General features: G+C 39.3%; 3 protein-coding genes and 1 non-coding gene across 5 annotated transcripts; all 4 read right to left on the reverse strand.

The window, feature by feature from the left end:
* Positions 1-20881: 20881 nt before the first annotated feature.
* On the reverse strand, positions 20882-21557 carry LOC147353350 (sentrin-specific protease 8-like). The gene has a single exon (XM_086355132.1). It carries the CDS (start codon positions 21555-21557, stop codon positions 21012-21014), a length of 546 nt encoding a protein of 181 aa, XP_086211258.1. The 3' UTR covers positions 20882-21011.
* A 41339-nt stretch (positions 21558-62896) lies between these two features.
* Positions 62897-467017, reverse strand: CDH8 (cadherin 8). The gene is made up of 12 exons (XM_086349550.1): positions 466227-467017; positions 451145-451595; positions 327211-327505; positions 271540-271659; positions 230486-230653; positions 226593-226780; positions 222342-222595; positions 195145-195281; positions 140345-140466; positions 126500-126617; positions 66424-66675; positions 62897-64988 (listed from the first exon to the last, which is right to left on the reverse strand). The coding sequence occupies exons 2-12, from the start codon at positions 451394-451396 to the stop codon at positions 64495-64497; spliced, it is 2400 nt and encodes a 799-aa protein (XP_086205676.1). The 5' UTR covers positions 451397-451595; positions 466227-467017; the 3' UTR covers positions 62897-64494.
* Positions 170524-170652, reverse strand: LOC147353352 (small nucleolar RNA SNORA18). The gene has a single exon (XR_015146726.1). It is a non-coding gene; the product is annotated as a small nucleolar RNA SNORA18 (small nucleolar RNA).
* A 52374-nt stretch (positions 467018-519391) lies between the features above and the next one.
* Positions 519392-521662, reverse strand: LOC147353353 (uncharacterized). Of its 2 annotated transcripts, XM_086349548.1 has the most exons (2): positions 521303-521514; positions 519392-521168 (listed from the first exon to the last, which is right to left on the reverse strand). In XM_086349548.1, exons 1-2 carry the CDS (start codon positions 521368-521370, stop codon positions 520688-520690), a joined length of 549 nt encoding a protein of 182 aa, XP_086205674.1. In that variant the 5' UTR covers positions 521371-521514; the 3' UTR covers positions 519392-520687. The 2 variants fall into 2 exon arrangements, with proteins under 2 accessions (XP_086205674.1, XP_086205673.1); XM_086349547.1 differs by having other exon boundaries at positions 519392-521662.
* Positions 521663-576716: the final 55054 nt, after the last annotated feature.

Genomic DNA, 576716 nt, shown 5'->3' on the forward strand with positions numbered 1-576716 from the left:
GTTTTCAGTCTTATTTTTACAGTAGTCTCAAGACTTCTCCTTCTATACAGCACCATTTATAAAACATCTTGGTTAAAGATGAAAAGTTTCTCCACAGTGAGGGACACCCAGAGAGGTTCACAGAGTTACATGGAGAAGAGAAGAGGGAGGAGGGAGTTAGAGGTGACCCGAATAAGATGAGGTGGAATCAAAAGAGGAGAGAGTAAGCTAGCCAGTAATCACTTCCTTATGTGCACTCCACAGTTTGGACTGCTCAGAGATGTTCACGGATTTATACAGAGAAGAGAAGAAGGAGGAAGGAGACAGAGGTGGCCAGAAGGATAAAAGGGTGGAGTGAAAAGGAGAGAGACATATCCAGCCAGTAATCAGTTCCCTAAGTGTTCTCCACCGTCTGGAACACACAGAGATTCACAGAGTTGAGTAGAGAAGAAAAGGGGGAGGGAGGAGACACAGGCAACATGGTGGAGAAAAAGGAGAGTCCAAAGGGGGAGAGAGCAGTCAAGCCAGTAATCTCGCTCCCAAGTGAAAATGAGTACTGAAGATTGGGTTCTTAAAGGCACAAAATTGATAACAAATACCAAAAAGCAAAGATTAAAAATCTAGAGTAGTTTTCAAAAATACAATATTTAAGAAAAGAAGAAAAAAATGTTGATATGTGGCAAAACCAATACAATATTGTAAAGTTAAAAAATAAAATAAAATTTTAAAAAAAGAAAAAAATTATAAAAATATATATATATGTAGTTTGCTTTAAAAAATAGGGTTGGTTTTTTTTTTTTTGCAAAGTAATAGTAGGTTATAAAAATGAAAATTAAAGGAGTAATAGAGGACTTAAAATTTTTTTTTAAATTTAAAAAAATAAAAGAATGATTGTAAAAATAGTAAAAATATATCTAGGACTTTCTCTGGTGTTGTGGGCAGTGTGGGGTCAGTTCATTTTCAGATAGTTCCTTGGTCCAGCTTATATTTCTCAAGATCTCTAGGCCCCTTCCTATGTAGTCTGTACTAAAGACAGGGTTTTAATCTATTGCTCCTGTCACTTCCAAGGCGGTTCCCTCTGTTTTAGCTTCTGCTGTTTGCTTGTCTCTTCAGTGCCTGATTTCTGCCCTGACACAAGGTGGGGCTGTCGTGGACACTTTTTTTAGGCTCACTTGTTCAGTTGCGCTGTGGGGAGGGAGGGATGCTGCAAACAAATAACACTGGCGTGTACTCACAGTGTCTCAGCCACACTGGGCCTGCCCCCACTCATGATACGTGTGCCCTCCCTGCCCACACTGATCAGGCTCTAGGTTGCTCCACTGGGAACTGTCCAAGGCCGACCCTGGGCTGCATGCACCTCCCAGGTCTAAGCTGCTCACGTTCAGGCAGTCAGGTAATCCTCAGAGGTGCAGACTCGGTTGGGCCTATGTTTTGTGCCCTTCCCTGGTCCAAGCAGCTCAGGTGATGAGGTGTTTGGTGAGCATGGTCACTGTGACTTATCGCCTCCCCGGTCCCTGCCGCTCGGTTTTCTGGATGTACAACCGGCACACCTTCTCAGGTGGATGTTGACTGTCCAGAACCCCAAGAAGTCTTAGTTAGCAAAGAAGCCTGCTTGCAGTTTGGTAGATAATGTCTCTCTGGGGCTGAGATTGCCCCCTTCTGGCTCTGGCTGCCTGTCACCGGAGTGGGATGGTCTGCAGCTGGCTAGTTCTGTTCAGTCTTTTGTTCTGTGTGCAGGCCTGGCGGTGTCTTAGGTTAGGGCTTTTTGCATGGTAGCTATCCCACAGTCTGGTTTGCTAGCCCAGTTAGTTAGTTCCCTCAGATTGCCCTCGGGGCATTCAGGCCTGGTCCTTACTCTAAGCAATGCAGCCCGTGCCTCCCTGCCCAGCCCCCACTTGCTAGTGGCGGGGTGCAGGTGTCTGCACTGCTTCTCCGCTGGGGGAGTTACTGTTGAGCTCATAATCTGTGGGGTTTAATTATTTATTTATTTTTCCTCCATGTTATGTTGCTCTCCGTGCTTCCAAGGCTCGGCACAGACTCGGCAGTGAGAGTGTTTCCTGGTATTTGGAAACTTCTCTCTTTTTAAGACTCCCTTCCTGGGATGGAGCTCAATCCCTACCTTTTTTGTCTCTTTTTTTGCCTTTTATATTTTTTCCTACCTCCTTTGGAAGACAATGGGCTGCTTTTCTGGGTGCCTGATGTCCTCTGCCGGCATTCAGAAGTTGTTTTGTGGAATTTACTCAGCGTTTAAATGTTCTTTTGATGAATTTGTAGGGGAGAAAGTGGTTTCCCTGTCCTATTCCTCTGCCATCTTAGGACCGCCGCTCTCCATGTAATATACTTTCTATGCATTTAGTTTCATCAAACCAGTTCTATGATACCAATTTTGTTGATAACAAAAACTATGACTGATGTATGACCTATAAAGACTATATAGCTTAGTTGAGAATATATATATATATATATATATAGAGAGAGAGAGAGAGAGAGAGAGAGAGGGAAGGAAAATTCTTGAAAAATGGTAATATGGGTAGATAGATTGCAACCATAACCTCATTCCTTCATGCAGGAATAGGAATAGGTTATTAGATCAATTAGGGAGTCAAACTTGTCTAAATTGGCTCCCAGAAGTTGTTTCTTACTATAGTTGTGGGGTAGCAATTGCAAGACATGTTTGGAATTGAATGTAGAGTAAGTAGACTATAGGTAGATGAAAATTAGTAGAATCAGTAAGTTAGGAAAGTAAGATCACAACATAAAAAAATTTTTAAAGTATTTAAGACATAGTAGAGTCAGTTTTTTCCTGGGCCTGAAATTAATAACAAATTAATGGTCTGCTGATCCAGAGAAGTGACAGTGTGGGTGGCCAAGAAGGGCCTGGTATGGTGAGGTGATACACTGTAGAAGGAAGGGGTGGTCGACCATGACTTTGGTGTAGAACAATATCACATGCAGAACTTCTAGGATACATCTCACTGTCTAGCAATATAAGTCCAAGGAGCCCCACAATGAATAACAAGAAAATAGCTTCAATAGTAACAAAAATAAATATTATCAATTGAGTCTCTAGTGTTAATTGGCCATATCTTACTAAATTAAAGATTACATTCATTCACTTATTTCTTCCTTATTTAGTTCTTCCCATATATCCATCTTCCCATACATTACATTCATTCACTTATTTCTTCCTTATATCCTCATCTTCCCATAAATATCCTGTGAAGTATTAATTATTATTATATTTGATAGATGAAAAAACTTGCCCCAGAGCTGCTTTGATAATAATTACAAGATTCAAACCCATATCTGTAAGAATCCATATCTCTTTTCATTATAATATTTATTCCTGGTACATCCTTTCCTATAAAATCCTCAATTAAAAAAAAACATATCTTTTAATCAGATGTAAGTTGGTTAAGTTTGAGCCTAAACATCTGCATAGATATCAGAGTCCTTGAAATGTAAGAGATATGGTTACAAGTAGTCCAAGTGGGAAATTAGGGGAAACAGTTATATAATTTTAGAATTGTTTAGTTATTTTTTAAAAATGTTTACTTGCTGTATTCTTATTACATCCAAGAAAAAAGGTTGAAGGAACATTGGATTATGCTATATCTAGATGACAGGACATTAATGATTACTGAATACCTACTGTATCTTAAATACTGTGGAAAATTTTTGCAATTTAAATTACTCCTATTTAATTCACTAAGAGCTATAAAATCTCATCCCATTTCACAGATGATGAAACTGGAAGGTCAAAGCTCTAGACTTCTAATGTCATAAAAACTCGAGCATTCTGATTTCCAAATCTACACTTTTTCCTCACATGAGTGCTCATTAGCTAGGATAAGGACATGAACAGCAGGGAGTTGTGCTGATGGGTGACTAACTGTCTTCCTCCTCTGTTACTAGTGTGACAGTCCTGGGAAATTGTTTGGAGGCAGCAGAGAAGTGGGAAAAGGCCATGACAAGGATAATTAAGACTTGTCTGATGAATGTTGATCCCCGAGTTCTGGGAACCTAGCAATTTCAAATATCTACTTTAGTCCTTTGAATAGATTTATGACTCTACACATGGACACACAAGATGGCCAATAAAAATCAGACTGCTTACATTCTTTACAGCCAAAGATGGAGAAGCTCTATACAGTCAACATAAATAAGACTGGGAGCTGACTATGGCTTAGATAATGAACTCCTTATTGCCAAATTCAGACTTATATTGAAGAAAGTAGGGAAGACCACTAGACCATTCAGGTATGCTGCTGCTGCTGCTAAGTTGCTTCAGTCGTGTCCGACTGTGTGCAACCCCATAGATGGCAGCCCACCAGCCTCCCCCGTCCTTGGGGTTCTCCAGGCAAGAACACTAGAGTGGGTTGCCATTTCCTTCTCCAATGCATGAAAGTGAAAAGTGAAAGTGAAGTCACTCAGTCGTGTCCAGCTCTTAACGACCCCATGGACTGCAGCCCACCAGGCTCCTCCGTCCATGGAATTTTCCAGGCAAGAGTACTGGAGTGGGGTGCCATTGCCTTTTCCAGACAATTCAGGTATGACCTATATCAAATCCTTATGATTATACAGTGTAAATGACAAATAGATTCAAGCGATTAAATCTGATAGAGTGCCTGAAGAACTATGGACAGAGGTTCTTGACATTGTGCAAGGGGCAGTGATCAAGACCACCCCCAAGAAAAAGAAATGCAAAAAGGCAAAATGGTTGTCTGGGGAGGCCTTACAAATAGCTGTGAAAAGAAGAAAAGCTAAAGGCAAAGGAGAAAAGGAAAGATATACCCATTTGAATGCAGAGTTCCAAAGAAAAGAGAGGAGGGAAGGAAAGCCTTCCTCAGCAATCAATGCAAAGAAATAGAGGAAAACAACAGAATGAGAAAGACTGGATATCTCTTCAAAAAACTTAGAGATACCAAGGGAACATTTCATGCAAAGATGGGCACAATAAAGGACAGAAATGATATGGACCTAACAGAAGCAGAAGATATTAAGAAGAGGTGGCAAGAATACACAGAAGAACTGTATAAAAAAGATCTTCATGATGCAGATAACCACAATGATGTGATCACTGGACTAGAGTCAGACATCCTGGAATGCAAAGTCAAGTGGTCCTTAGGAAGCATCACTATGAACAAAGTTAATGGAGGTGACAGAATTCCAGTTGAGCTATTTCAAATCCTAAAAGATGATGCTGTGAAAATGCTGCCCTCAATATGCCAGCAAATTTGGAAAACTCAGCAGTGGCCACAGGACTGGAAAAGGTCAGTTTTCATTCCAATCCCAAAGAAAGGCAATGCCAAAGAATGCTCAAACTATGGCACACTTGAACTCATCTCACATGTTAGCAAAGTAATGCTCAAAATTCTCCAAGCCAGGCTTGAACAGTATATGAACCATGAACTTCCAGATGTTCAAGCTGGAATTTGAAAAGGCAGAGGAACCAGAGATCAAATTGCCAACATCTGTTGGATCATCAAAAAAGCAAGAGAGTTCCAGGAAAACAACTATTTTTTGGTTTGATTATGCCAAAGCCTTTGACTGTGTGGATCACAAAAAACTAGAAAATTCTTCAAGAGATGGGAATACCAGACCACCTGACCTACAACTTGAGAAACCTATATGCAGGTCAGGAAGCACCAGTTAGAACTGGACATGGAACAACAGACTGGTTCCAAATAGGAAAAGAAGTACGTCAAGGCTATGTTTGTCACCCTTCTTATTCAACTTATATGCAGAGTACATCATGAGAAATGTTGGGCTGGAGGAAGCCCAAGCTGGAATCAAGATTACTGGGAGAAATATCAATAACCTCAGATATGCCAGTGGCACCACCCTTATGGCAGAAAGTGAAGAAGAACTAAAGATTCTCTTGATGAAAGTGAGAGGAGAGTGAAAAACTTGGCTTAAAACTCAACATTCAGAAAACTAAGATCATGGCATCTGGTCCCATCACTTCATGTCAAATAGATGGGAAACGGTGGACAGCATGTTAGACTTTATTTTTCTGGGCTCCAAAATCACTGCAGATGGTGATTGCAGCCATGAAATTAAAAGACGTTTGCTCTTTGGAAGGAAAGTTATGACCCACCTAGACAGCATATTAAAAAGAAGAGACATTACTTTGCCAACAAAGTTCCACCTAGTCAAAGCTTTGGTTTTTCCAGTGGTCATGTATGGATGTAAGAGTTGGACTATAAAGAAAGCTGAGCACCAAAGAATTCAAGCTTTTGAACTGTGGTGTTGGAGAAGACTGTTGAGAGTCCCTTGAACTGTAAGGAGATCCAACCAGTCAACCCTAAAGGAAATCAGTTCTGAATATTCATTGGAAGAACTGACGCTGGAGCTGAAACTCCAATACTTTGGCCACCTGATGTGAAAAACTGACTCATTGGAAAAGACCCTGATGCTGGGAAAGATTGAAAGCAGAAGAAGAAGGGGACAACAGAGGATGATATGTTTGGATGGTATCACCAACTTGATGGACTTGAGTTTGAGTAAGCTCTGGGAGTTATTGATGGACAGGGAAGCCTGGTGTGCTGCAGTCCATGGTTTCACAAACAGTTGGACATGACTGAGTGACTGAACTGAACTGATGACATTTTTATTTAAAGATGCACAATATAAACAGGCAACAGTCATCATCGTAGAGTAACACAATCAAATATACCTCAATCATTATCAAATGGGTGCAATTCTCAATAATAAATTAGAAATAGTTGGCTTGCATTCATGCTCGGTCACTTTAGGCATGTGACTCTTTTCAACCTCATGGACCGCAGCCCACCAACCAGGCTCCTCTGTACATGGGATTTTTCTGACAATCATACTGGAGTGGGTTGCCATGCCCTCATCCAGGAGATCTTCCAGACCCAGGAATTGCATCCACATCTCCTGTGTCTCCTGCATTGCAGGCAGATTCTTTACTGAGTCACCAGGGAAGCCCCTAGAAATAAATAGAACCATCACAATTATTTCCTGGCAAAGGGCATGGCAACCCACTCCAGTGTTCTTGCCTGGAGAAACCCATGGACTAAGTAGCCTGGAAGGCTACAGTCCATAGGATTGCAAAGAGTTGGACACAACTAAAGCAAATTAGCATGCGTGCACACATGCACAGGTATAAGCACAATACTAGAAAGAGACAGAAGGCAAGATTTGAATGTAAACGACTCGATGAATTAGAATACATAAAATATTTCAATAAAACAGAAGTTGATCAGATTTTAAGGTTAAAAAAAAAATGTGGAGTAGGAGAGAGTCATATATGAAGTGAGCACCACTTGCTTATAATTTTATTTGTCCTATCCAAATAAAAGGCTCCAGAGGACAACTTTATGCAACTCACCATGCCTTCCAGAAAGAGCCCTGAGGGGAAAGGAGAAAGAAAGCAGTATGGTTCTTCTCTCCTTACCCTTGGTTGCAGATTCCCCTAAGTTTCCTTCCTTTGAATTTTATTCTGCACTAAGTCTCCAACTATTTGTGGGGCTTCCCTGGTGGCTCATAGGTTAAACCTCTACCTGCAATGCAGGAGACCTGGGTTCAATCCCTGGGTCGGGAAGATTCCCTGGATAAGGAAATGGCAATCCACTCCAGTAGTCTTGCCTGGAGAATCCCATGGACAGAGGAGTCTGGTGGGCTACAGTCCATGGGGTTGCAAACAGTCGGACACGACTAAGCAACTTCACTTTCACTTTCTTTTTCACCACATCCCCTGATATTTTCTCCTATGTAGGAGAATTTATCAACTGTCTTATCCTAATACCCTTGAGTAATAAAATTCTATAACTCTTCTGGTTCTTAGTCCATATCTATCAAGGAACCATATTATTATAGTCTGAATTAAGCTAATAGGTAGAGACTATGCAAGTAACTTCAATTGAGTTTTTTAGAAGGCCAAATAGACTATTTGTTGTTTGGTTTATAATCATCCCAAAGGTTTAAGATTACCAAGAGTCCATCTTCACAAATCCCATCAACCCAGAAATAGTAGAGTCCAAATCACTGAGAGTACAATTCTGAAGTTCCCTGGAGGACCAATGAATTAATAAATGTAGGCTATTCAGACTTTTGGTTTGGCACCCGTTAGAAAATCCCTAGATGGGGCCTGATACATCTTATTGTTGCATTTCACAATTTTTTCTTCTCAAAAAAATAAGTAATATTGATAGATGGGACTGCTATTCTCTCTCTCTCTCTCTTTTTTTTTTTCCTTTTAATTTTGGCTGCACCACACAGCTTGCTGAATCTTAATACTCCTGACCACAGATTGTACCCATGCCCACAGCAGTAAAAATGTGGAGTCCTAACCACTGGTGCACGTGCCCTAAGTCTCTTCTGTTGTGTCTGACTCTGTGTGACCTTGTGAACTGTAGCCCACCAGTCTCCTCTGTCCATGGGATTCTCAAAGCAAGAATACTGTGGTGGGTTGCAATGCCCTTCTCCAGGGCATCTCTCTGACCCAGGGATCAAACCCACATCTCTTGCATTCCCTGTTGGCAAGCCAGGTTCTTTACCACTAGTGCTACCTGGGAAGCCTGCGGAAATCCCAGAACTGATATTCTTAATATCGATTTCATGATACACTTTTCATAACCTAGGCTTCGTCTCTCAATATTAGAAAGTATTGTCTAGCACCTGTAATAACCTTTTAAAAACCCCTGGAGAACCCCTGCATGAAATTTTGTTTGTCTAAATAATATGGGGACCAAATTTTCTCCTATCCATCCACCTCACTCTTTTTCTGGAGGAGTTACCCTGTGCTTCTTATAGGGACTTCATTCTAGAAACAGAGGACTGAGTCACAACCTGGAGCCAAAGAACCAGCCATACAAGGTCTGAGGACCCAAATTAGTGAGACCACTGGGGAATCTCATGTTTACCAGACAAAGATTAGGGTCAGTGCTAATACCTGGGTAGTATTGGAGTTATCTTGGATAGAGAACACAAAAAAAAAATCAGCTGTTGGATGTACTTCTACCAATTGGTGTTTTGAGATTTGTGTCACTTTTGAGCAATAGCATTAAAACCCAGAAAACACTGTGTGTAGAAAGGATGTAACTTTAGTTATGAGAAGTTTCCCTAAGTATATCAACCAAGATTTAATCAAGAAAAATAACACTACTCTGAATTTCTAAAACAGAGAGAAATGATGAAGGGAGCTATTTACTCAGTTAGTGAAAACTTCAAAAGTCAGAGGACCATAAGGCATGCCAGACATTAGCAACAGAAGAAAGCTTCTACTATCCCATGCTTTAAAGAAAAAAAAAAAAATCAAAGGCAGTATTAACTTATTCCAGAGGAAAACAGGGACAGGTATATCATTGTAGGGGCTTCCCAAGTGGTGCTAGTGATAAAGAATTGGCCTGCCAATGCAGGAGAGATAATCCCTGAGTTGGGAAGATCCCCGGAGGAGGAAATGACAACCCACTCCAGTATTCTTCCCTGGACAATCCCATGGATAGAGGAGCATGTGGACTATGGTCCATGGGGTCACATCCCATGAGCACTGGGATCATTCCATGCTCCTGCTAGAAAAGCAAGGAGATAAGCATTCTGGGGCTTTCTTTACTAATTTTTAAAATAAATGTTTTATTTTTAATACTTTTACAGAAAATTTTAAGAAATAATACTTAAGTTTCCAATGGAGGATACCATATTGCATTTTGGTTTCACACACTATAGTTTTCACTTCTACTAGAGCTTTCCAAGGGAGAAGGCAATGGCAACCCACTCCAGTACTCTTGCCTGGAAAATCCCATAGATGGAGGAGCCTGGTAGGCTACAGTCCATGGGATCGCTAAGAGTCAGACACGACTGAGTGACTTCACTTTCACTTTCCACTTTCATGCACTGGGGAAGGAAATGGCAACCCACTCCAGTGTTCTTGCCTAGAGAATCCCATGGATAGAGAAGCCTGGTAGGCTGCAGTCCATGGGGTCGCACAGAGTCGGACACTACTGAAGCGACTTGGCAGTGGCAGCAGAGCTTTCCAAAGACTGAAATTAAGCAGAGATGAGCTAATAGAGGAATTGAGAAACACAGTCTGTAGGAATAAGTTTACCTGTGAATAGTTTAGCCCAGGAGAGGACAAAGTATCTCTAGGAGGACAAACGGGCACAGGATTAGCACACTAAATTATACCCTCTCTTTTTTTATCAACATATTCTTTGAAGTTTTATATCTACTGAAGTCTTATCACCATATTAAAGTCACACTTGCATTATTAATCATCTGTATAAAAAGTCTTCAAAGTTAGGTATCCCTGTCCTCAGGTCACAGAACCACTAATAAATAAAATAGTCAGGATTTAAACCCAATTTATTTGGCACTTTCCACTTGGCACATTAAGTTGTAAATTCAACATAGTCATTTCTTAACACTGTACCCAGATACCAAAAGCACATAAGCCATGCTAAATGCATTACTGTTTGATAACTGTAATCAAAGTTGGGCCTGTCTCTCCAGTTCTTTTTTTATTATTATTATTTTTGGCTGTGGTGGGTCTTCGTTGTCATGCACTAGCTTTTTCTACTTGCAGCAAGCAGAGGCTACTCTCTAGTTGAGGTGTGAGTACTTCACGTTGGGGTGGTTTCTCTTGTTGCAGAGCACAAGCTCTAGGGCTCATGGACTTTGTTGCCCCATGCCACGCAGAATCTTCCAGGAATCTAACCTATGTCCTCTGCTTTGACAAGTGCATTCTCAACCAGTGGACAACCAAGAAAGTCCTCCATTTCTTAACAAGATTATTCATCTACAAAATGGGAAGAATTTCATATGATCTTAAAGTTCTCAATTCAAACAGCAGTAAGCCTATCTAAATTGTGTTGACCTTCTGACCGTGTCCAAAGTCCAATAGCAGTTGACTCTACCACCTCCCTTCCTGCTGGCTGAGTGATTTCACGCCATGTTCAAACAAAAAGTTAGTTTAGAATGGCACACTTGTTGTTCAAGGTGTGTAAAACAGTTTCACCATTTTTCCTACCCCAAAGAAGGAACACAATTATAAACATGTTGCAGGGGCTTACTTCTTGATTTCTGTACAAATTCCATCAAAAATGTGCTAGCCTCACATTGATTCTCTGCATTCAAATGCTCAGCTACTGGACTGGAGCCATCAGGGCAACAAATGCTAGAGGAAGGCGTTTCAGATGTCAACACAGCTAAGCAGAAGGGACAGCTTTGTCTGTGGTTAACCACATATTGTATTTTTGCTGTTCTGTATCCATTTTTGTTGAATCCAATAACATTTTCATTTTTAGTGACCAAGCTCTGGACTTGTTATGTTTGTTCCCAGCAAACCACAAAGCACTGAAGTCAATTCATATAACTTGAGAAGCATGACATGCTCATGTACAGATTTCTCAAATGGTTAATGAGCTAAAGTGGGGACTTAGAATTCCATAATCACATCTCTCCCCTCCCTACAAACCCCCTTGTAACAATAGAGAAAAAAATAGAGAAAAACCACTGGGGAGAATATCATAATGGATAAGGAGACTAAATTAAATGGATTCAACTTCCACCTCTGTTTCTTATGTTTTCATATCCCATAAAAGTCATTGAATGCTCTGTGTCCAAAAAAAAAAAATCACTGATTCTAGAATACATTAATTGTTGCCTTCCTTTTTTTTTTTAATAAAATCTTTCCTTCCTCCACCCCAACCCCCACCCCATATCTTCCTTCCTCAAGCAGCCCAGCATTTCTCTAAGGAGATTAACCTTTACTAGCTGGAATCAATTATGATGTTCTTACTTGTCCTGCCAATGATTGGTTTAGTAACAGGCCTGTGACACAATTCTCCTCGATGAGAAAAGATGCCAGAGGTTCCTGAGGAAGGGTTTTATCCAGGACAATGCTGCTTTTCTTCCTCTTGGATTGGGCATGTCTGGATGTGACATTTAGAATTGCTACATCTTTCTTGAAACCGCATAGGCAGCCAAACCAAAATCAGGTCAATATGGAGTATGACAGTCAAGAAAGATTTGAAAAAACTGTCATCCTCAATTATACTGTTGGTCTCTTTACTATCAAAAAGTGGGACACTTAAGCCTTGGATAAATGAGAACATAAATATTTTTAATCTTTCTGTTTTATTTTTTATATTTACATTAATTCAACACTCTATAATTTGGAATTTCCTGCTTGTTGTGAATATACCAAGATAATGGATAATGCAGTGATAAGTGTCTAATACAGTGTCTGACATGTGATGGGTTTTTAGGAAGTCTTCATCCTTTTTTCAGTGTTCCTCACTGCACATCAGGCATCCCAAGGACAGATCATATTTTCACTGAACCCGACAAAAGGACCCTAAGTCTGTGTTTGAATAGTCTGAGGATTTATATTGCAGAAATATAAGGAATAAAATAAATATTCTAAAGGAGTTTTGCTTTTTCCTGCCAGGCAAAGAGGGACTCCAGTTTCCAGGAGTGATGCTTCAATAGCAATATAGAGTGCAAGGACAAGAAATAAAATAAAACAAATCTCACAAAATCTTCAAAGGAGGCAATGAAAAAGAGAAAGGGCACACCAGCCCAGGAAGAATGGCAATTCCAGGGCATTTATTATATGCAATTACCTGCTCCTGCTTACAAACACCACTCTGAGAGCATCTCCACTTATTCCCACTTACTAATGTCAAAACTGTAATTTTCACCTGTCCTCTTCTCTTCTTTTGTGAATGACCCCTTTTGCCTGGCTGTTAACTTCCATCTCCCTGTTGTTCTGCTAATGGCATTCTACAGAGTGTCCTGACAGAGACACCTGGCATGACTGGAAGGTAGTAGATTCACTGTGATTTCTAGTCTCTTTCAGCAATTTGTTCCTCAGTCTTCTGGTGACACAGCCAACCGAGGTCAATACTTTTCACCCTGCTGTGAATGGAAGCATGTGCAGTTCTGTTTATTTGCCTACTGTCATTGGAAATGGATGTCTGTCTAGTCCAGAGGATGGGCCATAGTTATTTGCCATAAACAAAGACCCTCTTGTTCAGGAGACTCCATTTTGTTGGTAATTTACAGTTCTGACTTTGAATGCAGAATTTCCATCTCTATTCTAAAACACTAGTATAGCATGTGAATAGACAGATCACAATGTGGCCTAAACAAAACTACAGAGCAGCGGTCAGTGTTATTACTTCCTTTGGCCCTTTGCATACAATTATATGAACAGACTGTTTAACTAACTGTCCCTTTCTCCAATTTGGAAAATTAAAGAATTTAGCTGATGAAACCCTGGGTTAGTAAAAGCAATCTAGGAAATACCATAAGCAATGATATAGGGCTGACAAGACATCCTTTTTAGGCCACTTTCCCCAATACTTTCTGTTGGAGGTGTTTTGCAGATTCTGATACAAGTTCTCAGAAAAAAACATCCTGGTGAGCATGGCCTCCACTGTCCAACCATCTTTATCTTAAATTTAAATCTGACCGTGTTTTCATCTCAAAAAAAATTTTTTTTTCTGGGAGATTGTTTCCACCTGTGTAACCAACTAAGAAACTTAGTGATCTAAATATCTATAATTCCAGTTTAGAACATTGTCTTGGAAATCTTAAAAGAAAAATATATTGGAATCTGTGGTTAGGCAGATTTGGGTTAAAATCCTTCATCATTACCTTACTAGCTAAAAGATCTTAAGCAAGATTCAACATTTCAAGTATCCCTATCCCCATTTTTCAAATAAAGAATTTAATTGTCCCAATTTTTTTGTTGTTGTTGTTAAAAGAAGACAACTTAGTATGATTATCTAGCACTCATAATAATCAGTGGACATTCAATACAAGTTGCCTATGAAAGCCCCTTAAGTTCAAGTCTAAAGTTCTTGAAAGACTAGCCAAGGCAATTCATTTTATCTTATTGAAAGAAATTATTGGGTAAAAGGATTGGTTAATTTCTTTCTAAACTAGAAGCTGTAAGGATAATAATGATTTTAAAAATAACAAGAGTATACATATAGTTATTTTCCAAATATTGAATATTTATAAATGGTAGAACTACCTCATTTAGGTAAAAAAAAAAATTACCAAGATATGGAAGCAACCTAGGTGTCCATCAATAGATGAATGGATAAAGAAGCTGTGACATATACATACATATATATATATATACACACACACACACACACACACACACACACACACACATATATATATGTAATGGAATACTACTCAATCATATAAAAATAAAACTGCCATTTGCCACAATATGGATGGACTTGGAGGATATTATGCTTAGTTAAATAAATCAGAGAAAGGCAAATGCTGTACATTATCACTAATATAAAATACAGCCAGTATTTTATAATAACTATAGAGTATAATCTATAAAATCACTCTTGTGCACCTGAAAATAATATAACATTATAAGTCAACTAAACCTCAATTTTAAAAAAGTGTTATATACATGAATGAGTGTCAGTGACTAGCTTTGGAGATGTGTATCCTATGTCATAGACAGCTAGATAGATATTATTTAGTTAATGGTATTTCAGAAACTTTTACTTTAAAAGATTTATCTTTCAATATCCCACCTAGACACTTGCTTTTTTGTTTATTAAGTATTTACTGTTGTGTCTTTTAGAAAGAGAACTGAAATTATATATACCTATATACAAAATGACTTTCATTATAATATTTTAAAAATTGAATGATGCTAGGTTTCCAGTTGTCCCAGTCCCAGCAAACAGCCAGAGATCATGCTGAGCTGGATAAGCTTCCTCACATACTACTTCGAATAACTTACAAAGTTGATTCTCCTGCTCCAGAAAAATGCATGTCTGGCTGACAGCCACTTGAACCCTGCTGTCCTGAGCATTTCTTAAAGACCTCCAGGTGTGAGCAGTGCTTACTGTTATCTGAAAAATGTATCAAAACAGAAGCAGACATATGTTCCCCATGGGGTACTTACCTAAGGCTTCTGATAAAATTGAGACTTCTATGGAAGTGTGTGTGGATTGGGAGGGGGTGGGCTCGGAATATTCTGTGTCTCAAAGCCATTCTGACAGCATACATGATACTAGAATTAATTGTGCCTTGAAGATTGGGGTCCCAGGGACAATGCCATTTACAAAACAAAAATAAAAGGAGAGTGATTTTGGGGAAAGACCTATGAAAAAGTATATTGGGCTCTGTTGAAGACAGTGTAAATAATGTAATTACTAACTTCCAGGAGGGCATCAGAACAGCTTTGGGTGACTGATAGCCTTTGTTATCTTCTAAAATGAAGAGAGAGGGAGGAAGCATTTAGGGAAATGAACAAAGAAGAGATGTAAGGGCAGAAGAAAGGTGGATGAATGGCAGAGAACCCTGTCAGTGAGAATCTGATGGTTTAACAGCACTATTTCTTTTTTCATTCTCACCAAGAAAGGAGAGATTATAAGGGAGAGAAGTTCTGCTTCTTTATCCTTGACCAATCTCACAGTTAGAGAGGCTTTGATTATCATTATTAGTCTGTTTTGTGAGTTGGATGGCTGTTGAAATAAGGATGAGGGCAAGTTAAAACCTTGAGTTAAAAACAGGATTCCTGATTCGACGTTATTTCTTCTCTTTTACTAATCTTGTAAAGCATAGGCAGCAAAATGCCTTCTCTGACTCACATTAGTGTTGTGTTGCAGAGAAAATTAAATTATGGATGTGAGATTCAAGACTGTAAAGTGTTCTTAACACTGGTTTTTTCCAGACACCCAAATGTAGACAGCCCATCATTAGGTGGTGGTAAGACCCTCTCTTAGGAAAGAGTTAACAGAAACCTTTGTAGAGAAGTGGGCCTTCAAGTACACAAAAAGATTTTAAATGGGGATTGAAGTTGCCCAATTACAGCCTTTCAGATGAATCAAAGACAAGGTCTGGTGATCTTCTTCTTAGGGCATGGTCTGAGGCTCTTTGGAGGGGAAGAGAAGAGAACAAAGAGAAACTGTTTCTCTATATGGATTATTAAATGAGAAACAACACTAGTACATCACAGGCACCAGAGTAAACAAACTACGCTCATCCCTTGTCTTGATTCAGTAGGTTTTGGTTTTTCTTTTTTCTCAAACAAATCTAGAAAATACACAAAGGGCTTTAACATCAAGGGAGCTGAAAGATATCTTTTGCCTCTTTGTTGCGTTTGGCCTTTGTCGGTGGACAAAGAAGCAGTTTTTCTTTTGTTGTTGTTGTTAGACTTTATCTCTGTAAAATTACTACTGAAAATACAAACATCTGAAAAAAAATATCTAAAGAAACCCACTTTTGTTTTTGTGAATGTGTAGATTTTGAGTGTCTGTTTCAATTGCTTAAAAATATAGTCTCTCAGGTTCCCTTTAAAAAAAAAAATAGGCAGCTTGTTTGCCATATCTTGTGTGCTGTAACTATCTGATGGATTAGAAGGTGCCTGCAACTAACACAAACAGAGATTGTCTAAACACTAAGTTTCAGCCAAATCTTACATAAAACCTGCCTCCCCAAGGGGTAATGATTCCAGTAGGAATGACCTTACCCTCTTTTGAACTTCCCCATGATCTTGTCTGTCTCTCAAGAAAAACCATCTTTTATTTGAACCAGAACACAGATAATTCTGACTTAATACCCATTTCTGAGATTCATGAGAAAATTAAGGATGGGATAAATAATAAGCATGAGTTCAGTATACATTCTTCTTAGTCACTTAATATATATTATCTTGCTTCTCTTAAATGAGATACATATATTCTAACTTAATTGTGATAACTTCTGAGAATTCAATCATCCCTTTTACCCACAGTGAAATCTCAGGATCACAAAGTTACACTCACACAAGATCACGTAACTAGTAGGTTGAGATTTGGATCTAATTCTATCTTCAACTCTAGTAATGGTAATAGTCATTTGACTTTTCTAGGTTGAGAATGGAGGCCATATCCTGTAGTCACACAACTTACTATCTATATATTGGTTCAACTTTGCTTAAGAATAGAAGTGATACAGGGGACTGAGATTTCCAGATATTAAACACACACACACACACACACACACTAAATACTACTAAGGGAATTCTGAAAGGTATACACACATCTCTGTGTTAAGTGCAGTGTGTATAAATGTGAAAAGATTGCTCCATCCAATTTACCAGAACTAAAATATAAATCTCCTCTCTTCCAACAGCTTATTAAATCACTTGGAAAAAGATTGTTGTCATTTGCATATTTGTTTTTGAGTGTTTCCTGTCGTGTGTCCTATTCAGGAAACTCCACAGCATAGCACAATAAGCAAAGGATTTGAAGTATACTAAGTTGCAGCACATCAGTCATGTATTCTATGTGTATTTTTGCATAAATTATTGTATTAGTCTTACAGTATTCAACTCATCTTCAAGTGAGAATGATTGCTTCACATGGTTGTGTTGAGAATTAAATGTGATTATGTATGTAAAGTTATCTACATTCAATAAATGCAAGTTTTTTCACACTTTATAAATTATAAAGACAATGGTTATTAATTTTTAAGTACAATATAAAACTCAAGTCTTTTTATTGTCAAGTAATATGTCTCCTCTTCTAGTCTAAAATACCATGTCTTATATGCCCCCAGTGCCTGTTACAGTAAATATTGCAGAGGCATAATTCAATTACTACTGAATACATTTATTACCACTAGAGTTAATTCAGTATGATCTTCAAAGGGAAAAGTTTTGAGATAATGCCTCTATTGTTGCCAAAATAATTGTCTCTATTCCACAGTCATTTTTCTCCCACTTACTTAGACAAATCCACGCTGGGATTCCTTAGCCACTTGCTTAGAGTATCTGTATCTTAGCTTCTCAGGGGATTTACCTGAGGTCAGGTTCCCAGAAGCAGACACAGAAAGGAGAATCATGTATTAAGAACATACTTCAAAGAGAAACAGGGAAAATTGGACAATAGGAAATGGGGAGAATTGGCAAGAGGAACAAGCCAAACAAGGGTAAAGTTTTAAGGACAGTCTCAGCTTCACTTCAGTAAGTACATGAGCTCTGTCTGAACTCTAGGGGGGGAACTGATCTTTCATAGTCCTGAGTTAGTCCCTCCTTGTCTTTGAGTTGCCCCTATTTGGAGGTTTGTGTGAATTGTAAACAACCATGCAATTCTAATTTCTGTCCTTTCAGGTAAAAGCAGCTCCAGTAACCAAAGGCTGTCCTATAAGAAGGTAACAGATACACGACGGAAGAGACACAGATTGCACAGGGCCACGCAGAACAGGTAAGAAGGGTTGGGGGTGGATTTGGGATAACGGTTTGGGCAGAGCACTGACAAAGTTCACTACCAGCCCCAAACAGACACAAGCCCATTTTAGTGCCTGTCTTAGGTTTATCTATGGAAATTTCATCACCAAAAAGTCCTAAACAGAGTCTAAAAACAACTATTTCATTTTTCTTCTAAAACTCATCCTTTCAGGCAAGAGAAGACCAAACTATAAAAACAAGGGAAACTGGTATAGAAATGCAGGGAGCTTTTGGAAGTAGCAGACCAGAGCCGTCTATTTGTTCAGTCATATAAATTAATACTAGTCTTAACCTGCTCAGTCCCAGACTTGTTCACATAGCAACAATACTATTAATAATAACAAAATCCACACAGGTCTTGTTGGTTTGCAAAGTATGTTTGTTTCCCCTTTTATTTTCTTAACTGAAACTGTGAGTTTCTTAACTCACAGCCCTTGGAATCTAAGTTAGGTACCAGTGCTTACATTTTGCAAAGAAACTCAAGGTCAAAGAGGTGATGTGATTTATTCAAGGTTACTCCCTAGTAAAGTGGCAGAATTGGGTCTAATATTTATTATTTTGTCTTCAAATCTTGTCTTCTTTCCTTGTATATATAAGTAAGCATGAACTTCTGTTCTAAACACTAGGTATCCATAAAAATAACTCTATATATTACCCTGTATTTTTTTTTCCAGCTCTCAAGCCAGTCCTTATAGACTAGAAGGATAACTTCAACAAAAAAGAAATAACCTATCTTATACATTCTTCTGAGCTTCCCAGGTAGTTCTAGTGGTAAAGAACCCACCTGCCAATGCAGGAGACACAACAGATGCAAACTTGATCCCTGGGTCGGGAAGATCCCCTGGAGGAGGGCATGGCAACCCACTCTAGCATTCTTGCCTGGAGAATCCCATGAACAGAGGAGCCTGGCGGGCTACATTCCATAGGGTCACAGAGTCGGACACAACTGAAGCGACTTACATGCACGCATATATTCTTCCATGTCCCCAGTATTTCCTCTCTCCAGACATTTGTCAGCTTCAATATACTGATGAGCAATTACTTGCATCCCAGTTGGTCAGTAAGCTCTATGATGGCAAAACCTTGATTGGATATGTTTTCTTGACGTTTGAAACCCCACTGCCTAGCTCCATACCAAGCACAGGACAGGTGTTCCTTAGGAAGTTGCTGCTGAATACAGCAGTAGGTGAGGCCCACAGCAGAAAGGCAATAAAGTTAGCTTTCATTCATGTTTGTTCATTTATGCATTCATCTATTTTTCCAAGATTCAAGCTTGTTCCAGTGTCTGTCTCATATTTATCAATGGAAATTTCACCCCCCAAAATCCTCAAGGGATGAATCCTCTACTCCAAACGTCACTCTCCAAAGTTACTTCCCTTTGTTTTATGAGGACCTCATGTCCCTTTCCCTAACAGTTCTCTCCATGACTCAAAGAGAGGAAGCAAGTACTTTGTTGAATGTTACAGTTTTCCTAATAAAGCTTTTTTTTTTTTTTTGCTACCCCAAGTCTTCTTAGTTGAGGCCCTCAGGGTCTTCCATCAGCATGTGTGATTTTTTTTTTAAGTTATGGTATGCAGGATCTTTAGTTACATCATAGGAACTCTTATTTGCATGGGAACTCTTACCTGCAACATGGGGGATATGGTTATCTGACCAAGGATTGAGCCCAGGCACCCTCCATTGGGAGTGCGAAGTCTTAGCCACTGGACCATCAGGGAAGTCCCTTAATAGAGCTATTGTTTATCCATCTCTTTTTATATTGACAGAGGGTAAGGTCAGGAGTTAGAAAAACAGCAACTAGAAATGGGATTGTCTATGATTGAAATGGATGATAATAGATGACTACTATTTGCTGCAACTGTCTAGCAGAATGGCTGACACAATGCTAATTCTAAGAAAAGTCTTCTTGTTGAGAAGAATACTTTTTTTTTTTTTTTCAGAGGGAATAGTATCATTTTATCTTGGTTTCACATTTCAAAAATTACATTGTCTGCATTTTGAATTAAGTGAAAGAGTTGAGAAAGGTCACTTTTTCTCCCTTATATCTCAAAAATAAACTGACTTTTAATAAGTTTCAGATGTAAAACAAGAGGTCCACCATAAACATTTATTTCAACAAAGTTATTTAAGATATCCCCTTTCTTAAAGTGCTCCAGGAATCAGATGAGTGACTATGGGCTAACCCCATCTTTATCAAGTAATAACAAAGGTTATAGCTGGGAAAGCCTTTGCTTGTTGAATGGAAGAGGGATCATAGAACTGAGTAACTTAGAATACTTTGATCTTGAATCAGGTTAGGTCTTGATCTGCTTCTAGTCAGTTGATCTCTTGAAATATGTGGGCTGTGCAGTAAGATTTTGGTTTCTCTATGATTTTTTTCTTGCTTCTGTGTTTCATATATTCTTAATTTGTTTTACAGATTAATCTTTTTTTCTTTGGAATAAACCAATGTAGATAAGGGATCCCAAAAGGGAATTAATCAGTTTTGGTGCATATTTTGAAGACATCTTCAAAGAACATATTGCTCTGAAGTTAGGGTTAAACTGACACTTTCCATTAGGATAATGCAGAGGACAACATTCTCTTAGGTGAAAGTAAGCTTTCTAAGCTTTCCTCTCCAAGACATCTTTCCTCAGGCACTGAGACTGCAGTCTTCCAATACATGGGGACAGGCAGAAAGAAGAGACTTCAAAAGTCAAATATATTTCAACAGCTAGTTTTTAGCAAGTCTGGCAGTGAAATCCTTCAATTCTTCTCTCTTCTTTGTGATGTGTGTAGGAGTGAGTAGCTGCCGTAGTGATTCTGGCTATGGTCTGGAGAAGTTCTGACACAAGGCCTCAGTGTTACATATTGCATACATCCCAAAGTCATAGCTGCTTTGTTGAGGAGGGCCTTTCTCTTCCACAATGGCCAGTTTGTTTCCTTTTCTGCCTAAGAAAGCCTCTAGTTTCTCTGCTACCTGCTTTGCATGAAATGAGTGACTAATACCATAAGAATCATAATGAAAAAAGCTATTTTTATCCTGTAGATAAACCAACAAGCTCCAGTGGGTTCCCCCAGCTGTATGGTTGGAGTTATCATTGATGGCCAAATATATAACTCTCTTATTTGATAGGTTAAAGGGTTCAAGGAACATGGCTATCTCTGCTGGGTTGCCAGTGCACTTGATGAACTGAGTAACTTCGGGGCTGATGAAGCAGATGTGGTCAGAGCAGTCATGAAATTGACTGTTGGCAAAGTACTGAAAGGCAAACCCAATAACATGGACATTGAGCCAGCTTGGAGGATCCAGTAGTGAGACATTTGATTGCTGCAGTAGACTGTCTGTGTAACTCAAGACTACTAGGTCCATTTTGTACCGACCAGGGCTGCTCAGAAATTCCAGAAGCTGCTTTGGGCCTCACCACCCCTACCAGCCTCCAAACAGTTCTGTACTGGCTTAAAAAAGCCCATTTTAATGGAAAAATATATACTCACACACATAATCTTGATAAAATTTGCTGTAAATAAATAGAAAGGGTAGATATTTCATTATCAAGACATCCAAGGATGGTTTCATACTCTTTCCTATCTAAGCTACATTAAAAGATATATATATATTTTACTGCTCCAGATTTCTGTTGCAGCACATCTCCATTGCACAATGTTTGTTGCAACATGAGAACTCTTAGTTGCGGCATGTGGGGTCTAGTTCCCTGACCAGGGGACCCAGACCCACTGCCTCAGGAGTTCTGGGAAGTCTCTAAGCTGCATTTGAGAAGTATAGTCACTATTAGACAGTAACAGAGATATGAAGCGGTGTCTCTGCAACCAGAGCCTCATAGAGAAATACATTGGAAACTTTTAGAAGGTGATGATGACTGAGCTGAATCAAAAAAGACAATCAGAATTAGCTGATGGGTAAAGTAGAAATTTGAGAGGAAAGAGTAAGCATAATGGTAATGAAGGCAATGTGTATAGTCCATTATTAATAATGGTTAGATTAACAGGACACGCTATGGCTGGAGTTAAGACAGAGGAACTTTGCCTGGTCTGGTAGTGTTTGCAAACCATGAGAAAGAGCTTGTTTTTTGACTTGGGTGGTGTGGAACACTGTACCAATTAAAAAGATTTTCAGAAGGTTTGTTGGCCATGGAAATGTTAATATACCAAGTCATAAATACACACACATACATACATACACAAAATCTCTGCCAAGTGATTTAAAGATTTTCTAGTCTTACTGAAGTACAAATCATTTCAATATTGATTCACTTCTTAAGGAAAAATAAGACATGCTAAAGAGCTTGGGATAATGGAAAATGCAATTGTTTGGCATGTTCACAGGGAAATGAGAAAGGAAAAGTGAAAGTCTTTCAGTCGTGTCTGACTCTTTGAGACCCATGGACTAAGTCCATGGAATTCTCCATGCCAGAATACTGGAGTGAGTAGCCTTTCCCTTCTCCAGGAGATCTTTCCAACCCGGGGATCAAACCCAGGTCTCCAACATTGCAGATGGATTCTTTATCAGCTGAACCAAAAGGGAAGCCCAGAGATGGGAAAAGTGAGGCACAGTTGAGATCTGGCCAAAATTCTCCTGAGACTGGACATGATGACAGGTGAACCAGCACAACACATGGGATAATGTGTATCTTAACAAGGAATTTTTATCACTTCTTGAAGGAGGAGGTGTTTCAGAGGCAGGAGGGGAGATAATCAACAATTTGCATGGAAGGGTATAGCAGAAATTCAGATTTGAATTATAGAAAGTATGCCCACTCTGTCCCCTGGGAGAAAGTCTGGAGAATGAGTAGCCTGATAATTGATTTGAAGCAGGAAGTGCTATTGAAAAAGTATCTGAGAGATAATTCCCTGGCAGCCCAGTGGTTAAAACTCCACGCTTTCATTGCAGAGTGCCTGGGTTCAGTCCTGGGTCTGGGAATAAAAATCCTACATGCCTACGGCAGGGCCAAGAAAAAAAAATTTATGCCAGGCTAAGGGACCAATATAAAGATCTTGCCTTAATCCAGCTATTGTTCCTCCTTCTCTCACCAAAGGAGAGATATTCTAATAGGACGCATGGTGTCATATTCTTAATATTACCAAGAAAATGCTTACTACAGAACTCTGGCAAATGAGGATGAGAAGTATAGTTCAGACTTGAGGCGAAAGGTGGGTTACCATTTCTCTGAATTAAATGCTAGAGTTAAACTCAATTCTTTGTAGACCTTGAGGTGATTGCATAGACCACGCACAGGCTGGAGGAAGACAGGAGGGTGTAGAAATGAGGCAGAGGTTTGATGGCTGGGTCTGATCTAAGATATACAGGTGAGAGATAGTACAGCTCCAGGTAAAGCGACACTGGGTAAACAAATCAACAGAAACGTATGAAAATTGTGAATACATATAAAAACAGAGAGAATAGCGTAATAAATTCCAGTGTACTTAATATGGGCTTCAGCAGTTATTAAAATAAGGCAAATAAAATTTCATCTATGCATCAAGCCCTAAATAATTACTATAATGAAGATCCAGGGCATTCTATCAATGCATCTGTAAGCTCTTCAGTTTGTATATCTAAGAAATAACACCCCCAGGCCCCATTTTATAAGATTTTAATCTTTTAGAATTCTGATCCAAATAAAATAGCCTGGTCCTTAGGATAAGGGTGGGATGTGCCTGTAACTTTCTCCTTCTCTCACCTACATACCCACAGGACATCCAGTAACATGTCATCCATGGGGTTTGCTATTTTAGCTTCAGCTGAAAGAACTTTAAATCAGTATACAAGTGTCACCTTCAAATGGTAATGCTGCAAAGAAAAGAAACACAGGAACTTAAATGGAAAAAAAAAATTTAGAATAATTTATAGGGATTTGCATAGCAATATTTTACAGGAGTGAAAAATTAGCCCCAGTATATTGTCTTAAAATTCAAAACAAAACAAAGCAAATTTTCAGCTCTCAATCCTGTTAGATTTTCTTCAGCCCAATATCACAAGCAGGATATTGCCTTTCTCACAGCTAGAGAATAAAGTGGATGAGGAGGAGAGGACAATGGGGAGGCCAGCAGGGAAGTGAAATCTGATGGTCAGATATCAGACTTGTACCTTGATTTTATTGACGACTGAGCAAATTTAGACACAGAACAGCCCCAAATCTCATACCTATAAGTCTGTTTATGAACAACTGAAACAGTTCAGAGAAGTAATAGACATTAATTATTTTGGCAATTCGCATAACTGTTATTGTAGGGATAATAGTATCAGTATTTCTCACAGATTTGTAGTACTTTATAACTTTTTTCATATTTTAAAACAAATCATTCATGACATTAAAGAATGACCAAGTGAATAGCTGCAGCTTGATTACAGAGTTAGAATTTTCAGTATTTTAAATACAGTCTGTTTGTATTTTAGTAATATTCACAGTGTATTTTGGAGGGACTTTAATAACAATGAGGGACAAACCTGTTTTCCTTGATATCAGCCAGAGTAGATTAACTTTTCTAAGTTAAACAATCTTTTCTGAGAACTTTCATGTGCCATCTCACTTAAGCCTCACTCATCCCAATGAGGTGGATTAAAAATCTGCTTGCAGAGGTAAAACCACTGGCCAAGCTGTATAAATATCACGTAGTGAGTCCTGCCTTTTCATCTCAATTGAATTTTCTCTCTTTCTCTCAGTTTGCACTTACTTCTGTGTATCAGTATCTACCATATGTCATTTCTTCTAGGGGAATAATCATCCCTCTTTGCCTTAAAAATCTAGTCATCTTTCAGGTATGGATTGACTTCCATATCACTTCTTTTGAGAATACTTCCTGGCTTCCTTTCTCCCAGGCTATTAGGTACAAACTTGTCATGCTTTTATAGTGTTGGTAATTTTATTTATCATGCTCCTATGAGCTTGTGCTCAGTGGTCTCTGACGCTTTGCCACCCCATGAACTGTAGCCCTCCAGGCTCCTCTGTCCATGGGATTCTCCAGGCAAGAATACTGGAGTGGGTTGTCATTTCCTTCTCAGGAATTCCTTATCAGGAATTTGATTCCTGATCCAGGGATCAAACCTGAGTCTCCTTCATTGGCAGGGGAATTCTTTACCACTGCTGCTGCTGCTGCTGCTAAGTCGCTTCAGTCATGTCCGACTCTGTGCAAGCCCATAGACGGCAGCCCACCAGGCTCCCCCGACCCTGGGATTCTCCATGAAAGAGCACTGGAGCGGGTTACCATTTCCTTCTCCACTGAGCCACCTGGAAATATTCGTGCTATGCTGTGCTTAGTTGCTTAGTCGTGTCCAACTCTTTGCAACCCCATGGACTGCAGCCCGCCAGGCTCCTCTCTCCAGGGGGCTTCTCCAGGCAAGAATACTGGAGTGGGTTGCCAAGCCTTCCTCCGGGGGATCTTCCCAACCCAGGGATCGAACCCAGGTCTCCCACATTGTGGATTCTTTACAGACTGAAACACCAGCAAATCAAACCAGGGTCTCCTGAAATGCAAGTGGATTCTTTACCAGTTGAGAGCCTGGGAACGTTCATATTAAGCAATAAAGTCTTACAATTCTCTTCTAATTAACCAAAATGGTTTAATTAATGCTACATTTTCTGGGTAAAAATACAGACACTCAGCCAACAGGCTCCTCTAAGATGCCACTTGCTGCTACAATTTGCATTATAATTTCTTTATTCAAATATGTTGTGCTGTTTCCAACCCTATTTATTTCATTTGTATTTTTCATTGCAATTATTTATTGTGTTTCATTGTGTTTATGCAATATTTAATTAGGGTGAGAAAAGGAAGAATTGCCACATTTATGAAAACAAAATGGAATATTTCATAAAGACACAATAAAGACTGTAGCAAAAAAAAAAAGTTCTCCTACTTTAGGTGAGCAAGAAACAATATAAGAGTGGGAGAAATTCCAAACAGATACTGCACTTATTTTATAAGAATAAGTTCTCATATCTCTACCAAAATTGAAATCATAAATTTGACAGCATAAATTATATGTGAGAATCATTCAATAAAGGCAAGTTTGAATTCTAATCAATAAGCACATAGTCTGAGAAAAAATATTCTCATTATATTGAAAGACTGATGAGTGTAAATTTGTATGTTTAAGTTTTTTAAGTTTTGAATACTGATTTTGATTCCCAGTTTAACCTTGTTTATAGTTATGCTGGCCATATCATCAATGAAACACTTAGGATCATTCAATTCATAAAAATTTAGTGAAAGGATATTTGCAGAGATGTGAGCCAGTTCACAATGGATAATGAAACATCTAACTTTTGGCAGCCAAATGACAGTCCCATTTCTAGACCTAAAGAAGAAAAAGATAAAGTCGTGTTACTAGAACCAGGCATGATCTGGAACCTTGAAAAAGAAGTTTCTTAGAAGGAACTATGACAGTAAGTGAAGGAATATATACCTTTCTGGAACCACAACCATAAAGAAAACAGATGAAAAAGAAACATCCTGACTTCTCTTCCTTCTGGCTGTTCTCTCTTGGATGGCGCCTCACACTTGCCCAAACTCAGCTGGTGTCCAGAGGAGCCTGAATGATGGAGTCGAACAGTTTTCAGTCTCCCAGGGTTCATAGCAAGGCAGAACGTGTTTAAAATGGATGTGGGTAATAGCATAACCAATCCACTGACCAAGAACCAGATTCCATTGTAATGAGTAAGTAGGTTTCCACCAGCTCTATTTACCATTTACATTCTTTTTTAGATTGTAAGCTTAGTAAAAGGAAAAACATGCCCATTTTGTTATGTTCTATAGCCAGCAGTATTAAGTATCAGCAGTAAATACCTGTCATAGCTTGGACAATCAATCAATGTTAGTTGACTTACTGATGACTTTAAACATATATGTCTCTTTCTTTATTTGGCTGCTCTGGGTCTTAGTTGTGGCATGAGGGATCTTTAGTTGTTGCATGTGAGCTCTTCATCACAGCATGTGGGGTCGAGTTCCCTGACCAGGGATCGAACCCAAGCCCCCTGCTTTGGGAGCATGGAGTCTTAGACACTGGACCACCGGGGAAGTCCCTTACTGATGATTTAGAAGAAAGAGAGGTTCAATTTTAAGACTGAATTGACTTAAATGCAAGATCATCATGACTTGGTGACAAGGCACTGGCTTAAGAGATTGGATTTTGCCCTTCCATTTAGTTTCCACAAACATTGAAACAGTGAGCTGCTAGATTTGGTTCTGATCACTAGAAGCATGTGCTGGATTTGAACCAGTTATTCAGATAGAAGAAGCACTCTAGCCAAGGCTTTCAGCTGTGTGGTTCCTTCAGTAGAAACATTAACTTAATTAGTTCTCAAGACAACACTACATCTTTTATTGTTCAGCATTTTTTTCCTTTCTTCTTCTACAACTAATTTATTTCACCACGTTCACAGAATAGCTCCAAAAAGTAAATTATATACTCTCACCATGCAGTTGATTTATAATCCTTTCCTGGAAGAAAACAACTCATGTAAAACTCTGAAAATTAGGTATTCCTCTGTTGTTTCTCTCAATTTATTTTATTTTCTCCCTTTTGTAATAGCACTTTGCCTTTTTGCATACATATCTTTGTAAGCATTAAGACCTAGAAAAGTACTTTTATGCCTCAGATTAGGTAGAAATGTAAGAAAAATAATAATATGCTGGGGAAAACATTAGGATGAGTTGGGAGACATCTCAGTAGATGTAGACTGTTAGAACTTAAAGATATCTTAGACAGTCTTGCACCAGTTCATTATTTTAAAGTTGCTGAGGACTAAACAGGAGAATTGCTTTGCATATGATAACACAGAACCAGTAAAGAAAATTCATTCTCTCTCTGGAATATTATATAGACAGGATTTCAAGATTCTTCCTAATTGGGTTCCTCCATTTCCAGACCTAATTCTCAGAACATTAACAAAGGTCCTGGGATGGTATTTTGTTTGACAAGATGTTATCTCACGGTAATGTGGAAATTTGAAATTTCAGTCTCAGGTTATTGTAATCATCTTTTTCTATACCATCTTTTACTTCATATCTCACATTATTTGTATACCTTTTTAATTTCCCCAGGAAACTGAACTCTCAGAAAGCAAGGATTGTGTTTTAAAGATTTCTATTGCCTGCACAGGGCAAAGTACTTAGTTGCTGCTGCTGCTAAGTCGCTTCAGTAGTGTCCAACTCTGTGCGACCCCATAGACAGAAGCCCACCAGGCTCCCCCGTCCCTGGGATTCTCCAGGCAAGAACACTGGAGTAGGTTGCCATTTCCTTCTCCAATGCGTGAAAGTGAAGTTGCTCAGTCGCGTCCGACTCAGCGACCCCATGGACTGCAGCTTACCAGGCTTCGCCATCCATGGGATTTTCCAGGCAAGAGAACTAGAGTGGGGTGCCATTACCTTCTCCAAGTACTTAGTACAAGGAGCCAAACACATAGCATTTTGTGGACAAACGAAACCACAGAGCAACTTATATCCCCCGTCCTTACCCACGGATATTTTCACTAGGTTTTTTTCACTGACTTTTTTTGAGCACCTTTCTACAAACCAAATGGTGTTTCACACTACATATTAGAAGGAAAATATCTAAAGCAAATATGAAATAATTTTGTTTCTGTCACTTACGCTGTGCATTATTAAACGAGGAAAATGTTAAAACAATTAATACATGGAAACCAAAACCTCAACCACATTAGGCTCAAATGCTATTTCCACAAAATCAAATAAGTCAAAATAGTCATGACTTCTTTTCAATTCCACAGATTAGATCAGGGAGTTCTGACTCCCCTTTGTTCCTCCACATTGTGTTCAGAGCTATAGAAACATGTGTTTACAAATTGTTCTTTTGTATTTTCTACTTATCTAAACCCCTCAGATGGGAGTTTGAGAACAGAATTACAGGAAACCAACTTAAATCTGACAGTTTAGCCTGCAACTGAGTGCTCAGTAGCTTGAAAGGGAAGACTCTTGACTGCACAGGGGGAAGCAGAGGTTGTTATTGGCAGTGGTAACAGCCCTGGGTAGGTGGATCAAAGATGGGGAAGACAGCCATAAGCAGACACCCGCACCATGAGACGGGGTAGCAGCGATGGGTGTGGGAAGTCAGGAGCACTGGACACACCTGAAGCCAGAAAGTCAGTGTTTGTCACTGAGGGGATGAATGGGAGCAAGTGGAGGTTGGTTGCCTAAGGTGTTAGAAACCAAGCTTCTCTACCCAAAATTATGATACTATCAAGTTCTTAACTGTGACACTAAATTCTGGGTAATGGACTCTATGAAACATTCAGTTTTCCTACATTATAACTGCTTAATAAGTCAAACATTTTCATTTATTTATGTATTTATTTACCATTTCATGGGGTCTTCCATGCTGCACTCAGGATTTCTCTAGCTGTGGCAAGTGGGGGCTTCTCTCCAGTTGTGGTACATGGACGTCTCCTTGCTATGGCTTCTTTTATTGCAGAGCACAGGCTCTAGAACATGCAGCCTTCAGTTGTTCAAGCTCATGGGCTCAGTTGCCCCTTTCCACATGGGGTATTATTTCCTGGACAAGGGATCAAACCCATGTCTCCTACATTCATTTACAGACGAACTCTTAACCACTGGATCACCAGGGAAGTACCTCAAACTATTTTTTTTAATTAATAAGCACACGCACACATTCTTCTGCACACGTACAGGTATTTAGCAACATATATCCAGCACTTGCTATATGCCTTTCATGATCCAAAACATGTCACAAATATAAACCTATTTAATCCTCCAAACACTTGCAAGGTAATTACTATTATAGTTTTAGAGGTGAGGAGACTGAGGCATCCAAGGACACTGAGGCATATAATTTGGAAATAGCAGAACAAGATTTTGAATCTGAGAAGTCTAGCTCCAGGTTTACATGGCTGCTTACCGTATCAGACTGCCTCTTGTGGCATAATACAGTCTTTCATAAAATATTGAGCACATGCTTTAACCACACTCTATTGTTACACCAGAGTAACAACAATGAAGCACTCAGAAGTCTAGTTATCATGGCGCTTACATTCTGGTGTCCAAGACAAGGATAGATAAGTGAACCAAAGTAAGAAATAATTTCAGATACAATATCAAAATCAACAGAAAATAAAATACAGTAAGTAAGGATGGCTTTGAGGATACGGTTTATTTATAAATTGATGCACAGCCATCCTTATGAGGAAGAACACTCCAGACAGAGGGAGCAATAGGTACAGAAACCTAGAGGCTTGTTCTAGGAACAGAGAAGAACTTTGTGCCTGGAGTATAAGCAGGAGTAGAAGGAGTTAGTATGGAAATGGGTGTTCATCTAGCGGGACCTATTAAGGAGTTAAATAATGTTGCCCATGAACCTAATAGCGGGGAGATATCAGATGAAAATGCTATTTGCCACTCTCAGCTTTTGCATGAATGCTTACTCTTCATCCTAGCAAATTTTTTCCAGTGATTAAGATTTTGTATTTATAGAATGCTTATTAGTATAGTTATTTATTTTTTGGCTGGCTTAACCTGTTGTCTGATTTAATATTCTGATATATTATGTGGGGGAAAAAAGTTTCTCCCCATCTAAACAGCAATGCCCAGATCAACTTCCAAGTGCAAAACTAAGACGCAGACTCTGAAGTCCATGTTCCTATCTCCAGATTACTAATTAAAATGAGGGCAGTATCAGTAATGGAATGGAAGAATTAACTATTTGGAGAGAACATAATGGAGTTTTCACTCAGGGAGCATCATTAAATGATTTTGTTCTTCAAAAAAAAAAAAAATACATCTTTATCTGCATAGTTTGTAGGCATTTCTATTTATTTAAATCAGATTAAATTTTTCTGAACAAAATAATTGTTCAGAAGAATTATTAAAGAATTAACTTAGTAGTTAAAAGAGTCCTGATTTTAAGTTTTATTAAAAGGTTCTAATGCATAGTATGAGTTTAAAATCTAAGTTGCTCATATTAAACTATCTGCATTCTGTGGTTTGGCTCATTCTAGCCACTATGGAAGGGGTAGTCTTCAACTTATGATTTTTCTCATAAAAATGATATTCCATCTCAGGTGAGAAATATGTATTTAATATATTTCATAAAATTCAAGATTGAATATCTTTAAAATAAGGAGGAACAAGGGTAAAAGCCAACTAACAATTTTACAGATGAAGATGATCAATTCTTAACAGTAAAATCCATTTTAGAGAAAGTAATTGAGTTTGGAAAAGCAGTGACCTTTGGGTCAGGAAATTTGAGTTTTAGACTCTGCTTTATAAACTCTACACAATTTAATCATTTTATAATCACCAAATTAAAAATTTTCAACAAAATGATGCTTACTTAAAATTTATCCAAGCAACTTATTGATTAAAAGATTTCAAAAATATTCCAATAAGCCATGCTTCATTTTCTCAGACCTGTTTCCCATTAAATTGCAAGTGGCAGAGATCATGCCCATCTTTGTTGAATCCTCAGGTTCTAATACATAGTAGCTACTCAATAAATGTGCTAGTGGTATGTATTAAATAAATGTAGAAGTATGAATAGATGAATATATAAATTAATAAAGGCAAAATAAAAACTTAAAAAAAACCTATTTTTAGGAGACATATTAATTAGATTGTAATTGGTCAATAACTCAGTAGGTTTTGTTGTCCAAAACATAAGCTATTAGTTTCTATATTTTCTGTAAGACTTATAAATGCTACTTAAAAAAAAAAAAACTTTCAAAAAATATGACAAAATTTAACAGTTGAAAAAAAGATTTCTAAATGCTATGTTTAAGATATTTTATCTAAAGATTTAATGATCTAATGAAATACATTATATGAAAACATTTTTATAAGCTAAGTAATATGCAGAAATGAGTTGTGTTCAGTTGCTAAGTCTTGTGGAACTCTTCGGAACCACATGGATTGCAGTGTACCAGGTTTCTCTGTCCTCCACTCTCTCCTGGAGTTGGCTCAAATTCATGTCCTTTGAATCAGTGATGCTATCTAAACATCTCATCCTCTGCCACCCCCTTCTCCTCCTGCCCTCAATCTTTTCTAGCATCAGAGTCTTTTCCAATGTGTGGACTTTTCACATCACATAGTCAAAGTATTAGAGATTCAGTTTCACCATCAGTCCTTCCACTGAGTATTCAGGGTTGATTTCCTTTAGGTTTGACTAGTTTTATCTCCTTGCAGTCCGAGGGCCTCTCATGTGTCTTCTCCAGCACCACAATTTGAAAGCATCAGCATTCCTTATGGACCAACTCTCACATTCATACATGATACTGGAAAAACCATAGCACTGACTATACGGACCTTTGTCAACAAAGTGATGTAGAAATGAGTAGCCAGTAACAAAATGACCAATGTGTCAAACTCTGCCTTTTTCTTCCAGGTCTGCCTTCCACCCTTCTTCCAAGTTATCTTAATGCCACAAGAACCACCTGTGTGTACCAGAGTTTCTCTGTTCTTTTGCTTCTAGTTGTATTAATAACAGATTATAGACCTGCATCAGGGGAACATAGTCAGAAAGTATATTTCTATGGCTTATTTTTGCAGAGTCCACTGCAGATAAACTTTCTTGAAAATGCCCTATTTTGAGATTTTTTTCCCCTGAAACCCTGAGTGATAATCTACCTAAACCCTCTAAACCAGTAATCCAACTTGCCTTTCCCAACTTCATCTCTCTATAAAATGCCAGTGGAGGAAATCTAATAAACTAAAACTTCTGGGCCAATCAATCACCATTTTAATGATAAGAAATCTGAGGCTTAGATAAATTAAAAGTACATTATCTCACTTCAGTGTACATTTCCTAAGAGTCAAGGATTTAGTTAAGATCTTCACTTTCCTGATGGGGTTTGGAAGTGTATATGGTAAAAAAATTTGGGGGCTCCAAAATCACTGCAGATGGTGACTGGAGCCGTGAAATTAAAAGATGCTTCCTCCTTGGAAGAAAAGCTATGACCAATCTAGACAGCATATTAAAAAGACCTTTGCCAAACAAAGGTCTGTCTAGTCAAAGCTATGGTTTTTCCAGTAGTCATGTATGGATGTGAGAGTTGGACTATAAAGAAAGCTCAGCACCAAAGAACTGATGCTTTTGAACTGTGGTTTTGGAGAAGACTCTTGAGAGTCCCTTGGACTGCAAGGAGATCCAACCAGTCCATCCTAAAGGATATCAGTCCTGAATATTCATTGGAAGGACTGATGCTGAAGCTGAAACTCCAATATTTTGGCCACCTGATTCAAAGAACCAACTCATTGGAAAAGACCCTGATACTGGGAAAGATTGAAGATGGGAGGAGAAAGGGATGACAGAGGATGAGATGGTTGGATGGCATCACCAACTCGATGGACATGAGTTTGAGCAAGCTCTGGGAGTTGGTGGTGGACAGGGAAGCCTGGCATGCTGTAGTCCATGGGGTCACAAAGAGTTGGACATGACTGAGTGACTGAACTGAACTGATGGTTAAAAAAAAAGAGTTTTATTTTATTTTCTCACTTAATCCTAAAAAAAGTCACTGAGATTTTTTTTACAAAAATCGGCACTTTATTTTATTTGATCATTGGATTCTACACAGGCAAAAGAGGTTTAGTGATTGTTACAGACTAGATGTTTGTGTCTTTCCAAAATATGTTTGATGGAACCCTAATTCTCAAAGTGATGGTATTTGTAGGTAGGATGTTGGGGAGGTAATTAAATTTAAATGCAATCATAAGCATGGGGTTTCCATCCTGGGCTTAGTCTTGTAAGTTGAGAAAGAGACTAGTGCTCATTCTCTCTCTGCTACATGGTGTCACAGGGAAAAGGCAGCGGGGGGAAGAGGTAGTCCATTCAAAAGAGGTTTTAAAGAAAGTTTAATGGAGGGTCAGAGTACAAAATAAGTGATGGTAAAAAAGCACCTTGGGAAACAGCCACTGCAAAACTGTAGCTAAGAAGGGAGAGAAACAAAGGACTAGAGAGCCTGCTATGTGCATTAGGCAGTAATCCTCCTCCAGGACACATAGCAGGAAGAAGAAAAATGAGAATACCTTTGGAGCGTCCGCAGGGAATACTTAAGAAAGGACACATGTGTGATTTAAGGTTTGGAAAATGTGATGGTTAGCTTTATGAGTCAACCTGACTGGGCCAAGGGGTGCCCAGAGAGCTGGTTAAGCATTATTTCTGGGTATGTCTGGGAGGGTGCTGCTGGAAAAGATTAGCATTTGAGTCTTAGATGGAGTCAAGCAGATTGCTCTCCCCAGTTTGCCTGGGCCTCATTCAATCCACTGAGGCCTTGAAGAGAAGGAAAAGGCAGAGGGAGAGTGAGTTAGCTTCTTCTTGACTATTTGACATAGGAGATTGGTCTTCCTCCCGCCACTGCCCAGGATTTACACTTTTGGCTCTCCAGCCTTAACTAGGTTAAACTAGGAGTCGTACAACTGTTCTTCCTTGTTCTCTGTTCTTGGGGTTGGAACTATATGGATATACTACCTGCTTTCCTGGGCCTCCAGCTTGTAGACAACAGCCTGTGGGACTTCTCAGCTCCACAGGCACATGAGCCAATTCTTTGTAATGAATCCCTTTCTCATGGATAGAGATATAATGTGTGCTCAGTTGCTCAGACCTGTCTGACTCTTTGCCACCCGATGGACTGTAGCTCACCGGGCTTCTTTGTCCATGGAATTTTCCAGACAAGGATACTAGGGCAGGTTGCCATTTCCTACTCATTCTCTCTAGTGGAGAGAATGTGCGACATTTAGTATGTGGAGAGAGAGAATCCTCTCTCATTCTCATAGGTAGGGGATCTTCCCTACCCAGGGATCAAACCCGGAGCCCCTGCATTGGCAGGCGGATTCTTTACCACTGAGCTACCTGAGAAACCTTAGCTATAGATGATATAGATATGGATATATAGAGATCTGCATTTCCAAGGGAAGTCACCCTGTTGCTATGAGGAAGGCAGTCCAAGCAGTTTTTATATTGCCATCACCCAAGGTGAGCTTGTCAAAGAAGGACTCTGCCATGCCAGTTTCTGGAACACCCATCTTAGGCAGGTTGGTGAGATGGCCTCCCAACTCTTTGATTTCACCTGCTTGTGCCAGTAGTGACAGCTCCAGAAGCCACACCTGTGGGTGTTGCTCTTGGTGGCCGGTTGGTATGGATCCAGCAGGCTCAGGTTCATGCACTTCTCCCAGTGGAAGACACACCCCATTGCCCGTTGCCTCAGGCTGGTCTCCTAATCTTTGTGATTTGCCTTCTTGTTGTCATAGAAGTGGATGTGGCCATGGGGTTGCTTTTGCAGCCCCATTAGCTTCTCTGAGGGCTCCCACTCCTTAGGCCACTGGTGCAGAAAATATTGAGCAAAGAAATGGGCCGTGGACAGGTACAGGTAGGAGACGTAGAGTTCCAGGTGGGTCTAGCTGTTGATGGCAGCCTAGCAGCCTGGCTGGCAGATCTGGTGCACCTGCTTTGAGAGGTGCAATATTCACAGCTGGTAGCCCGGGCATGGAAAGCTGAAAGGCAACACAGAAGTAGCAGGACAGGCTGCAGAGAGGCCTCAAGGTGTTCCTGGTGGCAGGCAGTTTCCAGGATACACAGACACTTAGTGTTGTGTTCTCTCAGCTGGGACAAGGGGGGCCAGCACCCCCAGAGAGGTGCCGGGTAAACAGACTGGTCTTTGAAAAGATTTTTGGCAAAATAGAGTGAAATAGTGAAACAGCAACTAGAGAAAAACCTATGCACCGCAACAAAAGATCCCATTCCCGCAACAAAGATCCTATGAGCTGCAGCTTAGTCTACCCGGCCAAAAATAAATATATAAAAAACTATTTTTTTTAATCCTAAAATCATGATCATACATCAGAGCAGTGAAATCGCATTTCCTCAGACTGAATGTAAGTATTTCTGAAGTTTCCTAGGTGATCCTCAAACATGTTCGAAGTTAGGAATCTGCAGTGTAACGCAATGTTTCTCAACCTCAGCATTGATATTTGGGCCACATGATTCTCTGTTATGGGGGCCGTTCTGGCCGTTGGAGGATGCTTTGCAGTATTGCTAGCCTCCGCATACTAAATGTCGCACATTCCTAATATCAACCAAAAATGTCTCTGGATACTGTTGGATGCCTCCTGAGGGTAAAACCCACCCCTAGTTGCGAACCAGTGGTGTCATGGATATAAACTCTATTGTAATTAAATCCAGCTCCTGCCCCTGTGGAATTAAGCTCTCCCCCATGAATTAATTATCTCAAGATTTGAGGTACCATATTAGTTTGCTCATCTGTAATTTGGGAGTACGGTTTTTAAAGTATAGAGCATTTGATAGTATCGTAGGTAGTGTAAAATGATTATTACTCTGCTTCAAATTTTTAGTGATCATTAAAAGTTCTGTTGATTTTTTTTCCTGGATAATATTTTGAAATGTATACATTTTAATCTTGGCAAAAGAAACAAAAAGTTATTCTCAAAATAGGCTAGTATTTTAAGATATGAAGACTCCAAAGTTATAGTCAAATCTTGCTCTAAACTGCAAGGATATCCAGCTTAAGACATCACCATCGCAGGAGAGCAATTCCCAGGTCAGCTTCAGTTATCAATTTCCAGGAAAGTTGTGAAAGCAAAGCATGTCTTTGCCAACCAGTGGTTTTTACACTTGTTGATCCAGTAGTATATAGACTGCAATAGTACAAACAATAATTGCCACTATTTGAGAGTAAAACCTCTTATAGGATAATCCCAAAACACTCATCTTTCCAAGTTCTCTTGTTAAGTAGTGTTTAACCTTAACTGAGATTTGGTTTTTGTCACCTAGTAATTGTTGGAAGGGTTATTTTAGCAACTTATAAAGTGAAATGGAATAAATACACAGAGAATGGATACATTTAGGAAAGATATCTTTTTCACCCTTTTTCTCTTATGACATAGGTCATGCACATCACATAGGGCTGTGACTGCTGATTCAAGGGAGTTCTATTCATTTCAGGTTTCAGAAATGAGAGTTAATTTACTCAAAAATTGTATTTGGCAATTACTGATTTTCCCCTGAGGGTGGCCCAGGACCTTCCTCTCATCAGACATATATTTGGTTTAGCATGCATTTGGATATGACATTAATTCAGTAGCCTTATTATTTATTTATTTAAAATTTTATGGTCATATCATGTGACATGCAGTAGTTCCCTGATCAGAGATAGAACCCGTGCCCCCAGCATTAGGAACATGGATCCTTAACCACTGGGCCAGTCCCTCAATATCCATTTTAAAATTTTACTAAATGTACAAGGAAGAGGTATAATTGGGAAATTCAAAGTATAAGAAAATCACAAATGCAGAATCACAGAGGTACACATAAAAAGGACATGCCAAATGGAAGGAGATCAGTTCGGAGAAGATAGAAATTGCAGTCTGGACCTTGGACTTGACGTACTTTGTATAAAACTGATAGTCATTCTGCTTCCTCATTTTATCAAGGATGAAACTTAAGTAGTAAATTTGACCAGTGCAGAGTCTTACTGTACTTTATGTAAAGCAGATTTTTTGAAAATTAGTTTTTTTTAGGAAGTCTCCAGTCCACTTCACTTATGGAAGATTTCCATACATATTTGAAAACATGGCAGATTTGACCTGCATATTTCTACTTTTCCTTTTCATTGTTTCCAGATAGCATGAAATGAGAGAGGTAGAGTGATGTGGCAGTTGAAATATACCTGGGTATTGTCAGGAAGAAAGGAAAGAGGCAGAGAAATAGGAATCTTCCAGTCTTAGGTTAGGGGAATGTTAGTTCACTGTTCTTATGGAGGGAACTGATTGGGAGTCTCAAGCCCCTAAATTGCATGCTAAAGCTCTTACTTCCCATATGCATCCTTATAGTAAATATCTAGAAAACAGAAATAGCCAAAAACCTAAAAATTTTGGAAGAATATAACATTGCATAGGAAAATCATTTTATTTATTACTGACTTACTTTATGATGACAAGATTATTTATTCTAGGGCAGATTCTCACTAAAGGAAGATCAACATCTCACTAAGCAGTTTAAACATGCTAAAAACAAGTATTTTTTGATGCATTGACCGTATGTAGTTTTTTGCTGTGCATGGAACAGAGAAAGAAGTGATCCAACAGAAACACTCTCTTGGGTCTAAGAATACATGTGTGTGTGTGTGCATGCACATGTGTGTGCATTTGTGTATTTCCTTTCTCACAGATATTTTCCCTCTGATTGCTATCTCTTAAGTCCTGAATTTTATTGTCTCAGACAAGTAAGTATATAGACAACTGTGAAAGTGTAAGTTCACTGCAGACATTGGGTGGGTAGCAAGTAACTCTGACAATGCAGAGAAGAGATACTTAAACTGGATTTCTAAAAAGAAGATAGAACGAAGAGTTGCCATTTCATTCAAAATAATAATATGGAGAACAGGAAATACTCTCTGGATTTTAACAGTGTATCAGGAGATCCCTAAGATCAACAGAACTATAATTTTAATGCAAAGTATACAAAAATTAGATATTTATTTTTAATATGAAATAAATATAGATTAGAGTCCAGTTGCTAAAGTTCAAGAATTCTTGGTAAGAACTTTACTTTTGAGAGAAGAGGAGGTCCTGTGGACTTTTTTTTTTTGAAGGGAAAGATAATATGGGAGAAAGGCAAAAGACAAATGAAAAAATAAATTATTCAACTTCTTTTTGTGTGTAAAAAAAAAGGGCTGGGCATGTTGAAGAATCAGGAAAACCAAAATTTATAAAAAATGAACACAAGTAAATATCTATTATCTGATTCTTTTAACCTGAGTATTCTCAGCAGACTTGAGTCTTCCTTTTTTTGTATTTCCTGTAATTATTATTTTAGGAAAAGAAGTGAGAAGTGATGGGAGGGTTGAAGGAAAAAAAAGATGGAAGAAAAGGAAGAAAGAGAAAGTAGGAATGGTGATTGAATTCTATCAGGATACATACAATTCACAGAAGAAAATTCTACTTATATTTGTTCATTTCTGCAGCACTGTTAGAGTTCGTGCAGCATAGCAGTAGCAGGATGACTTTAGAGTCAGGCAAACCAGTTGGAATCCTTTCCTCACTTATAAAGTAGTTAATACTTACATTCAATATACTTCTGTCATTCTCCCCCCTAAACACACACACGCATGCATGCACACATGTACCAAGTTTACTTTAAAAGTGCTGTGAGGAGGTAGAGTTTTATAGAAACTCAGAGAGGTTCACAGAAAACCATGACGTAAGGTTGAAATACGATTAACATTCAGTGAATACAGAAGTCTCCACAACAGGCTGTTGTTTCAAGTGTACTGTTTATTGTCTGTCTCCTTCACAGAACGGTACCTGGAGAGCTGATGTTACGGCTCTTTAGTTCAGTGATGTTATCCAATTGTCTTGAACAATGTCTACGAGAATAAACTAAAAATAAATATTAGTTAAATTAGTGAATGAATGGATAGATGAACAGATAAATGGGGCATACAATTGAATACATAATCTTATTGCTCTGTTACTACACTTAAAATCTACAATGGCAGTTTTGTGATACTAATGTGTACATTAGTTTCAATAATTTTAAAGGGAAGGAAGCATGGCCAAGGAAAATGCCTTTCAAGTACAATGTGAAATTGTTTGACTTAGATTCTGGTGAATCTTGATTCTCCATTGGCTATTGACTTTTTTCTAAGTTTTATTTTATACTGGAGCATAGTTGATTAAAAATGTTTAGTTTCAGGTGTACAACAAAGTGATTTTGTTATACATATACATGTAAATATTCTTTTTTACATTCTTTTCCCATTTAGGTTGTTATAGAATATTGAGGAGAGTTCCCTGTGCTATATAACAAGGGTCCTTGTTGGTTATCTGTTTTAAATATAGCAGTGTATACATGTTGGCCTCTCCTTTATTTAAGAACCGAGTAGTCACCCTTCCCCTATTATCAGTATAAGCTTATTGTATATCTGCAGCTGGAGAGGAGATTCAGCAAGACAGTGGCTTCTCTGATGAGTTCAAAATAATTCTTAGAATAAGCCCATATTTGTACTGTGTCATGTTTCTAACAGACATGGTACCCTCTGAGTCCCAAATGAAGTCTTTTTAAAAATTTCTTTCTTTGTTTATTTTTACTGCACTGGGTCTTCGTTGCTGCACATGGGCTTTCCCTAGTTGCAGCAAGCCGAGGCTACTTTCTAATTGCAGTGTGCGGGCTTCACGTTGCAGTGGCTTCTGTTGTAGAGCGTGTGATCTAGGGTGTGTGGGCTTCCGTAGTCGCAGCACATGGGCTCAGTTGCCCTGAGGTGAAATCTTCCAGAACTAGCGATCGAACCTGTGTCTCCTGAATTGGCAGGTGGATTCTTAACCACTGGACCACCAGGGAAGTTCCCAAACAAAACTTTTTAGCAAATCACTGCTACTGATTCATGAGGGAAAGCAATTGAAGGTATGGAGTGGGAATAAAGAGATCTAGGTCTCTCTGAGTTGTAGTGCACATTTCCAAGGGCCCACTGAAAAGAGAGATTACTTAGGCTCCCTTTGGAGTAAATTGGGCTTCCTTGACAGCTCAGATGGTAAAGAATCGGCCTGCAATGCAGGAGATCCAGGTTTAATCCTTGGGTGGAGAAGATCCCCTGGAGAAGGGAATGGCTACCCACTCCAGTATTCTTGCCTGGAGAATTCCATGGACAGAGAAGCCTGGCAGGCTACAGTCCATTGGGTCCCAGAGAGACAGACTCGACTGAGGAACTGACACTTTGACAGTTTCACTTGGAGGAATTCAGGGTTCTTTAAGACGCTAAATACGGCAGGATGTTGGGAATATGGTCCAATCTTAAACCCAATTTAGGAGAACATTAGCCTGCATCCCTTGAGCCCATGTCTGCAAATGCGAAGTGAAGAATTTTCCACTAGTGAAGCAGAGGTCATTTCAAGTCTGCAGGGGGAAGACAGAGGGTGCCTTTCCTGGCTCTGCCAGGGAGCTTTTACTTGTAACATTGTTCCCAGAACTGCTTGACAGCCATCTGCATGGGACACTTAATAGACCCTCCCTGCAGGAGGAAATACAAGAGGGAATGTAAATCTCATTATTGAGGGCTCTGTGTTTTGTCAAGATTTGGAAATTGTGAAGGTATCTTCTTTTCTTCACAACGCTGATGTGTTCTTAATGGAGGCAGTGGATAAGAGAAAGACAAATTCACAGAGAGAACTGTATCGACCACCCTGATTGGTCAGATCAATTACCTTCTGTTTTTATGGTCTGAAAGAATGGGAAACTCTTTATGATTAATTGGGTGAGAGAAGGAGAATGTATCTTAATAGAGTTCAAGGCAAATATTTGCCAGACAGAAAAATGGGACTAACAGCCCCTGCCCTAACTACCACAAGGATTGCCGTGTGGACTGGGCAATTTAATAAGTGAAACTGAGATAATTAAGATTTTGACTACTTCAAAAGGTAGAAAAATCTCCACCTCTTCTCATCATGAGGAAAAATATTCCACAACCCTTCCAGGCAAGAGTAGTCATAATGAAGAACAGAAGTATGAGAGAGGTGAGGGACAGAGACTGGAAAATATTTAGGGAGTAAGGCTTCATGTAAATGTTTGAAGGTATTTTGCAAGCGCTAAATTAGTAATGATTTCTATCACATATTAGTCTCTCTTAACTAGCCCTGGGTACCTAAATAATTTTAGTATCTCACTCCCCTGCATTTCAGTGAGATGCCTGTAAAATCATTTTGCCTTAATATGGATAATATTCATGCCAGGAGGGAATTGATTTTCTAACTGTCGTTCACCTTCCATTCAAAATTGTGATGCCTTTCTGATTTTATGGGCCGTGAAGTGTTTCCATAGTCACTTCCTGCCTCTCTCAGCCTCACTTATATTTGGTCTGTGTTCTCTTGCAGATATCAAAGAGTATGGCTCTAAATAAGTTTACCTTCTCTAAGACTCCTAAGGAGACTCCATGTATACATTTTTAAGCCCTTATTACATAAACCTGCCACCTTTATCTTCATTTTGCAACTATCATTTATTGAATATTTATGATACACCAGGCAGCATACTAAAAATTTATAAAATCATCTCTTTAATTTGGTACAACTCAGGGCAGTGATTATTTTGAGCCCTAACTTACAAATAAGGATGAAAAAGGGTCGGAGGGTTTAAATAAGGACAATAAGTAACAGATGGACATGGACTTCCCTGGTAGCTCAGATGGTAAAGAATCTGCCTGTGACGCAAGAGACCTGGGTTCAATTTCCTGGTTGGGAAGATCCACTGAAGAAAGGAATGGCAACCCACACCAGTATTCTTGCGTGAAAAAGTCCATGGACAGAGAAGCCTGGTGAACTACAGTCCATGGGGTTGCAAAGGGTTGGAGCGACTGAGACTTTCACTTTCAAGTGGCAAATATTGGGTTTTAATTCAGGTCCTTCTGTCTTTGCCTTCTTAAACTCCATAACAAATTTCCTCCTCTTAAAATTCCTTTCGTTTAGTATTCCAAAGCTTAATTTCCCACTTAATATACATATTTTTTTCTTACTTCCATAATTCATGGTAACTGGAACTTGAAATTTCATAATTTCCTAAAATAATTACCAAAGTAAATTTATGCATAAATTTTTGGCTATACAAGAGTAATTAGTACCAAAACTTTTCCTTCTAGCCAAAAACCCATAAAACTATTTATTAATTCTCATTATAATTAATGTAAAAATGTGCTGTTACTATTAATGGATATAATTACATACTGCAGATAATCATAAACTCTATCATTATAACAATGAAATGTAAAATATTCCTGAAGGAACCAAGAACTTTGTAGCAGCTGAAATATCAGGATGCAGTATTTCAGCAGTTTCCTGGAGACTGGAGCAAGGCTTGCGAAAGTTTTGAGAACAAGCTTTGTACAACATCCAGGTGATTTTTTTTTTTTTTTAAGGTTAAACAGAGTATTGAAACAGGGACATAGACACAGCATGCAGAGAGTTAGCTCAAAATGCTCAGGATTCAAAAAAAAAAAAAAAAAGGCATGATAGGAGAATCCATGGTCAAGTGCCCAGGTGGGCTGCTAATAGATTTCTTTTTAGAATGAACTAAAATTAGAGTTTTTTTTTTTTTTTTTTAATTGTTTTAACCCCAAGTAGCTGCATAAACACCTGCTGAGGCATAAACATACTTTTGTTCAGAAACAGCATCCTGGCCTCTGCTCTCTGATCTCGTTTCCTCCTGGCTTTCCTCCATCCCCCACTTCAGGTTTTAGCACAGTTCCATTCTGCACAAATGCTACCTCTTCAGAGAGGCCCCCTCTCACTGTTCTCTCTAAACTCTCCTCTCTCGTTACTCTCATTCCATCTAAACTGCATTTTAAGTCATTGTATTTATTTATTTACTTTTATTTCTATATTGACTGTGTAGGGAGGAAAAAATCATTTTTCCTCCACCCTTGTTACCAAGGAAGGGTTCCCTGCCCAACATGCATAGAAGCCAATACTGTGTTACCAGCTTTAGAGATGAATAAAGCAGGGTCAGCTGGCAAGGAGACAGGAGGCAGGGCTCAAATCTCTCTGCTTGACCCAGGGTCTGGGTGAAATTTAAGGGGTTAGGGGAATTGCAAACTTGAAATTTGATTGGCCAGTTTTGAATAAGTCCATATAAGCTACTCGTGTTGTTGGAAGCTAGATCGTTCTTATTAAAGAACATCTTGCTTTGTAAAGGCCTCGAGTAGCAACATTTCCATTCTCTGAGTTTTAAGTAGATTGAAATTCGTGGTTCCTGGGTCATCATGGAGACAGGGGTTTTGTTGCACATTTGTGCTATGCTGTCTCTGGAACATAACTCAAGGCTTTATAATCTACCAACCTATTTAAGGAGAGAGAACTCATTTAAGCTGGTCAGTGTTTTATCTGCTATTTCACTCTGCTAGGTTCTTGGCTGAGACCTCCCTGTAACAGAAAGACAAATTAACAAGAAAGAAAAGAAGAAACAAACAGAAGTTTAAAAACATATATACCTCCTGTGTACTTGGGAGAGGATCAGGACCACTAAGTACTATTTCCCCCAAATGGCCCAAACTATCATCTGAAATACTGTCTCCAGCTAAAGACCAAAGAAAGATGGGGTGGGGGGGTGGTAAGGGAGGCAGTTTTAGGAGGTTACCAGGAAAAGTACAGCAAAATAACGGTGTGGTTGTTATGCAGATTGATTTAAATCACTTCTTTTTCATTGACAAGAGTTTCTAGTTGTTGTTCAGTCCCTAAGTCAAGTCTGACTCTTTATGAGCCCATGAACTGCAGCATGCCAGGCTTCCTTGTTGCTTCACTGTCTCCCAGGGTTTGCTCAAACTAATGTCCATTGAGTTGGTAATGCCATCCAATCATCTTGTCTTCTGTTCCCTTTTTTCCTGCTGCCCTCAATCTTTCCCAATCAGAGTCTTTTCCAGTGAGTCATCTCTTCCCATCAGGTGGGCAAAGTATTGGAGCTTCAGCATCAGTCCTCCAAATTAATATTCAGGGTTGATTTCCTTTAGGATTGACTGGTTTGTTCTCCTTGCAGGCCAAGGGACTCTCAAGAGTCTTCTCCAGCACCACAGTTCAAAAGCATCCGTTCTCCGGTGCTCAGCCTCCTTTATGGTCCAGTTCTCACACCTGTACATGATTACTGGAAAAACCACAGCTTTGACTACAGCACCTTTGTTGCCAAAGTGATGTCTCTGCTTTTTAGTACCCTGTCTAGGTTTGTCATAGGAACAGGCGTCTTTTAATTTCATGGCTTCAGTCACCGTCCGCAGTGACTATGGAGCCCAAGAAAATAAAGTCTTTAACTGTTTCCATTGTCTCCCCATCTATTTGCCATGAAGTGATGGAATCAGATGCCATGATATTTGTTTTTTGAATGTTGAGTTTTAAGCCAACTTTTTCACTCTCCTTTTTCACTTTCATCAAGAGACTCTTTAGTTGCTCTTTGCTTTCTGCCATAAGGGTGGTGTCATCTGCATATCTGAGGTTATTGATATTTCTCCTGGCAATATTGATTTCAGCTTGTGCTTCCTCCAGCCCAGCGTTTCTCATGATGTACTCTGCATATAAGTTAAATAAGCAGGGTGACAATATACAGCCTTCATGTACTCCTTTCCCTATTTGGAACCAGTTTGTTGTTCCATGTCCAGTTCTAACTATTGCTTCTTGATCTGCATACAGGTTTCTCAGGAGGCAGGTCAGGTGGTCTGGTATTCCCATCTCTTTCAGAATTTTCCACAGTTTGTGGTGATCCACACAGTCAAAGGCTTTGGCATAGTCAATAAAGCAGAAACAGTATACATATATGTGTGTGTATATATATATATATATATATTTCTGGAAATCATGATGTCACAATCTGTTATTACCTGTGTTATAAATATAAGAAACATTGATGCGTTCTTGAGTTTTTGGATTGATTTCGATTGAATTTGGACTGAATCCGATTGAGTTTTATATTTGTATATGTATACATATGTGTTTACTATGGCCTTCCCAACTTCCTTTTCCCTTCTATTGATGAGTTCTCCTTACCTTACTGTGTAGGAACGTAAATGTGGCTCACCAAGACTGCAGATCCTGAATTGCCATTCTCAGCTGACCCAGAATAAACCCATCTTTGCTGGAGAGACATCTGGTAGTATATTTCAGGTCAACACAAGGTGGAGGCTGTAATCCAAAGAAGATGGAGAGGTGTTAGTGTCTGATAAGAGGGGCAATATTTTCTAAGCTGTAATGAGAAGAAAAAGTGAATGGCCTGTGTGATTCACACATTCTCAATATAAAATATTTCTTAAAATCTTATTATGCTTATAAATGAATATGCTAGATTCTGGACACACACAGATTATCAAGGAAAACACAGTCACTGTCTCACATAACTTTCATTTAGTTGTCAAGAAGGAAAGCAGAATTTTCCACCCCCAAATTTGCCTCTTTGTCCTAAGGATTATTTTAGGCTCATTATTTATTTATTTACTTACTTCTGTATTTTTCATTTTTTGTTCTGTTTTAAATTATTTTAGGTTTATTCGTTTAAGATATAGCAGACACGGGAAAGGCTCAAAAAACTGAACAGAAGTTCCTTTTGTAAGAGATGCTTACATTTGTAAGAGAGATCCCATTCTATTAGGATGCTGTCCTCTCTGTACCAGAAGAGGTCTTGACTAAATCTCTAGGACAATGCAAAGAAATAGAGGAAAACAATACAATGGGAAAGACTAAAGATCTCTTCAAGAAAATTGGAGATATCAAGGGAACGTTTCATGCAAGGATGGACACAGTAAAGGATAGAAACAGTAAGGACATAGCAGAGGCAAAAGAGATTAAGAAAAAGTGGCAAGAATACACAGAAGAGCTATAAAAAAAGGTCTTAATGACCTGGATAACCACGACGGTGGGGTCACTCACGTAGAGCCAGACATCGTGGAGTGTGAAGTCAAGTGGGCCTTAGGAAGCATCACTACAAACAAAGCTAGTGGAGGTGATGGAATTCCAGTTGAGCTATTTCAAATCCTAAAAGATGATGCTGTGAAACTGCTGCATTCAATATGCCAGCAAATTTGGAAACCCCAGCAGTGGGGACAGGACTGGGTAAGGTCAATTTTCATTTGAATTCCAAGAAGGGCAATGCCAAAGAATGTTCAAACAATCCACAATTACATTCATTTCCTATGTTAGCAAGGTAATGCTCAAAATCCTTCAAACTAGGCTTCAACAGTACATGAACTGAGAACTTCAAGATATACAAGCTGGATTTAGAAAAGGCAGAGGAACCAGAAATCAAATTGCCAACATCCGTTACATCATAGAAAAAGTAAGGGAATTTCAGAAAAATATCTACTTCTGCTTCATTAACTACCCTAAAGCCTTTGATTTATGTTATGGCTACAGTCTGGTTATCATGTAGTTAACTTTTTCCACCCGATAGGGGTTTCAGTCCCTATAAGACAGTTCACAGGATATGGCTCAGATTGGAGAAGGAAATGGAAACCCACTCCAGTGTTCTTGCCTGGAGAATCCCAGAGACGGGGGAGCCTGATGGGCTGCCGTCTATGGGGTCGCAATAATGTCAGACACGACTGAAGCGACTTAGCAGCAGCAGCAGCAGCAGCAGTATCTATATCCCTTCAGAAGGAATTAAAGGTTCTTGACTTTGCTAATGACTAAACTATTACCACTTGGTTTCCTTTAACTGTTTCCCTTTGTTTCTGCCTTTTCTCACTCTCTGACTAAACTTATTCTTTGGCTAAAGTTTTTCACTGACAAAAGTAAGCAGAGGACACAGTGGGGAGGAAGAGCTATGAGATCCCGCTTCGTTTCAATATCTTCATTCTTATAAATGGTCTCTCTAATACTATAGATGAAATGTTACAGAACAAAAACTCGAACTTCCTTTTTCTAGGAAATAAGTAGTCTGATACTGTTTTAATTTAGAAAACTTTGAAACTATTGTTCTGCCTTTCTTTTGTCATGAAAAGTTCTATTGGCCCTTTTTAAACGTACAGGTTTTCAAGTGGAACATACAAGCTTATAAAATATTGAAAGGGAGTTTTGTAAAATGTTGGATCAACTTTCCAGAAAGATTTCCCAACCAAAAATAAATAAAATGTAGTATACTTTGCATGTGGTTTAGTTTACTGGCCTCCTCAATAAGTAAAGTAACATTTTTTGGAGAGTTAAAATCAAGTGATAGTGGTAGTGATGGTGGAAAGTCTCTGACCTTCCTCTTCATCTCCAACTGTTAGCAGCATCAGGCAAGATTCCATGGAGTGCAATTTGAAAACACCTGTTGTGTGTTCCCATCACTTTATAGGGGAGGACCATGAACTCAAGTGGAGAAGGCAATGGCACCCCACTCCAGTACTCTTGCCTGGAAAATCCCATGGACAGAGGAGCCTGGTAGGCTGCAGTCCATGGGGTGGCTAAGAGTCGGACACGACTGAGCGACTTTACTTTCTCTTTTCACTTTCATGCATTGGAAAAGGAACTGGCAACCCACTCCAGTGTTCTTGCCTGGAGAATCCCAGGGACGGGGGAGCCTGGTGGGCTGCCATCTATGGGGTCACACAGAGTCGGACACGACTGAAGTGACTTAGCATAGCATGAACTCAAGAGAGACAGCTGAATTTTTAAGGGCATATAACCTAATAACTGTCCCTCAAAGCTCTCAATCTTATCCATGTACCTAAACCTGACAAATGAATACCTCCCTTGAATCAGTTTAGTATTCTATTTCCCCCTCAGAGTAACCATTGTCATCTAAAGACAGTGCAGCTGTTGAACTAGTTTGTCTTTTTAATCTCCAACATTTGAACTTTCTCGGACTATTTCCTTTATTTATAAAGATCATTCACTCTGGACCCTCTTCCCTATTACTTCCGCCTAACTCCCGCTTGTTCAGAGCTCGTCTTGTGACCATGTGCCCAATACTGAAACTGGAACCTGAAGCGTGAATAATGTATGTTGTTGAGTGCCAGTGGGAGGGAATTCCTGGATGTTTTCAGCAACAGCAAACAAGAGGGGGATGCTCACCTTTATCACAGTAAGGGAGAAGACTTTAAATGGAAAGTTCAGTGGATTTGTTGGCTTGGAGGTCACTATTTAATATAATAAGGCCCCTCTTCTCCTGTGACCTAAAATCTAGCCTGAAAGTTTCTTTTTGCCAGAGGCTATGTTTTTGACTGATGGAGAAGGGAATGGCAACCCACTCCAGTATTCTTGCCTGGAGAATCCCATGGACAGAGGAGCCTGGCGGGCTACAGTCCATTGGGTCCCAGAGAGATGGACTCCACTGAGGAACTGGGAACATGACTTAGTGACTAAACTGCTACTACTATGTTTGACTGAGACCTGGTATATAATAAGTTCTATAAGTATGTATTTATTGTGCTGAACCAAAAACAATTTTAAAAAATGGTTAGGAAGCCATTTAAGTTAGTGACAGAAAAAAAAAAAGGCTAAATGTGATGTTTTAGGAAGTTCACTTAATAACAGAGATGAGAGATAGAGCACTATTCAGTAGACTATGACAATAACCTATATGAAAGGTAATTGTTTCACAAGCCCCCTCTCCTAGATAGGGCAGGGAAGCCTAACAGACAATTTTAACTTCTTGCACATTGCTTCTTCTAGCCCTTCTGACCTTTTTTGAGCTTTTTCTTTTTGGAATACCAATTGATTTGACAGCTTCCCCACATTTATCACTTCCTGAGATAGTGCCATATGCAGTAGGTCACATCACCTAATTATCTGCATGTGTTAAATTTCTCTCCCCAGTTAGCTCTGTGGGAACAAGGTCTGTGATTTCTTCTACTGTTTTATTCCTAATCACACTTACCACAAAAGCTGTGTGCAATGTAGATGCTCAATAAATAGATGATGGTATCCTTAATAAGTTCCTTAATAAGATGATGGTAAGAGGAAGGGAATTAAATTAGCTTTTATCATATCTTTTTATCTCTTAAAAATCTCTTAAATTTGTCTATTGATTCCAGTAGTCATACTGAAATTGTATTTCACAAAATATACACATCTAAAAAGATGAATTTGGTGTTTCAATAAATATGTGTGTGTGTGTGTGTGTGTGTATAATTATATTTGAGATATCCTGGGATAAATAAATATTTCCATTGCAATAGGATTTCTAAGAGCCTTTAGTTTTTGAATGTTCATTGTGACCTCTAAGAGAGGGATGAATGGTTAGAAAAGTCTCCAAGTGTGAAATATATCTAAAACTTTAACCTTTACTCAGAATACTTATCAAAATCATATGGGTTCCCATTGTTCTGCAGAACAAATTGCATAGGCTGGAGTTCCCCATCAGTGTCTGGACTCCTTAGTATGTATGAACTTTCATAATCAGAATACCACTCATCCACTTTCTAATATTTCTTCTCAACTGAATACCAAGTCCAAGACACATTTATTGTTTTCCCTATACAATAAACACATAAACATACTGTTTATTTTATTTTTATTTATGTATTTATTTCCTTACTGAAGCTCAACTGCAAATAGTTGGGTCATTCTTTTTCTAAGTGATGCAATAATAAATATTCTTGGATATGTGTCCTTTGTAAAGTATATATTTGTGTGGGTGTGTTTTTAATCAATATAGATGTTATTGTGCCATAAAGGTCATTCTGTATTTTATATTTTTCACTTGACAATATTTTCAAAATGATACATGTTGGCCTATGTGCATGTATTTTGGTTTTACTTCTATATTTCCCAAAATAGCCCTTAATATTCATTTTCCTCATGCAGATGAATACAGTGCCTCCAACATTTGGTTTAAGAAAAAAATAAACAGTATAATGAATAACATTAGGTATATCCTTCTCAAGAGTTTCTCCAGGATTTATGCTCTGATATAGCATTGCAGAATCATAAGATAGATACACTGTATGAAACTTCCTCATTTTTTATATTTTCACCAACAGCTGGCCATATCTTCCTTTTTAGACCTGTTTCATGACTTTGAAGTAATGGCATATTGTTTTTGCATTTCCATTTTTTCTGGTTATACTTAGTTTGATTATTAATTCACTTACTTAAGTATACTTCTGCACCCGTAAGAGGAATACCATAGATTTATTGTTTTTTATTGCTTTTGTTTTTCTTGTTTCATTTTCACAGCTTGGTAATAAGTCTTTCTTATCTAAATGTGAGAAACACCCTTCCCTCCTCAACTCTCTACTAGTTTTACTAAACTTCATATTGAAAAATGGAGCTCAATAACTACTAAAATCTAATTTTAAAAGATATTAAGTTAGTCACAAAATTCTGCTATAATTTTGATTATAATAGGATGAAAATTACAGGGGGGTGTTTAGAATGATTGACATCTTAACATTTTAAGTCCTTTCATCAATGATATATCACTCAGCTGAACTCTCTGTTTGGTATGAACAGTTTGTCTATTTTTTCTGTTAACTTTTCTATGTCTGTAGTAATGTTCCATTCAGTTAATGACACTTTTTCACTTTTTTCCATAAGTCTTTAAATCCATTTCTGTTTTCAATTTTCCTTGTATAATGGTGGTATCCAGACCCTCCGATATTATACTGTACTGAAGGAATGAAGACAACAGTTCTTTTCTTATCTCCATATTAAGGAAATGTACCTCAAAATTCTCTATTAACTATTTTATTAACTAATGTTTATTTTCATTAACTTGAAGAAGTTCCCATCTGTGTATTATTTTGTTTTCTGTTTTTCTTTTTTTTTCTTTTTTTAAACATTAAGTAAATTGTGAAGTCTCAGACTTTTGATCTAATGCATCTATGAAAATGTTCAGTGAAAGTTTTGTCTTTGATAGACAAATATAACATTAAATTATCTTTATATTTGTAGGATGAACCATGTTAAATAAGGTATTTTTATTAATACACTATTAGATTCTACTGATCTTTTATGGGGAAAATAAATAAGTCTGTAACTGTTAGTTTTTGGTTTATCCCTGCTAAGTTTTAAGATACAATACTATGTCTTCTTGAGGCTCTTTGGGTCTGTCCTGCCTGCCTGCTTTGCACTAGTAATATTATTTTTGCCTGCATATTCTGTCTCTCACCTATGGACTAGCAGAGGAACATACTTTTTCTGTACTACAAAGCTTGATAAATATTTTTGTACACTTCCCCAAACTCAGGAAGCATTAATTATTTTGACTCAATGCTCTTATAGCAATTTGAAAGTGCTAAAACTTATTTCAAATTCCAATGCTGTGATTAAAAAAATAAATAAATAAATAAAATTTTTAAAAAATTTTTAAATTCATTTTATGGTGCCACAGAAACTAGATGCTCTCGAGAGACTGAATCTTACTGTCTTTGGCCAACCCCCATGACATCAAGTAAAGGACTTACAGCTTAATAAGTGCATAACAAGTCAGGTGCATCCTATTAAAATAGCTTTTTATATATGAATGTCTTGTAAGATGTTTTCCTCCAGACTGATACCACTTCAGTTCTGTGCACCCAGCATTTATTAAGTGCCAAGCTCCTCAACTTCTAGAGGACCAGATGGACTTATCAGTAAGTGGCAATAAAGAAAAGAGAGAGATTTGTGTGAGTATGTCTTTTTCCAAACATATTTTTTAATGTTTTCAGTTCGGTTCAGTCGTTCAGTCATGTCTGACTCTTTGTGACCCCATGAACTGCAGCACTCCAGGCCTTCATGTACATCACCAACTTCCAGATTTACCCAAACTCATGTCCACTGATTCAGTGATGCCATCCAACCATCTCATCCTCCATCGTCCCCTTCTCCTCCTGCTCTCAATCTTTCCCAGAATCAGGGTCTTTTCAAATGAGTCAGCTCTTCGCATCAGGTAGCTGAAGTATTGGAGTTTCAGCCTCAGCATCAGTCTTTCCAATGAACACCCAGGACTGATCTCCTTTAGGATGGACTGGTTAGATCTCCTTACAGTCCAAGGGACTCTCAAAAGTCTTCTCCAACACCACAGTTCAAAAGCATCAATTCTTTGGTGCTCAGCTTTCTTTATAGTCCAACTCTCACATCCATACATGACTACTGGAAAAACCATAGCCTTGACTAGACGGACCTTTGCTGGCAAAGTAATGTCTCTGCTTTTTAATAGGCTGTCTAGGTTGGTCATAACTTTCCTTCCAAGGAGTAAGTCTTTTAATTTCATGGCTGCAATCACCATCTGCAGTGATTTTGGAGCCCCCAAAAATAAAATCAGCTACTGTTTCCACTCTTTCCCCATCTATTTGCCATGAAGTGATGGGGATGGATGCCATGATCTTTTTCTGAATGTTGAACTTTAAGCCAACTTTTTCACTCTCCTCTTTCACTTTCATCAAGAGGCTCTTTAGTTCTTCTTCTTCACTTTCTGCCTTAAGGGTGGTGTCATCTGCATATCTGAGGTTATTGATATTTCTCTTGGAAATCTTCATTCCAGCTTGTGCTTCCTCCAGCCCAGCATTTCTCATGATGTACTCTGCATATAAGTTAAATAAGCAGGGTGACAATATACAGCCTTGATGTACTCCTTTTCCTATTTGGAACCAGTCTGTTGTTCCATGTTTAGTTCTAACTGTTGCTTCCTGATGTGCATACAGATTTCTCAGGAGGCAGGTCAGGTGGCATGGTGTTCCCATCTCTTTAAGAATTTTCCACAGTTTGTGGTGATCCACACAGTCAAAGGCCTTGGCATAGTCAATAAAGCAGAAATAGATGTTTTTCTGGAACTCTCTTGCTTTTTCCATGACCCAGCAGATGTTGGCAGTTTGATCTCTGGTTCCTCTGCCTTTTCTAAAACCAGCTTGAACATCTGGAAGTTCACGGTTCACGTACTGCTGAAGCCTGGCTTGGAGAATTTCGAGCATTACTTTACTAGTGTGTGAGATGAGTTCAATTGTGCAGTAGTTTGAGCATTCTTTGGCATTGCTTTTCTTTGGGATTGGAATGAAAACCGGCCTTTTCCAGTCCTGTGACCACTGCTGAGTTTTCCAAATTTGCTGACATATTGAGTGCAGCACTTTCACAGCATCATCTTTTAGGATTTGAAATAGCTCAACTGGAATTCCATCACTTCCGTATATATTTTTAATCATAGCTAAGTCACAATGACCAAAATGTTCCTTCCCTATCCACTCCAAAGAAAAGGACACACCTGGGAATGCTTCCTGGACAATGGATTATGTTTTTAATATAAAGCTACATGTGCCCTTTTCCCTGTTTTAAGATAATCATAGGTAAATATTTCAGGATATTACTCCATTAAGAAATGTTTCTTGTCAGTGAATCCATAATACTCCGGCCAAGAGTGAACTCACTAATATGGAACCTTTTTATTTGCCTTTTCTCCATTTCTAGAAAGCTAAAAAAATAAAATAATCAGACTGGCCAGACTTCTTCTGCTTGAGACTAATTATGTCATTTGTGTATTGATATATGGGGCTTCCTAGGTGGTGCTGGTGGTAAAGAGCCTGCCTGACAATGTAGGAGATGCTGGAGATGCAGGTTCAATCCCTGGGTTGGGAAGATCCCCTGAAGAAGTAAATGGCAACCCACTACAGTATGCTCCCCTGGAGAATCCCATGGACAGAGGAGCCTGGCGGCTGCAGTTCATAGGATCACAAAGAGTTGGACATGAGTGAAACGACTTAGCATGCATATAGAAGATATTAATGTACAGAAGAATAAAAGTATAGTAACATTTTCTAGAAGGTCTTTTATGTACTCCCTGTAGGGATTTTTACAGGGCTCTAAATTTTGTCATCCCTTCTGTTGTGGATGATTAGTGGAATCAGGATGTCTATTTTGAAAAGCAGATCATCTTTGAGTCATCCCAATTCCCTGTAAATGGCCTAGCCCATAACATAGTTATTTGGGTCAAAAACAGTCGGGCTTACTTTAAGTATCCTTTTTCTCTTTGTTTTGCACATCCCATACAATTGTTAATACTGTCACTTTTATATCCAAAATGTGTCTGGGTCTATCCATTTCTTTGCACTGACCACTTCAGTAGTCAAAGCGAAGACAATCTCTTGCTTGAACCACTGCACCAATCTCCTATCTGGGTTTCTGCTTTCATTTTTTATAATCCCATTTCCATGCCAGAACCAGAGTGATCTTTTAAAAATGTAAGCTGTATCCTGTCATTCTTTACCTTTAGATCCTTTCAGTCACCTCCTTTTTGATGTAAAGTGAATCTGAGCTCCTTATTGAAAAGGACTTGTGTAATATGGTCTCTGTCCAACTCTCTACAACGTATTGTCACACTCACCCTCTTCTGCTGTGGTCTGTGTATCCTTATCATTTCTAGCCCATTGATTTAGTGCAGCAGAACAACAAACACAAGCTTTTCCTTAGACCTTAATGTAGTTTGTTCTTATCTAGGTGACTTCATATAGCAACTCAAGTATCACCCCATCCATTCTATGGATAACGTTCAGTGTTCCATCCGTTTTATGTTCTGTTGTGTCATCTTTTTCTATTCTTTATTTCTACTCATTTACATTTCTTCTATACCATCAAGTCTTTGGGGAAACATACCCCTCATATACCCTGTCCTATTTACTGCTGTATTCTCAGCACTCAGATCAGTGGCAAATCTTAGGCATGCATTTGTAAAATAAATAGGGATATTAGAAGTTTCGTCATATGGGGAATTTCATATGGTAAAAAGCACTAGCAGTAAAGTCCTTTGAGAGATTTATCCCTGCAGCACAATTCATTTGCAAGTGCCTGGACCTGACCTGATCTTACCTACTGATGCTCCCAATGTACTGATCTCCTCTGTTCAAGATTCACCCTAACATTGTCTCTAGCAGGATACTGGACTTTGGCAGGGTTAAATTTATTTCTCTGAATTTTCATAGAACTGCCTGTTCACCTTTTCCACAGCGTAGACAAATCCAATGTTTTATTATTTATTTGTTTCTGTAATTTATCCAATTAGACTCTATGTCTTGGAAAGGCAAGTGCTCTATGATTATAAGATCTAACACATATTTTGTAAAGGAATTTAGAAAGATATTTTTTTAAGTTTATTTGCAATATAGTTATTTGTAGCTCTGTCCTTGAGCCTATATAGTCTATTCATTCATGCAACAATTAGACTTGACCAGTATGGAGTATTTCTCAAACTTTAGAGGCTGAATTAAAGAAAATCAGAGAAAAAAATAAATAATTAAAAAAAAAAAGAAAATCAGAAAAAAAAAAATGGTGAAGTGATCATGAGTGAATGCACAGATTAGAGAGAAGGATGCCGGTGACTCTGATTGTGTTCGGTTAGACCATGGTGGTTAAACCCTGGCCCATTTTTATGAGGAGTCACAGAGTGGCCCTGGATATTTTTGCATGCACAGAGGAGATCTGAAGAATTCAGATTTACCCTCAGGGACCTTCCATTTTATTTTCTTGTCCGAATCTCTGCATTTGTTGAAACTTTTGTTTTCTACAGTTTTCCTCCTCAGACAGCATACTGTGCTATTCCTTCTGACAACCTTCTTCTGTCATCTGTGGGTAATAATAGAGGCATCTATGATTTACTAATAAAGAAACCTGTGAGAGACAATACTTCCCCTCAAGATGTATATCATATGATGGCAGGTAACTCGAGTTGGGGGAAGAGAAAACCAAACACCAGTTCCTCCAGCAAATGCCTACTAGCCTTGCAACACAGATGGAACTACTACAAATAAAAGAGAAGGGAGCATGCACAAAAATCACAACTTCCCAGAACTGGTAATGAGCTAGAAGACCAGAGTTTGATTCCTGCCACTTTCCCTTATTAAGTGTGTCATTTTACCAAGAAAAATCCCTTAAGATATCACTGAACCTCATTTTGCTTGTCCCCAAAACATGCTGCCATTTAGTCAAACATAGAATTCCCATAAGCTTGAGTGTCCATGAAGATGTCAGTAACCTACCAATGTGATCTTTTGATAGTTTCCCCCTCTTAGTGTTGGTCTTTGAAAAGCTTTGGTTACTGTTGCAGCCATTCTTTGGGTCTCATCTTATTTGAAAACTTCTCCTTGTAGACTTCCCATTTAGAGTCACTTCCCCCCCGCCTCAGTTCTTCCCATATCACTGTGTATAACTCAGTTACTATTTCTTGTCATTACAAGCCTCATGTTATAATCATAGAGAGTGCTTTTTAGTCAAAAGTCATGGGCTTTACCTTTTCAGAAACATGAATGGACTTAGAGAGTGTTATACTAAGTGAAGTCAGACAGAGAAGGAGAAATATTGTATGACATCTCTTATGTGTGGAATATAAAAAGAAATGATACAAATCAGGTTGCTTACAAAACAGATACACAGTCACAGACTTAGAAAATGAAATTATGGTTGCCCAGGAGGAGCAACCCCACGCCCGAGGCCAGGGGCGGTGGCCGGGAGGACCAACCCCACGTCCAAGGAGCCATGGCTGCTCGGGCACAGGCGGGCCTAGAGGAGCTATCCCACGTTGAAGGTCAGGAAGGGCGGTGGTGAGGAGATACCTGTCGTCCAAGGTAAGGAGCAATGGCTGCGTTTTGCTGGAGCAGCCGTGAAGAGATACCCCACGCCCAAGGTAAGAGAAACCCAAGTAAGACGGTAGGTGTTGCAAGAGGGCATCAGAGGGCAAACACACTGAAACCATACTCACAGAAAACTAGTCAATCTAATCACACTAGGACCACAGCCTTGTCTAACTCAATGAAACTAAGCCATGCCCATGGGGCAACCCAAGACGGGCGGGTCATGGTGGAGAGATCTGACAGAATGTGGTCCACTGGAGAAGGGAATGGCAAACCACTTCAGTATTCTTGCCTTGAGAACCCCATGAACAGTAGGAAAAGGCAAAATGATAGGATACTGAAAGAGGAATTCCCCAGGTCAGTAGGTGCCCAATATGCTACTGGAGATCAGTGGAGAAATAACTCCTGAAAGAACGAAGGGATGGAGCCAAAGCAAAAAGAATACCCAGCTGAGTTGACTCATTGGAAAAGACTCTAATGCTGGGAGGGATTGGGGGCAGGAGGAGAAGGGGACGACAGAGGATGAGATGGCTGGATGGCATCACTGACTTGATGGACGTGAGTCTCAGTGAACTCTGGGAGTTGGTGACAGACAGGGAGGCCTGGCGTGCTGCGATTCACGGGGTCACAAAGAGTCGGACACAACTGAGAGACTGATCTGATCTGATCTGGGGTAATGATGGAGGGAAAGGGTAGTGAGGGCGTTTGGGATGGTCATGTACACACTGCTATATTTAAAATGGGTAACCAACAAGTACCTACTGTATAGCACATGGAACTCTGTTCAGTGTTATGTGTCAGCATGGATGGGAAGGGAGTTTGAGGGGAGAATGGATACATACATGTATATCTCCAAGTCCCTTTGCTGTTCACCTGAAACTATTACATTGTTTGTTAATCAGCTATACCCCAATACAAAACAAAAATAAATAAATAAAAGGAATATAACAATTTAAAAAAAGAAAGAAAGGCACGGGCTTTAGTGTCAGACCAACCTAAGTTTAAAGCTAGATGCAAATAACTTTACAAGACCATGCTTCAAAAATTAGCTTAGGCAAGATTCATTAGCTCATTTTTTTATACATAAAGGAAATAAATAAATAAAATTTTAAATTATAAATTTTATAAATAAAAACCATTTGGCAATTTTTTATAAATAAATCGTTCGGCAATGCCATCTCATATAATCTTTCCATATTAGCTACATAGCCCAATTATTGAGCAGCATGATGCTCAGTGTTCATAGGAGACACATTTCTCTTTCCTTTTAGATAGACCATCAAATCAGGGGGATTTTAAATGGCATGACCTCTGTAATACTCGTATTGGGTGGAAAATACTGGGACTAGAATATCTTTAATGTCAAAAGTACATCAGATAAACAGTAAGAACAACAAAAATTACACCATGTGATATACAGATGTGTGTTGACTAAGAGGAAAATAATGAAAATAAACCGTGGTACAGACAGAATAATCATCATAAAGAGCAATAACTACAGTGACAATAATACACGCAGCACCATTTGGCTGACTGAGTAACTTTGCAAAGGTGCTTGGTATAGCAAAAAACAAAGTATTGGAATAGAGGAAAATTTTAAAGTACATTGAAAACTACATTTCTTGTGAAATACGTTCTACAGTTATTGTCTCCACAGAAACACAATATAAAAAATATCTAATCCAACTTTACAATATTATGCATTTCATTCTAATGTCAGGTACCATGGTCATTATTTTGTTCTTAAATAAAAACCAGCCTTTAAAATCCTTTACCTTCAGTACAATTTCTCTCAAAGTTAGGTTCAGAAATGGAGAAGGCAATGGCACCCCACTCCAGTACTCTTGCCTGGAAAATCCCATGGATGGAGGAGCCTGGTGGGCTGCAGTCCATGGGGTCACTAGAGTCGGACATGACTGAGCGACTTCCCTTTCACTTTTCACTTTCATGCATTGGAGAAGGAAATGGCAACCCACTCCAGTGTTCTTGCCTGGAGAATTCCAGGGACGGGGGAGCCTGGTGGGCTGCCGTCTATGGGGTCGCACAGAGTCAGACACGACTGAAGCGACTTAGCAGCAGCAGCAGCAGGTTCGGAAAAACAAAAAGCCACTGCTCCAGGTTTTTGATAGTATGTGATTGCGAGAAGAAGAGTTGCAAATATAAATTTGTTTCTAAAAACTTGAAGATATCTGTGTGTATAAATATATATGTGTGTGTATATATATTGTCTTTTGATGTTGATATTTATGTTTAAATTGTGCATTTATATAGCTTTTTTAGTGATGCCCAATCTTACCTTATTTTTTGACTGACAATGATGGGATTTCAGTCATGCTCAGCCTTTCCAACAGTGCCAGTGATGGGATTTTTTGAAATCTTATTACTGGTTGCACTGCCTTGATCTCAGATGGAACTTTCAATCAAAAAGGCAATCAGAAGGTTATACATTTGTGAGATTCCCTGCAAAGCCAGTGATCGCATAATACAACTTGTTGGAAAGGCCTACTTGCCTCCAGTCCTTATGTGGCTATAAAGAGTAATTGGCTACTTAGCTCTCAGCACCTGCTTTTCCTTCTCCAAAATACAGCATAGCCCAGAACTCTGTTGGGTCTCAGTGTGGAATCTGGCTGCTCCTAGGAGATTTCCAAGTTTCACGCAGAGACTTGTCTTACTTTAAGCATCTGATTAAGCAAACTCTTCCAAAGACACATTTGGCTCTTTCTAAGCATTCTTGTTTCACTAGTGATGTCAGTGAATCTAAGTTTTATTTTATATACATATGAACACTCACCCACACACTTCTGCAAGACACTTTTACTGTAAAGTTTATTTCCTAGAAATAGCAATTCTGCATGGCACTGCTACCCACCCCAGTATTCTTGGTAGCTTCCCTTATGGCTCCCACATTGCGGGAGACCTGGGTTCAATCCCTGGGTTGGGAAGATCCCCTGAAGAAGGGAAAGGCTACCCACTCCAGTATTTTGTCCAGGAGAATTCCATGGACTGTATAGTCCATGGGTTCACAAAGAGTCGGACATGACTCAGTGACTTTAAATGTAATAAATGGCAATTCTAACACTTGGATTTTATTTCTAGCATGTTTTAATCATCCTATTATTAATATAAAATTTTAAGTCTTATTACAGTACTCATAAAATATTATTATAAAAATTGCCTCAGTACTCTTTAGTGTACATGTATGGGTGTTTAAAAGAAATTTCTTCAATTTTATTTGATCAAATAGTGAACCAGGTTGAGGCTGAATTGATCCCATGTGGTGTCCAGTCACCCAGGGATGCCTCAGTTCCCAGGCAGGAACCTTGGATTGTGAAGTAGGCAGAGGGAGATAATTTTGTCTCACTTGGCTCCAACTCACTGGTTCTTCTCCAGTATTTAGAGAACACTTGGGTGGGATAAATTTAAATAAAAGGGAAAAAAATCTAATGCTTGGAACACAATAGTGATCTATAGACACATTAAAATGCCTATGGACTGAATAAGCATTTCATTTGCAAAATAACTACACAGGTATATGTAAGACATATGTCAGTATTGGTACGATAGAGAAACCATGCACAGAGACAGAACTTTGTTGTTCAGTTGCTGAGTTGTGTCTGATTCTTAGTCATCTCATGAGCTGCAGCACTCCAGGTTTCCCTGTCCTTCACCATCTCCTGGAGTCTGTTCAAACTCATGTCCTTTGAGTTGGTGGTACCATCCAACCATCTCATCCTCTGTCACCGCCCTTCTCCTCTTGTCCTCAATCTTTTCCAGCATCAGGGTTTTTCCAGTGAGTCAGCTTTTTGCCAACAGTATTACGGTGACAAAAAATGCACAGAGACAAAACTAGTCACTTTGGTATACTCAAATCCTAAAAGTTTGAAAACCCCATCAACCTCTTGATGCAGGAAGTTTTAGCAATTCTACTGCTAAAGTAAAAAGTACTTTAAGTCATTGTAGGAGTGTGAGTGTGTGTATATATTCTTCAGATCTTTATTTAAAGTCATGGTTGCATGCATGCTCGCTCAGTCATGTTTGACTCTTTGAGACCCCATGGACTGTAGCCCACCAGGCTCCTCTGTCCATGGGATTTCCCAGGCAAAAACACTGGAGTGGGTTGCCATTTCCTCCTCCAGGGCATCTTCCCAACCCACGGATAGAACCCACCTCTCCTGAATTGTCAGGTGGATACTTTACAACTGAGCCACCCTGAAAGCCCATACTTATTTATATTTGGAGTACTCTAAAAGTGTAGTTCAGCCTTATATGAATATGGTATAATTGACTTGATCCCATATTATAAAACCTTAAATGGGCTTTTAAGCACAAAGAGTCAGCATAATAGTGGCAAAGAAAATCAACAATAAAACCACACTTTCTTTCTCTCTTCTTGGGCAAAGTAAATTTTGAGATAAGATTGAACAACCTGTATACCAAATAATATCTCCTGCCCATGAAAATCACCCTATGAAGATTATCTTATTTACTGGCAAGATCCGAGGATATGGATATTATATTCCTGAAAAATAGTGTAATTTTTGTTATACACATTTATATGCCTGTAACCTATGCCACTTCACTGAAAAGTACACTAGAAATGAGTCTAGTACGCAAGAGATAACTGAAGTAGTAATTTAGTCCACACATTGGAATAGAATGTGTGACATCATCAGAATATTAATTTTGGTTACTACTACAACTACTATTAATGATCTACATTTACCAGGTATTTGTTTTAGTCACTGTGCCAAGTCCTAGTGTATATGAAAGTCACTCTAGGTCATCATTTTAACCTCAAGAAAAAGAGTTCAATAGTCAAAGTGATAAGTATTAAAGATAAACTGTTCTCAAGCAAAGAAACTCAGTAAGGAGTCAGTTAAGTTGCTGAGCACTGGGAGGTTGTAAATTCTAAGTGTAATATTTAAACATTTTAGTTGATCCGTCATGTCCAACTCTTTGAGACCCCATGGAATGTAGCCTGCCAGGCTTCTCTGTCCATGGGATTCTCCAGGCAAGAATACTAGAGTGGGTTGCCATGCCTTCCTCCAGGGGATCTTCCCAACCCAGGGATGGAACTCAGGTTTCCCATATTGCAGGTGGATTCTCTACCATTTGAACCACTAGAGAAACCCTACTTAAACATTTTAAATCCATGTAGTCAATCCAGAATTTGATGCGTTTGGATTTCCAGCTAAAGCCCTTCTTCTCTCAGGCAACCCCAAGCCAATGAGAGGTGACAGGGGAACTGGAGGCTGTTTTTACCCGATGAGAGATTCCTCTCCCGGGACCCCCTCAGAACTCCTTATTTGTCAGGTCTGCATTGCAGTCTAAGGTTCTCTTGCCAAATCCTGCTTCCTAATCTCCTCACTTTGACGTTTTAAAATCTGTATCCTTGTCTGAAAAAGTTCCCCGCACAATCCTGTTTCCTTTCTTTTACCTTTTACTCCTAACTCCGCTTTAGCACTTGTTTCCAGGAGGACCCCAACTAGCAGAGCTGAACTAGCCTTACCATATACCATGTTCCTGCCCACGTTCCTTTAATGGCCCTGTTGCTATCTTCCTGTGTGATCATCACCAAGCCATTGCTCATCTCTGGTTCTTTATCATAAAGATGCTTAAAATAAAAAGTGATCCATGGGATGGTTTTGTTGAACATTCTAGAATTCTAGTTAGAGTTGATGACTCTGTTAATTGATTTCCATCTGATTGGAAAAAAAAAGTGATGACAACAAGGGTATTTATAAAAATATATTTCACAAAGTAGGAAACAATACAGGAGTTTCTCTGAATACAATACATGGAGTAAATAAACAATATTGTGTTAAAGCAAAGTAGAAAATTAAAATGATCTGCATGTAGTACTTGAGTTTTATCATACATTATCTACTCCTAAATGGCAGGTTTGCGTTACAAATTGAATATGCTCACATCTTCTAGCGCAGTTCTGTTTTGGAGTCTAATACGTTCTGTGCATCATCATGATGATCAGGGAGAGAAGTGCTAAAAACAGAAGCAGTAAAATTATGTACAAATCAGTTCCTGCTCTAAAACAGTGGGATCAACTTGAAGCATGTTTATTGGGCAGGGCGTTATGTAGATATCTAAAAGTCTAGAGTTTAAATATTCACATGAATCAATATACTTTCAGATGTTTGTGCTTGTTGTAAAAACACCAAATACTAGGATTATGAACAAAATAGAAAACAGTCCAAAAGTTTCTCTGGGAAAATGCTGCTCCTGCCATCACCAGTCACAATAACATTTTCTACTCTAAAGAGACTATTAGCTTCCCTTTGATAATATTGCCTGCCATACTCATCTCATCAAAATGTACATGTATTAAACATTCATTGTATATATATTTATATAAAACAATCTAAAGGATTATTAATGGATATAATTTAGTTTTTTTTTTCATATAGTCCCTTAATCTATAAATTACCAACCTTAATAAATAAAAGCATTAATGGACATCAATAAAATATTTATTTTGAGGATTAAACAAATAAATTCACGCGCTAGCAGTAAAACCATCTGCCTCTTATGTAGTCCACTGTGTGACACAGTTTCTCTTTGTATCCTTGTGGGAGAAGGTGAACTGGAGGGAAAGAGTAATCCTGGTTCCAGAGAACAGGCCCATTCGAATGAGATTTCTCTCCTCCCACCACTGAGCTGGCAGTCCCCACCCTGGAATGGATTACAAACATGAATATTTTAAGGCTCGACACAATATTTAAAGATGCTATTCCGTCTCTGATGAGTGGGGCCAACAATTATGTACAATGTGTGGTCAGCGTACCGTATAATCTAGGAGGCCTCCCAAAACTCCAAAAAGTCAGAATGTACAGCAGACCAAGTATTGCTTTATCATTAGTGGCAGGATCCTTACAGGCGAAGGGGAAAAAACCATTTGCATTTATAAAAATCCTCGCAGAAGACACATATCAGCAGCAAATTTCTTGCAGGTCCATTTTTCTAAGAAAGCACCTTTTTAATTTTGATTTTTTCCTCTTTATATGCCATTCCTCTAAGGAGGAGCCAGGATCCCAAACTTTGTCTCTGGTGGTCAGGTAAATATCAAATATCCAAAGACTTCTAGACACTCCACATACTTTAATTCACACTCCACAAGATTTATAACCTCCTAACATACACTTTTTAATTTTTATTATTAACTTTTTGGTTCAACAGTAAAATGTAGTTGAGTTTATAGATGATTGGTGCTAAACTTGCCTCTAAAACAAATAGCCACATTGGTTGTATCTAAGGGGAGTGACCCTAGAATATTACAGAATGCTCAGTTCCCTTTGATTTATTTATAATAATCCACTGTCAAGTTTCTTTGTCACTTTCACCGACAGAGTAGAGTTCGCCCAGTCTCTTAAAGCGGGGACCCCAGTCACTGAGGTAGTCAAAATTCTGGTCCGAGTCTGAGGTGGTGGACTCCAAGGAGCTGAGGGAGCCGGCCACGGACCCTCGGCCTTCATAGCCATAAATCTGAATGGAGTCATATGGTGGGGCTGTGGGATCGTTATCTGCCTCGTGTAGCCGCACGTTTATAAATTCATCCACATCAACACCGTTCGGAACTGGCGCAAGCCCTTGCCTTGGCATAAACTGCAAATCTGGTTTAATATCTTTACGGGGTAAAAACCCATTAATTCCATCTGGGTTTTGTAAAGTTGCAATGTCAAAAGCCTCTGTGTCTTCTTCCCCTCCTCCTTCGTCATCATAGCGAATGATGTTTTCTCTCACGTCTTCATCATCTTTGATAATGAGTGGCTCGTTTTTGTGTCGCCGCAGAGTTACAAACAGCACCACGATGACTGTAGGAAAAACATAAAATAACAATTAGCCAGACAGACATATAATTTCACAAGTAACACATCGTGTATTTTGAGCAAGGGGCATTATTTAAAAACTTATGAACATGTAACTTTCGTGCATTCATTTGGGAATTAAGTGAAACGCCTTTCTGAAGTATGGGCACTGAATTTTGAGTGAATATTATTCTAGGTTGCTTCTATTTATTGAATGGTGATGAAGAAGCTGGGTTAAAATAACAAGTTTGCATCTATTCATGGTGAAGGCTACATTTAATACCACTGGGAGCTCTGGAGTGAATGATGCAAAATGTGAAACAGCACAGATAACATGAGTAACTTGCTGTGTGTCTTGGGCAGATCATTCAATACTTTTTGACTCCGTGCCTCTCTTCCATAAAGAAAAAGGAGCTGAACAGACTATATTGAGTATGTTTTGTGTTTTTCTAATAAGTTCTTCAAGACTGTTTCCAATACAATAATGTTCATTCACAGACAAAGTGGTATATTAAGGTGAATGTCAGCTTTGAATGGGCAACTTCTTCTCTTGTGTGAAAGTGCTAGCTTTCCTCTACCTGGTAAAGTAGAACTAAAGGTGGGGAAAGGGAGAGGAATGCATTAAAAGAAAAAAAAAAAAAAAAAAACGAAACTAGCCAGATCAGCCAAATCAAACTTGGGCTAATGACATCAAATATGGAAGGAAATGATGCTCAATATAAGATACCGGGTGAGCAGAACTGATATAACCAGGAAGGTAGTGACTGACATAACCTTTTTCCAAGGGCAGGATAAGATGTATGAATACCTTCCCTTTTGTGTCCTCTTACTGTCTAATCTCATTTTTATAATTGAATTCTTTAGCAGAAAAGTTACAAAAACATTTTCTTAATTTGCAGTCTTCATCTTAATTTGATTTTAGTATCAAGAAAACTATCTGAGAAACACAATGCAATTTTGAGAAAAAGTATTTTTTGTTTGCTTGTTTGCTTTCATCTTATCTCACCAAATTTTGTGATTGGATGGATTCAGCAACCCAACCCATACACTATTTAGATAAAAGAGTATTTTGGACACAGGAGAGCCCCCTCTTGAAGTAAACTGGTGTGCATCGGAACTCTGCGGGTCTTTTTATATAACAGTTGCTGTGGTAACCACTTAAGGTCCATCCCCACTTCCACCACAATTATTCGTACTTTATCTTTTCACGGGTGATGGAATTGAAAAAGGCAATGAACATTTCTCTCCACCTGGACATTTACTATTACAATCCTTTTTTTCCCTCTTGGTGACCTCAAAGCTTGGAGAAGTGGAAAAGAGTTTTTCTTCCAAACAATATTGACTAGGATTTTCTAGGTCGAGTTAGGGTTTTCTGTCCTTATTTACAGTCATTTATGAGCCAGAAAAATGGTGACCCCTAGGCTATGAAGAAAATACATACCTAGCAGCAAAATGATGCATGCTAATATGGCGATTAAGGCGCCCATACTGAGTCCAATCGGAAGTACATAAGCTTCAACATTACAAGACTGGACAACGCCGTCACTGCTACAGCCACAGACCCGGATGGTCAGGGTGCTAGTGCTGCTCAGAGGAGGATTCCCACTGTCACTGATTATGATTGGTAAGAGATAGACTTCTTGCTTCTGGCGGTTGAATCCATTATGCTTTGCCAAAATGCTGAGGGAATTATCTGGAAAAATGAAAATTAAAGTAGTTTGCATCATTTCAAAACGGCTGCCCGAACAACACTTGTTTTTCTAGTTCATAAATCCTCTGCAATCCTCACGACAATCCCGACTCCACTGAACCACTCCTGAACTCTTCTTCTTCCCTCTTCCCATTTTCCCAATTGGCATGGACCATACACACCCTTACAGGTTCAATGACAATGGCCTCAGGATAAACTAATGGAGTTTTACCCTCACCTTGTAAATGCAAAGGATTTCTCTTGCAAAAATAATCTTCAAGTGTCCTTTTATAGAACACAAATTACCCGAAGTCCCCATAAATAAATTTAATGTTCTTTATCCAGACAATGAAAACTAGACTATAAATTTCCCCACATTTTGAAAGCCATATTTGAAAAGCTTTGTGTTACAAGATAGACTTTATGACCATATGGCATACAAAACAATACACTTGATTCCCACAGGTACCTATTAATATAAAAAGAGTTATTTATGCTCTACAGCATTTACATTAAGATACACAAAAGTCCAATTTACTGCCAATTGGAGGAGATATGCCACATATTTTAAAATTCTGTAGAGAAGACCTAGAGTGGTTATACAAATAAGAATTAAATGAGAAGTCATAGGAGCAGGTGATCCATTTTTCATGTATTAATTATATGGAAATGTATACTGTTTATCTGGAGCAACCCTTAAGGACACTTAAGGGCATACTTCAGTTCAAAGTAGAACTGACTAGTGAGAAGTGATTGGTCCCATGGTAGCCCTATGAATCTCAAAATTTTACTCCCAAAATGAATTTCACCCCCAACTTTCTGTTGTCATTCATCCCTATGTCATGAACTGTAGCTATATATGCATATGTGTGTGTGTGTGTGTGTGTGTGTATATATATATATATCTATGTCTGTTTTCTCATTTCAATTAATGACAGACAGAGGGCTATTCAGATGGGAACACTGATTATTTCATACTGATATTCAAGCCAAAAGCAAATAAACGTAACTTTGATTAATGTGTGCAGTACTATTTGGGCAAAATGATTATTTCAGTGGGATTTTTTTCAAATATTGACAAGTTTGCAGACCCCAGAACATTTGTCTGCCTCATTGTTGCATTTTAAGACAGACATTCCAAACCATTGTTGTACAGTTCCTGGTCATGGATGTCCCAGTGATTTCTAGAATACTCAAATACATGAACAGATATTCCACTCAAATGATTTTTATGTAAATGTGTTAAATCTTCTGTACCATATAGTACAGTGTGCTGTGCTATGCTGTGTTTAGTCGCTCAGGTGTGTCTGACTCTGCAACCCCATGGACTATAGCCCACCAGGCTCCTCTGTCCATGGGGATTCTCCAGGCAAGATTAGTGGAGTGGGTTACCATGCCCTCCTCCGGGGATCGAACCCAGGTCTCCTGCATTGCAGGCAGATTTTTTACCATCTGAGCCACCAGGGAAGCCAATACCAGAATTCAAAAAATGTGACAGACATTTCTTAAAATAAATGTATAAATTATATTTGTCTTTGCTTTGTTTAAGATATATGCAGACCTACAGTGTCTTGATAGTAAGCAGTTAGAGAGAAAAAAACTCTGAGTTAACATTTTTTTTTCTAAGTTATTTCTGATTGTGTCTCATTATTTAGTAATTTGAAAAGTGAAAAGAGGTCTCTAGTGGAAGTAAGCAGTGATATTCCAAATGATCTAGTAATCTTTATTTCCATGACAGAAGGAAATGCCAGTAAGCTAAAAGCAGGAGAACATTATCTCAAAACAGATACCAAATATATAGCTGTGTGTGTTATATTTCCAGAAAGTGTGAGACAAGTTTGAGTACAGTTAATTAGTACAAGGAATATTTGTGGATGATTTCATATACCATAGTTCAAAACAGAAGATGGGAATTGTTCTTCAAGATGCAATTAATAAAATTACAATGGAGGCTTTTGTCTTTTTGTGGTTAACATTATTTATATGAAAAACTATCTTTGCATAGTCTCTCTTTAAACAATCTATAATGATAATTTAGAAACTGCAGCAGGAGTATTATTCATTGCAGAACAAAGCTATCTCCTTTATTACTTAGAAAAGCATTGAGGAGTCTTAGACCTAACTCATTTTTTTCTTTTACTATTCCTGGTATCTGCATATGTTGCTCTCTTTCTATATAAAGAAAGTTATTGACTAAGTAAAGGAAGTTTACGGGTCATTTATGATAACTTTCACTTGCTACCTCCAGGGAAAGTCAATTGCCTATTTGCCTATTAATATTTTTACCATATTTTCAGTTGGTATTTACATTTATTATTAATTATTTTATTAGGTCAAATTGAATTGTCATTATTTCACACCCCCAAAAACCCATTGAATATTAGCAGTTTCACATACTTCAAATTCGGGTATTTGAAATACATATTTCTTTTAAATTGCATGTTGCAAATATGTTCAATAAAGTTCTGCTTTATTTATTTAAAACATATGATGCCTTTTCATTTTATTAAAATTTTAATCTCAATGTAGTCAATTTTATCAGTCTCTTTAATGATTAGTAATTTAGCCTTATTTTTTAAATTATTATTACATAAAAATTACTTTTCTTAATATTGCCTTTCACATTTAAGCAATTGTATGGTATCGATATTTTTCTGTACTGATCATTGATTTTCCCAAGGTTAATTGTGGAGTAATTTATCTCTTACCCACTGACATTCAATTCTTAGTTCTCACAAATCAAAACTTTGTATATCTTCATCCTTTTAGGCTATTATGTTCTAGTGCTCTGTTTTTCTAATCTTGTATCAATATTATGCTTTCTATGTATGAAAAATTTATAATAAATCATGATGTTTGTTTTTCTCATTATGTTCTTCTTTAGGAATATTTCAGTCATTCTTGCTTATTTGCTAATCTCTGACAAATGCAGAACAGATTACCAAGTTCCATGAACATTCCTGTAAGAGTTTTACTTGAAATTATATTAAGATGTAAATACATTAAGAAAATTGACAACTTTAGTCTTCTATATCAAGACTGTGGTTTTTTAATTTAATATATGTTAAAATGTTTTTATTTTAGCTGCAAGAGATTTTCACATATTTCATTACACTTAGTATTTTATATATATATATAGTTGCTTTAGTACTTATTACCTTTTTGATATTACATTTTCATCTCATTGTTGCTAGTGTATAAAACATAACTTTTATATGTTGGATTTAATTTCAGTCACCCTTTAAAACATTTTTTTTTTTTTACTTATAAGAATATATCTCAACACAGAGATACATATGAGGAGCATGATAATGTGGGGAATTCCACAGTGGAACTGGAATTACAGTTTATAAAATTTATAAAATAAAATTTAAGCAAACTAATGTCTCTGGAAATAGTTCTGGAGAAGGGCACCAAACAGAGAAACATTTATTCAGGAAGCATAGTAGAGCCTGGTAGGAATGACTTGAGTATGGTGTTCCAACCAGAACCTGGTAGCTAGCTTCTGCACCCCTTCTCTCAGCTCTGCGAGGTGGAAACTGTACTCCAAATTGGTCCAGCCAAGAGCACACAGCTTCCTCGCTGCCACAGCTAGCAGTTGCAGGGCGATGTCACCAGTTCTCACCCTGCTCCTATCTACCTCTTAATGGACTAGATTCTGAGTTGGTGTGGACAAGGCAGGGTTCCTTTCTTCCTTGCTGCCCCTGCTTGGGCAACAGAGGCTCTATCTTGGCAAGACTTCATGGGGAATACAGGGCTTCAGTTGTGCTTGCCCTGAATTATGACAGTGGCTTCACACTGGGAGAGCCAAGCCAAAAAGACTTGAGGCTACTGTACCCTCATGTCAAGTGCACAGCTCCTAAAGTAGAGGTGTCACTCAGAGAAAAACAGCATAGTCTCCAACTCAGCTTCAAAGCCAGTGGCTCAATGTTTTGCCTCAGTTGAGAAGTAGAGAACCTAGAAACCTAGAAACTAGAAAAGAGCTGGAGAGGAGCCAGCCTGGGTCAGAACAATTCTGAAACACTGAGGGAAATACCTTTCTGAAAGAGCCCACATTTGGTTGGATTAGGGATTTAGATGATTTCTGAATTAAGAACAATGTAGATGATTTCTGAATTAAGAACAATGCAGAAAGCATCTAGCAACTAGTGAAGTTTAACAACGTGGACGTAGTCAAGGAAAGAGACAACTCTGCCAAAACCACTGCCATTGCTGGTGACTGTGGGCAAAGCCAAGGCTGGGATCCCCTGAGGTGAAACATCAGAGGCTTAGCGTTGCAGAGGGAAAACAGACCTCACTAAAATAATCCAGCCAGTTACTAAACAAATAAATGAACAAATTGCAATAACATGCCTTGGCTGAAGGGTCAATATCCAGAGTTACTATAATATATTCTCTAAAAATGTCCAGTTTTCAACAAAAGATTATAAGACATTCAAAGAAACAAGAAAGCATGACCCATAAATGGGATAGGGATGGGAGGTAGGAAGCAGGTGGGAGCAGGTTTGCTCCATGAGAGCAAGCAAAAATCAAGTTAAACAAAGACTTCTAAGAAACCATTGTAAATGTGTTCAATGAGCTACCGTAAACCATTAAAGAACTATGGAGGAATGATGACAATCTCATATCGTAGAGAATATAAAGAGATAGACATTATTTTTTAAAAAGAACTTAATGGAAGCTGTGGAGTTGAAAAGTACAGTAACTAAATGAAAAATTACAATAGCTAAACTGTAAATCTGAATTGGCAAAAGAAAGCATTAGTGAACTTGGAGATAGATCAATAGAAATTTTGCAAACTGAACTATATAGGGAAAAAAAATGAATAGAGCCCTAGAAATAAATGGGACAAAATTAAGTCCACCAATATACCTGCAATGAAAATACTAGGAGACAAAGAAAGGAAAAGAAAAAATACGACGGAAAAACTTCAAAACTTTTTGGAAACATTAGTTTCCACTTTGAGAAACCAATAAAAATCAAGGTAAACACAAAGACACTCACAAAGAGACAGAAAAAAATACTGAAACTAAAAGACAAGAAGAATAGCCTGAAAGCAAGAGAAAGTTGACTCATCACTTCCAAGGGAACCTCAATAAGATTAACAACTGAATTTTTATAGAAACAGTGGACCCAAGAAGAAAGAAGGCTAGTACATTTAAAATGCTCAAATCAAAACCTTTCAACCCAGGATCATATATTCAGCAAAACTGTCTTTCAAAAAGAATGAAATAGAGATATCCCCAGATAAACAAAAAATTGAGGGAATTTGTCACCAGAAGACATGTCTTAAAAGAAACAAGAAAGGAAGTTCTTCAGACTGAAAGCAAATAACAAATAACCCCAGATGGTAATTCAACTCCACACTAAAAACAAAGAACATCAGGAGAAGTAATTATGTAGTTATAGAAGACAGTATAAATGCATAGTTTTTCTCTTTTCTTAACTTTTAAAAAGCAACTGTATAAAACTGTGCATACATAACATATTGTTGAGCATATAATAACTAAGATTTCAAAAGTAATGATTTGGTATCCCAATATTATATCCATTATATCCCATGTTATATCCATCAGTAATGAATAAAACAACTGCTGCTACAACTAAGTTGCTTCAGTCGTGTCTGGCTCTGTGCAACCCCATAGACGGCAGCCCACCAGGCTCCCCTGTCCCTGGGATTCAAGAACACTGGAGTGGGTTGCCATTTCCTTCCCCAATGCATGAAAGTGAAAAGTGAAAGTGAAGTCGCTCAGTCGTGTCCAACTCTTAGCGACCCCATGGACTGCAGCCTACCAGGCTCCTCCATCCATGGGATTTTCCAGGCAAGGATAAAAGGACTAGTCAGAAGTAAATAAGCAATAGAAGATTTGAACAACAGTATGAATCCACTATACCTAACATATTAATAGAATACTCCACCCAAAAACAACAGAATATTCTTCTCAAGCACACATGGAGCATTCTGCATTATGTATCATAGGCTAGGCCATAAAATGAACCCCCATAAATTTAAAAGGATATAAATAATACAAAATGCATTCTCTGACCATAATGGAATGAAATTAGATATCAATAATAGAAAATAATTGGAGGAAACTCACAAATATATGGAAATTAAACAATGTATTCCTCAAAAACCAATGACTTAATAAAGAGATCAAAAGGAAAATTTTAAAAAAATATCAGACAACATAAGTGAAAATGCAGTCAATCAAAATTTGATGGATGTAGCTATAGCAGTGCTTAGAAGGATACTTACAGGGTTAAGGCCTATATGAATTTTCTCCTATCTTACTATACTAACAAGAATCTCAAATACAATTTTTAATATAAGAAATTATGGTCCACACCTGTTCTTGATATTAAAAAAAGAGAAAATAGCTTTTGACTTTCAGCATTAAGATAACTGAAGGTGCTTATTTGAAGATACTGTTTATAAAAGTGTATTCTAGTTTGTTTTCAATTTAATTTTTTCTTTCATTTATTTGCTTCACAACGATGTAAAGCAGAAAAGTAGTCATATCAAGGACTTAGCTGTTCACTACCTCTAAAACTTGGCTTCAGTTATATTATTATGTTATTTAAAAACCTTCGTTACAGTCCTTCATATATAGATGCATTTCCATGTTATATCATCTTGTTGTCTTGGAAACTTAACCTGCTCTATCCTATGGCTTCTTATCTTAATTATATTTACTGCATTTTTTTTCTTTTTGAGCATAACACATGTAAGAGGATAATACCTTGATAGTGACTTATCAGAGAAAACAGACATTTTATAAAACTGGAAAATATATGAAACAAAAAAGATGAAATGATCGCTGCAAGTCCATAGACACATAACTAATGATGTTTTTTAAATTACATCTCTTGAAATTGAGTATATAGTTACAGAGTTTGACAAATATAGAACAATATTTTGCCAAGATTTATTTAAGAAGAAAGTAGGCTCTTAAATTCTCTAGTGTGGACTAATATCCAGCTGGATAGATTAGTATCCAGCTGCTACCCATCTAGTGCAGTTGTGTTGCCTTGAGATAGAAACATAAAAACCTTATCACCTAGTTCTCTGATACTCTCAATAGGTGGAATATTCCCTAGTATTTTTCTCAGCTAGGGATTTTCTTGTTTCCTCATCCTTTTATAATGTTTTGCTTATGAGCCTTATACAAAGGAAGACGAGTAACTTCATTTTCAGAACCTTGCTTCATACTCCACACCCATTTGTTTCTGTTTATGACCAACTATTGAAGGAAAGATCATGAAAGGTGTTAAGGTGGACTAATAGCACCAGGCATACTTAAAATGACAATATGCCTTAGTAGTGGTATAGTTGGGTTCCTTTCTCCTTATCTGAGTAATACAAGGGACACACTAAATAAAGAAAAGACCAGGTAAACAGTAGGTGCATAGACTTGCTTGCTTTAAGATATATAGATGCATTTCCATGTTATATCATCTTGTTGCAATTATGCCATTATGTATGAAATTTCTTTCAGATTTTGACAACAGAATAATTTTGAATACAAATAGCTACTTGAGGACTTCCTGGTGTCCAGTGGTTAGGACTCTGTGCTCCCAATGCAGGGGGCCCAGGTTCAATCCCTGGTTGGGGAAAGAGATCCCATATGCTGCAACTAAGACCTGGCACAGACAAATACATAAATAAATACATTTTTTAAAAGTTACTTATACACAATGGAGTATTACTCAGCCATTAAAAAGAATACATTTGAATCAGTTCTAATGAGGTGGATGAAACTGGAGACTATTATACAGAGTGAAGTAAGCCAGAAGGAAAAACATAAATACAGTATACTAACGCATGTATATGGAATTTAGAAAGATGGTAACGATAACCCTGTGTACGAGACAGCAAAAGAGACACTGATGTATAGAACAGTCTTATGGACTCTGTGGGAGAGGGTGGGAAGATTTGGGAGAATGTCATTGAAACATGTGAAATGTCATGTATGAAACGAGATGCCAGTCCAGGTTCAGTGCACGATGCTGGATGCTTGGGGCTGGTGCGCTGGGAAGGCCCAGGGGGATGGTATGGGGAGGTTGGGAGGGAGGAGGGTTCAGGATGGGGAGCATGTGATTTTTTTTTAAATATTTAATAAACAAAAAAAAAAAAAAAAAGTTACTTATATTCTTAGTTTTGCCAAGGTGTTATTCCAGAACACTTGTTATAATTTTACTGGAAATTGCTAGAAGCTGTAACAAAGGCAGCCATCTTAAAATTAAGTTCTTAGAAGTTTTGTGCAATAGTTTTGACTTTATAGAGACAAATAGATAATATTCAATACATTTGTGTATTATCTTGCTAGACTCTAAGCTCCTTGAGGGAGCCTAACTAGCCTTTGTCACAGCTCTCCTCTCAGTCCCCAGCACGGGACTTGGCGCAGAACAAAGATGGTTATAACAACATTAGTCATATTGTTTAACCTACATTTATTTGGTCTTGTCTCTCTTCTTTCTTTCTTTGTTCTAGCCCTCTTTTCTGAGTTAAGCATCTTCTGTCTTTAGGGCTTTTATACGTGCTCTTTTTTTTTATGCCTGATAATCTCTCTATTCCTCCTTAGCCCTAATTTGAATTATTAATATTTAGGCAATCTTTATGTCTGTGCTTAAATATCACTTCTTTGGGAAAAATTTCCTTTACTAGTCATCCCCAATATCCCCAGATAAATTAGTTATATAGTCTTCTAAAAACCTTTTCAATTTCATCAAAACACTCATCACAAAAAATGTTGTCATAATGGGTATATGATAGACCACTGGGGATACAGAAATGAACTAGGGAACTTCCAAGTAACAAATAACCAATTTAAGATGCATAATGAATACTCAGCAAATATTTGCTGAATAAATGAATAAGCAAGTAATCATTAGCCATATTTTGTGGGACTCATATTTATTTCCATTTATGTTATTTTGTCATAGAGGATTATATTATGGTTCAAATAAATCAGTGAGAAGGTTCAGTTTCAGGCTATTGGAAAGAATATATAGCCAGGGTCTTATATGGAAATTTAAGAGAAATATTGATGGTTTCCAAGTCTTTCCCTGGACCTGCCTCATGTCCTGTAATATGAACAATAAACTGAGGATGCTTATATTCAAGTAGAGAAGACTCAGGGAGGAAGAAACATTGCTGTAAAATATCTGAAACACCATCATTTAAAGAGGTATACACCAGAGTTCTGTTTTACTGAGTTGAAATTGGATGACTTAGTCCTACATTCAGGAAAGGGCTCCTCATCCAAGTAAGTATCTTCTCTGGTTTCTAGAAAGAATTTCCTCTTGATTCTTGATATTCGGTCTTTGAATCATTTGGAATTGGAAATCAAATGACCTTTCTTCAAAGGTACATTAGTACCCTTATAAGAAAAATTTCCTTTCGTAACTGAGTTAATAAATGTTTGTTATAGTCTGAACTTGTGTGGCTCAAGAATTCATATGTTGAAACCCTGACTCCACCCCCCACACCCCCACCATTGTGGCTGTCTTCAGGGATGGAGTTTTTAAGGAAGTTCACTTCAGTTCAGTTTGGTTCAGTCACTCAGTTGTGTCCGATTCTTTGCAACACAAGGACTTCAGCACGCCAGGCTTCCCTGTCCATCACCAACTCCTAGACTTTATTCAAACTCATGTCCATCGAGTCAGTGATGCCATCCAACCATCTCATTCTCTGTCATCCCCTTCTCCTCCCGCCTTTAATTTTTCCCAGCATCAGGGTCTTTTCAAATGAGTCAGCTCTTTGCATCAGGTGGCCAAAATATTGGAGTTTCAGCTTCAGCATCAGTTCTTCCAAGGAATATCCAGGACTGATTTCCTTTAGGATGGACTGGTTGGATCTCCTTGCAGTCCAAGGGACTCTCGAGAGTCTTCTCCAACACCACAGTTCAAAAGCATCAATTTTTCAGCACTCAGCTTTCTTCACAGTCCAACTTTCACATCCATGCATGACCACTGGAAAAACCATAGCCTTGACTAGACGAACCTTTGTTGGCAAAGTAATGTCTCTGCTTTTGAATATGCTATCTAGGTTGGTCATAACTTTCCTTCCAAGGAGTAAGCATTTTTCATTTCATGGCTGCAGTCACCATCTGCAGTGATTTTGGAGCCCCCAAAAATAAAGTCTGACACTGTTTCCACTGTTTCCCATCTATTTCCCATGAAGTGATGGGACCAGATGCCATGATCTTAGTTTTCTGAATGTTGAGCTTTAAGCCAACTTTTTCACTCTCTTCTTTCACTTTGATCAAGAGGCTCTTTTTGTTCTTCACTTTCTGCCATAAGGGTGGTGTCATCTGCATATCTGAGCTTATTGATATTTCTCCCGGCAATCTTGATTCCAGCTTGTGCTTCCTCCAGCCCAGCATTTCTCATATGTACTCTGCATATAAGTTAAATAAGCAGGGTGACAACATACAGCCTTGACGTACTCCTTTTCCTATTTGGAACCAGTCTGTTGTTCCATGTCCAGTTCAAACTGTTGCTTCGTGACCTGCATACAGATTTCTCAAGAGGCAGGTCAGGTGGTCCAGTATTCCCATCTCTTTCAGAATTTTCCACAGTTTCTTGTGATTCACACAGTCAAAGGTGTTGGCATAGTCCATAAAGCAGAAGTAGATGTTTTTCTAGAACTCTCTGGCTTTTCAATGATGCAATGGATGTTGGCAATTTGATCTCTGGTTCCTCTGCCTTTTCTAAAACCAGCTTGAACATCTGGAAGTTCACAGTTCATGTATTTCTGAAGCCTGGCTTGGAAAATTTTGAGCATTACTTTACTAGCATGTGAGATGAAGGAAGTAAATAAGGTTAAAGAAGTTTATAAGAGTGGGTCCTGATCCTGTAGGATGGTGTCTACAGAATATAGAGATGTCAGAGAGCTCTTTCTCTATCCATGATGAAACAAAGAAAAGGTCATGAGAATGTATAGGGAGATGGTGACCATCTATAACCAGTTTAAAAAAAAAGGGTTCAGGATGAGTCCTATCTTGCCTACAGTTTGATCTTGGACTTCCTATCCTCTGGGACTGTAAGAAAACTGTGTTGTTGAAGCCACCAGTCTGAAGTATTTTGCTGTAGCAGGCTTGCTGCTGCTGCTGCTTCTACTGCTTAAGTCGCTTCAGTCGTGTCTGATTCTGTGCGACCCCATAGACGGCCTCCCATCAGGCTCCCTTGTCCCTGGGATTCTCCAGGCAAGAACACAAGTGGGTTGCCATTTCCTTCTCCAATGCATGAAAGTGCAAAGTGAAAGTGAAGTTGCTCAGTCGTGTCCGATTCTTAGCGACCTCATTGACTGGCTACCTAGATAATGCTATGGTCACTTATTAGTTCTATATGCATATTCCTTCCTTTCTTCCTCTTTTCTCCTTCCCTCCTCCCTCCCTCCCTCCCTTCTGTTTATTTTCTTTGTGTTTTAATAAAACAATAGTGGCCATTATTATTGTTTATATTATTTAAATATCCCATTTCTCTCTACATTGTCTTTTTCTTCAGATAAATTAAAGCTGGCAAACCTAAATTCTCTATTTGTTTCAGGGTAGTTTATCTGTTATTGTTGCCCTGATGCAGAAAGTTTACTTTGGTCTAGGTCCCCTTTATTTGAAATCATAGAATTATAGCTATTGTTCATTCTGTTAGATACAAGCCTAAGCAACAAGGAGCCAGAGTTAATGAAGGCACTTTCCAGACAAATGTTTATGACAAAGGAATAGATGAAAAGAAGATCAGTAGATATTATGCCTTTTTGAGAAATGTCTCCTGTCATTTTACTTGCAAATTTAATTCATTTTTTCTTGATCAAATCAAATGGAATGGAAATGGCAAGAAGACCAAAACCAAGGGAAAATGGTGCTCTGCTCAGTAGGTATGGATAAGAGATTTAATTAGGTTCTTAGCACTGTATTGTGTCTGTTTATTTCTAAAAACCTAGCAAAGCAATAAAGATATCAAATCCATTGGTTTCAACATAGTAGATATATGCCTATATAGTGTATAATACCTAGGAATATGATGCATAGATGATAGCATTTCCACTGCATTTATGTATTTTTACTTCAAACACTAAGTTTGTTTGGAAACAATCAGACTGTAATGAATTGATAAAAATTTAGACTCTGTGAAGCCAGTCTCCTCCAGTACCTTTATAATTTTCTACATACCAATACACCACGTGTGCCACATGCAACTGGATATTCTGAGTCACCTAATTAGATTATTGGTCATTCTTCCCCCCCCTCCCGGCCCTCGCCTTTTTTTTTCCTCATTAGATCATTCACCATGCCACCTGATGTCAATAATCTCAATGTTTATATGAATGTTGCATGTTCAGTTGCTCAGTTGTGTCTGAATGTTGATTCATTTCCAAATCTCCTGTGTGTGTGTTAAGTCGCTTCAGTCATGTCTGACTGTTTGTGGCCACATGGACTGTAGCCTGCCAGGCTCCTCTGTCCGTGGGATTTTCCAGGTAAGAATACTGGAGTGGGTTGCCATTTCCCTCTCCATCCAAATCTCCTAATATTTGATAATAAAGTATATATATCTAGCCATAAAATATTGACCAAGTTTAACTTTGACTTTAGAAAAACTATCACTGAATTCTTTTAGAAGTTCCTAGACTAATTCCAAAGATAATGTTTAGTCAACATTTTGCAATTACATATATAAAAAGTTAGCACTTTTTTTTAACAGAAAAAAAACACTTATTTCTCTATAACCATGCACTACAATTCTATAAATATTTGCAAAATTAACATCTGGCCAAAAAAAAAAAAATCTGGCAAATGAAATGTACAGAGGATGGGCTGTGATTTTCACTTTACAAAAGTTAGGATTTGTTAAAGTAATCTATGAAATTTAAGCATATTCCAAAATTCTTTAAGAAGCTACATACACTGTTTGGGGCGGGGGGCGGGGGGTGGTGGCTGTGCTGGATCTCCATTGCTGCATGGGCTTTTCTCTAGTTGTGGCAAGAGTGGGTTACTCTCTTGTTATGATGGAAGGGATTCAGTAGTTATGGCACATGGACTCAGTAGTTGCGGCTCCTGGACTCTAGAGCACAGGCTCAAGAGTTGTGGCTCGGGCTTAGTTGCTCTGTGGGATGGGGATCAGAGATTGAACATCTGTCTCCCGCACTGGCAGGCGAGTTCTTTATGCTAAGCCACCAGGGAAGCCCTACATATACTGTTTCTAAATGTATAATATCAAAGGAAATTTTTTCTTAGACATCTGAAGATGGTGTTTAGTATAGTGGTCTGAATGGTGACCCCCAAGGAGACATGTTTATGTCCTTTTCCTTGGAATTTCTAAATGTTACCTTACTTGAAAAAGGGTTTTTGCAGATGCAATCAAGTTGGCAATCTTAAAATGAAGAGTTTATCTGGGATTACCCAATGGGTCCTAAATCCAATAACATGTATCTTTATAAGAAAGTTTGTTAACATGTGTCCTCATAAGAGTAAGTCAGAGGGAGACTTAACACAGAGAAGAGGAAGAGAGAATGTGACCGCAGAGGCAGATGTGGACATGTGGCCACAACCGTGGAATGCCTGCAGTGAATAGAAGCTGAGGAGAATGAATTCTCCTCTAGAGTCTCTAAAGAGACTGTGATGCTGCTCACACCTTGATATCAGATTTCTGGCTCCTACACTGGGAAAAAATGCATTTCTGTTGTTTTAAGCTTCTCAGTTTGTGATTATTTGTTATGGCAGCCCTAGGAAACTAATATAATCAATAAGTCTGATGAACTATTATTGACAGAGGCAAGGAAGGCATTCTTATGTCCATTAAACAAATGATAAACAAGTTTTTTGAATAATAAAATCATTTACTCAAGGTTTCTCAGCTGACTGTTAAGAATTACTACCAAGTCCAATGTATTTCTACACTTCCTCTATCATCTTAGCAAAAGTCCCCTAAAGAAGGAAGTAGAAATGGGCTCTAAGAAGGCTATATTAAAGCTCAAGGATAAGATAAAGAGAAAGTGTGCCAAGGGCAGTTTTTCCAATCCATGACACCTTTATCAGAGATAAGGGGAAAATTAAGTGGTCAAGGCCACAGTTAGGCAGGAATATAGTATTTTACAGCATCAAAAAGTATTTAGTACAACACTTTATGGGCTTTCCTGGTAGCTCAAATGGTAAAGAATCTACCTGCAATGCAGGAGACCCAAGTTTGATCCCTGAGTCAGGAAGATTACTTGGAGAAGGAAATGGCTACTCACTCCAGTATTCTTGCCTAGAAAATTCCACAGACAGAGGAGCCTGGTGAGCTGCAGTCCGAGGGATCTCAAAGAGTCGGACATGACTCAGTGACAACACTATATAGATCTAAATCCTGTATCTTGAGAGTCAACATAACATAGCACGGCATCACAGGACCTTGAATTAATTAAGAAATAATCACTTTTGGTGCTGGAGAGGAATGCAAATATCTCAGTGTCCAAGTTCCATGCTAGATACAATCACACAGCCCAAAGTCCTCTGAGTTTGATTTTTCTCCTGCACCTAATTTGCATTCTTGCTCTTATTCAAAATGTTCCATGTACCTCATGCAGATCCCTTAGTGCTAAGAGGAAAGGCAAATTTATCTCACTCTAGGCATTAGGAAATGAGAGATGAAGATTAATATTACCTTCATTTTATCTGAGGAATACCTGCATTAACTAACCCACAAAAGTAAAAAACTATACCAAAACCCAATTTCTATTTTGTTTGAATGAAAATTTTTAAAGCTTTTATAAATATCAACAGATCTGGAAAATAATATTTCTCATTTACTTGGATTTATGCAGAATTGAAAAATGTAATAATATTTTTTAAAGTGTACATCTACTTAGGGAAGAAACAAAAACAAAATAAGAAATAACAAGGCACTTAGTGGAGCTGTGACCTTTTCAGAAATCAACCTAACAGTGGTTAAAAATCCAGACAATAGCACTGTCAGGAGAATGATTTTTCCACCACATCTTGATTGAATAGTTATCTCTAAATATTTAAGAAACTGAGAGATTAATTCATTTTGCACTGGAGCTAATAAATTTGTGCTCATTAACACACTAAATATATAGGGTATTTGGACCAGGAAGTAAGACGGCTTTAAAATAGCAGTTAAAGTGAAGCATGCATTGTGTATAAGATACTGAAATCATTACATGTAGTGACTGGAGAGATGAGGATATACAAGAAAGGAAGTACCAAAAGTATTTTGTATTCTAAATCACCTGCTTTGATTTGAAGGAGGTTAAGCATTCCTAGATAGCATATTGAAAAGCAGAGACATTACTTTGCCAACAAAGGTCCGTCTAGGCAAGGCTATGGTTTTTCCAGTGGTCATGTATGGATGGGAGAGTTGGACTATAAAGAAAGCTGAGCGCCAAAGAATTGATGCTTTTGAACTGTGGTGTTGGAGAAGACTCTTGAGAGTCCCTTGGACTGCAAGGAGATCCAACCAGTCCATTCTGAAGGAGATCAGCCCTGGGATTTCTTTGGAGGGAATGATGCTAAAGCTGAAACTCCAGTACTTTGGCCACCTCATGCGAAGAGTTGACTCATTGGAAAAGACTCTGATGCTGGGAGGGATTGGGGGCAGGAGGAGAAGGGGACGAGAGAGGATGAGATGGCTGGATGGCATCACCGACTCAATGGATGTGAGTTTGAGTGAACTCCAGGAGTTGGTGATGGACAGGGAGGCCTGGCATGCTGTGATTCGTGGGGTCGCAAAGAGTTGGATACAACTGAGCGACTGAACTGAACTGAACTGAAGCATTCCTAGAAATTGTCACTTTGTTAGATACCATCATTTCCTTGAAGATTTTGAATTTGCACATATGAAAATAAGACATAAAGTGAAAGTCACTGAAAATGGTACAAATCCATTTTCCTTTGCCATCACCCATGCCTCCATCTTGAAGTCTTTCAAATCCACACTGACACATTCAGTTCATTCTGTCCTCAGTTATTCAGTTCCTATTATATCCAAGACATCGCTGTGAGAGGAAAGTCTTCTTGGGTACATATTCACCCAGCATGCTGCGATGCAGTCAGGGGTGATGGTTCTGTCTCACCAGCTGGAAGATCCTTGAATGCAGAGATTTTGTCTAAAGTGAATATCTCCTGTTGTCTACCACATGTGTCACATATGGCAGTCTCCGTGGTGAGATTTTAATGAATCTTTGTTGAATGAATAAATGGATAGGTTTGTTGTTGTTATTGTTGTTTATGATTACTGATCTAACTCAGAGGGGAGAGAAAATAGAATGTTAATAGCAAGTTAAAATGTGAGTCAGCTGATGATCATTCTCTAACCTTGATCCCTGTCCTTTGATCTCGCTCCTATATCCCCTGTGGTCCTCTATGCCATCTGTGGTTGTTGTTTAGTCGCTGAGTCGTGTCCGAATCTTTTGTGATCCTATGGACTGTATAGCCCACTAGGCTCCTCTGTCCATGGGATTTCCCAGGAAAGAATACTGGAGTGGGTTGCCATTTCCTTTTCCAGGGGATCTTCCCCAAACAGGGATTGAACCCGTGTCTCCTGCATTGCCATCTGTACCTTTCATCATAGACACAAATGAGAGAGGCTTTAAGGAAAGAGTAGAATGTGAACTGGGTTTGGATGCAAGGGCTGGTTTATTAAATGGCAGAAGTACAGAGGACAACATTGCCTCTTGTCCCTATAATTACCATTTTTCTGTTCCATAGCATTCTGTTCTCAAGCTTTTTTTCTAACTTCTTCATGATTTTGTTTGAATCTCCTTCACTTACCTGATTTCAGACAATATTTATTGTATTGGTACCTGATTTACCAGATAATATTTATCTAAAATATTAGCCCTATGCCTCCTCTGCTTATCTACTGGGTACATCCACTTGGATGGTCATTATCACAAATTCAGTCTATCAATCATGGAACTAATAACATGCAATGCCCATTCTTCTCCATTTCCAAAAATCTGTTTCTTGATCACATTTCTCATATCAGTTTTGTGGCTATGTAATTTTATATACATCTTCCCCCTTGTATCCGATAACTTCACATCTTCCTCTGTTAATGTGGGGAAAGTTCTGATTCACTAATCAGCTGAAAACTGATAATTTCCTTTATGAAGGAAGCAACAGAAACAAACAGAATCCTGAGGATTCTTGGCCTATCTAATTCAGAGATGTAATGGAGATTTGATTATAAAGTAAATGCAAAGCAAATATAGTGGTTTTAGTTTGTTGAACAAATACTAACAGTCATCAGTGAATATGAGTAAGTCAGGGTGTTACAAGAGACCCAGAAAGCAAAGCAGTTCTTTGAAAGTCCAAGATATACCCAGTCCTACATAAATAGAATGCAATGAGAGGATCATATGTCACTAATGTTACATATATTATTACATTAATTTTGAAAGTAAAGTGTCTATTATACACTAGATTCTGATATATTTCGTTCATCTTAACATTCCAAATTCAAGCCTTTTCATTTATTTATTTTTGATATGGATGATTTTTAAATTATTTATTGAGTTTGTTACAATACTGTCTCTGTTTTATGTTTCTCTTTCTTGGCCTTGTGGCATGTGGGCTCTTATCTCCCAACCAGGGATCAAACCTGTTCCCCCTGCAATGAAAGGTGAAGTCTTAACCACTGGACTGCTAGGAAAGTCCCCAACCTTTTTAATGATCTGAGCAAATATTCACACAAACAGAAGCCAACTGAAAATTTCAGATACAAATAGATAGCTGGGCATGTTAAAAATGCATATTCTTGGATTTTACTGTAAATGAACTGAAGGAGAATTTCTGGGGCTAGGCCCTGGACATCTGCATTTCAAACAAATTTTGTTTGCATAAAAATCTCCTGAGATGCCTGAGAGCCATACTACTCTGTTCCTCCCTTAGGAGTGAGCAGTGGTTAATGGCTTGGCCAAGCCTTCAGAGGCTCCGCTGGGGAAGCTATTATGCTCTCGGTTCTGTAATCCAGCAGGGGCAGCGGCTGATAGCAACTTTCCTGCATAATTCCTTCTTTTCTGGTTTAGTGGTAAAATAGCTGCTAAAAAGGAAGGGAAATGACGCAAGAAAATGTGGCATCCTACAGCGAGCTGAAGTCCAGTGTTTCTCATTGAATCATTTTAAAGTTTAATAAGTTATATCAAAATAGCTTGGCTAAACATATATCTTTGGGCAGAAGTCTTAATATACAGTGAAGGCAAGAGGATGGAAGGCAGTCATGTAGATAAAATTATCATGCAAGTAGTGGTCACATTATCATTCCTCCCAGATTGCTGAGAATGGCACGTGCTTTTGAATCTTAAAATCCACGTTCTTTATAGTCTTGGAAATAGTACTGTTTTGATCATACAAAAATGACTTTACATTAAAGGTCAAACTGATTTGCTTTTCCTCAAATTCACCCACATATTAACAGGTTAAAATACAGATGGCGAGAGCAGAAATAAAATGATCGAAGAAAAAGATACCTGTGTAGGTCACCCTTATGATTGAAATAGGAATCACATCAAACTCATTCAAACTCTTTTTATTGAAAATGTAATCTGATAAAATTCCCTATTGTTATACACTGTGGAGAAATCTGAATACATTTTCAAGTCATGCATGATTTCATTTTAATACTTTCTTTTCAAATAAAAGGAATTTTTGATGAGTCTTTTAAAATATTCTCAAGATGATATTTGATTTTCCAAGCTTACCACCCCCACTGACAATAAATGTATGGTATTTCCTGAGAGTGAGCAGTGATATAGAGATCCCCACCATTGGATTCTCCAATTTTGGAATCTTAAGGGGAATGCTTAACAAATAAAGAGACTTATAAGGGAATTTGTTCTCTTTTTAACACTCTAATTCCTGAAAAGTTTATATTAGGTGCAATTTCTTTAGGATGTGTATTTCAGAATGTTGTATTAATGTTTGGGCTCTGGAATCATTTCCTAATTGTGTTTCCATCCTAATTTTATTTCTTACCTGATTGCATTTTTAAATAATTTCCCCAAAGTCATAGCAGGTACTCTTATTGTGCCCAAACTGCTAATTAAGGGACTGAGGGTCAGGAGGTGTTTGAGGAGTAAATGTGAATTTTCATGTAAAGTACATTTTCAAGTTCTAAAGTGTGCAGTGTTTAATGAAACTTAAAACAATAGTCATTATTATTCATATATGTAAGATTATCACTTTAGCTTTGAAATAAAGCAAAGCATGCAATCTTTTAAGAATATTTGGATTTTATACTTTTATACTTTCCAATGAATTTCTATTTGAAAGCATCAAAGGTAAAATGCAAACTAAATTATAAAGTAAAATATAAGGTAAAAAAAGGAGAAAATATGTGTTAAGTAGAGTACGACTACTTAAAAGTGTTTATTATAGGTCAATTATATGTCAATAAAGATGACTTTTAAAAATCTAACATTTAATTTAAAACATCTGCCATCTCTAGTCTTAGTTTTGCTTCCATCTTTGGAAGACAGCCCTCCAAACGTAGGATATAATTGTCTTTTGTCTCTAACATTTTGTCTCTAACATCTCTTTCTGTCAAGTATTTGCTATATGTAATTCTGTCCATGGAACACAGGAATCAAAGAAAAGGGCATAATCTTGCAGGGCTAATATAGGTATAATTTGTCGCTGATGCCCTAAGAAAGGAAGACAGAAAGTGCTAGTACTTTTACTTACTGGGATTTTTCATATGTTCTTCATTCTCCCACTGGGAACCTCAACTTTTTTTTTTTTTTAACCTCCAACTTTAACTCATCTGATGCAAAAAAAAACTTTCTCTAAAAAATCTCCAGCTCAGCTCTTTGGTTTACCTTATTTGGGTCCTTCAGTCTTTCTAGGACTAAGTTTTTTTTTTTTTTTTTTTAAGATGATCCCACATTTGGTTGCCCTGTTATGCCAATTAGAAACTGGTACCATTAAAAAGAATACATTTGAATCAGTTCTAATGAGGTGGATGAAACTGGAGCCTATTATACAGAGTGAAGTAAGCCAGAAGGAAAAACATAAATACAGTATACTAACGCATATATATGGAATTTAGAAAGATGGTAACAATAACTCTGTGTACGAGACAGCAAAAGAGACACTGATGTATAGAACAGTCTTATGGACTCTGTGGGAGAGGGAGAGGGTGGGAAGATTTGGGAGAATGGCATTGAAACATGTAAAATATCATGTAGGAAACGAGTTGCCAGTCCAGGTTCGATGCACGATGCTGGATGCTTGGGGCTGGTGCACTGGACGGCCCAGAGGGATGGTATGGGGAGGGAGGAGGGAGGAGGGTTCGGGATGGGGAACACATGTATACCTGTGGCGGATTCATTTTGATATTTGGCAAAACTAATACAATTATGTAAAGTTTAAAAATAAAATAAAATTAGAAAAAAATAAATAAATAAATAAATAAAAATAAAAATTAAAAAAAGAAACTGGTACCACCTGTCAGTGGATAAATGACAATAACACATTTAGAAAATTAAAAATAGAATTGGCTATCAAAACATAGTTGAGATGAAAGGTTAGCCTATATCAGTTTTGCTGACAAGTGCTTAGTCATGTCCAACTCTTTACAATCTCATGGACTGTAGACTGCCAGTTTCCTCTGTCCATGGGATTTTTCCAGGCAAGAATACAGGAGTGGGCTGCCATTTCCTTCTCCAAGGGATCTTCCAAACCCAGGGATCGAACTCACATCTCTTGTGTCTAATGAATTGGCAGGAGGATTCCTTACCACTCGTGCCACCTGGGAAGTCTTCTATATCAGCAAACCTATTCATCATTTGAAGGTGATAGAATTGTTCTAAAATTAGATAGTGGTGATAGAGGCACAACTTTGTAAATTTACTAAAAAATCCCTTAAATTTCACCATAAAATAAGTGAGTTTTATGAAATGTAATCTGTATCTCAAAAGGCCATTTTAAAACTTTGAAAAATATAAAGGATATTGTCACATTTGAGCATTCATATTGAGAGAGCTGCATATCCTTTAAAGATTGGAAGAGCAGTTGCAAAGTCAGCCTCATGACCTTAAGGCCAATGCACAGAATGTTTCTTTGAGCAATACTGTGCATGGATTGACAGCTGACAGCATTTGGCTCCTAAACTTAGGTGTCCTCTACGGTAATCTGGATGATCCTACCAGTATGCATAATGCTTTGCAAAAACTGTAGAAACTTTCACTGAATCTCTGGAAAAATAATCTCTCCAAGTAAAGAAGGATAAGCTTCTGAAGATATTTCACATTTTGAAAAATAGATATTCACACCACTCGATAAGTAGATCCTGCTGTTTAACTTGCTTTTCTATAACAGAAAAGAGCTTATTTCAGTCTTTTGTGTGTGTGTATGGAAAGTGAAATCTAAGCCAATCTTCTGAAAAGAGTTAAAGCATTTTCCTTTTACAAGAAGCCATTTAAGACTAAAAACAGTTTCTATGGACATTTAACAGCTCATTAATTTTTTGTGATCAGAAGCAATGAGAGTTTATTTATTAGGAAAACTAGTAATTTTATTTTATTTTTTTTAATGTTAGATGGAAGATATTAAAAGTCTAAGGATAAATGAAATTGGTTCAAAAAGACTCCCGAGAGATGTCATATATGAATTTTCTGCTAATTGCTCTGCATTCTTACTTTTAAACACTCATTTGCCAAGATCTCAATACCCAGGGCAATATGTAGAAGCAATGCTTAAAATTCTTGTGTTACTTTTATTATCATGTTTTTGCAGTTGAGTATTTTCCAGTGTTTTTTTTTTTTTTTTTTTTAGTTCTTCTTACTGTACATGCAATTATATCCTTCAATTCATTATACTTATGGTGTTTTTCCTCAATTATTCTTCTCCTTCCCCACAGCCCTTATATTAAAGACAAAGATGTTTTTGAAAAAATACAGCACTTGTTCTCTGACCTGTGTTTGTTTCCTTGTAAATTCTTGTTCCTGTCCAATAAGCTAACAGAACATCTGTAATGATCCTGTATAGCTTTTGGGATAATGATTGACCTCCTGTGTGTGGGCTGAAATGGTTGGTTTGCTAGTGGCAATTCACAGTGAAAGTACATGGTAGTTTTTAACATTTCCCGGTAATAACTAGTTCTGCATTAAACTATTTATTCTATATATACAAACAGGTTTTACATTAAAAAGGAGCCTAGATAAAATATACTAAAATGATGAAAGATGAATAATATCCTATCTAGGACTTGCTTCAGGGAAGTACATGTCAAGAAAAGTGGTCAGATGATACATGAAATAAGCTTGGCTAAGCTGACAGTTTGGAAATTTAAGATATGGGTATGTGGTGTTCAATAAGTTTTGTACACATTTGATGTTTTCTGTATTAAATGTTAAAAAAATTAATAACCTAGATATTTTCTAATTACATCTTTGCTCTTTAGGAACTTTGTGGACTTGGTCAAGGTGGTCTGCCTTTTTGAATTTCTAGTCCTGTAACTGAATAATGACATGATAAGATACAACCTGTAGAAGTTGTAGAAAGATCAGATAGTACTGTATATTAAAACCTATAGCACAATACCAACCCTAAGGTCTGTAAATGGCACACATGATTTAATTCATGGACCTTTACAGGGATGCATTTTACTTTTAAATGAGAATTTGATGACATAATATATGTAGATCCCCAAGTACAGTGTCATGCTTACAAGAGTCATTGAAGTGCAAATTTGAATTCCCAGCTCTCTTTGGCATGCTCTAACCAACTACAATCAGGGATTATCTGACAAGCGTGTTGAAAGGGGCCCTTACAAGTACACTATTTGGGTTTTTTAAAGTGTCAAAGGACATTGGAGTATCATTATGTATTTATTAGAGGCGTTGATTGTAGATATTTATTTCATCATGCATTACATTCATTAATCTCTTTGTCGAGTTCATAGTCACAAATCTGACTGTCTTCCCATTAAGGGTCTTACTTATATTAATAGAAAGATTCTAAAATCCATTTGAGCTTCTTGTTGCTCAGCAGCAACCTCTCTATAAAAAAAATTAATTTAATCACCCTCATCAGCTTTGAGGAAAGGTAGAGGTGGCAAGAATACACAGAAATGTACAAAAAAGATCTTCACGACCCAGATAATCACGATGGTGTGATCACTCACCTAGAGCCAGATATCCTGGAATGTGAAGTCAAGCGGGCCTTAGAAAGCATCACTACGAACAAAGCTAGTGGACGTGATGGAATTTCAGTTGAGCTATTTCAAATCCTGAAAGATGATGCTGTGAAAGTGTTGTACTCAATATGCCAGCAAACTTGGAAAACTCAGCAGTGGCCACAGGACTGGAAAAGGTCAGTTTTCATTCCAATCCCAAAGAAAGGCAATGCCAAAGAATGCTTAAACTACCGCACAATTGCACTCATCTCACATGCTAGTAAAGTAATGCTCAAAATTCTCCAAGCCAGGCTTCAGCAATACGTGAACCGTGAACTTCCTGATGTTCAAGCTGGTTTTAGAAAAGGCAGAGGAACCACAGACCAAATTGCCAACATCCACTGGATCATGGAAAAAGCAAGAGAGTTCCAGAAAAACATCTATTTCTGCTTTATTGACTATGCCAAAACCTTTGACTGTGTGGATCACAATAAACTGTGGAAAATTCTGAAAGAGATGTGAATACCAGACCACCTGACCTGCCTCTTGAGAAATCTGTATGCATGTCAGGAAGCAACAGTTTGAATTGGACATGGAACAACGGACTGGTTCCAAATAGGAATAGGAGTACGTCAAGGCTGTATATTGTCACCCTGCTTATTTAAGTTATATGAAGAGTACATCATGAGAAACGCTGGACTGCAAGAAGCACAAGCTGGAATCAAGATTGCCCACAGAAATATCAATAACCTCAGATATGCAGATGACACCACTCTTATGGCAGAAAGCGAAGAGGAACTAAAAAGCCTCTTGATGAAGGTGAAAGAGGAGAGTGAAAAAGTTGGTTTAAAGCTCAACATTCAGAAAACAAAGATCATGGCATCTGGTCCCATCACTTCATGGGAAATAGATGGGAAACAGTGGAAACAGTGTCAGACTTTATTTTTTTGGGCTCCAAAATCACTGCAGATGGTGACTGTGGCCATGAAATTAAAAGACGCTTACTCCTTGGAAGGAAAGTTATGACCAACCTAGATAGCATATTCAAAAGCAGAGACATTACTTTGCCAACAAAGGTCCGTTTAGTCAAGGCTATGGTTTTTCTAGTGGTCATGTATGGATGTGAGAGTTGGACTGTGAAGAAAGCTGAGTGCCAAAGAATTGATGCTTTTGAACTGTGGTGTTGGAGAAGACTCTTGAGAGTCCCTTGGACTGCAAGGAGATCCAACCAGTCCATTCTGAAGGAGATCAGCCCTGGGATTTCTTTGGAATGAATGATGCTAAAGCTGAAACTCCAGTACTTTGGCCACCTCATGGGAAGAGTTGACTCATTGGAAAAGACTTTGATGCTGGGAGGGATTGGGGGCAGGAGGAGAAGGGGATGACAGAGGATGAGATGGTTGGATGGCATCACCAGCTCGATGGACGTGAGTTTGAGTGAACTCCGGGAGTTGGTGATGGACAGGGAGGCCTGGTGTGCTGCGATTCATGGTTTCGTGAAGAGTCGGACATGACTGAGTGACTGAACTCAACTGAACTTATGATACTGTGATACTAGGCAATCATACTTCCTTTCAAAATTTGAGATCACTTACACATTCTTGCCTTTTTGGAGCTAGAAGACTAGGTTAGGAAATAGAACCAGAACCAATAAGCAAGTCATTATTACAATGTGACGATAGTATATAAATCACTGTGCTGCAGTAGCTCGGATTATTCACCCTCATTCATTCATTTACCAGGCATTTATTGAGAAGAACTTTGTGAAAGTTTTTCTATAGACTATGCATTAAATAATAGAGAGAAGTCGCTCAGTCGTGTCCAACTCTTTGTGACCCCATGGACTGTAGCCTACCAAGCTCCTCAGTCCATGGAATTTTCCATGCAAGAGTACTGGAGTGGGTTGCCATTTCCTTCTCCAGGGGATCTTCCCAACCCAGGGATCGAACCTGGGTGTCCCGCACTGCAGGCAGATGCTTTACCGTCTGAGCCACCAGAGATTGAGGTATTACATAATAGATATGACAATGAAAAGATATAGCTGCTGTCGTAGAGTTTATAATCTAGTTGGACGCTTAATTAAACAACAACAATAATAACATGCAGAAATCACACACAGATTTCATTAACTACATTTTTGGCATGTGCTGTGTAACACAGAAGCAAGGATACATTGAAGGTCTATGTCAAAGGCCCTTAAAGCCAACCTGAAGCCTAATTCATCACTGAGACTGTGCCAGTTATTTGACTTGAGATGGTACTCAAATCCATCTCCTGATGGCCCAGTGCTCTGCTCTGTGTTGTAGGAGGTGCTGACCTAACAGACCCAGTATCATCCTGTTTGGCTGGTTTCAACCAGTCAAACACAGTGGCTAAAGAAAAGGAGATCCCAAGTCATGCTATTCATCTCCCTTCTTTTCTACCTCAAGTGGCGTTTCTGCAGCAGCTGAACCTCCTCAGTGGCTTTGGCTCCCTCTCATTCCATTTGGCCTCTTGTGATTCTAGCTTTTCTAGCAAATTCCAGACTGACCATGGGCTCCAGTAATTCCATATTCTGCCTTTCTCTCTTTACTTAGCAGCCGTAGAAACTTTCTTTTGTTGTCAATCTTTAGGGTGCTTCCCTGTCCCTTGTTTAGCTTTTCAACCAAAAACTGGCACTTGCTGCAGCTGTTGATTTTCAATACCCTCTGAAAGTTCAGGGTGGAGAGCAGAAATGAGGCAGTCTGCGCTTTGGAAATACCTGGCAGAACAGGTCTTCAGGTAGTCAGATATTTTCAGAAACCGATTTTATGATACCAATTCATGTATCGTCTCGTATCTAGAAAAGTGCGAAAATCTTTCATGGTGATGTCTGCTCCTTGTGACTATCAGTACCCTTCACAAAAAGAGCAGAAACCTTCTGCAAAAAAGGCATGCTTGATTGCATGTACTCACCCTTCACCAAAATTACATATATACTGACCTTCCTCCCTACCTCTGGGAGAAGTTACTCAGAGCTATCTGAGGCGCTGTCTCCCAAGCTGTAGTCCTCATATTGCCCCAAATGAAACCTGACTTACAACTCTCATGTTGTGTATTTGTTTAGATCAACAGGCTTCTCAGCATTTTCAATCATCTTTGGGACCAATGTCTTGCTTTACTTTTTCCTGTTTTAAATACCCAAAATGGTTTCTGTTGTCTTAGTAGGTCCTTGAACAATTGAATTGAAAACAGAGTTTGAAAGCACAGAATTTTTTTTTTTTTTCCTAAAGGGTTCTATATAAAAATAAAAATCTAGGATGAACATTCAACTTAGTTTGGATAGCAGAGGAACTGGGTGTGAGAAGTTGGCCAGTGAGTTCTCATAGAGAGTGAAAATACTACGGAGAAAAATAAAGGATGCTAGGCAGAGTGGGAAGAAAGGAGAGAAAAGCATGTTCAGTGAAAGCCTGCCCTCTTGGCACATTTTAGCAGATTTGAGGCAGGTGATGAGTGAGTCCAGCATTCAGATATATGGGGGTGGGGGAGGGGAGTGTGTTAAGAGCGGGAAGGGTAAGTTCGACCCTGAGGTGAAGATAGCCATTGATGAGCTCAATGAGTTCAACAGGAAGGGAGCTGTTGTGACTGGAGATAGTGGAATGAAGTGGACCACAGCTGGAGTAAAAGGAGATGAAATCAAAGAGATTAAGAAGAGACCTTCAGTATTCATTTACATAGTTTGTCTAAGACTTTTTCAAACACTGAAATTTCAATTTCCTTTTATATAAAATGATAATAATAGCACTTACCTCACAGACTAATAGTGAGGATGGCATGACATAGGCTATGCTTGCATGCATGCTAAGTCGCTTCAGTCGTGTCCGACTCTTTGCAACCCAATGGACTGTAGCTCACCAGTCTCCTATGCCCATGGGATTCTCCAGGCATGAATACTGGAGTGGGTTGCTGTGCCCTTCTCCAGGGACATAAGGTATACAAAGTCCTTAACATAGACCAGACACACAGGAACAATGTCAATTTTAAATTATTATCATTATTGCCCTTTTCTGGGTTTTCTCTTCCCTTGGTTGCTACCCTTACCAGAGGAAATGGGTTTGCCTTGTTCCGCACAACTTCCCGTGACAGATGACTGTTGACTTTAGGGTAGAATCAAAGCAGAACTTGTTCTCTTATCTAAGAATGGAACTAACTTAATGGATTACTACTGTGTTCATCACAGGTTAATGGTGCCAACTAAAAATTGTCTCTTGCCATCTACAAGGATGAGGTCACTAGCCACTGCAGTCACTATCCTTCAACACACTCTGAAAGGAGTTCAGGGTAGAAATCAGGAATGAGGCACTCTGTGCTCTAGCAAAAATGGCAGAACAGGCTGTCAGATAGTTAGCTATTTTTAGAAGATTTTGTGAGCCCAAATTCTTGCATTTCCTCATATTGGAAAAACATGAAAATCATCAATGGTGACACCTGTTCTCATGGCCAGCAGCATGCCTCTGCCAAAATGCGTGCTTGACTGCATATATTCTCCTTCACTAAAATCATATATAATACTGACCTTCCCTCCTACCCTGTAACCAGTACCTGAGAGCTAACTGAGATTTGTCTCCCAGGCTATAGTCCTCATTTTGCCTAAAACAGAGTTAACTAACAGCTCTCACATTGTGCATTTTTGTTTGTTTGTTTTTCAGTCTGAAATGGTAAGTTCATTTGAGGGCAGAGGTTGTGTTTTCAATAACTTTAATTATATACACACACACACATACACACACTTTTTTTTGGAGGGGGAACTATGTAGGGGTCTTAGTTGCAGCACATGAGCTCCAGAGCATACACAAGCTTAGTGTTTGAGGCACAGGGGCTTAATTGCCCCGTAGCATATGGGGTCTTAGTTCCCCAACTAGGGATTGAACCAGTGCCCTCTGCATTGGAAGGCAGATACTTAACCACTGGACCAATACTGAAGTTCCTTCACTGGCTTTATATTTAAAGAATCTAGCACCAAGGCAATAGTAAATCCATAATGGTTATGGAATGAAAAATGAATATTATTCTCATCCACTCAGTTTATCTCATTTAGGGAAACTGAATATATTTGAAGTTGCCAGACTTTACTCATGCATAACTGAAGCAAAAAGTCTTACTTGTTTTGAGGTATTTCTGGGTCAGTGAATCTGATTCCTCAAAACCACAGTAAACCCCTATCTATAAACAAAGACAATCTAAATCTTTAGGCAATTATTCAAATAATGATCCCTGTTTATGCAAGAATGCTTCCATTCTTCTTACTCTGTTTTCATGACAGCAGGATTTTATTTATTTATTTTTGGCCTGAATTATTTGTTTTTCAAATTTATTAGTCACAAGGCACTGTTCTCAGTACTAATTGCCTCAATTATCCGTTTGATTTTGCCTGTGAAGATAAAGCCGAAGAGATATTGAAAATCCACTTTCTCATTCCAAAATCCTTATTTAAAAAATCAGTTGGTTTGTGTTCAAGTGTTACTTTGTAAGTGCACCTCATCTGGTTCCTTTAATTCTGGGGCACTCACTTTAATATGTTCAGATCACTAGCTATTCCCGCTGTGTAACCTTGCACCTACCTACCTCGGGTCTGTTGCTGTCTTCTACAGGCTTTTAAGCTCTCCACAGAAAGATCAAATCATTAATGGTATTAAAGATGTCACAGTAAAATTGTTATCTATGTTGGAGATGTTACTTGACTGAAGAAAAGGAGAAATTTTTAATTGGAAGTCATGCAGCTGGAAACCTTGACAGGGCTGGAATTTGTGTTTCTTTTTATTTGTTGGAGTTAATGCATTTTAGTTTAGGCAGTATGTGTTTGGAAATTGCAAGGACATTTCTGCATATTGGAGGTGTCCTTTGGAGATCTGAAAGCGAAAGCTATGCTTAACCAAATAGCTTTAAAAACAAGAGGGAATAAAGAGTTTAACAGGGGCAGTTTTGCAGAAAGCAGCAACAATGGATTTTTATGAAAGATCCTGTAGACCAGTTCCGCAGCTTCCTAACCATAAACTTATCATATGCAAGTCACATAATTTCTTTTCCCTCAGTACCATAAACTTTAAAATGGTATTGATATTTGTTCCTGAAATGTTGTAATAGATTAAATGAATCATTGAACAGAATACATCGTTTACAAGGGATTAATTTTAGTCTGATTTCTTTTCCCTCTTCCTTTCATGCCACAATGAAAAAGGGATGAAATGTGATTGTGAGAAATTTGGGAATTCTCAGTCCTTACTCTATCTTGAAGTGAAACATTTCAGTTTCAAATCCCAGAGAGTTCATAAAGGTCATCTCCACATTTAGCATGCACTGTACATATACAGATTTCATCCAGCAGTCTTCACTATAAATGAAGGTATGACATACCCATTATACAGATCAGGACTCTGAGGCACACGTAGTCGACCTTTTGAAAAGTCATTCTGGCCTTTAGTAACAGCATTAAGTATATGGAATTCCTGACACAGAAGCCTAATCTCATGAATTTAAAGGACCTTATGAAGGTCTTGATGAAGGTCACAAGGAAATCTCTACCAATTTGATTTCATAGTTACAACTTCATTAGGTCTCACACAAACCTTCCCACCAGGAATTATTACTGTAATCTTACATTATAAGAAAAACTTCCTAGCCCAATGTCTTTTCTTGTGCATTCTGGAGTCAGATTGCTTGGGATTGGTTCTGGCTGTGCATTTATCAGTTAAGTGCCATTGGCAAGTTGCTTAACCCCCATGTGCTTCAGTTTTATCATCTATAAAATGAAAATAACAGTACTAGCCTAAGTGAATTCTAATGTATTTTATTGAATCTGTATAATTGATAAGCTGGGAATTGTGGTGAGTCTTTCTAAGCTTCATCTCTTAAGCTATTATTGTATTTGTTTTTTTATCATGTACTATGTTTATTATGTACTATTTTATCCGGTACTGTTTCTCGATGATGGTGAGGAACATCATCGGCCTCCTTTGGTAAATGAGAACACGAGGGCAAAAGCAGTGAAGTAACTCATCCCACAAAACTGCCTTAGAGGGCCTCATATCCACATCTTTTCCCCCCAGAACTCGTGTTCTAAGCATTTTGAAATCTCTTCTCAGATTCCAGACTATGTTGGACCAGTAGAGGAAGCAAGAAGGTGGACACATCTATTCAGGTTGTCTTCTTGCTTTATTATGTCACATTCAAGTGTTATCTCCATCATTCCAATCTCTCTGCCAGAGCAGCTTATTTGTACCTCATTCATTCAGATCAAATGCAAGCCAAGGATGTAATTACTGCTTATGTGCCCTTGGAAATTCTAATGAAAGACCCTGAATTTATTTACTTATGAGTATAAGGACTCAAGGCAGGTACAAGCAGCAATTTTCTCTCTGCTCCTAACCTCCTGCAGGACCCAGACTTGTCTGCAAGGCATTTTGTTTTTAAAGGAGTTTACAAAGGAGAGTTTTGTCTCCTTTTTCCAGTGCTTCCTTTTTCATGTTGTTGATAGGCCACTGAACAGTTGGAGGAAATGAAATGTGCTTATTCCCTGGGTTATCTCCACACATAGCAGTCCTAGAGTTAGTATCCCCTTGTGTCTTGGGTTTCTGCAGAATGATCCCACTGAGATGCCAGTGGGGATATGAGGATTTGAACAGCATAAATTCCCTTCTGCTCTTTCCCCAGCTAGGGAATACTTTTGTACTGAGAAATCTCAAGTTGATTGACAGAGAATATGCACCCCATTTCAAAAGAACATTTTCCCTCTTTTTGCTTTCTAGTGGATGGACTACTCTTAATATCAATTCAAATGGTCCTTATCAGAGTGAACATTTTAAATATTAGGTATAAAACATCCCAAATCTATTCTATGCTTAAAATTTTTCAGTCAAAGCCCTGCAGTGAGTTTGCAGTGGAAAATAGGGCTAAGAAGATGGGGGTATTGAATGAAAAGAAGAACTACTTTCTGTGAGCTTATGTTTACTTCTAATTTCATGCATTGCCTCTTCCACCTACAAGCCACACATTTGGCATGTCTGCAGTATGTAACAGCCAAAATATAGACCCAAAAGGGTGAGATACATGAGTGATGGGGAGTCAGGGTGGAGGGAGCTTCATTGAAGCATAGATGGGTGGGTGGTTCCAAAATGCAGAGGTGTGGCGCCCCATTTCATCTGACAGTTTAAGAACTGGCCTCCTCTCTGTTACCCAAATAAGATTTCATAATGAGACACTACGGGCTTTAGAATCAAAATGATTAGAGTTCGAATCTTAGTTCTTCTGTGACTTTGGAAAAGCTCCTCCACATGACTCATCTTAAATTTGTACAGATGTAGAACGGAGCAAAAGATATCTCATTTTTAGGACAGTCAGAAGGCTAAAATGAGATAAGCTGTATAAAGTACCTGGTCCATAAGAGGCATGCAGTCAACATTCACCAATCTGTACTCCATGCTTCGTTTTCTCTCATGAATCCCCTCCTACCCCCAGCATGCAGACTTGGGACTCTGGTTTCATTATTTAATTAGCACTCATTAGCTTTGTGATTTGGGTTTCCCAAATGCAGGAGACCTAAGAGACATGGATTCAATTCCTGGGTCAGGAGGGTGTGGCAACCCACTCCAATATTCTTGCCTGGAGAATCCCATGGATAGAGGAGCCTGGCGGGATAGAGTCCGTAGGGTGACAAAGAGTTGGACACGACTCGAGCAACGTAGCACGCACGCACATGCGGCTTTGTGATTTAGGGCAAACTCACTGAACCTTAAGATACTACAGCTCTAAAACAGCATCTTTTTATGAATCTTTGTGAGGGACAAAAAGGCAAGAAAAGTGAAACCATTGCTTTGTAAGGCAAAAACTATCATTGTAGATCTTTTTTGGCTTCAGTGATAATAATAATAGCCAGGAATTTTGTACAGAGAAAACATTTGTCGAGTCCTTGCTTTTTATAAACATAAATCATGAAACTTTTATGAAGATAGTTTTACTGAATTTTTTTTTTTCAGGTAAAAACTGAGTTTTAGAGATTTTAACTAATTTACCCACAGTCACATCACTAACACATGTTCCAGCTGAGATACAACAATCTAACCATGATCTGAAAGCTACTAATCTAGACTGCCTTCCATTCTCTAGAAACGTGAATTTCATGCTATCCAGTTGAATTATAGCTGTGTACGTCTATATTCTTAACACCATTCCACTAAAGTTGACATTCTTCAGGATGTAGAGGAGCAAGAAAGGATGCTAGAAATTTGCTGAATAATGGGTCACAGGGGGGGTGGTATTGACATTGTGGAGGTACAGTATCCATTTTAGAATATGGATCATCTTAGAGATGATCAAGTTCCTGAATCATGAGAGTCTCTGAAGTAACTCTAACTCTTGGAGGCACTGTTGAGAAGGAAGTATAAAGATAGATTCTAAAGGTTAATAATGCTTCCCCCTCTTGTCTTGAACGTTGAGTTTTTTATTGATCCTGTTGCAGTTCTGTCACTACTGGCTTTCTGGAACCTTGGAATAACTTGGCACCATGGTGACAAGTTATAAGCACCCTCCTTATTAAAAAAGTTTTCTGGCACATATAGATTATCCTAAAATGGTCTCTCTCATCTATCAGGTATGACCTAAATCAAATCCCTTATGATTATACAGTGGAAGTGAGAAATAGATTTAAGGGCCTAGATCTGATAGATAGAGTGCCTGATGAACTATGGATGGAGGTTCGTGACATTGTACAGGAGACAGGGATCAAGAACATCCCCATGGAAATGAAATGCAAAAAAGCAAAATGGCTGTCTGGGGAGGCCTTACAAATAGCTGTAAAAGAAGAGAAGCGAAAAGCAAAGGAGAAAAGGAAAGATATAAGCATCAGAATGCAGAGTTCCAAAGAATAGCAAGAAGAGATAAGAAAGCCTTCCTCAACGATCAATGAAAAGAAATAGAGGAAAACAACAGAATGGGAAAGACTAGAGGTGTCTTCAAGAAAATTAGAGATACCAAGGGAATATTGCATGCAAAGATGGGCTCGATAAAGGACAGAAATGGTATGGACCTAACAGAAGCAGAAGATATGAAGAAGAGGTGGCAAGAATAAACAGAAGAACTGTACAAAAAAGATCTTCATGACCAAGATAATCACGATGGTGTGATCACTGACCTAGAGCCAAACATCCTGGAATGTGAAGTCAAGTGGGCCTTAAGAAGCATCACTATGAACAAAACTAGTGGAGGTGATAGAATTCCAGTTGAGCTATTTAAAATCCTGAAAGATGATGCTGTGAAAGTGCTGCACTCAGTATGTCAGCAAATTTGGAAAACTCAGCAGTGGCCACAGGACTGGAAAAGGTCAGTTTTCATTCCAATCCCAAAGAAAGGCAATGCCAAAGAATGCTCAAACTACCGCATAATTGCACTCATTTCACATGCCAGTAAAGTAATGCTCAAAATTCTCCAAGCCAGGCTTCAGCAATATGTGAACCGTGAACTTCCTGTTGTTCAAGCTGGTTTTAGAAAAGGCAGAGGAACCACAGACCAAATTGCCAACATCCGCTGGACCATCAAAACAGCAAGAGAGTTCCAGAAAAACATCTATTTCTGCTTGATTGACTATGCCAAAGCCTTTGACTGTGTGGATCACAATAAACTGTGGAAAATTCTGAAAGAGATGGGAATACCAGGCCACCTGACCTGCCTCTTGAGAAATCTATATGCATGTCAGGAAGCAACAGTTAGAAGTGGACATGGAACAACAGACTGGTTCCAAATAGGAAAAGGCTGTATATTATCACCCTGCTTATTTAACTTATATGCAGTGTACATCATGAGAAAACGCTGGACTGCAAGAAGCACAAGCTGGAATCAAGATTGCCGGGAGAAATATCAATAACTTCAGATATGCAGATGACACCACCCTTATGGCAGAAAGTGAAGAGGAACTAAAAAGCCTCTTCATGAAAGTGAAAATGGAGAGTGAAAAAGTTGGCTTAAAGCTCAACATTCAGAAAACGAAGATCATGGCATCTGGTCCCATCACTTCATGGGAAATAGATGGGGAAACAGTGGAAACAGTGGCAGACTTTATTTTTGGGGGCTCCAAAATCACTGCAGATGGTGACTGTAGCCATGAGATTAAAAGACGCTTACTCCTTGGAAGCAAAGTTATGACCAACCTAGATAGCATATTCAAAAGCAGAGACATTACTTTGCCAACAAAGGTTCGTCTAGTCAAGGCTATGGTTTTTCTAGTGGTCATGTATGGATGTTAGAGTTGGACTATAAAGAAAGCTGAGCGCCGAAGAATTGATGCTTTTGAACTGTGGTGTTGGAGAAGACTCTTGAGAGTCCCTTGGACTGCAAGGAGATCTAACCAGTCCATTCTGAAGGAGATCAGCCCTGGGATTTCTTTGGAGGGAATGATGCTAAAGCTGAAACTCCAGTACTTTGGCCACCTCATGCAGAGTTGACTCATTGGAGAAGACTCTGATGCTGGGAGGGATTGGGGGCAGGAGGAGAAGGGGACGACAGAGGATGAGATGGCTGGATGGCATCACTGACTCTATGGACGTGAGTCTGAGTGAACTCTGGGAGTTGGTGATGGACAGGGAGGCCTGGCGTGCTGCGATTCATGGGGTTCCAAAGAGTTGGACATGACTGAGCGACTGAACTGAACTGAACTGAACTGAAAAATGGTCTCTCACATCTATAGAAGCTCTCCTATTTCACATAAGCAACATGAAGTTTGAAAGAACACCATTTTCATTAACATTCATGATACGATCTTCAGAGTTTGGTCAGTGTGTACAAGAATGGGAATTGTGAAATATTTATACACCTTCGATAAACACACACCTTTACAGATGCTATTGATTAAACGTTTGAAATACATCTCTCAGCTTGTTGGTCTTTACACTTTTTTTTTTTTCCTGTGCCAAGTAACATGTTCATTAACAGGACCATATGCTTATTCTAAGATCATTGCCAGTCTAAGAAGACACAGAGATAGAGTAGACATGTCTCTATAACTAATGTCTGGAATCTCTAGGATTTTCTTTCTAACAAGGATAGTTTATTATACATGAGCGACTCCTCCTATGGACTGATTGCAGCTTGGAAACTCATTGTAAGAATCACTTCCTTCTTTCCTTTTTATTATATTTTTATTGTATAGTATAGTTGCTTTATAATGCTGTGTTAGTTTCTGCTGTACACCAGAGTGAATCAGCCATATGTATACACTTCTCCCCTCCCTCCTGAATGGCCCTCCCACGCACCCCATCCCACCCTTCTAGGGCATCACAGAGCACCAAGCTGAGCTCCTTGTGCTATACAGCAGCTTCCCACTAGCTGTTTCACACACAGCAGTGTATATATGTCAGTCCTAACCTCCCAGTTCACAGAAGGCAATGGCACCCCACTCCAGTACTCGTGCCTGGAAAATCCCATGGACGGAGGAGCCTGGTGGGCTACAGTCCATGGGGTTGCTCAGAGTCGGACATGACTGAGCGACTTCACTTTCACTTTTCACTTTCATGCATTGGAGACAGAAATGGCAACCCACTCCAGTGTTCTTGCCTGAGGAATCCCAGGGACTGGGGAGCCTGGTGGGCTGCCATCTCTGGGGTCGCACAGAGTCGGACACGACTGAAGCGACTTAGCAGCAGCAGCAACAGCAACCTCCCAGTTAGTCCCACCCTCCCCCTAACCCCATGTTCATATGTCCATTCTCTACATCTGTGTCTGTATTCCTAGCCTGCACATGGTCCCTCCTTTTCTTACGTTACAGCCTTCAGCAGCAATTTTTAAAAATCTCCCTGGGTCTCTCTCCAGCCCTCATCTTTAGTCATTAATGCCTACATGCCCTCTCACAATAGAGTTTAGTACTGCCAATGCTCCCTTGTATATACGGCTATTTAAGCAAGTCACATTCCCTTTGTCGTGGATGGTCCCTGCTTTCACTTACCTGGGTAAGTCATACACTTTCGGTAGACAGACTCACCTTGAAGAATCAGCCCAGATTTACTGCTTTCAGACTTGAGTATCAGAGCTCCTTCTTTATGTTCTAGTCACACCCTGTGTTTGTCCCTTCCATTGCCTGCAAAGGGCCATCTTCATTTCTGGGATGAACTGAAGTTCACCGCTGAACTGAACTTCTCTGTCTGCATTGCCAGACACTGCAGTTGGCCATACATACATATCTTACACATTAACATAATCTTCTTTTTGTCCCCTGATTTGTTCTCTTGGACTGAAACACCCCTCAGTCTTTACTTTCTCCATCTGGCAATTCCTATAAGACAGCTTAAGCCCCTCTCTCTCCTAGAAATCCTCATTGTCCCCCTTTCCCAACCCAGTCTTATTAAAGTCCCTTTGTCTCAGGCCTTGTTTGCCCTCTGGAAACCCTAGACTTGAGACAAACAAACCAATGATTATAGGATACAGTAATAACTCCGATGTCTTTGTATGTGTCACAACACCTATTCCTGATAAGCCACAAGAATTCAGTCGACATGTTAAATGTACATGAATGGATGAGTAATAGGAAAATTGCATGAAAGATAGCTTTATAGTACTTGGTCACAACATTCTCTAAAAACTTCCTAAATAAGAGTAAAAATGCATGACCTATATGCATTTAACTATTCAGTCAACATTTCATAATCACCTTGATCACCTTCTTAACTACATTGCCAGACACTGACAGATATTTAATGTTTTTGCGATGTAGATAAAGTGGTATTCAAGGGAAGCACATCATTATTCACTTGGAAATTATTAAATTCACTTGCAAAAATCAGTGATTTTTTTATAATAGGAATGCAGATGGAATGTAGAGGTTAGGTGACCATAATATTTATCATTGAAATAGTTTAGAAACAGGTCATTATTACCAAGTATAATGCTGGAACAGTTGGCATAAACCTGGAATTGACCAGGCAAACTATGATGAATTTATATTATCTTGAGAGAAAACACAATGTTTATATGAGTGTCCTTCCATTGACATGAATTTTCATGTCCAAAGGCAATGTGATGGACAATCCCATAAAGATCCTTCTATCACAGGTTTTTTCCTAAGTGTCTCAGGTTGCCTGTGAACCTGACTGTTAGGTATTTCTCTTAGTCACTCACTCCTGCTATGCATCATTACTGCCATTTGAAGGATTCCTTTCGGCAGACCTGTCTGATATAAAAGAATGTCTAGTTTGTTGCTCTTCTTCTGCATTTCCTCTTTCAGAGAGTGTGGAAAGAATAGGGTAGGCAGATACCTTGCTGGCCATACCAGAATCACTCTCCCACCTTGCCACCGCCACCTGGAAAAATAAAGATGAGGATGTGTATATATGCACATGTGTTGAATTGTGGACTGATGTTGCAAGCTAAGAAGAAAAACAACTGTCTTTCTTGGAAAGAGAATAAGTTCTGCTTTATCTGATATTTGACATAGTCACAGGCTGAGCAATTATAGCAAAATGTCTTCGGAGGTCACCCGTCCCCGGGATGGGGATGGTGGTAGGAGTAGAAGACATAGTGAACCCCACTGCTCTGCAGAATTTTTTTTTTAATCTGTAGAAAATTGGTGCTGAATAATGAGTAAGTTGGTTATAGGTTTTCTTTCTTGCAAAAATGCAATAATTCTTCTATCCATAAGTATGTTCCCAGATAGTCCCCTTCTTACACTGAATCTGGAATTTTCCATGTGTATCCCAGTATTTGGTGTTTGCCCTTTCTTTCTATCTCTGAGTATCCTGTAATCAACACCTTTTGAACAGACAGGAACTGGCCTTCAGAATGGTGAGTCGCACCTTATTAAATGATTCCTATTGCTCAGCTAACACTCAACCAATCATCATGTATATTAAGAAGCCATGTTATATCATCCAACCCAGCTGAGCCAGCCCAGAAAAGATCACCCAGATGATCTCTAGAATTATAAGACAGACATTTTAAAATTTGACTGTTTTAAGCTGGTAAGTTCTGGGTTAGTTTGTTACATGAAACAGCCAACAGATAAAGAAAGTCTAAAATATGTACCAGTGCCTTTGGGACCAAGTAGGTGCAGAGGCTGAAAAAGAAGTCAGAAGACTTTTAGCAAATGCTGGAAAAACAGCAAGGAAACTCTTAGATGCTTAGTGGCATCTATTAAAGTGATGACGAAATTGCTATAGTAAACATGTTGTCTGTCAGAGATACAGTGAATCAGTGATGTAGTGGCCAATCAAGTTATATGGTGGACTAAAATTTAGAGAATATCAATAATAAAAGATTTTTCAAAATTCCCCTAATTAATTTGTAGACTTTGGCAAGAAATCTTTCAGACAAACTGTTATAGTTGGCTTCTTTTAGTGAAACATGATAAGGTATCAGAAAAGGGAGATAGCTAAAATAAAACAATAAAAACAAAAATAAATATTATTTTATAAGCATTATTTACTGAAATTTTGGATATAAGGCTTATTGAGCTGGATAATAAAATTGCTTCTCAATTCTTGTCTCTCATACAGTACATGAGTTTCAGAGCATAAGGTGGCCTAGGGTAGAAGTCAGCAAATTATGACAATGGACAACATCCAGTCTGCCACCTGTTTTTGTAAATAGCTTTTTTAGAACACAGACATGCCCATAGTTTATGTATTGTTTATTTGCTGGTTTCTCTAGCAAAGCAGAATCAACTAGATGTGACAGAGGGCATGAGGCCCACAAAACCTTTTGTATCCTTTATGGGAAAAGTTTGCCAACCTGTCTCACGGGGTAAAGATCAAATAAAGGGTGAGACTGCCCTTTGTTAAGACATCTCAAAGATTTAAGATGGTACCTCGCAGACCAGCCTGTCTAGAATTCAAGAAAAAAAATCTTTAGGGCAGTATCTTAAACTGACATACTAAAAGAAAAAAGAGGTAGTTCTCAAAAAGAATAATAAATGTGGCTTTTGGAGACAAGGATTGGATCTGAATTAGACTCATAGGAAATCTGTAAAGTATTAAAAGATAGTTTTATGATAAATTAGAAGTTTGGGATTAAAGTATACACATTGCTATATACAAAATAGATAATCAATAAGGATCTTCTGTATAGCACAAGGAGCTAAACACAATATCTTGTATCAATAATAACCTATAATAGAAGAGAATATTATATTTTTAAAGAATATATATATTTATATATTTATGTATAACTGAGTCAATTTACTGTATACTTGAAACTAATACAGTATTGTAAATCAACTATATTTCAATAAAAACTTAAAAAAGACAATTTTATAGCTGAAAGCTTCATCAACATGGATAAAATTGATGACAGTTGCAATTAAAAAAGAAACCTCAGACACCTCGCAGATGAGAAAGCTACTCAACTGAAAACATGCAGTACTTCTTATAGAAAACCAAGGATTTATCAGGAGATGATCCAAGAACCCAGAGGCAGAGTCAAGAGCAATGGTGAACAATGAACCCAGCGCTGTGTCCATAGAGTAGAACCTGGTTCATACCCACCCATACCCGAGTAACAGGATCTGGCAACAGGTAACCGAGTGGATTGTAGAGTAACTGTGGGCCAGTGACTTCTATATATCTCACGATCCCTCCCCTTTCTAAATAGGATCTCTGTTTAACCAGATGTTAGATGTGTGGGGTACAGATAATGTGTCTTCAGTTTATAGTCTCCTGATGAAGAGAAGCTGAAGCAGGAATCTCACTTGCGTTCAACCTGTTACAGAGCATGATTAGCTGATGCTATAATTGTAAGAGGTTTTGGGGAATCCCGGGATAGGGGAACACACATATCGAATGTGAGAAGAATAAAGAATCTGTGGACAGAAGCCAGACAGTAGTAGACTGTAAGAAATGGCCACAGGGCATCCACTGATTTTTCTATCAGAGTGGAGATTCTTTTCTCCCCTAATGTGCGCTGCTCCTGTGACTTGCTTTGACCAAAAGTATGTGCTGAAAGTGACAATGTACAAGTGCCAAGCACAGGAATCAAGGGAACCTGAAGAACCTTCTCCCAGTTCTAGGAAAGTGTTGATGACCTGAGTTCAGGTTTTCCTTCTGGAGGAGGAGAAACTGCATAACGAGGCTCCAGTTGCCCAGCAGAAGCCCCAGGCAGGCTCATGAACCACAGTGAGAATAGCTGAGACTAGCTCAGGCCAGAAGAAATACAAAGCTAAGCACAGCAGTGCAACTTGCTGAGGCAGAGAACTGTGATTAAATTAAAGGGCTGTTGCTTTATGCCATCTCAGGGTCCCATTATTAGGAGGCATTCAACTTGGCAACACTCAGTTATATGATTCACACACAAAGTTCTGAAGCTGACAGTTTTAACCTGCATCTTGGGTTTACCAATTCCTGCTTAATTGACTTTGGCTAAGGTGCTTAACCTCCTCCTGCCTCTGCCTCTCCATCTGCAAAACAGAGATACCCTTCGTAAGAAAAGCTAGCCACTCAGGTGCTGCTGTTATCATTATCATTATGAGTTACTTGTAAGTTAGCTTTTATTGAATATCACAGTTAGACTCTCAGATACCTGGGGCAGCCTGGAGATTCTCTGACACAAACAAGAAAAAGAGAGAAATGAGGTATGATGCAAAACAGTAAAACTAAGTGCCTCCATTTTATAGATGTTTCTGGAACTCTTTCTGGTTGTGTGTTCTAGCTGAATAACTACAGTAGCTACTGTATATGGGGCATCTTCTACATGTCAGGCACTTTATACACATTATCTCTAATTCTTGCAATTATAGTACTAAGCAGTCAATAAATGATAGCTATTATTATGCAGCGCACTATGTAGTAAATGCTTTACATCATTATCACATTTAATCCTTAAACTCACTTCTACGATAGGCATTATTAACCAAACCTTGCAAAGAAAGCAACAAAAGCAATCAGACCTTAAATAATGAACCCAAACATACACAGTCAGTAAATGGCAGAGCAAGTATTCCTATTTGGATCTATCATAATCTGAAACCTACTTTCTTTTTACCGGTGCTACTCTGTATCTTGGCAGATGAAAATCCTAGATAGTGAGAGTTCTTTGTCAGGTACATATAAACACTGACAATGGATTGTTTTCAGCTTTATTCTCAGATGTATCTTTCTGGAAGCAAAGGGGAAAGCTGAAGAATCTGTCCACATTCCTTAGTGAGTTCTACCAAGAGCAATATTGACTTGCCAGTGTTTTTCCCTGGCATGAATCATAACATCAGATGAATTTACTCCTGGAAGGAGCCTCGCACATCACTGGGTTTCTAGTTATTTCTTGGGTCCTGTCATATAGGGAGTGATGGGGTGATGGGGAATGGACAGGGTCCCTGTTCTTGTCTCTAGCCTATTTCAGTCACAGAAGCTTCACACCTATGTGTGCTATATAATTAGGGTACCTTGAAAAGGATAGCTGAATATAAGAATTTATGTTGGGCAAAACTAATACAATATTGTAAAGTTTAAAAATAAAATAAAATTTTAAAAAATAAATAAAAACAAACAAGCAAAGTCAGATAATACTGCTTTGTGAAATTTCCCCTTGTGTAGATGAGACCTATAAGGGAAAACCATTTTCCCGAGGCCCTTAAAGATAGAGTTTTGACAGAGGTAGAATAAGAGCTCAGAAATTCTGTCTTCTAATCTATAGGACTAACTGTGAGACTGTTAGTAGGGGAAATACCCCATCAGTTTTGATATGTACAGAGATTCTGCTTAGTGGCTCTTAAGCCCCAAAATGTCAGCTAGATATTTAAATAATGTATTTCCATGGCCTGTTTTGAGGATAAGGTGATATATGAAACCAATTCTATATTCATTATGTTTTTACTTGGGACAGCATTGGACCAAGTTTAGGCCAATTCATTTAAACAGTGACCTCTGAGATCAGAGGCATGGCCAAGATATTAGACAGAATGACTTGTGGGTGTTGGCCTGTGCATCATAGAACACTTAGCAGCATCTCTGACCTTTACCCACTAGATGCAAGTAACCTCCCACCCCTGTCTGAGTTGTGACATATCCAGATGTTGCAAAATACCTCCTGAACTACACAATCATATTCAGTTGTGAAGTGCTTGTTTGATCTGGGGACTAAAATAATTTATCTGATCATCACTTTCTAGCAATATCCAAAAGAAAAGCAAATCCAAAATCTAAAATAATAAACAATGTTGTACTTATCTTAGAAAGCATAAAAAGAACTTGAGTCAAGACTAGTGCAGCTTAAGAGTGTTTGGTTTTGATTGTAAAAGATTTATGGTAACTAAGTTGTGCAGGCACTGAAGTGTTTGTGGATGTTTCAAAATGACCTGCTTTTCATGAACATCAAATTCTTGATCTATCTGCAGAAAAAAAAAATGGATTGATAGTTGCTATCAAATTTGATAGCAGATCCTGGATATAAAAAAAAAGTTTTCTTGCTGTAAAATTTTAGCTGCCTGTCACTTATATTATATTATGTCACATCTCACAATGATATATTGCAATGTAATGCAATGTAAGTCACATAATAGACAACTGCAATTCATAACTTTGAACAGGGAGAGTCATTCTTTACAGAGTAGCTTCCCAAGGGACACATAGGTATCCCTTTGTTGAGGTCACTCACAGCACCAGTACTACTGGCCTATTTGTGACTTATCTTCTCATCCGTCCATACAATTTTTCCAATCTGCCCTCCTTTTAAACTGGACCTTCTCTCATATCTCTGGTGGCACAGATGGTAAAGAATCTGTTCGAAATGCACGAGACCCAGGTTTGATCCCTGGCTCGGGCAGATCCCCTGAAGAAGGAAATGGCTACCCACTCTGGTATTCTTGCCTGGATAATTCCATGGACAGAGTTACCTGGCAGGCTGCAGTCCATGGAGTCACAAAGAGTCGGACATGACTGAGCAACTAACATTTTCATTTCTTCTCTACTTCACATATTCTGATTGTCAGTCAAGTGGCTTGTCTGCAGCGGAAGGTGGGAACTTACCCAGGCTGAACCAACAGGGGTCTCAAGGCTGCTACTAGCCTAAGGTGGCATTTGTGTGAATTAAAAGATGTATTTATATTTTGAAGCTATAGCCTCAGTGAACTCAAGGGCTTGGTGATGAGATGGTGCCTTTCTAAAAATGAGACAAGGGAGACTGCACTGGGATCATAGCTTCTCAAAGGGAGTGTGTGCTGGTTTTGAGTCACCATTCCTCCCAGGGCTTAGCGCCTGGCACAGGGGGCAATTCATACAGCCGTAGCCCTGAGAGCATTTCATCCCCGTAAATGCAGAGGGTGGCTTAGTTGAGTCACATGCTCATCTCCTAGATCAAACACAGACCTTGTGTTGTTGTTTTTTTTTGGTTGCACCTGGTCTTAGTTGCAGCACATGGGATCTTCATGACTGCGTGCAGGATCTTAGTTGCAGCAGGGGGATCTAGTTCCCCAAACAGGGACCAAACTCGGGCCCCCTGCATGGGGAGCATGGAGCTTAACTATTGGACCACCAGGCAAGTCCTCACCCCATTTTTTAAACCAGGGATTGACATGGAACCTGGCATAGAGAAGCTGTGAGATCTTTACAGCTGTGAGATCATATAGGCCTACATTTTCTGCAAGCTTTCTTTCCCATTCTTTGGAGAAAATGTACAGAGGAAGCAACACAGCACAGAGAATGTCACAGCACTGTGACATCCTCGGGGCACTTGGATCTGATCACGAGAGAAGGCATTTTAAACCCTGGGGACTTTTTGTTATTTGGGCTGGTTTCCATTTATTGTTCAGGTAATTTGAGAGAGGTTTTCTGTCCTGAATAAGCAAATATGTTTTAATAAATATATGTACTCTCTCCATCTAGCTGTTTTCTGTTTAAGAGCAGTGTAAGCACTTCCCAAGCTCTTTTGTGTGAAGCTACATGAAATGCATACATTCATTCAACAGTTTCTTTTATTTGTTAAACACAGCCACCATTTTTTGATCTTCCCTTTGAGCCCGTGTATTATACTCTAAGGTCACATAATTTGTTTTTTAAATTCCTTGAAATGCTGTCAGTAACGCCTAGATGTACTTATCTTAAGAGAAGACTGGGGCTGAGAAACGCAATACTTATATTTATCAAAGAGCAGCTAATACGCGATGCAGCCCATAGACAGAACCCAGTCTGTGGGAGATGGCCTCCCTACCTTGTGTGACTGTCTCTGTCACTGCTCACTTTCATCATTGTTGCTTCTAAGAGTATTTTATGTATTATAAGCCCAAGGAAGTCACAAATTGTGTGGGACCAAGAATAATAGAATCACAGCTGGAACAGCCCACGCTTCCCCTCTTTCCTCCAATTTTCTCTGCATCACAACTTTTTTTCCTCTCAGCCCTCTAAGAAAACAAATGAATGTATGCTGTATATCAGGAGGCTCAGGCCCATTATAATGTGTGCGGTCTTGCTTGTATAAGCCCAACATCCAATAGACTTTAAAATGTGAACCTCACAGGGACCCAGGAATTGACTAGTAAATTATGGACTCTGTCTGCTTAACCTTCACAGCCTGGTTTTGGCCTGTTGGTTTCCTAAATTTTCCCCGGATCTCTTAAGGGAACTGGGGACTTCTCTGACATCTTATTTTGTTCATCTTTGCCCTCCTGCCAAGCCATAAGGCATACATATCCATGGAACAAGCACCTTGGCTGGGTACTGCTCTTAAGGAGAGTCACAGGTGGGAACATCTACATACCTAGTAGTGAAGAGTTTTTGACTTTTTGAAAATTCCTCCTGCCAAGTCCTCCTCACTAATTTAACCCTCCATATCCCTCTTTGGGATCCCCATATGGAGATCCAGGATACATTATGCGAAGGTTTAATATAGCTAGTTTAACCCCTTAAATTCCATCCTTACCTGACACCAGCTTCCTTCTCTCCAATTATAAGGTCCCAGCAACTTTGCTACTTGGTCCACCCGAATTACGTTACTAAAAACCCCTGCTACTTTGCTGTTCTCTACCACCTGCTCATTGTCATTACCCTGCTGAGGAGGAAAGGCTCGGATAAGAGAAACTTTACAATGCTAAAACTCCATATTCTACCCTTACAATCAAGATCCAGTGCGTACTACAATAATGCATTTCCAGAAGACTCTTGCACAACCAAGATTTTGATTTTAAATTCCCGTTTTACAATTCTGACATTGGAAACTGTGCTTTTAAGAGAAATGGTTAAGTAATTCCTTGGTGACAGTGCTTTGCTTACTGTGGAAGATACAAATGAGTAATATAATAAAAGTGATGACTGCCTTTGGAAATGTGCTTCATTAGAGCTCTTGCATTTTGCTTAAACTTTAAATTCGGTGGAATGTTGATATAGAGTAGTGATCTTTAAGAAAGTGAAAGTGAAGGTTGCTCAGTCGTGTCCAACTCTTCGCAAACCCATGGACTGTAGTCCAAGGAATTATCCAGGCCAGAATATTGGAGTGGGTAGCATTTCCCTTCCCTTCAGGGGATCATCCTGACCCAGGAATCGAACTGTGACCCTCTGCATTGCAGGTGGATTCTTTACCAGCTGAGCCATAAGGGAAGACCAAGAATACTGGAGTGGGTAGCTTATCCCTTCTCCCTGGGATCTTCCTGACCCAAGAATCGAACTGGGGTATCCTGCATTGCAGGCAGATTCTTTACCAACTGAGCTATCAGGGAAGCCCAGTGATCTTTATATCCAGCATTATTTTTTTTTGCTTAGGTTCTTTTTTTTTTTTTAATTATTTATTTGGCTGCATCCAGTCTTAGTTGTAGCACATGGCATGCAGGCTTAGTTGCTTCACAGCATGTGGGATCTCAGTTCCCCAACTATGAATTGAACCCATGCCTTGCAACCCAGCATTGCAAGGCAGGTTTGTAACCACTGGACCACCAGGGAAGTCCCTACACTTAAGTTCTTATTCATTTCCTCCAGTTTCATATAAGGCAATGTGTTTTTCTTCAAGTTTACTAATCTAAATACCATACTGATGGAAATATCTTTGAAATAAGAGTGTGTATTATAGCTGAGACCATATTGTATTATATTTAATTGTCAGCTTTTTGGTGGAATATTATTTGTCTTAGTTGGATATAAATTAACGATTCATCTCCTTAACAATATCATATGTTTGGTGATATCAAAGTTCAAAGGTATTGGATGAGAGTTTAGGCTTTCAGTCAGAAAAAATGCTAAGATAGCATGTTGCCCTGATGTGGTTTCAGGCTACTACTATTGACTTATCTCCATTAGAAATGATTCACTAGACTATATTGAAGAGGGTTCCCTGGTAGACTATATTGAAGAGGGTTCCTTGGTAAAGAATTCCCCTGCAATGCAGGAGACCCAGTTCGATTCCTGGGTCGAGAAGATCCCCTGAAGAAGGTATAGACTACTCACTTCAGTATTCTTGGGCTTTCCCTGTGGCTCAGCTGGTAAAGAATCTGCCTGCAATGTGGGAGACCTGGGTTCGATCCCTGGGTTGGGAAGATCCCCTGGTGAAGGGAAAGGCTACCCACTCCAGTATTCTGGCCTGGAGAATTCCATGGACTGTATAATCCATGCGGTTGCAAAGAGTCGGATAGGACTGAGTGACTTTTGCTTTCACTCACTCAGACTATATTGAGGTATAGGTCAAATGACGTAGTATTTAAGTCCCTACTTTGTTCTGTAGGAACATAATAATCCTAAGAATAGCCAAGGGAACAACGATACTGATCAAGATCAGGAGTCAAGTATTTATGTGTCCCTAACTGTAGATCATGTAAATGTCCCATCATATTACTAAAAATTATATAAAAACTGTTTATGTGGAACTGAAGTACTATGAAAGTCCCATTTCTAAAAAATAGTAAATATTTCTAAATGTCTTTTCTTTCCATTTAATGTATTTTAGACTCTTTGTATTTAAAAAAAAATTTTAATGAATTATCTGTGTTCTTTTTGTCAATGCATTGCGTATATATATTTGAGTGATAATGTGTGATCATTAAAAGAAGATTATGTAGCAAGACCTTTTCAACTTTTTAGTTAGATGCGCCTTCCGATTTTGGCAATACGTTGACTATCAGTTTTTGTGGCTTTCATTTTTCTCTATCTTCTATATAATTGTCTATATATAGAAAGGTATCTTTCTATATCTTCATTAAAATTAGAGTGGAAAGTTGTGCAAGACAAGCAGGACTATTAGCCCAATACAAGAGTCATTGTTCTCTTCATCAGCATAGGAAACAAATGCTTTACTGTGTTTCTTAATAACTCAGTATCGTTGTAATGAATATCAAAGACCATGGTGAGGATCAGACAGCCTAGATTCACACTTGGCATCTAGTAGATGCTCACTAAGCAGTAGGCATAATCAATTTTCTGTGTGTTTTAGGCCTGCAATATCTACAGTAAATCATTTGTTTTAGTCTTTTTTTGTTGGTGTTGCCAGGTTGTCTCCAACTAATACTGATGATGTTCTTTGATGCTTCTCTGTTAGTTTCTAACTTTCAATATTTTGAAAAAAGAAAGCACAAGTGTTTGGAAACTATAAATGAAATAGCTACAGTTTTACTGAGCAAATATTCTAGAAGTATAGTGTAAGGCATCGAAAGGCAGCAGGTGCTACTATGAGAATGCAGTTTTAGCAGCGTCGCAGCTGCATGCTGTGCCTGGCAAGTCAGTGAACATATCTGAGCCTCAATGCGCTCATCTGAAAAATGGCGCTAATAATACTCACCCTGTGTATGTGTGTATATATATAGACATAGATAGATAGATAGATATAGATATAGGTAGATATATATTATGTATATCAATACATTTTAGCAACTTTTTTGCAATTTTATATATAACCCATTCAAAGTAAGAAAGTATATATTTGTCTCAATGATGGGACTTTTAAATAATATCCTAAACAGAGATGTAAGCATGCTTTCTAATCTTACAATCCTTTTTAATATTTCTCAATGCAAGTTATTTTGTAAGCAATTCTGTGTTCATGGTATTTAATGTTAGATTATTCCTTGAAAGACAAGTTCTTGCAAAATTAAACATCCATTTTAGAATAAGTATTTTTAGAAAGACAGAAAAGTTCTAACAGGATTAATATAGGGGTATAGTTTTGTTTTGTTTTTTTCCTGTCTACCCAGTACAAATGTGGAATTTATATAATTACCTGCATACATTTTAGTTTTCTTTCTTTGGGGAAAAGAGATAATAAATTCTAGATAATTGTCTTTTAACCATTCTAAAACTTTCTTCTTTGAACTTTAACTTTCCAACATTCATGCCAAAGTTTTATGTCAACTCACAATACATTTCAGAATATGGCCAAAGTTATTATTTTTATTTTTAAGATTTGAAACTTTACACTGAGGAAATTCTTCTAAATCTATTACTGATACACATAACATGCATTTATATCAACTTACTTCCCAGCACCACCAGTAAACTCTGTGTGTGTGTGTGTGTGTGAGAGAGAGAGAGAGAGAGAGAGAGAGAGTGTGTGTGTGTGTGTGTGTGTGTGTGTGTGTGTGTGTAAAAGCCTCTTCAATGTGTGACACATTTTTTTTGTCCTATGAAGAAACTTAAGAATAGATGCAGATATACTCAAAATACAAAGAACTACTTCATTAATTTCTTTTTGGGAATCAAGTGAAGTCTTATGATCGAAGAGTTTATGACTCCACAAAATATTTCATTGCATTTTTCTTTTAAAAACATTTTTGCTCATTCCCTGTTTCTCCTTTAAGTAAACTATTCATATATCTGATCATTCTTCCACAAATTTGACAGGCACCTGTACCTGTAACTGTGTTCTTATCCCTGCAAAATTTCTTCAAACTCTCTCATTTTGAGAGATCTTTCTGATAAATCAAGACTGAATCCAGCAACTAAATATCTTCATAAAACTGTTAACTTTTTTTGTCTTCAGTCTTAGAATATAGACAAGACTTAGCAATTCTGAACTATTAGAGCCATCTATCATGCGTTCATTGAGTTCTTTGATGTATGGGAATAATTTAATTCTTTAATATGTCCAGAGCCCTGCTCAACAAGTTATCGAGAACCTATAATACTGTAGAAGCGTATCTTTTAATAATACTATTCACATTTTAATATGGAAGAGATCTGGTACAATAATTTCTAGTGTAAAGATCACTCCAATTTGCATTATTTCTTTTCAAAGTTGATAAAGAGGACAAAGTACACAGAGTATCACGTAAGTTCACACACTGCCCTTGACATTCATCTTCAGTTCAGTTCAGTTCAGTTGTTCAGTTGTGTCTGATTCTTTGCGACTCCATGAATTGCAGCATGTCAGGCCTCCGTCCATCACCAACTCCCGGAGTTCACCCAAACTCATGTCCATTGAGTCGGTGATACCATCCAGCCGTCTCATCCTCTGTCATCCCCTTCTCCTCCTGCCCCCAATTCCTCCCAGCATCAGAGTCTTTTCCAATGAGTCAACTCTTTGCATGAGGTGGCCAAAGTACTGGAGTTTCAGCTTTAGCATCAGTCCTTCCAATGAACACTCAGGACTGATCTCCTTTAGAATGGACTGGTTCAATCTCCTTGCAGTCCAAGGGACTCTCAAGAGTCTTCTCCAACACCACACTTCAAAAGCATCAATTCTTTGGTGCTCAGCTTTCTTCACAGTCCAACTCTCACATCCATACACGACCACTGGAAAAACCATAGCCTTGACTAGACGGACCTTTGTTGGCAAAGTAATGTCTCTGCTTTTGAATATGCTATCTAGGTTGGTCATAACTTTCCTTCTAAGGAGTAAGCGTCTTTTAATTTCATGGCTGCAATCACCATCTGCAGTGATTTTTTAGCCCCAAAAAATAAAGTCTGACAGTGTTTCCACTGTTTCCCCATCTATTTCCCATGAAGTGATGGGACCGGATGCCTCGATCTTAGTTTTCTGAATGTTGAGCTTTAAGCCAATTTTTTCACTCTCCTCTTTCACTTTCATCAAGACATTCATCTTACATTGTTTCATTTGCTCATCACAGTGGTTTTGTTTTAACATTGTCCAACACGGCCTGCTACAGAAAGTTAAAAGCCTTGTCCAAAGTCACATCTTCATTAATTGGTGGATGGGGGACTTGTCTGATTTTAAAGTTTGTACTATTTTTCCTAATACCATGAGTTTGCACAGTCAGTATGTTAGAATAGATGAGTCCTTAGCTCCCAGCATGAACCTATTCATTTTGTGCGAGAGGAAACTAAAGTCCAGGGAGAAGTATATCACAGTGTGACCTTGACGAAACTAGCAATCTCTGGCCAAATGAAACCGTGAAACTCAGAGAAGGATGACTCTGCTCAGCACACCAGGTACAGCAGCACCCTTTATTTCAGACTGCTTTAAGATAAACAGCCTTCAAAAGGCTGAGAATAATATACTCAAGCAATAGAGGTAAGAAATTTTAGTAGGCCATCTACTAGGATGAAAACAAAGTTAATGAGTAACCCAAAAAGATCCAAGGACAACAATTACTGTCTTCCTCTACAAAATGCATCAGCACATTCATTCTGGAGGCAGCTTAGGAATAGAACAGGCAACAAATAGAAAATGAGCCCAACATGATGTCCAGAAACCAGAACAATACCATCCTTTAGTTGCCAGGGGCCCTCAGTAACATTAAACAACACTGAAAGTTAGCTGAAAATTGTTAGCTGACAGATACCTAAACCAACTATGCATAGCAACTGGAAAAGGCATGAACTATTTATCAGGAGATGTGGATCAAAACTAGAATGGATTCTAATAAACTTGCAAAAATAGAATCATCAGTCCTGCCTCACAGTCCTGCAGCACAAATTGCAGTGATGTCTGTGGATCGCTGTGAATTTGGAAAGAGCTCACCAAAATGATTTGAGTCTGCAAGCAGAAAAAAGATTTAATAAAAATATAGTTCAACATCATGTGTCTAAGCTCAGGAATCATGAGGATGCCAATCTGAAACTCACAGGGAGAATTATCTGCTGGTGACTGCAGATGTCCATCACCACTCCGATCAGCTAAACACTTTGTTAAGGTGAGAGAGAGGGAACCTAGGAAAACCTAACCCATTATGTTGGGCTTCCCTGCTGGCTCAGCTGGTAAGGAATCTGCTTGCAATGTGGGAGACCTGGGTTCAATCCCTAGGTTGGGAAGATCCCCTGAAGAAGGGAAAGGCTACCCACTCCCATATTCTGCCCTGGAGAATATCATGGACTGTATAGTCCGTGGGGTCACAAACAGTCAGACACAACTGAGTGACTTTCACTTCCAATCCTTTATGTAGAAACTGTTTCACAAGATGAGGAAGATTTAAGCAGGAACATTGTTTATGACAGTATAGAAGTTGGAATGTGTGATCATTCCTCCTCAAATCACAGCATTTTTGCAGGCTTAGCCTGTGAATTTCTCCCCTCGATGACAAAAAGCCATGTTAAGTTATAGCCTTTCTCTCTGAGAATTCAGATTAGTAGAAGACTGAGTCCTAAGGAGAACAAAAATACTCTGTACAGGAGGACAAATACAGTGTCTATGTTATTCACTGTTTTATTTTGAATTCCCAGGGCAGTGCCTTGCAGGTGGTAAACACTAAATAAATAGGTATTGAATGACTATCTGAGTGAATGAAGATATACTGTCTTATCAGTAACCTCAGAGGACAGTGGAGGAGCTACTCCTTGACTCAAGATAGATACACCACAGTCCTGCAGAGAAAAGTGAAGAAAACTTTTCAGAAATGTAAGTACTCCCTTCCTCTCCTCACAGCTGAGAGGAACCTGGGTTGTTATGAACTACTGGGAATTAGACAGAAAATAGAGGGAGCAGAGTATATATTCCAGACAGAAGGAATGGACAGTAGGTACAAAAAGCATACTTGGTTTTGCATGTTCAACCTAAAGAATGTATAAGATGGGAACAAGGTAGAAGGGAGAGAGTGATGGAAAATAAAGTTGGAGAGAGAGACATCTCTCATCATTGTCTTTTTTTTAAAGTTAATTTTTATTGGAGTATAATTGCTTTACATTATTGTATTAGTTTCTACTGTACAGTTGGAGAAGGCAATGGCACCCCACTCCAACACTCTTGCCTGGAAAATCCCATGGATGGAGGAGCCTGGTGGGCTGCCAGTCCATGGGGTCACTGAGAGTCGGACACAACTGAGCGACTTCACTTTCACTTTTCAGTTACATGCATTGGAGAAGGAAATGGCAATCCACTCCAGTGTTCTTGCCTGGAGAATCCCAGGGACAGGGGAGCCTGGTGGGCTGCCATCTATGGGGTCGCACAGAGTCGGACACGACTGAAGCGACTTAGCAGCAGCAGCAGCTACTGTACAGTAAAGTAAATCAGCTATATATATATATATATACATTTACCTCTACTTCTTTTGGATTTCCTTGCCATTTAGGTCACCACAGAGCATTGAGTAGACTTCCCTGTGCTATACAGTAGGTTGTCTACTATTGATTTTTTAAGAAATACATTTGAAGTCTCTGTATCTAGCATCTAATATTGTCATAACCTGGCTATTTACTAAGGTGCTACTAGCTCAAAAATTTTATCATTCTATCAAGTCTTAAACATTCCATTTGCCAATATAGAGAGCCATATGTGCAATTGGACTGAGTCCTGTGGAAACCTACAGTTTTTAGGTACTTTTTATTTTTAGCTATTAATCATCTTATCAGGGTTACATTCAAAGAACTTGAGTTACCCAAATACTCTTTTTTCCCATTTCTGCTTTCTCTCTGCTTTACTCATTGCCAACATTTACTGATATGTTCAATCACTAGCCTCTCAGGTAAGGGACAGCTGAACAGTATATAACTACTTATCACCCAAATCTTTATTTTGGTTTCCTTTTTGATATTTTTGTTTGTTGCATTGCGTGAATGGGATAGATTCAGGGGGCTCACAAATTTGTAGAAGAAGAAGAGAAAGAAGGGGAGGAAACTAGTTTTTATTGAGTCCCTTCTAGTCACCAGACACTGAACTTCGCACATTTTTATTTTTTTAACTTAATATTTTCTTATAAAAAACAACATAGGGATAGTTATTATTTTCCTCTTATAGAAAAAGGCTTGAGGTTATTCAGCGATTTGTGCAAGTTCTCACAGTTCATATTCAGAAGAGCTAGGATTCAAAACTAAATATTCTTAACCAGAAAGCCTGTGCTGTTCTATATTCCACAGGGGCTCTCTTTTATCATTCATTCTAATTCATCCCAAGTCAGCTTTTTAAATGTTTATCTATGTGAGTGTCCCCTTTACTGTTCCCAAATTATTTCTCTGCCTTCTCTACACACTTTAATAAACTGAAGGATCCAAAGAACAGGGTGGGTGTTATTCAGGTCACATCCCTAGATGGCATGTCACGTATGCCTAATGTTGTGTCTATAAAGTGCTCAAATTAATTCAAAATGCGAACTTCTGTGTTGAAAAGAGACGAAGTGATTGTCAACTACATTTAATACTTTTTTAGAAAGGGAGAATTTGCATAGACTGACAGCTCATTTTGTTTCCACATTCAATTTTAATATCTGGTTGTGCTTACCAAAGGACAGTCGTGTTTATTTGGCACCTGCAAAATCCCAAGGCTTATTTTCATGCTTGTAAATAGATGACAGATCAGTAAATAACATTATTCTTTAATGACACAAACAGCAAAGTAGTCTAAACAAGATTTGGTTAAAAAAATGTGTTTTCTGAGTAATTCTTTATACTTCCTCTAATGTACGGTTGCTTCCAACAAGTGTTCTATTTTTTTTTTTCTTTTGAAGCAAAAGTCTCAGAAAGCAAAATTCTAAAACAAAAATAAAACAAATTTCTATGCTGTAAGGTATTTTTAAGATAACTTCAAGGTAACTAACCATGTGAAAATTTATCTATGGTTTTTTCTCTTTCAAAAATCTTCAGAATTAGAATTCTCTATAAGAACCAGAAATGATTGCCAGCAGGTTGACAGCGAAGCTCTGACTCATTTCATAACTTTGAATAGCATATGGACAACTACACATATCAGCGTATGCAGTGTATCTAAATTATATCCGAAGGAATCAGCAATCTCAGAACTAAATTGTCTTCCATAACATACACTGGAAAATATATGCTGTGCTGTACTGTGTATGACCAGAGCAATAATTTTAGGCTTATCGATTCTTGCAAAAGAAATTCTTAACTTCTGAGGGTACTCTTGTATTATGACTTAAAAAAAGAAAACCGAACATATGAAAAAAAAAAAGATTTGGAAATGATACAAAATAACAAGAGCTTTATAAAAACTACTTAAGCAAAGAAAATCTAGTTTTCTGACCCAAACTCTACAGCCACACTCAACTTGGAAGTGCAGATCTGTTATCTATTTTTCTTAACTTGCACATCGCCTTTAATTACAGTTTAGACGACAAAATGAAACATAAATGGCTTTTTATCAACGAAACATTGCTGGAAGCATAAACAATAAATTATGAATTACTGAAGCAGAAGCCTTTTCAGATCATGTATGCATAATGCTATTCTGCATATTCGGAATCCCAGTTGGCCCCTTCTGTTTCATGCAAATCGAACACTACCTTTTATGATTTAACACTGAGGAAAAATGCCTTGCTTCATATGGGTAAAAGCTAGCACCATATATGAAAAAGCGCTCTTGTCAATGTTTGATGCTGTGGAAGTCTCCTGTGTGAGCAGAGTGGGCAGGATCACCATATTGGAAGCATGCGTGGATAGGTATTCATTATCACACTCACACAAGCACACAGTGTTCACTTGTTGCTTAGGTATGGTTGCCAGAGTAACCCAATAATAATGAGTCCACTGTCGCTGAGGAATGGAGGCTTTGTAAAGAACACTTGAGGAAAGAGATGCTATTTAGGAAAAGTCCTCTGTTAGTTTCAAAGCAGCTTGGTGTAGTGGAAGAATTTAATGAGACTCAAGATGGCCAGAAAGAGGACAATCGGCTTACCAGCGTGGTCCTCTTTGCTGTGTGGATCATCAGGAAGGCCTTTCAGGTCTCATTCAGCCCAGAAGAGGTAAGGTGGCTTAAGAGAGAGGAAAGAGGAACTCTGCCTGGAAACCTACCTCCTGAACACAGGAGAGGTATTCATGAGGATTAAGGTGGAGAGAGGATGGAGAGCAGAGGACCAGCTCGGGCTGGCTTAGAAGGAGGGAAACCCACTTCCAATCAGTAAATTTTAGTTTTGGGGCAAGAGTCTTCTGAATTAAGTTGGTATTATTCAAAAGAGCAAAGGAAGACTGTCATTCATTTTCCAGCTTATACAAAATGATTCCCGTAGAGTCTGTTTTGGGAGGTAGTAGATGGGTTTAAAACAACTTGATATGCTAGAATGGAATGTCATCTTAACAAGCTGGAAACTGGAATTAGCCTTTGTGTGGAGAAAGCTGAGTTTCACGTTGGCAAAGAAGAAAGAAAAAAAAAAAGCCTGCATATTTAAAACTAGATCCAGGAATCCCAGCGATTTTGTGGCTGGTAAATATCTTCATTCTTTCCCCACCTTCCCGGCTTCCTATTTTTTCTCCCTTTTATGTTTCTTTGATGATACCCTTTAGACTGCAATGCATTGCAAGGCATATTAGTGAGGATCACGGTTTTCACAGCTACCAAATGAGGCCAGTTTCAGAACTACTGTGCAACATTCAAAAATCAACAGAATTAAAGCTACAAAGAGATCTGTTTGAGAACGGTAAACCAGAAGAGATGGAACATAGTACGGACATTTAGGAATTAATGGATTCATGTAAATAGGATCTTGTCCCATTTCATGATGAGTATTTTCCTATGTGCCAGACATTGGGATAAGAGCTCTGTAAGCCATCGGTTGCTTATATCCATCAAAGCACACCTAAGGGGTAGATAGGTGGTGTTACACTTGGTGTCACAGATGAGAAAATTGAGGCTTAAAATAACTAGTCTGCAGTCAGTATTCTCACAAGGGAGGTTTCTAGAGGATCAAAAGATGTGAAACACATCATGATTGAAGTTGGCCGTTGAGTTGAGATGGAAACCCTGCCAAACAAAACATGAATTATGCTCTAAACAGATAACTATGGAATGGACATTGAGATAACTGAAGGCACACCTATTTCAAAGCTCCAGTCAGCATCTCCATTATCCAAACTAATTACCAAAATCAGGCCTTTTAGAGTGAGGTTCTTGCTAATAGAATTTTGGTTAATGAAGTGTCATCAAGAAGAGACAAAAACAAAAATAGCGTCATCAGACACTCTGGTTTCCCCACTGTTTTTCCTAACCAGTAGTCTAATCAAGCTATAATTGAGGCCAAGTCGATGTCTTTCTTTCTCACAGACCCTCTTTAGGGCAGAGTTTTACGTTTATTCTCATTACTCTACACATGTGATTCAAATATTTCAGTAAAGATTCCCATTTTTCCAGCTAGCTTTCTGGCAATTTCCATCAAATCTTCTAACTACAGTGTGCAGGCTAGAGAAAATCATGTTTCTGTCAGCCTCTGATTTTCTGCATTCAAGATGTTTCTGTATCTGGGGGAAGTTCATTTATCTTCCCTGACTCGTTATAGTTAATTGTTGAGTATCTTCCATTTTCACAATTAGAATAGAAGTCAGTCCTGAAGTGCGGTCAGTCACACTCCCTTTGTTTATAAATTCATCCAACTGGAAGATGAAGAAAATGATACCTGGGGCTGCATAACTGAGAAGATATAAGTTGTTGTGGTTGTTTAGTGTGTACATGTGATGAGTGATTCATCACGTTTTTGACCTTTGTTTTCACCTTTATCTGTGTTGAAGTTTGCTTTCCTAATCTGGCAGGAATATAATTCTCATATATTCAGAAAGAGAATTATTTGTGAAATCACTCAACTGCAAAGAAGACAAGGCACAGTTAATTTCTATCTCATTTTGTTTTTGATGATGAATTAGTCAGCTGAAAATTGCAGAAGGACCAAGCTATATGAGAGGAGAGAAAGATCACAGTAAACTTAAACTGAAAGACACGCTGCAAGTTTCTTAGAAAAAGCCAAATGCTGAAACCATCTCCCTTAAAGATCCAGTTAATAAGAGGAGCCATCCACCCATCAATATGGATTTGACTATGTTGCCTCTCTCAAAATGTTAACTCTTATCTGGTGGGCTGGGACTTGTAAATCATGATGTTCTCAGTGGAGAAACATTAGCTATTGACCATTTTAAAGTCAATCTGAAGAAGAAAAAAAAACGTTCTGAATATGAGTTTATCATTTGATTTTCTCATGTTTCAAACATAAAATATACCGTAGTTTTAGAGTAAATGATGTCTAATATTGGAATTTTTTTTTTTTTTGGTTGTTTTGTGTTCTCTTATCATCTTAAGGAATGGGTAACAGGCTCACAAAACATCATCTTATCTACCTTCTTATCAATGTGTCTCCAGCATTTTAAATCCGACAACTTCTTTCCATTACTTTAATGGTTTCTACACATTAAGAGGAGACAAACTGTGGTTTATGCCCTATTTTCTTAGAAACTATCCAGATTCCAAAAAAGTGAAAGAAAACTCAATGAATTTCTGATCTAGGAAAGGAGAGATAGTGTATAAACTTGACATATCTGTTCTAAAGACCTGTGGGTTCATGATTTATTCTATGGAGATGTTGAATATTTGGATCCTAAATCCAAAGTCACAGAGAACATATGCCCTAGTTTCCACAAGACAGTCCTGGTTTATGGTTTTTCTAGGCTTAAATATAAATAGCAACCCCTTTCACTTAAAAAAAAAAAATCCCAGTTGGAACAATAAATTATATGGTCGCTCTCTACAAAATAAATCAACACATGTTTTTATATAAACATTCATGGCACAGAGAGTGTTCTTTCTCTTCTGAGCCCTTTTGTGATACCTAGGACCAACCCCCCCCCCCCCCGCGCCTTTTTTTTTTTGTAATTATTTCACACACTTGTGAGGTAAGTCAAAACTTAAGTCATTATTTTCTAGTTTCAAGAGAAAACAGATAATCCACATATCTTTCATATTTTACTGCAAATTTTATTGAAATGTGTGATGGGGCACAAAGAGCTTTCCTAGGTGTACAAGCTTCTACTTTGTATTAATTCTAACAGTTTGAGAAAACACTTGAAATGCATTCACCTTAGGACTAAAATCTCATCTTTAAAGGGTTTAGGGCATAGTAAATACAGTACAAAGCTACACTTTCACAAGCATGCAGTAACAACCTTTCATTCATCCAATACATGTTTATGCAGTATCTTTGAGCCATACCTAATGGCCATATCCTGAATTGCAGAATGCATAGAAAATGCCAAGGAGCTCAAAACCTGGGATGGGAAAACATTTCTTCACAGAGAATTTTTAAATGTAGGGCATTTGATATGCAAAAATAATGACTTATATCTGTTAGTTCACAATCAAAGAACTGCCCACACTTATGCACAGACTTTCAGCTCAGTTTGGAATTTCCAAGGGGGCTCTCATCTTAGGCATAGTCATGTGACTTCCGCAAAAAAGAAATGTTGGCAGAGTTACCCAAAAAACAAAAACATGTACTTGGATTAGAGCTCCTAATTAAGGGAGGCTAAAACATGTAACTCCATCACTGAGGCAAGAGATCAAGATTTCGTCTCCTTAATGTTTGCAACGGTGGAAGCCAGCTGAAGGGGTAATATCTATATAACAGCTTTCTCATTTCCTTTTCTGTGATGCATTCATGATCCCCAAAGAAACAAGTAGCATTTGTTAAAAGGTAAGGCCAGAATATACTTTAACAAGGGCCATACATGTTATTTCACTTCATAAGGGAAGTTTTATCAAAATTCACTACCTCCTTGAAACAGAACAAAGCAAATAATCCAAATGTCATGAACCAGATTTTACTCTTCCAACTGAGTATAGTTTTTTTTTTTTTTACATAGACCATTTGTAAATCTAAACAGATGCCTATAATAAAGCCAGAAGACAGACCCTGACAACATATTTATTTTGCTAATCATTCTGTGAAACATCTGAAATGAAGACTTAAATACATCTGAGCCAAAATAAATAGCTAAAAATCCTTGTTAAATATACTGCAGCTTAGAAAAGAAAAATGTATAGAAGAGATAGACTTTTAAAAAATGATCTATGACCTTCCTGTGTAATAGACAACAGTTAAGGGAAACGGTTAATCTGAGCTGGGTTCTTAACAAATAATGAAATGGATTAAATGTTCTCTGTGAGTAAAAGACTTAACAATAAAATCAGTTCATATTAGCACCAAAATAACACTGATAAGGAGTGTCCTTCAAGAAGGATTTTCAGATCTAATTGCTGTTGTCAAAGTTGGTACAGGCTTAAAACAAATACCTCTAATGTGTACCCACAAAGCAGGCAAAATTAGAGTAGGCTTTCCCTAAAGACTTGGTAAACATTCAATTAAAACTTAACAACTGCAAAGTATAAGCCAGCTCCTCCTCTATCAGATATCTCAGTATCTTAAAATTACTGGAACTTTCACAGGGTTTAAATCTTTATTGTTCATTTCCTATAAGTAAGGTGATCGAGGTACTGTCTGGGGTAAAATTAACTTGCACATTCACAATTTCCGTACGTATTGTTTGAATACTGGAAAGAGGAAGAGTTGCAATTACCATGCCTTTAGGCTGATAAGCTAAATTTTAACTGCTCATAGGTGAAGAAAAAATACTGTGCTGATATTTTCAGTGAAATTATGAAATCACATCCTATTTTCTGATTTATATCCTATCCTGTTTCCCAATGCTAATATATTTACCTTCATTTTTCTTGATGGTAAAATTCGGATTGTTGACCATTTCTGGAAGAAGACTGTATAAGAAATAATGTCCATTTTTGGGATCATCTTTGTCCATGGCACTCACTGTTTGAATGACCTGTAACATAAAACTTGACGTCAGCATTTCTGATGACATCAGAGGGCTCGCACTGCCTTTAAAAGCTGAGTGACATTCCTCTCATGGAGTGATACTTTGGTCCAAGGAATCGTTTCCATTTTCTAAATTGTTATGGATGGTTTGTGCCACGGATAAGGAGAAACATCCATCACTTTGAAACCTAACCCTGATAAGTTCATGAAAATTAAGGTCATTACCTTTGTGTCCATTTATTATCTGTGGCTTGAAATAGCAAATTTCAGGGTATTTGAAAACATTTTCATTGGGCCTTTAGAGGTTTCTTTCCACTTTGAGTATGGGCGGGCTTCTAGAATGAAATTTGGAATTGTACAGTGATTGTAGTGTGGCTTCTGGGAGGATATAGGAGGTAAAGGACTTACATCTTGAATCCTCACAGCTCCTCTTTCATTTTGCTGATGAGGCTGTAAGTGCCAAAAAGCATGTTCCTGGACACAAACATCACTGCCACACACCTTTCTGAAAAGTTGTGTCTTCTGTTCCCTCCCAGTAATGAATACTGTTTTTAAAGCTAGTGGATAACACATGCAAACAATGCTTTGGAGTGCATCCTAGATGAATAAATTATAGGGCTTAGAAGAATTACCACCGTGCAGAGAACTGTTTGGATAGATACACATACTCAGAATCGGTGCCAGTTGAATGTGCTTATTTCATTTGCAGAGCTGCATTAACTTAGTGCTAAGTTGTTCCGTGGGATGTCAAGAGAATTCACTTAGTAATTCATATTTATAAATTTGTGATATTAATCACTTCAGTATGAAACGCTGGGCAACAGCTAATGGAGTATAAATGATAGCTTATACTTCTACTGTAAATAGCTACAACATAATTTCTACAAAAAAATATGCCCACGAAGCATGACTGTCAAGGAGATATCAGATTTACCATCAAAAAAACACAGAAATATTTTTAGATATGTGAAATTTAGAGAATACAATTTGATGCCTAATATGTCTGTCTGAACAATTATGTTCTATTCAACTTTGCCAGTATCATTAAAGAGAAAAAATTGGATCACTTTTTTTTTTTTTTGAGAAAGATATCATTGCCTTGGACCTTATTGCCTACATAAGATGAGAACTACAATTTAATAACATTTCCAATAGCTGTAGAGTTTTGCACTGTATCACCCACATGCTATATGGTAAGCAGTATATCAAGGTTATTTCAGGCATAAATGAAATAACTTCTCTCATTTTCTATTTCTCCATTTTTAAAAAATGGAACATATTCCTACTTGGTAGGTATTTTACTCTTGTTAAGGACCTTGTGAAATGTCTTATAATTTTACTTAGCTTGAGTAACAGAAAATAGCACAAAATATAACTCATGGATAAAACAATGAGATAGCCATTAAGGTGATGGACTCTGAAATAAAGCTGCCTTGATAGAAGTCATAATTACTAATTGCATGACATGGAGGGACTTAACTCTTTTCGAAACTCAGTCTTCTTGTATTCCTAAATTTTAAATGAAAAAAATGCTTTTTTTCATAGGATCCTTTTCTTTAGGTAAATTCACATCAATTTCTTAACATACTGTCTGGTTCCTAGTAAATGTTCAATGAGTATTAGTCATCATCATTATTATTGACTATTTTTTGTTAAGGTCAATACCATTTTTTTCATGACATGGCACCTTGATAAGTGTAACAACTTTGATATTACACGAACAGGGCCTCACTTCTATCAAATTAGGTGGTAAAGCAATTTTATTTACTATATCTAAACAACTGGCATATTTGCCTTGACATTTAAGGGCAGAGAGATTCCCTGGGGTTCCAGTTTTATAAAGAAGGGGAGAAACTCTGAAACCCAGGTGACTCTTTTATTATATACAACCTACACATACAAATATTGAACAGAATAATTTTACAGAAGCCTTCTTTTAGGCAGTTACAAAGAACAGAGTGGGGGAAATTACTTGTGAGTACATGTAGCATCATCTTCTTCCTTTAACCAATTTTGTTTCAAAAGACTTCTCTTCCCAAGTCCACCTATTGAAGAAGTAATTCCTGAAGTGTGTGAGCACATGTAAAGAAGATCAGGGACTTTCCCTGGTGGTCCAGCGGTTAAGACTCCATGCTTCCAATGCAAGGGGCATGGGTTTGACCCCTGGTTGGGGAATAAGATCCCATATGCTGTGTGGCATGGCCAAGAAAATATTTAGAAATAAATAATAATAAAAATAAGAAGAACGAATGAAAAGAGGATTTCTTGATATTCTGGGGGTGGAAATCATTCAAATTTAAATGCACTCTTGAAGTGTAATTAACAGATAGATCTCCTACAAGCAACACCATTCTTAATATTTCTAAGTCATCTTCATGAAAAAGACTCATACATGCTGGTAAGTGAATATACATGTTAAGCCCTCACAACCAAAACAAAAGAGGCAATAATTTAGCTTACCTGAAGTAAATGAGTGTAATTACCTGTCATACCACGTCTCAGAAGTTTGGTCTAAATATTACACCTGCAATGAATATTTTTCCCACCGTTTATTTAAGCCAGGAACTCTGTAAGACATGCGACTTCTTGAGCTTGTTGAACCAAAAACTCTTGGAATAGGGCCTAGAAATCTGTGTTTTAAACACTCTTCTTGGTGATTCTGATGCATGCTTAAGACTGGGATCACTCTTTTGAGTCAAGGGAAATGATTGGTGTCTATATGTCCCCCGTTATTATTCATTAGGAGAGTTTGTACTGTCAAATGCACAGCAAAATCAGGACATTATGTGTTGGGGAAAAAGTGGTGAAATGGTGAACCTTTAAACTATCTTCCCAATATCCTATGAACTGGCTATGGTTAGGACTTTGGTTTAAATCATTTTTGACACTTCATTTATTTTTAATGCAGATGGCCTGGCTGGTCATTTTCCCTTAAACTAGATGCTTGGTAGATCATTTGGAGGACTTTTATGCTATTAAAATGCATAAAGTTACCCATGTTTAAAAAGCTGAAGTCTTCATTGATGTAATAACATCTGAACACATTCTGTTTTAAACAACAGAAGAATAAGAAGCAAGGAAGTGCACCTCCACACAAGCAGATTTTATAGGCACACTGAGTTGATGGCAAATGAAAAGCGCACACATTTCCCACTGGGAGCTACTTAGACATCAGTTGATTTTTTAAGTAATTGGAGAACTATTTCATGAAAATGATATAAAAATTTTGGAGAAGATATCAGTTTGTTCATAAGTGATGAGTTGGTGCTTTTCCCCCCTCCCACTGCTGTTATCGATACTACTATTGATATGTAGTATATCGATATACTACATACTACTGTGTACAGCATACATACATAGCATTTAGTTTAGGGGACATATATACACCTATGGCTAATTCACGTTCATGTCTGACAGAAATCAACAAAATTTTGTAATGCAGTTATCCTTCAATTAAAAAATAAATTTTAAAAAAGCATCTAGTTTAAGTACTTCCTAGCAATAAAGTTAGGATGCAGTTGAAAAATCGAATGTTTGATAATGTATTGTGGATTAAGTTCAAAGGAATCTAAAAGCTCATATACATCTCATCAGAAAAACAAAGCTTATCTGAGGTCAGGCATAAGGAAATGAATTTCCAGGTTATACTTGGATTTCCACTGGAGCAGACTCTGACTTGAAATCAATGACCTTTCTAAGGCATAAAACTTAAAAAAGAAAGTTTTTTGGCAACTGTGGGCCATATCATAATTCTGACTCTCAAAAAAAATGATTCATTGGTAATCAATAACATTAAATCTCAAATTATAGTAAAGCAAGAATAGTAAAGCAAACCTCAGATTGCTATTATTAAAACATTTTCTTAAGCTTTAATTTAGACTTTTATACTGACACAAAAATATTTTGAATAGTACAGTTTTGCTGTTGTTATTAACTTTTCAAAAGGCAAGCAGCCAGCAAACAAACACATTTCTGGTGACCTGATTGGTTAATAATCTTAAAATCCTCGTGGAATCTATTAGAATATCCCCTCTGAGTTTCTGTAGGTATTATTCATTGATTTGTTCTTAAATGATGAGTGTTTCTTTTTTTCCCTCTCACTGCTGTTACAAAAGTATCTGACATATGGTAGCTATTTAATAAGTATTGTCTAAATGAATAAGTGAGCAGATGAATACATAAATCATGTCAGGCATGCTTTAGCATCATCACTAACTCTTACGTAACCTTGAGAGGTAGACATGAAGAACTCTAGTGCATCAAAGACATTATGACATCTGATTCCAAGTAATTTGGATAACAACTCCTACATCCTCCTGCCCCTGTGTCAAAATCTTGGCGTTCATACCTTCTGCACATGTACTTCAGTTAAACTGGGGCTCAGACTTCCAATATTTTGGATAGCATAAGGATGAACTTATCCATCTTTGCCACCTATGTTATTTATTTTATGAGTATTAAAGGTTCCCCTTTGATTTTAAAGGTGGTAGAAAGCGAGTGAGTGAGGAGACATTAAAGGCAGTATAGAAAGGACAGGATACTTTTTGGTTTTCCATTCATTCTTTGGACTAATATTGATGGTTTTTATCAGTGAAATACTAACTCCTAATTTCTTAGAATACTAACTAACTTCTGATTTACTGAAATACTAACTTCTAATTTCTTAGATCCGACTTCCCTAAGGCTCTGTGGTAAAGAACCCACCAGCCAAGCAGGATACGCGGGTTCGACCCCTGGGTTGAGAAGATCTCCTGGAGTAGGAATGGCAACCCACTCCAGTATTCTTGCCTGGGAATCCCAGGGACAGAGGAGCCTGGCGGACTACAGTCCATGGGGTCACAAAAAAGTCCAACGTGACTTCAGAGCTACCCAACAACAAATTTCTTAGATCAGTAGTTTTCAACTTGAGGGAGGAAAAAATGAAACATGAAAGCAAAATTGTAAGAAATTATAGGAGGAAATACAGGAATTTGAGAAAGTACGTTAAAACCCATAGGATGACCCAATTATCCTATTATTTTCAAAACTTTGTAGCATAGTTGTAAATAAGCACTGTTCATATCCATTTAATGGATAGTTCTGGATACTTTTTTTTGGTAATAATTTTCAAGACAATTCATGTATACCAAGATTTTCCCTTTACTCCCCAAAGTGTTTTGTTATGTCTTATTTTTTTTGCATGAATATACCCTTGTCTTTAAAAAGCACTCAGTGGCTCTTTAGAGTGTGCATCTTAGAGTCTGAACTATAGAAAATACAGCAAGAAAACGCACATTAGATTATGTATGTTTCTTTTAAGCACTTAGTAAAGTCCTCAGACCTCTGGCTAGACTTTTGGGATCTGTGCCTTCACTAACCTGCCATAGAACTTCCAACATTTTTGTTTCATTCTTTTTCACTCCACTTTCCTTTACTGAAACTGAGTTGACATAAAATGATACAAAGCAAAGACTCTTGAAGGATGTATTTATACAAAGTTTGAAATTTTCAGCTGCTCCTGTTTCTTATTTTCTTTTGCTGGTCTCTGCATATTTCATGTGAATTTTGTATACCTCTGAAATGATTAATATTTATTTTTAAAAATTTCTCCATCACTTGCTCTGCTTTGAAAACCTCATTAGTAGGGCAAAATTCACAGTTTCAACATAGTTTAGAAGTCTCAACTTGCTTTTCTCCTCTCCATCTTCTACTATGTAACTTCACAGGAATATTTCCTGATGCCTCATGAATATCATAAACATTACTTCCTAGGCTGAAAATGCTAAGCATAATATTGTTTATTCTTCTGAAGCAAGATTTTTCCAGCTGAGTTCCATTTATCACTTGTTGTATCGTTTTCTATGAAGGAAATTCAAAAGATTTTATAATCAACTTTGGTAAAGGCCAAGGACCATTTGGGATTCATATGTATTTATTAATGCAAAATCAATAGAATATAATGTTGTTTAACTGTTTAATTCAGTGGTCCCCAACCTTACTGGGGAAAACACGCACATACACACAGGCACATCACATACCATAGCATTTACTGACACACTTTACCGTAAAGGTGCTTCTCAGGCATTCCCTTTAAGACATGCTATCCTCTAAAACCCTGCATGAGTCTTAAAGTCCTGGAACCCTCTTTAATCTCCTTTTGAAGGTGTTGTGTCTACATAGCTTGGTGGTTATAGCACTAACTTCATTAGCATCTCTGCCCTTCTGATAATACATCAGCTCCTCTTGGTATAAAGTTAAGTGAAAGTGAAAGTTGCTCAGCCGTGTCTGACTCTTTGTGACCCATGGACTATATGGTCCATGGAATTCTCCAGGCCAGAATACTGGAGTGGGTAGCCTTTCCCTTCTCCAGGGGATCTTCCCAACCCAGGGATCGAACCCAGGTCTCCCACATTGCAGGCAGATTCTTTACCAGCTGAGCATAAGGGAAGCCCAAGAGTACTAGAGTGGGTAGCCTATGCCTTCTCCAGCAGATCTTCCTGGCCCAGGAATTGAACTGGGGTCCTCTGCATTGCAGGAGGATTTTTCACTAACTGAATAAAATAAAATCTTGCCCAATTTATGTCGCTAACACAAAGCCTAGGATGACAACATCCTAATGGTTACTGTCAATTTCACTTTCTTCAAAAAGGTGTGCTCATCACCATGGCTTCCATGAACAAATAAAAACAAGCATACACATGTGGCCACCATGCTGCTGCTAAGTCGCTTTAGTCATGTCCGACTCTGTGCGACCCCATAGACGGCAGCCCACCAGGCTTCCCCATCCCTGGGATTCTCCAGGCAAGAACACTGGGGAGGGTTGCCATTTCCTTCTCCATGCTTCCATCTAAATTCTTATCCACTAGCTTGAAGGTTGAAAATAAAACAGAGTAATCATTCAGTAACAGCCCAAGATTTGTAAACAACCCTTTATACCATTTTTTCTCCTGTGGATCATTACTTATTTAGGTGAGGGGCCAGAATAAAGCCTGTGGATTTGGATTCATGCAAGAGGGTCAGCCAAAACATACAGAGGCTGCAAACATGATTTCAAGAAATATTTAGATTGTATGTGGTCCTGTAAGTTGATTCTGATGTACTTGAAGCAAATAATTATATTATCCCACAAATTCATATGGGGAGAAGTGATGTAGGAGCCCTTTCTTTACCCTTGATAAATATAAGACACTAGTTATCAGAGGAAGAGTTACTCCAATATAGGGGAATAGGTTGTCCTAGTTTATATTGACTCATTTAGGGATTATTTATAGTGTTTCACTCCAAATCAAAGCTCATAAATATATAACAATAACAGCAATAAAACCAAAAAATCTAATAAAATATTTTGCTATTAAAATTATGAAACTAGTTAAAATATATAGTACTAGTTGTTATAGTTATTTATTGAGTACTTGATGTTAAGTTGGATATTCCTAAAATATGTTTAAACTAACAGAAGACCCAAGGTTACAAAACCAGTAAATGGCAGATCTATGACTCAGACTTAGATTGTGCTAGTTTCAAACCTTCAAAACTTCTGTTTTTTTTCACTCTGCTTTTTGTTTTTTTAGCTTTCCCCCTCTGTCAAAGTCCCACTCTAAAAGTTATGCTTCTATTAGAGACTGTGTCTAAAAGTTATGCTTCTATTAGAGACTGTCTTGAAATGTTTTGTTACATGTGTCGTCTTCACAGAGTTTTATGCATTCCACTGATTTACCATCTCCTTACTCCACCCAAAGTAAAATGAAAATTGTATTTTATGCATTTTGTTGAGGCTATCAGTTTCATCTGTTCTAAAATCAATCTTCTCTCCCTCTTGTGTATGCAGATAGATCCTGAAAGATGCCTTCTGGCAGGAAAGTTAAAATTAAATCTTCTATATTTATTGTTTCATGAGTGTTACAAAATGCCATAATTTCACTTCATTGTTTAACATTTATTAGAAAAAGACCAACAGAAACTAAATATATATGTATATAAGTAGAGTACCAAACTCATTCACTGCTGCTGTTGATCAAGGGCTAATTCTACTTTTCTTATTATGTAGAATGCTTTTGAATAGAGTGTGTTATTGATCACGGGAGTTGACTTTTTTTTTTGACAAGTGCTCATTCTTGATCAGAATATTATTCTCATTAATGGAATTCCAAAATCTGCTCCTTGGGAAGCATTGTGAAATCCTAGAAAGTACAGGGACTGGGACACCTTCAAGAACAGACTTTGAAGCCCATGTTTCTTACTTTTCATGGGTGTGGATAGACTCTTACTCTTTTCTCAGCCTCAGCTTCCACATTTGTAAAATGTCTTTACACCAACTCCAAGCACAGTGGTACTGAGTGCATGTCAGATGTCTGGATGTATTACTGGATGCATGGAAGCATGCAGCCTCCCCAGTCACCTCTCTCCCCCTTCACTGCCAGCACAGGCCAGGCTACCATTATCTTTTGCGATTACATCCTTCTAGATGCTCTTCCTGTTTCATTGCTCATGCCCACATCTCTGTGTGTGTGCACATGCATGTGTGTGTATGGATTTTATTCAAACATAATACTCTTTGTCCAATTTCATTTTTCTTATTATATTCTTATTAAACTTGCTTATTACCCTTATTATTCTTAGCCACAGATGCCTTCAATTTTTCGAACACACCAAGCTTTTTCTCCCTTCAGGATCTTTGCACAGGCTTATCCTGTTGGCTAGAAGACTTCTGCTTTCACTTCTTGTATGACTACCCTCTTTCATTTTTTTTTTTTCAGTTTCAACTTAAATTATACCCATTTAAAAAGTAACTGTCTTGACAATGCCACATAAAATATCTCTGCTTTTTCTATACTCTCTTCTGTCCAAGTTGTGTTAGTGTTTTCTTCAGCGTAATTTTTAAAATTTATCTTATTGATTCATTCTATCCTTTTTATTATCCTTCTTCCTCATTCAGTTCCATTAGAAGGAACTGAATTTTTTGTTCTTTTCACATTGTTTCCCCAGGTAATATTACAAAACTTGGCATCCTGTAGATGCATAGTAAATATTGTTCAATAAATAAATGAATGATTTTTCATTTATGCACTATATGTCTGTAAATAAAACAAGTGTCTCAATGGTAATATCTGAGAAATTAATTATTAAAGTATTTGTCACTGCTAAATTAGAATGATGCTTCTAAAATTTTGTGAATGTCCATTACATGAAGAACGTTGGCTAGATACCTATCTATAAATATAGGCTATTATCTTTTTCTTTAACCTGTGATAGTCCCATGATAAGCAAACTTTATATTGCCTCAGTATTGGTCAGAGAGAAAAAGGATTAAAAGAGATAAATCAAAGTATATTTTTAACCCAGACATAATTAACTTGATGCTAAATAGCACATCTCATCTTCTACAGATGATGATGAGGCTTAAATTATATTCCACTAGATTTATTTACAGTAACAGGGAAGCTCCTTTCTGAAGGGAAAAAAAAAGCACTGAAAGGGTCTATTGTTAACTAATTATCGAATGATAAATATTCTCTAAGACTTCAGAGACCTTGACTCACATTTCATATTTAAACTATTTTAATTCTCTATGTATGGTAAGCAAGAGGTAAGCATCTAAAATAAAATCCTAGAAAGAGCCTCTTGAGGAGATAAAATGTAGAACAGAGTTATGGAAGTCCCTTTGGCAACACTGGCCATTGATGTTCTGTAATTTTCATGTTTGGTTCTGAGTGTGGTGGTACCATCACAGTGAAGGAAGACACTGGTTTCTTCTGGTGGAGCTGTTACCTGGTCCTCCACCTCTCCCGTCAGAGGTCCATTCTCCTCAGACAGAACCTGGTTTATCCCCAGCTGACTTCTTCTCAGCATCTGATAGATGTTCCCTATCTCTGGTGGCATGTGTCCTTTTTAAGGGATCTTTTCATTAAGATACTTCCATTTCCTCTCATCTCTTTAACTTTCTTTCTGCCCAGAGGACTTGAAATATTTTCTTGCAATTCTGTTATTTCTAATTTTATTAAGTGTCTACCAGAGAGAAAACTCTATGTGGAAAAAGATTGATGTTTGTCTGCCACTAAGTCCCCAGTACCTAGCCAAGTTCTGGGACATATTAATATTTTGTATTCAATAAGCATTTACTGACTGACCCAAACCTATCAAACTATTAGATACATACATTTTCAGCCATATATCTTCCTTTCTAATTTTGAAATCCTCAACTCATACCCTCATTTCTGCTTTGACCATCAAATAGGAGTAAGTAGAGAGAATCTTTTTATTCATCCTGTTAAACTGAGGGCCAAGTCATGGTAGTATTGAATTGGAGACTAAAAATATACATCACCTTATAACTTTTAACTTAAATTACCTGTAGCTATTTGGGGGAAATTATGTTAAATAAGAGTAACTAGCTAGTTACTATGGAGAAAGCAATGGCACCCCACTCCAGTACTCTTGCCTGGAAAATCCCATGGACGAAGGAGCCTGGTAGGCTGCAGTCCATGGGGTCGCTAAGAGTCGGACATGACTGAGCGACTTCACTTTCACTTTTCACTTTCATGCATTGGAGAAGGAAATGGCAACCCACTCCAGTGTTCTTGCCTGGAGAATCCCAGGGACGGGGGAGCCTGGTGGGCTGCCGTCTGTGGGGTCGCACAGAGTCAGACACGACTGAAGTGACTTAGCAGCCGCAGCAGCTAGTTACTAAGTTTTAAATAAGAGTAACTAGTAATAAGAAAATACCACATTAACATTTTAACTTTGAAATGGAGGGATTATTTAAAAGGATTCTACAAGGGATTCTCATTGATTTTTTTCCTTATAATATGGACTGTGAATTCTTTTTCTCTGTCATGGGTGGTCATTACCCTCTTAAGGGAACCAATTCAAGAAAATGTCATCTTTTACTTCAGCATCATGAGAAGGTGGCAGAATGAGATAGGACTTCAAGTTCTGCTTTCACCAGTGAGCCTATAACAATTTTAGCACAGGTGTACCATGAGCTAGGGATGCCGGCCTAGAGAAGAGGAAGTGGTTTTCCTTTCTTTTTCTGTATTTTAGACTCTGTTTAAATGAGTCCAATGGAGAACAGTCAAGTGCAGTAGCATCCTCTTGTGTTCATATTGCAACTGGTTTTCATTCTGTGAGATGTTTTAGAAACCTCTTTACAGAGGGTCACCCAATGCAGAAGATTTGTTACAGACTGGGTTTTTTTGATGGCTTGTGCTTGATTATTGCTAATGATATCCAGCTACATCATCTCCTAGACAGCAGACCTTAAATCCGTATCTCCCAGGCAAACCAGACATTTCAAAGTCACCTGCACTTCTTTCTCTGAGGCTGTTATAAAGCAGACATTAATTGTTGAAAAATATAGAGATGACTGAGTTTAGTGCCAATTCAGTTTTTGACTTTTTTTTTTGCATGAGACTGTGATAATTGATATTCTAATTTCAAAATGAGTCATGTGGTAGGATGAAACATGATGGAAAGTGCATCCGTGCTGAACTTTTATAAGTAAACACTATTTAGTGTGGATAACAAATATGAATTCTTGAAAATGTTAAATATAAAAATGAGATATTTGAGCCATTAAAAGTGATCTGGGAATGATGTAATGAATCAAACATGAGTTCTGACTAGCACAAAGGATTCAAGGAATTCAGGAGCTATTTTAACTGTGTGTATCAACCAGTCAGCCATATGTCCAAAAAATTTTGCTGAACAGACAAATATCTGATATCTTCATGTAAATATGAAGTCAAATAAACATGCCTAAAGATTCATCTGAGGATAAGATAGTGCAGTGTACACACACAACAAACATTTTTTCACAGAGTGAGTCATTCATGTTGATTTGCAAAAATCATAAAACAAAGAATTGACTTTTGTTTTTTATTTTGATCTTGCATAGGAAAGGTGATGAAACAGTGTATTTTTTTTTCTGAGGATTAAAAACTGCTGATGAATCATTAAAACCTTGGAAACAGTCAAAATCCACAGGGTAAACCTCCATATTTCAGGAGGTCCTAAGGTATGCATGTCAATATCACAAGTGAAGCCAATGTGGAATTTTTGAAATATCAATGCCATTGACTCTCTGAACTTATGTGATGAGTTTTACATGAACAATGTAGTTTTATTTAAATTCTAAAGCATTTGACAGTTTCTGTATGATCAAAAATGTCTGACATAACTCTGTGATTGGCTATATCATCCAGCAACAATCTGGCCCACACAACCATACCCTTGAAAACTGACCTTGCGTGTATTTTGACCAAACTCTCTCCATCAACTCCATTCACCAACTTTAGCTAAATGATATTTACTGTCACGTATTTAAACTCCATCCTCAAAGGATCACAAATAAAAACACTCAAAGGATAAGACAAGTAGAGGGCAATTCAACATGATGAGATTAGGAAATGCTGAAACTAATGTTAGAGTAGTATTTTAAAAAAGAGGTCACCTTTGGCATATCACTGCTGAAGGTAAATATTTTGATTATAACATATATGATGCCTAGTATTTAAAATTGATTTTATTATTAAAATGTTAGCTTTTAACTTATGTGCACACACATATACTTGTGTCGTCTTTTAGTGAGTGGAAACAACGCTAATCCTTCAGACAGAGGAGAATAGTCTGGGGAAAATGTCCACTGTTTTATAGGGGAGCAGCCACTTGATCTTCTGTAATAAGTACATAAAACTATAGAGCCACAGTGCTATTCCCTTCTTAGGTGGAAAAAGTCTGACTCTTGTCAGGTAAACGCTTGGAAAATAGTAAGTTGCATTCCTAACACCCACATGAGGCACAAGAATAGTTGGATTAACAACTCCAATGTCATGCTGTCAGCTGCTGTTTATTTAAATTAAAATGTCACCATCCAGAAATAAATTAGGAAGTTGAAAAACGATAAATTTCTTAAACATACAGTACTTTGGCACCTTGTTAAAGTAAATCTATTACATTTGTGGTTTTTTTCAAACTTTACATAGACTATTTCCATTATGACATTCAGAGAATAGCAGGTTTGGTTTTTGTTGTTCTTTCTTAACTCTCTCCCTCTCTCCCACCCTCTACCTCCTTTCCTGCCTCCCTCTCCCCTTCATTCTCCCCTTTCCTCCTCCCCTCCTTCCCTCCTTTCCTTCCTTTCTTCCTTCCTCTCTGTCTCTCTCTGTGTCTCCATTGTCTTATCTAAGCTATATAAGAGAGGTTAAAAAAAAAAAGTTCCATCAATACACATCAATACACAATTATCAGATGCTTTACTTGCATGTCTAAAACATGTTGTTCGTCTTACGTCTATCTAAATATAGCTACACCTAACAGATTTAAAAATGCACTTCTTACAACTGGTCTTTCTAGGGTTCCTTATTATGTGTTATTCCTACCTTTGTTATGAAACGAACATGCCTTCCCCATGGGCTTTTTTTCCCTTCACGTCCTGTCATTTGAAGGTTTAACATTTTGGCCCCATTACTCTAAGACCTCCCCTGTGATCATCCCTATCCTGAGATATTTTAAGCTCTATTTTGGCTCCGGGTTCATGGCACCACGGGCCATTTCTTTTCAGGAGCCAATTTGGTCATAAGTCAGAAGAGAATAACATCTTGGAAAGAAAAATACTCTCTCTCTTTTCCCATGTGGATGATTCTTGCCTATGACTTTGCAGGTTGTAAATGATGCAAATGCACACTATAATGCAGGTTAATCAAATATGAGACAGTGGTATACAAACATATTCAGCATTAACAACATGGAGATATTTACTTGGCCGGGTTTTCCATTTTCACATAAAAATGCCTCATATTCGGATGCGAATTCAGGGGCGTTGTCATTGACATCCAGCACTTTAATAGCAACAGGTACTCGGGATATCTGACTGTGGTTCCCTATGGGAAGGAAAAAATAACATCAGCATTGAGGATACTGCATTTTAACGTGCAACTCAACTTTCTGCTCGAAAGCCTGTGTGTCTGTTTCAACTTCCCTTAATTAGGGTGTTTTCAACATGGTGATTATGGAATCTGACCATTCGGCAAGGAAAAAGAGCAAGTGCTTGGCTGCTTTAAAAAAAGTATAAATTACTATTCTAAACACCATTTGCTGGAGCTTAGCTTGATAGACGGTCTCTGAACAAATTGCAAGAGGCTTCCTAGATGAAGAAAGCTTTATTTTATTGATAAAGCCCATTGTATGAAAGGAAAAATAATTCTAATATTTATCTCTTTGTTTATCTTGGGTAGAACACAGCCCATTTTTGCACTATTACATGTTTGACTGACTATATATTAAAGATAAACATCAAAACCCCAAAAAAGGCTAGAACCACATTAACTGTTGAGAAGGTATCTTTAATAATGATAAAGGGGATAATCTTAAAGATAGGGACTCATATCTTATATGAATTTTATTTTGTACTAAAAATTGACCTTGGGATCTTTTTGGATTAGATAAGCCAAGTTATTTTAATATTGTCATTTTCATAAAGATTTTCATCAGTGTAAACAGATAATAATCTTTTAATCTTTCCATGTCAATTCCAGTAGCATGGAACTTAATGCATAATCCTTAATCTTGAAGTCCTTAAATTTAAAAAGTTATATGCAGACACACACACACAAACATGCATGCACAGAAATAAGGTTCATTAATACATTGCTAACCTGGCCAAATGATAATTTTTTATTTGTAATAAATCCAATACTGTTTGACTCTGATTGTACCATGTAATAATCTTTTGATCATGTGTAAATTACACAGAATGTATTGAAAAATGGAGAAGTATTTGTGTTTCTGTGGCACTGAATATTTATAAGCAAATCAAAAGATAGATCTTTAGCTTTTGAATATGAAGAAATAGACTTGTATTTGATATATCAAACTCTTCTTTCTGACAGCTGATTAAATTTTGACCTCTGAAACCTTCAAATATTCATTTTTTCCATTAAATATAAAAGTATTTTAAAGCACATGCCAAATAATCAGAGCCATGTTACAAATTTATAGTTGGTTGACCCCACTGGCAATGCTACGAGATTTGAATTGGGTTAACTACCACGGCTATTCACCAATATGCTAATTTGATTAACTATGGATGGATGAACATCATCCTTTGGAATTCCAACCACTAAGTAATGAAACATAATCTCACTTTCCCAAAATCATACCAGTAGCCTCAAATGTCTCACCTCTACTACTCCTTTTTCTTTTACTCTATTATGTCTGATGAATTAACTCATTCCCATTCAGAGGGGATGCATACAGCTCCCCACATCAATGTAAGGGAAAGTTTTTGTAGCATGTGACCCTAAAACAAGAAACTTACACTGTACCTTTTATCTACTTGAATCAGGTAGATGAATGAGTTATAAGGTATTTGAAATAAGGTCTGATTATATCCTTAAAGATGTACATCTCTTTTCTAGTCTGACCATGAGCTCAAGAGCAGTTGCTGAAGTATAAAGAGGAATCTAGTGTTTGTAGAAAACAAATAAAGTTTGGTCCCCCATCTCTGTCTTCCACTACCAATGGGATTCTGAAAATGGTATTTAACCTCATTTTATTCCTGAGGAAACTGAACTCAATACCTTGACACTGCCGTTACAGAACTGTTACGTACATTATATGAGAAACAGTTCGAAGTGCTCAGATCATGGTGGGCACATAGGAGTATCTTATAGCCTTTATGTTTTATCAGTGGAAGTGTCAACACTGTCCACATTCAGTGTGCACTATGTCCAGTGCAAGGTATTTCTTAGAGTCGTTTCATTCAGTCCTCACTAAGGAGCTGTGAAATAGGTAATGTGATGTGGAGATGGACGCTTAAATGGCTACATGTCTTTACCAGTACATATCAATTTAAAATTAACTCCAAGACTCCAAAATGTAGTTTTGACCTTCCAAACATGAGTCATGCACACAATATTATATTGATGAAGTTTAAAACAAAATATATTTTGTTCCTTTGTAAGGTAACTAATCACTGTCATTTCTTCAAGAATACATATAGACTTGCTGTATTTATTTCAAGTTTGACTAAAGTTTGAGTACAAATATAAAAATCAAGCCGGCTAAATCTAATAGGTTGTGCCATCACTGATACTCTCAGAACTGCACTTATAATCAGCCAGCCTCTCTGCGAAACTAAACAATTTAAATTCTGTATTTTTCCTTTTACTTCTGTTTCACCCTAGCAAAGCCTCTTTCCTTGATTAATTTTATTTTGTAATTCTCTGTATTTCAACCTTGAGAACTATTGCTTATTTATTTATATACCAATCATTTCTTCCTTGCCACATTTTTAGACCAACTTTTGTATATATAAATGATTAGAGGAGACTTCTATTATGCTTTAGTCTCATTAACCATTCAGTTCATAAACAAATGACGATCAACACAGACTTGAACAGTGAGTAAATAGGTGCATTGTCTTATAAGACTATATAAGTACAAGAAAAAGCTATCATACTCTTTAAACATGATTTTGCTCCTAGAGAAGTGAAGAAAATGCTGATCTTATCAAGTTAGATTCACTGAAAATTGTTAATGGGGCAAAGTCTACTAAACGTGATATTTTTGTCTTCCCTCTTATACCTTGTATACACACACACACACTTCAAAGGCAAACATGAATATAAAGATTTTACTCTCACTATTTTGGCAGAAGGATAATTATGCCAAGGCGCATATTCTTCTCTTCTCTTAATATCACATTTGTAATGAATGTAGTTATCTCGTAGATCTAAATGGCCAGCAGGTGGTAAAACTCAAGCATAGAGGATAGGGAATCTCCATAAGCTTCTTTTTGGGATAACTCTCAACATTAAAGTGCTATATGGTTTCCTCTTATTGTAAGATCTGGAACAAGGTAGGTGTTTTACTATCCAGGGGCCCAGATCCCTAGAACAATACCATCTAATTTTGTTGTTGTTGTTATTAAAAGTAATACAGGTTTGGGAGCTATCACTTAATACTGTTCTAAGATCACGAGCATATGGTCATTGGTGAGTCATTGAAATATTTTTAGATGAGATTACAATTTTAAAAGTTAGCAGTAAGCTTTCTGACAAGAGAAGTTATGGTTTAATTTGTTTTCTTAAATGTATGAATGTGCCAGACACTTTGAATATTTCTAGAAACTGCTAAAACAAAGAGGAAAACAAAGAAATATGCGTGCATGCTCAGTCCCTTCACTCGTGTCCAACTCTTTGTGACCCCATGGACTGCACCCCACTAGGCTCCTCTGTCCATGGGATTTCCCAGGCAAGAATACTGGAGTGGGTTACCATGCCCTCCTCCAGGGGATCTTCCTGACTCAGGGATCAAACACACGTTTCCTGCAGCCCCTACATTGCAGGCAGATTTTTTACCACTGAACTGTCTGGGAAGCCCCAATAAAATATAACAATAAACTAGTGCTATATATCCCTCAAATATCCCCAAATGTGTTATCATTATCTATATTAGATGAATATGCATGATTGAAATTATTTCATCTTATCATAATTTTCGACACAAGTGTCATATTTACATGCCGAAGATTCACTTTTATCTAAATTAATGAAATGATGGGAGTTCAAATTTTAAAGATATTATAGAGCAATAAAATTAATTAGATATGCTTCTGAGGAAATTATTCATGTCCTTTGTGACTGGCCCCCAAATGTTTGCCTTTCATCTGATACACAAACATTAAATATAAAGATATTATAATTAGAAACTTGATTAGCATTCATTAAAGATTAATTTTCTAAACACAGGAGATGTGACAAAGTGGTCTGGAAGGAAAAGCCCATTTCAATTGGCCACAAAAGTCAACTCTTTTCACAAATGATGGAAAAAGGCTGAAATGGCACCTGGTATAAACAATTCCTTGACTTCTACCATGTGAATCTTAGTGACTTTCTGTCACCTCTCTGTCACATAGCCTCATGAATTGCCCATTAATTTTGCCCTTTTATAATCAAAGGTAATGGAATACTGCCAAGTCTACGTTACTTGGGAATTTGCTTCTAACTAGTTTCCACAAGCTGCTGTTTTTGCAGGCCTTGACTGAAATAAACAACCTCTCCTTTTCAGGCTATAAGAGAGAAAAAATAATTTGACAAATTTAGATATACTGGTGGGCACAATAAATAATTCTTGAGCCTTCCACGAGTAGAAGGGTGGAAGGCTTGAGCAGTAAATTACAGTCAACAGGGGGAATGCAAAATAAGAGAATTTATAATTGAATAGGGATGAGAGGATGGTGGAAGTTTATAAAATAGGATGATTTGAATTGAATATATGATACAAAACATAGCATCTTAGGAAATTTAAAATAAAACTAATGGAAATTTCCAAAAAGATTTTGGAAAATAATTTCAATAGTGAATTTAGGCTCTCTGGTGACTAAGGAAAAAAAGTTTTTGATGCATATTTTACCCATAAATAGTGTGATTATTTCTAAATCATTAGTCATGGTTCATTAATCCATATATTATTAAACAGCATAGAAACGAGGTGAAATATAATTAACCAGTGGACACCAGCAGGATAGAAAAGCTGTTGGGGATTTTTTTTTAATTTTTATTGGACAAATATATCACTTGTATGTGGAATCTAATTACAAATGGTATAGATGAACTTATTTACAAAACAGAAATAGACTCACAGATGTAGAAAACAATCTTATGGTCATCAAGGGGGTAAAAGGGGAAAGGAATAAATTGGGAGATTGGGTCTGACATATACATAATGCTTTATATAAAATAGATAACTAATAAGGACCTAATAAGCCCAGGAAACTCTACTCAATATTCTGTTGGGGATATTTTTGATAGGTTTTTCTCTTTACAGTATTATTTTTATGCATTACCCTTTCACTACCATAGCAACTGTATTAATGCATCAGTTAAAACACAATCTATTATTTCCCTCAAATAAATACCAAGAAATTTCAGCATCAAGAGAACCAGTTGATCACCAGAATTTTTACAATTTTTGATTATGTTATTGTGAAAATTCCAGCAAACCAGGCTGTAAAGAGGAGTCATTCTGTTTTATTCCTTAAAATCACCTTCATATTTAGAACAGTTTCCAACTAAATGAGAACTTTAATCAGATGGTGGCTTTGGTATCAAATAAATAAAGCTTGTAAGGTATAGGTTTTGAACCAAGTATGAACCAAGTAGTAACTCTCAGAAGAAAGGTGGGGAAGTGCTTTCTCTCACTGTGAATTTTGTGGAGTTAGACATATTTGAAAATGCCTTAAACTCTCCAGAGAAAACAGCTCTTAAATGGTGACTTTAGTTCAAGTCCTCACTGACCCCTGTCTGTGCTCCCTACTGACTGTGAAAACGCATGCTGTTTGGTCCCAGCATTTTCAAATGTTCTCTAAAACGGGAGAAAATGTGTAAGTCTCTTATTTATTACATTCATCTTAAGTGAACCTCCATGTACTGGAGTCCTTGGCAAGCCCTCGCTCCACCTTCTCCTACACTCTATAATGAACCTTCAGTGTCCTTATTTCGGCTCACAAGAGTTGAAGTCCTAAAGAGTACGGTAGGCACATTTATGGTGGTGAAGTTCTATGGAAAAATTTTTAGAGCCATTAAAGTAAGGACTGATGTTATGAACCTCTCAGATACTATGAGTCTATGAAATGTAAAACTTTAACAGTCACATTCTATATAAAGGCAACCTTAATGGCAGTTTATAAATGAAAAATTAGTACTAATGGGAACAGAACTGTTACATTTTCCATTTTTATATTAATATGTTATATAATACTATGCTGCTGTGCGCTTAGTCACTCAGTCATGTCTGACTCTGTGACCCCAAGGACCCTCTGTCCATGGGGATTCTCCAGGCAAGAATACTAGAGTGGGTTTCCATGCCCTCCTCCAGGGGTTATATAATACTGCCTACTTTTAATAGTCTTATTATCATTAACATTTTACTTCAACGTAAAATTTATAAATATGCATTATTTGCCAAACTTTTTCCCAAGATCTTTTTTTTAAATTATTTATTTTTAATTGAAGGATAATTTCTTTACAATATTGTGTTGGTTTCTGACAAACATCAACATGAATCAACCATAGGTATACATATGTCCCCTCCTTCTTGAACCTCCCTCCCACTTCCTTCCACATTCCACCCCTCTAGGTTGTTAGAGAGCCTTGGTTTGAGTTCCCTGAGTCACACAACAAATTTCCATTGGCTCTCTAATTTACATATGGTTATGCAAAATAACCTGGGTTACTGTGTTACTCTCTGTGTTACTCTCTCCTTACAACCCACCCTCTCCTTCCCCTCTGCCCAACCTCCATGTCCATAAGTCTGTTCTCTATATCTGTGTTTCCACTGCTGCCCTATAAATAGGTTCATCCATACCATCTTTCTAGATTCCATTTATATGTGTTAATATATGATATTTTTTTCTCTTGTAATAGGTTCTAGGTTCATCCACCTCATTAGAACTGACTCAAATGTGTTCCTTTTTATGGCTGAGTAATATTCCATTGTGTATATGTACAACAGCTGCTTTATCCATTCAGCTGTCGATGGACATCTAGGTTGCTTCCACGCCTTAGCTATTGCAAACAGTTCTGCAGTGAACATTGGGTTACATGTGTCTTTTTCAATTTTGGTTTCCTCAGGGTATATGCCTCAGAGTGGGATTGCTGGGCCATATGGTAGTTTTATTCCTAGTATTTTAAGGAATCCCCATACTATCTTCCATAGCAGCTTCATCAATTTACATTATCACCAACAGTGCAAGAGGGTTCCCTTTTCTCCACACCCTCTCCAGCATGTATTGTTTGTAGATTTCTTTATGATGGCCATTCTGACTGGTATCAGGTGATATCTCATTGTAGTTTTGATTTGTATTTCTCTAATAATGAAAGATGTTGAGCATTTTTTCACATTTATTAGCCGTGTGTATGTCTTCTTTGGAGCAATGTCTGCTTTGGTCTTTTGCCCACTTTTTTATTGTGTTGTTTGTTTTTCTGGCATTGAGCTGCTTGTATATTTTTGAGATGAATCCTCTGTCAGGTTCACTTTCATGTTTCATTTGATATTATTTTCTCCCATTCTGATGGTTGTCTTTCACCTTATTCATAGTTTCCTTTGCTATGCAAAAACGTATGCTTAATTAGGTCCCACTGGTTAATTTTTGTTTTTACTTCTATTACTCTAGGAGATGGGTCATAGAGGATCTTGTCATGATTTATGTCATAGAGTGTTCTGCCTATGTTTTCTTCTATGAGCTTTATGGTTTCTGGGCTTATATTTAGCTCTTTAATGCATTTTGAGTTTTATTTTTGTGTAGGGTGTTAGGAAGTGTTCTAATTTCATTCTTTTGCACAGAGCTGTCCAGTTTTCCCAGCAACACATTAAATAGACTATCTTTGCCATTGTATATTTTTGCCTCCTTTCAAAGACAAGGTACCCATCTGTGTGTGGGTTTATCTCTGGGCTTTCTGTCTTGTTCCATTGGTCTATATTTCTGTTCTGTGCCAGTACCATACCGACCAGACCTTTTTTTTTTTCTTTTTTTGATAATAAGTCTCCTTCTAGAATTCTAAGTTAGATTTACATAAACCAGTGATTCATCTTTTATGATTTCTGGGTATTTTTAAAGATTAAGATAACACTGGCTTATAACATTATATAAACTTCATGTGTACAACATGAGTTCAACTTCAATGTACACTAATGTGCTTCCCAAGATACTTTTAACGCTTTATGTCTGCTTATCAGTTTGTTTCTTTTTGTTGTCTATATTATTTTGTGTTGTGTGTGCATATGCACACGCATTTTATATGTTTGTTTTATGTACACCTCTCTTTTTTACTGTGTACTACTCTTGCTGAATTTGTAGCTGGAAAATATCGACTCCCTCCTTTCACAGCCCTAAGTACATGTTTAAATCCTTCTTATACATCTCATCTTTTTTCATACTATAAGAGGAGAGGAATCAAAGTTTTGTAATGAGTTTATTATTCCTTACATCTCCTTTAGTAATCTAAGTCTTTGCAAAGTCTCTAATTCTACTCTGGCAACAAAAATTGCATTATGATTCCATTACTAAATCTTCAGTGTTTTTTTTCTTCCCTTATTATTTCAAATAGGATTGGTTCAAAATTATTGGAACTGAATTTCTTGGGATTATTCTCACAATGCAATTCAATTTAAATCCTTTATATATTAGAACCTTAATAATGGAGACTCACACTTTCAGAGGAATATAGATTTATCTAATATTCAGTTTAAATGCTCATTCAACAGCAGCTTACAGTAACAATTGTACATGCACACATAAACACACACGTTTTATCAGAGAAGAAAACCACTATTGTAAACTACCCAGCATGTGTTGCATGATCTGTTATGTACTATCTCTTTGAGGTTTGTTGGGTTACCATGAAGACATTATTTTCTTAAGTGGGAATTTGCCTTCAGGGTATCTAAGACTTAAATTTATATAACTCACATATCAGAGCAAGTAGTAAAGAAATGTCCATTTGTGAACATCCAGTGTGCCTAGAAATCATGTGGACTTTAGTCACCTTGCCCATATTAGTCAAAGCCAGGAAGTGGTAAAGCTGAAATATTAGTCCAGAGCAGTGTCATCAATAAGTAAAAAAGACACACACAGAAACAAACAAAAGCAATTCCTCACAGGCTCTCTTTTAGCATAGCACTTGTAAAAGACAATCTTACAATACCATACATTTAAGATGGACTGTTTCCCAAACAATACACTATCCTAATAAACTAATAATATCAAAAAAAGATGTGATGATTCCATTAACATGACATTTTTGTTAGTCAATTTATCTTTAGAAATATATGTATTAATTATTTGGGTAATTTCCTTACATTTTTAGTGTGAGATCAACTTTTGTATTTGAAGTAAGCCATGAAAACAATAAACTGTATAAATCTCAAGATTTTATTCCAGTGTATTTTTGTAAGATGAACATACCCCATGTACCCATCACTCAGATCAAGATATCCAGCATAACTAGCATCCCAAAAGGTTCCATGTACCCCTTCTAGGTCATTATGCCCTTCAAGGTAACCTCTGCTCTGTTTCTTTTTAAAATGCATTGTTATTATTATTATTTTGGCTGCCCTGGGTCTATGTCACTGTGTGCAGGCTTTCTCTAGTTGCAGGAGAGTTAGCTCTACTCTCCAGTCACAGTGCATGGACTTATTGTGTTGGCCTCTCTTGCTGTGGAGCATTGGCTCTGAGCATGCAAGAGCCAATGTGGTTGCATCTCATGTAGTTGCAGCTCGTGGCCTCGAGTGTGTGGGCTTAGTAGTTGTGGGGCGCGTAGGATCTTCCCAGACCAGGAACTGAACCCATGTCCCCTGCACTGGCAGTCAGATTCTTAACCAATGGACCAACAGAGAAGTCCTACTCTGTTTCTGAACATTATACTAGTTTGCCTTCTTCAGAACATTATAAAGTACACACTTTTGTATCTGACTTCTTTAGCTCAATACACTATTTGCAAATTCATTCATGAGATTGTAGGCAGTTGTAGTTCACTCTTTCATTCTTTGGAAAAGAATTTCATTGTATACATATACCACAGTTTATTCATTTATCCTCTTACTGGTGGATATTTGGTGTGTTTTAGTTTCATGCTCTTCTGAAATGTGCTGCTATAAATATTTTATGTATTTCTGTTGATGCACAAATACATGGATTCCAGTATGTAACATACTAAAGAATAGAGTGGAATATTATAGAACATGGTCCCTTTCAAGTTTAGCATAAGCTTCCAAATATTTTTCTAATGTGGGTGTGCCAATTTACACTCCGACTAGCAATACATAGAAGTTCAAGCTGCTGCATGTCTTTAGGACACTTGGAAAAGTCAATTATTTATTATATTTTTAATTTTAACCATTGCAGAGACGTATAGTTATATTTTAGTTTCCTCATATTTTAATATTAATATCTTGATGATTTGATGTTAAAGACATATTATGCTTACTGGCCACTTGGATATATTCTTTTGTGAAAGATCTGTTCCATTTTTTGTCATGTTTTAACTGGGTTGTCTTTGTTTTTCTAATAGATAGCCATACTATATATTAAGGATATGTGTCCTTTGCTGGATATGAGTATCACAATAGCCTTGCCTAGTCTCTGGGTTAATTTTTCACTCTTAATAGTAACTTTTGATGAGCATAAATTCTTAATTAATAAAGTTGAATTCATCAGTCTTCGTTCCTATTAACTTTAATACTTTTTGCAATATATTCATTAATTATGCAAGTAATTAATGCAAATTATGCAAATAACCAAGAATTTGAAAGTTATTATTTTTTAGAAGATACAACTTTTCTCACATTTATATCTCTGATCTCTCTGAAGATTACTAAAATTGGTGGTCTGAGTTAAAGGCCAAGGTTCAATTTTATCCACTCATGTATATCCAGTTCACAATCAACTTCATTGTATGTTCATCTGTCATATCTTTATCATAAATCGGTTGAGTATTTTTGTACAGACTTGTTCCTGGAATTCTCTTTTCTCTTTGTATCTTTTTCTATCTTTATGCTCATACAATCCTCTTTTATTAACTCTTTATAATACATCTTATATAGTTGTTATGAATATAATAAGCTCAACAATTTTTCTTTTAAAATATTTTCTTCATTGTTTTTCCCTTTACTTTTTATTTTACAAATTTTAGTGTTATTTGCCAAACTGTGGGCATGCACACACACATATACACACATACACAGCTGCTGGAATATTGATTGATATTGCAAAGAGTCTACCAATAAATTTAAAGAGGATTGACATCTTTTACATTTGAATCTCCAAATCATGAAGTATGTTATATTTCATTTATTTAGATCAGTTTCCCAGGTGGCTTAGTGGTAAAGAACCTGCTTGCAAATGCAGAAGATGTAAGAGACACGGGTTTTATCCCTATGTCAGGAAGATCCCCTGTAGGAGAGCATGGCAACCCACTCCAGTATTCTTGCCTGGAGAATCCCCATGGACAGAGGAGTCTGGATGGCTACAGTCCATGGAGTCTTAAAGAGTTGGACATTACCGAAGCGACCGAACATAATTTCTCTCCGTAATGTTCTGTAGTTTTCTGTTTAGAAGTCATATACTTCATTCATTAGGTTTTTTTCATTATTTAGTTGAAGTCTTTTTACTATTATAAGTAGTATCTTTATTTTCTGACTGGTGGTGTTGTTATTTTAAATCATATTTTTATTTTCAAACTCTAACAAGTATGCAAATTTTGCTTATTATTTGTAACAGTTTAATTTTGATTTTTTCATTTTTATGTACTCAATCATGTTGTCTCTGAATAGTGACAACTTTATTTATTCCTTTCCAACATTTATATTTTAATTTCTCATTTCCAATCTCAGGAAGAAAGCTTTCCATATATTGCCCATTAGGTCTGGTATATGCTGTTTGTTTTCTGTAGCTATCCTTTATCAGATTAAGTTCTCTTCTATTTCTAGTGTGCAAAGAGCTTTTTCATGAACAAGAGATGAATATATAACATTTTCTACATCTGTTGAGAATGATCATATGTTTTCTCTTCTCTTCCCTCAGTACTTTAATTCACATTAATAGATTTTCAAAAGTTATCATCTGTCCTTATATTCCTGTGTAATATTATATTTAGTGGTTTTGATTTGCTAACATGTTACTAGCATATGCTAATATGTTTATGAGAAGCAGGCTATTAATTCTATTTTTTTATAATACTCTTGTCAATTTTAGCATTAAGATTATGCTGGCTTCATGACATAAGGTGGAAAATGCTCCCTCTTTTACTTTTCTCTGATAAAGTTTGTGTCAGGTTCATTTGGGCATGATGAGTCATATGTTAAGTTAGTAATTATGGATTCAGTTGAGAAAATGATAGACGTATTTTTCTTTTTCTTACATATGCCAGTTTGCACCAAACATATTTTTCAACTTATTAGTCCATCTCATATATATTTTAATCCTTATTCCATACCTATATTAATAATGTTCAGTTATTTTTTAATATCTGTAGAATCTATGATGAAGTCCCCTTTGCCATTTTTTTCTATGCCCAAGGTGATGGCATCCCACTCCAGTACTCTTGCCTGGAAAATCCCATGGGCAGAGGAGCCTGGTGGGCTGCAGTCTGTGGGGTCGCTAAGAGTCGGTGACAACTGAGCGACTTCACTTTCACTTTTCACTTTCATGCAGTGGAGAAGGAAATGACAACCCACTCCAGTGTTCTTGCCTGGAGAATCCCAGGGACCGGGGAGCCTGGTGGGCTGCCATCTATGGGGTCACACAGAGTCGGACACGACTGAGGTGACTTAGCAGCAGCAGCATGCAGTGGAAATGCTGAGTTCTAACCATTGAACCAGCAGAGAATTCCGTGGCATTTCTGATATTGGCTACTTGTACCTTTACTATTTTTTCTTGCAAGATTTTATCAGCTTTATTTACCTTTGCAAATAGTTTTTGACTTTGTTGAATTTCAGGACTGTATATTTGTATTCAATTTCATTACATTCTACCCTGTATTTATCTTCACCTCGCCACTGGTTTTTAATTTTCTGTTCACTTTCAGCCTTTTTGAAGTGGATGCTTAGATAATTGATTTTGAGCATTTCTTCTTTTCTAATATAGACATTTAAGGCTAATTTCTCTCTAGGCACTGTGTTAGCTGTGTTTCACAAGTTTTGTCATGTCATTATTTTCTTATCATTCATTTTTCAAATGTGCTAATTCTCTTTGTGATTTTATTCTGTTTTCCAGTCATTTAGAGATGCATGGCTTAATTTCCAGTACTTCGGATAATTTCAGACAGAGTTTTTTGTTATTTATTTCTAGTTTAATTCCACTGTGTTAAGAAAGTGTACTCTGCTTGGAGTCCTGAGACTTGATTTATGGCCTAATTTTGGCTATGTTGGGTAAATGTTTCAAGTGTGTTTGGCAGTTATCGTATTTTTATAATTTTCAAGAGCAGTGTTTATATACATTTCAACTGGACAAGTTCACTAATCATGATATTCAAATACTTTCTATCCTTAGTAATTTCTTGTTTACTTGTCTGATTTGTAGAGAGTTGTAGGATAAAATTTTCATTTACAAGTGTTGACTTGTCTATTTCATCATTTGTATATGTCATTTTTTTTTTTTTGCTTTATGTACTTGGCAAACATCTTATTATTATGTATACATAACTTCAGAATCTTTATATCTTCCTGTTGAATTTAATTATTTATCGTTATGAAAAATGTCTCTTTATCTTTGGTAATATTTCTTTCTCCTTGGTCTATAGGTGAACTATTTCGGTTTTAATTTGCATAGGTCTTTTTACAATCATTTGTCTTTATGTGTTCTTATACTTGAGGTTCGTTTCTGATAAAAAGAGCTTCCCTGGTGGTTCAGACGGTAAAGAATCTGCCTGCAATGCTGAGACCCAGGTTTGATTCCTGGATCGGGAAAATCCCCTGGAGAAGGGGATGACAACTCACTCCATTGTTTTTGCCTGGAAAATCCCATGGATAGATGAGCCTTGCAGGCTATAGTCTATGGGGTTGCAAAGAGTCAGACATGACTGAGCAACTAACACTTTCACTTTATGATAAAAAAAAAAAAGATTTGAAAACTGATGCTTTTTTCCCCACTCTGACAAAGAATGTCAGTTTATTTACAGGCATCTTCCCTGGTGGCTCAGATAGTAAAATATTTGCCTGCAATGCAGAAGAACCGGGTTTGATCCCTGGATTGGAAAGATCCTTGGAGAAGGGAATGGCTCCCCTTCAGTATTCTTGCCTGGAGTATTTCATTACTGTGATTTTATATCTGGGTTTTAATTTCTTGTTGTCATTGCTGTTTAGCTGCTAAGTCATGTCCAACTCTTTTGTGACCCCATGGACTGTAGCCCACCAGGCTCATCTGTCCATAGGATTTTCCAGGCAAGAATACTGAAATGGTTTGCCATTTCCTTCTCCAGAGGATCTTCCTGACCCAGGGATCAAACCCTCATTTCCTGCATTTGCAGGCAGATTGTTTACCACTGAGCCACCTGGGAATTGCACTTAAAGTTTTCTTCATCAGTTCTTTCTCATTTTACTTTTCTATTTTTTTTTTTTGGATTCGTAAGTTTTAATTTTTTATTTGCTCCAACTAATAGGCTAAAGGGGGAAATGAAATAATTAAAACTTATGAATTCAAAAAAAGAAAAGAGGGTTTAACCTATTTACTATATAGTCTTCTATTAACATTATTTTAGTGGTAACCTTAAATATCATATTTATATTTGTGTCACTGACTTATTAGAACATGCTTTAAAGTAATGCCTCAAACATTTTATGTACAATGCAAGGATGTTTATAATGCATTGTTTATGCCATTTTATTACCCCTTTCCTGGATCTAGGTTTTAATTCTGGAAATTAGATATGAAAATGTGTTCTATTCCTTCAGATAGAGTTGATTTTTTTCCCTCACAGGAAGGTCTTTATGGATAGATAGATCACCTCCATACTCTTAGGCTGGAATTCAGAATTTATGAGGGCTAATTTAACTTCTAGTTTTCCCTTAGTTCTAGAGATTACTCTTTCTGTTAAGCTACAATTTTTATTTTAGCTTTTTAGCCTCTTAGCACACTCGCTGATAGGTTTGAAATCCCTTTACTCCTGTACGTGTTAAGATTTGTTAAATGCCTCATGGGAGAAAACCACCCATAATGCTCTGAAATCTTCTTTTCAAATGCCTCCTTGCTGTAGACTTGGTCTCTCCATTTCTGGACACTTTGGTAGCCCTGAACTACAATTGTCTCCACAGTCCCACAAGACACTCGTAAACTCCAAGTCACTGATTTCTACATGGTTTCTATGCTCTGTGAGTTGAATCAGTTAAAGCCCGGAAGGAAATAGGCAGTGCTAAACTGAGTCACTTCAATTTGTTTCCTTTCTTTATGGTATTTTGGCTTAAGTACTGATTACCTTTGAATACCTTCTTTTCCTCTAATTTTGTAGTTTCTCAGTGCTGAAAATTAGTCAGGTATAAGCTACCATCAGAGACAAAAGAAAAATATATAATTTTCTCCCATCCCATTGTGGTATAATAGGTTCATTGTTTCCCCAAGAAAATCAAACTGTAAATCTCCCCGTACTTGTGGAACAATGGACAGAATATCACTATAAAATGACCCTAATCCTCCATGAGTTAGTGCCTTGCAAGATTCAGGTATGGTAATTAAGATTGTGTTATCTTTGGTTAATGCTTTGACAACAAAGCCAGAACAGTCTCCTGAGATTCTTTTCCTCAGTCTGTGCTTTGGTCACAATAAATTATGCATTTATTTTGACAGTGGACCAAGATATATAAAACACACTGAGTTACAAAAACAAATACATAATTCAAGATAAATGATGAGCAGAGATGGTAAAATGACTACAGTGACCCACCAGCTCACTGTCAAGTACATGATAATAAAATAGATGATGTTGATTTATTCCCAGATGTTAACATTAAATGGTTTGAATAGATGTGAATGTAAACATAGACATACATAATTATATCCATATATTGATACTTCCTCCGGCTGCCTTTACAGCCACAAAATCATATATCAATATATATTAGAAAGGCAACTAGACAGAATATCATGTATTCTTTTAATAAAACTTAAAAAGATATATTGGGTGAAATATGTGAATCAATAAGTAATAGGAAGCATGATGTGTTTTTTATAACTGTATTTGGAGAAGCAATGCAGAACACCTGTATATAATGGTGTTGTGCATCTCAGAATTTCTGTAAACCAATCTTTCTCTCCTTCCCTCTCTCTGTTTCTTGTTATAGGTAAAAGTTAGGTGCTAAATGTAAAAACTTTAAAACTACTTACTCTGTTAGAGGAAGGTTAATAAACTCTTCCCGGACCCAGTAAATCTATCATGCAAATTTGCAATGTAGAGCAACAGAGAGGCTGACAGGGACACCAAGTGTCAAGCTTACTTCCAAACATTGCAAGAGAAAAAACAAAGGCCAGTATTGAAATCTTCAATGTTGTTAGGAAAATAATTGCAAATAATGGTGAAAAAGAAAAACAACTGGATCTGTTTTTTGTTTGTTTGTTGAACTAAATTTATGGAGAATGACACAAAGCCCTGTATGCTACCAAAATACTTTCTAAAAAAATAAGGTCAGAAACAAAAATGAAAAGTAATTTTTCCTTAACACACCAGGAAAAAAAAGGATGCAAGAGAAAACCATTGCCAGCGAAATGCTAAGTTCTGTTGTTGGCACGTGCACTCTTGCTGTTGTAAATAAGATACTTGCTTGTGGTAGTCTGTTCCTGACATGGCCTAGCGTTATTGGGGTGGATCGTCAATTAGTCATTTGTGTAAAAAGTAACTTACGCCCATATATGGGCACATTCCTCTATAACATTAATCAAATCTCCATCAAGATACTAGAACCATCAGTGGAGAATGAACCACTTTAGTTAACTTCTTTCTGAGCTCCATTAGGTGACATGGAAAACTGTATGCTTGGGGTCCAAGCTTTGAGTATTCTCTATATAAGTCTTAGTACAATCAAGGAGAAGGCAATGGCAACACACTCCAGTACTCTTGCCTGGAAAATCCCATGGATGGAGGAGCCTGGTGGGCTGCAGTCCATGGGGTCGTGAAGAGTCAGACACAACTGAGCGACTTCACTTTCACTTTTTACTTTCATGCATTGGAGAAGGAAATGGCAAAGCACTCCAGTGTTCTTGCCTGGAGAATCTCAGGGATGGCAGAGCTGCTGTCTATGGGGTCGCACAGAGTCAGACACGACTGAAACGACTTAGCAGCAGCAGCAGCAGCAGTACAATCAAACTGATAGTCAATTCCTATTTGGAAACCCAAAGCCTACTCCAGAATAATCTATACCAGATATATCAGAGTGCCATCATCATCTTAAGAAACTGTTTGCTATTTGTTGAACGCTTACATTCAAGCACCATGCTTTTATCTCTATACAACTCTACAGCTAAAGTAATATGATTATTTCCTCTCATAAGCATTTAACAAGTTAATAATTTTAAACTTCTGTGCTTTTCTCATAAAAAAAAAAAAACCTTTAATTGAAGGATGATTGCTTAACAATGTCATGTTGGTTTCTGCTGTACAACAAAGTGAATCAGCTATATCTATACATAGATCCCCTCCCTCTTGAGCCTCTCTCCTGCCCCACGCCCATCCACCCCTCTAGATTATCACAGAACCCCAGCTGAGCTCCCTGTGCTGCTAGTAGCTTCCCACTGGAGTTCTATTTCACACATGGTAGTGTATATATGTCAGGGCTGCATCCCACCCTCTCCTTCCCCCACTGTGTCTGCAGGTTCATTCTCTACTTCTGCGTCTCGATCCCTGCCCTTCAAATAAGTCCTTCAGTACCGTTTTTTTCTAGATTCAACCAACAAATATTGACCTTATACTTACTGGGTGCCAGATACTCTTTTAGGACAGGAGATACCAAATAGAAAAGACACACAAACAAAAACATGGGTTATTATATTCACACATAAATGAGGGTAGGGGTGGAGACTCTCAGGTGTAGATGAAGACTATGAACCAAAATAAAACCAGGTAAAATAAAAGATACAAATGTTAGTACTCAACTTTTCACTTGGTACGTATATATACAGCACTCTAATATCAAGTTTATTGATGTGTTAACCTCCTTTCTCTATTTTCTTATCTGAACAATCAATTCTCTCCTTTCTTTAATTAAAAATCTAATAATTTGACCCTGAGCATTCATCCTCAATATGGAAATGAAATGAGACTGACTCCTTTTTCTTGATGATTCCTGGAAAACTATATCTACTCTTAGCAGAGGCCTGCTGGCCACTAGAGATGATCACAGAGTTAACGGCTTCCAAAGGTCCAAGCTCAAGTACATCCTTCAGTACTTCTGCCAACTGATGCTCTGAAGAGGGTACTGCCTATTGGCAGGGGGGTGAGGGGTCCTGGAGGAATGCGATTTTCTTTTTAATTTTCTTTTATGGAGGAAACAAATGATTTTATTGAATTCTGGCTATTGAAGCCATAACTGACAAATACTAAAAGAGGGTACTAAATTCACTTCATTTGAAACATCTAAAATAAAAACTTAGGCAGTTTTTCTCAAATTCTCATGGATTTCAGAACATTTGGTAAAATTTGACTTGATGTGTTTGACTGGAGCCTGTGCATATGTGTGTAGGAAGTTGCTTCAGTCATGTCCTACTCTTTGCAACCTCATGGACTGTAGACTCTCAGGCTCCTCTGTCCATGGGGATTCTCTGCAAGAATGCTGGAGTGGCTTGCCATGCCCTCCTCCACGGGATCTTCCTGACCCAGGGATTGAACCCATGTCTCTTATGTCTCCTGCATTGGCAGGAGAGTTCTTTACCATTGGTGCCACCGAGGATGCCCTAATTGGATCCCAGAAACTTTTATTAGGAAAAAAATAATCCAAACGGATTTCAGAGGTATTTATTTTTGGTATTTAGTTTTGGCTGTGCTGGGCCGTTACTGTGGAAGGACTTTTTCTAGCTGTGGCAAATGGGGGCTACTCTCTAGTTGCAGTTTGTAGGTGTCTCATTGTGGTGGCTTCTCATTGCAGAGCATGGGTTCTAGAACGTGTGGGCTTCAGTAGTTATGGCACACGGGATTGGTTGCTCTGCAGCATGTGGCTCTTCCTTGACCAGGGATCCAACTGGTGTCCCCTGCATTGGCAGGTGGATTCTTAACCACTGGACACCACAAAAGTCTTGGATTTCAGAACTTTGATCACATTCAGTATGATAAGAACCATAGTAAGAAAATCCCTCCTTCATTTAAAAACCTTACTCTGTCTATACCATGAATTTTATGACGATTCAGAAGAGAACATTAACATTTGTTTCATTTTTATGTATTCTAGTGAAGATTTGGTTCTAGGAACAACAACAACAAACACGTCCTAGGATCTGGCAGTAGAAATTCAGACTTTAAGGCAACTTTGTTGTTGTTCAGCCACTAAGTTGTGTCTGACTCTGCAACCCCATGGACTGCAGCATGCCAGGCTTCCTTTTCCATCACCATTTCCCAGAGTTTGCTCAGACTCATGTCCATTGAGTTGGTGATGACATCCAACCATCGCATCCTCTGTCATCCCCTTCTCCTCCTGCCTTCAATTTTTCCCAGCATCAGGGTTAAGCCAACTGGTAAGCAGGTATTATCATTTGGCAAACCCTGGTTATCATTAATAGAATCTTAATTCCACCTGGATGGTACTTTTTGGTTCACTGTTGTATTCAGCATATAGAACGATCACTGGTACATAAGAGGTCAACCTAAAGTCAAGATAATACCTATCTGAGGGTTATTGAGAGGACTGAATGAAATTATATATGAAAGTGAAAACTACTCAGTTGTGTCTTTGCAACCTCATGGACTAAACAGTCCACGGAATTCTCCAGGCCAGAATACTGGAGTGGGCAGCCATTCCCTTCTCCGAGGGATCTTCCCGACCCAGGGATTGAACCCAGATCTCCTGCATTGCAGGTGGATTCTTTACCAGCTGAGCTATCAGGGAAGGCCAAAATGAAAGTTGCTCAGTCGAAAATACTAAGCAAATTGCAGAATTTTAAGTTAGGCCATGTTTTTGGTTTCTGTTGTAATTTGCTCCGAACTTTCTAATTACCGCCTTACTGACTCAACTTCCTCTGAGGTATTGTCACCTCCATGCATAATTCTACAAGTTCATTTTTCTCCTCAGCCATTTTTCCAGGGTACTTAAACCATGTCATATAAACAATTTTTTCAAGACACTTTGTAGTCTAGGCTAAAGGGGAAGCGACTAAGACTTGTTTATACCTTGAGGCACATTTTGGCTCACTCCAAGATTAAAGTGCTTTCCAACACAGCTGCTCAAGAGAAAAACCCATCAGTCCCCCAAGGTAGTGAGTTTCTGACCACTGCAAGTACCTGATCATAGAATGAGGCTGTGGGAAAGGCAAGCAGAGTACCAGATGCTGGATGGGGGGTAGGTTTAATATCTGCTCTAATCTTTAAATCAAAGCAAAGATTGCATTGCATTTTCTGACTCATGTTAACTTATTTATGTTAGCTCTTTATTTTGAATTTATTTAGTAAAAGTTATCTTCAGAGCTGACTCAGTGAAACTATATTAGGAATTGTTGTAATAATTTTCCAACTCATCTGGTTGCTCCATTGAAATTACAGGTCATGCATTCACAGCACCACAAATTGCTGTCTTTCCTGTATGCAAGTTGACTCTGATTTGTTTATATAGAATTTGAGGATTTCCCCCCTCTAACATCTTACTATTTGACTGATGATGATATTGCTCCCAGAATTCTCTACTGAAAAAAACAAACAAAAACTCTGCTAATGAGTTCCACTCTGTAGTTTCTGATCCAAAGAGCCATATTTACTTCTAATTGAGTGCACAAGAGCAATTCAGAATTTTATTATTTCAAGTATTGCCTATCCAGGTGATTTTTCATAACTATGAAGATAAAATAATTCTATAACTTTTATACCTGAGAATAAAAAGATTCTATAACTTTTAATTTCTTGCACATAAACCTTCATTATAATTTTGTCTCAGGATGTTGTTGGAATTTGCTCAAGACTAAAAAGAATTAATTGCCTAATGTATTAAGGCAATTAGAACAACTCATTTCATCATATGAATAACAATGAATATAGTCTCAGAGTAATATAGAAAATGAAGGCAAAAGCAGGGATGTGAAAAAAAGGAAGCTAATAATGATATGTGTTCAGTTTAGTGTTTATTATGCAGTTAGTTTTAGTATCCATTATACAGATGACAAAACAAAGGTATAAACTATCTCACATCCTTAGTCAAACAATTAAAAGACACTGATATGATACAGGGTTTGGAATTAATGAATGCCTCATTCCAAAGCACATCCAAATCTCTTACAGTTAGACGATATTTGCCTTAAATATTAGCTTGATACAGACACTACAGAAATAGAGTTACAAAGCCATCTACTAGAAGAGAGGATTTTCCTCTAGAAGTGTATCTGGGGTGAAATAATTTGCCATGAATACACTATGCCTTCTCTCCATTAAAAACAAACAAAACAAACAAACAAATAAAATATCAGTGTGAGGGATTAAAAAAATATTGGCTTAAAGGAAACACGATACTTGTATCTCTGAGGTAAAATAATGTCCAATCATGTTTTAACCATCTCAATATGCTACAGGGTCCAAATGGGCACACTGAATTACCACAGCGAACAAGATGAGTAAAAAGTTGGTTTAGAGGGCAGTTGCGTTAAGAGTGTGGTGATAAGAACTCTAGATTAGAATGCAGGGTCAGCCTAGGACCCTTAATAACATTGTTTAATTGTTGGCATACAGCAGGAAACATATTTCCTCTCTCCATGCTTCACATTACACTTTATGAAAACAAAAAGGTAATTGTATTGCAGTGAGTTGTGGTGAACTTTCCAGTTCAAATATTTGAAGATGTCTATGGAAATTAAGCATGTTGTTATACTACCAGTTAATTATCCAGTGGAATTAGGTATTAGCCAGTGCTCTTTAAGCCAAGATAAATGTTAACAGTCTAGTACTCATTCTACATGTTGTCCCTTCATTCATTTACTCAATCAATCATTCATTCATTCAGTAAATATTTACTGAAGACTTAACAATTATCAGGTACTCCGTAGCTGTTGAGGTGGTATCAATTTACAGTATAAGACATTCTATCCATGGAGAAGAATTCATGAACAGTATACACAATAGTAACTAAATTATATAGCATGTAAGAAAGGATTAAATGCTAATAAAAACAAAGCAGACTCTGGAAGATATGGCACTGGGGGGTGGTAAAGGTCAGACTTATTTGAGCAAAGACTTAAAGATGGAGTTACTCATGACCACAGCTGGAGGATGCAGACTCTAGGCAGAGGAAGGAGCTGTTGCAAAGATCCTAAAGGGAGAACACGGCGACTGTCTAGAAGTATCTAACCACAGATTTCTAGACAGTTAGCAAGCAAAATTATTTTCTTAGTGATAGACTTGCACACAATAGTGATATACTTGACAGACTGCAAAAAGAATTAAGCAATATCATTTTCTTGATAACTGAGACTGAGATAACAAGGAAAAACTACCTTTAGTTTTTTTTTTTTTTAATATAAATGTATTTATTTTAACTGGAAGCTAATTATTTTACAATATTGTAGTCATTTTTGCCATACATTGACATGAATCTGCCACGGGTTTACATGTGTTCCCCATCCTGAACCCCCCTTCCACCTCCCTCCCCATTCCATCCCTCTGGGTCATCCCAGTGCACCAGCCACGAGTACCCTGTATCATGCATCAAACCTGGACTGGCGATTCGTTTCACATATGATATTATATATGTTTCAATGCCATTCTCCCAAATCATCCCCGCCGCCACAGAGTCCAAAACACTGTTCTATATATCTGTGTCTCTTTTGCTGTCTCGCATACAGGGTTATCATTACCATCTTTCTAAATTCCATATATATGCATTAGTATACTGTATTGGTGTTTTTCTTTCTGGCTTACTTCACTCTGTATAATAGGCTCAGTTTCATCCACCTCATTAGAACCGATTCAAATGTATTCTTTTTAATGGCTGAGTAATACTCCATTGTGTATATGTACCACAGCTTTCTTATCCATTCATCTGCTGATGGGCATCTAGGTTGCTTCCATGTCCTGGCTATTATAAACAGTGCTGCAATGAACACTGGGGTACATGTGTCTCTTTGAATTCTGGTTTCCTCGGTGTGTATGCCCAGCAGTGCAATTGCTGGGTCAGGCTTGGGTTATTAACTTTAAAATGTACAACCAATTGCTGTATTCTTGGAGGATATTTCCTTAGGAAATTTCTCTTCTGATGTATTCCCACCTCAGAATATTTGTGAGAATTTTGTGCCCTTTTTTCCCTCCATATTTTGGGAGGTTAGATTTTTTTTTCCCTTTCTAAAGTATTCTGCATATTAAAAGCACGTGCTTAAAAACCCTGTAATTGTATCCAAAAAGTAGCCATTAAGATTATTCACTCATTGAATGAATATTTGCCAATCATGATGTGATACTTTGTATGCTGTAAGCTATGAGGTTTATAGAAAAGTGTAAAATGTAGTCTCTGCCCTTGAGAACATTAGTCTGGGTGGGAATGGAAGGCACAGGCACAAATAACTATAATTATAACTTAGATCATCATGGCCTTCTCTGAACTCCCATGTAGTTGCAGGAAAATGTATACTTTCCAAAAGAAGGTAACATTTGATCCGAACCTTGAAAGAAAAGTAGTAACTGGAAGTGTAGGGAAATGACAGGGTGTTCAAAGAAAGAAAAAATATAATGAGAAAAGGTCCAGAGGTAGGATCGCATGCACACTGCGAGGGAAGAAGTGATGAGTAATAAGGGTTTTGACAAAAGAGTGTGGTTATAAGACATCTATGTAGTTTTGGGGTAATATCGTTTTGTATCATTGTATCCTGAAACAGTTTTCTCAAGTTTAAAACCACAGCCATACATTATGATTATTTATTTATCTGAGCTGGGTCTTTGTTTCTGGATGTGGGCTTTCTCCAGCTGTGCTGAGCAGGGACTTCTCTGCAGTTGTGGTGTGCAGGCCGTTGCGGTGGCTTCTCTTGTTGCACAGCATGGGCTCTAGAGCACTGGCTCAGTAGGGCAGTGGCTCAGCACCCTTCTCTTCTCACCCTCAATATTTCCAGCATCAGGGTCTTTTCTAATGAGTGAGCTATTTGCATCAGGTGGCCAAAGTACTGGAGCTTCAGCTTCAGCACCAGTCCTTTCAATTAATGTTCAGGGTTGATTTCCTTTAGGATTGACTGGTTTGATCTTGCAGTCCAAGGGACTCTCAAGAGTCTTCTCCAACACCACAGTTCAAAAGCATCCATTCTTCGATGCTCAGCCTTCTTTACAGTCCAACCCTCACATCCATACATGACCACTGGAAAAACCATAGCTTTGACTAGAAGGACCTTTGTTGGCTAAGTGATGTCTCTGCTTTTTAATACACTGGGTTTGTACCATCAGGGAGGTCCAAAATATTATAGCCATCCATTGTTATTGATAATTGGCATTTCATTTTTTTTTTATTTTTAGCTTTTAAAGTTTTATTTATTGAATTTTTGACCACACCTGAATCATGTGGAATCTTGGTTTCTGATCAGGACTAAACCTGTACCCCCTGCATTGGAAGGCAGAGTCTTAACCACTAGAAGGCCAGGGAAGTCCCCCAGAGGCTTTTTTTAAATTTTTATTTAATTAAAAATAACATTTATTGGGTATAGCCAGTTAACAATGTTGTGATAGTTTCAGATGAACAGTAAAGGGACTCAGCCATACATATATATGTAATAGCAGTATTCTAAAGAAGTAATTCTTCATTTAAACTATTTTATTTTTAAAAGGCCTTGATACTACTTATAAGAGATAAACTCAGAACTCCTAACATTTCTGGATTTCAGCATAGAGTCTCAAACTGAGTTCTGTTCAAATATAAAATCCTTATAGTTTCCTTGGAAAAGTGAAAGTGAAAGTCACTCAGTCGTGTCTGACTCTTTGCGACCCCATGGACTATACAGTCCATGGAATTCTCCAGGCCAGAATACTGGAGTGGGTAGCCATTCCCTTCTCCAGGGGATCTTCCCGACCCAGGGATCGAACCCAGGCCTCCTGCGTTGCAGCTCACCAGCTGAGCCACAAGGGAAGCATAGTTTCCTTGGAAGAGACATATTATCAATATTATTTGTTTAAAGAAAAAATTTTAAAAGGCTTTGTGGATACAAGAAACAATCCCAAGGCCACATGGCTGGCTAGATTACCAAGATGTGTCTTAAAACAAGGACTTCACTTAATCCAAAGATGCAGCACCACAACCAACATACCTAACAGGTTTTATGAAGTAGCAGGGAAACTGCATGGACGTTCTCAGCTTTTAATAATCTCTAAAGTTTTAGGGCTTAAACAACTCTAAGAGGACTTAGGAAGTATTTAATATTAAAGATTTTAATGATATTAATAGTATTCTTTAAGACTTTAAGTAGTTTCAGACTATTTTAACTGTCTTTTTTAACATACTACTTTTGTAGGAACCAAAAGTATTAGTTTGTGTGGTAATTAACCAAGTTAGTATGGTAAGTTTAAAACACGGCCCCAAAATTGTCTACATGCATCCCATTGCAAGGTGGAGGTTTATGTTCTGTGTTCTATTACTAATCAACAGTATGTATAAAAAAAGTGACACTGCAGAAATTTCTAGACTTAAGTTTACAGAGCTAGCAGCTTCCACTTCCCGTCTTTATTGGGAAACACAGACACTAGTCAGTAAAGAACCCAAGCTGCCTGTTAGCCATTTACCAACTAATGTGGCCTCCATATGAGTAAACTGTCATAGAATTGGATGGTCAGCCACGTTCAAGCTATCTAGCTGGGGTTACATTCTGCAGAGACAAGCTGACTCTGATAAGGACTGCTCACATTTCAGATTTGTGAGTAAAATATTCATTGTTGCTTTCTTTATGCCATTAAATTCTGGAATAGTTTGTTTTGTAATAGTAGATAATTAGAACAGATTTTAGTGTTTGGATATAAGGCGCTACTGTAATGAAAACTGAAAACCTGTGGCATTGCTTTTAGGACCAGGTTGCAGACAGCAACTAGATAAATTGGGGAGACTTGGTGAAAGCCTGAAGGGCCCCAGGGAGAGTGTCGAGAGACTAAAGGATGTGAGGGGGCTGTTGACAAAGTCTTAGTGTAACGAAAATAGGGAAAGTATTACGGGAAGTTGGAAGAAAGGAGACCCTTCTATGTAGTGGCTAAACTTTTGACCACGTCACCTGCAGAAGTAAAGGAAACGTATTCATGTCTACTGAATTTGATGATCCAACTAAGAGCTTCCAGGCAGAGGCATAATTTTTAAGATGCCACATCACTTCCTGTTGACTAAATAAAATGTGAATGAAGAGAAATTAGCTAAAGAAGTAAATTTTCCATCAAGACTGGTCAGGTGTGAAAATAAAACTTTTTCATTTGCAGCTTCTCCAGAGAAAAATAATATTCAAATTAAGAAACACACATCAGCCCACAGATCAAACACAGATTGGGACAACAGAACCCTTTGTTAGTAATATCTCAGAATGATCTGAAGTTCCTCATGGGAACTTTCAGAGAGAAAAATCTCTGTGAAGATTTTAAGGACAGGACAGTCTCCCGGATCCTCTCTGTTATTAATAAAAATCTTAAGAGTATCAACCACAGCAGTTTTTCTAGATTCCCAGGGTCAAGAAGGGGTCATCATGAAGGGGTTTGAGAGCGCAGCTGTGTTTTTTAATGCAGTGGATTATAAATTGATTTGTTAGAATCTTGTAAAATGTTTAAAAGAAATGTTCTAGTTTTGAGTAAAAGAGTGATTATAACTGGACACAGGAGAGATTCTTATGGTGAGTGAGATGTATTAGCTCATGTATGTATTAGCTGTGATGATTATGCAAGAAATGACACCTGTGCTAGAACTGCATAGAGCTAACCTCTCTCTCTCACTCACTCACACACAGACGATAAGTAAAACCGAGGCTATCTGAATTCATTTGGATAGATTGTATGGATGTCAGTATCCTGATTGTGATTTACTGCAGTTTTACAAGATGTTACCATTAGAAGAGGCTGTACAAAGGGTGCAAAGGAACTTTCCACATATACATTTTTTACAATTGAATGAAAATATATAATTATATTAATATAATAAATTAATATATTAAATAAATAAGTAAATAACAACTTCCTGATGATCATCATCTACCTAAAGCTGAAAAACCAAATATGGTTTTCCAAACTGTTAACCAAAGTTTTCCGATAAGAGAGGAACTAGTCCAGGTCCATGCTTTTCAATTTATGGTCCACACTGCAGTATGATTATCACTTGGAAACTTGTTACATATGCAGATTCCCAGGCACTAATTCAGGCCCCATGATGCAAAAACCCTGAGGGTGGGACAAGTAATCTGTGCTTCAGTAAGCCCTCCAGTTGGATGTGATACATGCTGAACTCTGAGAAACACTGGACTAGAATTTTGTTTTGTGATAACTATTAAGCAGATACTAACTAGAACCTTGCTATTCACATTTACTCCACTAACCAGTATCATCAAAATCATCTGCCAGCATATTAGAAATGCAGAATCTGTGCTGTAGACTTAAGAGAATCCAAATCTGCATTTTTACAAGATCTCCAGTTAACTCAAAGGCATACAAAAGCTAAAGAAGTGGTGCCTTAGTCCTTTTATTGAACAAGTATGTACATCCCATGAAAATACAATTTCTAGTGAGAGTGAGGACATTTGGGCACCCACTTCCTGCTGAGTCAGGGATATTACACACGTTGCCCTGGATCATACATCTTATAAGAAGTGCACCTAAGATTTGAATTTACACAGTACTTAAAGGGAGACAGAAAAGATCTTTCTGGTCTGGATCCCTCCAGACCCTACGTTCACAAGCACGATGCTGGCTTGTTCAGTCTTTCTTCATCTGTTAGTCCAGCTCCTGTGGGCCAGGTCTGGTTTCCAGCTATTTACAACAGGGAGTGTCTGAACTCCAGACACACATACCAGGGTCAGAATAGAGACTATTATTCCCTCAGGCAGTTTTGACCATATTACTCTCTAGATGCTAAGCTCATAACAGGAACCTTGGACACACCACCCAGGATGTTCTGGCTTCAGGACTGCAGTCTGCACGACCTTGTTCTCCTCCTCCCCATAGCCGCCCCCCTCCCCCAGCCCTCCCGCCATCCCCGCATCGATCCTTCGATGTGCATCACAAGGCACAGACTCCTAGTTGACAGAGTACACATTAGCTGTAAAATAATACTACGGGGAGCCAGAGTTGAAAGGGAAATCTCTGACTGTCCCTGACTGGATTTTCTGCCTATTTATCTTCTAAACTTCAATTCTGTGGAAGTTGCTGAAAGAACCAAATGTTATCTGAACGCACAACTGACAGCATAGAAAATCATTTACCATTTTTATGTCTAGGATTTAACTTCCATAAAATAGTAAAATTCCACATTAGTAGATGGTTTAGGGATTTCAGGGGGAGGGGTAGTTGTTTTTTAATCCTTTTTGCTAAATAAGTAGGGAGGCATAGCTAGAAAATGCTTCAAAGCTGTTAAAGAATAGATTAGGATTCTGTGTATTTTGTAGAATCCTCAGAAGTGAAATGATAAATAAAGTTGTATCTGTAACAATAAAACAAATAGCTAATGGAGCAAAGTAGACTCTCATTAATAATGGTAAGTATTATCTTTGAGCATCATATTCTAGCTTCAGCTAGCCCCTGGAAATTCAAAGACAAATAATTTAGGGTGAACAATACACTGTAATAATCAAATGAATGAATACCTCTAATATAACTAGTTGTCAATTTCAACGTGCCAGGCATGATGCTAGCTGCTACTAGGTGCACTCTCTACAATCCCACAAAGTGAATATTATCATTCACGCTTCACAAAGAAGGAAACTGAAGCTCAGGAACGTTGGGGTGTGGGGGGGACTTTCCCATAAACACACAACCCACATGTGCCCCAGACAGAATTCAAACAAAAAGCTATCTGCCCAGAACTCATTCTTTGATGAAAGACGTGGGAAGGAGCCCTGAAACGAGATCATAAGCTGTCCATTGAAAAAAGGATGGATTTTAGATTCAGACCAAAGAGTGCTACCCAACCTCTACATTTTCCCTGTATTTCTCCACAGATGGCTCCAAATGTGCTCAGTTTATCTTTGGAAAAGTAAGACTAATTACTACCATCTACATGAATTGCTAACCATTCACATCCAATTAGTGACGCAGCATAATAACCATTATACGTGTCCATAAACTGTCAGATTAATGTTGCTGTACATTCCATTTTGTCTCAACACTGAACAAAGTATACCAAAGATTCTCTGTCTTCATGTGTCATGAGCTTTTGAGAGGAAAAGTAGAGCAAACTGACACATTTGCTGCTGCTGCTGCTGCTGCTAAGTCGCTTCAGTCGTGTCTGACTCTGTGCGACCCCATAGATGGCAGCCCACCAGGCTCCCCCATCCCTGGGATTCTCCAGGCAGGAACACTGGAGTGGGTTGCCGTTTCCTCCTCCAGTGCATGAAAGTGAAAAGTGAAAGTGAAGTCGCTCAGTTGTGTCCGAATCTTCACGACCCCATGGACTGCAGCCTACCAGGCTCCTCCATCCATGGGATTTTCCAGGCAAGAGTACTGGAGTGGGGTGCCATTGCCTTCTCCAAACTGACACATTTAGGGTGAAGGTAATGGGTAGCATGACATAGACCAAGAGACTGACTAATCTACATTAGTTCTCAGTTCTCCAAGGCTTTATTTTTTACAAAATGCATAAAGGGTTTTAAAAAATTATGTGGAACATAGGCAAAATTATTTAAAGTCAATGAATTTTTAAGAGATTTCACGTCTTGATTCCTTCCACTGTCACTCACCTTATTTCCTCCAATGTTTGAGTCATATCTTCAAGATAGCCTTTCTAAACAAGAACTTTTGCTCAACCTACTGTTATCAAATCAAGTTATCCACAGTTCTTTTAGTTAGACTTCTTTAATTTCCAATGCACCATGGGCACACTTCAAAACGCCCCTATCTGTAGTCTTGGGGATACAATTTCCTCAAGTCATGTACTTTAGGGCCATATTTAGGGTCAGTGGAGATGGATCTGCCTGGTTCTGAATTTTAGACACCCTGTAACATGCATTAAGTCCAAATGGCATTCACTCCTAAACTATCACAGCCTAGAATAGTACAGACTGTCGGAATATGCCAATGCCTAAGGTAAAGGCATTGTCAGGTTTTCCATAGTTTATTTAGCAGCTCTGTGTTGTAGTTCTTTCTCACAGATTTAACACATAGATCTATGAGTAGAGGAAACAAACACTTTACTTTGTGAGGTGTTTCTAATGATATAGGTCTATAGAAAAAGCCCTCAGGATAGACCTCAACTCCAATCCTTATTTTTTTTAAAGTATTTATTTATTCATTAATTAGGCCCTGTCGGATCTTACTGCATCCCACAGGACCTTTCATGTGGTTCACAGACTCAATTTGTGTCAAACAGGCTCAGTTGCCCCGAAGGATGTGGGATCGAACCTGCATCCCTTGCATTTCATGGAGGGTTCCTAAAACTGGACAACCAGGAAAGTCCCTCCAATGCTGACTTTAATGGGTAAAAACAATTCCCTTTCCTCTTACCCTCAGAATATAAATATAGATGTAGATATATATACATACACACTAATAACTCATCTTACAAGTTTAAGAAATAATTTCCAGGTGAATCTATCAAGTTTTCAAGGCAACACTGCAACTACACATATGAGGTGGTTTGGTCAAGGCTCCGATTGCTGTCCTAGGAAAATGATTTTCTATCTCATTTTATCTTTTTTCTAGACTTGAAAAATGGGTCTAATAATACTTGCCCTTTACATACCTCACAGAAATGTTGCAAAGATTAATGAAATACGTGTAAAGAGCTATAAGCCAGATAAATTAAGAGAAAATCACCATTGGATTCTTCAAATAAAATTTCCAGTAGAACTATGTCCTTCCCTACCTTGGTGAGTAATGCAGATATAAGAATGCAGGAATAATGTGATTTTTAAAGAGGTTATTGTTGTTTAAATCAAGTGCTTAAATCGAATGCCTAAATCTCAAATAGATATGAGAAACAAAACAAATTTTTCAGGAAAAAGGAATGAAGCTGTCCAAGAACTAGGGAACCAAGAAAGGTATAAACTTCAAATGATACAATTTGACACCTCAGGTGGCACCCAACCTTCAGATAAGATTACTGTCATTAGACCCATGATTCGGAAGACTTAATAAATGGACAATTAGGGTTTATTTCTCCTGGAATTTATCAAAATTAGTTGAGATAGTCATCCAGCCTTTCCCCCCATCTGTTGCTCGGCAGTGTATGTGTAAATGTCAGTTGATTTAATTTTCATTTCTGCTGCCAGATGTTTGGGCATCAGTTGTTATAGGTATGCAATTGTTTAAAAATGCTCTCACATTAATGCAGGAAAGTTCTACTGTTTTCTGCCTTCTAGGCTTTAACTATGATAAGAAAGGAAGTAAGTTTATTGTTTTTAAATATGTGACAAGGTCTGAAATTCACATCTAGCTTCACCCAGTACTTCAGCAATAGACCGATACAAACTTTTTAAATTAGATGCCTTCCTTTGAGAAACCCAAGGCTGATTCCATGGGAGGAGAGAAAGGAGTTAGAGAGAGAGAGAAAAGAGATTCTATATCCAGAATATATCCAGAATCAATCTAGATATTTGCAAGTAGTCCATGTGCTGTTAACTTGGATATAGTCTACTGATGTAGCAAGACAGATGTGGTGGACATTTGATTTCCAGAAAGTGCCTGTTCAGTGACCTAGAGGAAAATTACCTCTATAGATATATCAATCTTATAAAATAGAGATAATGTAACCTATTTATTTAACATTTTGTTATCTCAATATTCATTGTACTAAAGTTAATCGTCTTTTCTCTGTGCAAGTTACTTATGGTATGAAAAGGAGCTTCAGGCCAACATTATCCTAGCACATTAAATACAAGATCAGACTTTCGAGCCCCAAGCATACACAGCTCTAGGGATACATTTATGCGCTTTGGAGAAGATGATCTGCAGACAGATGAGAGATGCGCGCTCCTCCGTAAGGAGCAAAGCAGCAGGCAGCTTGCTCCCTTGAAGGGTGTTTACCAAGATGACTGCTGCCTGATTTGTAAGGGTGTGTGACTCTGTTCATACAGTTCCTACGTAAAATAGCTACTCCATAAAACTGATAGCACATAGACTCGCCTTGGTGCCCTGTGATGACCTAGAGGAGTGTGACTGGGGACAGTGGGAGGGAAGGGACATATGTATACATAAAGATGACTCAGGTTGTTGTACAGCAGAAACTAAGACAACATTGTAAACCAATTATACTCCAATTAAAAAAAAATTAATTGATGGTAATACACAGAGTAACCAATAGGTACTATTATCATTACCATCGTCAAAGACTGTATTACCCAAATCGATCTGGTGTATATCTGTTCTTGCAAAATGAATATTAGTAAAGCACATGCTAATTACAAATTCATGGAAAGTCTTAGGGTTATGGAAGGACTTTGCATTGTCTAGCAGAATGATCTTGAGAAAACAACAGCTCAAGCTTTCTAACTTTGGGCTACGTCATCTGAAATGCAGGATGATACACCCCACTCTGGCTTATTTTCATGTAGTTGTTTTGAGTCTTCAATGTTGCAAAAAATAATCAGTTTACAAAATACATAGTAAAAAATAAAAAGGTAACAATTCCTATCACTAGCAGAAACGAAACAAAATCTGGAGGCCAAAATTATCCTTATCTGTCAAGGGCTTTGGTTTTATGACTAAATTTTCCAAAATAGAATTCATCTTACTGGGTTCATTGAGATTTAGGGTTTTGTCCTCAGCCTGGTGGGAATGGAAACTTAATTCTTTCGGCACATTCCGTAAGAGAACAGTGCTTCAGCAGATAAGCATTAGCCAATCCATGGAAGACACCTGCTTAACAAGAATGTGAATACATTAAATTACAGCGAAAAATTAAATGTTTACCAAAGACCCTATAGTGTGGTACAATAGTTAGGGCAGTAGGTTTATAGCTTGGCTCCATCAAGTATTACTTGTGAAGTCCTTAAAGCTTAGAGACACGCAATAGCTGTATGATTTTCTCATTTGTACAATGAAGATAATATTCCCAACCACATAGGGAAGTTTTATAAAGTACATGGGTGACTCCATTCAAAATGCTGTGTCGAACTTTGAGGAAAGTAAGCTCAAGAAATTATGGAACAATTGTTGTTACAATTGTTGTGTGTTTTTTTTTTTTAACTTAGTTTTTTTCTTATTTATTTTAATTGGAGGCAAATTACTTTACAGTATTGTAGTGGGTTTTGCCATACATTGACATGAATCAGCCATGGGTGTACATGTGTTCCCCATCCTGAACCCCCCTCCCACCTCCCTCACCATCCCATCCCTCTGGGTCATCCCAGTGCACCAGCCCTGATTACCCTGTCTCATGCATGCAACCTGGACTGGCGATCAATTTCACATATGATAATAAACATGTTTCAATGCTATTCTCTCAAATCATCCCACCCTCGCCATCTCCCACAAAGTCCAAAAGACTGTTCTATACATCTGTGTCTCTTTTGCTGTCTTGCATACAGGATTATTGTTACTATCTTTCTAAATTCCACATATATACGTTAGTATACTGTATTGGTGTTTTTCTTTCTGACTTACTTCACTCTGTATAATAGGCTCCAGTTTCATCCACCTCATTAGAACAGATTCAAATGTATTCTTTTTAATGGCTGAGTAATACTCCATTGTGTATAAGTACCACAGCTTTCTTATCCATTTGTTTGCCGATGGACATCTGGCTTGCTTCCATGTCCTGGCTCTTATAAACAGTGCTGTGATGAACTTTGGGGTACATGTGTCTCTTTCAATTCTGGTTTCCTTGGTGTGTATGCCCAGCAGTGGGATTGCTGGGTCATCAGTTCAGTTCAGTTCAGTCGCTCAGTCATGTCCGACTCTTTGCAACCCCATGAGCTGCAGCGTGCCAGACCTCCCTGTCCAACGCCAACTCCTGGAGCCTATCCAAATTCATGTCCATTGAGTCAGTGATGCCATCCAACCATTTCATCCTCAGTCATCCCCTTCTCCTCTAGCCCTCAATATTTCCCAGCATCAGGGTCTTTTCCAATGAGTCAGCTATTTGCATCAGGTGGCCAAAGTAGTGGAGTTTCAGCTTCAACATCAGACCTTCCAATGAACACCCAGGACTGATCTCCTTCAGGATGGACTGGTTGGATCTCCTTGCAGTCCAAGGGACTCTCAAATCTTCTCCAGCACTACAGTTCAAAAGCATCAATTCTTTGGTGCTCAGCTTTCTTTATAGTCCAACTCTCACATCCATACATGACTACTGGAAAAACGATAGCCTTGACTAGACGGACCTTTGTTGACAAAGTAATGTCTCTGCTTTTTAATATGCTGTCTAAGTTGGCCATAGCTTTTCTTCCGAGGAGTAAGCATCTTTTAATTTCATGGCCACAGTCACCACCTGCAGTGATTTTGGAGCCCCCCCTCAAAATAAAGTCTCTCACTGTTTCCACTGTTTCCCCATCTATTTCCCATGAAGTGATGAGACCAGATGCCATGATCTTTGTTTTCTGAATATTGAGATTCAATCCAAATTTTTCACTCTCCTCTTTTACTTTCATCAAGAGGCTCTTTAGTTCTTCTTCACTTTCTGCCATAAAGGTAGTGTCATCTGCATATCTGAGGTTATTGATATTTCTCCCAGCAATCTTGATTACAGCTTGTGCTTCTTCCAGCCCAGCATTTCTCATGATGTACTCTGCACATAAGTTAAATAAACACGGAGACAATATTCAGCCTTGATGTACTCCTTTTCCTATTTGGAACCAGTCTGTTGTTCCACATGTAATTCTAACTGTTGTTTTTGACCTGCATACAGATTTCTCAAGAGGCAGATCAGGTGGTCTGGTATTCCCAACTGTTTCAGAATTTTCCACAGTTTATTGTGATCCACACAGTCAAAGGCTTTGGCATAGTCACTAAAGCAGAAATAGATGTTTTTCTGGAACTCTCTTGCTTTTTCGATGATCCAACAGATGTTGGCAATTTGATCTCTGGTTCCTCTGCCTTTTCTAAAACAAGCTTGAACATCTGGAAGTTCATGGTTCATGTATTGGTGAAGCCTGGCTTGGAGAATTTTGAGCATTACTTTACTAGTGTGTGAGATGAGTGCAATTGTGGGGAACTTGAGCACTCTTTGGCATTGCCTTTCTTTGAGACTGGAATGAAAACTGACCTTTTCCAGTCCTGTGGTCACTGCTGAGTTTTCCAAATTTGCTGACATATTGAGTGCAACACTTTCACAGTATCATCTTTCAGGGTTTGAAATAGCTCAACTAGAATTCCATCACCTCCACCAGCTTTGTTTGGAGTGAGGCTTCCCGTAAGGCCCACTTGACTTCACATCACAGGATGTCTGGCTCTAGGTGAGTGATTGCACCATCATAATTATCTGGGTCATGAAGATCTTTTTTGTGCCGTTCTCCTGTGTATTCTTGCCACCTCTTCTTAATATATCTTCTGCTTCTGTTAGGTCCATACAATTTGTGTCCTTTATTGAGCCCGTCTTTGCATAAAATGTTCCCTTGGTATCTCTAATTTTCTTGAGGAGATCTCTAGTCTTTCCCATTGTATTGTTTTCCTCTATTTCTTTGCATTGATAGCTGAGAAAGGCTTTCTTATCTCTACTTGCTATTCTTTGGAACTCTGTATTCAAATGGGTATATCTTTCCTTTTCTCCTTTGTTGGGTCAAATGGCAGTTCTGTTTCCAGTTTTTTTTGAGGAATCTCCACACTGTTCTCCATAGTGGCTGTACAAGTTTGCGTTCCCACCAACAATATAAGAGGGTTCCCTTTTCTCCACACCCTCTCCAGCATTTATTGTTTGTAGACTTCTGGGTGAGATGGTACCTCATTGTGGTTTTGATTTGCATTTCTCTGATAATGAGTGATGGTTAGCATCTTTTCATGTGTTTGTTAGCCATTACAATTGTTATCATTATCATCAGTATCATCTCGGTCAGCATATTTTATGGCAGTGTTTCTAAAATTGAATAAAATAATCTAAAAAAAATTGGCTTAAAACACATGGAGAGAGAACAGTGGGAGCTCGATGTGTAGTTTAAACTCTGACGGCCTCATGCTCTGTTAATCGCCTTGGCTCTGGAGGCTGGGCTGGTCCTGAGGGCAGATCAGGTTTGGTCCTTAGACTGAGGCGTCACTGTCTGAAAGTGCCTGGATGGCTGCCCCCGCCTTCATCTCTGTGATACACTTAATTCCCTCTTCCTGCTCATAGGCCTCTCTGAACGACTAACAATACCCAGGATTTAGCAGAAGGCAAGTCTCTATCTGTCCTGACCTAATGCTGTCTTTTGAGAAGGCAACCTTCTTTGATGAGACCCTAGAAATGTCACTTATAATGCTGATCTATTTCCACTGGGGCTAACTTCGTTTTTCTTTTTCTCTTAAAAATGTTTACTAAGTTCTTACTCCCTATACTGTATCAGGAATCCTACAAAACATGTTATATGTGGTATTTCTTTCAATATCCAATATCCTACATTTTGCTATTGACAAACTATTTTATCAACATGATATCTAAGATAGAGGAATACTTTTTGCTGTTACCATATCTCAAAGTAATTGAGAAAATAAATGCCTTCCTATGGCCACAGTTCTTAAACAATTTGGTCTTAAGGCTTCTTTACACTTATTTTTACACTTCAAAATAACTGGAGAGATAAAAAGCTTTTATTTATTAAAAAAAAAACATGTTACTAACTATATCTCTCAATATTTACCAACCAGAAGTTATGACTAATTTTTTAAAAGCTTTTGTTTATTTATTTGCTGGGTCTTAGTTGCAGGATTCAGGTTCTTTCAGTTGCAGCATCCTGACTAGGGATCAAACCCAGGCCCACTGCATTGGGAGTGTGGAGTCTTGGTCATTGGACCACCAGCCAAGTTCCTACAACTAATTTTTATAACAAAATAATACACACATGCACATATTTAATTAGCCATTGAGCCACAATACTAACATACATCATGTTGCCTTTGGAAAACTCCACTCTCACATGTGAGAACAGGAGAGAGAAAAGGCCAAAACATGAGTATTAATATAAACACATTTTGACCTCATGAAATCACTGCAAGTGTCTCAAAGACCTTAATTTACTCTCCACCATATTTTGAACATGCGATTTTAAAGGAGAATAAAAGATTTTTGCCTCCCCTCCATATTGTCCTGTATATTTCAACCATTCTGTGATCTTTTGTTAAGACTAGGGAGTAGGATAGATGAAGCATATACACTATAGAAAAATGTTATCATTCACACATTACAATTGCTGAAATTGAGGCTTAGAAAAGAAAAGCACTTTTCCTAGCACATGACTTATAGGTATTGTTTTAATAGTTTACAGCTCCATAACTTTCTGTCCCCAAACCTGTGCTCTTCATTATCATGTTATGCTGAAGCCACTGAAGATCCATCAACCCAAGATGGATGAGAAGTTAGTAATGGTCTCATTTTAGCCACATACTACAGAGAACTTGAAGTCCAGAGTTACCATTAAGATAGGTATAGAATTGAACTGGTGGTTTCCTGAGTGAATTCATCATACCCATCATCTTGCCTCTTAAAATTAGATGTTCCTGTAGTTGGCACAATACTTTTAATATGTGTACATTAAGAAGAGGGACCAGGGATGTCCCTGGCAGTCCAGTGGTTAAAACTCCATGCTCCCAATGCAGGAATCAGGGGTTCGATCCCTAGTTGGGGAACTAAGATTCCTCATGCCAGACTGTATGGTCAAAAAAAAAGAAGGAAAGAAACGAAGAAGGACCAAAGTGCTAACTTCACAATGTAGACGAGCCAAGTTTCTTGGCAAAACTACACTGAATAAAATAAACACACTACCTTATATGACTGTTATTTATTTTTATGGTTTTTATCCCAAGTAGACTATCAGCAACTTCATTCCTTGATTTATTTTCTTCCCAAACGTATAGTATCTAGTACAAACCCTGGTATCTAGTGGCACATTTGTACAAAGATTGTATTTTCAGGGATGTTTGTCCTGTTTGCCTATCTGTCACGCTTAGTAGCGCCAAAGAGTAGAGAGTTCAGGCTTTGATGTTAAACCCTGGTGGATGAACCTATGGTACTCGATCTTGACCTTATATATATTCCTTGACTTCCCTAGATCTCACTTTGTACCTTTTTGAAACAGTGCTCAGGATGCGTCCATCTCAGTGTCCTTGTGTTTAGTCATACAGTTGTGTCCGACTCTTTGTGATTCTATGGACTAGGTTTGTCTGTTCATGGGGGTTCCCCAGGCAAGAATACTAGAGTGGATTGCCATGCCCTCCTCTAGGGGATCTTCCCAACCTAGGGATCAAAGCCAGGTCTCCCACACTGCAGGTGATTCTTTACCATCTGAGTCACCAGGGAAGCCCTGGTGTTGTTATGAGTAAATGAAACAAATGTCTGCACACAGTGGTCACTGCCATTCTGCCTGAAATTAGGTAGCATCTCAAATTCTAATTTGCTTTGATTGCCACACCCAGACATTTAGATCTAGACACTGAATCAAAGGAGATCATAGGAGAGTTGCTTTGTATGCATCCAGGCAACTTTCCCAAATCATGATTCTTATGATGTCCAAAGACCAGTGAGCTTCTCCAGCTCACAACCAGACAACACATCTCGGGCATTCATTTTTATTTTCCTGTTGGCTAAAAAGCACAATAGAAAGGTCCACATGGAAATAAGTGACATGTACAAAGGAGGCTCCTATAATCATAAAACAAACCAGTCCTCCCTTTTATCACACATTTCCTGGGTGGATTCATGCTATTCTCTTTGCCCATAGCATGCCTGCTTTTCCTCTTCACCTCTCCAAATGCAGCATTGCACTTGACTCCTGGTGGGCACTAGAGAAGGCATCATATAGAACTAATTTCTTCCTCACATGAGTAGTTAGGACATGTTCTGCCATTCTATCAGGCAACCTGTCTGTAGGCCAGTAGTTATTGCCCTACTGCAGAAGCCCCGCCTCCCGGCGGGGAACTGTCTCTTTAACAACCTGTGCTCACACTGTCTAGGAGAGAGGTGCGGAAATGTGTTTGCCTCACTATGGTTTTGTGTATTCAGTTATTTGGTACGTTTAGTGATTAGTTTATTGGATCTTAAGCCTCTTTAAGACGGACACTACAAGGGACAAAATCATTCAAAGACCAAAGATAAAGGTCTCTAATTCAGTATTTCCCACTTTCACTAAGGTCTCCTTTTTATATGCCAAAGGCCATTTGTAAAACATCTAACTGCCTTTTTAAACCCATCACTATAGATAAATATCCAGATATTTTCAGATTTATTTTAGCTATCAGTTTCCCTGAGAAGTCACCCAGCACATCAATTCTGTCTTAGATGCTTTTTATATCTTTTCTTAAATAAACAAATGTAGGTTTCTATGGTATTCTGTGGAGTGCAGCCTTTGTTTCTTTGTAACTGCTACATAATTATATTGGAAATGTGAAAAACAATTCAGCAGGAAATCAAATGCTGGCTCAGTGTGGGTATTTTTAAATCCAGAGATACACAAATATTAACCAGCAATGAGATTTAGATACTGTGCTTAAAACACAATCTAATGACAAGCCTTATTTAAAAGCTAGGGAAATAAATAAATATATATATGTGCTCAAATAGGACATTTTTATAAACACAGATTTTCTTTACAGCACATTTAGAATTGTTTATTTTGCTAAAAAAAAAAAAAAACAGTTACATAAATTCAAGACAGAGATGGTTCTAAAAAATCACTGTCTCTTAAACATCAAGTTCACAGCAGTCTACCTGAAAGAACAGGTAATGATGGGGACTTTCCTGATAGTCCAATGACTAAGACTCTGCACTCACAATGCTGGGGGCCCAGGTTTGATTCCTTGTCAGGGATGCTGTGAAAGTGCTGCACTCAATACGTCAGCAAATTTGGAAAACTCAGCAGTGGCCACAGGACTGGAAAAGGTCAGTTTTCATTCTAATCCCAAAGAAAGGCAATGCCAAAGAATGCTCAAACTACCGCACAATTGCACTCATCTCATACGCTAGTAAAGTAATGCTCAAAATTCTCCAAGCCAGGCTTCAGCAATATATGAACCATGAACTTCCTAATGTTCAAGCTGGTTTTAGAAAAGGCAGAGGAGCCAGAGATCAAATTGCCAACATCTGTTGGATCATCAAAAAAGCAAGAGAGTTCCATAAAAACATCTATTTCTGCTTTATTGAATATGCCAAAGCCTTTGATTGTGTGGATCACAAGAAACTGTGGAAAATTCTGAAAGAGATGGGAATACCAGACCACGTGATCTGTCTTCTGAGAAATCTATATTCAGGTCAGGAAGCAACAGTTAGAACTGGACATGGAACAACAGACTGGTTCCAAATTGGAAAAGGAGTATGTCAAGGCTGTATACTGTCACTCTGCTTATTTAACTTATATGCAGAGTACATCATGAGAAACGCTGGACTGGAAGAAACACAGTCTGAAATCAAGATTGCCGGGAGAAATATCAATAACCTCAGATATGCAGATGATACCACCCTTATGGCAGAAAGTGAAGAGAAACTAAAAAGCCTCTTGATGAAAGTGAAAATGGAGAGTGAAAAAGTTAGCTTAAAGCTCAACATTCAGAAAACGAAGATCATGGCATCTGGTCCTATCATTTCATGGGAAATAGATGGGGAAACAGTGTCAGACTTTATTTTTTGGGCTCCAAAATCACTGTAGATGGTGACAAAGACGCTTACTCCTTGGAAGGAAAGTTATGACCAGCCTAGATAGCATATTGAAAAGCAGAGACATTACTTTGCCAACAAAGATTAGTCTAGTTAAGGCTATGGTTTTTCCTATGGTCACGTATGGATGTGAGAGTTGGACTGTGAAGAAGGCTGAGCGCCGAAGAATGGATGCTTTTGAACTGTGGTGTTGGAGAAGACTCTTGAGAGTCCCTTGGACTGCAAGGAGATCCAACCAGTCCAGTCTGAAGGAGATCAGCCCTGGGATTTCTTTGGAAGGAATGATGCTAAAGCTGAAACTCTAGTACTTTGGCCACCTCATGCAAAGAGTTGACTCATTGGAAAAGACTCTGATGCTGGGAGGGATTGGGGGCAGGAGGAGAAGGGGCTGACAGAGGATGAGATGGCTGGATGGCATCACTGACTCAATGGACGTGAGTCTGGGTGAACTCCGGGAGTTGGTGATGGACAGGGAGGCCTGGCGTGCTGGGATTCATGGGGTCGCAAAGAGTCGGACACGACTGAGCGACTGAACTGAACTGAACTAAACAGGGAAGTGGAACCCACTTGCTGCAACTAAGATATGGCACAGCCAAATAAATAAATATCTTTTAATAACCAACAGGTAATGAGGCTTATATTATTACTGTGATTGCTAAAAACAGAGACTATATTTATATCATATTACATTATAATAGTATGATATGTGATAATAATACACTAATTTCGTCTATATTATAAAAATACTATTCAGTTCAGTTCAGTCGCTCAGTCGTGTCTGACTCTTTGTGACCCCATGAATTGCAGGACTCCAGGCCTCCCTATCCATCACCAGCTGCCGGAGTCTACCCAAACCCATGTCCATTGAGTTGGTGATGCCATCCTACTATCTAATCCTCTGTTTTCCTCTTCTCCTCCTGCCCTCCATCTTTCCCAGAATCAGGGTCTTTTATCGATGCACGATACTGGATGCTTGGGGCTAGTGCACTGGGACGACCCAGAGGGATGGTATGGGGAGGGAGGAGGGAGGAGGGTTCAGGATGGGGAACACATGTATACCTGTGGTGGATTCATTTTGATATTTGGCAAAACTAATACAATTACGTAAAGTTTAAAAATAAAATAAAATTTAAAAATACCATTATAATATGGTATATACATATATATTCTCTGTATCAGCCAGCTGAGTCTTAGTTCGCTTTTGAGTATTAGTTTCCTTTTAACCAATAAATAGATACATTAGATTGCTCAAGGAAATTGTTGATGTTCAGGTCACTCATTGAATGGAACTTAGGTTGGAATTTATATTTGTTTGGCTACATAGTCAAAACTTTTCTTCCACATTTGTCATCCAAGGTTTTATCCCTTGTTCCCCTTCTTCAGCCTATTATTAAGCATTCATTGTCAAATTATAGCAGCAGGTGTGTGGAGCAGATTTCAGCATTATTCCGGGCTTATCTCAGTAGGTTACAGGAGTTTTAGATTTCAGTATAAGGAGTCTCTTTAGTTTGTTTTAAATTTAGGAAACTAGAAGTTCCTAAAAATCCAAATCCCCCTGGAATGGATAGTTCACAGATGCAACTTTTAAATGCATGCTCCCCAACTGGACCTCCTCTTTCAGTAGGGAAAAGAGCCTCTCAGTGATACCCCATTATGTTCTAACCTATTTTATATAGAGCTATTCAAAGGAAGGCTGTGAACTCAAACTTTGAATGGATGGACAATCTTTTCTGACTTGAATCATGATATGTCTCAGTAGCAACTTGCTGTCAGTAGAAGAAGACTGAGGTTCAGTAGTCAGAGATTTGGCTGAAGCGTCAGATAAACCTAAGATCAAATCCAAATTTAGCCACCCAAATATGGGGAGCTTCAAGTGTGGTATCTTGGCTTTATTAGATGAGAGATGGTACCAACTTGTGGACCCGTTATGAGGATTTAATGGATAAAGGGCACTGGAAGAGCTGGAATGCTGCCTAGTATACAGTTAGCAGTAACTCTTAATTGTATCATTATTTTCATCCTTATCACAAAGGTTTGCAATTTTCAGCAGTATTTACTTTACCCTATTGCTCATTAGTTTTAACCAGATGCCAATTTCCATTCATTGAAACTTCATTGCTAATGCAGCTTTAGTTTTTTCAGAATTAGGACTGCAGGGACTGTAGCAATGGTTCTCAAAGTGTGGTCCCTGGAACAGCAGCCTCAGCCTCGCATGGGAACTTGTTAGAAATACAAATTCTTTGGCCTGGGAATCTATGTTTTAACAAGCTCTCTGGGTGATTCTGAGGCACCATCACAGCCAGAGTCTTCCCTTTCTCATTCTCCAGGCTCTCTGTTTCACCCATAGCCTAGTCTGCTGCTAAGTCTGGGATGCTAATATTCTGAATGCTACATTTCCCTTATTTTAATATTTCTATGTATTTGATGGACCCCTCTGACATAGAGAATAAGATCATTTCTTGTACTTGGCATCCGAAAGCAATCATAATTTGCTCTACTTAACTTTCCAGCCATATATTCTTTTCTCTCTGGAGTCCTCTGATCTTCAGAAGAACTTGATCAAGATATGTGTTAATTTTGAAATACATCTTTGACAAAAACCTACTGTTACTTTATGACCCTGACAAAAATACACCTTCCACAAAGGATCTTCATAGAGAAGACTGTCTCTCCCATCCAATGGAAATATCCAACCCTACTGCAAATCATATGCTTTCTAAGTAAATGATAGAGTTTCAGTGCTTGCCTTAGAGACAGTTTCTTTACATTCTAGCTCATTGCTTCTTTGTGACAAAGAGCGTAACTCTTGACCTTGGGAAACATGTGGGATGGACTCTTGCTGTATAGCCACTTCAGGAGCAAGAAAATATTAGTATCATAAGTGAGGATTTAGTCACTGAGTCTTGTCCAAGTCTTTGTGGCCCCATGGACTATAGCCTCCCAGGATGTGAAGAGACAACTCATTTGAAAAGACTCTGAGGCTGGGAAAGATTGAAGGCAGGAGGAGAAGGGGATGACAGAGGATGAGATGGTGGATAGCATCACTGTGTCAATGGACATGAGTTTGAGCAAGCTCTGGGAGTTGGTGATGCACAGAGAAGCCTGGTGTGCTGCAGTCTATGGGGGTGCAAAGAATCAATCATGACTTAGTGACTGAACAATAACAAACTGAGGGTTTAGAGTAACCAATGCCCCGTCACCTCAAATTAGACAGAAGCAAGTTATCCTAGTTCAAAATTCTACCATCCAGTGGCCACCTGACCTGACACTGAAATGCCAGGTGAGTAGGGGTAAATTCAAGATGGAATTGTGTCTATTTTTAGCCCTGGTTTTTAAGCATTGGATTAGGGAGTCCTATAATCAGAAAACATGCTGCATTTTCACTCTTTAGGCTTTGCTTCTTTGTAACCTGCTTCTGCTTGTTCAATACAGATCAGATTAAACGATAAATGGGCTTGTTGGGTAATGAAGTGTGGGCTGGCATAATTCAGGTCTTGCCTCAGGCTCTCAGAGGGAAGAGAAGTAAAGGATCTTAGATCAGAGGGCTGGCTCCTTGTGGGGAGAGAGAGGGAACCTGGGGCTCCTCTCTGCCAGCACCTTTCTCATGGTCTCTGTCCCCGACTCTTCAGAGGGCTTAATATTCTATGGGAGAGCTTCCCCTTGAGCACAGTCAATGCCCCACAATTTTCACACAAGGAGAGCACAGTCAGTCCTGTCCTTCATGCCTCAGCTTCAGTCACTCAGGAAAGAATGACTTTAAAAACTTCAGAAAACCATTGTGCCGATGTGCTTGTCAGCTCAAGACTTTTAACAAAGAGCTGAGTGGGATATATTAAAGCAGAGATCTTCTCCACCAATGAATCAATAATGTCTGTTTAGAGTCAGAACTCATCAGGCTAATATCTTGTGGTATTAATTCTTATTTCCTCTATTCATTCATTAACTCAGCAAACATTCACTGGGAGACCCCACAGTGCTAGGCTCCCAGGATAAAACAGTGGTTGACATCAAAGCAATAATGTCTCATGAAAACAAGAACTTTATCAATGTATTTTCAGGGAATTCCTTGGAAGCCCAGTGGTTAGGACTCAGCGCTTTGACTGCTATGGGTCTGGGTTTGATCCCCTTAGTCAGAGAACTAAGATCCCATAGGCCACAAGGTGTGGCCAAAAAAAATGTATTTTCAAAACCTCAGGCAAATAAATGGGTGTTTTAGGCCTCAACCAGTCTCTTAAAGGCAAAGAACACGGATCTTTGAGACCTGACAGCAAAGGAACTTAGCCCGGCTTGGATATCAAGAAATATTAATAATAGTATTTAAAGCTTACATGTAGGAGAAATTGTCATAGTATTATAAATGTGTTAACAGATTTATAATAAATAATACCAATTGCTACTTAAGCTGAAATTCTAAAGAATCCATAACTAATGAGTTCACAGCTGTTAGAAATGTTGTGTCCAGTCCTTTTTCTCAAATAAGTAAGGGGTTGGAGGAGAACCTTTGAGATGTACAGTACTATAATGAGAAGAGGAACCTAGAAGGGAAGTCTCTGTGTGTGTAGGCTACAGATCTGTATCATTCTCGGTCATGCATCACTAAGATTTAGCATTCCAGTCTGAAATTACTTTTTTAAAAATGAATGCCCACAATATTTGGAAATTCCACCTCCCATCAAGAGGCGACATTTATTTCTCTACTTTGTAAACCTGCTCTTGGTAACATGACCTGCTTTGACCAATGGGATTTGCAGCAAACTCCAACCAGTCCATTCTGAAGGAGATCAGCCCTGGGATTTCTTTGGAAGGAATGATGCTAAAGCTGAAACTCCAGTACTTTGGCCACCTCATGGGAAGAGTTGACTCATTGGAAAAGACTCTGATGCTGGGAGGGATTGGGGGCAGGAGGAGAAGGGGCCGACAGAGGATGAGATGGCTGGATGGCATCACTGACTCGATGGACATGAGTCTGAGTAACTCCGGGAGTTGGTGATGGACAGGGAGGCCTGGCGTGCTGCGATTCATGGGGTTGCAAAGAGTCGGACATGACTGAGCGACTGATCTGATCTGAGACCTGGCAAGTACTAGCTCTTCCCTGGAGTCGCAGAGAGTCGGACACACTAAACAACTAACACTTTTACTTTCACTTTCATGTGTAAGCCCAAGTGGCCGGGGGGAAAAGGGAGATCTGAATGATACATTTAGACAAAGAACTAACAGTTTATGCTTCACCTACTAGTAGGCACCAGGTTCGGTCTGGAGAAGGTCAGAGAGCAGGATGAGGATGAGGGGAGAGGGGCACTAGAGGGGGAAAGAAATGTTATTAAGTCCTTTCCATATGCCATTTTACCTGTATTATCTCATTTTGTCATAACATACTTCAAATATATCAACGGAAGCTTAAAGAGATTACGTGGTGTATTCAAATCACATCTAAAGCATATTTTTGGCTGTGAAAATCTGCCTTCATAATTTGTTTTTACCTAGGCAATGGCACTCCACTCCAGTGCTCCTGCCTGGAAAATCCCATGGACGGAGGAGCCTGTTAGGCTGCAATCCATGGGGTCGCTAACAGTCGGACACGACTGAGCGTCTTCACTTTCACTTTTCACTTTCATGCATTGGAGAAGGAAATGGCAACCCACTCCAGTGTTCTTGCCTGGAGAATCTCAGGGACGGGGGAGCCTGGTGGGCTGCCATCTGTGGGGTCGGCACAGAGTCGGACACGACTGAAGCGACTTAGCAGCAGCAGCAGTAACCATTACTGCTTTCTGAGAAAGAGGTTACAACTACAACTTTGGTTTGGGTAAGAAGGAGGCTTTTAAGGCTGCCAAACTGGCCAGGACTGAGGAAAAAAGCTCCTCCTTTTGGACACATGTTTGTAGAAAATTATACCTCCCAAATCATCTTAAGATGATACTGCCTCAAAAACTCATTAATTTGTATATTCTCAAAATAAAGCTGGGTGGTTTTATCTGATGACAAGAAAGCTAAAGTTTTAGGACTATCCTCTTTAATTATACGAAGTGATAAAATTAATGTTTACTTTATAACTACTGTTATACTAATATTAACATAAGCATTATCACCAAAACTTTACTGTGTGTTAGGAAAGATATTAGCATGTAAGCATATTCACTTCTTATCACATACCTCTAAAGGTGTTTCAATATATCCGCCATTTTAGAAATAGGGAATCTAAGCCACAGAGAGAAGTTCAGTAACTTATCCACTAAGTGAGTGTGGATGAATGAAAAAATAATGATTCCATCTAAGCAACCTGATTTATAAACTTGCTTACTTAACTCTGACTGATATCTGCATTTTCTTCCCAAGTCCACGTGCTTCCTTTATTCCCAGAGAAACCACTGTTGTTGCTGTTTACTCACTAAGTTGTATCTGACTCCATTGCGACCTCACAGATGGTGGCCCACCAGGCTCCTCTGTCCATATTCTATCCCAGGCAAGACTACTGGAGTGGGTTGCTATTTCCTTCTCCAGGGGATCTTCCCGACCCAGGGGTGGAACTTGTATCTCCTGCATTGGCAGGTGGATTCTTTTACCACTGAGTCACCAAGGAAAACCGTAACTGAGGATAAATCATCCTACTATCATCCAGTCTTTATAATCTGCTCACATATCTAGGATCTCCCCAACCTACCCCCCTCTATCCAATACCCTCAAACCTGGAGATTACCATTTGCTGTGACTAGTCAGCTTGCTACAACTTGCGCCTGAAAAGCTTGGATTACTGTTTGCTGTGTACCTCCTGTCCTTTATCTACAACTGTCTACAATAAGAGCTCCTGTCAAGGATTTGAGCAGGGTGGTTTATAAGAGAGACCAGGGCAAGACACAGGGGTAGAAGCCTCTTACGTTCTGTGTTTTTCTAGGTTAGGACTAAAGAGCTGTTAGTCATAGTGACGTCTTAAAGGAGTTCCTAGTTAAAATCTGTATCTCCAGCCTCAATCTACAGGCTTTTCCTAAATAGACTAGAACAAAAAGAAAGGCAGAGACGAAAGAGATGGGGAGGTGGTGGGAGGAGTTCGGTAGAATGGATGCATTCAAAGAGGAACAAAGAGGAGCTAAAGGAGACATCAAGTGGATATTCAAGGAAGTGGAGTAGTTGTCCACAAAACGGGCACGATTGTGGTTAAAACTGGTGTGAGTTACGCAGAGTGATACTCATTTGGGGCCTGCTTCTCCTCGAACTCAGAATGACACTCCCATTCTTCTCTGTCAGGAAATTCCCAGGAACCCGTAGCTTCCCCTTCACCTCCCCATAATGGATTTTCCACTTCCCTTCATTATAACCTTTATTGTTAAGAATATTGATTGTTACCTCACAGCACGTGTATGCTTATCTGAGGAAGGGTATAGCCACAGAAACTTGCCATGTACCTCTGTTCCCCAAGAATCACGTCGTTCATCTGCTGCCACAGCTTCTCTGATACTTGGGAGCCCCGTAACCACTCCAGCCCTGAACTTCACTGTCCACCTCAGACTTTAATCATTCTTTCCCTTCTGTGAGTTACCTAACTGGACAGTGGCTTATCTCCATCTTCTTCTACTCAATTCTTTCATTATGTATTATTTCTTAAAGTGTTTCTTTGTTTCTATTCATTTATTTCTGGCTGCATCGGGTCTGAGTTGTGGCACATGGGATCCTGTGCTGCAGTGCGCATGCTTAGTCGCCCTGAGGCATATGGGATCTTTGTTCCCTGACTAAGGATCGAACCTGCAGCCCTTGCACTGGAAGGTGGACTCTTAACCCCTGGACCACCAGGAAAGTTCCTGCTTCCACTCAATTCTATACAAGGGAAGGATATTGATCTTAAAGAAACTCTAGCCCTGATTATGCCACAGGCAATACACAGAGAGATTACATCTTTTGAGCGAGATCCTGATATAAAATCTGAAGTCCTTATTAGTTCAATCAGGCTCTCCAAGAATATGCCAGCTTCATTTCGAGGGCCTTCCTTTAGGCACAGATCAATCTACCATGCCTGAACCGGGGACAAAAGGAAGGTCAGTAAACAAACTTATTGGTTGTGCAGTGAAGAAACACAGCTGCACCCAGCAGTAACTCACAGGACATGATTACCAATTTTCTTGTTGTGGGGAGGAGAAGGGATGAAAGACAATATAAGCCAAATAAATAATTTAAAATTAAGCTATTATTCAAAGCCTAAGGTTAGGGCTGTATTAACAAGAACATGTGCAATTTATTCATCAATTTCTAAAGGTTATAGATATATTTTGAGCTAAGAGGTAGAGTACCATCACTTTTAATTCAATCCTTGTGTGTATGCACGTGTGTGTGAGTGCTAAGTCGCTTCAGTTGTATCTGACTATTTGGGACTTTATGGACTGTAGCTGGCCAGGCTCCTACACCCTAAATTTAAAAGAACAATTATGATTCCCATTTCATAGATGGGAAAACTGAAAGCAAGAGAGGGGAAATATTTTGCCTAGGGTTATATGGGCAAGATGAGGCCAACTCCACTAACTCCAGGACCTAAGATTTCTCTAAACAATGAGCTCCCTATAAAGATATGTTTTTCCTAAGTAGCCTGGGTTGGACAAAGCAAATTATTGTGGCAACTGGGCCTTTTGCCAGGGAGAAACATTCCTTAAGCGCTATCAAACTAGCGTGTTCCCTGGGAGATTTAACCATCATTAGTGAAAAGCTTCATTTGCAATATTGTGTGCAGCCCACTGTAGTGGGCTAGAGCAATGCATTATCGCTAACTCAAAGAGATTAATTTAATGGGCAATTATATGCTTCCTGCTTTACAATACTTTCAGGTAACCAACAGTAGTCCACTTTCTGTAAATGTCAGCTGCCTGCTCTCAGGTACACGATGTCAGTGGGTTTCCCCACTCTCCATCCCACGTCACCACTTTCTCCGAGAAGGACACTCTAAAACTGGCACTCAATACCTCTGAAATGCCCCTGCAGAGACTGTATTTCCCTTACCATCCCCTCCCTGCCCTGGTTTCCTTTCTCTCTCTGACAGCTGTGCTTGTTACTACGTTGCTCTCATAGGTACGTCTATACTACTCTGCCCAACCTAAATGAATCTCATGCTTCTTCTGACAAACCTTAGCTCAAATATCACCGATCACCAATAAAGACCAAACAGAAGAACATTTCACCTCTTTCTGCCTTCCTTCACAACATTAAAACAATGTTTATAATATATATTAATTGCAATAAAATTAATGGTTCCATAGATGCTCAGCAAATGCCATAACTCTGGTTTAAACACTAACCCAGGAGACTGGGGTCAGCTGGATATGTCAAGTTCTCTGTGAACTTCATTGAAAAACGTCCCCTTAAAGGCACTGTTTTCTGCTTTCTCATCTCTGTTCCTCAGTTTCCTAATCTCAAAAATGGGAATAGAATTCCAGTCTGAACAGTTCCAAAGCCTGACTTTGTCCACCAAGCCGTTTTCCTCCCTAGGGTTATAAGCGTTAGAATAGGAGGTTCTGAGTAAATGGAGGCTTGTTTTTTTCTCCACTGCACTCTTGTCCCTGTGCCAACCTTCTGCTTTGCAGAGAAGAACTATTTCATTGGCTTGCTTCAGGTAATGATATAGCAGTGTCAGAAGCTCAATTTAAGGAGGAGAAAGGAAGAAGAGAAGATACAGGAGAGGGTTCCTCCTGAAGAAGGCATCTAAGAACATGTAATCTGCAATTAAACAGCATTGATAGCAAACCTACCTCTGAACCCTTTGCTCTCCTTGAGATTCTGGGCAAGATACTTAACCTTCTGTCTGAATTTCCTTGACAGAAAAATGAATACAATAATGGTACCTATTTTCAAAGAATGACGTGAGAATTAGAAGCATCATGGGTATTACATAATACTTTTTCAGTGTTTAACTAGCTAAATTTACTTTAAGCCATCACCATCATGATACACAGCAGTTTCAAGCCTTAGGATAGTTTCAGGAGAGGGGGCTGCTGCTAGAGAAGCTACTTAGCACAGATGTGCTATACAAGCCTAATCTGCTGTTAGTACTTGGGCATCTAACTGCCAGCTCATGTAATGAGATGTGCCTGTTGATCATGATGGCAAGTTAGATCTATTACCACTGAAATACTTGGGAAATACACACAGTGAAGCATCTCAGCCTTGGTTAAGTGAATCTGACACGAGAGGATAAAGGATGACATCTCCATTCTCATTAAGAGATAACAGATGGACTTTCCTAAAATCCATTTTTTAGCTTAATTTCATTTGCTTAAATCTTTTGTCTGAAGAGATGGTGCTCTGAGAGTAATTTTAAATTGTTCTCCCTGGAATGAATATTTCTTTATCTTTATTAGAAGCTCCCCCCTATGGGGTTCTATTGTCCTGGGTGGTTTTAAACATTCATCTCATCCAAATACAATAAATCTCCCTTTAATATTTTTTTCCAGGACATGATCTGCGGCTTCAGAAGATAAACATTACATGATGCGCTCAATAATAAAACCAAGTCAAAATAAGTTTCTAAGCCATTTTCATAGTAATTCCAATTTTTCTTAAGTTCTCTGTGATCTTATTATTTTGAATTCTGTAACTTAATTTTACATTTAAAATTTCTAGACTTATGCCCACCTCAGCTAGAAGGCAGTGGCACCCCACTCCAGTACTCTTGCCTGGAAAATCCCATGGACGGAGGAAACTGGTAGGCTGCAGTCCATGGGGTCGCTAAGAGTCGGGCAGGACTGAGCGACTTCCCTTTCACTTTTCACTTTTATGTATTAGAGAAGGAAATGGCAACCCACTCCAGTATTCTTGCCTGGAGAATCCCAGGGACAGAGGAGCCTAGTGGGCTGCCATCTGTGGGGTTGCACAGAGTCGGACACGACTGAAGCAACTTAGCAGCAGCAGCAGCAGCTTATATTTTACAGCTAAAATTTACAGTTCTCTTTTATACTTCCAATCTTGTTGGTTTCCCTGGTAGCTCAATCAGTGAAGAGTCTGACTGCAATGAAGGAGACCTGGGTTCGATCCCTGGGTCAGAAAGATCCCCTGGAGAAGGAAATGGCAACCAAGTATTCTTGCCTGGAGAATCCCATGGACAGAGGAGTCTGGCAGACTACAATCTAAGGGGTCACAGGAGTTGGACACAACTGAACGACTAAGCACACACTTGTTGGTTTTAAGACAGTTACATGCAAAAATTCAAAAAGAAATGTTTAGTTTTTCAATCTCTGAGCAAAAAAAAAAAAAAAAAAAAAGATCAAAAGAAACATGCAGTAAAAGATGAGATAACTCCCACTGATGTCAACAGAATAAGGTGAGTTTGGGTTGTGTACTTTTAATTCTATAAGGTTCAAAGAAAAGCTTTGGGTTGCCATATGAACAGAACCATTTCCTGTTTGGTCTCTTTATGGAGCTAACTGTAAACTTAAGTCTGGGATATATTTCAGTGGTTTCTCTCAAGCCATAAAGGAAAAATTATCCGGTCTATATTTCAATCATTTGTAATCAATAGATGTCCACTGAAGCAGGTTTGTGGTCGCACCATCAACTGCTTTTATTCCCAGTACTCATCACCTTCTTCCTCACCTCTGTGTCATTCTTTATGGATATATCAGCAGATTTCAACCCATGTTTCATATTCAGGTGCCCCTAGAAAGAAAACTCCAAGAGGACCAGCTGTTTTTTGCCTGCGTTTCGATCACTGCTATATCCCCAGTCACTAAAACAGTACTTGGCAAGAACCAAAGACTCAATAAATAATTACTGAGTGAACGAACAAATGAATGTCTTTCCTATTGGGCTTGGTACGCTTGTCACCCTAGAGTTAACAGCTCATTACCCTGGAGCATCTGCTTTTGTATCTGTCTTCCTTACTTGTTTGTGATTCCTTGCAAATGAGTTTTTTGTTTCTGGATTGCCCCTGAAATGTTTCCTAACCACCTGTTCTGGTCATTTCCTTTTACTCTACAGAATAGAGTACATGGAGTCTTTTGATTAGGGCCTTCTTGATGAATATGTAAGTGAAGGCAGACAACTCATAAAAAAGAAGTGTCTTAGATTTAGGCAAATTCAAGTAGGTTATTATGTTCAATATATGAGAAAATTATTTTAATGGTAATTATTGCCTGCATACTTTAACAATAACTATGGTCATTTAGACTGGGGATCCGAGATCTAATGCCTGATGATCTAAGGCGGAGCTGACATAGTAGATGACCTACGTAGTAGCTTACGTACGTAGTAGCTTACATACGTAGCTGACGTAATAGAAATAAAGGGCACAATAAATATAATGAGCTTGAATTATCCCAAACCATTCCCCTTTACCCCTGATCCGTGGAAAATGTCTTCCATGAAGCCAGCCCCTGGTGCCAAAAAGGTTGGGGACCACTGCTTTAGAGCATTTTTATATAGCCTCAAGCCAATCTAAACAGATACAGTTTTTCTCAGAGGCTTAAGGGGACATACAGCTTCAACACTGTAAATTATAAATATTTCACATCTAGATGGGGTTAACATGGCTAAGAAATCAAAGCTACCAAATGAGATGCTCAATTTTCTTTATCCCTTAATGTTACAAGGGATAAACTACTAGCAGAGCAACATACTAGAGAAGAAAATGGTACTCCTAATAAGGAAAAGCACCAAAGTTTCCAAAGCGCTTCTTTTAAATCCCATATCAAGCTGTTTCTTTGCCTGCTTTGAGGTTGCCAAGAGAAACATTCTGCACTCTTGAATGGTCACTTTTTCACACAGTGGTTGTGTTTTATTTTTTGAATAAGACTCCACGGAAGACATTACCCCCACATCTCAAAGCAAGGAAAATCCAGGCCTTTCCTGAAGGTCTAGATTACTCTTCTTACAGACAAATTTATCATGAATCTCAGAGACATTGGCTGTGAAACCAGAGCAGATTTAGAGAGTGCAAAGAGCAGAGTTTAGGGCTCACATCCTTTACAAATTTGTACCCATGAATCTTTTTTATTGTGAACTTTTGTTGCCTTATTCAGATTCCTTCTATCCCAGTTCCCTCAAGAATGTACTGTCATCTCCCTTGAACGTGTATAAACTGTGAAGTCTTTCATCTCCTTTACAGAAAGGAATATTCAGATAACATGCAGAATGTCTTTTGCTTGGAAATAAAATGAACATCATATCTCCTTTGCAAAGGGGATTTAATCTGTACGATTAAAAAACAAAAACAAAACTGGTGAGGCAAAGTGCAAGTTCTCCTAGACAGGAGAGCACTAAATTTCACCAAAGAGCTATTGTTTAGAGACTCCATTGTAGGGTCAGTAAGTGCGATCTGAGAAGCTGCGCTCATTAAAAATTGGCAGAAAGACTAACATATGTTATTTTAACAACCCTGGAACCTCCCCTGAAAAAAAAATAAGGCTTACATTTTCACATGTAATTTAGGAAGAACTTTATATTGAAGATGTAATTTTAAATAGTCTGTGATTACTGTGTAAAACACATTAATTCTAAAAAAAAAAACAAACTATAATCTCATCTCCCCAAAATGATATGTATTGATACTGTAAATTTTCTTTCTATAATTTCTGCATTTATATGTGTATGTGTATATGCATAGCTTAAATGTGTGAGCAATAGTTTCTATATTGTATATAATATAAATGTTAGTGCCCATTTAAATTATGATCTATAGTTCTTAAATTCTACTTTTACCTACCCTTTTATGCTAAATCTTTCCCATATTTTAATATGCAAAACATTGTTTTTAATGGCTGAATAATGGGTATAAAGATACAGGAATACTTGGATGTAAAAATGTTTCCTTCCCACATATATTGCAACCTTTTGGTAATTTACCACAGCGTAAGTTATTTCATGTTGAGATGAAGCATTCCAAGTCTCCTTGGAAACAAAAGTTCTAATGCCAAAATATCTAAAAGAAACAGGACCACTTCTTGTATGATCCCTAGGCATAAACTGCACGCAGGCACACAAGGAAGAAATGAACAAACCCAGGCACTTACTGATTTCGGTAGCAATGATTGTTATGTTGTGCCACACACTTAATTCTCTGTCCAGTGGTGTTGCAAGCGTTATCTTCCCATCATCAGCATTAATGTTGAATTGTCTCTCCAGGTCAGTGTGCCGGTCGATGGAAAACCTGCAAAACAGACACATCTGTAATCTACTTCAAAGTTTATATGATCCATACATTCCACAGCAGACCTTTAGTAATCCTTAGAGAGCCACAGTTGTGAAGCGAAATGAATTGGTAAACTCAATGGCATCCTAATTTGTAAAACAAAACGACTGAATGAGGCACAAGAAACTTAATAATTATTGCCCAAGGAGTCATTAGCTACATATGCAACATGGAGGTCATAAACTGCCATCAGTTTCAATAGGTAACATCTTCAAAAATGGCTGCTGATGAAGAGTTAATTGGACAATCCATCACTTTTATTGGACAGCTTATGATAATTAGCAGTTGCCACAAAATACCATATAAAACAATGAACTCAAATCCAAAGGAGGATGGTGCTAGACAGCAAATTATTTATGGTAGGTCCAAGGAAATGTGTGTTTGTGTTAAACTTAGATTTGACTGCACAAAAGGTATGTGTTTTTGTTGCTGTTGGTTTGTTTTGTTATCATTTTAAGTAAGGTATATATTTAGGTTTCCTATTCATCTCTGTCCATAGAAATCAGATGCTTTCTGATTCTCTGGTAAATAATTTTTTAAAATTGGTCTAGATATTTTAGCAGATTTAAAACTTTAATGGGCAGGTTAGTAGTTCTGTTGAGAAAACTTTTGGATAAGGCAGACATTAAGATGCTCTATGTCTATAGCCAAGTGCTTCTCGGGAACACTAAGTAACAAGATCATACAGGAATTACTTTTTTTTACCACATTTACTAATATCGTAAGAAACACAAGGCATGATTAGAAAAACTGGCATGACTGGAAAAACTTTATTCCACAAATAAGCAGTGGAATAAAGTAAAACAGAATGAAATGGAGGTTCAAATAAGGATTGTGCGTGTATGCTAAGTCACTTCAGTCATGTCTGACTCTTTGCGACCCTATAGACTATAGCCTTTGACTGTGTGGATCACAAGAAACTGTGGAAAATTCTGAAAGAGACGGGAATACCAGACTACCTGACCTGCCTCTTGAGAAATTTGTATGCAGGTCAGGAAGCAACAGTTAGAACTGGACATGGAACAACAGACTGGTTCCAAATTGGAAAAGGAGAACGTCAAGGCTGTATATTGTCACCCTGCTTATTTAACTTCTATGCAGAGTATATCATGAGAAACACTGGGCTGGAAGAAGCATGAGCTGGAATCAAGATTGCTGGGAAAAATATCAATAACCTCAGATATGCAGATGACACCATCCTTATGGCAGAAAGTGAAGAGGAACTAAAAAGCCTCTTGATGAAAGTGAAAGTGGAGGGTGAAAAAGTTGGCTTAAAGCTCAACATTCAGAAAACAAAGATCATGGCATCTAGTCCCATCATCATGGGAAGTAGATGGGGAAACAGTGGAAACAGTGTCAGACTTTATTTTGGGGGGCTCCAAAATCACTGCAGATGGTGATTGCAGCCATGAAATTAAAAGACGCTTACTCCTTGGAAGAAAAGTTATGACCAACCTAGATAGCATATTGAAAAGCAGAGACATTACTTTGCCAACTAAGGTCCATCTAGTCAAGGCTATGGTTTTTCCAGTGGTCATGTATGGATGTGAGAGTTGGACTGTGAAGAAAGCTGAGTGCTGAAGAATTGATGCTTTTGAACTGTGGTGTTGGAGAAGACTCTTGAGAGTCCCTTGGACTGCAAGGAGATCCAACCAGTCCATTCTGAAGGAGATCAGCCCTGGGATTTCTTTGGAAGGACTGATGCTAAAGCTGAAACTCCAGTACTTTGGCCACCTCATGCGAAGAGTTGACTCATTGGAAAAGACTCTGATGCTGGGAGGGATTGGGGGCAGGAGGAGAAGGGGACAACAGAGGATGAGATGGCTGGATGGCATCACTGACTCAATGGACGTGAGTCTGAGTGAACTCCAGGTGTTGGTGATGGACAGGGAGGCCTGGCGTGCTGCAATTCATGGGGTCAAAAAGAGTCGGACACGACTGAGGGACTGAACTGAACTGAACTGAGACTAGGCCCACTAGGCTCTTCTGTCCATGGAATTCTCCAGGCAAGAATATTGGAGTGGGTTGCCATGCCCTTCTCTACAGGATCTTCATGACCCAGGGATCAAGCCCGTGTCTCTTAAGTCTCCTGCATTGGCAGGCAGGTTCTTTACCACTAGTGCCACCTGGGAAACCCTCAAAGAACTCCCCCAAATTTTTATGTTAAAACCCTAATTCCTAATGTGTGATAGCATTTGGAAATAAGGCCTTTAGGAGGTAATTAGGGTTAGAATAAGTCATTAGAATAGGGCTCTCCTGTGGGATTAATGATCTTATTTAAAAAAAAAAAAAAAAAAGAAGAAGAAGGGGACATAGGCTGTCTCCTTTCTGCTCTCTGCCAAGGAGGATTCAAGAAGACAACCATACCAGAAAATGTGCCCTCACCATACAGTGGATCTGCTGGTACCTTGATCTTGGACTTCCCAGCCCCCAGAAACTGTGAGAAACAGATTTTTGGTGTTTAATCCACCCCATCTAGGATACTCTGTATCTAAGAAGCCCAAACTAAGACCAAGGTCACGTGCAATCCCATCTAGGAGGCAGGACTGAGGAAACCTTTCATGGTTTAGGGGAACTCCTAAGAACTATACATGAAATCTGTTTATTGGTACCCATTAATACTAAATACGAAACATGCTCCATGGCTATTTGCAGCTAAGCGTATTTTCCTTTTCTATGGTTTTTATGAACATTTATTATATCATCAAGAATAAAACTATATTATAAGAAAAAAAATAAAATTTCCCATAATTTTGTATCTGTAGGTTTGTACTGTTAACATTTTAGTGGATTTCATTGCAAACATATAAACAGGTACTTTATGCTTATCTGTCTATGCATATATACTTATTTGTATCTATATCTAACTCCAGGAAATAGTGAAAGAGAGGGAAGCCTGACATGCTGCGGTTCATGGGGTCGCAAAGAATCGGACACAATCTAGCAACTGAATAACAACAACAACAACAAAGGGGGATGGGTAAATGGATGGATAGCAGACAGACAGACATATAGGGATATGGATAACTCCTTGCTCCTCTTAGCTGTATCTTCTCATTAGAAATGGCATGCATGCTCCTTATCAGTTCAGTTCAGTCGCTCAGCCATGCCCGACTCACTGCGACTGCTTATACCAGATGCAGATATTAAGAAAAAAGACATTCCTGTAAATCCTCTACACCAATCACAAGCATCATTAGACATTCTGGAATAATATTAAAAAGTACTTAATTTTATTGACAGGATCTTCTTCCCTGTAGCTCAGACGGTAAAGAATCCGCTTGCGATCCAGGAGACTCAGGTTCAATCCCTGGGTCGGGAAGATCCCCTGGAGAAGAGAATGGCAACCCACTCCAGTATTCTTGCCTGGAGAATCCCATGGACAGAGAAGCCTGGCAGGCTACAGTCCATGGGGTCACAAAGAGTCAGACATGACTGAGCTACTAACACTACTACTAATTTTATTGACAACAGTATGTTGCTAAATTCCTTGATAATACCATGTACTAAGAGATCATAACTCCAGGTATAATAAAGACTTGCTGCTGCTGCTGATGCTAAGTCACTTCAGTTGTGTCCGACTCTGTGCGACCCCACAGACGGCAGACCACCAGGCTCCCCCGTCCCTGGGATTCTCCAGGCAAGCACTGGAGTGGGTTGCCATTTCCTAATAAAGACTTATATATAAAGAAAATAAATACACTGACTTGCATCTATACACCAGGAATTTATAAAACAATCCCTTGCCTAACCCCCAGGATAATTAGAGAAATTCAGAATGGATTTAAGAACCTAGAGACATAGCTGAATTAACAGTGCTTGCAAAATAATCCTGAACATGAGGAAGTAAGTGTTCACTGCAAAACATCTGAATCTGTTGTATTACTGAAAAAAAGACTAAAAATCATTATCCTGGGGAACAATGATTGTTGATTAGACCAATGAGGTTCCACGTTTAACTGTAAAATAATAGGCATGTGTTTTGCTCCAGATATCATGAACACTCTGTTAAAAGATCTAAGTGATGTCCAGAGGATTAATTATCACTATCTGCATCATATTCATAAATAAACTTTGCATGCACTGCTGGGTTCTAATAATTTTATTATCACACTGCTGATATTTCACACATTCATGCATCTGCCAATTTCCCAGAGGCCACAGAAAACGAGGTTGGAAACACACTCCATGGCTATTTGACTGCTGTCCAGTAAATGCCTAGAACTTCTGGCCTAGAAGAAGCGCTGGGAACAATGACAGAGTTTTGGAAGCTGTTTGTGTAACCCCTTATTTAAAACTGTACCATGCAACCTTGACATTGGAATAAATTATATCTCTATTATTTATATATTGTTGTTTCTAGGATAATTAATAAATACCCCGAGCCTCAGTTTCTTCACTGGCCAAATATAATACTCAAATCACAGGTCTGGTTGTGAAGATTAAAAATGAAACATAAATCAGTCTTTGGTAATTAGTAAGTGCTGAAGATATGTTCATCATCACCACATCACGATAATAACATCATGTCCCATTAAATGAAGCTTTATAAATTTTCCTACTTGGAAGGTGGTGGAGAAGGCCCCTTTCTTACCAGTTTATAAATAGCATAAATGTGGAAAAAACATTTGGGTGTTATTTAACTCCCATAACTCTAAAAGAGACAGGGATATTTTTCTCATTTTTTAAAGATCAGCTCACGACAGACTTTATGAGGTGAGTCATAAGAATTTATAAAATACAGCCCTTTAGTAAGATCAGAGGTAAGACTGTCATAACATTACAAGACAACACAATGGGAGGAACTTGATGGGGGGAAAAAAAAAACAGCTTAAAATTCAGTTTAAAGTCTACCTCGACTGTATAAAGAAGCCTCTTGCTCCCTTTGTACACATTTTGCATATTTTATAGCCTAGTAGACTTCATGGTAAAGGCTGCCCAGAACTGCTAAATAGTTCAAAAATTCAGACTTAGCACAGTCAATAAGCACGCATTAAACACCAAATGTATACCAGGCACAGTGCTAGATGCCTCTTTCTTTTTGCATCTTTCTCTCTTTGGTGTCTTATAAAATGAATAAAAGAAAAATCACAGGTGTGATTTCATCGTGTTATTAATCATTTTGTGCCTTTGTTACCTAATCTGTTAAATGGGAATTAGAATAGGTTTTGTGAGATGTAGACGAGGTAATACCTATAGAGCACTTATTGCAGTGCCTGGCACATATAATAATAAATATCTATTGAAAATCTCTAATGTTGTCATTACTCATCTGGAAACAGTAGGTTTCTACTAATGAATCCCAGGCCTCTCTTCACGTTTAAGCCAGCCTTCCTGTTACTCCTTGATTCTCTTTCCCTATACCAGTTCATCTGGGTTCTCATGCCCCTAGAAGCAGAAGCATGGAGGGTGTCACTTTAAGTGACAAACTAAAGCCAAGGAGAAGCAGCGTGTGGAGAGGCTCTCACTTGCACTTCTAGCATCATTTTAGCGTCCGTTTTTCTGCCACCTTTTCTGACCAAATCTCCATCCCATGAACTGACTGTTTCAAGTTCAAAGCTTTATTGGACACATTCACTTTTTATTCATGTTGAATAACATATGAGTGTTTGTTATCATAGTTAAAATTAAGTACATTTTAACACAAGTTTGGATTTAAAAAAAAAAAAAAAACTGCACTCCACATGCCATTTTTAGCAATGCTCTCAGAAGATGCTTGCTCCCCACAAATAGCTATGCCTCTCCATTGCTAGTTGCAAAGATTCAGCTTGCTTTCCTGTGGTCCTTTAGCTGCCACCATCCACTCGGCTGTTTCAGTTTCTCCTCTCATCTTCTATTCATTGCACTCTATGACACAGCTCCATCAGAGTAATAAAGGGAAGTGAAGTGTAGTTGCTCAGTCATGTCTGACTCTTTGCGACACCATGGACCCCATTTTCCAGGCAAGAATACTGGAGTGGGTTGCTACTTCCTTCTCCAGAGGATCTTCCCAACCCAGGGATTGAACCTGGGTCTCCCGCATTGTAGGCAGACACTTTACCATCTAAGCCACCAGGGAAGGGAAACCACAGTCAATTACGGGGCTTCCCAGGTGGCACTAGGGTAAAGAACCCACCCACCCGCCAACACAGGAAACAAAATGAGACATGAGTCCGATCCCTGGGTCAGGAAGATTCCCTGGAGGAGGGCATTGGCAATCCACTCCAGGACTCTTGCCTGGAAAATCCCATGGATGGAGGAGCCTGGTAGGCTGCAGTCCATGGGGTCACTAAGAGTCGGACACGACTGAGTGACTTCACTTTCACTTTTCACTTTCATGCATTGGAGAAGAAAATGGCAACCCAGTCCAGTGTTCTTGCCTGGAGAATCCCAGGGACTGGGGAGCCTGGTGGGCTGCCATCTATGGGGTCACAGAGAGTCACACAACTGAAGCAACTTAGCAGCAGCAGCAGCATTCTTGCCTGGAGAATCCCATGGAGAAGCCTGGTGGGCTACAGTCCATAGGGAGGGCAGAGAGTCAGACACGACGGAAGCAACTGAGCACATGTGCGTGCACACTCAGTTACAAGACTTGGATACAGACTGTTTTCTTACACCAATTAACAGAGAATAATTTCAAAGAGAAACAGGGTGGATTAAATTAACTGCAAACCCGAAGGAAAGACTTAATTTTTTAGAATACCGTGTACCAGGCAAGTTCTTCAGATGTCATGATTTTGCATAGATGTCTCAGAACTAGAAGTAAGCCACACTGTTTTCTAGGATTCCCAGTATCTATCTGAATAGCAGCAGATAAAGTGGAAGAAACAGAAACCAGATAACCTTCAGTGGAATCTCACCGGTGAGATCTCACTGAAACAATGTAATTGGTCATAATCTCATAGGCTCATCTATAAATAGGAGAAAGGATCTATTAATATTTCACAAAATGGTTCTCTGCAATAAATGAATGGATACATGACTCAGATACAGCAAAGTAATTGGTTAATTAATAGGCGATTCTTTAAGCCCAGAATGACTGAAAATGAATAATTAGAAATAGAAAGATATAAATAAAATCGACCATTCACATCCTTTAGTAGTTTCCCAAGTGATACTAGAAAAATATTCCAAATCTGTCATGTGCATGAGTGCCTGCTAAGTCGTGTCTGACTCTGTGCAACTCTGTGGACGGCAGCCTGCCAGTCTCCTCTATCCATGGGGTTCTCCATGTAAGAATCCTGGAGTGTGTTGCCATGTCATCCTCCAGGGGATCTTCCTGACCCAGGAATCCTACCCACATCTCTTACATCCCCAGCATTGGCAGGAAGGTTCCTTACCACTAGCACTACTTGGGAAGCCCAATCTCTTCATAGTGTTAGTCTATACCAGCCATCACCTTTTTCAAAATAGACTCTGAGCTGAAGAGGCTACTGGGTTTCTTTGCTTAGTGCTCATCCACAAGGAGCCTTTGGGACCTGACCCGAGTCTTCACTGATCTTCTCTTCCTTAAGGTTGTCCTCCCTATTATTCTACAATTAAGCATTTGCTGGACTTTTGCTCTTTAAAACAGGAAGAGATTGTTTGATTCTTATAACATCACATTGGTTGGAATTTTGTACTACAGTTATTCCATAACTCCCTGTTGGAAAGATGCACAAGCTTTCATTGAGCGTGGGTTGTTATTATGTAGGAAACATGGTGCTAAAGAAGTATGAGGAAAGGAGTAAATGGGATAAGAACAGAAGAAAAAAAGAAGAGTGAATTTGGTTCCCACTGTATCTACAGAAAAGTTCAATGTCTTCTAATTTGCATCTTAAAAGTCATAGGGTTTGTATCTCCGGTATTAAAGTCATTTTAATTTCTTTTTTTATTCACAAAAATGTTATTATTAACATAGTTGTTAAATTATATAAATTCTGTGCTGACTTGAACATTTCTCAGAATATTTTCAGGGTTTTAAAAATCATCAGTTTAAAAAATTAATTTATTTATTTTCAGTTCAGTTCAGTTCAGTTGCTCAGTGGTGTCCGACTCTTTGTGACCCCATGAATCACAGCACACCAGGCCTCCCTGTATATCACTGACTCCCAGAGTTCACTCAGACTCACGTCCATCGAGTCCATGGTGCCATCCAGCCATCTCATTCTCTGTCGTCCCCTTCTCCTCCTGCCCCCAATCCCTCCCAGCATCAGAGTCTTTTCCAATGAGTCAACTCTCCGCATGAGGTGGCCAAAGTACTGGAGTTTCAGCTCCAGCATCATTCCCTCCAAAGAACACCCAGGGCTGATCTCCTTTAGAATGGACTGGTTGGATTTCCTTGCAGTCCAGGGACTCTCAAGAGTCTTCTCCAACACCACAGTTCAAAAGCATCAATTCTTCAGGGCTCAGCTTTCTTCACAGTCCAACTCTCACATCCGTACATGACCACTGGAAAAACCATAGCCTTGACTAGACGGACCTTTGTTGGCAAAGTAATGTCTCTGCTTTTCAATTTGCTATCTAGGTTGACATAACTTTTCTTCCAAGCAGTAAGTGTCTTTTAATTTCATGGCTGCAGTCACCATCTGCAGTGATTTTGGAGCCCCAAAGAATAAAGTCTGACACTGTTTCCACTGTTTCCCCATCTATTTCCCATGAAGTGATGGAACCAGATGCCATGATCTTCGTTTTCTGAATATTGAGCTTTAAGCCAAGTTTTTCAGTCTCCTCTTTCACTTTCATCAAGAGGCTTTTTAGTTCCTCTTCACTTTCTGCCATAAGGGTGGTGTCGTCTGCATATCTGAGGTTATTGATATTTCTCCCGGCAATCTTGATTCCAGCTTGTGCTTCTTCTAGCCCAGAATTTCTCATGAGGTACTCTGCATATAAGTTAAATAAGCAGGGTGACAGTATACAGCCTTGACATACTCCTTTTCCTATTTGGAACCAGTCTGTTGTTCCATGTCCAGTTCTAACTGTTGCTTCCTGACCTGCATACTGGTTTCTCAAGAGGCAGGTGAGGTGATCTGGTATTCCCATCTCTTTCAGAATTTTCCACAGTTTATTGTGATCCACACAGTCAAAGGCTTTGGCATAGTCAATAAAGCAGAAATAGATTGGAGGCTAATTACTTTAAAATTGTTGTGGTTTTTGCCATACATCAACATGAATCAGCCATGGGTGTTCATGTGTCCCATCATCCTGAACCCTGAAGGCTTCATTTTAATATCTTGAAAATACACATATGTTTGATTTGCTGTTCTTTTACAGATTTACTTAAGATGCGTTTGAGACAACAGAACTCATTCAAAGAGACTGGAATATATTTTGGAGAGTCATCTTTTTGCCACAATAAGAAGAAAGATTTTAACACAGTAGGGCATGGTATGTGAGAAAACAGGCTTCTTGGACCATGTTATTAATAACATCAATCCTAATGATGGCAATTTTGCAAACAGACATTCTCATTCTATAACAATGAAGATGGTTTAGAAACTGCATCACCCATGATAATCAATATTCAACTTTCCCTATTTCAACTTTCCCATTCTATTCCAACAACTATCCTGGTTTGCTTCAGTCTTGCTGCTGCTGCTGCTGCTAAGTTGCTTCAATCGTGTCCAACTCTATGCGACCCCATAGATGGTAGCCCACCAGGCTCCCCCGTCCCTGGGACTCCCCATGCAAGAACACTGGAGTGGGTTGCCATTTGCTTCTCCAATGCATGAAAGTGAAAAGTGAAAGTGAAGTCGCTCATTCGTGTCCGACTCTTAGCGACCCCATGGACTACAGCCCACCAGGCTCCTCCATCCATGGGATTTTCCAGGCAAGAGTATTGGAGTGGAGTGCCATTGCCTTCTCCACTAATATTCCTCTAACTTGTAGTAGTATGTCTTAGAAATGAATGCTAACGACTTCATCATTGTACTTTGTGAAGTAAAGGCTATGGATGCGAGGAAATTCCTACCTAGATGCTTAGCACGTTGTTGGGGATCTAATTTAACCTACTGGGCTCTGACCATGAGCACAAACTTTGTCACCAGTTCACTCAATCAAGAGTAGTGTGCAGAGGTCAGAAGTTAATATTAGAAGAGATCACTATTGCAGTGATTGAGACTAGGTCAAAATGGGCAACTGGATATTATTATATTGGAAAATAGCACCCTTTCTGCATTGCTGCAATATACAACTTTTACCTGAATCATAGTGAAGTCGCTCAGTCGTGCCCGACTCTTTGCGACCCCATGGATAGTAGCCTGCACAAAGCTCCTCCGTCCATGGGATTTTTCAAGGCAAGAAGTACTGGAGTGGGTTGCCATTTGCTTCTCCAACCTGAATCATATGTTTACTCAATTATCACAGCCTAACTATTTACATTTCATACCAATATTTGGCACAAAATCCTGTATCTTGTTTGTGTGTGTGTAAGACAGATTTTACCGTCAACATATAAATATTATATGTATATATACATTCATTCATTTGTTCATTTAAAGCATCTCCTACTCCCTCTTCCCAATCTTGCCCCATATGACACACCTACAGAGACCCTCTGTCCCTACTGAATTTCTGTTTCTTGTTTGCAATAAAGAACATCAAACTCTGATAATATCAAGAGTATTTTAAGGATGATCGGCACCAAGCTTTCAATATCAAGGAGTCTTTTTCACTCCCAGTGACTTGTGTCAGAAAGGAAGAATGTAAATTAAAGTCTGGAATGTGCACGAGAAGCTACACCAGTTATCTTAATAATCAGGTAAAGATAAATAATTTTCTCTCAAAAGTTACTCTGGACTATATTATTACTAATACAGTATTTGTGAAATACCTGATGAATTTTCAAGAGAAAGACCCTTTTCTTCCTAATGTCTCCTCTAGGCCAATTTATAGATCTATCCTTAGTTTCTTCATCTGAAAAATGAGAACAATAGACTACCTTCTTTTAAAGTTTAAGGTAAATCCCTTTAGGTAATGCATTGTAAATTTCCTTTTGATTTTTTTTTTTAGATTGTTGTTGTGGATCATTGTTAAAGTCTGTATTGAATTTGTTATAATACTGCTTCTGTCATGTTTTGTTTTTTTGGCTGCAAGGTATGTGGGATGTTAGCTTCCCTATCCCTAATCAAGCCTGTACCCCCTGCAATGGAAGGCAAAGTCTTAACCACTGGACTGCTAGGGATGTCCTCCTTTTGCTTTTTAAATGCGGTTTCATACTGAATATTTATCATTATTTCTAGTTAGACACTCTGACAAATGTCTAGGTATTTTTAAACAACAATAATAACATATTTGAAAGATTCTGATGTTGTTGTTTAGTTACCAAGGTGTGTCGGACTCTTCACGATCCCTCGGACTGCAGATACCAGGCTTCCCTGTCCCTCAAAGGATGAAGCAGATCCACCTACAATAATCATCCTTAGATACCTTCACTTACTTAGGGTCACATATAGAAATCTCAGATGCTAAATCTGTTCGTTTAGAGAATGTCCCATTTTCTGAGCACGCATTTTGTTTTATAGTTTGTTCCACTCATACCTTAAAAAGATGCCATCATAAAGCCAAAGTCCTACATGTAAATTTATGCAGTCACAAGACCAAAATTAGTGTGTCCCAGATAAAATCTAATTCATGATTAATTATTTAATATTTACATAATATCTTTAGAGAAATTCTAATTTTCTCCCTGAGTCATCAAAATAATCATTTATAACTGAGAACTCTAAATCCAATATGATGACAAAAATATGAAAAAAAGTGAATGCTTTACATAAAAGATTAATGTAAATTTTTAATTTTTTATTTAATTCCATAAAGGCTTAGTGACTGCTTCTTTTGGTCAAGTATGATGCTAAATGCTTGAACAAAGCCTCCTCTCAGACACACTGGTTGTGTTTTTCTCATTTCTTACAATGAAAAATGGCAAGCACTGTAATAAAGTCATTGTTATACTGCAGTTAGAAAGGGGCCCCAGATGTGCCTGGGAAAGGGGAGGGTAGTCAAAGATGACACCACAGTGTGGCAGCATCTGTTTGGGGACAGGAAGAATGAGTAGGGGTTTTCCAGGTAGAATATGTAGGGAGAGCATCCCCAGCAGAAAGGAATACAGGAAGAAAATCTTGGGTTTGTTTAGGAAACGATAGAATTAAGGACCAGGCTGGGCATGGTGAGAGCTAAGGTCTGACAGATGAGCAACCTGCCCTTTCATTCCCATCCTTCCTTTCATCTTGTCTCTTCCATCCCTCTTTCTTTTACTCTTTACTGAGTATTTCTTATATATAAGGCATTGTGTTAGTTGCCAAGACAGACATGGCCTTGCTTTCATGTAACTGAGTCTACCTGTAGAGAAAGACAATGAAAGGAAATAAGATTTTTAAAGCTTACAGTGATGTATTCTTGAAAAATAAAAGGGATGAGATGTATAAAATGTTATTAAAATACTCCTGTCAAAAGAAACAGCAAATATGAAAGGTCAGTTAGGAAAATGGTCAGTATTTTTAACGACTAACAAATGACAGGATTGTTGAAATTCAGGATTCAGTGCGGGGGCGGGCATCGGGAAGGACCTTGGAAACCATGTTGAAGAATTAAGTTTTTTCACTTGCAGGAAATGGGGAACCACTTGAACAAAATACAAGAGGAGAATGACATGATCTAAACCACAGCCGGATTCCACAGGACTTTCTGTATTGTACAAATGTGTTTTGTCCAAGAGGGTAAGCGCTAGCTCTATGTGGCTATGTAGCCCTTGAAATCTAGCTAGTGTGACTGAGAAATTGAAATCATGATTATATTTAATTTAATTCATTTTATTTCCATTCAAAGAGCCACATGTGGCTAGTGGCTACCACATCAGCATAGATCTAAACTGAGTTAGAGATCACTGGGGCAGCCGTGTGGATACCAAAGGGCAGGAGACAAGCACACGGGGCTGCTGTAACTGCTCACCTTAAAGAGGACAGTGTTTGGGACTCCCCTGGTGGGCCACTGGTTAAGAATCTGCTTCTTCAGGGGGCCCAGGTTCTATTCCGGGTTGGGGAACTAAGATCCGTGCAAGGAACAGAGCAGCAAAAAAAAAAAGGGGGGGGCAAATATGATGGTGTTTGAGCTTAGTAACTAAAATAAACAGGACATGGTGATTATTTGGATATAGGAAGTAAAGGACATTAAAGAATTTTGAAGCAATACCCTTGTGGAAGGCTCATAACTGTCTTCTATTAATCTACATTGCTTTCAAATTAGATAATTCTCTTTCTTTTGTCTCCTTTTAGCCATATTTACCTAATTAATCACAAAATACACCAAACTGGTCAAACAGTTCACATAAAGATGAGCAAATATGGACTTCCCTGGTGATACAGTGGATAGTAATCTGCCTGTGAATGCAGGGGACAGGGGTTCCGTCCTTGGTCTGGGAAGACGGTGCGCCATAACTACTGAAACCCAAGCACTCTAGGACCTCAGAGTCACTGCTACTGAAGCCCGTGTGCCTGCAACCTGTACTCTGAAACAAGAGATGCCCATGCACCGCAACACAGAGTCCCACTTGCAGCAACTAGAAAAAACCTGAGCATAATAATGAAGACCCAGTGCAACGAAAAAGAACTACATACACGAATTATCCAAAAAAAAAAAAAAAAAGGAGAGAGTGAATCCCTAAAAGCAGCCAACTGAAAAAGGACATTACATTAAAAAAAAAAAAAAAAAGACTACCAAAATGTAATTAAATCTTTCCATAAATGGTATCTGTAGCTCAGAGCAGGTATCTGATATTTCCCTCTGGTTTCTCTTTTTATGATGGGAGATAGGATTTGTGAGGATAAAATCTTCTACACCCATGATAACCTTGATTCTCACTGTTCACCCTCAGGTCACAGGAATCCCAACAACTCTCATAAATCTCAAGGGGCTCACAACGACCTAAGGCTGACAGGGGACAGTTAGCAGTGAAGAGTAGCTTTTAATTCACTCAGTTACCTTCTTGGGGCTGTCAATCAGGCCAATAATGACTTTTCCCTATATGAAAGAATATGCAGAGTTGATGAATGGCACATGGACAATCAGGAAGAGATGGCGTGAGATGGAAATACATCATTGTGTAGCTGTATGCACCATGAGACCACAACCAGAATTGAGACTTAATAAATATTTCATGTATGTATCACAGCCTTCCTAATTTTTGGCCTGTCTGCCAAGCCCTGTATATTAATTTCTTAGTTAATCCTCCTTTTACTTATGTAGCCCACATAAATTATTATGACTCAATGCTTTGAGTCATAAAATGAGGGTCATATACATTTTTACCCAGCCACAAAGTTAGTGAGATAATAAGTGTAATCTCCTGACCATAATATCTGACACTTAATCAATTAGTCAGTGTTGAATAGTTGTCAGAATGGTGGTATTTGATTTTACGTTTGTCCAGTTTTTGTCAGAACCATTAATTATATAGTAAAATATGTTTTTATGGAAAACATTGTACACCCACGAAATAAGAGTAGTGCATCTAAAAGTAGGTGTTTTGAAATTTTCCTAAAGTTATTTATATACACTTAAAAATTTTAATTGGACATTCAGACTCAGTAAGTGCTAAGGTCTTATGGTAAGTGCTAGGAAGTAAGAGGTGAACCAGATGTAGCCTGTTGGGACTCCCCTGGTGGTCCAGTGGTTAAGACTTGACCTTCCAATGCAGGGGGTGCAGGTTCGATCCCTGATCTCGGAAATGAGATCCCACATGACTCAAGGCCAAAAAACCAAAACATAAAACAGAAGCAGTGTTGTAACATACTCAATAAAGACTTTAAAAACGGTCCACATCAAAAAAAAACAAAACTTAAAAAGATGCATCCTATTAATTCTTTAAGAAATGGAAGTGCATTTAGACTCAAATAGCTTGTTTACTTGCTATCACAACAAAAATAACATATATTTTTATGTGATAAATAACCATTCCTATATTCAGCCAGATAATATCTTTCTAGGAGGTCAAAAGTGTTTTTTACCAAAAATGCTCATCCCTAAAACACAGTGCCTGACCACATGGTCTAATCTAGTCTTGGATCTTCATGCAAGTGCAAAGCCTAACATCATGTACTTGTTGTTGAATAAATGTGCTCCAGACATGTTTCCTCTTTCTCCAGTGGAGACCCCATCCTCCAACTTAACCACCCCGTGGGCTCTGCTCCCTTTCCACATCTGTTCTGCAGTTTCAGATCCTTGGTTTTAAAGGACATTTAGATCTTGTGCTGTCCTTTGCACCATTAAATACATCTTTCATAACTCTGAACCTTCTTAAGGACTTCCATAAACTTTATTTTCATTTACCATGAAGCTATTAATACATAACTCAGTTGACTATCCCAAACTTGACTTGTACCGCGAGAGCCATTTATAGTTATTTCAGCTAAGCCTATTCCACTCGCCAGCAAACTGACTTCAAACACACAGAAGAGAGCTAATAAACGTCTGATAGGTGGATGGGAATGACATTCCTCCCTCTTTTAACATGTTCTCTTCTTAAATATGCAATATTATGTTTTCCTCTGCAACACTAAGTCAAATCTGATTGTCCTTTATCAAAAGCAAGGTTGTATAATACACTGTGTCACATCAGAATGTAGAAATATAAGGAAAACTAAAGGCTTTGTTGAAATGACTCCCATAAATATTTGAACATCAGATAATAGTGTCAAGCTCCCTTTGTTGGGATGCAAAATAGGGGATTTATTTTGCCTTATGAGTATAATAATGTTAGATAACACAGCTCAGCCTATACAAGCAGCTTTGTTTCTCTCAGAATATAAATGTTATTATTAAGTTTTGTTCCCTGGAAGGTACAGAGACTTCACCAATCAGAAAAAAATAAAAACATTTTAAACCCCAGATAAGCACTTTTCCCATTTTTCCCCCCTTTCAAACTTCTTATGCTTTTTTTAAAAAGCACCCTAGATCACTTGTCTTAAAATAGTTTATTAATATGTGAAGCTTGATTTTTTTATTATTGTTATTAGTCAGGTTTATTGTACCACACTGGAAACATTTCAGCTAAATCAATTGGCAGCTTTACAGCCTGCATCTCAAAATACAGAACAGATACATATTTGCCACCACACCATAGTGTGGAGCTAGATGGCTAGCAGGGTGAAGTTAGTCAAATTACTCCCTCAGTAAAGAGGTTCCCTGCACTTGTGCTGGAGGGATGTGAAGATACACAGGGCAGCTGCCCCTTTAAGGAAGGACACCAGAGCTGTAGGAGGAGCAGTCAGGGGAAATCCTCTAAGTATCAGCTCCTGAGAATCTGCCTCATTTTCAGAGATTGTCCTGTGTTACCTGGAGATTAAGCCAGCAGAGGGATAAAGACACTACCAATTTGGCAGGACATAGGACTCCTCTGATGATCAATATGCATTCCATTGGATTGGGCCAAGGCTTTGCCAGGCCTGCACTGCAGGTTAATCGTGCCCCCTGTCCGCCTGTTTCTGTCCCCTCCCAGTCACAGGTGCTTCTCTCTAACAAACAGCTTGTACTTCAAATGCTATCTACTTTCAGGGAAAACAACCTGTAACCCATGTTTTTAATGGGAATATGGGAGTAAGAATATGGGTAATCACAGAGTTCATGTAATATAGTATAAATGAGATACCTGTGAAGGGCCCTGTACTAAAACCCTAATCAGACATAACTAAAGATCCGCAAGATACTCCCAGTATGACTCCTTAAATGTCTACTCTCGTATTGGGGAATACATGTTAGAGTTTGTCGATCATACTCCAGCAAATCTATTCCAAGTGAATTTCTATTTCATGTCACTTCATGTTTTCAGAGAAAGAGAAATGCTGCTGGAATCAGAGATTTTGCCAAGACACTGAAAAGCAGAGACTAATTTAGTTAAGACAATCTGTATTGTAATCATCACTGAGGTCTAGAGAATGGAAGGGGCAGGTAGAAAAATCAGGTATTATGAGAAATTCATGCAAGAAACAAATATATTCCCCACTCCAAGCGAGTAAGCATCCAGGTCTTTTTCATGATGCCTTTTCACAGTCCATATGATAGTTATTGGCTTCCCCTGTGACTCATCAGTAAAGAATTTGCCTGCAATGCAAGAGATGAGGGTTCCATTCCTAGGTTGGGAAGATCCCCTGGAGGAGGGCATGGCAACCCACTCCTGTATTCTAGCCTGGAGAATCCCCATGGACAGAGGAGCCTGGTGGCTACAGTCCACAGGATTGCAGAGTCGGACATGAATGAAGCAACTGAGCACACAAGCATGATAGCTATGGTGATTTCTCCAAAAGCTATGCTACATGAAGCCAATTTTTTCCGGTAGATTCAAAGTAAGTGCACACAGGGTCAGGGGCCCCATAGAACTAACTTCCGGAGGGTTCTAAGGCAAGTATGGAGGATGTCAACTCCATCATATACAACTGGATTTTAATACAAAGAATTTCTTTGACTACAATAGATTTTTTTTAAGAATTTTTTTAATCCTCTCTCTAGGGAGTTTTCTAGATAGAATAAGATCCTGAAATTATGTGAGAATCAACTGTTAAGATTACTGATGAAAAACCCAAGCTCTTACCAGTATACCGTAGGAGATGACAAACTCTTTTGTAAAATAAATATCTTAGGCTTTGCAGGTCATACTGTCTCTGTTACAATGACTCCACTGCAGTTCTTAGGCATAAAGGAATGAGAGTGGCTGCATTCCAATCAAACTTAAAAGAAAAAAAAAAAAAAAAGAAGTGGGGAGCCAGATTCGGGACACAGGCTATACTTGACTGACTTCTGGCCTCATGAAATAGAGTTTAAACTATTTACTCATGGAACACACCTGCCCCCCAACCCCTTCATGAAGAGTCTATGGAAAGGAAAGGGGGCAAATTTATATATTATAATAACATATAGACATGTATCCTCTTACAAAATAGGAATAAGTGCCATGATAGCTGCAATGCTTGATGGATTAGAATCTAGAGCTCAGACCAGCAAGGAAGCCTGAGCGTCCTTTACCTCAGATGCTTCTGATTCTCTACAGAAATTTCAAAGTTTAAATCTCTTCTTCTTAAAGAGTGCAAGGCACCTGAGCCAATTAACTTATCTATGAAATCCTAGTGCAAAGAAACTGGAGTTCAAATTGATCTGGTCACACTGTCTTTAGTCCTAGTGATGTTCCTTAGAGCACAGCTAGGGAGATGCTGCTCTTGGAGAAAAGTGGTATATATCTATTTTTGAAATTTAACAGGCATAAATGCACTTTAAATTATAAAGAAATGTTTTGCTAAACATTGGTTTGCAGCCTCTGTATGGCAAATTTACAGGAAGATACATTTTTGAACCAACTGTGAGTGAAGATGCTATTTAGAGTCACTAATAATGAAATAAACCCCTTAGTTATGAATCAGTTATTATATTTCACTGAACTCCAACTGTTTCTTTCTCACTGTTTAATTTCATTCTAGCTTTTGTTATTGTGCCTAAAGAAACCATTTTAACATTTTCTCGCATGCACTTCAAATATCAAAAATTCCATCGACAAGTTTTCAGCTTTTTGGCTCTAATTGCTCTACTGGTTGCTCTAACTGCTTTAATAAATAATATTATCTGAGTTCTGCTAGTCCCAGAATTCTAAAGTCCCTGCATCACACATTTATTATTCCTTTAAGAGAAAAAGGAGCCTTTTTCTACCCAAAGCTTCTCTTAATAGTGAGAGAGAAAGAAGAGGCAGGGAGGGAGGTATGGAACAAAAAATGAGAGAAAAGAAGATACACACAGTCCATGCTCTAGATTAATACTAGGTTCTCTAGAGTGTGACATAGTTCCACATTAGCATCACTGAGTATCTGCAGTTCCTTCTATTGCAATCCCTTAGAAAACTAAGAAGTCTCTTCTTCTGTGTGAGCCTAAAAATAATCTAGTTTTGCTTATCATTTTCCGATTGAATTAAAGGTTAGATAACTGTGAAAGACTTGACTTTAACACAGCTGTGTAACTCGCTTCCTTACTATAGAGCAATGTCCATGAGGGCAGAGGCTCTGTCTCTATAGAAATCCCTTGAGAAACCATGAGTTTCTGTATATCTATATCTAAACCATAGATATAGATATGTGTGTACCATTCCATATGTGACATATATATATATATATCATAAATGTTATATATGTACATACATATATGTATATATATATATATATATAGTAATGTGAATGAATAGGTGACTATATGACTAAATGAATACATGACTTAATTAGTATTAATCATTGTTAGCTGAATTAGCAGTACAGTGAGTTTTTTGGGGGGAAAAATGACTTGGATAAGCTGGTACTTTTGAAATGGGAAACATTCAAATTTTAATTGGCTAAAAGTGTGCAGGAACTAAATGACCAAGGTTTAATTGCTTTTAAAAGACTCCTTGTATGATACTAGACCCCTGTGCACTGTTGGTAGGGAAGGAAAGTGGTGCAGCAGCTATGGAAAACAGTATGGAAGTTCCTAGAAAATTAAAATAGAATGACCATATGATTCAGCAATCTCACTTTTGTGCGTTTATTCAAAAGAACTGAAATCATATTAGCACCCCCACATTCACTGTAGCATTATTCACAATAGCTAAGATGTGGAAACAACGTAAATGGCCATCAGCAGATGAATGGGTAAAGAAAATGTAGTATATGGTATATTGTTGTTTAGCCTCAAAAAGAAGAAAATTCTGTAATGTGCAGCAACATAGATAAACCTGGAGGACATTGTGCTAAGTAAAAGAAACCCGTCATCAAAGGATAATATAGCATGATTCCACTTGTATTCCACCTGGGCTCTTGCTTCCCTGATAGCTCAACTGGTAAAGAATCCTCCTGCAATGCAGGAGACCCAGTTCAATTCCTGGGTCCGGAAGATCCACTGGAGAAGGGAACAGCTTATCCACTCCAGTATTCTAGCCTGGAGAATGCCATGCACTGTATAGTCTATGGAGTCGCAAAGAGTTGGACCCGACTGAGCGACTTTTACTTAAAACAGTCAGAGTCATAGATGCATAGAGTGATGGTTGTCCAGCTGGCCTCAGAGAGGGGAGGAATGAGAAGTTGCTATAAAGTGTCACTTACATTCTGCACAACCCTGTGGCTATAGTTAACAATACTGTATTGTGCCCTTAAAACTGTTAAAAAGACAGATCTCATGTAAAGTGTTCTTATCACGATTAAAAACAACAGTAAAAAGAGACAAGGTCTCTTGGGAATTATTGCAAGACTGAGGAGAGAGTCAATCGATACACAGTTTATTCACCATACAATTACCAGGTTCTCTATGAAATATTTCCACTGTCGCACCATTGGATATCAGGACTATCAGAAGTGCTTTCAGGAAAAGAGCTCATTAACAGTAAGCCTGGTGTCTGAGGTGAATTGTAAAAATGCCAGAATGCAAGTAGGAAAAAAAAGGCAGAGTCTTGTGTTGAGCGGGCACTTCAAGAGAGGAATTCGGACAACACAGCACTGTGGCCATCATGGTTATGTGTCAACCCACTTTGACTGCTGAATAGCCATCATGCCCACTTTTAATTCAAGCAGCTCATGTAGACGTACGGGAAACGCTTTGAAAGAAAAGTAGGAAGCAGCCACCGAAAAAGAAAATAGTCACATGCCATCTCAACACCATGGTGACAATAAATACACACTTGACGTGAATTTATTGGGTGGAAAATAAAAATGAACCATAGCAGGTTTACATGAAAGCACTGACCGTTAATTAACACCCACTCTGTGCTAGTAGGGGCTTCCCTGGTGGTTGAGCAGTAAAGAATCCATCTGCCCATGCAGGAGACATGAGTTTGATCCCTGGGTCTGGAAGATCCCCTGGAGGAGGAAATGGCAACCCACTCCAGTCTTCTTGCTTGGAAAATCCCACAGACAGAGGAGCTTGGCAGTCTGCAGGCCATGGGGTCACAAGAGAGTCGGACACGACAGCAACTAAGCAGCTGTGCTAGTAAGTTGGCCTTAAGTACAAATAACTTGCTGCCTCTAACACCGTTTCAGAGTGTCTGTCACAAAGTAAACAGTAAACATTAGCTGTCATCATCCTACACTTCATGCAAATGCCAGGACCTAGCAAAGCACATGCAGACATAGTGGTCAATGGTAAGAAGAAATCTGGATTTAACCCTAGCCCTCACACCTGCCGCTATATCACCATGCATAGGAAACATCCTCAGTTTCCTTCCTCGTAAAACTGGAATCATACTGAGTACTTCACAGGTGTCTTTTGTGAGAATTAAGTGAAATGATACATAATAGAAGCTTAACACAATGCCTGATTCATCAAATACCTATTGTTTCTCCTGTTACCTCCCTAATCATAATTTGGTTCACAGCTGATAGTAACAGACCCACACAAAAGGGCTAGGCTTATTTAACTTACATGCAGAGTACATCATGAGAAACGCTGGACTGGAAGAAGCCCAAGCTGGAATCAAGATTGCCGGGAGAAATATCAATAACCTCAGATATGCAGATGACACCACCCTTATGGCAGAAAGTGAAGAGGAACTAAAAAGCCTCTTGATGAAAGTGAAAAAGTTGGCTTAAAGCTCACCATTCAGAAAACGAAGATCATGGTATCTGGTCCCATCACTTCATGGGAAATAGATGGGGAAACAGTGGAAACACTGTCAGACTTTATTTTTTTTGGGCTCCAAAATCACTGCAGATGCTGACTGCAGCCATGAGATTAAAAGATGCTTACTTCTTAGAAGGAAAGTTCTGACCAACCTAGATAGCATATTGAAAAACAGAGACATCACTTTGCCAACAAAGGTCCGTCTAGTCAAGGCTATGGATTTTCCAGTGGTCATATACGGATGTGAGAGTTGGACTGTGAAGAAAGCTGAGCACCAAAGCATTGATGCTTTTGAACTGTGGTGTTGGAGAAGACTCTTGAGAGTCCCTTGGATTGCAAGGAGATCCAACCAGTCCATCCTAAAGGAGATCAGTCCTGCGTGTTCACTGGAAGGACTGATGCTGAAGCTGAAACTCCAATACTTTGGCCACCTGATGCGAAGAGTTGACTCATTTGAAAAGACCCTGATGCTGGGAGGGATTGAGGGCAGGAGGAGAAGGGGATGACAGAGGATGAGATGGCTGGATGGCATCATCGACTCCATGGACATGAGTTTGAGTGAACTCCAGGAGTTGGTGATGGACAGGGAGGCCTGGCGTGCTGTGATTCATGGGGTCGCAAAGAGTCGGACACGACTGAGCGACTGAACTGAACTGAAGGAGCAAGAAATCCTCCACTCATACTCTGGTTAATTCCACAGCCTGGTATACTCTCCTTTTTCTTGATCTTGTGCATCCTGAATTGCATGAAACCAGTTAGAAAATGAATGGGTTTTGTATTTCCTGCTAATTCAGAGCAGCCTTGCTTATAATAGCCAAGATATGGAAACAATCTAAATGTCCATCCATGAATGAATGGATAAAGAAGATCACACACACACACACACACAAACAAAATGCAGTGGAATACTACTCGGTCATGAAAAAGAATAAAATCCTACCATTTGTGAAAATGTGGATGGACCCTGAAGGTATTATGTTAAGTAAAGTATGTCAGAGAAATAACAAATATATAATCTTACTTACACGTGCCATCTAAAACAAAATAAAACAGAAACACACTCATAGAGAAGAGTAGCTACCAGAAGGGAAGAGGCTTTTGGAGGTGGTGAAATGGGTGAGGGTGGTGAGCTGTATGTTGATAGGTGGTGACTGGGCTTGTGGTGGTGAAAAGTCTGTATGTATATCGATGTTTATACCACAAACATCTGTACCATAGTACCTACCATAGTATAACACTTATACTATAAACATTGCAGTCTAACTATAATTCTGCACACCTGAAACTTACTAGAATAAACAAATAAAAAAGATTTGCAGAAAAAACTGGTCCTGCTAAGCCATCCCAACAGTTTGTGTCAAGACACAGTTTGTGTCACAGAAATCACAAGGAAAGAAAGGGAGTGTGACAAAGGATAGAAATCAGGCATTGCATTGTCAGAAAGAAAGAACAAAAAATGGCTATGCACCACAGTTCCATCCTTGACTATTTGTGTGACAATGGGCAAGATAGTCTTTTTCTCCTCAGCTTCCTCATCTGTTAAATGAGTATACACATTATCTCACAGAGGTGTTAAAGAATGAAATGAACCCATGTAGCACATCTCTGCCACATATTAAGCACTCACTAGTAGCAATATTCACCACAGTAGCAAAGGCAAATTAGACCAAATGAGGTTAATTAGACTATTTAGCATGCAACTGATAAGTGAAAAGAAAAAGATAATCCTGCACAGTCAGCAAACTTTAGTAGAAGAATCTCTGCTAAAATGAGTACTAGGCTTTTATTTTGCATTTAAGATATGAAATTTATGGTGGCTTTATTAGTTGGTAGTCCTAATAACTCCACTTATTTTATTTAACAACTTAATTATGTCAGTAACTGTCTGAGGAAAATGATATTATCCCAGAATACCAAGGAAGAAGCTGAGTCTCAAAGAGAATTCCGGAGACCAGCTATCTGTCTGGGAAGTAGCATTGACAGGGTTTGAAACGATCTGTTCAAGACATGGCATCTTTTAAATAATTTACACAACTATATTCTATATTACTGAGATGCATATGCTAATGAAGAAAGTAGCACATGCTTAATTAATGTTCCCGGAAGGGAGATTTTGCCTTTGTGTTTTGTCTTTGTGTCACTGTTCGTTTGCCCTGTGATTATACAAACATAGATATAAATACAGACATGTTTATAGACACAGACACATGTTTAGTTATAAGAATTTTTTAAATACATTGATATTTTTAGCCTGTCAGTGAGCTCTCAAAAGAAGCAGAGTCGTAGAGGAAGCTGACCAGCCAATTAATGACTACATGTTTTAACATGGCCAATGCCACAATAAATGCCTATTTCTTGCTGGATAGCAAAGCAAACATTCCCCTAAACGATGGATACAGTCTTGTTAGTATATAAAATACAACAGTCCTAAAGAGACAATCATGCGTTACTATTTGTTACTTGATAATTCCCTGAATATCTGTGTCCTCTAGTCCTGTTTTAAAAGGTTAAATGGCTCTAAATCTGTCTGCTAGACGTATAAGGAACTCTGCACTGCTCTGGCTAGTCAGGAAATTTAATTTTCTACACAAATTAACCAATTGTGCATAGAAAGAGGAAAGCCACTCTCCACAACCCAACTCGGGGACTAAGGTGGGAGGGGGGATAACTGCAAAAATGCAGAACAGATACTGAAAAAATGCAGTTGGTGATTCTTACATTCTTATCCCATGGAGCCAATGCACCGCCAATTAGAACCACGTGGGGCGCTCTTTCTGAATAATGCATCAAAACCCTGCTGGAAATGATTTGAAACACTGATCACCCCTTCTTTGGGTGGGGCCATATATGCCACCTGGGCTTCCCAGGTGGTGCTATATTAAAGAACCTGCCTACCAATGCAGGAGACTTAAGAGCTGCGGGTCCTGTCCGTTGGTTGGGAAGATCCCCTGGAGAAGGAAGTGGCAACCCACTCTAGAATTCTTGCCTAAAGAATCCCATGGACAGAGGAGCCTGGCGCGTATGGTCCATGGGACTGCAAAGAGTTGGACATGGCTGAAGTGAATTTGCACATACACAGGCACATATGCCAAGGGAACAATTAATAGCACTTGCCTGCCATCTACCAGAGCTACAGATATGACTGTGTCATCAAATGGCACTTCATCTGTCCATCTCTTCCTGGGAACATGGCCCCAAGCCCCCTTTAGTTTGCCTGGAAATGAAATGCTTCCAAACCAGGCAGTTGTTGCTAAGCAGCCTCAAGCTTCTTATACACCTGCCTTTTATGCCAATGGCAGTAATAAAAAACAATAGCAATAGCCGTAACAATCAACTGCAGTGACAATAGTCACTGGATGCCCTGTGAACTGGAATGATTCTAAAAATATCCATTTTTACATAAGTAAAAAGATAGATTACCACACGTGGGGAGCTCTAAACCTAGATTTTTACCCATTTCTGCCCATTTGAGGTTAGTATTACTTCAGTACCAAAAGTTCCTCACACTTCATCTCTAGCTGATGAAGAACATGTCTCCGCACAGGAAGTTTGTTCCTGCTGGTACTCCAGATTCCATGTCTGGGGTGTACCCGGAACTCCTCTGATATCTGAACCCCCACTTTCCATGAGGGTCCTCCGCTTGGCTTGCTCCTGGCCCCCTATGGAGTCTTTGCTGACAGGAGTAGAAATCTTGACAAATCCAGTGCTAAGCGGGCCCACGGTCTCTCGGTCGGTTCAATCTTATTTACCCTTGCCATTATCCTGTCCCTTATGCTTAAAGATGTGAAGGAAGTGGGAACTGCTCAGTTCTGTGTTCCTTCAGAAGAAAAGGGGTAACAGTTGAAAATGGGGCAGATTCATTTACTCAACAAGTATCATTGCCTCTATTTATATTAGAATTTCAGCATAAAGTGATTTCACAACTTCACCGTTTAGTCAGAAAATGGACATCCATGTAAACTTATGTTTCTGGATTCTTTCTTCCCTGGTATCCAATTCTTGTCCCTTTTAGAGGTACGGTTCTCTTAACAAATAGAGAGGATTCTGTGTGCCTACAGCATGTTGAGTTCCTTAGAACAGAGAATAGGCAACTGACCATTCCTCAATTCCCCACATGGAGTTTTACCTTCTTAGAGGTTGCTCTTTTGAAGAAAGCATTTTTTTGGTATCCTTATGAGATACACTCTCATCCTGAATTTCAAAATGGCTTGTGCTAAAAACAACTTTTCTGGATCTGAAAAGGATTTTTTTTTTTTTGCCCAGACACAAATTATTTGGGGCACTGACTACGCCGAAGTGTTTTACCTCCAGCCTCAGAGTTTCAGCACCCTCGGGAGTATTGGGCATTTAATACAGGAACAAGAATTGAATAAACATAGCTTTCAGAAAGCCATTTGTCTATCTAGAGTTTCCCTGAATAAAGTAATTAGAAAAATATCTGCCCTAAGTCCCCGTAATTTAGAAACTGAATGACTTGCATATAAGCTGACATCTAACTCATAAATTAACTGGACAATTCTTTAAAACTGTATTCTTCTATATATATTTTCTCTCTCTTTTTCAACAAGCATTTCTCAGAAAATATTTGAAATCCACACTCAAACACATCATTAACCAACACTTCACCCTTGGAGACCAGTGGACAAGTTATAGATTTTCAGTGTTCTTTCGGAAGAAAGCTATTTAGCTTGAGCATCTGTACCGTCATTTGGGTGACTGGCAAAAGAGAAAAGATGTACACAGTTCAACAACAACAACAAAAAAAACCCAGAACTGAGCCTCATTTCTAAAAAAAAGAACAGAATCCTTAATGAAGGGTTATATTTCTCATCTTGGGAAAATTTTTGAGCAGGGAAAGTATAAACAAAGGGTACTTTTGAAATAGCAGAGAAAGGTTTTTGTCTAAAAGGCACACATGCAGATATGCTGACCGATCAGAAATGTCCATCTAGTAATAAAAAGATAATTTCAAACCCAAATACAGAAATAAGATTGGGGTCTCTTACTACTCCAAGACAATACCTTACAGCTCTAAATTTTTATACATAAGCCATGTGATTGTCGAAGGAGAAAGAAATGAAAATAGCAATCCTTTTCTGATGCTAGAAAACAAATGCACAACAAGCAAAAACAATGTAATATAAAGGATCCACCTAAAAGCACTGCAAAATACATGTGATCTGGCCTTTTCACTGTGCTCTCTGAAAGCCAAACAGCTTTCTTCATCTTAGCATTTCTGGCTCTGAGCATTATATATAGCTGTTCCCAGGTGTGTGGGCATGTGTGTGTGCAACACACCCATAGACACATGCGCGGTGCATGTTGACCAAAATCCCTTGGCCATGTGAGCAGTGTCTCAAAGGCCACACGGACTGCATACATAATTACATTTTGTACTGATTTGCTTGTCACAGGTCGTAGGGAATCTTCCTTTTAAAAGAGAAATACCTTATGGGACTGGAGGTGATGTCGGGGTCACGAGCGGTCACCTGCCCAATCACGGAGTTGAGAGCAGCGTTTTCATGCACTTCCAGGAGGTAAGTCGGTGAAGAGAAGACGGGAGGCTCATCAGCATCTTCGACGACAATTTTGACCGTCGCCGTGTCTTTAAAGGGCCCCCTGCCGCTGAAACGCGGGTCAATGTGGACATTGGCCGCCTCTACCTTCAGTGTATAGGATTTTTTGGTCTCAAAATCCAGAGGCTGTTAAGAAATGACAAAGATGAATGTTTCTCACTAATGACCACAGCCGCGAGAACAAATGAGTATAACACTGATGGATGATCGTTATGTGCATTTAAGCCCATTTGTGAGTCTTAATGGGATCACTCTCCTATCCCCCATATTCAACCTGTAAATTTTACAGGCATTTATTGATATCTGTTTATTATACAAGCTCAGTGAATCTAATCTCCTACTGTTTTGTTTTGTTTTGCTCATTTCACTTGGAATTCACAAAATATTCACAGTCATGAATCGTGCCATCAAAATTTCACTTCAGAGTCATAATAAAATTTTACTAGTGATGGCGTGACCTGCATACCAATCAGTCAGTTAATCGGGCCTCTGCTGGTCGGAGATAAGGCAGCATCAAACACAATCTCTATCTGGGAAGAATATTTTTTATCATTTCTGCAACAGTGTGTGAAATGTAAAGAACAAGAAATAATCATTGTTTAGTCCATGGAGACATTATAAAGCATAATTTAGCACTAATCCCAACAAAGAGTGTTTTCCTATTTCACTTCTAGAGCATCACTGCTTTGCTGATCATGGCTAAAATCAAGTTTATTCTTTTTTAGGGCATTCTTAGAAGGTCTCTATTATGAGTTCCGTGCTGTGAAGCAGGTGGACATATAAAGATGTATGCAGATATATATCTACCTGTTTTTATATTTAAGGGAAGGAAGAGGGAGACAAGTAGATATATAGATAGCTAGGACTTACTGTGTCTTCTACAAACCACTTAAAAGCAATACGAAATTACCTCATTGCACCATTACTGAAAATATTTCTGACCTATTAATTCTTCCTGCCTTAAAAGCCCCAAAGACTTAATGATCTAAGTAAATAGAGGAAGGTAAAAGAACACAGCCCCCCTTAACAACCCAAAGCCCATCTGCGTCAGAATCCTCACTGTCCAATTCTCTCAGCAGGGCATAATACTTCAGATGTCAAGGATGTATTTCTGTCAAGGTTCAAAAAGATAATTTAGGCTTGCACTGCAATTTCTTATAAGAAATTGAACTTTACATCTGTGATGCAAATTTTTTTTAAAAGAAGTCTGAACACAAAGCAGCATTACTGAATTCTTCCAGAACTCTCCTACAAGCTTATATATATACATATATAGTGTTGATTTTTATATTTGAATTTTTTTCTAATTGGACTGGACTTTTCTTGAGAGATATTTTCTAATAAAGCAGATACTCAATCCTGTGCATTCTGAAATTTCTAAGCACATATATATACATACCCATGAATACACGATTCAACATCATCATTTTCACAATTTTGCAACAGCCCCAACTGTAACACTTATGTAATTTCAAATTCTTCACAAATGCCATTGAATATAGCATATTATGCTCTGCTAAATTCTTAGCCCAACCTGAGCACATTCTGGTGTCCTTAGGACTTTATCAGACCAAAAACAGGGTCCATGCATTGTGGGAAAATGACTCCATACATCATTTTCCAGAGTAAAATGCATGTGTTTCTTGGTGTTGAGATGTGAATATGTATCTAAGTTTATGAAAAGCGGTGAATAAAAATAGAGCAAATGGCTAATTGCTTCAGTTTATAAAAGCACCTTATGGTAACAAAGAATAGCAGTTAATAATAACAATAAAAATGACATTAGGAATCATTAACCAAGGAAAATGTGGCCCTGGGTTATTCAATAATTGACTCAAGTATAATTATACTGTACTCTATTTCAAACATGAGTTTTTAAATACTTTGCAACTTTTACTACTGAGCTCCATCCAGGTCAAAACAAAGCATTGCTCAGCAGAGTTAAAATAGATGCAACCAATTTTTTCTTCAAAATTGATTTTTAAACTTGATTTTGTATTTTAGAGTATATCCAGAAAATTCCAGGTTCTCACTGTCAAGACCTCCCTGATGGGGGACTTCAAAAGCATGACCATGGGCAGCAGATCCCTGTGTAACATGAGAGAGAGTCAGATAGTAAGCTCGGAGTCATGTCAATATATTGCTGATCAAGACAGAGGGCAGAACGACTGGCTCCCAACAGCGTGACTGATCATACATCTTTCAATTCATGAATCAGCAAATCTGTTTTAAAATTAATTTCTACTACTTCACAACAAACATGCAGTACAATACTGAGCAAAATACTCATTATGAGGATAAAGGGGCATTTTCCTTTGCAAATGCCCATGTCCGTAAAATACTGAACTGTGCTCTACACATTTTTTTTTTCAATAAACTTGTCATGATGAGAAATAAATATGGAAAATGTGCAGAATCTTTCATATTTACCATACGTACATACACACAAATGGTTGTGAGCAAAAGCAATCACAGATTGCCATATATTCTTTGTACTATTTGTGGAGATATTTCTTTCTTCAGTTGTAGCCCCAGGTGTGTGGATGCTAAGTCGCTTCAGTCCTGTTTGACTCTTTGTGACCCTATGGATGTAGCCCACCAGGCTCCTCTATCCATGGGATTCTCCAGGCAAGAATACCGGAGTGGGTTGCCATGCCCTCCTCCAGGGGATCCTCCCAAGCCAGAAATAAAACCCGTACGTCTTACATCTCCTATATTGGCAGGCGGGTTCTTTACCACCAACACCACCTGAGAAGTCCATCCCCACACCCAGGAACAAAACAAAGCTGAGCTTCACTGACCTCATTGCTTGGACATTTGATCATAATTTGGAGTATCTTATGTTAGCCAGGTGGGCCCTGTCCTTTCAGGGCCAGAATGAGCCAGAATAACAGGCTGACTAGTTTGTCTGTCTTTGAGTTTCTCTAAAAGCAGAGATTGCAATGAAGACCTAGGAACCTTCAATGCATGTTTTAGAACTATTCCAAGAGTTGGACTGTGAAGAAAGCTGAGCGAGGAATTGATGCTTTTGAACTGTGGTGTTGGAGAAGACTCCTGAGAGTCCCTTGAACTGCAAGGACATCCAACCAGTCCATTCTGAAGGAGATCAGCCCTGGGTGTTCTTTGGAGGGAATGATGCTAAAGCTGAAACTCCAGTACTTTGGCCACCTCATGCAAAGAGTTGACTCATTGGAAAAGACTCTGATGCTGGGACGGATTGGGGGCAGGAGGAGAAGGGGATGACAGAGGATGAGATGGCTGGATGGCATCACCGACTCGATGGACATGAGTCTGAGTGAACTCTGGGAGTTGGTGATGGACAGGGAGGCCTGGCATGCTGCGATTCATGGGGTCGGACACGACTGAGCAACTGAACTGAACTGAAGAAGCAGGAATACAGAAATGGGGGGGGGGCCAAGTTCTATAGAAAAGGCATTGAATTTGCCACTTTTGTGGGCTAATGAGGATCCCCCTCCCCTCCGCCAACTGAAAAATCTCTGAGGAGCCACAGACAATCTGCCTCAAGGTAATTTCTTCCAAGAAAACTGTCCACAAGTCTTTGTCCTTTATTGCTTGAAGGCTGCCTTCAGTGTTGACTTTCCTAGATAGCTGGAGGCTCTGGACAAGAACTGAGCAAGTTCCTGCGACTCATGGAAAAACACTGAGGCACAGACAGGAGAGAAATGATGGATGAGATGGCAGGCTAGCACCACCATGGTCACTGCTTACTGAGCTTTAGCTGAAATATAAAGTAGGACCAAGAGATAGGATGTGAGAAAGGACTCTTACTTTTTCTTCTTATTTCTTCCAACATTATTTATTATTCATTTATTTGACTATGCCTGGTCTTGGCTGTGCCACATGGCGTGTGGGTTGTGGCATGTAGGATCTAGTTTCCTGACCAGGGATCTAACCTGGGCTCCCTGCATTAGGAGGACGGAATCGTAGCCACTAGAACATGAGGGAGGTCCCAGGACTCTTACTTTTTCATAGCTAAAGAAGCCAAACCTCCTTCCCTTCTAAGATTATATCAGGAAGTCCACCCAACCACCACCATCTTCAATGTTCACATTTCAAAGAGGCATTAATATTTTGAAGATGAGCAAAACCTTCCTGAGCTTACCTTTCTCAGTCTTATAATGCCGTCCTGGGCCTGGGCATCAGAAGTGATCTCAAAGAGTGTTGTTCCGTCTCCGTCAATGATGTCATACGATGACTGTGCGTTTTCACCAATATCCTGATCATTGGCCTTCACCCTTCCTATGGCAGTGCCAAGAACCACATCTTCTGGTACCGAGAAGTGATACAGACCTTAGGAAAGAGGAGAGACCCTGAGCACTGCATATGTTCCATTCATTCATTCATTTAGCAAATACTTATTGGGCACCTTTCTTGTTCGAGGTACCTGGGTACAGATGTGACCGACACAGTGATGAGAAAGGCAAAAACATCCTTTTCACTGTGGAACATACAACCTTTTACATGAGTCAGAGACAAATAGTTCCCAGAAAAAGCAGCGATCTCTCTTTGAAACTCTTCTGAGTTATGGGACTTACTCAACCATATGTTTACCAAGTACATATTTGGAGCGGAGTTATATCAAGATATTAGTGAGTCTGTGTGAATGTTCTTCCCCATTCGCTGTATAATCACATTGGCTGCCCTTGGGGATATTCATTGTTGCCCAACATAAAATATTAAGCTAATTTCGGCACAGATAGATGCAATGTGTAACACACTGAAAGTCACTTTTGAAGTTACCTTTATATTTACAGACTTGTAGACCATTTTTGATAAAATCCAATTACCAAGCCTCTGCTATGCCCTGCAGCAAGCTGTTCAGACACATGAAACACTCCTCTTGTTACTAAAGTCCTCCTTGCTCTGAAGACCAAAAATCCTACCTTCAAAACTCTCTAGGCAAAAATACAATTACAGTGTGTATCCCTTCTCCTAGGGGGAGGCAGGACAATGTGTCTAATTAGTTATATCAGTTCTTTTTTTATTCAGATCACTTTGACTGTTGCACCGGTGCCATTCGCTCTCATTGGTGTAGGGGAAGCTGCTGGTACCCCAAGCCCTAACCTCTGGTAGTTACCACTTCAGTCACTCATATCCTCTAGCCAACAGCCAACTTCTGAGGGTTTCCTTTGGCCTTCAGAACCCATGTTGCCCATTGCCTGTCAGGCTAGAACTCTCAGAAAATTAACACCACTCAAAGACTCACACAACTTACTATATAAAATCCCTGGCTCCATCACCTCTCTGGCAGGATAATCTTAAGCTTGTTCTTTCCTTTTGTTTATTTACAGGGTGCCAGGGTATCCCCAAGGGGATGAAGCTCCAGTTTCTTCAGTGGTAGCTGGCTTGAGAATACACAGCATTGGCTTTCTGGCCTCCTCTCCCTCACATTCTCACTTCCAAACTGGCCTTTCTTGGATCATCTCCAAGATAAACCACTTATAATCAAATTCGTGTCTCAGTGCCTGTTTCTGGGGAATCCAAATCTAGGCAACCAGGAAGTTGTAGTCCCCATGTAACGAGAACAAGGGGAAATAAACGTTCAATGGACCATAATCCCGAAAGGAAAAATTAAATCTAGAGAACATTACCTGGGTCTATTTTGAACTCAATCATTGAGTCCCTTGGATAAACTAAGGCCTCATTGTACCCAGTATATAAGGATAACTTCTTATGAGGGAAAAATTTTCTAATGGCAGTGGCACACTTTTATCTAATGATGGAATCAAAATGCCTCTTAAAATCATAATATTATGGGACTAGGGAACAAAACAGTTTTTTCACAAGGTAGGCACCAAAAATCATCATGTCAAGCACAAGTCTCCCACTCCCCCCATAATCAGTAATGATTCCATTTCCTTCCAACTTTATATTTCAGGTAAGGTCTTGTGATGATTCCTCGAGATGTGCTTATTAGGTAAATAAGACAGCATGGGGCCTCACCTTACTGCCAGCCCTGCAACAGGAAGCTTTGAGAAATCGAGCCAGTGACACGTTTCATTATCCACTGTTATTCTTCCTACTCTCATCATCCCTTTCAGTGTGATCATAGTTAATCATTATTACTTCTAAGAGAGGAAACACTTGTGAAACTCATAGGCTACTGTGCAATTGAAACAATAATTTTCTGAGAAAGAGGAGTTGCATGCTAGTGTACTAACTATAATGGCAACTGAAAAGAGAATAAAAGAATCGGGGGAAAGATGCAAGAGACAGCGTTTTTAATTTCCGTCATTTCGGCTTAAAAGGGTTGCATTGTTGTCTGATTTATGAATGGCCAGATGTGGATATATTCTCAAATGCTTAATGAAATGCAGTATCTCTTGTTCTTTCTACCTTGGCATTTTTGCAGAGAATTTTTCCAAAGCACCTCAAATGTGTCATTTCCAAGCCCTGTCTCTGTCTCTCCCTCTCTCACTCTCCTTCTCCCTCATCTGGTTTCTCTCTCTCTCTCTCTCTTCAAAAACCGTGGTTTTCCTAAAGTATTTCCTATCCCAGCAAAGAGCACCAGCAGGCAGCTGATCTCTCGTGTCAGGAAGAGGGTAACTTGCATCCTCGACTGAAAGCGCAGTCTACCCTTAGACTGTTGTTAACATTAGCCCTCAAACATCTATCACTTCTCTCCATTCCCACACGATCGACCCTGCTTGCCAGGGCTTTCATCACCTTTTACGTGAATGATTTCTAGCATCCTTTACCTGGCTGCAGTGTGGAAAAGACTCTGGAAGAAGGCCAGCTTCCATTTTCTCTGATTTCCTTAAAATCAAATCCTATTTTTCAACCTACAACTTAAAATATTTTAATGACTTCCTAGCGATATTAGGAGGAAGGAGCCTGGAAGGCTGCAGTCCATGGGGTCGCTGAGGGTCTTTACTTTCACTTTTCACTTCCATGTATTGGAGAAGGAAATGGCAACCCACTCCAGTGTACTTGCCTGGAGAATCCCAGGGACGGGGTGCCTGGTGGGCTGCCGTCTATGGGGTTGCACAGAGTCGGACACGACTGAAGTGACTTAGCAGCAGCAGCGATATTAGGATAAAGATCATGGTACTTAAAATGGCCTACAGATCCAAGGATGACTGACTCCCTGCCTAACCTAGCTCTCCAGACTGTGCTCCAGCTGTAGTGGAATTTTTTCAATTCTCATTCAGGGCCACATACTCTTCTTCACAGGACTTTTGGGCATCTATTTCCTCCAGTTGCAATATCCATTCTCCCTTTCATGGTTTCACCTTGTTTCCAATTCCTACTCATCATTCATTTCTCTCAATTTAAGGCTCTCATGTCAGAAAGCTCTTCCTAAATCATCTAATAGAAGATCCCTTGCCAAAATGCACAGAAGGAAAGGTTTCTATGAGAGTACAGGAAAGTTGGCAAATAATGATCGTCTTCCTGATTCACTGATGGTGGCTGCCTCAATTGCTGTTGCGAGGTTTAGGAGGCCGAGCACAGCTTTCACAGGCACTGGGAGAGTCGGTGATCATTGATGTCCCGCCAGCCACTGGAAGGAGGAGTATATATTTTGCAGCAAGTGTACTGTATATCTGCCTTCTCCACCTCAGGCTCTAGAGATTTAGTTTCTTTTATAGAACAAGTGGGACTATTGATAGAGCAATACCTGAGGTGCGTTTCAATCATTCTCTCCAGTTTTCTTCACAGGACTACCCTGGACTAGAGAAATAAGCACAAATCTTTGCATCCAGGCTTGCTGGTTCTAATACTCAGCTGTGATATTTACTTTATGTTTAATATTCAAAAATGTTCTTATATATGCTTTGAAATCTGTAAAGTGAGGATACATGTAGGCTCCAAATGATAGCATGGGTAGTCTCCTACATACATGGGTTTATTCTACCTTGCACGTCAGAGGCACTCAGTGATTGCTATCAGTTTTTCAAATGACTGAAAAATAGATTTTTCATTGAATCTAGTTTTCATAGATTCAAATGAAAACATCATACAGAGATGCTCATGCAGCACAGGGAATTCACTTACTCTGGGCAAATTTTGGAGGATTGTCGTTCACGTCAGTGAGGGTCACTGTAAGCGTTGTGGTGCCAGACAGGCCCCCCGAGTGTCCCCCCATGTCTTTGGCTTGAATAACGACCAGGTACTCCTCCTTGGCTTCTCTGTCCATATTGGGAAGGGCAGTTTTTATAATTGCTGAGGGGAAGAAAATGGGAGAATGACTTTCAGACAGCTCATTCAAAAATGAATGTGTGAATCACACACACACACACACACACACACACATACAGAAACACATGCATATACCACAGATCCCCACTCAGATAATTTTCTGTTTTCTTTTGACATTTAGCTGGTGTGCATCTCTGATGCCAACACTGAGAAAGACTGTAGTCATAGACATTAGTGGATTACTTGCAAAAGTACATTTTATAATGTATAAAAAAGAACTTATAAAAATGTACATTAGAAAGTAAGTTGAATGGCATACTCTTGCCTACCAAATTAAAGTATAAATCATAACATAGATTCATCTACCCAGGAAAACCCTGGAAGTGAAAGAATCCTTCAATTTATCACAGACTCCAATTCCCCTACAAGAGAAGTAAATACACAAATAGCTGGAAGGCTCCGAGGTCAAAGATAAATTATTCTAAGGCTCACAAATACATCAGAGATGAAAGAAATAAATGCATTATGAGAATCAACTCAGATGAATAAAATGCCAATCAGAATTAATATAGGCAAGTGTCTAAGTCCAGGCATTGTTCAACTACATTTATATTTTAATTGTTTAGTTACATCATGACTATTGTAAAAGTAATAAATGTTTTATAGAAACAGAAAGATAGAGAAAATAGAAAAGGGGGTAAACACAAAATCATGTAAATAATGTAGTATCAGTTCTAAAATGTGAACTATTTTTTTCTGATATATTTTCAGAGTTCTATCTTTCTGCTTCTCAGTATATTTCACTAGTCATTTAATATTCTTGTTAAAGATTCAAAGATCAGTGTAGGTACTCCTGAAGTTATTTTGAAAAATCTTCATTTTGCCCTCTCCCTACCCTCATACCTCTTTTCATAGATAAATATCTCTAGCATTTTGATATGTACATTTTCATATATATATATATGCATACAAATGTGCAAATGTACATATGAACATTTAACCACAAATGTGATCACAGTATAGTCATTGTTCTGAGGCTTTCTTTTTTCACACAATGGATATTTTTGAGGTCTTGTCAATGGTTAGAGGCTCAACTCATTACTTCTCATAGCTGTATAATTCTTCATTAATTAATGTACAATGAGTAATGCAGGCATTCCCATATTAATGGAGATTGCTATTTTTCTGTGTCCTACACTTTTACTTAACTCAGTCATAAGATCCCCTGCCGCCATATTGCTAAAGGCCCATGATAAAAATGTTTGTGACTAGCTCAGAATATTCCTGTTGAGTAAATGAGTTACCTCTCAGGACCAAGTAAAAAAAAAATCTCTGAATTAAAGACAATTTGCCTCTCACTTCTAACCTCAGGGACATTACACATGTTCAATTCAAGGTAAGGATGTCTGAAGTTGTAATTCTGTTTTTCTGGACTCATATGCTCTTAATTAAATCATCTATCTGCAAAAGGTTTGCAAGAAGTTCAAGTCCCTGAATCACTCAAGTAGCAGCTGAGGAACAAGAGTATCCAGGGAAATCTAATCCATTCAGGCAATGAGCAGGCTCTGGGAAAAGATGTGAGTTCTTCTGCACTTTATTTGACCTTGAAACCACCTTTATATCAGAGTTGCCCATTTAGGGAGCACTCAACTGGACAGCCCTGCCTATTTGGAAATATGGATAGTAACAAAATAATATCTTTCAATATGAAAATTCATTTTAGGACTTGACCATATCTTAATATATTAATAATTCAATAAGTCATACCTTTATGAACAAAAACTGAAGGGAGAAAAATTAGAAATACAGCAACCATTCCAATTTGGATCACTGTGAGGCATTTTTGAGGAGAAAATAAACATCTAGGCAAAAGATAGTAAGAACAACAATAAGGGAACCTTATCATTAGTATGAAAAGATGCCAATGTGGCTACTCTGCTATGGATGCATATTTACATGACTCAGAATATCCTGAGTCTGGGACCAATTCCAGTAAGAAGGATTATAAAATGGTTTTACTCCCATGATAGTTACAGGAGTAACTTGTAGCTTGTAAAGTTGAGGTACCATCACAGTTTAAAGTCATTATGAATTAAAGCCAACCACTCGACTTTGGAATGTCATGTATAGTTTCCACTAATCAGAGAAAAGTGATATAATTCCTCAAGGAAGACAGCAACTTTTTTCAAAGAAGTTGATGGATTGAGATCTACACATTAATCCTCTCAGGTTACTCCAATGAAAGAATGTTTACAACTCTCTCAGAGACTGAGAAGATCGGTGTATATTATCCTCATCATTTAAAAAAAATATATCATTAGAGAATAATTTTTTTAAAAAACTGTGATGTCTCTCAGACACCGGGAATTAAAACAATTTTGATGCTCAGTTGATTTTAGCATACCTAGGTCAGTGTCTTTGAGTTGTATCAGAATGTGAGTGAAGCATCATGATGGATGGCCTTCCTTTAATGGGACAAGAAGGGTTCCCTGGGTTTCCACTTATTACAGAAATGTTGATGTCCTCCACCATCAAGGTATACAGCTTCATACTATCTATGATGTGCATCTATTGACAAGTTAGAGGTCCCTTATAAATGCTCTCTCCTACTGAAGTGAAGCAAGTTCGGTTTCTCACATTACCCTCACACTTACTAGCTTTGTGACCATGAACAATTTAGTAAACTCCCGGGATCACCTGTCCTGTTAAATGGAAATAAGAATCAGCTATCCATTAAGGGGATTCTAAGACTCATAGCTGCAGATCGTGATTGCAGCCATGAAATTAAAAGACGCTTACTCCTTGGAAGGAAAGTTATGACCATACTAGATAGCATATTGAAAAGCAGAGACGTTACTTTGCCAACAAAGGTCCGTCTAGTCAAGGCTATGGTTTTTCCAGTGGTCATGTATGGATGTGAGAGTTGGACTGTGAAGAAAGCTGAGCTCTGAAGAATTGATGCTTTTGAACTGTGGTGTTGGAGAAGACCTTTGAGAGTCCCTTGGACTGCAAGGAGATCCAACCAGTCCATTCTGAAGGAGATCAGCCCTGGGATTTCTTTGGAAGGAATGATGCTAAAGCTGAAACTCCAGTACTTTGGCCACCTCATGCGGAGAGTTGACTCATTGGAAAAGACTCTGATGCTGGGAGGGATTGGGGGCAGGAGGAGAAGGGGACAACAGAGGATGAGATGGCTGGATGGCATCACCAACTCAATGGACATGAGTTTGGGTGAACTCCAGGAGTTGGTGATGGACAGGGAGGCCTGGCGTGCTGCAGTTCATGAGGTCGCAAAGAGTCGGACACGTCTGAGTGACTGAACAGAACTGAACTGAAGACTATGAGACAGAAATCAGCAGTTTTGTCAAAGAGCAGTTTTCCTTCACCCTTTGGATTCCTAATCACAATTTATTCTTTTAACCAGTTTTTCCTGGAGTATGATTGTTTCACAATGTTGTGTTAGTTTCTGCTGTACTGCAAAGTGAATCAGCTACACATATACATACATCTCCTCTCTTTTGGATTTCCTTCCCATTAAGTCATCACAGAGCATTGAGTAGAGTTCCCTGTGCTACACATTAGGTCCTCACTAGTTAGTCATGTCTGGACCCAGAGACTGTCATGGAATCTAGGAAAAAAGGTATAGATGATCTTAATGTGAAACACAAATAGAGACACAGATATAGAGAACAAATGAGTGGACACGGCAGGGAGGAAGAAGGGGGATGAATTGGGAGATTGGGGTTAACATATACACACCAAACAACATCTATTTAAAGCTTTTCTGGATAGTGGTTAGCGTGCTGAACAATCCCCAGCTGCTCTTCCAGATCCACTCTCCAGCACTGTCCACCTGTTCTTGGCATGGGAGAGTGACCACTATGGAATGGATGCACTTACTTTCTGGCTTCGTGTTGGACTCCACCAAGATACATTACCCAAGGAGATATGGAGACTGGAGAAGGGTGAGGTTCTAGATCACGCAGTACCTCAATCACACTTGGGCATCTACAGTTATCTTGGGGAGTTTTCAGAGCAAAACTCTAGTGTCCATGAGCAGCTTCCTTCCCTCAACCCTTCAGATCTAGGAATGGTATTAGCACTTCTGCTGCTGGCCTTGGGGGCCTCCCTACCCCTTGATAGCTCTCAGTCAGCCCACACTTTTCTCAGTACTTCCCTCACTCAACTCTCCTGAAACACCCGACTCATACCAGGCCCTAAAAAATACAGTTAAGATACTGTTCTTTAGCCAAGTGCCAAACATGTTTCCACCATGTCATTCTTACAGACATCTACAGGTCAAAAGTACGTCAGTGTAATTATAAATTGCCATCCAAAGGACTGCTCCTTGAGAGAGCAAAACAAGTGTTTGTTTCCTTATCTGTAACATGAGAACAGCTATTCAGTTAAGTCAGTTGCTCAGGATGACCCATCTGGGAGGCTGTACACCTGGGAGTTTTCACACCTTCTTTTCTTGTACGACATTGGGAGCAGATTTCTTGATGTGTTAAGGTAAGCAGGGAGTGTCTCCAGTGTCCTTAGGGCCTGCCACACACTTAATTGGCTTTGGTACAAACAGTGTAATGAACAGGCTTTGTTTTGCCTGAGCCTGCTGCCTCCAGTCTCAACCTTACGACTAGCAGCAGCGCATTAGAAAATCCAAGATAGAATTTCTGGAACATTCCTCCTGCTACTTTGTGGCCATAAAGACACAAGGATAAGAAAAACCACAAGTGTCTTTGGTCCTTCTATTTTTCTCCTTGTGTTGGGGCATATCTATACATGTTACTTAATTTTTTCTATTCCTATTCAAAAGGCAGATCATTCCAGGGGCATAGATACAGCAAGATGTTGAAAGGAAAAATACCTTCTACAATAGAAGCTTACAAACTGTCATAAACGTTTCTTCCTTCTACTACTTCTCCCCTGAACTATTTGCTTTGGTGCATCTATTCTCCCAAGTATTAGTAGCTTTAAGCCATTTCTTTTGTGGACAAGAGAGAGGACTTCTATACTTTAAAAATTGCTTGGTATTAAATATCACCAGGGTCTTTCCTGGTGGTCCAGTTGCTAAGACTCCCCGTTCCCATTGCAGGGAGGCCCAAGTTCAGTCTCCGGTGAGGGAACCAGATTCCTTGTGCCTCAGTTAAGAGTTTGCATGCTGCCACTAAAGATCCCATATGCCACAACTAAGACTCAGCACAACCAAATAAATAAAGAAATAAGGTAAATAAATATTTTGTAAAAATCACCAAATACAGAACAAAAAAATATAGTCATAAGTGATTTTTCCTCTCCCATTTGAGAAGTCAGAAATTTGGAAATGTGAAGACTAAAAGTGACTACAGTTCAGTTCAGTTGCTCAGTCATGTTCTACTATTTGCAACCCCATGGACTGCAGCACACCAGGCCTCCCTGTCCATCACCAACTCCTGGAGCTTGCTCAAACTCATGTCTATCGAGTCAGAGATGTGATCCAAACTTCTCATCCTCTGTGATCCCCTTCTCCTGTCTTCAATCTTTCCCAACATCAGGGTTTTTTCCAATGAGTCAGTTCTTTGCATTAGGTGGCCAAAATATTGGAGTTTCAACTTTAGCCTCAGTCCATCCAGTGAATATTCAGGACTGCTTTCCTTTAGGATGGACTGGTTGGATCTCCTTGCAGTCCAAGGACTCTCAAGAGTCTTCTCCAACACCACACTTCAAAAGCATCAATTCTTTGGCACTCAGCTTTCTTTATAGTCCAACTCTCACATTTATATATGACTACTGGAAAAACCATAGGTTTGACTAGATGGACCTTTGTTGGCAAAGTAATGTCTCTGCTTTTTAATATGCTTTCTAAGTTGGACATAGCTTTTCTTCCAAGGAGCAAGCATTTTTAATTTCATGGCTGCAGTCACTATCTGCAGTGATTTTGAAGCCCAAGAAAATAAAGTTTCTTGCTGTTTCCGCTGTTTCCACTGTTTCCCCATCTATTTGCCATGAAGCAATGGGACCAGATTCCTTGATCTTAGTTTTCTGAATGTTGACTTTTAAGCCAGCTTTTTCACTCTCCTCTTTCACTTTCATCAAGAGGCTCTGTAGTAGTTCATTTTCTGCCACAAGGGTGGTGTCATCTGCGTATCTGAGGTTATTGATATTTCTCCAGGTAATCTTGATTCTAGTTTGTGCTTCATCCAGCTTGGCCTTTTGCATGATGTACTGGGCATATAAGTTAAATAAGCAGCATGATAATATACAACTTTGATGTACTCCTTTCCCAATTTGGAATCAGTCTGTTTTTCCATGTCTAGTTCTAACTGTTGCTTCTTGACCTGCATATAGATTTCTCAGGAGACAGGTAAGGTGTTCTGGTATTCCCATCTTTTTCAGAATTTTCCACACTTTGTTTTGATCTACACCATCAAAAGTTTAGGCATAGTCAATAAAACAGAAATAGATGTTTTTCTGGAACTCTCTTGCTTTTTCAATGATCCAATGCATGTTGGCAATTTGATGTCTGGTTCCTCTGCCTTTTCTAAATCCAGCTTGAACATCTGGAAGTTCACAATTCATGTACTGTTGAAGCCTGGCTTGGAGAGTTTAGAGCATTACTTTGCTATCATGTGAGATGAGTGCAATTGTGCGGTAGTATGAACATTCTTTGCCATTGCCCTTCTTTGGGATTGGAATGAAAACTGACATTTTCCAATCCTGTGGCTGCTGCTGGACTACAATCCTCAATTAATTAAATGGCATTTTTATCCATTTTCAACTGTGATTGTTAAGTCAGAGAAGAGATCCCTTTTGCCAAAATTTAAATATCTTTGAATGGTACTCATGTTAAATTCCTTCCTTTCACCCAAAACATAGATTGTGTTCCTCTTTTTCAAAGTAGTGATCAAGCAAAAGTAGTGTCCATGTCTCCCCATGTACTTCTACTTCTGAATGTTCAGTGCCCAGTGATGTGTTCACAAGCTTAAATACTATCCTTAAAGTTCCAGTACATCATATTGGCAACAAATTAGAGTTTTCAATTAATTTTTTTTTTTGGCAAGTGTATGTTTTCTTCAGTAGTATGCTTTCTGCTTCACATTATTAGTAAAACTCCTTAATGTAAGCATTTGGTAAGTAACCTCACAAAAAAGAAAATAGATTTAGTTGTTCTAAGCATGGTAACTTCAGCATATGACTTGGAGTTGATACAATACAAACGGTTAAAACTTTTGTTTTTGCCTTTTGTAAATTTTCAGCTGAAGCATACATAGCTCTAGGGTTTAGACTTAGATGCCTTGACTCGTTACCCTTGGGAAAAATCACAGAACTTCCTGGAATACGTTTTCTTTCCCTTGAAAATGGGAGGCTCTGACATTTGGAGTAGAATGATCTGCATTTGATACCCTGGCCTGCTGGACCCTTGATCACATTAACTGTAGAGTTGACTCAGAAACAGGAATGCTAACACATTCTGCAAGTGCTTCCCTGGAACTCCATTGTGAAAATCTAATCTCATCAGAAAATTCAATTAATGAGAATAGTCCATTCTCTGTGAATTGAATTCAACGGAGATTTTGAACCTGGCCCTGGGAGTGGGGTTGGGAAGATACAAGATTGGAGGTGAATGCCAGCAGGAGGATTAACATGGAAAAGAGGGAATCATCTTGTTCTGAAGCTGGCATTCACGACCCTACTGTGAATAGACTGATGTGCTTGATTCTTTCGTATTTAAAAGACGTAGTTTTTATCTTAACTCTATTCAGTCAAACGGAGATTTCCCTAGCGCAGAAGTTGAAGAATTTAAATCCTTGCCTGGCCTAAGTTCTTGCCAAGTACTAAACAGCTGTTCCTTATGGTCTCATCATTCAGGGAGGACTTCTGATTAGAATTCAGTCATCTCAAAAATTTAAAGCTTGAGTCTTTTTTTTTTTCTTTCCATTGTCTTTGGTGTTATCATTTGAGAAGCATTTTGTACCCGTCACGAAGATTTCCTTTTATAATTTCTGTGATATCACCAGATTGAGAGGCTTCATGAGAAAGGCACGGAGATGCTGATTAACTCCTTTGTCATTTTGAAGGCTGATTACTGTAATTCACTCTTTACGGGTCTCCCAGATTGTGCTGCTTAAAGATTGCAGTTGATATAAAATTCTGTGCTAAACTCCCATTTGAATAAGACTTGTTGAACACATTATCCTAGTTATGAAACCACTAGCTTTGTTATTCCCCCAAACTCCTGCCAATATAACGTGCAATTATCATCTTACGAGCTGTGAAAAAGTGTCTTTCAATTATGAGGTTAAGTGGGGCAAATTCATCAGGGATCAATTCTTTTTCAGGGGGGGTCATACACTGTACCCATACTTTCCACTACCTACGGAATTTGTACCACATGCTGCCAGTTATGAGGGGTGAAGTGTATACAACCAGAGACCCTTCAATAGATGCCCACCCTGTCATAGAACAGTAGCTTTGATACAATAACTTCAGTAATGCCAAACCTGCACAGATATACAAAAGAGAAAGTAAGACACTAGAAAAGTGTTTATCCTCTATACAGCTCAGAAAAACCTGCGTTTACTCCCCTTGTGACCAATAACTTAGGAATTAGATAGGTGATAGGCGGATAGGCAGATAGATAGATGTGTAGACAGAATGGTCGGGATTTGGAGAAATGATTCTCACATATTTCTGGTGCTTCTGCAAAATATACTAGAAAGCTAATGGGTTTAATGTATCAGGAATTAAAAACTTGCTTAGATATTTTGACCTGGTATTTTTTAAATTAAAAATATATTCCAAGGAAATTATATATTTCCTTTCTTCTAACTCCTCAAGTTTTTAGATTAAGATGTTCACTTTTATGTATAGTATTTTTAAATAGGCAAGTGATTTAAATATGTAAAATGGGAAACTAACTTAGTGGTTAAGATTGTTGAGATCAAATGTGTAAAATATTAAGCAGGTATTGTAAAAAATTCTGTAGCAACACAAAACACTTCTAACAATTTTCAAATTTTATTTAAAAAATAAAGTATGCCATGATTATTCTTGTACTTATATAAGTGCTTATAATAATTTGGCAAAGAATATAAATGAAGGTAACTTCATGTGTCTTGTGAAGGAATTGGAGGTTCACCCCCAAACTTCCCAGCACTCAGTAATACAAAGTAGAGGATTACGTTTGTTAGACAATAGGCTCTGGGATTATAGAGATGAGAATTTATTTCACTAGGAGAATTACCAGCCATGTGATTTTGGGCAGGTCACTGAAATTTCCTTCAGCTCATCAATCTCATGTGTAAAATGTTATTAATTGCCAAATAAGAGTTTAGGTTGATATTATTATAGAGGGGTAAAATGTCAAATGCTTTACTTAGTGCAATAGACATATATCTATAGATACAGACACATAGAGATATATGTAAATATATATTTTCAATAAATGTATACATATTACACTCAGAGGTATGCATATTCATATATATTTACATTTTATAAATATACACATATACATGCATTAAGTAAACTTTAGATATTAATTCAATGGTAATAATAAAGTAAACCTGTTATTTTAAAGATTAGAAACAAAGATTACATTCATGATGAGAATATCTCTCATCAACTTCAAAATGATAATGCCTCACTAGTAATTTTCATGTAACTAACGCAAAGTATATTTTTTGCAAAGACATCTTTACAAGATTTGCACCCAAATTCATTTTGACAAATATTACAACTTTATAAATATTAATAATTGTCATGTATCTACGACCAGAGATGTTGAGAAACAGTTATAAAGTTACAGAGCCACTAAGTCGGGGAGAATATCAAGATTCAAACCCAAGTCTTGCTGCCTTTAGGGTTCAAGGGAGACTCGAGAGCTATTCTGAACCTTGCCCAGAGCCCACCACTTCTTAATGTGATGCTGGTTTGCCAGAGTAAGGGCATAGCACTTCCAGAACATAAGTGAGGTGGGTGTATTTTGCAAATTAAATAAGCCAGGAGTTCTCATAATTTCTTTAGATCTGTACCCATTTCATAATTGACATTGTTAGTTATTTGTTAAATGTCTCAGTATAAATTTGCACTGCACTGTTCTAATATTTCAGATAATCCCATGATTATTCAAAAATGTGATGCTGATGAGCTGTGTATATTAGGAATACTTCAAGAATTGAATTAGCTAAGGATGAATTCATGAAAAAATTATTTTGATCTATATGCCTCATCAACAATGCTTTAGTTTTTCTATTTTTGAAGTTGCATTGTTATTTACTTCTCCTGGGAAATGGACAGCTATGGCAGCTAAATTTTCCTACAGTAATCCATAGGAAAACTTAGTTCATTTGCCAGAATTATAAGATGTATTAACACATAAATATTCGGGATTTGAATGTGGTCCAGCAACTAGAAAGGTCATGGGCAAGGTCACAGACTGTGGCTGAGCCAGGATCCAAATCTTGGCCTGTAGAGTCTTAATTATGAATTATTAATAATACACTCTCCCTTGAAAAAAAATAATTAAAAGTCTCCATATAGTGCTAGTTAGCTACTTATCCAACAGTCTCCTCCTATGCAAGCATAGCATCTTAACATGAGTCTGTTTGACAGACATAGCTTCTTCCATATAGATTTTATATATTAACCTCTACAGTACACAACCCTTCCCATTTGTGTTTGGAAACTGTTCTAGGAGAACAGCGGGCTTGAAAGCCTTAAATCAGACCATTGAAAATCATTCCAGTATCTCAATGTGTACAAATTGCTTCCTTACATGTGCATTTCCTGTCTTATTATGCAGAATATTCTTTTACTAAATAACTACAACTTTAAAACTTCCCCACTATGTGGATCACAGCCATGGCTCTCTCCATATCCATATGGAATAACATATGAAGCAGTTGTAAGTGAATTAACAATGATACCCCATCTCCATATTTTTATACACAGTGTGCATACTGAGTTTAGTGTATGGACTGTCACTTCTGTAGCTCCCAGATTCCCCTATTAAATAGTTGTCACAGACCACCATTTATAACATCAACACACTGGCTAGCCAATAACTGATGCTACTTAAAATGCCAATTCTGAGTTACACTGAAATCCTTGCAATTATTCCTATTCAGAATTAAGGTGAAATTTCTTTTCCCCTAAATGAAAACACTTTCTGGGACTCCTCAATCAAGGGAAATTATTTCTGTGAAGAACATGATGGCACTATCCTTTCCTTAAGCCATAGTTCCAATAACTAATTATATGTATAATAAGTATGGGTGGTTTAAAAAAGCAAAGTGAAAGTCGCTAAAAAAAATTGGATGCTTTCTCTTAGCAATTCAGGACTTAAGCAGACAAGAATGGTGGGGTTGTTGAGTAGATAAAGCACAGGCTCTGTAGTTGCCTACTGAGAAATGGAGCCAAGATTGAAACCTGAGTCTAAAGTTAAGAAGCTATTTTCAACTCATGGAACCTCAGTCTCCTCATCCAAATAACAGAGATAGTAACATCACCTGAGGTTGTATGAAATAGCATGCAGCATTGTTCACAGAAAAAAACAGGTACTCAAAACAAATTTTAACTGAATTGATACTACCCCCCAATGCTAAAGTGGCCCCCATTTCTCTAATGCCTCAGAGGAATTCTCTGACTCCAGATGTCAAGCAGATACAGCATGTCATATTAATTACAGCTTGCTGACATGGACAAATAGAACACAGTGTTTTCAGAGCCCAGGATTTGATATGGGAAACTGGGTTTTTTTTTCTGATCCTTTCAATTCCAGGTGTTATAAATAATCTGGGTAACTTTTTAACATCATCGAGCCCCTGTTTTATCCTCCATTACCTAGAGATAGTACTTACCCATATGTTTTTGGGTTCATAAAATGATTATTAAGGAAGATAATGCATCTAAAATATTTAACCATCAATAAAATAGTAATTAGCTGATTACTACTACTACTGCTATAATTGGGTTTCCCTTGGGGCTCAGCTGGTAAAGAATCCATCTGCAATGCATGAGACCTGGGTTCAAGCCTGGGGTTGGGAACATCCCCTGGAGAAGGGAAAAGCTACACACACAGTATTTGGACCTGGAGAATTCCATTAACTATATAGTCCATGGGGTCACAAAGAGTCAGACACGACTGAGAGACTTTCACTCTCATTGCTGTAGTTATCACATTCTACATTATTGCTGGGTGATTGTGAAGATCAATCAGCGTAAAAATACTACTACTCCACATCTTATTGAGTCTCCTTTGTGCCACGCCCTGCACAGGTGCAAAGTCTATGTGCATATAGGGTGCTTAGTGTAATGACTGGCAAAGAGTAGATATTTACCCCTATAGGTATTAAAATTATTATCACCATCACCTTATCGTTGTTTTTCTTAACCACCCAACTAGGTAACTATTGCCGTTCCTGTTAAAAGATGAAAACACATGAACTTTTGTGATCTTATTATTTATATTCTATGAGCTTCAGCATAGTTGAGATGGTCACAGATCTGATATTTCTTTCTATATTTCCTGTTACATCAACTTTTTTCTCCTACACTTTGAAGGATCTGCATGTATGCTAAGTCACTAAGTTGTATCTGACTCTTTGCAACCCCATGGTCTGTAGCCTGCCAGACTCCTTTGTTCATGGGATTCTCCAGGCAAGACTACTACAGTGGGCTGCCATGCCCTTCTCCTGGGCATCTTCCTGACCTAGGGTTCAAACTCTCATCTTTTATATCTCCTGCATTGGCAGGTGGGTTCTTTACTGCTACCTTGGAGGGTCTAGATAGTCACTAACCATTGACTGACTTCAGATTCCTCTGCATGGTAAGTTTGCCTGTTAGCATCAAATAATAATTGTCACTCTTCCCCTTTAAGTAATCTCTAACCCAGAAGTACTAAACCAACTCAGAGACTTCCCTCAGGGGACTTCCAGGAACTCACTAACCCTGATTTGAAGTATCTATAAAAATACAGAAAATAAGCCAGACACTGGTGATGTGACTGCCATTGCTAATGAAGTTTTCCATATTAGCCAAATCCTAAAACTCAAATTTTCAAAGACATCTCGGGCTAATAAACCCATACTTTTGCCCCATGCGTCACTGTGTGTTCAATAACAGAGGATCACTGTATATATGGATTTCTACATGTAGGATTTCTATATGTATGAATGAAGAAGGTTCCCATTCACATAGCACTTCAGAGACATGGGGTATTAGTTTGCTTCCAGACATGGGTTATCAGTTTGCTTTAATACAGGGAGGAAGGGCACACGTACACCCAGGAGAAAGCTTCAGCCAGGAAAGGAGGGTCTTCCTTTAATTATAATAGCTGCCATGGTCATCAAACATGTGCTGAGAACTTGTCCCAGCTGCTCTCAAAGTAACAATCAGGAATTTGAATGGGCTCAAAAGAAATATTCTAGGGTTTCCTACTGAAAGGGAGCAAAACCCCATAGTCCTTACCTCCCCATGTCCACTGCCTGCCTTTTGCCTGAAACTTAATCAAAGAATACGTTTAATCAGAGAATTGAGAACATGCAGAAAAAAAGGACAAGAGGCAAAGGAGACAAAATAATAATAATAATAATAATAATAATATACTCATTAAGCACAGTCAGGAACCTTTAGTTCTTTCTCGAGTGTTATAGATAATATTCTGAGCCATATCCTGTGAGCTGTCTTATAGATACTAAAACACTGGGCGGAAGAAGTTAACTACATGATGACCTGACTGTACCCACGACATGAACTGCCACAGTTCTAAGAACTGGCCTCAGAGAAGTGGAAACAAACCGACCCTGGAACCAAAGATTAACTGTGCCTAAAACAATCAAGATGACACTGGTCAGACCACCAATGACCAATTTGAAGATGACTTTCAGAGCTGTCTGTGCTGTTTCTGCATGTAGTCACCCCCCACCCCCAACCTTCTGTCTAAAAAAGCTCCGGCCCCACTGGTTGTCAGCGCAGGGAGTTGACCTTTGTACAGATGTCCACCCTTCTCCCCCAGTTGCTGGCATCTGAAATAAATCAAACTTTCCTTTCCATCAATCTAGCCTGTTTATTGGCTTTTGGGCAGCAAGCAGCCAGACCCCACCTTTCGGTAACACTACCACTGTGTTGGATGCTTGTGTTTCATTTTCTTTATCAGACAAAGAGCTTCATAAAACGTTGACGTGTGCAAAAGTAAAAACATTTTCAAGTCCTGAGAGGAGCCACATAATAAAATCACTCCACACCCTGCCAAGTTGATTCAGTAAAATTTAAGGGGCATTGATCTTGCAACCAACTAACCCTGGAAAATCTCCTCACCACTCCTTTTGTGCCTTTCAACCCAATGCCCTCCTTGACCCCTTTGATACATTCCCCAAGTCCTGTTTTTGAAATCCTTTTACGTTCTTCTTTGGGCTTGCAGGCTTTCTTCCTGGCAGAGTGACTTCTCTCCTTTCCTTCACATTAGCTCTCAAAATAGAATTCTCCTCCTCCTCCTCCCCTCTTCTCAGACAAAGGTGCTGTGTGATTCCCGCTTCATCAGATCAGTGTCTGTACAAGAAGCACTGTCAGCCTCCTTCCCCCAGCTCTATACCCGTCCCTCCTCTTCGCCTTTTTTTTTTTGTTTTTTAATCATGGGCTTTAGTTTATTTTATTCTTTTTTTATTTTCAAGCATTTTCTTCACATGAAAATGGTCTGTACAGTCAATGTCGTTCAGCTCCCATCCGTGGACCCATTCAGATGCTCAGAACGCCCTGGGCTCTGTTTTGTACAGAATAAAGAGGAAGAAGCAGGATGGCTGAATAACTGAAAAGGACTCAGTCTGCGGTTTCACAAATGTTTGTCAAGGAGTAGTCTGTATGGAACACTCTTTCAGGAACTTAAGAATGCAGCGGACAAGACAGACTAGGAGGCTAACTTTGTAAGGTGAGTGTGTAAGTCACTGGATGGTGTCCGATTCTTGGCAACCCGGTGAGCTGTAGCCCACCAGGCTCTTTTGTCCATGGGATTCTCCAGGCAAGAATACTGGAGTAGGTTGCCATTTCCTTCTCCAGGGGATCTTCCCGACCCAAAGATCGAACCCGTATCCTCCTGCATTGACAGGCAAATTCTTTACCACTGAGCCACCTGGGAATCCTTACATGCTAAGTGTAAAAGCAAGGGTTGGATTACAATATGCAGGACAACACAAAACCAGGTAACCAGGCTCACAACTCACTGGGTTTCTGGGCTCCAGTTACTTCCTTTTTAAAGCTGGCAGAGTGATACTAAACTAGCAGGGGAAAAAATGAGACAGACACATGTCACTTGCAGGAGCTATTCATTCGTTATCAGTGGTTCTCATATACATAGGACACATTTAACTATAATTAGTCCAGAACTTTTGTGAATACTGACATCCAGGTGTGATTATACCCCACAATAGAGAGGCGAGCACAAGGGAATGGATCTCCCTGTCCCTCCAGGACAGAGATAATTAGACGTGTATAAACAAGAAGCTGCCTGACCTTCCTGGGAGGCAAGCCGGAGGCAAAACCAGACAGAACGGCAAGTGAGGTAGATGTTCTCGTTAATAGAGAGTTACCACACAGAGGGTTAGTAAGAGCAGATTTTTATGGATCTATTGTTCCTTTAGTGACAGTTGTCAAAATACATCAGAGCTCTGTTTCTTCAAATACATTAAGCGGCTTAGGATTTTTATTCTCTATCTTAAAAACTGTAACAAATAAGTATCTCTTCCTTTTTCTTCTCTGAATTTTTTAAAGGTTATATATCTCCCCTCTCTCTCTTCCTGATTCTTACCAATCTCTTCTCATATCCCATTTGCTACTCCTTTCCCTACTGTACATATTCTTCTTTTTATTTTTTATTTTTTTTTATATTCTTCTTTTTAATGTCTTTGTTCTAACAGATCTAAGCAAAGCTACATATTATGAGACTATATATTTGGTGTGTGTATGGATATGGCATGAATGAGTGAGTACCAAAGCTCGATCATCTCTAAAAGTCTTCCTCTGTCAATGCAATTCAATTGTCACTCACTAATCACTTCCTTCTTGCTAAGCATTAGGCATGCTGGAGGGGTCTGTGGACACTTCTCTGCCACAGAGGTACCCACAGTAGGCCAAAGACTGATTCCTTCAAACCCTCAGTTACTCATGGTTATTATAGGACGTGAGGTGTATGTGTTTATCCATCATTAACCTTCTCACAAAGCAAAGAATGTAAGATGCTGATTCTGAGAAACCTGCATTCTCTCCTTGCACAGGTCATTATATGCAGTGCAATAAGAAATGAAATACCATCTCTAGGAGTAAAGTCTACCCATGAACATGAGTGCCATATACATAAGAGAAATCACATGATACAGAGAAAACGTTTTTGTATGAGGACACAGGAATATATTTGTCTTCAATTCTGACCTTTATGTTTTGGCTGACTTTGAACATGTCATCTACCCTCTCTCATTATGATTTCTCTGTATTAAATAAAGACCACCAGCTCTTTGTTTCTAAGATGATCAAAGGATTAAATCAAAGATATGTGGGTGAGGTGACCTGGAAGACATACTTTTCCTACTCTTTCAAAGTGCTACAACATAGTAAGTGACTTACTCAGGGTCACACTACTAGTAAATGATGACAGAATCCAGACTTTCCTAACTCAGATTCCAGTATTTCTCACCATTAGCACTGACGTGCCGAGTGTTAGTGTGTTTTTTTCATCCATCCATGTTAAAGACACACATTTCCTGAAAACCTATAGAACAAACCAAATATATTGTGTCCGAGACAGAAGCCATGTTGCACTGATGACCACTAAGTCTGTAATTTTTTCCTTTATCTTTTTCTAGCAATTATTTCCAAATAATGGCCCCAAAGCGCTCCAAAGATATGGAGATGGTTCTATTCTTTTCTGAACTTATCAGGCAATCCTTCAATAGTTATTTGCCTGATCCATTTCCAAGTGTAAACCCTTTTTTGTTGTTTTATATGTTAAGAGGCAAGTAAAATTTCATAAGCCTCTCTATCTTCATGGATGCAAACAATCTGTTAATATGGGCAACTTCTAGGGGTCCATTCTGGATATGAGTGAACTTCCAAAGAAGGCTCATGTGAGGTAAATGGGAGGAAGATAATTAAAATCAACATTTCTTTCTTCCTTAGAGGCTTTCAATATGCCTCTTCTACATTTATTCTAACTCTTTCAAAACACTCCAAATAATTCTAATTTCTTCGCCCATCCCCAACAGGGCAAGAGAAAAAAGCCATGTCACCAGGGTCCACGCTATCCAATTCTTCATCTTTCCAGAAGTTTGGCTAATGTCATGCAAGTCAATGGCCATGGAGAGATCATCTCAAATCAAACAGGCACTGCACCAAGAGTTAGAGGTATACAGGCAGCTGACTTGTCTGGAGTAGTTCCCAGTCCAAACAGTGAGGCAAGCATGATCGATTGCCTGCTATTAATAAAATACAAATCCACCCTCTCCCATTGGTGAACTTTGTTATCATTTTTTTTTTAATTTGGCTGTATTAGGTCTTAGTTGCAGCACTCGGATTCTTTGCTGGGATATGTGGGATCTAGTTCCCTGATCAGGGATTGAACCCAGCCCCCTGAATTGGGAATGTAGGCTCTTAACCACTGGACCACTCAGAGAAGTTCCACTTTGCTATCGTTTTATGGACCACTTGGTCATAACACTTATCACACCAAATGTGTTTTCTGTACATGCTTTTGCTCTTATTGTAGCATCTAACTAGCCTGACCCTCTCTGTCAAATTTATTTTCTAAGGCATTAAGCATCCTCTTTTCTAGAAAAATGTTCCTGTTCTAACCTTTTTTCACTCTAAAACTGTACATCGGGGCCTCCTGTTCAGTCCCCTCAGCACCTTGACAAACACCCTAAGACCAGGTAGGAGTGATCTTCATGACTCCTTCTTGTACAAGGACAGTCACACATTTGGCACCCCAGCATCCATGGTATCCCAGGCGTACACTGTCGTGGGAGCGTGGGCCAGTGGCTTTCTCTCTTTGATGCTGTCTTCATTTGTAAAAACAGCATTGTGGTATCTCTACTCAAATGTCAAATTATTAGTAAGGCTTCCCTGACCAGCCTTCACAGGGTAATGTGTGTATTAGTTGCTCAGTTGTGTCCAACTCTTTGTGACCCCATGGACTGCACCCTGTCAGACTCCTCTGACTATGGGATTTCCCCAGGTGAGAATCCTAGAGTGGTTACCATTCCCTTCTCCAGGGAATCTTCCTGACCATGGGATCAAACCAGGGTCTCCTGTGTTGGCAGGCAGATTCTTTACCATCTGAGCTACCAGGGAAGCCAACATGATAACCACTCTAAACTGGTCCTTTTCTTCCTTACTCAGCCATCAAAGTCACTGCCTGTGGCTCAGATGGTAAAGAATCCACCTGCAATGCAGGAGACCTGGGTTCAATTCCTGGGTTGGGAAGATCCCCTGGAAAAGGGAATGGCTACCTGCTCCAATATTCTGGCCTGGAGAATTTCATGGACAGAGGAGTCTGGCAGGCTACAGTCCATGGGGTTGCAAAGAATAGGACATGACTGAGCAACTTTCACTTTCACACATATTCTAGGGGGACCAGACAGACAATAAACAAGTGGGATTTCCTAGTTCCCTGATGTTAATCCAGCCCCTAGAACAATACCTGACACACAGTGGTCTCCCAGTGCATTTTTCATATTTTTCAATGACTCAATGCATGAATGAATCTTTTCTTCCATGTAAGCCTCTGAGGAATCCCACATAAAAATAACCACAGACAAGTAAAGGACTATTGCACACCTCCTCTGAAGAAGCATGGAGGTCTAATTCAAACTGACTTTCCCCACTTCTGCCCACGGAATGCTCAAGAGCCAGAGTGGTATGGCTCTACTTAACAGGGAGCTGCGTGGTACAATTAATTTCCGCCAGGGAAGCATTCTGAATACCTTAGGATCAAATTACTGTTGTGCTTATTTTCAGTGTTACATAAATATTGCACATGTAAAAATTCAGCACCTTGACATTTATTGAATGAGTTGCACAGAAAAATCAGACAAATTGACTCACAGACAGGTGTTAGCAGTCAGCATGGGGAAAGACAGCCTTCTGTCAATGTGCCAACTGCAAATAGTGGAGCAGAAATGCAGAAACTGGGACCTGCAACAGTGGTGGGGGGGGTTGGGGCATGGGGGCTGACTCTGAAAACTCCACACCCACCTCTATTGCTCAGGAATCTGAACATATGGGTGGACGAAGGTCTTGGTATATATTAAATGTGAACAAACCTCAGTTTTCCACCCAAATTCCTTTTCAAGCCAATGGCTTGTTAACAATTTTCACTCAAGGGGGCAGTATTTGGGTTAATGTTCTATAGTGGGGATTGTAACTTTGGCAGGTAAAGGAACTCAAGTAGTTAAGAGGAAATTAGGTGCTGGACACCCTAAATATGTTATCTCAATCTTAACCTTTCAAGAGCTCTAAAAGGTAGCTATGATCATGCACAATTAAGATATAAAGAATAGAATCTTAGGGACAGGATGTGTTAATCATGGTCATCAACTTGGGAGTGTTGGTGACAGAAGCTGAACTGAAGCCTTATTTCTTATTCCAAAGTTCCCATTCAAAACTTTCCATACCATATTGTATCCTCTGAAATTCCAATTCACACTGGCATCAGTTGGAATTTTTCTCTGGGAAGCACAATGGTGATTCAGAGGCTTAGCTTTGTTATAACTGTTTATACACAACACAGAACTTTTGTTTGTCTGTTTCACCTCCTTTCAGCATATTTTTCAGGTGCTTTAGATGACAGTCTTCAAAAACTGTTTTCCAGAGTGTAGGAGGTATATTACTTTAGAGTTCATATGAAATGTAAATAAGACAAACATTGTTTTTCCCCATATCTATTTTCAAATGTGATAGAAAGTGATGTCATTTCAGAATAGATACCATTATGACAATTCTAATATTTTGCAACTGCAATTTGGGAGACCTGGTGAATATAAAATGGAATGTGGTGGGAGGTTGGGGTGACTTCCTTCCAGCTATTGTGAAATCAGGAAGGGGGGCAACATCCTTCCAGCTATTGTAAAATCAGGAGGGTGGGGCAACTTTCTTCCAGCTATTGTGAAATCAGGAGGCTGGGGTGACTTCCTTCCAACTAGTGTGAAATCATGGCAGATAGGGATACACAGAGTGAGAAAAAGTACCACAAGTACCACACTTGGAAGCATTCTCTCAGGACCCAATTATTAACAATTCTTGTTCAGTTACCGCAAAAGTGAAAGGTTTTTCAAATATGATTTTGTGAAGCTAGTAGAACACGATTGTTAAAAACACTACTCAACTAAAACTCAATGGACCTGACTCAAATCATAGAGAAAGCAAAGTTAACCCTATGAGAACAAGAACATTATGAAGTTACTTCTTTCCATGAGCTGGTTTTGTAGGAGGACTGAGGACCAGTGAGATTTAATGCCAGTTCTTTGAAATCACTAAATGTTTTAGCTTTATTATCCAAGACCTAGTACATAGCAAGCATTTTCTGTTCTTACCATTTGTGTCTGGGGTTGCTAATCTATACTCTGCTGAGAATGAGAGGGAAGGAATCGAGTCAGCATTTTGTTTCATCATGTAAATATAGACATTATTATTTTCATTTGATAGCTCATGGATGAATTTGTAATTAAACAGCAGAATGAAGTGATCTCAATTCTTTTCTTTAAAGAGATCCACAGGTGTCAGAGTGCAAAGGTAGCTTTTAAGATAGATAATACCACAGCAACATGATTAAAGTTAATGGGATGGAAAGCAAAGTTCCAACAGTACTCTGTCACACACAATAAAATTTTACCACACATGGAAACTACTTTTAAAGAAACTCTCCAGATATAAAAAAAAAATATCTATCTAATTATGTCTATGCTTGCATTTACCAACCAGTGCAATCCTGTTAACCTTATGAACACTAAAATGACTAATTTACTGTTCCGTATTTCTGCTCCTCATGGTCATATAAAACAGCCTGGTTCATTGTAAAATAATCACATTTAAGATTCTGAATGGGAAATTACACATAATCACAAACCGTAATGTGACTTTAGTATGATTCTTAAATCCTTTTTTTTTTTTTTTTTTGCTTTACTCTATTTATAGAGTAAATGCTCCTTAGTCCCTGCCTCAGTTCAGTTCAGTCCCTCAGTCGTGTCCAACTCTTTGCAGCCCCATGGACTCCAGCATACCAGGCCTCCCTATCCATCACCAGCTCCCAGAGTTTACTCAAACTCATGTCCATTGAGTCGGTGATGCCATTCAACCGTCTCATCCTCTGTCATCCCCTTCTCCTCCTGCCTTCAAGCTTTCCCAGCATCAAGGTCTTTTCCAATGAGTCAGTTCTTCCCATCAGGTGGCTAAAGTATTAGAGTTTCAGCTTCAGCATCAGTCCTTCCAATGAATATTTAGGACTGATTTCCTTTAGGATGGACTGGTTGGATTCCCATGCAATCCAAGGGACTCTCAAGAGTCTTCCCCAACACCACAGTGCAAAAGCATCAGTTCTTCGGGGCTCAGCTTTCTTTATATTCCAACTCTCACATCCATACATGACTACTGGAAAAAACATAGCTTTGACTAGACAGACCTTTGTTGGCAAAGTAATGTCTCTGCTTTTTAATATGCTATCTAGGTTAGTCATAACTTTTCTTCCAAGGAGCAAGCATCTTTTAATTTCATGGCTGCAGTTACCATCTGCAGTGATTTTGGAACCCCCACCCCCACCCCGCAAATAAAGTCAGCCACTGTTTCCACTGTTTCCCCATCTATTTCCCATGAAGTGATGGGACCGGATGCCATGATTTTCATTTTCTGAATGTTAAGCTTTAAGCCAACATTTTCACCCTCCTCTTTCACCTTCATCAAGAGGCTTTTTAGTTCCTCTTCACTTCCTGCCATAACGGTGGTGTCATCTGCATATCTGAGGTTATTGATATTTCTCCCGGCAATCTTGATTCCAGTTTGTGCTTCATCCAGCTCAGAGTTTCTCATGATGTTCTCTGCATGTAAGTTAAATAAGCAGAGGGACAGTATATGGCCTTGATGTACTCCTTTCCCTATTTGGAACCAATCTGTTGTTCCATGTCTAGTTCCATGTTCCAGTTCTAACTGTTGCTTCTTGACCTGCATACAGATTTCTCAAAAGGCAGGTCAGGTGGTCTGGTATTCGCATCTCTTGAGGAATTTTCCACAGTTTGTCATGATCCACACAGTCAAAGGCTTTGGCATAGTCAATAAAGCAGAAATAGCTGTTTTTCTGGAACTCCCTTGCTTTTTTGATGAGCCAACGGATGTTGGCAATTTGATCTCTGGTTCCTCTGCCTTTTCTAAAACCAGCTTGAACATCTGGAAGTTCATGGTTCATGTACTGTTGAAGCCTGGCTTGGAGGATTTTGAGCATTACTTTACTAGCGTGTGAGATGAGTGCAATTGTGTGATGGTTTGAGCATTCTTTGGCATTGCCTTTCTTTGGGACTGGAATGAAACCTGACCTTTTCCAGTCCTGTGGCCACTTTGCCTGGAGAATCCCATGGATGGAGGTGCCTGGTGGGCTACAGTCCATGGGGTCGCGAAGAGTCAGACATGACTGAGAGACTTCACTTTCACTTTCATGCATTGGAGAAGGAACTGGCAACCCACTCCCGTATTCTTGCCTGGAGAATCCCAAGGATGGCAGGGCCTGGTGGGCTGCCATCTCTGGGGTTGCACAGAGTCGGACATGACTGAAACGACTTAGCAGCAGCAGCAGCTGACATATTGAGTGCAGCACTTTCACAGCATCATCTTTCAGGATTTCAGCTCAACTGAAATTCCATCACCTCCACTAGCTTTGTCCATAGTGAAGCTTTCTAAGGCTCACTCGACTTTGCATTCCAGGATTTCTGCCTCTAGGTGAGTGATCACACCATCGTGATTATCTGGGTCATGAAGATCTTTTTTGTATAGTTTCTGCCTAGGAGAACACAAAACTTGATCTTTTCCACTTCCTCTACACACAGTGCCCAGCACATAAGAGTTTGAAAACTATATTTGATCTATAAATATCGATTAAACTTGTATGAGTAGAAATAAGCATTTATTTCCATATTACAACCATGACATCATCCAACTTAAGGGAATAAATATAAGCCTGTAGACCACTACTTACTCTCCAAATTTTTTATGAATCAGAATTTCACCCCAAGTGGAAAGTCCTCCAGTTTTTGAAAAATGAAGAACTGATTCTCTTGAGACTGATTATTCTTTGCAAGTAGCTCTATTTTCAACTCCCTTATCCTATACTCCTGAATCATCCATATTTATCTGAGCCAATTATTCTCATTATTCAAGAATGTTATTCAGTTTTTCCACTTTATTTTCTTGAAATTCAATCTAACCCTTCAAATAACAACCACCATCATAATAATAATAAGTTAACTATGTCATTCCCTTACATCTTTTCTTCATGGCACTTTGGACAATAAAGAAGAAAACATTTAATTGATGTATTTTAACATAATTATTAATGTTACAATCTCTCTAGTTGTTCTGTAAGCTCCGGGACATCAGGGCCATGTTTACTCCATTCATCATTTTGTTCCTGAGAGTGGAGATGATCAATAAATATCTATTTACTGAATTGAAAAAGAAAAACAAAACATTAATATAAATGAGTGCTTTAAAATGCTTAGAGTCTTTTCTGTTTTTTTCTGTTTTAGTTTCTGGACTCATTGAGTTTTCAGTGTTGTTGTCTTTCCTGTCCCCAGCCCCCCAATCCCCAGTCCTCTCTATTAGGACATAAAAAGCCTAATACAGCAGAGCTTGAAATCAGACAGATGTGGTCAGGAAACCAGCTCTGACTTTTACTACCTGGGCAGCCTCCAGAGATTCACTCACCTGGAGCTTGTATTTCCTTTATGTAAAGTGAGGATCTCAGAACTCACTTCACATGGTCACTAAGAAATTCAAAAGAAATGTCATACAGTAGCTGATCAATAAACAGGACCTTCCTTCCCTTTGATTTTATAAGCAGAATAGAATGTACAGTGTTATGTGCCACTGCCATAAGACCTCACTGCTTCTTCAAAAGGAGATATAAATGGACACAATGGTGCTATGGGCTATTCCTAAGTAGCATCTATGGGCACATCCTTGTGTCCCTGATCTGTCTGTCATAAGCAATGTCACATCAAATGGTCCCACATGATCGAATGATCAGATGCTAATACATATTGAATATGAGAATTCAAAGATATACTCTGAACTTCTAGAAGCACCCATTTTTCAAATTCAGAATTCTCTGGAATCTGAAATTGACAGCCGTAAGTCTCTCTGAGGAAGCCCATTTTCTAACCACACTCATCTGTGATGTAATTGTTCATGTTTACTGGTTCATTTATAACATGTTTCTTGAACAATTATCACAAGGTGAGCACAGAGCAAGGCATGTAGGTGCACGGTAAGAACTAGACAGGATTCCCTGTTATTACGCTTGAAATCCATCTGGGGGATAGCTTTTCTTAGGAAGAAAATTTGTTGTCTTTCATGCTTAAGTCCAGAGGAAATTATCTCACAGGACTATTCTGATGAAATATTTATATATTTCTTCTAATCCAGCCTCTCAGTAGATTCCTATCTGTGCACTAGACCTATCTCAGTTGCCTTAAGGAGAATGGTGTCCAATATAAAGTAACACTCTTTTCTGAGCTTTCCAAAATCATATGTATATAAAATCACAGTTAACATTTTATGATGTTTAGCACTCTGTTTTCCAAACTAGAAAAATTGAATATTAGATAATCCTTATCTGGGGAGCTATAGCTTAAGTCATATTTGCTACAATATTTTAAAACAATTACTGGGCATCAGTGATATGTTCAATATAGTCAAGTGCTGGGGATGCAGAGTTAAACTGAAAGGCTAGAGTACAGTGGGGCTGGAACTATACAAACAAAACCTGCTATCCTTAAACAAAAACACCAAAGGGATATGTATGTGTGTGTGTGTGTGTGTGTGCATTTTTTGAATATATAAGGTTAATATTTGATAGTCTTACATACATTTTGCTTTTCCATAGAATCAATGAAAGCACATCTTTGCCCTTCTTCCCTAAGTCATTTTGAACTAGTCCAAATGAAACTCAGAGCTATAGTTCAAAGGAGGGAAATATCATAGAAATAGAAACTACAATTTAATTCTGCATGGACATGATTCATAGTAAGCTGGGGAAAATTCCTGATTCTAGCTGGTCTACTAAGGTTGGATATATGTCATGGGGGTGGAAATTTGCTTTTGCTTCCACCTAAACCCATCCCAAAGCACCCCAGTGTGACAGCAGCTGTTACATGGTATGTGGTTCAGTCTTTCTCTTCACCATGAACCTCCACAGACTTTGGTTTCTCTAGAAATATAACACTTTGACTCTAGCTTTGGTTAGCACTGGACAGCTCCCTATAGGCTTAAGACTGTTCCAAGGTGTAAGTAATATGACAATCATACTTTTTTCAGCTTACTCAAGTATATATAATTGATCTGGGGTGGGTTGTGGGGGGTGGGTCTGGGTAGGGAGATTATTTTTTAGTAATCATAAAACAATGTGACCACCATACTTACTTAACCTCCTTTACCTCTCACAAGAGACTCTAAGCAGAGAAATAAATGCTTAAGTCAGTATGCACAGCAGCCAGCTGATATACCCACTGGGATATGAAAATGTAATCATCACCAAGGCTATGGAAGGGACAGCATTTGTTGGGAATGCTATTTCTAAATACTGAGCAGATTAGGATATTAATCCATTAGATACTTAAAGTGAAATTTTGTCATCATTGTACCATCACTGAGTTGGAACTAAACAGCACAGCGTGGTTTAAATATAGGGACAGTTGGCATTGCTTCCCTGATGGTTCAGTGGTAAAGAATCCGCCTGCCAATGCAGGAGACACAGGTTTGATCCCTGGGTCAGGAAGATCCCCTGGAGAAGAAAATGGCAACCCACTCCAGTATTCTTCGCCTGGAAAATCCCATGGACAGAGGAGCCCGGAGGGCTATATAATTATGGGGTCATAAAAGTCAGACATGACTTAGTGTCTAAGATTCTCATTCTCACTAATTCATTCACTTATTCATTTTCTCAACAAATATTTATTTTGTGCTATATGTACAAAACACTTATTCATAATCCTGATCTTTAATAAGGTATCTTAAAATAGCTACTTCATATGGGGTAGGGGTTCATCAAGAATGCAAGACAGTGATACCTAGTTTGTTGCTGCCTATGATTTTATTCAGCATCTCTTGGTGGTTCTCCTACCTGAACTGTAAGGAATATGAGAAAAGAACTGTCTTTCTCTATATACTCTTTTGGCCTAAAATGAGCATATACTCACAAACTGATATTTCCCCCCATCTTGAGTTGATCTGCCTTTATATCTGCATGTGTGTGTGTGTGTGTGTGTGTAGCTGGGGATCTTGAAAGGGATGTCTCTCTGCTTGTATTCTTTCCTTAAAAATCATGGATATCTATGCCCCTCAGTGTGTAAAGAAAATATAAATTGGATAAAGAGTGCATTAGGAGGCTATCCCCACAGTAAGAACAGCATCTTTTGGCTCCTTCCCACATCTTTTTGTCTGTTGGTTTCACACCTGAGTTCTCTGGGGAGAACCCCTGTTCTCCTTCCAGAGGGCTTAGAAGAGATTCCACATGTAATAGAAGAAGATGTACCTGCTCCTAACCCCCATTGGCCACCCACTTCCTGGGAGGACTTGATCTGGGTTGTTCTGCAGTTTTCACAGTGAGTCAGCTGTGTGATGGATGCAGATACCCTAGGTTTTGATCAGCACTTAGGGAGTAGTGGTTTATCAGTTATAATGAAACTGTCTCAGACAATTGGTTAAGCCAGCTTCCCCTTTCTCCGTGTCACTCCCACCTTGCAGTCAGACTTCCAACTCCAAATCCTGAGATTTCAATGGAAACCAGTGTCTTGTACTTAATGATGCTCAAGTACTTTTCTCTCTACCATTCTTTTGTTTGATTCAACGCAAATAAAAATATAAAAATAATATTCAAGATAGTCTAAATTTGTGAATGTCAAAAGCAGAGCATGGAGTATATGCTTTCCCCCCAATTTCATGAATGACTAGAAACAGTATTACAATCAGTAGTCTTAAAAATTGGATACTTAGTCCCAAGAGGTGATGGCACTCATCCAAAAACAAAGTCATGCAAAAAATTAATAGGAGTTTGGATCCATAAATTAGTGCCTAAGTTTATCTCATTTGGAAACATCTCTTAAAGTAAAAATCTTCTGATATGATTGAGGAATTGAAAACTATTGAATTTTTCAGTATCACCTCCATATATATTTTTTCCCCCTGGACCACATATCCTCTTGATTTCTTCATGCTAAAAGGCCTTATTTAACAGTCTCCCCTACCCTGGAACAATTACCTGTTAGTGGAAACAGGTTTTCAGGACGCACAGACTTTAGTATCACTACCTATTTTTAAAATTTTTATTTTATATTAGAGCATAGTTGGTTAGCAATGTTGTATTAGTTTCAGGCATATAACAAAGTGATCAGTTATACATATACATGTATCTATCCCTTTTCAAACTCTTTTCCCATTTAGGTTATTTCAGTGTATTGAGCAGAGTTCCCTGTGCTTATACAGTAGGTCTTTGTTGGTAACCTTTTTCTAATCAGGGTATAATTGGGTCATAATATTGTGTTTGTCTCTCCTGTACAATGAAGTGAATCAGCTATATGTATACATATATCCCTTCCCTTTTAGACCCCCCTCCCACACCCCATCACACCCCTCTGGGTCACCACAGAGCACCTAGCTGAGTTCCCTGTGCCAAACAACAGCTCCCCACTAGCTATCTCTTTTACACATGTGAAAGTTATTGAAAGGGAAAGTGAAAGTCGTTCAGTCATGTTCCACTCTTTGCGACCCCATGGACTATACAGTCCATGGAATTCTCCAGGCCACAATATTGGAGTGGGTAGCCTTTCCCTTCTTCAGAGGATCTTCCCAACCAAGGAGTTGAACCTAGGTCTCCCACACTGCAGGCGAATCCTTTACCAGCTGAGCCACAAGGGAAGCCCAAGAATACTGGAGTGGGTAGCCTATCCCTTCTCCAGGGGATCTTCCCAACCTAGGAATCAAACTGGGGTCTGCTGCATTGCAAACAGATTCATTACCAACTGAGTTATTAGGGAAGCCCATTCCCATTTTATACATGGTAGTGTATATATATCAATCATAACCTCCCAGTTCATCCTACCTCCTCATCCCCACCACTATGTCCACATATCTGTTCCCTACATCTGTGTTTCTATTCCTGCCCTGCAAATAGGCTCATCTGTACCATTTTTCTAGATTCCACGTATATATTCCACATTAATGTATGATATTTGTTTTTTACTTTCTAACTTATTTCAGTCTGTATGACAGTCTCTAGGCCCAACGCTACCTGTTAAAAGGCTTCTTTAATCGCCTCTTTCTACACTAGATGCCTTCACTGGACTCCTCAGCATCCCCATCTCAAGAATTCTGGAATGTGAGAGGATGGGAAAATATATTGCATCCAAATGGGAAGCAAAAGAAAGCTGGAGTAGCAATCCTCATATCAGACAAAACAGACCTTAAAACAAAGAAGATTACAGGAGATAAGGAAGGACACTACATAATGATCAAGGGATCAATCCAAGGGGAAGACATAAAAATTATAAATACCTATGCACCCAACATAGGAGAACCTCAATACATAAGACAAACACTAACAGACATAAAAGGAGAAATTGACAATAACACAATAATAGTAGGAGGCTTTAACACCCCACTCACACCAATGGGCAGATCATCAAAACAGAAAATTAATAAGGACAAGCAAGTCTGAAATGATACATTAGACGAGATGGATCTCATTGATATCTTTAGGACATTCCATCCAAATGCAGAAGAATACATCTTCTTCTCAAGTGCACATGGAACATTCTCCAGGATAGAACACATCTTGGGTCACAAATCAAACCTCAGTAAATTTAAGAAAACTGAAATTGTATCAAGCATCTTCTCCAACCACAATGCTATAGAGACTAGATATCAATTACAAGAAAAAAACTGTAAGAAACACAAACACATGGAGATTAAACAACACATTTCTAAATAACCAACAGGTTACTGAAGAAATCAAAAGGGAAATAAAAAAAATTTCTAGAAACAAAAGACAATGAAAATACAACTCAAACCTATGGGATGCAACAAAAGCAGTTCTAAGAGGGAAGTTTATAGCAATACAATCCTACCTGAAGAAACAAGAAAAACATTGAATAGAAAACCTAACTTTACACCTAAAGCAACTGGAAAAAGAAGAAGAAAAAACTCCCAAAATTAGTAGGAAAGAAATCATAAAGACCTGAGTAGAAATAAATGAAAAAGAAATGAAATAAACAATAGTAAAGATTAATAAAACTAAAAGCTGGTTCTTTGAGAAGATAAACAAAATTGACAAACCCTTAGCCAGACTCATTAAGGAAAAAAGAGAGAAGAAACAAATCAACAAAATTAGAAATGAAAAAGGAGGGGTTACAACAGACAGTGCAGAAATACAAAGGATTATAAGAGACTATTATGAACAACTATATGGCAACAAAATAGATAATCTGGAAGAAATGGACAGATTCTTAGAAAAGTTCAATCTTCCAAGAATGAACCAGGAAGAAATAGAAATTATGAACAACCGAATTACAAGCACTGAATTGAAGCTGTGATCAATAATCTCCCAAAAAACAAAAGCCCAGGATCAGATGGCTTCACAGGAGAATTCTATCAAACATTTCAAAGAGCTAATGCCTATCCTTCTAAAACTCTTTCTAAAAATTTCAGAGGAAAGAACACTTCCAAACTCTTTCTACAAGGCTACCATCACCCTGATACCAAAACCAGACAAAGAAAAGGAACAAAAATCAGATACAAAAAAAGAAAACTACAGGCCAACATTACTGATGAACATAGATGTAAAAATCCTCCACAAAGTTTTAGCAAACAGAATTTAACAGCACATCAAAAAGCTCATATACCATGATGAAGTTGGGTTTATTCCAGGGATACAAGGATTCTTTAATATACGCAAATCAATCAATGTGATACACCATATTAACAAATTGAAAGATAAAAACCATATGATCACCCGAAGAGATGCAGAAAAAGCCTTTGACAAAATTTAGCACCTATTTATGATTGGAGAAGGAAATGGCAATCCACTCCAGTACTATTGCCTGGAAAATCCCATGGACAGAGGAGCCTGGTAGGCTACAGTCCATGGGGTCGCAAAGAGTTGGACATGACTGAGCAACTTCACTTTCACTTTCACTTATGATTAAAACTCTTCAAAAAATCATCATAGAAGGAACCAACCTCAACATAGTAAAGGCCATATATGATAAGCCTACAGCAAACATTATTCTCAATGGTGAAAAACTGAAAGCATTCCCCCTTAGATCAGGAACAAGACAAGGGTGTCCACTTTCACCACAATTATTCAACAGTTCTGGAAGTCCTAGCTATAGCAATAAGAGAAGAAAAAGAAATAAAAGGAATCCAGATCAGAAAAGAAGTAAAGCTCTCACTGTTTGCAGATTACATGATACTATACCTGCTGCTGCTGCTGCTGCTAAGTCGCTTCAGTCGTGTCTGACTCTGTGCGACCCCATAGACGGCAGCCCACCAGGCTCCCCCATCCCTGGGATTCTCCTGGCAAGAACACTGGAGTGGGTTGCCATTTCCTTCTCCAATGCATGAAAGTGAAAAGTGAAAGTGAAGTCACTCAGTCATGTTTGACTCTTCACGACCCCATGGACTGCAGCCTACCAGGCTCCTCCATCCATAGGATTTCCAAGCAAGAGTACTGGAGTAGGGTGCCATTGCCTTCTCTGGATACTGTACCTAGAAAACCCTAAAAATGTATCAGAAAATTACTAGAGCTAATCAGTGAATTTAGCAGTTATAGGATACAAAATCAATACACAGAAATCACTTGCATTTCTATATACTAACAATGAAAAATCAGAAACAGCAATTAAGGAATCAATCCCATTCACCATTGCAACAAAAATAAATAGCTAGGAATAAACTTATATAAGGAGACAAAAGAGCTGTACAGAAAAAATTATAAGACACCAATGAAAGAAATAAAAGACATAAATAAAATGACATAAACAGATGGAGAGATATTGCACGTTCCTGGGTAGGAAGAATCAATATTGCAACAATGACTATACTACCAAATGCAATCTACAGATTCAATGCAATCCCCATCAAATTACCAATAGCATTTTTCACAAAACTAGAACAAAAAAATTCACAGTTCATATGGAAACACAAAAGACCCCAAATAGCCAAAGCAGTCTAGAGAAAGAAGAATGGAGTTGGAGAAATCAAGCTTCCTGACTTCAGGTTATATTACAAAGCTACAGTCATCAAGACAGTATGGTACTGGCACAAAAACAGAAATACCAACCAATGGAACAAGATAGAGAGCCCAGAAATAAACCCATGCACCTATGGGTACCTTATTTTTGACAAAGAAGGCAAGAATATACAACAGGGCAAAGACAGCCTCTTCAATAAATGGTGCTGGGAAAACTGGACAGCTCCATGTAAAAGAATGAAATTAGAACATTTCTTAACACCATTAACAAAGATAAACTCAAAATGGATTAAAGACCTAAATGTAAGGCCAGAAACTATAAAACTCTTAGAAGAAAACACAGGCAGAACACTCAATGACATAAATGAAAGCAAGATTCTCTATGACACACTTGCTAGAGTAACGGAAATAAAAACAAAAGTAAACAAGTGGGACATGGTTAAAAAAAAAAAAAAACTTTTGCACAGCAAAGGAAACTATAAGCAAGGTGAAAAGACAACCCTCAGAATGGGAGAAAAAAATAGCAAATGAACAACTGTCAAAGGATTAATTTCCAAAATATACAAGCAGCTCATACAACTCAATACCAGAAAAACAAACAACTCAGTCAAAAAGTGGCAAAAAGACCTAAACAGACATTTCTCCAAAGAAGACATTCACATGGCTGACAAACACATGAAAAGATGCTCAACACTGCTCATTGTTAGAGAAAAGCAAATCAAAACTACAATGAGCTATCACCTTACACAGGTCAGAATGGACCTCCATCAAGAAGTCTACAAACAATAAATGCTGGAGAGGGTGTGGAGAAAAGGGAACACTTTTGTACTGTTAGTGGGAATGTAAATTGATACAGCCACTATGGAAGATGGTATGGAGATTCTTTTAAAAACTAGGAATAAAGCCACCATATGACCCAGCAATCCCACTCATAGGCATATACCCTGAGGAAACAAAAATTGAGAGAGACACACGTATCCCATTGTTCACTGCACCACTGTTTACAATAGCTCGAACATGGAAGCAACCTAGATATCCATCAACAGATGAATGGACAAAGAAGTTGTGGTATATATACACAATGGAATATTACTCAGCCATAAAAAGGAACATGTTTGAGTTAGTTCTAATGAGGTGGATGAACCTAGAACCTATTATACAGAGTGAAGTGAGTCAAAAAGAGAAAGATAGATACCGTATTCTAACATATATATACAGAATTTAGAAAAATGTTACTGAAGAATTTACTTACAGGGCAGCAATGGAGAAATAGACATAGAGAATAGACTTACGGACATGGGGAGAGGGGAGGAGAGGATGAGATGTATGGAAAGAGGAACATGGAAACTTACATTACCATATGTAAAATAGATAGCCAACGGGAATTTGCTGTATGGCTCAGGAAACCCAAACAGGGGCTCTGTATCAACCTAGAGGGGTGGGATGGGGAGGGAGATGGGAGAGAAATTCAAAAGGAAGGGGATATATGTATACCGATGGCTGATTCATGTTGCGGTTTGACAGAAAACAGCAAAATTCTGTAAAGAAATTATCCTTCAATAAAATATAAATAAATTTAAAAAAAAAAAGAGAATTCTGGCGAGAATCCTATGTTATCACACTGTTCTGATTGCCCACATATTTTGGCTTCCTAGATGGCTCAGTGGTAGAGAATCCACCTGCCAAGCAGGCTACGTGGGTTCAATCCCTAGGTCAGGAAGATCCCCTGAAAAAGGAAATGGTAAGCCAATCCACTATTGTTGCCTGAAGAATCCCATCTCAGAGGGGTGTGGGTAGGTGGCAGTCCATGGAGTCACAAAGAGACAGACACGCCTTAGCGACTAAACAACAGCAACAACATATATCTCTTTTAGGATTTATCATATACAACACTGCACGCTCAATGGCTAGCATATGACTTTAATATTAGAGTGTAGATGTTGACTAGGTATCATTTAATGTGAATTACAAAGAGATTCTCATTCATCAATGTATATCCTAGCATTGTTGGACAGCTTGAGTTTATCTGAATGTTTCTTCTCAAAGGTCTGCACAGGAAAATTCTTTAGCCAGTCCTCAAGGCAGTGGAAATGATAATTTACGTAATCCTGATTATTTTTTATAAAGAGATCTTGTATGTTTGCACTTTATCACTTTGGCCCAGAAGTTATAACAATGACTCAATTCCATAAAAGCATTCCATGAAGATTCTATGTATTATCCTTGATTTTTATAAAAGAGAACCATTCGTTATATGGATTATTTTTTCCAAGGAGTACTTTTTGCCTTAGCTCATTTTTACAGGTTCCACTGAGACAAATGCTATTTGTATCCAATAAAGAAAGATGGTCTGAGTCTCAACAAAAGGTCAATGAATTAACTTGGTTTATTTTGCAACTGGTCATTTTTCTTAGTCTTGATTGCCTGGAGCAATGTGCACACTGTCCTGCAACTTTACCCTGATTTCTTCAGATAATTAAGCATTTACTATTCACTTGCCTTGCATTTTATTTAGATGTTCCATCTTCAGTCACTTAGGATGGTCTGCAACTGTTTTCTCACTGCTGTCCTCAAATTAGTAGCTTTTTAAATAAATGCCACATTTCTCCCTGTCTGTGCCCAAAATGTTACAAGCAAACATATGGTATAGGGGGTGGCAGGGAGAGGAAAACAAAAAAAAAAAAAAGACAGAGAAAACATTTATAGAATACAAAATAAGCTATTTTCAGCCTTTTGAAGCTATTCACAAAAATGACACTTCATTTTACAATTACTACTGCCTCACATCTTATCTGACATCAAATTGTTTCCTGTGTCCATGTATAAAGGAGACCTGGGCCCAATTCCAAGTTCTATGGGTCCATTTCTATACCAACAGCAGCCCCGGGAATGAGACACAATGCATGGAAGTCAGGTAGGGTTACAGGAGAACGTGAAAAACTGGATCTTGCAATCAGAGAGACTCACCTGAAGCCTTGCTTCAAACACCTTGTGCAATAAATGTATTAATATCAGTTCTGATCCTCTGTTCTCTCATCAGTAACACAGAGATGACATTTAGTACCTACCTCAAAATATTGTGTGGCATAAATTAAATTAAATTTGATAATGCATGCAAACCCAATTAGCACACTGCCAAGAACACAATACATGTTCAATAAATGAGGTGGTGGTTGTTTATAGTCTTGTTTTTATTTCTTCCTATTGTTTATAATTTGACAGAGAGTTTGATGTAAGGATAGGGAAGACATTTTACCTTACTTTCTCTGAAATACAGTTCTGTCAACTGCAAATTGGAGACAGAAATTCTTCCTTCTTCACTATGGTTTAGAAACACAATAATATTTTCCCTTTTATTACTATTATTATTTTTATTACTATCACAGTGATCTCCAGAATAGGAAGATATATTAATAACCATCCTTTCTTCTGCAATGGCTGCAATGGTTCCCTGAACCTTTCCATCTCAACATCTAATCTAGAACTGAATCTGAGCAAGAGTTTATAAGTCTCAAGGTTCATTTTTGCAAGGACCAGAATAGCACTGCATTGGCTAGACACTTAAGATATAGCATGAGACTTGGAAATGACGTGAATTTGAGTCTTCAGTGAATCTCAGTAAAAACAACAAAAATCACACGTGAGGTTACAGTGGTGTTCTTCCTACCACAGAAATAGACAGAAGGAAGACAGGCTGGAAATCAAACTGGATTGCCTTCTTGGTGTTTCCACATCTTCTCTGTAAGTTGTGGCAAGCTTTTCCCTTTCTCTTTATTAATTCATTCCTTCCTTCTCTTCTTTCTCCCCACCTTACACTCTTCATGCCTTTCTGTCTCAACTACTTACTGAATAATTTCAGGTGCCAAACTCTCTGCTAGGCATAGGGATGCAAAATGAACAAATTAGACAAGCCCCATTCTTTCATGAGCTGTACATTCTAGCATGAAAACTGACTTAGAAACATAAGCAAGTCAATTACAAGATAATTACTGATTAGGAGACACTCACAGAAGAGAATAAACAGAATAAATAGCAAATCTTTCTGAATCCTAAGCTGATACCTAAAACAAGAGGAGAAGCTCTTCCTGAGACAGAGCAATTAATGTGCTCTGGTGACAGGAAGTAAGTCCATAAAGTTGTAATGTAACAAGCAAGCAGGAAAACAGAACTTACTATGTTCCAAAGTCCGGAGTTCTGTCCTTAGCATTCTTGTGAGAGTAAAGCAAGACACATACATGTATTCTTGTCTCCTATCCTTGGGTTTTGTCAGTGGAACCACCGACTGAAACCGCCTACCCTGGCCAAGTAGGCCAGTGGTCACCACAGTGACCACTTGTGGCAATTCAGAACTAACAAGCTACTGCCAACTGGAAGAATTCAGAAAAAGTCAAAAGGAAAGAGGAGACTCCATTCCTTATATCTTACCACCTCTCAGAATCCTTCTCACTGGAATCCATCTTGGCTGAGTGATGTGTGCAGCACCAAGAAGGACCTTGAGCCACAGTGATTGGCCAGAGACAACCTGGAACCTAACCCAATTACCATAAATCCCGAGACTTCGAGCCACATGGCAGAGCAGTTCTCCTGAGTTCCCTTACCCTCCTATTTCTGCCCAGGCACCCCTTCCCAATAAAGTCTCTTGCCTTGTCAGCACAGGCGTCTCCTCAGAAAATTCATTTCTGAGTGTCAGACAAGAGCCCACCCTCAGGCCCTGGAAGGGGGGTCCCCCTTCCTGCAACAGTTTTATTTTCCTTATTGAAAATATTCTAACATCAAGAACTTGTTGACAGTGGTCAGTGGGCAGTCTTCTTTACACAGATCATTCCCCAAAATGATTCTCCAGATTCCAGTTTTTGCTGGAAGTTGTGTCGCTAAGTCATGTGCAACTCTTCGCGACTCCATGAACTACAGCATGCCAGACTTCCCTGTCCTTCACTATCTCCTGGAGTTTGCTCAACCTCATGTCCATTGATTCGATGATGCCATCCAACCATCTCATCCTCTGTCACCCCCTTTTCCTTCTGCCCTCAGTCTTTCCCAGCATCAGGGTCTTTTCCAGTGAATCAGCTCTTCCCATCAGTTGGTCCAAGTATTGGGGCTTCAGCTTCAGCATCAGTCCTTACAATGAATAGTCAGGGTTGATTTCTATTAGGATTGATTGGTTTGATCACTTTGCTGCCAAGGGACTCCCAAGAGTCTTCTCCAGCACCACAGTCTGAAAGTATCAATTTGGCACTCAGCCTTCTTTATGGCCCAACTCTCACATCCATACATGATTACTTGAGGCATATGTAGGACTGGTTTTAAGTTTCAAGCGGGTATCTTACTCTTTCCAGGTATATCTCAGCCAACAGCTGCACAAGGCAGGTGATAATAAAGCCTGGTCATTTGTGTACACTATGAGACTCCTTTTAAGAGAAATCTTTGTTCCAGGGATGTCTATGGGTTTGGCCAAGATGCTGGTGAATCTACATTGCCTTAGCGTATATCCTCTTCTAACTTGTATGGGTTTAAGGTCAGAATTACAGTGTGATGGACTTCCCTGCCTAATTCTGTTTCATGTCTAACCTGGATTGCATGTTTTTTACCCTCCGCAAATTCATATGGTGAACTGTAATCCCCTCTGTGATGGTATTTGGAGGTGGCAGATTTGAGAGGTAGATCATGAGGGTGAATCCTTCACAAATAGTATTAACATAGATATAAAAAGAAGCCAGAGACCTAGCTTCTTCTCTTTCCAAGGGAACAGGAGAGACAGCCTCTGCAACCCAGAAGAGGGCAGTCCCTAGAACCTGACGGTACCCACCCTGATCTCAAACTTCCAGCCTCCAGGCCTCTGAGAAATAAATGTCTGTTTCTTATAAGTTGCCCAGTTTATCGTATTTTGTTACAGCAGTGGAACTAAGACAGTACTTCTTCTATCTTTCACAGTCTTTAAGCCCCAAGAAGTCACTTGTCCTCCTAACTCCAAGTCAGAGTCTCTTTCTCAGATGAGGCAAATGATGCAAATCTTCTCATCACCAGAAAGGGTATTTTCTTTCCTTTTGCTTAGAAAATAAAAATTCAAATGTTCTATGTTCTTTGTACCTTTTTCTAACATAAAATATTTTAAAATATTCTTAATGTACTTCTGCCTTATACCCTCCTCTACTATGTCCACATGCATTCACACCAGTCTCAATTTTTCTTTTAGAAAGATGACCAAAGGTCTCAGAGATAGACAAATTTAGATCCTTTAGAAACAACTAACCCTCTGCTTTCATTCGAACAAACTCAAGTATAATTAAGCAAACATTTACACAATAATGCTTACTTTTCGTTTAACATGTTGATGTTTCAATATGTGATTTACTATTTGATAAGCTATTTGATAAACTATATCAACTTGCTAATTGATAAGCTATTAAACATCTGTTGCTGACTCTATTATTAAATTTAGCCTCTACTTCCTTCTGCTCTCTGCTTGAGTTAAAAACCTTAACTTCATTCAACCAGTATTTATTAAGTAACTTCTATGTACACGCTTCAAGTATCATTTCTCTCCTCTGCATTCCCACAATAGTACCAGAATACACTTTCTAAAATATGAATCAGATAACTTTGTATCTGTCAAATTGGACATGATAAGGCTAAAATGAATATGGGTTGAGATAAACACTCATTATGCTGAGTGAAAATGTACATATTAAATGTTGCTGACAACATTTAATTAAGCAAATAGCAATATATGTCAAATGAGATTTAAAGTTGCCCAAATTCTCTGACTTAGTACTAGGCTTTTATTCTCTGTACTTCATGGTAAGTTATTCCTAAAGATATAAATTATTTAAATGGCATCATCATGCTTCCTTGTATTTATGTTGAAAAAAAAATCTGTCTGCCAAAATGGATTGTGAGATATTGTAGGCTGAATATAGCCTTTGTGAATTTGTCTCCTTATATCTAACTTGGTTCCTGGCACGTAGTGAATGCTGATTTGGACATTTGTTGGATAAATATCTATTGCTGGCCCAAAGGTAAAAACTTACAGTTATAAAATGAATAAGTCCTGGGGATATAATGTTCTGTGTGGTGCTGCTAGGGGTTAAGAACCTGCCTGCTGATGCAGGAGACTTAAGAGACTCAGGTTCAATCCCTGGGTCAGAAAGATCCCCTGGAGAAGGGCATAGAAACCCACTCCAGTATTCTTGTCTGGAGAATCCCATGGAAAGAGGAGGCTGAAGGGTGACAGTCCATAGGGTTGAACAGAGTCAGACACAACTGAAGTGAGTCAGCACAGCATGGCACATAGTGTCTATAATTACTAGCACTGTGTCATATATTTAGAAGTTGCCAAGATCCTAAAATTTCTCATCAAAAGAAAAAAAAATACAAATGTGTGGTGATGGATGATAACCAGACTTATTATGATAATCACTTCACAGTACATGCTGTGCTACACTCAATCAGGTCTGACTCTTTGAGACCCCATGGACTGTAGCCTGCCAGGCCCCCCTGTCCATGGAGATTCTCCAGGCAAGAATACTGCAGTGGGTTGCCATGCCCTCCTCCAGGGAATCTTCCCAACCCAGGGATCAAACCTAGGTCTCCCATTTTGCAGGTGGATTCTTTACCATCTAAGCCACCAGGGAAGCCCTCTTGGGCTTCAGTATTCTTATACTGAAGTGAGTAGCCTATCCTTTCTCCAGGGGAACTTCCCAACCCAGGAATAGAACCAGGGTCTCCTGCATTGCAGGTGAATTCTTTACCAGCTGAGCTACCAGGGAATCCCTATTAAATCTTTATGCTATACATCTGAAACTAATATAACACTATGTGTCGATTGTTTCTCAATATCTTCTCAATATACTTTCTCAATAATTGTTTCTCAATATATTACACTGTAAATGGTGAACCAAAAGATTCAAGTAAACAAACAAATAGCCAAGAAGCGAAGAGGAGATTATTCAATTTCACTTAAGGAGTTAACACTTTTCTGTTTTGCAAACGCCACTATACCATACCTCTTGCCATTGAAAAGAGAAGTTTGAAGATGTCTGTCAGTGGCTTTGAAATTAAAGCCCTGGTTCTGAGTCCCAACCCTGGTCCCATCTCTCACTGTGACTCTGGCCGAGGAGTAGGACATCTCCAGATGTTTCTCTTTTCCCTTAAAATTCAGAGCTGACCACCTTCTCTACTCTTCCCCAGGGTCATCAAGGAGGACAAAGGAGATGACATCTATAGCAGACTTCTTCTTCGCTGAGGAAAACCGTATGTAATTATGCCCCTAATTAATGTATTTTACAAGAGTTATTTCCTGTTTCTGAATCTAAATTCAATTTTAAGCCATGACCTATTTATGTATAGATATACTTTTTCTCACTTTTAAATGCATGAGGATTTTTCTTTGAATTAAAAAAAAAATGAGGAGAGGCTCTAAATTTTTAATTTAATTAATAATTGACTTAATGGTAAGACATGAAAATTCATCTCAATACTGCTGAAAACTCATGAATCAAAGTAACAAATGTATATGTGTCCACATATTGAATTTTTCTATTTGGAAGTCTGCAGACAAAATCACCAGATACAGGAAAAACCTATACCCAAAAGATGGTGCTATTTTAAGTAATTTTAAAATATGCTATAAAAATCATGATTATAAAAAGTCTGACACAGTGTCTTTGCTCTCTTGCTACACTGTTAAAATTAAACAATAAAAGATATATCTTCATTTATAAAAACTGTTATTTTATGAAGTTATCTGCCAAATCATTAAAAATAGATTTTCTAGTTTGTCTGCTTTATTTTTTTAAATAACTTATTTCCTGTTTGCTAAAATCTATATCATTGAACCCAAGATACTGGCTGCATTTAATATTGGCAAAAATGATAATATTTTCATGAGAGTCCTAGTACACAGATATCAGAATCCTGTTTAACAAATGAGGAATCTAGTAACAAATATAATAATATCCATGCATGAAATGATTACCACATGCCATGTACTGTGTGCTGAATATTTATTGGTTCATCTGATCTTCATAAGGCTATGAGGAAGGTTCCACTCCACTTCATAGATGTGCAAGTTAAAACTTAGAAATCTTTATAAATGTTACTTGCCAAGCATTTTGCAGCCAATAAGTAATTGTATTTATTCTTAAATCTGATATCTAAGTCGGCCTGAGGTATAAGCACACTTTTTTCCCAGGGATGAACAACAGTGCCAGGCCATCTGTTAAACAGGTGATATTCTACAAAGGATCTGCAATTCATTTTAATATGTATCAAAATGATTGTCAGGCTTGCCATGTATCTGGCACTGCACAGGAATAACACATTCAAATGTTATTGATAGGTAGTGAGGTTCCTTAACCAGAGCATTTCATAATCCACATTCCAAGAAAAGTGTATCCCTGAAGCAATGACACAGTAAATAGAATTCAAAATTTAGGCCACAAACCTGTTTCAGGCTCAATGGAAAAATAAGGTTGCCCTTCCAAGATGCTATAAACCAACTTCGCACTGTTTCCATAAACTGGGTCATCAGCATCAGTAGCTGTTACATTAGTGACAGACGTACCTAAAAAAAAAAAGGAAAAGAAAAAGAGAAAATAAGAATTAACACATTATTCTTTGCCAAGAGCTGAATTTTGTCAAGGATATTATACAGAAATCCATGTGTGGTAATGAGGAAGAAAAGAAATCTTTTTAAAAATATGGAGATAAACTATCATAACTTCAACAATATACAAGCCTTTTAAAAGACAGAGTACTGCTAAGTTGAAGTACTATATAAAGACAGCTCTTTTAGAATCTGTATTATTTAAGATTCCTTTGTAGTTTTCATTTGAAAGATACCTATCAGATTCGTGGGCTTAGAGAATATGAAAAGGATACATATCAAAGAAATATGAAATGTAAGGTTAATAAGATGATGGATATAAAATGTAACATTTAAGTTCTCCAAAAAGCACAACTGAATGTACTTGGGAAAACTGGCTGCTGGAAAAGCTGCACAGAATATGAAAGGAATATTTTATCCCATCTTATTTATTTCCTCAAAATATAAAATTACATTGGACTACTAATTAATCATAATATTTAGATAACTGGGCCTATGGATAACAGAATCAAAACTTTTCCCCAGATTAACTTTCCATTTTTATTCACTCATTCATTTAGCCATTGAATACATTCAGCTTGCTTGATACAAAGTCAAAATTTACACTCGAGAAGCTTACATTTGGTGGTAGGAGGGAAGAGGAGAGGAGAGACAAATTCAGCTGAATGCACTGACACTGAGTTTGGACCCCTCACTTAATCCAGCACAAACCGGATATGGTCAGGGACAGCTTTCTGAGAGGCACTGCATTTGAGTGGAATTATGAAAGGTGAAAGATGCTTACTCCTTGGAAGGAAAGTTATGACCAACCTAGATAGCATATTGAAAAGCAGAGACATTACTTTGCCAAAAAAAGTCCTCTAGTCAAGGCTATGGTTTTTCCTGTGGTCATGTATGGATGTGAGATTTGGACTGTGAAGAAGGCTGAGCGCTGAAGAATTGATGCTTTTGAAGTGTGGTGTTGGAGAAGACTCTTGAGAGTCCCTTGGACTACAAGGAGATCCAACCAGTCCATTCTGAAGGAGATCAGCCCTGGGATTTCTTTGGAAGGAATGATGCTTAAGCTGAAACTCCAGTACTTTGGCCACCTCATGCGAAGAGTTGACTCATTGGAAAAGACCCTGATGCTGGGAGGGATTGGGGGCAGGAGGAGAAGGGGACGACAGAGGATGAGATGGCTGGATGGCATCACCGACTCGATGGATGTGAGTCTGAGTGAACTCCGGGAATTGGTGATGGACAGGGAGGCCTGGCGTGCTGCAGTTCATGGGGTCGCAAAGAGTCGGATATGACTGAGCGACTGAACTAAACTGAACTGAACTGATGAAAGGTGGGTAGAGTTTAACCAGGAAAAGAACAGCAGGGAAGGAATTTTAAGCATAAGTAAAAACAAAGTAGTCTGCGAGACTGTTAAATTCTGGGAATTACTGAAAGTGGGGAGAAACTGGAGAAGTCTGGTGTGCTAACAAGAAGCATGTTTTATGAGGGCAGGGTCCATGTCTTCCTCACTAAGTGCTGGACGTGTAATGATTATTGAACATACATTTGCTAACTGAACGGATGGACAAATGAATAAATCATCTATGATTTCATAACGAATGGTAGGTATCACAAATGAGCTTCCTAGAAATAGATTCTAAGATGAAGATTTCTTGAATTTTTACTGAGGCATCCCTTTGATCAGTATATTAATACATATACACATAATCTAGAAAAATGATACTGATGAACCTATTTGCAGGGCAGGAATAGAGACCCTGACACAGAGAACAGGCTTGTGGACATAGATGTAGAAGGAGAGTGTGGGACGAATTGAGAGGATAGCATTGACATATATATACACTCTAATGTGTAAAGCTGGAGAAGGAAATGGCAACCCACTCCACTATTCTTGCCATGAATCTCACGGATAGAGGAGCCTCATGGGCTACAGTCCAGGGAGTCGCAAAGAGTCCGACACAGCTTAGGGACTACCAACAAATGTGTAAAGTAGATAGCTAGTGGGAAGCTGCTGTATAACACAGGGAGCTCAACCTGGTGCTCTGTGATAACCTAGAGGGGTGGGGGGGGTGGGCGGGAGGTTCTAGAGGGAGGGGACGTAAGAATACTCATGGGCTTCCCAGATGGCTCAATGGTAAAGAAACTGTTTGTCAATCCAGGAGCCACGGGTTTGATCCTTGGGTCGGAGAGATCCCCTGGAGGAAGGCATGGCAACCCAATCCAGTATTCTTGCCTTGAGAATCCCATAGACAGAGGAGCCTGATCATGGGGTCTCAAAGATTCAGACACAACTGAGCAACTGAGCGTGCATGCATGGCTGATTCATATTGTCGCATGGCAGAAACCAACATAACACTGTAAAGCAATCATCCTCTGATTAAAAAAAAAAAAAAGTATCTGTAGGAAAGCGAAAAGGACAAGACTGGGAAGAAGGAGCAAAGACCTCAGTGGACTTCCCTTTAGAGTTGGGATGGTCAATGAGGAAATCCATCCAAGACTTTATACTCCAGCACTGACCAGTTATTGGCTGTGGGAACCTGCCTCAGAATGGAGGCTTGGCCCTGGTCCAGGCGGCTGTCTTCAGCTGAGGGATAATCAGCCCTGAACTGTCGACAGTCAACACGCCCCGCAGCTGAGGGAAGAGTGTTTTAAACCTGAAGGGAGCTGTGGGTGGATCTGAGCAGCATTTTTTTTTTTTTTTTTGCTGAAACAAGGTAGAGCTTCTGCAAGATCTTGCCAATCAAAATCTTTTTTGAAGTGTGTTGAATTATGGTCACTACATAGGAAAATGTAATGTTTGTTGAGCAGTTGATCATCCTGTAAAACTGGAATTTTTACTCGGCACGATGATTCAGAGGTTCTACAAAAATCTACAGCTAGAGATAAAAAATGCTCTGAATGTGTTGTGTAATACATTTCACCAGACACTGGGAACAGTATCAAAAAAATAAATAAATAAAGACTCACTTTCACAAGTAGCTCATCAACTAGCTGGTGAAATGAGCACATGAAAGCAAAATATTTGCAGTTATTTGAATATTGTGTGGGATGGAGAAGAATTGGAGGAAAGACATTCCAGGTGAGAGGAGGATAGTCAGATAGACATGACTAGGTTTCTGTTAGAAAGAGAGATGTCTGGAAAAGGCAGTCATTAAAACTAAAGTTGGAGATGCAAACAGAACAAAATATAAGGGCACATAAATGTCAAGATGGGAAAAGTTGGCTTCACCCTGTAGAAAAGAGAGGAGATCCATCATTTGCAATCAACCCGATGTAGGAGGCTCCTCCATTAGTACTTCCATACTCAGTTGGAGGCAGAGATATAGAATGTTATGAGATGAGACAAGTTATGAGGTTTACAGGTATAGTCCAATTAAGAGATGATAAAACATTGACACTGGGTAATGACAATAAATACACAAGTGTCAGTGCTGATTTTCTTGTTTTGGTCCTTGCACTAATTTTACCTAAAATGTTCAGCTGAAGGTAAGCTGATGATGCTTTTGAACTGTGGTGCTGGAGAAGACTCTTGAGAGTCCCTTGGACTGCAAGAAGATCAAATCAGTCAGTCCTAAAGGAACTCAACCTTGAATATTCACTGAAAGGACTGGTGCTGAAGCGGAAGATACAATATTTGGCCACCTGATGCAAACACCCAACTCATTGGAAAAGACCCTGATGCTGGGAAAGATTGAGGGTAGGAGGAGAAGAGGGCAACGGAGGATGAGATGGTTGGATGGCATCACTGACTCAATGGACATGAGTTTGAGCAAACTCCAGGAGGTGGTGAAGGACAGGGAAGCCTGGTATGCTTCAGTTCACAGGGTTGAAAAGAATCAGACATGAGTTAGCAACTGAACAACAACAAAGCTGAGTAAGGGGTATACATGAACTATTTTTGCAACTTTTCTCTAAGATTAAAATTAATTCAGGAGAGTTTTTTTTTTTTAATGAATCACAAGAAAAAGATGCAAGATTTACTAAAAGAACTGAGTTCAGAGACTAATCTGAAAGGGTGAACTCTTTCTTCCCTGCAGAAGGCCATGAGATAACTTTTGTTTTTTTTTTGCTGGGTTGTGTTTTTACTTAGATTTTGTTTCTAGGAGAAATTATTTCCCCCATTATGAAATCATAACACATTAACAGAAAAATAAAGTCAAGCTCTGTGCTCTGTGTCGGGCTGTTAGTGAGTGTGTGCATTTCATACTAGTTTCTGTTTAGGCTGGAAAAAGAGAAGAGATAAAATGAAAAAAAAATCTGTTATCAACAGAGTTACCTTCTAGTGGGGGGACTCTAAAATTAAGAATGCCTTCATAAAGAGAATAAATAAATCTAGATAGTGTCTGAACAATGACAAACTCTGTGTATATTTGTGGGGTGAGTGTATTTGGGCAGAGTAGCATGGAGTTCAGGCTCCCCCGGTGGCTCAGCAGTAAAGAATCTGCCTGCAATGCAGCAGACCCAGGTTAGATCCCTGGGTCGATAAAATCCCTTGAAGGAGGGCATGTCAACCCACTCCAGTACTCCTGCCTGGAGAATCCCATGGACAGAGGAGCCTGACTGGCTACAGTCCACGGGGTTGCAAAGAGTCAGACACAACTGAATGGCTAAGCAGCAGCAGCGTGGGGTTAAGTTTCACAGACGGAATATTTATATGTGAAATGTTCTGATGTAAGTACCTTTTCTCTTCGGACCAATCATTTAACGTGTCTTCGCTCCAGATTTCAAGTCTACAACAAATGTTAAAATTACTGCGAGGGGCCAATGAAATAATGTAGACAGGGGCTAGAACAGAAATTACCATATGCTAAGTCTGTGAGTACCAACTCTGCTTATGTGTTAGTATCCAGCTTTGAAAAATATTTGGATCCCTAGGGTCGCTTTCAAATCTGTGGGATGACAATATAGGGATGAAGGTGAAGCAGTTTTTAAAGTCTTCTCAGCAATTCTAATGTAAAGCCATACTTCAGATAAACTCTAATGGAAACCAGGCTTTTTGAAATTTAACATCACTCTTCTCCATCAGATCAGATCAGATCAGATCAGTCGCTCAGTCGTGTCCGACTCTTTGCGACCCCATGAATCGCAGCACGCCAGGCCTCCCTGTCCATCACCAACTCCCGGAGTTCACTCAGACTCAAGTCCATTGAGTCGGTGATGCCATCCGGCCATCTCATCCTCTGTTGGCCCCTTCTCCTTCTGCCCCCAATCCCTCCCAGCATCAGGGTCTTTTCCAATGAGTCAACTCTTCGCATGAGGTGGCCAAAGTACTGGAGTTTCAGCTTTAGCATCATTCCTTCCAAAGAAATCCCAGGGCTGATCTCTTTCAGAATGGACTGGTTGGATCTCCTTGTAGTCCAAGGGACTCTCAAGAGTCTTCTCCAACACCACACTTCAAAAGCATCAATTCTTCGGCGCTCAGCCTTCTTCACAGTCAAAAGCATTAATTTTCTATCCTGATTACTGTGAGAACTTTTGCTCAGATTTGTTTATAAAATGAAGTAACTTTTAAATCACTCTGCTGAATGAACAGTCATGGAGATTGCTCAGTTGCTCAGTCATTTCTGACTCTTTGCAACCCCATGGACTCCAGCCTGCCAGGTTCCTGAGTTCCATCATTTACCTGCTCTGCTCTGTGATTCATTGCTTTCATATACAAAAGCAATAATCTGGGGACTTCCCTGGCAGTCCAGTGGCTAAGACTTCTCCTTGCAACGCAGGGGACGAGAATTTGATCTCTGGTCTGGGAACTAAGATTCCACATAACTTGGAGCAACTAAGCCCATGTGCCCCAACTACTGAGCCCAGGACCCACGACCGAAAACTCCATGTGATGCAACCAAAGATCCTACATGATGCAATGAAGATGCTATGCGCCACAACTAAGACCCAATACAGCCTAATTAATTAATCAATTTTTAAAAAAAAAACAATTTTTTTATTCTTCAAACCTCAAAGTTTTGTGCAAAAACCAAATGAGATAATAGTAAGGGAGTAGTGGCTGGAAAGACAACTTTAGAGTCAAACTGTCTTGAACCAGAACACTTGTTTTATATTCCATGCTCAACTTGTATTAGTTGTGTGTCCTTGCCCAAGTAACAAAACTTTCCTAAGCTTGAGTTCTTTAATCTGCAAAAAAAAGGAAGTTAATAGAAATTGTTATATCCTAGGCTTATTGAGATAATTAAATATAATAATGTATGTAAAGAGTATGTGTTCATGCATGCTAAGTTGCTTCAGTCATGTCCAACTCTTTGTGATCCTATGGACTGTAGCCCGCCAGGCTCCTCTGTCCATGGGGTTCTCCAGGTAAGAATACTGGAGCGTGTTGCCATGCCCTCCTCCAGGGAATCTTCCCCACCCAGGGAGTGAACCTGCATCTCTATGTCTCCTGCATTGGCAGATGGGTTCTTGACCACTAGCGTCACTTGGGAAGCTCACGTAAAGAGGATAAAAGAGTTAAATATATAATATTTCTGAGAGCTTATTGTCACTATAATTATAGGCACATTATGTGTTTGAATATGAGATATTGAATAATAAACTAGCCTTTTCCCATTTTAAGTGGTGGTGGATATTGTAATTGTAACTAGGTGTAGTTTTGCTTAGTCATTTTAATACTAGCTTTCTTTCACCGGAGAGGGTGTGGAGAAAAGGGATCCTTCCTACACTGTTGGTGCGAATGTAAGTTGGTGCAGCTACTGTGGAAGATAGTATGGATGTCCCTCAGAAAACTAAAAACAGAAGTATCATATGATCTATCAATCCCACTCCTGGCACATATCCAAACAAAAGTATAATTCAAAAAGATAAATGCACCCCTATGTTCATAGCAACACTATTTCCAACAGCCAAGACATGGTGACAACCTAAATTTCCAACAACAAATGAATGGATAAAGAAGATGCGGTACATATATACACTGGACTACTACTCAGCCCTAAAAATCGATAATGCCATCTGCTGCAACATGAATGCAACAGAGATTATCACACTAAGTAAAATAAGTGTGAAAGTGTGAAAGACAAATACCATGATATCATTTATATGTGGAACCTAAAATATGACAGAAATGAACCTACCTATGAAACAGAAAAAGAAACATATAGACTGGTGGTTGCCAAAGGGGTGGGGGTGGAAGAGGGATGAACCGGGAGCTTGGGATTAGCAGATGCGAACTGGTATATATAGAACAGGTAGACAACAAGGTCCTGCTGTATAGCACAGGGAAATACATTCAATATCCTGTGAAAAAATCATAATGGAAAAGAAAAAAAGTAGCTTATTTTCTTAAATTTGGAAGAGGAAACACAAAAAGACATTCTCAAATGCAACAAGTTAAAAAACACACAATCTCAGGTTCACCCATCCAATCAATTTCATATCAGTTTCCTCTGTGGCATAAAATTGCTCAAAAATACAACGTGTTTTGATGTAGCAGGCACAAGGCCAGGCACTGGGCACATCCTTAGTACAAGTGTCTTAGAGTTACTTGAGTGAATCGCTCCCATATTTGAATGTCACATCTCCCAGTCCATACAAATCCCACACGCTTGCCGAGAAGAACCACTGGGCTGAGGACTGTAAGACAAGCTTTAATCCACATCCTCCCTCAAGATCTTTCTGCCTGATGTCTGGCTTCTCGGGAAATCCGCATCCTTTAGCTTCAGACACCTGGAAATGAAAAGGCAGCACTCCTTTCCGTCAAGGATGATATTTCTCCTAATAGTGATTCAAGACTGTTGATGCACCTGTACGCTGGAATAGATGTGCATGGAGGTTTTGTGGATGCATTTGTCAAGTGATTACCCAGAGGGGGGGAAATGGATGCTTTGAGGTTAATCTTGCAGCAGAAAAGATTTCTAGTCAAGCTGCGGTGTAGGCTCCTCCACGGAAATGCATGCAGAATGCAGACCATGGAGGCAAATTGAAAAGGGTAAACCTTGCAGGATAATGTTTCTTCAAAGCGGCAAGTGTTCGTGTGTGATAAATAGGACCCTGAGTGATACCCAGGAAATACAACAACAGGATTCTCTGTTTGTGTTTTCATTTGGAACTGTTTCTGTCCCTTGGTTGACAGTACAAGAGCCTCATTTAGCTAGTGACTATAAATTTGACACCGTGCCATTTCTCCAAGAAAGCCCCTATTATAATCCAACTTGATTCAGATCCTAATTATAATAATATAGCTGTTGTATTTCCAGCTGTTTTTCAACAAACATGATCCCTGTCATCACAATTCATCCTGCCAGTGTCAAGTGTGAACGGCATCAATCCCAAGGTGAAGTCCGCTTTTAATAAATCCATATTTTTTCTGCATTTAGCTTCTTGGTTAAAGTGCAATTGGCTTGGATTTCAATTAACACAGTGCTCCCAGAATCCTTTGCCTCTGGTCATACCTGAAAGTTCCCTCCCATTAGCAACAAAACCCACACATCTCCCCCCTATAATGACAGCACACACTACAAGGAAAATTAACCATTAAAAATTTTACACTGTCAGGGTAGAGGTTCCAGCTTGCTGACAAACTAAGATGAAAGGCCTTCGGGAAAATAAGATGTTGAGGTTTTGGGTAGTGAGGCTCTGTTAGCGAGGCTCTACTTTTTTATGAGCAAGTCAGCACACCAATTCTGCACATTATTCAGAAAGAAAAATGCTGGTGCTGACACCCTGAGTGGAAAAACAAAGGTTTGGTGCAGCGTGAAAATGTGCACACTGGAAAAGCTAAAACCCTTATGATGAGAAGAACACAGACCCCATTTGCAAAGACTTATTTGCAATACATTTTCAGAGAATAAGCATTTCAATAGCAGGTGAAAAATAAAACAGCTGAACCTTCCACACTAGCTGAAACTCAGAAAGGTGTGCATAACTGGCCCTCCCAGGAACATCTCCCAAATCTGACTTGCCCTTTCAGCTATCCTGGGCCAAGTTCAGTATGGACAACCCCCAGACAGGGTAACTGGCATTACCATCTGAAAATACATTCTTTAAACAGTCACACATTCCAAAGCTCATAGGCCTAACAGGTAACAGCAACCTATGCAATGCCTTCATTATTTTAATAAAATTGAACTCTCAACCCATTCCCCCTCACCTTCCTTATTAATTCCCCCAAGCAGTAGGCAACACAGGAGGTAATGGGGCACAGGTGTTAATGACAACCCTTTTGGGTTGCTGTTGCACCACAGAGCAATAATTTCATGATACCCATGTAACTTGTTGATGTTTAAATTATCGCTTACTAGAAGCTGAAGCATCTGGCCCTAGAGGTTTTAAATGTGTCATGCGAAATCCTTTTTATTTTTTTTAGTCTTATCAAACCTGGGATTCCTGTGCATGCACTTTTAGAGGTGTTTTTTTTGTTTGTTTTTTTTCCTTCCTGTTTGTTTGTTGGGTCTGAGCAGAGACCTTGTATACTTAAGAACAAAATCAGAGAAATAAATGCAGACAGCCAATATTCTTTTTTCCTCACATCTCTATAACTGATATCATAGGCTTCAACATTCATTTCTCCTAAAGGGACTCAAGCAAACTCCCCAAGTGGGGAAGATGACCTAAACCTTACTGATATTTTTTTTTCCCCATTTTGCTATTTAATTATAGAAGACACACGCCAAATATCCAAACTTTTAGGGAATCTTTGGAGGAGGAAAAGGATTAAACATAGATCAGTAAAAATTGCAGCTTATTTATTTTAACCTTGTATATGGAGAATTCCTCCCCATCTAAGTTCTGAGGGAAATAGTGAATTGTACCATCTGACTGTTCATTCACCTATAAGCAGGAAGGTTTCCACTTCCTTCTAGGAATCTGTGCTATGACCTACTGTTGGTTAACTAGGAAAGTTACATCAGGGCACTAACAGACGATCTAACCTTCCCTTTGGATGGTGATCGATCTCGCAACTGAGCAAAAGGATGAGGCGGTGTCTGCTTGCCATGTCACTGCAGAAACCTCCCTTTGAAGACACACAGCCCATACTGCAATCTCAAACAGTCACTTCCCATGCTGTCTTCTTCCGCAGAGGCCTAACCATTGCTCGCTGGGTGTTTTCCTCCCATGCCAACTCAGCCTGTAGTGCAGAGTCACTGCCAAACTCTACAGGCTCCAAATTGAATTTATTATGGGAACAGGGACAGACTCAAAACTGCAGTCAGGCGGATGGACAGCACCGAAATGTATCCTGTCATTTCTCTGGCTCTGTTTTGGAACATAAACTCGGGAAATAAAATGCAGTTTCCAGATTATATTCTGGAGCATTCTGAGGTATAAACTGTTTTGTAACTTAATGAAACAGCCCATACAGACTTAACAGGGTGTTTTTAAAATGAGCCTGGAAGTTTCTGGAACAATTAAACACTTCAAAAGACACACTAGAGCACACAGATGTCTTCTCTTCACCCGTGCAGCATTCTGGCAAACATCTGTAATGTGCATCGGGTGAGAGAAATGAAAAATATTGTATGAAAATGTGTAACTGTAAAATCTCAGCCCTTGTTTACTATGCACAGGAGGAAAAATGCCTTCTGGATCCCAGGCAAACAACGCCAGGATGGTGGCCTACCCACTGCTTCCGCAAACAAATAATGAGGACAATTGGAGGCCTGGTTGTGAAAACTAATAAGCTGTCTGTTTTACAGTTTCATGTGTATAAATAAACCCTTTCAGAATCGGAATGACTCTTTTATAATATAACAGGGGGAAAAAAAAAAGTATCTCCTCTTTTCTTAGGTGGCCTGTTCCCAGCAAGCAAAACTTTGCTGTTCTGTTACCTATGGAACAAAATCCTGTAACTGCTTAAGAAGTAAACTAGCATCAGTCATGCTTTAGACTGACAGCTATTTCCAGCCTGACCTTGCACAATTATGCTACCGGTGGCACGGCAGGCGTCTTCCGCAATGTGTCAGGACTGCAGTAGGTGGAAGGCTTCGTTGGTTCTGTTTTATTATCTGAGTTCTTCATTCACTCACACAAAGGCGATTTGCATAGAGTGCACTGTGTGCAGAGCTCAGAGCTAGATGCAGAGGGTACAGGAATGTGCAGCAGAGCCCGAGTTGCTGTCCCAACAGTATTTGAAGTTTCTTTTAGCAATGCCTTCACATGGTTTCACTTTATTACAGGAAAGTGTGCAAATCTTTGCTAAGTTTAGAAGGCATGATGCAGTGGAAAACTCCTATATACTACAATTATAAGGTTAGAAGATTTTGTTCACATTATCTTGTTATAAGAAAGATCATATTCTACATCATTGATTTGCCACTCTCACACAGCGAGGACATTTTTTTTTAACATCTTTAAGGTTTAGATTCTTAATCAAAAAAATGGGAATGATACCACCCACATCAAGTTCTTACTCTGCTGCCGCTGCTAAGTCGCGTCAGTCGTGTCCAACCCTGTGCGACCCCATAGACGGCAGCTCACCAGGCTCCCCCGTCCCTGGGATTCTCCAGGCAAGAACACTGGAGTGGGTTGCCATTTCCTTCTCCAATGCAGGAAAGTGAAAAGTGAAAGTGAAGTCACTCACTCGTGTTCGACTCTTCGCGACCCCATGGACTGCAGCCCACCAGGCTCCTCCGCCCATGGGATTTTCCAGGCAAGAGTACTGGACTCTAATGCCCCTTAAAGCAGGGGTCCCCCGCTGCCGGGATCTAATGCCTGATGCTCTGGGGTGGAACTGATGTAATGGTAATAGACATAAAGTGCACTGTACATATAATGCACTTGAAACATCCCCAAACCATCCCCTCACACTCGTCCCTGGAAAAACTGTCTTCCATGAAACTGGTCCCTGGTGCCAAAAAGATTGGGGCCCGCTGGTATAAAGACACCACACAATCAACATTCCCTGGGTGAGGGGACACTGTATAAATCACAGCCCTGGGCTCTCAAGGGCATGCTACTACTTTATTTATATTGGATGAAGTGAGAATTTGGGGCCAAGTTGCATGAGAAAAAAAAATACAACCATGGCACAGGCTGTTCATATTTTATTCTTTCAGAATAGGCTTAATTTTCTAGTTAAAAGACAGGACTTCAAAATTTTTTCAGTAGTGTGGTCGTGGCTACCCTCTCTCTCTTTCTGTTTCTTCTTTTATCCCCTAGCTTTATCGAGGTATAATTGACAAAAAAATTGCAGTATATTTAAAATGGTGTATAATATGATTTGATATGCCTATACATTGTGAAACGATTACCACAATCAACTTAATTAACACATCTATCACATCACAGAGTTACTTTTCTTCCTCCTAGATGTAAAATACAAAATGAGTGACTCTCCCATCAAATTGCAAACCTGGCAACATGAAAAGCCACTCAGCCGCTGTGCTATTGGGAAGGGAAAGTCCTAGACAAAACAGGCCTAATTGGGCAATCATTGCAGAGCTATGGTTTCAAAGAGATTTAAAAAAATAATAATAGTAAGTATTCACTAACTCATCCGAAATACGCCATCCTACCTAGGGGTTGTCATACTGAGTGAAGGAAGTCAGACAGAGAAGGAGAAATATCTTACGGCATCCCTTTTATGTGCAGTCTAAAAAGAAGTGATACGAATGAAGTTATTTACAAACCAGAAACAGACTCGCAGACTTAAGAGAACAAGCTGGGGAGGAGAAGGGAAGGGATAGTTAGGGAGTTTGGGATGGACAGGTACACACTGCTATATTTAAAATGGATGACCAACAAGGACCGACTGTTCAGCACAGGGAACTCTGCTCAATGTTATGTAGCAGCCTGGATGGGAGGTGGGTTTAGGGGAGAACAGATATATGTATAAGACTTCCCTGTAGCTCAAATGGTAAAGAATCTGCCTGCCATGCAGGAGACCAGGGTTCGATTCTTGGGTTGGGAAGTTCCTCTGGAGAAGGGAATGGCAATCCACTCCAGTATTCTTGCCTGGAGAATTCCATGGACAGAGAAGCCTGGTGGGCTACAGTCTGTGGGGTTGCAAAGAGTCGGACACGACTGAGCAACTACCACACACACACAGATACATGTATACAGATGGCTGAGTCCCTTTGCTGTCCATCTGAAATGATCACAACATTGTTAATCAGCTATACTCCAAAATAGAATAAAAGGTTTAAAAAATACAACATTCTTCATGTTCAGCCAGCTAATACTGAGGTAAGCCAGACTGATCTCCTGTTTGGGCCATTTTGCAACACATTTTTATTGAGCTCTTGCAATGTTTCAAGCTTTCTTTAAGGCACCTGAGAAACTTGATAGAAAAGCCTTGCTTTCTTGAGGGGCAGACTAGTGCGAAGGCAGAAAATTAAACAACTAACACAAATAATGTAAAATTATAAAGTGCTGTAGGTGAGGGACTTCCCTGGTGGTCCAGTGGTTAAGACGCCTGCAACGCAGGGGATGTAGGTTCGGTTCCTGGTCACAGAACTAAGATCCCATGTGCGGCGGGGCAAGTAAGCCTGTATCCTCAGCTCCTGAGCTGGCACACCACAACTAGAGAGCCTGCATGCTGCAACTGAGGCCCAGTGCAGCCAGAAACTAAAAAAAGAAGAAGAAGAAGAGAAAGGTGAAAGAAAGGACCTGAATAACTCAGGAGGGGCAACTAAACAACTATAGCAAGGTTTCAAAGTGGAGGGGACACTGATATTGAGATTAGATTTTAAAAAACGGTGATCCTGAGTCAAGGTTCAGAGGCGCGGTTGCAAATCAGATGGAACCCCCAAGAAAGAGGTCAATCGGACTGGAGCTTAGAAAAATAGAAAGTTAGAGACGGGATTTGAACAGCGTTTTTATACCAATTACCTAGAGTTCACTAATTTTCCCAACTTTTTTTTTTTCCCCAACACACTTGCTCAAACAAGCATATTCCTATGATTCCATAATACATCCACCTAAGGTCACACCCAGATTCAAAAGATTTAGTTGATTCCTGAGCTGAATCATTCCTTCTTCTAAACTCTAAAAATACTTTTTTTGGACTGTCTCTCGGGGTACCTTTTACTTTTATATAATAAACTGCAGTGCATATAGATTTTACCCTTTCAGACTGAAAGCTTCTTCAAAACAATATTCTTTCTTATTTGCTCAACTTTTCCCTCTAATCTTCTTCTCCAGAATTAACTCATTCCTCCTTAATGTAGCTTCATCCCTTTATCACATAATAAACACAGCTCTATGCTGTCCTATTTGTACAAATGCTAAGAACGGCCTAGTACAAAATATTTATTCATTTAATCTTTGCAACAAGCCTTTGAGCATTTGTTATGATTATCTCCTTTCAAACAGAAAGGGATAAATCCTGTATTGAAAACCAGAAGTTTCCAAACTGGCCCTCATTACTACTACACAAGCACAGGACTCAGTGCAGAGAACATGGCCCAGTTTCCTGTTTTTCTTCCAAGCATCTCAGAAAGTGCCTTGAGTATAAATATCTATTAAGTGAATAAATGGATGAATGCTGATTTTCTTCAGGAAGAAACATTTAGAAATGAATACAGCAGGTTGATTCATTGATAGTTTTAATTAGATGTTATTTTTATTGTTTTGCCTTATTTTTATATTGTTAATTGTTGGTGAAGAAACAGCAGAGATTTCGGATCCTCTTAATAGAGAGTAGTCATGGCAGAAAACAACAAAATTCCATAAAGCAATTATCCTTCAAATAAAAAAAAAAAGTGTAGTCATGATTTTGTCTTCCTAAAGAGAAGCTCACTTTTGTGGCTGTAAACAAAAGCTAGTATGATATCAAGCCCTTTTAAGCTTGTGAAAAGTTTCTATAGAAGAAATGATGGGGGATTTGCCTGGTGGCCCAGTGGTTAAGAATCTGCCTTTCAATGAAGGGAATGCAAGTCTGGTCCTTGGTCAGGAAACTAAGATCCCACATGCTGAGGGGTAACTAAGCCCAGGCACCGAAACTAGAGAAGACCATGCCTCATGATGAAGAGATAGCATGTCCCAATGAAGACCCAGTGCAGGCAAACTTGAAAAAATGAAGAAATGATGGACTGCCTCGAGGGTGGAACATGTCTTTACCAGGAGTAAGCACTGTCCCAGGGACTAGGAAGAAAGACAAAGAGGGAAGGTCCCGAGAATGATAGGTTGGAGCCTGCTTAGGATTTACCAGCCTGTACCAAGGATGTCTGCAGTCACATCCTGAAGCTGATCATTAAGAGCCCAAGTCTGATGGACATCTAGGTTGCTTCCATGTCCTGGCTAGATGTCCATCAGCAGATGAATGGATAAGAAAGCTGTGGTACATATACACAATGGAGTATTACTCAGCCATTAAAAATAATACATTTGAATCAGTTCTAATGAGGTGGATGAAACTGGAGCCTATTATACAGAGTGAAGTAAGACAGAAAGAAAAACACCAATACAGTATTCTAATGCATATATATGGAATTTAGAAAGATGGTAACGATAACCCTGTATATGGGACAGCAAAAGAGTCACTGATGTATAGAACAGTCTTTTGGACTCTGTGGGAGAGGGAGAGGGTGGGATGATTTGGGAGAATGGCATTGAAATATGTATAATATCATATATGAAATGAGTTTCCAGTCCAGGTTCGATGCACGATACTGGATGCTTGGGGCTGGTGCATTGGAACGACCCAGAGGGATGGTATGGGGAGGGAGGAGGGAGGAGGGTTCAGCATGGGGAACACATGTATATCTGTGGTGGATTCATTTCAATATATGGCAAAACCAACACAATATTGTAAAGTTAAAAAATAAAATAAAATTAAAAAAAAAAAGAGCCTAAGTCTGAGAACCAGGCATCAAAGCCAAGTTTATCATGGAGTGAATGAAGAGCTACAAGGCTCCCTTCCTCCCAGGGAAAGCACAGGTCGAGCAGAGAACTGGACTAGGGGATTCCATGAAAGCTCACATCAACACAGTCATTTGATCATGAAGGGTGGTAGAAATGGCCAGGGATGAGTTGGTGATAGAGGATGGAGAAGAGCTAGACTCTCCTGCCTGCCCTCAGAGCTTGAAGCCGAGTGGAGCTTTTGTGTGTGTGTGAGGAGTAAATCCCTCTGGAGTTGAGCCACAAGTACTTATTCTCATGGCTTTCTGCCCATCTTGCTAGTATGTGCTGAAGAAAATTCTACTTAAACCAGAGAAAATAAGTAGAGATCACATTTCTTGAATCTAAGCCACTCCCTGCTAGATGTTCCACTAACATTACATAGGAAATCCCCTTAATCTTTACAAAAATATCACAAACAGGATACCATGGACTACTTTTTTTGCACCCTCCCCCCTTCATATGTTGCTCATTCATGGATCAGAAGCTTGTCATGGCAAAGGGGCTAGTGTAACTCAGTGACATTAAAAAAAAAAAAAAAAAACAACTAAGATCATAGCATCCAGGCCCATCACTTGATGGCAAATAGAGGGGGAAAAAGTAAAGGCAGTGACTATCTTCTTGAGTGCCAAAATCACTGTGTATGGTGAATGCAGCCATGAAATTAAAAGACACTTGCTCCCTGGAAGGAAAACTATGACAAACCCAGAGAGTATATTAAAAAGCAGAGACATTACTTTGCCAGTGAAGGTCCAAATAGTCAAAGCTATGGTTTTTCCAGTAGTCATGTATGGATGTGAGAGTTGGGACTATAAAGAAAGCTGAAGGCCGAAGAATTGATGCTTTCAAACTATGGTTCTGCAGAAGACTCTTGAAAGTCCCCTGGACTGCAAGGAGATCAAACCAGTCCATCCTAAAGGAAATCAACCATGAAGATTCATTAGAAGGACTGATGCTGATAGTGAAGCTCTGATACTTTGGCCACCTGACAGAAGAGCCGACTCACTGGAAAAGACCCTGATGCTGGGAAAGATGGAAGGCAAAAAAAGAAGAGGGCAGCAGAGGATGAGATGGTTAGACAGCATTACCAACTCAATGGACATGAATTTGAGCAAACTCCAGGAGATACTGGAGGACAGAGGAGATTGGGATACTGAAGACCAAGGGGTGACAAAGAGTCGGTCATGACAGCGACTAAGCAACAATATTCATATGTTGAGTTCCAAACCCTCAGTGGGATAGTATTAGGACATAGGACCTTTGGGAGACAATTAGTTAATAAGGATAAAGCCTCATAGTGAGGTTAGTGCCCTGATAAGAAGAGGAAAAAGACAGCTTGCTTCTTTTCTCTCTGCTCTCTACACAGCAAGAAAATGAACATTTACAAACCAGGAAGCAGGTTCTCACCAGATGCCAGATCTGCTGGCCACTTGATCTTGGACTTCCAACCTCCAGAATTATGAGAAACAAATGTTGTTTCAGTCATTCAGTCTATTGCAATTTTTTATAACAGCCTGAACTGATGACTAAGACACAGAGGATGGAGAGGGAGGGATAGTTGCTCAGTCGTGTCCAACTCTTAGTGATCCCATGGACTGTAACCCACCAGGCTCCTCTGTCCATGGAATTCTCCAGGCAAGAATACTGCAATGGGTTGCCGTTTCCTTCTCCAAGACACAAAGTGCCTCTGTCTTTTATTACCAAGGTCTAGTTTATAACTGAAGAAGCTGGCATTCAAGTCCAGTTCCATCTGATCCAAAGACAACATTTCTACTCTATTAAAAAGGCATACATCATTCGTCCTTTGGTATCAGAATATTTTAAATTAAATTTTACTTATCATAAAAGCAGAGACGGTCAGTCTGAAAAAGGAGAGATACCGCTTGGTCCTAATCCCAAATTCTGGTTAGGTCAGAGACAGTGAGGCCACTATTTGTCTCCAACTATGTGTTACACACTATGCAAGGTCCTTTATCTTTCCTTATTTATTTTTATACTCCAAGTACATCTATTAAGCTGAAACGGTTGTCTCCATTTTTAGATAGGAAAACAGGCTCAAAGAAGCTAAATAAATGTATTAAGACATATACTTCATAAGTGTAGAAATAATTCTGTTTCATTTTCCCCTCAGAGTTCAACTCTGGAGTTCTAGCATCTTACTGTAGATAGCCATAGGTTTGAAACCTAATGATCTAACTAAGGAATTCACACATATACAACCCTGACAATCAACAAATGAGGGCTACTGACAGAAATTTAGCCTTGACATAGGGACCTCACCTCAAAAAAAAAAAAAAAATTACCAATTGGATTTATAACCCAAGTCAATTCATGTCAATTCCCAACCCCATCTTTTGCATCTCTTGTGCTGTTAGATTTTCCTGTCTGCAGGGATCCCTGGATGCCAGTGGGAGTCTCCCCAGTTCATCCTAGAAGATGCATGAGAGAAAAGGGGACTTCTCCAGCAGTATAGGATGAAATTAAGTGTGGCCAAATCAAACAAGCAGAGCATAGAACCAAAAGCACAAGAAGAATATGGTGAGATCATGGCATCTGCATGCTTGGAGAGAGTTGGGAAAAAATATATTGGAAACTCTACATGCCTTAATTAAAATCATGGTAAAACCAAAAGAATACATGAAAGACTAGGCACTAATTTCACCAAAAAAAAAAAAAAAAAGATCAAAGATCTGCCAACATCTTAAGGGTTCTTTTTTCTTTTAAACTGGGGGGATAGAAACCACAAAAAGGGAAAGAAGATGAGACAGAGAGAATAAGACTGATGACGCTTTTAGCCTGACAAGGTATTGATGAGTCTGATACACACCACACCTTTAAATAGCTTAGGAAAACCAAACTAATATTTCATCTCTTCATCTTCAGTTGGCCTTTGTATCCTTCTTTCTCTTTACTCTCCCTTTCTTAGTCCTTTCTCATTCTATAGATATTTATTGATTGATATACATTTCAAGTCTGTGTTTGGCCCTGGGGTATGAATATGGATCGGGACCTCCCCGGTGGTCCCGTGGTTAAGAATCTGCCTTCCAGTGCAAGGGGCACAGGTTTGATCCCTGGTCGAGGAACTAAGACCCCATATGCCCCACCAAGGGGCAACTAAGTCTGGGGGTGGGGGGCGGCCACAACTACTGAGCCTGCGCTCTGGAGACCTCACTCCACAACTAGAGGGAAGCCCAGACACTGCCACGAAGATCCCAGATGCCACAACGAAGACCCAACACAGCCAAAAGTAAATAAATAAAAAGATACCAAAAAAAAAAAAAAAAGAAGAAGACTACATGTCCTTCCTGGCCCTTGGGATATTCACAGCCTAACAGGAGGAGAAGCCCGGAAGAACCATCTCTGCATAGGCTGTAAAGTAGGGTGGGTTCCAGGTGCGCTTACAAAGATGAGTCCAGGTCCTTCTGCTGGGAATGATGGTGGGCAGGTTTGAGATGTGTCAGTGAAACCATCCCTGATACAAGACAGGGCAGGTAACTCAACTTCAAGGGTATTTTGTGATTTCTGAATTTTGACTCTGACATCAGTAATGAACAGTATATGTGTGTGGAGGTGTGTCAGGTTTTTCAATCTGTTCTTCATCTGGATCACATTAAGGTAAGACTGCTTCCAAATCGGGGTTTTATTTAGAAAAGAACTTACTGTGTGCGTCAATTTATTTGCACAACTCATTTGAAAATATCAGTATTTTCTTAGATTTGTTTAAATTTTAATCATGCTGAGAAAAGTGACTGTGCTAGGTTCCAACAAAAGGTAAAAGCAAAAATGAGCAGATTTGAAAAACACATGCAGAGAATTTGGGGCTACATCAAAGAAAATGTCAATTTCATTTTTTAAAAAGCCAAAATGATAAAATAAAGTTCTAATCAATTATATTTCCATTCTTTTCACTTCTTCCTCTTACCACATTTAAGAATCTTAGGTTGAATAAGAGAACAGACTGTATATGCTTTTCAACAGCTGTGCCTTTCCAACTATATTTTACAACATCTATGGCTTTTTTCTCTTTAACATTTATACTACCTTTGTGTTTACCCTTTGGGCTAATTTGTAGTTGACCCTCGTAATAGAGCCCTTTTAACCAACATTTTGTGACAGACAATCATTGATTTAGCAGTCTTGCAGAATGCCTTAAAAATCAATGTACTCAGAAGAACGAACTGGTGGGACTTCATAATATCACATCTCGTTTTTATCACAAATTTCCAATTTACCAAGTTCCTGTCTCATTATTTATACCAGACAGGGCATGCTGATGAGATACACAACCCGTTCTGTCCCTTTTGGCAATCCATTTATAACTGAAGCACAATTAATATCTTTACAGCTGTTCTCCAGGCAGAAGGAAAAATGTGGAGGCAAAGATTCTGTACATGTTTCAGTATAAATGTGTGAAATGAGGAGCACCGGGATATGGCTAAAATCAGTGGACTCTGGGTTTTTCTTGTTTTTAAATTCTCTGGAGAAATATTTTCAAAATAGTATTTCATACAGGAAGTTAAGTTACCTTTAGTATCTTTCTAGATTTCTCAAGAAAACAATTAGGAGTCAGGAAAATCTTTAAACTCAAACTTCATACACGATGCTTCTTTAAAGGAAAAACATTGACAGGAAAAAATCCACAAATTTCTTTATTTAAACCTCCTTTAAAATATCTATTGTCAATTCTTTTATTTTCAAATATTAATCTTCTTTTTTAATTAGATATTGATAGTTGCCATCAAATATAAAGAAACCACCATGATTCTGGCCCATATTGATTTAATTACCTCATTTATCTTACCCACCCAGGGATCAAACCCAGGTCTCCTGCATTGCAGGTAGATTCTTTATTGCCTGAACCGTCAGAGAAGACTCACTTAGACCTCACATAAACCCTAAATATTACATTTAAATCACATTTAGATTCCTAAAAGAGGATAGGAATTCCTAAAACAAGATAGGCACCCAATAAATGTTTGTCTTTAATTAATCAATCTACTCAGTTACTGGCTTCCCTGGTGGCTCAGGCGGTAAAGAATGCACCTGCAATGCGGGAGACCCAGGTTCAATCCCTGGATCAGGAAGATCCCTTAGAGAAGGAAATGGCAACCCACTCTAGTATTCTTGTCTGGGAAATCCCATGGACAGAGGAGCCTGGTGGGCTACAGTCCGTGGGGTCACAAAGAGTCAGACACGACTGAGAGACTAACACAACTCAATTACAGATGAGTTTTCTATATGGATCCTTTTAGAATAAATGTATTTGTTTATTTACTGGAGTGTAGTTGATTAACAATGTTGTGTTAGTTTCAGATGTACAGTAACGTGATTCAGTTTTACGCACATATGTGTTCATTCTTTCTCAGATTCTTTTCTATTTTAGGTTCTTACCTTGGGTATAGTTCCCTGTGTTACACAGTTGTTGTTTAGTCACTAGGTTGGGTCTCTTTGGGACCCGATGGACCATAGCCCACCAGGCTCCTCTGTCGATGGGATTCTCCAGGCAAAAATACTGGAGTGGGTTGCCAGTTCCTTCAGGGGGTCTTCCCAATCCAAGGACTAAACCATGTCTCCTGCACTGGCAGATAGATTCTTTACCACTAGGCCAGCAGGGAAGCCCTGTGCTATACGGCAAGTTCTTGGGAAAAAACTACTGAACAAGGCAAAAGACCTGTGTCCCTGAAAACAATAAGATGCTGATGAAAGAAACTGGAGATGGCACAAACAGAAGGAAAGATACACCAATTCTTGGATAGGAAGAATCAATATTGTCAAAATTGATTCTCCAAGGCAATCTATAGATTCAATGCAATCTCTATCAAATTATTAATGGCATTTTTCACAGAACTAGAATAATTTTATAATAGCATGCACTCCGGTAGTTAGTACAGCCAGTACAGTATGTCAGCTAGGAAAACAAAACAGATAGATACATAGATAGATACACAATTGATACATAGACAGAAATTGATATCAGTTCAGTTCAGTTCAGTTGCTCAGTCGTGTCCAACTCTTTGTGACCCCATGAATTGCAGCACGCCAGGCCTCCCTGTCCATCACCAACTCCCAGAGTTCACCCAAACCCACGTCCATTGAGTCGGTGATGCCATCCAGCCATCTCATCCTCTGTCATCTCCTTTTCCTCCTGCCCCCAATCCCTCCCAGCATCAGAGACTTTTCCAACGAGTCAACGCTTCGCATGAGGTGGCCAAAGTACTGGGGTTTCAGCTTTAGCACCATTCCTTCCAAAGAACACCCAGGACTGATCTCCTTTAGTGTTTGATCTCCTTGCAGTCCAAGGGACTCTCAAGAGTCTTCTCCAACACCAGTTCAAAAGCATCAATTATTCGGCGCTCAGCTATCTTCACAGAAATTGATATGCTGCTACTGCTAAGTCACTTCAGTCGTGTCCGACTCTGTGTGATCCAATAGATGACTGCCCACCATTGATATAGATATTGATATAGAAATTGATATAGATATACTCAAAACATTTGATTTACCAATTTCACCTCTTGGAAATTATTCTAAAGAAAGAATTCAAAATATGAACAGACTTTCTTATTGCTACATTCTGATGGAACAAAAAAAAATATTTATTTTTAAACATTTAGAACACATTAGTAATATTTGCAGTAAATATAAATACAACCATAGTTTTTTTTAAAACCCTGAAGATATAATAGGTTATGCAAAATTAAAACAACCAAAGACAAATAGGAGAAACATAATGACTTTAAAAAAAGAGAAAGAAGAAAAAGGGAAGGAAAAACTTACATGTTTAGCTAGGTGGCCTGGGTTGCCATTACTGACAGATGTGGGTCCTGCAGTAAGAAGCTGGTTCTGATAGCAAACTGCATGCACTCTGAAGTATTATACAATGCTAGAAAAAGCAAGAGAGTTCCAGAAAAATATCTATTTCTGCTTTATTGACTATGCCAAAGACTTTGACTGTGTGGATCACAATAAACTGTGGAAAATTCTGAAAGAGATGGGAATACCAGACCACCTGATCTGCCTCTTGAGAAATCTGTATACAGGTCAGGAAGCAACAGTTAGAACTGGACATGGAACAACAGACTGGTTCCAAATAGGAAAAGGAGTACATCAAGGCTGTATATTGTCACCCTGCTTATTTAACTTTTATGCAGAGTACATCATGAGACACGTTGGGCTAGAAGAAGCACAAGCTGGAATCAAGATTGCCCAAAGAAATATCAATAACCTCAGATATGCAGATGACACCACCCTTATGGCAGAAAGTGAAGAGGAACTAAAAAGCCTGTTGATGAAAGTGAAAGAGGAGAGTGAAAAAGTTGGCTTAAAACTCAACATTCAGAAAACAAAGATCATGGCATCTGGTCCCATCACTTCATGGGAAATAGATGGGGAAACAGTGGAAACAGTGGCTGACCTTATTTTGGGGGGCTCCAAAATCACTGCAGACAGTGACTGCAGCCATGAAATTAAAAGATGCTTATTCCTTGGAAGGAAAGTTATGACCAACGTAGACAGCATATTAAAAAGCAGAGACATTACTTTGCCAACAAAGGTCCGTCTAGTCAAAGCTATGGTTTTTCCTGTGGTCGTGTATGGATATGAGAGTTGGGCTGTGATGAAAGCTGAGCACCAAAGAATTGATGCTTTTGAACTGTGGTGTTGGAGAAGACTCTTGAGAGTTCCTTGGACTGTAAGGAGATTGAACCAGTCCATTCTAAAGGAGATCAGCCCTGGGATTTCTTTGGAAGGAATGATGCTAAAGCTGAAACTCCAGTACTTTGGCCACCTCATGCGAAGAGTTGACTCATTGGAAAAGACTCTGATGCTGGGAGGGATTGGGGGCAGGAGAAGAAGGGGGCAACAGAGGATGAGATGGCTGGATGGCATCACCGACTCGATGGACATGAGTCTGAGTGAACTCCGGGAGTTGGTGATGGACAGGGAGGCCTGGCGTGCTGTGATTCATGGAGTCGCAAAGAGTCGGATACGACCGAGCGACTGACCTGAACTGAACTGAGGTGCTATGTACTGTGTCCTAAGCTATGCTGCTCCTGTGTGCCTAGAAGAAACAGAACTCATCAGCTATTTGAGAACAGAACATGGGGACACTCACAGGACATATTTTGAAGCTATCAAAGTACAGTATGTCAGGAAATGGAGCAGTGTTTCCAGTGCTTGGGAAAGAAGCCTGCTTGGAATGAATGACCCCCCCCCCCCAGGACCAGAATCTCCTGAGAAGGTGAGATTGAAATGCAAATAGATCCCTAGGTCCTACCCCTGGAATCTCAGAGAAGGGGACAAAGAATATACATCACACCCCACCAGCCCTTGGAAAGTGCTATTTGTGAGTCAGGAAGAAGAAGAAGAAGGGGCTCATACACCCTTTAAAAAGTTATATGTTATTTCAAGTTTTTAATTACAAAAATAGTACATACTCATTGTGGGAAACACACCTCTTTTAGTCAAAGAGACACCTTAGAAGGCCCAGAAGTGAGAAGGCTGGGCTTTTAGGACAGTGCAAAGAAGTGTTAAGAAGTTAATTAGCACCTACATCATAAAGAGTTGTCAGGTACAATTTGGGACAGATAGGGTGGTCAAACAATGTGAAAAACACCCAGGAAAGCCTGGAGAATGGTGAAAAATAATAGCTTAAATTTCACTTTCCTAAGTATTTAGACGTATATGTTGTGATTTTCTGTAGAGCTAAGGCATCGGGACATTTCTAATGCTCTCTCTATAATTAAGTGTAGCTCGTTTGAATGTATGTCTTTACTAATGGACGTCAATGATGCAAACAGTGGCTAATACACAAATAATAAAAAGATCAGTCATTTAAACAAGCACAAGTGTCCGGTTGACTCTTAATTTACCTAAATAAGCCTGAGGTAGGCTGAATTTTTCATCCTCTCTTTATTTGCTGGCATATCCCCCAGGCTGGCATTAGCCCTAAAAGGAATAAAAACATCTGTAGCACTGTTATCTGAGTTGCAAACCACACAGGCTACCTAATGAAGAAGCCCACTCTGAGCTGGTTCAATATGAAATTCCCAGGTTCCACAAAGAATTTCCTGTAGAAAGTACACATCCACTTGTCTGCTCACAAGTAATTAAAGAGTTGCATGGCTCACAGTAAGCTCTCCCTGCATTTATTATATTTGGTAAATTCTTTCAAATAACGTCTTGAATCAACATGAAATGCCCAACTGAGCACACTGTTTCCCCAGTGGAGTGGTTCCATCATTGTTGCTTTTTTCCTAAAGCAGCAACTATACACAGAGAGGTTACAGCAAAAGAAATGTTGTCTAGGACCACACAGGTGGTTGAGGCTCCATTCTTGGCAGACTTCAACTTAGAATCTAGGGATTTAGGATTAGGGAAATAAACACAGAACTTGCCTTTGTGGAGACCCTAAATTTAGAATATTTGTGGACTTCCCTGTTGCTCCAGTGGTTAAGTCTGTCTTCCAATGCAGGGGATGCAGGTTCGATCCTTGGTCTGGAAAGATTCTGCATGCCTCGAGGCAGCTAAGCCCGTGTGCCATGACTACTGAGCCCAGGCTTTAGAGCCTGGGAGCCACAGCTACCGAGCTCATGTGCCAAAGCTACTGAAGCCTATGCACCCTAGAACCCATGCTCTGCAAAAAGAGAAGCCACCACAATGAGAAGGCTTGGCACTGCAATGAAGAGTAGCCCCCACTCATTGAAACTAAAGAAAGCTTGTGCATAGCAACAAAAATTTAGTGCACCCAAAAAAATTCATTAGATTTTTTTTTTTAAAGAAGAATATTTGGATGGACAAGTCTGAAAAGCTGTAGTAAGTTAGGCAGCCAAATTAGGTGATGAATCTCATAGGTAGACGTGGACAATTATAAACTTGGAACTACTTTGAGGTCTTGCATTTTTTTCTCAAAATATATCATACACTTTCTGCATTTCATTCTTAATATATCACCATTATTTCTTTAAAATATTAAATAGTTTTACAAAGCCTTTGGTAACACCATGAAAAGATGTGTCAGACCTATCTTATTTTGCTTCCAGAATCTTCTGGCACCCTACCAGGTAGAGATGCCAAGTGGAGTGGACTCCAAGTAAGGAAATATGGCACAACAGTCACCACCAGGAAGGTAGTTCTCAGAGTGTGGTCCCCATGCCAGCAGCATCAGTCTCCTCCAAGTATGTGTTAGACATGTAAATTCTCAGCTCTACTCCAGACCTACTGAATCACAGACTATGTGAGTGAGGCTAAAGTATATTTTAGCCAGTCCTCCAGGTTCTGCTAATGCACACTCAAATTAAGGTAACTTTGTATTGAGTGAACAGTAACAACTATTTAGGACTTCTCTAGTGGCTCAGATGGTAAAGAATCTGCCTGCAAGCAGGAGACCCAAGTTTGATCCCTGGGTTGACTATATGAGATCAACATAGATATCCTTGATCTAAAAATATAAAGCCACTAAGATAATGTGTTAGCTTCTTTTTGTAACTTTACAACTTTCTGAGTAAGGTAAGACCATTATGAAGTTTCTAATTTTATAGAAAAGTAGACTGAAAAATTCCCTTAACCTCTGTGTGTTAGAAAGTTGTACAGAAAGTACCAATATTCAAGATGCTGGGAATACATCTAGGTATGCTTCTTAACCTTTTAATATATGCTCCATTTTAGTGTAGTCTTAGTAAGGCTATAACTCGTAAATTCCCTTATTTTCACCCAATGTCTTCCAGTAATGATGGTGTCTTACTACCAAATGGCAAATTGTCATGACCAGAATAGCTCATTTTTCTTTAGGATGGAAAATTGAGAAATACGGGATGCAGTCTAGTTTTCACATTAATCTTTTTACTTCTCCAAAATTAATATATTGTAACACATCTAAGTACAGTTGTTAAAATTCCATCCTTTGTGAAATTTTGAGCGAGAATTAAATAAGCATAAATTTCCAGGCATATAATTTCACAAATCCCTTAATAGCTGGCAATTGCTGCTTCCCATCTCCCACATTAGATTTGAAGACTCCAGGTTCCTGATATCATCAATCTGCTCCCCATTTGTTGTACAAAGAACCCACACACTTCAAGGCTTTAGAATGTCCAAGAACTCTGGATATTTTGCTGGTATGACAGTTTTCGTACCTTCAAATAACTTTCAAAATGAGGTCTAAGCACACTTGAATATGAGGCAAATGGCCTCTGCTAACCTGGGCTTAGCTCATTTCTCTCTACATGTTCGTTTGAGGGACAAAAGAAGCAGCGAGGGAACTTCCCTGGTTGCCCAGTGGTGAACGCTGTACGCTCAATGCAGACAGCTCAGGTTCCATCCCTGGTCAGGCAACTAGACCCTGCATGCCACAACTAAGACCCAGTGCAGCCAGATAAATTAAAAAAAAAGAAAAAAAGCAGCAAGAATTATGAAACATGTATAATATCATGTATGAAAAAAGTCGCCAGTCCAGGTTCGATGCACGGTACTGGATGCTTGGGGCTGGTGCACTGGGACGACCCAGAAGGAGGGTAGGGGAGGGAGGAGGGAGGAGGGTTCAGGATGGGGAACGCGGGTATACCTGTGGCGGATTCATTTTGATATTTGGCAAAACTAATACAATATTGTAAAGTTTAAAAATAAAATAAAATAAAAAGATGCACAAAAGAATTATGAGGTACTGATCATGAAATAGCACTCTCTTATACATATATTCTCACAGCTAAGACGTTCTCCTTTCTCTTCATTAAGTGAATATCTACCAATTGACCACAAAGAACATGTTCAGGTCAACTTTCCATTTGTGTCTGTCCCTTTCCCTTTTAATTCTGATCCAGGCATTATCCTTGATTTAGTGGAAAGCACGTGGAGAGCACATTTGGCATAGGAATCAGTATATGTGGGGCTTACGGATAATCAAAGCTGGAACACACGGACTGAAAGTAAGTCGCTGAATCTCTGAGTCTAATTTTCTTATCGGCTTTACCCATTTTACTGTACTATCCTGGAAAACCGGCAGCGTAACAAAGATATACAGCCCTATTCAACAACATATGAAAATCTCATGCAAACATTAAGACATCTATAAAGATAACTGCGGTAAATATATTTACACATTAGGTGTCAGTTCCCTTGCATTTTAACTTCTATCTCTGTCACCAGTAAGAAAAGCCTTTTTAGACACCACCACATCTATAAAACCTATTGAAATCAGACACAATTACTTTAAGCACCATTATAAAGAAATAATTGCATCATCTTAGAACAAGACTATCTGACGCTGTACATTATGGTTGGAACTGACAGCTCATGAGGAAGTGAATGGGGAATGTGGAATTCTTAAAAAAAAAAGAGAGAGAGAGAGGTGTCCTAGGCATTTGCTGAAACTTGATCCTTTGGAACTTGAATTGCCTTGAATCGCCTTGAATCAGAGCCCACAATATAAATAATTTCTCACCCCCATTTTTGGCAAGATAATACAAAATTAATGATCTCACATGTCCCTGTATAGACTTTAGAATTTGCACATATTTCACTATCCATGTATGTATAGAGAGAAATCTACCCTAGACAGAAAAGCGAATTCCCTTCAGGATAGAATTTATATTTCAGAGTAGAGAGGCTGTGAGGCAAGCCAGCTATTTTTGTTGTCGTTCCAGACTCTACACATTTTTCTCTTTGATTTGGAAAGAAAGCAGCATTTTCTCTCCAACTTAGACAGTATATATCACACAAATCCACACACAAACACACATATACTGTGACATATAGAAATAAGAGAGAATGAAGAGAAAGGGAATGTGTGTGTGTGAGGGGGGGAGGGAATAAATTTGTACAAGAGATATAAAATATTAAAGAACTCTTCTCTTTTTAAGGGTTAAGAGAAGCATTTTTGGAAATTGCATTAATCTGCAATTCATAAACAGTAACTTACAAACTAAGAAAAGAGACTAGAATCACAGTTTTCAAAAACAGGTTTCTGTTTTTGGTCACAGTTGAAAAAATGACATGCAAACAAAATCATGCCTCAGGACTTGCTGAGTGCAAATCATTTGTGCAACACGATGCTAAACATGTGTGAACAGTGGTCCTGCCTTCACAGAGCTGGCCATCTAGTCAGATGTCAGACGAGTGTGAATTTCCTTTTAGACACTTGTTCCATTTACCAGTGATGGATGGAAGAATGAGAAATGAATTCCATTTTCTCTCCCTAGGAAAGGTATCCTGAAAAACATGGCTCAAGGAACACCTTGAATAAGTGATGCCCAGGTTGAAGAAAAGCTTCTTCCCCAAGGGACTGCAACATCACTCTAAAGGCTCTCGTCTGGGGACAACAGGAAGTGAGTAAAGCCATACCTTAAAATCATTTGTGATTCTTATAATAGATAGATAGTAAATAACAATGGTGTGCTTCACTTGGATGTACAGAATCAAGCTGTAGTTCAAGTGTTTGTGGGTAAGACTGCAGAGTCCAGTTCTAGCCTCATCACACATTTGCTGCAAGACTCTTAGCCAATTGCTTTACTGCGTTTTCTTTACACAAAACAAAAACCAACAAATCTTCCTGATAGATGTGTGACATCATTAAGTCAGACGAAACTGCACAGCACAGTGTTGGTCCAGATAGGAGTTATGATCATGACGTTGATGATGAGGACGCTAATGATGTCAATTTACTGAGCACCTACTGTATGCAAGACACTAGCTCAGGTATTTTGTATGTGCTATTATTTTTCTTAATCAACAGATACTGAATGCCTACCAAGGGTCACTGCGACAGGTACATACAACTTACTGTTTAAACATATTACTGTTCTCTAAATAACAGTAAAGGAATATCATGTTTAAAATCATATACTGGATGTGCAGGAAAGAGACATAATGCATCTAAATGTGTTTATTTAACGAGGGGCCTTCGTGATCCACAGGTCTGCAGAGCCCTCATGTTCTCTGCTGCCCATTTCAGTTTACATTGAATATCTCATGTTATACATTAAATCCTATTTTATAACAGGCTATCTAAGTTACTGCCTGAAGATTTTGATCCCTTACATTTGAATAAAATTAATGAATCCACCCCTATGACCTGGGTAAGTTTCTAAAGCCACTGCAAATAAAAGATGATACAGCAAATCTCATATTTCATTGTCTAAATTCTACACAGATGAGTTTCCTCAAAAGGAAGGGAGACTGATAAATTGTTACTCCCAGGGCTCCCATGATGCTCCTATCTCTGATGACCAAATTTTAAAAGATAATAACGAACTGACTCACTGGACATGAGTCTGAGCAAACTCTGGGAGATAGTGAAGGACAGGGAAGCCTGGCATGCTGCAGTCCATGGGGTCACAAAGAGTCCGACTGAACAACAACAACATTAACTTCCTTTATATTGAATCATCAAGGGAAAGAATGTGATTGTTTTAGGACAAATTTATTTTAAATATGAGGGAGAAACTTGAGCAGCATAAGAAAAAAAGAAAGATGAGAAGGTCATGAGCATTTTCTCACTTAAACAGGACTTTCCTCATTTCTACATCAGTTTGGTTTATGTAGGGAGACTGAAGACATGATATCATCTAAAAGAAATTCCTTTTTTGTCACATTTCAGGATCAGCTGCCTTGTCACTCTGAGAGGCAGTACAGAGCTTGATAACGTTCGAACACCAAAATGCCTCATGTTTCTGTAAGACACTGAAGTTTACTTCACCATTTTCTGAGTGCTATCTATTGCACTAGCTCTTGTCATCATTGTCTCAAATCGTTCTGCACCTCCGTCATCGCTGAACCTCTCCCAGTCTCTTGCAGTGCGCTGCTCAGGACCATAGACTACAAAACATCGCCGTATGCCTCTAACATCATCGCTCAAAGGTCTCTTGTCTGTTTCCCTAACTGCCATTGAAATCTTCTGAGAACATTGCACATTATTTCAGCCCTACCTTCCTTTTGTTTAATACGGATTTTCTGAGATACCGACTATGTGTTTGGCCCTGTGAGGGGCACTGGAGGACAGCAATGAACAGTAAAAGCGCAGGTTCCACCTTCAGGGAGCTTTATTACAGCCAAGCCCAGAGAACCCCACAAGGAATTCATCAGTCAATGAAAAATCTATATGAAGAAAATTACAGAATGATATGAAGTCTTCAATAGACTTGGAGAAAGTGATCCTCATCTGAGACTGGAAGGATGAATAGGAATTAAGGGTCTTCTGGGCAAAATCAATGGCATGTATGAAGACTCTGAGGCCTTCAGACATGAGGCACAAAAAGCAGGCCAGTAAGGCAGAGAATACATCTAGAAAACATGGGGATGTCGACATGGTTTAATTGTGCAGAACATTCTCAGCCATGTTACAAATCTTAATCTATATCAGAAAAGCAGTGGAGATAAACTGAAGTTCTATAAACAGGAACAAATCAGAGGATGCATTAGAACAGGGCATTAGTGAATCCAGACAACCAGTATGGAGTCTAGGCAGAGGGCTAAGTGGATTCTAGTCTCTTGAAATAGGATTGGTGAGAGAAGGCACAGTGGTTGAAAAGTAGAATGTGACTCTTACTTATTGTAAAATGACTCAAATTCACTTACATTTATTTCTCAGAGCAAGGGAAAAGCACTCAAGTATATGTGTAAGATAATGCCATGCTCAAAACCATGTTTTGGATATATCACCCTTGCTAATGTAGACTGGAGGAGAGCAGTAATAAATATGACCTGGGACTGGTTTGTAACCAAAAAAATACAGCAGAGATGACCGAGAGTGCGCGTTCGTGTGGACATGCCAATTTTATCAGAGATTGCGATGTCTCCCACAACAAGACTCTCTCTGGCTGACTGTGAAGCAAGTGGCCACCTTCTGAGCTGCCATTTGGAAAGTCCCTGTAGCAAGGAGTGGAGAGTCCACCAGACACAGGTAGCAAAGAAGCTGAGCCCTTCAAGGACCTGAATGCTGACAACAACCATGAGACCTTGGAATTGGGGAATTGCCGGTCAAGCCTCAGATGTGACCTCAGCCCCCATGGAAACCCCAATGTCAGCCTCACGAGATCCTAAAGCAGCAGAACCCACAGCCGTCCTAAACAGGTCGACCATAGGAACCGTGAGATAATAAATGTGGGTTGTTAAAAGCCGTGAAATTTGTGGTAATATTGTCACACAGTGACAAATAACAGATGCATTCAATCTTTTCATTTTTTTGTTTTGTTTTTTAGAAAACTAATGCACTGGTTTTACCCATAACAGAAACTTATGCTTTTTGAAAGATACTGTTAAAATAATGAAATGATAAACCACAAACTGAGAGAAAACATTTGCAAATCATATATCTTTCAAAGGACTCAGGTACATGACATATAAAGAACTTTTTAAAGTTCAATAAAAATCAACCAACTACCCAATTAAAAAATGGGCAGAAAACTTGAACAGATAATACAGACGGCGAATAAGGAAAGGATGGTTGATGTTGTCTCTGACCAGGGAAACGAGTGCAAACCCTAAAGAAATAACATATCTACTAAAATGCCCTTCAAATGTGACACATGGTGCTGGTAAGGGTGTAGAATCACTGCAGCTCTTTTGTGGGGAGAGGATTTGGGGTTTGTGGCTGGAGGTGACTTCCAGAAGGGCTGAGGACAAAAGGGCAGATGCACGCAGTTTTCAATGTGCTCATTGTTAATCAAGGCACCTCAATCTCATGTTTCTGTGTCACATGGGCAGTCTGAGTTGTAGGCCTGGAACTCAGAGCAAAGGTTAGAAATAAGATGCTAATTTCAGAGGGTGAACTTAAAAGAAAATAAAAGAGAGAAGGGCATTCACAGAAACAGAGGGTAAGGATATCATCTGAAGTAAAGCTAATGGATTAATCAATTATTTGCTTTGGATATAAGAGCTTAATTCTGAAAATGTATCATAAACAAAAACATCAGAGAGAAAGACTCAGTTCTACGTACATCAATGCTCAGAGAATTCAGAAGCAGCATGCTGATGAGAAAGGAAGTCAGGATAACCTTCCTAATATACAGCTATGGCTCAAAGCTGGGGCAAAACTGACATTTATTGAAATATTGCATGTCAGGCAGAGTATTTTATCCTTTCACATAATTTTCCTTTTCAAATCCCTTTTTTAGAAAAGAAACTCGGATTCTGAGAGGTAAATTCCCTTCTCATGGTCGTTCACTAGTTAGGAGAAGATCCACAATTCAAACAGTCTGGCTTCAAAGCTCCAGCTTTTATCTTCGAGCATTTCAAGAAAGCATTAAATCAGACACAAAGAAGCACATTTTTGTATTCTTTATGCAGTCCTAAGCCTAACCTTGAATCCCACATTCTAAGCATCTCCCCCTTCAAGTTGACTTCTATAGTATTAGAAGCTCTATAGAACTTAAAGAGCTACAGATATATCTAAAAACTCAGGCAAATCTTAGCATTAGTCATGAATATCTTTTCTGTTCAAAGCAAATGCCAAATCTAATGTGTTAGAATATCCCTTCAAAATCCAACATGGCCCTGGTCCCTGGGGCTGGAGGAAAGGGAGCGTCAAAATGGCCTATATTGCTATGACTGATAACACAGCAATAACTCACTTTAATCATGCCATTTTGAAATATCTCCAGATGAAATGTGTTTTACATGATGGATATAATGTAAAAGCTCCAATCCAATATTTAAAACAACTACACACATTTAAATCCATCTACCTGCTTCCTCATTTGAATATGACACTAATTGCTTATATACACTGGGATCCTTCAGTTCAGTTCACTTCAGTAGCTCAGTCACGTCCGATTCTTTACGACCCCATGAACTGCAGCATGCCAGGCTTCCCTGCCTATCACCAACTCTCAGAGCTTACCCAACTCATTTCCATTGAGTCGGTGATGCCATCCAACCATCCCATCCTCTGTCGTCCCCTTCTTCTCCTGCCCTCAAACTTTCCCAGCATCAGGGTCTTTTCAAATGAGTCAGCTCTTTGCATCAAGTGGCCAAAGTATTGGAGTTTCAGCTTCAAAATCAGTCCTTCCAATGAACACCCAGGACTGATCTCCTTTAGGATGGCCTGGTTGGATCTCCTTGCAGTCCAAGGGACTCTCAAGAGTCTTCTCCAACACCACAGTTCAAAAGCATCAATCCTTTGACACTCAGCTTTCTTTATGGTCCAACTCTCACATCCATACATGACCACTGGAAAAACCATAGCCTTGACTAGACGGACCTTTGTTGGCAAAGTAATGTCTCTGCTTTTTAATATGCTGTCTACGTTGGTTATAACTTTCCTTCCAAGGAGTAAGCATCTTTTAATTTTATGGCTGTGATCACCATCTGCAGTGATTTTGGAACCCCCAAAAATAAGGTCAGCCACTGTTTCCACTGTCTCCCCATCTATTTGCCATGAAGTGATGGGACCAGATGCCATGACCTTAGTTTTCTGAATGTTGAGCTTTTAAACCAACTTTTTCACTCTCCGCTTTCACTTTCATCAAGACCTCTTTAGTTCTTCACTTTCTGCCATAAGGGTGGTATCATTTGCATATCTGAGGTTATTGATATTTCTTTGGGCAATCTTGATTCCAGCTTGTGTTTCTTCCAGCCCAGAATTTCTCATGATGTCCTCTGCATAAGAGTTAAATAAGCAGGGTGACAATATACAGCCTTGATGTACTCCTTTTCCTATTTGGAACCAGTCTGTTGTTCCATGTCCAGTTCTAACTGTTGCTTCCTAATCTGCATACAGGTTTCTCAGGAGGCAGGTCAGGTTCTCTGGTATTCCCATCTCTTTCAGAATTTTCCACAGTTTTTTTGTGATCCACACAGTCAAAGGCTTTGGCATAGTCAATAAAGCAGAAATAGATGTTTTTCTGGAACTCTCTTGCTTTTTCCATGATCCAGCAGATGTTGGCAATTTGATCTCTGGTTCCTCTGCCTTTTCTAAAACCAGCTTGAACATCTGGAAGTTCATGGTTCGTGTATTGCTGAAACCTGGCTTGGAGAATTTTGAGCATTACTTTACTAGCGTGTGAGATGAGTGCAATTGTGCTGGGTTCCTTAGGCCTAGGAATAGAGAAATGATGCTGAAATCACTTCCACTGTGCAGGAAATCAATCCTTTAGCTACTAGGGAGAGTCCACACAGTCCTGCTCTGCTCCCCTGTCTAGACTTCTGAGCAGCTGATTTCACACGTTTTGTTCTCGTCACTTCCAAGGATCTCTGTTGTTGTGTAGTCACTAAGTCGTATCTACCTCTTTGCAACCCGATGGTCTGCAGCATGCCAGGCTTCCCTGTCCTTCACTATTTCCCATGGTTTGCTCAAACTCATCTCCATCGAGTCAGTGATACCATCCAACCATCTCATCCTCTGTCCCCCCCTTCTCCTCCTGCCTTCAATCTTTCCCAGCATCAGGGTCTTTTCCAATGAGTTAGCTATTTGCATCAGGTGGCCAAAATATTGGAGCTTCAGCTTCAGCATCAGTCCTTCCACTGAGTATTCAGGGTTTCCTTTAGTATTGACTGGTTTGATCTCCTTGCTTCCAGGGACTCTCAAGAGTCTTCTCCAGAACCACAGTTTGAAAGCATCAATTCTTTAGAGCTTAATGTTCTTTATGGTCCAACACTTACATCCACACATGACTATTGGAAAAATCATCCAAAGATCTAAAGACATGGCAATAGGTCCTCTGAGTCAGAAGGAAACAAGCAATTTTAATTGGTACCCTGCCATGCAAACCTTAGGCAAGCCAAGTTCCCAGGGGTATCTCCTGGCATCCCTCAGCCATCTCGGTTATCATGGTTTTTGCAATGATAGTTCTGCATGACTTTGAACAAGCTAAGAAAGCAGAATATCTACCCTAACAGATTGTGTGTGAAATCACTTCAGTCATGTCTGACTCTCTGCAACCCTATGGACTGTAGGCTGCCAGGCTCCTCTGTCCATGGATTCTCCATGCAAGCATACTGGAGTGGGTTGCCATTTCCTCCTCCAGGGGATCTTCCCAACCCAGGGATTGAACCTGCATCTCCTGCATTGGCAGGCAGAATTTTTTTGTTTTTATTTATTTATTTATTTATTTTGTATTACTGAGCTACCAGGGAAGCCTATATCTCACATTATACTTATCTAAGAGTATGTATATACTTCATGATATTTATCAATATATTTATCTGGTATTTATCTTCTCTGTTTATGGTGATACTGGGGGTAGGATAAAGTTCTTTTTTTAATTTTATTTTATTTTTAAACTTTACAAATTGTATTAGTTTTGCCAAATATCAAAATGAATCCGCCACAGGTATACATGTGTTCCCCATCTTGAACCCTCCTCCCTCCTCCCTCCCCATACCATCCCTCTGGGTCGTCCCAGTGCACTAGCCCCAAGCATCCAGTATCGTGCATCGAACATGACAATTTATATAAATAAAATTATAATAGTTCTAACACAGCAGTTCCATGTATGCTAATGGGATATTTGATACCAGACAACAATCCTGGGTTTCCACTGTTGCTCAGCTGGTAAAGAATCTGCCTGCGATGCAGGAGACCTTGGTTTGATTCCTGGGTCATGAAGATCCCCTGGTGAAGGGATAGGATATCCATTTCAGTTTTCTTGGGCTTCCTTAGTGGCTCAGTCAGTGAAGAATCTGCCTGCGATGTGGGATACCTGGGTTCAATCCCAGGATTGGGAAGTTCTCCTAGAGGAGGGCATGGTAACCCACTCCAGTATTCTTGCCTGGAGAATCCCCATGGACAGAGGAGCATGGTGGGCTACAGTCCATAGGAATGCAAAGAGTTGGACACAACTGAGCAACTAATACTTCACTCAGAGAAAACAGACACACGGAGGTTGAAACCAAAAGCAGAAATAAAGTGGGAGAGGTAGAATGGTAGTTTCCTTTGAAATGGATGCTATTTTAATTAGTGAATCTGGTAGGAATAAGATGAGATCTGTTTCAGGCAGATTAGATACTTAAACCTCCCACAGGTACAGATTTACCACTGGTGAAGCTAACCATGGCTTTGACATAGAAGTCTCTCCTTAGCTTAGCTGCCTTGAGCTTGGTGTATAATGAAAGGTCACCCTAAATAACATACTTAATATTAAAGTCACCTTCCAGTGCCAGAACACAAAGGAAAAGAGGGGATGAGAGAAGAGAACCAATAGGGTAAATAAATATAAAAAATCAATATATTCACTGGTTCATTCACCAGTCTTGTAAACTTGGTAGACCTGGTTTCAAGCCTGAATGTAGAGAGAAAACTGACTCCAGAGCAAAAGCAGTGCATGAGTCCAGCTGTATAAAGTACAAAGCAGGCAAAACTTCTCTATGCTTTTAGAAGGATTTGGTTCCTCTGTGGGAACAGCGACAAGAAAAAGGCACAAGAGTGCATCTCGCAGGTCTGGGAACTCTTCTGATTCATCTGGGCGCCGATTACACACGTCTGGTGGGTTTGTGAGCTTGTGCTCTTAACAATATACACACTTTACTGTGTGGATATCACACTTCAGTGCATAGTTTAAAAACATGGGGACTTCCCTGATGGTTAAGAATCTGCCTTGTACTGCAGCAGACACAGGTTTGATCCCTGGTCCTGGAAGATCCCACATGCTTGCAGGCAACTAGGCACAGGCCACGACTACCGAAGCGCTTGAGCCTGGGTGCCAGGCTAAAGAGTCTGTGCGTCACAGTGAAGACTCTGCATGCTACAACCAAGACCCAACACAGCCAAATAAACTTAAATAAAAATTAAAAATCTGTCTGGGGGACAAGAAAATGCACACTGTTGAAAAGCTGAATAGAAATATGAATTGCTGTTTACATTTATGAAAAAGCTAACTGAACCATGCCCTTAGCACTGAATCGAGCAGCAGCAACCATGCTGGATTCAGATCATATGGTCTTATTATTTCCCTTGCCGTGTGGTCCCCCAAAAGGCTCCTCACAGTGCACTTGCATCAAGTTGACCAGAGCTGTGCGACACCGTAAGAGCAACTCTTAAGATGGATACTGGCACTTCTTTCATTTAGCTTTGACATTGTAACTTGTTACCTACACACGAATGTGTGAGACATGTTTGATATTATTCCATTGTTACTGAATGGTATTAGCAGCCTTAATAATTACACTAGAAGAGCAATAAAAAAAATCCTGGGGTGATTATCATTATTCAGATTCTGTCAAGGTGAGAAAAAGGACAATAAAGACATGTTCAGGAATGGATTTTGCCCTTTGTTTTCTGTCTTGATCATCCAGTTTTTCTTTAATACTAATTTTAAAAAAGAACAAAGCACAAAAGGCTGTAGTAGGATCTGAGAATATAAATGGATACAAGAGTGACACTCCACTCAGCATGAAGAGTCTTTTCAGGCTGAACTCAGAATATTCCTTCTCTCATTGTCTCCTTCTCACTCAGGTTAAGGAGATGCATAGTCCTTTCACAAGTCTGCCAGAAGGGATAAACCACTCCAATTCTTACTTTCCCAAGAATCTAAATTTCAGTTCATTGTTTTTATATGGACAGCAGTCAAAGACAGTAAAAGAAAATTCAAACAAAAGATCAAACACCTTCTTATATTAAGAAGACATGTGCCACATATCATTAATATCCATCCATACCATGCCTTGCCCTAAAGTGTCAGGATCTTTTACAAGGAAGACACAACACTGATAGTCAATTCTCTTGGTTCATATAATGAGAAAACTGCACACCATTTGAGTGGATATAAATATTTATCATTTTATACACCGTTTACATAGCCAAGGAGAAAGACATTTCTATCGCTACTCTCTGAAAGGCCAGAACTCCTTGGAATAACTCCTCACAGGCACCCACAGCATCCAGCAGACAATTTTCTATTTCTTAGGAAATTTTTGTTTTTAAAAAGCTAACTATCCCTTGACCTGATCTTTTTTTGAGTTGTCATACATGGAGAAACAGAAATAACATGGAAATCAGAGATGGGAACTGAGACTCCATGACTCCATGTGTTCCTACTGGGCTTCCCTGGTGGCTCAGCTGGTAAAGAATCCACCTGCAGTGCAGGAGACCTGGGTTCAATCCCTGGGTTGGGAAGATCCCCTGGAGAAGTGAAAGGCTACCCATTCCAGTATTCTGGCCTGGAGAATTCCATGGATACAGTCCATGGGGTCGCAAAGAGTCAGACACGACTGAATGACTTTCACAGTGTACAGTGTATTCCTAGAACCAGAGACTAAGAAATCCAACATGAGAAGCATAACTTTTCTGTTTCTCTAATATTAGTATATATTATGAAAGGATGATGTGTACCTGATGGTGCCTAAGTTCACATATTTCCATGTTGAGCTACTTCGAAAGATACTATTTCATTATCTTCTCAGTCCTTATGGAAAATGGCTGGGGTTGAGCTAACTGAACTAGATTTGGTGAAATGTCTATCTGTGTATGAGAACAAAAGAAACCCTTCACAAACTGGCTATCCATACTGTGGTTATCCATACTGCCATCTGGGAGATAGTCCATTCCAAGGAAATAAACACATATGGGTTTGGCTGACATTATTTGGGTGCTCACTACAAGCTTGAAAGAGAGCCTCCATAGACGGTTGTTGACTACCAGATTTTCACTCCTGTATTAATTTTTTTTTTTTTTTTTTAGCATAGACTTTCAAAAAGCAGAAACAGGCAGAGTAACACTGGTAGTGACAGCTTGGTGAACAGTGTCCATGAACACATTTTCAAAAACTAGAAATAGGAGAACCCATTTTGACTAGAAGAATGGAAAATTTAAAAATCCTCTGGGGCAGCATTTCCCAAAGGCACCGAAATCTGACAACATTTTAAGACAATTCCTATTTACAGTGTGATCACTGGAACTCATATAAGCACATCCATTCATGTCTATATTAATGGATTTTTTTTCCTACGATTTCTCCCATTGTTTTCCCTGTTAATGAATGAAGGATGTCTTCATATAATGTTTTAAATATTACTGATAGAGTTTTGTGGCCAATATTTTGGTTAAATCTATTAAAATATATATTAAAACTAAATACATTCTTATTGAAAGATGCATCAGATATACTCCTAGGTATTTCAACTGAATTAAAAACTTATTTCTAAACAAAAATCTGTACATGAATGTTTATAGCAGTTGTATTTATAATTACACAATGTCAGAAACAATCAAAATATACTTCAATAGACAAAAGGATGAACAAAATATGGTAACCCATACAAAGGAATACTATTTAGTATATACTGAGCACTCAAGAATTGATGCTTTTGAACTGTGGGGTTGGAGAAGACTCTTGACAGTCCCTTGGACTGCAAGGAGATCCAACCAGTCCGTCCTAAAGGAAATCAGTCCTGAATATTCATTGGAAGGACTGATGTTGAAGCTGAAACTCCAATACTTTGGCCACCTGATGCCAAGAGCTGACTCATTTGAAAAGACCTTAATGCTGGGAAAGACTGAAGGCAGGAGGAGAAGGGGATGACAGAGGATGAGATGATTAGATTGCATCACCGACTCAATAGGCATGAGTTTGAGTAAACTCCGGGAGTTGGTGATGAACAGGGAGGCCTGGCGTGCTGCAGTCCATGGGGTCACAAAGAGTCAGACATGACTGAATGACAGAATTGGACTGATATAATATTTTATTATATTTATAGGATATTTTAGAAAAGACAAAGATATAAAGTCAATAGGGGGTTAGAGAATGAGGAAGTTAATAGGTAAAGCTCACGGCTTTCTTTAAGGTAGGAGAACTATTCCATCTGATACAGTAATGATGAACATGTGTCACAATGAACTTATCAAAATCAATAGCGCATGAAAAATTTAATACATGCAGATTTAAAAAAATGAGATATGGAGTTTCCCACGATGGACTTCAAACTGTGACAAAATAATATAATTATGTTACCACTGTATTTTAAAAACTCAAGTGGATAAATACATCTCCACACATATTTGTCCTCCCTCTATCATCTGGGAGAGTCTAAAATCAAAGACAATCCAGCAGCAACAAGTGCAATTAGCATACTTCGCTTCTAATGGCCCCAACAAAAGGAACCAGGGCTCCTTGGAGATAGAGGTAATTCCAGAAGTGGGGCAATAAATACACAAGATGAACCTGAGGCCTCCCGCGCATCAGTAGGTGGACTTCTCTGGTGGTGCAGTGGATAAGAATCTGCCTGCAATGCAGGAGACCCGGTTTGATTTTTGGATCATGAAGATCTCCTGGAGAAGGAAATGACAACCCCCTCCAGTATTCTTGCCTGGAAAATCCCATGGACAGAGGAGCCTGGCAAGCTACTATCCATGGGGTAGCAAGAGTCAGACACAACTTAGTGGCTAAAGCACATTGATAATGTCACAAAATGTCAGTTTTCCTCCCCCGACACTCTAACCCATTAGACAAATCTAAAATGAGGGAAATTCTAAAAAAATACCTGACCAGTTCTCCCTACAAGTGTTAAAATGTAGTGTCAATATCAATTCATTAATTTTTTTTTTTCTGTAATTTTATTTTATTTTTAAACTTTACATAATTGTATTAGTTTTGCCAAATATCAAAATGAATCCGCCACAGGTATACATGTGTTCCCCATCCCGAACCCTCCTCCCTCCTCCCTCCCCATACCATCCCTCTGGGCCATCCCAGTGCACCAGCCCCAAGCATCCAGCATCATGCATCGAACCTGGACTGGCAACTCGTTTCCTACATGATATTTTACATGTTTCATTGCCATTCTCCCAAATCTTCCCACCCTCTCCCTCTCCCACAGAGTCCATAAGACTGTTCTATACATCAGTGTCTCTTTTGCTGTCTCGTACACCGGGTTATTGTTACCATCTTTCTAAATTCCATATATATGCGTTAGTATACTGTATTTATGTTTTTCCTTCTGGCTTACTTCACTCTGTATAATAGGCTCCAGTTTCATCCACCTCATTAGAACTGATTCAAATGTATTCTTTTTAATGGCTGAGTAATACTCCATTTGGTACATATACTCAATTCATTAATTTTAAAAAAGTTTACCACACTAATGTAAGATGTTAATATTGATAATAGTGAAATGTGGGTGTGAAGGTATATGGGGACTCTATTATAATTTCACAACCTTTCCATAAATCTAAAACTCAAATTCAAAGTTTACTTAAAATGAAAAGAAACTCCACACACTTAAGCATATGGTTTTTTATTTTTTAAAAACATCCCATAGCTGGGAACAGATGTTCGCTCCATATGTATCCAAAGATATGACCTTAAGTCAAGGCTTATACAGGGACATGATAATTCTAGAAGAGAGAACACTGGTATCCAATTTAACAAGTCTCTGGTTTTGGATTTTGATCCTAAAGCCTCCTAATTAAGTTAATATGGCCACACTAAACCACATTAGTCCTCTAGGGTTGCCATAACAAAACACTCCAGCCTAGGTGATTTCTACAACAGGAGTTAATTTTCATACAGTCCTAGAGGCTGGGAGTCCAAGTTCAAGGCGCTGGCAGGGTTGGCTTCTCCCGAGGTTTCTCCTTGGCTTGCAGATGGTCGCTTTTCTTGTGTCTTGTCACACAGCGGTCCTTGTGTTCATATGTGCCCCTGGAGTCTCTGTGTCCAAATTCCTTCTTCTGGTAAGGACACCAGTCAGACTGGACCAGCACCTGCCCATTTGTCCTCACTTAACTTTAATCACCTCTTCAAGGGCCTTACCTCCAAATACAATCTCATTTGAAGGTCCTGGGGGTTAGAGCTTCAGTACATTAATTTTGTGAAATAGAACTCAGCCCACAACACAAATAAATGTATATCTGTATTTTTTTCAGTAAAGATATGATAATAACATGCAACCAACAATATATAAAATTTTATATAATACGTAATGTGCACTGATAATACTAGACATATATAATGCTCTTTTCTAAAAATCTACGCAGTGTTTTCCACAGGACCCAGCCTACAACGGAAGCTAAATAAAGTGTATCTGTCATGGTTTTGTTTTCGATAAGTTTAGCTAACTGGGATTATTTTTCTAGAATTCCCTTTCCTATGTTTGTCCTGGTTAGGTTTGGCGTGAGCTTTTGCAGGCAGAAGTGGAGAAGGCAGACACAACATCAGTGAAGGATATTGGACACTGGGGCAGTGCATGCCTGACTCAGCAGGTTCTCAAGCACACCATGAGGACAGGGAGCAGAATCCAGCTCACGGCTCCTTCGGCAGCTCTAGGCTGTGCTTCTCCAAAATGCCCACGTCCTGGCCCAGGTCCAGCCTTGTGACCAAGGGCATCAGCTGCTCCTGCAGGAACACTGAGGTGGAAGTGCCAGGTACAGGCTCCTTTTGGATTCCAGTGTATTCGTGGTCTCTTCCACTTCACTTCTGGTTTTCCTTCCTGTCACCCAGTGCAGAGACAAGAGCTTGTCTATCAACTCTACTGTTGTATATAGTCTCATCTCTATAACCACTCCTTCCTTACTCTGTGGACTGCTAGTTTCTCTGCATGCCTGATGTTGTTGTTCAGTCCCTAAGTTGTGTCTGACTGTTTGCAACCCCATGGACAGGCAGGCCAGGTTTCCCTGTCCTTCACTATCTCCCAGAGTTTGCTTAAACTCGTGTCCATTGAGTCAGTGATGCCATGCAACCGTCTTCTCCTCTGTCGCCCCCTTCTCCTCCTACTCTCACTTTCCCAGTGTCAGGGTCTTTTCCAGTGAGTCAGTTCATGGCGTCAGGTGGCCAAAGTATTGGAGCTTCAGCATCAGCTCTTTCAATGAATATCCAGCGTTAATTTCCTTTAGGATTGACTGGTTTGATCATGCTTGATGAGGAGCTCTTATTTTTACCCATCATAAGACTTTGAGTATATTTTGAGCTTGTGTGCCTCAGTTTTCTCTTTTAAAAAATAAAAATAATAAAATTCACTTCATAAGGTTGTTGTTAGGATCAAATGAATATACATGAATAGTGTGTTTGGCATAAACTTTTAAATATTAATCTCTGCGTAGTCCTAAAACAATTATTCATCATGCTAACCTTAAGTGACTAATATTTCTTTGGATTTCAGAAGAAACACATATGAACGTCTCAAAACCTATTCCAGAGACCTTTATATAGTGAAGTTCCCCTCTCTTGCCCTCGTGTATTTCTTGAACTTAAACCACTCTTGCGGCTTGCAAAGATTCATAATTGGTATATAAAGACGAAATCCAGAAAGTCTGACATGGTTATAAAGAGAAGACTCCTTGGTGTCATGTTCCCTGACAAAAAGAAAATGAATAAAATCATCTTCAACACTGGCACAAATATGATTATACTGACTTTAAAGTCTTCTAGTACAGACACCAGACACAAGAAAGAAAGCCTTGTTCGCTTAGAATCAGACATGAGTCTGAGACAATCCGTATGTTCCCACTTACAGCCTCATAATGTAACTTTTTTTTTTAGGGTATCTAATTATAATATCAAATACACACACACACACACATGCAAACTTGCAATTCTTTCCTCCATACATCTACATACTTAACTTTATCCTCAGTTCTTTTAACAGCTTATATATCTTCTTTACCATTTTTTTTATGTACATGCATACTTTGTTTTATTAGGTTTCGTAATACTGCATGTTTTGATTTTTTTTTTTTTTTTTACAAATTAGAGGTATGTGGCAAACCTGTGCTGTCAGATGATGATTAGGTCAGCATTTTTTAGTAATGTTTTAGAAATTAAAGTGTGTATACATTTTTAGATATAATGCTATTGTGTACTTAATAAACTACAGTATAGCATAAACATGACTTTTATATACACTGAGAAACCAAAACATTTTGCAACTTGCTTTATTGCAGCAGTCTAGAACCCAACTGGCAATATCTCTGAGGCATGCCTGTATTGATCTATATGCTTATCTATGCATGTGACTATCCTGCCATTTAAATTTCATCATATTTTTCTTTATGTAACATTACTGATAAGAATAGAAAAAATGGCACATATCTCACATAACTGTGATTGCTAATCAACCAAAGAATAAAAGCAATTTGGGCCTAAAACTCAAATAGCAATTTTCCAAGTCCAGTGAATCCAGAAGCACAATTATTAAGTCCACTATGCACAAACATAAAAATCAAAGAAATAATATTAAAAAATGTTCAAACTCTAGGAACCCCTACCAGCTCTGAGAGGTAAGGAGGGCATGACATACTTCAAAAAGATATTGACAAAGGTGTCCCACATTCATTTTCAGCCAAGACTTCAGGATTTCACAAATGCGTGTTTCAGAGCTGCCCTGACATGCAGTGCATCCCTTTCTCTGACAGGCGAATGTGGGCAAAGGCTGAACTCTATATGCTTTTTCTCTCTAGCCCCTTTTAATTCATGATTTTCTGAAATGGGCATGTAACAAAAAGTCGTAACACTGTAGGTATTGATGCTAATACACAGAGCTCTAGACACAAACATGGCTTGAATAACTTAAGAATGATTTGCCCTTTTGCCTCAAAAAATCAATAAATGTGTTGAATCCTAAAATATCCATTCTTATCAATCTATGAGGACAAAGAGATAGAAAGACAACAGGGTCATGGAACTGTCTGGATAGAATTCCACCTGTGTTTCTTAAACTTCCATCTGCAATACAATGTTTTTTGTTGTTGTTGAGTGTTTTGATTTTCCTTATAAGTGCAGGTTTACTGATATGAGAATATCTCTCAGTACTTCAAGTACCAGAAGATTACTTGAATCAGAAGCAGTAGATGTCTTATCTTTTCAGAAGGGTTCAGGGTAGACTTGGATGAAGTATTATTCACCATAGAAAATCTACCAACAGGGAAGTGGGTGTAATTTTCAGAGAAGTTACCCAATGTATCCAGAAATAGAAAAATAAAAAATCTGAGTAGATGGACTCCCCTGGTGGTCCAGTGGTTAAGAATAAGCCTGCCAATACAGGGGATGTGCGTTTGACCCCTGGTCCAGGAATAGCCCACATCCCACAGGTCAACTGAGCCCATGCGCTGCAAGTACTGAGCCCATGTGCCAGAACTAGTGAAGCCGTGCACCCTAGAGCCTGTGCTCCCCAACAGAAGAGCTCCCCAATGAAGAGCCCACACACCACGACTAGAGAGTGGCCCACGCTCGCCACAGCTAGAGAAAGCCAGCACACAGCAATGAAGACCAAGCACAGCCAAAAATAATAAAATAAATAAACAAAGCTTAAAAAATGTAAGTAGAAGACATATTTCTGAAGAGCTTAAAGAAACAATACCAGGATAATTAAACTGAGTTTAATTTGATAATCAATTGAGTTTCATTGTGAGTGAGCACAAGGATAAAATGGAGGGAAAAAATAAAAGGGAAAGAAACAGAAAGTTAGCTTTAGCCACTGTTATGAATAGGCTGGGAATCCATTGTATAATTGGTATATTGAGTGGATGACCTGGTTGATATGAACAGGTTGATCTCAATGCTGCCGCCACTCAGATACTGTAAATGCTGAGTCAAAGGTTTAATTTTAATCTTCAAAATCACCAATTCAAATTAAGAGATACTCATGAATGGGAGATACAGGTCTCTAAATTAATCCCATCCCACAGGGAATTCCACTCTTTTCACCAGTTGGGATGGCGTTAAGGACAGAGTGTTTCCAATAGGTTCAAGTTTCAGGTATTTATGGAATTGTTGAAATATATTTTTATGTAATATTCTATTATATAGAACAACAGTGACACCAATATTACAACTTGTAAAATCAAATGAGGTATTTATAAGATTCTCTTTTGATTTACACCATACTGAAAAAAAATTTACTGGCTAATGATTGAGAATTCATCTTCTAGAAAGAATTCGAAGATTTCTGGTGTTTCCATGAAATTCCTAAGTCAACAGTCCAAATCTACAAGAAGAGACCATTGAAAACGTCCAGTTTATGTTGGCAATGAAACCCCGAAATAGAGTTGGGTCTGGAGTTCCTGAGGCAGACCTAAAATGAGTAGTTCTATAATTTTAACTATTTTCAAAGTGACTTTAGAAGGTAGATTTCTATATAAGTTTAATAACTTCCCTAAGCTATCCTATAGGAGAAGAAAATGGCAACCCACTCCAGTGTTCTTGCCTGGAGAATCCCAGGGACGGAAGCCTGGTGGGCTGCTGTCTATGGGGTCGCACAGAGTCGGACACGACTGAAGCGACTTAGCAGCAGTAGCAGCAGCAAGCTATCCTATAATAGAAGTAAATGTCAGCCCACTCCAGTACTCTTGCCTGGAGAATCGCATGGACAGAAGAGCCTGGTGGGCTACAGTCCATGGGGTTGCAAGAGTCAGACCCAACTTAAAAACTAAACCACCATCACAAGCTATCCTATCTGCATTCACGTATTTGAGTTGATATTTAGCCCATAGAACATTAAAATTAAAGACATCAGATTATAAGTTGACCAAAAAATAGTAAGAATCCCATTAGAAACAGTACAATAAATTGATTGTATATTGTTATCACTTAATTGATTCATAAAATGTCCCCTTACGGTTTAGAGAGTACAGAGGAGTAAGCATTAAAGCAAAATTTGATGGAAGGAGTTTTCTCTTCACAGAAGCCTTTCAAATAAACCTTGTTTATATCCCCATGATTATACACCAATCTTGTTCTTAGCCACCATGTAGAAATTACAATGCCTTTTGGAAGACTAAGTGGTTTTAGGTACCTCTCACAGTTTATTGCCAGTAACTTTCCCATTTGTATACTCCAGTAATTTCTAAGCCATAGATCAATTAGGCAGACCTTTGGGAATCACCAAAATCTGCACATCAGAAATCACTGCTTCATTTTTATCATAAGATACAAGAAAACATTCAGTTACTATACCAACTGTCTATGTAGTCCCTGGGGTTGCAAAGTGTCAGACACGAGTTAGCAACTGAACAACATGAACAATGCAGGTCCCTTCCTTCTGCAGAACAGAAACTGTACAGTCCTTTCCCTTCTTGGAGTTAGGAAACCACAGCTGTTACATATACTGATACCAGGTACAGCAGCTGGATTTCTTCGAAAAGTGTTTATTTCAATCTTCATGATTTCCCACCCATGTTTTCCTAAAGAATTTCAAATTTGTTTGTCACTCTGAATCAAATAAGACAAAAACGATAATCAAATCCATCAAGATATGTTTTTCTCTCTCACTTTGCATCTCTCCTTTAAAATAGAGAAATGCTACCAAATCTTTTCAAAATCTAGCCGAAAGAGAGAAGGAAAACCACCACCTCTACATTATGAAAAAGATGTATGTTAGGTTTAAGACAGTTTGTCAGTATGAACATCCTTTGATCTTTTAAGCCTCTGTAACATAAACTGCTTCTTTAATAATAAAAAATATGAAAATGAATTTCTAATTATTAATTGGGGAAACTTCTTTTTATGGGATGAAAATGTCTTTCGGGCAGTGACAAGAATAACAAGCTAATGCATATAAGCTAGAGTCATCATAATTTTTAATTTGCTCTTTAGAAATTGCAAATTTGACTATTTAGCTGCATGTTAAATTAACATGTGACCTAACATAGATTCAAAATTCTCTTCTCATTAGACATGTGTTTTTATAAGTTTCATAGTATAAAATTATGCAGTTTTGCAAGATACTTTTTAAAAATAGTTTCTGGGATCATATAAATGTCTGAAATCTCCAAAAGGGCATAAAATATGAATTTATCAAATTCTTATATACTAATACTCTAAACAGTCTGATGTAAGACAATCATTTTACTTTCTTTAATTTGGTGTTTACCAGTTAACTTTGATTTTTTTCAGTAAATCTATTTTGAGCACAGGTTGGAGCCACTGCCACAGGTCTGTTGTACAACTGAAATACACAAGAGAATAGAATTTGAGAGTATCATATAGTTTCCTGCCTCCATTCCTGACTGCCTGCCACCTAAACAGTTCATTCCAAAAGCCATTAAGCATGGCTGGGCGAATAAGAATTCACAGAAAGGCAGGAAGGTGGAGGTAGAGTGAAACGGTGATAAACATTTGTGTCAGGGAGTCAGGGGATGGGCAGAGCAGCAAATGAGAATCACTTACTACAGCAGTGAGGGGTGATGCTAACACCAAATACATCAAGGGAAAAGAAACAGGGTTCTAACTGTTGGAGAAAAAGAAACAATTAGAATGAACCTTGTGGTGTTGCTTTGGCATTGGAGGTATAGAGGTGAACTCATGGTAATGCATGTAGGGGTGTAGATTTGATCCTTTTGCTATAAGAAGACTTTATTAGGACAACTGGAGACATCTGACTAAGGTGGGTGCATGCACTAGCAATGGTGTATCACTATTAATTCCCTAATTTTGAAGGTTGAATTGTGTTTGTGTAGAAAATCATCCATGTGGCAAAGACTGATTGAAGAATCTCACGGTGATGGGTTATCATCTCAGCAATGCACCCTCTAAAAGTTGAGGAAACATTAATTTGGACTACAACTGCAACTTCTCTCTAAGATTAAATGTATTCCAAATTAAAAACGATGAACTTTACATGGGCCTTGGGTTTGAAGACATTTACCGTAAAAAAGTCTTCCCAGGTGGTGCTAGCAGTAAAGAAGCCACCTGCCAATGCAGGAGACAAGAGACACGGGTTTCATTCCTGGGTTGGGAAGATCCTCTGGAGGAGGGCATGGCAACCCACTCCAATATTCTTGCCTGGGGAATCCCATGGACGGAGGAGCCTGGTGGGCTACAGTCTATGGGGTTGCAAAGAGTCAGACACAACTAAAGTGACTTAGCACACATACACATACCAAAATAGAACAAAATTATACAGAAAAGACATACTACTAATGGTAAGAGAAGACAGGAGAGTGAGAATAAAACATAGAAGGGTCAACACTAAAACTACTCTCAAATGTTAACACTTTACCTTTGGCTGAGTCACTGTTTCAAGTAGAGTAAGTCCCCTTGCATATTATGTACTGACATCCATAACCTCTATAGTTATGATCCTTTGCAAAGCAATGAGATTTTCCTTTCCAAAATAAATTTTACTAAGTAACCTCTTGACCTTCTGATTTTTTGATTAATATTTTTTGATGGAGAGTGCATTCTCTTTTACAGTCACCACCAGGAAATCCAGAGTCAATCCCAGTTATTCTCTTTAGTTTTTACTTTAATATTAACAGCACTTCAGCCCCAGTTATTCACCAAATGGCTCTCAATTAATTTTACTGTGATTTGAATTTCTATGTGATATATTGTTCTTATATTTTTAACATGCTGATATTCCTATTTTTAAAACTGTGTAAGATTTCACCCACACTTCTCTTTGTCCAACTCCTGTCTTCTTTGTCCAGCTCCTCAATTTAATTTGGAAAGTATGCTAACCTAAAGAGCTCTTCCACCTTGGAAAAACAGTAATTATTATTGATAGGCAACAGAATCATTAGGCGGTGGAATTATAGAGCATATATAAGTGAATTTCTCTAGAGATATTATCAAAGTTTAGTATAGCATACTGGTTAAAACCTTGGAAAGAAGAGCCACATATCTGGATTCAATCCCAGCTCCACCATTTAATATCTCAGTTTGGATTATTTTCCCCACTTTTCTGATTAAAAATAATGAATAGAAAAGTTAATATCAGTACTAATGTTAAAAGACTGTTGTGAATATTGCACACTTTTAACAGCATTGGGAATATAGCAACTTTTTTAATACACATTGATCACCATTATAGAAGCCTTGCATCTCAAAGAAAACTAAGAAAACCTCCAGTGCCATGTTTTATACAACTTTGCACTCAACAACAGTCATTCATACCAGCTCAAGTCCTACTTGGCTTTCTCATCCATCCCTTTATCTCCCTCTTTACTAATATACCCTTTAGAATACAATAGGGTTCATTGCAATGTATGCAATTGTGAAACACAAAGTTAAGGCTTCTTGAGCAACTTTTCCTTGACTAAGGCATTCACAGGGCTCCCCTCATAGTTCAGTTGGTAAAGAATCTGCCTGCAATTCAGGAGACCCGGTTCAATCCCTGGGGAAGATCCACTGGAGAAGGGATAGGTTACCCACTCCGGTATTTCGGGGCTTCCCTTGTGGCTCAGCTGGTAAAGAATCCACCTGTGATGCGGGAGACCTGGGTTCAACCCCTGGGTTGGAAGATCCCCTGGAGAAGGAAACAGCTACCCACTCTAGTATTCTGGCCTGGAGAATTCCTTGTACTATCTAGTCCATGGGGTCGCAGAGTCAGACATGACTGAGCGACTTTCACTTCACTTTCAAGGCATTCATATCATATACACAATTTATTGAATGATACTAGTATAAGCAGCTCAAAGATGGTTGTTTGTGAAGAAACAAATATCAACTGAGCACCAACTCTATGGCTATGCCAAGTAATTCGAATATACTCATTGAATTTTTCCAAACATATTTTCTTAGGTAAGGATTCTTATGCACGCTACACAGAGAAGGTAAGGCTTAGATGGGTTATATCACTAACACAGGTAGAAAGCAGATTTGCAGACAAATTATCCGAGATTCTATTTCCAAGCTAAATACAGAGTTCATTTTACCTGAACCCAGGGGTGGATGCAAGAGATGAGAGTTTGATGTCTGGGTTGGGAGGATCCCTTGGAGTAGGAAATAGCAACCCACTCCAGTATTCTTGCCTGAAAAGTTCCATGGACAGAGGATTCTGGTGGGCTATAGTCCACAGGGTAGCAAAGAGTCAGACGCAACTCAGCATATGTGTAAAAACACAATCAGGGTCTACAGTCCTTCACTCCAATATCCAATAGCATAAAAATATTTAAAGTGTCTGGAACGTATTAAGTGTGGGCAAATTTTCACTGAAAAGCCAACTTTAACCTTGCTAGCTTGGGATCCACAGTAAAAATCAGACAAGCTCACACATCGCTCTTTACGCAGTATTGCTATAAAAGTGAATTCTCATCAAGTTCTGAAATAAACAGTAGAATATAAAAGAGCTCTGCCTCCAGTTTCCAAATAAGATACTTCTAAAATAATTTGGCTGCCATTTGGGCAAATATATATGTGTGTTTTGTCTTGACAGCCTGTCAACTGGCAGACAGTTCTGGAATATCACATTCATTTCAATGTAATATTGGTAAATTTCTCAATTATAATTTTATTTTTCTCTCTCTGCAACAGTGAAATCCCCCAGTCCTTGGCAGGTTTTGGCATTTCTGCAGTAGCAAAGGAAGAAAAATGAAAGAAGGAAGGCAGGGAGGGAAGAGGCAGGCTGGAAGAGAACAGTGGTGATAGGGAGAGAACAGAGATAGGAGCTGACCTTCATCCTGATATTCACCTTCATGAGAAATGAAGGGAATAATTCACACTTGACAATAAAATAGTGCAGCTGCCTCTTCCTCCTTTAACCAGAGAGGCTGGAGTCAAACAGAAACCAGACGCCCGATGCATAAAATCGATACAGAGGAACAGTCCAAAGGTAATACGGGAATGAGATTAATAAAAATAATTTTATAAACCACAACTACCAATTATTGAACACTTACTTACTTTATGGCATGCCTTTACCTTGTATTTTACCAAGCGATTCTCAAAAAATGAAAGCAAGATAGAAGTTGTTATCTTTGCATTGTGGCTAAGGGAAATAAGCAACAGTTTCACCTCCTTGAATTTCAAAGTTAAGCAGATATTCAAAATTTCATCCATTTGGTTTCAAAATCCCCTTCTTTCAACTGCAGCATATTCCATGTGGTTTTCAGCAGAGATGTAACAAGCTAAGCATTTTTAAAATAACTATGTAAGTTAGTGTAGATTATTTCTTTTATAAAGAAATACTATACTATATTGTAAATATAGTCTAGTATTGAGCAGTATAAATATAGTATAAATACTATACTATATTTATAAAGAAATACTATACTATATTGCCATACTCTTATAAAGAAAAATCTTTCAGATAAAGGAACAATGTATAGGTCCACATACACATTGTGTTATATAGCTAATAATATCTTTAAATTCCTTTCCTTAGCAGAAATTGACCATGACGTTTGCAGAAGTCTGTATTTTATTGTTTTCCCTCAGCGTATTTATCAGGGACATGACTCATATACACAGGAATGGAAGCCTCTGACACATCTACAATACATAGGTATATACTTGGCCATTAAAGATGTAGAAATTACAATAATGAGGAAAAAATAGCAGCTTTCTGTTGATCATTTATTTGTAATTAAGTATTCTGTATGTGGGGCTTCCAGGTGGCTCAGCAGTAAAGAATTAATCTGCCAATTCAGGAGACGTGAGTTCTCTCCCTGGATCAGGAAGATCCCCTGGAGAAGGAAATGGCAGCCCACTCCAGTATTCTTGCCTGGGAAATCTCATGGGCAGAGGAGCCTAGCAGGCTACAGTCCATGGGGTCATAAAGAAGTGAACACGACTTAGTGATTAAACAACAACAATTCTGTACGTATTGCAAGTGGTAACGGTCCTTTAAAATCACCTTACACTAACAGAGACACACTCATAAATTTAGAGATCAAACTTATGGTTGTCGGGAATGAACGGGGGATGGAAGAGTTTGGAAGTGTGGTGGACAGGTACACACTGCTATATTTAAGATGGATAACCAAGAAGGAACTGCTGTACGGCACATGGAGCTCTGCTCAGTGTTATGTGGCAGCCAGAGGGGAGGGGAACTTGGGGGAGAATGAATACACGAGCTTGTGTGGCTGAGTCCCCTTCTCTGTTCCACCTGAAACTATCACAATATTGTCAATCATCTATACCTCAATACACAATAAAAAGGTTTTTTTTAAGATGGATTAGGCAAGTTCTCTGCCCTAAATAACTTGATGAAATAAGAAGCAAATAAAAAGAAAGAAAGAAATGTAGTATTTCTCAGCTCCTGTTTACCTGTCAGAATTTAAAAGAAGTATGAACATGAAGGTGTTTTTGATCATTTGTGGGTTCCTTTCTGTTGTAGTAGTGATGGAAGAGAGAGAACTTCCTGCTAGAAATCCCTAGAAGTTTCCCACAAACTTTTCCTAGAAAAAGTATCATTTCAGCCTACCATAGAGGAGTGACTTGATTTTGATAAGAAGGGAAAAAATACATAAAAGTAGGATTCTTCACACAAGAAATAGACAAAATAGAGTCTTGGTAGAAGAAATACACTGGTAAGATGTGAACACCTGAAGTCAATTCTGATTTGCTACTGCAATGAGTGCATTTACCAAAGTTATAGTGTAGGTTAAAAAATAAGAGATCAAATTAAGCCAACCTATTTACCTAATTTGGGTTTTTGATTTGTATCTCTATTTGTGTGTGTGTATGTGTTTTATCACATTATGTTCACCTACTTCTAATTTATGTGATTTTGCTGTGATACTGGGAGGGATTGGGGGCAGGAGGAGAAGGGGACGACAGAGGATGAGATGGCTGGATGGCATGACCAACTCAATGGACGGGAGTTTGAGTGAACTCCGGCAGTTGGTGATGGACAGGGAGGCCTGGCGTGCTGTGGTTCATGGGGTCGCAAAGAGTTGGACACAACTGAGCAACTGAACTGAACTGAAATCTTTATAGGTTGTCTTAAATGCAGTTTGAAACAAACTAGACTATCCATTCCACTATATGCTTAGGAATGACTTTGGTGATCTAGGGCCCTGGATCTTAGATTCTGTCTACTACTTTTGTCAGACAAGGAAGAACTCTAAAATTCCCTTTTATCCTGGTACAAAGTCCTGGGTCAGGAATTCCTGTATCAAGGCCAGAGTTTGGGGATGAAGTGAAGCAAAAGTCTCTCAGTCGTGTCAAACTCTTTGCAACCCATGGATTGTGGCCTGCCAGGCTCCTCTGTCCATGGAGTTCTCCAGGCCAGAATACTGGAGTGGGTAACTGTTCCCTTCTCCAGGGAATCTTCCCAACCCAGGTATCAAACCCAGGTCTCCCGCATTGCAGGTGGATTTTCTATCATCTGAGCCACCAGGGAAACTGGAGAATACTGGACTGGGTAGTCTATCCCTTCTCCAACAGATCTTTCCAACCCAGGAATCGAACTATTGTCTCCTGCATTGCAGGCAGATTCTTTACCAGTTGAACTACCAGATAACACTGATTTGGGGATAAGTAAGCAAATACAAAAAAAGGGAAGAAAAAGGTAGGAAACCGTGTTTTGAAATAAATGTTGTTCTGTAGAGTATAATGAATATTTCAATGGCTCACAAATAGTGGGAGTGAGTCACTGGTGATAGCAAGGATTCTTTTAAAAGTTCAGTTCAAGTAAGATAAGCACAACACACAAGCCTCTAGTAGCTGATTTCCTAATCCACTCTAGACTCTACCCACCAGCTCAGTGAAATATCTGGCTGACTACAGACCTAGACACTTTTCTATTTCTCTATGTGCTATATCTGCATGTGAATACACACAAACAAATAATTAAACATCAAGCAAATATCAATAGGATTAGTCTGGCATGTTGGAACAAATCTTGATAAATCCGCCTCAGTAACAATACTCGAACTCCAGGTCTATGAGAGGAATACAAATTCAGCCTATTGAAGTACTGTCGTGCAAGGAGAGAGATTTTAATAAAACTGCTTCGTCAGTTCCTATTACTCAGGGACTAAAGCTATTGAGCTGTGGAACTGAGGCCAAAAATGGGGATTTGGAAATGCAAATTAGAGATAAGACGGTAATAAATGTCTCTTATTCAGTCACACACTATCCCTGATGCCAAAAGCTATTTTAAAGATGATTCTTAATAGTTCTGTGAAAATGGAAGCATACATACCCAAAATGGACATCTCTGGCACAGTGGCATGATAGGGTCCGTTGAGAAACTCTGGGGCATTGTCGTTGATGTCTTGGACTTTAATAATAAATTCAGACGGAGGTTCAAGAGGCTTATTCGTCTCCCAGTCCACTGCCTGAGCGGTCAGGGTGTACTCAGCTTTTTCCTCTCGGTCAAGTCTTTTTATAGCATGAATATCTCCTGTTACATCATTGATTTGAAAGATAGTCCCAGCTCCATCGCCTGACAGGATGTATTTGATTTTTTTGCTCCCAGGATCCAGGTCTGTGTGTAGCTAAAATGAAAGGGGACATTGGTTAGTGATGTGGCAATTTGCAAAGTATGTTTTAAATACCTCCTGTTTCAATATAACGTTGTTTCTTTCTACAGTGATTATAACTTCATCAATTTCTGCCAACAGTAGCTGCACAGAGAGTCTGTGCAACCGTCTGTATGTCAAGTACAGTATATGAGAGTCAAACAAATATGTTTGAATGCCTTTAAAAAATACTCTGGCCCGTTCAGTATAAATTGATACACATTTACAATGATAAAAAAAACTGAGCAGAAAACACTAAAGTATATGTGTTCCTTCAATTTATTCATATATTTACTTGCTTAGTATTAACTGATGTGCAATTAGAATGATAAAAAGATTGATAAGAATATATAAAAATGTATGCATTCTTTTCAATTTAATAAATTTAAAGTTATTATTATTATTAGTTATTTTTATGGGCTACTATCTGTGTGCCAAAAACTGTGTGAATCACTTCTCATGTACTAATTCTTCTCATTTTTTCCAAAAGTCATTGAATTGGAATATTTCATATGAAACACAAGAAAAGGGAAGTTTGAGAAGGTATATTGTAACATCTCTACAGTTTCTACTTGATAGAAACAAGTGCAGCCGGCCTAAAGTTCAACTCAGCTCTGGCTGCTCTATTCATAACGCTGACATAATTCTAACAATCTGATGGATATTAAGACCTTATGTTTGTGTAAGTTATTTTTTCCCCTTTGATTTGTATAATTCTTCTAGTCCAGGAAAATTATTCCCATTTTACAAAGATGACTGAGACCAGATTATGGGAGCACATTTTCCAGAAATGGGACTTCTTTGAGAAATAAAAACTTTGCAGCAGGAATTCAGATCCATCTTCAATCATGGCAATAAATATTTATTGAACACCTACTCTGCCTAAAACATTTTGGTATGTACTGGGGAAAACAGAATCCCAAAATTTCATAGTTTATTCTCGGGAGGGAGACAAAAGTGTTCTGATATATGGGGCTTTTTCTTTATACTATATAGACTCCTATTAAAAAATAAAATAAAACAAGAATATATATTTTTAATTTGCATTTTTAAAAGGAAAATTCATTGGATTATAGTTGTAAAATATTCCTTAAATGCACATATTTTCAGATAAACACAATTATTTAAATGCCAATATAATTAGTTATTGGGCTTCCCTGGTGGCTCAGATGGTAAAGAATCCGCTGCAATGCAGGAGATCTGGGTTCGATCCCTGGGTTGGGAAGACCCCTGGAGTAGGGCACAGCAACCCACTCCAGTATTCTTGTCTGGAGAATCCCCATGATCAGAGGAGCCTGGCGGTCTACAGTCCATGGAGGTACAAAGAGTCGGACATGACTGAGCAACTGACTTATGTGGGGAAAGAGGAGAGGCTGAGACGAGCACACACATAACCCCAACACAAAAGATCTGGCAAGCGCCATAAGAATTGTTTATGGTGTGCATAGTTCGTTCTCGCATCATGAGATTTTTAAATACCTGTTCCTTAAAATATATATATGTATATATTGAAGAAAAAAAGTCTTGTGCAAAGAAACTCCTATAAACTCAAAAGGCATTGTGTTCTCTTGGGATCACTTTTGATTCAGAACAGATTTTATCACTTTCTTTGCCAATTTAAATTTTATTTAGCTCCTCAATAAATGAAAAGAAAAGATTATACAAAAGACATAAAACAGCAACAACGCGTCCAAATGCATCTAGATCGCCTATTTTACTTCTGAATATTTTTAAAAGTTAAAACATAAGATTACATCAAATATTTATTAAACCTCAAATTGTATCCATTTCATTTATTGTACTAAACTTATTAACAAGAGGAAATATTGAAATGCCACTTCATCTTAATGAATGTGGGAATATAATTCATTAATGTGATATTAATCCAAATTTATGATCATTTTAATTTATGTGCATTTTAATATTCTATTAGCATTTTTATTAAAAAAGAAAAATTTGAATAAAGTATGATTCATGGATGTTCCCATTCATATACATGCATTCCTGAGACTCAGAATGTATTGACATGTGTCACTCTTGCCCATCACAGTTTTGCTATCAAAAATTAAGTCATTCAAAATACTGTTATTATTTATGTTAGAGCTTATTCGTGCCATATTTTCCATACATTTATGAATGGCCTCTGATTAGTAAATCCTATCATATTCTTAGATTTTGATGGTCCTTTCCTTTGTATTTAGAAATAACTGAGGGAGAAGGGAACAGCATAGGTTTTGAAAAAACAATAAGCTAAGTAAAACTCAGATCTCGCTAACTATGTGAACTGAAGAAATTAACACATTTATTTGAGCTTCAGTTACTTTGCCTCTAATATGGAGATAAGATACCTATTTTGCAGAATTGGTTTTATAATCTGAGATGATCTATTTGAAAAACAGAAAATTTAAATATTAACTGTATAATAACTGAAGCTGTTTCTACTTCATAACATCCTCAACTATATACAGCTATCTGAAAACACTATAATAAAGCCTATCTGCAAGCTGAGTGAAAAGTTCCCAAAATTCCATCCTGAAAAAATGGAGAAAAAAGCTCTTAGCAAACACTGTGTACTTCCTCTTTCTTCTGGAAAATTATTTTTAGCAAATCTCAGCAAAATCCAGAGCCCTCATGATCTTAAAAGGCAGAGTATTGTGTTTCCATATTCATTTCTTTCATCCAGTTATTAATATTGACACACACATACACACACTTGAACATGGCTCATTGAAGTAATCAACTTAACATTACAAATAAAGACCTGTGGGTGTGTAAGAATAGCAATTTACAGGGAGCAAATGTTCATAAGACTCCACATCTGGTCCTGAGAAATCAGAATACATGCTAATAAGCTGCTGCTCTCTTGGTTGGTCTTCATGTGTCTGTTTAAACCTGTTCACTTCAATGTATCAAGACTGTTCTGTCAACCCACCCCAGGACCTTCTCTGTGAGATCATGATGCCAAAGACATCCCAAATTCTCACACATCATGCATCATCTGGAAGTGTGAGGACCATCTCTCCTAAGGGCTGCTTCTGCTAATTATACCGGGATAAGGGCCACATGCAAATTGGCTGCAGTGGTAAGATGTTGGCCTGGCTGTGGTACAAAGACCTCATCCATTCATTGGTTAATTATGCACCAAACATGATTATAAGCAATGCAGACATGGTCTCTGCCCTCAAAGACCCACAGCTTTGTGGGAGATAACACAAACAGAAAATATTTGTTATTGTTACTGTTACTATTACTTTCACACACACTGATTACTTATTATCTGGTAAACATCTTGCATCTACATATGTAATCTATTCTCACAGCCAACCAGAGACCATTCCTGCATTTCAACAATGAAATGACTGAAATTCAGAGGTTTTTAGGGAACTTTTCCATAGAATTTACTATCAGCAAGTGGAAATCTTAACAACATAAGATTTAAAGTAAATTTCCTGGATTCAAATACATGCCCCAAGGCTCTGATACAGAAAGAAAGCTGGGGTGGTGGGGGGAGGTGGCGACGGAGTGCATATGTTAAATTTATTTAACTCACAAAATAGAGTGTGGGGAACAGCAAAGGCCACTACAAAAAAGTAATGATTTGGGTTTCCCTGGTGTCTCGATGATAAAGAATCCACCTGCCAGTGCAGGAGTCACGGGTTCACACGCTGCTGAGCAACTAGCCTGGCATCCTAATAGTTTTGTTTCAGTAAATCACAGTGGTAGGCAGGCACCCGTTAGCAAAAGTCTTAAAAGCAAAGGGAAAGAGGAAGTCAGAGGAAAACTTAGACCTCAATTCACAAAGCTACCTCAAATTGGGATTCCAAGTTCAGCCCCACACCCATGATCTGTGTCACCTACAACCAGATGAACCCCTGTGGTCACTCCCTGCAGCCTTGGCAAGGAGCACCGAGTGTCGGGTATACAGTGAGCAATCCTGGTCATTCATTGGTCATTCATGTTGCGTCTTCCATTTCAGGGATTGTAACAGGACCACAACATAATTGAGCTGAATTGTGAGCATCAATGTAATTACACCCTCACTATCTTTCATATATTTGCATAATATCCCCTAATTACAAGTTTAAAACTTTAAAAGCCATGGGAGGAAACATTTGCATTTCCACTTTCCTTTGCATTCCCACTGCCTAGTAAGGTGTCTGTCATGCTCTTGGGGCTCAGAAAGTGTTTGCGGAGTAAGGTAAAGGAAGGGAAGGGAAGGAAAGAACACCGTCTCATTTTATTTTCAAAATAGTAATTTAAAGAAGAGTGAAGAAATTTAGAAATGTGAGGTCTAGTGAGCTGAAACCTTATCTACTCTAAACATAAAACCCTGAGTTCCCTCAATTCTGCATTCAATTTTAGCAGAACTCCTGAGACATAGCAGAGGGAACATCAAGGGAAGGACGAGTGGATGGATGACAGTGGATGAATAACAGAAAACAGAGGAAAGTGCCTGATATTCAATAGCACTGTCCTCAGAATAAGAGCCCCTCCTACCCTATTCTTCAGTGTCACCCATCTCTCTTTTTTTAAATTAGATACATACTTTTTTATTTAAAATAAAATACTGCATTCATTTTTAAAATTTAAGTGTGCAGTGATATTAGTCAAAACTAATACAAGCATTGGCTAATCCCTGTTTAATTATACTACGGACAGTTTGTACTTCACTCTTCTAAATTTCCATATTGAGCCTATATTGTCCTTACAATATGAGAAGAAAGCAGCTAAACTAATCTAACATCTAGTGATTTCAGCCAACTTATTATGAAAGGCTAAACTACTTTGAATTTATGGCACTTTCTGATTATTGAGGCTAGAAGAAAAATACCTTTTTGCTTTTCTAAATGTTCAATTTATTTCTGAATTTAAAATTAGTAAATGTACCCTTAAAGATCAGATGACCAGAGATAGTTCTGTGGCTGTCAAATTATAAAAGTACAAACTACTTTTCCACCTTCTTCTTCAGAATTCTTGAGGACACTGAAGTACTTCTAGTATCAATACAGTAGAGCCAAGAGAAGATAAAGTCTCCTCTGAGTGCCTATCTTAATACCAAAGAATGACTTAATTACCGTGCTTGCCAACCTCTTCCTGGAGAGTGAGTGATGTAGAATAGGACTCAGTGAACTACGGGGGAAATCAGCTCCTCATGTGAACATCTGTAGCTCTGACCTCGGAACTTACTTTGAAGTTCCACTCAATCCAAAAGGAAATCCCAGGAGACTTTCTCAAATTTCCTGTCTTCCTCTAGAGTTACTGGGAGAGAATCAGAATCTTTAGAACCCAAAGGGGTTAACAATGATCACTACAACATGAATCTCTCTCACTTACTGATTCCTGGTTTTCATCAATCTATTCTCCCTTGGAGAGAACAGCAAGCTTAGCACACTTAAATAAAGTCACATCTTACACTGTGTTCTCAGTATCTAGTAGGTGCCTGTCAGGGAGACACAGGTACTTCGGGCTAACGATCTATATCAGTTACAAATGGATGGATAATCTAATTCTTAAATGGTAACCAATTAATATCAAAGGTGGGACCAGAAACGTAACAGAGTATAAATTTTTGACCAAAATGATAAAGAATGCAGGACTTCACTCTAAATCAGGTACACATTTAGGCTGCTAGGGGAGTGAAAGGGCAGGTAAGGAGAAAGAGTAAATTGATACAGGAAAACAATACATTCCTGTTTTGAACTGCTCCCCCACCAGAAGGACCAGAAGTTTGACTTGAAGTCTACTTATTTTAACCTGTAGTTCAGTCTTCTTGCACACAATAGAACATCTCACAAAAGATGCTGACCCAACATGAAACGGTCCATTCAAGAATGAGTTTGCTTTCATCATTGTATTCAAGTAGAACTAGACAACCGCGGGTTCCTGATGCTTTGAAAGTGAAAGTGAAGTTGGTCAGTCGTGTCCGACTCTTTGCGACCCTATGGACTGTAGCCTGTCATGCTCCTCCATCCATGGGATTTTCCAGACAAAAGTAGTGGAGTGGGTTGCCATTTCCTTCTCCAGAGGATCTTCCTGACCCAGGATAGAGCTAAATTAATCATAATACGACGGTGGGAGATGGAGTAGGAGGAGTGAGATTGGACCACATCGCTTGTAAGATGCCTTTATATGCTGAAATGTTACAACACTTTAGTAAATCTAAATAATTATTTCATCCAGTCATGCCGCTTTATATTCCATTTACTTTATTGAAGTATGGTTGATTTTCAATGTGGGGTTAATTTCTGCTGTATATCAAAGGGACTCATATAGATAGACTGATATGCTTTTTTCATATTCTATTTCATTATGGTTTATCACAGGATATTGGATACAATTCCCTGTGCTATACAGCAGGACCTTACTGTTTACACATTCTATATATAACACTTTTCCTCGCTAAGCCCAAACTCCCAATCCTTCCCTCCCTTGCTCCCCCACCCACCCCCACACCGGCAACCACAAATCTGTTCTCTATTTCTGAGTCACATCATTCTTAACAATTTGCAGAAACAAATTATACAACTACAGCTCAGTAATAGACATAAGAACACCTCAGCATGTTAGTAAGATTGAGTTGGGAATATGCACTTACGCATGTGATCATACACTCTGAAGAAATAATTCAGTGAAATAATAATAGTCCTTCATTCTCATACAAACCAAATTACCCTGAAATTTGTCTTACACGGTGAAAGAATGAAGAAGACACAATCACCGATTAAAAGACTAGAACAGAGCATCTTACAATGCAGGTGACCTTCTACGTTGACAAAAAAGTTCTGATGTTTTACAGGAGACAAATGTGTAGCATCCTGATATCTCAGATCTGCGGTCTTTGCACTCTGCGTTAGCTGCTGGTATGAGTGCTGAATACCTTAACCTGGCCAAGGGGAGCAATGCCCAGAGAAATAGAAAATTGGAAGCAAGTCTGAGTAAACTGCTGCTTCTGGCTGCAGGAATCCAAAATTATCACCAGAATTAGGAATGCAATACTTGTGCTACTGTTTAAGATAGTAAGTGCCACAAAGACAGGGCATCGAGGTATGTTATTCAACAATCTTCTCAACAACAAGCATAATAGCTGGTACATAGCAGATGCTCAGTAAAGTCTAATGGCTGTTGTGTCTGTATAGGATCTATCATAACGGCCTGCACCTTGTCAGTGACTTTACAAGGATGAGAGATACAGGTTCTGTAAATATATGGATTTTCTCAAGTTCACATAATTAACAAATAACAGAACCAGATGTAACTCAGTAAATCAGATTTCAGAGCCTATACATTTTGGCATCTTTCCAGAGAAACCCCCAGGACTGCATATCTAGTTAGCCTGGGGGTTTCCTAGTTCACTGTATGAGAAGGAGATGGGCTGGAGCAGACTCCCTACTCTGTCCCTAAATGTCAATAGGCATTTTTTAAAGACATTTAGAAGCCATGTGCATGAAGCCATAAGTACAGTTTGTCCTATAAAAGCTTGAAATAGAGTAGAGACAGAAATAGAAAGGCAGTATGCTCAACTAATAGGAATGCAAACAGAGAATATTGACAAGAAGAGGCTGGCAGGCTGTTTACCAAGAGACTTTGCAAGCCAACACTTATGACCTTGGCAAATTTGCTACTTTCTTCAGTCTGGACCACAGCTTTATGGGTTTGGAAACATGACATGTAAGTTTACAGAAAATCCAATCTCTCTTAGCCAGACTCCAATAAAGAAAGTTCCCAAGTCCAATTTTTTTTTAAGGGAATGTTTTGATGATAAACAGCATTTCAACTATCTGAGCGATCATGATAAGCAAAATTTCTCCTTATATAAAGACCCACACACAAGTGAAGCCAAATTACCCTTGTTGATAGGATTCAGAGAAAGGAGATGGATCCATTCCATAATGATGTCATAGGAAAAATAACATAAGTGTGCCTATCCTACCAAAATGATCTTAAACATGCTCTGAGGATGCTTAAGTTCTGTATTCTCAGATTTCTTTTTCTTTTCTTTAAGTACTGAGATCAAGACTCCAGTATTTAAGCAACTATAGGGGCATAAAGAAGGAAATTGCAACCCACCCCAGTACTTTGCCTGGAAAATCCCATGGATGGAGGAGCCAGGTAGGATGCAGTCCAAGGGGTCGCGAAAAGTCGGACACGACTGAGCGATTTCACTTTCACTTTTCACTTTCATGCATTGGAGTAGGAAATGGCAACCCACTCCAGTGTTCTTGCCTGGAGAATCCCAGGGGTGGGGGAGCCTGGTGGCTGCCGTCTATGGGGTCATACAGAGTTGGACACGACTGAAGTGACTTAGTAGGGGCATAAAAGACATTGAACTCCTTTCATTTGGACATATCACTGGAAGGACTGATGCTAAAGCTGAAGTTCCAATACTTTGGCCACCTGATGCGAGAAGCTGACTCACTGAAAAAGACCCTGATGCTGGGAAAGAGTGAGGGTGTGAGAATAGGGCAACAGAGGATGAGATGGTTGCATGGCATCACCGACTCAATACACACGTTTGAACAAATTCCAGGAGATGGTGAAGGACAGCGAAGCCTGGCATCATGCTGCAGTCCGTGGAGTCACAAGGAGTTGGACACAACTTAGCAACTGAACAATAATACTTTCTTATCGTATGTATGTTGATAACATACTGGCTAATATATTAAATCCTACAGGGTTGGAAGTCAATACGTTTCTTTAAGGCAATCAAAGATTTATAAAGTAGTAATTGATATTATGGGAACCAGAATGAACGCCTGATAAGAAATAGAACAAACAGGAAAACACTGAGGGATTTGCTTAATCTCCCCAGAATTCGGTGTCCTTGTTTGTAAAGTATTTTTTAATAACAGTTTTAACAACCTATCATTACAAAACCTAAAGGGTTTTTGTAATGCTTAAAATATGCCAATAGATAATCGGTAAAGCACATTATCTTCTAGGAACTAAAACATTCAAACAAAACTGCATATAGGGTGGATTCTTGTGGAGACTGAATCTTGGAATTACAATGATAGATTCTGCCAAAACTGGAACTTCTTTCCAAGAAAAATACACCTAACAATATATTGTGGGTCAGAATTCGACATGCAGCATTACTTTGTAGTAAATACAAGAATGTTACTTCTTGACTAAAATGCTGTTTGTACAAAGTAGCTTAAACTCTTACATTGGACATTCTTATATTGGGAATATAATCACATATTTGGTACTTACTGTTTAGGAAGTACAGACAGTAGATTTATTTGGAAGCTTTTACTCTTTTTTCAGCTTTAGTGATGTGTATTTCACGAATAAAACTGTAAGGTGTTTAAAGTGTACTTCATTTTTATTTCTTGTTATTCAAAAACTGTAAGCCTAGAAGTAAAAGGGGGTGGTCAATGTGCATTGTGTCATTGAATAAATGCTTGTGTGTGCCAGAGTGTGGGTGAATAATAATTGTGGATCTATTACTAAAAGAAATTTAGGTGAAAGGATCAAGCACATTAAATTCTATGAATCAACACATGAATGAACAAATGGACATATTGTTGAGTAGGTGGGTGGAAGGACCACAGGGTTTCTCACTAAAAAGACTCATTTGGGAAAACATAATAAATTTTTTCTCTCAAAGTCCTATTCCTTGTCTTATACTCAAGCAGACATAGTACTTGGGAGTTCAACTATAAATTATAAGAGATTCTTATACAAAGATCCTTGGAGCATGTTTAGTTTTCAACTCAATCATCACTCTCCACAAATCTCTTGAAAATTTTTCTATCTCTCTTTCCATATATATATATATAGATAGATAGATGAATAGGACAGATGTCGATATGAGAGAGGGAAATTTTGTTCAGAATAAATAGACAATGTGATAATATACAATGTAAGCAAGGTGAATAGGACTAAAAGGAGACAACTAAGATTATTAGCCAAACAAAAGAAGTAGATTTTAAATAGATATGGACATTTAAAACATATATTAAGGATATTGTTAATATTCAAAGATCAATTTAGACTGAAACCTTCAGTTCAATTCAGTTCAGTTGTTCAGTCATGTCCGACTCTTTGTGACCCCATGGACTGAAGCATGCTAGGCTTCGCTGCCCATCACCAACTCCCAAAGTTTACTCAAACTCATGTCCATTGAGTCGGTGATGCCATCCAAGCATCTCATTCTCTGTCGTCCCCTTTTCCTCCTGCCTTCAAACTTTCCCAGCATCAGGGTCTTTTTTTTTGGGGGGGGGGGACTGACAATTCGTTTCATATATGATATTATACAGGTTTCAATGCCATTCTCCCAAATCATCACACCCTCTCCCTCTCCCACAGAGTCCAAAAGACTGAGTCAGTTCTTTGCATCAGGTGGCCAAAGTACTGGAGTTTCAGCTTCAGCATCAGTCCTTCCAATGAATATTCAGGACTGATTTCCTTTAGGATGGACTGGTTGGACCTCCTTGCAGTCCATGGGATTCTCAAGAGTCTTCTCCAACAACACAGTTCAAAAGCATCAATTCTTCAGCACTCAGCTTTCTTCACATGCCAACTCTCACATCCATACATGGATACTGGAAAAACCTTAGCTTTGACTAGACAGACCTTTGCTGGCAAAGTAATGTCTCTACTTTTTAATATGCTGCCTAGGTTGGTCATAACTTTCCTTCCAAGGAGCAAGCGTCTTTTAATTTCATGGCTGCAGTCATCATCTGCAGTAATTTTGGAGCCCAGAAAAATAAAGTCTGACACTCTTTCCCCATCTATTTGCCATGAAGTGATGAGACCAGTATAACCTTCCGTTATACTGTGGAAAAAGGAGAAAACATTTAAGAAGGTTGTGTCAGTGTCCTTTATGTTTGAAAAGACCTTGATTAACCAGAGTCCCAATAGGAGTTGAAAATATGAGACAAATTTCTGATGTGGTAATCACAATTACTTGCTAAACAGGATGCATTTTGTTATCCAAAAACTGACAAGATCACAGTGGGAAAGAACACAGTGGATAACCAAATGACAGTCATCTATTCTCTCTGAAATTCTCTCTTTATAAAGGGACTGTGAGGTAATCAAAATGCCATGAACTTGGAAGAATGTTGAAGTTAAAGTTAAAAGTGAAATAACATAAACCCGGGATTTAGTTTGGGCTATAGAATAGGATGTGACCCTGGCAAATCATTTTTTTATGTGATCAAAAAGCCTGATAAGTGTTGTCCAGTGGTTAAGACTTCATGCTTCCCATGCAGGGGCCCCTGGTTCAATCCCTGGTCGGGGAACTAAGATCCCACAGGCCATGTGGCATGGCCAAAGAAATCCACAAACCCAAAATTTAAAGCCTGACAATAACTTAGCTGTGTTACCCACTCCTACCCCTTGAACACTGTAAACTGTCTCATTCACAACCTCAATAAGAAAGAAGAGGGTCATGACCAAAGCACAGATTAAACAGAAATATGCAAGTTTGACAACTCAATGGGTAGATGAATTATTGATTATTCATCAATGGATTATTGATGTGTGGGTGGAAAAATGGACAAATGTGGTGATAAAAAATTAAGAGGAAGAAGAAGGGCCGTTAAATGGTTTTGTTGGAGAATGGATAGGTGCACAAAGAAATAGATAAGAGGATGGCTAACTAAATAGATTCACAAACACCCTTCCTTTTCGAAAAATGACAATCAGAAAACCTGATTTGAATTAAAACTAGTAGATATGATTTCAGACAAATCACTTTAAATGTCCCTATTTTAGTTTCTTTTTATTAAAATGATACCAACAAAGCCATTAGCACCATTATAAAAACATTTACCTGACTGTTCTAAGGATAGTATGTATGTAAAAGTTGTTCTTAATTATTTTAACTCTACTCCCCCAAGTTTCATTCCTATAGTATCCCTATAGTGATGGGATGGGGGCTTCCCTGGTGGCTCAGTTGGTAAAGAATCTGCCTGCAATGCAGAAGACTGTCTGCAATGCAAAAGATCCATGTTCCATCCCTGGGTTGGGGAGATCCCCAGGAGAAGGAAATGGCAACCTACTCCAGTGTTCTTGCTTGAGAAATCTCGACAGAGGAGCCTGGAGGGCTATATAGTCCATGGGGTTGCAAAAGTCGGATAGGACTTAGCGACTAATGACCATAATGATGTGGAAATGGAACCTAATATACCATCACTTATGGAATTAGATGCTAATATAGCCTTCAGTGCTATAAATACGTGTGTGTTTAAGACTGAGTGTGTGTGTGTGTGTGTGGGTACGTATGTGTCTGTCCACTCCATCTCCATTCTGTCAATGAAGCTTAGAAGTTAGCTGAAAAAATCCCTAATAGCAACAACAACCTGAAAACTAAAAATGCCCTTACTTTTCACACTATAAATAGATCTGTTGCAAATCCATAAATCCCCTGCAATAATAATGATATTATTAGTATTTTTTATGAAAATCAAGTTTTTTCATTCTTAAACAAAAACAAATAATTCTTTCAGGTCCTCTGTTGGAAGGTCAATAGTTTCTTCTTCAAAATTAATATGTTGAAGTTCTAACCCCCAGTACTTCAGAATGTGACAATATCATATATATATATAGATAGATAGATAGATAGATATAGATATAGATATAGGTTTCCATTTCCTTCTCCAGGGGATCTTCCCAACGCAGGGATCAAACCTGGGTCTCCTGCATTGCAGGCAGCATGTAGATTCATACACACTCATATATATGCATATATAATACATATATATCATATATATAAAATAACTGAGTCACTGTGCTATACACCTGAAAATAACATATGTTAAATCACCATACTTCAATAAAAATTTAAATAGAAAAGCATGTGATCATATCTGGTGATAGAGCCATTAAAGAGTATGTTTAAGTTAAAATGAGATCATTAAGATGGGTCTTAATTCAATCTGACTGTGTCCTTATAAGAAGAGGAAGCTTAGACACACAGAGAGATACCAGGGACACAGGCGCACAGAGGAAAGACCATATGGAGGAGGTATGGGAAAGGGTAGCCGGAAGGCAGTTGTCTGCAAGCCAAAGAGACAGAGATCTAGGGAGACACCCAACCTGCTGACACCTGGACTTTTGGCCTCCAGAGCTGTGAGAAAATAAACTTCTGTTGCTTTAAGCTACTCTGTCTTCTGCATGTTATTATGCCAGCTCCAGCAAACTAACATATCCTCCCAAATCACACCAGCTACTTATCAATGAATACCTTACTCATACAAAATGGTGGCTGCAATTTACAATGATTATACTGATATGTTACAATTCTAAGTGCTGTAGACTGATAAATAGCCCCCCAAAGATATCCATGTCCTCACTACTAGAACCTATAAATATGTTACCTTACCTGTCAAAAGGGCCTTTATGTATGTGATTAATTTAAGGACCCTGAAATGGGTAGATTATTCTGGGTTATCCAGGTGTGCCCAATCTAAATATATGTATCCTTTAAGAAATTTCTTCTGTCTGTGGTCAGAGGGAGATATGATTGCAGAATAATGGTCAGAGAGATTTAAGTCTGCTCACTGTGAAGATGTAAGAAAGGGCCGAAAACCAAGAAATGAGTAGCCTCTAGACTGAAAGGTTTAAAAAGAAATAACAGATTCTCCCTGGAGGCTCCAGAAAAGAACACATGCAGATGCCTTATCTTAGCCTGGAGAGACCTATGTTGATTTCTGACCTACATAATTATAAGATAATACATCCATGTCATGTTAAGCCACTATGTCTGTGGTAATTTGTCACAGCAACCACAGAAAACTCATGTAATACTTCCAATCAGTACAATTATAGAATTGTTGAAATGCTGCTAAGTTTATATATCAGTTATCTAGTGTCTGTGGGTAAACCCTGTACCCTTTCTAACTGTACCTTCCTTCACTTATAAAATAAAAAGTATAAAATGACTTCTCAGACGTTGTATAGCTCAAAGAGCCTGTGCTTATTTAGACACGTCCCTCCATTCTGCATAGCTGCTTTACTTCCTCAGTATTCTGTCATGGATGATCCCTCAGAAAATACATGGTTACCCCAGATACCCAGGCACGGGTAGCTGCCACATTCTTTACTTATTCAGTCATTTTTCTAAGACCATGAGCTTCCTTATACTAGATATGCTTATTTTCTTCTTTTTTTTTTTAATTGGAGTATAATTGCTTTACAATGTTGCAATAGTTTCTACTGTACAACAAAGTGAATCAGCTATATGTATGATTATATTCCCTCCCTCTTGAACCTCCTTCCAACCTCCCCACCAATCCTACCCTCTAAGTCATCAGAGAGCACCAAGCTGAGCTCCCTGTGCTACACAACAGCTTCTCCCTAGTAATCTACATTACACACGGCAGTGTGTATAATTCAGTGCTACTCTCTCATTTCCTCCCCGCGCCTGCCCGTTTTTCCCCTGCTGTATCCACAAGCCTGTTTTCTACATCTGCATCTCTATTCCTGCCCGGCAAAATAGGTTCATCTGTACCATTTTTCTAGAATCCATATATATGCATTAATATACATTTGTTTTTCTTTCTTTGACTTCCTCTGTCTGACGGACTCTAGGTCTATCTTATTTTCTATAAGTACCACAACAACCCTATGAGTGGCATATTCAACTCCTCAGTTTACTGACTAAGAATCTAAGGATAGAATTTTAAACAATTGCTCAGTATCACATGTAGAAAGGGATGAAGAATGGATAGAAATCCAAGTCTATCTGCTTCTCAAGTTCATGTTCATTTTATTATTTTAGCACTGTGTGCCAGAACCAAACATGGATGAAGAAAAATAGAAGTACCTGTAACCAAAGGTACTGTTCACAAAAGTATAACCTGTTTAGTGAATTTTTTTTAATATACATTTCATCTATCACTCTTTGCTTAATAGGAACCTTGTGAGAATTGAAGCCAAAGTGAGAGTTGTAATCCCTGTGGCACACAGGAGGAAACCGAGTCCTAGATCTAATGACCTCTGGCAACCTGTGACACCCAATTAACCTCAGGGTCCTAGGTTGCCAAACTCCCCAGTGGGGAGGAGCCTAATGAGAGAAACCTCCCTGGGGCAAGGGAGGAGGAAAGGCCGGAAAGGAGAAAGCTTGCCCTTGCCAGAAGAAAAAAGCTTTGGAGAAATATAGCAAGCCTAGCAGGTGGAGGTGGGGAGTTAAGAGACAACTATGTCAAGCTAGAAAATTATTAGATACACTTTGCAAATCACAATCTACTAATAAGAAAGTATTAGTCGTTCAGTCGTGTCCAAGTGTTTACAACCCCATGGACTGTCGCCTACCAGGCTTCTCTGTCCACAGAATTCTCCAGGCAAGAATACTGGAGTGGGTTGCCATTTCCTTCTCCCTGGGATCGTCCCAGCCCAGAGATTGAACCTGTGGCTCCAGCTGCATCTTCTGCATTGCCAGTAGATTCTTTACCGCTGAGCCACCAGAAACCTTTCCCCATGGTAACATCTTAAGTGTTCTCGTATAGAATTAAATATCAGGCCAAATTTGCCTGCTCATGATCCACAGGAACTTGGAACATTTAATAATGAGTTTCTTTTCCACCCCTGACTTCTCCCACTCTACTGAAAGTTGCTGAAAATAATAATCTTCCTAGGCATCATCAGTGTGTGCTCATGTGAAGGTTAAAAGACATCATACTCAAAAATTGCACTCATAAATATACAGGATCTTGGTGATTGATGGAGCAATACAATCAAGATAAATGAATATTAGTCTCCGTGAGAGGGAAAAAAAAAAGTTATAAACACTTAAAAAAATCTTCTTATCCAGGCATGTAGTCGTCTTTAGTTGCTGCAAGTCAAACTAAAATTCAACCTTCTATTTTTAACATCTCTGCCTGTTTTGGCAAAGAAACAATTTAAAATAAAGAGCTGTTAGTCGTCTTGAGGAGGATTATTCGTAAGACACTCTTAATATACAATTTCCATAAAGTTGCTAATTGTTCCCTACTTTAAAATTCATTCTTCTGAAAATGAGATGCATTCGGTAATGTAAATATCAGCGAGGCACAGGGTACTGCTCGGCGTTAGCATCCACATTATTATTCAGTCATAATTAATACACTTCTAAAATAAAGTGTTGACAGCACTCTTATTCAAATATATAGCATATGTTTATAGTCTCACACATTGAGGTACACACATAATTACAATATACGTGTGAGAGAAATCACAGAGGCAGTCCAAAGAGCCGCGTGCTTTACACTAATTGAAAACTGCCACTGTCCAATTAAAGCCTGAGAGACCATGAGGTGGCAACACTGTCAAATGCCTATCAGATACAGCCAGACATTAAATAATAAGACAAAATGTAAGAAAAAGAATAAAGGAGCTTTTTGTTGTTTAAACAGAACATCCAGAAGCGAACATAATTCAGAATACTCAGTGTTCTTCATTATCCTAGTCCAGACTCGATCTCAACAGAAAAATGCATGATTGTCAGCAATAGTGAGTAACTGAAAATTAAAATGTTCAGCTTCTACCAGACCAAGCCACCATTTGGAGGAGGATACTTATGCCTATTGCTTTAAACTCAACATTAAAAGAAATAAGATCTTGGCATTGAGTAGTCCCATCATAGCAAATACAAGGAAAAAATGCAAACAGTGACAGATTTTATTTTCTTGCACTCCAAAACCACTGTGGATGGTGACTGCAACCATGAAATTAAAAGATGCTTACTCTTTGGAAGAAAAGCTATGACAAACCTAGACGGCACATTAGAACGCAGAGACATCATTCGGCTGACAAAGTTCTGTATAGTCAAAGCTATGGTTTTTCCATTCATGATGTATGGATGTAAGAGTTGGACCATAAAGACGGCTGAGTGCTGAAGAACTGATGCTTTTGAACTATGGTGTTGGAGAAGACTCTTGAGAGTCCCTTGGACAGCCAGGAGATCAAACCAGTTAATCCAAAAGGAAATCAACCCTGAGTATTCATTGGAAGGACTGATGCTGAAGCTAAAGCTCTGATACTTTGGCCACCTGATATGAAGAGCCAACTCATTGTAAAAGCCCCTGATGCTGGGAAAGATTGAGGGCAGGTGGAGAAGGGTGTGACAGAGAATGAGATATTTGGATGGCATCACTGAATCAATGGACATGAGTTTGAGCAAACCTCAGGAGACTGTGAAGGACAGAGAAGCCTGGTGTACTGCAGTACATGGGGTTGCAAAGTCAGGCACAACTTAGCAATTGAACAATAGCTTATGGCTACTTGTTTGTTGGTTTTAGTCAAATAAAGGGAAAAAACATCCTATTACATTACTTTGGTGCTATTTTTACTTTTTTTCCATTTGAGCTCATTAGGAAATAATTAATGCATGATGTGTAATTATAGAGGAATCACCACACATATATTTCAAAGCCTCATACAATATGAATTTTAAGAGGATTTTAAAGCAGGGTCATTTTCTGCAAAAGCGCAATATACTATTCCTTAGAGGATGTGTGCATCATCAAATGTTAACATCAAGATTCACAGTAAATAACTGTTTCTTCCATAAATAATTTGACTTCTGATGTGTTCGGAAGTGGGAGCAAAAAAGCAAAACAAAATCTCTAACATTATTTCAAAGATGACTCTCACCATGGTCAGATCAGGAGATGGAAGGATAAGTTAAATGAGTGAGAGAGAAACGGAGGAGGAAGAAACCTGGAAATATGTAGAACCTACTATGGACTATGCACGGTACTAATTGACTAACACGCAGTATGTCATCCTCACACCCAAGAGTTTCTATTACTCTCATCTTATAGGTTGAAAATCTAAGACACAAAGCAGTTAAATAAACTGCTCCAGGATACACAAGCTAATAAGCAGCAGCACCATGGAGTTTTGTCATGGATTAAAAGGAATGTGTGCTTGTGTTTGTGTAAACATATTGGTTTACAATTATCTTTCCCTTCATTCCAAATAAATAATCATTCTATTTTTTTTTCTTCTGAATTCCGCTGTTGCCTCTTTGGAAAATAAAGTCTATGGGAAGAAGGAAAGTGAATAACCTCTTATTGAACGCTGATCCTTTGGCAGATTATTTAAACCACAAGACAACAAATAGGAGAGGAGATATTTGAACCCAAGTATGTCTGATAGCAGCCCATTAATTTCGAATACCTCACATCCCTTTCCAAAGGCTTCTATTTATAGATAGTTTTGCTTCCTCCCTTTGTAACACCTTCCAAATTAACACCTTGATCTATGTCCTTGTTAGCTATTGCTTCTAAAGGGTCAACTCTTGAATTCACCAAACAGATGAAAACCATTAGGTGGTAGAAGGACTTTTTTACGTCCTTAGGTTTCTGTGACACCTGACAGATGGAGCATATGCCCACAAATGACCCAGCATTTAAACAATTGTTGGCTATGCAACAGGAATCACCAGGACACAGTTTGCTTATTCACTAGGAAGAACTGTTAAAGGATTCATAATTTGGATTCAATGGGTCCCATTATTTCTTTTGTGAGCCTACAGAAGTCTCATTAATAGTAACAGCAATTATATGTAGACACACACTGGAGACTGGAATCTAGGTTGTGCTGCGTTAATGGTGAGGTTTGGGAGGGAAAAAATGGCTTCAAAAGGTCTCATTTAAGATGTTATGCACTTTTTATTTCATGTGGCTAATTATTGCCATTGAACTCTGCCACTGATACCTTTTAGGACAATTTCAAGGATAAAGAGGAGAAAACGACAGGCATTGCATGAGCCATCCCCTGTGGTCTGAGTGCTTAGCCTCGCCATGTAATTCAACACCATGGTATAGTACAAAGGAAGTGGATTTTGAAGTCACTGAGTCCTCCACCACAACACTGGCTTTGTGGTTTAAACATCAAAGTGACTTTAAACAGATCATTTTACTTTTCTTGCCTTCAGTTTCATGGGGGTTGTTTGTTGTTATGTGCTTTGTCTTTGCCATGTTGCATTTGGGATCTTAGTTCCCCAACCAGAAATCGAACCCACACCCCATGCACTGGAAGCCCGGAGGCCTAACCACTGGATGGCCAGGTTCAGTTTCTACGTCACCATAGACATAAGAATGGAGTCAGTGTGAGATTTACATTAAGTAGGAATATGTCTGTTAACTGGCAATAGGTGTGCAAAGTGTAGGTTTAGGTCTTGATTCACCAAATACGATTTTGTTTCTACTTGTATATATCTGTCATTAAACACATGCATACATAAATGTCAAATCATAGATACTGTATATATATATAAACATATGGCACAACTCTGTGCCAGGGACAGAATCTGCAACGATGCCTCCAGAGATGGAGCACGAGGGACCATGTGGCTGAACATTGCCCACAGCATAATGCTGATCCTCAAATGTACCAACTTTAAATGTTTCTATGGAAGGCATTGTTTGACAAGAGGGTTGCTGCTGCTGCTGCTAAGTCACTTCAGTCGTGTCCGACTCTGTGTGACCCCATAGATGGCAGCCACCAGGCTCCCCCGTCCCTGGGATTCTCCAGGCAAGAACACTGGAGTGGGTTGCCATTTCCTTCTCCAGTGCATGAAAGCGAAAAGTCAAAGTGAAGTCGCTCAGTCGTGTCTGACTTTTCGCGACCCCATGGACTGCATCCTACCTGGCTCCTCCATCCATGGGACTTTCCAGGCAAGAGTACTGGAGTGGGGTGCCATTGCCTTCTCCAGACAAGAGGGTTAGGCTATGTAAAAATATTTGAGGGACTTCCCTGGTGGTACAGTGGATAAGAATCTGCCTACCAATGAAGGGGACAGGGGTTCAATCCCTAGTCTGGTAAGATTCCACGTGCTGTGAGGCAACTAAGCCCCTGTGCCACAGCTATGGAGCCTTTATCCCTAAAGCCTGTGCTCTGCAACAAGAGAAGCCACCTCGATGAGAAGCCCATGCACAACAACAAAGACAAAGCACAGCCAAAAATAAAGCTTTTAAAAAAATTAAAAATATTTGAAAATCACATGGATTGACCTAGAGATTGTAATACTGAGTAAAGGAAGTCAGAAAGAGAAAGATAAATATCATATGATATTGCTTATATGTGCAATCTAAAAAATGATACAAATTAACTTATTAACAAAACAGAAACAGGGTCACAGATGTAGAAATCAAACAGTCACCAGGAAGGAGAGTGGAGTGGGGGGAGGGATAAATTGGGAGACTGGGATTGACAAATACACACTGCTGCTGCTGCTGCTAAGTCGCTTCAGTCGTGTCCGACTCTGTGTGACCCCATAGACGGCAGCCCACCAGGCTCCCCCATCCCTGGGATTCTCCAGGCAAGAACACTGGAGTGGGTTGCCATTTCCTTCTCCAGTGCATGAAAGTGAAAAGTGAAAGTGAAGTCGCTCAGTCGAGTCTCGAGTCTGACTCTAAGTGACCCCATGGATTGCAGCCTACCAGGCTCTTCCGTCCATGGGATTTTCCAGGCAACAGTACTGGAGTGGGGTGCCATTGCCTATATATAAAATGTGTGTGTGTTTGTGTGTGCTCAGTTGCTCAGTCGTGTCCGACTTTCTGGCACCCCATGAACTGTAGCCCTCCAGGTTCCTCTGTCCATGGAATTCTCCAGGCAAGAATACTGGAATGGGTTGCCATTTCCTTCTCCAATATATAAAATATATAACTAATAAGGACCTACTGTACAGCAAACTCTTCTTAATACTCCATAATGACCTATATGCGAAAAGAATTTCAAAAAGAGTGAATATATGTACATGTATAACTGATACGCTTTGCTCTACACCTGAAACTAACACAGCATTGTAAATCAACTATACTCTAATAATTAAATTTAAAAAAATAAAAATATTTGAAAATCACTGTTCTGAATATTCTAAGACCTATGTACTAAGCTACACAGGAATACTTGAGAGCTCCAACTGCAATCTCATTTGTACGATGAGTCCTTCTCTTCAGTCGAGTTAGTAGAGTTAGTTCCACTGAATTGCACTTTACATGCAATAGTTGCACTTTTGTGACCTACATTAAGGAATGATAGAAATTAAGAGCCCTGTGAAATACCTCACGGTGATATTACAGCGCCAGAGTCGAAGATGCTGCTCATTACCCTGCCTAGAGCACTGCAGGGACAGAACGTGTAGGTGAAAGTAACTAAGACACTAACAACATTTCTTGAGATGTGTTAGTTTATTTTATCCCCTGGATATCCTTCTTTGTACTAGTAATGAGCTTTTACAATCACGATGGACATTAGGTACACTGAGAGCCAACATGTTGGCCCCACCAATAACAAATGTGCAGAAATTCCATTCCACAATTGTGTGTATTAACTAAATTAACTGTGCCCTTTCGCTCCTGTTTGTTTTCCATTTTCACTGCTTTGTTCTCAACTATTACCAGTTTCCATAGTCCTGCCAATGTTTTCACGTTATGTTGTGGTTTTATTCTTAAAAATATGTATCTTCAGGACTTCCTTGGTGGGAAGAAAATGCCTTCCCACGCAGGGGATGTAGGCTCAATCCCTGGTTGGGGAACTAATTAAGATCCGTGTCATAGGGCAGCTAAGCCCATGCACAGCAACAAAAGACACCTCAGGATGCAAAGAAGATCCTGTGTGCTGATCAGCCAAATAAATAAATATTAAAAAAAAAAAAAAAACACTCCCAGCATTTAAAAAAAATACATATATTCCTCTGTGGTAAGGTTTAATGTGCTGAGATAAATATAGTAAACTTAACATTTGAGATATTCAAATTCAGGCCCACCATATGCATATGCTAATTGCACATTACAAATGTTCTATTTATAATTCTACCTCTTTCATCATGAAATCTGGTTCACTCTAAAATTGATAAAAAAGCTTCTGCTTACTATGACTCTTAAGTGTTCTGAGTAACTGCATCTATTGTCCGCCTGCACCTCTCCTCCATTATTTCCTGTTATCTCTTGTCCAATTCTAATGGAGACCAAGACTGCACATTTAGCCAACGAACAGCCTCATCCCCTGATTCCAACAGTGACCCCTATCTTAAGGAATCTAGTCAGTAAGAAAGGTTTAACATCCTTTTATATGAGCAAATGGAAATAGCACTGTATTTTAGAGACCCTATGAAAGTTAGGGATATAAAGGCTTTTTGAAGGGGTTCAAGATACAGGTGCTGTTGAACAAGCCGAACTATTCTTCCCTGTCTATATTCTATATGCCAACATATTTGGAGCTACAATGGCCTCTGGTAAATTTTAAAAAGCACATAGAAGCAAAACAGTTTGTTGAACTATAGACACTAGATAGCTGTTTTATAGAGGCTACAGGTTTTCTGTTTGTTTAGAGTTTTACCTGTTGTCAGGTACTGTACTATCTACTTTCTATGTATAAACTCATACAAGCATTTGAAGCCTTGATTTTCTTTTTTTTTTTTCTTTTTTCAATTTTAATTTAAAAAAATTATACATGTGTTCCCCATCCTGAACCCTCCTCCCTCCTCCCTCCCCATACCATCCCTCTGGGTCGTCCCAGTGCACCAGCCCCAAGCATCCAGCATCGTGCATTGAACCTGGACTGGCATCTCGTTTCATACATGACATTTCACATGTTTCAAATGTGTGCAGTGGGGCTAAAGATACATACCCAGTTGCCTTGATACCAAACCAGTTACTCTGACTCCAAAACTTCTGCTCTTAACTATGTGACCATAACAAAAATTTTCTGAGCTTGCTAATTTCACTCTCAACTATCTTACTAGGAGTTGGTTGTTCATCCATTCTTGGGAGAAATCTTAGTGTACTGAGATTGCTCGTAAAGATTCTATTAATAATAAGTCCACAAATGACTTATTACCAAGACCTTCTTCTTTAATGAGAAGGAAATCAGTTAATCAATCAATAGGTTGACACATACAAAATCTACATCAATGACATGACTTAGCCAAAGGGCAAAAGGTGAATCATAGGTCAGTTTAATATCTGCAAAGTCATTTTCTCTATGGCTCTGCTCCATAAAAAACACATGCCAAGGATAGTATTTAAACAGAAGGGTGATCATTACTCATTCTGTAATCACATTAGCAATGACAAATGATTGCTTAAAAACAACTGCTTACTTAAATGTGTGTTATTCAGAACTAAGAGCAAAGAGAACTGTTTAAAGTAGTGGAGGGGGGAAGTATGGATAGTGAAAGTAAGAATCATATTAATGTGAAGTAATTGCCCAGGAGATTCCTGTATAAACTAGCTGGTGCTGTTGCTGCTGCTGCTGCTGCTGCTGCTGCTAAGTCGCTTCAGTGATGTCCAACTCTGTGCGACCCCAGAGACGGCAGCCCACCAGGCTCCGCCGTCCCTGGGATTCTCCAGGCAAGAACACTGGTGTGGGTTGCCATTTCCTTCTCCAATGCATGAAAGTGAAAAGTGAAAGTGAAGTTTCTCAGTAAGTGTCCGACTCTTCGTGACACCATGGACTGCAGCCTACCAGGCTCCTCCATCCATGGGATTTTCCAGGCAAAAGTACTGGAGTGGGTTGCCATTGCCTTCTCCGATAAACTGGCTAACATTAGAGAAATACATACACATACATATGTACACAGGTACACATATATTTTTACCGAGAAATATAATTTTATTATATTTAAATGCATATAATCCTCAAATGCAAGTTAACTGTTGCTGAGACACACCTCAATTTGAGAAAAAGAAGAAAATTCTTCATAATTAGCACATTAAGTCACTAACCTTTGCTTATACTACAATTAGGTTGCTTGTTAGTCAACATAGCTTTGAAAAGGGTTGGAGACTTATTTCTTTCATGCCAAAAGGAATGTAAGTTTACAACCCTGCATTGGCCTTTGGAGTTCTGGATTCATCACTCACAAACCTTAGGAGACACTTGCTTTCAGCTAAGAATGTGCATTAAGAACCTTGTGGACCTTCTATTCCATAAAAATAAACCATAAACTCTTTTCCTGATCCTGGTAAAAATCATGTTCAGACTTAAAATAAAAACTCAGGTAAGAATTTGTACTATATCATTCCTTTCTCCACAGACCATTAAGGATATTGTAGCTACAATTCTGTCTCGTTAAGAGAAGTGGTCTGTAGGTGTTTGACTGCAACCAAACCAAACCAAAGGCCTGAAATGTCACCCTCAACAAAATTTCTGATGTTACTCTAACATTACTCGGCTTGAGTCATGCAAGGAATAAAACTCAAGCTTTCAAAAAAGCCTGACTCACTACCTGCTGGCTCCAAATAGCTCCATCCATATCTAGCCACCCTCTGGAATTAAAAAGTTACCAGGATATCACATCAAAGATGGTACTTACTGTGGCATTTTTCTCTGTATTTGATTCCACCAATTTAAAATTGTGAGATATAAATATATACTAATAATGTTTCCATTAAAATGAAAATGTTGAAGTAATGAGGATTTCTTTTAACATTCATTAGGAGTCACCTGGCTTCAGGGCATGCTGAGTGAAATGTAAACTATGTTAGCTTCTTATCACACTGCTGTGCCATTTCTTCTGGATGCTAGAAACACCCACACTCCACTGGCAGTAACTGTGAACCACAATGTCATCTGAATTCATCAGAAAGTTCACGAGGGATTTGCTTACTGTAACAGTGGCAAGTGTGAAACAAAAAGAGCATAAACATGTAACCTACAGTTATAAAATACACTTTTGCAAAATCAGTGGTATTAAATATGTGGTTCTGGGGTTTGTGCTGAAAACACATATGCACATACGTACACACACACACACATCTATTCAGTAACTGGATTAGCACACATCTAATCAACAACCGGATGAGAAGTGAGATGTTATAAAATATAATGAGAAAGCACAATGCATCTCCATGACATACCATGTTATTAGAAATAATTATTACAGATAATGCTAAAAACAAAACCTGAGAATGCAGGGTCCATGGGTTTGATTTCTGGTCCAGGAAGATGCCACATGCCGTGCCCTTGCGCTACAACTACTGAAGCCCATGTGCTTAGAACCTCCATTCTGCAACAAGGGAAGCCACCGCAATGAGAAGCTGGCGCACTGCCCCTAGAGAGCAGCCCCCACTTTCTGAAAATGGAGAAATCCTGCATGCAGCAATGAAGAAAAAGCAAAACCAAAAAATAAATAATTAATTTAAAAATATTTTTAAAACTGTAAAGCATTATTAAGACAAAAATGCAATGCAGAGGTTTGGATTTATATGCTCTGAAAATACATTTAGGGTATGTATATATGCTTCCCCAAATATTCTCCACTTTCTATGCCCTGGGGAAAAATGAACCTGCAGTCATTTGAGTTTTGATATATACAGAGTCCTTGAATAGCATGCTACACTTACGTAATGACTGACAGTAATCAGGGTTAGGATGTAACACTAGGCTCTGGGTGGTGAAAATTGTGTCCTGATTTATTCTCTGGAACATATTACTAATTTTTTAACTACTGTCTTTGAGTGATTTCGTGTAAATCCTGGGGATATAACAATGAATAAGTCAGAGATAGCCTCAGCCCTCAGTGGCTTACATCCTACTGGGAATGATGGCTTGATTTGAATTCTACAAGAGAAACACAATAATTAAGAAATATTACCACCTGTTCGTAAACAAGCCCCCAATGTGCACCTATATTATCTGGGGAATCTTGTTAAAATGCAGATTTTGATTCAGTAGTCTATTGTGGGGTCTGAGATTCTGCATTTCTGAAAAGCTCCCAGGTGACACTGATGTTGTGATCTAGGGAGCCCATGGGACCCACTTTGAATAGCAAGACAAAGATCCAATCTTTGGAAGGTGAAAATAAAGAGCAATTGCTCTTATAAGAAATAAATTGCATTTACTAAGGTGGGTATTGTCTTCTTTCTTATTCATAATAATCCTGAGAGTGAAACCTCCCCATCTCTATTTGAAATAAACTGCAACACAGCCAAAGAGAAGAATCTAATGGGAAATTTGAGTCAAGGTCCAAAGCTCTTTCTCTTTGCAATCAACACCACTGTATACCAAACTAAGAAGACCAGTATTAGTTGAACAGTTTCAAGAAATCTGAATAAATCCAGAGAATACAGAGGATAATGAAGATAATAAGGAGAGTGACTAGAACAGAGGATAATAAAAAAAACTGACAAAAGGCTGAAATCATAGGCAGTGGTATCTTCCTGTGGGCATCTTACAGATACATTAAGGATATTAGACTTTTACCCAAAGGAGTTTGGAGAAATTAGTGGAAGATTTAGAGAAAGACAATAGCATACCCAGAAATGCTTAGAAATCAAATTTTCTTTGCAACCCCATAGACTTTACAGTCCTTGGAATTCTCCAGGCCGGAATACTGGAGTGGGAGCCTTTCTGTTCTCCAGGGGATTTTCCCAACCCAGTGACTGAACCCAGGTCTTCCCCATTGCAGGTGGGTTCTTTACGAACTTAGCCACCAGGGAAGCCCAGGAATACTGGAATGGGTAGCTTATCCCTTCTCCAGCATATATTCCCAACCCAGGAATCAAACCAGGGTCTCTTGCATTGCAGGTGGATTCTTTACCAGCTGAGCTACCAGGGAAGTCCCTTTAAAAATACACAGTGAACTAAATCAAACAGGAAACAGGAAAAATGGAAAGGCATGGTGAATTTTAAGAAATATTTATTGGGATAAAGCTATCAGTGGGGGTATTCATTAACTCTCAAGCCTGGGTTTTCTTTTCTTTTTTTTTTTTTTTTGCAGCACTCACATGTGGCTAAAGGGACAGAGTTCCAGGATATCTTCCCCTCCTTTAAGATCTCATATGGTCTGGCATATTTTGTGTTGGCACTGTGTTTCCCAAAAAGGGATAACAAATTTAAGTGGTACAGAGAGAAGGATTTTAAAATGCATGGATTTATTTTCCTCTGAATGGAGAGGGCAGCTAACATAGTAAAACATGTGATTGTAAAGATAACACTGCTTTAGTCAAGGCAGAAATCATCTAAAATACTCTGATTTGATCAACAACGGACATGTTTGATGGAGCTGGCGTATGGTACAAAATGCGAAGGTAATATCTTTATGAACTATGGTGCCTCAGCCCACACCTTCCAGAAGCACCAAATGGTATCCAGATTGAACCAAAGACAAACAGGTTTTGTGTTTAGTGTTCTAAACATCTGGAACACTAAGGCCCTACTACTGGACACCCCAGGCACACCAGTGGAGGTAAGAGAGTGACATGGTTCAGAAAGAAAGATCAGAAGGGAAATACAGGATGCATCTGGGGAGGTGAACAGATACCCAGCTATCCTTGAAGCCCTCATTCACAGCTTACTGCAGAGGGCTTCCTTAATCTGCTGAGTAAATAGTAACTCTATACTAGCTAGAATAAACTAAAGGATAAAAACATGGGAAAGGTTAATGTTAAAAATCAGGAAAAACACTTCTCTTTTGTACCTTATCAGTTAAGAATATGGGTTGTGAATGGAATATTACTCAGCTATCAAAAAGAATGTCATTTGCCGCAACATGGAAGAACCTAGGGACTGTCATACTGAGTGAAGTAAGTCAGACAGAAAAGGAGAAATATTGTCCTGTTGTTGTTTAGTCGCTAAGGCATGTTCGAGTTTTGTGACCCTATGGACTGTAGCCAGCCAGCCTCCTCCGTCCATGAGATTTCCCAAATTAGAATACCAGAGCAGGTTGTCATTTTCTTCTCCAGGGGATCTGTCCAACCGAGGGATCGAACCTGCAACTCCTGCATTGGCAGGTGGATTCTTTATCACTGAGCCACCTGGGAATCCCAAAATATCATATGACATCCCTTGTATGTGGAATCTAAAAAGAAATAATCCAAATAAACTTATTTACAAGATAGAAAGAGACTCACAGACTTAGAGAACAAACTTATGGTTGCCAGGAGCAAGAATGGGGGGAAAGGATAGTTAGGGAGTTTTGGATGACTGTACACACTGCTCTATTTAAATGAATAACCAACAAGAACCTACTGCATAGCACAGGGAACCCTTCTCAATGTTATGTGGCAGCCTGGATGGCAGGGGAATTTGGGGGAGAATGGATACATGTATATGTACGGCTGAGTGCCTTTGCTGTTCACCTGAAACTGTCACAACATTGTTAATTGGCTACACCCAGATACAAAATAAAAAGTTTAAAAAAAAAGAATATGGATTGTGGATCAGCTATGTGTGATTTGGTGCATATGCTATTTATTTAATGTTAAAATCATTTACTTCTGTCTATCACAATTTTTCAGATGGAAAAATACGGAGTCGAATAATAGAACTCTGTGAGGAAAATGTCTGGTATGTACCAATTCATTAGTGAAAGCTGCAGCTATTATTATCTCATTATGGTACCAGGACTCTTTCCCTCCTCCCAAATGGGTGTGAACTCCTGACCATATCCCACTCATCTTTGTATCCCTGGCAGTGAGCACATGACTTAGCTTATTGTTGGTATTCAAGACATGCTTGTAGAATCATTGGATGATCACAAGCATTAAAATCACCAGAGAATTTAAGTCTGATTGTCAACAGAAGCTTCTGAAGGATAAAAATTGTGAGCTTCAGCTTCTCGGGCAATAATTGCAACCTCAGGACATGACTGAGGTTGATCCCATGCCAGATCCAAAGTAAGCAGTTCAGACAGAAAACTGCTGAAAGGATTGTCTGAGGGGAAGATTTTGAATGTGTTAGCACTAATATCAACTAGCCAGTCATGTTCTGCATTAAAACCCACGGCCACGGGAAACGCCGTCCCTGTGAGAAGGTAGGAGATGATGAGCATTAGATGACATTATTGATGAAAAGGCACCAACATCCTGCAGGCGAACCTTGGAAGAGTCGGAAGTGGAGCAATTGCAGCCCATATGCTCTAAACAAGCACAACCGATGTCAAAGTAGGATAGAGCTATCCAGTTTTGAATGCATCAATAAGCTTTAAGTGTTTAGTATGTATGGTGCATAAGTAGAAAAACAGTCATCATATTATTTTATATGGAATGACTGAAGCTACACATTTTTATTAAACTCCTAGAGCCAACTCATTGGAAAATATCCTGACGCTAAGAAAGAATGAAGGAAGGAAGGGAAGCAGGCAACAGAGGAAGAGATGGTTGGGTGGCAACATCGACTCCATGGACATGAGTTGAGCAAACTCCTGGAGATGGTGAAGGACAGGGAAGCCCGGCGTGCTGCAGTCCATGGGGTTGCAAAGAGTAGGACATGACTGAGCAACTGAACATCAACACGGCCCAAATACAACTTTATGTAGAAAAATTCTGACTGGAATAATTTAGAAGTGATGAATGGCAGTGGTACGTAAGTGAAAATATGTATCTAGAACTGTTCCTGGACTGTAGCAAGGCAGTATGAAGAATGGAATATACATTTAAATGTCCTCTCCTCTTTCTCCATCCTGACCATGAACTCATACTTGCATGCCTTTGATGGGAGACGAAGGAGGTAACCTCATATTTCTTAGACGTGGATATGATTTTCTTTCTACATTTATTTCCTGTGATTCCCTTATCCATTTTTCTCTTTGGTTCTATTGTTAATATTGGTTGAACATCTAGAATACATCAGCCACTTTATTGTGAACTAAAGACACATAAATAAAGAAGACACATGTGTTCTCCTCTAATGGATTATGTATTCCTTTTTTAAGTATCTATTTATTTATTTGGCTGCACTGGGTCTTCATTGCGGCATATGAACTCTTATTTGCCGCATGTGGGATCTAGTTACCTGACCCAGGCCCCCTGCATTGGGAGCATGGAGTCTTAGCCACTGGACCACAAGGGAAGACCTACAAGTTCCTGGACTATGTATTCCTTGAAAAAAAAATAATGCTGCAGTATAGCATCATAGATATGTTTATAATCTGTATAGGAGACAGTGGAGAAGATGGATCATATTCTTTATAGGAGGCAGATGTCTATGATGGATGTGCATAATCATGATACTTGAAAGTTGTATCTTAAGAGGGTGAGATAGTAGAGATTGTGAACATTCACAGCTTTGAATTCTGGAATCAGACGTCCTGAGTTCAAATTCCAGGCCCAACACATAGTATCTGTCTCCTTCAGAAAGCTACATAACTTCTTAGTGACTCAGTGTCTTTATTTCTAAAATGAGGGGTAACAGTAAGAATCATCTATAGGTATAAGGAATAAATAAGCTAAATATATAATGGTCTTAAAACAGTGCCCATTACCTTGTAAATACTTAAGGTATGTTAGCTCTCACTTTGTATACTTTCCTGGAAAGAGACGAAATTATCATTTCAGAAGTAATGAATAATGAGAGAATCACAGATTTCTGAGGCATTCAGGTAAATAAATACAGAATGTTGGAAATGAAAATAATTACAGCCAACATGTAAGGAACATTTAACACCATCAAACACTATGCTATATTCCTGCTGCTTAATTTAATCCTCACATCGGAGACTAGTGGATAAAGATTGCCAAAATACCATCAGCCTTCTAACAAGGTGAACAAACACTAAATTTATCATAATCCCTTCAGGGAGATGAAGTATGTGGCTGGCAAGAGTAATGTGAGAAGTCACTTGAAGTAGGAAAGATGATCTCCCTCCCAAAGTGGCAAGTTCAAGTGTTAATGGACTATCACTCTACTCATATCTAAGAGATCTAGGTCTAGTTCAGCAGAAGGCTTTTGTCTTGTTGAGTGGGATTATGAGTATAGAGAGCTAGAGCTTCATTTCTGAGTAGAAGAGACAAAGCTGAGGACCGCCACCAGGAGTCCTACTTTTCTGAGCATTTGCAATGTCGTGCTCTGGTTCTAAGTAAGTATCGAATTAAAAATTCATTGGTGGCTCAATGGTAAACAATCCACCTGCCAAGCAGGAGATGCCGGTTTGATCCCTGGGTTGGGATGATCTCCTGGAGAAGGAAATGGCAATCCACTCCAGTATTCTTGCCTGGGAAAACTCAAGGACAGAGGAGCCTGGAGGGCTATAGTCCATGGGATCACAAAAGAGTCAGACATGATTTAGGACCTAAACAACAAATCAGAAAAAGGCAAATATGATATTGCTCATACACAGAATCTTAAAAATAAGGTGCAAATGAACCTATTTAAAAAACAAAAATAGACTCACAAAAAAAAATAGACTCGTCAAAAATAGATATAGAAAACAAACTTCAGATTGTCAAGGGGGCAAGTGGGGGAGGGATAAAATGGGAGATTGGGATTGACATGTAGACACCACTACATATAACATTGGTAACTAATAAGAACCTACTGTATAGCACAAAGAACTCTACTCAATACTCCATAATGACCTGTAAGGGAATAGAATCTACAAAAGAGTGGATATATGTGTATTTGTTGTTTGTATTTTTTAGTCCATAAATTGTGCCCAACTCTTTTGCAGTCCCATGGACTATAACCCACCAGGCTCTTCTGTCCACAGAATTTCCCAGGCAAGAATACTACAGTGGGTTGCCATTTCCTTCTCCATGGGATCTTCCTAACCCAGGAATTGAACCTGTATTTGGCTGTATGGCACCCCACTCCAGTACTCTTGCCTGGAAAATCCCATGGATGGAGGAGCCTGGTGGGCTGCAGTCCATGGGGTCACGAGGAGTCGGACACGACTGAGCGACTTCACTTTCACTTTTCACTTTCATGCATTGGAGAAGGAAATGGCAACCCACTCCAGTGTTCTTGCCTGGAGAATCCCAGGCACGGTGGAGCCCGGTGGTCTGCCGTCTATGGGGTCGCACAGAGTCGGACACGACTGAAGCGACTTAGCGGCAGCAGACAGATTCGTCACCACTGAGCCACAAGGGAAGTCCATGTATATGTATAACTGATTCACTTTGCTGTACAGCAGGAACTAACACAAAATTATAAATCAACTATGCTCCGATAAAAATTAATTTTAAAAAAGAACATATTCAGACCTTCAGGACTGCTAAATTCACAGCCCTTATTCTTAACTGCTAGGTAATAAACTTTTATTATGTTATATTATCTTGAAGTGGTTTTAAAATTTGGATGAAAACTGAAATCACTAATGTTGGGGGATTTTGCAAAATACCAAAGTCCAGGTACCATTTCCTGAAATTCTGAATTAGAATATTTCAGTAGGACTCAGGAATCAGTATTTTAGAGCCTCCCAGGTAAATTTAATGTTCACTTGTACTGAAAACAACTGTTATACTGCCCCTGTGTGGATCATAGCTTTTCCAAGTGTAATTAGTGGGTGGTCTCCACGCAGTAGGACTTTTTAACCAGCATACAACCACATGTTGTTTGCTGTTGTTGTTGTTGTTTAGTTGCTTAAGTTGTGACTGACTTTTTGCAGCCCCAAAGACTGTAACCTGCTAGGCTCCTTTGTCCATAGGATTTCCCAGGCAAGAATACTGGAGTGGGTTGCCATTTCATTCTCCAAAAAATCTTCCCAAACCAAGGATCGAACACGTGTCTCCTACATTGCCAGGCGGGTTCTTTACCTCTGGGCCACCATATCAGTATCAGTTCACTCACTCAGTCATGTCCGACTCTTTGCGACCCCATGGACTGCAGCACGCCAGGCTTCCCTGACCATCACCAACTCCTGGAGCTTGCTCAAACCATTGAATTGGTGATGCCATCCAATCATCTCATCCTCTGTCATCCCCTTCTCCTCCCACCTTCAATCTTTCCCAGCATCAGGGTCTTTTCCAATGAGTCAGTTCTTCTTTGCATCAGGTGGCAAAAAGATTGGAGTTTCAGCTTCAGCATCAGTCCCTCCAACAAATATTCAGGGCTCATTTCCTTTAGGATTGACTCGTTTGATCTCCTTGCAGTCCAAGGGACTTTCAAGAGTCTTCTCCAACACCACACAGTTCAAAAGCATCCATTCTTTGGCGCTCAGCTTTCTTTCTGGTCCGACTCTCCACACATGACTACTGGAAAAGCCATAGCTTTGACTAGACAGACCTTTGTTGGCAAAGCAATGTCTCTACTGTCTAGATTGGTCATAGCTTTTCTTCCAAGGAGTGAGTGTCTTTTCATTTCATGGCTGCAGTCACCATCTGCAGTGATTTTGGAGCCCCAAAATTAAAGTCTGTCACTGTTTCTATTGCTTCCCCATTGATTTGCCATGAAGTCATGGGACCGGATGCCATGATCTTAGTTGGAAGCCGATAAACTTTAAAACATGGTTCTGGGCTTATAGTCCTCAAAGACTGGGAGATGAAGAACAGGAAGAGGTTGTTTATGATGACATGTTTTGTGCAATGGAAAGTAGCTTGGATTTGATCTTGAAGACAGAAAGAAATAACGGAAGGATGCCAGCAAATGCTTGAATGCATGCTTTAGAAAGAATCAAACTGATCATTTTGAGATATATTTCTGAGAGATGATGTGTGTCACAGTGGACACCAGTAACCAAAGAAACAATCTTTGCTCACTATCTGCTACTTCCATATCCCCCACCCTATACACACATCCTTTCTTAGACCCTGAAAAACTGGCATAAGCCAGAGGAAAATGTGAACAGCCAACAAACCATAATTCAGGTTTGCACAGAGTGAAAACAAATACAGCATTTCAGTGTTGAGAGGAGCACATAGGGTCACTATTTTCAAGCCTCTGCAAGTGATGGAGCTTTATTCACAATATCTGTAAAGGAACCTAGATATCTTCTTCCAATTAATCAAGTGTTATGTATAAGCTGCAAATTCTAGGAAGTGAATGCTTCCTCCCTAAAGAAGAAAACCTTCTCCAGGCAGTAACTGAACCCAGGAGTCCTGAGTCAAAGGCTGAACATCTAATTGTGTTTCCTTCTTTTATCAAGGGCACACCTGTTTCTAATCGATTTCTTTATTTCTGTTTATACTTTTAGCTTGGAGAACTGCTGGGAGGATTAATTACAGCAGTTAATGTTTCCATTTGAAAGGAGATGATACGCTATGAGTACTAAATATTATTCAATTTAATGGAGTAAAATTCCTTTAAAAGAGACAAATGGCACAATTCAGCATTTCATTGATGCCCTGGAAAATTACAACACCTCATGTTGAGTCATCAAGATAAAGTACTGGAGATTTTTTTTTTTAATTCCCCAAATCATATATAAAACGATTTCATCAAGTGTATATTTCACCAATTTCTAATGACGCCCAGATCTATGTAATACATATGTGACTGTAGACGAGTTGATAAGGAGGGAATTAATTACTCAGTTATCCCAAATGACACTTATTTTACAAAATACGTGATTTCCATGTTCATGCCAGTCATTTCAGAACTGAAATAGTTCATTGATGGAGAAGGATACCATAAAATTGGAAGCAATCATTCCTTGCAGTTAGATATTAATGAGGAGCCCCACTCCACCCGCACTCCTGCTGGCATCTCTCTCTGACTAAAGGAGAAATATATCCTTGTTTTCTGTTTTCCTCTGCATAATACAGAACCAGAGGCCCTGTTCTTTGGCCATACCTCTGCAATATGCAAATATACCTACAAAATGTTAGTGTTAGTAAATCGTACATATGAGGAGTCATGTTAAAACGTAAGGTTATAGCAAACAGTTAAGCTGAGACACGACACTCATCTATCTGGTAACCTCTCTGAAAATCACAGGTAAGCAAAATCACTCAAACGTCCAAAGATCATTAGCCTCACGGGGTTTTCCTTCCCAGTGGGCTTTGTTGAAAAGAAGCAGTATTGAATTGAGGTTAACATGCAGTAGACAGGCTTGTGTTTTCAGCTCTAATAATACTTATATACTGCATGACCTTCAGCAATTGCTCTCTGAAATTGAGATGATGCTAGTTCATATCCCCTACCAGGGTTTGTGAACATAGAATGAAAAAATAAAGGTAAAATATTTAGTATTGTGCCAGCTATATAGTAAGCATTTAATACATGTTTGTCATTATTCATTGAATATTCATTGGAAGGACTGATGCAGAAGCTGAAGTTCCAATATTTTGGCCACATGATGGGAAGAGCTGACTCACTGGAAAAGACCTTGATGCTGAGAAAGTTTGAGGGCAGGAGGAGAAGGGAGTGACAGAAGGGAACTAGATTCCACATGCCACAACTAAAGATCCCACATGGCACCACTAAGACCTGGCACGGCCAAATAAATAAACAAATATTTTTAAAAGAATATTTTAAAAAAGGAATCATGCTTCAGTATGGATATTGGTATTGAATCCAAAAAGTTGAAGAGATATGAAAAGATGCCTCATTTATCATAACAATTCAACTTGTTTCTAATAAGAATTAAGACACAGAGTTTAATTCAAGGAATGTAGGGAATATGTGCAAACAAAATATGCCCTTCTCATCTCAAGGAGGAAAAAAAAGTTTAGGGGGAAAGTTTATTACTTTCTGATTATTACATAATATTACTTTCTGATTATTACATAATCAGAAAAAAAAGATTTCTGTATCATCCATATTTATTAAGGTATAGATTTGTAGAAATAATTCTAAATTCAAATAAACCATGTTTGGATATGGGAAAGCATTATTTCTCCTCCTTTGAAGATTTTATTCTGACAGCTAAGTTAATTTATGCCATCCTTGGGTAAATTTTCAGCAGGTGACTTTTACTGAGATGTTTGAAGAATACAGCTACTTATTTCATAACATGACATTATAATTTATTAGCATTCCAATTAAAAACATAATTTATCTATAACCTTCAAGTTTATTATTTATATTGCACCTTCCCAGTAGCTAATAAATCATAGGTAATTGACTTTAATACTAAAAGATAAATACCAAGCCCCACCATAGTCTTAAATGATGGGATACGCTAACATATCTGCCTCTCCTGCCACATACAAAGTTAGAGAGAAAGGCTAAAGGTTTAGCAATTTGGAGAAGTATGTGAAACAACATTGTAAGTAACTGTCACTAAATATAAGTGGTGTCATGCTGCACAGATAAGAAGCTGAGACTTCGTTTAAAAAACCTGTGCTCTAATTAAAATAAATAAATTTAAATTAAAAAAATAAAAAACTTGTGCAAGAGAACACTGCCTTTGGGACTTTCCTGGTGGTCCAGTGGTTAAGAATCCACCAGCAATACAGGAGACAGAGGTTCCATCCCTGATCTGCGAACTAAGACCCCACATTGCCACAGCTAAGACCACAACTAAGACCCCGTGCAGCAAAATAAATAAATACATTTTATTTCTTTAAACCCATGCACCATAACTCTGACCCCGAGCTCTAGAGCCCGGGAGCTACGACGATTGAAGCCCATGTGCCCATGCTCTGCAACAAGAGAAGTCACTGCAGTGAGAAGCCTGCACACCGTAACTAGAAAGCAGCCCCCATTCAAGGCAACTATAGAAAGCCCTCAAGCAGCACCCGAAACCCAACATCAGCATAAATAAATGTATCTTTTTTTAAAGACAGAGAACACTAACTTGGAGTGACAGAGATTCAAACCAGAAATGCCTGGTTCACAAAACGCCCCCATCCTCTCTTCTCTTGCAACCTCATAAAAGAGCTGCATCTCTTTGCTTAGCAGAAAAAGTGAAAAGTATTAGTCGCTCAGTCATGTCTAATTCCTTGAGACTCCATGGACTGTAGCCTGCTAGGCTCCTCTACCCATGGAATTTCTCCAGGCAAGAATACTGGAGTAGGCTGCCATTCCCTTTTCTAGTTGTTTAGCAGAGCTCCTTATTAACTCACCAATTTTACCACATCACAAGTAGTCAACATCCAAGAGAAAAATAAAAGTCAGTCCTGGAATTATATTTCTTGGAGAGTTTGTAGATTTTTTACATAAGTGAAGAATATATTAAAATAATACATCTACCCCTTATCTTCGTTTCCATCTTCCTTACATCAAATGATGTACAGCAGCATCAATGAGTCACCACAAGATCGAATCACACTGTGCTCCCTGCCCCATCCAATATTTATTTGCACATTAAAGATCTCATTATTGGCCCGAATTGGCTTCTGAATATGTGTGCTCCTCACAAGGGCCAGAGTTTACAGCCTTTCTGGATAGAGCTATACTAATGGGTCGTTTTATCTTTAAAAAAAAAAAAAAAAAGGCCCAGAACAGAAGCTGCTGGAATCCCTTAAGTCTCTCTGAGTCTGATGTAACCACGGCTGATTCAACAGCAACTTCATGGCAAGGAGATGCCATATGGAACACCCCAAGAGATACCCTCTTCCCTGTCTTTTCTGTCTTTCAAGAATTACAAAAGTAAAGTTTTTATGAGTCGCAGATCTTTAATATATATTTATATATATATTTTTTAATTGGAGGAAAATTGCCTTTCAATGTTGTGATGGGTTTCTGCTGTACAATGCAAACCAGCCATAATTATATATATATATATATATATCATCTCCCTCTTAAGCCTTCCTCCACTCCCCCATCCCACCATTTTAGGTCATCACAGAGTGCCAAGCTGGGCTCCCTGTGTTAGACAGCAACTTCTCACCAGCTCTCTGTTTCACACATGATAGAGAATATATATCGATGAGACTTTCTCCATTCTTCCCGCTCTCTCCTTTGGCCACTGTGTCCACAGTCCGTTCTCTACATCTGTGTCTCCATTCCTTCCCTGCAAATAGGTTCATCGATACCACTTTTTCCAGATTCCATAAATATGCATTAATATACGACATTTGCTCTTCTCTTTCTGACTCCCTTCACTCTGTGTAACAGGCTCTAGGTTCCTCCACCTCACTAGAACTAAACGGTCTTGGATCTTAAGGACAAGAGAAATACTTGCATAATAATGATAATAAAAATGGTAATAACAATAAATTAACAGTGAGAAAATGTTGGCAAATCAAGGAGTCACAAGTGATTATATTCATCGTGTGCCATTTCAAAGGCACACAAAACTCAATCAGGTTGAACTTGACAAAGAAAAATACAGTCATTTTACAGTGATGCAACACTGTTTTCAAAGAGTTATGACACAACCCATGAGAAAAACAAGCAGTTGAGGCTGACTGCATTTATCCTGGGTTCTCATTTTATTCGTGTGCAGCCTTAAAAGACAGCTTCAATTGTATTGTGAAATTTTCAGAGGTGACCTAGAAATACAGCCAATACCTTTTATTTTTTTTATTTTTGGGAAGTTAAGATTTCTTCAAAGCACTCTTCAAATAGCTCTTGCTTTGACCCAAAATGATTTTAATTAAAATAATGATAACAGCAAGTAAAACAAAGTGTCACATTCTCCTTGAAACACTTTTCTGCTTGATTCCCCAAACACTTCACTTTTTAGGCATATACTCTTCCTCTCTTCCACGGATGCACCCTCCTGCTCCAGAACTCAGAAGGCTGGACTTCCCTCCTGCAGTGCTGTCCTGGGTCTTCTCTATTCACACGCTCTTCTTAGATGATCTCATCCTATCTTCTGCCCTTCTTTCCGTGTCAATGATCCCACAGACTGCATGCTGTGAAAGACCTCCCTCTAGACCCCAGACTCATACTGTGTTTGATAGTCCAACACTGTATTTGATAGTCCCAGCTACAGTCCCCGGAGAAATCTCAGTATCACTAGGCTGCTGCTAAGTCACTTCAGTTGTGTCCAGCTCTTTGTGACCCCATGGACTCTAGCCCAACACGCTTCTCTGTTCATGGGATTTTCAAAGCAAGAACACTGGAGCAGGTTGCCACCATGACCCAAGCAGAACTCTCAATCCCTTGAACTCATCTCTACTCACAACCTGCTCCTCATTTGAGGAAGCAGCAATACCATCTACCCAGTTCAAAGCAGAAATCTAGAAGTTATCCTGGTTTCTTATCTTCTCAAAAGCCCCACATCCAAATGAGGTGTTGCCTCTTCCTCTGAATAATACCCCTAAGCTGTCCTGTTTTCTCACCTCTACTGTAATCTACATCCTCAGATCATGAAACATCGCCCCTTGATTGAGCCAGTATAAATGGTCTCCCCTCTTCCACTTTTACCTCCCTGAGACCCATTCTACACACTGCATCTTGAGTGATGATTATAACATAAGTAAGTAAGTGTTAGTCGCTCAGTCGTGCCCGACTCTTTGCGACACCATGGACTTCAGTCCACCAGGCTCCTGTGTCCATGAGATTTTCCAAGCAAGGATACTGAAGTGGGTTGCCATTTCCTTCTCCAGAGGATCTTCCCGACCCAGGGATTGAACCCAGGTCTCCTGCACTGCAGGCAGATTCTTTACCGACTGAGCTACAAGGGAAGCTTTGACATGTTGTTGTCCCTAGTTTAAAACTCTTCAATACCACCCCTCCCTAACATATTTAGTGCACATTTAGAAAACAAGCTAAACTCCTTATCAATCCATAAGCACCTATTAACTGACCTTGATGTTACACTTTGACTCCATCTCATAATACTGCACTCCTAGCTCACCACTCTTCAGCCACCCTAAATTCCTTTCTATTCCTCTAACATGTCCATCCATTCCTTGCTAAAAGTGTTTGCCTTAATTCCTCTTGTCTTTTCATGGATGGATACTTTTTGTCACTCACATCCTAGCTGAAAAATAATCACTAATTCAGAAAAGATTTTCTAAACAACTCAAACTAGTCACCAGTCATTCTACATTACCTGGTTCTGTTTCATTTTATTTTACTATTCCCCAGTCTCAAATACTAGAACATGAGCCTCATGAGAGTAGACAATTTATCCATCTTGCTCAGTTTGTACACTGGTGCCTAGGGGAGTGTCTCATCAATATACAGTGCTGTGTGTAATGGGTCACTGAATAAAAGAACAAATGCACAGAGACAAACAGTGGCATTGATATGGATTTCCATTGTCTAGATTACAGACACTTGAGGAGGATAAAATTCAGAGGATTCCTCCTGTCCTTTATATTAGCTTCGGATTCCGAATAGGTATTTGCAGCTCAGTTTCATGTCAAGATGGTACTGAGCTCTTGATAGAGTGGCCATTCTACTCTCAGTCAAAGCTTAGTTTGCATACATGGATACCAAATAATCCCCAACTACATCTGTGTGAGAATTGAATTTATTCAGATATATAAGATATTCAATGGAAGTTTGTTGAATGACTATTCTATTTTCTATGTACTGTTTGAGTTTGAAAAATACACATATACTTGAGACATTTTCTGTGATCTCATAATCTAATGGGAGTGATAGAACAATAAACAGAATATTTATTACAGCATGGAAAGTGAAATTATATTTATTATAGCACGGTATTATGAAGCCCAGAGGCTGATCATAAGAGAAGGTTTCTTTTGGGTAAATGAACGCCTCATCTGATTCTCGAAGCAACATAGAATAATGTGAGAATGGAGAAAAATAGAATCAGGAATAGTGTCAACCAAAGAAGAGAGCTAAGTCACCAAACCCTACGGAGGACAACTCTAAACAGAGAGAGATACAGCACAGCATAATGGTAAAGAGCAGACGCTCTAAGATCAGGCAGAACTGGATTTGCATCCTCGGTTTATACATATATACATGTATATGCAAGAACCTTTTTGGGCAAGTTACCTATTATCTCCTTCTACAGATGAGGGCTTCCCTGGTGCCTCAGTAATAAAGAATCCACCTGCCCATGCAAGAGACACAGTTTGATCCCTGGGTCAGGAAGATCCCCTGGAGAAGGAAATGACAACCCACCCCAGTGTTCTTACCTGAGAAATCCCATGGACAGAGGAGCCTGGCGGGCTACAGTCCATGGGGTTGCAAGAGTCAGACATGACTTAATAACTAAACAACAACAGATGAGAACAACGAAGGCTTTGAGAGCACTGCTCATTACCCCAGAGCTGTGTCGTGACAATAATCGGTGTAAAGCATGTAATGCCACAATCCCTAGCACATGAGTGGCCGGCAAGTGTTTGCAACACTCAGTTGAAAGGCATAGAGTGACAAGAAATGACTCTAGAGAGGCTGAAATGTTGCTTAGCAGACAATGGACATCTTTCTGGCTTTGGATTGATACTTCTAACACAAAAATAAGACTTCTCAGGGATTTCCCTGGTGGTTAAGAATCTGCAATGCAGGGGATGAGGGTTCAATCCCTGATCAGGTAACTAAGATCCCACATGCCAAGGAGCAACTAAGCCTGTGTACCACAAGTACTGAGCCTGCCCACTCAGGAGTCCACACCACAGCTACAGAGTATATAAGGGCAACGAAAGATCCTGCATGATGCAACGAAGACTGCATGCGCCACAACAAGGACCTGAGACAGTCCAAATAAATAAATAAATACTTTTCTTAAAAAAATAAATAATAAGAGTTCTCAGTCATCCCTTCCTAAACACAGCTGGAGGAGGTGCCATTGTCCATTTGATACTCAGTATAGTAGTTTGAATAATATAGTAGCTTGAATACTTATTGGCTGTGTCACCTTTTCCAAATTATTTAAGCCTTAATTCCTTTTCCTTTTAAAAATAGGAATAATGTTGGTGGTTATTTACTAAGTTGTTCTGAAGACTGAATGAATTAGCTGTATGTAAAGCACTTACTTGGACTGCAAGGAGATCCAACCAGTCCATTCTGAAGGAGATCAGCCCTGGGATTTCTTTGGAAGGAATGATGCTAAAGCTGAAACTCCAGTACTTTGGCCACCTCATGCAAAGAGTTGACTCATTGGAAAAGACTCTGATGCTGGGAGGGATTGGGGGCAGGAGAAGGGGACGACAGAGGATGAGATGGCTGGATGGCACCACCGACTCGATGGACGTGAGTCTGGGTGAACTCCGGGAGTTGGTGATGGACAGGGAGGCCTGGCGTGCTGTGATTCATGGGGTCGCAAAGAGTCGGACACAACTGAGCAACTGAACTGAACTGAACTGAAAGCACTTAGAGTTTAAAAGATACTGATATCTATATATTCACAATCATTAGAAGCAATATTCCAGGCATGATTCTGATTTCCTCATTTCCTGGACAAGGCTTCTCCAAAGTAAGGAGTCTGTTAAATAAAAATATAATGTTTAATATATAGCGAGATACACACACACATAGTGAAAGTCCTACCAATGTTACAAGGCTTCTCTGGTGGCTCAGATGGTAAAGAATCTGCCTGCAATGCAGGAGACCTGAGTTCAGTCCCTAGGCTGGGAAGATCCCCTGGAGAAGGGAATGGCTACCCACTTCAGCATTCTTGCCTGGAATATCTCATGGACGGAGGAGCCTGGTGGGCTACAGTTCATGGGGTCACAGAGAGCTGGACACAACTGAGTGACTAACACTAATGTTACAAGAAAGACAAAAGAAAACATGGTTCAAAATCTAAGAAAACAGGTTCAAACAGAAGCAAGTTCATCAGATTTATCACAACTGAAGCCTGGATACTGTCATCCATTAGGAAGAAATGGCTTTTGAGGCTTTTGAGTTTGACAATCTGGGTCTGAAGATTTTATTCCTATGAGCTATGTGATATTAGCAATTGCTTAAGCTCTCTAAGCCTGCTTTAAATATTTTTTTAAAGAAGACATGAAAATACCCACCTGTCAGGATCCTTGTGAAGATGATCTACAATAGTGCTTGAGAAATATGCTCTATATTTGTTAACAGAATTTGCATCTAAATAGTTACAAAGTCTGCTTTTCCATTAAAACTACTCAAACTACTGCCACTGGCCAAAGAGAGGTGATGAGTGGCCAGATGCTCATACCTCAGCCAGTGCTGCCCCAAAACGCAACTTTATTTTGAGCCGAGATGACTGATAAGGCAGGGATTCGAGTTTATCCATGCAATATCTCACCATTCTTAACCCCTAAAGGTTACCTAAGCTCATAGGGGCTGTGAATTTCTGGGATCGTCCTTGCTCAAAGGTCAGCTATTAAGGCTCAGTTTATTTAAGCATTAAGAGCAGAAAGTTGAGGAGGACTAATATTAATACCTTCTGTAGGAATTTCAAATTCAGGGAGTCATCGGCAAAGGCTGAGAGATTAGCTTCAAGGGAAATAGCTATTCCAAGACACTGAGGAGAAATTAGAAACGACCAGCTGGTGTGAATCAAGAGAAATATGTTGCTAAAAGGTGGTGGAGCAAGCTGCTTACAGAGAACTAGGCTTTCTAACAGCTTTCTCAGGCATAGTGATTTTTTTTTTTTCTGTGTGTTTCATTATTTCCTCCTATTTTTCCTTTAAATCCTTTGGAAGGCTATAGAATGAATGACTGGAAAACGTGAAAAGAAACGTGGCTGAATCAAAGATGCTTTGTGATTTCCCTTCATTTTAATAAGTCTGAGCCAGAAATGGATTTCAGCAACTTCAAAATCAGTACCTGTCAAAGAAGTCTCAAAAAATTTGAGTCCATTTTCTTACTTTGAAGCCTCTACCACCCACTGCGCACCTCTAAGCTCCCACATGAACACACACAGGCACACAAGTGGAATCATCCCTCTGCACTAAGACCTGCTCCGCTGTTTTGGAGAAGACTGCAAGGTCTTCTTGCTAGTGGTAACTTTTGCTTTGCTGGCTTAAGATTTATCCAAAAAATGAACAACCCCATAAAAAGTTTGAACACGACTAGGAACTCTTTTTTTCATTATCTCTAAATGAAAAGTCTATCTATAAGAAACTGTGGAAACCATAAGAATTGAAGATTGTATACTGTGCAGTGCCTAGCAAAATTCTAAAGAAAGCATTGATTTTTTAATACCTTTATTTACAGTTTTTCTAGAGAGGCTATTTAGGAAAGAAATAAATTACATAAATTTCAGAATCAGGTATGTCAGGACTTGAGTTCAATCTCTAAGAGCTGATGCCTGATCAAACTTCTGTTTTCTCCTTTGAAGTAGGTAGGTATCAATACCCATTTAGTGAATTAGGAAGCTGAGGTTTGAAAGCTATACTATTAGGCATACAGTAAGTGTTCAAGACAGATCAGTTTTCTTCCACTTTTCCCCTCGTACATGCCAACCCTCTTGACCCTGAAAACAAGATGGCATTTAGACAGAACAAAGATTATTCTGAAGTTCAATGGCACTGAGTGACTTGTCCAAGGAGGCACAGCTCATAAATATCTGCAGATTCTAATCCCCAGTTTGGCCTCTTGCCAAATGTTTGCTGAGCTGAATGACAGTGTTTCTCTTCTTCTCATGGCTGGGGAAAAAACAGTGTTATGTAAAGAAATCAGAGAGGACAAGAGAAGTAATGAGCACCTAGTGACTGAGGATCTGGCATCAGACTGTAGGTAACTTCATGTGTGCATGCTAAGTCCCTTCAGTCGTGTCTGACTCTCTGTGACTCCATGTATCATAGCTCATCAGACTCCTCTGTCCATGGAATTCTCCAGGCAAGAATACTGGAGTGGATTGCCATTTCCTCCTCCAGGGAATCTTCTGCCTGTAGGTAACTAAGGTTGACCAAATCTGGTTATCTGGTTCCCAAAGAAAACAGTGAAAGTGTTAGGGCTCAGTTGTGTCTGACTTTCTGTGACTTCGTGGACTGTAGTGCACCAGGCTCCTCGGTCCATGGGATTCTTTCGGCAAGTATACTGGAGTAGGTAGCCATTCCCTTCTGCAGGGGATCTTCCTGATCCAGGGATTGAACCCAGGTCTCCTGCATTGCAGGCAGATTCTTTGCCACCTGAGCCACCAGGGAAGGCTCCCAGGTAGAGGTAAATTCTCCCATTTATTGGGTGGACTATTCCATAGTGACTGAAGCAGTGTCCCCACTAGTTTACTAGTATGCTCCTGCTAGGGGGTGGGCGTGGGATTGAAACAGCTGTTTATTCCTTAAACCCAAGAATTTAAAGATTGCTCAAAAACAGTATCACAAACATTATCAAAACAACTCCACACGATTATTTCTTTCCCATACATGAATGCTATTGTAGATCTTATTTCTAAACTGAAGTGTATTTCACACTAGGTTTGAGTATGATTATTATTACAATGATTATGAGGAAAGAAGGCAAATATGACTTTTCCATAAGGTATTGAGTCTTTTTAATATCTCAACAGTTTGAATAAAAAAATTGTATTAAATGTGTCAAGGAAAATGCTGATCATTCCCCTAAAACATATTTTTATAACTGTGTGATTCAATCTTTTTTACTTTTCAGTCATACAGTCATACAAGGATATATTGAGCCCCTATTATTTTCCAGACAAGTTATACACAGAGATGATGAATAAAACATGGCCCCTGCCTTCAAGAAGTTCTCATTCTATGTTGAATTCTCTATTCCTGGAACATATGAGTCAATTGAAAATAAAAACAAAATAGAATTCAAGTTTCAGGTAGTGTAAATCTGACAGAAAGTATATTCCTTTTTTTTCTCTAAATGAAATTTTTCCCATTTTCAGACTTAATGAATGAACATGCTTTCTGCCTCCTCATTCGACATATTTGTTTCAATTCCTTCTCAGAAACATCTCACTTATTTCTCTGGAGAATTTAAAATTATGTCTAAGAATAAAATAAACTAAATAAAATAAAATAAAAATAAAATAAAAGAATCAAATAGTGTTTAAATCATATGTAAATTTCAACATGGAATTGCTATTGGCTAACATACAAGGCTGTTGTGGCCCCATTCTGAAATAATAGATGTCATAGGAAATGAAAATTATCCGCAGGTTGTTGTTGTTCAGTCACCCAGTCATGTCCAACTCTTTGTGACCCCATGGACTGCAGCACACCAGGCTTCCCTGTCCATCACTAACACCTAGAGTTTGCTCAATCTCGTGTCCCTTGAGTCAATGATCCCATCCAATCATCTCATCCTCTGTAACCCCCTTCCCTTCCTGACCTCAATCTTTCCCAGCATCAAAGTCTTTTCCAATGAGTCAGCTCTTCTCATCAGGTGCCCAAAGAATGGGAGCTTCAGGATCAGTCCTTAAAGGTTTAACGGAGTGTGTATTACAGTGAAACAGTCACTGTATATATGGTTGTGAGCACACACATACCCAGTGTGTCTGCCCTGTCCACACTTCTGTCTTGGCTATCTAGCCATTAAGAACCTCACTGAGAATGGCAACACAATGAGAAAACCACATGTAAACCAAGCAGTTGGTAAGTACCAATTGAACTTCGTTTAATGACACCAGATTGGGACAAAATCTGAGAAGCTGTTTAAGTGGCCCTGACACAGTAAAGAATAGCATGGTAAAACAGAAAGATATTAAGATATCTTCCAAAGGGTTAACTTAAGTGTGCCTGCAAGAATTAGCTTCTGAGTATTTCTGATCTCTTGCTTTTCTGATTTGAATCTGATTAAATAATTTTAGGTTTAAAAAGTCATGAAATTAAGGACTTCCCTGATGGTCCTGTGGTTAAGACTCTGCACTTCCAATGCAGGGGCAGAGTGGGTTTGATCCCTGGTCTGGGAACTAAGACACATGCAGAATGGCATGGCCAAAAGAAAAAAAAAAAAAAAAATCATGACATTGGAAGAAACATCCAAAAGGAGCATAGACCACAGTCAACACTTAACATCTAGCATGGTGTATCTCCAATAGCAGACACACTACTCATTCATTATTTACCAAATATTGCCACTCCAGTACTCTTGCCTGGAAAATCCCATGGACGGAGGAGCCTGGTGGGCTACAGTCCATGGGGTCACTAAGAGTCGGACACGACTGAGCGACTTCACTTTCACTTTTCACTTTCATGCATTGGAGAAGGAAATGGCAACCCACTCCAGTGTTCTTGCCTGGAGAATCCCAGGGACGGGGGAGCCTGGTGGGCTGCCGTCTGTGGGGTCACACAGAGTTGGCCAGGACTGCAGCGACTTAGCAGCAGCAGCAGCAGCCAATATGTATCCAGAATATAACTTGGGCTCCAAGTGGCAAAGAACCTGTCCAGTGCTGACTGAAAGAAGCAGCAGTCCAACAATAGATGTGAAGTGCATATTTTTAATCCCTCTCAAGAATATACTAAAGACAAGAGTACATTCTAATTGTCCAGTGCAGTTTCCTTTTATTATAGAGTTATTTCCTCTGTCAATACTTTTGACAAAATTGGGGCAGGGAAATAAACTCCTCTGATGATGGAAGTAGCAGAGGGGGTGAAAATTTTCAAAAATAATCTTATACACCCAAGGTGATGAACATATTTTGGGGAAATTATGTTCAGTTTATACTGTTACTAATTGGAGACACACAAAACAGGTTTGGCACATTAAAAGTTCTGGTACTCCTGCAGCAAAGAAAAAGGTTAATATTAAAAACTCGTAGGTTTTGTGGTCAACACTGTGAAACACTATTTTATGTGACATCTGTTAATACCTCACAGGATGCACGTCAGTAAATGTTAGAGTTAAGACATCTTAAGCTCCATGAACCACAGCCTCACACTCGTGCTTCCTGTGCCCTGGTTTTTCACAGCATGTATAGCCTGTATAATCCTGAAATCAAGACAGCCAGAGACCTGTAAATGAGGTAGTACAGCAAAATTATTGATAAAGCACTTTCTGTCTGTAAAGGATGAGCCCAGCACACTTGCTGGTAAGTGGTACAGGTTGTAATACAGAAGGCAAGACCTTTTTGATCCCAAATGGATTTTTTTCCCCCCCTCTCTGACTTCTGTGTTGAGATAAGGTGCTAGAGATAAGACAGAGTAAGATATTTTTAGCAGAGAAGCAGCTCTTCATGAGACAGACACCTTTAGGGAAATACTGAAGGCAGCTACGAGATTTTACTCTATTTAGCAAATGTGCATAGGAGTTCAATACCTGTTTGTTGAGTGCATCGATGTTGAAAAGATTAAACGACATGAGTGCAGAGTTCCATGGGGAGTGTAACTGGGTGCCGATCCTCACTACTGCTTTTGATTCAAATGGCTTAGTGCCAAAAATGACAACATAAGACAAAATAACCTCAACATGTGGTTCTTTTCTTATTTTTCCTCCCCAGCACCAGGTCAACTATGATTTCTAACTCTTTATGTCACTAACATTCCACACTCCAATCTTTGACACATTTGAAAAATACGGAACTCAAAGAAGTTAAATAAATTTTCCTGGCTCATTCCACTAATGAGGAAAAAACTGGGATTCAAAATCAAAAGCCTTTGCCTGTCTTCACCAGTAAGTCTCATATTTACTCTGCTGAAGGTAAAGCCAGAAATAATTCCTAAGCCACCATTAACCTTTAACTATAGCACCTTTGTAGGACATTAACAATTCCTGTCACACCTATGGCTCCTCCTTTTCTCTTTACGCATTTAAAGAGATATGATTTCCCAATGAGCCACTGTGCCAAGCAATTGAATACTGCAGGTCCTCTCACCAAGAGGAAATGCATTTTCAATATCATAATGGAAGTCGATGGGAAAATGGGATTTGCTTCACAGGAATTTGCCAGCTTTGCTGGAATTCATTCAATGCATAAGTTAGTAGAAACCTTTGATGTAGAGAGCAATGGAATAAATTCCTCAAATCAGTTATTGAATATTATTAGGCATCCTGAAGGCAGTGCCCATGTCTTCTTGTTCATCTGTGTATCTTTCAAGGTAGAGTTCTTTGGACCTGATGTTTAATAATTGCCTGACAGAAATAAATTCTTTGAAGAGGATGCATGGTCTACAGAAGGTTGAATAGAAAGGCAAGGGTGGGACTTCCTCGGTGGTCTAGTGGTCAAGAATCCACTTGCCAAGGCAGGGGTCATAAATTCGATCCCTGGTCCAGGAAGATCCCACGGGCCACGGAGCAACTAAGCCCTGTGCCACAACTACTAAAACCAAGCACCTAGAGGTGGTGTTCTGCAACAGAAGAAGCCACTGCAGTGAGAAGCTGGAGCACCGCAACTAGAGTGCAGCCCCCGCTCACAGCAACTGGAAAAAGCCTGGGTCGAGCAACAGAAACCTAGCACAAGCAAAAATCAAATAAATACATAAATAATTAAAAAAATAAAGAAAGGCAGGGGCAAGTCATGTGATGTCTGTTAGAGATCCTTAGGATTTTATCTCTTCTATGTAAAGAAAAACAGCTAATGTGTAGTATCTCACATGATTTTCTCAAAGTGAAAGTGTTATTCGCTCAGTCGTGTCCAACGCTTTTCAACCCCATGGACTTTAGCCCACCAGGCTCCTCTGTCCATAGAATTCTCCAGGCAAGAATAGTGGAGTGGATTGTCATTCCCTTCTCCAGGGGTCTCCTGCATTGCAGGCTGATTCTTTACCATCTAAGCTACCAGGGAAGCCCCATCTTCTCAAAATGCAAATCAAACTGTATCACTTCTGTGACTAAGCATAGAGTGAAAATTGGGAAGGGATGTCGATACAAGGAAATGGATGGATGCATTTGAATCCATCCAAATGGATGCAAGGAAATCATCTGGAATAGCTTTTCAACAATTCATGAAAGTAGCTGATCATTTGGACCCCAAGGGTAGAAGAGGAAAGACTGGTCGGTGGAAGAACATGACATATTTAGAATGTAAATCTTCACAGAGCATACTAATGCTTCCATATTTCTGGTTGTTTGCTTTTTTTTTCTTCCCTTCCATCTACTTGAGGATTTTTTCTGTACCAGAATACTATTAATTTTATTTGTTGTTCTTTGTGTAAATATATTTTAAAACTATATAATATTATTAGTAGTATAAAATTAGTATTATAAATACTATCTCTTATCTCCCCAAATCTCTGAATGTGACACCAATTCTATCTCACTTAAAAAACAGATACTGTTTCAGCATTATCTGTGAAAGATATACTATGACTATGTGGAGACACAGTCTTAGAAATATCAAAGCACTGAGAACTCAACAAAGAATAACTGTTACCAAAAGACACCATTTTCTTTAAAGTCATATTGGTCAACTTCATGCAATCATCTCGGTTCATGTACTGTGTTTGGAACAAACACTTCCCCTATTGACTGATGAGTGGAGTCTTCCACTCAGGTGAAATCTCATGGGAGGGCTTCCCCCATCTCAGGAGGACCTTTCTAAGTCAACTGACCACTTCTCATCTATCTGCTGTGGAGAAAGGATGTATAAAAAACTAGATATGGTGCTTGTCCCTCTTGGTTTCGCATCCTCTCCCTACTCAGCATCTCCTCTAAGCAATTCCTCTAGTGCCAGCCCCAACAGCGATTTTAACAGGATGCTCTTTACAACGATTAGCAAAGGCCTTTACACATCTCTGCATCCCTAGCACTCAAAATTAAACTTTCAGACTTTCCTGATAGTCCAATGGTTAAGAATAAGCCTGCCAATGCAGGGGACATGGGTGGTCCAGGAAGATTCCACATGCCATGGGGCAACTAGGCCCATGCTCCATGAGTATTGAGCCTGCGCTCTAGAGCCCGGGAGACGCAGCTACAGAAGCCCGCATACGCCAGAGCCCATGCTCCACAATAAGAGAAAGCCCGCGTGTAGCAAAATAGACCCTGCACAATCAAAAATAAATAAAAATAAATGTAAAATGTTAAACGTTTATTGTTTAAAACTTAAACTTGCCTCATGATAAATACTCGAAACAAACTTGTAGAACAAAAAAAAATTTTTTTGGAGAGTCAGTTCTTGTGCACATAATTATCTGATGTTTGAAAATTGAGCCCCAATCTTTATGGGAAAAGTGAAATATCTAAATAATAATGTACATATCTGTAAACATAAACTCTGCCTGGTAGGAACAACATTAAAAGAGAAAACATAATGAACTAACACTAATGTTGTATTTCAACAGTAACCTTCTAAAGTAGGTATTAACTCTGTTTAACAGATGAGGAAGTAAATGAGAGGGAAAGGACTTAACCAAGGCCACAAACCTAGTGTTTAAGAAATGGAATCCCACCTAATGAAGACCATGCTAACTTCACTGCAGAATGCTGACATTTACAGAACCCAGTGGATTCTAGCTCTTCATTAAAATGACCTAGTATCTCATAGACATAACATTCATCTGTTTTCTAGTTTTTATTTTTTTATTGATATATATTTTTAAAGTTTTACATAATGTGACTGAAACATGATTGCAAAGAACTGTGAATAACTTTAAAGAGGAAATTTGTTAGCACAAAAGATTTTTTGATATTCTGTAGGTAATCAAACCATCTCCATTACAATGGCGAGTATCTTGTAACGATGTGTCTTATAGGGCTTCTGGGAAATTTAAAGCTATTTGGTTCTCTCCAAATGTTTAAATACTGGAAGTATCATCTGACTGGTTAATGCCCACACGTAGACAGTCTAGTTATCAAAGTTGCCACGTGGGACAGAAAAAAGCTATTCCACACTTCAAACAAGTAGAAATGAGTCCCATAGTAAGAGAATTTAAATCCCTTTATTTACTAACAATATCGGCTTAAGTATCCGATCACGTAAGTTAAATTTGTTTACTAATAAAGAAATGATTAGAATGTGTTTAACTTTCTTTAACACAAATTCCCATGTGTACTTTAATAATTAGACCAACAGTATCAACCCTGTAAATTAGCTGCTCAAAAAATTACACATGCACACACATTCACACATATACTCTTTAACTATAAATATATGCACACTGAAAGTTAAAAACGATAAATTTAATTTGATCCCATTTCTTGAAAGTTTTCATTGCACAACAGAAGTGTTTATTTGGTTTTAAAGCAGGCAAGACAGCCTTTGAAAAAGCAGGAGACTCACAAAGCAAAATCTTAAGGTAAACTTAGAATATTTGGAATTGACTCAAATAATCACTAGACGCTAATAAAATTCATCTTGGAAAAAGGAAGGTATGGAGGTAAATTTACATTGTATTTTATTATATTCTTTAATGTTATCTAATTTCCAAACAGTGGACCCAAGGTAATGCAAATTCTACTTTATGAGAGCAAATTAAGCCTAGTTTGCATAAACACAAAGCACTATCTATTTTTTCAGTAAAAATACCAAGTCCCTGAACAGTATTTTTATGATACTACTTAACAAGTTTGTACTTCTTTGGCAAAAAGTTGTTTTACTTCTAAAGTATAAAACAGAAAATTTTAAAAAGGGAATAAAAAGCTAAGTGAAAATGCTCGATTTTGTGCAATTCATTCCAATTTCAATAGTGATTTTAGTGGTATTGCTTTTTTTCACCCTGCACCCACAGAGACACACTTCAAGTACTTGAGGCAGAAGGTCCAGCCTCCAAGAGGTGTGGAGGGTCCTTAAAGCTAACTATTGTATTACCTGTACTGTCTTTCCCACCCAGTTTTATCTTCCTTTTGGTCAAGGCAGTACATGCTCTAGATCAGTCCTCCTGCTAATAAGTGTGAAGTAGTCAATGCATGTTTAACACAATGCGGATGCTCCATTGAAAACATTAGTTGTTCCTGGGTGATTGAGTATTTCTAACTGATTTTCAGAGAAGATTAGGCATTAATGTAATATTGCCTAGCAAATCATTTCAGCAGAAGCAAGTTAGTGGAAGTGGTTATATATTCAAAATTAGGTTTTGGCCAATTGATTCTTAATTACACAATCAGGGGCTCAAGAGATCAAAGTTAATCGTCCTTTCTCCTCCCTTTAGACATACAGATACACACACACACACACACACACACACACACACACACACCATGAAAAGTTCTAGCTGTTCTTAGGAATCAAAGCATATCCTGGCAGTATTTGTCTAAGAATAAAGCTTCAAATGTCTAAGCAAGACCACCTACAGTCTATCTGATTGTTCCCTTCAAGGAAGCCAGAAAGAATGTCGATTTAAGAGCCAGGAGCAGCAGCTAAGTGTAGTTTAAAAAGAACACATTGGAAACCCTCCCTATCTGTCAGGTTCACCATTTCTGTGAAAAAGAACACCAGTTAATGTGACTTCAAGAGACTCCAACTATTTAAGTAGCCATTCAGCTCAGGTACAAGGAAAAAAAAAAGAGTGTAGGATTTAAGGTTGGAAATAAAAGGACTGAAAAATATATGAAGAACCATATATAGATGTATAAACACATCCATTCAAGCACATGCATTCATTTGCTCTGGTCCAGCCACACATGCTACCTGAACGTGACAAATTTTCTTACGACACAGATCTTTTGAATTTGGTATTTTCTTGATGCATGAAATACTTTACACATGAATCTTTACAGAGCTGATTTCTTACCCTTCAGGTTATAGCCTAGATATAACCCCGCCTCTGCTAAGCACCATATTTAGAATCCTTTCTTCCTTTTCCCATTCATCCTCAGCATGTCTTTTCCTTCAGCTTTATAGCCCTTAGAACCCAGCACAATGCCTGCCTTATACTAGGCACTTGATACAATTTTCTGTTAATGTCAGGCACTCCCCTGAACAGGTAATTCTATTAGGACAGTGAATGACTACACATGCTGGAATATAATTTTGCACTGACTATATTCCAAATTGTTCTAGAGACTGAGTATATGCGGAATAAAACACTACAGAAAATGCAGAAATAAAACATGTGCCTGTCCTCGAGAACCTCCTGTCTAGTGGGAGAGGACACAGAGCAAACTACAGGCATGGTACAAGATAAGAAAGCACAGAGGGGGCCTTCCCTGGTGGTCTGGTGGTTAAGACTTCATCTTCCAATTCAGGAGAGAGGGGTTTGATCCCTGGTTGGGGAGCTAAGACAAGCACAAGCCTCCGGGCCAAAACCAAAACATAAAACAGAAGCAATATTGTAACAAATTCAAGAAAGACATTTTTTTTTAAATGGTCGACTTAAAAAAAAAAAGGTCTTAAAAAAAATCACAGAGGATTAAGGGACTTCAGAAAAAAGAAGCCAAGCATGAGGCAGGCAAAATTCAGGAGGCTGGTGATAGATTAGGAGGGTCTCCAGAGACTGAGCTCAATAAAACAGAGCTTGGACGTGCTCTCCAGTCAAAAGAGAAAGCAAGTATGCAGGTCTGAAGTTATGAGAATTTTTTGATCTATCTGAAAGATGAATTTATCTATATGAGTGTGGTGATATGTGGGAAAACAGCTAAACAAAGCAGAGCTGTATCCACATAAGAAAACAATATTGTCACATCCATCCATAACACCAATACAATAAAACTCTACAGTCCTTATCATTCCGGTCAAGGCTTGTCAATGTGTCAAAGCCTTTTCCCACCATGCCTGTTGACCTGCCATTCTGTAGAGATGCCAAAACATGTGAGAGACAGGAGCATGGGTTCTGAAGTCAAAATCCATGACAAGAATCTCAGTCTCCCACTTTTCTCTAACGCCACCCATTTGGAGAGTTATGGGCTCACCCTCAGTTCCTGCATCCATAGTCCAGGGTAGGGATGAACAGGAAACTTCAAAACAGTCTTGTGAAGCAAGGTGATGCACACGAGAAGATCTGCACAAGGAGTGTCACGTAAAACTCGATAAAAACATTCATCACTCTCCTGAACAACTTCCTTACTTTGTGCACATCTGAGGTTATTCACTAAAAGCAGTATTTCAGAGAAAATTTGCTTATCTACTCAACAGTGTGACCAGGAAAGCTCTCCCTGATCTGGGCCTGACCAAAGCCCCAGGCACAAACCTTCACACTTCACTTTCACACATACTGTTTGCTGTCTCTACCTGAAGTCCTTTCTCTCATTTGCCCAGCTCCTGATTTTCCTTGCTGTATGACACAGGGAACCCAAAGCTGATGCTCTGCGACAATCTAGAGGGCTGGGATGGGGAGGGAGGTGGGAGGGAGGTTTAAGAGGGAGGAGACATATGTATACCCATGGCTGATTCATGTTGATGGTAGAGGCCATCATGGTGTCGTAAAGAAATTATCCTCAAATTAAAAATAAAATTAAATTTTAAAAAGTCAGCTTGATTCTTGCTTGTTCCTGAAAATCTTCCTTGACTCCCTGCATCTCCCACCTCTGTCTGACTCCAGTGCCTCTAACACTATGCCCAACCATAGGTACTTGTCACTGAGGAAAAGCCAGGGTCTACCGTAATGACTGATTTAAATATCCACATGTCTGGCTGCAAACCAACTACATCATTTGTGATGCTCATTACAAAATGAAAACACTGGAAAAAAAAATACTAAAATATGAAAGGGCTTTTCTGGTGGCTCCAGCAGTAAGGAATCTGCCTGCAATGCAGAAGAGGCAAGTTCAATCCTGGAGTCAGGAAGATCCCCTGGAGAAGGGAAGGGCAACTCGCTCCAGTATTCTTGTCTGGAGAAACCTATGGACAGAGGAGCCTGGTGGGCTATAGTCCACGCGTGGGGCCACAAAAAAAAAAAAATTAGACATGACAGCAACTAAAGAACAACAACAAAAATATGAAATATCCCTTTCTTCCACTTAGTTCTTGCGGCTTATATGCTTGCTCCTTTCTCTCACCAGACTTCAATCACAAAAATTAAGAATGCTCAGATTGACATCAGAGAATGAACCCAGGAACGGAGGCCCCTTCTGAGCAGCAGAGACCTGTGTGACCCCACGGATTTTTTTTTCCAATTTATTTAATTGGAGGCTAATTGCTTTACAATATTGTGGTGGTTTTTGCCATACATTCACATGCATCAGCCATGGGTGTACATGTGTTCCCCATCCTGACCCTCCCTCCCCCCTCCCTCCCCATCCCAACCCCACGGATTTTATGCACAAGAAACCAGCCCTGTCCCTCCAGAATCTTGGGGTGTCATGGCCACATCATCTATATTTTTCTGACTTCAGCACAGAGCCTATCACAGTGTAGCACTCAATGCATGTTTATTGAAGATGTTTCTGAATAGTACATCATGACACACTGAATCCACAGCCTGTGTATGCCCAGTTGCTTCAGTCATGTCCAACTCTTTGTGACCCTATGGACTGCGGCTCACCAGCCTCCTCAGTCCATGGGATTCTCCAGGCAAGAATACTGGAGTGGGTTGCCATACCTTCCTCCAGGGGGTATTCTAGACCCAGGGATCGAACCTGCATCTCTTAGGTCTCCTGCACTGTCAGGCAGGTTCTTTACTACCAGTGTCCCCTGGGAAGTCCACAGCCTAGTACTCACAAATACTCTAACGATGAAAGAAATGCAGCATGCAAACAGAAATAGTGGGTGAATTTCCTGCTACTTCAGAGCTGTCCCTGCTTCTTTACTCAGTCCGCGTGCTGTTCCCATCCCTTCCTTCTCTCCTGCCTTCCTGTATCATCCATCACTGACACACCACCTTGACTGTCTGGATCCTTGCGGTCAAGCTGAGCAGTGTACTTCACACTTTTAAAAACTATTGTCAGAGCTCTCTCTGATGGCTTTAAGAGCATTCACCTCACTTTTACTCTCTCTCATCCACGTCCTCTGAGGATTTGCATTCCTTAAAGTTCGGAGATGAAAGTGCTAAGAAAATCAGAGTAGCATCCCCAATGAGCTCCTGCTTCTGTTCTGCCCTCCATACACTTCATTCCCCTAGAAGAGAGAATGACCTCAGAAAAACATGCATCGGATCTCTTTACCCTCCCACTCCAAGTCTCCAGTGGCAGCAAATATCCACCACACATTTCCCAGTCACGTTCCTGTCTACCTCCACAGCCCTCCCTCCCCGTCTCTCTTCTCTGCCTCACTCAGGACAATAATGAAGATCATGCCACCCCAATCTCTTTCTTTGCTTACGCACCTGCCTGGCTCCTCCTGGTCCTAGGGAAAGAGTTTCCAGTGCTTTCCTTCCAGCCTCTGCTCCGAAGTTACCACTTCACAGAGGAATTCCCTAAGGGCATTGATTGCTGTTTTTATCTTAATCCTGTCTTATCCACAGCATTTACATAAACAAGTACAGTTCTCTTCCCTTCCAAGGTGAATTCATTGTTTCACACCAAAATCACTTTGGGCAAGACTGTCTCCTGCAATTCTGCATCCCTATACCGAGAACAATGCCTAGCAAAGAGCAGACACTCAGCAAAGATTTGTGAAAGTTGTTAAAGGTGGGAAAACTGCAAGTACTAAGTAAACATGTGTCTCTGAGAGAGTGGGGTTAGCCTTGAGTGCTCACTGGGTGTGGAGTTGGCAGGGGGGCAGGCATAGAGCTGTCGCCGTGACTGTGCCACCCTCAGCATCTCTCGTTTCCATCACATGACCCCGTGGATCTGCTGTTTGAGGATATTCCTGGGCACATCAACTGCAAACCCAGTTAGACCTGAGCTGCTAAAGCCCTGCTTCTAATACTGTTGAACGTAATAAGCTGTGACTTAAAATTGGTGTTCATTCCTTCCCTTCAAAAACTAAAAAAAAAAATTAAATATGTGCTATTCCTTCTGTTTTTGTAAGAAAAGTATGGTATAACTCGACAAAATGGAACACGGGTATAAAATTGTAGAAAATAAAAAGTAAGCCTTTTCCCAAGTTCACCTCTCAACCCTGCCTGAGGCAATCATTGATAACTTCCCCCAAGTGCCTATTTCCAGACGTTTTCTGTCTTCATCCACGTTAGCATGCATGTTGCGTTCATTTTCTTTTAAAAATGGGAGAAACAAAGCACACTCTTGCAGCATCTTTTGACCTTTTTGCATTTAATCGGCTTTAGAAATCCATTACCACACTGCATCCAGATCAATGTGGCATGTTTAACAGTTCTATACCAATCCAGTTCAGTTCAGTGGCTCAGTCCTGTCTGACTCTTTGCGACCCCATGGACTGCAGCTTACCAGGCCTCCCTGTCCATCACCAACTTCGGGAGTTTACTCAAACTCATGTCTGTACCACTCCATGATACACAAAAAGCATACTTTACCTTAAAAAGTATTTCTTTGACAAATATTCATCTTCTCTCCCCAGCCCCACTCCCATTAAGAGGCCGGGAAAATTTCAGAAGATTAGAGCTGTTTGGTATCTCATGTTGCTGCTATTGCTATTGAGTCCTTAAGATATGTCCCACTCTTTTGTGACCCCATGGACTGTGAGATTTCCCAGACAAGAATACTGGAGTGGGTTGCCATTTCTTCCGCCAGGGGATCTTCCTGACCCAGGGATTGACCCGCATCTCTTGCATCTCCTGCCTTGGCAGGCGGATTCTTCACCACTGAGCTACCAGGGAAGCCTAGTTGTTAACTCACACTTAATACCTTACACACTTAATACCTTACTATGGGAATAAGGGGGTGGGGGCACTTCCCGAGAGGCTCAGCAGTAACTGTAAGGAATCCGCCTGCAATGCAGGAGCCACAGGAGACTCAGGTTCAACCCCTGGGTAGGAAGATCTGCTGGAGGAGCACCTTGCAACCTACTCCAGTATTCTTACCTGGAGAATCCCGTGGACAGAGGAGCCTGGTGGGCTACAGTCCATAGAGTCACAAAAAGGTGGACACAACTGAAGTGACTGAGCATGCACGCACCCATGGGAATATGGGAAACGGACGTTTTCCCCAGAGTGAAAAACAGAGGGAATGTAAGGAGAATTTGTTGTAGGGGACAGATACAAGAGTGGGCCCCAGCACACCCCTCTCCACTTCCCCACTATTCTAACAAGACGATCACAAGCTGACTGACGAAAAAGATCTAAAATGCTTCTTTATATTTGTCACATACCCATGTCACTTACAGCATTCTTATTTTTCTCTTTAAGTTGACTTTTTCCTCAAATTTATTTCACAAGAAAACTTTATGTCACTATTGTACGGGGGAGGGGAGAAGGGAGGAGGGTTCAGGATGGGGAACACATGTATACCTGTGGCGGATTCATGTTGATATATGGCAAAACCAATACAATATTGTAAAGTTAAAAAAGAAAAGAAAAGAAAGAAAAAAAAAGAAAACCTATATCACATGCCATAAATAACTGTAATAATAAAAATAAATTCCACAAAATTAAAGCAATGTGATTAAGTTCCATCTAGATGCTGTAGCCTGCCAACGTCTCTAAGAAAGGAAGCGGGGAACTTGAGGCCCAAGGCTGTGTTTCAGTTTAGTTGCCCAGTAGTGTCCGATTCTTTGCGATCCCATGGACTGCAGCATACCAGGCTTCTCTGCCCATCACTAACTCCCAGAGCTTGCTCAAACTCATGGTGTTGGTATCCAGCCATCTCATCCTCTGTCATTCCCTTCTCATCCCGCCTTCAATCTTTCCCAGCATCAAGGTCTTTTCCATTGGGTCAGTTCTTCACATCAGGTGGCCAAACCTTGGGAGCTTCAGCTTCAGCATCAGTCCTTCCAAGGAATATTCAGGACTGATTTCCTTTAGGACTGACTGGTTTGATTTCCCTGCAGTCCAAGGGACTCTCAAGAGTCTTCTCCAACATCACAGTTCAAAACCATCAGTTCTTTGGCACTCAGCTTTCTTTATGGTTCAACTCTCACATCCATCCATACGTGACTACTGGAAAAACCATAGCTTTGACTAGATGGGTCTTTGTTGGCAAAGTAATGTCTCTGCTTTTAATACGCTGTCTAAGTTTGCCATAGCTTTTCTTCCGAGGAGCAAGTATCTTTTAATTTCATGGCTTTCATTCACCATCTGCAATGATTTTGGAGCCCAAGAAAATAAAGTCTCTCACTGTTTCCATAGTTTCCCCATCTATTTGCCATGAGGGACGTGTTAATCTTTCTGTTTAACACTAGCCAAAGACTAACAATAAACTAAGAGTTTCTTCTCCACCGTGATAAAGACTGAAAGACAAAGGAAGAGGGAATGACTGACGAAATAAAAACTACCTATTTTCTCAAGTCTTTCCCAAGTTCCATAATTTCTGGAATTCAGGGAACCAAATATATCAGTAATGCTCATTGTTTTTTGTTTGTTTGTTTGTTTTCTTTATGAGAAACTTCTAACAAATCAGATGTAAGTGAATACTTAGAAAGCCACTTTTAAGCTTATTTAAAGCCTCTCTGTCTTGCTTATCTCAACCAAACAAGAGGCAGTTAATGGCAACACAATTAAACCCTTGGGTATTTCTCCCTGGAAAGTCCTTCAAAGCTCACCTATTTACAATGAGAACAGGCTTGGAGGGGAAAGATACTTGGCTCTAGTTCAGCCCTTGAGTGGGTCCCTGGCCCTGGCCAAAGCACTGCCTCCTTATGGGTCTCAGTCTGCCCCACAATATACAGGAAGTCGATTACCGCCTTACTCTGTCCTTCTCTATAAATTAGCATCAATGCTCTCTGCTGGGTTAACTCTTGGCCTTACAGATGGTTACTGGTTACCTTTCTCTTTCCATGCTACCTCTCTGCTCAATAGAATCAATCAAAAAATTTTTTTTTTATTGTAAAGTACTTTGCAACCTTTTTTGCCTAAAATTCTCCCATGGTTTTCCTGTGCACAAAGCAATAAAATCCGGATTTCTACAGTGGTTAATTTGGTCTGCAAAACCTGGCCTCTAACACAAAAGTATTTTAGTTCCTCATATGCATCTAGCTCTTCCCTGTCTCTGCCTTAAAGCCTTTGATCATGCTGTTCTCTATGTATAAAATACATCCCACCCCCATTCCAATCAGCTGTTCTTTCTACAGCATTTGGTGTTGAGGTTAGAGGCAAAAGTGTTCAAAATATAAGAAAAAGCATGTTCAAATTCCCTCAAATGGGCATCGTGTTCTAATTAAATGTCAAAAGTGATCCCTTTAAGACCACATCTAAACTAGACTATCCTGTTGTTTAGTCACTAAGTCATTTCCAACTATCGCTACCCATTGGCTATTTTCTATACACATCCTGTTTGTTTCATGGTCAACCAGCTTCCCATCCTGACACTTAACTTATTAATGTGCTTACCTTCCCTTAGGGGAGGCAGGATCCAAAACAGATCATCTTTCCTTAAAGGTTACAGTCACTTCAATATGGTAATTATGGAATCCCCCAGAGCCAGCACAAGACCTGGCACAGAAGAGTTGTTTCACATATGCCCATTAAATGTCTCCAAAAAGAAACATGCTTACCACTCCCAAAGTTCATAATAGCAAAGTATCTCCTAAGTTCGATGTTTAGTTACTCAGTTTTCTATATGCCCTGGCTCTTAAAAGCCTAAACAAAGAATTCTAAAATGAGCTCATACAAACTCATGGTGACCCTTCCTTATCTTCTGCTACCAAGTAAATGTAATTCTAAGTAAAAGAAAAGTGAAAGAACCTATACACACACACACACACACATATTTGTGAGTATGTGCAAAGTCACTTTAGCCATGTCCAACTCCTTGCAACCATAGGACTCGCCAGGCTCCTCTATCCATGGCATTGTCCAGGCAAGTATACCGGAGTGTGTTGCCATGGCTTCCTCCGGGGATCTCCTCCAGGGGATCTTCTCAACCCACTGATCAAATCTGCAATCTCTTAAGTCTCCTGCACTGGGAAGCAGGTTCTTTACCACTAGCACCACTGGGAAGACCATATCATATATGCCTAGGATGCTCTTACAGGTGACTGCCTTTCTGCTAAAACATGCTGACAAGGACCAAGGGGGCACTAGTGGATGCCGGGGAGCACAGCCACTACACATTTCCACCTGGGTGTTCTCATTTGCAAGCAGGCACTTTCATGAAAAAGGCCCCTAATGCATGTTAATCCTTTTCATTCGCAGTGACTCTAGAAAAACATGCAGGGCAAATGCATATTTGTGAATTATCTTTCTCTTTACACAGGAATCCTACTGGCTAATTGTTCCTACACCTTGATCACAAATGTGACCCTATCAAAGGATTAGTAAAATTGGCTTCTTGAGATGAGAAAACATGATTTCAAAATTCAGGATGAATTATCAATTGAAATGAATGTTCATTGGTTTTAACACAAAGGGCCTTTCAGGCTGAACCTCTTCATTGGAAATGTTGCTTTGAAAAGAAGAGGATAAAGCAGTTCTCTATTCTACGTTCTTCTTATGCTTCTTTCATACAGACAAGAGGTGGGAGTAATTTGAGAACAAACTAACTTGTCTACTGATATAATTTATCCATGAAAGGAAAACAAATAGTGTGGTTATTCAGAAACAAAGACACACACAAATGCACATACACAGGCCCACAGACACACACACACAACATGTACATAAATATTTAACTATATAGTTAACTTATCATCATCATAAAAATCTGTGTCAAAATAAGAATACTAAATAACACACTGAATCAAACCATCAAAATTAAGTCAATCAATTCTGTTCCAAAACTCAGAAACAAACAATGAGTAATTACTAATTTTTATCTTCTAGATAGAAAAGTGCACTCCAAAACATCCACTGCATTCAGACCTCTGCGCTGGGATCTTTACATTATCTCATTTATTACTCAAAGCAATCATGAAAATGCAGGCAGACATTTTCACTTCAGAGAGAAGGAAACCAAGTTCTAGAAAGGATAAAATACAAGCCCATGTCAAGTCGTTTGTAAAAGATGTTATTGTTGCTGTTTAGCCACTAAGTCGTGTCTGAATATTTTGCGACCCTATGGACCGTCGTTGCCTACCAGGCATTTCCCTGGCAAGAATACTGGACTGGGTTGCCCTTTCCTTCTCCCGGGTATCTTCCTGACACAGGCTCGAACTTGTCTCCTGCATTGGCAGGGGGTTTCTTTCCCACTGAGCCACCTGGGAAACTTGTAAAAGAATACACATGCTCGAAGATCCCACATATGGTTGACTTCAAATAATGTACAGGTTTTAGCTTTCTCTTTACAATACCATCACATTCCCACCCATCATGTTAATACTGATCATTAGTAACCTAGTGAGAATCTCATGCTGGGGTTAAAATATTCATATTACTTATATCACAGTTGGACTTAAGTAGAGACATGACTTTAAGGCCAGTGGTTTTTTAACTAGAACAAGACTTGCTTGGAGGATAGTTTTATGTAGATTCCTGTGATCAGCTCAAGAAGGAAAAAAAAAGATGTGAACAGGAGTTCTTACATGTGGCCCAGAAACTACTCTGTAAAAACACATCAATGATGTATGCATTTGAAGGTTTTCTCCCCTCCTTTTATTTCCACTGGACTATTGATTCATAGGTCATGATCTTCTTTCCTACTCTCATTCACCACATTCTTGTCACTCAGGGAATTATGCCCATTTTAAAGATGATAAAGGTTATCTTAACGCAGTAAGACTCAGGGCAGGTAAAGGGCATATAATCTTGAGTCCAAGACACTTTTATCTGACTGTAATCACAGCCCTCTCCGTCCGCACATCTTTACTCTCCCTTTCACTTAAAGGAGAGTGTAAAATAACACCGTCAAATAAGGAGAATCACTGCAAGAAAAGCCTCGCTTTGAGAGGAAAAGCTCTCATTGAACATGACCTGAATAGAATTTCTGCAGCTTAATTTAATAAATGAGGCATCGTCTTTAGACTCCAAGCATAATAAACTCTCATTTGCATTGACTGGCTTCATAAATTCATGCTGTTAAAAACCTGTTTCTGTCAGGGCTGGCCCTGGCCCCCACAGCTTTCACTCACATTCCAATTCTGAGCTGCAGAAGAGTTTGCCCATCACAAGCGTCAGCTATCATTAGTTCGTTTCCTTTAGCGCCGCTTGGAAAAGCGGCAGGAAGTCTGACAGGATGCAGGCTGCTCATCTCAAACAAGTTTTCCTCTGCTCTCAAAAAGGGTGGGGGGCCGGTCCCTGTCTCCCTGCACCACAAATTGACTCTTATTCTTGGCAAAAGACCACAGGAAAATGTTGAGAGTCCAAGATTTTTTGAAAAACACCTAGTTACTATTTGGATTTACATGCATTAAAAAAAAAAAAAAAGGAGCAGGATGAATCTTCTCAGGGAGTTATGTATTTAAGAAAAGAGAAACATGAAGGTCATTGTGTTGATATGTGTTAAGAACCTTATTTTTCTTGCCCTTAAATTGCAATAATGATACAAATGACTCAAAATAAATAGACCTCCTCCTGGCGGAGTGATTGGTATGAAGTGAGGATTTGCATCTGACATGAGGGTTCTCAGAACTTACAGAAAGTAACCAGGCACAAACACAGAAAATCACTACCAAGAGTGAACTTCAGTGGCAGACCTGTTGCTGAAGGGATTTCTGAGCAGACTGAATCTTCCCTCCAAGCCGTGGAACACTAAAATGGATTTCTGTCTGTGTGATGTGGCAGGATAAAACATGAATTGTGATTCGGGAGAATAGATTTCATAGCACAGGGTGTTCCCTTATTAAAATCATAGAAGCACAGGCTTGAATCCCGACTCTGATGCTCACTAGTTGTGTGCTTTTGTTAAGTCGCCTACCACTCTGAGTCACGGCTAAATGAGTCATGGAAACATATAGTAGTTTTGGTAATGGGGCTATTGTCTGTCTTAGCATGCGGCAGGTCCCTTAAATATTGCCTGCATTTTATTTTGAAATCTATCAAAAAATATCCAGAGTGCAGAGAGGTCCCTCATGGGTTTATCTGCAAAATGTACTGAATAACCTCCAGTATCTCTCCCAGCTCCAATAGACTAAAATTCTCTGAATGTCAGACAATAATTGAATTAGATTATATATATTTCACATTATATATATATATATATATATATATATTAATAATTGCTTTCCAATGCATTCATTAATCAACAAAAGATTTATTGAGCATCTAATAGATTTACTGTGTACTGAACAACTGGTGGAGTAAAATTCATATCATGTCATTCCTGATCCCATTAGTGTATGTTGCAATCTCTTCAAGTTCAAGGGTATAAATATAAATCTAGTATATGGAAATTCCTTCTTAGCGTCTAAGAACATGAATCAGGCACGGGTCTATTTTCTAGACAACATTATTTTGACCCAGAGATAATTATGTGATTCAAGGCTTCCAATTGTGCTTCTGTAGGACTGATATGTGCGGACTGAAAGGATAAGAAAGCCATTCTTGGGCTTCCCTGGTGGCTCAGTGCTGAAGAATCCACCAGCAACTAAGCCCGTGCACAACTGCTGAGCCTGTGCTCTAGAGCCCAGGAAACCCAACTGCTGTGCCCGCACGCCCTAGAGCCCGTGCTCTGCAGCAAGAGAATGCACCACAGTGAGAAGCCCTTGCACCACGAACAGAGACAGTCCCTCCTCGCTGCAACTAGCGAGAAGCCTGCACAGCAATAAAGACCCAGCACAGCCAAAAATCAATCAATCAATCAATTTTTTTTAAAAAGCCATTCTTTTAGTTTGAAGTCCAAATGGTAACAGTAACTTTCTTCAATGCTATGTTTTGGGCCATCTGCTCATGATTTTACAGAGAGTATCTTGGATCTTCAAAACATTTCTTAAAGATATTCATTATTATCTCCATATTAAACATGCTACACAATATACCCTGTTTTCTACAAGATCCCCTCATTACTAAAGGTAGAATGCTGGACTTCTACCCAAGTCCATAAGATGCCTAATACATGTATTTTTAATTGCACCAAGATAGTTTGAGCTTAATGTACTGATGTAGATGTCTAGGTGGAGCCATTAGCCGTGTGGTTTAGAAGCTTAAAAAAGAGACCTGGTTTAGAGATGTGTATTTGTATGTCATCCTGATTGAAGTAAAATCCAAACTTCAGGGAAGGATAAGAACAGAAATTCAAGCAGAAAATATTGAAGAATGTCTCTTTTCTTAAGTGAAAGTTGAAAAAAGATTATCAAAGGCATTGGAAAATGAGAACCAAAGCAGCTACAATTGGATAAACACAGAATCTCCAAAACCAAGAAACAAGAAGAATGTAGTTCATCGAAGCAAAAAGAAAATGAACACAACTTGTTCACCTCCCTGAGGAGCAGCATGCTGGAACCTTCTATTTTTGTAGTTGTTTTAGTTTTGGGTGGGAGAGTATAAGCAACATGCATTATTCCTGAAGGCAATGGGAGGGCTGGTGAAAAGGTGAAGAGAGCAAAGTCAGGGTGGACTTCTGAGTGTCTCCTTTACTCTGTTAGCAAGAAAAAATGTCTTTTGTCTGAGAACACTGTGGGTCTGTGTATTTGATTCTGTCTTTTAAATGGGCCTGATTCCTACAATGTCCTAACTATTCCTTACCATAATAATGTGATTGAACTGTGAGCAGAGATGTCACCCAGTCAACAGTGACCAAAACCTTTCCATGGAATAGTCTGAGTGCTAGGTGACTGACACTGTATATATACACACACAGTAGCTGGTAGCTCAGTGGTAAGGAATCTGCCTGCCAATATGGGAGCCACAGGTCCGATCCCTGGGTAGGGAAGATTCTCTGGAGAAGGGAATGGCAACTCACTCCAGTATTCTTTCTGGGGAAATCCCATGGACAGAGAAGCCTGGCAGGCTACAGTACACAGGGTCGCAAAAGAGTCAGACGTGACTTAGCAACTAAACAACAACAACAAAATGTACAAAATAGATAACCAACGAGAACTGACGGTATAGCACAAGGAACTCTACTCAGTGCTCTGTGGTGACCTAAATGGGAAGGAAATTCAAGGAAGAAGGAATATATGTATATGTGTGGCTGATTCACTTTGCAGTACAGAAGAAACTAACATCGTTAAGCAACTACTCTCTGATTTAAAAAAAAAATTAAAAAAGAATGCTAGGTGATAATAGACCTCACTTTCCTATTGTCTTTTGAGTTTGAAAGAAGAATCAAGCCTATAGATGTCAAGAACTCTCTTGTTCAGGTGCTTAGCAGAAGCAGTCTACATAAAGACATCCACTCAGAGAAAAAAGCGAAAATGAAACGTGGAGAAAAAGATACAGTGCTCAGCTGAGATATTAAACAATACAAGTCTTTGCAATTAGAGATGGGTCTGGATTTAGAAACTGCTTAAACCAGCTTAAGCCAAAAAGGTGACTACATAACTCTTCAGAGTCCTAAATTATACATATGTGATTTCCTGAAGCTTTTCCCACCTCTCCTTCATACCACAGAGCCCATGGTCCAGTAAAGCCTCATGCACAGGTTGCTAAGAAACCTGGAGTGCAGTCTATGAAAATAACGTTGTGAAGACTAAATAAACCCAGAGACATAAATTCCTGAATGATGATATGAAGAAAAGACCCACAGCTTCTCAGTCTCCAGTTACAGATCAAATCAGCCTAAAATGTGTAATTTGTAAATTGATATCCAAAAATTCTATACTTACTTAACAATGTTTTAAGTTGTTGGTGCATTAAGAACCCCTTTTCCCCAAAGCCCCCATCTCAAATATCTGAAATAAACTTTAGTTCTTGTGTCCCTCTTCCGCCTTATCTGTCAGGTATGCCTAATTCTCAGACTCACCATTTCTGAGTCACTAAAGAAGGGCCAAAAATAAGTAAGCCATTTTCATATATTGCTCATCACAAGAGTTTTATTGTGTAGGTATCATTAGTCCCATTTTGAATTAAATAATCTGAGGTTTAGAGAGAGTAAATAACTTGACCAAAGCAGCTAGTAATGGGCCTACCTGACACTTCTACATAATAACTCAAGAGGCTATGAACAAGAGAAACATATTAAAAAATAAAAAAACGCACGCATGAAGTGAAAAAATATATTTGGCTTTCAATAAAGAGTTTTGGGAAAGGATGAGGGCATATACTGAGTTTTACAATAGCCACCCATTAGATAATGGAATGTTTATCAAGTGAATACAGACATCCATCTCTGAACCAGGCTGGTATTTTCATAAGAATGGGGGTGGGTACCAACCTGCAACAGGAATGAGAGGTCTGGATATATAACGGCATCTTTTTCAGTCTGTTAAGCCTGGCAATGCAGGGTACATCTGGCTCACATAAAGCAAGAACTAATGTGAGAAGAGGTGCAAGTAAGTACCAGGAAATCCAAGACACCCAGTTCTGAAAGTTTTGAATGACTCAGAACATTATGTGACACTGTTTTTGTTGATATCACAGCTTTTAAGAAGCCTGAAAGCAGATTCAAAAGAAAGAAAATTGTAGATATTCGCCATCTTCTTTTTAAACTTCCAAAGCACATAATCCATTAAACAGTATAGAAAACATAGAAGCCATATCACAGCAAAGTATGCTTGGCACATCTTTTTTCTATTTTTTTTTTCAGTGTCTTAAGTGGTACCTTTTTCATGGGCAGTAATTCTAGAAGTTATGACATCCAAGATGATAATACCCAGCGGATCTGAGCTCAGAGTGAGAGTGCTCAATCCCAATTCCATCTGCTTGGGCAGATGGCAAAATACACTGAATTTCTCCACATCTCCCAGTTCTCAGTGCCCCATCAGCACATTGATTTCCTGATAAGAACATACGGAAGGTTTTGGGCAAAAAAAAATAAAATAAAATAAAAAGGGTTTTGTATTTTCACACTGAGTGTGTTGACAATAAGTCCATGATTCTTTCTGACATGACCTTAAGAGTAATGAATGAATGCTTGTAGGATGACTCTCTTTATAGGAAGAAAGATGTGTATGACCTGAAAATAATAAAAGATGTCAAGTATATTGACGTACGGTACAAAGAACTTCATTTTATTCTCAGAGAAGCAGGAGACAATCTCAAGAAGCCATAAATCTCTTTGTCTCCCTTTGGATCATCAAGGTTCTGTGATGGTCTATGAGGTTGGGTAGAAAGTGTCATTGACATTAAAAAAAGAAAAAGAAAATAACCAAGCATGAGCACCCTCTTGCCTATTGAAAGAGACTGCTCAGCATTTTGACTGTGGATATCCAAAGTAGAAAATTCATACTGCTTTGGTATTTACTGGCAGACACGAACTTGTAGAGTAGGAAGAAAAAAACAACAAAAAAAAAACTGACCACGAACATAGAGATTGGGCTTAAATTTCAGCTCCACCTAATACCTAGGAAAGTCGATTCTCTGCTGTGTTTCTGTCTGTCAAATGATGGTAATGACCGACTCCCTTAGGAAGCCCAGTGTTGCAATAAGCCAAGCATACGGAATGGCATGTGGTAGGTCATTAGTATGAAGCTCTAATGGTAAGAAATTAAGTGGGATAAAAATAAGGAAGATGACCACATAGCATGACTACAATAGCATGGAAACGATATGTGTTATTTGATACTTGAAAAATTTAAAAACATTTTGAGGTCATAAAAATGGTATTACAAATAACTGATTTAATGAGTGAATTAAACATTCATTCCTTTATTCATCCAATTCATATAGTCAATTGGATATAGTCATCCAATTCATTTCTCCCAACATTAACAGAAAAGTTAGATCTAGCACTACACTTATAAGCTTTCCTTTAAGGTTAGTATTTCTGCTTCTAAGGGGAAATGACAAAGCTCGGAAAGACTGATCTCCCAAAGCTCATAATTGAAAGAATAAGAACATCTCTCACAAAGCCCATGTGCCTACCCAGCCCAACTGAATGCACGAGGGTAGAACGAAGGGGCTCTCATTGATAATCTGGGTTATAATAGCCAAAAGAGATTTGAAATGTGGGTTCAAGAGGCTGCAAGTTTCTTTCAACGAATGTAGATCAGAACTAATATTCACAACGTTGACTAACAGGGAGTCAGTCTACTCCAGTGCCTGACAAATACACTCCTTTTCCCAGTCATTTCCTAAGGCTGCACTGTTAATCCCACACTTAAGACTGGATAGAAACTTTTTCAGGGAGGAAGTTATACTGAAATATATGATATTCAAAAGTTAGTTCCAGTCTTTTATTAGCTTTGCAAACTTGGAGAGGTTGCTTCAATTCTCTCACTCTAAGTATGCAAAACAGCAGTGAAAATCATCTTGCAAATATTTTTGTAGTAATGCATATATAATAGACCGTCTGTGCTTCATAACTATATATATTTTTTTATTTTTCAAAAACATTTTTATTGGAGTATAGTTACTTTACAATGTTGTGTTAATTTCTACTGTATAGCATAGTGAATCAGCTATATGTATACATACATACATCCCCTCTTTTTGAGATTTCCATCCTACTTAGGTCACCACCACCAGAGCACTGAGTGGAGTTCCCTGTGCTATACAGGAGGTTCTCATTAGTTACCTATTTTACACATGATATGAAGAGTATGTATGTGTGAATCCCCATCTCCCAATTTATCCCATCCTCCACCTTTTCCCCTCGGAATCCATATGTTTGTTTTCTACACCTGTGTCTTTATTTCTGCTTTACCAATTTTTCCAGATCCTATATATATACATTAATATATGATACTTGTTTTTCTCTGACTTACTTCATTCTGTACGACAGTCTCTAGGTCCATCCACATCACTCTCAATTCTTTTAGATATATATCCAGAAGTGGAATTGCTGGATCATATGGTAGCTCTGTATTTTTCATTTTTTTTTAATTGGAGGATGATTGCTTTACAATATTGTATCGGTTTCTCCCATATATCAACATAAATCAGTCATAGGTCCCATAATAATATTTTAATACTACAAAGTTCATTTTAAGAATAGTCCAGGTTGATTTTGTAGTAGATCTATTCTCTCTCTCTCTGGCTGCACATCATATCAAGATCCCTCCTGTGATATCTTGGGAATCCATCATCACTCATGGATTTGATCGGGGATTCCAGACTTCTCAGGGTGAGTGCTGGAGGGGGCAGCACCAGGGCTGTTAGTTAGCGATCATCATTTCGGGATCTGAAGATGCTCTCTGAGTGAGGTTCAATGAATTTCTCTTGGATTCTGTGAACCTCTTCATACTCTGCCATTATTTCTGCATAAGTCAACTGAAATGATTTTATTATCAACCAAGATTCCATGATAGAAACAGTACTGAGATAAGAATGTATAATTTGGTAAGTGTTAGACTAAAAAGCTGACCTTTTCCAGTCAGTCCTGTGGTGTTGGAGAAGACTCTTGAGAATTCCTTGGACTGAAAGGAGATCCAGCCAGTCTATCTGAAAGGAAATCAGTCCTGAATATTCATTGGAAGGATTGATGTTGAAGCTGAAACTCCAATACTTTAACCACCTCATGTAAAGGACTGATTTGAAAAGACCCTGATGCTGGGAAAGATTGAAGGCAGGAGGAGAAGGGGACGACAGAGGATGAGATGATTGGACGGCATCACTGACTCAATGGACATGGGTTTGGGTAGACTCCAGCAGTTGGCGATGGACAGGGAGGCCTGGCGTGCTGCAGTTCATGGAGTCACAAAGAGTCGGACATGACTGAGCGACTGAACTGAACTGTGACTAAAACTACAATAGTCCATGCATAATGGACATTGGTGGAGACCTTAACTGTAAACCAAAGCTGGAAGAGTATGAGTAGCTTAGAGCTTCTTAAGCTTAACCCTTTGTTACCATACTGGGGGTAACCCACCCTCATGATTGGAGGATTCACTCCATGTGCATCTATGCAAACAACTCATACGTCTTTAAAAAAAAGCATACTGATCCATTTGAGAAAAACAGTCTGGAATGCAGACATCCAGTATAAAGATCAGTTTTCAGAATACCTAATGGTACATGAAACCAATGGGCTCTTACAAGGCATAATATAAAAAAGCCAGAACTGTTAACAAAGAACACAAAGTCATGGAATTTGGGCAACATTTTTTTTTAAGGTGAACTTTCACTGCTGTGGAGTTAAGTCACTTAAATTCTTTTCATAGATTTTACTATCTTCTCCACTCACACAGCAGTCAACCCTCTGAGAGATCCTGGCATGGCAGCTCCTTAAAGGCAGACAGAATACTATTTGTCTTTGATTCTCCAGCCCCAAGCAGTGTCTAGAGCATAGGAAACACTCAAAAATGTCTGTGTAAGTAACAACAACAAAAAAGAGGCAGGAAGTTGGGGAAGACAAATCTTAAAATTCATTGGTGGGAAAAATACCATTATAAGAAGGTATTATTCTATACTTCTTGAAGGTCATTTACTTCAGACGTCCTTCCAATGCATTCAAGTAAAGTGCCTCCTGGCCAGAGACGGGGTGGAGGACTGGGTAGGGTGAATTGGGAAGTTGGAAGTGACATATATACACTGCTGCTGCTGCTGCTAAGTCGCTTCAGTCGTTTCCAACTCTGTGCGACCCCATAGACGGCAGCCCACTAGGCTCCTCTGTCCCTGGGGTTCTCCAGGCAAGAATACTGGAGTGGGTATAAAATAGATAACTAAGAAGAACTTATTGTATAGCACAGGGAACCCTACTCAATGATTTGTGGTGACCTAAATGGGAAGGAAATCTAACTAAGAGTGGAGATTTTATATATATATATATATATATATATATATATATATACACACACACACACACACACACACATACATATGTGTATATATATATATACACATACATACATACATGCACACAACCAGTTCACTTTGCTATACAGCATAAATTAACACAACAATTAATAAAACAACAATTAACAAAAATTAATAAAAAAAATTAAAAAATGAAAAGGTGCCTCCTCTCCAGGACTTGTGTCTTAAAAAACATGATGGCTAAACTGTCAAGGTGATAAATTCTTTTCTATGAACAAGGTGAGTTTGAAGTTAAGGGTAATTGAAATCCGTGCCAGTATGATACATATAATGAAGCAGTCTGAAACTAAACAAAACAGCTTGGGAGAAAAATACCCCCGGAATTCCCATAAGAAATTTTGGGAGGTAAAGTGAATGGGTCAGGATAAGTTTCGTTTCATGTAAGCTAAGGGTGTGGAAGAGAAGAATAATCTTTAAGATCATGGAGAATGATTACGTGTATATGTATGGCTGAGTCCCTTCACTGTTCACTTGAAACTATCATTTTTAACAGGCTATATCCCAATACCAAAGTTTAAAAACAAACATAAATCATGCCTGCCTATAACACTGCTATAGGGCATCTGAATTCTCAGCTTCCAATATTGAATTTACCATGTCTGAACTGTGTGTTAATGGACACATTGTATTTATTAATTCATTTTTTTTCCTTCACAACCACACTGGTTAGGTTCTTGCCAGCTTATTAAAGAACTTAGCATACAGCCGGTACTAGCAAGCATTCAGTACATATTAGCTTTAGTGGCTGTTTGTCATTTTTATCATTATTTTTGTGGTGGCTTTCATTGTTATTGCAGTGCAGAATCATCTAAAATGTGCCAGTATATTCAACAATGTTTTTTCAACCTCCATCCAAGCTCAGTTTAAACCCAGAATCTATAGATGTGTAATTTCTTCCTCTTTTGGCAGGGAACCCCTACTATCTTTGGATGCTCCAAAATTTTCTTCTGCTCTTCTATTAAAATCTTTATCCCACTTCACAAGGTATGCCAGCATTTTAGTGAGTGTATCAGGCCAGTAGTTCTGAAACACAAGGTTCTCATTATTTGTGTGTATGTGTGTGCATTTCTCTCTGTACAAATCAGGCTTTTCTTGACCCATTTGGTAAAAAGGCTAAGATCTATTGCCCTGACTATTCATACTGAGGGAAGCTACCAAGGATGGTTTTGTTGTTGCTGCTACTGCTATTACTGTTGGAGTGGCGGTGGTGTAATGATTTTGTATGGTAACACATTTATACAAATAAAATCCTCCAAGATGTTTGCTTCAAACCAGTCTGAAACTGAATAATTCCAGTGGGCTTGTAAGTCATCAAATACTATTATTGTTGTTCAGGTGCTAAGTCGTGTATGACTCTTGGCAACTCCATCGACTGCAGCACGCCAGGCTCCTCTGTCCTCCACGAGCTCCCGGAGTTTGCTCAAATTCACGTTTATTGAGTTGGTGATATTATCTAAGCATCTCATCCTCTGCTGCTCCCTTCTCTTTTGCCTTCAGTCTTTCCCACCATCAGGGTCTAGTTTCCGATTCTAATGTCAGGGTCTACTATTCATTTCTAAGGTTTCCCTCATGATAAACTGAAGAGAACAAAGATTTACTGATGGGCATCTACTGCATGCGAGGTTATGCATGTATTTTACATGAATTGCTCCCCATTTTGCAGATGAAGAAGCTGACATTCTTTGACCTTAAGCTACCTGCACAAGTTCACACTTCTTGTCAGTGATCCAAATTCAGATATTTTTGACTCAAAGCCTGTGCATTTTCTACTGGATTGACCCTCTGTAATGGCAGCTACAAAGGGCTACTTAGAGCTGATTTTTACTTACAACAAAGGAAAACTACATTCTCTGTAAGTGGAGCTCTAACACCCATGCTGCTTTTTGCCTAAAAGCCTCCTCACCTCCTTCCTGCCAATCTTTACCTTTTAATCCCTGTTTGAGGCTGCAAAGTGGAGAACTGCAGGCAAATATTTATTCATGAAATGAGCCATTTTCCCCAATTTCTAACCCATCCAAAACTGCTCTAGTTTCTTCTCAAACTTTTGAAAAGCAATTTGCTTCTGGGCTGAAAAAGAGCAGAAAGAAATAAAGACTCAGAAGCCCAGAGCTAGAGCCAGAAAAGATGAGCCCAAAGTAAAGGTGTCTTCAGTAAGGTAGGCACTTCAATAAATCTTAGCTACTGACAACACGCATTTCAGACATTAGAGGTGAGACACAATACAGGACTGTTAGAATTGGGGTAAAAGGCTTTCCTCATCTCCTGCAGACGAGCGAAAAGGGAACCTGAGAAACATTAGTAAGGCCAAGATAGAGGCCAGCTAGAGTTTGTCACTGACATGTTTTCTCACTGATTAGCAAAATAGAAATCTTTATTTAGAGAGCAACATAAATTCTAGTAAAGATAGATACTTGGCAGAGGTGCCCCCACTTTACCATCACACACCCATGGGAGGCATCACTGATCATTCAAGCTACTAGTTCTCAGGAGACCAGGATTAGCCTAAGCATTTTTATGAACGCAACCTTCCAACAAGCCTCTATCAATCACTGGAAGAGACACAAGGGAAAAAAAACAAAGCAAAACCTTTGTGCAAACCCAAACACAGAAGACAGGGAAAATGAATGATTACTTTTTTTTTTAACTTATTTTTCTTTTTTTTAAATTTGCCCTCCGTTTTTTTACATAGTATCAGTCATTGTTCTTTCTTTAGAGGTAAGGAATACATTTATTGCCTTGACTGTGATACTAGCTTCACAGGTGTAAGCATATGTCCATATGTCCAGACTCATCAAATTGTATGCATTAAATATGTGCAGTTTCTGTACATCAATTATACCCCAATAATCTGTTAAAAATGAAAAAAAAGAACTTTAAAGGTAGGTGAGACGTTGTCTCATACATAGACTGGGGAAACAGAAGAAGGAATTTTCTTAAGGGCATCCAAATGTTTAATTACAAGTACTCATAGTTACATCCTCAGATAAGTGGATGATATCACACTAATGGCAGAAAGCGAAGAGGAACTAAAGAACCTCTTGATGAGGGTCATAGAGGAGAGTGAAAAAGCCAGCTTAAAACTAAATATTATAAAAGGGAAATAACCCCCTAAGATCATGGCATCTGGCCTCATGATTTCATGGCAAATAGAAGGGGAAAAGTGGAAACAGTGGCGGATTTCCTCTCAGGCGGAGCCCTTTCTTGGGCTCTAAAATCGCCGCAGATGGTGACTGCAGCCATGAAATTAGAAGCTGATTGCTTCTCGGCAGGGAAGCTATGACAAACCTAGACAGCGCGTTAAAATGCAAAGACATCACTTTGCCCACAAAGGTCCGTAGAGTTAAGCTATGGTCTTTCCAGTAGTCACGAGTGATTGTGAGAGCTGGACCATAAACAATGGATGCTTTTAAATGGTGGTGCTGGAGAAGACTCGAGAGTTCCTTGAACTGCAAAAGGAGATCAAACCAGTCAATACTAATGGAAATAACCCTGAATACTCATTGGAAGGGCTGATGCTGAAGCTGAAGCTCCAATATTTTGGCCACCTGATACGAACACCCAACTCGTTGGAAAAAAACCCTGAGGCTGGGAAAGATTGAAGGCAAAAGGAGAAGAGCATGACAGAGGATGAGATGGTTGGAAGGCATCACTGACTCAGTTGACATGAACTTGGGCAAACTCGGGGAGGTGGTGAAGGAAAGGGAAGCCCGGAGTGCTGCAGTCCATGGGATCAGGAAGAGTTAGACAAGACTAGGCTACTGAACAACAACACCATTCACATCTACTTACTGTCTAATCAGTGAATACTCTCTTCACTTCAGAAATGCTTTAAGATTATCAAGTAAGAGGCGCCATTTAGCTATTTATTTATTTGGCAACATTTATTAGGCACCTGTTTAATGTCAGATACTTTAACATCTCCTGCAGAAGTCAAGATGAATCTTGCTTGGTTTCACCTTCAAGAAAAAATAATGTCGCTCATTTATATATCCCTTTATTGAAATCCAGCATGCAGAAATGTGCTTCTCTTCTCGCGAGCCGTTACATAAACAGTTTACAGAGAGTATGTGCAAAACTTGATGCACTCCATCCAGAGTCAATCCAAACACAGGAACTAAAGAATAGAAGGAGAAAGAGGAGCTGAAGAAGGTAGGCAGAAGGTACTCAGGATTGTATAACAAGGCACTGAAACCTTATAGACACATGAAAGGAAGCATATGGACCTCCAGGGAAGCCCTGAGGAATATAAGGACTGGGGAAAGAATATACGTTTAGAAGTGCTCATATTATGTACCTTGGCACAGGGATTTCCTATGAAGAACTAAGGATGTGTCCTGGGACTGAAGAGGCAGAAAGGAAGGGCTGAAAGTGAAAGTGTTAGTACCTCAGTCATGTCTGACCCTTTGCAACCCCATGGACTGTAGCCCACCAGGCTCCTCTGTCCATTGGGATTTCCCAGGCAAGAATACTGGAGTGGGTTGCCATTTCCTTCTCCAGGGGATCTTTCTGACTCAGGGATTGAACCCAGGACTCCTGCACTGCAGGCAGATTCTTTACCATCTGAGCCACCAGGGAAGCCCTACTCTCTCACAAATTTAGGGGTTAGAATCTGGGACTTCTGTTGAGTCAAATGTGGGGACATCACGCAAATGGTGAGGACTACAGTCCTGAAGACCTCACACTCTCCTTCTATTGTTTACCAGTTATGAAAGTTTGGGCAATTTATTTTAACTTTATTCACCTCAGTTTCCTAATATGTTATACTGTTTCCATTAATATAGCAATACCTGCTTTTAAGTTTTCTTGCTTTTGTTTTAAGGATTATGGTAGTATTTGTCAACCCCTTCAAACCAGGGTCCACAATCGGAAACTCTTAGGCTAATGCTGGTCATTCCTTGTGAATAAAGATTTGTGGGGGACACAGATACACCCATTCATTTGCCTTGGTGGTCTTCACTCCCTAATGGCAGATTTGAACAGTTCCAACGAAGCCTGTGTGGCCCACAGAACCTATATGTACTCTCCAATCCTTTCTAGAAAAGTGGACTCCTGAACTCCTGGCTTAAAACACTGCCAGATTAGGTATGTTTCTGTTAAAACACAATATCATAAAATTATTATACAGTGCAGATGGACTCTCCTCTCAGACAAAATATGTCTAAAAGAACCAAAGCTAGATTTGGGAAGATCTGGGTTTCAAATCAAGTTCTGCAATTTACCAGCAAGATGACCTTGAACAAGTCACTTTAGCTACATAGTCAGTCAGTTCGGTCACTCAGTCGTGTATGGCTCTTTGCGATTCCATGGACTGCAGAATGCCAGGCCTCCCTGTCGATAACCAGCTCCCAGAGTTTACTCAAACTCGAGTCCATTGAGTTGGTGATGCCATCCAACCATCTCATTCTCTGTAGTCCCCTTCTCCTCCCGCCTTCAATCTTTCCCAGTATCAGGGTCTTTTCAAATGAGTCAGCTCTACGCATCAGGTGGTCAAAGTATTGGAGTTTCAGTTGCAGCATCATTCCTTCCAATGAATATTCAGGACTGGTTTCCCTTAAGATGGACTGGCTGGATCCCCTTGAAGTCCAAGGGACTCTTAAGAGTCTTCTCCAACACCACATTTCAAAAGCATCAATTCTTCGGCTCTCAGTTTTCTTTGTATTCCAACTCTCACATCCATACATGACTACTGGAAAAACCATAGCATTGACTAGATGGACAATTGTTGTTAATCTCTATGCGTTTTAATATGCTGTCTAGGTTAGTCATAACTTTTTTTCCAAAGAGTAAGCATCTTTTAATTTCATGGCTGCAGTCACCAGCTGCAGTGATTTTGGAGCCCAAGAAAATAAATTCTGTTATTGTTTTCACTGTTTCCCCACCTATCTGCCATGAAGTGATAGAACCAGATGCCATGATCTGAGTTTTTTGAATGTTGAGCTTTAAGCCAACTTTTTCACTCTCCTCTTTCACTTTCATCAAAAGGCTCTTTAGTTCTTTTTCACCTTCTGCCATAAGGATGTCATCATCTGCATATCTGAGGTTATTGATATTTCTCCCAGCAATCTTGATTCCAGCTTGTGTTTCATCCAGTCCAGCATTTCTCATGATGTACTCTGCATATAAGTTAAATAAGCAGGGTGACAATATACAGCCTTGATGTACTCCTTTTCCTATTTAGAACCAGTCTGTTGTTTCATGTCTAGTTCAAACTGTTGCTTCCTGACTTGCATACAGATTTCTCAAGAGGCAGATCAGGTGGTCTGGTATTCCCATCTTTTTCAGAATTTTCCACAGTTTTTTTGTGATCCACACAATCAAAGGCATAGTCAATAAAGCTATGTCAAATAAAACATCTATTTTATTTGTTTTTCTGGAACTCTCTTGCTTTTTCAATGATCCAGCGGATGTTGGCAATTTGATCTCTGGTTCCTCTGCCTTTTCTAAATATATCCTCTGCCTTTTTCAGCTTGAACATCTGGAAGTTACTGTTGAAACCTGGCTTGGAGAATTTTGAGCATTACTTTAGTAGCATGTGAGATGAATGCAATTGCGCGGTAGTTTGAGCAATCTTTGGCATTCCCTTTCTTAGGGATTGGAATGAAAACTGACCTTTTCCAGTCCTGTGGTCACTGATGAGATTTCCAAATTTGCTGGCATATTGAGTACAGCACTTTCACAGCATCATCTTTCCGGATTGAAATAGCTCAATTGGAATTCCATCACCTCCACTAGCTTTGTTCGTAGTGATGCTTCCTAAGGCCCACTTGACTTCACATTCCCGGATGTCTGGCTCTAGGTGAGTGATCACACTATCATGATTATATGGGTTGTGAAGATCTTTTTTGTATAATTCTTCTGTGTATTCTTGCCACCTCTTCTTAATATCTTCTGCTTCTGTTAGGTCCATACCATTCCTGTCCTTTATTGTGCCCATCTTTGCATGAAATGCTCCCTTGGTATCTCTAATTTTCTTGAAGAGATCTCTAGTCTTTCCCATTCTATTTTTTTCCTCTATTGCTTTGCACTGATCACTGACAAAGGCTTTCTTACCTCTCCTTGCTATTATTTGGGTATATCTTTCCTTTTTTCCTTTGCTTTTCACTTCAAATGCATATATCTTTCCTTTTCTCCTTTGCTTTTCACTTCTCTACTTTTCACAGCTATTTGTAAGCTGTGAAAAGTAGAGAAGCCATTTTTCATTTCTTTTTCTTGGGGATGGTCTTGAGGGATAATAACATTACAGTGCCAAAGATAAACAGGAGAGCATTGCCAAAATATTTAATCCAGTTTCTGGCATGTGGAATGTATTAAGGAAGTATTAGCTGTTAAGATTGTTACGAGTGATGCCTCTTGGCAACAGAACCAATCAGATTCATGAGAATTTGAACAGTGAAATAAGAAAATCTGGAAAAAATGTCTGAGGAATGCAAATGATAACTAACAGTACCATATCCACTAATTTAAGACATGATAACTATAAATGACACTGCTTTTATTATTAAGCTATTTCATCATTTTCTTATAACTGTAACAAACACTCATTATTGCTTTCCTCAACCTAAATTCCTCAAGAAAACTTATTTCTTAGTACAGTGGTTTCTGTTCTGATGGTCTATAATCAAGTGCTGGACACGAGGTTTCCAAACTCAACATCAATTAGGGGATACAGAGAAAAAGCCTGTAGCCATTCCTCTGAACTCCTACTACTTGTGTGAGCAACAGTCTTCTCTACTCACTAGCTGTGGAAAATTGGGCAAGTCATTCAAACTTTCTTAATTTCAGCTTCCTTATCAGCAGAAAGGGAATGGATAATAATAATGCTCTCTTCATTGAGCTGTGGCAAAGACTCAATAAATTAATGTGTGCTAAGCTTGAGAAACCTATATGCAGGTCAGGAAGCAACAGTTAGAACTGGACATGGAACAACAGACTGGTTCCAAATAGGAAAAGGAGTACGTCAAGGCTGTATATTATCACCCTGCTTATTTAACTTATATGCAGAGTACATCATGAGAAACTCTGGGCTGGAAGAAGCACAAGCTGGAATCAAGACTGCCAGGAGAAATATCAATAACCTCAGATATGCAGATGACACCACCCTTATGGCAAAAAGTGAAGAGGAACTAAAAAGCCTTTTGATGAAAGTGAAAGAGGAGAGTGAAAAAGTTGGCTTAAAGCTCAACATTCAGAAAACAAAAGATCATGTCATCTGGTCCCATCACTTCATGGGAAATAGATGGGGACAGTGGAAACAGTGGCTGACTTTATTTTGGGGGGCTCCAAAATCACTGCAGATGGTGACTGCAGCCATGAAATTAAAAGACACTTACTCCTTGGAAGGAAAGTTATGACCAACCTAGATAGCATATTCAAAAGCAGAGACATTACTTTGCCAACAAAGGTCCATCTAGTCAAGGCTATGGTTTTTCCAGTGGTCATGTATCGATGTGAAAGTTGGACTGTGAAGAAGGCTGAGTGCCGAAGAATTGATGCTTTTGAACTGTGGTGTTGGAGAAGACTACTGAGAGTCCCTTGGATTGCAAAGAGATCCAACCAGTCCATTCTAAAGGCGATCAGTCCTGAGTGTTCTTTGGAAGGAATGATGCTAAAGCTGAAACTCCAGTACTTTGGCCACCTCATGCGGAGAGTTGACTGATTGGAAAAGACTCTGATGCTGGGAGGGATTGGGGGCAGGAGGAGAAGGGGACAACAGAGGATGAGATGGCTGGATGGCATTACCAACTCGATGGACGTGAGTTTGAGTGAACTCTGGGAGTTGGTGATGGACAGGGAGTCCTGGCGTGCTGAGATTCATGGGGTCACAAAGAGTTGGACACAACTGAGCGATTGAACTGAACTGAAGCTATTTAAAAAGTGCCAGGTCCATAATGACCACTTAATAGACATAAGCCAGTCTTATTTCTAGACATAACACTAGCAATTTTAGCTTTGATATATAACATATAAGGATTATTAATTTACTAGGACAGAAATTTGAGCACCAAGAACTCTGAGTCTGAGCCTGTAAGAAAAAGAACTAAACTAGCATGTTGTTGTTATTCGTTTGCTAAGTCAGGTCTGACTCTTTGAGACCCCATGGACTGTCGCCCGCCAGGCTCCTCCGTCCCTGGGATTTTCCAGGCAAGAACACTGGAGAGTGTTGCCATTTCCTTCTTCAGGGGATCTTCCTTACTCAGGGATTGAACCCACATCTCGTGCATTGGCAGATGGGTTCTTTACCACTGAGACACCAGGACAGGCTCTCAAATTAGCATATCTTTTAGCTTATGAGTGAGCCTAGAGGTTCTCTGCAGCTGGTAAAGAACTTTTTTTATGAAGCAATTTATATTCTGCCATAGAAGTGTGCTCTTTTTTTAATATTTGCTTTTATTGTGAAATAAGCTATCTATACACAAAATATATGCATCACATATAAAAGAAAGGTTAAAGAATAATACTAAAAGGAACATTCATGAATTAGTCAACCACATAAAAGTAGAATGATCCTGAAGTATTTGAAGTTTCTTATATGACCCTACAGAACAGCATCCCGTCCCTCACTAATACTATTTCTCCAAATTCCATATTTAAGCCCTCCTCCTTTTTTTTAGACTTCAGCCTCACGTATACTTCTTGGCTTGATCTTCTTCAACTCTTGTTTTTGAGATTCACCCATGCTATTGGTTTCAGTTTTAGTTCATTCATTACACCAAATTATCTTAAGACAACACCAGATCTATCCACTCTACATTAGTGAAAATCTGAGCTATTTACATTTTTTAACATTAAATGCTTATGTGGACCTTTTACTTGAACTCCAGTGCCTGTGTCTAAGAAGAGTTTCTAGGGCATTTACCTAGGGGAAAAACTGCTAGATAATAAATATATCCATAGTTTCAGTCTTTGTAGTTTCCATGATAATATTAAATTATTTTATAAAAGAGTTTTATAAGCTCACACACTAGCTATCAGTTATAAGAACTTACATTGCTCTATATCTTCATCATTTACTATTGTTCAACATGTAATTTTTGCATTGTGTTAGATACACAACACTGCTGCTGCTGCTGCTAAGTCACTTCAGCCATGTCCTACTCTGTGTGACACCGTCGACGGCAGCCCACCAGGCTCCCCCGTCCCTGGGATTCTCCAGGCAAGAACACTACTTAACTGCAATTATTAATTTGCATGATACATTTAGAGTAATTCATGTTTCTCTTTTGCATCTTTTATTTTATTTATTTTTACTTATTATAATAATTTTTTGCCAGGTATAAGCAGCAAATACCTTTTCTTTTTCCCATTCACTTTTTTTAACTTTATGATGCCTAAATCAAAGTTCTTAAGTTCTTAATTTTGTAAAAATTATTAATTTTTCTTTTAAGGCTCACAATGTATGTGTGCATGCTCAGTCTCATTCGACTCTTTGAGACCCTATGAACTGTAGCCCACCAGGCTCCTCTATCCACAGAATTCTCCAGGCGGGAATACTGGAGTGGGTTGCCATTTTCTACTCCAGGGGACCTGACCCAGGGATCAAACTCAGGTGTCTTGCATCTCCTCCACTGACAGGCAGATTCTTTACCAATGCGCCACCAATGCTTCCTTACCAACAAGGACATAAAGAGTATTGATGCATGATAATGCAACCACCCATGTCATGTTTTTCTTCAAAAATGACTGTCTGTTTCAAACGTGGAGACTCTTAGTGATCCCAAATGTCTCTGCAGGGGTGGTCTGAAATACTCTTTGGCAGTTAAGTATCTTTCCAACAAAACCATGATACGTTCTAGACCCACTACATTCTAGAGCCACTAGACATGTGGACAATTAAATTTATGTTAAATAAAATTAAATACTCAGTTACTCAGTCACATTATGTTCCAAGTGTTCAATAACCATAAATGGTTAGTGCTATCATACTGGGACACACCGATGTGGAACATTTCTATCAATCATCAGAGAAAGTTTTATCAAACAGCACCTTGATACAGAGCCATTGAAGGAAGTTGGTTTGTTCACTTCTAAAGAAAACATTGCAGCGATAAACCCAGAAAGGTCTTCTGATTTTCAATGCTTTTTATCTGGTTTTTGGATTTTTAAAAAATCTCTACATGTAATGGCTTTGTTGCTGAATATAACTATCCTCATCCCAACAGGTAAAGAGCTGAAAAATAAAAGGGTACTGGGTTGAAATATCCTAATAGTCTCAAGAGCAGGTGAGAGTTCCTCCACGGACTTTCTCATCCCTTTCCACCTTTTTGATATCCCCTGGGTAACCTGCAGGATAAGAGATCTCTGCTTACAAATGCCTGGTGATAAGAAATTCAAATATCTTCCTAGGGTCTCTCTATTTGCCCTGAAACAGCTCTAAAAGTCAACAAGGTCTACCTACCCTATGCTTTTTGGGGATAACAAAAAGAAAGAACACATGGTATTTGGCATGTTTAAGTAGTCAGATTAGGTCCAGGACAGAGCTGCTCACACTTGCTCACACGTCAGCAAACAAAATTTTTCCTTAATTTCTATGCTTGACTCTCCCAGAAAAGGAAGTCCTACATCAACCAGTCAGCACTTGCCAGCTCAGCATAGTTGCCTACCTGGTTCCACGGCTGCCCTTTCCTCCATATAAGGGGAGTAACCCTGCTTTAATTGGCCAACATCCAGTATAACTCCTTTGTTCTTACTCACTTTGGTCTATAAAGCTCTCCTGAATTGCACAATAATAGACTGGATGTTCCTCAATTCATGATTGCTGAATATAGCCAATAAGATATTTAAAATGTACTCTGTTGAATTTTATTCTTTAACAGGTGTTTAATAAAAAATATTGTCCAACTCATGCCTGAAATCATGAGAACTGAATACAACTAAGGACTGGAGGCTTGTACCCAAGGTCAAAGACTCTATGCTCTCAAAGCAAGGAGCCAGGATTAGATCCCTGGTTAGGGAAACAGATCCTGAACACCACAACTAAAAGATCCTGCATTCTGCAACTAAGACCCAGCACAGACATATAAATGAAAAACAGTAACAAAAGAGGCAAGAATATACAATGGAGAAAAGATAGTCTCTTCAGTAAGTGGTGACGGGAAAACTAGACCGCTACATGTAGAAGAATGAAATTAGAACACTTCCTAACACCATAAAAGTTAAAGTTAGTTGCTCAGTCATGTCCAACTCTTTGTGACCCCATGGACTGTAGACCACAAGGTGCTTCCATCCATGGAATTTTCCAGGCAAGAATACCAGAGTGGGTTGCCATTTCCTTCTCCAGGGGATCTTCCTGATCCAGGGACTGAACACAGGTCTCCTGCATTGCAGGCAGACTCTTTACCATCTGAGCTACCAGTGAAGCATCCTTACACCATACACAAAGATAAACTCAAAATGGTTTAAAGACCTAAATGTAAGACCAGAAACTATAAAACTATTAGAAGAAAACATAGGCAGAATACTTTATGACATAAATCACAACAGGATCCTCTATGACCCATCTCCGAGAGTAATGGAAATAAAAACAAAAATAAACAAGTGGGACCTAATTAAACTTAAAAGCTTTTGTACAGAAAAGGAAACGATAAACAAGGTGAAAAGACAACTCTTAGATGGGAGAAAATAATAGCAAATGAAACAACTGACAAAGGATTAATTTCCAAAATATACAAGCAGCTCATGCAACTCAATACCAGAAAAACAAACAACCGAATTCAAAAAGTGGGCAGAAGACCTAAAGAGACATCGCTTCAAAGACATACAGATGGTTACAAAGCACATGAAGAGATGCTCAACATCATTCTTTATTCAGTTCAGGTCAGTCGCTCAGTCGTCCGACTCTTTGCGACCCCATGAATCGCAGCACGCCAGGCCTCCCTGTCCATCACCAACTCCCAGAGTTCACTCAGACTCACGTCCATCGAGTCAGTGATGCCATCCAGCCATCTCATCCTCTGTTGTCCCCTTCTCCTCCTGCCCCCAATCCCTCCCAGCATCAGAGTCTTTTCCAATGAGTCAACTCTTCAAAACTACAATTAGATACCACCTCACACCAGTCAGAATGGCCATCATCAAAAAAATCTAAAAAGAATAAATGCTGGAGTGGGTATGGAGAAAAGGGAACCCTCTTGCACTGTTGATGGTAATGTAAACTGATACAGCCACTGTGGACGACAGTGGAGTATTCCCTAAAAAACTAGGAATAAAACTACCATATGACCCCACAATCCCACTACCGGGCATATACCCTGAGTAAATCATAATTTAAAAAGACACATGTACCCCAATGTTCACTGAAGCATTATTTACAACAGTTAGGACATGGAAGCAATCTAGCTGCCCATCGACAGATGAATGAATAAAGAAGCTGTGGTACATATATACAATGGAATATTACTCAACCATAAAAAGGGACTGTATTTGAGTCAATGTGTTCTAATTATGGTGCATAATTAGAACCTAGAACCTATTATACAGAGGGAAAGGAGTCAGAAAGAGAAAAAACGTAGATCGCATATGAACACACACATGTGTACTCTAGAAAGATGGTAATGATTAACCTATTCGCAGGGCAGCAGTTTAGATGCAGACAAAGAGAACGGACTTGCGGACATGGAGTAGGGGAAGGAGACAGTGGCACAAATGGAGAGAGCAGCGTGGAAACATTCACACTGCCATATGTAAAATAGATAGCCAGCCAATAGAAGAGTGCTGTGTGACTCCGGGAACTCAAGCTGGGGCCCTGTGACAACAGAGGGATGGGACGGAATGGGAGGAGGGAAGGAAGTTCAACAGGGAGGGGACATATGTCTACCTATGGCAACTATCCTTCAAAAAAAAAAAAAAAAAGTAACAGGGTCAGGAGGTGATTAGACAGCTCAGAGGTGAAACATCTATGTGGCTGGAGGCCAGGGAGTCCAGGACTGTGTGAAGGTCAATCAGAGAGTTAGAATAAATAACGTAGAAGGTCCTCACACAATCATGGAGTCTACGGGCCACTGGCTATGAAAAAGCCTTCAAGCACACCTTGGATGCTTTTGCCCAGGAAGTCCATTTACAACTAAATGGGTCCAGAAGAGGCATCAGGATATGGAACACTGAGATTTGTCTCAGCATCTTAATGTTCTGACTCCTCAGGAGCAGACTGATTCTTTAGGAATAAATCTCAGGTAGGCTGGCCTGCCTATCATCCACAACAATAATTGATAAGTAATGTGACTGGGCTTTCAAACAAGTATCTCTGCCCCTAACTCCCAGGAAGTTCAATAAAACTATGTTATACGGGAGGAAAGAGGTGTTTCCATCGCATTAACTCACTCTCTGATACTAATTCATAATGAAGAGTTTAAAGGAGAATGCATAAACAGTAGAAAATGTATTGGGTTTTCACTATGGGTCAATACAGTTTGGAGATAGCATCACTTAATCCTAACAACAGCCCATAAAGATAAGGATTATTCCCTCTCTTTGGTGGGAGAGAAAACTGAAGCTTAGCTAGTAAGTAATGGAGCTGAGATTCAAATATATACCTGGGTGATTTTGTGGTCTCATACTTTTTTCACTACAATATGATGTCAAAAACATGAATTTTTGCATTATTCAAAGTATAACCAGTCTGGTGTTTTAGAATGGCAAAAATATTCAGTCTCTGAAAACTGTTCGCCCTTATAGATAGATCTTATTTGGATATTAATACTAACAGCATTTACTAAGTGTTAACTTCGTTTCAGGGGCTTCCCAGGTGGCTCAGTGATAAATAATCTGCCTGCCAATGCAGGAGGCACAAGAGATATAGGTTCTATCCCTGGGTGGGGAAGCTCCAATGGAGAAGGAAAAGGCAACCCACTCCAGTATTCTGGCCTGGGAAATCCAATGGACAGAGGAGCCTGCTGGGCTACAGTCCGGGGGTCACAAAGAATCGAACATGACTCAGCGACTAAGTGTACAACTTCATTCCAGGCACTTGTACTTTATATAAACTGAATTATTTAATTTTCTCAAAAACCTTATGAGGAATAAAATACCACCTTTATAACTCTCCAAGTTGAGAGAAATCTAACAAGTTTCCTGAATTTACATTACTAGTAAATGGCCCAAGCCTCTCTAACTTTGTACCATTATAAGCCCAGGTTGTGATTATCTACTCTACATTTACTCTCAGAGAATCAAGGTATTCAATTAACAAAAAATCTCCATCACCACAAAACTCAGAAGATTCAGGACACTACTCTTTTCTGCTTCTTATTTCTCTAGGTAAGATCTGTAGCAAACTTCCTGCAGGAAATTATTTTTTAAAGACAAAAGGAAAATTAAACATAAAATGTTATATTAAAAACAGAATGTATAGAATAATTTCATCTTTTAAAAACACATTTAGGGAAAAACATACACTAAAATGTAAATAATAATGACTGAATTAGTTATTTTTATTTAATGCTATTTTTAATTTTCTTCTTTAAATCATTCTTTATTTTCTGAATGTTTCATGATGAGAATGTATACTTTGATATATTATTTTGATAATAAAGGAAAATATTTTAAAAATTAAAAAAAAAGAAAAACCTAACTCAGTGCCCAAGCAAACCTTAGTAGATAAATATTTGTCTTAAAATTTTAACTAGCAGTCCAACAGAAAACAAAGAGTTTTCTGGAGAAAACTCTTTAGAACAGACAGTAATCAGGGACAGAATTGATATGCAAGGCACCTGCTCACCCAGTGGCATATACAAAATATGACTTTCTAGCCTTGATTAAACAGGTGTTCTTTAAACCAAGCCCCACATTTTAATTGTAAATATTTTTGTAATAACAGTATAAAACCACTCCTGATAGCATGCAGCCCTTACTGACGAGGCAGCTGTTTCCCTCTGCCTGTGTTCACGAGCTATAAAAAAAAAAAAAAAATTCAGCGTGCTCAGATGATAGAACCTCCTTTATTAAATAAACACAAAGCAGATCGAATTGCAGGTAAAAACACATTTACGGAATCTGTTGTAACACAGTCAGACAGGAAATTTTCACTATGGCTGGGCAGTTTTTTAAATGCTGTTTTGTTATTAACCCAAATAAGTAAGTACGGCTGTCAGCCAAACATTTATTGGCAACGTTGAAATCTGTGGCTCAAGCCCCTTGAAAACGTGAAAGGTTATTCAGGAAATCCCAATGTCAGTCTGTGCAGCAACACTAAGAGAGATGCTGAGGCCAGAAATATTCACACGTGAGATCATTGCATCGATATAATTTCATTCCCAAAAGAACTGGCTTTTTTGTCAAGAAAAAGAAAAAAAAGGGTCAGGGTACAGATCAGACTTGGAAAGAGCTCCTGAAAACACTCCTGCAATTTTTCTTTGGTCTGTATTTGGGCTCACAGACAGAGAAAGTTCCTTTGATTCTGTCAGACCTTCAAGTAACTGGAGACTTCTGCAAAACCTTGGAAGTGAATTGGTTTAGAGATGAATTCTAACACTTAAAGTCAGATGGAGAAAAATAAAATGGATAGAATAAAACTAAAAGGGATGCTGAAACTATAGTTTCACACATCTATACTCTTTGGACAAGGGTGGCTACATGCTATCGAAGCATTGTTATTTTTAGACAAAGAAGAGTGGCTCAAAATATTCCAGATAAGTCAATACTGTGATTGATTGAAATGAGTTTCCTTACACAGGGTGGCTGGTTAGTGGCAAAGTGCTGATGTTAGGGTTTGGGCAGCTTTGATGGAATGGTAACATCTCAGGCTGTGTGCCGATACCAAGAGTCACAACTTCAACTCAACGCCCTAAAGAAGGCGGAGCATCTGAGCCCCAGGAGAGCAACAGACACATTCAGAGATAAAACCAGTGCCAAGGGCCCCATCTCAAATCTCTTGGAACATATTTTTTTCAGAAATGTGCCTGTATAGCCAATAGCCCCAGTTACCACAGTTACTAATCAGTATAGTGGGTTCAGATTGCCATCCTTAGCTCCTATGATTGATCAGGGAAGTGATGAAATAAATTCACTGTACTGAATTGCATTAGAGCTCAGGGAATCAGAAACATGTGCTTGTTTCTGTTCTTTTTTTCTTGTATTCCTTTTGAAACAAATAAGTACTCCATAAATATTAATTAAGCCCTCGTCATCTGTTGCAGAGAAGGTGATAGCACCCCACTCAAGTACTCTTGCCTGGAAAATCCCATGGACAGAGGAGCCCGGAAGGCTGCAGTCCATGGGGTTGCTCAGAGTCAGACACAACTGAGCGATTTCACTTTCACTTTTCACCTTCATGCATTGGAGAAGGAAATGGCAAGCCACTCCAGTGTTCTTGCCTGGAGAATCCCAGGGACGGAGGAGCCTGGTGGGCTGCCATCTATGGGGTCACACAGAGTCGGACACAACTGAAGCGACTTAGCATCAGCAGCAGCATCTGCTGATATTGCACTAAGGATATACTTTTCTTTACTCTCTTTGTTAAATTTAGGAGCCTATAATATTATATGATTTGTCCAAGGCAAATAATTTTGTCTTTAGAAGAACCCAGAATGCAGGCTTCTGGGTTCTTCTAATGCCTTTAGAAACGCAAATATCACATGCTAGTTAGAAGCCAGCCAGGTGTCCAGAGATGAACAAGGTGTAGAGATATCCAATCGCTACACCTAAAATTACCAGACTTTTGACTATAAGTATGCATATAATCTCTTTATTAACAGATTAAGTTATCTGTACTACTGCTTTTCCCATTTTTGAGATAAAGCAAAAATGTGGCAGTTAACACAGCATTTGGCACAGATGTAGTGATCATTAAGTTCTTATAGAGTGGGTGTTAATGCCAGATTATATTAATTAATATCATGTATTCTATTTATCAGTGTACCTATTACTAGCTGGATCCTTTAACAAATAATTGACATATTTTGGTTCAAATCCTCTTTACATCCTGTTAAAGTCAATGGTATTCATTCCCATTTGACAGAAAAGAAACAGAGAGTCAAGCATAAAAGTGCACACTGGCAGAATAATCCTAAACACAGTGAGGGCTGGACTCCTTGCCTCTGTGACTTCACTAGCAATATGTCTTTACTAACAATACTCATGTACAAAAAGCATATACTCATACGCTAAACCAAACTGGCACGTTCAGAAATGCAATCTTCTGAAAACAGACAGAGTTAGCATCCCTAAGTCGTTTTAGGTAAGCAGAGGCGGAAGGAAAGGAACGTATCTATATAGGTACAACCATCTGCCAGGTGGAGTGCGAGGCACTTTGGAGAACTCCGTCTGCACTACAGATTCTCCTTTTTTGTAAACGTCTGTTCTCATTTCCCCATAAAAATCCCAAAGAGCAGGAATGTAAGACATCATAACCTTCCTGTTGCTCTTAACACCTAATGCTAATGCGAGAAGACTCTGTGTAGGTGGGCAATAACACGCCTTTAAGTTTCTGGAGCACTGGGGACATTTACACAATGCTTTCACATATTTCACTTTCCATACCACTGAAAATGTGTGGAGGCGGATGGAGGATATAGCATCATCTGTTTTGCAGGTGAGCTGGATAGAATTTCTGAAACAATAAGAGTTTTGCCCAAAACAATACAAGTTAAGGAAAAGGTTGGCGTTCATGCCCTTTCAACCATTTAGCTAAATCAGAAAAATTGGGAGTTAGCCAAGTTTTCTCTCTCCTTCTCTCTCTCTTGTCTAATCTGATTCCTCAAACTGGCAATCCCCAAACCTATCTATTGCTTTGGAGAGGTAAGCTGCTGTTCGTAGACTCTGGGGCGTCTAATGCTTTGCTTTCCTAACTTGTCAGCCTGTCAATATATTGAATGTATGTCTGCAACCACCTGCTTCCAGCAAAGTATGAAATAGAGAGTCAAAGTCTTAGTTGCTCAGTCATGTCCTATTCTTTGAGACCCTAAAGACTGAAGTTCACCAGGCTCCTCTGCACATGGAATTCTCTAGACAAGAATAATGGAGTAGGTTGCCATTCCCTTTTCCAAGGGATCTTCTCAACCCAGAGATTGAAACCAGGTCCCCTGAATTGCAGGCAAATTCTTTACCATCTGAGCCACCAGGGAAACTCGTCCATGGTGTCTGACTTTGATTTTTCGGGCAAGAATACTGGAGTGAGTTGCCATTTCCTCCTACAGGAGATCTTACTGACCTAGGGATTAAGCCCACATCAGCTGTGTCGCCCACACTGCAGGAGGACTCTTTATCTGCTGAGCCACCGGCAAAACATATGCTAAGCCTTTTTTGTGTGGGAGTCATCTACGCAGGAAACAGAAGGGAATAAAGGCCCCTCTGGGGGCTATGCAATAGAAAAGCATATACTCCATTTGGGCTCTATACCCAAGTGATTTACATAACTTTAATGTGCGGGTCAGAGAACAAAAGTTCAACAGGGGCAAGAAATAAATTAAAGCCCTGTGATTCATTCATCTGATAATATTTGTGAGCCCTGACCTAGGAAGTGCTGAGGATATGAAGGAGAAAAAGAAATCCTTCACAGTCAATTTGTTTACTTTCTGCTAAAGAAGATACATTTTGTTTTGCATGTACTTAAAAAGGGTCCAAAGATACTTTTATATGTATATAGTGACTTTAGAAAACATCTGGGTTGTATAACCCTTTCAGATCAGTTATAAGAAGGACTTCCCTGGTGGTCCAATGGTTAAGGCACCTCACTTCCACTGAAGGAGGCACATGTTCCATGATCCCTGGTCAGGAAACTAAGACCCGCACACCATGGGGCATGGCCAAATATATGTATTTTGGGCTTTCCTTGTAGCTCAGATGGTAAAGAATGTGCTTGCAATGTAGGAGACCTGGGTTCCTTACCTGGGTCAGGAAAATCCCCTGGAGAAGGAAATGGCAATGCACTCCAGTATTCTTATCTGGGAAATCCCACGGACAGAGGAGCCTCAAGGGTTATAGTCCATGGGGTTGCAAAGAGTCAGATATGACCAAGCAACTAACACACACACTCTGCATATAAAACATGTGTATATATATTTTAACAGTAATATTTTTCCTCTAAGATGACTTGTTAATAGTCATCATAGTGGTAAATGTGTATGATAACAAAAGTAAAATGAGTATCTTAAAATCATTTCAAATAGTACAAAAAAGCATACAAAGCATTAAATATTCTTCCCATTACAGACTCTCTCCTTTAATGCCTATATCCAAAGGCAACTATTGCTATCAAGTTATATTTTGCATGTTTGTGCATGTAAATTATTCCTACACATAAAAATACTATAATCAAACACAAGCATATGTTAATGCAGACATCCTTTTCATTATTCTTTGCACACAAACGGAAGCAGCTGATGAACAAAATTCTGTATTTTGTTTTAGAGGCAATCCATAGCATAATGCTACCTTATCCTTTTTCACAGCTGCATAAAGTTCCACAGAATAGATATAAAGTATTTAGACAATAATAATGGGAATCGAATTTCATTACTCCCTTGTTTAAAACCTTCAATGTCTGACCCTCCCACCTTCATCACATACATAATAAAATGAAAACCCCTAAGAATGCCAGGAAAAACTCATGGCTGGGAACTGAATAGTGATTAAGATGGGGAAGAAGCAAGTTTCTCAACAATATTTCATGTTCAACTTCTACTGAATGGTTCATTATTTTAAAATTGCATTGTCATTTTAATCAGTTGTGCCTTTAACTCTTATCTTTTTTGGTTTTAATACTGTCCCTCCATCTAATAAATCCTATATGGTAATCAAAACTCATTTTCAATTTTTTTTTTAAATTGAAGTATGTATAACTGCTGTATGTTGACCTGTATACAGACCAAGAAGCAACAGTTAGAACCAGACAAGGAACAACGGACTGTTTCCAAATTGGGAAAGGAGTACATCAAGGCTGTATATTGTCACCTTGCTTATTTAACTTATGTGCAGAGTACATTATGCGAAATGCTGGGCAAGTTGAAGCACAAGCTGGAATCAAGAATCCTAGAAGAAATAACAATAACCTCATATACACAGATGACACCACTCTTATGGCAGAAAGCAAAGAGTAAGCAAAGAGCATCTTGATGAAAGTGAAAGAAGAGAGTGAAAAAGTTGGCTTAAACTCATCATGGCATCTGGTTCCATCAGTTCATGGCAAATAGATGGGGAAACAATGGAAACTGAAAAACTTTATTTTCTTGGGCTCCAAAATCACTGTGGACGGTGGCTGCAGCCATGAAATGAAAAGACACATGCTTCTTGGGAGGAAAACCTAGTCAGCATATTAAAAAGCATAAACATTACCTTGCTGACAAAGGTCCCTATAGTCAAAGCTATGGTTTTTCCAGTAGTCATCTACAGATGCGAAAGTTGGACCATAAAGAAGGCTGAATGCCAAAGAATTGATGCTTTCGAACTGTGGTGCTGGAGGACTCTTGAGAATCCCTTAGACAGCTGGGCAATCAAACCAGTCAATTCTAAAGGAAATCAACCCTGAGTATTCATTGGAAGGACTGATGCTGAAGCTGCAGCTCCAATACTTTAGCCACTGATGCAAACAGCTGACTCACTGGAAAAGATCCTGATGGGAAAGATAGAAAGCAGGAGGAGAAGGGGATGACAGAGGATGAGATGGTTGCACAGTATCACTGACTCAATGGACATGAAATGGCTAAGGACAGAGAAACCTGGCATGCTGCAGTCCATGGGGTCCTAATGAGTTAGACATCACAGAGTGACTGAACAAACACACCAACATAGTTGCTGTAGAATATTATATAAGTTACAAGTATACGATACATCAATTTACAAACTTTATAGGCTATACTCCGTTTATAGTTATTATAAAATATTGGTTATATTCCCTATATTATTCAATATATAAAATTATTTATTTTATACTTAATAACTTGTATGCTTTACTTTCTTACCCCTATATTGACCCTTCTCCCAAAATCATTTTTGATTTCTGCTCCCTAGAACTTTGCCCTGGTATAAATTGAGGCCGGTATGAATTGAGGCCAGTAGGGCTCTAATCGGAGAAGGCAATAGCACCCCCACTCCAGTACTCTTGCCTGGAAAATCCCATGGACAGAGGAGCCTGGTGGGCTGCAGTCCATGGGGTCACTAGAGTCGGACACGACTGAGCGACTTTACTTTCACTTTTCATTTTCATGCATTGGAGAAGGAAATGGCAACCCACTCCAGTGTTCTTGCCTGGAGAATCCCAGGGACGGGGGAGCCTAGGGGGCTGCTGTCTATGGGGTCGCACAGAGTCAGACACGACTGAAGTGACTTAGCGGCAGCAGCAGCAGCAGGGCTCTAATACATCCCCACAGCAAACCAGTACTAACTTCCATTAGATTGTTTATTATACTGTACTGAGAAGGCTTTCCAGGTCTCATCAGTGGTAAAGAATCTGCCTGCCAATGCAGGAGACATAAGAGATCCGGGTTCAATCCCTGAGGCAGGAAGATCCCCTGGAGTAAGAAATGACAATCCACTTCCAGTATTCTTGCCTGAAAAATCCCTTGGACAGAGGAGCCCCGAGGTCCATGGAGTTGCAAAGAGTCAGAGACAACTGAAGCAACTTAGCACATATAGCACACACTGAGATTGTGGATGTCTTTGTCTCCCCTAAAGTTGACTATCAATCTCTTGGAATACAAGGCTGATTTATTCATCTCTTTATTAATAGTGCATAGCACATAATTTACTTATCATAAGCCAAGGAAAATTCACCAAATGACTAATTTAAAAAAAAAAAAGCTTCATGGTTCCAATCTAATCCTCTCTCCACTACAGACAAAAGCTACTGAAATGAATGTATTTTAGGGATATATTAAGAGTACTGGTACTGAAAATCTGGTCCTCTGACCGGCACTGGCAGCACCACTAGGGCACTCGTCCACAATGCAAACTCCCATGCTCCACTTCAGAGTGCAGTCCACGGGGTCGCAGAGTCAGACACGACTTAGCCACTGCAGAACAACCTCAGAGGCACTGAATCAGAAACTTTCAAGGTGGAGCCCAGCACCCAGACTTAACCAGTCCTCCAGGTCAGGGGTCCCCAACCTCTGGGATCTAATGTCTGATGATCTGAGGTGGAGCTGATGTACTCAATCACACAATAAGTGCAATGTGCTTGAATCATCCTGAATCCATCACCCCATCCCTGGTCCGTGAAAAAAAAAAAAAAAAAACCTGTCTTCCATGAAACCAGTCCCTGGTGCCAAAAAGGTTGGGGATACTGCTCTGTGTAATTCTCACGCTCACTGAACTCTCAGAAGTCTAGTGTGTATGTTTCCTGATTCTTTTTTCCCATCATCTATCCTCCTGCAATCAATTTAGCTCCCCACATTGGAACCAGCTATTGGGAAAAGCAGCGGAACCTCACCACTCCTGTTTCTATTTCCTTCTACGATCTTATTGAAGTTCTAATTGTGCCCCGCAATACTGACTTTCCGCAAACAGATCTGTCTGAAGGTTAACTCAAGGTCCCAGGGAGATTAAGAAAAATGAACCGAGTTTCAGAAAAGGTGATTACTTGTGAGAAATCGTGCTGGCTCTCTTGTTCCTAGCCAAGTCACTCCTGGTAAAGTTTTATTAAAGAGGGAATAGGCCTAGTATACATACAAAGAAAACATGCTGCTCTGTAACACAGAGAGAGCCTTTCTTGTGAGAGATGATTATGAATGAGAAAACGTCCCTACCTAAAGCTATAATAAAAAAGGAAAAAGAAAACACGAAAACAAAACAAACAACGTTAGAGGTTAATGTTAGCAATTCCTGTCTTCTGACAAAGATCATCTCGTTCTCAGATTCTAAGGCAGGAGACATAAGAGATGGGGGTTCTATCCCTGGGTCAGGAAGATACTCTGGAAGAGGGCATGGTTGCGCATTCCAATATTCTTACCTGGAGAATACCATGGACAGAGGAGGCTGGCTGGCTTTGGTTCATAGGGTTGCAAAGAGTCAGACAGGACTGAAGTGACTTAGCACACACACAAGAACAAAGACAGGCTTTATTCAAATAAATTGGACCAAAACAGCTTCTACTAGGCAGATTGAGTGTTTATAACCATATTTAATAATATGTTCAATCCAAATTAATGTGTATTAAAAAAAAGATAAAGGAAAAATTCTTTTAATCTGACAAGTTCTCATCTTATACAGCTCAGTAGATATAATCCATCCACCCTTGGTTGTCTCATCTACTTATTCTCCCAAAAGAATTTATGGAATCTTCAGATGGCTTATACTGACTCTAATCCTATGTGAAAGTTTCCAGTGTTCTTAAATCATGCTGAAAAGACAGTCCAGCCTGCAGCTTTAAAGACATATGTCTCTTTCCCCTAGAGACAAAGAAAAATAAACCTAATCCATCCTCGCAGATAAATTCATCAAAACTCAAGGCCTGTGGAAATGTTTACTAGTGTGCTCTCTGTTTCTTAGTTTTGAGTATCTGGAAGGGACCTGACAGATCATCCAACCCAATCCCCGGAAGCGGAGATAAAATAACAGCATCTGGACTGAGGTTGAAACCAGGATGGAAGAATCATGTCTTCTAATTGAACAACACAGTCCTTTCACTGCCACCACGGGGAGTGGCAGACACTGGACACAGGGGCAGAGCTGGCCTCTGTCAGAGGATGACTGCACTTAAAGATGCTGTCAACCTGCAGGTGAAGCAAAAGCTTGCCTTAGCATCTTCCTTTCCTAAAAGAGCATTAATGCATTCCTGGGAGACATTTAAAAAGTCCTTTTAAGAATGCTCAGCTTGGGACTTCCATGGTGGTCCAGGTGGTTAAGAAGTCACCTTCAAAATGCAGGGGATGTACATTTGATCCCTGGTTGGGGAGCTAAGTTCTCACGTGCCACAGAGCAACTAAGTCTGCACACCACCAAATACCGAGCTGCTTGATCATTTTAGATCCCATGCACTGCAAGACCCCATGGACTTCAATAAGAGAAGCCCACATGCCACAGCTAGAGAAAACCCTCACACAGAAATGAAGACCCAGCATGGCCTAAATAAAAATGCTCAACGACGATAGGTTTTACTTAGGAATATATGAAGTTATATAATATTGCCTAAAGCTGCATCAGCTTTAAAGTCCAAAAGATTCCCACAAACACAGATCTAGATTAAGATGGTTGCCAAGAAGTAGGGAAACTTAACTGAAACCCACAGTGGTAATTTATACTATGAAATAATTTTAAGGCAGCAAACTGAATTATATCATGGCCATAAGGTGGTTTATTAGATCCCTAATGGGTCTACAATTTAAACAATCCTAAAATGTTAGGTAGCTTAATCCCCACTTCACTGTCTATCATAAATGAGATTAACATTCTTCAGAAAATATTCATGACCATAGAGACTTTTGTTTAAGAATAATCCCTCCCAGATTTTGTAGTTTCTTTGTTCTTTGTCCTAAAAACTGTTCATAATTCTTTTAATCTTAAACTTATTTGTTTGCACCGAGTCTTGTTTGTGGCATGAGGGATCTAATTCCCTCAGCAGGGACCAAAGCCGGGTCCCCTGCTTTGCGAATGTGAGTCTTAACCACTCAAGCACCAGGAAGTCCCCTCAAGACTGCTCATAATACTTATGTTAAATACCCTTTCCAATCTATAGTCTCTAGAATCCACTCTGCTGATTGCCGCATTACTCTGCCTCCTGCCTTAAGCTATACTCTCTGAACTAAAAATTAAGACATGCTATAGAAATGAAACATAATGTGTATACCTCTGCTGCCCGACCCAGGTCGTGTTTCAGACACCATCCAAATAGCTGGCTAGGTAGCCTTACACTGCTTATTTACCTAGGCACTTAAGGCACTGACCCCAATGCTTTCTCTTGCTCCTACTGTGACTTCCCCCCAATAGAACAGTCTATCAAATGACCATGAACTTCCTGAGAATAGAATGCTTATTAATAAATACGAAAGGAATAGCAGAGATACCAAATCCCTCACTGATGCTAAAACTATTGAATGGAAGTCTGATGAAGAATAACATTTTCAGAGTTTCCCTTCCAACAAATCACTTATTAATTACTAAGTGGAAAATAGTAATGTTACAGTGGGAGACTTGGCAGACATCATTTTAACCAGGTGGGCAAATTTAGCATCATCAATCCTGAAACAGACAGACTTCACACGTCGTATGGTATCATGTGCGGAGAAGAACACAGTGCCACTTCTCCACGTATTTTATCCAAAAGTGCATAACAGGTATATACTCACAAGGAACTATCAGATTGTTCCTTCAACAAATTGAAAAGCATTCTACAAAATAAATGGCCAATAATCCTTAAAAATATAAATCTCAGGAAAAACCAAGAAATTGTTTCAGATCAAAAGAAACTGAAAAGACATGACAACTAAATGCCATATGCCATCTTGATCGAGACCAAAAATGACAAACATTTATAAGGAGAATTGTTGAGACAACTGACAAAATTTGATACAGGAAAACAGTATTGTGCCAAGGTTATACTTATTGATTATGATAATTACCGTGTGGTTAGAAAATATACTGAAGTATTTTAGACAGACCAAAATGTCCCCAACTTACTCTCAAATGATTCAGAAGAAAATACAATATGTGCTAGTAGATAGATATTAAATGATAAAACAAATTGATTAAAGTGTAAACAAAAAAAAATAAAGTGTAAACAAAGGTGAATATGGGAAGATCCATATTACTCGAACTTTCCCATCAAGTTGAAATTATATCATAATAAAATATGGCTTTCTGTGACAAATAATAACTCAAGCTGTTTTTCAAATTTCTATGAGGTATCATTTTCCTCACTTGAAAGATGAATACTCTGAGGTTCAAAGAGATCAGGTTATTTGCATAAGAACACATGGTAGCTAGGAGAGTTCATTTTATGCATTAATTTGAGTGGGCTAAGAGATGTCCAGATAGAATGTAAAACAGTATTTCTGGGTGTGCTTTTGAGGATGTGTCTGGAATAGCTTAGCATTTGAATGAGCTAACTGGGTAAAGAGGATTGCCCTGTCCAGTATTAGTGGGCAGCATCCAACCCCCTGAGGACCAGAATAAAACAAAAGTGTGAAGGAAGGGTGGATTTGCTCTCTGTTTAATCCGGGATATCCATTTTCTGCCCTCGGACATTGGCATTCCTGGTTCTCAGACTTGGGACTCAGGCTAGGACTTGCATCATGGACTCCCCTGGTTCTGGAATTGCATCACTGGCTTTCCTGGACCTCCACTGTATAGATGGCACTTTGGGAGACTTCTCAGCCTCTATAACTGTCTAAACCACCCCCTTATAACAAATCTCTTTCTATATGTCTCTATATGTTATATTGGCTCTGTTTTTCCATGTAACCCTGACTAATACAACGACAGAATCAGAATTTTAACCCAGGACTGTCTAAAAATCAAAGACTCCCCAATCCACCATACTGCCTTCAATCAGAAACCCCTATACCTAGACACAGAAGAAGCTGATATGGACTTCAGTGCAGCCCTTTCCTGCTGCTTCTTCTATGCTCTGCCTCAGTTTTCATCTTGTAAATAAATGAATCATGTCCATCGTCTGTTTGTCGTCTGATATTCAATCTTAGCTTTTGAATCAAAGGACTTCTGTGGTGGGTCATTGTGTTGGTACCCACGTGGAAGGCAGCTATCATGTAGAAAAGATAAGCAAGTCTCTTCTTCTCCAGTCACTTACTTGATCTCAGGAATAAAACTACATTCCTGGTTCCAAAAACTGCTTTCTCTTAAGACCAGATTTTTTTATTCCAGTGACTCACTGTTTCAAAAGGTCTAATGAAATCAATACAGAAGGGGGAAAGATTCAGTACTAAGAAATAAGGAGGATAAATATTATATGAAAGCTAAAACTATGACACTGGGCCATGACAAAGCAGATAGTTCAGTTAAGTACAAGAGTCTCATTAGCAAACAGAACCAGTATATAGCTTTAGAAGGATGAAAATCCTAACAACTCATGGTGCAGCTCTATGATCTCATTATTAACAATAATCAAGAGAGTATGAATCATAATAAGAGTAGCTATCATTTACTGAGTGCCTATTGCATGAAAGATGCTGTGTGAGGTGCTTCTCGTTATTTGCTGTTTAGTTGCTCAGTCGTGTCTGACTCTTTTGCGACCCCATGAACTGCAACCCACCAGGCTCCTCTGTCTATGGGATTAGAGGCAAGAATCCTGGAGTGGGTTGCCATTTTGACCAAATATTTTACAACTGAACAAACTGAGCTCAGAGAGGTTGCACTGAATTTTTCGTGGCCACAGGAATCCAACACACCACCACCACGATTTTGCAAGGTAATCCCATCTTTTGGAGACTGGAGTTGTTGAAATGGAGGACTGAGATCTGGAGGCAGAAACTCTTGGAGTAAAACGATCACAGACGTTACAGGCTACTTCTAATAGAAGCATGATGTAGGAGAACAAGATGAATGTCAGCAGAGCTAGACCTGTCTTTACTCTATTGGAAATTTTACTTTTCCTCTTGGAATATACTGGTTTCTCATTATGCAACTGAGATAATAACACCTAACTTTTAGGTTTATTATGAGCATTAAATGAGATAGTGTGTGTAAAATGCCAGGTAGTGGCAATGATGTTAAAGACTCCTGGAAAAGGTTATATACATACACACAACTCTGCATGTGTTTCTGACATTGATATTATGTTCACTGGGATACTGTAAGGAAACAAGTGAAATGTTCTCCACCCCCACCACATAATTAAAAAAAACAAAACAAAACAAAGAATTCCTTCCTTTTCTGGGAAACACATGGCTTAAGACAGCACCTGCTGTGCCTCTTCAGAGGAGATTGCTTTTCCAAAATGCCAAGAGAAAAAACTAGAAGAAAAAAGAATGTGCTTTTATTTAGTACCCACTATTGTTAGGTGGTTTTGTTAAGTTCTAACAAAAATGATACACAGATATCTCAATTATCAAACATTTACTGTGAAGCCACAATCTGCCAAAAACTGAATACAGAGATGCTACAGTGGACATACCCGTATGGAGACAAGACAAAGCTTTTAACTGAAATCTTAACTGAAGTTCTTTCTTGTTCTTGTTTCTCTGAGCTCAGTCTCTCACATGACTGCTGAGAAAAGTTAACATATTTTTTTTCTCATCTGTAGACAAATTCTGTGGTGTTTTTAGCAGCAGTAGTGGTAACGCTAGTAGTAACAGTTATTTGTTGGTGAATAATAGTTACTATTTTCAGGACTTCCCTGATGGTCCAGTGGTTAATAATCTGCCTTCCAATGCAGGGGACATAGGCTCAATCCCTGGTCGGGAAGCTCTGATCCCACATGCCCCAGAGCACCTAAGCTTATGCACTGCAACCACTGAGTCTACACGCTCTAGAGCCTGTGCTCCACAGTAAGAGAAACCCACACACTGCAACAAGAAGTCCACGTGCTGCAACGAGAGAAGCCATCACATCACAAGAAGACTTAGTGTGCCGAAGTAAAATAATTTTTAAAAGTAGTTATTTTCATTGTAATTGGTACAGTTAACAATTTACGGAGCAATACTGTGCTACATACTAAATGCTACATGCTATTTATTTCCTATGAACTCATTTAATGTTTTCAATATTAAAGGTTGAATGAGTCCCCTAGCATCACATGATGGTTAACTGCTGTTCACGGAGGCTAGGGAGATTTTTAGGAGTCAACTACATAGGCAGAAATTTTACACGCAGGGGAATAATCTGTTCAGTTTTGAAATTTAGGGGGAAAAAAACCAATTTAAATAAAACAGAGAAAGTTAGGTGGAAAAACAGATTGGACCACCCTCAACCCTACGGGGAAGGGCTTGAAAAAGATAAATTTAGATAATTTCCCACATCCCACCCTACACTTAAAAAGTAAAGAGTTCGTCAAAGAATAACTCATTCTGGACAGAACTTTCACTTTATCTCACTTTCTTGGGATATCTGGGTTAGGATGGAGAGATGGGTTATCACGAGTCCAGGGGAAGGCTTCCCTGGTGGCTCAGTGGTCAAGAATCCACCTGCCAATGAAGGAGACACAGGTTGGATCCTTGGCCTGGGAAGATCCCACATGCCGCAGAGCAACAGAGTCTGTGCACCACAACTGCTGAGCCTGCGCTCTAGAGCCCAGGAGCCACGACTGCTGAAGCCAGCATGCCCTGGAGCCCATGCTCCACAACGAGAGAAGCGCCTTCAATGAGAAGCCCGTGCACTGCAAATGGGGAGTAGACTCCTCTCGCTGCAACTAGAGAAAAGCCCTCACAGCAACAAAGACCTAGTCCAACCAAAAATAAAGAAAATTATTTTTTAAAGTAATTAGCCTCCAATTAAAATGAATAAATTCATATTTTTTAAAAATGCTACAAACAAAAAAAAAAATAGTTCAGGGGATAATTTAAGCCTTGGAATTCAGTTAATCCAGGGTGACATGAGCATAATAATGTGTGTGTGTGTGTATCAACCTGCTGTAAGTATTTCATCTCAAATAGTTACCCCATGGAGACAAATAGCCTGAGGTAAATACACAAACTGTATATTCTGCTTTTGACTAGAGGCTTAACTTGTCAGGAATAATGACTTACATAGTGATCCCCTCTCTTCCTGCATAGGAAGTTGCACTAGCTGCAAGCTATGTGCTCTGTTAAGAGCCCTAAGGAGAGAAATCCTTCCTATTTCAAGCTGGTTTGATTGCTCATTCCTTTCCAGGGCTGATGTGAAATCTGGATAATGTATGTGAACTGGTAGCAATGCTATAGATAGGATAGAAAAAAATAGGTAAAATTGTTTTAAAGAGTGAATAGCCCACTCCTGAATATTTCTACCTTGTTTTCTTCAAAGTGAATGTTGATGTCATCCTGAATCAGAGCAGGACCCTGCAGGGCCCTCCTAGGTAAAAAAGCTTTTCCATGTCCCATTTTTCTTGTTTGTAGAAAAAAAAAAAAAAAAAAAAGGCTGATTTCGTAGGCTTTCCCTGAGTTCCAAAGAACAGGTTCAAGGTCAATGATTAGGATACAAGAATCAGAGGACTCCTAGCTCCTCCCGAAGGGGTAGAAAGTGAAAGGTTATTGTTGAATCACGCGAATACACCGGGATTCTTGGCCCCCGGAGGAGAAGAATTCAATCCGGGGCCAGAGACGAGGCTTGATCGCTCAGAGCTTTTGTGTAGTAAAGTTTTATTAAAGTATAAAGGAGATAGAGAAAGCTTCTGACATAGGCATCAGAAGGGGGCAGAAAGAGTACCCGCTTGCTAGTGTTAATAATGAGGTTATATAATCCAAAGAATGTCTGGAGGTTGTAAAGACCTCCTCCGACCTACTCCCATAATTTACATTTTAAGATAACACTGTCCTCAGGCAAGATACATCCTTGTAAAGACCAGGTATACTCCCATAATTAACTTTTTAAAATAACAGAAGGTTGAATCCAAAGACTGTCCTTAGGCAGGATACATTATTGGTATATAATCCTAAGGAATGTGGAGAAAGAAAAAAGTTTGTCCTTTCTTCCTCCTTGAGAATTCCAGACCCCTCTCTCTTTAGGGACCCCTAGACTCCCTATCAACCTGCCTAGGAACTGACTCTCTCAAAAGGAGAATCTGATGCATATCTTTGAGTTGTTCTATGAAAACTAAAACCCGTCTGCCCCCAGATGGATGATGGTGACTACATGACTACATGACCACAAGCACCTAGACCCCAGACTGGTCGGAACTAGAAATCACCCTGTTACTTCAGCGTCAACCAATCAGAAGGTCCATGAACTGATCACACATCTTAAGACCCTCTCTCCTGACACTGTGTTTAAAGACCTTAGCCTGAAAATCACTGGGGAGTTTGGGTCTTTCGAGCACAAGCTGCCTGTTATCCAAGCCTGACCCTTGCAATAATCCTTTTTCTGCTCCAAACTCCGACCTTTTGGGTTGTCTGGCCTCACTATGTGCTGGACATACCAGCTTGGGTAGGACAACGATACACGGTCCTTGCCTCTGTCTTAATCATCTCAGTAAAGGTTCTGGCACATAGTATGTTCCCAATAAATACTGCTGAATAAATATATTAATCTACTTTTACCCAATAATTTGTCAGCACTTCAGAATAACACATTAATCATTTGTATTGATTTTGAAAAGAAAAAGTAAATAAATCTGTGGAACATCACGTTAGTTTCTAAATTCTATGTATGTGTGTGCTTGATGAAATGTGAATACTTTACCCAAGAATTTAAACTATTTTATGGGAGATTATATATTAGGAAAGTTCAAGGGCAAAATTCGACAGCAAATGTATTTCTGTCTGCAATGTGATTCAGCAACATTCAGCTGCCTGACTTCACACAAATTATATAACTTCATGAAGTCTGTTTATATCTACAGACTGAAAGGTATTACAGGATGGACCTCACAAGGATTTTGTGAACATTAAATGAGATGGGCCATAGTGTTTATTCTAGTCCTAGAAAAAAGTGTTCAAAATGTTAGTCCTTAGAATTAGGATTAATAACAATGAAATTTCCTATTTTCTTTGAGAGCACTATAGGATGGAAACTGTAATACCTATGATACAATATAGTTTAAGATGAACTTCTTGTAAAACATCTCATTTTCACAAAAACAAAGTTAATTACAAAAGTGAGGTGAACTTATAAGATGATACAACTCATCTTAGGTAACAGATTTAACCATCACTGTATCTAAAAACAAACTTATCAGAAACATTCAGTACAATAATTATCCATTAGTAGGAAAGTTAAAAATTGTTTATCTGAGTAGGTGTGAGATTTTGGCAGTATGCATGAGTGGAAGGGGTGTAAAATGCATAAGTAATTATGAATCTAAAGTTTCCTTCTCTTCAATACTTATAAAGTGTACCATTTAAGATTAACTTCTGTTTCAGTGAATTTCAGATACTAAAATAATAGAATGTTTTTTGCTTGTTCAAGAATTTGAAAATCAAGCTCTTTTGAAAATTTGCCCACACAAAAAATAGCAATTTAATAGCACTGTTTCTGCAATGTTACAGCTTTTATCAAGTATGTTTTAATAACGTTCTTTTCATGCAATCTCCTTACTAGGTATTATAAATTTAATATTTCATTGTAATTTATATTATTATGATGACTGTTATTCTATATGTATATGCCAAAAATACTTCGCAATGCCTGATTGTATTTGTTTTTCAGAGAATCATTTTTATTCTTATCAGCTCAAAAGAAAATAGTCTCTCTAATCAGTGTTGGTCTTTGGGTGGTCTATATCAAAGCAGAACTCAGTATGTTCAACATCACTCCTTAATAAGTGGTGGAAGCTAAAAGCTGGTTAATGTCTTCAGCTCACCCTTCCTCTTGACCTTCAGGTTTCTGCAGTGTGTTTGTACTGTGACATTTTGAAGACTGGAAATGTGTGGTTATCAATATGGAATGTGGATATCCATCATTTGATTCTAAATTTTCTTCTCCTCCCTGATATCAAATAGAGAGTCACAATTAAGCAGGTACTTTCCTCCATGCCTTCAGAAAACAAAGCACTCATGTTAAACAAGCACCAGCTCCTTCTATTCCATGAGATTTACTCCTTCCTTACACTCAATGTTATATTTGTTTAGATGACTCAGAATTATACAGAAACAGAATGTTGGGTTTCAGAGGGCCCTAGAGAGCCCTGAAGTCATCCATGTCAATTTCCAGATGAGTAACATATGGCCATGGAATATAGGGGCCTCATAATTTCTAGGGAATAACAATCAGAAGAAAATTTTAACTGAAGACAAGTCAAGTCCAAGGTGTAGGCTACTTAAAACAGAACCAACTTTTATGACATCATTTAGTCCCCTCTAAGTGAATGAAGCTTTCATACGGTTTGGGGGATCCTAGAGGAGAATAAGTCCTTCAAGCTAATTTTCTAGATGAGGAAACTGAAGTTCAACAAGATTAAATGACACACAAGGTCACAAGCTGCAGTGTATGACTGTTTTGACAAGATTTAAAATCCAGCTTTGTCTAACTTCAGAGATGAACTCCTACCACAATACTCTAGGCTACCACAGTTGTCATTTAAAAGGTAAGAAGCCTGTACTTTTCTTTACATATTCATTTTATTGACTAATTTGGCTGTGCCGGGCCTAGCTGAGGCATCTCAGATCTTCAATCTGTGTTGCAGCATGCAGGATCTTTCTAATTGTGCCCTGCAAACAGTTGCACCATGTGGGATCTAGTTCCCTGAGCAGGTTATCAAACCTAGGCCCCCTGCACTGAGAGCACGGAGTCTTAGCCATTGGACCACCAGGGAAATGCCAGGAGTCTATACTTTTGACCAAGAGAGGTCAGTGTAGGTGATGCGAGGTACGGTGAACCGAATAAGCTATTCATCATAGGGGATAAATACAGGACAACAAGCTAGCCACTGTGGTTATAACAACAAAAAAAGAATGCAGGTTGTATTGAAAACTTGCTAATGGTTTCAGAAATCTGTACTAAACATTATTCCCTAATTTTGTGTTAAGTGTGTTTCTCTGTTCATACAAGGCTATTTCCCTTCTAGAGCTGTAAACCTAAATCTATGCCCCCTACAAAGTTGGTTTGCTTGCAAAAATATACCTTAAATAGTAAACTGTAAAATAGAAAATGCAAGTTCTTTAACAGGAAGGAGGTTCAAATGAAAATTTGCATAGGTGGCTCAGATGGTAAAGAATCCGCCTGCAATGAAGGAGACCTGGTTCGATCCCTGGCCTGGAAAGATCCTCTAGAGACGGGAATGGCAGTCTACTCCCGTACTCTTGCCTGGGAAATCCCATGGACAGAGGAGCCAGGCGGGCTACAGTCCATGGCATCGCAAAGCATCAGACACAACTGAGTGACTACACTTTCACATTAATGTTTAGCTTTCAGGGGAGGCAGAATGGAACCTAAACTCAACCCCTGCCCTGACCAGGTTAGAAGAGTTTTCCTTGTGTTGACACTTAATAAAATTCAAAAGAAGAAATCAGAACCGTGTAGTGCTTATAGAGCAACAGAATTAGACAATTCTGCATTTGCTAAGGCTCTTGGAAGTCTCCAAGCCCAAAGTAGGAATCCTTTCTTGAAATACCTCAAAAGTTCTCTCAGGAGAGAAAAGCCTTCCAACACAGACTTTCCCTTCCTTATCACATCTCAGGGAGCAGTCTCCAGGAATGCTGATTTCCCCTGCAAATGTAACAAAGTTTCTCTGCCAGGTCATGAGATAAAATTGGATTCCAGGGCTTGAATTACCAAGTGGCACAGACCTGGTCCCACCCAAATGGAAGCCTGGTGAATATTTTTTTAAAAAAGATTTGATTGCAGTGATCTTCCTCAAATGTTAACAAAGGAATTCTCTTCTTGCAATCATGGTTTCTTAGCCTGGACTACGCATTATTGGGAACTTGGGATGCCAGGCGCTAGAAAGAAACACAATCTTGAATAATGTGAAGCTAAGAGGTCACACAAGGCAGGGCAGGCTTTTCACAGCCTCATTCAGTAACATCTCCTGGGAGGATGACTATGATGAATCCACATTCTCAGTCTGCATTTGGCAGTGTTAGGAGGCAAAAAGCACAATTCTTAGATTTAAAAGAGACCACATAAACCAGGTGATGGGATGGGATACTTTTAAAATATCCCACCCAGGCCTTTGCTAGCCCTCAGCAGTGGCAGGCTGCAGGATTTAGGAGTCCGAGTCTTACTTAAGTCAGTGGTGCAAGTTAGAGCTGCAATAGTAATCTCAACACACTTCTTGATGGAGAGGAATTACCATAAGGCAAGGGCTTCCCAGGTGGCACTAGTGGTAAAGAACCTGTCTGCCAATGAAGGAGATGTAAGAGATGTGGGTTCGATCTCTGGGTCAGAAAGATCCCCAGGAGGAGGGCATGGCAACCCACTCCAGTATTCTTGCCTGAAGAATCTTCAGGGACAGAGGAGCTTGGAAGGTTACAGTCCATAGGGTCGCAAAGAATTAGACACGACTGAAGTGACTTAGTACCCACCACAAAACAAACCTCTCTAAGGACCATGAGCAGGCAGAGTGATGATTAGCGCAAACACTGAACAAAGTGCCCGAGATTTCACTTTGCACCATTTCCAGCGTGGGCCGAATACCATCCCAGTTTTCCTTCTTGGCTCCCTGGGTTGCTGGAATAATCAAGAAAAAATATTTGGAAGAGCTAATTGTGTTGTGTAAAAGTAAGAACTTTCCCCCTATTCTGTAAGAACATATCCATGCGCAAGGAAACATATGGAAGAACCAAATAAAGTGAGAGAGGAGGCAGAGCAGTGTAGGCAGAAAGAAGCACAGAATTTGGATTCAGCTGCTTCTGCGTTCTACTCCCCATTCCCCACTTTCTTGGCCATTCTAGGACAGTGACTAAATCTCTACAAACCTAAAATTCTTTATCTGTTAAAGGAAGCATAAAGGTGATGTTAACAGTACCCTCTCTCACAGGGTTCAGGTGAAGGCTAAACAAGATTTTGTACATCCTGGGAGGACTAGGTATTTAGAAAGTGTTACTTCCCTTGGTCGGACCTATACGTAATCTTCAACTTTCAACATATAATTATTCAAATATATTTGCAAAGTATAAATAGAGAAAATCACCTCAGCCTTCTCTATGGCCATTTTAGGTTATTTAAAATTACTCAGGACTTCCCTGGCAGTCCAGTGGTTACGATTCTGAACTTCCAAGGCAAGGGGCGCAGGTTCAATCCCTGGTCAGGGAACTAAGATCCCATGTGCTGTGCACATGGTCAAAAATAATAATAATAATAATAATAACTTTTTAAAAATAATAAAATAAAATTAGTTGCCAAAAATTAAATTGTTTACATACTGGAAATATAAATTTTAACAAAATGGTATATTTCTTTCAATGTTTTAAAAGCCCATTCCATAATTTTAGAGAGCTTTAGAAAATATAAATTGTACAAAGGCTTACTGGTAATCCTTTCCCTCTTTTTCACTTGGTTTATAAGCTACTGCCACGATTCCTCATATGGATGACACGATGATTTCACTTAAAGACTCATTATTAAATTATGTTCCATAGCTAATTTGAGGTTAAAATCCCTTGATTTAGTCTCTAGCATCAATGTTAGAATGTGTATACTTTTAAAAAACAAAACTGGGTCTCAGGCAAAGTTGAGAAGAAAGATCATCATGTCTGTTGGTTCACTCAAATTATTCTGACTTCAGACCCAGTCCTGCCAGCCACAGTTACTCAGCAAATGTCATGTGTCAGAATCAAAATGCACTTATTTTCAAAAAACCAGACCCATGTGATCAGAAATGCCATAAAAGTATGCATAAGCCCATCTGTCCAGGGGCTGAAAGAAATTAGCCTCGGCCTAGTGAAAACCACTTGCTGCTGCTGCTGCTGCTAAGTCACTTCAGTCGTGTCCGACTCTGTGCGACCCCATAGACGGCAGCCCACCAGGCTCCCCCATCCCTGGAATTCTCCAGGCAAGAACGCTGGAGTGGGTTGCCATTTCCTTCTCCAATGCATGAAAGTGAAAAGTGAACATGAAGTCGCTCAGTCATGTCAGACTCTTAGCAACCCCATGGACTGTAGCCTACCAGGCTCCTCTGTCCATGGGATTTTCAAGGCAAGAGTACTAGAGTGGGGTGCCATCGCCTTCTCTGAGTGAAAACCACTTAGCAGACCCCAAATCCTCTCCATGTGGCTTTTCTTCACACACTAGCCTCCTATCTCCACCACCCTACTTTCTCTCCCTCTCTCAATCTTCATCCTCACCAAGTCTCAGTTTTCTTCCTCATGGTTTTGGATTCTCTATTTCTGTGACAGTCGCTCACTGTCTATGAGTATATGCTTTCTGTACATAGGCTCCTCTCTTATGTTGCAACAGTTATGTAACTTTCTGTCTATAATTGAGGCTTTCTCTCTTACTGTCCATTTGCTGCTTGGTCCTGTTCTTTGCATCTCTTTGACCCTGTCTAATCACCTCATTCTGTGTGTGTCTGTACTTATGTGTTAAGGGCAAGTGTGCTCAATGTTTCTTGTTTGGTCTTTTCACTGCAACTTGTATCTTTTCTTCCACTCGTGAGATGAAGGAAAAACTAGGAACACTGAAATGCATTCCCAATAGTTTGGTTTGGATATGGAATTTGGTTTCAGCTATTAAAAAAAAAAAAACTGAGATGTTTACAGCATGAATCTAAGGCAGAGGAGAAGATGAGGACAACAGAAACTGTAATCAATAGGACCAACCACTGCAAAAGTCTAATGATTCCTGAAAAGACTTCACAAGGCTGATTACAAATGTCCCTGCAAAGTCAGGGTCATAGTCAGAGCATGAGCCCTGCCAAAGTAACACTGCTCTAAGAGGAAAAATAATAGGACAGTGCACACGCCTGAACACACACACACACACACACACACATACAAAAGGCAAACTGCAATGAGAAATTCATTTATACTTTCGGATTCCCAGAACCACATAAAAAATAAAAGCAAAGAAAACTCCACTATAAATAAACCTGCCACATTCTAAATAAAGCCTTTGACTGGCTGGGGAGTCTGGCTTTGTTTGGAGGAATTACAGGATTTGGTCATTTTTAATAGCCATGTTTGCTCTTTCAGCAAATTACTTTTCCTCACAGAATCTGCTAAAGGCATGAGGGGGTTATTCTCAGTGGTCAAAGTGCCCCCGTACCAAAGGACATGACCAGAAGTGTCCAGAGGAAGGTCACTGTGGTAAGAGCTAGCAAGGAAGAGATGAAACGAGAAGCACGTGTTCATTTGGAAAAAGATTCTTGGAGCTGCAAAAGGCAAATGGAGAGAGGGGAGGTCACTGAAGAGAGCTAAGTAAACCATAGATTCCACCCTTAGATCCTCTGTAGTGCTGTCCACCAGTTCAGTTTCCAAGTGCAGAGGGAATTGTTACTATTCAGCACAATTAGTTCAAGCAACTGGGAGGTACAATTCTTCTGTCTTCTTTTAGCTCCTGTCTATGTATGCAAGATTTTCTTTTCTATTCCACTCAACTATTCTATGCTTCTTTCTACTGTTCTGGTGATTCTCAGTTCAAACACACACACATAAAATTGCCCAGTTGTGGCAAAGCTTCCAGTGAACTAACTTAATGATACAGCTCTGGAGTACTTAAGAACTTTGCCCAACTCAGAATATAGCTAGAATCATTTCACCATAGTCACCTAACCAATGAGAACTCACTTCAGTTTCAATGTCCCAATTGTCTTACCTGCAAAATGGAAACAACAACATCTTTAAAGATATTTAATGCACAAAGTAAGAGGTCTTAGAGGCTCAATAAAATTATTCTTCTCCTCCTACTACTACTCCATCATTTTTCTCCTATTTTATCATCATGATCACCTTAAATGTGTATCTGTAAATGATAGAGCCAAAAAAACAGATACTGGGCTGGCCCCCTACATTTGGAGAAAACCCCACAAGTTGCTTTGTACATGGTACCATCCCTGCCTAGGACCAGACTGAGGCAGTTTCTCTCTCCATAAAGGAAATAAAACAGAGGTACCACATGCATTAGCCTCAAGGATATTTTTTTCCTTTTCTCAAGGGGTTTGTATTCACTCCTGTCTCTTACTTCCAATGCATAGAGAGATATTTGCAAAGAAAAAGGTGTAGCGGCTTTGCAATTGAATAGAAATCTCTAAATGTCTATTTATATCTTACTAAATGTTTTAAACAGGCTTCCCAGATGGCTCAGTGGTAAAGAACCCACCTGCCAATGCAAGAGACATGGGTTTGATCCCTCAGTCAGGAAGATCCCCTGGAGAAAGAGATGGCAACCCACTCCAGTAGGGAATTTTTGTTTTTATTTTAATTGGAGGCTAATTACTTTACAATATTGTGGTGGTTTTTGCCATATGTTCACATGGGAGAATACCACTGAAACATGTATTATCATATGTGAAACAGATCACCAGTCCAGGTTCGATGTATGAGGCAGGGTACTCAGGGCTGGTGCACTGGGATGACCCTGAGAGATGGGATGGGGAGGGAGGTGGAAGGGAGGGTCAGGATGGGGAATACATGAACTCCCATGGCAGATTCAGTGGGGAAATTCTTGCCTGGGAAATCCATGGGCAGTGGAGCCTAGCAGGCTAGAGTCTGCAGAGTCACAAAACAGTCAGGCACTATTTAGCGACTAAACAACAAACAACAAACATTTTACATCTAGTCTTGAGATGCTACCTTGATTAACCCCAGAGAGCCTCACTTTTCTCATCTGCCAATTGTGGTGGCAGCCTAGCACATTGAGCCCCTCCTCTATGAGGTTCAAATGTGACAATGTGTTTCCAAGATTACAGAAACAAGTTATAAGATCACCATGCCTAGGTTTGATTCCTGGCTTTATCACTTGTACACTATTTGTCTAACTTGGTAAACTCTAATGCAAATGACTCTTCTCTTCAGTGAATCTCTCCAGGTCTGGACATGGGAATAATGGTAGCTTCATCAGGGGGTTGCCATGAGGACTGAACGAGAAAACTTCATAAAGTTAAGTCGCTCATTCGTGTCTGACTCTTTGCGACCCCGTGGACTGTAGCCTACCAGGTTCCTCCATCCATGGGATTCTCCACGCAAGAATACTGGAGTGGGTTGCCATTTCCTTCTCCAGGGGATCTTCCCGACCCAGGGATCGAACCCAGGTCTCCCACATTGCAGGCAGATGCTTTAACCTCTGAGCCACCAGGGAAGTCCCATAAAGTGTCTACCACACAGTAAACATTTAATAGAATTAAGATGCCTCTGGCCAATGTCATCAAGTTCACAATCTCAACTATACATTTAAGGAAAAAAAAAATCTATGCAACACAGCCAGATTATTTTAAGATTAGAGAGAATAGAGATAGGTATTCAGTAATTTATTCCCTGCTGTTCCCCCAATATTCCTCAGCCCTTCTGGTTCATTTGGATTCCACTATTGTGTCCCATGGAAGCCCAGTGACATCTGATACTCTTGCAGATGTCAGAGCACATCTACCATTGTGGTAAACAGACGCAGGAGAAAAAAGAAGTCAACACATCTGAGCAGGAGAAAATTCCTGTTAACTAACCCAGCTTGGTGGAATCGGGGAGTCCCACAGGCAGTAACCTCCTCTTCTGTCAGCTGTAGTACAGTGGAGTCCCATCTGCAAACTGACGTTACAGCCTGCTGTGCAACATCTACCACACAAGATTGAGGCTTCTACCCACAACCTTGCCTGGAACTCTTGCCAATACAACCTCCAAGACTTTTCTTTGATTGAGTTGTATTCAAAACGTACTCTGTCTACAGACAGCAAAAACCACGACTTGCACTGTCCCTGGATTGATTGATTTATGATGGATTGATTTCTTCAAAACCAAGTTTTCATTTTAATGCTTTCTTGGGTGTATGAGTTCCCCAGGGTTTATTGTGAAAATGCAGATTCTGATTCAGTGAGAATGAAATTCTATATTTCGAAGGAGCTCTCAGGTGAAGATGCTGCCGTTGATCAGCAGACCCTCACTTTGACTAAGCAGAATGGAGTATGCTTTAGTTTTCCTCCTAGTTATGATGTCTAAAAAGAATTCTAAATGCTTTGAAATGTGAGTGAGGCAGCTGGTGCTTATGAGAAAGCATATCCCTACTTTAACAAACTAGTCAGATCTTTGAATATTGACAGCAGTGTCATATTAATATATTTCGAAATATTCAAGGACTTGGTTAGGAACAGGAATATACATAATCAAATTATGCCAAGGAGTGAGTGTGTATATGTGTGTGTGTGTGTGTGTTGTTGTTGTTCAGTCACTCAGTTGTGCCCAACTCTGCAACCCATGGACTGCAGCATGCTGGGCTTCCCTGTCCACTATCTCCCAGAGTTTGCTCAGACTCATGTCTATTGAGTTGGTGATGTCATCCAACCATCTCATCTTCTGTTGTCCCCTTCTCCTCCTGCCTTTAATCTTTCCCAGCATCAGGGGCTTTCCTATGAGTAGGCCGTTCGCATCAGGTGGCCAAAGTGTTGGAGCTTCAGTTTCAGCATCAGTCCTTCCAATGAATATTCAGGGTTGATTTCCTTTAGGATAGACTGGTTTGATCTCGTTATAGTCCAAGGGACTCTCAAGAGTCTTCTCCAGCACCACAGTTTGAAAGCATCTAATCTCTGGCACTCAGCCTTCTCTGAGGTCCAATTCTCACATCCAGATCTGACTACTGGAAAAACTATAGCTTTGACTGTACAGACCTTTGTTGGCAAAGTGATGTCTCTGCTTAATACACTGACTAGGTTTGTCATAGCTTTTCTTCCAAGGAGCAAGTGTCTTTTAATTTCATGGCTGCGGTCACCATCAACAGTGATTTTGGAGCCCCCAAATATAAAGTCTCTCACTGTTTCCATTGTTTCCCCCTCTATTTGCCATGAAGTGACACGACCGATGCCATGATCTTAGTTTTTTTAATGTTGAGTTTTAAGCCAGCTTTTTCACTCTCCTCTTTCACCTTCATCAAGAGGCTCTTTAGATCCTCTTCACTTTCTGCCATAAGGGTGGTGTCATTTACATATGTGAGGTTATTGATATTTTCCCCAAAAATCTTGATTACAGCTCGTGCTTCATCCAGCCAAGCATTTCGCATGAACATACACATGTAAGGGGTGAATTTAAGTTAACTATAATGGAAATAATATATGCAGATAAAAAATGCTGAAATGCTAAAGAAATTGCTATGTAGAAAACATGTCTGGCCAAGCCAAATGAGATCCTGTAAATCCTATAAAACTCTTATTTTTCTTAAATAACCTAGTATCATAAATAACATTTCTAGGCTATTCTCTTTTATTGAAAGGTTACAAGCAACATGAAGACTGACTGCATTACTTAAAGACTCCAAAGGTAGTTCCCACCTTCGAGGTCAAATGCAAAATCTTCATAAGATAGTTTCCCATTTGAAGGCCAAATCCAAAATCTTCATTTTTCATTAATATGTGGTCTGTTCCAGGGAAATGAAACTTATTTAACATGCATTCAGCAGGACAGCAGGGCTGTGACTGTTCTTTCTCTCTTTATCGTTTCATAAAAATGATTAAATATTGCTGGCACTTTAATTTATTAATCGATGAGATTGAATTTCCAAGGGTTTAATAAGGTATGGTTTAGGGAAAAAAAAAAAAAGATTCTATTTACCAAATGAGTTTCACATTAAATCATGGTCCCCAAGAATTAACTATGAATAGATGGCATTGTTTTTTTTAAAAAACTGAGCAATATAACACTGTCGTTTGTTTTTCTCTCATTTTACTATGTTTTAAGATGTAATAATAGCTTACAAAATGAAATATAGGAAAATTTAAAAAAGATAATCCAACCACATGTACTGAAGAAAAAATGTTATAGTATATTGGTATATTTCCCTTTATTGATTTGTGGTACAGTTATTAATGGGGCTTCCCTGGTGATTCAGACAGTAAAGAATTCCCCTGCAATGTAAAGAGATCCAAGTTCAATCCCTGGGTTGGGAAGATCTCCTAGAGAAGGGAATGGCAATCCACTCCAGTATTCTTGCCTGGAGAATTCCATGGGCAGAAGAGCCTGGTGGACTATAGTCCAGGGAGTCGCAAAGAGTCAGACATGACTCAGTGACTAACATACTTATTAATATGAATTAATGTCAGGAATTTTGTTTTTAATAGGTTCAGTTCAGTTCAGTTCAGTCACTCAGTCGTGTCCGACTCTGCGACCCCATGAATTGCAGCACACCAGGCTTCCCTGTCCATCACCAACTCCCGGAGTTCACCCAAACTCTTGTCCATCAAGTCAGTGATGTCATCCAGCCATCTCATCCTCTGTCGTCCCCTTTTCCTCCTACCCCCAATCCCTCCCAGCATCAGAGTCTTTTCCAATGAGTCAACTCTTCGCATGAGGTGGCCAAAGTACTGGAGCTTCAGCTTTAGCATCAGTCCTTCCAAGGAGCACCCAGGACTGATCTCCTTCAGAATGGACTGGTTGGATCTCCTTGCAGTCCAAGGGACTCTCAAGAGTCTTCTCCAACACCACAGTTCAAAAGCATCAATTCTTTGGTGCTCAGCTTTCTTCACAGTCCAAATTTCACATCCATACATGACCACTGGAAAAACCATAGCCTTGACTAGACGGACCTTTGTTGGCAAAGTAATGTCTCTGCTTTTGAATATGCTATCTAGGTTACATGATTATTATTACTCATTAAATAGAATCATAGATTTGTGATTTTTATGATCATGCTGTTTTCAATTAGGCAAGTTTTTATATCAGAAACAATGGGTGGTGATTATAGATACAATTAGGATTCTCCTTACAATAGGTTTTAAGATCCAAAGTATTGACTTTGTATGAAAACTATTAAATATGGTTGATCAGACTGAGAGGTACACAGAAATTGACTTTTTTGCTAATGTTTGATTATATTATTTTATGTACCCATACATATAATAGCTATGTATCAGATATTATTAATTAATATTATAATTATTTTAATTTAATATAATGATTAATATCTTATTATTATATATGTATTAGATATATATTAGATATCCTGCTCTATTAGATACAGGTACTCTATTCATATCACACATATATTTTAAATTATATTCTCTACACATTTTACATCTTGCTTCTGATATTTACTCAGTTGCAATTATGTTCCCATGTCCTACATTTTAACCATTTTGGGATGATTCATACTACTCTGCTGTGTAAATACACAAGGAAAGCCTTCCCAATTGTGCAGCCTCTACGTCTGCCCAATTCTTCTCTCTGAGCTTTGGCCCTACATTAGTGGTAGGTATCAGTTCTGTTTGCTTTCTTTTTTTTTTTCCACATTGACTGCCTCGATGCCATTTATTCATAAAAAAGGGTTACTTAATCTGGCTTTTTCAGCCATAAACATAGACTTACTAGTATTTTGCTTCAAGTGGGAAAAGTATGTGTCTCAATGAGGAAACTCTTAAAAGAGGACCAATAAAATGTATAAGACTCTTCTTCTAAGAAGTCTGCATGAATTTATTTTTCAAGACATCTACAGAGACAAGCAGATTGTACACACTCTTACCTGGCCCCTTGGTAAGGAACACAGATACAATTTGCTGGGCCCAAGAGAGGCTGTGTGACTTTTCCCTCCAGCTACTTTTATAGCAGAAGTGGAAAAAAAAGAAAAGAAAACATAGTGAAAGTCTAGGGGCTACCAAGAGAAAGAATTAGGAGATGACTTGGGATTTTACTCATGTAGAAAGTCAGCTAATAGACTGTGCACATATGTGTATGCATGTATATGTGTGTGCATGTGTGTGTGTTGAGGGTTTCTGCTAACACACATGACTAATACTACTCCAGTTTTTTATATCAGCACCAAAAGATTTCCAACAGCCCTGGGATGCCTGTCATTTGTAAGTCGGGACATTGGGCAAAAGGCAGACAACCCTTGTTGTTTGGCCAGATTGAGATGTGCAATGCTGACTGCATTCCTGCCAAATTACTGGTGCACAAGGTTCTATCTGAGTAGGCGGGAGCCTCACAAAACTGACAGTGAATTGTTCTCGCAAGGCCGAAGATACAATTTGGCTGCGGCTGCGCAACCCAGTGCTCTTAACATGCAAACAGCCAGCAAAAATAATGGCATGTCAAGTGCAATTTTCTCACCAGCCGCTGACACGGTAAACTGTAATACAGTGTAATTATTTGGCATCCCATGACCTTCATACTAAGCACCACCCAAACAATTTCCAAGTTATGGTGAAGAGGGAAGGTTAGAAGGTCAATTTTAAAGACAGAAAATGAGTCAGTGCCTTGGAGGGAGAGAATTATAAATAGACGTGGCATCACCAATGGGAGTTCTATCCAAATAAGGAGTTGCTCAGAAATCCAGGTAGGAGGGGAAAAGAGAGGAAAGAGAGCTGAGGAGTTTATGTAAGAAAGAAGATTTAGGAGAGATCTCTGACCACCTGGAAAGCAAACCGTATTTTTTTTCCCCCAAAATAAAGCAGTCTGAGGAACAGTGGATCACAGAACAAGAGCTCAAGGAACTTGGGCCAAAAATCAATAGATGTTGCACACATTTTTTATATTGCTTTCTTTTCCTGTTCCATTGGGGATTTGTAACTTAAATATAATTCCATAATCCACTATACAAATTACAAGTGAGGAAACTGAACCTGAGAAGTGTTGCATGGCTTTCTCTTCCAGCTCCTTTAGAGCAGATGGGGAAAAAGACAGAAGCCAGATCTCCAAGAGATTCTTGCTCATCTTTCTACCTAATTCCAAAGCTCTCAACACAAGCTCTCTGTCTTCCAGTTACCCAGACCCAGTCTCAGCTCCTTAAATGGCCTTGTGCATATACTATGTCTTCTGGGTCAATGTTGTCTTCTTCAGCTCTGCACTCTGGTTCACCTGGTTATGGGAACCTTTAGGGAAGCTTCCATCATCCCACCAAACAAAATAGCTTCCTCTGTATGGGCTTCCACACCAGAGTACTAACCTCAGTTTTAACCTGACATATGTTTTTGTGATTGTTTTCTAAACATCTGTCTCCCCCTAGTAGCCCATTCTGATAGAGGACATGGATCTATGTTTGCTCAGGGTTAAGAATCCATAGACAAGAACACTTAGGAGATAGTAGCTGCTTGATAAATATTTGTGGAATGATCTGATCAATCACCCTCCTGACTCACAGGCAAGAGCTTTCAGGATGGCATCAAGCAGCCCAGCTTAAAGAATCCATGCACATTTCATCCCAAGGATGATATTTTTGTCTCAGTTATAAGACTTACGAAAAACTACCATGGGTTTTCCATCTTTCTTTTCTAAGACCAGAGCAAATAAGAATACAGGGTGAAGGATGTACCACATTATTCTCTTCCAGAACTGGCAGAGAAAGTCAACACAGGAGGTTCTGGGCAGTATAGAAGTCAAAGTATTTATGTTTATACCAACAGGCTCTGAACTACCTTGCTCCACAGAGAGCTGGAGGCAGGAGTGGAGTCTGTTATTTGCTTTTCAGATATTCAGAAAGATTTTGGGTCTAGTTTGTGACATAAGTTTCTAGATGAATTGGAAGATAATGGAATTTCCAGGCTGCACTGCTTCATGCTACGGCTAAGGGGACAACCTCCAAAGAGAATAATCTGCAGTCTTCATAAAAAGACTTGTTTTAACAAATTTGTTGTTGTTGTTTTTTAGTTGCTAAGTTATTTCCAACCCTTTGCGACCTGACGAAGTGCACCCCGCCAGGCTCCTATGTCCATGGGATTTCCCAGACAAGAACACTGGAGTGGGTGGCCATTTCCTACTCTAGGGGATCTTCCTAACCCAGGGATCGAACCCATGGGTGGTAGGTGGATTCTTTACCACCAAGCCACCAAGGATTCTTATCACTATTACTATTTCAAAGAAAGACTTAAAATCAATGTCTAGAAACAATGTTTAAACTACCTAGCGAGTCCCTAAAATCCCAACAGGAGTGGATAACATGAAAGCAATGTATTGTCTCCTAATTGAAAAATACTATTGATATAAAAGCTGATCTATCTTATTTTATAAATTCCTCCATTTTTAGGTGAATTACTCATTCACTTATTCATGCAAAATATTTACGAGCTCTCCCCATATGCAGGCAGAGTTCCAGGATCTGGGGATATTTAGTAAAGAACAAAGAAGACAAAATCCCTTTCTTTGTAGAACTTACATTCTAGTAGGTGACAAATCAGAAGCAAGATAAAGTATGGTGATGTGAGATAGTGGTCTTCAGGAAGGAATAAAAATAAAGCATAGTCAAAGGGTTTGAAATATCAGAGATGGAACAGTTCTATTTTAGACAGAATGGGGCAGAGAGGGCTCTGTAAGAATACAAAATTCAACTTCTTTTTAATTCAATGGAACATATGCGGGCTTATGCTGCTTGTGATGAAGGGGACACTCAGTCATCCCACCCTATTCCCACGACGTTGCATAAACCTTTCCACCCGGGAGCGGCTCCTAACTTCCTACTCCAGCCCACGCCACTAAGCTAAATGACAGTTACCCTTCAAGACACATGGAAATATCAACCATCACCTTCATCCTAAGCAACCTGGGCTCATTGAAAGGGCCCCTCATTAGGCTTCCAGAGTCCTGTGCTCACCTAGTGATGTAGTTGTAGTTTCTTTGTCCTTCACTCCAACTACACACACACACACACACACACACACACACATGAACACATTTAAGAATACAATCATGCCTACAATATGTACAGGCACTATGCATGCCTTATTTTAGTCATTCTTATCTACTTGTATTTACCTTATCTGGCTAGCCCTTGAGGAGCTTGGTTACTTTCCTAGGCTAAATATCCAGAAAGTGGCAAAGCCAATACTCAAACCTCTGCAGAGTCCAGCTCTAAGACTTAGTTTTTTCTCTGCATCCAGCTGCCTACCAATAGAATATAAACAGAAATGAAGGATGTGAGGGTGTATGTGAAACTCTGAAGAGCCAATCACTCAAACACTGACTCTGCCCTTGAGCTTGAACTCAGTCTGCCAAGCCCGAGGCTCCCACTATGGTGACTCGCAGGAGGGCCTTTTAAAGAGCAGGTATGCTCCTGAGTAACTACTGCTTCTCAGCCAGTTCCTGGGGAGAAGCTCAACAATGAAGCAGTTCAGAGTCAGATGTGGAAGAGCATTTAGACAGACGTGGAAGAGCGTTCACAGAGATAAAACGGTATAAAGCGCCGGTGGGCACCCCGATACGGATCATCCCCACACTCAGCTTGCCTCATCACCTGCAGCAGTCACCTGAAATGCATTTTTAGACTCTGCTACAACCTAAGTCCCTCAAAGGCTAAGCCATAATAACTCAGGAGCAATTTTCTTTAAGGGGAAATATACATGACTGGAAATGTTTGCAGGAAAAGTTCTTCAGAAAAGAGGATTAACTCAGACTGAACAGTCGTTTAGGAACTGGCCGTGTCCAGGATTACAGAAAGAGGAGTACGTCAAGGATCAGAATCATCTTGGCCATTTCAAAATCCGAGGGTTCGGGACATCCCTGGCAGTCCAGTGGTTGAGACTTTGTGCCTCTGATGCAGAGGGTGCAGGTTTGATCCCTGGTCAGGGAACTAAGATCCCACATGCTGTGCAACACCGCCAGAAAAAAAAAAAATCCTAGGATTTACTAGCAACATTTCTGTCCTTGAAAGAAGCATGAATTTCTCAAGTACTGCTGCTGCTGCTGCTAAGTCGCTTCAGTTGTATCTGACTCTGTGAGACCCCATAGATGGCAGCCCACCAGGCTCCTCTCTCCCTGGGATTCTCCAGGCAAGAACACTGGAGTGGGTTGCCATTTCCTTCTCCAATGCATGCATACATGCTAAGTCATCTCAGTTATGTCCGACTCTGTGTGACCCTATGAACAGCAGCCCACCAGGTTCCTCTGTCCACGGGATTCTCCAGACAAGAATACTGGAGTGGGTTGCCATTTCCTTCTCCTCTCATGTACTATTATGTCACAAAAGGATAGTAAACACTGCATTGTTTGCCTCTCTCTATGGCTACATTTAAACAATGGAGGTAAAATTAGTCATTAGATCCTGACTCCAAAACAAATCCCAATTTAATTACTTTTTATATTCAGGTAAAAATGGAAAGTTCTTCTGGGGATAGCAAGTTTGTTTGTTTATATTACGCAAGACAGCAACAGTGTGATAGACCTCCATAGAGTTAACTAACAGAAAACAGGCAGAAAATATCCATCAATTATGTATGTGTGCATGTACTGTATATCCAGAATTTCATATGGCATGAAAATGCCTTGTCAGAGGGCTGGATAAGAAGTCTGAATATCCAGAAAGTAAGAATTTAAGAACTCTGCATTCTATACTCAATAATTCTTAAGTGCAAATTATGGTTTAAAAACATGGTAACTAGTCACTAAAATGTAATCGGATCCAGTGGATAAAATTACGGCCTTGAGAATCCTCAACTTGATTCAGATTCAGATCATTTACTAGTGCTACGATCTTGGTTTGCTTTATTAATCCAAGTCTCAATTTCTGCACTCACCAAAATAAAAGAGAGAGACAGAGAGAGACAGACAGATAATGTGGTCAAGAAGCCCCTGTGCAAAACCCACTGGGCCAGATGTTTTGCAAATGAGAACTTTTCACATTTAGGAATGTTTTAAGGTAGATAAACTGTATAGTAAGTAAAACCTTCAGCAGAGTCTGGGGCAGTAGCCTCTAATCAAACACATTAACATTTCTGCAGGGAAATATATGAAGTCACAGTAATGGGATGCGTTACGACTATAAATAGCCTCCAGTCAGTTCTGCTACCTGAGTGTGCATCAGGCATACAAAAAAATCATTTTTGTATTTTGACAAAGAAAGGAGCGTAGATGTGTTTTATTCATATATTGTTTGTATATGTGTATATATGCACACATAAACACATATATGTATACATGGTCGGGGGAGGGAGCTACTGTTAGAATCAATCAGGACTGTGCCCACAGAGTGCTTTAATAATAGTGCTCAATACAAAACAATATTGACCAGAATGCAAATTCCTTGAAGGCAGGGGTCGTTGGTTTGTTCATCAACAGGCCCCTATCCACCTAAAAATGTGTTTGCCTCAATAATAGGTGCTCTCCGAATGACTCCTGACACCACCTCCTCTGGATTCCCCTTGCCCAAGTGAAACTACATGAAGTGAAAAAGCATAATCCTTGGGGAGGCTCAACCTGCTTTGCAAGACGATGAGGTGCGAGCACAAATGGGATCAGAAGTTTCCAGTGAGACACCAAGTCTTGAAGCTCAATATTTAATTCTTTTTTTCTTTTTTAATCACTGCATTTGGGAAACGCACAGTATTGGCATGATTCACTTCTGAATCTGACTTATCAGGAAAATCAGTGCTTGGCAGGCTCATAATTGGAATTCTACCTACAATGATGGTATGTGCCCAAATTAACAGAAGTGTATGAATAATTCTGAGGAAAAAAACATGTATAGTCTTCAACAACCCACAGTGAGACTGTGTAAATCAGGCAGTGCCTATCGTCAGAACAAGGAACACCTGTCTAACTTGCCAACAGCAAAACAAATGTAAACCCAGTCTAACACATACATGCACACGCACGCGTGCAAACACACACACATCACCAAACCAAAACTTTGATTCTATCCATTTGATTCCACCTGCCAACGAATAAATCAATATCCTATTGCAAAATCACTGAATGACCATAAGTACAAAGCACTGCTAAGCACCCACTCCAAGAATCGACCTTTCTCTATCCTAGGTTAATAACTGAAACAACAAATGAATAACAACAAAAAAGGAGAAAAGTCTACCTGCAATTGGAGATACACAGCCTCAGAATAAAATGGGACAAAATAACATCTTAGGAATCCAGGTGGTAGAAATTCAAACTGAGCAAAAATGCATACATCTTCCAAGTCCTGTAAGCTACAGAAGAGGTTTGGCATGCAGACTTTTTATACGAAGTGAGAATGAGAATGCTTATTTGTGTATGCATTACACAAGTGTTATTATAGCTATGATATAATAGATGGGGAGGGCGGGAGAGGTGGGGAGGATGAGCTTTCCAGAGAAAAGCAATTTGTCTACATTTAAATCTGTTACTGTGGGATTATTCATATTCCTAAAGAAACCAAGAGGTAAATGAACTAACCATCTGGCCAAAAGTACTTACAGCTAAGTGCAGCAACAACTGTGACAAGCCTAATGTTAAAGATCTAGAGACCAGTAAGATCCCAAAATTGGGATCTTAAAAACGAAGCTTACCCGGCCAACAAGGATCGGTTCAGGTCCAGAAAACTCTTCCAGGACAAACATTTGATTCCAAACCCAGCCTCTTTTGGAACGATTCAAAATCCGCTGTTCTTCACTCAGCCTGTTTAGTTCCAATGGGGATCCACTCATTAGAACCGGAGACTGATTCATCGGAGCCGAGTAAATACAAGGGGGAAGAGTAATCCATAATATTATTAATGGAGTCCAGAGATCCAAGAGCATTTCCGCTAGCCGTTCTGGCATGATCCCACCAGTTAAGCAAATCACCACGAAAATGAGACAATTACTTTTTTTGCCTCCGGTCTGCAGCCATCCAATTCATCATGCGGTGCTGAGCATTTACTTACAGCCCTGCCACGTGTTTACAGCACAGGAAACAGACATCATCTACGCAGTTTTTCTAAGACCACGATCCATGGGCTGTCCTTCTCATTGAAATTTCCTGCAAAAACAAGGAGGGAGAAAAATAATGATCCACTGCCAACAGGTTTTAAAACAAAATCACTGCTTTTCAAAAGCATGTGAATGAACATTTCCCACAGCCTTGAATTAAGAAAGTGGATCCATACAGATTGAGAATAAGTAGGCTCACAGGTCTTCCTATCCTTTAAACTTTCAGATATATTCATATTAATTTTTGTTGGCTTCCCAGGTGGCGCCGTGGTGAAGAATCTGCCTGCCAGTGCAGGAGACACAAGAGACATGGGTTAGATATCTGGGGGGTGGGGGGGGGGTGGGGGTGACCGCGGTCAGGAAATCCCCTGGGAGAGGAAATGGCAACCCACTCCAGTATCCTTACCTGGTTACTACCCTGGACAGAGGAGCCTGGTGGGCTACAGTCCATGGGGTAGCAAAGAGACACAACTGAGCACGCGCGCATGTAAGACTGGACAGGACTTAGCAACTGAGCACCGCAGCGCAACACAACGTTAATTTCTGTTATCTGCTATTTATCAAAAACTGCTTCAAGTCCCTGAAATTTGCTTCTCCCTCCTTGTTTTTTTTTTCCTCCTTTCTCCCTTCCTTCTTCTTTCATGCTCCCTCCCTTTTCTCTCTCCATCACTTTCACTCTCTTTTTTTGCAGTCTTTGCTTGTAATGCAAGTGTGGGTGTTGCCAGTGTGGCCCTCCTGCATTCTTGTAGAGACTGCAAGTCTTTCTTCCTTCCTTCATGTCTTCCTGCTTTTCTTCCTTCTCTTTTCCGTCTCCTTCCCCACCCTCCAGTTTAAAGAGAAGTTCTAGTTCTCTTTGGGCTGTGCTATGTGAAGAAACTAGCTTCAATGGTTAATTAAAAAAAAAAAAATCTACAAATGAGAACAGGAAGGGAAATAGCCCCAGTTGTTACCGTCTTAGCTGCCACAGCCCATCAGAAGGGATTGTCCAGCTCAGCCTGCAGAATACAATTCTCTGCCAGGATGCTAATAATGAGTGAATAAAATTAGAATGCTCCCAGAGAGAAATTCTGTAACGTCCAGCATGTATGTTATAATCAGGACAGTGTCAAGGCTCCCATTCCAAATGTACAGTTGAACAGGAGATTTAAATTATGAAAAGCTCCTTTGGGAATGAAATATGGTAAAAATACAATTTTCAATTGAGGAGATTTCAGAAAGGGATGCGCAAAAAAAATCCCCATTACCTGAGATGTCAAATACATTTTTTTGCTTACCTTCGGTGTGGCAAAACGTGTTTCTTCCCTCTCAAAAAAAATTATTTTTAAAGAAATAATGTTCCCCACACATCCCAGAGAGAAGTCTAGCTGAATTAGATGAAATGGGAAAATAATTCCTCGGAACACCATGGGGAATAGTTTGGCTCAGGGAATTCATAATGGGGTAGGGAAACTTTCCCCTGTGTGTCCCTGGTTCCATTCTGGCTCAGAATGGGAAAGCAAGAAAGTCCTTAACATTGGCTTAGCTAGTGAGTGGTCTTAGCAAAGCCAGATGTAAGGGGCAGATTCAGATCCTGCTGCAAAGACAGGCAGGATCCTATCTAACAAGGTGGTGAATAGAATCGCCCTGCTTGTCACTTTTCGCCTGGGCTCAGCTCCACCACTGGGACTCTCTTTGTACCTCAAAAGAGGCTCCACCCTGATAGGGGCACAGGAGAACCCCTGCAAACAACAGTTGCAATGTAAACTGAAGGCAAGAAAAACTTTCAACAGGAAATAATTCAGAGCAAAGAGAGTCCAGAAAAGGCCCCCAGCTTTCCCTAAAACTGCAGCACCAGCAGGGAGATCAGCCTTCCTGTATAGCAGATTTCCATGAAGACCTTGTCTCATCCCATCTGAGAACAGACCTTTCGAATTTAAAACAAAAGTTGAAAGATCTTGATAAAAAAAAATCCCTTCAATACCAACAGTTTTCTAAATGGTCGTGTGCGTGTACAGCACACCCATCACGTGCCATGCAATCTCCTAAACATGGGGCAGGAACAGTGATGCAGGATTAGTGTGTTACTCCCCAGACTGTCTGTTTTACAGGCAGAAAATCCTGGGCTCGAATCCCTGCTCACCCGACTTGCTGTCTCTGTAATAATGGGAAGAACTACTTAAGTTCTCTGAGCTTTTGTTTTCTCTTCTGCAAAATGGCAATAAGAAGAATTCCTAATTTCCAAGCAGTAGGGTGATTCAGAAACAAGACTCAGATGAAGCACCCAGAACCTGGGAAGCACTTACTAAGCTGTGATGCTTGTTCTCCTGAGCCAGACTGAGGAAGTGGTCCTGACACCATCTCTGCCCTTGAAAAGCTTCAGTTAAAAAAAAGTCAAAGGAGCAAAGAGTTAATAAGCTGTGTGACCTCTGCAGGAAAGGTAAAGGTATGAGAGTTACAAAGGCAGTCAAGAATCCTCCCTAAGGTGGGATGTGGGTGGACGAGGGTGATGCTGGTGAGAGAAGGGCTGGACCATATTGGATGGAAGGGAATACTCATTTTAATCATGGAGGCTCAGCCTAAACACTTCTCAGGGGCAAGAAGACTTCTCTCCGAACATACCCTGCTTCATGCTGGGCCATACCTGAATGCTCGAGAGCCATGTAGACCATCCTCTGATGGCCTGAGTGCTATAGAGGGAGAACCATGAGATGGTTGTGTTTCCTCTAGCTCCAGCCAGCCTGGGGTTTGAATTCCAGCCAGAGAGACACCATTACCAGTTGCATAACTAGGGGTCAATTAAAAAAAAACAAACTAGAATGTTATTTACCTAGCTGGTTTATTTTGAAGATTACAAGTGATAATTTTGGTAAAGTGATTAAGAATGCACAGTTATTTTTAAATTGTGCCAAATACTCTGCAAGTATTCTCTGGCATCTGCTCTGTTGTTAATGATTCTGGGATTAAAGCAGTTTAATCCCAATTTAAAGTCCTAATAGACACTTCCCTGATGGAAGCCACCAAGCAGATAGATTGCCACCAACCCACTCGGGATGGAATGTGACACAATTCCTCCCTGAACTCGTCAGAATCAGTAAAAAGTAAATAATAGGCCCTGAAACTGCTTTATACAATGGCATAGCTTCACTAGTTAGAATAAAGGGATTAATCAATCAAGAGCATATGCATAGCCCCAAATAGTATCCATGAACACAAGATCTTGCAGTCAGATAAAACTTACTGTGCCTTTTAAGTTTTGTTACAAGGCACAGTACTTATAAGCCACAGTAAGTCTTATTCAAAACTGAGGTGCAGAGTAATGACATGACTTGCCCAAAGAACACCTCTAGTAAAGAGAAAACAGCTGTTTGAATCTAGGGAATCTAACTTTAGAATTCTTTCTTACCACAGTCCCTCCTCTTGTTATCTAAATATTTGATGAGCTTATACTGTGGGTCAGGCACGGAGGCAAGAGAAGCAAACATATCAGAATTCTTATCTTCAGGAAGCCAAGAGCCAAGGTAAATGAATACTTGGAATATCCTATTAAGTCTGAGAAACGTTAGGGTAGTACAGAGTGATGGGTATGCCACTCGTCTTCACTGCCTTAAAGAAGGCTTCCTGGGGGAAGCATCATCTAACCCTCGAAAAGGAATAACCCAGAGGGGAGGGTAAGTACAAAGGGTCGTTTAAGTCAATCAATGAACAAGAACGAAACCATTCACTAAGACAGGATTTGTGAATGAATTAGTACCGAGGGTAGTTTTCAAATTATTTCTTGTCATATTATCTAATCCATGGCCATGGTATCCTCTTGCTACCCACCACGTCATTCTAATTATGGTCTCTAGACTACATGTCAAATTGACGTCCTCTTCTCTGCCAGAGCTTTGTGAAGAGACGAGTGTGTTCAATTTCGAAAGCTCTAAGGCATAAAAATAAGTGCCATTCCACAATGATGGTATGCTCAGTCATGGCCAACTCTTGTGACCCTATGGACTGCAGCCCACCAGCCTCCTCTTTCCGTAGGATTTTCCAGGGAAGAATACTAGAGTGGGTTGCCATTTCCTCCTCCAAGGAATCTTCCCAACCCAGGGATCAAACCTGCGTCTCCTGAGTCTCTTGCACTGGCAGACAGGTTCTCTACCACTGAGCCACCTGGTGAGAGTATGGGAGACAGCAACTGGAAGCACAGTGAGATTGGTACTTTATATAATGTTTAATTTTCATTTAACTAAATACAGTCAGAGCCTGAGGTTGTGTCCCTCTTTGTCGAAAAGGAAGACAAGCAACAGTTAGAGGCAAGGGTGTGCAGTTAAATATTTACCAAGTGGCTATCTGAAAGAAAAAAAATCCCTGATTTTTTTATTTCCATGATATAAATACTTCCACCATGACCAATTTCAAGTTTTCAATGTGATCACTAACCAGGTATGGCAATTGGCGAAAGTTTCTAAACCAGAAACAGCTCTGGTTTAGTCAAGTAAGAGATTCCTCCAGCATACCCCTAGGTGATGCTTCTCAAACTTTAATATGCATACAAATCCTGGAAGTTTTTCTAAAATGCAGATTCTGATCCAGTAAGTCTAGAGTGGGGCTTGCAACTCTGCATTTGTAATAACCTCATCTGTGAGGCAGGTGCTGTAGCTGGAGAAGCCTAGAGTTCGCAGGAATAAAACCACCTAACTCAGACCTCCTTCTTATGAAGGCTTGAAAGATTCAGTGGTGTGGTACAAAAGTTACTTCCTCCTCAGTGTCATTAAATGGCATGCCCATAAAATACTTCCTACCTGGGAATAGACATATATCAGACTTTGGGAAAACCAGCCATAGAATGTATGAATAAATGAGATTTTGCATGATGTCATAACTTTTATACTTAACCCACTCCATATGGGACACTGGAAAAACTGCTCCAATAAGCAGTGTGTTCCCACGCATGCTATTAGGGGGTGTTGAGACTTGACTTTCACTTCGGTGAAGTCTATTACTAGGAGAGAAATGGGATTCTCCCGTGATAATCAGAACTGTACTGTTTATATGCGGGGCTCTGCCATGGGCAGAGCTAATGTTGTCCTCTTAGATGATCAGAGAACAGCTTTATAGGAATTCTTGAGATGCAACCAAATGTCCTGTCACTGTTATCAGAATTAATAAACATTGTAATAGTAGCTGCATACACAAACTGCTTAACTCTACGCAAGGAAGAAGAAATTGAGTGAGGTTGTAAAGCTTGGGTAAAAAAAAAATCAATGTATTTTTAGATTTTCTAACCACAGTATGTATGTCTGGCCAAGCAATCCACTTTATTATAATGCTGCTGCATTGATTTACACCCCGAGAGTGAGATGAAGAGATTTTACAGTCCCTCTGGAATTCTTACAAAGAAGTAACTAGAATTCCCCCATTAAGAAGATGTTTTGTCTTAGGTAAGATACTTACAATCCTGCTTTTCGTTCACACTTACATTTTAGAGATAGCTTTAATTACAGCCTGGTCTGACCCCACTGAGTTCAACTTTTTTTTTTTTTTTTTGAGGTTAAAAAAAAAAACTTTCAGATAAGTCATTATGCAAAAATATTACTGCACCATTGACTTGGTAAACAACAAAGATTGCAGTTTCCAACGATAAGCCACACTCTGAAGCCTAAAATAAAAACAGGCTTTTACCGACACTTCAGAATTCAATCCTGCAGATTATTGTGGTTGACAGGAAATTATGCTTTTATTATCCACTGGGCTTAGTGGCCACAATATTTCATGGAAGCAAAAATGACACACAAGACCAGAGAGTTTCTATTAAAAATGTTTCTGACCTTGAATTTAGAGCCATTAGCAGGCTGCTTCAAAACAGGTAAATGCACATTGAATTCAAAGTGGTGTTTCAGCAACACAGGGTACGCGATTCAGCCCGCGGCCCAGTGCGATTCATGCCAAGCCCTGGAGAACTAGAGACAAACAATACTTGTGTGTGTCCAGATATAAATAATGCAGGAGAATTACCTTTCTTAAAGCCTTCAGAATGCCCTGACCAAATTCCCTCGGCAGAAGAGAATTTAATTTTTTTTTTCATTTACACACACACACACACACACACACACACAGAGGATTATCTCTCCTCTCAACCACAACACTTCTGGACATCTTTCTTTGGCATCAAATCATACATTTATCCAACTGTCTATCCAAAAGCACATTATTTGCTTTGTTTTACCACCCAGAATAATAGCTGTCAAATCTACTCTACTTTTTGCTATTATTGACATGCTATTGTTTTTTTCTACTGGAAGCTTTAGTTTTCTTTAAGTTTGATAATTACTGGTTACCATGGCAAAGACAGATAGCTCCTCATCCTTTCCCAAGATGGAGTCAGAACTCTGTCCTTCACGTAGAAGCTTTCCTGCTATAGACATCTCAGAACTGGGGTAACAAAGACAGGAGGGTCAAGTTTCTTTTTCTAGTGTTTACAGGCTCAGAAATTTATTTAATGAACTTTCTTAGAATTATAAGGTTAGTTAAGATACTGAAGCTGAATCTATCCTGTTGGATCTTCTTCAGGCAGAACTGTCTAGAAACCACCTCAGAATGATGAATCTAAGACCCACACTTTCCTTGCCTATAAGAGTCATGCCAGGAAGTCATTTCTCAAGTGTAATCTAAATCCTTCCTTCTCCATTTAAAAGCCACATCCTTTGCTGTCTTTAAATCAACCTGCTCAAAGTTTAACAGCCAAAGACCTAATGAGGGAAAACAATTTGTGCTGGCCCTCCGCTGGGGGAGGTCATGGAGGAGCTGTGACCGCAGGTTCATCCATGAGCTGAACCCTGGCAATCAAAGGCTCCTTACCCCTCCCTGTCCTTGGAATGCATGTCCTGCCCACTGTGTCTGCATTAGCAGCCACTTCAAAGATGTAGCCTTGAGAGAGTTACGTGTTATTGAGATTATCTGGATGGTACATGAGACTGAATGTTACAAACATCTCCGTGTAAATGAACTTTAAGATTCCAGCAAGCAGATGCAGAGATCTTGTGGTTGCCCAAATCAAGCCTCATATGTAGTGTCCATTCCCTTGTTTATTAAAACTGCCACCTACCAATCTGGAGTGGCTTGCCTCTTTCTTCCGTCTCTCCTGGAGCTCCAAGTATAAGGGTCGGCTTTGAATTTCACCCCCTACCCCCTCTGCAAACTCCAAGGTTGCAAACCAACATGCCTTTAAATCAGAGTAACCACTAGGAAATCAATCTTACCCTTAACAATCTTGTTAACACAACTGAACTGTGGGGGCACAGATGCTGAGAACCTTGACTCTGGAGTCAGAAGTTCTTTGAATCACAGTCCTATCGTTCCTAAGATAAGTGACCTAGGCAAATTTATCTTAATAGTGGCAGATGAGGGAACTGACTTGAAGGATGGTGAAAAAAATTAAATGAGATAAGCTTTGTAAAAACTCTTTTGTCAATGTAACAATGATAGTTACAATTTATTGAATGTTTCACCTGCTTCACAAAGAACCTTGACGAATTTTTTAAAAACTATTTGATGTCAATTTCTTGCTGGATACATCAGTGGGGAAAATTTTGGTGCTCTGTGTAAACAGGTAATAAAATAACTTTTTCCAGCTTCTTTTTTTTTTTTTTTTAATGTCATAAACCAAGAGGGATATAAGTAAAACAGCATTTCACAAATAGCTTTTCCTATCCACAGTTACTATACACTTAATGTCTTCAAATAATTTTATGAGGCCTCTAAAGGGTGGTATATTTTTAATTATTTAAGTACAGTTCATTTATAACATTGTGTTAATTTCTGCTGTACAGTAAAGTGATTCAGTTTTATATATATATATGTATATATATATGTATTCTTTTTCATATTCTTTTCCATTATGGCTTATCATAGGATATTGAGTATATCTCCCTGTGTTATACAGTAGGACTAAAGGGTTATATTTTTAACTTTCCCCCACCCTGGGGTCATCCATGTCTCTCTTTTCCAAAGAAGACATGGCATTGCCCATCATCATTAATCTTAAAAGGGCAAAGGGTAAAGTGCAAAGGACAAAGTACAATTACACATCCACACCATAACTACTTACTTTCAAATTGTAACCACTCACTGAAACACTCTTCTCTCCTACAAGAAAAATTCCATTGCATGTCATAATCATCTAGTATATTCTCATGGGAATGGTTCAAGTGGGAAGCCACTATTAATTCAAAGATGAAGACACAGTGACATCTAAACACTTCTCAGAAAGGAGTTGAGAAGATAATCCTAACTAGAGGTTGCATTTAGGTAGTGTCTTCTTCCAAAAAATATTTAGCAAATTCTTGATGTGTTTCAAGAAATTTTAGTATTATTGATGATGGTTAAAAATTAGAAGCTCTCCCTTCCTGCTTAAAGAATGTGGAAATAGCATTGTTGTATGGAAGAAACCAATACAACATTGTAAAGCAATTTTCCTCCAAATGAAAAGTAAATTAAAAAAAGAAATGTGGAAATGGTTAAAATCAGATATAACACATAACCAGGGCTACAGAGTCTACAATACTGAAACTGGAATGCAGCCAAATATCCCAGCCTAATAAGTCAGGATTCTGCCAATTAGATTATACTGTGCAGTAACCACCCTTACTTCCATTCTGTCATGTTTCAAAGACTTTATAGCTTAAAAACCACCCACAAGCACTGTTACCATGAACTCCACATGGACATAGATGATGGGTAGGTAAATGGATAGCAAGCAATCATTTGACAAAAATGATATTTAGATATCACTTTGAATGTATAGTTTCTGAAAATTACATTGCTTATACAGATTCTAAAATAAGTGTATCTCCTTCAGCTGTTATATTGTAGTGAAATTCAAAGATCAAGCCTGTTTCACTACTCCAATAAAAATAGATTTGAATTATTTTTTCATAATTCTGAGCATCCCCATTTTAAAGATGCCAATACTTGGGACACAGAGAAGTTAAATTCCATTTGTCAAGCTGAAACAGCAATGGCTAATAAAGAATGAAATGTGCTCTTGCAAATTTTACATTATATTTTGGAGATAAGGCTCCATAGATAAAAAAGAAAAGCATTCCTTAATGATATTCATATTATTCCCCATCTACTTATTTTATGTTATTTGTGTTACATCAGGAATCAACTAATCATATTTTATGCATGAATTCATTTAGAAAGAAACAATGCATGGAAAATATGGTCCCTACTGCTAATAGAATATGAATATAGTATAATAACATTTTCACTTAATGATATAGAAGAATTAAGAAGATTCCATTTAATATTTCTTTGAAGTGCATTCCATTTGCTTAAAATATCAGTAAGTACATCCATGAAGACTTTCTGATGGAACTTTTTTTTCCTGTGTGTATTTGTGAGGGCCAGGTATCCTGCTGATTAAAATCAATATAGAGGAGTCTTCTAACAGACATGGAATTGCAATTCACATGAGGTTGATGCGAACTGTTCAAATATAATATATATTAAAAAATTAAAGAAGAGAGGGAGGGAGCAAAAGAAGGAAAGAAGAATTAGTTTCCTCGTTGGGTATTTGTTTTTGTTTTTTTTTTTAATAAATTCTCCACAAGGGAAAGGTACAGATACTGAGTTACACATGTAAGACTTCCATAATTAGAGCATTTTTCCCAATAAAATATAACTTCCTATCACACAGAGTTTAAAAGCATTCTTGATGCAAGTCTAGTCTTAGAAGTATTCTTAATTTTTATAAGTCCATATCATTTTAAAAATGATTTTGAGGGAGAAATAAATGCTTTGTGGAACATGAATAAAAATGACTTCTTAAAAAAGGTAAAATCTGGGTCTAAGAAAAAACTTGGGACAATTTATGAAATTTCTGTAGAGAAAACTGAGGTAGATTGTCACAATATTGGACTTTAGATACACTTGTATTCCTCCCTCCCCTTTACTGACAATATCCTAGAAAAAAAAAAAAGGCACAGGGCTTGTTAATTGTTAATGCATTAAATCAATGTTGACTTAGCACTAATTCCATGCTGTACCCCCAACCAACCCTCATCTTAGCATTTGTAGTTGTTTTTGACAAGCAGAGTAGGGAAGGAAAGTGCAGGTTCCAAATACAAGTGTTATTCTTTTATGATGGTGTCCAAAGAGATACAGAAAAATCACTTCTGTGCATTTCCTCCTACTAATAGAACTTTACAAAAAACAAGACTTCTAAAGTCACGAAGGTGGATGATATTTGTGATAGGGAATAGCACATGACATTTAAAACTCAGGAAATAAAAGCTTGGGACATGAGAGAGAAAGGAAACAGCATTGGCCTGGATGCTCTGCCATGAAGAGGCAATGGAGATTTTGTTCACAGCAACGTATGGGAGAAGCAGCTGAATGGCATCCGTTGAACTTATTTCTTTTCTGACCTTTTGAAGTTGCCAGGTTCAACTAATTTTCTCCCCATGGTTACATCTGGAGGCGGGTTCCAGAGGCAGGAGCCAACAGTGCAGCTGAGATACACTGCACACTCCACATCATCAGCAGCTTTCCATGGGACTCAAAAGAGAGCAGACGAACGGCTCTTTGGTTAATTAAGCCCCATGACATCAGTGGACGGCCTCGGACCATCAAAATATTCTATTCCACAAATATACATTTATGAGATTCTGTAAAAAAAAAAAATCCTCCCACACCACAGACAGATGTGTTTGCTTTAAAAGACTAGTCAATTCATGAGTCCAAGAAGCCTGGAGGGCAAATCAAATCATCTAAAGCAGATGAAAGGGCAAAGGGAATCACCTACTTGAACCAATAAGTGAGTTAGTTATCTAGGGACATTTCCAGGTTTTCTAGAAGTAAGCTGTGTGTGTGTGTGTGTGTGTGTGTGTGTAAGTAACACCTAATACAGAGCAAAGGAATCAGCCTTGGTTCAACTGTATGCTCTGTAGGAGGTATACAACACACCAAAGACAGAAGCCTTTCCCAAACTAAAAAGCAAAGTTAGTCCATTTCACCTGTGAATGCCAACAGTGTTGAAAACAGAAAAACTGCATTCCCCCCACGCCTTGCTTCTCTGAATAACGTTGTAAAAATACAAAATTATTGAAACTAGGATCGACAGCACCATTGAGCAGAATAGTTTTGAAAAAGTCTTGGGACCTTAGTTTGCATCTATAATTTAAAGGCTAGTCTGTTTTGCTTCTCCCTTGATTTGTCAGACACAAAACGTTGCTGATAGTGTAAGAAAGAATGGTTGGCAATACAAACTGAATGTCGGTTTATCCATGAAAAGCTTTTGTTTGTGCACGGCAATTTTGCTCAGATTGGAATGTTGATAAAATTGTAAGGTATACTAGCTTAATAGAAAAATGATGAAGATTATTAATTTTGTCTTTAGAGAATTAGTTACTTCTAACGATAAAGTTACTTCTGAACAGTTGCCAATGAAGTGCAGATTCTAACTTTTCTGTCTGTGCTTGATCCTTTTTCCTCACCCATAAACAGAGAAAGGAACTGTGAGAGGAAAGCCCTGAGGTACAGTTCCCTGAATAGAATCATTATACCCTCATTCTTTGGACTTTTCTTGCTTTGTTCCAAGAATCAGGTGCTCCCCGCTAACCAGGAGCATCAGACCTTAAATCTGTTCAGTTTACAAGGAAATGTTGCATCATGAGTTTGTTTATATAACAGCCTTTACAAAATGCCTTCTCAAGTGGTCTACTGCATCCTGCAGAGAATGTTTCACAGATTGTTTTGTTGTTTTTTTTGTTCATTTGTTTTTTACTTTGAGTGAACTGCCATTGGCTACTTCTACTGTGTTCAGTGCTAAATTAAGCGGTGGCTTTAGATGAATACTGTCTTGACCAGAGAGGAGCATATAATGCCCACATAAAGTTATTTTTTCAGGTTAAAGACTTCCTTCTTTATCCAGTTGATACATGTACAGCAGGCCAATGGAGCTGCTATTCCAGTGAGGGCTGCTACAAAACTGTTCTTCAGTTAAATTCTTAACACCTTCAGGAGCTCAAGAAATGTATCTTGGACACCCAAAATGCAGCCAAAATACGTTAAGTGATTTGGGTGGAGAGATTTCCTCATCTGGAGTCTTGAGAGTTTTAAGAGACTATAGATTATAAGGCAGAAGAATTGATTTTTAAATAGTAATAGTAATTGGAAAATAGAAGATCCAGGTTGAAGGGGGGAACAGTTAAAAAGTTTGCATGACAACATTGCAGCACACATTTCAGAGAACATTAGCCAGTGTCTCTGAAACATCGGGCTTGTTTGTGATGGCTATGGGATACCTGGATGCCCATGTGGATGTCGTGGGGGACAGAATGAAGAGTGCCAGCTGCCACAGAGCAGCCCTGAATGAAACAGTCCCCAGGGCATCTGCGGGGCCTCCTCTGTGTTTTCAGAATAGATTTTCTCAACTCCAAGCCCTCTTCAGAGTCCAGGGGGAAAAATATATATCTATATCTATATTTATCAAAGATGATTTAAAATCCTGCGACTGCTCCAGCATGAAATGACTATGCGATTGGGGGGCTTCCAAACTGCTGAAGCAGATTTACAGAATATTATTAGTAGTATTATTATTTAATAAGAGGGAGAGCCCTAGAATTTCTTTCAGCCACAGAGCTCAGGGAAGTGGAAAAACATGTCTGGACAGGATGATTATGGAGAACTCCCTTTGAGGGATTAAAAAAAAAAAAAAGTAACCCTCAGAGAACATCCTCTAAAGATCTCTTGGTTAAAACAATCTCTTACACACACACACACACACACACACACACACATACACACACGATAAACCCCCTGCAAAACCGGACACGACTGATGAAAAGCAAAAACGAGGCAGAAATTTCAGTTGTGTTTGCCATGAACGACAGGGCTCATTTTGCATGCAGTGAGGTACAGCGGCCAGGTTGAATGGATGGAAAATCCCACTTTCGAATCTTACATAAATATCTCCTTCCAGCACATAGTTTTCCAGTTGAAAAGCTCCTATAATGAAGCCTGAGGTGACAGCCTAGGGAGGGTTGTTAACCACTGAGATAGCTGTCAGGAGTGCTGTAAAGAGGGCCGGCGCTTCCTAGGGGCCCCAACCTCCCCCCTACCCCGTGCCTGCGATCTGTTTCGCGGTGGTACCCATTCGAGAGGGCAAAGCCAGTGCACCTTCTCCTGCGTCCGGGTTCCCATTCTCGGCCCACAGATACTGTGAAGCCAGTGAAAGAAAACAGCCGGCTGATCGGCTGAGCAGCTCCGGCGCGCTAAGGGCATGGTCGAATCTTGCCTCTTAAAGAGGAAACTCTGGAATCTTCAGGAAAGGGTGGTAAAGTTGAAAAACCCCTTCTCCCTTGCCTAATTATCAGCTCTGTCCTTTAATTGGAGCCGAAGTGAGCAGCTGCCAGGGTGGTTTTCCATTACTGACTAATGTGCGTTTGCAACAATAAACAAGTAATGTTTGATTTCTTACATGTAGCAGCCCAAGCAAACTGCTGCCATCTCGGCTCGCGGAGACGAACGGCTCGTCCCGGACCTGCTGCCGGCTCTGTGCCTACAGGGAAGGGTCTCGGGATCACGAAACTTTGAGGTTTCTACCAGATTGGACGGGGAAGGCTCTGGTCTTGCGGAGAGGGAAAGGCACAGTAAACTGTGGATACCTGTTGGCATCCTCGTTGGCGGCGGCAGATTTTCACTGGCTCCCAGGCTTGGCTGGAGCCTGAGAGAACGGGGATCAAGTCCCTTATGAACCTGTTACGCGCTGCCAGAACCCGGGCAAGAATCCGCTTTTCCTCAGGTCCCGCGAGGGGCGCAGCCCGCCCTCCCCCGCCCCCACCCCACCCCAAGGGTTCGCGGATGGGGAGGAGTGAGCTGTCAGAAAGCGCAGCTCTGTGCTCTGGCGGCGCTAGGAGAGGGAGTCCGAGGGAGTCCCCGGCTCGGCTCAGGAGGCCTCTGTGAGCACAGTCTGGCGGGCTCGGAGAGGACACTGGGGGGCTTGCCTGGATGCGGGGCCCCATCTCGGTGTCCACAGAGCCGTGGGGCCGCCAGGGAGCCTGGCAAGTTTGGAACCCGCACCGCGCTTCCCGGGGCTGGAGGAGCCACTTGTGGGAAAGCCGCGGGCTGGGGCTCTCGCGGCTGAGTCGTGGCCCGCTGCCCCACTGCGGGGGTCGCCCTCCGTCTCTTCGAGATTGGGGCGGTGCGGCAAACCAGCCAGAGGGCACCCTCACCACCACCGCCCCGCTCCCCTTCGCCTCCTTTCTGCTCCGGCTGGCACTTGCCTCTCAGCCGGCGGCGGGTGCTTCCCATTCACCGCACGGACCCCGCAGTGAAGGCGCGCGGCTGCAGCGGCGCCTGCCTGTGTCGCGAGGCGGCGAAATCGCCAGGCGACCGCAAGAAAGGGAGCCCGGCAGGAAAGCTGGAGGGGCACAGCCTGCTTGCTCTTCCCCGGGATCTGCTGTCAGAGCAGGTTGCAAAAATGGTCAGGTAAAACCCTGAGGTGATCCCATCAGCTGCGCATAGCAGGAAAGAAGATACAGCTCAGCCCCACACTGGGGCAGCGAACCCACACGCACCATTCGAATGGAAGGAGGCGCGCAGGGTGCCGGAAGGGGCAGGGGTATTCCTTAAAAAAAAAAAAAAAATACGGTCCCTTTTGGGTCCTCGGGGCATGGATTAAAACGAGGGGTTTGGGTGGAGGATCACTCACTCTTGAGGGGCTCCGCGCGGGCGAATTTCAAGCCTCTTGGTTCACTAATGGCCGGAGGGGTTCGAGGTCTGCTCCCGAGGGCGGTGAACAGCGAGCGGTCCCCGCGCGCTGGGCAGGCGCCTCCGGATCGCGTTCATGCCTCTCGGAGCTGCGGGGCTTGGTGCTGAGACGCGGGGCGGGCGCGCCGGGCTCTGCGTGTCTGTAGCCCAAAGTGCAGCTTCGCTGGGTGGACGCTACCGTCCGCGCACGAACCGGCGACAGCAGATGAGCTTCGGGGAAGCAGGGAGATTCCAAATAGATCCACTAATTCTGGGCTGAGCGCTCCGGCGTGCAAGCCCGCCTGCCTGCCAAATGTAACTGTGAAGTGATGTGGAAAAGTGAGTCGGGTGCCTCCCCTGACGGATCTCATTGGGCAGAGCGCAGAGGCAGGTCTACCACTTGGAAATTCATGTAAGCGGGCCCCCTCCCCGCCCCCTCCTTTCCTCCCCCCACCGGCGCTCTGGCGCGCTCGCTCCTCGGTTCTCTCCCGCTACCAAGTGGGCGCACAACTTTTCGCTCCTCGCTCTCGAGCGCGCCCAGCGCGTCTCCGCCTCCGGAGCCACTCGGTGAAGATGCGCCCTTCCGTGCGGTGCGCGCCGCCCGCGGAGGGCCAGGCTCCAGGGTAAAAGAGCTGGCAGACTACAAAAGGATGCGGACGAGTGTACCCGCGAGCTTTCTCTCTGAGTCTTCCCGGAGCTCTGAGGCTAGCGAGATCTTGAAAAGCGTCCCGGTGAACCACGGCTGTTTTCCTTGGGAGGAAGAGGACGCGACAGGGCAAAAGGGTGCGCGTGGGCGTCTTGTCTCCTCTTTAAGCCAAGATCCTCAGGCAGACCGAGTGGGGTGTCGGTAGGACCAACGCCTGCTGCTCAGACGCTGTGCTTTAGAGGCACTGTGTCGCGGTCCTGTGGGTGGTGCGCATTCCTCATATCCCCAGGCTTCTACTTCTTCAGGGAGATGGGATGAGGAAGCGCAGACGGGCAGACGCAAGGGACGCGTAAGTAGGTGTGAAAAAAGCAGAACTTGCTTGGGAAATAAAAGGAGAGACTGCTAGGTCTTCTCAATGTGCCCTTGCCTGGAAATCTCTCGGGCACCAGACTTCAAGCTCCTTTGCTTCCGCCACGAGATGCGCTTTCGAGTCCTTTGATGGACTCCACTCAAACGTTGAGAATTGCCCACCATGGATCAAAGCCCATGCAAGAGGAGGAATCATGAATCAGGAGGTCCAGATTTCTTTTCGTCTCATCAGCGAGGCAAACACGTAGAAATAGGCAGCTATTTTTAATAAAATTTGTGAAATTACTATGAGCTAATCCTTATTCCTTTGTTTAACTCCCCTCCACAGAACACTTAGTCCATTCTCTGTGCACTAAAGCTGAACTTTAAGGAAGGGTTTTACTATCCGGGAACAAAGTCAGGAATGGAAAAAGAAAGAAAGGGTATGGAGAACCAGACAAGAGGTCCGTAAAGCTTGTACTGTCTGACTTCAATTAATTAGAGTGAGGAGAATGAGAAAACAGACACAATATGCTTATAATAGTTATGCAATTTTGACTTTTTTGTGTCTGTTTCATCTACCATCCCATTGTGAGATGTTGAAAAGGATGCTGACTATAGGTCTAGTATCTGTTTCACATTCTAGGTGATTTAGGGAAGAAAATTGAGTTATTTCAGAGCAGGGAGAAGTGAAGAGAAGCAGGGGGTATTTTCCCACGAGACAGTCACTAAGTAACTGATCTCATCTCAGACTCTGTTTACAGGATATTCAGAAATTGGCTAATTTTGTCTTGGGAAAAGGAACAGTAGTCATGCCTCAGTCATATTATAACTGCCTCTGGACCGGACAGTCCCAAATGGATAGAGAAATAGATCACACCTTGGACTATGCTTAATTTTCAGACATTCATTTTCACTTTGAACAAATGCTCTGAACCTTTCCTTAGGGTACCTTCTTAGGTCTATGAGAATTAAAGCAAAGGTTACGTATTACTGAAGCCTGGGAATTGTTCCTAGTAACAAAGTCACCTCAAAAGCAAGCTAGAGTGGTAGAGCTAAACAGTATCCTCAAATCCCATCTTCTTAATGGTGAAATAAAACTATTTTAATGACAAAGTGAAGAAGGTCAGAATCCAATGGCTTTAGTTCCCTTGGGTTAGAATGAGTTTATTCTGACTCACCTTATCCAAGTTTATTCCCAGAGCAGTTAAATACACTGTCCTAGCTGACTTTTGGCCATCTAAATTTCAAGGTAGCCCCTTCTCTCTATATATTGCTAATCTCTAGTCAAAGCACTGCAGTAGGAATTTCTTACTAATTTTCTCTTGATTCTTAGGAGAGACCGGGATGATTAAGCAGTGTGAAAGAGGATTAGGATAATGTTAAAAAGCCCTATAAGGATATTTCTAAAATAATCAGGGAAACTGAAAGACAAGGCATTTGCCTCTTTAACAATTCCACCCCCTCTTAATAGGATGCAGTGTAATGTCACAATGGTGAGAACCTAACTCCTTAATATAATTTTTTTTCAAGGTCCTCTTCAGAGTGACAGCCTTCTAGCAGGAAGAGGACTGTAACACAGGCTTTGTAGGATGGCCTCTAGAATTGCATGTGTCCTGGAGTATTCTGGGGGAGGAAGGGTGAGGAGTTATCTGCCAGGGCAGCAGTATAATCAGAGAGGCAGTGGCTGTTGGGGGAATAGGAGAGGGAGGAGAGCATTCAGGATAACCCTGGCTGGCTGATGCTAGTGTAGGAAGAGGCAGAATGTCTCCAGCCTGTGTTTCAGTGACAGGCAGACAGTTCTACACAGGAGTCTCTGCAGTTGAATGAGATGGAGGGTAACTCCATCCAGTAAAAGGCACTTTTGTTTTTCATGAGGAATGGGACTTTTCTTCTAATTTTGAGTAAAAATGACAGTTAACCAAGGGACTGATTAGTTGGAGCGGGGTGGGAACTGATGGCTTCCTCTGCCCCCACCGGAAGGGGGAAGGAGAGATAGGAAGACTCCAGCTTCTACAGTTGGAGCAGGAAATGGCAGAATGGAACATATCTATTACTGCCAGAGATAAAATTCAAACTTTTCATCTTTTCCTTCTTCAGTACATGATAAAGAAAAAAAAAAAACTAAAATTAACTTAAAAATGTGTATCATGGTATGATTACTGAGAGCTTTCAGATTTATTGGATTGCTTTTAAATTTAGATTAACTAAGTAATTCATTCATGGGATACCTCTTAAAGGTAAGGCTGAGGAGTGTGGATTCCATGAATGAAAGGATTTTGCAATGTGATACCTACCAAGGGTATTTCAAAATAGGGTTTAAAATAAAAAGCTAAAGAATGTGAAATATGAAGAAGGCAAAATATTACACCAATTAGTATGTGATCTTTTCTAGGAATTCAGAGAACTTTTCTCACATTTCATCTTATGGAATTCCAATTAAAAATCTGAAGATGACTGTGTCTTTTTTTTTTTTTTTGAGAGGGTGCATATTTTATTATCAGTAGTGTACTTTCCTGAGAAACATATTTAATATGTTTCTATTAAATATATAATATAATATATATTATATATATATATAATATAAATATAATATATAATATTATATTAATATAATATAAAATATAAAATATAAAATATTTGTATTCCTTTATACATGTGTACTAATACATTAGTATAAGTGTGCCAATTCCAAATGATAATCATCTTCTAAATCAGACTTAAGATCAATTATATAATATATAATATATATATATATAAAATATATAATATATATAATATAAAAAGATATAATATAAATAGATATATATATCTATTTATAATATAAAAAGATATGACAACTGTGCCATTAGGTAAAAAAATAATTTTTTGAAATTTTAGTTTGACTACCAATATTTGAGCCTAAGTCATAAGAATGGAAAGATTAGGAAAACTCTTAAGTGATTATGGATTCTTGGGGTACATTCATCACTGGACTGTATTCAGAGCTGTGATGCTCTACATTTCTTGGCTGCTGGTTTTAGCTATCCTGAAATTAGACCTGGATCTCTTAATATTGACTGTAACTACTAATCTTGAACTTGCTATTATATTTTCATTAATGAAGGTATAAACACTTTCTGAAAACTACATCTGTGCTGAGAGCATTTTGGAGAAGTTTTTCAAAATGGCATTATCTCCCATCGTCCCAGGTGTTAGAAAAGAGATAAGCTCCAATTCCGCTTCTAAACAGAAACTGACCGGTGGGGGGTGTGGGAAGGGACGGTAGATAGATTTAAAGGGACTGGTACAAAACTGTCAAACAAGCCAGCCCAGGTTTGGTGGACTACACACATTTTCATTTGTTGTTTCGTTGTGGATTTTGGTTTTTAGTTTTCTTGAAAGTGAACAGCAGCTAGATTAAGATTCCAGATCCCTCTTGTTTAACACGGGAACCAAGAAGAAGAAAAAAATAAAAACTATTCACACCATACCCTAAAAAGAAGAGAAATGGAGGGAGTTTTCCTTCCAAAATCCCCTACCCCACACTATGAGCCCCCAGATACAATTAATTTGGTATATCAGATTGCTTTGGCTATTAAAGAAAGTGAAAGTGAAAGAAAGTGAAGTCGCTCAGTCCTGTCTGACTCTTTGCGACCCCGTGGACTGTAGCCTGCCGGGCTCCTCTGTCCATGGGATTCTCCAGGCAAGAATACTGGAGCAGGTTGCCATTTCCTTCTCCAGGGGATCTTCCCAACCCAGGGATCGAACCCGGGTCTCCTGCATTGCAGGCAGATGCTTTATCCTCTGAGCCACCAGGGAAGCCACTATTAAATTTAATTGATCTTAAGTCTGATTTAGAAGATGATTATCATTTGGAATTGGCACACTTATACTAATGTATTAGTACACATGTATAAAGGAATACAAATGTAAGAGGGGGAAGGCACATCAGCATGACTTACTGTGTCTAAAATGGGATTTATCATTCTGGTTACTTGTTATCAAGTTGGTTACTGGACAAGACACTGCTACATATGCATTCAACAAATGTCCCAAGAAGTTGAAAGGGAATTACATTACTGAGAATATGAACATGATTTCTTTATTAGTCAAAGCTGCATAAAACTATCTAAAGATTCTTTGTTTGCTCGTTCATTTATCAAAGTCATGCTGCCTGGAGGGAAAAAAAAATTGCACAGGCTTTCAGGTGGCCATCTCCTTCCTGCCTGCACAGATAACTGGTTCTATCTGAGCCATGTCGAAGTTTTTTTTTTTTTTTTTCTCCCACCTCAAGCGCCCTCTAGCGTGCAATATCTGCTTAGGTTGCTATATAGAGGAAGGTGGAGAGAAGAAAAGAAATATTCTACCAATCGCTGCCCTAATTCCTGAATTGCTCCGCTTTTTTTTTCTCCTTCCTCAAAGGGGTCATTTCCACTGAAGTGTTTGGCAAAACAAAAGAAGTGCTTTGCTTTTGCATGAAAAACAAATCTCTCATTTACTAAACTGAGAAACAAATGCTAATCCTTTCTCAGGGGTTTCTTTTGAACATTCATCATAATTTTCCGGAAGTTTCATACACTCTAGTAATCAGGCAAATAAAAGAAGGTAAGTTGCTCCCTAGGAAGAAATTCCATTTTGTTCCTGACTCACTGCAGCCTGGCTATAAGACATCTGATGCAAATTGATTAACCTCTCCGTGGGTTTTTCAGTTTGTGTCTCCATAAAAGTGCATAATACTTCTTTCTTGCCTCAGGGGGGTGGTATGAGGCCTAATTGAGGTTTATAAAACAATTTCAGCTCCTCAGATACATTTGATATACAGTTGAACCCGTCTTTCATCTTGCCTCTACTAACAGGGTTTCAAATTCTGTTCGGTGGTCCAGAGGGAAATTGTGATCAGGATTTGTATTTTCATAAACATGTCGTTAAAACAACTCTATTGTAAACAGTGGCTTTGCTCAGGAGACTCAGAATGGTAGGAGATGGGGAAGAATATTTGGAGAAGAAAAATGTACTTGCTTTTGCAAACATTGTGTCTGAATAAATATAGCTAAATAGTAAGGCAAAATTCCTTTAAGACATACATTTGGGCATGTCTCCCTAAATTTTAAAACAAGCTAACAATAACAGAAGGTAGTTCTACTCACCCAAACACCACCCACTCAACACTTAGTCTCGGAGAGAGAAGCAGACACCTGTAAACAGACTTGTGTATTGGCATCTGTTCAGATGGTGGGGTGTCTAAACACCTGTTATGCAACTTGAGATTTTATTTACTAATAATATGATTAGTATACATCACTATGTTTTACCAATACCCTTATAGCTATGATATTTTACCAGGTAGGAAAAGAAGGAAGCGAGCTAGCATTGTAACATACTCCATTCGCTCTTCTACATGCAGTCTTCCTTTAATTATTAAGGCACCATGAATGGAGAGGATATTGTTGGTATCCTTTAAAGTCTGAGAAAACGAGGCTCAGAGACATGAAGTGATTTGCTCAAGATTACCCAGTTACTAAGTTAAGGAATCAATTCAAACCGAGGGTTTCCAACATTGAATATAATCTAGTCCTACCTTTCTATACTGAAGTACTAGTAACTATTATAAGCTACTTTCAAAACACTGCAACACTACTTTCCCTCACTGCAGAAGGGACCTACACAGCACAATACAAGATGAACTAAACATTATGTATTCCTGAGAAGAATCAGAATCCTTAATTAATTGCATGTGGTTTTGAAAATATAGATCCCAGATTCCATGGTTAACCAACTAAATCAAAGTCTCCAAGGGGAATATATATTTTCAGAAAGCAAACATGGTGATTCTGATTCAACATAACAAACATCATTCTGGAGACCATTTGAGAATAATGAAACCAAATATATTCAAGGTCCCATTGAGCTCCTCAGTACTGGAGTCCCAGGCAAAGGCGCTCTTGTGCTATTACTATTTAGATATGTATAGCCCTTCATATGTTCCTGAGCACATTGGCTTTCTTACTTGATCCTTGCAATAGTCTTGTGAGGTGAGAAGAAGGTACATTATTTCCTCCGTTTTATAGAGTTACAAGCTTTTAGAACCAAAAATGGAGAAGGCAATGGCACCCCACTCCAGTAGTTTTGCCTGGAAAATCCCATGGACAGAGGAGCCTGGTAGGCTGCAGTCCATGGGGTCGCGAAGAGTCGGACACGACTGAGTGACTTCACTTTTACTTTTCACTTTCATGCATTGAAGAAGGAAATGGCAAGCCACTCCAGTGTTCTTGCCTGGAGAATCCCAGGGACAGGGGAGCCTGGTGGGCTGCCGTCTATGGTGTCGCACAGAGTCGGACACGACTGAAGCAACTTAGCAGCAGCAGCAGCGGCAGCAGAACCAAAACGGCCCTTAGAGATAGTCTAGTACAACTTCTTCATTTTATAGGAAGAAAAAAACTGGATAAGTGTTCTGACTCCTAAGCCTGAAGATACATAACCATGCTCTTGGAAAAAGCCCTGGCCAGATCCCAGGTCACTGGATCCAAACATCCCTTTAAAGGATACATCAGGCTGTCATTTGTCCCTGAAAATATGGCCCAGGGAAAAATCATTAGGCTAATAACTTGATTAGTCTTTCAGATATAAAGTCAGAAGACGTGAAAAAAACAAACAAACAAGAACAGAAAACACAGTTTAGACCCAAATTAATGCAGACTAGAAAAAGTCTACTGACATTTTCTGGTGAGATTACATTTACTCTCTTCTCCTAGTATCTGCTCAGTCTAATAATATGTCTTGTCTTGGTTGAATTATTTCAGTACCCTGGAGTTTGTTTCACTAATGTAGCCCCAGAGGCTCCTTCAAAGCAGATCGTGTGTGCAGTAGATTTTTGGAGTGAGAATTATTGTGGAATCAGAGGACGATAACAGCATAAGAAAAAAAAATAATAACTGTGCTCTCATGTGTTCTAATGTTTCTGATGTACCCTAAAAGTTTCTCTGGTATCTTCTGGTAGAAAACCCAGACAGAAACAACTCATTTTAAATGGAGATATGCAAGACTCAACTCCTGCATTCTCTGAAAGCAGAGAAAAGCAAATGCATGGAGCCTATTGAATTTTTTCTCACTTTTCTTTTTTGCATAAAGATATTCTGGCTTTCTTCCCTAAATGATCTCATTGTGCCTGAGCAGGGAACCCCTCATTTTACACCAGGTTGTTTGCTGGTTGTCCAAAGCCCTCCTACCGCCACTACGTAAGGCATATTGTCACTTTTCTGGAACAGTGATAATAAATGACATTAGCATTTGTAGTGGGTATTCTTTCTATTGAATGTTTAATATCTTGCTAGGCACTATAGGGAGTGATTGGCATAGGTGTTCATTTATTCTCTACAATAACCTCCCGATTTTTCAGATGAAGAAATTGTCAAGGGAAATATATTTTCTTCTCTAAATTCCAATTAGACTTTTGCTCACCTTTTTACCATCACTTTATAGCACAGTCTCTTTGTCCTTTGTGGACCAGCCAAACTAAATGTTTCTTGGTCCTTTGAAAATGTTAACTCCCTGATCTAGGGACATAGGAGGTGTGACACCTGAAAGAAAAAGCAAGATATATAGATGTTTCTGGGGTCATATAGCTATGGTCAATTGTCACAGTATTGGTGCTGTAAATCAGACAGCTAACTGGTTAATTAAAGTTTGATAACCTTTCTGAGTCTCATTTGCCTTTGTGTATAAGGTATTATTTTTTTTAGGATCAAACCTGAAGCTCCAGTATTTTGGCCACCTGATGTGAAGAGACAACTCATTGGGAAAGACCCTGATGGCTGGGAAAGATTGAAGGCAAAAGGAGAAGAGGGCGGCAGAGGACAAGATGGTTCGATAGCATTATCAACTCAATGGACGTGAATTTGAGAAATCTCCAGGAGATGGTAAAAGACAGGAAAGCCTGGCGTGGTGCAGTCCCTGGGGTCACAGAGTTGGACTTGACATAACAAATGAACAACAGGAACAAGAGAGTATTATATGCTTTACAGAATGCTTAACTCACAAGGTTGTTCAATTAACAGATGCAGTGAAAGAAAAAATTTGGTTTTTAATATATATGTTAGTTTCCTCTCAAGTGAGCCTACCTATAAAAGCAGATAGCCAGAAAACGGATTCTTCTGAGATCCCTATAGTTAGACTGCTCCTTTTCACTGTGTAATCCTGTCTCCTGGCTACACAGGGCATTCAGTCAGACCTCAGTCAGCCCTTTAAATGGTATCATCCTCTGTTTTCCAACACATCTGAGCTCTAAGCAAACAAGACTCCATTCTTCTCCAAACTATCATTTTCTAAACAATTTATACACTACAGTTCAGTTCAGTTCAGCCGTTCAGCCGTGTCCGACTCTTTGCGACCCCATGAATCACAGCATGCCAGGCCTCCCTGTTCATCACCAATTCCCGGAGTTCACCCAGACTCACGTCCATCGAGTCACTGATGCCATCCAGCCATCGCATCCTCTGTCATCCCCTTCTCCTCCTGCCCCCAATCCACTACACACAACTGTACTTCTTTTTGAGAAATTAAAACTGTGTGTGTGTGTTTTTTCCCCTTACTTTGTCTTCCCTGAACTCCACTTTGATTAGTAAAGCAGCTAATGTTAAAAGGAGGCCTGTCTCAATCTTACGATCTGGTAAAAAAAAAATATGGATTGATATGTTGCATTTAATGATCTAAATTATGGGATCTTGAGGCATAAATGAGAGAAAGGGAAGGCTCAGTGTCAAGGTCCATAGAGAAGGCGAACTTTCTGACTTCTCTGTTGAAAAAAGTACTAGTATCTATTTTCTATCAGGAGGGTGCTAGAATTTACAGACAGGAATGGAATTCACTGGTGGCACAGTGGTTAAATCTTTGTGCCTCACGTGAAGGGAACATGGGTTCGATCCCTGCTCAGGGAGCTAAGATACCACGTGCCACATGTTGAAGCCAGAAAAAAAAAAAAAAATAGCCACTAGGTTTCTAATTTCAGAATATTTGGTAGGTATGTCCTTGGCCAGTTGAGAGCTTCAGAAAAGCATCCTGTAAACAGTGGGTCAGCCCCATACTCATTTCCCTATGCATGTACTATGCAGGAGGTTTTTCATTTATTCAGTTATTTGGAAGTCATCAACCTTGGAGATTAGAGCTTGACCAACTTTATGAATGGGTAGGTCTCAGGGGAAGAAATCTGGACAGAAATCCCTGAATTAGTCCTGAATAAGGGAGTCTGGCTCTTCTGGGCATTTGCCTGGAGCCTGAATTTGCATAGCAGGAACACTGATTTTTTATATACAGATTGTGCACATTTTTGGAAATGCATTGTTATGATGCTGCTGGTAATTATAGAGGATCCTAAGCCACCCTGTAGACATTGCTTGGAATTGCCACTAGGCTCGGCTCTGTACTCTGGGGATGCAATTAGCATCTGCTTGTTGAACAGACTCTGAGCACAGAGAAATGATATTCTCCCTCTCTTAGGATACCTGTCTGTGATTAGCGGCCATCTTATCTGCCCAGATGGAGCGCAGGTATCACTTAAACTCTAAATCTTCACTCCCGCCCCACTTATGTACCTCTGCTGCTCCTTGCACGTATTTGCAGTATGAGGCTGAACGCACTGTTCTGTCATTTAACGTTTATTTGCCTACCACCCTCACTAGATTGATTCTGAGCTCTTTGAGAAGCAAGGACTATATTATCTATATCTGGGTATTCCCAACCTAGTCCAAAGCCTGATGCATAGTTGATGGTCAGGAATTATATTACTTAAGATGAGAAACAAGTGAATATGACTGCAAAGATAACTATGGTATTATAGTCACCAGTTGGCAGGAAATACACCCAGATTTGGAGTTAGAAAAAATCAGATGGCCCAGCAGATTGGTGTGGGGAGCTCGATGAGGATAACAGATTTCACTGGAAAAGAGAGAGGGAGGAAAGAGGATCCTAATACAAAGTGAAAAGAAACACAACCAGGAAGCTCAGTCTCTTGGAACAGAAGTAAAACAGTGAAGCTAGACTAAGAGGCTGAACAATTGAAAAAAATTAAAATTCACCGAACTGACACAACCAAGAATGAACATCAGGAAACAATTCAGATCCCAAATGGTGAGTTGCACAAGAGTAGTAGCTAATACTCCAGGAGATAGTGCAGGACAAGGAAGCATGGCATGCTGCAGTCCATGGGGTCACAGAGTTGTGACATTTGCTAAGTTGTGTCTGACTCTTTGCAACCCCATGGGCTGCAGCAGGCCATGCTTCCCTGTCCTTCACTATCTCCTGGAGTATTAACTACTACTCTTGTTCAAATCACCATTTGGGATTGCGACCCCATGGTCTATAGCCTGCCAGGCTCCTCTGTCCATGGAGATTCTCCAGGCAAGAATACTGGAGTGGGTTGCCTTGCCCTCCTCCAGGGTATCTTCCCAACCCAGGGATTGAACCCAGGTCTCCCACATAGCAGGCAGATTCTTTACCATCTGAGCCACCAGGGAGGAAGCCCATTGATAAGGACCCATTTGCTCCTTAATGCTTCATAATTTGGTACCTGAGTGTTTACAAAGTAAGTTCCCATTCTGGAGGAAAAGCACCCCCTTCATTCCAGGTAGAGTGCACTGTCTCTGTAGCCTGTAGACTCTTGTGCATGTCATGCCATCCCCAAGATAGCACTCTAAAATAGATTCTCAGAGTACTTTCTTAGCTAGACATTTCCTCAAAGACCAGAGGGAAATATTTTGTTCATTTATCTTTGAATCCCCAGTAGCACAGAAATGATGCACCATAAATTTTTGTTGATTTATCACCTCATATCTATCCCACAGCAAGCTGCAAGATAAATCGATCGTGTCCAGAAGCCCCATTTTTCAGATGAGGAAACTGGAAACATCCAGTCAGAGTTGAATCCGGGAACCCAATCTGAGATCTTTGAACTCATTGGGCTTTTTTTTGCTGTGCCATGCTACAGCAGAGAAAGATTACCAAGGTCGCACTGCTTATTAATTACATCTTTTCTGTTAGAAATTCTAAGAAAAGTACGGTCCTTTAGTATTCACAGAGAGGACCAAAGAAACGTCACCACTTCTGATGCTTTACAAGCATCAAGGGCAAGGCTTAGCACTTCTGAGTCAGTCTTGAGCACCTAAAACACCCTTTCAAATGCTGAAGTGATGGAAAACAGGAAAGGTATTTTGCATCTGGATGTACAAATCCATGTGTACTCTAAGGGAGATGGAATCCATGCATTTCTGATTAATTCACACTTAAATCAATGAAGTGTTTGGAGAAGATATTTGCTGTTCAAGAAGCCTTTTTAAAAGAACCTAATGGGACTTTAAAGTTATTTTTGCCTTAAGAAGAGGAACTTATCTTTCCCCTCGATCTTCCACTCAAATGATATGTTTCAAAGTCTCATTTATGAACAGAATCTTATTGCTCTCAAAATCTTGCCACTTCCCCCTACCCAGGTTTGATTCATCTGTATTTCATTAATGGTGCTTTTTTCATTTATCTATTTGTTTTGTCAGTGTAGCTTTTAATAGAACAAGCCGATATACTTGTGGAGTCTGCCAGAATATTGGGTGTGATTTCCTCAGAAAGCCTCAGAGTGTTCTACCTAAAATGTGGAGTGAATTATACAAGTTAAAGAAGATTTCTGTAAGAAGGAAGGATATGCAGAGAGTGAGGACAGGGGCTTGGAAGAGATGACGTTTCCATGTTTGTAGAATAGATAGACAAAATATGTTGAGGGTTGGTGGTAACTAGAATTAATTGAGTAACCAGCAGGTATGTTGGGTTATTTTTTACAGTATAGGATGTTATTTCATTTAATCCTCATAGCTCTTCAGAGAGACCCGTGACCCAGATAACCCTCATAGCTGTTCAGAGAGACACGTGACCCAGAGATGCATTCCACAGTTAAAGAAAGTGAGACTCAGGAATGAATCCCACCACTGGCAGTCCCGCCCAAACTGGTTAGGAGACCCCAGCATTTGTCATACTGCAGGGGGTGTACCCCTGTGGTGATCTCTGAAGGGACACAAGTGTGTAAACACCACTGAATCACAAGGTGAGAGAGTTGCTTGCTTTCCAGTTCTCTTTTAGTCCTCTGAGTATGTCAAAAGAGAATGTCTCAGCTCCCTGCCAGTGGAGATCTCTCTAACAAGCAGAATATTGCCCTCAAGCTCAGAGCCGTAAGCCATTCCCAAGTGCTTTGTTAGACCGTAAGAACATTGTGCTGCATTCATTCATTTGATTTCTAAGTTTACCTTGTTTTTACAGTAAGTGAAAGTTCCTTTATTATTTTTTAGATATGGATATACAGGTCCCCTTTAAAACAAATATTTACTTTGTTAAAGTGAGTTGATTAAAAATTATATCACATAGATGGTACACAGACCTTTAGAAAAACCCAACACAAAACTACATAAATGACCATCATCGGGGGATCTTCCCCACCCAGGGATCAAACCTGCGTCTCTGATGTCTCCTGTATTGGCAGGTGGGTTCTATACTACTAGAGAAACCTGGGAAGACCCCTAAATGACTTCAGCTTGGGTCAAAAAAACATATACATTATATCAGCATCCTTTCAAAGTACTATTATCAAGTCCCCTTAAACTTGGAAGTACAGCATACTTAAAGTATTATTCCTGAGTTTGAAGTTTTTACTCAATACCAAATGCTCCAAATTTCTCTATTTTGATTTCCTATAAAATCAACTATTAAAAATATAAATGTCAAGTCTGGGAGTTACAAAGAATTGAGACAATATAACCTATTCCAGTGGACTTTGCAGAAATGCTTTTAGTCTCCAGGTGCAAACAATATTATACTATTGTCTCTGTCCCGGCTTCCCCCACTGATATTTGGAAAAAATAATCATCATCTTCAGTTAACATCCTTGACATGGGTTGATGAAAATCACACTGTATTTTCTTTTTGTCTGGAAAGATTCAACTAAATAAATCAAATAAATCTTCCGAGCATACAGATTTGGAGCAGAGTGAGTGAGAACAAACGAAAACCTTCCATTTTTTGGTGCCTATTTTATTTGGTTTATCACCCAATTTCATTTAGGGAGACACTTTAGACTTCTTCAGTGAGAGTTTATTTTTATTTTTTTCCTTGCCATTGAAAAGGAAGTCAATATATTGCTCATAAAGTGTTAAAGTCTTTATGAACTGCTGATAGATATCAAGGAAATGCTCTAAGGATTAAGAGGTGAAATTGTGGCAGAATATCCACTTCCTCTAAATATTACCTTCAGTAGCTTTACAGCAAATATTGCAGAAGAAAGAGAATATAAATCACTCAAGTCCCCCAGGACTTAATACTGAAGTACCATTTATGTTTTCCTTTTGTTTGAATTACTGACTAGCACTCTACTGTGTGAGAGGGGGAAAAAAATTTACAAAGAAAAGTGGAGAGACAAAAAGAGAAAGAAAGAGAAACTGGAAAAGTAGAAAAGAAAATAAATGCTAAACACGTCTGGTGCCCTTTGATCCTTGAGCTTACATCCTATGCCCAAGTCCTTGGTATTTTGGGAACGCCTATGGGGATGTTTAAACCACGCATCTCTTTTCAGGGCCAGATGTGAAGTCTAGAAATCATTTTAGGATTTCACAAGTTTGGAGTCAGGAAATCTGGGACACGTTCTGGGCCTTATTACTTATGAGGTTCAGGGCTTTTAAGAAGTAAAATAGTATAGGCATACCTCACTGGATTGTACTTCACTTTATGTGCATTACAGATGTTGCATTTTTTAAAAATTGAGGGTTTGTGGGACTTCCCTGGTGGTCTTTTAATTAATATTCCAAGCTTCCAATGCAGAGAATGTGGGTTTGACCCCTATTTGCAGAGCTCAGATCCCACATGCTGCACGGTGCCGCCCTCCTAAAAAAAAAAAAAAAGAAATTGAAAGATTGTGTCAACTGCATTGTGGGTTTTTTTTGACAATAAAGTATTTCTAAATTAAGGGATATGCATTTTTTCAGAAGTAATGATATTATTGCACACAGAATATAGTATAGTGTAAACATAACTTTTATATACACTAGGGAATAAAAAATGTCATGTGACTTGTTGTCCTGTGATATTCATTTTATTGAGGTGGTCTGAAACCCAACTTGCATAACTCTGAGGTAGGCCTGTATTGTTCTATTGTTGTTTTGATGTGTTTGTCTTTTTAAAAAGATGTGGCGGTAGTCACTTCTTGATATATTGTAACATGACCCTCCTGTTCTCTTTTCTACCTGCCTGTGAGTTTGTCCCTGTCAACTGAGTCAGTCAAGATGGGAATGCTAATTTATTCTAGTGGTCTTTTGTCAATGTCGCTTTGATATCTATACAGAGCTTTCACATTTTTTTCCCCCCTGCACTTACCGCCTCCACTACGCCTTGTTTAACCTCCCTGAACCTCGGGCTCTTCATCAGCAATTTGAGCGAAATAAACGGTGCCTCATCTTTCTCATTGGGTTGTTGTGAAAATCTAATAATATGAAGTATATGTGACAAAACTGTGTTAATGGCACACATACACACACAGTGTTATGATCTTTATGCTAACGTGTGAGATCAAAAGCAAGAAACAGCAACCGAACTCTTCCTATTTTGCTTGAAATTTTGACTCTAACATGTTATCTGTCATTTTCCATAATGATTTTACAAATAGAGAGGCGAAAGCCCACACTCTATGTGTGGGGGCTAAAATCTCCCTGATCAGCAGACATCCTCGTCTGACTTGCCATTTCCTTTAAAAATTCCATCGTGAGCATTTCTCATTAAGAGCTAAGGCATTACATGAGTGCTTAGCAGGAGTACTGTTTAGTTTGTTTGATTAACCCCCTAGAAGTTGGTGTCTTATTAATATAAAAACAAGTACATGAATGAATACATGTACATGACCACCCAGTTTCATCAAGCGTGTGATTATTCTCATGCTGTTACCCTACTCAGTAGCAGGTGCAGATAATTCAGAGATGAATGAGACAAGATGCCCTCAAAAGCTCAGTCAAGTGGCAGAGATGATGTGAATACACGAGCTCAGTACAAGGACAGCTCTCAAGAGCTGCAGCAAAATGGATGGATGGAAACAGTGACGGCTTAGGAGTCAGGGAGTACCCTTGGAAATGTCCTGGTAAACTTCTCACCTTGGGAGTCACTTAACCCCGCTGGGAAGGAGTCAGGCATGGTTGGAGCATAGGCCACATAGGAGAGTACAAGGTGAGAATCGTGGGTCCTGTGTTCAGAAAGTTAAATGGACCAGTTCACGGGGCCTTATCTATTAGACTGAGAAACTTGGGCATTAATCTGCCAAGCCTATCTCATGTTGAAAAATAGCCAGTGGGTGTAGATACACCATCTCTGTGATAGCCCTGCATGAATAGAGCCCTGGACATTGCGTGAGTATAGAGTGGATAACAGGCAATGGGAGTACTAGTTAAGAAGTCATTGCAGGGGGCTATCCTGGTGGCCTGCCAGTGCAGCAGACACTGCTTCAATCCCTGATCCAGGAACATTCCACATGCAGAGGAGTGACTAAGCCTGTGTGCCACAACTACTGAGCTTGTGCTTTAGAGCCCGGGAGCCACTACTGAGCCCATGTGCTGCAACTGCTGAAGCCCATGTGTCCTAGAGCCTGTGCTCCACAGTGAGAAGCCACAACGATGAAAGAAGACCCAGCATTCAACTCGAGAGTAGCCCCAGCTCTTTGCAACTAGAGAAAAGCTGGCTCAACAATGAAGACCCAGCACAGTCAAAAATAAATAAATAAATAAAATTATTTTAAAAAGAGAATTGCAATAACAATAACCCTGTATACGAGACAGCAAAAGAGACACTGATGCATAGAACAGTCTTTTAGACTCTGTGGGAGAGGGAGAGGGTGGGATGATTTGGGAGAAAGGCATTGAAATATGTATAATATCATATATGAAACGAGTTGCCAGTCCAGGTTCGATGCACGATACTGGGTGCTTGGGACTGGTGCACTGGGACGACCCAGAGGGATGGTATGGGGAGGGAGGAGGGAGGAGGGTTCAGGATGGGGAACACATGTATACCTGTGGCAGATTCATTTTGATATATGGCAAAACCAATACAATATTGTAAAGTTAAATAAAATAAAATTTAAAAAAATAAATAAAAATTAAAAAAATAAATAAAAAGAGAATTGCAATATAATCCAAACAATAGCAAATGTAAAATAGCACTCTTCTAAAGGCTTTTAACTCATTAATGTCTTATAAAGCCCTATGACATAGGTAACCTTATTGTTCTTATTTCACAGATCAGAAGTGTGGGGTACAGAGAGGTAAAGTAAATTGCTTGTGATCACACAGCTAGCGCAGCTTCAGAGATCGTATCCTTAGCCATTATATCATACCATAGTGGCCCAGGAAAGAAAATTTGAGTGAAAACATTGTGAAAATGTGCTTTTTATTTGACTATACATTTTGGACTTGGTATCTCTCTGCCTTTACATAATGAATTTCCTTTTTGGAGTTATACACTCCAGGATAGGTGCTCTGAAATTTACAAATTATTATTGCTTTTACTATGTTTTTTAAATTAATTTTACTGGGATATATTTGCTTCATAATGTTGTTATATTCTGTTGTACAGCCAAGTGGATCAGCTATGTATATACATATATTCCCTCCTTTTTGGATTTTCTTCCCATTTAGGTCCTTACAGAGCATTTAGTAGAGTTCCCTGAGCTATACATTAGGTTATCATTAGTTATCTATTTTACATATAGTATCAAATAACAAGTATGTCAATCCCAATCTCCAAATTTATCCCACCCCCACACTTGGTATTCATATGTTTGCTCTCTACATCCGTGTCTCTATTTCTGCTTTGTCAAGTAAGTTCACCTGTATCATTTTTCTAGATTCCGCATATAAGCTGTATGATATTGGTTTTCTCTTTCTGACTTATTTCACTTTGTATGACAGTTTCTAGGTCCATCCACATCTCTGTAAATGGCACAATTTATTCATTTTTATGGCTGAGTTATATTCCATTGTGCATATATATATATACACACACACACACACCCCACATTTTCTTTATCCATTTCTCTGTTGATGGACATTTATATTGCCTCCATGAGTTAGCTATTGTGAATAGTCCTGCAATGAACATTGGGGTTCATCTATCTTTTGGAATTGTGGTTTTCTCTGGGTATATGCCCAGGAGTGGGCTACTATGCTTTAGCAGGGCCTGCTTTAGTGCTTCCAGGTGCCACTAGTGGTAAGGAACCCACCTGCCAATGCAGGAGGTGCTGGAGATGCAGGTTTAATCCCTGGGTCAGAAAGATTCTCTAGAGTGGGAAATGGCAACCTGCTCCAGTATTCTTGCCTGGAAAATTTCATGAACAGAGGAGACTGGCAGGCTACAGTCCAAGAGGTCCCAGAGTCAGACATGCCTGAGCGACTTAGCACACACATACATACTTTGGTTCTTAGCAAATAGCAGGTACATATAACTGGTTACCAAATGCACCACAGTGATGGGGATCAGAGACATCCATGGGTTCTATGTATAATCGCAAGGTCACAATTCAACTGTAACTTGTGACAGGATGCTATCAGGCAGGCACATCGCAGCATCATTGCTTTTCTTTCTCAAAACGATTGCTCACTTTCTTAGTCCAGAATTTTCTTTTCACTCTCCCTTGCCGCTTATACATACAGAAATCTTGCCTAACCACCAAGATCCACCTAGATGACGAGGCAGCTCTTGTAAGAAGCCTTTGCTGTTTCCGGCCCTCCAAACTCTGTCGACCATGACTATTTACTTAGGGCATACTGCAGTATCTTACAGATATCTGATGCCTGTCCTATCACATCTACAAAGAAATCTGGGAAACCAGGGACACGTTATTTACATTATGCGTCATGTGTATTACAATTTACCTTATGTAACTAAGGGCTACACACAAAGCTATTTGTAGTAAAGAAAATAAAATGCGTTGAAGAGTTGTTAATATTTGGGAAATGAGAAAGGACAGACAGACCTGTACGGATGGAACAGCTGTGGGCTTAAGTCCCATGAAGTTAGTCTCACTAGATTTTCATATAGCGAGTACTGGGCTTTCCTGGCAGTTCAGACTGTAAAGAAACTGCCTGCAGTGCAGGAGACCTGGGTTCGATTCCTGAGTTGGGAAGATCCCTGGAGAAGAGAATGGCAACCCACTCCAGTATTCTCGCCTGGAGAATCCCATGGACAGAGGAGCCTGGTGGGCTATAGTCCACGGGGTCGCAAACAGTCAGATGCGACCGAGTGGCTGACACACACACACACACAGTGAGTATTAAATACATAAGTGTATGTTTTTCTCACAGAATGAAATTTCTTCACCCTGATATCCACAGCCCTTTTTATCTGCCCCCAATTTGCTTTACTAACCAATCTCTTTTACCTCCTGTGTAAAACCTCTTCAACCAACAGTAAACTTCGTGCTTTGGCTCACTAAATTCTTTGAAAGCTTTGAATACGGCAGTTTACATAGAGACCTCTTCAATTCTGTAACCATGGCAGACACATCTAATTGATCATGGCTGAGCATGAACTCATTTTTAAGATTTATCTCAGGGTTGCACTTAAGCCAGACATGAAAATTCATTCAGAATTGGACAATTCGATTAAGATCCTTTGCCGAATAAGCTTACATGCTTCCTTTGGCTGGAGATGGTCTGTTTCATCAGGCTCACATTTCAGAATCCTGCCAGTTCACTTCCTCAATGAAGTTTCCTTGATTCTCTCAACTCAAGAGGAATCACCACCCCTGAACTAAAGTCGTATAGATCTTTGGCACTTAGAAAATCTTGTTTGCGTTCTGGCTCCCTAGCTATTGTATTCCCACCTACCTTTTTGCCTAATGTCACTTGTCCAGGCTTAAGCCACTATAACAAAATACCATAAGCTGGGTGGCTTAAAATATAATCATTGATTTCTCACAGTTCTGCAAGGTGGGAAGCCTGAAATCAAGGTGCTGGAAGCTTCAGTTTTCGATGAGAGATCTCTTTTTGGCTTGCATATGGCCCCTATTTCACTGTGTGCTCATGTGGCTTTTTATGGATCCAGGGGTGTGTGTGTGTGTGTGTGTGTGAGGGGTGCTCTTAAGTCTCTCCTTCCTTGTATAAAGACAGTCATCCCATCATGAGGGCACTACTTTCATACTTCATCTATGACTTCTCAAAGTCTGTATCTACGAATGATATCACATTGGGAATCTATTGGGCTTCCCTGGTGGCTCAGATGGTAAAGAATATCCCTGCAATGCAGGAGATCTGGGTTTGATCCTGGGGTTGGGAAGGTACCCTGGAGAAGGGAAAGGCAACCCACTCCAATATTCTTGCCTGGAGAATTCCATGGGCAGAGGAGCCTGGCAGGCCCTAGACATGGGGGAACAAAGAGACATGACTGAGCAACTAATACTATCAACAAATGTACCACACATAAACAACACATAAGTATTGGTGGAATGCAAGTATCTAGTTCTTAAGATTATTTTGTTTTCTTTTGTTTAATATTTATTTATTTATGGTTGTGCTGGGTCTTCACTGCAGCATTTCGGCGTTTTCTAGTTGCAGTGAGTGCGGGCTGCTCTGTCATTTAGATGCGTGGGCTTCTCATTGCAATGGCATCTATTGTGGAAGAGCGTGAGCTCTAGGGCACCCAGGCTGCAGCAGTTGCAGCTCACCGGCTTAGTTGCCCTATGGCATGTGGGATCTTAGTTCCCGGACCAGAGATTAAATCCATGTCCTCTGCACTGGCAGGCAGATTCTTAACCACTGGGCCACCAGGAAAGTCTCCCTGTGTCATTTAGCCTGCTGATATGCTACAATGAGCATATACTGAGGCCCAAGGTCTAGTGGAATTTGACTTCTCTGCCATATTGGACCCAACTGGAAGAACCTTCCAGTCCCTAAAATCTGAATATGTCTTGTGGGCAGTAGAAATGCTCTTGATATTCTTTATGATACTCATCATTGCTCAGCACTTAGTAGGAGTTGAGGAAAGCTGGGATAACTGAATGGTGCATGAGAAAGAAAGCAAACCTAATGGAGACTGATCAAATTCAACCAACAAAACTGAATTTGAAGGGAGGGCAGATTGACAAGGCCATTATGTAAGTTAATTTGCTCTAAGATGTCAGTGCCATTTGGAGCTTTCTTGGCTTTCAATCTCTACGAACATCTCATCCGACAGACAGACAGACAGACAGCTTCAGGTGGATTAAATAGTCAAGTGAGAAGAGCATATCTGCAAAAACACTTCTGTTTCAAGAACAATTATTAAAAGCCACAAGGAAGGAAGTTATGATACAGTTAAAACATTGACATACTGATCAAAAGAAACAGTAACACATACTCCTTAAGTGAAAGGGTTAGATTTTTATAGGCGTACGTGTCTGCTAAGTCACTTGAGTTGTGTCTGACTCTGTACTACCCTATGGCCTGAAGCCTGCCAGGCTCCTCTGTTCATGGGGATTCTCCAGGCAAGAATACTGGAGTGGGTTCTCATGCCCTCCTCCAGGAGATCTTCCTGAATAAGGGATTGAACATGCATCTCTTATGTCTCCTGCATTGGCAGGTGGATTCTTTACCATGAGCACCTCCTGGGAAGCCTGGGAGATTTTTACATGCTTATAAGCAAATCCCCTAGCCTCCTCTCTCTGTGTTGTCACAGAAGTCCCATTTCTGTTACTTTCCTTTTGGCTCACAGCTCTTCAGCAATATTTTCCTTTTTCTCTTTTTTTGGCTTTGGTTCTGTATTCTTTCTTCTTTTTTCTTCCTTTGTTCCTCCCCTCCTCCTTTCTTTTCCTCCATGGTGTGGTTTTCTTTGGGTTCTTTTTTTTCACCATTCTTTCATTTTTCCTTTTAGTTCATAGAGCTTTTCCTCATAATTTATTAATTTTAATTTAATAAAGTTACACTTAATTTATTAATAAATCACTTACTAATAGTGCCACCCAAACAACAAATACAATTTGCTAAAGAGGAAACTCCATCAAACCAAGTTACAAAGGGCACTTGTGTTTTAATCAGCATTTCTTAGGTGAAACATCTTGGCTTCTCCAAATATAAGTGCCTACATCTGTAAAATAGCACATCTACAGTACAACTGGCACATACGAAGACTCTTTTATGGTTACAGTGATCATACAGTATTGTATGGGGAAACTGAGTCACTGACATGGAGGTGTCTGCATCGACTCCATGAAAAGTGAATCCCTCATTTGTAATCCTCGGGGCTTTTAACTCATTCTGTGAATATCAGCCTATTTTTTGAGGTCTGTTTGTTTCTTATCAACCAGGACAACTGTCTTCTGAGACACACTAACACTCATTTCTATGTGGCAGGTGGAGAGGGCGCTCGGGATGTAAGTGCTCCTAATTAAAATGCATGATGCTGAAAATGTAAAAGGGACAGTGAGCCATAAACAGATCTGATGGTGACTGACAGCATTGACTGGACATGCATTTTTTTTTTTTTTTTTGAAGACAGGGAAAAAAAAAACAAAACAGTCTGGTTTAGAAAGACGCACAACTACTACAAGCTCTTGCCAGTTAACTGTTTCTCATGGAAAATCTGCCTCTGACTTGGAATTCACGTGTCAGTTTAAACCAGCGGGAGGGCGGAGGGGGGTCCCTTCCCTCTTACCTTCTCCCAACAATCCACAGGAGATACCATTTAAAATCACAGGGAGCTCAGCTGAGTGCTCTGTGGGGACCTAGATGGGTGGGATGGCAGGGAAGTCCAAGAGAGAGGGGATATATGTATACATATAGCTGATTCACTTTCTTGTACAGCAGAAACTAACTCAATTTTGTAAAGCAATTATACTCCAATTTAAAAAAAAATCAATGTTTAGGGGGATAAAACTGAGGTGAGATCCATTCTTAAGTATTTTAAAAACTTAAGTGTTAGTAATCATACCATTTCAGAGCTGGAAGGATGCTGAAAGATAATTTAGGCCACTGGTTCCTATTACAGATGTGCAGATGAGGTCTGTTTTGTTCATGTTAACTCACTTAGGGTTACACAGGGAGTTTGAAGATCCCTGTTCTAGCTGGGCCTTGGCATGCAAGTTTTGAACCTTGTTCTTTCTATCCAATGAGGTCAATAGCTGCCTGGGACCAACGAAAGCTCACAGCCAAAATTAAGAACTAGGGCTCCTGATTTCCAATTTGGAGATCCTTCACTTTATCTGCGTTCTGAAGTTGAACTGTTATTTAGTTCACTGAAAAGCAAAGACAAGTGGTTTCACATCATGTATGTTGTGTATTTACTCCACAGAGGTGGATACTGACATTCAGGTGTGATGCTACTGGTGAAGAATCTGCCTGCCAATGCAGGAGACACAAGAGATGTGGGTTCCATCCCTGGGTTGGAAAGATCCCCTGGAGAAGGAAATGGCAACCCACTCCAGTATTCTCATCTGGAAAATTCCATGGACAGAGGAGCCTGGCAGGCTAGAGTCCGTGGGGTCCCAAAGAGTCAGGCGCAACTAAGCACACACACACACAAAAGCTCCTCTTGAATACCTAGCATTTGATCATCTATTTGATCATCTATTTCAAAAATTGTAAATTAGGACCTTTTTTTTTTTTTTAAAGATGAGATAACAGAAGGTTCCAAGGGTTAAATAATTCCCCAGGAAGCAGAACAAATTCTGAAATTTGGCTTGACTTTTTTGTTGTTGTTGTTGTTGTTGTTGTTACAAAGCTCATGTAATTTCCACTAGACGGAAAGTGAAAGTGAAGTTGCTCAGTCATGTCTGACTTTTTGTGACCTCATGGACTATAGCCTACCATGTTCCTCTGTTCATGGGATTTTCCAGTCAAGAGTACTGGAGCGGGTTGCCATTTCCTTCTCCAGAGGATCTTCCCAACCCAGGGATCGAACCCAGGTCTCCTGCATTGTAGGCAGACGCTTTACCATCTGAGCCACCAGGGAAGTCCTCCACTAAATTCATCTGCTGCCTAAATATTCCGAGTAGTGTTTTATAGTACTTAATATAAAATAAGTTCTCTCATGCCAGTTTCCCTTATGTGATAAACATCACCTCATGTTCATGATCCTAACAAAAAAAGTTTAAATACATACACATACAGTACAATATATGTGAATATATGTAATATATTCCTTACATGTATTTAATTATATTTTTGCTTTTGTGGCTAATCAATTCAACAGTAAATCAGAACTAAAGACAGAGGCATAGAGAAGACATTGTCTGCTTAAATAGAAATTGTATATTCTTTGTAGAAGCAGTCTAAGCATTATTTAGAATACCATTACAAACCTGGCTTTCCTTGGCACAGACATATGAAGAAATCTTAATTTCCAATAGCATCGTCACAAATTATCCCTGTCTGTGGAACATTTACTAGGCCTTCTAGTATTTCCCAACTTCTAATTGCATATATTCATCATCAGCCTCAGCATAGCTAACATTTATGCCAGAAACAATACTGAACTCTTCACTACATTTATTCATTTAATCCTCACAATACCACTACAAAGTAGGTGCAGTTATTACTCCCCTTTTATAGAGAAGGAAACTTCAATTCAGAGACTTTAAGCATTTTACCATAAGCCATGCAGCTTGGGCATAAATAACCAGGGTTAGAATCCAGAGAGTGTGACTGTTACCCCAAACCTGGATCAATGCCCTGCTCCATACCAAACTCTCTCTGCAAGGATGTAGAGTAGGTCTTGTCCTCTGACTGTCCAGGTTTTGTCTTTCCAACTCTTTGAGGGAAATTCTAAAGTTGTCTGGTATAAAATGTGCCATTTTCCTGATGCACAGGTTTTATTCTTTAATTTCATAGACTTCAAGTTTAGTGTGCAAACAAGAAGATGACAAATCATATTAAGTTCTGTGTGAGAGTCAGTTCCTAGATCACTCAATACCCATGATCTATGCAAGTCTGTATTCCTAATCATGCATAAATGCTTAAATTTCCTAAACTGAAATTGATGCACAAAACGCACAGGTGAATAAATAAATCTTTCTTTTGACATGAGTCTTGATCTTAAGTAAAATACAGTGGTTATTATTTACAATTAAAAGGAACAGGAGGAAATGGTACAGATAAACCTAATTGCACAGCAGAAAAAGAGACATAGAGAACAAATGTAGGGACATCAAGCCGGGAAAGGGGGAGGGCTGAATTGGGAGACTGGGACTGACGTATAGACATTACTACATATAAATAGATTACTAGTGAAAACCTACTATATAGCAAGGGAACTCTCCTCAGGGCTCTGTGGTGACCTAGATGGGAAGGAAATCTAAAAGAGGGGCATATATATGTACAGATATGTATATGTACAGCTGATTCACTTGGTTGTAGAGCATAAACTAACACAACATTGTAAAGCAACTATCCACCAATAAAACTTTAAAAAACAAAACAAAGAAAACGCTGCTGCCTCTGTTGTCTCAAGCAGTCTTAAAAAATGAACAGGAGGAATTCTAAAACAATCATAGTTTGGACAACAGAATATAATCGTTTTGAGTAAGTTATGGGATATATGGACTTGGTATTGGCTCATACTGTGGCATTACTGAAACTACCAAATACCCAGTAAGGAAGCAAAAAGTCATTCGGAAAATTGACTCATGTGCATGTCAGTGTTTGAGTATACTATATGTGATTCATAGGGTTGCCGTGGCCCTGGAATGAACGGTACGGAAAATATAAAAGACATTCCCCACACAGCCTGTCACTGATCTGCATGATCCCTGGCAGTTCAGTGGAATTGTAATGCAGAATGATGGTACGCAGCCTTGGGTCTGTGTTATCTGCTCCCTGAACTTCACTATTCTCATCTTTAAAATGAGGGAATGCTTTTGTATGGCGAGTGTAGTTGCTGGCATCTCTAACATGTTCTTCTGTCTTAAGAAGACTAAAAAAGTGTTCAAGATGGAAAAAAAAATTCTAAGTTTTTAGAGGAGTTAGAGAAGTCATGTTTTGTTTGCCCAAATCTTCATTTCAGGGCAGTTAGTCGATTGGCTGTTGAGAGTTTAGAAACTGAACATCTCTCTTTGTATCTATTATATGACTGCAGTGCATGGAGGTCACTAGATTTTCACCATGCTCTTCCACCTCTTGAATATCTGTTGGTAAGTATGTGAAAATGTTTGGATGTGAATAAATACATAATGCTCAGAACCTTAAGGATTCCTCTATTGCACATTTCCTGAGAAGTGGGTAGCTCTAGTCCATGCTTCTCTCCTGAGTGAGTGATGCTGAGGTTCACCCAGCTGGAAGTCTAGCCTGGACTGCTCAGTTTCCCTAACAAATTCCAATATATCCATTTGCATCATCTGCCATTGCTCTATTCTAATTGTCCATCATCTCTTGGCTGCATTTTTACAAGAGCTTCCTAACTGGCCTATATGAATCCACTGTGTCAGATGTCCTTCCTTTGGAGTCAACTTTCAGAAAAGCACATCTGCTCAGCAGCCCAGCAGCTCCTCCCAGCCTTCCCCCTCTCCTTTCCTACACCCTTGCTGTGGGTTCCCTTTCCTCCCAGGATACCGATTAGCATCTCTGTCATATTCTTCAAGACCCCTAATGTCTGGTTCCTACCTATCTCTCCTTGTCCCACAGTAACCTCCTGCTTCTCTGAAAGTGAAAGTCACTCAGTCACGTCCAACTCTTTGCATTCCCATGGACTATACAGTCCATGGAATTCTCCAGGCCAGAATACTGGTGTGGGTAGCCTTTGCCTTCTCCAGGGGAACTTCCCAACCCAGGGATCGAACCCAGGTCTCTTGCATTGCAGGCGGATTCTTTACCAGCTGAGGCGCAAGGGAAGCCCTGCTTCTCCACGTTGGGGAAAATTGGCCTTTTCTCTGCTGCCATGCAAGTCAGGCTCTGTTTGCTCACAGTCTTCTCTCTTCCTGCAGCATTGTTCCCTCCATTCTGAGTTAATTTTACTCATTCTTCAGATCTGATTTGAAGCACTTTTTTTTTTTTTTTCAAGCAAGCCTTTCCTGAACCTATTCCCCTTTCCAGCAAATGTGATGCTTTCTGTAAAATGCTCTCATAATTCTGTTCTTTTGCATTGACATTTGCACTCCATTCCTGGCTCAGACACATGCAATTCTGTCACCTGGGAGAAGTCTCCTAGCCACTTTGGGCTCAGTTTCTTTCCTGGCAGAGTAGGAATGACGATGTGTACATTGTAGATGTGCCCTGGGAATCAAAGGCGGTAATGCTGAACAAGTTCTGTTTTTACTTTCCGTGAACCTGCATCTCCAGTGCTGTGGGAGGGCTTGGTTACTCCACACACACACATGCCCATGTGCACACATTCACACACACACACACACACACACACACAGCTTTCTTTTCCATGTGGGGTACCTAGGGAATGTTCAACAGCTTTTTATCCAACCCACAGTGGATGAATCCCGATCCTGTTATACAGGGTGAAGTTAAAAACACACACAAATATTGTGTATTAATGCATATATATGGAATCTAGAAAAATGGTACTGATAAACCTCTTTGCAGGGTAGGAATAGAGATGCAGATGTAGAGAACAGACTTATGGACACAGGGGTAAAGAGAAGGTGAGATGAATTAAGAGGGCAGCATTGACATCTGTTGACTACCATGTGTAAATAGACAGCCAGTGGGAAGCCACAGTACAGCGCAGGGAGCTCAGCTCAGGGCTCTGGGAAAACCCAAGGGGTGGGGTGGGGGGCGGGGAGGAAGGCTCAAGAGGGAGAGGATATATGTATATTTATGGCTAATTCATGGTGTTGTACAGAAGAAACCAATACAACATTGTAAAGCAATTATCCTCCATTTAAAAATAAATTAAAAAAAAAAACAAACCGTAATCATCTGAGTTGGGAGGAAAGAAGAAAAGCATTTAATAAACTCACCCTGTTTATTCCTCTATCATGTGCTTCTTTAGACTAGTGGTTAGAATCACAGATGCATCATCACTGTTTCCTGGGTTCAAGTTCAAATGGCACTGTGTTTGATGTGTGAACTTATATAGCTTATTTGCTGTGAGTCCTCTTTAAAATGGACATATACAGAACTTAGCTCATAAACTTGTAAGGGAGAGTAAATTAATACATTAGAATACTGTCCAGTTATAGTAAACATTATGTGGGTGGTTCTAGCTGGCATTACGGATCTGCGTTTACCTATCTTGAAAATGCAATTAACATGGTTTTCTTTTCATGATGCTATGACGGGGCTCTTAGATATTCTGAAAAGGCACTGGGAAATGAGTGAAAGAGAAAGCAAGTCAGCACAGAAGTCACCTTTTTACATTATTTATGTATCGTGTACATGAAAGTTAGGCAAGAGTGAAGAAATCCATTTGTTTTCTTGCCTGTTATAAGTCAGCTTTTAGGGCCATGCATAGAATGAAACTGACATATTATGCCAAGCAATATCTTTCTTTCTCTTCAATATCTTTCTTCTGACCAAGTTTCTGTACATTTTTCAGGATGTTCACAGACATATAAATGAAGTCTTCAGACCCTATTCATTGAAAAAGTATGCTTGGGAGAGGAGTAAATTAGAGAATGAAATATTTTCGTTAAGTGTGATTAGTCACCAGAAGTGGGACCCAGAAGTTCTTCTCATTCATTTTCCTCTGAAAACCCTGTGAGTTATAGAAACTCACCTTGCCCTTGTGGTGGACATAGGACTCATATGTTATTTGCCCGTCCCCCAAAGAAGGCATCCACTTTAATCCATTCGATTTTCTTTTTCTTTTTTTTTTCCCTGTTACATCTCTTAAAACAAAGAAACAACACCAACAAAATTACTATTTCCTTTGAGGCATTTCCCGTTCTTCATCCTTAGCAAACCTGGCTGAATCAGAATGAACATTTCTCTACAGAGAAACAGAAATTTGGCCACACTTTCTGGAACCAAAGAGACACAAACATGCCTACTTATCTTAAGTATCTTTCTGGAATGAACTGAACTTCCTTTTCTCCTTGTCTGGCCAACTCTTATTCTTCAGTGTTGAACTCAGATGTAATCTCTTCCAGAATGCTCTCTCTAGCCTCCCCTTACTCCCCTAGGAAGGAGTTCTGTATTGTTTGCGATACTCTAGTCATTATCGAAGCTAGCATCAGCCTGGCACTGCTATTATAGTGGCCGATAGAACAGTGGTACAGAGGGAGGGAAGATGATAAGTTTTTCCAGAGTAGAAACAGTCAGCTGGCTCTTTCAGGGGAGTCTCCAGAGAATGCTGGCACTTAAAAATTAAATTCTATGAGAAGTCTTCCAAAACCCTATTCTCTCCCTAGCTGAGTATTCAGCCTCTTTCTTAAGTTCACAATGCAATTTCCCCACCTCCATCTGAGCTGTTATCATCCTGGTCTCTGATAATCTATTTGCAAGTCCTCTAGTACAAATCTGTAAATTCCTTGTGGGCAAAAGTTTTCTCTTATTCATCTCTGAATCTGTGGTTCTTTGCAAAGGGCCTGACATAGAATAGATATTCAATATATGTGTTGTGGTCAGAAATAAAAATGAATGGAGGAAGAATGCAGGGGAAGCTGAAGCTGCAGAAGAAAATGGGTATTGGTCACAGCAATTGGAATCTCCATCTTCGCAACCCCGCTTCTGAAATATACTGAGATATCAAGTTCTCCATCTCCTTTCAGGGACACAGGAGGGGAAGGGCACACACAGTTGGGTTTTTGTATTGTTTTTGAAGAACATTTGTTTGGTTGTGCCATGTTTTAGTTGCAGCTTGTGGAATCTAGTTCCCCAACCAGGGATCAATCCTGGGGCCCCTGGATTGGGAGTGTGGAGTTTTAGCCACTTAGACCACCAGGGAAGTCCCTGTGTTGCTTTTAACATCAGTTGTGTGATACCATGTCTGGTGGAAAGCATATGCATGCCCTCTGAAACGATATTCAGCTCCCATCCACAAATGGTTCTGCATCCTCCACACACACACATATTTAAATTAATTTAAAAGATCAATGCAGGACAAAAATCTGCCATATTCAACATGGGTGACAGATAAAAGAGGCAGTGAGAAGTTTTGTTTCTCAGTAGGAAACTGGGTGTTTCAGTGAGGAACTGGCTGTTTTTCATTCAGTGATCTGTAACTCAATACCGTCATCACTGTGAGGAGCTGGCAAGCAAGTCGCTTCAGTAGTGTGTGACTCTTTGTGACCCCATGGACTATATGGTCCTCCAGGCTCCTCTGTCCATGAGATTCTCCAGGCAAGAATACTGGAGTGGGTTGCCATGCCCTTTTCAAGGGGATTTTCTCCACCCAGGGATTGAACCCAGGTCTCTTAGCATTGGTAGGCGGGTTCTTTGCCACTAGCACCACCTTCTAAGTCCAGGTGAGGAGCAACTCCACTCAAATGACCTCTCAAAGTGCTTCTGGGATCCAAACGCCACTCTATATGCAACCTTTATACTGTTACCTTCATACTATAATCTTTATACACTACCAATTCTTAGAGATGCTGCAGAACAAGCCCACCTTAGCTTCCTGTAATCAACCTGATCAAATACACAGGTCTTTGACCACAAAATTATTTCAATTTTTATATTTTGCTTCTGGGTAAAGGCTCCTCTGTTCACGGGATTTTCCAGGCAAGAGTACTGCAGTGGGTAGCCATTCCCTTCTCTAGGGGATCTTCCCAACCTGGGGATCGAACCCAGGTCTCCTGCATTACAGGCAGATTCCTTACCATCTGAGCCACCAGGGAAGCCTTTCTGAGTAATGACAGTGTTTTATTATATGTCGTTGATTTATATATTACATATCTCTTCTCTACATTTAATATGTCTTCCCAGTTTTATCAACTTAAAATAAACTCTTGCCTTCTTTTCCAAGGACTTTTGTTGTGGTTGTTTTTGTTCCACCATTTAACTAAAGACATTGTAAAACTGTACAAGCAAACCTCAGAGACATTGCAAATTTAGTTCCAGACCACCACAACAAAGCGAGTCACATGAATTGTCTGGTTTCCCAGTGCATATAAAAGCTATGTTTACATTATCCTGTCGTCTACTGAATATGCAAAAACTATGTCTAAAAAAGCAATATACATGCCTTAACTTAAAAATACTTCATTGCTCGTAATATGCAATATTACAATATGCATATTAATATGCAATATTAAATATGCTAACCATCATCTATCCAAGCCTTTAGCAATTGCAGTGGTAACACTGAAGATCACTGATCACAGATCTCCATAACAAATATAATAATAGAAATAATTGAAATATTGCAAGGATCACCAAAACGTGACAGAGACCTGAAGTGAGAAAATGCTGTTGGAAAAATGGTACCAGTAAACCAATTTGCCACAAAGCTTCAATTTGTGCAAAACAAACAAACAAAAATGCGATTATCTGTAAAGCATAATAAAGCAACGTGCAGTAAAATAAGGCCGCCTATATACCAAAACTTATGAGATTTACTGGAATACCAAGGCTTTGTTAAAAACTCTGAAATAATCATTTAATACTTTCAGACAAATATCTAGTTGGAAAGATTCTTTTCAAAATAATACTTATACATAATTCTATATAAATGCCCAAGTTATTACTTTTTTGCAAAACTGCCATAATTATGGCTATTAATATGATTATAAATTAAATAAATGTGAAACTAGGTTGAAAACAAAGATGGACTTGTTTTCCCTTTAATATTTGTTTCATAATAACTAAAAAAAATGATATAAGGGATTTTTACATTACTATATGTCTGAGATAAGGACAATATGCAATAAATAAGGGGCTTTTCAGGTGGCACTAGTGGTAAATAGTCTGTCCGTCATTCTGGGAGATGCAAGAGATGTGGGTTTGATCCCTGGGTTGGGAAGATCCCTGGAGGAGGAAATCGCACCCCACTCCAGTATTCTCGCCTGGAAAATTCCATGGACAGAGGAGCCTGGCAGACTACAGTCCATGGGGTTGCAAAAGAGTTAGCCATGACTAAGCACACACACGCACACATGCAATAAAATGTTTTTCACGTCTAGAGGTTTCAGAGGAGAACATGGCTAAAGAAGCTGACAAAGCACTATTATTAGTTTAAGAATAGGGACTCAAGAGTAGTAGTTTCCCAAAGGTCTTGTTTTTCGGCCTCAAAGTTCTCTACCACTTTCAGATGCTCTGCCCATTTAAAAGCTGCTGCTGCTGCTGCTGCTACGTCGCTTCAGTCGTGTCCAACTATGTGCAACCCCATAGACGGCAGCCCACCAGGCTCTCCCGTCCCTGGGATTCTCCAGGCAAGAACACTGGAGTGGGTTGCCATTTCCTTCTCCAAAGCATGAAAGTGAAAAGTGAAAGTGAATTCGCTCAGTCGTGTCCGGCTCCCAGCGACCCCATGGACTGCAGCCCACCAGGCTCCTCTGTCCATGTAATTTTCCAGGCAAGAGTAATGGAGTGGGGTGCCAAAAAGCAGGGGTTGTTAAATTCGAGAATGTAAGCCAATAACCACAACTTGGTAACACCGACCTAAGTTGCATTTTTGTTGCAAATATGCACACCTGGCTTGTTTATTACAATCTTGCATTGCACTGGTTCATCTCAGAAAAGAAGTGAGAGCTGCTGAACAACTAGACTCCAAGAAATATGTTTTGTTGAGTATTTTTGGTTGTTGTTGTTGAGCATTTTAATATAAGCTATTTTAAGAATTTTCACACAAATTATCTGAAGTATTTCCAGAACACCCTAAACACTATCTCTGCTTTTCACCTTCTTGGGGTCTATCAATTGTGTGTACACCAGGGATCTGTGAACAATGCATGAACCTGTTGATAGATTACAAATCATCTGTGAACTTCAGAAATACACGGCAAGTTGTATATGTCTACAATTCTTATGAGAAAGCTTTCATTATATTTCCATTGACCCTCCAAACAGTAAATTCTAATAAAAGTACACCTAGGCTTTGAATGAATGGTTCAAAGAGACAGACTGGTTTTATTAGTCACCTATTGCATGTCAAGCTCTTCACATCCTTTAATTCATAACATTCTCACTGTGGTGTAATGAAGCAATTGGAATTATTTATGCTTTTACAGTTGAGAATTTTAGACTTTGAGAAGTTATGGGATTTATGGAAGTCCTACAGCTAGGATGTGACAGACTGGGCATTCCAACCCATAACCATCTTCTCTGTGATGCATCTATTTTATGCTAATATCCACTGCCACCCACAGAAAAAATAATAGTTGTCTCGTGGATTTTTATTTTTCTTCCATTGTTGACTAACAGATAAAGAAAATTCTATATTGCACTTGTTCTTTAAGAGACTCACTATTTTTTGACCATCTATATTTGCAAGGGTGTGTTTTACTAAGACTCTCCTCAGCCTCTACAGACATCTTCTGACCACACCATCATTTCTGTGCCCCATTCAGGGCAAAAATTAATAAACCCACTCCACACGTGATTTTTCTGATTCTTATTTTCTGAAATGGCCTACCCAGGGTTGCATTACTTTTTAAAAATGAACAAGTATAAATCTTTATTTTGGGGCCACACTGTGTAGCATGTGGGATCTTCATTTCCTATCAGGGAATCAAACCCACACTTCTTGCACTGGAAGATCAAGGTCTTAACCACTGGACAGCCGGGGAGGTCCCAGGGTTGCACTACTTAATATGAAGATTGTAATGCTGGTTGGGGGTGCTTGGTGAAAACCAGAACTCAAAACGTGTGTCCTACCAGAGTTAGACTAAAAACAAGGATAGATATTGTGGCATCTCATTTTGACACAAAACAAGCATTAGGGTGTCAAAGTTTACCTTGTAATAGAACCAGCTTTGTGATTTTTAATCTCTATTACACTTAGCCATTTGACCCATAGGAGACAAATAAAGTCATTCCTATGACTGGCTATGAAAATTGAGGAGATTTTGTGTGAAAGTTTTCTTCAACTTAGATCAGCAGGTCTTAGGGATTTTCCATCTGCTTTCAAGTAAAGTGAGAATATCCCATTGTTTTAGGTAATGACAAAGGATGTCATAAGTGATATAGTATCTCAAAAGTTTATTTCACCTTCATTTGTGCTTTCTATTCTAAAATAGAGTAGCTCATTCTCCTAGTTTATACTAATACCATTAAACACTGTAATTGCAAACCAAGTGACTTCTGGCAGTCACTAATTTCTTACATCAGTTACACATAAAGAGAACAGATGGAAACAGTTGCAACACTCAGAGGCCCCCGTATTTTTCTCTGTTAGCAGGCATAAGCACCCGTGGAATTTATGATTCCTTATTTCTCTACCTCCTGGATCTTACGCAAAGACATATTTCTATTGCTGCAGCAGGATCAGAGCTATCTTTCATTTGCACAGGGACTTTCTCTAGGCAGAGTGGGGTTAGAACCTCAAGAAAGGTTAGCTCAGGAGGGCATGATGATGGTTACGGCAGTGGTGAATACTTTGCTTTTATTCCTTCTGACCTCTTATATTTCCTGCTGTCTTTTCACAGCTATTCACAGGTAGTCCATTCTGATGCCCTGCACCTTTTGAATAGTTTTGCTTAGGAAGAATGAAACAATTCAGCTGGCATTTTCATCTAATGGATGCTTAGGGCATAGAGTGTTTTGAGGAGATACCTTGACATCTTTTGTAAAACTATTGACCAGTATCAAAATGTCAACACACATCTCTTTTGTACCAGCCTTGGGGATGGATGGTCAGATATTTACTTACCAAGAATGAGGTGGGTTATAAGATTCTCAGTGGCCAAAAAAAAAAAAAAAAAGAGTACAGAGTAAAACTGAAAAAAAGCAGAGTGGTGGAACTGATGGAATTGGTGTCTGACCACAGATCTTAAGTAGGAGTGGGGAGGGAGACCCCTTCTGTTCTTTCATATATTGAGAAAAGAATCTGGGTCTTTAACCTCTGCAATCGTAGGATTTAAGTTTATCTAAAAATATGTGTACTCTCTGTTAGAATGGAAATGAACTCCAGAGGTCTGCTAGTTTTTTGTTTGCTTTGATTGGTTTATCTTCTAAAATCATAAAATAATTCCCTGATGACATAAAACAAACCTTTGGCATTGCTCTAACAGGTCTAAATTGTCCTGGCTCTCAGCCTAGAATCTGAATTTTTTACACCTAGTGTTAGTGATAATATTTTGGAGATACTTGGTCAAGTTTCACTATTACATGCTCTCATAGGATGGCATTTCTTTCCTTTATAGCAAGCTTATCAACTTTTCATGTTCCATTTATTGTAGGGACACTTGATCAACACCTGTTTTCCTTACTTGACACCAGTGAATATGACTTCAAGAGACTCCAACTTGTGGACACAGTTGGGGAAGGAGAGTGGAACGAATTGAGAGAGCAGCATTGAAATATATACATTACCATATGTAAAATAGATAGCCAGGGGGAATTTGCTGTATGACACAGGGAACTCAAACCTGGTGCCCTATGACAACCTAGAGGGGTGGGATGGGGTGAGGTGGAAGGGAGGTTCAAGAGGGAGGGAACATATGTATACCTACGGCTGATTCATGTTAATATATGGAGAAACCAACACAATATTGTAAAGCAGTTGTCCTCCAACTAAAAATAAATAAATTTATGTAAAAAAGGAGACTCCAACCATTTAAGTAGCTATTCAGCTTAGGTACAAAAAAAGAGAGTGTAGGATTTAAGGATTTAAACAAAAGGACTGAAAAATATACGAAGAACCATATATGGATGTACAAGCACATACACTCAGACAGGCACACACATTCAATTGCTCTGGTACAGCCACACAGGCTACCTAAACATAACAACTTTTCTTAAAAACACAGATCCTTTGAATTTGATATTTCTCAGTGCATGGAATATTCTGCACACCAGTCTTTACATAGCTGGGTTCTCACCCTTTAGCTTATAGCCTGAATATAACCCCACCTTTGCTGAGCACCGTATTTAGAATCCTTTCTTTTCCCTTCTCTTATTTATCCTTAGCATGTCTTCTTCTTCAGCTTTATAGCCCCCAAACCCAGCACAGAGTCTGCCTTATACTAGGCACTCTATATAATTTTCTGTTAATGTCAGGCACTCCCCTGGACAGGTAATTCTATTAGGACAGTGAATGGTTGTTCCAGAGAGAATGCAGATTAAAACAGTGCAGAAATAAAACATGCTCCTGTCCTCGAGAACCTCCTGTCTAGTGGGAGAGGACACAGAGCAAATTACACACGCATGATGCAAGATAGGAAAGCAAAGAGGGGACTTCCCTTGTGGTCCAGTGGTTAAGAATCCACCGGACGATGCAGGGGACTCCGGCTCGATTTCTGATCTGGGAATACTCCATATGCTGCAGGGCAACAAAGCCCGTGTGCCACAACTACTGAGCCTGTACTGCAGGGCCCTCAAGTTGCAGCTCCTGAGAGCGCAAGAGCCCATGCTCTGCAGTGAAGTCCCCACAGTGAGAAGCCTGCACACCACCATCAGTGAGGAGCCCACGCTTACCACAACTAGAGAAAGCCCACTCATGGCAGCAAAGACCCAGTGCAGCCAAAAATAAAGAATAAATAACTTATCTGAGCCTTGATCTGCTTATTTACCAAGTGGCCTATTGCTTTATACCTGCTAAGGTTTTTAATAGAGAAAAGTAAAGCATTTCCAAAGAGAGAGCAGTTACTCAATGAAGGTCCATTGCAGGACCTCAAGGCTTGTCCATTATGACACTTCCATGAAAGTTGTCTCTTGCAGAGTTGTACAGAAAAGCATAAATAAGTATCAGTGGAGAATACCTATTCTACGAAACACACAATTATACACAATTAATACCCAATAAACATTATACTGTTATATAGGTTTCAAGAGATTTGACTTTCTTCAATCTCTTCTTCGGTCAAATAATGAAGACAATATCAATATTTCTGTTTGTTATTATTTTTATCCAAGTGAAGAAAATAAATTGATTTGTGTGTTGATATGAAGTAATTATCTGAAGAAAATGTCCCCCTTTACAATGCCCAAAGCCAGGGGTCTTGCATGAGAGTTCCATCTTTGCCCATCCCAGAATCTGTACATCCTACCAGTATATAAGAAAGAATTTTATTATCTATTTCAGTCATACACTTCCTGGTACAATTTAACCCATGGACATTTTCTAATTGTAGAAATTCAACTATTCACTTGAATTTTCAAATAAATGTACAATTGGATCCCTTGTATTCTGGCCTTGAGAAACCAGGCTCTGCCATCTTCAGTGCTTCTTGAAAAGCAGCATACAAATTGTTACACAGCTAAATATTGATAGCTAGTTACTACCATTGTCTATAAAAATCATTTTAGGAAAAAAAAAAGTCCTATTGAATGGCCTTGGGAAGCACACATGAGACTCTTATTTTCTTACAGAAAGTTTCAGAAAATACTTTAGTACTAACAAAAGTCAATAGATGAAAATCAAAGATGAAGAAGTGAACATTCATCCTGAAATAGAAGCTCTAAAAACAATCAACAATATTATAGTTTGGCTAAATTATAGTTAAAGACAGCATGCTTAAATACTCTCATTTTTAAAATAATTTAAAAATAAGAAAAATATTGGCTTATTCAAGCATATAAATTTAGTATTACCCATTCAATTTTTATGCAGTCTAATTATTATCTGAAGGAAAGGTTTGCTAACCTTATGATCCGCATCAACAGGACTAAGGGAAGTTGATGTATGCAAAGTAAATTTACTATGAAATAGAATCAGCAGTTATAACCTACTTCTGTTTATACTTCCATGTAAAATTTTGATACTATCTAAAGCTCACTTCTGTAGATATCTATAGTCAGTTTAGTCAGAAAAATCCTCTTTGATTAATATAGAACCTGTGCAAATTAATATAGATGAATGTACTTTAATCTTGAGGAGGTATGAGACAAAATTTTCACTCAAAAAAGTACTTTACCTTAAATTCAAAGGTTAGATTAAGTTGGGACATGAGAGAAGAGAAAAGTGGATTTGTGGAAGAATGGAGAAAATCATGAAGTGGGCTTACTTTGTGAACTTTGGTTTGGTTTGGATAGGGTCTTAGTACCATATACTCAGATCTGTATATATCTATTCATCTATAACTATCTCTATCTATATATCACCATAAAGATATATCTATCTATAACCATATCTATTTATTACCATATCTATCTATTACCACATGTATCTATCACCATGTCTATTATTGAGAGATTGATTGATTTCTAGGAACTAACTCACATAATCATCAAGTCTTAGTAAATCAAAATCTGTATGGTAGGCTGGCAAGCTGGAGACTCAGGGAACAGTTGTGGTTTGTGTTCAAAGGCAGTCTGCTGGTAGAATTCTTGTTCAGGGAAGGTCAGTCTTTGTTCTCTTAAGGCCTTCAACTGATTGTGTGAGACATGTTCCCCCACTGCTGAGGGCAATATGCTTTATTCAAAGTCCACTGACTTAAATGCTAGTCTCATCCAAAAAATGCACTTACAGAAATATCCAGAATAATGTTTGACCAAATATCCAGGCACTGTGACTCAGCCAAGTTACCACATAAAATCAACAATTACACCTTCTTGGTCTTTTCCCATGAATTTATGATCAGTTTTCATAAGACAGGAAGGCGAGACAGAAGTGGTTGGCATTTTAAATATGTCTTTCCTTTTAACTGAAAATAAGGTCATTTTAGAGCCAATTAAACTGTTTTACAGGAAGATGCTTAAGCTTGTCCTCTTATGAAGTCACAATTGTAATTGTTAAAATCTAAATTTGGTTTTGTGTTTCTGAATTCCAACTCTAAAAAAAGAAAAAGCTTAATTTCTTTTTTTTTTTTTTTTGCTTCTAGAGATAAAAAGAATAAGAAGATATAAGTTGATTTCTGGAGAAGAATTCTTTGACTCTGGAAATATGGATATTGATTATGTAGTCATCAAGGACAGAGATCCAGTAACCTGGATGTAAAACACTATGCTGAGAGAAAAGGGGCATGCTTATTTATACAAAGCACTGGTGAAAGGACATTATCTGAGGAAGAAATCCCTACATCTTTAGGCCAATTTCCCAGGATCTGGGTTATAGAGACTTCATCGTAGCTGAGACAAGCCACAGTGATCGACTAGTGGAAGGCAGTGTACAAGAGGGGCCTGGAGGAACAAGGACATCAAAAGGAACTTGTGGATGGGCCTAAACCCTCCCTCTTTCCATTTATACATCTTTAGACAGGAGACTGGCTTCTGCTTTAGCTCCTTAGTGTTCTCATATAATCCTTAGACTCTAAGGACAAAGATGGGACAGTAGAAGTAAGACTCTGAAATTAAGATTCTTACCAATTTAGCAGGTAGGCAGTTGGGAGCAGAGCATGGACATCATTTCACCCACACAAAATTGTTCAAGTGTTTTTTCTTTCTTTCTTTTTAAAATTTTCCTCATTTTACAGATGACATTATGAATTTAGGTGCTAGTAACTCATTTCAGATCACCCAGGAAAAAGGTGGGAAAGTTTAGATTTTTCACAGGTTTTCACATCTTCGTGACTTGGTCAGTGTCATTCAAAATAAGTCAAAGTAATGCATAATCTTGAAAATGTGATTTTAGGACTCCCCTGGTGATCCAGTGGCAAAAACTCTGCACTCTTAATGCAGGTGGCCTCAGTTTGATCCTGGTCAGGTAAGTAAATCCCACATGCCTCAACTAAGACCTTGTGCAGTCAAATTAATTAATTAATTAATTAAAATACATAAAAATGTGATTTTGTTACATTGTCCAAGGTGTTACTTATCAGAAAAGAAGATTTATTTTTCCTTTCCCACTGTATAACATTGTTGCACCAGCATCTGGTGCTTGATGGTCTTATTTCCAGAAGTCTCGATTGTACACTGGTTCTCTGATAAGATCATAAATGTTCATCAGGTTGTACATTATGTGTCATCAGCACTCTTTTGTTCATATGGGAGCTATTTTTATTCATTTTATTCATCAACATCCTTTGCAGTTAAAACTTTGGAAGGTGGTTGTCAAAGTGTGTGGAACATTTATGGAGATCAAGGCCAAAAATATGCATGTAGAATTGATCTCCCTGTAACTGACAAAAATGTATGCATCTTGGAGCCACATCAATTTCAACTTTCAACTCCTAGTCCATAGTTGATTGTGAACACTGAGGATTTAATAAAGGGAAAACAATGACAGAAATTCCGTGCAGAGGAATGAAATTCCATTATGATTATGATGATCAGGGATTCATTCTTCTGGGAGGGTTGCCTTCTTTAATCAGGAAGTTAAATATGCCATGCATGTTTGCATTAGTATATGGACTTTTAAAAATGTAATTTATAAGGTAGATGTTAGACAATTTATTGTAGCTGGTATTCCTTGTTAGCATGCAATACAGCTTCAGAAGTCTTTTGCAGAGAAATCCGTCTATAACAATGTTACTCGTTAGGAATGCACCGGCATACTCAATATTAGATAAGAAACAAATGAAAAAAAAAATTGGGACGATTCCATGTCTTTTTCCAAATGGTGTTTTATGGTGTTACATTCTATCATGACAGGGAAAGAAATTCTGGCTTCTGGGTTTTTCAGGGTTATGAAGTTACAGTGCTTGCTTTCATTTCAAATGATGATATCCAATGGATTGCTTATTTAATGACAATGGATTAGCTGCTTTAATTGTAAAACAGAGCATTTGAACGATTGTCTTTTACCGTATTCAAGGGCCTTTGAGTAGTAACCTGTTTAGCCAATACATTTGGGCCTTGACCTTGTGCTCAGTAGAGAAGTATCGTGATGGGAACAGGGAGCCAAGAAAGATTAAATTCTTCCTTCTGTTATTAGTCATTTATCCTCCAATCACCTCAAAACCAACAGAGAGAAACATGAATGTGCAGGGAATTCAGAGGTTTGGAAAGACTCAATGGTTAAGTTACCTTAACATATACCTGTCTAAGACAGTATGTATGTATAGAACAGATAAACACTTAAACATAAGAAATTCAACACAGATTTTGCGGTTGTTGCTGTTAGTTTTATCTGTGTCACTTATGTTCCTCACAGTTTTACAGCTTCAGGCAAGATTCATTGGAAAATTTTTCTTACACAATTCACCATGTCTACTACCTCCATTTTAGAGAAGAATAACATGAAACCCTGAGAGACCAAATAATTCTCCCAGTCAGCTCTTAAGTGATGGAGCCAGGAACCCAAATTGTGTTGTTTTAAAGTCTGTATTTGTTAGTCTGCAATGATTTTTGTTTCTTCTTTTTACTGTTGTTTTTCATTTTTATTTTGAAATAATTAAAAATTCACAGACATTTGTACAAATAGTACATGGAGTCCCATGGGCCCCTCTCTTACCTTTTCCAATGGTAACATGCTATACAAGTTATTAATATCAAAGCCAGAAAGTTGACATTAGTATGATACTGTTCACTGAGCTACACATACCAGTCAGTTACTACTAATTTTTAATTAGTTTATACTGATGTAAATTTAAGTAAGTCGTATTACTATTATTAGAGTTTTATATTAGGAAGCAGCCTAGTAAAACAGAATTGAAGGTAATTTACAGATGAAGAATGTCATAAGCACACACCAAACACTGAAAATGAATGTTCATTATAAGTCCAGTTTCAGAGCCTTGAGAAAAGCAGGTCTTAACAAGTTGTGACTGCCTGACATTAAATAGAAATAGTCACATCATGGATCCAATTTTCTCTTAAGAGTAAATGTTCAGTACATTTTTAAAAAAAATATAAAGTGGTCAGTGCCAGGCGTGTATTATCTCCAACTTATGAAGTTCAGAAAAAAAAAAAAATTGAAAATCAATCAAAATAAAAACATAGTGAAATAGAAGACATATAAACAGATATATGACTTCTGAGTGGATCATCTGAAACTTGCACAGCTGAATAGTCAACACTTTAGGGTTTTGTGCCCTGTGACAGAAGCTCTGGGATGGTTTAGAGGATAGAATTTCTACTTTTTCTATGTCTTTTAATAACCTTACTCAATGGGTATAACTAGCACACATTTTTCCTGAAAGAAAAGAATAGAGCTACTCAATTGATCTGAAAAATTTTTTTAAAAAGTGTTTGTATCAATACATTTTTTTATTTTCCAAAAAATATCACTTAGACCAGAAGAGGGAAAACAAGTACATACGGTAAATAGTTGCCATAGGATTTCTGCTATTGATGGACAGCTCCCGATTAGTCAGTAGTGTTTTTTTTTTTTTTTTAAGGAGACACTTTCAAAGAAACTGGCCCATAATGATAGAACTCAGAGGAGAAAAGGTGGTTTAAAAAGCACTTCTTACCCATTGGGAATTTTTGAAGGATTGAGTGGATGCATGGAGAAGTGGAAATTCACTATATCATCATCAATAAGGCCTAACAAGCTTATGGCTCGAGATCGTTTCAAGACAAAAAGTCAAGAGGGAATAGGGAGGATGGGCTCTTTATGGGGAGTGCAGTCCCCTCACCCCAGCTCTTCCATGTTTCTGAAAATCAACTTCTTTATTTGTTTCCTTCATTTATTTTCCTTCCTTCTGTGCTCCATGTTATTTTTGCTGTCCCATAAAAGTGACTTTACTATATACTCCTTAATGTAAATGCAGGAGACCTGGGTTTGATTCCTTGATCCCTGGTTCCTGACCCAGGGATTGAACCCCAGTCTCCTGCATTGCAGGTAGATTCTTTGCTGAGCCACCAGGGAAGCCCTAACATAAATGCACCATAGCTTTAATGTATTTGTCAATTTCCTTTGATTATGTGGGTGACTATAAGGGTAGTGATTGTACTGAACGTTCTCAGTACTGAGTTTAGAGCTTGGCACAGTCTTAAGCTGTAACAGAGCAACTTGTAAGCAGGTGAATCTAGAACAATACATAAAGTAAGAATCAGGAAATCCACACGCCAACTAAAAATGGTCACTGGCCCTCTGCCTCTACAAGGATTAAGTCACTAGCCACTGCAGTTGCTGACCTTCAATACTCCTTGAAATTTCAGGGTGGAGATCAGGAGTGAGGCACTCTGTGCTCTGGGGAACACTGGCAAAAATAGGTTTTCAGAGTGTTAGATATTTTTGGGAGAACGTTTCATGCCCATGATTTCTTGCATCTTCTCAAATCTAGAAAATAGGTAAAATCATAAATGGAGCTATCTTCTTCTCATGACTAGGAGCAACCTTGTGATAAAATGTGTGTTTGACAGCATGTATCAACCTCACTAAGATGACATATATACTGACCTCCCCTGGAACCTCTTGAGAGGTACAGAGCTATCTGAAAGGCTGTGTCCCGGGTCATAGTTCTCATTTTGCCCCCAAATAAAACTTAACTCTCAATTGTAATGTTGTACCTTGTTTTTTGTTTTTCATTTGACATGCATGTCTTGCTGGAATCTAAATTCCAATGGGATTGGTTCTTGCAGGAGATGAGTATGGGGGAATGTGGGCTTCCCATTTGGCCTTGTTTCATGATATTTGACTCTCCACAGTCAGATTTTTTCTGTCATTTTGACCCCTAAGAATTTCTTCTTCACACTTGGAACCTCAAAGCCCAACTCTATTGCTTCAATGGAGAAGTCACACAAATTTATCTGGGAATTGTATACAATAATAGTGTTTTCTAATAGGAAGATCACTGACCTTGAATCATTGACCTTGATCATGAGCCTTGAATTCAGGTCCCTAAGTTATGTTCTCTGTGAATTTGAAAAGTTTTCTAAGCAGTAAAGCATATTCAATAATGATGTGCATCAGTTTAGTTCAGTTCAGTCGCTCAGTTGTGTCTGACTCTTTGCAACCCAATGGACTGCAGCACACCAGGCCTCCCTGTCCATTACCAAATCCCAGAGTTTACTAAAACTCATCTCCATTGAGTTGGTGATGCCATTCAACCATCTCATCCTCTGTCGTCCCCTTCTCCTCCTACCCTCAATTTTTCCCAGCATCAGAGTCTTTTCAAATGAGTCAGCAATTCACATCAGGTGGCCAAAGTATTGGAGTTTCAGTTTCAACATCAGTCCTTCCAGTGAACACTCAGGACTTAACTACTTTAGGATGGACTAGTTGGATCTCCTTGCAGTCTTCTCCTTGAGAAGACTCTCAAGAGTCTTCTCCAACACCACAGTTCAAAAGCATCAATTCTTTGGGGCTCAATTTCTTTATAGTCCAAATCCCATATGCATACAAGACTACTGGAAAAACCGTAGCCTTGACGAAACAGATTTTTTTGGCAAAGTAATGTCTCTGCTTTTTAATATGCTGGCTAGGTTGGTCATAACTTTCCTTCCAAGGAGTAAGCATCATTTCATTTCATGGCTGCAGTCAACATCTGAAGTGATTTTGGAGCCCCAAAAAATAGTCACTGTTTCCACTGTTTCCCCATATATTTGACATGAAGTGATGGGACAAGATGCCATGATCTTAGTTTTCTGAATGTTGAGCTTTAAGCCAACTTTTACACTCTCCTCTTTCACTTTCAGCAAGAGGCTCTTTAGTTCTTCTTCACTTGTTGTCACAAAGGTGGTGTCATCTGCATATCTGAGGTTATTGGTATTTCTCCTGGCAATCTGGATTCCAGCTTGTGCTTCCTCCAGCCCAGAATTTCTCATGATGTACTCTGCATATAAGTTAAATAAGCAGGGTGACAATATACAGCCTTGATGTTCTCCTTTTCCTATTTGGAATCAGTCTGTTCTTCCATATCCACTTCTAACTGTTGCTTCCTGACCTGCATATAAGTTTCTCAAGAGGCAGAAGGTGGTTTGGTATGCCCCTCTCTTTCAGAATTTTCCACAGTTTATTATGATCCACACAGTCAAAGGCTTTGGCATAGTCAATAAAGCAGAAAAGGATGATTTTCTAGAACTCTCTTGCTTTTTCGATGATCCAGTGGATGTTAGCAATTTGATCTCTGGTTCCTCTGCCTTTCCTCAAACCAGCTTGACCATCTGGAAGTTCATGGTTCAAGTATTGTTGAAGCCTGGCTTGGAGAATTTTGAGCATCACTTTACTAGCGTGTGAGATGAGTGCAATTGTGTGGTAGTTTGAGCATTCTTTGGCATTGCCTTTTTTTGGGACTGGATTGAAAGTTGACCTTTTCCAGTCCTGTGGCCACTGGTGAGTTTTCCAAATTTGCTGGCATATTGAGTGCAGCATTTTCACAGCATCATCTTTTAGGATTTGAAATAGCTCAGCTGGAATTTCATTACCTCCACTAGCTTTGTTCACAGTGATGCTTCCTAAGGCCCACTTGACTTCACATTCCAGGATGTCTGGCTCTAGGTGAGTGATCACACCACCGTGATTATCTGGGTCATGAAGATCTTTTTTGTACAGTTCTTCTGTAAAATTCTTGCCACCTCTTCTTAATATCTTCTACTTCTATTAGGCCCATACAATTTCTGCCCTTTATTGAGTCCATCTTTGCATGAAATGTTCTCTTGGTATCTCTAATTTTCTTGAAGAGATCTCTAGTCTTTCCCATTCTATTGCTTTACTCTATTGCTTTGCATTGATCACTGAAGAAGGCTTTCTTATCTCTCCTTGCTATTCTTTGGAACTCTGCATTCAGATGCTTATATCTTTCCTTTTCTCCTTTGCTTTTCCCTTCTCTTCTTTCCACAGCTATTTGTAAGGCTTCCTCAGAGAGCCATTTTCCTTTTTTGCATCTCTTTTCTGTCTCCTGTACAATGTCACAAACCTCTGTCCATAGTTCATTAGGCACTCTGTCTATCAGATCCAGTCCCTTAAGTCTATTTCTCACTTCCCCTGTATAATCGCAAGAGATTTGATTTATGTCATACCTGAATGGTCTAGTTTTCCCTACTTTTTCAATTTAAGTCTGAATTTGGCAATAAGGAGTTCATGATCTGAGCCATAGTCACCTCCCACTCTTGTTTTTGCTGACTGTATAGATCATCTCTGTCTTTGGCTGCAAAGAATATAATCAATCTGATTTTGGTGTTGGCCATCTGGTGACGTCCATGTGTAGAGTCTTCTCTTGTGTTGTTGGAAGATGGTGTTTGCCCTGACCAGTGTGTTCTTTTGGCAAAATTCTATTAGCCTTTGCCCTGCTTCATTCTGTACTCCAACGCCAAATTTGCCTGTTACTACAGGTGTTTCTTGACTTCCTACTTTTGCATTCCAGTCCCCTATAATGAAAAGGACATCTTTTGGGGGTCTTAGTTCTAGAAGGTCTTGTAGGTCTTCATAGAACCATTCAACTTCAGCTTCTTCAGCATTACTAGTTGGGGCACAGACTTGGATTACTGTGATATTGAATGGTTTGCTGGAAACAAACAGAGATCATTCTGTCATTTTTTAGATAGCATCCAAGTACTGCATTTCAGACTCTTTTGTTTACTATGATGGCTACTCCATTTCTTCTAAGGGATTCTGCCCACAATAGTAGATATAATGGTCATCTGAGTTAAACTCACCCATTCCAGTCCATTTTAGTTTGCTGATTCCTAAAATGTCAATGTTCACTCTTGCCATCTCCTGTTTGATCACTTCCAATTTGCCTTGATTCATGGACCTAACATTCCAGGTTCCTATGCAGTATTGCTCTTTACAGCATTGAACCTTGCTTCTATCACCAGTCACATCCACAGCTGGGTGTTGTTTTTGCTGTGGCTCTGTCTCTCCATTCTTTCTGGAGTTATTTCTCCACTGATTTCCAGTAGCATATTGGGCACCTATCGACCTGGGGAGTTGCTCTTTCAGTGTCCTATCTTTTTGCCTTTTCATACTGCTCACAGGGTTCAAGACCACAGCCTTGTCTTACTGACTACAGCCTTGTCTAACTCAGTGAAACTAAGCCATGCCATGTAGGGCCACCCAAGACAGATGGTCATGGTGGAGAGTTCTGACAACGTGGTCCACTGGAGAAGGGAATAGCAAATCACTTCAGTATTCTTACCTTGAGAACCCCATGAACAGTATGCTGTGCACATCATAGTGTTACTACAAATATTAATCAGCATGATGTGTGCTAACAGTTTATCCCAGTACCAGGTACAATATGAGTTTGGTCCCTGAGTCGGGAGGAACCCTTGGAGGAGAAAATGGTATCCTACTCCAGTATTCTTGCCTGGGGAATCCTATGGACAGAGGAGCCCGGTGGGCTACAGTCCACGGGGTCACAAGAAATCAGACACGACTGAGCGACTGAGTATAGCACACACAAGGCACAGTTTAGGTGCCTCCAAATGTGTATGGTGTCCTCCAAACGTGTCTGTTTTACTTTGATTTTTCTAAGCTCTTCTGGATAATTTTACTTTTTGTGAAGCTTCTTTTCTCCATGTTCCCTTTTAGTAAAAACTGTCTATATTTCTGTAACATTTTTGCATCATAAGAAACTTGAATTGGTATTTTTAAGTATAAGAGTAATATATTTTGGAAATGAAATGTCATCAGTGAAGAAAACAATATTTCCCCTGTAGGAAATAATTTCCAGGGGGAGCATTTTAACTCAGATGTGTTTTGGGAAGAATCAGTTTGGTCCTTGAAATCTTCCTGACTGCGTTATATTATATCTGGAAGACCATTCTCAACTCTTCTATCTTTGATGCCCATTATAAATATATGGGGATTTTTTTTCCTGATATGGGCCATTTTTAAAGATTTTATTGAATTTGTTATAACATCGCTTCTGTTTTATGTTTTAGCCTTTTGACTGCGAGGCATGTGCAATCTTAACTCTCTGACGAGGGGATCAAACCCACACCCCCTGCCTTGGAAGGTGAAGTCTTAACTGCTGTACCAACAGGGAATCCTTGGGAATTTTAAAATAGTTTGATTCTTAAACTCCATCTCAGATCAATTAACTGAGAACTTCTGGGTAATCTTGATGTGGGCTATAGCAGTGAAAATTTAAAACAAAGCCATAAACAAAACTCCTTTTGATTCTAATAGGAAGCAAGGGTGAAGAACCTCTAATATCAACTATTGTATCTCAAAATTTATCAATAAAATTTATCAATAGTATATTGGCAGTATGAACTATTCGGGTAATTACCTGGGGCAGTTCATAAAGTTCTAGACATCAACAAAACACACTGAATCAGAATTTCCGAGGGGCTCAGGGGAAATATTTTAGAAAAAAAGTCTTGGCTGATGCATGCATACCACAAAATTTGGTAAAAGCATCAAAATCATTAACTTGAGATGTCTTTTTTTGTGATCAGCAGTAATCTTTTGATGTTTACTACATGGTTTTTGTTTGTTTTTCAGCAAAACTCCCATATATCCTGGCTCCTCCCTTTTCTCTTTGAAACAGTTCCTCAGAGCTAACCAAGAGGCTGATTCCTGGGCTATAGTCCTCAGTAACATCACTGAATACAACATAATTCTCAGCTTAAAGGTTATGCATTTTATTCAGTCAACAACTGTTAGGAAGCCATTTCCTTAATCTCCCTACTTCGTGCCTCTTGGGAGATTCTGCAAATGTTAAAGTTCCCTGATGCAGACACTTGTGATTTCTTCAGGAATCTGTTTTTTTTTTTTTTTTCAATCTGTAAAGTGCTGATCTTCTAAGACTTTCAGGAAGTATGCAACCAAATAAATGTTCAATGATCCTGACACATTGAGAACCCTCAATAAATGTTAAGAACAACTTCTTGTATAATAACTGCAATTGTTCTTGAAATTCTTTAATGAAAAACCAGCAGTAAGATTCACCAAAGAAAGGCAATGCCAAAGAATGCTCAAACTACCGCACAATTGCAGTAATCTCACACACTAGTAAAGTAATGCTCAAAATTCTCCAAGCCAGGCTTCAGCAATATATGAACCGTGAACTTCCAGATGTTCAAGCTGGTTTTAGAAAAGGCAGAGGAACCAGAGGTCAAATTGCCAACATCCGCTGGATCATTGAAAAAGCAAGATAGTTCCAGAAAAACATCTATTTCTGCTTTACTGACTATGCCAAAGCCTTTGACTGTGTGGATCCCAATAAACTGTGGAAAATCCTGAAAGAGGTGGGAATACCAGACCACCTGACCTGCCTTTTGAGAAACCTATATGCAGGTCAGGAAGCAACAGTTAGAACTGAACATGGAACAATAGACTGATTCCAAATAGGAAAAGGAGTACATCAAGGCTGTATATTGTCACGCTGCTCATTTAACTTGTATACAGAGTACATCATGAGAAACACTGGGCTGGAAGAAGCACAAACTGGAATTAAGATTGCCGGAAGAAATATCAATAACCTCAGATATGCAGATGACACCACCCTTATGGCAGAAAGTGAAGAAGAACTAAAGAGCTTCTTGATGAAAGTGAAAGATGAGAGTGAAAAAGTTGGCTTAAAGCTCAACATTCAGAAAACGAAGATCATGGCATCTGGTCTCATCACTTCATGGGAAATAGATGGGGAAACAGTGGAAACAGTGTCTGACTTTATTTTTGGGGGCTCCAAAATCACTGCAGATGGTGACTGCAGCCATCCAAGACCCTTACCCCTTGGAAGGAAAGTTATGACCAACGTAGATAGCATATTTAAAAGCAGAGACATTACTTTGCCAATAAAGGTCTGTCTAGTCAAGGCTATGTTTTTTCCAGCGGTCATGTATGGATGTGAGAGTTGGGCTGTGAATAAAGCTGAGTGCCGAAGAATTGATGCTTTTGAACTGTGATGTTGGAGAAGACTCTTGAGAGTCCCTTGGACTGCAAGGAAATCTAACCAGTCCATTCTAAAGGAGATCAGTCTTGGGTGTTCATTGGAAGGACTGATGCTGATGCTGAAGCTGAAACTCCAGTACTTTGGCCACCTCATGCGAAGAGTTGACTCATTGGAAAAGACTCTGATGCTGGGAGGGATTGGGAGCAGGAGGAGAAGGGGATGACAGAGGATGAGATGGCTGATGGCATCACCGACTCAACGGACATGAGTTTGAGTGAACTCCTTGCTGATGGACAGGGAGGCCTGGCGTGCTGCAGTTTATGGGGTCTCAAAGAGTCAGACATGACTGAGCGACTGAACTGAACTGAACTGAACTGAAGATTCACCAAAAGAACAAGTTCCATACTGAGAAAATAATTTAGTCATTTTACCAAACAGCTTACTCTTATGTGTCAATATATGCATATATATGGTGTATCACCATATGTTTAAAGATATATGCATTTGTAATTTTATATACATATGACTATCTATAATTTATTCTTGGGTACTTTTCACATATTCTTATCAAATACAAGAAGAGTAGAGTTAAAAACATGTGACATAAACTAGAAATGTCTCATCAGTGAGACATTTGTAAAGCCAGGTAGAGAGAGATTATCATGTAGTTATATAAATATGCAATGGTGAATGAGATCATAAATGTAGGAGAGCTGGCTTATACATGACCATCTTCTTTAGAATCCCAGCTAAAGTATTTATTTGTTAACTGTGAGACCTTGAAAAATTTGCTTAATTTCTCTGAGGCTGTTTTCTACCCTATAGGCAGGGGTAATGAATGATTTGCCTAAACATAGGATTTAAATGACATAATGCATGTAAAGCACTTGGCTAAATTTTACTGAAAACTTCAGAGGTGCCAGGCACTCTGCTATTATTAGGAAAAGCACTTAGCCAACTCTATGGCCAGAGAAAGCATTTAATAATAGGGTGTTAAGGACTGAACTGTGTCCACGGAAAATTCGTATGTTGAAGTTCTAACTCTCAGTATTTCAGAATGCGGCTGTATTTGGATACAGAGCCTTTAAAGAGGTGATTAAGTCAAAATGAAGCCCTTCGAGAATGGACCCTAAGCCAGCATGTGAACACAGAAAGGGACACCAGGAATATGTGAGCACGGAGGAAAGACCATGCGAGGACACGGCGAGAAGGTGGCCACCTGCAAGTCAAGGAGAGAGTGCTCAGAAGAAATCAGACCTTGGGACTCCTCGGGTGGCCCAGGGGCTGAGACTCTGCAGCCTGAGTGCAGGGCAGGCTGCATCAGGGAACTAGATCCCACATGCCACAACTAAAGATCCTGCATGCCGCAGTGACAACTGAAGATCCTGCGTGCTACAACTAAGGGCTGGTGCAGCCAGAAGGGAAGGAAGGAAGGAAGATGTAATTTGAATTTCTAGCCTCCACAATTGTTAGCAGATAAATTCCTGTTGTTTAAGCCACCCAGTCTGTGTTATTTTATTACGGCAGCCCTAAAACACTAATACACAATATAACTAGTTCCTATGACCTGGAGTCCGGCATTAAGCTGGTAGCAAAGAACCAGGTTAATTCTTTTCTTAGGGAATTTCCTGCAATGATGGTTTATGGGGATGCTCGTCATTCAGTGCTTTCAGGTTAAGGCTTCACCTAATGTTCTGAGTCAACAAGGAAATTTCTGCCAGCATCCTGTTACACTGGCTATGAGCATGATGATGAGGAAGTGACAGAGTCCCCAGTCTCCAGGCTTGGATGTCTCTTTCTTCCGTCACAGGGTTTTGCAACATGTGGATTTCAAACACCCAAGAGAGCCAGGGAATTACAGGAAAGATTTGTAAAATATTTATTTTCTTCATGCCAATACAGAGGATAGTAACATCTTTTGACTTGTTAATTAACATGCAATGGAAGACTGAGTTAAAATAAATATTTCCCCCTAAACACTACTATTTTTAAGGTGTTCACAGAGGCAATTAAGATGTGTGTGCAATGAGCAATACACATATTTACTTGTGTATGTTGACAAAAATAGTGTAAATTTAGCATTATTTTCAAACACTGCTAAAACTGTTCTATTATTATCCCAGACCGAGTAATGTTTGTATATTTTCAAAAGGTGTCTCACACTTCTTGAAAACATGGGTCTGATTTACACAGCATAAAGAATGCTGTTTGAGAATTATTTACAGATGTTGATCGCAATGATTTCAAAGCCATAATTCCTCTTATGGACAGCAGCCATTTATTTAAAGTGTAGTCTATGAGGAAGATTCAACTAATCATGCCTCCAATTAGATAGTTCTGCAAAAGAAATTGCTCAGGCTTCTCAGGCCTGTGTTCTGTGTCACGAGAGGAGCACATCTAATGACTTGTTGGACTTCTCCTTCCACAAAGATACCACACTCCTCTGTCTTCACAATCACACACAGCTTTCTAAGACGGGGTGATACTGGGGAAATGTGGACATCAGTCTCATGTTTCATATTCTGTTCTTGGAGGTAGTTGGATCTTGCATCAACTGCAGTGCTCAAGTTCTGATCCCTCGTTGTCAAAAGAGGACAGTGACAATGTGGCAATGTGTGTCCTTAGGTAACCTTGTATACCTTCACCACCCCCCCGCCACTGCCCTGTCTATTTCTCTTTCAGCCACTGCTCTCTCATTCTCACCACTGAATGCTGCAATAACATCAATGCTATACGAACAATGTTTAGAAAACAAGAGTTAAACAGGGTGGCATGATATGATGGAAAGAATATACAACTTGAATCAGGAGGGCTGTAGGAAGGCAGTGCCACTTGTTTGTTGGGTGAATCGAACAAGATCTTTCACTTCTTGGAACCTGCTTTCTCTCCTGTAAAATAGACATGATGGTATGTCCCAGGGAGCTTGTAAAGATCAAACGAGTTCAGAGATAAAAAAAAAGTATTCTGGTTCTCGGCTGGCCTGAGCTTTTTGTACCAGGGACTCTGAAATTTCAAAGCTTGAGGTAGATGAAAAGGAATCACATCAGAGGAGGCTAAGTGATGTCGCAATTTTGAGGGCTGCCTTCCTGGCCATGGGTGGTGAGACAGCAGTGAGGTGGCTGGAGTTATTGATGTATGTATGAAGGCCTGGTGGTCAATTAAGGTCGTTAGCACATATTCAGCGCTTATCTTATGCTGCAGCCAATTTAATTCCCACAACCCTAAAACACTACTATGTTTTCTTTTGTACAGAGGAAGTTACTGTGCACGAAGATGTAAATAATTTGCTAAGAGTCACATAGAAAATAAAATAAACAGTGAACCTTAGATTATAACTCATATCAACCTGAATTTAGAGCTTACTCTCTTAAACTATGTGCTGGTCTCCAGTTCAGAGAATTGAGGCAGGAGGAGGGTCAGCATTAGGATGGGTGAAAAAAGAATCAGTGAGAGACCGGCAACCACTTTATTTTCCCTTTCATCTATTTAGTTCATTTTATTTATTTATTTTTTTTTTTTTGTCATATTGGATTTATTTATTTTGGAGGGACTGGTTATTTCAAAAAGACATTTATCAATTTTCAGTATCAAAACAGTTACACTATTGGGTTTTTTTCTCCCAATTGGTCCCCAAAGAGACCACACCAAAGGAGAGGACATTTTAAGCCAATTAAGCTGCAGGATGCACCCCTAACAGACCTCACTGAAACCTCATCAAAAAAGGGGGATTGGGTAGGGAAAGAAACTTTAAAAGATCAGCACACTGCTAGCCCACAGACTGTAGAGAGCTCTCACAGGCAGAGGGGTGACCAGTTTGCCTCAACCCCAAAGAAGCAAAGTTCCAAAATATAAAAATTTACAAGTTTTGTACATACGCTTTTCAAGATTTCTCCAGCACTAACCGATACAAAGCACAGTGAGATGGCACTTTTAGAGACAGCAGCTTCAGACCCAGAAAAGGGTGATGAGATGAGTTTCATATGGCTAAATCAGTGGCAAAACATAATTTTCTTTCCTTTCTTTCAAGGAGGCAGGAGAGCAAATAAGTTGTCACTTCAATATAAGGGGCACATGATCCATTCTGTGAGCAGTTGGGAACAGGGTAGAGCTGGAACAAGGATTTGGTCTCAGAGGTTTTACCATCTTAATTGTTTGGTCACTTCTGATGAAAAAAGAAAAAAAAAAAAAAGTTGTCCAAAGATACCGTAAAGCTGAAAACCTGAACAGCATTTTTTTTTTTTTTTTTTTGGCTAACTCCTTCTGGAATCATCTTTCTGCTTTGGCAGGTACTTTTTACAGGGCAATGAGGTTTCCCCAAATGAAGCCTTTCTCTGGGCTGCTAGGCTCTCAGTAAGGCAGGCCCAAACCTTTTCCCTTTCTCTCTGGAGAAGGCAATATGCATTAAGCTGAAATGTTACCTTCCAAAAGTGAGAAAGGGATTAGACTGCTGCTTCAGTTCTACGGAATTATCTGGAATGTTTTTTTACAAATGGGTGTAACATCAAGAACAAAAAAGGTAATTACAAAATGTGTACATCACAACATGCTTTTAAAGACACTTTGCATTGTGCTCACATTCCCTTAAACGTTGTTCCCAAAGGTGCTCAGCCTCTAGCCCAACTGGAATCTCTGGGGAGAGGCAGAGACTGTTTGGCGAAAAGGACACAGGAGTAGGGGGGTGGGAGAGGTGGCGAAAGGAGAAAGCAGCCTTCCAGTTAAAGATCAGCCCTCCGTTTAAAGGTCAGCTTCGGGCAGGCTGGCCCCAGTGGAGTCGGAGTCGGGGTGAGAGGGAGGAGCAGCGGCAGGGCGGGGCTGGGGTGCTCTACATTTTATTCAGGTCAAGCAGAGTCTGGTTCAGCATCCTTTGTGTACAGAGGTCCTCCTCTTTGGTGCATTTCAGTTTATCTTCCAAATCATCAATTGTCTTTTCCAGCTTGGCTACTGATTTCTCAGCAAACTCAGCACGAGTCTCTGCCTCCTTGAGTTTATCGGTAAGAATCTTTATCTCTTCCTCATATTTGTCTTCCTTTTGAGAGTACTTTTCTTCAGCAGCACTCAGACACTTCAGGTGCTGGTCCATCAGTCTGATTTGCTCACCCATCTTTCGGCAATGGGACTCTGCCAGCTCCGCTCGCTCCTCTGTGCGCTCCAAGTCTCCCTCAATAATCACCAACTTGCGAGCCACCTCTTCATACTTCCTGTGTGCCTCTTCTGCAATGTGCTTAGCTTCTTTGAGTTGGATTTCCTGGAGTTCCATTTTTTCTTCATCTTTTAAGGCTTGGTTTTCAATAACCTTCATAACTCTCTCGCTCTCATCAGCAGCTTTCTCAGCTTCCTCCAGCTTTTGCAGCGCAGTGGCCAGGCGCTCTTGAGCTCGGTTCAGCTCCTCTTCAACCAGCTGGATCCTACGGTTTAAGGAGACCACTTCAGCCTCAGCCTGTTCTCGGGCCCATCTTTCTCCATCCACTTTCTGCTGGAGGCGCTTGGCCCTCTCCTCTGCATCATCGGCCTGCTGCTGCAGAACCTGGATCTTGCACTTCATTGCCTCGGTGACGGCGATCGCGGCCATGACAGTGGTCCCGGCCATGGTCCCCACCCAGCTCCTGCTTGCCTTCGGGTTCCTGCCTCCTCCGCTCGGCGCTCGGCGTTGCAGCCGCTTGGTTCCTGCAGGGTTGAACTTGTGGCCCACACTAGGCGAAGAGCATGCGCAGTCGAGGCTGACAGTAGGAAGCTTGGGATACTTAGGAATGGTGGGCTGCAGTTTATGGGGTCGCACAGAGTCCGACACGACTCTATTTAGTTCATTTTAAAACAATATTGAACTTGCAGAAAAGTTGTGCATACACTTTGTGGATATTTTTTCTTTTTCCTAAAATTACATACTTGTTGTTGAAATGTCCATCACCTGAAAACATCTTCATGTGCATTTCCTACAATAAGCACATTCTTTTCTATGAACACAGCACAATAATCTACATCAGAAAATTAACACTGAGCCAACAGTATCAATGAATCTGACTGAATCTACTAGTCCGGCTAGTAGATTCAAAGGTAGTCTTACAGGAGAGGGAACCAGCCTAAAATTCAGTTCTCATTAAGAAAGCTGAGTGCTGAAGAACTGAGGATTTTGTACTGTGGTGTTGAAGAAGACTCTTGATGGTCCCTTGCATGGAAATGAGATCAAAGCAGTCAATCCTAAAGGAAATCAGTTCTGAATATTCATTGGAAGGAGTGATGCTGAAGCTGAAACTCCAATACTCTGGCCACTTGATGTGAAGAACTGACTCATTGGAAAAGACCCTGATGCTGGGAAAGATCGAAGGCAGGAAGAGAAGGGGATGACAGAGGATGAGATGGATGGATAGCATCACTGACTCAATGGACATGCACTTGAGCAAGCTCTGGGAGTTGGTGAAGGACAGGGAAGCTTGGCGTGCTGCAGTCCATGGGTCATAAAGAGTCAGACACAGCTGAGCAACTGAACTGACTGACAGTCCTCTTATTCTCTTTATCCTAAATCCATTCTTCTGCTTTATCTTGCTCTTTGACAATCTTATTACTTTCAAAGATTTCAAGCCAGTTATTCTGGATAATGTCCTTCAATTTGAGTTTATCTGATAACTTCTTATGATTAGGTTCAGGCGATGCATCTATGGCAAGTGTGCATCAAAACTGAGGTTGCCTTCTCCTCATTACATTTCAGCACATGATGCCTAAGTTCTCTGTCCCATTGCTGGTTGATGTTCACTTAGATCACTGGGTATAGACAGTTGCTAGCAGCCTTTTCCATTAAAAAATGCTCAGTCTCCCCAATACAATTAATACATATCGTATGGAGAACTACTTTGAAACTATGTATATAACCCAATTTTCACATAACCTTCAATATGTCCATTCATTTGTATACAAGTCTAGATGTTATTCATATTTTATTCAGTGGGCTTTAATTGCTACTGTTATCACCTATTTTGATTCTCCAGTTTCCCCTTCAACAAGTCTCCTGTGTTCTTTTGAAATTACCATCACCATGAATACTTCTTATTTTTTGGTATGACCAGATATCCCTGGCTCATTTTTTATTATTTATTTTATTCTTATTTATTTTGGCTGCATCCGATCTTAGTTGCAGCATGGGGGAATCTTTGTCATAGTGCGTGGGCTTAGCTGCCTTGCACAATGTGGGATCTTGGTTTCCAACCAGGGATCAAACCCATGTCCTCTGCTTTGGAACAGAGATTCTTTACCACTGGACCACCAAGGAAGTCCCTCCTGGCTCATTTTGTGTGCCCATTTACGCCTGCCTAGACTCTGACAAGCTGCTCTGGACCACAGAGCAACCTTTGGCCTTCCACAGACACCTACCTTCCCCAGGATGATCTGAATTGTCAGGGAAGAGAAGAGAAGTAAAGAAGAACAGGAAGAAAAGGAGCATGCAGATTTGATAGAACTTGGAACTGGAAAAGAGAATTCTGGAGAACTGTTACAGCATGGAGTCAAAACAAGTATGGCATATAAAAGTCACTCTCTAACACATCAAATGCTTGTAAAGAGCAGATCGGCATAAGCATCAGGTCCTAAGACTAGAGAGGCAGTGTGGTCCCAGTTTGTGAAGGACTATGAGCTTCTATTAAGCACAGAATCTGTGTCTGCTTCACTGGATACACAATGCATATTTAATGGACGACTTTTTAATGGATCTTATGCATCTAAAATCACCATTGGGGAGGAGCCTGGAGAGAGAGAGAACCTGTGAATCCTAGAAACAGAACCTTTATTCATGAAAGAATTTCCTCAACTTGGATGCTGGTAAACTCTTACTAATTCTTCAAGTTTCTACCCACCTCTTGTGACCCTTTCCTAATTCCCAGGCATCTTTTATGTTAATCTGTCTTCTGGCAATGCTGTGCATATGTGTACCTTAACACTGAATCACTAACGTTAGGACTAATTGCTTTTGACAGGAAAAAGCAAACAACCATGACTTTAACAAAAGGAGAATGTTCTTCTCTCTCAGAATCTCACATAAAGGAGATGAGAGAGCTTGATGACCACCAGGATCTGCATCCTTATAATTTGCAGTTCTACAACTCTTAATGTATCACCTCACAAGCCAATGTGGCCTCTGGAGCACCAACCATCATATCTGCCATCCAAGAATCAGGAAGGAGGGAAAGACAAAGAAAAGTAGGCTATCCTTCTAACAGGAAAATTCTTGGAAATTGCCCACAAAACTATATTTATTGTTAATTTAAATAAAAGTTGTTACAAGTTCATACCTTATTACACAGAAGAGTAGCTAATGTAATTAATGTATTGGTTTCCACTAGTTTAAGTTCATATCAAGGATTGTTTCACTAAGAAAGAGAAGAGGAATAAATGTGAGAGAACAAATAACAGTCCAGGCTGAAAACATTGGCATATATGTTAGCAGCATATTTTATATGCCTATTGCTGTACCCAAGTTGGCATCATGTATTCATTTGTAAAGGCTTCCCTGAAAGCTCAGTTGGTAAAGAATCTGCCTGCAATGCAGGAGACCTCAATTCAATTCCTGGGTAGGGAAGATCAGCTGGAGAAGGGATAGACTACCCACTCGAGTATTCTTGGGCTTCCCTTGTGGCTCAGTTGGTAAAGAATCCACCTGCAATGCAGGAGACCTGTGTTTGATTCCTGGGTTGGGAAGAGACCCTGGAGAAGGGAAAGGCTACCCACTCCAGTATTCTGGCCTAGAGAATTGCATGGGCTGTATGGTCCATGGTGTTGCAAAGAGTCGGACACGACTGAGTGACTTTCACTTGCATTCGTTTGTATATTTATTCATGGGAAAAAATGTGTGTTCAGCATTAAGTATAACTTACAGTTTTTCTGCAGTTTGGTAGAGGAGGACAAATTTCAACGTATTAAACTAGATGTTATGTTATGAACTCCTTCCAGTTATGGATTCTCACAGGGTTCCCCTGCATTCCCAGCACCTTCTGCAGTCTCTAGCCCAAGATACACATGCAAAAATGATTGCTAATTAAATGAAGGAGAAGATTAAGAGCAACACAGAGTTTTCTAGAAAACAATATTTAAGAAGCTTCTATAACATATAACAGTCCAGTATCTGAGGGCAAATTCCTTAGGTTTAACTTCCATCTCTGTCACTTAGTGACATGACCCTGGGGAAATTATTTAACTTAATTTAGAATGGGAATGATAATAACTATTACTCATAGTGTTTCAGGGGGATCAAACTAGATAATATATGACAGGTGTATAGAATAGTGTATGACACATGGTTAACCCTCGATAAATTCCATCTTTTTCCAGGATTTTTCTGCCTCTTCCTTATACTGCTTTCTTATGCCAGAATCACAGACTAACTCCATTGAGCCCAGTCTTAACGCTTCAGGACAGAGTACCAATAGCCACCTGTAAAGCACAGGTAAAATGTTTACAGCAGGGACAGAAATACCACCCTGTTCCCTGTGATGCTATCACTGATGCTACTTGTTTAGTTAAAAATGTTCCCCAAAAGATGTTGTTTTCTTATAGAGTAATATTTTCTGCTCACAACAAAGCTCTTTCTTAGGTGCAATTTATGATGGTTTTATCCCATTAAAAAAAAAAAAAAAAACAATTTAGTGGAGAAGGGGGAAAAAACCTGGAAAAGATTATAGGAACTGTGGTGCTGGAGAAGACTTCTGAGAGTTCCTTGGACAGCATGGAAATCAAACCAGTCAATCCTAAAGGAAATCAATCCTGAATATTCATAGGAGGCACTGATGCTGAAGCTGAAGCTCCAATACTTTGGCCACCTGATGTGAAGAGCTGACTCAGTGGAAAAGACCCTAATGCTAGGAAAGATTGAAGGCAAAAGGAGAAGGGGGCGACAGAGGATGAGATAGCTGGATGGCATCATTGACACAACAGACATGAATTTGAGCAATCTCTGGGAGATAGTGAAGGACAGGGAAGCCTGGTGTGCTACAATCCACAGGGTCACAAAGAGTCGGACATGACTGAGTGACTGAACATCAAATATAATGAGCAGGACACTATCAGGGTCTTTAAAACTTTCACTTACATTTGAAATCTAGAGACCTGAAGTTCTTTCATGAAATAACATTCTCTCTTCTGCTCTCTTTTTTCCCTTCTAAAAGAATTTCTCACCTATTTTTCTTTTTTAAAAGAGAAAAGTGATTAGCTCCTACACAGCAGAGCTTCACAGAAAATCCATCAGCTCAGTGCTTTTTCCACCAAAGAACATGCAAGGAAGTAGGAAGTGTTGATGATTTAGTTGCTACATTGTCTCTGACTCTTGTGACTCCATGGACTGTAGACCATGGGGCTCCTCTGTCCATGGGTTCAGGCAAGAATACTGGAGTGGGTTGCCATTTCCTTCTCCAGGGTGTCTTCCTGACCCAGGAATCGAATCCAGATCTCCTGCATTGCAGGCAGATTATTTACAAACTGAGCTATGAGGGAAGCCCAAAAGACACTTAGTCGTGTCTAACTCTTTGAGACCCCATGGACTACACAGTCCATGGAATTCAGCAGGCCAGAATATGGTAAGGAAGAAAAGAACTGGGTACCTGCTGTGTGTCTGCTGTGTGTCTAGACTGGTGAAAATTATGAGTCAAAGAGCAACTTCTGTGGTTGAGAAACCAGGGTTCAGGGCTTGGTCACTTACTCAAGAGTGGCTTTGAGAAAGTTACTTAATGTGCTGGTGCCTCAGTTTCCTTATCTACAAAACAGGGTGAATACCTATGACATAAAGGTGTCATAGGCATGCAAAATGATTGTTTCATGCCTGACACCTACTGTGTGTATAACAGGGAGGGTGGTGGCTGAGAGAGTTTCAGAAAATTCCAGACCATAACAACAACAAAAACAAATACATGCTTAGGATCTATCTCAAATATTTTCATTTAATTTTGTCATTACTTTTAAATCTCCCCAAGGGATTTAATAATGGAGCCATGGACTTTCCTGGCAGTCCAGTAGTTAAGATTCTGTGCTTCCTAAGAAGAAGGCATGGGTTCGATCTCTGGTCCGGGAACTAAGGTCCCAAATGCTGCAAAATGGCTGAATAAATAAATAAATGCAGCCATATTCAAGAAGCATTGCACTTAGCTTAGCTCTTAAAACTTAGCAGCAGAATGACTGGAAATACTTCCTGGCCCCCCATATTATTATGTCCAAGGTGAGATGACTCCAATGGTCCCCAGAGAGTCCCAGGTGGCCACAGAGCCTATGATAATTGCAACTGAAGATGAACCTACAACTGTCACAGTAGGGTCATGTGGCCAACCTGTCCTATAGGGAAAGGTTTCTCATCCCAGCAGCCAAAAAAGTTATTCTGTAGGAAGAATTCTATATATTTTGGGCTAACTTATCTCTGAGCTCTGGAAGATCATTTTGTGTTGGCTAGTGAGGTAACACTTCTCTGTCCTTGAGACACTGTTGGAGTTCCATGACTTACAACAATGAGTGTGTTTGTATTATAGACAATACTCACAGAGGTGTGCCTGTGATGGCCATTATGACACAACGGCATCCAATTGAGAAAGCTCAGGCAGAGGGCTTTCCGTTAACACAAATCCTGTCCTACCTGGGGGACTAAAGTTCACCACAACTACAGAAGCCCGAGCACCTTAGAGCCAGGGCTCCACAGCAAGAGAAGCCACCGCAACAAGAAGCCCATGCACCACAACTGGAGAAAGTCTGTGCACAGCAGGGAGGAGCCAGAGCAGCCAGAAAGAAAGAAAGAAGTAATATTATTAAAAACATTTTTTTTCCCGAGGTAATGTCTCCAAATGTCACCTTTGACTGTGTGGATCACAATAAACTGTGGAAAATTCTGAAAGAGATGGGAATACCAGACCACCTGACCTGCCTCTTGAGAAATCCGTATGCAGGTCAAGAAGCAGCAGTTAGAACTGGACATGAAACAACAGACTGGTTCCAAATAGGAAAAGGAGTACGTCAAGGCTGTATATTGTCACCCTGCTTATTTAACTTCTATGCAGAGTACATCATGACAAACACTGGACTGGAAGAAACGCAAGCTGGAATCAAGATTGCCGGGAGAAATATCAATAACCTCAGATATGCAGATGACACTACCCTTAGGCAGAAAGTGAAGAGGAACTAAAAAGCCTCTTGATGAAAGTGAAAGTGGAGAGTGAAAAAGTTGGCTTAAACCTCAACAAAACGAAGATCATGGCATCCGGTCCCATCACTTCATGGGAAATAGATGGGGAAACAGTAGAAACAGTATCAGACTTTATTTTGGGGGGCTCCAAAATCACTGCAGATGGTGAATGCAGCCATGAAATTAAAAGATGCTTACTCCTTGGAAGGAAAGTTATGACTGACCTTATTCAACAGCATATTGAAAAGCAGAGACATTACTTTTCCAACAAAGGTCCGTCTAGTCAAGGCTATGGTTTTTCCAGTGGTCATGTATGAATGTGAGAGTTGCACTGTGAAGAAGGCTGAGTGCCACAGAATTGATGCTTTTGAACTGTGGTGTTGGAGGCGACTCTTGAGAGTCCCTTGGACTGCAAGGAGATCCAACCTGTCCGTTCTGAGGGATAACAGCCCTGGGATTTCTTTGGAAGGAATGATGCTAAAGCTGAAAATCCAGTACTTTGGCCACTTCATGTGAAGATTTGACTCATTGGAAAAGACTCTGATGCTGGGAGGGATTGGGGGCAAGAGGAGAAGGGGACGACAGAGGATGAGATGGCTGGATGGCATCACTGACTTGATGACTGAGTCTGAGTGAAGTCCAGGAGTTGGTGATGGACAGGGAGGCCTGGCGTGCTGCTATTCATGGGGTCGCAAAGAGTCGGACATGACTGAGTGACTGAACTGAACTGAATGTCTCCAAGCTTCGGAAAAACTAATCATGATATTCTGTTACTGGTAGTGACCAGCATAGCCTGTAAACATGGGTATTCCAAACAACAGATTTAATGAGGGGATACACACTGAAGATTAAGGCCAGATACCCTTGCAAAACTGAGTTCAAATTCTCTCTCTTACTCTCTATAGCACCATAAAATTCAACATGCCATTACACCTCACCAAACCCCTATTTCAGATCTGTAAAATGGCAATAACGATAATGAATAATTGCACTGTTGCAAGGAATCAGAGTGACGTCATAAAACAAAGACTTTTAGCTTGTGTTATTCTGTGAACAATATCTGATACCATTTATTAAGGATTTATTATTATATGTTATGGATACAATATGAATAACCAAGTAATGTTTGTTTCCATACACAAGTGAAATATAATACAGACAGTATTTGCTTATACATTAAGCCAATATATAAGGGGGTGGTTTGGGAAAGGCATGGGTTTGTCCCTGGGTATGGCACCCCACTCCAGTACTCTTGCCTGGCAAATCCCATGGACGGAGGAGCCTGGTAGGTTCCAGTCCAGGGGGTCGCTAAGAGTTGGGCACGACTGAGCGACTTCACTTTCACTTTTCACTTTCATGCATTGGAGAAGGAAATGGCAACCCACTCCAGTATTCTTGCCTGGAGAATCCCAGGGACAGAGGAGCCTAGTGGGCTGCTGTCTATGGGGTCTCACAGAGTCGGACACGACTGAAGCGACTTAGCAGCAGCAGCAGCAGCAGCATTGAGTTTTTATGGGACAAAACAGCTTTTGTCTTAAGCACAGGGGTGGGGAATGTCATGCATCAATTTAGCCAATAAGAGACACAAAGTAAGCAAGGCAGAGGAGAGTGGTACCTAGATAGAATTGTCACAAACAGCTCCCATTCCAAGAGACTCATTTTTCTAATGTCATAATTGCTATTTATTTCATAGGCTTGCACATGACATATCACCACTGAAACCACTTATAATTCTGCTGTTATTATTAACCTCACTTTTCAATTCTTTATCAACCTTGGACAAGACTATTTTCCTCTTCATAGCATCAATAGAAAAGCTAGTTTAAGTTTGCTTTAAAAGAAATTAATCTCAAAGCTATTCACACATTTTAAAAAGACCTTGCATGAGAATGTTGATAGCTGCTATTAGACCTGGAATCAGCCCTTCCCTAGGAGAGAAACCAAAGCGCAGATTTAGTGCCATTTGATCAGAGAAACTAATACGAAGGCCATGAAATGCTGTTACAGAGTGGCTTGGAGGAGGAGAAATGCCCAGATCTGACATTTTTCAGCTGAGTAAACTTGGGCAAGTCCCTAGATCTCTCTGTATCTCAGTTTCTTCATCGGCAAAATTGCAAACATCCACCCATCTGTTGCTTTATGTCAGTTCCAGGTCTCATTTTCTGAAGCACGCACTTAAAAAAAGGGTGGAAGAAACAGGAGAACAAAGAAGGGAGTGGAGGAGGTAGAGAAAAAGACAAAGACAGAAAATGGCATATATAGTCTGATGAGGATGCATATTATATAGAGAAAATGAACAGAATCTTTAAAATCAGGACTTGGTAGCGATAGCCAGGATTTTTCATCACCACAACCTGACTTACAGTCAGAACTTCAGGTTTTGGGCTCCCTAAGAGATGTCCCTTAAAGTTTTCCCAGAAACAGGCATCAAAGGAAGGATGAAGCACGAAGGACGATTGTGATTACTCAACACAGTAACCTTAGGAGTTAGACGCTTTCAATCTCTACTCTTACAAAGTGAACCTAAGTGGATGGAGTTGATGTGAAATACCTGGGATCAGAGGCTTGGTAAACCATATGACCCCACAATCCCACTACTGGGTATATAACCTGAGAAAATCATAATTCAAAAAGACACATGTACTTCATCATTCACTGCAGCACTATTTACAATAGCTGTAGCATTAATTACAATAGTAACTATTACTATTTACAATAACACTATTTACAAGGGAAGCAATCTAGATGTCCATCGACAGATGAATGGATAAAGTAGCTGCAGCACATACATACGATGGACTATTCAGTTCAGTCAGTTCAGTCGCTCAGTCGTGTCCGACTCTTTGCAACCCCATGAATTGTGATGGACTATTATTCAGCTATAAATGGGAGCAATTTTGAATCGGTTGAACTGAGGTGGATGAACCTAGAGCCTGTTATACAGAAAGAAGTAAGTCAGAAAGAGAAAAATAAATATTGTATACTAACACATATATATCGGAGAAGGCAATGGCACCCCACTCCAGTACTCTTGCCTGGAAAAGCCCATGGACGGAGGAGCTTGGTAGGCTGCAGTCCCTGGGGTCGCTAAGAGTCGGACACAACTGAGCGACTTCACTTTCACTTTTCACTTTCATGCATTGGAGAAGGAAATGGCACCCCACTCCAGTGTTCTTGCCTGGAGAATCCCAGGGACGGAGGAGCCCAGTAGGCTGCAGTCCATGGGGTAGCTAAAAGTTGGACATAACTGAGCGACTTCACTTTCACTTTTCACTTTCATGCATTGGAGAAGGAAATGGCAACCCACTCCAGTGTTCTTGCCTGGAGAATCCCAGGGACGGAGGAGCCTGTTGGGCTGCCATCTATGGGGTCGCACAGAGTTGGACACGACTGAAGCAACTTAGCAGCAGCAGCAGCAACCCATATATATACAGAATCTAGAAAAATTGTACTGATGAAACTATTCGCAGGGAAGGAATAGACACAGGGGCTTCCCAGGTGGCACAATGGTAAAGAATCCACCTGCCAATGCAGGAGACACAAGGGACATGAGTTCAATCCCTGGACCAGGAAGATCCCCTGGAGGAAGAAATGGCAACCCACTCTAGTATTCTTGCCGGGAAAATTCCATGGACACAGAAGCCAGGTGGACTATAGTCTATGGGGTCCCAAAGAGTCAGACATGACTGAACAAACACACACACACACACACACACACACACACACACACAATAGAAATACAGACATAAAGAACAAACTTGTGAATACAGCAGGTGAAGGAGAGGGTGGGATGAATTGAAAGAGGAGCACTGAGTTATACGCAGTATCAAATGTAAAACAGATAGCTAGCGGGAGCTCAGCCTGGTACTCTGTGATGACCTAGAGGGGTGGGGGTGGGCTGGGGAGGGCGGAGGGGGCTTATGAGGGAGGGATATACGTATCCTTATAGCTGATTCACGTTGTACAGCAGAAACAAACACAACATTGTAAAGCAATTATCCTTCAATTAAAAAAAAAAAAAAAAAGGTAAATCCAGATTGGAAACCAGCCTGGCTTCAGCATTTGAGTAATGACTGTCAGAGGTTCTGTGCTGCCTCTGGTAAGTCTGGAATATTAACAAATAATTCAACAGACATGGCAATAGGTCACCTCAATATCTCATAATAACATTACCAGACAAGATTTTAGAACTTGTGTTGAAATGTTTTATGAAAGATGATTCTCTTTAAGCTCAGACGGACTTCCTTTCAGACAGAACCAGTTGCAGAAAGTTTATAGATCAAGTGACATGCTAGGCAATTAAGGCCTCAAAGAGCCTAGGAAGGATGCATAAACTTTCAAAAATAATTCACACTGTGGCAGAAATGCAAATTGATTGAAGTTACACTGTCACTCAGAAAGTTTGCTAGTCTTTTTTGGAATGACATGAAGCAGTGACAGACAATTGACAGGGACAGCCACTTCAAGGGAAGTTGACAGAAGGACTGGGATGCCTTAAAAAGAGGGGATAAAATCCAGTGGGAAATAATCATAATAAGAAACAGTGTTCTTCCCATTTTTTTCCTTTGTACATTTTTAGATATAGATGTTGATACATTCTCTTTTCTAATTTTTTAAATCAAAAGCCTGCCTTTATAATTATCTTTTAAGTTTTCCAATAGTAATTACTATTGTTTTTTGCATTTAAACAAAAACACCTTAACTAAATAAAACAGAGTTTATCAAATTGAACATAGGATGCCATCTGCAGAAGAGTGCTGAGAATTTAGTGAAAATGTAAAAGTGTCTGTTTTTTACATCAACAGCAAGCTCAAAACAAAAGGCTTAAAGTTTTTTATTGAAAGCTCCAAAGCTGTAAAACTTCTGATTGGTTTCTCATCATAAACCTAAATGAGTGGAGATTAGCTTGTGACTGGGTAGTACTAGGAGCTTAGAGATGGAAAGAATTTTTGCTGTTACATTTTACAAGCATGGAACCGGTTGCACAGATGGGCAAAAAAGGTTTACCATCTTCACTTACTGAGTAAACATCAGACTCTGAGTAAAACTCTGATTCATGTCTGTTCTGTACCACATCACTGTCATTCATTAAAACGACATGCATTCCCATAGAGAAGCAAATTTCCTATGATCAGTGTCTGGGCTATATTCAGTTCAGTTCAGATCAGTAGTTCAGTCGTGTCTGATTCTTTGTGACCCCATGAACTGCAGCATGTCAGGCCTCCCTGTCCATCACCAACTCCCAGAGTCCACCCAAACCCATGTCCATCGATGTCCATCCATGTGCATCCATGTCCATGGATGCCATCCAACCATCTCATCCTCTGTTGTCCCCTTCTCCTCCTGCCCTCAATCTTTCCCAACATCAGGGTCTTTTCAAATGAGTCAGCTCTTCGCATCAGGTGGCCAAAGTTCGCATCATGTGGCCAACCATCAGGTTGGAGTTTCAGCTTCATCAGTCCTTCCAATGAACACCCAAGACTGATCTCCTTTAGAATGTACTGGTTGGATCTCCTTGCAGTCCAAGGGACTCTCAAGAGTCTTCTTCAACACCACAGTTCAAAAGCATCAATTCTTTGGCACTTAGCTTTCTTCACAGTCCAACTCTCACATCCATACATGACCACTGGAAAAACCATAGCCTTGACTAGATGGACCTTTGTTGGCAAAGTAATGTCTCTGCTTTTCAATATGCTGTTAAGGTTGGTAATAACTTTCCTTCCAAGGAGTAAGTATCTTTAAACTTCATGGCTGCAATCACTATCTGCAGTGATTTGGAGCCCCCCAAAATAGTCAGTCACTGTTTCCCCTGTTTCCCCATCCATTTGCCATGAAGCAATAGGACCAGTTGCCATGATCTTCATTTTCTGAATGTTGAGTTTTAAGCCAACTTTTTCACTCTCCTCTTTCACTTTCATCAAGAAGCTCTTTAGTTCTTCTTTACTTTCTGCCATAAAGGTAGTGTCATCTGGATATCTAAGGTTACTGATATTACTCCTGGCAATCTTGATCCCAGCTTGTGCTTCTTCCAGCCCAGCATTTCTCATGATGTACTCTGCATACAAGTTAAATAAGCAGGGTGACAATATACAGCCTTGACGTACTCATTTTCCTATTTGGAATCAGTCTGTTGTTTCATGTCCAGTTCTAACTGTTGCTTCCTGACCTGCATACAGGTTTCTCAAGAGGCAGGTCAGGTGGTCTGGTATTCCCATCTCTTTCAGAATTTTCCACAGTTTATTGTGATCCACACAGTCAAAGGCTTTGGCATAGTCAATAAAGCAGAAATAGATGTTTTTCTGGAACTCTCTTCCTTTTTCCATCATCCAGCAGATGTTGGCAATTTGACCTCTGGTTCCTCTGCCTTTTCTAAAACCAGCTTGAACATCTGGAAGTTGACAGTTCATGTATTGCTGAAGCCTGGCTTGGAGAATTTTAAGCATTACATTACTAGCGTGTAAAATTAGTGCAATTGTGCGGTAGTTTGAGCATTCTTTGGCATTGCCTTTTTTTGGGAGTGGAATGAAAACTAACCTTTTACAGTCCTGTGGCCACTGCTGAGTTTTCCAAATTTGCTGGCATATTGGGTGCAGCACTTTCACAGCATCATCTTTCAGGATTTGAAATAGTTCACCTGTAATTCCATCACCTCCACTAGCTTTGTTCATAGTGATGCTTTCTAAGGCCCACTTGACTTCGCATTCCAGGATATCTGGCTCTAGAAGAGTGATCACACCATCATGATTATCTGGGTCATGAAGATCTTTTTTGTACAGTTCTTCTGTGTATTCTTGCCACCTCTTCTTAATATCTTCTGCTTCTTTCAGGTCCCTATCATTTCTGTCCTTTATTGACCCCATCTTTGCATGAAATATTCCCTTGGTATCTCTAATTTTCTTGAAGAGATCTCTAGTCTTTCCCATTCTATTGTTTTCCTCTATTTCTTTGCATTGATCGCTGAGGAAGGCTTTCTTATCTCTCCTTGCTATTCTTTGGAACTCTGCATTCAAATGGATATATCTTTCTGTTTCTCCTTTGCTTTTCACTTCCCGTCTTTTCACAGTGATTTGTAAGGCCATCTCAGATAGCCATTTTGCTTTTTTACATTTCTTTTTCTTGGGGATGGTCTTGATTCCTGTCTCCTGTACAATGTCATGAACCTCCATCCATAGTTCATCAGGCACTCTATCTATCAGATCTAGTCCCTTAAATCTATTTCTCACTTCTACTGTATAGGTCATACCTGAATGGTCTAGTGGTTTTCTCTACTTTTCTTCAATTTCAGTCTGAATTTGGGAATAAGGAGTTCATGATCTGAGCCACAGTCAGCTCCCGGTCTTGTTTTTGCTGACTATACAGAGCTTCTCCATCTTTGGCTGCAAAGAATATAATCAATTTGATTTCGGTGTTGACCATCTGGTGATGTCCATATGTAGAGTCTTCTCTTGTGTTGTTGGAAGAGGGTGTTTGCTATCAGTGCGATCTCTTGGCAGAATTCTATTAAACTTTGCCCTGCTTCATTCTGTACTACAAGGCCAAATTTGCCTGTTACTCCAAGTGTTTCTTGACTTCCCACTTTTGCATTCCAGTCCCCTATAATGAAAAGGACATATTTTTTGGGTATTATTTCTAGAAGGTCTTGTACGTCTTCATAGAACTGTTCAACTTCAGCTTCTTCAGCGTTACTGGTTGTGCATAGACTTGGATTGCCGTGATAGTGAATGGTTTGCCTTGGAAATGAACAGAGATCATTCTGTTGTTTTTGAGATTGCATCCAAGTACTGCCTTTTGGACTCTTTTCTGCATTTCAGACTCTTTTCTGGGCTATATTAGAGTATTATAAATATTGTACTATGTATGTATATGTGTATATCTACATATGTATATAAATTATATTCTTATACATACTTTAACCATTTAATGTAGTTTAAACTATTGCTGTTAACTACCATGTGACTACTAGTGATTATAAATACATATATTTATATGTAAATATACAATATGTATATATACTACAAGTAGTTCTACAGTAGTTTAACTGCAGTAGTTTAAACTACATGTAATTCATTTGATTCTCTTGTGGTACAGGAAATCTATTTCAATCCATTATTGCTGAGATTTGTCAAGCTCCCTCCATGTTGCATTCACTTTGCTGGACTTCAGAACACAGTGATTAAGTCAAACTATGGCTCTCATCTATTTCCTTCCCTAAGTATACGTGTTCTTCCCTTAAAATTACATCTTCTAGAACCTTAACTGTTACCATAACAAAAATAAATTTTTGAAAAACCAGCAAATGTTCCATAACAGGATTTCTGCACCTTATAAGGTAGAGAACTGCTGGGTTACAGTGTCCTGTTCGCCTCCACATCCAAAAATCTATTCTGAAGAGATGTTTTATGAACAATAAACTCATAAAACCTGAAGAAAGGTTCACTTCTCTCCCTCTCTTATGAAGACCTGGTTGAGGAGCTGAGAGAAGCAAAAGAGAATTCTGCTCACCTTCAGGAATATTCAAGACAATATCTGTATTCAAATGTTAAATAAAATCCAAGCAACAAATAGTGTTCTAAATATAAGGTCTCAATATTCAGATGAGAATAGGAAGGGAGCTCATGGGAAGTTTTATATTTTTAGATTTTCGACATGTCTTTGATTTGCAAGGAACAAGAAGGTGGAGAAGTTTTAGTGCCCATGGAAGATTTTCTTTGCTTTCTGCCCAACATCATTTCAATTGACTGTATAAGAAAGACCCTTGTGTGCTGAGTCACTTCAGTCATGTTTGACTCTTTGCAACCCCATGGACTGTAGCACCCAGGCTCCTCAGTCCATGGGATTCTCCCAGGCAAGAATACTGGAGTGGGTTCCCATGCCCTCCTCCAGGGGACATTGCTGATCCAGGGATCGAAACTATGTCTCTTAATTCTCCTCCACTGGCAGGCAGGTTCTTTACTGCTAGCGAAAAGCATCTGAAAAAGAATATATATATACACACACATATGTGTGTGTGTGTGTGTGTGTGTGTGTGTTTGTATGGACATGTATAACTGAATCATTTAGCTGTATACCTGAGACTAACAACATTGTAAATCAACTGTACTCCAATAGAAATAAATAGGTCAGTTAAAAAAAGTCTCTTTTTTAGCTCTGCTTCCCCACAAATATGTATATATAATTTAAAATTTAAAATCAGACTATTACTCATACCAGTTTATAAGCTTGTTGTGGTTATTAATAAAAATATACAAATGTATTAAACATAATGCTTGACACATAGTGATCAATGAGTTAATTGCTATATTATTAATCTGCATTCATATCATAATGTATAGCAATTGGTGATCTATTGGTGCCCATCAAGACTCCTGTCTTGTAGAGAAAGTATTATTGATTTTTTTCTCTCCTCAACACTTAACAATGTCCTTAGCAAACCAAAGGATTTCAATAAGGATTTGTTTAATGATTAAACAATGCATTTTCAACAATGAGAATGATATTTAACCTAGTTTCACTGTCATTAGTAAATTTTCAATTAGTTTGCATTACTATATTTAGAATGCCTACATATTGAGAGCATAATGCTAGTTGAATGTCCCATGAGTAAATCATTTTCTCTTTAACTTCCTCAATTTACTGGGGCAAATGAATGGAGTGTATAAATAATGTGATTTGTTTGAGAAACCTCTGCAGAAAATTCAATTATAAATCACTGGGCTTTATTTTTATTTAAATACTTGGACTTGAACATTAGCACTTATTCATGAAAACTATTCTCTCTTCAGGCCTATTAAACATTGTACTTAGAACTCATAGTTTCATTGTAAATAAAAACAATATTATTCATTTTTACATATGATCAAGTTTTAGCAAAATCTCTTTTACCAGATTAGCTAAAATTACATGGAATTCACTTTCGTTAATTGAAGCTTGTCACTTCAACATGGTCCCGAAGAAATTAGAAGCACACTTCAGGTTCAAAGGACAATACTTGAGAGGCAATTGTGCTGCATGTTATGTAAACTGGTGTAACAATGTATTTTTTGGGGTCCAACACACTGCATCCAAGAACAGAGCTATATTAGTGAGACCAACTGGAACTATTTGCCTGGAACTTGCCCAGTTTTAGAACTAGATTTCTTACATCCAGAGAAATCCCTCAGCCCTGGGCAAACTGGGATAGCCGGTAACCCTAACTGAAAAGAAAGAGAATTATTTAGACCAATGACCTAACAGAAGCAGAAGATATTAAGAAGAGATGGCAAGAATACACAGAAGAACTGTACAAAAAAAGATCTTCATGACCAAGATAATCACAATGGTGTGATCACTCACCTAGAGCCAGACATCCTGGAATGTGAAGTCAAGTAGGCCTTAGAAAGCATCACTATGAACAAAGCTAGTGGAGGTGATGGAATTCCAGTTGAGCTATTTCAAATACTAAAAGATGATGCTGTGAAAGTGCTACACTCAATATGCAAGCAAATTTGGAAAACTCAGCAGTGGCCACAGGACTGGAAAAGGTCAGTTTTCATTCCAACCCCAAAGAAAGGCAATGCCAAAGAACGCTCAAACTACCGCACAATTGCACTCATCTCAACGCTAGTAAAGTAATGTTCAAAATTCTCCAAGCCAGGCTTCAGCAATATGTGAACTGTGAACTTCCAGATGTTCAAGCTGGTTTTAGAAAAGGCAGAGGAACCAGAGAACAAATTGCCAACATCCACTGGATGATGGAAAAAGCAAGAGAGTTCCAGAAAAACATCTATTTCTGCTTTATTGACTATGCCAAAGCCTTTGACTGTATGGATCACAATAAACTGGAAAATTCTGAAAAGATGGGAATACCAGACCACCTGACCTGATTCTTGAGAAACCTAAATGCAGGTCAGGAAGTAACAGTTAGAACTGGACATGGAACAACAGACTGATTCCAAATAGGAAAAGGAGTACGTCAAGGCTGTATATTGTCACCTTGCTTATTTAACTTATATGCAGAGCACATCATGAGAAATGCTGGGCTGGAAGAAGCACAAACTGGAATCAAGATTGCCGGGAGAAATATCAATAACCTCAGATATACAGGTGACACCACCCTTATGGCAGAAAGTGAAGAGGAACTAAAAAGCCTCCTGATGAAAATGAAAGAGGAGAGTGAAAAAGTTGGCTTAAAGCTCAACATTCAGAAAACGAAGATCATGGCATCTGGTCCCATCACTTCATGGGAAATAGATGGGCAAACAGTGGAAACAGTGTTAGAGTTTATTTTGGGGGGCTCCAGAATCACTACAGATGGTGATTGCAGCCATGAAATTAAAAGATGCTTATTCCTTGGAAGAAATCTAGGTTGCATATTGAAAAGTAGAGACATTCCTTTGCCAAAAAAGGTCCGTCTAGTCAAGGCTATGGTTTTTCCAGTGGTCATGTATGGATGTGAGAGTTGGCCTGTGAAGAAACCTGAGCACCGAAGAACTGATGCCTTTGAACTGTGGTGTTGGAGAAGACTCCTGAGAGTCCCTTGGACTGCAAGGAGATCCAACCAGTCCATTCTAAAAGAGATAAGCCCTGGGTGTTCTTTGGAAGGAATGATGCTGAGGCTGAAACTCCAATACTTTGGCCACCTCATGGGAAGAGTTGACTCATTGGAAAAGACTCTGATGCTGGGAGGGATTGAGGGCAGGAGGAAAAGGGGACGACAGAGGATGAGATGGCTGGATGGCATCACTAACTTGATGGACAGAGTTTGAGTGAACTCCGGGAGTTGGTGATGGACAGGGAGGCCTGGCATGCTGCAATTCATGGGGTTGCAAAGAGTTGGACACGACTGAGTGACTGAACTGAACTGAGACCAACGATTCTTAGGTGTAGCATTTTTGCTCAATACCCACCTCCTCCAATACACACACACACACATGTATACACATGTACACAAGCATATACACACACTCCCCTAGTGGTTCCACAGTGTTTAGACACTTTTGGTTGCCATGACTTTGGGGGATGAGCAGTTGATACTAGGCTTCCCAGGGGGAGCTAGTGGTAAAGAATCTACCTGCAATGCAGGAGATGCAAAAGACCCAGATTTGATCCTTGGGACGGGAAGATTCCCTGGAGAAGGAAATGGCAACCCAGTCCAGTATCTTGTCTGGAAAATCCAGGGACAGAGAAGCCTGGTGGGCTATAGTCCATGGGGTGATAAAGAGTAGGACATGACGGAATGCACGTGGGCACACACATCTGAAGGAGAGGCCAGGGATTCTGCTAAAGATCCTACAAGGCACAGAATAGCACCCCCTCAATCTCCCCCAAATAAATTATCTGGTCCTAAATGGAAACTTTGGTCTAAATAAACCCTTAAAACCAAGGGTTTTCATGCCCTGGAAAGTTTTGCTTCCTTTATCAAAGTTGATCCTCCATCCACTTTTTCTCTTTTAGTTTCAAGATGGGGATACTTATTTGTAAAGAAAAAAAATCTTTAACTCTATGCAATGAAATCAGTCTTAATTGTTTTAGTAATGAAATGTCAGTTTTTTACCCCAGCTTTTTTTCCCATTAAACTAGCATCTTCTATGCCCAGTAAAACAACTTCAGGAAACTGGTACTTAGAAGTCTTACAATCAGACTGTTGCTCTTTGTAAATCACCTCCTTTCACCCTGATAAAGATTTCATGAGTATATCTCCCTTATTCCAAAAGCTAGGCTTTTCACTCTCCTTGCATGAAGCCTATTTGGGTTTCATCCGTGGCTTAGAAGTTTACATCCCCATATTTGAAACTAATTTTTCTATATGCACTCTGATTTCCCTCCTTCCGATGGCTCTGAATGTCCAGATCAAGGCTCAGTATAATAGATACTATGGTACTTTGCCCAGATCCTTTTTAGGGTGGAAGCATTCATTGTCCAACTTCTGGCAATATTGGCTTCAGCGTGCTCACAGCTGTCTCTCACTGGGCACTGTTTCAGCCACAGGTAATATCTGGCTGACTTGCATATATCAAGGCCCAGCAGTTATCTTGACCCAATGTGGGACAACTCTAAAGGGCTAACTCTAAAGGCAGTTATGGTTAACTCTAAACCAGTCTGGTTTCAGAACTCCCTGTAGGATATTCTGTGGTTGCAACTTGGTTGTCAGCCAGCTTCTCTGCTCAATTCTGACTCCCTCACTTTCTAACAGGTGTTATTTCTTGAGACCCATTCCGAACAAACCTTATCTCCATCACAGAGCCTCTTTCCAAGGGACGGATTCTAAGTTGCTCAGTGGTTCAACCCCAGGCTTAAGAAGTCTACCCTTTCTTAGGTCTTTTTGGTTGAATCCTCACTTTGTCTAGTCTTGTCCATTGTCAAGAAGTCCATGTTTCAGTTGGAACCCCTGTACCATGTATTCATGATTAAAAAAGGTGTAAGATAAACTGCTTGCAAGTCTTAAATACAATTGGGTCTACCTTATTATGAAATTCCCTAAATCACAGAATACTAAAAGTTTAGGCTATCAGACACAGAGAACTGCATCTGTATTCATCCAAAACAGCAACCACAACAAAACCTGAGATGTAATGTCACATCCATCTCTGTTAGAACATCTGTCAAGCTAGATTGCCATGCAGTTTTTTAAAAGCTAATAGGAAGCTTCAGCAATATAAAAAATGCTTAGTGCTGTCCAGACGTGGCTCCTACTGTCTAATTAAATTCCACTTCTTTTCCCAAGTTACAAATGAACTAGGAATAATATTCTGGTTGACAGAAGTCCTGTAATATTAGCAGTAAGTAGGTTTTATTCAAAATGACTTGTTAAAAGTGTGTTTAATATTTTTGTAAGCACTCAGTCCTTAAAGATTTCCACAGTACCCAATCCCCCAGTCCCTGCCTTCACATTTCCCCACTTCTTTATAATCACTCATCCAAGCACCTACCACCTTCTCTCATGAATCACAGGGCCCCTCATGACTTTCAATCTTCTAATTCTTGAAGCACAAACCTGATTTCTGCCAGGCACATATGAATAGTTCTGTCCTTCCATCAATCATCTGAAAGACTTGATGACTGGGGAAGAGAACTCAGTTCTTGATTTTTTTTTCCCTATCTTATTTTAAAATGTCAAAAGTGGAATCAATGGGCCACAGAAAGGGACTATTAAAAGGAAAAAAGCAGATATGGGAAATGAAGTTCATGATCCAGAGAGCAGGAATTTGCACTTGATGTACCTGGTAAAGGTATATTGGCAAAATTGACCTAAAAGCATGTGAAAAACAGACTTCTGCAATCCAATATTATTAGTTACACATGAATATGACATGTCTATCCCCTCTCCTGAAAAGTGGTTTTCCTCAATGGTCACAGCAAAAGAACTATATATCCCAGTTCAACTAGGGCACCTTTGTTTTACTTTCCTGATCAACTTGTGGGCAAGTTTGCATGTGGTCTAATTCATTAGGGAACCCCTTCAAACCCCTGCTCTGAACTGGGCACTCTAATCCCGAATGACCCCTGTATTAAAATTATACTCAAGGTATTTTAATGTCTAGAAGTGATGGCTTACCAACACAGAAAGATCAATGCCATTGAAAGGAAAAACTGTGGCTGACCAATTTTGGTCAGACCCAAGGAGGAGCAAGGGGAAAGCCAAGGCCAGAAGCATTTATTGGGGTTTCTGCAGGAAAAGCAAAGCAGAACAGATCAGGGTAAATAGCTTAGGATTGGCTAGTTTTAATTATTCCAGTGGGCCTTAGGGCATAGGTACCCAGCTTTAGGTTGATTTACAGCAAGTGAAGTATTGGCTTGATGTGTTGGATGGATCATCAAGAGTAGGGATGCAAGCAGAGAAGTGAGAAGACTGAACTTGATCACATTAGTGCAGGTGAAGGATGATGGTGGCGTGAATTAGGTTACTGTGAGTGAGTACAGTGAGCACTGAGTATAAGATAATTTCACACCATTTTTGAAAATGGGTCCTTGGAGGTCTTACACCCAAGAATCTATTCTGAAACACTGGTGGGGCTTTAGAGAGGGAGAAGAAAAAAGATAGGCAGTATAAAGGGAAGTGTAACTTTTTCTCACACTCAATCCTCTGCTCAACTCTTGGCAGAAAATGCAGGATTCTATCAATGCCACAGTTCTGTTAACACTGAAGAGTCACTGACAGAAGCATCACAGTTGGTGGAGAGAAGGCATGATGCTGAAGAGCAGCTGCAGAGTGGGTGAATCTTGGAGATGATAAGATGAAGCCTCCTCTTAATACATAATAAAGGGAGGGGGCTTTAGAATTATGGCAAGTGCCATGGAGAGTGACTCCTGAGAATATGTCAAGAATATGTCAATATGTCAACAGGTATGTCAAGCTATCCAGGAAAAGAAAACGGACTCCAATCTTCAGCAGTGGTCCATACTCTACCTTGTTCATTGGTGTTCTCCTAAGTCTTTGTACCATGTCTGATACATTGATGAGACTATTTCAGCACCAAGTAAAAGTGAAAAGCTCTGCTGCCATATCAGAGTCTACATGAGTTTATTAGAACCCAGGCAAACCTACTAACCCGACTGCCCATTTCTTTCAAACTGGAGACAGACAAGGCAAGACCCAAGCACATCTTGATATCTAGAGGTAAGATAATATCATCATGAAAACAGCCTTTGTGTCATTCAAGGGACATAACTGGCTTTTTTTCTCCTTCTGTTGCTGGATCTTCAACTTTGTATTATATGACAAGGTAACATTTTTATGAACAAGTTGAGTGTCTGTGATCAGCCTTCCTATGAAATTAGTTTTGTCCCAAATGCCTGTTATTCCAGTTGTTAAATTACTTCACGTCATGCTCCAAGGCTTATATAGTATACAACAATCAAACGGGAACAACACTTTGCATAGCATTAAGCGCCAAATATTCTCTGACACTCCAGTAACTGAACGACAGCCAAAAAATATGTGTTTGCTAAGCTTCCTTGCTGTGTTGGTTGCCAAGTGAGCCCAGCTTGGGAGATATTGGCTTGCCAATGTCAGTACCATGTTAATATTGTTATTATTCTCTCTGAGTAAAGTATATAATACCATTTCCTCTAAAGGTATTATTGATAGTGAGGATTACCATTACAATTTGTATAATTATTGCAGCACCAATAACTGAGTCCCCTTCATCAAATATTTATGTAACTATGCTGGCTCTTACAGCAATTTGGATTTTAAAGGTGTTTGATGGACTGTTTCATAGAATCTTTGCTACCCAGCTGAATATTTAACTCACAAGTGAGTTTCCTAGGCACTCAAGAATACGGAAAACTAGGGCACTCAATAAGATTTTGCTCACAGGTCAATGAGAATGAACCAGGGGACATTTACCTGGGAGAGAAAGCCTGCTGCTACTATGATCAGTTAATATTTTTCCTGCTTTTTATAGTCAAGTGGAACAGCTCCTCCTTTACTTTGCATCGAGTGCGTATCAAAATTAAAAGAACTCTTTTTGGCAAGTGAAAGAAATAAAGGAGACATTACAAAACTAATTAATACATGGCTGTACGGTCAAGACAGAAAACGTTTTCCTTCCCTGATCACAAAGGACATACAAAAATCCTCTTGGAACTCTGGAGCTCAATCTGTTAGCCATTTCGAACCTTGGAGAGTATCATAAGTAACTTGTTGGTCTATCAAAGATTTGATGCTCTGGGGATTCTCAAAAGATTGAGGGGGAGGTGAAGACTTATTAGAAGAGGGTGTATGTGGGGTAGGCAGGATATGATGTCATGGGTATTTGAGTGGGGGTATGACAGGAATGAGAGAGGAGGAGCCAAAATAGGAAAAAAAAAATCGAATTTTTCCAGGCTTTGTAGAAGAGCCATATTACAGGGCCTGATGCAATCTCTCTTTAGGAGAGTGATGCTTTAAAACCTACAAGTATTTACTTAAGAAAGGGCAATAGGGTTATGTGCATTCTTAGCATTAAATTAAAGCAGTGTCTGGCGTGGTATTAGAGAGTCCCCACCACAACTGTACCATGAAGGCGATGGCCATTAGCCTTCATTAGCAAATCGGGGCCTGGGCTAACCCTGCTCTCTGATTATACAGACTGTGATACAGTCCATGCCACTTAATCTGGACCCAGGTAATAAGCACATCTTAATTAAGATGCCCCGCTGGGAACCAATTTAATGCAATATATATAATAGGATTTCAATTCTGGTTTAGCGTCTTTGTGCGAGATAATAGGGGTGGCTGGAGAAGCTTTATGTCACTAATTTCACAAACTGAATACAATCTCAGTATCTCAGCATGAGTATTTTGAAAGCTCAGAGGAGAAAAAAAAATGAAATAACATCAACTATTTTAGAATGGCGTAAAGGGAAGAGCTTTGAAACGCCTTTTCATCAGTGTCTCATTTTACAGGCTATGTATAAGTGCACTGATGATAGCATCCATTGATCTCCTCTTTCTTTGTGCAGGGGCTTTGTAGGCTGTTCAATACTTCTTGAATTAAGAAAACAGTGCTTTTCCCCAATTCCTTCTTTCATAACTTGAAGGAGAAAGAAGATTTGCCCTAATATCCTGAATTGAAGAAAAAATAAAGTATATTATGAAGAAATCTTTAATAAAAATAGAAGAAATCTTTAATAAAATTAGAGTGCTGGGGATATGTTTTTAATGTTTTATGTGCTGATTTTTATGAAAACAGAATAGTTCAGTTTGATCAAAACTCATACAATCGTCTGCTGATTCATCCATCTATCCATCTGCCCATTTATCCACCCATCCATTTATCTATTTTCCATTAATGTGTTTATTCAGTCATTTATTTCACAATCTTTATTGAGTATCTATAAAATCCCAAACCCCTTAAAAAGTGCTGGATATTGGCATATGAATAAGTTAATGTTTGAGGAAGCTACCTTCTCTACAGGTTATACACACAAAGCAAACTAGACTAGCAAGGGCTATTGATGTAAAGAGCATCAGGATGGGGAGGAGTTGGCACTTGGTCCAGAATATGGGGCCTTCCTACAACAGACCCCGCCCCCTCCACAAACACCATATCCTCTGCCTGTCCCTTGTTTGTAAAAAAAAAAAAAAAAAAACAAAACTCTCATCTTGAGAGACCTGCCCTGAGTCACAAAAGCCTGGCTCAAGAATCAATGAATGAAAGGATGTAAACATGTAGTGACAAAAAAGGGCAAGTGGTAACGACTACCAGGAGAAGTGGCCACGACTCAAACAGTAAAGCAGTCACATGGCAGTCACAGCAGCTGTGGCTCCTCCCTGAATTACGTAGATAACAGTATCTGATGCACATTTCCCAGCTACTTTATAGATGTTAAAACCCCACCAAATGCAAGAAGTTAATTACTTGATGACCATGAGTATGTAGTCCCCAGAGTAGCTGGAGCCTCAGGATTGATGAGATTAACTCCCATGACACCACTCTGTTAGCTCATGATCAACCAATCAGAGGAATATGCATCAGCTGATCATATAGCCTGTGACTCGTTTCTCTAACTTGCCTTTAAAAATGCTTCCCTAAAACCCTCTGAGAAGTTTGGGGTATTGAGCTTGAGCTGCCCTGTAGTCCTTACTTGGCAGCTACAATAAATACTGTGTTTTCTTTCACCATAGACCAGTGTTAGTAAATTGGGTAAGTGGACCCATGTTTGGTTCAGTAACAATTTTAGTAGATATTGGGAGGTGGTCTGAATCAGTGAGAAGTGACTGGAAATTGTAATTTAGAATTTTATACAAAATCTTTTTGAAGTTCTTTCTCCTCAAGTCAGTTTTAGTCCAGAATGTTATCTGTTTCCCAAGTTATAGAATTTCATCAACAACATAAAATAGTTCCAACATCTTAATACATTCTATTATATATATATATATGCATATATATAAGATACATCTACTTATATCTGTATCTTTCTGCCACACCTTAAGCTTTCTGCATGGCTTATTACTCTTACTATTTCTCCCTCCATTTATATTCTAAGCATTTTTTTCAGGTTATCTTCTTTTTTGAGAGGGTAGGGTAGAGAATGATGGCAGGCATCTTTTACATAACTCACCGAACTGTGATCCTCACATGAGTGAAGGCCTGGTGTACAAAATAGGAAAGCCAACTCCCTGGGGGCTTACATATTGATGAGCTTTAAGGAATAAAAGGTAGGGACCTTGAATATATAACTTCTATTCATTTCATTTTGTTTGCCAGAAACTGCAAGAAAGCTCACAGCAGTGAACTGTAACAAATGGAAACCTTGATTTCCATCGCATCACAATTTTGGGACTCGGGGTAGATGAGTTAAATGCCTATGCTTAATTTAATTAACTATTTTAAAATCAATTGCATTTATGTGACTATCTCACATTTAATAGAATATCTACCAGTTATTATATTATATCTTTAAAACAATTATATTCTTTAAAGCAAGCCAGTACATTTTGATATCTTACCTCACACTCTTAAACTCCATAAGTTTCCTTAGGCCAGTTAGCAAACAGCTATTCAATAAATATAACTAATTGGTGCTCTAACTTCTGCTAATGCAGATTGTATGTCATAAACCAAACAATGGCTGGGAAGTTATATTTTGCAAGCAAGTGTAGAGGAAAGGTATTAGATTGTCAGAGTGGAATTTCAAAGCTATTTCCACTACCTTAGGGAGCCAGAAATTATGAATAATAATCATACATATTTATTATAGTGTTTAAAACTTTGTAAATCATTTAATGTGCATTTTATCTGTTCATTCCAATGATTCATCTCTGACGGCCAAATCATCACTTTCCTTTTACACATTAATAACTTCATATTCTGAAAAGTTGGCATTGAGCAAATCACTGAAATAGTTCAAACATAATCATGCGGAATTTTGAACTTGGGCTTTTTTTTTTTTGCCCCAAGTTCATATGACTTTAAAGGGCCTCAAGTGACAAAGAAAATCTTATACATTTGTAAGGTTTTAACAAATGGCATTTTAGTGTCTTCCTCTACGTTGTTGCTGTACCCAACACCCTTGCGACCCTATGGACTGCTCCCCACCAGTCTCCTCTGTCCATGGAATTTCCCAGTCAAGAATAATGGAGTGGGTTGCCATTTCCTTCTCCAGGGGATCTTCCCAACCCAGGGATCTCCTGCATTGGCAGGGGGATTCTTTACCACTGAACCACCAGGGAAGCCCGGTCTTCCTCTATAGACCTTCCCTAAAACTTTTCTAAGTGACATATAATAAAAACTAAAATAAAACCAAAGTTAACACCACTAAAAGCACTTTGAATGTTCAGCACATCATTTAGAGTGCTATGTTGTATGTTAATCATTACAGGTCTCCCGTGGAACAGCTGTTATTATTTCCATACAACTAAGTAAAAATTGAAGAGGTTAAGTGACTTGCCCTGGATGATTTAGCCTTAGAGCTGGTGTCCTGTCCTGGCCGGTGAGACTCTTAGGAACACCGAGCTCCCCCTTTTGCTGGTGTCCACAAGGCACTAGTGTTTATTGCCTCATATATGCATCTCAGAATTCTAAATTTTATTCTAAATTTGAAAGGCATGTACCTTTGCCTTCTGTTATTGCCTAGGAAATTGCTATTCTGTCATTTCCCATACAGAAGCACGAAAGCTTGTCTTGCAAACCTGAAATTCTCAGCAAACCTCAGCGCATTATTATCTTTGAACTGTTTAGTTTGCTGAATTATTTCTAAGTTGTGTATCTGTCTTTGTAAGCGGTTGTTGGTAGCCTGGGACAACAACAATAAGACACCCTTTTCAATTAGCTCAAAGATAAAACGGGTTAATTGGAATGAACGAGGCAGCTGGAACCAGAGGCAGCTGGAACTTCCAGAAACACAGAGTCAATCATTCTCTTTCTTCCTCTGTTTTTCTCTCCCTTTTTTTCTTTCTTGGTCCTAACCCACCAAAGTGTCTGATCTCTCCCCTTTTCTTTTTTTTCTTTTCTTTGTTTTATATTACTCTGGCTTTCTCTGCTTGAGTATGAGGAACATGTTTAGAAAACTGACATGGACACACTGGACACAGCGGAGGAAGGAGGGATGGGACAAACTGGGAAATTAGTATCGACATGTATACAATACTATGTGTAAAATAGGTAGCTAGTGGAAAGCTGTGTAAAATAGGTAGCTAGTGGAAAGCTGCTGTGCATAGCACAGGGAGCTCAGCTGGTGACCTAGAGGGGTGTGATGTGGTGACCTAGAGGGGTGTGATGTGGGGGAGGGAGTAAGGTCGGAGGGAAGTGCAGGAGGGAGGAGAATACATATAGCTGGTTCACTTTGTTGTAGAGCAGGAACTAACACATACTGTAAAGCAATTATATTCCAATACTAAAATAAAGTAATAATAAAAGGTAAAAACCAAAAGAAAAAAGGAAAACAACAACAATGAACAAACAAAATAGACCACCCTTATCTGATTGATGCAGGAGCATCTCTCTTTTAATTCAAATTGTTAAGAGTATATGGGCTTCCCTGGTGGCTTAGATGGTAAAGAACTTGGCTGCAATATGGCAGACTCAAGTTCAATCCCTCGGTTGGGAAGATCCCCTGGAGAAGGGAATGGCTATTTCTGAGTTTTTAAATTCTGTTCCATTGATGTCTTTGTTTACTCCTCTGCTAATTCCTCTACTAATTCCACTGTCTACTAGATTTCCCTTACAGCTCAGCCAGTAAAGAATCTGCCTGCAATGCAAGAGGCCTGGGTTCGATCCATGGGTTGGAAAGATTCCCTGGAGAAGGAAATGGCAACCCACTCCAGTATTCTTGCCTGGAAAATCCCATGGACAGAGAAGCCTGGCAGGCTACAGTCCATGGGGTCACAAGAGTTGGACACGACTTAGCGACTAAACCACCACCACTAGTGTGGCTATATAATAATTATTGGAATGGGGTAGACTGATTTCCTCTTTCTTTATATTTCCTTTTAAAAATTATTTTAGCTATTGTAAATCCTTGGGGTTTCTATACAAATTTTAGAACAATCTTGTTTATGTCCATGGAAAATTGCTGGGGTTTTGACATGAATTGTGTTAAATCTGTTTATCAGTATAGGAAGAATTGACATCTTCATTATGTGCGTCTTTCCATCAATAAACATAGTATATGTCTTCACTTATATAGATCTTCCATGATTTCTTTCATCAAAAATGTGTACTTTTCAATAGAAAAAAAATGGTGACACATTATTATATTAACATGTTTCCTAAGGATCATCTTTCTATTCCTAGCATAAAATCACTTTGTCAGAAAAAAAGTATTAAGAGATATACATGTTATATCTTAGCCCTGCCTATGTATTAGTCTCCCTGATCCTAATAACTGTGACTAATGTAGATAGAGTTCAAAGAGGACCAGGTGACCTTTAAGGAATCTTAGGATCACTTTTACAGTGGCTATTGTATATTGCTGACCATTTCAAAGCTGAATAAGCAAGGCCAGTGCTTCAACTCCCAAAATAATTGTTTACAAGCTGTCTTAGTTTATTAGATCAAGAAATTTTGATGAAAAAGGGGAACTAGATCTCAGAATCTAAGACATGGACTAATTTTCCAAAATAGCAAATGAGATCATTGTCTCTGATGATATATTTATGGTCTAGAAAACTTGGTTTTCTATTCTGAAGCTCACATACTATTACAACATTCTAGGGAGCCATAAATTTGTATAGATTTTCTGGGAACTTATGCTCATTGAGGTAATCTTGCAGTTTCAAAATATTCTACAAAGGTAGTGTTAATAGCTGTTCTAAGTGAGAAATATGGAGCAATTTATACCAAATATTAGTCAGCCTATCAGTAAAAGCTGGTTCATAGCAGGCATAAACAATTGAAGATGTAGCTGCTGCCACAGTATTTCAGACCTTAAACAGCTAGATGATTTGTATGAATGAATGTTGCTTGGCAATGGTTGGTTAGATAGACAAAATGTTAATAACTGCCAAAATCTATGGCCTTCAGGAGACAGTAGAATTCCCTCCACTGTCCAGTCCTCACCAGCTAGTAGCCTCCCTGATGAATGCTTGTTTCCTCCACCAAGTGTTTACTTGGTAAGTAAAGTTTCATTCAATCTTGCACATTGTCCTGTTGACAATGACTAGTGGGCTTGCTGAAGAGGCCCATTCCTGAGAGGAGGGGACAGTGAGCTCTCCTTGAGTTGAAAGGAGTCGTGGGGAAGTACTGATGGAAATAAGTACACTTAACAGATGTACATCAGTGCTGTTGACTCAAGATAATTAAACAGAAGCCCTCAGCTCCTGGGCTGATGTAGAGAAAGAAAAGGCATCTTTACTGTGCACCAAAGGCCAGGGCAGGACGTGCTAGACTCACTGTACTGAATCAGTTCCCTGTGCCGGATTCGTGGACAGTCAGCACACTGATACAGAAAATTCCATGTGTCTACAGAAAAATATGTTAATAAAATTTTGGTTCAGGGAGGTTGAGATTCCTCAGTATATTAGAGAGATGTATATGTAGGAATTTCATTACATGTGGTATAGATAGCAGAGGAATAATATTTTTAAAAATTTACTCTAACAAAATAAAGGTAGATAAGATGACTTTCTACCTTACAATGATATACAACTATATTGTTCAGTTTTTTTTTTTTTATTACACATCAGAAAATTGATGTTCAAAGAATCTGAGTCATTTGTTTGAATCCCAGGATTTGTTTGGGTAGTTCAAAACAATAATTATGTTTTATTGATTTTTTTCCCCAATGCTCTTTAGCACATCACTCAAAAATTAAAAAGAAAATGCAAACAGAGAAACAACAAACTTCTAATTTGGAAAAAAGAAAGTACAATAGGGAGTTCATAGACAATAATCTAAATGTGTTCAACTGATGGTCTACTGAAAATTTTAATCTTTCGAGGCTCAAAAGAGTTAATAGAATTTTTTTATTACATTTCCCTCTGTGTCCACTTTCAGTTGTCTCAAAATTGAACACAGAAAGAAGAACTTTCATTTTTGTGACTCTTTCTATTCCCTGTGTAACAATAAGACACTGATATTCTCAGGGTTTTAAAAAAATGGTTGGAATGGGCTATATCACTTTTTCTTACAGGCAACATGAGAATCAAAATTTCTTGATCATATCATTAGTTTGGGAAAGAGGAAAAATGAGGCACTGTAATGACTGAGTCAATCATCAAAACTTTAGCCAGAAGTATTATGCGGGTACTATTCAAAATCTGCTTGAATAAAGAGTGCTTTTCCCTCCCCCTCCCCCCCCTTTTTTTTTCCTTAGAATCAATTCATATTGCTTCTTGATTCCAGAGATACAAGATTATTCATGTTTTGAAAAGTAATTCAAACTTTCTGCTTCTAAGACTTAATAGAATATAGAATTGAATGAGAAGGGCAGGAAGACTGTCCTAAAGTGCCCAGAAACCCTCCTCGTCTGATCGCATGCTATTTGCTCTCTTAATTATCTACAAGGCACATCTCAAATCTACTATTTCCACAGATATCACCATTTCCCTCAAATAAAATTATATCCAGATGTTTATTGAACCTTCTTGAAATGTATATCAAAACTTTCCCCTACACAGCCCTCTTAATAACTCCCCTCACATCAAAATTACTCCTACTCTGAGCCTCTGAAACTCTGCAGTTCTTTCCTATATTCTCTTTGTTCTGATAAGATTTCCTGACCTTACTAGCATTTTCTCTTGGAAAGCTTGTTGTGAAGAATCTTTGTCTCTTCTCCTAATCTTTAGCTTCTCTGAACACATACATACATATAGAGTCTAATCTTTCATTTGCATAGGTTTAATTTTCACAACACCCACCATTTGTGTGTGCTGGGACCCAGGACTCCCCTTAATACACCAGATTTTGGCTTTTGCTCATCAGATAATGAACTATTTCATTTTCTCACATAGTGTGTCTACCTGCTGTCACCATTCACATCAGTAGCATACCAGTTTGTGCAGCTACTTGAACGTTCATTGAGTTGTGAACAAGAGGGAAAAGTACCACATTAGTGATAAAGTGGAGTATCAAAAAGTATAATGAAATTACAAGATAGATTCAGTATTAAAATGCATTTTGAAAGCAGTCTAGGGTTAGCTGGACACTCATAAGCCAGCCTTCTCTATGCTTGATATTTAAACAAAAGAGCAAAGCTAAAGGAGTGGTAAGAAAAGCTCATAATATGTTATCAAAATTTCCATCTGAAATAAAAGGTAAAATCAGGGATAGACTATCATGTGTTAGTTCTCTGAAAACAGAATTACCATAATAATTTGTAATTCTAATATTTACAATTTGCATCTTGGAATTTTGGCTGCATTTTCAGAGAACTATTATGCATGAGGTTGGCAAATCCCTGCCTTGCTTAGTTGGATTGATGAACATGACAATGGCTCCTCCTTGCCAGTCTTTGGAATGGGGAAGAAAGATGCTACTCTTCTCATTTTTGTGTGTGTGAGTGAAAATGAAGGCCCTGAGGTTAAGCTATCTCCTCTAATAACACATAAAGAAAGTAGGATAGAACCTGAATTAAAATTCAAGTTTTTGCCTTTATTCTAGGGGTTCTTCTAATTTCTTTATCCTATCATGTATGAATATAGTTAACATAACCCATTAAATATGTGGATACCTTTCCATAAGATGCCAAAGACCTATTAATCTTGTATGAAAAATAGTTATGACAATTAAATGACATAGAGTAATCTCTGACTAAAAACTTAATGACAATCTTTTTTATCCATGTCCTCATAATATATCCCTCACACTGAAACCTTTTCCTTCTCTTATGCCAAATATCTAAAATGTGATTCAATCCAACTCACAGAGTTCTTGTCTCTCTTCTTCCCCTCCTGACTTACCGTTTTATTATGTAGATAACTTGGGTTGCTATGTTTATCGTAACTCTCTTGCCTCCATGTATATATCAATATTCAAATTCTACACAGTCAAAAGGACAAGGTATTGGATATAGGATGGAAGGATCATTCTTTGGCACTAGAGAGAGAAATATTTAAAGCATTTATAAGTCCTCTTTAAAACTCTTCTGTAAATATTTGGAATTTCACAAAGGAGCCATGAAGATGGACAATGTGAATATCTATATCAGATTTTCCACAGCAAGAAATGATCACTTTAGAATGTATTAGTAAAACAATTAGGGTAATGAATGTCTGTCCTAAAGTGAGTATTTCATCTTGGGCAGTGCTCTAATCTGTTCAGATCTAACACCTAGAAGAAGCTGTGGTGTAACTGAAAGCAGGGAGTAGATAACACAGTAATTTTTAAGCATCTACCCAGAGGGAAGCAATTGAAGGCAGCAGTATTTTATCTCCTCACAAGCCTGAGCTGAATCCTAGTGACTTGTGGCATGTTTACCAGGTATTAAACCTCATTAAGAGCTTCTGTGGTGGCTGAGATGGTAAAGAATCTTCCTGCAATGCTGAGGACCTGGGCTCAATCCCTGGGTTGGGAAGATCCCCTGGCTACCCACTCTAGTACTCTTGCCTGGAGAATCCCATGGACAGAGGAGCCTGGAGGGCTACAGTCCATGGGGTCCCAAAGAGTCAGACACAATTTAGCAAATTAGACTTCCAGACTTCAAAACTCATTAAACATTGTAGCCTTTTTCTTAAAAATGTGAATACAAATATCAACCTCATAGTGCATTAAGAGAATAAATGGTTATAAAAGAAAGTATCTGGCATAGTAGAATGGATTCTCAATAACTCATATCCTTTACCTGTATCTTCAAATCCTAATGGAGTTTGTGTTTTCTATTTTCAAAGCTTCAGCAAAAGTTTTTTAGATGAAAAAAGTTAATATATATTTAAAGTAGCTAACATGTCAACCAATAAATATAATGTCAATGTATAGTAAATACAATGCCAGTATACAGGCTAATGCCTAATAAAGTATAGAAAATTGTTGTGTAAGAAGTATCTGGTGGCAGGGAAAATCCTATCAAGTGAATTAACATGGATAGGAGCAAGGAACAGAATTATAGTAGCAAACAGAAAGATATGATGAATAGACCTGGAATTTTCTTAATAAGACAGGTCATGGTGAAAAGGGGAAATTCATTCACCAGTTAGGGCCAGGTGCTCAAAGAAGACAAAACTGTGTTCCAGGGGTATTTGTTGCTGTTGGTTGCTGCTTCCCCTGCCCATCCACTATGGTAGATGAACATACAGATTTAGCTGTACCTACCCAACCTGCTGAGTTGAAGACAGAACTTGGATAAAAAGTGCTCTATCAGTTATGGTTTGAAATTATGTGGGTTGCTGAACTATTATGCTGAGGCTTGAGTCACAATTAATTTGGAAATAAAACGGGTTAAAAGCTCTCATTCTGGAGAAGTAACCCCATACGTTGACATAACTCAGTGTCAGACATGAGCAAAATGTCCTCATTCTTTTTCTCCCTGCCTTCCGATGATGCTTCATCAACACCACAGCTTCCTTTCGCCCCAGCCACCTGAACTGGAAACACGAAGTCTCCTCAGTCCGTGATCTTCCGTATCCACTGACATCAAGTCAAATATTCCTCCATCTCACCTGACTTTCCCATCCCATTACCACTGCCCTTTCATCCATAATTTCTCTCCTGGACATTTGCAATAGTCTTTTTATCAGAATGGCCATTTTCAGGTTCTGTCCCTGTAATCTCTCCATCTCTCTGAAGAGCCATCTTTCTGAAACTTGAATCAGCCATACAACTCTCTTGCTTGAGCCTCTTCCATGGCATCCGATGACAATTCACACTCTAAAAGATTTAGCTATGTCACATGACTATCTTTGCAGAATCAGGTAAGGCCACTTACTCCTTTTGTGGAGTATTTTCAGCCATGCAGAATCATCTTGTCTTCTGAACATCATGGTTTCTCAGGCCTTTCTCTCTGTGTATGTGCTATATCCTTTTCCTGGAATTCCCATGTTCTGGTCTGCTGGGAAAGCATTTTTTTTTTAAGCTCAGCTTGTTTAATATCTTACTGTTTTGTGAATCCTTGAATATCATTCCCTGCCAATCACCACTAACCTCCACCATCTTCCCAAATAAAAGATAATCCCACCCTTCGTTGAGCCCTACAGTGCAGAGATAAGATACTCTGTAGTTGTACAGCTCAGTTCCTGACTTCCTGATGGAGTCACTTCCCCTCCACATTATTTCAGCCAGACAAGTTAAACTTTCTGACCCCAGGTAACCCTCAGGAAGATGAGAATGATCATAGTGCACCTACCACATTAGGCTATTGTGATTATCCAATGAGATTATGTTTGTAAATATTTGATTCTGCATGTGGCACAGATGATGTGCTTAATAAATGATTGCTCCTTTTATTATGATTACCAAACACCATAAATCACTGTGATTAGTGTTGTCAACACTGGAGGGCTTGTTTACATGCTATTTCTTTTATAAGACTTCAAGTTCCCTGAGGGAAAGAACCATATTTTCATCATTTCTTCATTCTTATACCTGTGGTCACCACACTGGTCTAGGACATGTTTTTTGAAGACATGAATAATTTTTTTTTCTAAAGTAAGATTTTTTTTTTCTTTATGACAGTCTCATCTATTGACATTCACATCCCTTGTGAGAAGGAATTTTCAGCAGTGGTATTTTAGGAAAACACAACTGTGCTATACTTCAAAAAGACATTTCTTAGATGCCACGTTTAAGTGAGAATACCTCAGGAAACAGTTTCTACACAGCAGGCTGTGAGATTAAATAGGGCTGCCCTTGGTTCAAAAGCCCAGGCAGAAGCCAGTTTATTGCCTGCTAATCTTTATAAAGTACACTACTCTGACCATTACCCACAGGTACCCTCAAATGCAATAAAACTCAATTACCTTGACAATATCTACTAGTAAAAGGAGAACGACTAGTAACTAATTTTTGTTGTTGTTGTTTAAATCAAATGCTTTGGAAAAAGACCCCTTGCTATCTAATCATGAATCAATATTACCCAACAGCATTTCATAGGAAATAAAACTTTGAAATGAAGAGCCCCAGATAACCTAATTCACATTACAAATACCTCTTTGGTGATTTCTTTATGAGAGTTACTAAAATTAGATTACTGCATGCAAGAACCATAGAAATGTTCATACATTTTGACCTAGAAAGCTCAGTATGGAAATTATTAGTATAATCAAACAAATTAGGATGCCATTTATCTCATAGTTTTGGCAGGATTATTAAGTGAGAAGAAACATGTAATTTCATTTGAAAGCACCTGCTATACTTATTATCTAGTATATGTTTAGAGTCTAAATGTGTTTCCATGTTTTCTTTTGTCTTCCTTCCCTAAAGAGCAGCGTATTGTCTGAGAGCAGTTTACTGGCCATCTATAGATAGACGCTCAATGTTTACCCCTTATAAGTAATTCCCCCCATAATACAGAATCTTATATTAGGTTATATAAGACTATATAAGATATCATTATAAATTTATATGATTATACAATATATAAGATTTCATAATATATACAATTGTATATCTGATTAAATATCAATATATATGACTTTATATTATACATACACACACACATCTTTCCTCCTTCAAGGGACTTTCAGTTTTAGAAATAGCGTGTGAAAAAGTCATTAACTTACAGTAACAGCAACTGTTTATTAAGCACACTGACTTGTAAGTCATGCATCTGTGTGTGTGTGTGTGTGTGTGTATATATATATATATTTTAACATATTGTAACTAGTTACATTTATATTTTATATATATTTACTTCATATAACTTCATTACATATACTATATCACACATATATATACATCATTACTAATCATATACTATATGTATATATGGTATTCCTTATAGGTATACAATTTAAACACTTTTACTAATAATTTACATATATCATTATACACATACATGAACACATAAATTGGTGGTTAAGTCCATGAAAGAATATATATATTCTCCAAAGTTGTAAAATGTTTCAATAGATAAAATAATCACTTTTTTTTCTCTTTCAATGTGCAGGTTTTAGGGTTCAGTGTTGTAATTATTTTTGGAATGAAACTTTCCCAGTTGAAAACTATCCCTGTTTACCAAGCAAAGATCCAATACAGTACATATTTCATTATCACAGCCAAACATCAAATTACTTTAAATCCCAGCTAATCTTTCATGACCTTGCCTACCACATTGTTACTGATCACAAAGTACACAGATAGAAAACATTCCCTTTAAAATATAGATAACACATTTTAATAAATAGTAGGGGCGAGACACTGCCTTTTCAGATGCTGCCAACTAAAAGCTTACTAAAGGCTGCCAACAAAAGCATGGGAGGTAAATTCCCATGGTAAAGACTCAGCTACTGGGAATTTAGCTAGCTGTACATTTTCCAAACAGAATTGTGTTTTATAACCATTCTTATTACAGTGATTGGAACACTAGTATTACTTAATGGGTGACCTGAAAGATGAAAATGTGTCAATCACAAGATTTTGAAATGCTTTAAAATTCTTCACTTTTTAAAAGGGGAAAGTCACTAAATAATAAATCATGGAGCTCTCTAATTTAGTTTACTCATGTCCCTATGACATAAGAATCATTTCACAGACTAAGAAAATTAAAGTATGCCATGGATTAAAATAAAAATAGCATTTACTTTGCTTTGATTTTAAAACCTGTGTATAAAATAGGGATGAGGGGAGAGAATACTCACTTTTGCTGAGAACTTGTTATTTAAAGGGGCTTCCCTAGTGGCTCAGATGGGACTGCAATGCAGGAGACTGGGGTTTGATCCCTGGGTTGGGAATATCCCCTGGAGAAGGGAGTGGCTTTACCCACTGCAATATTCTAGCCTGGAGAATTCCATGGACAGAGGAGTCTAATGGGCTACAGTCCATGGGGTTGTAAAGAGTTGGATATGACTTAGGGACTAACACTTTCTATTATTTAGAAGATAGTATAGGGCAGAAAGTGAAAAGGAACTCAAAAGCCTCTTGATGAAAGTGAAAGAGGAGAGTGAAAAGGTTGGCTTAAAGCTCAACATTCAGAAAACGAAGATCATGGCATCTGGTCGCATCACTTCATGGGAAATAGATGGGGAAACGGTGTCTGACTTTATTTTGGGGGGCTCCAAAATCACTCCAGATGGTGACTGCAGCCATGTAATTAAAAGACGCTTACTCCTTGGAAGGAAAGTTTTGACCAACCTAGATAGCATATTCAAAAGCAGAGACATTACTTTGCCAACAAAGATTCGTCTAGTCAAGGCTATGGTTTTTCCAATGGTCATGTATGGATGTGAGATTTGGACTGAGAAGAAAGCTGAGTGCCGAAGAATTGATGCTTTTAAACTGTGATGTTGGAGAAGACTGTTGAGAGCTCCTTGGACTGCAAGGAGATTCAACCAGTCCATTCTAAAGGAGATCAGCCCTGGATGTTCTTTGGAAGGAATGATGCTAAAGTGAAACTCCAGTACTTTGGCCACCTCATGCAAAGAGTTGACTCATTGGAAAAGACTCTGATGCTGGGAGGGATTGGGGGCAGGAGGAAAAGGGGACGACAGAGGATGAGATGGCTGGATGGCATCACCGACTCGATGGATGTGAGTTTGAGTGAACTCCGGGAGTTGGTGATGGACAGGGAGGCCTGGCGTGCTGGACACGACTGAGTGACTGAACTGAACTGAACTGATAGCACTTTCCTTATCTTTTAAAATAAATGTCAGTTATGCCCATGTCATAACTGAAAATTCTGAGAGCTAAGATGACTGATGTAAATTGTTCCAGGTCACATGCCAACTAAAATGTGTAACATAGGTCTATTCACTTCAGTCCAGTCGTTCAGTTGTGTCTGACTCTTTGTGACCCCATGAATCGCAGCACGCCAGGCCTCCAAGTCCATCACCAACTCCCGGAGCTTACTTAAACTCATGTCCATTAAGTTGGTGATTCCATCCAACCATCTCATCCGTCTGTCATCCCTTTCTCCTCTGTCTCTTCTCGAGTGGATGCTCCTAACCCAAGAATTGAACTGGGGTCTCCTACATTGCAGGTGCATTCTTTACCAATTGAAGTATCAGGGAAGAGGTGAATGTACCCAAATATTAGATATGCTATCGATTAATCAGCAATGATATCAGCTATAACTTATGGAGATTTTACTATCTGTCAGGCACTATATGAAACATTTTATATGTAGTACTTCATTTAATTTCCAAAAGAATCCTGTGAGGCATTGGGGTAGATGGGCATGCAAACAGACCCTATTCTTCACCCTGAAAAATACATTCTTGAACATTAATCTTGCTACTGTCATTAGAGGGATTTTGTATAATAAATAGCATTAAGGTTGCTAATTGTAGATAGAATTTCAGTTACTAGTCAGCGGACATTAGAATAGGGTGATTATCTTGGATTATGAGGGTGAAACCAATGCAATCACATACATCCGTTAAGCAGAAGAAAAGACACCAGAAATGTAACCAAAAAAAAAAAAAAAAGGAGATAAGAGAAATCCAAGGTGTGAGATGGGTTTGACTTGTTACTGTCTTTGAAGATGAAAGAGAGCAGGAACCATACTCTTCATCACTGCGGAGAACCGCACCCTCCCCTCCAGCTAACTATTTTGAAGTCTTCTTTTATACATCATCTGATTAAAAAATGTGTTAGCACCTTCCAAATATTAATATAATATACTTTATGATTTCCAAATATAACAATTTTAAATTATTGTTATGAATGAAGCGTTTTTGCACAATGGCAATGCAAGATTCTTTTTTGAACATTAATATCATTTAAACACAAATCAGATCAGATGAGTCGCTCAGTCGTGTCCGACTCTTTGTGACTCCATGAATCGCAGCACGCCAGGCCTCCCTCTCCATCACCAACTACCGGAGTGCACTGAGACTCAAGTCCATCGAGTCAGTGATGCCATCCAGCCATCTCATCCTCTGTCATCCCCTTCTCCTCCTGCCCCCAATCCCTCCCAGCATCAGAGTCTTTTCCAATGAGTCAACTCTTCACATAAGGTGGCCAAGGTACTGGAGTTTCAGCGTTAGCATCATTCCTTCCAAAGAAATCCCAGGACTGATCTCCTTCAGAATGGACTGGTTGGATCTCCTTGCAGTCCAAGGGACTCTCAAGAGTCTTCTCCAACACCACAGTTCAAAAGCATCAATTCTTCGGTGCTCAGCCTTCTTCACAGTCCAACTCTCACATCCATACATGACCACAGGAAAAACCATAGCCTTGACTAGACGGACCTTTGTTGGCAAAGTAATGTCTCTGCTTTTGAATATGCTATCTAGGTTGGTCATAACTTTCCTTCCAAGGAGTAAGTGTCTTTTAATTTCATGGCTAGAGTCACCACCTGCAGTGATTTGGGAGCCCAGAAAAATAAAGTCTGATACTGTTTCCCCATCCATTTCCCAAGAAGTGGTGGGACTGGATGCCATGATCTTCATTTTCTGAATGTTGAGCTTTAAGCCAACTTTTTCACTCTCCACTTTCACTTTCATCAAGAGGCTTTTGAGTTCCTGTTCACTTTCTGCCATAAGGGTGGTGTCATCTGCATATCTGAGGTTATTGATATTTCTCCTGGCAATCTTGATTCCAGCTTGTGTTTCTTCCAGTCCAGCGTTTCTCATGATGTACTCTGCATACAACTTAAATAAGCAGGGTGACAAAATACAGCCTTGACGTACTCCTTTTCCTATTTGGAACCAGTCTGTTGTTCCATGTCCAGTTCTAACTGTTGCTTCCTGACCTGCATACAAATTTCTCAAGAGGCAGATCAGGTGTTCTGGTATTCCCATCTCTTTCAGAATTTTCCACAGTTTCTTGTGATCCACACAGTCAAAGGCTTTGGCATAGTCAATAAAGCAGAAATAGATATTTTTCTGGAACTCTCTTGCTTTTTCCATGATCCAGTGGATGTTGGCAATTTGATCTCTGGTTCCTCTGCCTTTTCTAAAACCAGCTTGAACATGAGGAAGTTCACGGTTCACATATTACTGAAGCCTGGCTTGGAGAATTTTGAGCGTTACTTTACTAGCGTGTGAGATGAGTGCAATTGTGCAGTCGTTTGAGCATTCTTTGGCATTGCCTTTCTTTGGGATTGGAATGAAAACTGACCTTTGCCAGTCCTGTGGCCACTGCTGAGTTTTCCAAATTTGCTGGCATATTGAGTGCAGCACTTTCACAGCATCATCTTTCAGGATTTGGAATAGCTCAACTGGAATTCCATCACCTCCACTAGCTTTGTTCATAGTGATGCTTCCTAAGGCCCACTTGACTTCACATTCCAGGATGTCTGGCTCTAGGTCAGTGATCACACCATCGTGATTATCTGGGTCGTGAAGATCTTTTTTGTACAGTTCTTCTGTGTATTTTTGCCATCTCTTCTTACTATCTTCTGCTTCTGTTAGGTCCATACCATTTCTGTCCTTTATGGAGCTCATCTTTGCATGAAATGTTCCTTTGGTATCTCTGATTTTCTTGAAGAGATCCCTAGTCTTTCCCATTCTGTTGTTTCCCTCTATTTCTTTGCATTGATTGCTGAAGAAGGCTTTCTTATCTCTTCTTGCTATTCTTTGGAACTCTGCATTCAGATGTTTATATCTTTCCTTTTCTCCTTTGCTTTTCACTTCTCTTCTTTTCACAGCTATTTGTAAGGCCTCCCCAGACAGCCATTTTGCTTTTTGCATTTCTTTTCCATGGGGATGGTCTTGATTCCTGTCTCCTGTACAATGTCATGAACCTCATTCCATAGTTTATCAAGCACTCTATCTATCAGATCTAGGCCCTTAAATCTATTTCTCACTTCCACTGTATAATCATCAGGGATTTGATTTAGGTCATACCTGAATGGTCTAGTGGTTTTCCCTACTTTCTTCAATTTCAGTCTGAATTTGGCAATAAGGAGTTCATGGTCTGAGCCACAGTCAGCTCCTGGTCTTGTTTTTGCTGACTGTATAGAGCTTCTCCATCTTTGGCTGCAAAGAATATAATCAGTCTGATTTCAGTGTTGACCATGGGGCGATGAGTGGGAGGAGCTACCCCACGCCCCTAAGCCCAAGGCCAAGGGCGGTGGCAGGCAGGAGCAACCCCACGACCGTGGCCAGGGGTGGTGGCCGGGAGGACCAGCCCCATGTCCAAGGAGCCGTGGCTGCGTGGGCGCAGGAGGGCCTAGAGGAGCTCTCCCATGTTAAAGGTCAGGAAGGGCGGTGGTGAGGAGATACCCCTTGTCCAAGGTAAGGAGCAATGGCTGCACTTTGCTGGAGCAGCCATGAAGAGATACCCCACGCCCAAGGTAAGGGAAACCCATGTAAGATGGTAGGTGTTGCAAGAGGGCATCAGAGGGCAAACACACTGAAACCATACTCACAGAAAACTAGTAGTCTCATCACACTAGGACCACAGCCTTGTCTAACTCAATGAAACTAAGCCATGCCCGTGGGGCAACCCAAGATGGGCGGGTCATGGTGGGGAGAATTGACAGAATGTGGTCCACTGGAGAAGGGAATGGCAAACCACTTCAGTATTCTTGCCTTGAGAACCCCATGAACAGTATGAAAAAGCAAAATGATAGGATACTGAAAGAGAAACTCCCCAGGTCAGTAGGTGCCCAATATGCTACTGGAGATTAGTGGAGAAATAACTCCAGAAAGAATGAAGGGATGGAGCCAAAGCAAAAAGAATACCCAGCTGTGGATGTAACTGGTGATAGACGCAAGGTCTGATACTGTAAACAGAATATTGCATAGGAACCTGGAATGTCAGGTCCATGAATCAAGGCAAATTGAAAGTGGTCAAACAAGAGATGGCAAGTGTGAATGTTGACATTCTAGGAATCAGCGAACTGAAATGGACTGGAATGGGTGAATTTAACTCAGATGACCATTATATCTACTACTGCGGGCAGGAATCCCTCAGAAGAAATGGAGTGGCCATCATGGTCAACAAAAGAGTCCAAAATGCAGTACTTGGATGCAATCTCAAAAACGACAGAATGGTCTCTGTTCATTTCCAAGGCAAACCATTCAATATCACAGTAATCCAAGTCTATGCCCCAACCAGTAACACTGAAGAAGCAGAAGTTGAATGGTTCTATGAAGACCTACAAGACCTTTTAGAACTAACACCCAAAAAAGATGTCCTTTTCATTATAGGGGACTGGAATGCAAAAGTAGGAAGTCAAGAAACACCTGGAGTCACAGGCAAATTTGGCCTTGGAATACGGAATGAAGCAGGGAAAAGACTAATAGAGTTTTGCCAAGAAAATGCACTGGTCATAACAAACACCCTCTTCCAACAACACAAGAGAAGACTCTATACATGGACATCACCAGATGGTCAACACCGAAATCAGATTGATTATATTCTTTGCAGCCAAAGATGGAGAAGCTCTATACAGTCAGCAAAAACAAGACCAGGAGCTGACTGTTTGATGTAAAAAACAAAAGAAATATTTTGCAGGGTCATGTTTACTCCCTAAATCACAGGCCCAAATAGTTAATATTTTCTTTACAGTTAATAAAATTCTCACCACAGTTTGGTAGACTTGAATTTTCATTTTGAGAAATACTAACGGAGAGATATTGGTGCAAATTGGAAATGGAGTGAAACAGGATATTTATCCTGGTTTAAAATATTTTATCATTCATCATGTGTCATTTTTAACCAACGCACGAAGGGTAAAGATGTCAGAATTTTTTATTTCACAAGAAAACATGCAGTGTTTCCTATATTGGAAATTGTTAGTGTCTAAATTCGAAATACTGTGCTTCATTTCATTTCTAATTTATGTCCTTGTCTTCCCCACAGCATTTCTTAAGGTAAAAATCTATATGCAGCATCTTTTTATTAGTGAGAATTTCAGTGCTAACTATGAGGGGGCCAGGATTCACCATCTACTGAAAATTTATAATACATTCTCTGTTTCCTGCATGTCAAACAGATGAATAAGACCTATTTATAATTGTGGGTAAGAGATAACAGACTATAAATAAAAAGGAAACATATTTAATCGTAAAGTAAATATTAATTAAAAAGGAAATTAAATGTTTATTTTGGGGGAAAATGTTCAGATTTTATCCTTACCTGTGACAATGTTCCCTATGCCCATCCAATCTAAAGGAACTACTATAGGGTCCCTAAAATAACATATGTGGATGCAGTCTTTTTCAATGTATTTTAATAATTCATATATTTAATATATATGTATAAAGTTTTAAAAATAATTCTGGCTCATCTATTAATATGTCATCTGGGAATATACTTTTTGATTGAGTCATTTATTCCCAGTTCTTCATTTCCTCCCTATATTAGAATTGGGCATCCTCTTTTTTGTCACAGATATTTCAGTATCATCCCTTAGAGTGGGATGAATTTATTGTACCATCCTACTGATGACTGTTTGTCACTAAGACTTACTATGGAACATGAAATGTGGGAGGAAGTGACTCTGTGCCATTTCCCAGCTCCCACTTCAGGCCAAAGAGACACTGGTCTGTGCTCATTCTTTTGCCCTCCTGCTCATGTTAGAAGTACTTTCCCTGTGGAGCTTACTGCCCCTCACCATGGGTCTCAGAATGCATATTTGAATGAGATCTGAAGAATGCACAGTGAAGACCAGTCCATTCAGCTCTGCAGCTTGAAGTCAAGTTACCAGCCAGGCCCAGCCAGGATCCAGAGCACCCCACCCTTAAGATATACAGGTGTGTTCAGCTGAGTTATTCAGAGCTGGCCCTGAAGATATATAGGTGTGTTCAGGTGAGTTGTTCAGAACTGGCCCAGTTCAACCACATACATGTAGAGTGATAAATGCTTATTGTTGTATGCCATGGGTTGTATGTTATGCAGCAATGCTACAGAAATCACTAACAGATACAATTTTCTATTTGTATATTTAAGTAAACTGTCTTTTAACCTCCAAAATCGCATTTTAATTTTCACTTGCTTTGTGAAGCAAGTGAAATAAGCAGGTGATCTCCTTATTTACTTCATCTCAAGCATAGTTTTTGGGTTTTTTAAGTTTACCCATATGCCCACAATAATATTCATTTCATTTTACTGACATGTTTTATCTGTGAATTTGTCTCTCTCAGTGAATGATAAGCTACTGGAGGGCAAGGACTGTGTCTTAAAATCTTGGGGGGCGATTATCTATCAGAGATTCTCACATGTAGCTGGTAGTAAATATACTTTTCTGAATTATGGAATGAATAGATAGCTCAAAGTATTTTCTGTTCATTTGGTGTAATTTTTCCATCTGAGTATTCAACATGCTATATGTTGCTGTTTCAAAATTCTGGGTTAGAAGGAAGGTGAAAACATTAAACCTCAAAAATCATAGCAGTGTCCATTTCTTATCATTAATTGGAATACCCTTCAGAGTATCCTCTTAGTTAAATTCTAGGAGAAGTCTCCCTCCCCACCCCAAACATAATGGAGTGAGCTGAAAAGCCTCCCTTCTTAATAACTTGTAACTTAGTGGTTCAAAAATTATATATTCTGAGATTTTGCTCTTTGTGCGTTTTTAGCAATGGAAGTTTGAATCAGTTGGAAAAACTGATGATTAGGCCACTGTTTGCCATACGTGCTAGGAATTTAAAGGAACCAACTGGAAAAATTGTGAAGGACAGCTAACAGAGTTGTGGCTTTATTTAACTCAGCACCTGACCAAAAATTTCAGGCTGAATTTGAGCCAAAGGACAAGTAAATATCATGTCAAATACTTGGTAAAGATTTGTGGAAAATCAGAAACATTTGATTTCTAGGGTTTTTTCCCCCAATAATTTCCAGTTTTATTAAATTTTGATCAGAGTGATATTTATGGAGATTTTTGATTCTTTTTATTTTAAAATATGTTAAATTTTTATAAATGTTCCATGTGTGCTTGATAAGAAGTCTATATCTCCCCTTGTTAGATAGTTCATTTTTATGTTGGAAGTCCTAAGGATAGTTCTTAAATCTTTACAAACTAAACATTTTTGTTAGTGTATATCATGGAGTTGATCATTACAGGTGATTTTTCAGGGTACCTGGTGCTTTAAATATGTTATTACAAGGTTTTCTTTTTTCTCTTTCTGGAAATTGCTATTAATATTTTACAGTGGTTTTAATATGAATCTTGTTCCATCGTCTTAGTTTCTGCAGGGACTCCAATTGTACAGATGCTATTTTCTCTTTGACTGTCTTCAATTTCAACTATTTTTTCTCACACATTTTTACTTATTTAATTCATTTGAATTGCATTGGTTTTTTTGTTTTCTTCGATGTCTTTTTAATATTTTCATTTAAATATTTTTTTCTTTGAGCACTTTGAATCTAGTCATAATTTCTAATATTAGTTTGTCTTATTCTATTGCTTTCCAGAGATCAAGTCTTATTTCATTTTCTCCTTTTTTTCCCCATTTCTATTTTTGCTTTTAAAATTTCCAATTCAAATTGTTTTTTCATATCCCTAAATGCTTGAATATAGTAATTCAGTTTTGAATGCTATGTTATATAGTTTTTTGTTGTTTCACACACACACACACACACACACACACACACACACACACACACACACAGCAGTTGAAGAATGTTGGTTCCTTGCATATTCGGTGGTCAGACCTGTTAGTTTGTAATGGCTTATAAGATTCCTAGTTCAAGAGCGCCCTCTTCTGTCAGAGTAGAAAACGATGTTTCTTTTCGTGTGTGTGTGTGTGTGTGTGTGTGTGTGTGTGTGTGTGTTTGAGGGACTGGAAATGGTGTTGAGTTATCTTTGATATTATCTACTTATTTTACCTTCCTGAATCCTGATTCTCATGCTTTTGATTTTTTCCCCCTTTTACTATGTACTTTCAAAGGTGTGTCTCCTTTTCTTTTCACCGCTTCTCCCCTACAACAAGGTTTAGCTTTTTTATCTACCTGCATGCTTTGAGCATTTCATACAGAGGGCAGTCTATCTTTTTCTGATACAGTTTTAGAAAAATTGAGAAAAAAACTAAACATAGATCCTCTAGCTTCTGTTCAATAGTGGCTTCTCCAAACTGTACATGGATTTCCAAATTCTCGTGGCAGAAAGCACAAAGCAACCTGGCTGGAATTGGGTGTTTATTTTTTGACTTATAGGCAATTTAGTTTTAGTTGTTCATGATCTTCATGTTATGTGTTGCAGTTAGAGTTTCTGTCATTTTATTTGTTTTATTGAGCTTTGCTGTCTATTTTGTTAGAGAAGTTGGGGGTATCAAATTTACATACCTGATGTTGCTTTGACTACCCCAAATTATCTGCCTAATAATTTTTACTGGGCATCGGGCATTGTGAATATTACATTGGTAGAATCTGGGATTTGTTGTCTTCTTTTACAGACGTTAAATTTTGTCTTGTTTGAGAGTTGTTACTTTCAGATCAGTCTGAGACTTCCCAGGCTTGCTTCTTTTTAAATGCTGTTAGTGTTGGTCGACAGTAGTTATTATTCTAGAGACAATCTTGCATTACTACTAAGGGGTGATATATCTTTGCCTCCAGGGTGCTCTGGGTATTCAGTGAGCATACCTCCACTCTGATTGGTCAGAACTCAGAAGACGATCATAACTGTTTATCTTACAGCTCCCTGGTAGGGTTCCTTTGCCAGGGTTTATGGAATTACTCACTACATTCATGTAGCTTTGTACTCATTAATAGACCCATGGGACCTGTTGCAGATTTCTGGAGCTTTTTGTCTGTGTATCTTCATCCTTTCCAGTATCTTGGACTCCTTTAACCCTGTACTATCTGCTTCATAATCTCAAGAATATTGCCTTTCTGGGGTTCCTTCTTCTGTACTGGGTCTGGAAATCTAGGGGAATTATAAGGTTCATTTCATTTATTTCCTTTCTCTTAGGTATCACAATCCCTATCCTGCCTGCTGTATGATGTCTAACTGAATTGTTTTTATTCACAATGCTTCGGATACAAATGTATGTTTTTGGTCTCTCCCTGTTGACCAATTCTCCAGCTCTCTGAACACAAACTGGATGCTGTATAATTCAATTGTGACACTAACCACCTGGTGTTAGTACAGTCCCTCAGGTTGAGAGCTTGGTCTCACAAGATGTAGGGACATCACTTGCAAGTTCCACGTTGCCACCTGTACTTTTGACCAATCAGCTATAAATCCAGAGATACAATGACTCTCTCCTCAGGTTTGATAATTTGCTAAAGCGGCTCACAGAACTACAGAAAGCCCTTTACTTAGCGGTTTATTGCAGAGGACACCATCAGGAACAGCCAGATGGAAGTGAGTAGGGAAGGTACGGGAGAAGGCACACAGACTGCACGTCCCTTCCGGGCATACCTTCCTTCTAGGACTTTCATGTGTTCAATGACTCAGTTCTCTAAACCCTGCATTTAGTGGTTTTTATGGAAGTTTCATTAAGTAATCATGATTGATTAAATCTTTGGCAATTGGTGATTAACTCAAATTCCACCTCTGCCTCCAAGGGGTAGGGCTGAAAGTTCCAACCTCCTAATCCTTGGTTTTATGTGGCAACCAGGCCCTCCCTGTTCCTGAGGCTATCTAGGTGCTCATCAAAGGTGGCCTCGCACGGAAGATCTAAGCAGACATTTCTCCAAAGAAGACACACAGAGGGCCAAAAAGCACATGAAAAGATGCTCAACATCACTAATTATTAGAGAAATACAAATCAAAACTACAATGAGGTTATCACCTTACACGAGTCAGAATGGCCATCATCAAAAAAAAAAAATCTATAAAGGATAAATCCTGGAGAGGGTGTGGAGAAAAGGGAATTCTCCTGCACCATTGGTAGGAATGTCAGTTGGTAGAGCTTCAATGGAAAACAGTGTGGATGTTCCTCAAAAAGCTACAAACAGAGTTGCCCTGTGATGCAGCAAGGCTTCCCAGGTGGAACTAGTAGTAAAGAACCCACCTGCTAATGCAGGAGCTGTGAGAGACTGCAGTTCCATCCCCAGGTCAGGAAGATCCCCTGGAGGAGGGCGTGGCAACCCACTCCAGTATTCTTGCCTGGAGAATACCATGGACAGAGGAGCCTGGCGGGCTACAGTCCATAGGATAGCAAAGAGTCAGACATGACTGAAGTGATTTAGCAGGCATGCATGATCCAGCAATCTCACTCATGGACATATATTTGGAGAAAATCATAATTCAAAAGATATATGCATCCCAATGCTCACTGAAGCACTATTTATGATAGCCAGGACATGGAAGCAACCTAAATGACCATCAATAGAGGAATGCATAACGAAGATGTCGTACACATACACAATGAAATATTACTCAGCTATAATAAAGAACAAAAGAATGCTATTTGCACCAACATGGACAGACCTAGAGATTTTCATCTCTTCACTGAGTGAAGTCAGTAGGAGAAAGACAAATATCATATAACATCACTTATAAAATGAAGTGTTGGTTAGTCATATCTGATTCTCTGTGACCCCATGGACTCTAGCCTGCTAGGCTCCTCTGTCCATGGGGATTCTCCAGGCAAGAATATTGGAATGAGTAGCCATTCCTTTCTCCAGGGGATCTTCCCAACCTAGGGATCAAACCTGGGTCTCCTACTTTATATGTGCAATCTAAAAAATGGTATGAATTAACTCACTTTTAAAACAAAAACAGAGTCACAGATGTAGAAAACAAACATGGTTACCACAGGTGGAAGTGGGGAGATAAATTGGAAGATTGGGGTTGACATATACACCCTATTATTAAGAAAATAGATATCTAACAAGGATTAATAATATAGCACTGCTGCTGCTGCTAAGTCGCTTCAGTCGTGTCCGACTCTGTGCGACCCCATAGATGGCAGCCCACCAGGCTCCCCCGTCCCTGGGATTCTCCAGGCAAGAACACTGGAGTGGGTTGCCATTTCCTTCTCCAATGCAGGAAAGTGAAAAGTGAAAGTGAAGTCGCTCAGTCATGTCCGACTCTTTGCGACCCCATGGACTGCAGCCTACCAGGCTCCTCCATCCATGGGATTTTCCAGGCAAGAGTACTGGAGCACAGATAACTCTATATAGCCTATACGGGGAAAGAATCTGAAAAAGAGAGGATATATGTATATCTATAACTGATTCAGTTTGTTGTACAGCAGAAGCTAACACAACATTGTAAATCAACTATACGCCAATAAAAATTTAAAAAAAGATATATGACTTGCACTAAGAGTAATTATTGTCTTATGAAGCTTTTATTTCGGTTACATATATGTATGTTTGTTTAAGTGATTTTGTACATGTAAGTAAACTGTGTTTCACTGAAAAAACAAAACAAAACAAAACAGTGACCTCATTAGAACAAAGGATGCTTTCTAGCACGGCAGAGATTCCAAAGGTTTTAGGAGCTATATGCTAGGAACCAAGGACAAAAACCAACTATATGGTCATCACACCGATACAAGTTGTTTCATATATTTTGTCTGGTTTCCCAGTTATATACATTGAAGACTTGAATCAGTTACTCCATTACCATGAAAGTGGAAGATTTGGGCTGCATTGTTTTCAAAGCTCTGCAGGTGATACTAATGTGAAACTAGCTTTAAGGACCACCACTTTGGTCTCATAAGGAGTGATAAGATGAAACAACAATGTATCTTGATAATTAAAAATGCTATAAATAGCTGATTATCATTGAGTGTCTATTGTACTGTAGCTGTTCTAAACACAACACTTTGAAATAGGAATTAATCAATATCAGTGTTTCAGGTCCCCTTTAGCAAAACCCAATTCAATCTAGTTCTAGAAAAAAGAAAGCTGGGGAGTTTTTGAAGAAGCAGGTAGGGCTTCCTCAGTGACTAAGATAAGGGAATCAAAGCAGATGGCAGGATATGTATTCTCTCTTTTCCCGTCTCTCTTCCTTCTATGTCAGCCTCTGTCTCTCTCTCTTCATCCCCCCGCCCCTCACAAACACACACCCTGTGTATCTGTTAGCCTCCTTTTGCTGGAAGAAAGAGGACCCTTGAATCAACTCACTAAATAACGCTGACACGTGTTAACCAACATAATAGGAAGTTGAGTCTTTTCAGTGGGAAACAAAATTCTCTGGAACGTTTGATTTAAGGAGTCACTTATGTTATCAAATATTTAATTTTCTTCCCTGTCTGTCCTGTGACCATCGATGTTTGTTCCGTGTTCAGTATAGTTTGTTGGTAACTATAGCTGTTTCACGTAGTACATAGAAACAGCACCAACATACAGAGGATGGAAAAGATTGTCTCTTCCTAATAAGGAAGAATTTCCTGTAGGATATTTTCATAATTCCTTGGTCAGAATTGGGACATATACCCACTGCAGATTCAATTACTGGCCAGAGTGCTGGGGGTGAGTTGGGTATAAGCAGTTGCTCAGCCACTTCAGATGGACCTCAACCAAGGGAAAACGAGGTAGATCTCATCAACCAAGGGAAAACCTTTGACGAAATGTACAGGTAAGTGCTAGGAGCAACCAACACTTGCAGCAGGGAGACAGGTTCAGTGTCAGAGAAGAGAGGGTTGGACAGAACATGCACCACATGCCATCTACCTATTATAAACCCCCTTGCACATATACAAATGGTGCATTTAAATCACTGTATTTAACTGACCTGCTCAAAATGAAACAGTTGGGAATTGGAGGAGGTAGAATTGGAGTCCACAAGATCTGATTCCAAAACTGAGGCTGTTGTTCAATATTTAATAAAATGCCTTAAATGGTAAAATGTTTATGAGCCTGTATTCATATGTAGTTTCATAATTATCAGTGATCACCTCATTTCCCAGATGCCTTTAATATGCAATGATAATTTGTATTTTTTTTCTACTCATAGAGGTGCCAGAAACATGGAAAGGCATACTTTGTGCTTCTCTCATATTTAGAAGCCTGTTGGATAACTTAAAGGGGTCTGTGTGGGATCATCCTGTCTGTTCAAGTGATAATTTGAAAAGAAAGACATTCTTGAAAGTACAGAGACTTGGTTCTCTCTCTGCACCTTAGAGGCAAGTCCAGGGGGCAGAATTAAGTGACAGCAAAAGGAAAAAGTCACATATATCACAGCAATGGGAAATCCTTATGGCTAAGTCAGCTCTCTACTGTGCGGCTGCTCTTTGATGTTGGTCAAAGTTTCCTTAGTGGGAGAGGCAGAGGGAAAAGGACAGGGGAACAAAGAAGTGATTTCAATTTCCAGGTCTAAATAAAAAAGGAAACAGCACATCCATCCGATACTAATATGGGAGTTGGTGATGGACAGGGAAGTCTGGTGTGCTGCAGTCCATGGGGTTGCAAAGAGTGGGACACTACTGAGCGACTGAACTTACTGATTGATTTAAACCTAATCTTAGATTCTATGCTATGCTATGCTAAGTCACTTCAGTCATGTCCGACTCTGTGCGACCCCACAGATGGCAGCCCACCAGACTCCCCCGTCCCTGGGATTCTCCAGGCAAGAACACTGGAGTGGGTTGCCATTTCCTTCTCCAATGCATGAAAGGGAAAAGTGAAAGTGAAGTCGCTCAGTCGTGTCCAACTCTTAGCGACCCCATGGACTGCAGCCTACCAGGCTCCTCTGTCCATGGGATTTTCCAGGCAAGAGTACTGGAGTGGGGTGCCATTGCCTTCTCCGCTTAGATTCTATACTTTCATAGAAACCTGCACTTCTTCATGGTTCTTATTGATTCTTATTTAGATGCCATAGGTCAGGCTTTCCCCCTAATAGACCCTGAGATGAACATTTTTATATAAAAGGTTTGGGGGGAATATACTTTGAGTCAGAACCTGTGGGTGAGTGAAATAGCGAATAATGAGGAATGCAGAATTATAAACACAGTCACCACAATCCAAGGGGATCACCGGAGGTGGGATGAGTCTTCATAATTGGACTCTTTTGACTCATGTTTACCTCCTCCTCCACCAGTGACTCTAGGTGGCACGTCTCAGGAATAGGTCATGGGTTTGCATAAGTCAGCTCTCTTCTTTTGAGGAAATTCCTGGGGAATGATTCATGTAAGAGCCTTCAGCTACCAACAGTCTCAGCAGCTTCAGGAATGTGTGACTCAGGCCTGACAGTGGAAAAGAGGAAGTCGGGGAATGGAGACCCACCAGGGTGGCACACCTTGCACTAACTGGAACCAACTACTTTCTTCGTATGATAAGTTCTAGAAATGGCTTCTGGAGAAGGCGATGGCACCCCACTTCAGTACTCTTGCCTGGAAAATCCCACGGATGGAGGAGCCTGGTGGGCTGCAGGGGTTGCGAAGAGTCGGACATGACTGAGCGACTTCCCTTTCACTTTTCACTTTCCACTTTCATGCACTGGAGAGGGAAATGGCAACCCACTCCAGTGTTCTTGCCTGGAGAACCCCAGGGACAGTGGAGCCTGGTGGGCTGCTATCTATGGAGTCGCACAGAGTCAGACACGACTGAAGTGATTTAGCAGCAGCAGAAATGGCTTTGCCAGGATTCTGCTTTGTCTATTTTCCTCCTGTAGTTAATTCTGACTTATAATCTCCTTCCTCAACTTCACATTTTAGATTCCACCTAGCCTTGGCTAGCACCTCTGCTGGTTTTGGGTAGATTACACAGACAAGTGACCCAAATCCTCATATCAAGTGGGTATTGTGGACAGTCATAATGTCCTTCTCAGGCCACAGGTGCTTTGCTTGTCAATTTCCTGTTAAATATGGGAAAAGATGTCAAGAGATGTGACTGTGGCTCTCGTGGACACAAATCCTATTCTTTGGTACCTGAACATATTCTTTGGCAGTCCTATCTCCTCCTAATATTTGGAGTCTATTACCCTATTCAGGTTGGTGATTCCCTTTTTTTTTTTTTTTTCCTTGACTGCTGATTTCTTGGCACACATATCCTAAAGTAACCAGATGGCAGCTATAGTTGCAAGTTGAATGAGATTATGTCTGTGTCCTCTGGCAAAGGATCAGGACTTCTAAACCTTTAGAGTCAAGAGTTGCAGGACTGGAATCAATAGGAGTGATGATATGTGTGGTCACTCCAGCTTTCAGCCATATTTCTCAGACTCATATCTGTTGGGTTCACTGGAAAATATGACAGGCATTGATTTAGGGTGTGTACTGTATCCTGATAGATTATTTTCCATATACTCAGGAGTCATTCAGTTCAGTTCAGTCGCTCAGTTGTGTCCAACTCTTTGTGACCCCATGAATCGCAGCACGCCAGGCCTCCCTGTCCATCACCAACTCCCAGAGTTTACTCAAACTCATGTCCATCAAGTCGGTGATGCCATCCAGGCATCTCATCCTCTGTTATCCCCTTTTCCTCCTGCCCCCAATTCTTCCCAGCATCAGGGTCTTTTCCAATGAGTCAACTCTTCGCATGAGGTGGCCAAAGTATTGGAGTTTCAGCTTTAGCATCAATCCTTCCAATGAATACCCAGGACTGATCTCCTTTAGAATGGACTGGCTGGATCTCCTTGCAGTCCAAATTACCAGTCTGTATTTCAGTTATCATTTTCATTGCTCTATCAGTCTGATGGTTTGCTTGATGCGTATATGACAGAACCAGTGGATCCCACTGCTATAATACTTCTGCTCTAAAGTGGGTTCCTTGAACAGGATAGAAAGCCCAGAAATAAACCCACATATCTATGGTCCATTAATCTACAATAAAGGAGGGAAGACTACACAATGTTGGAAACACAGTCCCTTCAACAAATGATACTAGAAAAACTAGACCACTACATGTGAAAAAAATGAAACTAGATCATTCCTTAACACCATGCACAAAGGTAAAGTTAGATTAGATTAAAGACATAAATGTGAGACCAAACACTATAAAACTCCTAGAGGAGAACCTAGATAGATCACTCTGACTTAAATCACAGTGATATCTATTTCAATCTGTCTCTGAGAATAATAGAAATAAAAACAAAAATAAACAAACGGGACCTATTTAAACTCAAAAGCTTTTGCACAGCAAAGGATACAATACGCAAAATGAAATGACAACCCACAGATTGGGAGAAAATATTTTCATATGATGTGACAAACAAAGGATTATTCTCCAAAATTTATAAGTTATCTCCTCAGGCTTATCATCATCAAAACAAGCAATCCAATCAAAAAATTGGGCAGAAGACCTAAATATACATTTCTCTGAAGAAGACATACAGATAGCCAAGGGGCACATGAAAAGATATTTATCATCACTAATTACTAGAGAGTGGAAATCAAAACTACAATGAGGTATCACCTCACATCAGTCAGAATGGCTATCATCAAAAAATCCACAAACATTAAATGCTCAAAAGGGTGCAGGAGAAAGGAACCTTCCACTCCCTCCACAGAGAAGGTAATTGTTGGTGGGAACATTAATTAGTATAGCCAATATGGAGAACAGTATAGAGGTCCCTTAGAGAGCTACCATATGACTCTGCAATCCAGTTCCAGGGTATATTTCTGAAGAAATACATGATCCAAAAGGGCAGCTCTGCTTACAATAGCCACTACTTGAAAGCAACCTAAGTGCCCATCGACAGATAAATGGATAAAGAAGATGTGGTATATACACACAATAAATGGATAAAGAAGATGTGGTATATACACACGGGGTGGAATATTATTCAGCCATTAAAAAGAATGAAATAATGCCATCTTCAGCAACATGGATGGACCTAGAGATTGTCATACTGAGTGAAGTCAGTCAGACAGTGAAAGACAAATATTGTATAATATCATTTATATGCAGACTCTAAAAAGAAAATGATACAAATGAACTTATTAACAAAACAGAAACAGACTCAAAGACTTAGAGAACTAACTTATGGTTGC

Source organism: Bos grunniens, chromosome 18, assembly GCF_055505025.1.
Source record: "Bos grunniens cultivar Pamir isolate PY7600 chromosome 18, Bosgru_T2T1.0, whole genome shotgun sequence".
NCBI classification, from domain to species: Eukaryota; Metazoa; Chordata; class Mammalia; order Artiodactyla; family Bovidae; genus Bos; species Bos grunniens.

Coding starts and splice junctions, on each gene's coding strand:
- CDH8 (XM_086349550.1), bottom strand. CDS start 451,396: ATGCCAGAACGGCTAGCGGAAATGCTCTTGGATCTCTGGACTCCATTA. Junction 327,506..451,144: donor AACCGATCCTTGTTGGCCGG/GTAAGCTTCGTT, acceptor CTTTCATTTTAG/CTACACACAGACCTGGATCC. Junction 140,467..195,144: donor AATCATTGCTACCGAAATCA/GTAAGTGCCTGG, acceptor TCCTTCCCATAG/GGAACCACAGTCAGATATCC.
- LOC147353350 (XM_086355132.1), bottom strand. CDS start 21,557: ATGGACCTAGTAGTCTTGAGTTACACAGACAGTCTACTGCAGCAATCA.
- LOC147353353 (XM_086349547.1), bottom strand. CDS start 521,452: ATGGCCGGGACCACTGTCATGGCCGCGATCGCCGTCACCGAGGCAATG.